Source organism: Balaenoptera ricei, chromosome 2 (genome assembly GCF_028023285.1).
Source record: "Balaenoptera ricei isolate mBalRic1 chromosome 2, mBalRic1.hap2, whole genome shotgun sequence".
Lineage (NCBI taxonomy): Eukaryota > Metazoa > Chordata > Mammalia > Artiodactyla > Balaenopteridae > Balaenoptera > Balaenoptera ricei.
This window is the reverse complement of record NC_082640.1, coordinates 14,462,462-15,039,177: the sequence shown is the minus strand read 5'-3', so window position 1 is coordinate 15,039,177 and position 576,716 is coordinate 14,462,462. Positions and strand designations below refer to the sequence as shown.

The following is a 576,716-nucleotide window of genomic DNA, read 5'->3' as shown; positions in this document are numbered from 1 at the left end:
CGTGCGGTGACTGCCCGCAGCTCTGCAGGCTGGCATGAAGCAGAAGAAGTACTTCTTCCTACTGGAGAGACGCTGGACTATAATGTGGAAGCCCTGCAGGGTCATGGCCAAGGTGACCTTGGCTCTTGACTGACTCTTGAGAGCTCTGGGGCTTTGGGTGAGTAACTGACTCTCCCTGAGTCTATACTCCCTTAGCTGCAAAATAGGAGATCTTGTACCTCCCTCATAGGCAAAAGAGTGGCTGACTTGGGAATAAAATATTAATGATGATTTTTTTCTTTTCATTTCTGGTCAACACTAGTGGTCTCGCTACATTGGCAAAATGAGTCCTATACAACATAAAGATACAGAATGCCACCAAAGTAGCACAGAATAAGTTTGACAAAGCTCATATTAATAAAACTATGAGAAAGATGCATTCCCATACACGGAATGTGGGAATGTATCCTTTGGGGAGCGTGATGGGGCATTATGCGTTAAAATTAAAAATCCACTTACCTTTTGACTCTGCTCTTCTATAATTTTATAGTATAAGTGTGATGTGGTATGCATGTATGTGGGTGTTTGTGTTCTAAATGTCCAAAATAGGGGACTAATGTTTTAAATGTACAACATTCAAATAATGGGCATTGTACAACTATTTTTAAAAGGATGTATTGATATGAAATGTTATCTAAAATGGATTAAATGAAAAAAAACAGTTATTCAGTGTAATATATAACGTCAACCCACTAATTAAGTATATATATTCACACATATTTATATACATTTTGCATGCACACAAGTATATATTTATTTATGTACAAAAGATCTGAAGGGATGCCCAATATAGCTGCTGCCTCCCAAGTCCTTGTATTTCAAGTGGATTGAAAATACTACTTAACGTCAAGCCTGCACAAGCCAACTATAGTCAAAAGATGTAGGAGTTGAGGGATACTTGATGAAGGAAATATATGGAAATTCACATATTTAAAGATTACGTAGAACTTGTATTAAGAAAGCCAGAATCATAATTCCCACTTCTTAGAGTTCCCCACAGTCCTGGATACCTGGACCAATTGATTGCATACCAGGTGTTAATAGCTATAGCCTAAGTTTCCCGAAATGAAAAAGTAATACACTTAGGAGGCAGCTTCAGGGAAATATGAGTAGTGGGAAACACTCAAACCAGTGAGAAAACAGCACAATTGCTTCTCTCCTTCATTTATTTATCAGGGATAAGCTTTGCGTATAGAAAGTAAGGACAAAGTTTATTAGTATTTTTGAACTTTTTATTTGACTTTTCAGTGAGAAAGAAGAAATATTGTACCTAAATCCTGGAGTTTATTATCCTGCAATTGTTTATGGCTTTTGTTACACCAAATTTCAGCAGTTGAAATGCATCTCAATATATTTTAAAGATGGCTTTACTTAGGTGACAGCTTATACAAGTTTTATTCCTGAATCAGCCTCCCTTATAGTGGAAAAATACCATTATTTAAATAGATCTCCTTATTTCGATTACAGTTTTGAAGGACTGAACATGAATGTGGGAGAAACTGGACCAGTTTAGTTGTGAAGGGCTATGGAGCATGTACTCTTCTCTTGATGTTAAAGATGTTTTTGAAATATTTTGGAGGCACTGTGTGGGTGTGTGTGTGTGTATGTATGATATCACTTCACACCACATGACAGTTGGCAAGGATGTGGAGAACTGGAACCTTCATACATTGCAGGTGGGGCTGTAAATGGTGTGGTCAATTTTGGAACACAGTTTAGCAGTTTCTTAAAATGCTATACATACACTTACCATATGACCTGGCAATTCCACTCCTATCTGTTTACCCAGGAGAAATAAAAACATATGTCCACATGAAAACTTGTACACAGATGTTCATAGCAACATTATTAATAATAGCCAAAATGGGGGAAACAACCTAAATTTCCATCGTCTGGTGAATGGATGGTTATAACATTGTATATCTATCTTCACAATGGAATCCTATTCATCAATAATGAGGAATGAAGTACTGATACAGGCTGCAACGTTGATGAACCTGGAAACTTGATGTTAAGTGAAAGAAACTAGTCAAAAAGACCACATGTTGCATAAGCCCATGTATGTGAAATGTCCAGAATAGGTAGGTAACTGTATAGAGACAGAAAATAGATTAGTGATTTCCCAGGGAGTGAGGCTGGGGGATAGGGGTCCAAATGGGGAGTGACTGCTAATTGGGACGTGGTTTCTTTTGGGGGTGATGAAAATGTTCTAACTCAGATTGTGGTGGTGGTGGTGAGGTCTGTAAATTTACTAAATGCCATTAAACTATACATGTCACAAGAATGAATTTTATGATATGGAAATAATACCTCAATAAAGCTGTTAAAGAAGATGGGAAGGTTACCAGTGTGCAGAGGACACTAGCAAGAGGTCAAGACCATGGTCACTGGAGAGGTCTGGACTAGGTATGTAACCAAAGAGGCTTGTGTAAAAAATTTTGATTACAAAGTCTTTATTTTAACAGGACATGAGTATAGAGGAACATGTAATCTTTAACCGGAAAACATTTCGCTGCTGAGTTTTCTTTGAAATAATGTATCGACGTAAGAGTGCTGTTGCAATGTTCACCTTGACAGGTTGCTCTTCAGATTATTTTTCCCTTAGAACAAGTCGAGTTGTTTCCTTCTTCTTTTTTAAAACAACCATAAATAAATGGAAATTTTTGACATACTGTGCAACACAATTTGTTTTTTTTTTCTTTAGAGACTGCGGGAAATGTTTTAGATTTTATTCCATGTGGAATTCACAAACTAACAAGAAACATAACAAGAAAAGCCTATCCAGTCTTACCCACTCTTTTTAACTTTCTCTGAAAGCTGGCTAAGATACCAAATCTGATTCTCTTTTCATCTACCCAAGGGCAAGGATCCTAATTAGCAAGGAGAAGGTTTGCAGAGCTAAGAGGACTAAGTGAAGAAGTTCAAGGTCATCTCACCAGGGCATGAAATGCTCACAAGGTGCCGAGTTGACAGTAAGAGCCAAATGTCCATGAAGTGAAACAGAATACATTTCAGCGCTCAACTTTCACCCGCATTGATCCCTTTCCTAAAAGTTTTGTTAATGAATGATTACAGAACACCAGAGTGTGGGCAGGGGAGGAGGGGAGAGTTGAACCTTTGTTTTAATCACAGTGATGGCAGAAATAGTGCTTTAGAAACCTTCACATCAGACTACTCGTTTCAAATCCAAAATAGCATTATTATCAATCTGATCATCAATTCCAATGTTCAGAGAACACCAGTGCACAAAAAACTCTTGGACATTGGTTACCTTCTCAAATTTATTGAGGTACAATTTACATATCATAAAATTCATCTATTTTAAGTATACGATCCAAAGACTTTTAGTAAATTTAGAGAGTTGTGCAACCATCACCACAATTCAATTTTCTCTACAGAGAACATGGTTAGAACCTGAAAAGCTGAAAGAAATTAAAGAAAGGACTTACAGAAGGTGAAACGACCTGTTAAGAGTAAGGTATACTGAGTTCAAGAACTGCTTAATTTTTTTTAAAAAATGGTACCATTTATACCATTGTACCAAATTATAACATTTAAAAATGTTATATCTTTGGGATTTCCCTGGTGGTCCAGTGGTTAAGACTTCACCTTCCAATGCAGGGGGTGCAGGTTCGATCCCTGGTCGGGGAGCTAAGATCCCACATGCATCACAGCCAAAAAACCAAAACATAAAACAGAAGCAATATTGTAACAAATTCAATAAAGACTTAAAAAAAATGTTATACCTTTTAGGTATATGTTCCTTACTTCTTATTTTAAAATTGAGGCATACCGTTACTGCTATTTCAGGAATATTACCAGAAATAATGGTAAGCTATTTTGGTGCCATCTATATCTGCTTCAAAAAAAAAAAATCCTTGATGCATGAATTCTCAAAACATTTTAAAACTTGAAGTGTTTGAATTCTGCCTTAAAAATAATTGAAAAAAAGAATAAACTCTTGAGAGGTATTCAGGGATTTGGCTGCTTCTAACAATAATGTCTTCCTTTAAGGAAAATGAAAAACAGATTCATAGAAGTAATCAAACAAAGTTGTTGGCCAAAATGGTAATTATTCCCATAAAATGATAGTAAAGGAAGCTGTAAGAAAGAAGAGAAAAACAGGTTCTGTTTTTCTTGATCTATATTGACTGGGTGTGTAATGGAATGTGTGTTTCTCCCAAATTCCTTGGTCACCTGCTTCATTAAACAAAGAAGCTTACTTTTCTACTCTCACCCGCACAGAGCAAAAACGCATTCAATGCAGATATGGCAAGACCAGGTCTAGACAATAACCACTGGGGTTGGCCGTAAATACAGTGCCTCCAGCTATAAACTCTGTGTAACTGACAATGACGCTCGATGCAGTCTTTGGGCCACCAAGGAAACCATCAAGACTTCTTCAGTTCAAGGTTGTCTATGGTGGCCAAGAGAATTATAGAGTTACGGTCATATTCCAAGTAACTCTGGATAATTATTAAGTAATCAAAGGGAGTTTAGCCCTAAATTATTCTGTACATCATCTGACAATGACCAAATCATCTGGAGAATAGTAGGGTTAACCCGCATATAGTCTGGGTAGATACAGTTTTATGCATTCATTCATTTACTCAGTCAGTCAACTGATATTTATTAAGTTGTTAATATGAGCCTCATAGAGTTTACATAGCATGAATCTTTTTATTCGGTCCAACATATGACGGCCACAGAAAGAATTTCTGCTGAACAACTTTACTTTTCCCTGTAATGACAACATTTAATAACTGTGAATGTGCCATTATCTTTACGTAAAGAAAATTCACTGAGTTACCCTACAGTTAATAGCCAAATAAGTCTATCAATTACATTTAATCCAAATCTGACACCTTTTCTCCACTATCATTTTCCCCCAAAAGACATATAATTATTTCAGTCGATTTCAAGCAGCCCTGACTTTTAGAATAGTTATTCTTTTCCAGGTGTTCACAGACATGAGATTTATAGCAGGAGGTTGGGAAGAAAGAACTATTGGTTCCCATCTAACTTTTCTGGACTTGGTAAGTGAAATGAAAAAAGCAATAGCTACTTGAATGATCCTAAGGAGGAAAACCGGAAATGAGGTGCTGAGATGCGTGGGGCAGAGTCTCTTGCTCCCTACACGGAACTTTATGGCAGAGCTGCTTTCCCCTGGCTTCAAAGGCACCTGGCCAGTCACCCACAGGCCCAGTTATGGCTATAAGGACACTGCATAAAACTCACATGACACCAAAATACCAGACATATGCCTCTAGGTGACTGATAGGAGACAGAATCTCTCACATAAGCTTTAGTGAAACACTTCAGACTGGAATTTACATGCAGTCAGAGAAATGAAAGCAAGAGCGTGCAAATGCCCCATCCAAGGTCGCTGAGTAAGCCAGTGTGTAGGCCAAGTCAATCCGTCCTCAACTCACTATGTAAACTAGTAAATTCCACTGTCTGCATGGAAAGCCTCAGACTGAATTTCTGGGGAAATGTCATCTTTTTCAGACAGCGCTCTCTGTAGTTTTATAGAGATTTAAAAATCGTGTTACTGTATTTTTTTATTGGGTTTTATGGTATTTTTGTAACTTATTCATAGTTCTGTATCTGAAAACACTTTGTGGATTTGGATTTCATGGATGCAAATATTTATATTCTTAATAATAAACACAATAACAGACACATTTTGTTATACATTGTTCTTAGCTTTTACTATAATGTGTATCGACAAAGGATAATAAGTGTACTCACATTTTTAGAAATCCATTATTTTTCTGTGTGAAGTTGCACGGAAATATAAACAAAATGCAGTTCCCAGTTAAACATGCTTCATTAATGATGGTAACATACTAACATTAAGGTCCAATCTTTGCTACTCAAAAGACACATCAAAGTGCTAAAACTGGCTCAAAATCAGAATAGTTGTTAAAAAATAAGCCCCTGATTTGATTCCTAGCAGCCTTTATTCTTTCCTAGGGCCATATGCTCCCCATGGAAAACATCAGCCCTATTGTGGCATTTGGGCATTATCTAGTGAAATGTGTCCCATTTGTATGTCACTTCCAGATTCAGGGCAAAAGGTCAGGTTGGAAGCATTTTTCCTGTTTCCTATCCACCCTCCCATCTTCTCACCTGCCCCTGGCAATGCTCTCTCAATCCTGGAAAAAAACTTTCAAGGCAAGCTCACATTTCTGGAAGCCACGCTAAATAGCAGCAATTCTGGGTTGAAAATTTCCACAGATGATCTACTTTCTGTCCTCTCCCTCTCCCCTTCAATATATGTGTTTCCAATATGCCTGGTGTGAAATCCTCAAAACCAAGAATTAGAGGTCATACAGCTCATTTGAAAGCCACCAATGAGAAGCAAGCCTCCATGAATCTCTCTGCATTCCTGTGATTTCACAAAATAATAGAAGAAGAAGCCCAGTACACAAAAGGACCAAAATGCCTATGGAAGCTCATTGTCAAGTTACTGTCTGGAGCATTCAAGTTGCTGTTGCTAATTAGTCACATTACTGAGACTAAGACTTACAGGGAAAAGAATTCTGAAAACAAGGTATCAGAGATATTTTGTTTAAAATGTACTGGACTCGGGGACTTCCCTGGTGGTCCCGTGGTAAAGAATCTGCCTTCCAGTGCAGGGGATGTGGGTTCGATCCCTGGTTGGGAAAATAAGATCCCACATGCCACAGACAACTAAGCCCGCGTGCCTCAACTAGAGAGAAGCCCGTCCTGCAACGAAGGAGCTTGCATGTCACAGTGAAGATCCCGCCTGTCGCAACTAACACCTGACACAGCCAAAATAAATAAATAAATAAATAAATATTAAAAGAAAATGTACTGGCCTCACACAGATAAGCTTTCTTCTTTCTTTCTTTCCTCCTTTCTTTCTTTTCTTTCTTTCTTTCTTTCTTTCTTTCTTTCTCGTCTTTCCTTCTTTATTTCTTTCTTTTCTTCTTTGTTGCAAAGATGCAGCTGTATTTATTGAGTACAATTGATTGCTCTAAAAGCTTGTTGAATTAAAGTACAATAATGGGATGCACCAAATATATTCTCTTTAGCAGTGGATTACTGTGGGTGCTCAAAATGACTCAAATTTAAACAAGAGCAAGTCAGGACTTAAAATAAAACCCCTCTGAGTTTCAGAAATCAGAAGCAGAAGCTACAAGTTCCTTTAATAGCAACCACTGTTAATTGTATCTGAATAATTAAGGATGAGAAGCTAAAAAAAAAACCATGGACATTCATCTAAGACTGACGTGCTTGTGATACTGGTTTACAAATCCTTGTATCTTCGTTTTGTGACTCATATCCTTTACGTCTTTTTTTTCCCCTGGAGAGGAAAATAGAGTTATTTTGCAATGCCAAGGAAATGTGATGATAAACTGCTAAGACATTTGTATCCTTCTTCAGTCTCACCCACTTGAGTAAGATGCAGAGTAATCTCAATGGATATAGTCATTATGTAAAGCTGAGAAGGAATTAAGCATCTAGGAATTTCAAAATATAGTGCAGATCAGTAAAGACGGTCCATAAATTGTGATCAACGTCAGGACACAATTGCTCATGGCCAATGACCAAGCATTAAATCTGATTAATTCATAGATTTTGATGACAAGATCCGATAGAGGGAAATTATTGTCATTCCACTCATATTTTCCATGTGACAGTTTATTCCAATACTACAAAATAGAAAATTATTACTAGAATAATGTAAAGATGTGAGATCAAAGGGGGAAAGGAATACTTTGGAATTTGTGGAGGTCACCACTGCTGTGGAAGACAGTTAAAATGTGTTTCATTAATATTCTTCATGCGCCAACACCAAATGAGAGAGGCACAGATGTAAAGTGGTACCATTTTGAAATACTCCAGATCAGAGTGGGGCAACTGAGCATTGTAACATAATTGTCCAAGGATGATCGGTTACTTTGATGCAGCATTATGCCCTAAGAGATCGTAATATTTAGGACTATTTGACATTTTCATTTAGAATATCTTATGACTAAGATCCAAAATAAGCCAATATAAGCTCTCTATTGAATACTTAACTCTGTCTTATTGTGGGTATCTTGTAATCTACATCTCAGTAATTATGATCTCAATGTCTTTATAGCCTCACACTTTTGTGCCGTGAATACATCTGTTAGAACTTAGATCATAACAAGGTATATTGTCCAGACTTATGCACAGAGTAAAAATAGTAACTAGAAAACTCACAGCAAAAGGAGAGAATAATAATTACTCTTTTAGCAAATTGCCTTATTCTTATACATTTCCTTCCCCTTCTGTGAAAAAGAATGGTCCCACAGTTTAAATGAAATCTGAATGAAGCACCCCAGTTCATTTCCAGCTTGATGGGAAGGGGACAAATTTATAGGATAAGAAAATCAACCAACCCAAAAAACATCTTCAAGGCAACTAATTTATTAACAGTCCTCAAATATACAAAACTGAAAAAGTAAGAATAAATCTCTACATTATTGTTTCAAAGAGGGACACAGTGATGTAAATTTATGAAGACTTCTTTCTAGAAATATTACTTAAGCAAGCATCTTGTAAAGGAAATATTAGGTGACTGAGTACATCATTTGAACAATATTTTAGTCCAATCACACCTGAATTGATTATACTGGACAGTAAATAAATATTAATAGCAAAATTACCACATAAGTATCATGAACTTAATTCTTATCGTACTTCAATGAACAACACCATATAAATATTAGACTAAAGGAAGAAAATGATAATTGAATGTAACCGTTCTCCCAAGACTGGGTCCTTACTAATATGTAACTGTGGTTCTGTGACTTCCTGAAATGTTTCTCCCCATCGTGCTGTGTGGTGAAAAGACTCATCACTGAGATTTCCACAGACGCCAGCAGGAAAGCAGCCCAAAACAAGGCTGCAGGGACTGGTGTGAGAAATGTCTCCTTCAAATGAGATTTCCCAAAGGACACGGCACCAGAAAAGTTCCACTGGACAGTCTGAACTAGGAAATGGGTTCTGTGGGCTATAACTATCAGAGTACAAACAAGATGTTTCAAGAAAATAGGTTTATTCATCTTAGGAGGAAAATAATCCTCTTTGCTTGACTCCAAATATGGGATATTTCTCAGAGAGTAAGTTCTAATAGTGATACTTGCTAACACAAAATACACCCTGACAGGTAGAATTTTATTGCTTTAGAAAAAGAGAAAGAATTCAAAGAACACCTACAACTTCATACCTGTTACTTTCCTTTAACCCATGACTTCTTTTCTTGTATCAAACATTTAAAACTTATGTATAACCTTTCCTATCCTGTGTCTTCTGAATAATCCATGATATCGCTTTCTGTGAATCTTCTCCTTTAAGTAATGTTGGCTTACTACATTGTGGGACTTAATCATATTTGCATAGTTTCATGAAAAGGTAATTAGCTACCCTATCAGTCTAGAACGCCAACATCCCAGAATACAGGAATTTGAAAGCGTCAACAGAACACAAAGAGTTAATCATTTTCATAAATTTGAAAAATGTCCCTCCAACCTTCTCCTTGAAGTTAGGTGACAGAGACTGAGGTCTCTTTCGGAAGTCATAGCCCACAGTAACTCTTTTCTGGATGACTCCATGTCTTACTTCTTTTGTGTCCTCCAACAGGCTAACGTGAAAAAGACGCCAAGACGTTTATTAGGTGTTGTTAATTTAGTTGTTAACCACATAAATCCTCCAAGTTCCTATTGGGGTAAAAATGTATTTTTTAAAAAGACAGAGTTCTCAAATCATATTATTTTACATAAAAACAGTATCTACAATTTATGTAGCAGTCACCAAGCTACGTATTTCATTTAATTTTCATAGGATTGCTGTGAAATAGGTATTCTGATAATCACCATTTTACAGACAAAGATATTGAAGTTGAGAAATGGTAAAGACCTTGCCCTGGAGCAAAGAGCCAGCAAATAACAAAGGTGGGATTTGAAATTAGATCGATCTAATTCATAACCTGTATTACAAACCCTGCCACCACAAGAATCTTAGTCCGCTATGTTATAATTTTTTTACTGTAGACTGTATAGGGTTGAACTGTATTACTACTACCAAAATTATATTTTCAGGGTGTTATTCTGAGTAAAATACTCTTTTCAGATGTCTCTAGGATTTCTGCTACCAGATTTACCCTTTCACCTGAAATAAAACAAACAAACAAAAAAGAAATCTAGACAAAACATGTGAAACAATAGCTTTAGACCCTGGATATCAGACGTGAAGAACAGTGTCCCTGAGATACAGGAAATGAATGGGCTGAGCTTACGGTTGCTGCATCTCGCTGCGTGGAGCGGATGTCCAGGCTGTAGTGTCGGGGAGAATGTTTTGCTCCTGACTTGAAGAGACTGAGCTTGGAGTCTGAAGAGGTAAAGAAGGCAGAGGACCAGGGAGAAAACTGTACAACAAGAAGACTTAAAATCGACAGAGGTTCCCCTTTGGATATTTAGCAAAAGCATACACATTAGGAGGTGACCCAAGTCTAGAGAAAGAACCACCAAAAAGACTACAGGCAAGATTTCTCCGGGCTTACATGGAGACGGAAATAGTACGCATACTCATGGGACATAAGGAAGAATATTCAGAAGCGTCTTGAATAACAATGGAACCAAATCAACCCCAGACTAAAAGCTGCTGTGGTCCCACCTAAAAACTTCATTTACATGGTTTCTCACTTCTTTTTTGTCAACTTAGCGTTCCTTGTGTGAACCATGAGAAAGAATAAAATACAATGATGAATTGCCAAATATATAAATAATCAGTAAGTTTTATGCAGGTATGCTAGGATTTGACACTGATATTTGCTACTAAGTTATGCCAGAGTTCTTGCAATATTCTCTGCCACACAGAAATCCAGTGATTTAAGTGATTAATCCTCTCCTTTCCTATCAAGAAGATACTCAGAGGAAACTCTGAGAGATCCCCATTTTTGTAGAGATTTTTAAAAGTGCCAAAGATCTATCATCTACACTAGAAGAAATAATCTCTGAGAGGTTTTGCCAATAGATGAGTGTAATAAAATGAGCTCACGTACCCTTTCTTTCAGATGTGGTCACGCTTTCAAATGCGTGCTGCCGTGTGCATTGGTGGGCTAGCTGCCTGCATTAGGCATGTGAGGTAGACCAAAAATGACTGCTTCATACGGAGACAGAGCCTTTAATTTTGGCTGTAACAGGACCTGAGAGATGGAAGACAATGGTATTGTTTAACTCAGAACTGAGACGATGTGGCAGGGCAGAAAGGTAGAAAGAAGCTCTTCCACGTAACTTTTTTCTGGAATAAGGCAGGGCATAAATAAATAGTAAAATTTTCCTCTGCCGTGTGCTAGGAAGATTATCCCATAACCCTCAGTTTCTCAGTGTGGTATTTCTTTTTCTTTCCTCTTAGATTTTTGTATTTGTATCCTAGAAGGTGTGTGCTTTGGTATATAGTTCTGAGATGAAATAAGGTCCTGGAAGCTCCTTAGCCCTTACTCTGCTCCCTGCACCACACACAGTATCTCTAGTGAGAGGCTCTATTAAGAGTAGAAAAAAAAGTTGAATACAAGCTTCGCACAGGAAATATTCACCAACCATAATCTGCTGGTCACACATCCAATGTACACTCAAATTATGGATGGTTGCATGGTCACTCGGTAGAAAAACTGGACCCAACTTTGATAAGATAGCCCAGAAGTCACTTCACAGAAACACAACACTTGAGAATCCAACCTGGGTTCCATGCTTTCCTCTTAAGGAAATACCAGAGGTACAAAGTGAAGGAGGAAACATTGTCCTGGCTTTGAACCTCTGCAACTGCTACAAGAGGGAGCCTGGTGTAATTGACACAAACGGGCAGCTCTATATCCTTTTGCCAATGAAAGTATTACTTTAAACAGTATTTCTTCAAAGGAAGGAAACGTGTCGTGTATTGCGGGGTCCCTTTGCCTTCGGTTTTACTTCGTGCTTTTAAAATGCCTATACTGTCTGGTATGTGAAATAAGAAGTGGTGGGTTAGGGGGTGTGTCAGGTGTCACAGCGCATCACCTGCATCTGCTCACCGATGTAACAAACACCACAGTTCCGCGTGGAGCTCCACCGTCACTGCCATCAGCGGGGCTAAAACCAGTAAGAGCTTATCATGATTGATGATAAAGGTGATTCCACCCTTCATTGATTAAGGAAGGAAATATTTTTTAAATGTGGTATAACCAATACAATCATTGTTTTCACACCATTCTTGCAGCAATGTATAGATCAGATCTTTCAGGGTTTTCAACTTCCATGGCTTTCTTCACACGTTCATCCAGTTCTAGAAGATCTTGCCCACACGGACACTGCAGCAGATCATCTTGTACTTGGAGGTCCCTGGAATAGTTTTCTATGCAGGATGCATGTAAATGATATTGCTTCTGTTGTCTTTAAAAATCCCAACTTCCTCGGGATTTTTATCGAACCAGTTCTCACCATATGACCAACTCAGCTCAACTGAATGGCTTTATGATAAGGCATCATGTAGCATTCCTTTCACAGTATAACACATATGAATGTCTGCATAGCAACAGCAAAATTAGGGGAGCAGAACTTCTTAAGCATTTGGTATTGATTATCCATGTAGTGACACTTGGGCAGACACACACAGCCTGCTCTCTTGGGTTCTCCACATAATTTAAAAATTCATCATATATCTAAGCTCCTGTAGCCTGAGATCCACAAGTCTGATTTCTAAATGAAACCTTTTCTGACAGTCTACTGCCATTCAAAGCTTTGGACATTTTTACCCTGAGGAACTTCATCTTGGGAGAAATGGGGCAGTGGAATATTGATGAAGCATACAAAGGTGCCTTCAAGGAAATGACTTTCCTTCTGAGATATTCCAGAGACACATCAAAAGGAAAGGCCAGGCACCTCTCATGGACTCAGTCAACTTTGAACCATTTCTCTTTCAGGGTGGCTGATACCAGATATTAACTTCACTGTTAGAAACACAAAGTTTTCATCATTCCATGTAGAATTTTATATTGTCACAAATAAAAGTGGCCACTGAGAAACATTTTACTTTTCTGGAATGAAAAATCATCTATCATACTTTTTTTTTTTTTTTGATGTGGACCATTTTTAAAGTCATTATTGAATTTGTTACAAAATTGCTTCAGTTTTACGTTTTGATTTTTGTCTGCGAGGTACGTGGGATCTTAATTCCCCAACCAGGGAGCAAACCCACACCCCCTGCATTGGAAGGAGAAGCCTTAACAACTGGACCGCCAGGGAAGCCCCTATCATACTTTTTTAAAAGTAACAAGAAATAGAAAAATAATTACCCATAATTTTATTATCCAAAGGAAATTATTAATGACATTTAAGTATATTTTTCTAGTCTTTTTCCTATGAAATTTTAAAAGATTGAGATCATACAGCATGTACAATTTTGCATCATGCTTTCTTGCACATAAAAAAAATTTTTTTTAGAAACAGATGAATTAATTTTAATAATATTTTTATCTAACCCAATATATCCATAATGTTATGTAAAATATTCCTGTTTCTTTGCAGCAACTGTTTTATTTAACATTTTTATTGGGGTATAATTCCTTTACAATGTTGTGTTAGTTTTTGCTATATAACAAAGTGAATCAGCTGTATGTATACATATATCCCCATATCCCCTCCCTCTTGTGTCTCCCTCCCACACTCCCTATCCCAACCCTCTAGGTGGTCACAAAACATGGAGCTTATCTCCCTGTGCTGTGCGGCTGCTTCCCACCAGCTATCTCTTTTAGATTTGGTAGTGTATATATGTCAGTGCTACTCTATCACTTCGTCCCAGCTTACCCTTACATGAATACCCCATGTACTCAAGTCCATTCTCGACGTCTGCGTCTTTAATCCTGTCCTTCCCCTAGGTTCTTCAGAACCTTTTTTTTTTTTTTTTAGATTTCATATATATGTGTTAGCATACAGTATTTGTTTTTCTCTTTCTGACTTACTTCACTCTGTATGACACACTCTATGTCCATCTACCTCACTACAAATAACTCAATTTTGTGTGATTTTTAATCACAGTCTCAATTTCAGTACTTGCGATTAGTCTGTTTATATTTTCTATTTCTTCCTGGTTCAGTCGTGGAAGGTTGTGCTTTTCTAGGAATTTGTCCATTTCTTCCAGGTTGTCCAGTTTATTGGCATAGAGTTGCTTGTAGTAATCTCTCATGATCCTTTGTATTTCTGCAGTGTCAGATGTTACTTCTCCTTTTTCATTTCTAAATCTATTGATTTGAATCTTCTCCCTTTTTTTCTTGATGAGTCTGGCTAATGGTTTATCAATTTTGTTTATCTCCTCAAAGAACCAGCTTTTAGTTTTATTGATCTTTGCTATCATTTCCTTCATTTCTTTTTCATTTATTTCTGATCTGATCTTTATGGTTTCTTTCCTTCTGCTAACTTTGGGGTTTTTTTGTTCTTCTTTCTCTAATTGCTTTAGGTGTAAGGTTAGGTTGTTTATTTGAGATTTTTTCTTGTTTCTTGAGGTAGGATTGTATTGCTATAAACTTCCCTCTTAGAACTGCTTTTGCTGCATCCCATAGGTTTTGGGTCATCGTGTTTTCATTGTCATTTGTTTTTTGATTTCCTCTTTGGTTTCTTTGGCGATCTCTTGGTTATTTGCGTATTGTTTAACCTCCATGTGTTTGTATTTTTTACAGTTTTTTTCCTGTAATTGATATCTAGTCTCATAGCGTTGTTGCACATAACATTTTATGTGTTTTCCCATATTATTAAAAAATCCTTCAAAAAGACTCCATGTTATTCCATAAATGAATGCATTATAATTCATTAATCACATTCCTATTGTTGGATATTTAGATTATTTATAATTTTCTCAATTATTAATAATCTTTAGTAAACACCTTTATATGTAAAACCATGACAGATTCTCAAATTACCTCCTTATGAAATATAGATTTGTGAAATTTTAATTATGGGATTAAAGTTATGATCTTTAAAGCTCCTCACACATTTTGTCAAATTGCTTTTCAGAAAAAATTTCACCAATTTAAACTCCCTCAAGCTGGGTATGAGAATAAACACTGCATTTTCTGTCATTTATGTTAAGTCATCTCGTTCTTAAAAATTTTTGCTAATTTGATGAGCGAAAATAACATCTATCCAAAAGATATCTGTCCTCTGAAAAGTACTCTATGGATTCAAAGCAATTCAGTAGAAGTTCCAACAGAATTTTTCATGGCACTTGAGGAACGTATTCATAAATGTATACAGAAGAGTAAAGAGCAAAGAAGAACCTAAATATTTTAGAAAAAGAAAGATAACAACAGAGAGTCCCTCTTTATTTGATATCTGCACTTGTTTTGAAGCTCGGGTAATTAAGACTATGTGGGAGCATGTGGAGATAGACAAATTGACCAGTATAACAAGCAGTATAGAAATAGACCTGTTAAAGTATAGAAATTTGACTCATGATGGTGATGCAGGGCAGATCAGGGGGAAAAGAAGAAAATTTTCAGTAAATGGAGCTAGATACATAATTACACATACTAAAAAAACAGAATAGGATTCCATTTCTTCCGAAACACAAAAATAAATTCCAGATAGATTAGGACTTAAGTGACAAATATAAAACTTTGAAGCTTTTAGTTTTACTGGCAAATGTCTTGTTGACCTTGAGAAGGGTATAGATTTTTCAAACAAGACTCAAAAAGCGTTAGCTAGACATAGGCAGTCATGAAAAAAGAATGATGAATCTAAATACATTAATATTAAAATCTTCTTTTCAATAAGATCTAATCATGTTACTTCGAACAAGTGATTTAACTTCTCTGTGCCTCTGTTTGCTCATCTGTAGAATGGGATAATAACAATACCTATTTCATTGGATCTTGCTGAGAATTAAGAGTTAACTCATGTGTATATGTATAACTGAATCACTTTGTTGTAAACCAGAAACTAACACATCATTGTTAATCAACTGTACTCCAATATAAAATAAAAAGTTAAAAAAATTTTTTTTAAAGTTAACTCATATAATACATTCAGAACAACTATCTGATATTTAGTAAGCACTCAATAATTATCAGCTCATTATTATTATCATATGAAAGGTTTTTATTTTTTGTATAATAAAATAATCTTTATTATTTTCTTTGTGATTTTATTGGTTGACCTTAAAATTTTCCTCATCTAGTTCCCATTGAGATATAAGACGCTCATGAAAAAATATGCTTAATTTTTCTGTATTGATTATTATTAATATATTTCACTTTTTCATGATGTAAAAGTTTATTTTTGTGCATGTCCTGAAAAAATGGGCCTAAACATTAAACTAATTGTCCAGGCATTATTTGTTTCATAATCCTTTTCTCTCACTGATTTATGAAGTCTACATGATAGAATATTAAATTTTGCCTCTTGATTTTGTATTAGTACCACATTAATTTACTCTTTTTAACTCTGTACTAACTAGTTGGAGGTGAGTTCTTTTGACAATATTATCAGGGAAACTTCTTATGTCTTTACATCATTTTCATATTTTTGTGTCATAATTTTGATTTTTGAGGTTCCCTAATTTTTCCAAGCGCTGTTTCCAAAGGCACAAAATAAAAGCTCCGGAAGTCATCTAGTCACGTAATTATAAAATCAATTTCAACCCACATTAGTCATTCAGTTATAAGCAAGCCGAAGTCAGGCCTCTTTAGCATGAAAGACAGTTGTAAAATATATACTTGACAAGTTCAGTCTGGACCTTTTCTGCAAAAAGGCATCTTATTATTTTGCACAAAAATGAAAACTTACATGATTGCTCGATATCGGTTTGCGAGATTTAAAATCATAACATAAGCCCCAAATCGTGAATGTACAAAAAACATTGAATCCCTGGTGCTCTTTTGGACCTAAGCTCACGACTGGAGACAAAAAGCCTGCGACTTCCTTCTAGGCAACATGTAATGCAGAACAATGATAGCAGACTTAAAATAAATATGCTTTGATGTGCCACATTCTTAGACATTTATTGTAAGTTACCGTTTACAGTCCAAAGAGTTTCAAGAAGGTTTCTGAGATAAATGAGAACAGACATGAAAGTCACTGCTGTAAAATCCTTACAGCTGAGATTTTTTTAAAAAAAAGGCAATACATACTTGGTCAAAATCTTTGGATGGTCTGATTAAAAAGCCGACCTGCCTAGAAACATAAGGAAGTGGAGTTAGCCTGGCAAAGCTGAGGAATGTGCAGGTGATGGGAGAAAAACACTTAAAATTATTAACGCTCTAGATGAATGAAAAACAAAAAAAAGAAAATCATTAACCTGAAGTGGTCAACCTGTGTTCTTTTTCCCCCTATTTTTATTAGGTTTGGGGACATCTTGCATCTGGGAAGTGTCATAATCCATTATAAGCACCTAAATAAAATAAGCACTTAAAAAATGTCACTTACCTGGACTTGTTACAAAATGTCTCTGTTACAAGGAACTCAAAATGTGATCCTTGCCTGGTGTAGTAAGAATACACTGGGTTAAAAATGAGGGAACCTGGTGTAACACAGCCTCTGCCCCTGAATACTTGACTCACTTAAGGCAAGTTATGTAACTTTTCTTGCCTTCGTTATCCTCATGCTTAAAATCAAGGGTCTGAACTAGCTGCAGTCAATGTCACCGGGTTGTTGAATGTGTAAAGTGCTTAGAATATTGAGTCCTTAATGAAAACACTAGGAATTGTTATGTCCATCACTGAAATCTACAATACTATTGTTCAGAGCTTGCTCAGCACCTCCAGGCACCCTCAGAAATCCAGCTTATTCTAATAGAACTAGCCATTATTTTAAGTCCTTTGTGATCCTTGTCAACTCTTTGAAATCAGAATGGTTTGGGTCTTCTCAACATGGGCATGAATAAATCTTTCCTGCCCATGCCAGACCTTGACATTCTAGGGCAAGGGGAGGAAAATGGAGTGTCATCTCAGGGGGACCCTAATATCTCTGAGACCTGTTAGTATGTTCTGTAGTTTCCCAGGAAAATCTCACCCATAACACTTCACTGTGCCTCCCATTGGCATTATCCCTCCATGCTGGGGCTAAAACCTAGCAGTTCGAAATCTTAGAATTTTCTTCCTTTTCCATGAATCCTTTGTTTTAAATCTGTGTATTAAATTATTTCACAAGAGACATTTTATTTGGTAAGAAAATGCAGATTGCTGATAGATAGTTAGATGATAGGTAGATAGATAGATAGATAGATGATAGAAATGAACATGAACTAAAAGGAAGCCCGCCAATTAGACTTCCTCCCAATGAGTCTCAAATTTGGGACTTGTTTTTATATAAACTCCTTAGAGGGACATGTTGATGTTTCCCTAATCTAGGAGAAATAAGTGTGTAGATGTGAGGGGAGAGGAGGGAAGATCTTAGGTGAGCAATCAGTACCCATCAGAATTTTTTAAATCCAATTTAATTTTGGTGGCTTAATTATTCCTGAGGTCTGGCGATTTTGACAACCTGCTAAAATACGTCAAATACAAGTGACAGAGCTGAAGACAAGACCAAGTTTGAGACTTATAACTAGAAAATGATAAGACAGTAAGGGCAGAGGACACTGCCTGGAAGAATTAAGAAATAGAAATGGTCCTTAATGAGGGCATCTTAGGGTAGAGGTGTAAACAGATGCATTTTCCCCTGAATTCACCTTTGTTTCAACTGCTCATTAAAATATGCCATTAACTAATCTTAGGTCTGTGAAGCAAAGAGGGGAAAAAACTTAAAGAAAGCTGTGGGGCAAACTTCCTGAGCCTCTTAAGGGTTTGCCAAGGAGTGGAGGTGGCCACGGTGGGGGCAATACCTTTTTGCTAAATAAGAAAATTTTCCTTCCCGGTGAGCCAGTGGGAAACCTAAGCTGACTCACCAGCCTGCTGTTCAGCACTGGGCAAAAAGACCAACCAAATCTGCAGCACTGGAGAATTTCATCAGTAAATGAAATGCTACGGAAGGGGTTAATGATTTATTTTTTTTCTGGCTTGGAGCACAAAAGCAGTTCCGATCCTATCATAAATAAAATTGTTATTAGTGGAGTTTTAACTCAGTGAGGCTCGCCAGGCTTTAGAGTATGTGGAATGTTAAAAATACACATTCTCTTTTACTTAATAACATTATTTTTGTGTGTTTTTCTTATAAAAGTATAGGTCCTTTGTGAAGAGTTTGGAAGATAGAGTGGCCTGTGCCACCATCAGTGACTAGCTGGGGAGCCCTGAACAGGGCTGGGCTCCAGGGCCCCTCGGAGGCTCGGGTTCTTGGAGGGGCCTCCGGTTTGGAGACGTGAGTGGTAAACTCAGCTCCCTGAGCACCAGGCCAGGTCAACGTGCCCTGTGGTTCTTGCTCAGAGGAGCTGGCTGGAGTCTATGCTGGAAGGTAAAGCACAAGGGTAGGGCCCTCGGTCTGTTTTTTCACTGAATTATTCCAAGGCACTCGGTACATACTCAAATAATGTTTGCTGAAGGAATGACTGTCCTTAACTAAACTCAAAACAGACCAATTCCTGAAACCAAAATTCTAATGTTAAAAATTAGTAATACTTTTTACTTTACCGTAAAACGCAGACACACATGCGCAATGAATATATTCACTGCAGAAAATTAGGAAATAGAGATAACTGAAAAGGTTTTTGAAAATCCATACCAATAATTGCACTATGCAGACCTAACCACTATGGAACTTTTTAATATATGTGTGTATTGCATTAACTCTTTTTCTGTGTGTATGGATATATATTTTTAAAAATTAAAAAAATGTGTTATACTGTGTTGCTACACTATAAAGTGATTGTTTTACTTGAAAGCACATTATTTCTAGCTTACCATGTGAAAATACTATTCATAGTTCTCATAATTATGTAAGGATAAATAAGATTTTGTTTGGGGGGCTATACTAAAATGGATATAATTGATTCCCTTTGGTTGTATATTTACAGTGACAGAAACACTGCAATAAATACCCTTATAAAAAAAATCTTGGCATAACTGAGTTATTCCTCTAAATGCATTCTTAAATTTGAAATTATTAAATCCATGGGAATGTACATTGTTGAAGCTTTTGATAAAATGGGCCAACTGCTTCTCAAAAAGACTGCATCAATTTATAGTTCTGCAAGCCATGTATGATGGTGAGTAAATCCTCAAGCACCAGATATAGTCTCTTTTTTGTCACATCAATTGGCTAAAAATGGTATTTTTTTTAAAAAAGTAAAATTAACATTAAAGTGACATCCATCATCGTTTTTGATTAATTCACCAGCTTTCCTATGGGGATAAACTACCATTTAAATTTTGGGGCACTCTCCCCTCTGGACAAGGGCTGGATGCTTGCTGGGGTTTTTAGACTTTTTTTCTTTGATATTTGATATTTTCTAATATCTTCTTAGTCCCTACATTATCTCCTCCAGATATGTTATTACACTGATAGCTACAGCTTTATATCATATTAAATTCAACATCAATTAGACTTAGATCTTGTGCTTCCAGTTTTTTTTTTTTTTTTTTTTTTTTTAGTCTGGGAGGTTTTCTACCTTCTGAGGGGACATTTACAAATGTAATGATCTTATCTGTCATGTTCAATTATAAAGTTCAATTAAATATTTAACTTTCAGTGGGTAACCTTATTTATCTGTGTTTCAAGTTTCTGAGAGAAATTCGTTACTGTTGCTGCTAAATGATCCATGGTCTATGAATTGTGTGTCCCTGCATGTGGTACTGAAGACCCAGCAATCAATAGGACAGCTGTGTAACAGAACTGGACCACAGAACATCAGAACTGGAAAGAACATTAGAAAATTCCTAGTCACATTAAACAGAGAACATAAGACTCAAGAAGACACACTTCCAAAGCCTATGACAATGTTTGTTTGCAGGCTGGATGTTTATTTAGGTTAAACTACAACAAGGGTGCACATAACAACATAATACTTAGGAACATACCCAGAGAATATTTTATGTTTAAAGCTGTGCTCCTTAAAGTGAGGGCCACATACTTCCTGAAATGAATCAAAAGAGGTACTTGCTAAAAAGGTAGACTCCTGTCCCCACACCAGGGTTGAATAAGAATCTCTGACTAAGCCAGAGACCAGCCTTATTAACAAATTCTGCAGATGATTTTTGGACAAAATCAAATTTGAGAGCCAATGCTTCAGCCAAAGGAAAATCGCCACCAGGAAAGTGTTACTTCACTTTCCTGAACTTTGGAGAGTGTCCAGTTGAAAGATGCTCTTTATTTCCTGAAGGAGAAGTAAAAATCCCTAAAAGCATGGAAAGAGAACCAGAGATCAGAGAAGGATAACCAGAGACACCTGACTAACTCCCTTCTTGCACCTGACTCTAGCCAAAGAGAGTTTTCATTTGTAATGGGAATGTCTTTGTTTTGGACATATACTAAGGATTTAACTATGAGAAGTGTAGAGAACCACCTGCATATTTTTTCCCTTATGGTCTATAGACCTCCTGAAGCAGATGTATATCAAAGAATGTACTAAACAATGACATACTTTTCCTCAAACATCAGATGGATAGAAATATTGTTATAGGATGGAAAAATCTCTTCTTGGCCAAGATATGAGGATAAAAGAACTCTTGTACTTGGCTGGTGGAAGCGTTCATTGATGTAACCACCACGGAGATCAGTTTGGCAGAATTTAGAAAAATTGAAAAGTTGGTCCCTGTGCCTTGGAAATTCCATGACCAGTTGCATTTCTAGATAAACTCTACTTAACATACATGAGTAGACCTCACAGTAGCTGATGTTGAGTGAGGCACAGTGTGGTGCTTTACATGTAGTTCTTCTAACAATCACCCAAGAGACAGATGGGTTTTATTGTAGGTGAGTTCCTGCAAGGTTGAGTAGCATGATAAAGTCACGTGGCTAGCACACGGACAGTCAGTATCCCACCTAGGCAGGCTGACTCCAATGCCCTCGCTCAGAACCCCTAGTCTAGACTGCTTCCAATTGGCACTAAATTGTGTCCTCCCCAAAATCCATATGTTGAAGCCCTAACCCCAGTACACTTCACAATGAGACTATATTTAGACATAGGGTCTTTAAAGAGATAATTAAAGTTACATGATGTCATATGGGTGGGCCCTAATCCAGTATGATTGGTGCCCTTATAAGAAAAAAGAGAGACACTGGGGATGGACGTGCACAGAGAAGAGGCCACCTGGGGACACAGAGAAGGCGGCCATCCCCAAGCCAAGGTGAGAGACTTCAAGAGAAACCAAACCTGCCAACACTTTTATTTTGGACTTTTAGCCTCTAGAACTGTGAGAAAATAAATTTGTTATTTAAGCCAACTAGCTATGGTATTTTGTTTGGTAGCCATACAAATTAATACAGATACTACAAAAATGTACATAGTCACTTTATTAGTAATAACGAGCTATAAGAAACAAACTCAATAACCATCTACAGGAGGAGTAAGTAAAATGTGGTGTGTTGATGTGACGGAGCCCTGTAAATGTGGTAAACGGAATGAGCTAGATCTTTATGAATTAATATGGATAGATCTCAAAAACCATGTTAAGTGAAGAAAGGTGAAGAATGATATGTCAAGTATGAAACCAGTTATGTGAATTTAAAACAGGCAAATACAACACACGTACATAAACTGATATAAACACATGATGCAGTTTTTCCATATTGTGTGGCATTGCCCTGGGAGATAAGAAGGAAAGGCATCTGGGGGGGTGGGTGGGAACAAACAGGAGTTGGAGCTTATCTGACTTTATAGTAAAGTTTGCTAGATATATTGTTACCGAAAGTGGGGGTCCGGCTGCTCACTATTCAAACGCCAATAAAGAGGCAAGTTTGGTGGAAAGGAAAGTTTGCTTTATTTCGGAGGGCGGCAACAGTGGCGGGGTTTGGTGGGAGGAGGATGCCTGTCCAAAGCCCAACTCCTCCCCACTTTCAACCAGGGGGCAAGAGCTTTTATAGACGGAGGGAGGGAGCTACATGCAGAAACAGCACACTCACCTCTGACTGCCATCTTGACATTGGTCATGCGGTGGTCTGACCAGGGTCATCTTGATTGCTTTAGGTACAGTTAATCTTCAGTTCCAGGGTCAGTTTGTTCCCATTTCCTTGAGGCCAGTTCTTGGAATTGTGGCAGCATATGTCATGGCTACAGTCTGGTCATCATGTAGTTAACTTCTCCCACCTGGTGGGGCTTTCTATAAGCATCTATAAGACAGCTCACAGGATATGGCTCAGAATGTTATCTATAGCCCTTGAGGAGAAACCAAAGGTCCTTGACTTTACTTAATGACTAAACAGTTATTACTTGGACTCATTTGTTTTCATTTGTTTCTGCATTTTCTCACTTCTCTGATTAAACTTATTCTTCAGCTAGCATTTTTCCACAGACAAAAGGCAGCCTGAGGACATGGGGGGCAAGCACCATAGGGTCCTGCTCTGTTTAAATATTAAGAATTTTAGAAGTCTTTAAACATATGTGAAATGTTAATACTTGTCATTCTGGGCAGTGGTTTTGTGAGCATTCATTAATTATTCTTTGAGATTCTCTAGATTTTTTATTTCTCAAAATCCAAATAGTCTTAGAAAGAGAAAAAGAATATTCTAATTGGTGTTAGATAAGAGTAGTCCAGACATTCCTGAGGAGACAGAAAACATACAGGTTTGGTTGTTGGCGTGGTCAGTGGCTTAAAACATGCAAGTGCTCAGAATAACGCCTGGTACATTCTTAGCCTTCACTATGTGTTTGCTCCTAGGATTATTATAACACATTTATCGTAGGATTAGAAATAATACATGAAAAATATGTGGTACTTAATTGGGATTTTATAAGCAACAGCTCTGCAGCCCTAATTAAGAGTATTGGACCATTTGAGAAAGAGAGGAAAGTTGGCTGTAAAATTAATACAAACCATCATGAATCAGAAAAGCCTGGAAGAATGCTCTTTCCCAGGCCTTAAACTGTGTCCTCATCTTTTAATAAGGCTTCTCCAGATGTGTGGCATTAACTCTTCCTGTCCCCAAAGTTGCCTTTCAGACTTGAAAATGACATCAGTCTCCATAAAAAAAAAGAGGTTCAAAGCCTACAAATGAGCATGTAATAATACAAGCAGTCCATGTTCGATCCTTCTGGGAATTAGGCTGAGGTGTTGCAAGTTGCTGAAAGCTGATAAGTCTCTCTGAGAAGTAGTCATTTACAATGCCCCTGTGGCTTGGCAGAGTTAATGCAGCTTTCAGCAGCCCCTAATTATCTCCTGGAAGTAGTCTGAGCTCTGGGATAACTGGACTTACTGAGAACACACAAAGAGGTGAGGGTACTAATTACCCCCAAAGAGCATTTTGGCTTCTTGTTGTTGTGGCTGAAATGTATGCCAAACCTTACTCTGGCTTTCATCTGTGTGCCCTGCTGATCTAAAATTCAATCCCAAGATTTAAATGCATGGATCAATGGGAGATTAAAAGAAATCCAGACAGAAACACAGTTGGCGATTTCAAGTTCAAATAAAAATGAATTTATCCCCTTTCGCTCCAGCCCATTCTACACACATTCTGCTAGTAACTTAAAAATGACACAACTAACATTTTGAAGCCCAGCTATTATCACATAAGAAGAACAGCAAAGTGGTTGAAACAGAGGTCCTGTTGCCAGACTATCCGCTTTGGAGTCTGCATTTGAGTTCCTTGCCACGTGGTGGTGGACAATTTATGCAACTTCTCGATTCTTGAGTTTACTTATCAGAAACATAAGGATAGTAAAAGTAGCTTGTTCCTGGGATTGTCATGAGTCTTCATGAGTTAAGACGAATAAAGCACCTAGAACACTGCCTGGTGCCTAGTAAATGCTAGATGAGTGTTAGCTTTTGTTATTACTATATAAACACATCTAAACATAAACATGGCAACAAAATTTGCAAATAACTGGTCCTATTGTCTATTTCCACTTCTGTCCAGCAACTCTGGCCTTCTGAGGCTTTTCAATTTGAGTCCTGCTTGAGTGCTTTTGCTATTGTCTATCTCTCTAACAGAACGTTCTCCCCCAAGACACTTCTGTGGTCCTCTCTCACATCTTATTCTGGTCTTTGCTCAAAAGTCACCTTCTCAGAGACAATCCTCCTGGCAACGCCGTTTAAAATAGCTCCATTTTAGCGCCATATTTCCCTGCCTTGTCACTCTCTATCCCTTTTCTTTGCTTTATTTCTTTCATTGCTGTTTTCACTACATGAAATTTCTGTGTATGTTTATTGGTTTACTTCTTTTACTCTCTCATATGGGAGAGGGCGGGTACTTGTTCTGTCTTGTTTATTGAGAAAGGGGTTCGCCTAGCACATAAATAATAAAAACTATATTATGTGAAGGAATGAATAAATAAATGCTACCTAAATCCCTGGAATTTCCCTCGTTCCTATCCTTTTCGAAATCCAGTAGTTGTTCAGCTTTACATTTTATTTTTCCAATATATTTTTTTCTCTTTCTTTCTTTATGTTTTGATATGTTTAAGGTAAAGAACTTAAGTTTCTGATGCTTACAGCTAAAGAACTCCAACTGATGGAGTTCAAATGCAGAAGTACTTTTAACATTGTTCTTATTAAAGCATCTCACAGCATTTCTGGCACATAAGTAGCACAAAATTTGTATGAGTTTGTATCCCTTTCTTTTCCCACTCCCTTCTAGCTAACCTCAGGGATGGCCGAAGTAGACTAGAAGATATATCCGATAGTCCCAGGCATATGGTAGGTGCTCAATAAATACCAGTTGAACATTCTATTGGAACTGAAAATGACTACTGAAAACTGTCCCCGCCTCTAGAAAAACTATATTCCCCTGGCACAAGAGTTGGGACTTAGCAGGTGGCTGAGAAACGCCATGCCTAACCTGGCATATGGGAGGATGTGGGTATAAATACTGCTTTTATCAAGAAAATATACCAACCTCCTCTTACTCCTCTGCCATGAATTAAGGCATTTGAGCTCGGTCTTGAGGAAGGCATTTGCTTCATGGGAAAAAGAGCGGACATCACGAGCAGAGGGAGGGTGTCCTAGTTTCCTAGGTCTGCCTTACATAAGGCACTATCACTAACTCAGTGTCTTAAAACAATGGAAATGTATTCTTTTACAGTTCTGGAGACCAGAAATCTAAAATCAAGGTATTGGTAAGGTTGGTTCCTTCTGGAGGCTCTCAGGGAGAATCCACTCTTTGTCTCTCTCCTGGCTTCTGATGGCATTTGGCAATCCTTGGCGTTCGTGGCTTATAGGTGCATTACTCTAGTCTCTCTCTCCATCTTCACACGGCCTTCTCCTTCTGTTTGTCTCTGTGTTTTGTCTCTTACAGGACACCCGTCTGTGGATCTGGAGCCCACCCTCATCCAGAAAGATCTTAAGATCCTTATCTCCAAGGATACTTATTCCAAAGAAGGTCAAGGGAGTTCCCTGGCAGTCCAGTGGTTAAGACTTCACCTTCCAATGCAGGGGTTGCAGGTTCAATCCCTGGTCAGGGAGCTAAGATCCCACATGACTTGCGGCCAAAAAACCAAAACATAAAACAGAAGCAATATTGTAAAAAAAGTTCAATAAAGACTTTAAAAATGGTCCGCATCAAAAAAAAATCTTCAAAGGTCAAATTCTGAGGTTCCAGGTGGAACTACATTTGTGGGCCACAATTTAGAGGTCATATTGCAGCGCGTGAAGACATAAGGTGTCTGACACCATTGTGGAAGGTGAGACAATCCATCCAGCTGGGAGGGTCAGTGTTACATCGGCCGGTGGAGATGAGGCTGCCGTGGTGTTTGTTCCAGACTGGGAAGAATGTTGGCATTCTTCTGTAGGTAACAGGGACTCAGAGGAGAATTTCCAGCAAGAAAGTGATGCGCTCTGACTCCCTTGTGGGTTTGTGACTCTAGAAATAAAAATGAAGATGGACCAGAGTGAAGAGAAACTGACGGCATGAACAGCAGTGGTTGCTGGGAGAATCCTGGACGAGGTCCCCGGCTTCGCGGGTAGTTCTGCTGGAGAGAAATAGGCAAAGCCCTACGGGTGGTATCATCTGAGCTGAGAATTTACTCCCACATCTGCTTTCAATTTTGTCTACCTTAGACCAGGGGTCCCCAACCCCTGGGCCGTGGACCCGTAGCGGTCCGCGGCCTGTTAGGAACCGGGCCGCACAACAGGAGGTGAGCGGCAGGCGAGTGAGCAAAGCTTCCTCTGCTCCGCATCGCCTGAACCATCCCCGCGCCCCTATACGTGGAAAAATTGTCTGCCACAAAACAGGTCCCTGGTGCCAAAATGGTTGGGGACCGCTGCCTGAGACACATCAACATATTCTAACTAAATCTAGAAAATAATAAAACCCTTTTGACTTTGTTTTTTTTTTAAATTCTTTTTGGCTGTGTTGGGTCTTCGTTGCGATGCACGGGCTTCTCATTGCGGTGGCTTCTCTTGTTGCGAAGCACGGGCTCTAGGCGCGCAGGCTCAGTAGTTGTGGCACGCAGGCTCAGTAGTTGTGGTGCACGGAGTTAGTTGCTCCGTGGCATGTGGGATCTTCCCGGGCCATGGATCAAACCCGTATCCTCTGCATTGGCAGGCAGATTCTCAGCCACTGCGCCACCATGGAAGCCCCCTTTTGACTTTAAATTAATGGGCAAATGTTAAACCAGTGATTGGAATTATATCTATTTGACTCTGACAGATCAAATGTTGAATAAGAGTATTAATATCCAATAGGTTAAACAATTAATATCAATTGATGTAAACGGTGAAATAAGTCGATGATTCCTGAGTCACTACCTTGTATGAGCTATTCCCACTACAGGTCTGTGCTTTCTGATCAGCTGCTTATACAAACACACAATCAACAAGAGGTTCATGAAATGATTGCCTGGGCCCCTCCTTTATTACCAGCATAAATGCCTAGCATTTGCCAGCTGCATAATGAAACTTCCAAGTGCATTCAAATTATGACATTCGAATGCTTAAAATTTCATGTTGTCAAAAAACAGCAACATTATCAAAGGGAAATGAATATGATATAAATATATACTCACATTTAGAAAAATGTACAGCATTTCATTTCCATAATAATCACCAAGTTCTCTTGTCGAGAATCACATTTCATGTTAAGAAAAGCAGCTCTGTTTATTTAGAGATTTTTGAAGACCAGAGCCAGGGTGGTTTCAATTCTGGGAAAATACTTTAAATGATTTTCAGAGAACTGCTTTTTCAATTTCATTTCTAAGAAGTATGCTTTCTTATTAAAAGAAATGCTTTCTTGCTCCTCAGACCATACATCTTTTAGAACATTAATTGCCCATCTTTTAGTTCATTATTTGTGCTTCATTTAGCTGCCTTAGTAACTTAAGAACACTTATGCAAAAACCTTCATAATGACTTCATAGTTGGGCTCTTTTATTTTCAAGTTTCCACAGAGTTCCAGTACTGTGTAACAAGAAAAAAATGTTCAGCTTGTCGCATTTTCATTATAAATTCTACATTTGGCAAATATTTACATGTATATGTGTCTATAGAGTTTTTTCCTTGAAACTTCTTTACCTTTTCTCCTTTAATGTTAATATTCTTTTACTTTTAATTCTGAGTTTCATGTCAGCTTCTCTAGTCAGATTTCATTTTAGATGCAGATTAATAATAAATTTTTCATGAGGCTATAAGATGCTCACAAAATCCATCAGCTCTGCTTTTTGATAGTGAAGCTCAGAAATGATAGTTAATTAACAACAGGTGTTCCTATTTCTTTTGGAAAATCCAAAATGTCCATGGATTGACCGATGTACCAGAAAACTATTAAAGTTCAGGACAGTGTTACCTTTAGGGGTTGGGGGATGGAGTGGGAGGAACATGGAGGAGGAGCACATGGGGGCTTCTAGGTGCTTCCTCTTGTTCTACCTCTTACACTGGGTGAAAAATACAGGCACGCCTTGTTTTATTGCACTTCTCAGATATTGCATTTTTTACAGACTGAAGTTTTGTGGCAACCCTGCATCGACCAAGTCTATCAGCACCATTTTTTCAGCAGCATTTGCTCACTTCAAGTCTCTGCGTCACATTTTGGTAGTTTTCACAATATTTCAAACTTTTTTATTATTACTATATTTGTTATGTTGATCTGTGATCAGTGATCTTTTATGTTACCATTGTTAATTGTTCTGGAATTTTTTTTAGCAATAAAGTATTTTTAATTAAGGTGTGTATGTTGTTTTTTTAGACATAATGCTATTGCACACTTAATAGACTGCAGTATCATGTAAGCATAAATTTTACATGCACTGGGAAACCAAAAAGTTCCTGCGACCTGCTTTATTGCGATATTTGCTTTATTGTGGTGATCTGGAACCAAACCTGAAATATCTCTGAGTCAATTATAAATATGGCTGTATATGTGTGTGTTTTATGCTTAATATTTAGACACTTCACATGTTTTAGAAATACGTATTTGAATGTATTCAATATTTAGTAAAGACAAAAAGAAGAACCAACCTGTACCAGACGGGAAAATGTACAAGGTCCTTGACCTTAGTTCTATCCACATCCTCTTTTTCTTTGTCCAAGTTTGTTTGGTTACTTTTCTTCTGTTACATACATTTAGCTCTTTGTCCTCTTCTTATACAAAGACCATCAATATATTATCTTGTTGGCATCTGCCATATAGATCAGTTATATGTGATCTCAAAAATCAATACACCCATGGATGGATCTAGAGACTGTCATACAGAGTGAAGTAAGTCAGAAAGAGAAAAACAAATATCGTATATTAACACATGTATGTGGAACCTAGAAAAATGGTACAGACGATCTGGTTTGCAGGGCAGAAGTTGAGACACAGATGTAGAGAACAAACGTATGGACACCAAGGGGGGAAAACCGCAGTGGGGTGGGGGTGGTGGTGTGCTGAATTGGGCGATTGGGATTGACATGTATACACTGATGTGTATAAAACTGATGACTGATTAAAAAAATAAGTAAACAAAAAACAAACAAACAAAACAAAAAAGTCAATACACATATAAAATTGAAATATTTCTGAGGCATAAATTTGAAAAAGGCACCCACTTCGCTTGTGGGTGAACTTAGCCAACTGTTCAACAGCCACATTTCCAAGAGGTTTTGTTGTTCTTGATGCTTTGTTTCAAAGGCAGTGACACTCAGCATCCTTTAGCATTTAATGGAGTAAATTATGAGCTGCTGTTGCATTTATACATTTGGGAATGTACGTCCCGCTGCACTAATTGCTGAGAATTAAACCATTCCTGTATCTACACATCCTCCAGATTTTAAAAAATTCACCATAGAGCATTCCACACTAAGCTGATCCCCCAGGCATTTTAACATCCTCGCCATGGGCAGCAGCCTAGGATTTTACTTTCCCATCCAGAATCCTTGCTTTCTGGGTTCAGGGAGACACAATGGCTGGGCGAGCCGTGCGAGAATAGTGGTTAATTGCTGTTGTCCTCCTCTGTCTAGTTGGTCTCACTTCCTTTGGGGTGACCTTTGAAGGGACGTACAATATGTCATTTATAAAACAGTTTCAAAAGAGGAAGTAAAAACCAAAATAGACGTTAATAACATCCCTGTCCTGGCAGCTGATATGATACGGCAGTTGACAGCCATAATATGAGGTAATATTTTCATGGACAAACGTTGAGATGGGAAAACAGAAAGAGGGGATTGGGATGGAAGTTTCCTCCTGCTCTTGGCCCCATAACAAAATAATGGTAACAGTGTTGACTCCCTCTGGGTTTGGCCCTGACCTTGGAGCTTTATATGTGCTTAGAACAGGGCCTGACATAGGCACGGATTAATGAGGAGGCTCTATTGGTATTTTATTGAAAATGATACTGAGGAAACAGAGGGATTAAATAAATTGCTGAAGGTGGAGCTAGGATTGGAGATACAGGCAGCAAACCACTCTGTCTGCGGATCTCGTACTGCCTTCTTCGTTCTTCCATGGAAAGGGCAGAGAGCGGGAACAAGCCAGGGCAAACCAGAGGGCGACTCTCAGATGTTGACACTGTCTGGAAAAAAGGTCAGTCCTCACAGAACATGACCTGATGCCCTAAACAGGGAAAGATGAGACCAGAAGGAAAAGCTAGCGTTTAACTTTCCCTAGTCCTCATGTGCTGTATTTCCTAAAATATTAGACCTAGAACTTGGGTCAGACTCAATGTACATTTGATTCTTACCATGGTGAGGTCTCCTTACACTAAATTAATCAAGTGCCTTTCATTTTTACACAATGAAATTATTCCATTAGCATTAACATTGTCCACTGATGGAATAACCGGTATATGATTGTCTGAAGTTGTTTGATATTTTGTTATTTTTGATATTTTGTAGTTTGATATTTTTCTCACAAACACAGATATTTCAGAGGAAATCATCAATCTTGAGTATCGTGCTGCTTTAGGCCTTGAATCTCTTTCTCTTATCCAGCTTTCATCTCCCTGGTTTAATCTTAGGGAGCATGTTGTGAATAATGTCATTTTCCTGTTCAAATCCTTTCAAAGATTCCCTATCATCTACAGGATTAAACTCACTCTCATTATCCTGGTGGAGCTGATTTCCTCTCCAGACCAAAGGAAGAGTCAGTCTGCCCCACAGGTAGATTGAAGTCTCAACTCTCATGCATGGAGAAAACTTCTTGTAAGCTTTTCATGACTCTTCTTCCAGCTTCTATCAGCAAGGTCTCCAAAAATCTCAGAAATCAAGTTCGAGGTCATGCATCCTATTAATACCGTCACTCAACATTTTCTTCACTGATCCAGATGTATCTTCAAGACTTTATCTACATGAATTCAGTCAGTGAGTTCTATACACGATCCCCTGGGCAGTACATCATTTGAAATTTTATTCGTGCTACTTTCTCTGTTTGAAATTACCACCCACATTTTTCTTTATAGGACTCATACCCATCATAGAGAGGTCAATTATCATGCATGTAGTTCCTTAATATTTTGGGACACACTTTCTCTGCTTGAGAGTAGACTACATTATGCATTCTGTTCCTAAAGTAGAAACTAATGGATCCTTCCAAATTTCTTTGCTGCCAGGGTGAAGGCATGGGACCTAGGCTCTGCCAGCCAAGCCTGGTTCTGAAGGACATGGCAGGAGCAGTTAGGTGAGCATGGCGCCCTCTCTTGGCAGCTGGGTGGTGGAGCCTGCGGGGTCCCCTGTGGCTGGGGTCTGTTAGAGAGGCAGCCTCTCTGCGGAGTGTGGTTTAAGCTAAGCCCTGAAGGATGAGAATGAGCGAAGCATGGGAAGAATCTGAAGAAGAGAATCCCAGGCGTGGGGAAGCGCAAATACCCAATTATGAGCTCTCAGCCAGAGAAGAAAGAGGAGACTTTGGAATCAACCCAGGGGAAAATCACAGTGATGATTAAAGGCCCATAAATATGAGTCATAGACGAAGGAGAGTGACCAGCTAGCCTTCATCTCCCTCCCAGAAAAAGAGGAAATTAGAAAATAAAGGATTTCATCTAGCATATTTTTCTCTCTGAAGATAAATAACCCACGGGCACCCTCCATTAAGCTGACCTGATCCGGAGGAGTTCAGTCTGGTCTCAGGCTGATCAGACACATCAGCTCTAGATTTCTGAAAACGTTCCAGTCCCTTAAATGGGAACCTTGGTAGACCAAACCTTGGAGAGTGCAGCTTATGTTGGCAATATTTGAAGACTCGGGCAAACTACAAAATTCTAGGCCTTGGACATATAAAGTCCTGTGGGGTAAAACCAGCCTGTGTGTGCCTACCTTAGTATGGCCAGAATGGAAATGTCCGAATTCATTTATTTAAAATTGATAAACACACACCCCATGTGACCTGAGTATACTTGATACATAAAACTGTAAGATATTTAAAGTATAAATGTGATGATTTGATATATGTCTACTTTGTAAAAGAATTCTCCCGTTGAGTTAATTAACACAGGCAAGCATTTGTCAACATACCTTGGGTCAGAGGGCTCCTGAGAAAAGTACTGGACATTGCCGTTCTGAAATCAGGAGAGGAGGAATAACATATAACGAGAACAAAGAGAATAAAATAGAAAAGGGTCTGAAATTTTATTGTTTTCAAGCTAACACAGTTTCATGAGACTCCTAGGTCAGAGATAAAGGCCATTATCGTTCACAGCACACGGGCAGCATGAGGTTCACGTTCATTTTGGCCCCCTTGTCCCCCAAGTTTTGCAGGGGCAGTGAGACAGACGCAGGTGTGTGCCAGACATCCAGTGGGTCTGTGTCCCAGCTGAGGATCCCCAAGATTAGAAAATGCCCAATCTTATAAAGAGGGTCTACAAGCAAATCTGCTTAGCATTTGCCCCAGAGGGAGATATTATTTTATTATACTAGTCATGATACAAATCTGCCCTCTGACCCAGATGGAGATGCTCTTTCTAGTGTCCAAGGTGTCTGCTATACAAGCATCCTTCAAAACGTAGTCTGGAACAAATACTATCACAGATAAGTAATCGCTATCACAGATACGTAAATGTTATCACAGATACGTAAATATTATCACAGATACGTAATCGCTATGGAGAATTGTGCCACAACACAGGGTATAAAAGATATAAGAAGGTGAAAGGAAGAGATATATGGATTAGGGAGAAGAAATGGAAATAAGATTTAATACAGGATATCTCTTTAGACTGTCATATTACAATACTAACTTTATAAGCAACTGTTCTGTTTAGCTCAAGATAAGTCTTACTAGTAATGTGTCTCCCTTCATCTGAAATATGAGTGGGTTTTACACTTGTTAGCAAAGTTCTTTGAAGCGTTTTCCCCAGGGAGGGCTCAAGGAAAAGAGGGAAGTTATTGGAGATCATTTCCACCGTGCTGGCTCCATTACTACAATAGTAAATAAAAACATTAAAGTCTTTCACTTACCGCTACTCTCACTAATCAGCAGCTGAAAATTCAGTGCTTATCGTTGAAGAAGCATTCCCTTAGCAATAAAAACCTCTTTACTGCAGCTTCTCTTAATGAAGAGTACGTACAACACCTTCCCCCATGAGAGGCAACGGCTGAGCAGGGGCAGATAAACATCCTCGGTAAGCTCTGAACACAAGAACCAAAATGAAACTCTCAAGTAAAAACACATCTGCCCTCCCTCTGCCCTCCACCCTCCTGCTGGACTATTTTATCTCTCAGTGATGTCTAACGATTCTCTTCTTGGTAGTACAAGACTCCCCTAAATGTTTCTCACATATAAAGGAATCTAAAAATCCTCCAAGCTACAAATCAAGAGCTATTATTTTGGTCTTCTCCTCTTCAGGGCAGCTGGTTTCTGAAGTCATAAAGACCTCAGAATTAGGTGCACAAGGCTATGAGGAGGGCCTTCCGAACCAGTTTCACATTGTGGTCCTAGAGGCAAGAAGATGAGGCCTTGACTTACTCGAGTAGTGAATCCTTGGATGTTCTTAAAGCTGCCAATCATGAACTAAACTTGGTAAAAATTATCTGGAGAACTTTGAAGAATGAAAAGGAACTGATGCTATATTGCCTTGAACAGTACTATAACAAGAAAAAGGTTGGATTACATTTGATTGAAGACACAGTTGGAATAAGTACCCTTAGAGCTATGATTTTTCATTTCAACCTACAGGCTTTATATTACTTTTCAAGTCTCTGCAACAGCCAACAGCTAGTTAACCACTTGGTTTGATATGCGTGTTTGTGTGTATGTTGGGAGCTGTTGGGAGGGAAGGACGAAAAGCTCTTTTGATCCACTGAAGAAAAAATAATTGAATTTGTGCTATTTGAAGTCAGTTTAAAGTGGTATCTGGATTCCTTCAATATGTATTTCTTCAAAAATTGCACATTTTTACAAATATAAAAAGAGCTAATAAGGAGCTCCGTGAGTTGGACAGGAGAGTCACAGAAGTCACTGCTATCTCTCAACTAGAAAAGCTAGTTTTACTCAGACAAATCGGATTTGATTAAAATTCCCAGTGATTTGAAATTTTAAAACTACACAAATTAACGAAGTCTTTAATGTCAGTCTTAATTATTAGAAAATTATTAAGATTGAAAAAATCTTTCTGCACAGACTAATTCTTGCCTTGGCTAATTCCTCGTTGTATGGAAAAAGCAGATGGAACCCAGGAGTTCATATTATTTTTAATAAAAATATCAAATTGGTCACACCATTAATTTTAACTATTACTGGCCGCTAAAGGAGAGGCCAAAATAGCACAAACTCATTTTCTCCCTCTCCTTACAGAAGTATTTAAGGATCTTTCAGATTTTTCTCTCAACAGTTGAGGAATACAACGAAAATAATTTAGGAGTAAGGGGGAACTCTACCTGTATCTTTCAAGCAAATTATGGATTATCATTATTTTGTTCTTCTGAAAAAATCAAGAGAATAAGATTATGTCTGACTGATCAAACACAATTAATTAGGGGAGAAAAAAATATTTTTAACGTCAACAGACCAGGAGAACAATTTTAGTTCAAAGAGGTTAAAAAAAATCTTGCTGGGCTGATTCGTTCACACTGAATTTACTGTTTGTTAAGTTGGACTAGCTCTACCCACCAGTGCTCACACAGTTTGCCTGAGTTGGAATTCCTGTTCTACCGTTTGCTAGCTGGATCTTCTTGGTTATGCTCATTGTCTAAGTCTCAGGTTTTCTGTTCATAATAGTCGTTATAGTAATTGATTTTTACAATGTACTGGGTACTCTTCAAAGGGCTTTGTATGAGGTATTCATTTATTACTTATAACAACTCTATGAAGTAGGTACTACTATTATCACTCCTCTGATTTTTCAGATGAGGAAACAGAGACCCAGAAAGACTAAGCAGTTTGTCTGAGGTCCCAGCGCTAGTATGTGGCAGAGCAAAGCTTTGAACGCAAGTAGGCTGCTCCTGGCTTCTGGTGACTGTGTTGGGGTCTCTGTCAATATAGTTCTCCAGCTTGTCAGGATTTCATGCAAAAATGCTGGTCAAGCACATAGCCCAGTGTTTGGCACGTATTAAGTTCTTAAAACTGTTACCTCAAACTGTCATCCACGCAGAACTCCTAGGAATGACCATCAAGTCTCCACTATAAATGAGTTTAGTTAAGTACCGCGTATTTGATGAATAACATGTGCCTTAAGCTATTTAGATGTCTCCCAGTTTTCCCCCTGAAGTTCAATGTTTCTAGTACTGGTAACATCATTTTCTCAATCACTCAAACTTGATTTTTTAAATTGTCTATATAAACATATATTATATGTATATAAATCTTAGATATATATTTATAATAAAAACAGTAACACCAATACTCATGTACCTGCCACCCGGCTTAAGACAAAGAACAATGCCAGTAACTTTGCACCCTCCACATACCTCTCTCTGATGGCACGCCTACCCTGGAGCACAGATGTTGCCTTGTAGGTCATGCTCCTCAGCGCTGACACATTCATATTATCTTTGGCCATTTCCTCCCCACTCGAAGACAATCGTTTTCAAATCTCATTTTTCTTCATTGAGAGATTTCACGCCCCATGCGAGTTTCCTGTTGCTGCTATTAAAAATTACCACTAACTTAGTGGTCTAAAACAACACAAATTTATTTCCTGACAATTCTGACAGTTCAGAAATCTGGAATCGGTGTCACTGGCCATAAGTTAAGGTGTCAGCAGGGCTGGCTCCTTCTGGAGGCTCTGAGGGGAAGATCCAGTTCCCTGCCTTTTTTCAGCTTCTCGTGACCACCTGTGTTCCTTTGCTTATGGCCCCCCTCGCCCCCGTCTTCAGAAGACACCACCTCAATCCCTACTTTCAACCTCACATCACCTTCTGCTCTGACTCTTCACATCTCCCTCTTATAAGAACTGTCGTCCTGGATAATCCAGGATCCTCTCTCCTTCCCTTAATCACATCCATACGGTCCCTTTTGCCATGTAAGGTAATGTTCACAGGGTCCAGGGATTAGAACATGGACACATTTGGGGGCCGTTATTCAGCTCACCCCACTCCCATCCTTTTATTTCTTTGTTTAGTTGCTACTAGAGTCCTCAGGCAGACTGTTATTTTATTCTTCTAACACATTGTAATTACCTTCTGGTTAGTCTGTCCACTCAGAGGCGAGGCAAAGGTGGTATAAAGAAGTATGTGTATCCTCAAGGCACCAACTTATGAGGGGCCATTAGATGCCAGAGAATGTTTCTATTCCAATTTTGTACTGAGTTACTAACTTTCCATCTGTTGTGCATGGCGTGCATAAAAGTGTTCCCAAGTTTTGCTTATGTATGTATTCATTTCTCGGCAAATATCAACCCTGGATGGGGAGAGAGGGCTGGAACGGAGTGTGTTGCTTCTGGGTACCACTTATCCTCAGGGCCTCAGGAAACTTGCTGCACTTGCTCTTCTCCATCATCAGTCCTGTATGGCAATACCAAACCCACTCTCAAAATACAGGACACTGGCTTGTCAAAAAATAAAAATAAAGAACAGAATAGTCAACAGCTAACATCATTGCTTACAGTCATGATTCTCAAACTTATTAAGTTGAAGAGTAACTGGAAGTCCTGTTACTTCACGGACGTCATAAATGGAAAAAATAAGGACTTTGGCCCCAGCTAGACCTGGGGTTAAATTCCGAAGCCCCACTTTCTTAGCTCCACATCCTTGGGCAGAATGCATGTCCTCTCTGAGCCTTTGTTCCCTAATCTTCAGCTTTTTATTGAGAGGATAAAATGAGATATTACATGGGAAACAGTTATCCTAGCACCTGGCACTTGGTAGAGGCTCAAAAATCTTAACTCCCTTTCCTTTAGTGAAAAACTGTGCTCTTTGCAGAAAATCATGAAATATTAATCATTCAGGCTAGAGTAATATTTGCAGCAGACTCTGTGACTATGTAGTACAAAAATATAAACTGTGAGAACAAGTTCTTAAGAAAAAAGCTATTACAGTAAACCCGATTAGCTAATTCTACATTTTGGGGTAAATAATCCTTTGCTACTTTTTCATCTGTTGACACTGACAAACTTTTGCTAGCAGAGGAGCTGTAGCAGTGGGTGTCAAACGTTTAAAGAAAATATTTTTGGATAGAAAAATTGCCCCCAAAATTGGGGGAAGAATACTCATTCATTACATTTTCAGCAAACTGAAAAAATCTGACATTATTTGATTTTTAACCTCAGAACACCTCGGTACAAGTCACAAAATAAACACATTCCATGGAAGCATGGTGTGAGGAAACTATCAGATAAAATCCAAATTGCTTATGCTGACCTTGAAAATGCCCTCACTTTGGTTCCAACTTGTCTTTTCAAAGTTTTCTCCCTGGAAATCCTCTGTCTTATTCAGATTAGTCTGAAGGCCCCTGGCTAATTGCCTTTCTGCCCATCATTTCTGCCTGCTTCTCCCTTGTCTCCCCATCAAGATGACAAACTCAAACGCCACAGCTCCGGCAGGCCATGAAGAAATGCAGACCCAAAGTGACCAGGTCCTAAAATTTTTCAAGAGAAGCCAGAACTCTGGGATTTGCTGTAAACTTCCCCAATTTTAAAATATTTACAACTAATTAAAAATGTTTAAAAATTGGATGAGTCAGAGAAAACATACCCAGAGGCTAGATTGAACCCCAGTCTCTAATAAGCAGCTCTGATTTTTGCAAATCAGTAAGAAGCCGCTCAAGTGTCTCTCCTCAGAGGCAAGTCTGGAGAGAGTCCATCTCCGCATGAGCTCACCTACGTCTGATGCACCCTCTTGCACTTCCATCCCTTCCTCTCTTTAGCACATATTTACAGGCTGGTTTAACTGCTGCTTAATATTTTTCCTTTTAGGTTCTTGGAGGACAGTAATCATATACTGAAAGGATTTTTGTCTTGTACTATTTTTCTTAACTCAGAACACACTGCTTTTGGTAAATGAATAAATTAGTCACATCAGAGCTTCTTTCCCAAATTCCACTGACATCATGGTCATCGTCTATTTATCCAATGAATTCTTTTTTTGTTTATTTTCACTTCCCCACACTTCTGGCTACTCAGCAGGAAGTCATTTAAAATTTTTCCACCTTTACCCCAACTCAAGGAGGGCACGATTAACAAATATAGATGAAAATATAGGCATTTAGACTTAAAGTTACTCTCCCCAGTCACACTGGTGTGTGTTCTGCACACACTGGACTTAGGGAGAAGACTCTGGTGGGTTCAATTGTTTGGGAGGCTTTTTCTGAGTTATTTATTTATAATCTGTCTTCAACATCTTATTTGGGGTATTGACACTTCCTGTTATGCCAGAAGAAACCTATACTCAATTATAATATCCAAAAGTTCTAAACTAAATCCATATTATTTATGTACCATGATGACGTATCGCTTGGATTTCATGTACCATAGATGGTTTCCATTTCTATGGGAAGCTGAGAAACGTCTGTGTGTAGAAACAAAAAACTCTATTTCTATTTTGACTCATGGCTCTCCTTCCTTAACCATGTCCAATGCATCCTTTAAGTCTTTATAGTGTCCACCTAGTATTTGTCTATAGTTTAAATTGCTGTCCAAGTTGTAAAGCGAAGTGTTTCTGCTTTTTTAACAGCTCTGCGTTGTCTCAATTTATGGGAGCAGCAAGGCACAGTCAGAGGACATAAGCTTCATACAGGGTACTGCTTACCTGGGGGTGATTAGCTTCTGGAGCCTCTGTCTTCTCACCTGTAAAATGAGAGTAGTTATACTTAGCTAATGAAGGCATTAGGAGAATTCAGAGATTTGTTAAAAGAACAGGCACAAAAAAATGGTAGCTATTATTCATTTTCCCTTCCTCTTTCCCTCGTTTCTACTTTTCTGAAGTGAGAAATCTACAGAGGATGGCCACCCTTTTTTCCAAAAGTATGTGGAATCTGGAGAAAAGCCTTTTTATTGATATGTGGTGCCACACCCCACTTATAATTTCTCTCCATGGAGCTACTTCAAATATTGTTCAATATTTCTTTTATCCGTTCATTCATTCAAGAAATATTTGCTTCTCCTTAGAGCCATTTGTATGAGTAGAAGGAATAAGTGAAAGCTATAATGTAAATTGAGTCTACTAAACTTACAACATAAGTTTTATTACTTTTAGTACATTGAATCATAATTTACTAACTAGAGTGATGATGTCAGAGTAAGTTTATTTTCTTCCCGAAATTGGCAGGCTTTAAATTCCGGAAGGAAGAAGACTTACTGGTTACAGGGTGCAAAAGCAATGAGGAAAGCTTTGTGTGGCCTAACTTACCATGAGTTAAGCATGAGCCAGCACTGAAGTCATTGGAAAAGGAAGTCAAATTTTATTAAAATGTAAATCACAGTACATAATCATATAGTGTTTTACCTTAAGACAGATACTTATAAAGTCAACACTTATTCAGTTGAGAATGAATTGCAGGCATTAAGCACCTTCAATGAACTAAACATGAAGGAAACATCTTCAATTTAAAAAAATCTAATGTTGTGTCCAGCTTGCGCAGTGATTCCTCAAGAGAAAATGTGGTCTAAAGGATGTCTTGTCTGACCAAGAAAAATGATAGGAGAAAACAAAGGAAATTTATAGGCTAGCCTAGAAGAGAGAAGGCTAAGGAATAAATAGTAGTTGACTTCAAAATAAAAAGGATTTCAATGAGAAAAGCAATGAAAGATTTTTAATTACTACTACCAGGTATAAACGATAAAATTGACCTAAAGATGAGAGATTTCTGAGGAAATAAAGGAAGATCTTCTGGAGAGGCACTAAATAAGGAGTTCTGAAGAAGGCGCCATACTTTCTGTCCAGGAGGTCTCTGAGGAGAAGACCATTGGTCATTGTCAGAGACAGTTTTTCAACATTCATTCACATTGAAAGTATGTGACATATAATTATAAGGTTGAAAGGAAGCCCCAAAGAATCTTCCTATGTGATCCCTTCCAGACAAACGGTTCAAAGATCCCTGAAAATAGCTATTCACCCTCTACTTTAAAATCTTCAGAGAGATAGTTTACCCCCTGCCCACTGATAATATATCATACTGTCTTTTCTTCTTTAAGCTGCAATGTTTCTTGATGTATACCCTAAATTACGAGCCAGAAGAATACAACTGACCTCAACAGTTCTGGGTGCCCAGCTATTAAGGAAAGCCTGAAGTGTTAAAAACCAACTTAGGGATTGCGTTTGCAAGTCTGGTGGAATTTGGATTTCTTATTGGAGAATATAAGACCTCCAAACACCGATTTTCTAGTCTTTCCAGCTCATCTTTGATTAATCCCTCATGGTCCCCAGCCCAAACACCTCAGCCTTACAAAACATAATTTTTCTAGGTTTCAACAGGAGTTTGTTCATGCTTCTTTCCCAATTTGTGATTCCCTCTCTTTCCTTCACAATCGATTAATACTTATTACATACCTCAAAACTCAAAACATTTTCTTCTAAATATTTTACCTTAATTCCCTGTCTTGTGACTATTTATGCATTAGGTTGACTTTCTGGTTTTTTTTTTTTTTTTTTAATATAATGATACATTTATTCAATAAATATAGGTTTGGGGCAGGGAGCAATTAATATTTTCAAGACACTGAGGAAAAAGCTGTGAACGAAACAAAACAGTGAAGATTCTTGCCCTGGTGGAGCTTCCATCTGATGGAGAAGACAAACTATAAGCAATTAATGAATGCAATTAATGAATGCTCAATAATAATAACAGTGAAGCAGGAAAGAGGTGGCATTTGAGCAAACACCTGGAAGGAATCAGGGAGTGACTCATCTGAAAGTCCAGGCGAATCGTTTTCTGGGGAAGATCAAGGGTAAGGACCCAGGGGTGGTAACAAGGCTTGAGTAACAAGAAGACTGGTGTGGCTAGAGCCCAAATCCTACCTTGACCTACAAGGTCCCTGATTCCCTTGGCCTTCGTGTTTCCCACGGCTCCCCTTACTCTCTCTGACTTGGCTACTCTGGCCTCCTTACAATTTTTCAAACACGTTGAACATGGTCCAACCTCAAGGTCTCTGTACTTGCCGCTCCTTACACTTGGGACACTCTTTTACCAGACAGACATGAGTACGTAGGGATTTGTATATCATCTGTCTCCCCAGCTAGAATGCATTTCTAGCAGCCCCAGAACCCAGAACATTTCCAGCACACAGATGGAGCTCTATAAATATCTGCTGGCTGTATGATCAATGTATGATCGTAAAGCCGGCAGGTCCTACCGGTCTCAAAACTTGAACCCTTTTATTGTATGTCAAAGTTTTAAACTTCTGAAATGATTCAAGAAGCTGATTGTCCTAATGACTTTCATGACTACCAAATTATTCAAATTTAGAAACTGTAAACTTCCTGGAAAGGGGCTGGTACAGAAATCCCAATGATCATAAAATGGAAGCTGTAATTCTCCAGGAAAATAAAGAAAGGAAGAAAAAGCAGGCAATTTTCAAGCTATTATTGTAGGTGACTGAGTCAATAAGAAAATGGTAGTGATACTGCAGGATCAAACCTCCACAAACACAAATAAATGAAATACTGGAAACGTTTTTCAGCTTCTGCAGAGCACTTTTGAACTGCAGTTGAAGACTTTTATGAAAGCCTTGAAGTTCTTATTATGAATGCAGTTTCATTAGGACCTTAGCACTGATTTATTCAATACTTTTTTTAAAAAAACACTACTATTCCTCAAAAGAAAGAATGTAAACATAGATCTCCGGCAGAGTGAAAAGTATGAAAGGCCATAATCACCAACTCACCAGGCAATCCAAGCAAAACCGGAAATAATCACAACCCAACTGAAATATTGGCAAGCTTTGGGGAGGGTAGGATTGGAAAGAGAAGAGAGAAAAGAAAATGGAAGCGACATTTGCAATCTAAAGGAAAACTATGCTAACAGGCTACTTATAGCAAATAAATCCAGGTTCCTGGATTCTTCTAACATGATTTGGTATTTCCAGACGTAATTATTTTTCTCTTAGGGCCTGCTATGGACTGAATTGTGTCCCCCTAAAATTCATATGTTAAAGCCCTAGCCCTCAATGTGATGGTATTTATTTATTTTTTTAAATTAATTTTTATTGGAGTATAGTTGATTTACAATGTTGTGTTAGTTTCTGCTGTACAGCAAAGTGAATCAGTTACACGTATACATATACATATATCCACTCTTTTTCAGATTCTTTTCCCATATAAGTCATTGCAGATTATTGAATAGAGTTCCCTGTGCTCTACAGTAAGTCATTATTAGTTATCTATTTTATATATAGTAGTGTGTGTATGTTAATCCAATCTCCCAATTTATCTCCACCCTCCCTTTCCCCCTTGGTAACTGTAAGTTTTTCTACATCTGTGACTCTATTTCTGTTTTGTAAATAAGTTCATTTGTACCGTTTTTAAAGATTCTACATATAAGCAATCTAAGATGATATTTATTTTTCTCTGTCTGACTTATTACACTCAGTGGACCTAGAGATTGTCATACTGAGTGAATGTGATGGTATTTAGAGAAGGGAGTTTTTGGAGATAATTAGGTTTAGATGAGGCCATGAGGGTGGGACCCTCATGATGGGATTAGTGTCCTTATAAGAAAAGACACCAGAGAGCTTGTTGTGTACCCCACTCCACTCATCTCTCTTGCTCTCCCTCTCCCTCTAGCATGTGAGGACACAGCAAGAGGGGGGCCGTCTGCAAGCCTGGAAGAGTTCTCACCATAACCCAGCCATGACCACCCACCCCCTGACCTCAGACTTCCAGCCTTCAGAACTGTGAGAAAATTAATTTCTGGTGTTTAAGTTCCCCTGTCTACGGTATTATGTTATAACAGCCTGAGCTGACTAAGAAAATATGGGGAAAGTTCCAAACATACAGAAGGAATAACATCATATGTAACTGTATCTTTTTCTTTTAAGAAGCACCTAAGTAGAGTGATGCTTACCTTCCTCCACTCACGGATGGGAATTAGTTGGCAAACCTACGTAACATACAGTTTTGTGGGTTCCAGCTTCTAATTGAAATTAAGCACATACATACTTGCCAAAAGAAACTGAAGAGAATCTTTCAGTCACAAGCTGGATTAGTCTGTTCTAATTTTGATGAATCCCAGTTACTGGCAGTAGTCTTTGAAAACAGCAATTTACAAAGAATGCAATAGTTGCACCTTTCCTGGTGCTATGGTATAATAGAAACATCAGAAATAATGTGTTTTGCTTATTCTTTCTTGCTGGCTTAGTATCCATTGTTGACAGATTCTCCCATTAGGAGAGCAGCTATTTTTCTTATGAATTTAATGGTAACCTGAACTAATAAGGTAGGTGACATGTTAATGGATTTTCAGGACTGTGACTTGGGTCGAGTGGTTAAACCATCCAGAAAAGCGAAGTTTTCCCACAGGTTCCAGTCTTACCTTAATCTCCAGTTATCTCCAGCCAGGGCAATTCAAGAAGACTCACCCACCCAAAGGAGGATAATTAGGAAAAATCAAGTTGGGGGTAGTGGGGGGAGGGGTGGAGACAGCCTTGGGGATCATCATTTGCAAAGAATCGAAACTCATATTAACAAACTCAAGTTAAATAAGCATTTATTGTAAAGATGTGGGTAACCTCAAAGAATGGGAAAAAAAATACAGCTGAATCATCAGGGACCTCCTCTCTTCCTGCCCTGAAACATGGCTCTCCAGCTTTTCCTGCGCATCTTTTCCATTCTCCTTTGGGCAGATCTTTTTCCTCTTCTAACTCGTGGCTTTAATTCCCAATAATTTCAGATTTCATGTCTCCCAATTCTTTTCTTTTTTTTTTAAATGAGACCATTTATTTATTTATTTATTTATTTATTATTTATTTATTTATTGGTTGCATTGGGTCTTCGTTGCTGTGCATGGGCTAGTTGTGGTGAGCGGGGGCTATTCTTCTCTGTAGTACGAGGGCTTCTCATTGTGGTGGCTTCTCTTGTTGCAGAGCACAGGCTCTAGGCGTGCAGGCTTCAGTAGCTGTGTCTCGCGGGCTCTAGAGCACAGTCTCAGTAGTTGTGGCACACGGGCTTAGTTGCTCCACGGCATGTGGGATCTTCCCAGACCAGGGCTCAAACCCACGTCCCCTGCATTGGCAGGTGGATTCTTAACCACTGCACCACCAGGGAAGTGCTCCCCAATCCATTACAATCCCATAGTTCACTATTGGTTTCTCACTGTCTCTATGCCATATTCCCAAGAAAGTCTGTCCAACCTTATCCAATTAGCTTTGGTGAAGGAATGGCAGCCGGGAACATAGGTACATAGGGCAGTATATGCATCCATTACCGAGGCAGAGTCACAGGCTCACAGGTGTCCAAAAACTTCCTGTGTCTTTAGACCGAATATGCCTGGGGCAACAAAATAAGGCCATAAGTCCTTCAACATAATGACTCCAAACTCCAGAAGACCCTGGTTGCTTTGCCATCATGCCAATGGGTAGGAAAAGCAAAGCTCAAGAAAAGCTTGAAGTTACTGTTTGTCTGGCTGTTTTTTCATCAGCGTTTGGGAGCAAGGTTCTTCCCATCTCTCTCCATCTGAGTGGAAACCAGAAGTGTTTGGACATATTTTTAAAGTTCCTAGTCCCTACTGTTGCATCGGCCCAGCTCCTGACTGCTGTTCTGTGAACTGTGCCCACATGCACCCCCTTCCACTCACACACATAGTTATTATGGGAGAAACCTTTTCATAACCTGTAGTCATCTGTCCCTCCGCCAGGTTCATTTGTCTTGAGGTGAACAGTTGACTTAAAATAGCCAATCAGGTCATTCTCCTGAAATGTTAGAACTGGGACTAAGAGAAAGAAATTAAGAGTGTTTCTCTCTCTCTCTCTCTCTCTCTCTCTCTCTCTCTCTCTCTCTCTCTCCCCCTCCCTCCCTTCCTTTTTCTCTCTCTCCTTTACGCAGATGAAATTTTGGCTGGCTTTTCTGCATCTGTAGGATGAAGCAGGGCACCAGTAAGCAAGTTCAGCTGGGTGATGGATGAACTTGGTAGAGGCTGGCACTGGTAAGAGGGTGAGGCCCCCAGGGGAGGGGCTGCAGCGGGGAGTACCCTTCTGCAGGCTTTTTCTCCATGAACCCCATAGGTGCTCACAGAAAAGATTGGGAAAGTCCAAAGAAAGTCTGCAAATTGGGGATGAGGGTGTCATGGGATCTGAGATGTAGAGAAAGCATATGAAGACAGAGAGTAAATAGATGTGCAGAGAGGACCAGAGAAACGCAGAGATCTGACCATTCCAGGTGCTAAAGGCCCATCACGCCTTGGACACCATCAATCCCCAGAGTGTTCTTTATTGCTGGAGTTACTTTGGGACGGGTCTCTTAAAATGAGCCAAAAATATCTCAACCTAAACCACTCTTCTGGTGATTTTGATACATAGAGAGTTTGAAACCATTCTCCTAATTACCATCTCACTGTTTCTTGACCATATAGTGATATCTGCAACCACATAAAAAAACTAAAAATTTTCAGCCCACTGTTCAGCAAAGTGGATTATAAATTCATTCCCTTGTTTAAACCAGGAGAATTAAAAATAAGTTCATATCGTACTATTGTCATATGGAAACTGGCAACCTTTCCTTTCTTCTCTTCATTTCCTATTTTCCATTAAAATCCAAAGAGACATTTTAGAGAGAGAACAGAGGAACAGCCTGTGAGCCTTGGTATGAACAAAGTTCCAGAAAGAATAATTTCCTGTGCTATCTTTTCTTACACTAACCTTGGCCCAGATAATGACTGAAGTGTCCATTCATCAAAACAAAATTATACTATCAAAGAAAAATAGAATTATTTTGCTTTTTAATGAGAAGGACTTGCATTTTCTGTCCTGGGAAACAGCTTCTGGAGTTAAATATTTCCCAAGATAATAAAGAACTTAAGATCAAAGCAATTTTAAGCAATTGTGTGTATGATAAAACGGATGAAAATGTTCAGAGACTTGCTTAATTTGTACACAATTTTCTACAGATTGCACGCTGGAGTAAATTTTTACTAATTAAGTTGGTAACCTATTACTCAAAGAAATGAAACTTGATTATAATAATTATTATTCATTTATGATGCAAAAACCTTCACATTGCCAAAGTGAAGAACCTTTCTCAGGCAGTTAATAGTCACTCATTTCATACTCTTTGCTCGTTCTGTATTTCCCACTGGAAATATATGTATGTTGCTTGGTAGACGCTGAAAGATGATAATGACCAATTGGGTTCTTTGGGGCCCTTTTGTAATTTACAGAAATATAATTTATCCTCTAAATTGACTGAACTTGGGATGGCATTATTGTGATCCTAAACATAAAAATGGAGACTATTTTCCTTTTAGGTCCCTCAACAGCTGTTTAATTTAAAATGCATTGCATTTTGGTATTTAAATAAATTAACTGACCGCTGCAAGTAATCCCATATAATATTTTGGAAGGTGATTGGTATTTACAAACAAATAGATCCTAAAGGACATAGAGTAGAGAAAGAAGAAAACATTTCCACATAGTTTTTCGATTATTTCTTTTTTCTTCCTCCTTGAAACACAGGCCCAAGATAATGAGCTTCCCCTTTACCCTGACTAGTTCTATGGCCAAACAGACATTCTAACGAAAGGAAGCTGTCATCCCCAATGCGCTTTGCAGAACAAACAATATACTTCCTGTGACCACATTATGCACTGCCACAGTCTCCTCCAATTTGGTGCGTTTGAGCCTGTAAGCCACAGGATTCAAAGTCACTGAGCAGTGGGGGGGTAAATGAAATAATTGTACACCAGTTGTTTTATTAAAGATCAGGCAGCTGGAGTAGTCTCCAAGCAAATGTATCTACAGCCCCTGGGGATCGCCAAGATGAATGTTACAAACTCTAACTTAAAGAAACACTCTGAGAGGAATACATTTCTTTTGTATTGACCAAAGCATCAATAATATATTTTGCTTCTCTTAACATGCAGGCTGCCTGGGGAAAGTAAAAGCAAATAAAAAATTCCCTGCGAATAATAAAATCCAAAGTGAGGTCAACATTTCCATCCTCAGCAGGTTATTCCTGTGTGAACCCTCCTCTCTTTAATCAGGGATAATTTCACCAACAGCACAGCATTCCTGCTAGTTCACAGAAGATGAATTCTGTGTTTTCATAGTTTGATGATTGCAGACTCTGGTGATGGAGTGATTTGGATGCTGATGTTACTTTTCTGCTATTTATTGTTGAAGGAGGAAAAAGATTGCCTTGTGTTCTTTACAATGTGTAATGTTGAAGCAGAAAAATAATCAACACTTCACAATTTTTTCCCCATGAGTAGAGATTGATAATCAAGAATTAAGATGAATAAATAGCAATTACATCTTGCTGGTGTCAGGGGAGGGGGACAGGTGCTCCTTGTCGACGGCTAATATATGAGCAGCCCCCCTAAACCCATCAAAATCCCTTAAAACAATAAAATAACACAGTAATCATCAAATAAGTACTATATTGATAAGCCCCCAATGGTTTTAGATCCCTGTAGAGGATCCCAAAATTGCCCTCTGATAACAATTTCATTGCATTGACTGCAAGAAATAAGTAGCAGAAAGCACACATGCAGCTTGCCCAGGTCATGACTTTTAAAACCTCCAAGGCTTGAACTCAAAGATAAAGCCCGTTCTGAGGTCTCCCTTTTTTCCTCACCCCCTTAACCACAGGGTATTTATAGTCAGCAAGAAGCCAGCACTACGGTGCATTGGTAAAGAGTACGAACTCTGGCCAAACTGCCTTGGTTCATTAACTAACTGCAACTACTAACTAGCTGTGTGATTTCCAGCAACACTCTTGCCTACTCTAGGACACAGTTTCCCCATCTGGAAAGTAATAATAAGTGTACCTGCCTCATGGGTCTGTCAGGAGGATTAAACAAGTTAACATTTATAAGATACTCAGGGTGGTAACAGACATCTTTGAAAGTATTTATTAAAACAAATGGATAAAAGAGCAAAGCAAAGCTATACTAGGGGAAATGGTGATACCCCCAGTTTCAGAATTACCCTGTATTGTGTGGAGGTGGGTCAGATTCAGGAAATTTTCAAATCAATCTAGCCTACATAGTTAGACTTAGCCGTACTTTTTAAGGCTATTTCTTGAGAGTGTCAAAGTCATCTGGTGCTTTGAGATTGCCTAACCAAAAGTTCTGTCCTGATGGTATTCTCTTTACCCACAGCTGCTCTGCTATCTAGTGTACTAGGGTTTGCAGAACTTCCATACATTGATACTGAGTTTCAGGGATTTAATGGCAAATATATGAGTATGGTGGTGACTTATTCAATACCTTCTTGAAGATAGGAAAGTTACAATAATGGAAAGGACATGAATTCAGAATCAAAATAAAACTGTACGCTGACCCTCCTTTACTGGAAGCAAACTGGGTTTCAGTTTGTTTACATGTGAAACAAGAGGATTAGATTAAATTTGGAAATCTCAGCGTAAGGTTTCCTGATTCTGAAGTTTTGTGGGTTTTTGGTTTTTTTTCCCAAGAAGTAGTCTGTGAGCCATTTTCAACTTTTTAAATAGCCTAAAGGAAAACCTGCATTTACTCAAGATAACACTGTGAGGGTTTGTGGAAACTTTAGGTTTTATTACTTGGTTGGTTTCCTTTTTTTCCTATTGGCAGGAATTTTATCACCTTGGTGCAGTGACACTTGATGTCTTGTGCTGATGACAAGTTCTGAATAGCAATATAGATGTCTTTGGTAGTAAAAGATGGAAAAGCAATTTAAAGATTACTAAAGCAAATGGATTGCTTTTAGATCAAAATCTTTAAAAATAAGGAACCTAAAGGAGAAGAGAAATAATAAAAGGGATCTTTAGTAGTAGAGAGGTTAGGATTCGGAACTCTGTGAGGCCCCCCATGACAACAAATACTAATATAAACTGGGAGCTGCATACCAAGAAGAATCCATCCACCAGAAAACAAATAAGAACCCATTTCTCAAGGATAAGTTCTTGGGGTCCATGGGGCTTGACTCTTCTAGGCTGGATTCAAAGATTTCATCCATGGTGGGTAATGTAGAGATGAAAATATTGAGAAGAATAGAGAATAAGATGAAATACGCAAAACTTGGCTAAGAGAGTAACAAATCCAATTCTGATTTTTTTACTTTGTGAAGTCCCAATTATACTCCCCCCTAAATACAACAAAACAGAGAAGACTCCAATGAAAGAATATAATACACAAAACTGAAAGTACACATCTTAGGGGCCAGAAGAAAATGTGAGAGAGGTTATTCGAAGTGAGATATGGCCAGCAGCAATAATGGACTGACTTTTCCAAGTAAAAATATGTTTAATATAAACTGTTAGTGGATCAAATATTCGAAATGGATGTTCGTGATATAGTGGGAAGAATATCAATTTGGGAGTCAGGTTCCTGCAACATTTTTATTAACAGGTTACATGGTTTGGAGTGAAAAGAAGCTTTACTCATTCTTTCCAGCAAATATTTATTGATCCCTTGTTACACAGCAGGCACAATTGGCTACTGTCCGATTTCTTTATCTGTGAAGAGAGTGGAGTGGGCTAAATGATTCCTAAATGACTTCCAACTCTAAGAATCTTCATCTAAAATGTTAACTGATAGTAATTTCTTATCTTCTGTATCTCAGAACAGAATAGCAGTAGAGTATGATGAACTTACCAACAGTATCTCCAATTGTAGATTTTAATTGTGTACAAAGTTGACAAAGAAGAGAAAAAAATATAGAACACAAATATTTAGATGATTTAGTTAAGTGATAGAAAGTATTTCTTGGAACAGTACTGTTTGAGGAATTTATCATGAGAGTATAGAATGCAGATATTAAAAGTTCCTTAAATCATTTCTATGTAGTTTTAAAATGTTCAATAATTGTAATTTGTGATAACACCAAAGTCTACATATGCTTAAGATATCAATGTATAATTATTTTATCTCAATGTGGAAATATTTTATGACTTTAAATGAATGCTTTTAGGAAATATTGCATCAATGTGTAAGTTAGTTTCTTTAGTGCCAATAGCACATATATACACGGGACTCCTTTGGTGGTAAGGTTAGAATGAGTGGATACATAACATCGTGACAAGGGTACTGCACTAGACGTCCAGGAATCTGGGCTCTGTTTCTGACGCTAGCATGTGATTTTAGACTCATCACATTTGTCCTCTACGTGTCCTGATTTCCCCATTGATAAAATGAGGGCCTTAGACTCAATGGAGCCAGGATTTTGAAGGGAAACAATTCAAAATCCCATCCAGTTACTCAATCCAGCTTAAAGTCCAAAAGCTCCAAGTAGTAGTTAATCCTTTTAATCAGCTCTGGAAGTGACTCTATGTTGTCTGGTGACCTAGGACTTAAATGGTCTGTTAGCTGCCTCCACTGGCCCCTGCTCCCCACCATGTTCAAAATTCAGTACTGCATTCAGGCTAGGATGCCAGGGACAAACTCTCCCATTTGCAAAAGGAAAGAACGGGAGATACGCAGATAGCAAAGAAGGTCCACAGCAAAGAAGGACTCCTGCCAGCCAGGAGTTGTGTGCCGGCACTGCCATAGCAGTGCTGGAAATTTCTTGATTAAACTCTCATTCTTATGTTCTGAAAGGAACTCACTCATGCATTCGCTCTGAACCCTCCTGGTCCTTTATCTACCATGGCCAAGCTGAACTTGGGATTTGAGAGCGTGCCCAAACAGAGAACACAGAGCTTTCTGCTAGTGCAAGTTTAGAATTTCTGGGGTGTTTTTAAACTCAATTTTTATTCCAGACTTCTCCTTTCTTGGCAATATAGTTTTTAAAAATTTGCTAGACTCTTTAATCTACTGTTGTATAGAAACATGCCAAAATTTCTTTTTAGATGTAATATTCCTGATTGTTTTTTCTTTATGTCCCAGCCCATGTTTCTCTCTATCCACTTAATGACACCTACCTGGGGGCAATCTGAGATAATAGGTGGAAAGACCACTCCCTACATCCGATGTTTGCTGAAAGCTGAGTCAAGTTCACTTGCGATGTCTTATTGGCCTTCGTCACTCACTAAGGCTCTTAATAATTTGTGTCTCTCCCATTTGCAACATAAGACTTCCAGATTTGCCATAGAAGAGGGAAAAGAGTGGATAATTGTGACGGGGAGGTTTTAAGGCCAGGTAGACATTATTCTCACATTTCCTTGACAAGAGCTCCATAACTGGAAAGGAGACTGAGTAATGAACTTGAGCTCAGTTTTGCTCAGTAGTTTCTGTAACGGTGCAAATATTGTTTCCACACTGTACAAAACTGTGGACATCTACCACATGTGTCCATGGAGCCCTTGAAATCTAGCTAGTACAACTGAAGAGTTGAATTTTTAATGTTATTTAATTATAAGTAATTTAAAATTAAATAGACACACGTGGGTAGCGGCAACCATATTGGCTAGTGCAGGTTCTTATTTTCCAGAGAAGAGTTTGGTGGGCAGCAAGTTAGTCTCTTCCCCAGCTGTGGGCACTTCCATCTGTGCTACCAAATAAGAGTAGAATGTCTCTGTATCGAGTATACTCCCTGTGTTGACTTCCAAACACTTTCCTATACAAAAACTAGAAGTCATCCCCACCCTCTTTATCCAAGCATACCAGGGCAAGCTGAGAAAAAAAAATGCGCTCCTTCTGTTTACCGTGCATTGTTCTAAGAACCATACATGAGAAAATTATTCCTGTTCTGTATATAGCAGCAGGAATTGAAAGTAATAAAAGGGACCTTATGCTGATCACAGAAGTTTCTGGTTTTACCTTTCCCCTGTTTCATGAATAAGGAACACATTAATCTTCTCATTTTCGATTCCGAATGAGTTACACATAGGCTTCTTCAGTTGAAACTTTCTCATCTACAATATTTTGTGTGGGAGAATGTCATGAGAAGGTTACTGGCACAGTGAAGTGTGTTAGTTATTCTCTAAAGAAAACTAAATCCTCAATCAAAATGCAAAGCCTCTATAGCCAAGCGTGTAACAATAATTTTGGGTGAGGAATTAACTGGAGAAATAAATTTTTAAATTTTTCAAATGCTTCCTTAGAGAAAGATACATTTGTATTTTATTAGTCATTTTATTTGTAAAAAATAAAATAAGCATCTTAATAAAGCTAGAAATCATCTCCAATAATTGGATTTTAATTTTTTTTAATTTCCCATTTTTTCCAAATCTGTGCTGCTGCACTCTTATATTGAATTTGTGATCATATATTTCTTTTTTTCAAAAAGAATTGTGCACTTGAACAAAAGAGAGAATAAATATCTTTCTTGTGAGCTGGTTGTAGTATAAGATGAGTAGAATTTAGGCACCTTAGAGCAAATAAAGAAACATTGTATAAACGGCTCATGCAAGGCACACATACCCCTCAGCCCCATTAAAGTTCAAGATGCAATATTTTAGCCTCCCATTAATACTTTAGTCACACAGTCTCCTTGGTATCCACAGGGGATTGGTTCCAAAACCCGGCAGATCTGAAACTGCTCAAGTCCCTTATACAAGATGGCATTGTATTTGCATATAACGTATGTCCATCCTCCCTTATACTTTAAATCATCTCTAGATTACTTATTTAACTAAAACAATGTGAAAGTTATGTAACTAGTAGTAAATACAATGTAAGTTACACCTCAGCGATATTGCATGTTCTGTTCCAGACCACCACAATAAAGCAAATATTACAATAAAGCAAGCCGCACGAATGTTTTGGTTTCCCGGTGCATAGAAAAGTTATGTTTACACTATACTGTGGTCTATTAAGGATGCAATGGCATTATGTCTAAAAAACTATGTACATGCTTTGATTAAAAAATACTATATTTAAAAAATGCTAACCATTATCTGAGCCTTCACAAAATCCTCACAGTAACATCCAAGATCACTGAACACAGATCACCATGAAAAATATAGTAATAATGAAAAAGTTTGAAATATTGTGAAAATTACCAAAGTGTAACACAGAGACATGAAGTGAGCAAATGTTATTGGAAAAATGGCACCGATAGAGTTGCTCGATGCAGGGTTGCCACAAACCTTCAATTTGCAAAATGTGCAATATCTGGGAAGTGCAATAAAATGAGGTCTGCCTGTAGCTGTAAATACAATGTAAATGCTCTGTAAATAGTTGCCTGCATGCAGGAAATTCAAGTTTTGCTTTTTGGAACTTTCTGGATTTTTTTTTCGAATATTTTCGATCCAAGGTCAGTTGAATCTGCAAATGCAGAACCCCAGACGTGGAGGGCCGACTGTATTTTTGTTCAGTAAAACATAATTATATGAATGATCTTCATTTTCCACATTATTTTTCCTGAATAGCTGGAGGCAATACTTTGGAAAAGCAACAAACAGAGCTAGTTCTAAGCAAAATTATAAAATAAAAAACCTACACTTCCTTTCCTCAACCATCCCTTCCGTAGATTTTTCAGTACCTTGGTATTCTTCTGCTTTAAACTAATCAAAACCTATTCACTTTAAAGGTTGGATGTGATGATACTGCAATCATCCGAAATGGTTTGAATTAGAATGTTAGCTCTTCTGCTAGCTGTTTGTATTTTCAGTCCATCACCTGTTCCTGTACAGAGTGAAAATCTTCTCTGATGAAGGAATTCTGAGTACAAGAAAAGATGCTGAAGAACATTTTAAGGTGGTCTTCAGGGGCTGCTAAAAGCCACACAAAATTAATGGTCAGCAAGCACATTACACCTAAGGCTGGTCCTCTGAAAGAAAGTGAAAGTCTCATAGTAGCTGATTCTGTGCTTCAGGAAAAATGATGGCATCTGTGTTATCAATGTCTTTCATCTGTGAGGACTTCCTGAAGGCTTTCATAGGAAAAGTCTGCACCAACTAGCTTAAAACTAAACTGTGTGGATTTTTTAATTAGTTGTCAAGTCGTATAAAGCTAGAAACACAGTTGCTTCCTTCTCCCACTAAGGCCTGTCTTCCAGCTTCATCCACAATTTGCAAAAGTCTTGTACTTTCCTTCTCCAGTTCCCTCTGCATGGAAGCCAGAGTACCATGACTCTATATTTATAGCACATCTTTTTCCCAGAAACTTCTTGGAGATTTTCATCTAATGAATCCTCTTGTCATTACCCTGCGGTGGATGAAGACGGGAGTACACATTTTTCTAAGACCAATTATCTGTTCAGGTTATTTGTTAAATCACTTTATTTTCTCTTTAATTAGTTTACCTGAAACCTCCTGACAAACCAATTGCTATTTCAGAAAGTTTTAAAAATTACTTTAGTTATTTAATAATTTTTGTTATTTTAATAATTTAGTTAATAGCATTCATTCAATTTGAATGATGGCACTCATTCAATTTGCATATTCATTCAATTTTCTCTCTCCCTCTCTCTCCCTCTCTCTCTCTCTCTCTCTCTCACACACACACACACACACACACACATCAATGGTTGGCACTGAAGGTAAACAGTACATAAGTCACAGGCTCAGACCACAGGTAACAAACTCACAAATAACCACTCTTACACTAATGATGCAAGCTTCACCCCTAAGATGCTGTTGAGATTTTTTTCAAGTTTCAGGAAGAATAGATCGCTCTTTCTTAGACTGCGGTGACCATACAATTTATCATCCAAATACATACAGTTTTGAAAGTGAACGGAGGTACTGTTATCAATTATGCCTGGATCACAGACTCATTCTTTTTTCTGAGACACATCTTCACCCTACCTGAGCACCCCTTTGTACCCCACACACACCTACAGCACTTTACTGGGCATGCTGGTCTATATGCCCACCTCCCTCCTCCAAATTGTAAGTCTCTTGGATCTTAGCTTATAATGCCCCTCCCCTCGCCTCCTTCTGATGGTGGTTGCTTGAGGAGGAGGTGTCTGATGGGAGGTCTGATGGTGGATATGATGACGCTTACGCTGTGTTAACTGGGAAGCCAGGTATCCTGTACAAAAAGCACGGCAGTCTGAGCCCCAGGCACTGGGTGAGAACCGTTCTCAAGTCCCGGATCCAGACAATTCCTTCTACAAGACTCAGTCACAGGCAAGAGGCAAGGTCCTTGATGCTCTAATGCTACAATTTAAAGTAAATTATAAAAACAGGAAGAAAATCAAAGCTATATTCAAGTCTAAGCACAAAAACTCGTAATAACATTCCAAAATGGAATTCACAAGCAGAATTATGAGACCAAAACATCAGCATGACAATTTTTACTGCAATCCATCTTTCTTCTCTCCTCACTAACCCATGAATCAAATTGCGGTCACATTAATAATCTAAGTTGCACTGACTGTAGCTCTTAAATCGCACAACACGCAAACTCTCCTCCTAAAATTTCTCCAAGTATTTCTGGAGGTAACCGGAGTGTTTCATATGTGTGTAACAACAGTCCTTTTATATGTTTTCCCTCTCTTTGCCCACTGTTAATGTCCCTGCTGTTACAGCGACTGAGGTCAGTGCCTTGATGTCGCCACTGGTGCCGGCTCCATCGAATGGCACCCTCAGGTCAGTGCAGCTTCAGGAAAATTGGCAGAACTGGCTGGACCTGGTATAGTGAGGACTTTGGAGAACTCAGACTGGCTTTGATGTGTCACTGCATTTCATGGAGTTGTGAGACGCTCCCCACCTAGCATCTAGAAAGGTTGCAATAAACTGGCAATTCCTGTTTTCTGAGACACTCTAACGAACAGAAAAGCAGGGCTTCCAGGAGTCAATCCATATGAGAACTTTTGGCTAAAAGAGACTGAAAAGAGGGGTGTTGTACACATTTGGGGAGGACATTTGTGAAATGGGAAGGATAGATGCCCCTCCCCCATCATCCTGTGCTGTGTGCAACAAAGCTGGGATCTGGGGTCTCCCAGAGCCTCTAGTGTAGCGGGTCCCTTCTCCTAGGAGCTCAGATCCCATTGAGAGAGGGACCGGGAGCCAGATATGTGGAGATGAAAATGTCAGCTTGACATTTACAAAAGCTGGGCTGAATCAGACAGACTCACCCACTCAGTGACAGGCCCTGCGGCTCAGTCACAGGCTCATGCAACCTGGGGAGCAGATCCCCAAACAAAAGGAGAGAGGAAGGGTCTGACTCGACCATGGCCTAGTTCATCTCTCAAGGTCAAGGTCACTCACCTGAAGAGGAATAGGGTGTGGGGCAAGGAGCTTCTCACTAATGGAAGTTCCTCCACAGACTCAAGGCAAGAGGAAAGGAGGTCCCGGCCAACCACTTTCCTGAGGACTTGGACGTTGGCCCCTGGAATCAGACAGGGAGCATGTTTTCCCGTTTCAGTTTTCCTCCCAAGAAAATGCACAAATACCTTTCAAGGCCACAATCCACATCCACTTGAGATCAAAGCCCTTATTTTTAATCATTATGTTATACCGCTTCCCTGGAGTCCCTTATTAGTGGATTTCAATAAATGTTTACTAAAATCAAAATAATTATTCTCATTATCACCACTCTTTCAGTCATAAATAAGTCTGGATTCCTAAGTACCTTTTACTAAAATTGCTTTTAAGAGTACTCAAATCAGAATAACCCAAGAAACTTGATACATTCTTTTTGGAACATATTTCAAAACGAAAGTCCATATGGAAATCTCTTCAGCTCATTTTTCCTCCCAAAGTAAGTATGCCGGAGAGTTCCCTTTTCATCAGGCACGGTAGCAGGTAGAGTCTGGAAGTTGAAAGCTATAAAAGCTGGTTGGTGTTTTGGAGAGGTGATATTAACTGGGTCAAATACTCAAGTGTGCTTATTTTTAAAAATAAACCTTTACCGCACAAAGAAATCTGCACTTGATATGCAAAGTACGAGACTTCCAGTTCCTCCACAACCTTTGCTGATCTTTTACATTTCCATAGTTGGGCAGGAGAAATGTAAGTAAGCATTAAGAATTATTTTATGAGAACATTTGTAGAACCCAGATTTAGCCAGAGGTCATGGGCTGATTTTTTCTTTTTTTTTCACTCAGAATAGGATAGAATAGATTTACACTGGGATTTTACCTCTTAACTTGCAGCTTTGTTTAATTTTGTTTATGTGAATGTAGAAAGATAATATTCTGAAAAAGTGCAACAAATGGTCTTAAATTTTTTAAATGTAGTATATTACTTTCTGGACTCAAAACATAATTTTAATATAATAACAGGCTTTAATGAGGACAGAATCTATTAATTAAATAAATAAAAAATAGAGTGGTAGTAAAAGTGCCAGTAGAGGTAAACTTACTCTGAGGCAGGTGGTAGCTAATTCTTGGACACAAGATAGACAATGAAATTACCACCTCAGCCCTGGAGCTACAAAATTCTGGACAAATTTGGAGCAATTCAATAGCTTCATTAAGGCATAATACTTCATATTCCTAATTAGCACCCTTTCCATTTCTCACAGAAGAAAACCAAAGTTCTTTCTGCTATAAATGGTCTCAATTTAGTATTCATTAGTTTATAAGCTAAAACTGAGTGTTCTGAGTTGTGTTGGTAAACACTTATGTTCATCAATTTGTTTCTTATTTGTTTAAATGGGTTTCTAATGGATTATTTTTTTATTTTAAAAATGGGTGTTAGCTTTTAAAATGTTGTTTTTACTATTACTCAGAACAATATATTCAGATTTTGTTTTAAAATTCTACCCAACAGACTCTAATTGTTTGAAGTTCATTCTAGGAAATAAAAATGTGCTGAGATTTAAGTAAAATTAATCTTTGTTAATGGGCTATTATCCAAACACAATGGTGGTTTATTTTCAAAGCTCACACTTGCTTCAAATGGGGTTTTCTCATTTATATCAGATTCCTGAGTCCTTCCAGCCGTCCGTATGATTCATACAGTTATAAAGCAGATGGAAATGATTTTCCTGAAAGAAAGCTGGATAGGGTTCACTTATACATTTAGGCTCTCATTCTCAAAATAATTATATATCTTTCGGGCACTTCTACATAGTTTATAGTCAAATGGGGAAAAAAATCAGCTATCCATTCCAGGTTGAAATCTCTTTTAAAAAAAAAAAAAAAAATATATATATATATATATATATATATATATATATATATATGCTGTTTAGGGGCTTCCCCGGTGGCACAGTGGTTACGAATCCGCCTGCCACTGTCCCTGAATTCCCAGCTGGATTTTCACCAAAGAACTCACACTGGAGAGACGTACTTTCAGTGCACCACCTGCAAAAAAGCCTTTCTGCAGAGTTCAAACTTCGTGAAGCATCAGCGAATTCACACGGGAGAGAAACCCTGCAAGTGTGATAACTGTGGGAAGGGCTCTAGCGACTTCTCGGGCTGTGCTCCACAACAAGAGAAGCCACTGCAATGAGAAGCCCGCGCACCGCGACGAAGAGGAGCCCCTGCTCGCCACAAGTAGAGAAAGCCTGCGCACAGCAACGAAGACCCAGCGCAGCCAAAAATAAATAAGTAAATAAATAAATTTATATTAAAAATATGCTGTTTGGACAATGTGGTCAGCAGAATAAAGCCCACTCCCCCTCCCCCCCCAACCCCCAACAAAGATTCCTGTGTCCTAATCCCTGGAACCTGTAAGTATGTTAGATTACATGGCAAGGGGAATTAAGTTTGCCAATCTGCTGACCTTGAGATGGAGAAATTATCCTGGTGGGTTCAATGTAGTCACAAGGGTCTTTACAAACGGAAGAGGGGAGAAGTGTCAGAAAGAAATTTGAAGATGCTACACTGCTTGTTCTGAAGTTGAGGGAAGGGACCATAAGCCACGCACGGATGCAGGAGGCTTCTAGAAATTGGAAAAGGCAAGGAAGTAGACTCCAGAAGGAGTATGACCCTGCCAACACCTTGATTTTAGCCCATTGAGACCCAATTCAGACTTCTGACCTCCAGAACTGTAAGATAATGAATTTGACTTGTTTGAAGCCACTAAGTTTGTGATAACTTGTTACAGCAGTAGTAGGAAACTGATACATTAATATATGGTAGCATCTTGAGATGTCCTCCAGAGCCTACTACCAGCATTAATTCAAACCTCTATCCTCTATTCGGTAATCATATTTTGGGCACCTGCCACGAGCGAGGCAGGGTTATCAAGAGAACCAGGAACGTTGCTGCATCCTCTGAGAAGCTTTCAGTCCAGTGTGGGAAACAGACTCAAAAATGCATAGACATAACAAGTGAAATAAATATTTTACAGATCACATTCACATGCTTTTAAAGAGCAAGTGCCTGTGTAACAACCTGGGCTTCCTAAATTTAAAACAAGTCATTTAGCCTCTTGGTCCACAATTTATCTGAATAGTGAGAACAATATGTTTCACCAAATATAGCTTCAGGAATAAAGGCAATGCTCTAGACTGATTTGCTCAATCTGTGCCAATTACATCTCTAGATCTGACCAGCTTTGCTGACCAAGAGCTGGCACAGAGATTTCACCATTGGTGACCAGTGAGCTGAGCAAGAGTCACCAAGGCTCTAAGTCGGTGCTTTGTGGCACAGTTCCTTACTGGTTTGTAACTGTAGGTAAAACTGTAAAGTAAGCTAACATGCAGTGGTTCTGATTTGATATGTTACATCTTCAAAACATGTTAAAAGTGACCAATACAGGTTTCACGCCAAAAAAATTAATTGATTACTGCAGGTAAAATATCAAACACTGTGATCCAGGGAAAAGGGAAGCTCTAGAAACAAATTTTATGTGGTTTAATCAAACCACATGGGCAATCTTATCAGGCAGTTCTGATGCCAGACATTCCAGCTATATCTATAAAAAAGATTCCACCACGGAACTGAAGCAATTCAGAATTATGGTTCAATAAAACTAAACATGCATATTGAAAAGTGAAAATTTATAAGCTAATAATCATAGCATTTCAAAATATATAACTGGGGGCAAAAAGGAAATTAAAGGTGTCATGCATCCAGAAAATAACTGACTAATGATGTGTGTTAGGAGAATTAACTGGGTGATGATATGAGAATTTAAAGCAATAAGCAATCTTCTTAAAAGAACATCCAAGCCTTGGGGCTGAGTTTAGAAGAATTGTCTTCAACATCAATTAATACAATTTTCTGTTTCCTTTTTGCTATTGGCTCAGAAATTATGCTCATCAGATCACTCTCAACTACCATTATTAATATTACTGAAAATGTGATCTTTTATAATTATAAGAATGCACCTAAAATTTTTTTTAATTTTTTAATTTTTTCTTTATTTAACACCTTTATTGGAGTATAACTGCTTTACAGTGTTGTGTTAGTTTCTGCTATATAACAAAGTGAATCAGCTATATGTATACATATATCCTCATATCCCCTCCCTCTTGTGTCTTCCTCCCACCCTCCTTATCCCACCCCTCTAGGTGGTCACAAAGCCCTGAGCTGATCTCCCTGTGCTATGCAGCTGCTTCCCACTAGTTATCTATTTTACATGTGGTAGTGTATATATGTCAATGCTACTCTCTCACTTTGTCCCAGCTTACCCTTCCCCCTCCCCATGTCCTCAAGTCCATTCTGTACGTCTGTGTCTTTATTCCTGTCCTGCCCCTACGTTCATCAGTACCATTTTTTTTTTTTTTTAGATTCCATATATATGTGTTAGCATATGGTATTTGTTTTTCTCTTTCTGACTTACTTCACTCTGTATGACAGACCCTAGGTCCATCCACCTCACTACAAATAATGCAGTTTCATTTCTTTTTATGGCTGAGTAATATTCCATTGTATATACATGCCACATCTTCTTTATCCAAAAGTGCTTTTCTCTTTTCAGTTGTGCAGTGACCCTAGAAATAATTTTCTATATGAAAAACAGTTTGCTTTCCCTAGAACTGAATAAGTAACTTACTAAATAATGCATTTAATGTTTGTTAATTTCATGCTTTATTCTATCACTAATTCTTTGATAGAAACGTCAACTCCCAGATAATCTTCCTTTTTTGATAGAATTTTTCTTGGTAAAATAAATGGAAACAATAATTATATAATGATATTATATCAACAGAAAGCTAATGGTTTAAAGCAGAAAGCTTTGGCTTCAGATTATAGTGACCAGCATCAAGGGTTACTTTTTAATCTCAAAAGTCCAGTGAGAATAGCAGGAATATGACCAATAATTGGGTATTCTTCCTTTGACTTTGAGAGAAAAGAAGTAAATGAAACAGAGCTCACACCACTTTTCAGTTGTTCTAACTTAGCCTTCAGAAGTCCTGAATAGCAGCCATTGATGTGAAAAACTTTTCAAGGGAATAGTCATTCAGAGGAAAAAATAGTCATTTATCCTTCCACACCGGGGGAAGAGGGAAGGACGAAGGTTGGGGCACAGCAAATTTGGTTAGACAAATCAGGAATATGAGTGGAAAGGAACTGGCCTTTTAAATGTATTTTGTTCATCATTTTTTTGCCAAAAAGGTCACAAATCTTATTTGTGGTAAAAGAGTTAAATGACAAAATCTTTCAGAAAGAGGGAAAATATAAGATGATCTTTGTAAATTATGCACCTTCATTTCAATACCTGATATGATGGAAAGGACGAATGTCGTTAAATACTGGCGGCAAATACCTAGAAAAGCATAGAACAATGAAAAACAAGGCTCTTTCCGGAGGGGATATAACAACTCAATTTTCCTCTCTGCTAGACAGTGATAGCCCATGTGAAAAAATTGATGAATCAGCTGCCAAAAATTAGGAGAGTTTTGAGATCTTCCCCATTTGACGTTGTCAACAACAAAATCCAAAGATGTGATCAGATCATTATTACCCAGATTAAATTGCAGCGTGTTGCAAACCAAGGGATGAATCAGTGAACTAGCTGTTCCCCATGTCAGCAGCCAGCAAATTGCCTGGAGGGCTTGTTAAAATCCAGATTGCTGGGCCCTGCCCTAGAGTTTCCAATTCAGTAGGTCTGGAATTGGACCTGAGGATTTGCCTTTCTATCAAGTTCCCAGATGATTCTGTTGGTCAGGTGACTACACTTTGAGAAGCACTGATCTGGAGAATCAGTGTGGTTCCAGGCAACTATCCTTTTTATATAGGTACGTTTACCAACCACCTATGTAAAAGCCTTGAGATAACCCTATGATTGCAGCTAAGGAATAATGTACCATGCCACGATGGCTCTCCTTTTCAAAAGTCATTTCCTAATTTTTTTTCCTACAGTTTTCAATATGCATCTTCTCTTTTCACCTGTAGTGAATGGCATTAGTGCCTCCGAGTACTCCAACTCCTCACATCCCCCTGTATCCATACATTTTACAGTTCCCTCTGGAAGTTCCTCCTCGATTCTGGGTTGGGCTTGTGACTTGCTTTGGTAAATAGGATGAGGAAGAAGGGACAGTGTGCCAGTTCCCAGACTAGAACTCAGCAGTCCTGGCGTAGTTCTGCTTACAGCATTGTGAGGAAGACAAGCCTGAGCTAGTCAGCCGGCCCCAGGAGAAGGATGAGAGACGTGGGGCAGAGCTGCCTTAAATGAGCAGCTTGCCAACCTGGTCCAGAGCAGAGCTGTCAGCCCAACCACAGACCGGAAGGAGCCCAACCACAGACCGGAAGGAGCCCAGCCACGATTCGCCACGCCCAGCTGAGAAGAGTCAAGCATCACTAGAGCAGCTGATCCCCAGTCAACCCAAAAATGGGTGAGTTCTACTAAATAATGGTTATTTAAGCCATTGAGTTTTGGCTGATTTGTTTTGCAGTAATACTTAATACACGATCCCTAGACACTAAACACTCTTGTTTTTCACCACTGGGCTATAAGTGAACTGATCATGTGATAAAAACGAGATTTCATTTTATCCTATCTTTGCTACCAGAATCTGCGGGAGAAAACGTTTCAATAATTTAATGTCATGCCTATTTTATCTCAGGTAACAGTAAATTTGTGATTGTGTAAAATGTTAGGAAATAAATTATTTGTGCAATTATTATTCCAAGATCTGAAATCCAGTCACACTGGCTTCTAGAATATGGAAATCCTCCAAATCATAGGCTTTGATAAGAATGGAAATAAATCCGTTAATACTTAGACATATTTTATAGCTTTGCTATTCTCTTTTAAACATTAGAAAGTTTCTTATTTTCGATAAAATAGCTACATTGTTCAGGATCCTATAATTTGAATACCGAAAGCTTAAAAAAAAATAAAACAGGTGAATGGCATACATTTGATGGAAGAGAGGATTATACTATTAATTTTGATAATGAAAATTTTAAGTAATGATTTCTCATGAGGCTACACAGCTAGTATTATCAATATTTTTCCTTCAACTATCTAATACACAGAAGCTCATTGTAGAATGACTTTTCATCAATAACTCACTGTAAATTTTTTAAAAATCAATTTTCTTCCCTCAAGACAAAAGATTTATATGGTAAAAGAATTGAGGTAACCCATTTTCTCTCAATGTAATGAAGAGCTCAAAAGAAGCACATAAGAAATCAGAGAAAATCTCTTTGAAAAGTACCAGAGGGAAAATTTCTCTGTATGTTGGGGCTATTGATACAAATTGAAAACAACAGCTCTTTGTAAGAGACTAAAAATACCTACAATCTTAACATACAATAAGATGTAAACCAGTCAAGTGATTTCTTTAAAATTCATTTCTGAAGAGCTGAATCAAACTAGTCTGCTTCATTCATTCTTCATTTACATTTGACTTTATAAAGCTTTCAATTCTCGGTTCTCAGCATCTAGGTATTGCTACTTCATAAAGGCCAAAATAACTGGTTGTTTATGCTATTTCTTAAGTTCTCCTGATAGGTTTTCAATGGACCTCTATTTTTCAGCAGCGAAAACAGATCACCATAACCATTCCTCGTTTTTCCTGTTCCCTATCATATCCATTATCATGAAGGCAACAGCATTTTACTCGTATAATCTTGGCCAAGTAAGGGTCTGCCTTCACAAGGACATCGGGCAGATGGTGGTGTTTGCAATCAACATGCTTCATAGTTAATTTCATTTCTTTATCCACCCATTCATTTGGCAAATATTTACTGAGGGCAATTATGTGCCAGATTCTGTTTTAGGCTTTGGGATACAGCAGTGACTAAAACAAACTCCTTGCTCTCTCAGACAGACAAAAGTATGTGTATAATATATCAGGAAGTACTACAAAAAAAAGGCAAATAAGGGAAATGGACAGTTACTTATTCCCTCTGAAGAACTCAAAAGGATTTCAGATATGTTTGCTAATTCTCTCAGGCGTCATTTAAAATAGAATGCTGAAGACTTAGGATACACAAACAGAGCAGATTCTGTTAAATGAGTAAATGCCAAAAAGAAAAAAATGTTCCCAGGAAACAAAAAATATGCAAAACCCCTTCCACTGACATCTAGTTTTCTAGTGCCCCTGATTGTATCAACTGAAGTTAGAAATGGATGTTTCTAGGCATTTTGGAAATGCAGGAAGAGTCACAATGTATGGCCTCTCTTCAGGCACACATGTGAGACGATAGCATGAGAGTTTTTGAAAAAGAGAATTGTTTGGCTCTGTTTCATTATTCTTATCTTTTCCTTTGACATCTTTTTATATTAAAGAAAAGTCTTCTGAACAAAAAAAAAAAGGAAAGAAAAAGAAAATGATTTTTCCAGTGACTCTTGCACTAAAGCAAAGATTCACTTTGTTATAAAGCAGAAACTAACACACCACTGTAAAGCAATTATACTCCAATAAAGATGTTTAAAAAATAATAATAATAAAATAAAATAAAATAAAAATTTAAAAAAGGAGTTCAGATGAAATCAAGCCTTGTGGTGCCGGTCCTTGATTTAAAATAAAGCTTAAACACTTCAAAGTGAAGAACAAGATTAACACAGATTCCCCCCAGGAAGGAGTAGCGTTGCTGCCTCAATATTCTTCAAAAAGCAACTCCAAAGTGCACTGATCTCAAGGAGGCCTGGACACCGGCCTGCAGTGCATGACTGCATCCCACGAAGCGGGCACCAAAGAGCGGGAAGGTATAGCAAGCCTGCCCTCAGGCGGGCTGGCAACCTGTTCCAGGTTTCTACGTGACCCCACGTGCAGGAGCTGCAGCTGGTGTTCTGCCTCAACGTGAACGTTCAAGCCCCAAGTTACAAGATCTCAAATCAATGAACTTGAGAAACCACTTTAAATTGTCAATATATTATTAGGATAGTATTTACTTCATAGGGTTATTTAAAGCATAGAATGAGCCAATATTTTTGTAACATGCTTAAAGTGTAAATGCCTGGTACATAGTGCTAATATGCTTGCTAAATAATGTCAGTAAATACATGAAGTAAATCTGTAGTGATGTACAGAGAATGGGGTCTGGCTACTCACTGCTCAAAAGCCAATAAAGAGGCAAGGTTGGTGGAAAGGAAAGCTTGGATGCCAGCAGTGGCGGTGTGGGGAGACACTCCTGTCCAAAGGCTGACTCCCCCCAACACTGACAACCAGTGGACGGAGGGAGGGTGCTACACGCAGAAACAGCACAGTCAGCTCTGACAGTCATCTTTTTTTTTTTAACATCTTTATTGGAGTATAGTGGTTTTACAATGTTGTGTTAGTTTCTGCTGTATAACATAGTGAATCAGCTATACGCATACATATATCCCCATATCTCCTCCCTCTTGCGTCTCCCTCCCACCCTCCCTATCCCACCCCTCTAGGTGGTCACAAAGCACCGAGCTGATCTCCCTGTGCTATGCAGCTGCTTCCCACTAGCTAGCTATTTTACATGTGGTAGTGTATATATGTCAATGCTACTCTCTCACTTTGTCCCAGCTCACCCTTCCTCCACCCCGTGTCCTCAAGTCCATTCTCTACATCTGCATCTTTATTCCTGTCCTGCCCCTAGGTTCATCAGAACCATTTTTTTTTTAGATTCTATATATATGTGTTAGCATACGGTATTTTTTTTTCTCTTTCTGACTTACTTCACTCTGTATGACAGACTCTAGGTCCATCCACCTCACTACAAATAACTCAATTTCGTTTCTTTTTATGGCTGAGTAATATTCCATTGTATATATGTGCCACATCTTCTTTATCCATTCATCTGTCGATGGACACTTAGGTTGCTTCCATGTCCTGGCTATTGTAAATACTGCTGCTATGAACATTGTGGTACATGTGACAGTCATCTTGAAATTGGTCGTCGGTGGTCTGATCAGCATCTTCTTGATTGTTTTAAGTACAGTTAATCTTCAGTTCCAGGGTTGGTTTGTTCGCATTTCCTTGAGGCCAGTTCTTGGAATTGTGGCAGCTTATGTCATGGCTACAGTCTGGTCATCATGTAGGTAACTTCTTCCACCTGGTGGGGCTTTCAGTATCTATAAGACAGCTCACAGGATATGGCTCAGAATATTATCTGTAGCCCTTGAGAAGGAACTAAAGGTCCTTGACTTTGCTTAGTGACTAAACTATTATTGTTTTGTCCTGTTCGACTGCTTTTGTTTATTTCTTCACTTCTCTGATTAAACTTATTGTTTGGCTAAAGTTTTTCCACAGACAAAAGGCAGGCTGATGACACTGGGGCAGGGAGGACAGGACCATAGGGTCCTGCTCCGTTTCAGTAAGAGTCCGCTTTCTTTGGAAATTAAATGAAACATTAGCTATGATACTTTCACTCAGTTTCTCCTGGTGGACACTACAGGTACCTTGTTGGATGTCCTCACATCACTGCAGCTGTGTTTTATTAATGTACCTACATCTACTGGGCTCCCATTTTGACCTCACACTGTGGTCACCAAAATGGAATCCATGCACTTTAGGGGGAGCAGATGACAATCTACTAATCTCGGTGAAGAAAATGTTAGAACTTCTCTTGATATTTGTTTTTATCTTAAAGTAAGATAGAAATTATGCTTTCCTAATATTTATTACACAAACTGACAGGGGTAGGAAACGAATTTTAAATAAATATGTATATACTGGGGACTCCTGCACAAAAATGTTTTACTGACGAAACCTTCTGAGACTACAGATCATCTGTATGTTCATCCCCATTTCAGGTCCAATGACAGAATGTATATGTACATTTTTACTTAAAAAGCACAAAATATAGCGCAGCCTTTCTTAATGTGGAGTTCATGGATCCTCAGAGGATCCACAGATGGAATTCAGGAGACGTATGAGCCCCTTGGAATCGCATAAAACATGTTATATGGCTGCCTATTTATGCATTTTACTGGGCTTTAATACAATTTTCAAAGAGCCAATGACTTCCCCAAAATTAGAGAGATGAGGGAAACTTTTCAAAGTTCCGAAAGTCTATTTTAAGGCACATATGTAAATACCACCTTTCAATAAACACAATTTAATTACAGAATTGTTTCTAAAGAACTAAATCACTCCAGAGAAGTGATGTCACCATCATGGTGGCATAAGACGTCTTTTTTTTTTTGGCCATACTGCGTGGCATGCAGGACCTTAGTTCCCGGACCAGGGATCGAACCTGTGTCCCCTACAGTGGAAGCTCAGAGTCCTAACCACTGGATCACCAGATAATTCCCAAGACGTCCTCTTTTTTTGTCTCCTTTTTGTAGCAACTAATTAGGCATCCACAAACAAACATGCCTCTGTGGGAGTTGTGGGATCCAGCACCATAGGCTAAAAAACCCAGGACAAGTCTCACCCACCTGAGCATCCAGTAATAGGCAGACACAACTTGGTGTAGGATGCAGAACCAGTGGAGCCAGAGAACCAGCCCCAAACCCTCTCAGCCATGGTCAGGGGAAACCTGAAGAGAGCTGATTTGAGCAGATACTTATGGATGAGAGAGAATTTGTAGAAGTCCAGCCACCCTTACGGGAGATTCCAGCATGTCACTGGAGCAAATATAAATATATATATATATTTATTTATTTATTTATTTATATAGAACTCATATATATATAAGTTTTTATGTAGTGGAGAGGGGAAGAGGAACATGGTCCCTGCCACCCCTCCGCCAACATGACTCAGAGGAGGGCTGAACATCGGGAGGTGACCCCTCCCCTGGGGAAAAAGGAGAGTGATGTGTGAGCAGCTACCCCAATTCTCTCCAATAGCACCCAGAGTACTGAGGTGGGACCTCCATGATTAGGAGGAAGGAGGAGATCAGGAAAGAGCCAGATAAGAACATAAAAGGCATTAAAAGGGAGATGGTTCATGCTGACTGTGATCAGGAAGTCAGCAGGAAGTTTACCCATGAGGCTTTGGGGGAACCTCATCCAAGGATCTCCCCACCAGGTCCACAGTTACCCACAAAGCCCCAAGTGCTAGACACAGACCTCCCTCCACTCTGCAACCAGCTCCTTATGAACACTTGGGAGTACAGCAGTGAATGTCAGTCAGGTAAATGAAGTGCTATCAGAAATATTTGTGGACAAGGGAAAAACCACAAACTTGAGCTATAGAGCCACCTTCTGGAAAACAAAAGAGAGGTTTCCAGCAGCCAGCCTGATGAACTGTAAGAACCAAAGGAGACATAAAAGCTTAAGAATTCTTCCAAGAAATGTAGAGCAGGTGTATTATACATACAAGGTCGGAGAAAACCCCAGATATAACAGAACCAACAAACAGTATACCCCAGCTGTAGGTAACTAGTGAAGATTTGAGAAGGTGTCTGCTATTCCAGTGTGAAAGCAGCAATGTAAAACTACAAGGAAAAGGAAGACTCAAGGAAGCAAATCAACACCAAAAGATAACAATAATCCTCCAATAAATGAGTGCAAAGGCACAGAATTTTGTTATCTAGCTGATAAAAAAATTCAAGATAGATGTTTTGAAGAAATTCAATGAGCTACAAGAAAACTCAGAAAGATAATTTAATAAAATCGGGAAAAAATTCGTGGACCAAATGAGAAATTTAATAAAGAAGTAGAAGTCATAGAAAAGAACCAAACAGAAATGCTGGAGCTGAAAAATTCAATGAATGAAATAAAAATGCAGTAGAGAGCATCTACAGCAGAGTAAATCAAATGGAAGACAGAATAAGTAATCTAGAGGACAGGACTTTGAAATAACCCAATCAGGGGAACACAAAGAAAAAATAATGGAAGAAAGCTGAGAAAGACTACATGACCTATAGGATCTCACCAAACTTACAAATATTAAAATAATCTGGATTCCAGAAGAAGAAGAGAAAAATGGGGGGGGGGCAGAAAGTTTATTTGAAGAAATAATAGCTGAGAACTTCCTAAACCTGGGGAGAGACTTGGACATCCAAGTTCAGGAAGTTAACAGATCATCTTGTTATCTCAGTGTAAAAAGACCTTCTCCAAGACACATTATAATGAAACTGTCAAAAATCAAAGATAAAGAGAGAATCCTAAAAGCAGCCAGAGGAAAAAAGGTGGTAATTTACAATGGAATCCCTATTAAGCTATCAGTGGATTTCTCAGCAGAAACCCTACAGGTCAGGAGAGAAGGAAATGACATATTCAAAGTGTCGAAAGAAAAAAAATTGGCACCCAAGAATGTTCTATCTGGCAAAGTTATCCTTCTCATATTAAGGAGGAATAAAGACTTTCCTAGACAAAAATAAAAATAAAAAAATAAAGTTGTCAGAGTTCATCATCACTAGACCTTCCTGCAAGAAATGCTGAAAAAAGTTCTTCAAGCTAAAATGAAAAGATGCTAATCAGTGACATGAAAACACGCAAAAGTATGTAACACACTGGTAAAGGTAAATATAGGGAGATTTAGAAAACGCTAATCCCATAATGGGATTCTGTGTTAACCACTTAACTATAGTATAAAGGTTAAAGGAAAAGAGTACTTACAATAACTATAGCTACTATGATTTGTTAATGAAAACACAATATGAAAAGAGGTAAATTGTGACATCACAAATATAAAAAGGAGGGAGAAAAAGCATGGAGTTTTTGTGTGGGATAGAAGTTAAGTTGCTGTCAGCTTAGAATGGATTGTTTCACCTACGAGATGTTTCATGTAAGCCTCATGGTAACCACAAAGCAAAAACCTAGAGCAGATTCACAAAAGATACAGGAAGGGGAAACGGAGCATACCACATGGAGAATCACCAATTTGCAAGGTAGGTAAAAACAGAGGGAAAAAGAAACAACAGAAATACAAAACTATCAGGAGGCAAACAGTAAGATGACATTAGTAAGTCTTTACATATCAGTAGTCATTCTAACTGTAAGTGGATTGAATTCACCAATGAAAAGGCACAGAGTGGCCGGATGGATAAAGAAACAAGACCCAACTTAAGCTGCCTACAAGAGCCTCACTTCAGTTTTAAGGACACACAACATCTCAAAGTGAAGGGATAAAAAAGGATATCCTTGTCAACACTTAGGCTTCAGCAATTTGTCAAAATTAGCATTGAAACGTTCTTACCAGTTTATGGCTCTAGCAGCTTCTGTTCCAGTTAAACTAATCTCAGCTGTGATTCTCTATATTCTCACATTTCTTCAGATTTGGGGGTGGTAATTTGCCCTAAAGTCTCAGTTGTTTGATGGATTCAAGAAAAGTCATTTATTTTCAGATTTGTCCAGCTTACTTCTTGTTGTGAGGACGGGAGTGAAGACTTCTAAGCTCTTTACTTGTCAAGCTGGAAGTGGAACAGATGCTTTGCAAACCCCTGCTGGCCTGGAACCCTGAGAACCTGCTCGACTCAGCCCAGCCTGCTGTGTGCAGCTTACTCTCACTGCCGTCCCCTGAGCCTTCCCAGTCACAGCTCGGTCCTGGAATCACGCTACTGCAGAATGGCAAATGGAGGTGCTCGCAAAGGTTGTGCATTCTGTTCACTCACCCTCACCCCCAATTAGCCCGAAGAGAATTCCTCTCCGCGGGGTTAGAGTCTCCAGCCCCTAGTCAGTGGGCAGAGCTTGTCTTAGGTACAATCACGAGGACAAACGTGCATTTCTGCCCTTCAACTTTCTTTTCAGTGACAGCGCCCAAGATGCTCACTGCTGCCATACTGTTAGGGGTTCCCTCACTTTAAACGCCTACATGGGCCAGCAGGTCAAATAATATTTGGGGCTCAGACTTCTATTCACAGAGTTTTAAAAAACCTCTGAGATAGAACTCTCCCCGTAGAAAAAAAGGAAATAACATCAAAGATGTTTAAACTGCAAGGTCACAAGCAAGGGGCATTTTAGCAAGTGTAAGACTGAGATCTTGGGTGTCAAGCTAACAGCAATTTTATCAGTCCCATGAAGTATAAACATAAAGAATCTTAAGTAATAGAACCTAACTAAGAGTTAAAACAACTGAAAAAAAATATTGAAATGTACACATGATTGTGTTAACTAAATGAATCACCCAGTGAGTAATAGCTATAAGAATTTGGAGGAAAGGGTAATTCGTTCAATCTGGGGGTGGTCGGTACCACTAGATAATCTTCCAATATCTTGCCAAGTCTCACTGCTAGCTTCTAGAAGAATACCAAGAATGCAAGAGTATTCCAGTGGGTGAAGGTAAATTCTCAAAAAATTTCAGACAAACTGGATATGTCAGCTCCATAACTGAGTCCAGGTCTATATACACTAGAAGCGTCAGATGTGTGATGGAAACATCTATTCCATTCAGGTCTAGGTGTCAAGTGACAGGAGCAGTATATTTTGTTCCTGACAGCTGACCAGCCACATAACTCGTTACAGAATTCAGAAGTCTCATGGTTTTATCTATAAACCTGTGCCTGTGTTGGAGGTGTTCACAGTTCTTAGATACTCATTTTCATTTGTGAGCTAGGTAGATTGATTCAGGGAACCATTTGGCAGAATCTGTTATAGAAATCTTAGACTATTTTGCCACTGAAGAAATGTCACCACACTGAAGTCTTTGAAAAGACCTAGAGCTTTGTTTATTACTTATTTTTTTAAATTATATGACTGTAAATTTTTATTTCTATCATTACAAGGTTGTGTTTGGCCCTTTACAGATAATATGAATGATTCTGGTTCTGACTTTGGGGGAGGATCTCATTATCTTTATTCCTATGTTAAAATTGAGATTTGAACTTCTGATAGACCAGGGGAAATTTTATAGCTTTGATCTCTCAAGATCTGGCCCAAATGTCGCTTCATCTATGAAATGTTCTGTCTTTTGACTCTGGTAGCACTTTGCAGAAGCACTCTGTCAATGGTGAATGGATACTCTTGAATGTGTCACTTCTGATGATTTGATTAAATAGGACACAAGTATTTAGTCCTCCCGCACCTTAACCACACGTGACTGCAGTTAGCACAGAAATGGGAGAAGCAGAGCTGGGAACGGGCTGCTGAGGCCGGCCAGTCAGGGGAGAGGGGGTAGTGTGGATGGCATCGACACCCACTCCATGAAGTCACACTGGGTCAGGAAGAGCCAGTGTGATTCTTTCGAGGCAGTGCATCCACACTTGATTTTATAGTTCCCTTTCTAATCTTCAGATTTTCCAAATTTCCCTGAGGGACCATCTTTCACTTTTATAATTGAACAAGGACCAGAAACACACATATTTTCACATAAAACAAAATCAAATTGTTAAGGAACAAACCTTTTAGTATGGCGACCACTGTAAAGTCCTACCTGCCTCTATCATATCTTTTCCACTCTCTTAAACTTTTGTAGGTGCCATAACCGAAATAAGGATGAATTCTGAATGGGCAACACTCATGTGTTATATGTTTCTATTAGAAGAATTGTTATAATATTTTGTAGTCATAGTCTTGAAAACAATTTTGGGAAACCACCAGATTAGTACAATTAGTACAACTGAAGCAGTAGAAGAGCAGAGTGATGCAAAGCAATATTTAATAAAAGTGTTAAATTGATTGGTGATGGCAGTTACGATTTTAGGAAAAATCCTAGAAAGATTTATGATTTCCTCCCATGGGGTTTCTTGGCATTTCTGCAGGTGTCTGAATGGGAATCAGAGCCTCTAGAACAAGCTTCCTAGGATTTGGAGCTGAGCAGAGAGGCATGCCAAAGAGTGCTCACATGCATTGTTTTTATCATCATGTAGCTTTTAAACTTGTGATATTAAACAAGGGGGGTGGGGAGGAACTTACTTGTTACCCAAGAAGACCAACATTTTGGTTCCTTGCCAAAATCAGGGGTGACTCCCTTATCTCAGCTAGGTATGGTTTTAAGATGAACATTTCAGCTACAAGACACAGAAAGCCAAAGTGACCCTTCCCTTTATTCTTTGCCCAATTCATCCTATACAACACACAGGCCACAGCCAAAGGTGTCTTCATGCTAAAAGTCGTAGTGCTAGAACTTTTGAGCTGGCACGGCTCACTTGTCTTGGGGAGCAAACCCACTAGGGGTTATTTGCATCCCTTAGCCAAAAGGAGGGGGAACAACCAGGTAATTACCAAAATAGAAGCCTCTTTTATTACTTCCCTGGGACAGAGATATTGGGTAAGGGTAATATTCAATCATAATTACATTATTTCAATGGCAGAACCCCTGTATTCACCAATAGCAACATAAACAATCCTTCTGGCAGAAGGATTTTTCTGCCAGACTTTTCTGAGTATTACATGTGTCACTATTTGCAATACATATGTAACTGTATTCTAGGAACGTTGCATCTTGGTATAAGTGATAGGCAAGAGCCACAATTTGCTAATCCTATTTCCACTAAGAAGGGGAAAGAAATCATCTGAAGAGTGTTGGAGAGATTCAAACTTATTGAAGGCAATTTTACTAAGGGTTCTCTGAGCTCCTACTACATCCCCGTGGAGACAGATTTCAAATGCATATAAGTAGCAATTTACATCAGGTGGTCATTTTTTGTTCCTGCATTCTTAGCCTTTCTCAGAGTTCTGTGATTTTTGTGCTGTCCCCATCAACTTGGATGCATAAAGTTAGCTATTCTCACAAATACAGTATCATTTCCTTCAGGAAACAGAAGTTCACTAATCCACCGACTATTGTGTCATTCTTATCAACTTTAAGATCTTCACTTCCTGAAAATTGAGGAATAGTTCCCTTACATCTCTTTTTCAATGTTATGCCCTTAATAGGTGAAAATGCAAATCGATTCATAACAATCTAAACCTTATCATGAGGGCAAAGTATACTTTCAAAACTTTATCCCAAAGTGCCAATAGAATAAAGAAAGGGGTGGGGGGGAGGAGAGTATACTGTGGACTGAGAAGGTGGAGAAAGATTTCATGAAAGCAGTCAATCCTGAGATAAGCCATTTACGAAGAATAAGTGGTTAAGAACAAAATTATCGTTCAACTGTTTTTTTTATAACATGTTGAATTTCTATGCCAGAAACCAGCTACCCTATTATGAATTAGATCCAAATATATGTTTGCCAGTCTACACTGGCCTTTGAAAAATAGCAATGAACCTAAATAATACTGACTTTCTGGGAGAAGGAAAGAGATGCTACACTTGTTAAATCTGCAATCTAAAGTTTATACACACATGACTACCAAAGGATTTTCATATCACATACTAATCTGGTAAATATTAAATTACTATATACTTGCCATAGTATGACTTTATGATGTTATTAGCTGCTGATTCATTCAGTTGCTTAGAAACAACAGACTTGTTCTAGTTTACAATTTTAGCTTTAGCCATTTTGAGCATATTAATTTTAGAGTTGTGCATACTCACCTATGAAAGAGTTATTGTCTACCGCCCAGTATATTTGTAGAAAATTCTCTTACTGTAACTTCCCAGTTGCTGACCAGGGTCAGATTCTAAACATTATTTAGCTTTTGTACTCAACTTCTCAAGTCCCCAGGAACACAGTATTCCAGTAACTGGGCTCTCTCACAGTGCAATTTAATTCCATCTTCTATTTAGAATACTCTTTCTCTCTTGACGTTTGAGTCTTGTGGTGCTGGTGCATTTAAATAAAGTCTTCCGGGGCTTCCCTGGTGGTGCAGTGGTTGGGAATACGCCTGCCGGTGCAAGGGACACGGGTTCGAGCCCTGGTCCCGGAAGATCCCACATGCCGCGGAGCGGCTGGGCCCATGAGCCACAATTACTGAGCCTGCGCGTCTGGAGCCTGTGCTCCGCAACAAGAGAGGCCGCGATAGCGAGAGGCCGGCGCACCGCGATGAAGAGTGGCCCCCGCTTGCCACAACTGGAGAAAGCCCTCGCGCAGAAACGAAGACCCAACACAGCCATAAATAAATAAAAAATAAATTTAAAAAATAAATAAATAAATAAATAAATAAAGTCTTCCAAAGGTTAAAAAAAAATCTATCATTTTATAATGACTGTGTTCTAATTCTTTTACAAAGAATGCTAAAAGTATTTAGATAGTACCACCAATTTAAAAACAGACTTTTAAACTCATTGAATTATTCATGGAATATAAGTTGCAAGGACAGATTCACCAAAGCTCTGTCAGCACTAACAAACTAAAGAGAAAAAATGATCAATTATCCACTGAAATCAATCAGTGTGGCTTGACTAAGAAAAATCTTCTTGGTATGTAATTTGTTATGGACTATTACATGCTGTCTTCAATTGTCACATGTGAAAAAATCTTATCTCCCAACAAGTTCACATTTCATGAGTATCAGGGCTATGTCCCATACCTCTTATAAAGCCCTGTTTCTACTTAACACATTCCTAATGACAGGACAGGTACTTAATAAATACTTATTGAATTAAATGGAATTGATTAAACTCAATTTACTGATTGAGTTAATTTACTGTTATTTTATACTGATAAATAAGAGCAGATTTGGGAAACTGTAATATTAGCTTAGAAGAAAATCCCACAGATTTCTCCTATCACTCCCCACCCTACCCCACAACCCACTCTCAGTGCCGTGGTAGCAATTCTACTTCTAGAATTCATTGACTGAGAAAATTCTATGTGTATATTCAGAAATCTCTTGCTGAGACACCAATGCCACCACATACCCCTCTTCTTCCTGCCCACAGTCTGGTGAGAAGCACACGTACTGGGAACTGCTGGGTTAACCTTAGGAGCGTATTTTAAGGGCAGATCAATAGAAGATAATAAATGAAGATTTCCAAGGTATCTTCCAACTATGTTGGGGAAATGTTTGGAAACTTGTAGAAGCAGGTGAACAGATGAGGGGATAAATTATTACAGAAATAGAAAATAAGAAATAGAAAATATAAAAGCGATAGAAGAAATCAGCCTGAGCTTTGCCAACTGCTGATAATTCTTCACAACTACCAGGAGAACTTCCCTGACTTACCTGCTGTAAGGTCTGCCCACATACTTTGCTGTGATTTTCTGTGTCTCCCGTGCACCCTTTCATATTTTTATCTCCTCAAAATATTTTTCTTGCTCACAATAAAAATAGCTGTCTTTTTCTCTGACTATTTAAATATTACACATTCATGCAAAACTTGAACCTTATGGATAAGTATTTGGAGAAAAACAAACTTGCCTGAATTTCTGTCACCTTGATATAAATCGATACCATGGTAGCCATGTGTTCATTCATCATTTGGATTTTCTCTTCTGTGGATTATTTATTCACGACCTTTGACTATTTTTATTGTCTTTTTCTCATCAGGTTGTAAACACTATTTGTGCGGTACTAACACTAATCGTTTCTGTCAGCTGTTTTGCAAATATTTGTAGTCATTTTGCAATATTAAAGTTTTTATGGCTGGAGTATTTGTATTTATACATTTTGTGTTTGGTATTTTTGACCTATAAAAGCTTTTATACATAGAGAGTTTAATGCATCTGTTCTTTCTTTTGTAGCTTCTGGGTCTCCCGTCACAGAAAAGACAGGTTTTCTGCAACACTGTTGAGCTGAAGGCACCTGAGCGCCATTACGTTTGCACAGGAAACAGGAGAACTCAAAATCCGTCATGTCTCCCGCATGTGTTAATGTCTGATGTTCCCAAATGGTGATGTAAACCTGTGTCTACAGTGGCAGGAAAGCCACAAAACCGGAGCTATGTCTCTACTGGCAGGATCCCACCTCCACGGAACGTGTCACCAGCAACTGCACAATCCACAGACACTCCAGGGACCAGGGAAAAACAGCACAAGGACATGCCCGGCTGCATTTGTTCCGTAAACTCACCTCACTTCCGCTTCTTTTTGTGTTTCTAACTAGACCAGAACCCACCTGTCTCCTCATCCCCCACGACCTGGACATCTCCCAGGCAACTCCAACTTAAAAGGCCCCCGAAGCAGGGCTTCCCTGGTGGCGCAGTGGTTGAGAATCTGCCTGCTAATGCAGGGGACACGGGTTCGAGCCCTGGTCTGGGAGGATCCCACATGCCGCGGAGCGACTGGGCCCGTGCGCCACAACTACTGAGCCTGCGCGTCTGGAGCCTGTGCTCCGCAACAAGAGAGGCCGCGATAGTGAGAGGCCCGTGCACCGCGATGAAGAGTAGCCCCCGCTTGCCATAACTAGAGAAAGCCCTCGCACAGAAACGAAGACCCAACATAGCCAAAAATAAATAAATTAATTAATTTTTTTTAAAAAAACAAAAAACTGAAAGCTGTTGCATGTTGGAAAGATCTTTAAAAAAAAAAAAAAAAAAGCCCCCAAATCAAACTCTTGATTTCCCCCTCATCCCCCTAAACTTGCTGCACCCTCCGGTCTTCTTTATCTTAATAACTAGCAATTTTATTCATGCCTTTCCTCAGATCAAAAACCTTGAAGCCATCCTTTATCTCAGACCTCACAGCCAAACCATTGGCAAACCTTGCTGGCCCTTCCATCAAAACCAATTTTTAAATTTCACCTCTTCCCACCTCATGCTGCTATCAGTCTAGTGGTGGAATTGGTTATACTTCTTAGAGAACTATATCTCTTTGCTCTTAACCATCACAAAATACCACCTTCACACACACACACACACACACACGCTCGTGCACTATAATCACAGAGAGGGTCTTCTCAAAATTATACTCTTTTTCACAGCTATTAAATATTACTAAAAAAGTAGAGGATGAAATGCACACCCAAAAAGGAAATATCTTTTCACTTTCAACTGCTTTTAATTTGGGGGGGTGTCCATGTAGAAAATATGTAAATAATAGTTTTCTATTTCAAAAAGCCTTTTCCCTAGAAATAAGAATATGCCACTCGATGTAAATGTATAGATGATTAATTTAGGTTTGTTCCTCCTTTATTGATCCTTAGACTCATTTGGAGATGTTTAAGATGGCACACTTAGAGGGCATTTCTCTTCTTCTATATATGTGATATATAATACATGTGAAAATATATTATTCTTGCCTATCACTTTGGTTACATCTACTAGCTTTATCAATGACCGTAAACAATATAACCATCTGAAATAACTGGATCTTATGAAGTATCTTTTACTTGTACCGTTTAACATAGTTATTGTTTCTATATATTACATTTTTAATATATTTTTTGTCAGCTGCTTTGCTGCCAAAACTATTTTTCCTTTTTTATTTCTCTATGATGAAGTAGTATATCAAGAAAAGATATATTTGACTGATAACCAAGAAGTTACCTAACTGAAGAAAAACTATACCAGAGGCTCGCTACAATGCTGTCACCAAGGTCTAATAATGAGGGCCCTGGCCCAGAAAACCATCAATCAGATGAGGAGCCACTGAGAATGACTCTGAACTTCAGGGAGCATTCATTGTATGAAGGGGCCTCCAGTGATTTTGATTGACTAGGGAAATATCTTACAATAACGCACTCTGGATCCAAGCACACTGCTTTCATTATTTTATGAAGTAAAAAACACTTTTCTAAATACTCCGAATGGAATATAATTCTTCTCTTTCATTTATTTGAGTGGTAAATGACAGTACCTAAAAATCATAAGATTAAAATAGCAGCCCCTTCCTTTTATGTGCATTTCTATCTGAATGAAATCTGCCATACCTCAGGGCCTGTGTTCAGTGTGATATTTTCATTCGGGCTCGGGCTATAGCTAACACTCTGTGCTTCAAGAGTAAGATTCTGAAAGCATTTTTTTTTTTTTTCAATTTCAATTCTATTTTGTACTCTTAGAAATATTTTCTAGAAGGAAAGAGGAAGAATGTCAAAGATTTTTTTAATTTGTGCTTTTCACTTACTATTTGATTTTCATAAGTAAGCCTCAAAAGGGTTTATTTTCCTATTGAAAATCTCCCACTTCTGTGAGTCTTCCCTGTAAACAGTAAACAGGGGTAGAATGTACCAAGTAACCTAGCAACCATCCAAATTCCATTCACATCCCTGGCCTGTGCTCTGGTTCTACAGGAAAGAACCATTCAATCCAGGAATAGACAAGAAAGAGAGCTGAAATCTTCGTGACAAAGCTGGAGAATTAGTAGTAAGCAAAGCATTATGCAACAAAATGGTCTGGCTTTCTACAAGCACGCTGGATTTTTTTTTTTTTAAATAGGACAAATCTGATTTCAGGCACCGTGACTTTTTTTTTTTTTAATTAATTAATTTATTTATTTATTTATGGCTGTGTCGGGTCTTCGTTTCTGTGCGAGGACTTTCTCTAGTTGCGGCAAGTGGGGGCCACTCTTCATCGCAGTGCGCGGGCCTTTCACTGTCGCGGCCTCTCTTGTTGCAGAGCACAAGCTCCAGACGCGCAGGCTCAGCAATTGTGGCTCATGGGCCTAGTCGCTCCGCCGCATGTGGGATCTTCCCAGACCAGGGCTTGAACCCGTGTCCCCTGCATTGGCAGGCAGATTCTCAACCACTGCGCCACCAGGGAAGCCCTGGATTTTTAAATTCAGTATAGAGGACCAAGATTTTGGTTCAAGTAACTAGAAAAAGAGAGTTGCCATTTACTGAAGAGAGAGGAAGTTTAAGGAATAGAGGGAATTAAAAGTTCAGTTTCTGACATGTTGAGTTCAAAACACATTAATACGGGTTTCCTCCACAAGGAGTACTGCAGTGGGTAGATGGTCAGAAGAGGAGAGAGACAAGTTGGGAAGAGGTAAAGGGACTGAGCCTTAAGGAGCGAGCGCCAGCCCGGAGAGAGCTAACAGGGATGGACCGGCTAAGGAGAAGAGGTCATCAGTAGGCAGGGGCAAGATAAAAGCCAAGTGAACTGAGTGTAAAAAGGAGACAGTGATTAATTGGGACTTCCCTGGCGGTCCAGTGGCTAAGACTTCACCTTCCAATGCAGGAGGTGTGGGTTCAATCCCTGGTCAGGGAGCTAAGATCCCACATGCCTCGCGGCCAAAAAACCAAAACATAAAACAGAAGCAATATTGTAAACAAATTCAATAAAGACTTGAAAAAAACCGTCCACATCCAAAACAAAAGAATCTTTAAAATTAAAAAAATAAAATAAAAAAGGAGAAAGTGATTATCTATGCCAAGCTCTGATAATAGGCAGGCAAGATGACCACAAAACGATGATAGGCTCTGGCAGCAGGGGAATCCCTGGGGACACAGACAAGAGTTCCTTCAGAGCATGGGGACAAAAGCATGAAGGGAGTGCCTTCAAGAGAGACTGGAAGGGGGAAGAGAGCCCTTTCCTGGTTTCCTGGAAACCAGGTGATAACAGAATGGAGAGTCTCAATCTTGCACTGCCTTTAACTTTGTCATTTGGGCAAAATATTTAAAATTAAAATGCTAAACTGTATGATACTTGCCTTCAATTAGAACATTTTTCTACTCTATAATCCCTCAGCTTAAATATGCTTTTCCAAATTTGACTTTATCTTATATTTAAATTTTCCTGTTTCATTCTCTTGCGCTCTCTCTCTCTCTCTCTCTTTCCCTCCCTCCTTCTTTCTCTCTTTTTGGTGTCTCTTTTTCAGTAGCTAAGTAGAAGAAGAAAACTGTCAGCAGTATTAGTAAGTCTATCAGGAAACACGAGCTAATATTATGAACCAAAAAGACACATGCAAAATGGAAAATTTTTAACTTTGGAAATGGAAACAATCATGGAATTTCTATTCAGGCTATTTTCTATAATGTTGTGAAAATAAATAGCCCTCTTTGCATTCAACATTATTTAACATTGTTATCTTTATTGATTTACTTTTTATTTTGCAGGTATGGAGGCAGGTAATATTTTTTAAATCAAAGACATGCCTATTTTATAGGATGACTTGAATGTCATTTACTGAATAATTTTATATTCATGAAGTGCTTTGAGCTCTTCAGGAAATCTGTTAAAACATGAATAAACCAAGAACTAGCTATTTCTTTCATTTGTTCTAAAATTGAGTGATGAAACTTCTTATTATGACTGAGGAATAAGTATTAAACAGAGATAATCTCAGATTAAGACATGCCACGATGCTAGCTTTTATGTCCCCCTTTCACTGAAAAAAATCCATGGAAATACTTTGTAGGACCTTCAAATTCTTAAGAGCCATGCAAAATATAGATCCAGGCTGGAATCTAAGTTGGGTTCCCAATGCGTCGCTTGCGAACGAGCCAGGAGGTTGAGAAGGAGTCTGCCCCCCGGCCTCTGTGAGTCCTTCCTTATCATGGAGCAGCTGTCATCTGAGCCCGAAATGATGCGATCCCATCAGGCTCCAGCCAGAGGCGTCCTTCGGGAAGCCGAGCCAAGAGCAGGGATGATGGGCCAGAACTCATTTCCCATCAGCCTCAGGGCTTGGGAGCCACAGAGACCAATCACCTGATCACAGCATTCGGTGCCCCTTCGAACCAATGCTCTTTAGTATGTATTCATCTTTCCTTCAGACAAGATACAGAACATCCTCTCTTCTTCACTACCCTAAACAATTAGCTCTGACCACAGACAACACCTCACCCTGCAAAATAGAAACCCTGAAATTATGGTCCCACCCTCCTTGAGAAGGTACTTTAGGAATGCCTCCATAACTAAAGCATGCCCCTCCCATTTCCTTTTTTTTTTTTTTTTGTTAGTAGATTTTAGATTTTTTAGATTTTAGGTTTACCAGAAAATTGAGCAAAGGTACAGAGTTTCCATATATCCCCTCTCTGTCTCCCTCCTCCCACGGTTTCTCCTATTATTAACATCTTGCATTGATGTGGTACATCTGTTATGACTGATGGACCAATATTGATTGATACATGATTATTAACTAAGGTCCATAGGTTACATTAGGGTTTACTTTTTGTGGTGCACAGTTCAATGCATTTTCACAAATGTATAAGGTCATGTATCCATCATTACAGTATCATACAGGATGATTTAACTATGCTAGAAAATGGCCCTTCCTGTTCCTTTTGAAGTAGTTTATCCAAGTATCCCTTACAAAAGCCATTCATCTCATCATATCTTCAGTGATGTTTCATCACCCGGGAGGTGTTTTAACATCCCTTATAGTGAGCCAACTGTCTGGCTGGTCCACAGTAATCAGACACTGGCATGTGGATGGTAAAACTGTCAGTTTCCACTTCAGTCTTACCGAGATAGAATTTCAAAAATTACAGCTAGCAAATGAGAAGGTGACTATATATATATCCAGGCTTCATGCCTAAGTTCAAACAGGGGCAAGAATGATGAAGTACAATACCCATGAAGAGTTCCCAGCACACTAAATTCACAGGACACTGAACACAAGACAAGAAAAGAGGCAACGCCATCATTAAGGCAGGGTTACGTTACAAATCAAATTCTGATTCCTTTTTACTAAGTTCTCTAGAAGGAGAGTGGGTCTATTCCTGAAGCAAGTTCACGTTTCCTTTCTTTGTAGGGAGGCTTAAGTTCCAATCGTTTGCTACAATTGTATTCAGGACATGAGTTTTCTAGTTATAAGATGTGTGGCTCTAAATATAATGGAAAGGCGGATAGATCAGTAGTTCAAAGGGCACGAAGAGTTCTCCCAAATTATCTGAGCCTGGGGTACTCTGTCTCACATTTTGAGCATCATGCTTATAGGAAAACTTAGGAAGAAAGAGCGAGTTGAAACATTTGGGTAGGGAAAGATCAATAAAACTTTTCAGATCGATGCAAAATTATCCCCACGGAGGAGAGACAGTGCAGTGACGTGGAAAAAGATGCCGTTTAGAATCAGAGCTACATTCAAATCCAACCCCAGCTACTTAGTAGCTGTGTGACCTTGCCTAGCTTACTAAATCTTAGGACCTCCAAATTTCATCTGTAAAATGAAGAAAATAATTATTTTGGTAATTAAGTTAGATCGACTTTATAGAGTCCTGGTGGGTTAGAACAAAAATTTGAACTACTCTCTCTTTTTGTGGCATGTAACCTATTAAGTAAGTTTATACTTTTTAATTGAAGTCCTTTTCTTTCTATTGAAAAAACTTCATCACGGTATTTTATGTTTCATAGCACACTATGATTTGTGTTGGCTGATTGTTCATTGTGGCTTGACAAAAAATGTCTTCACATTTTTAATTTGATTGAATTATTCTATTACTATGTATAGACAGTCTGCAGAGAAATAACAATTTGTCTCCCATCAGCAGAAATGAGTTTCACATCACAAACTTAAATTATCTGTTGAACTTCAAGAATGGCCTTTAAAACAAATGAGGATCGCATGAGTACAGTAACTTTTTCTTAGCCAACAAGATGGAGGATTTAGAATAGATGATTATCCTTTTTGAGAAAAAGCAAGCAGCAAATTTCCATTTTAGCCAGCTTGACTTTCTTTAGGAAAGCAGGCTAGGAGCTTAACCTCACACTGAGGCAGCCCTGAAGAGAAATGTGCCACCTGGCAAAGAAGTCTCCCCAAGGTACAGATAAGAATGGACAGGGTCTTCTTGGAGCCAGCTTTTTTTTATTAGTTTTTTAGCCCCTTTGTCCTCATGGGAATTGTGGCTGAACCTGAATTTCCCGCCTCTACAATGAAGTTTGGGAAAAGATTAGGAGAACCAAGAGAACCTTCAGAGAAGACAAAACTTTTTCCTCAAGTAGTAATGAGTGTTTCACATAAAACAAGAAAACAAAGATAGTTAAGAGGAACATATTTATTATGAGTCGTTGAGCTCAAAACCTGTAAAATTCATTTTTAACAATTTATTTGACTTCCATCAAAACACGTTTTGATTATTATTTCAAACTCTCTGGTGTTCATTTAGCTATCGCAGTACCGTTTGCCGTTGATTTGCTGTGTATGACCCTCTGTGTAGGAAAACCCTAGTCCTCCTTTCTCCTTTATTCACACACCTGTTACCACACTCGCAGCACATCTGACAATTTGACTCAGTTCTGACGCTACCTTCCTGGAGAGTGCGTCACATCCCACCAGTTAAGGGCTCAGTCCCATGAGACACCCTCAACTTCAGATGCCAGTCACAAGTACTAGGACCCCAGGTTACCGCAACTTCTGTCTGACTTGACTACAGGTCAGAAGTTCCTATGACCTCCTCCACTTTGGATTTGATTATTTGCTACAAGAGTTCAGAGAACTCACAGAGAAGAAACATAAGAAAACGTACGTTTACCAGTTTATTAAAGGAGACGATAAAGGATAAACAGCCAGATGAAGAGATACACAGGGTGAGGTCTGAGAGGGTCCTGAGCACGAGCTGGTGTCCCCATGGAGTTGGGGTGCACCATCCTCCCTGTAAGTAGAACCTGAAAGCTCTCTGAACCCTCTACTATGGAGATTTTGATGGAAGCTTCAGCACATAGGCATGATCATGATCGATTATTAACTCCATTCCCAGCTTCTCTCCCCTCTCTGGGGAATGGAGAGTGAGGGGGAAAATTCCAAGCTTCGAATCATGGCTTGGTCTTTCCAGTGACCAGCCCCCGTCCAGGAGCCCACCCAAGGTCACCTCATTAGAACAAAGGACACTCCTATCACCCAGGAAGTTCCAAGGGATTTAGGCTCCCTGTGTCAGGAACCTGGGTCAAAGACCAAATACTAGAATGACAGGTGTTCTCATCACTCAGGAGTTTACAAGGGCTTCAGGAGCTCTGTGCAGGAACCGGGAGCAGAGACGAATATATGTATTTCCTATTACCTCACAACCCCAAATCAAACATTTTTCTGTACAGAGACAAATATTATCTGCAAATTAAGACATCACCAGAGTTCTGCCCACAGGTACAGCTAATCAATTATTTATGATTTTTAAATGGTACTCTTGTTTTTCTTAATCAAAAATTGTTTAATCAAAAACAATAGTTTTATTCTCATATTTCTCTCATTATTTCTCTCATTATTCTCTATTACTAATAAGTAACAGAAATATGAGAACTTGGACCAAATGATTTTCATACTCGGGATATACAGATTAGACACCTTGTTTGAATGAACCCAGGTGTGAATCCTGCTCTTCAGGACTCTCAGAAACCAGGGAATGGATGTGCAGATAACAATCCCCCATAATGCGTATTTTACATTAATTCATAAAATATAATATGTAGCAGGTGTCAATGTGATATATTCATATGCAAGTATAAATATTATTACATGGTTGTTAACTGAAGCAGAGATTAACCTCAACATGCATTATCTCTAATTTTACCTTTATTCTGAGAGACTGAGAATAATTTCTATACCTGCTTATTCTCAGGGGAAATCAAATCTATGCATTGAGATGTAAACAATCCAAACTCAGTAAGAGGAGGTTGGGGGGAGGGATTACGCAAAGTCTAGTTTACTGAAAACTGAAACAAATTTTTAGAAACCAACATTTATGATCCTCAATTTTTCCTTTCTTGTTTAATTTTGCAAGAGTTTGACACTAAATGAATGTAAATTTACTCTTTTTATGCATTTATTTTATTACAGTTTTAGAGTATCTGTCCTAGATGGTGTTCTTCATTTTACATTTCAGATCCCTGGAGGCCAGGAGTTATATCTGTTTAATTTGAATCTGTAGTACCTGAAATAATGTCACTTGATTGCAATTATAAAGATGTGACGATGATGAAAACTCTGATGATGCTTTTCAGAAAAGGCTCAAGAGAATCCATCCCTCAAGTTTAAAACACAGTTTTGCTGAGACAATATATTATTAGCTCATAGAAACTGCAGCCACTTTTCAGAAAGGCCCGAAATCATTGTAAAAGTACAGACAACAGGAAGAGATACTAATGTATTCACTCCAGGTGGCTTTTAGGCAACACATTAATTCTTGAACATGAATATAAATAAATAATAAATAAAATGGAATTCATCCCAATCTATCATAGAACTTTTCTGACAACGTAAAAGTCAACCAAATAAATCAGAATAATAGGATTTTGACAAAACAAGACATTTATCTATTACCAGAGAAACATATTGGTCGCACAACTTATAAATTGCCAATAGAGGTTTTCCATCCATCACCAAGATTCCCATCTAATGACAGGGAAGTAATTACCATACCTCTACCATGTCATGCAGTCTTTTGATGTGTTAGGAAGTGAAACAATGAGGAGAGGCAGCTCTTGGTGTGTGGACAACACCTGTGGGGTGGGTAGATTTTTTTTTCACTAATGGCATCTAAATTCTCTCATGAATAAGCATGGGATGTTTGTCTGTACTTATTCTATGGCTTCAAAAAAGACAGCAGAGAGGCTTTCCTGGAAGAGAAAGAATGTTTAATCTTGGACCTTCCTACAGTCTATCACAGCCCCTTCTCCACTAACACATCCAAAAAAATATGCTATTTTAAAATAACAATGAATTGGAAGCTCCAGATTCACTTCCAACTCACTGGGTCCCTTCAACTTAAAAACAGAATTTTCTCTAACCTGAAACCTGTAGGCATCTATTAGCATTGAATTTGAATATTTGAATACATGAATTGGCAGCCTGTTCCCAAATTTTACATATTATATATATATATATATATATATATATATATATATATATATATACATACACACACATATGTATACATATGTGTATATATAGATACATAGAATATGTATATACATACATATTATACATATGTATACAAGAGATAAACCCTGCCCAGAGCTGAAAGAGTAAAAATCAATTTAGAATGGAAAAGAAACAAGGGACCTTGCTGTTAATCAGGCAGGGAGGAAAGACACGTAAAGGCAGCTGTGTAATCAACAGGAAACATTTTTCCCAAGGTCATGCAGCAGCTGCAAAATGCCATAACAGCCCTCTTCTTGAGTTATTACTGCTTTGTCCCCAGTGACGCTCTCAGTCCCCCTTTGCTGTAACTCACCTACTACAGGGGATACCCAATCGCTAAACCTCTCTTGCCTCATGACAACATGTCATAATCCCTAGTTCACCTTCATTTAACCACAAAATCCAGAACTGATCCCCACTGGATTCCACTGGACCCTTCTCAGAACCCTTCAGTGAGAACCCAAACTTTGTAAAAGACTTGTCCTCTTGTCAAGCAGCATGCCTGGCTCTTCTGAAGGGCCCTCCCTTGCTGCAAGTCAATAAATCTGATTTTGTCAGTCTACTGGTTTGTGCCTAGAGACTCGTAACTCATCAGTCTCCTGCAAGTGGGAGGTTTTACTGAGAATTGGCTGTGTCTCTCAATGCCGTAGACCAAGATCCTAACTCCATAATAATGTGCATGTTCAAGATGCCTTGAATCTCATTTACTCCAGACTTCTCTGTCCCCAGGTGTATGAGCTTTGGCATTGAAACAGGGGTCTGATGACCTTTGGCTTTTTCATGTCAGGCTTATTGTTTATCTACCAAGATTTGGGGGTTACGAATCTGACTTTATCAGACTACAAGTTTGTTCCTGGTGGTCTAGGAAAAGAGATAGATAGATGGATACATATACACATACATAAATGATAGAATTGTTTCTTCAATTCAAGGACAAATTCTTTTTGAGATTAAGGCATATTTTTCAATCACAGATTTAGATATTTAACTTTCTACTTTAATTTAAAATATTCAATTGTTTTTATTAACTTTTAATATATTGGATATATTTACTATTATGATTTTTTACAGTGAATGCTCAATAATCACAAATGAGTTAGAAAGGAGAATATATGTATATGTCAGAAGGGCTATAAATAGAAAGAAGAAATAAAGAATTCATGTAGTGGGTGTGTGAATCCCTCTTGGAAAAAATTTTTTGGATACTGTATCTTCTTCTGAGAATTCTTGATCACCTCCATAAAAACAATTTCATTGCCCTTATATGATCATTTGAGTGAGTGGTACATCTTGGCCTCTCTATTCTCTAGATAACTGGTAACTTCCTTTTTTTATAATCAGACAAGATTTTTTTTTATAATCAAACAGAGAAGACTTGGGCTGATTAAGAGATTTTTTTTTCCTCTCAAACCACAATTACCTAAGATCAGAACCCTCTGATAATTTGTGCTGCTGTTTTAGGATTCAGTTTCATTCTACAACTGACTAAAACATGAAATGAATGAAAATAAACGGAATTGAATGGAACTGAACTGACCTGAAATGAGATGCTGTGATTTCCAGTACACTTTATGCCTTAAGGACAGAGTAGGTGCCTCACCCATCTTCCTCCCAGAGGTGTGACCAACCCACACAAAGCTCTCAGCTGTGTGATTGTTGGATTACACTAACCGCAATCCATTTCTCTCCACATAATCCACTCTGCTTTTACCAGGGCTGAAAATATGCCGAGTTACATGTAGAGAGATCTATAAGCTAATTGCCAAAGCGTACAACTTCATTCAAATATATTTGTTATTACAGTCAGGTGTGAGAAAACAATTTAGAAGACAAGCCAGAAAGGAAATGAACTTGAATTCTCAACACCAATTTTCTCCTGATTTACCTGGTTTTCCTCCTCTTCATCCCATTAAGCATTTTTTCTCTTCCCATCCCCATCATGTTTCTAGTATTTGTTGAATGTTTACTACATGCCAGTCAACGTGCTAAGCACTTTTCCTGCATTATCATGTTTGATCTCCACAACAGTGCATTATTACTAACATCATTTTACAGAGGAAGAAACAGACTTGCCCAAGCCCGTTCCTGATCAGTTTTGAACCACATCCTACTCAAGCCTAATCTTTGATTCTCTAAATCCACCTCCTCACATACTGCCGTGATGATATATGGAGTAGAGGTGATACTGCTAATCCACAAACTAACCACTGATTTACAGGCAACTAAGCAGGAACTCTCAAGGAATCCAACCCACCGGGTAGCATGATTTCTCCCCCCTCCACCGTTTTTCCTCCGTTCTCTAGTTCACTGCCTAAAAGCTCCCCCAGCACCTGATGCCAACCCCTGCCTCACCCTCCTCCAACCCACCCTCTCTTTTATCTTGCTCCACCTAGCACAGGACTGACTTCAAATTACATGAGAAAATTTACTTCATAATTCCAAAGACAAGAGTTAGTGCGTTTGATAGTCTATTACAAGATCTAAAATTTAGTAATATCCCAAATCAGAATTGGATAAGGGAGAGTTCCAGTGTGGCTTGCAAAAGCATTTCTTCAAATATTTGCAAAGACAGGACAGATTTTTATCAGTAACTTCCCTCCAGGTGTCTTGACAAACTTAAGCATGATATATACAAATAAGCTAATAAATGTATTTAGGGTTTTTTCTTAGCTGTATAAACAACCCACATATAAAGTTACATCAGAGTGTTATGACATTTAAGGTTTTTTGGGTTTTTTTTCCTATCTTTGTTGCTATTAACTGAGCACATTTCTACGTGTAAATCATCAGATAATGAATTTATATTTAGAAACAGAAAGTCATTTCCCTTGATAAGTATGCAGGTGTCAGTGTTCCAGAGCACCAAGTACCAGATGTAGACGCGGAATTGAACATTCAGCTTCATGGAAGGATTCACATTTGAAGATGCTCTGGGATCACAAGGCTTTCCAAAGACTCAATTTTCAAGATAACCGTTACCATTTTCACGTAGCAGAGCGGCAAATCATTCTTTCATTATAAATCTTTTTTGTTGCAAGACAATTTATTCACTTGAATTCTAGGTAGCATGTTCACTTTAATGTTCTTCCTTTCCACTGAAATCCATTAAAAATAAATCCACAATCTTGGCAGATTAGCTAAAAGATTAATGTCAGACTTCTTAAGAAAATGACTTGGGCAAAATTCTGACTGAACAGCATGTGCTTTTTTTTTTTTTTTTTTTGGTTCTTTTATTCTGTCTTTTTTTTCTTTCAGTCTGGTTTTTGTTTTCATCAAAGTTATAAATGCACGTATTTGAAAGAGTCATATAGTTCTTTTAAACACGTTCGGAAGAACGACAGAGTCCTGAAACCATTGTCCCACACGGATGTGTGCTTCCCACTCCCTAATGGCAACCACTTTCAGTTTATAACTTTTGTATTATTGCTGTTTATAGTTACCTCCATCACTTTAAATAGCATATATTGCTCCTTTTTGGCATTTCTGTTTTTAAAATAATTTATAGGTTTCCCTCCATGGAAGATGAAGATTCAGGTCTCTTTCACTTTCCCTCAACCCAAGTGACCTCCAGAATCATCTCATACTAAGTTTGGTTAGATTACTATCCAATACTTACCTATTATATTTATGTGAATGCTGGGCCATACATTAAGAAATTTTCCTTACCTGTTGCATGATATTTTTGCTTTGCCTGGAGTTATTATTGCCATATCTTTGTTTGCTTAGTTTTGTACATACTTTGGCTAATTTATCTGCAAATTTTAACTCCAGTGCCTAAACCTCCTCTCAGAAATCTCTTTTTTTTAAAAATGAATTTATTTATTTTATTTATTTTTGGCTGTGTTGGGTCTTCATTGCTGCACGAGGGCTTTCTCTAGTTGCGGCGAGCGGGGTCTACTCTTCATTGCGGTGCATGGGTTTCTCATTGTGGTGGCTTCTCTTGTTGCAGAGCACAGGCTCTAGGCGCGCGGGCTTCAGTAGTTGTGGCACACGGGTTCAGTAGTTGTCGCTCGCAGGCTCTAGAGTGCAGGCTCAGTAGTAGCGGCTCACAGGCTTAGTTGCTCTGCAGCATGTGGGATCTTCCCAGACCAGGGCTCGAACCCATGTCCCCTGCATTGGCAGGTGGATTCTTAACCACTGCACCACCAGGGAAGCCCTCCTCTCAAAAATTTCAAGCACCTGAGGTACTTTTATCAAGTTCATCCCCTGGAAGACATCTTCTGACCTCTTCTGGTCTGGACACGGCCATCTCCCCAGTTGGCTCTTTCTTAACCACTAACATAAGGTTGGAATCCTGTGCCTGGATCCTGTGTCACCCTCATTGTTAGTTTAGTTCATTTTTTGATGGAGCATATTCTCAATAGCATCTTATAAAATCATGTGCGTGGGAAGCAAATTTTACAAAGCCTTCATCTGAAAATATCTTTATTCTAGTCTGAAATTATTTTCCCTTAGGGTATTTAAGGTATTACCACTGACTCCTTGCTTCCAATATTGTTTTTGAGACGTCTAAAGCCATTCTGATTCCTGATCCTTTGTATGAAACCCCATCTGGAAGATTTTAGGTACTTCTCTTTGCCCCAGGATCTGAAATTCACAGTTAAGTTTTTGGTGTATTTCTATTTTCATAGATTATGTTGTACTCTCAATGGGCCCTTTTCATCTGCAAACTCGTATTCCACAATCCTGGCTAATTTCTTGAAATTCTTGCTTTGGTAATTTCTTCTCCCCTTTCTTTTTTCTCTCCATTATTTGGATGTTAGAATTTATAGACTAAGTGTGTTTTCTCTTTCTCTCTTTTTCTCCTGTATCTCCTGTTGAATATTTCATTCCTATCATAGTCTTATTTCCTGGAGCTTTCTCTTTTGTTGTTGTTGGCTGATTGTTCTGTTTATACAGAATCTGTTTTTATTGCATGATATCTGCTCTTATCTTTCAGTTGTGTTTTATTTTCTCCCTGTAAAATCTTGGTTTCTCTCAAATTGCTTTTCTCTGTGTGTTTGTTTTGTTCCTTTTCTTTCTTATTAGAAGCTTTTCTCAGATGACTAGTGATCTGGAAGAGTTTACATTTAAAAAACAAAAACTGATTGGAAAATCCATGCACGCTGATGAGGTTTATCAACTGTGAACTGTGACCTTCATTGCTTGGGGATCTGCTGGACTTTTTTGTTTGGAAACCCTGATAACAGTACTTTTTTTTTTTTCATTGGTCTAGTCAGATTGCCAAGAGAAGACTCTTCCAATATCCTGCCTTGAGGCTAAGAGCTTGACCCTCTGTTTGGGGAACCAAGGTGTCTCAAAACTCAGTATGTAAACTTTCACTTAATCCTTTTGTTTATAGAATGGTATCTCCATCCTCAGTTCTTCTTAAAGGCTTCCAACCCCAAACCATCTGTTTCATCCAGGGTCCTAGCATAAAACTGGTGGTAATTCAAATTAGGATAACTTTAAAACGGTTTAATAGAGGGACCCTTTACAAAGGTATGGGGAGCGTGGAAGTTGTAAAGAAACTGCCTGGAGAGTGCTGAACCTCTTGTAACCACATGTTACCCCCTTACCCAAGGGATGAGGGAAGGGGAAGTTTCTAGAACCCAGAAGGAGAAAGTCCTGTAAAGAAACCAACTTCTGAGGAACGTGACCTTCAGTGGAGAGAGGAAGTCATCCAAAGGTGACCTCACAGGGAGAGAAGTTGGAGGATAAATGCTGTTACTTGCTGACAACCTCTGATTTCCTGTCAGGGTTCCCCATTGACCAAACCCAATGGGAAGCCAAAGGACAAGGATGTCCATTATTTAACCCATATGGGTCAGACTCCTAGAGCAGAAGAAGGGTGGAAAGGGTGGAGAGTGCATCCAGAGGGGCACATGAGAGATATCCAGCACATCTCTAGAGAAGAACCTCAATATCATGCTGGGGTGAGGAATACCAGCCCTCAAGCTCATGGAGGAGGGGAGAAATTCTGAGGGTCTAACTGCTTCTTAAACTGACTTCCCACCAATCCTCGTATTTTGGGTCATATTTTTTCAGCTTTATTGAGGTACAATTGGTAAATAAAGATTGTATATATTTAAAGTATATGATCTAACGTTTTGATATATGCAGACACTGTGAAATGATTATCACAATCAAGTTAATTAATGCCTCCATTGCCTCACATAGTTATAGTTTTTTGTATGTAGTGAGAATTTCAAGTATACAATACAGTACTATTAACTATAATCACTATGCTTTACATTACATCCTGAGAACTTATTCCTCTTGTAACTGAAAATTGTACATTTTGACCAACATATACCCATTTCCCCCTACACCAAAGCCCCTAGCAAACACATTCTGCTCTCTGCTTCTGTGAATTCGATGCTTTTAGATTCCACACATAAATTAAATCATACAGTATTTGTCTTTCTCTGGCTTATTTCACTTAGCATATTGTCCTCCAGATTCATTCATGTTGCCACAAATGGCAGGATTCCCTTAATTTTATGGTTGAATAATATTCCATTGTACATATGCACCACATTTTCTTTATCATTCTTTATTATTAAACATTAGTTTGCTTTAATATCTTGGCTATTGTGAAAAATGCTATCTCATAAGATGAAGGAGGCAAGAGTATGAAATCTAAAGTCATGTGGCCGGGCTTAAGAAAGTGTGCTGTGTAAATGACAGGCCCTAAAATATTAGGCCCAGAGAGCCCTTTATTAGTTTACCTTTGTGGTAGGAATTTACAGCCTCAAGTTACCACCAAAATTTTCAAAAATTAAGTTCTTGCTTGTACAGATTTGTGTCTCAAATCTCACCAGATCCTTAAAAACCAAGGAGATTTTTAGCTGCTTAGCAAGGATTTAAGAAATATGGGGCAGCTTCTAAGCTGGAAGAGAAAGCAAACTGGCAGAGCCAAGGAGATTTTCTGGAAGGAATGTTCTGTGATGTTCTTCATCTGAAGCACTAAATAGAACGTATGCATTCGGAGGTTTCTTTCAAGAAACACCTACTTAGTCTGGTAACTAAGCTGCCAAATTCCCTGTAGATCATAATATTTACTCAATCTCCTCTATTTGTTTTTGTGGGAAGTATTATCCCATCGAATAGAAAGATGATCAGAGTCTGTACATTTTTTAAATGAAAATAAGTTAGATTTTAAAACAGCAAATGGCCAATTTTCATATTATAAGGCCTATAGGAAATAACAAGATCACCTAATATGATGGCATATATTTGGAGAAGTTCATCAATAGAGATTTTGGAAAGATCAAAATCTATTGAAAAATTATTTCAAAGAAATTTGCAATGAAATCAGTAAAGTGGGAATCAAAATACATGCCAGTTATCAATTGGAGACTCATGAGGGCCATTAAATGTCTTTATTTATAAAAGAAATGATTAAATAAAATCATTTGCACTAAACTATAGATTCTAATTAGGATAAAAGAGATACACAATGTACCATTTCCTGAAGGGTCACTTTGCTGGGATCAAAATGCTTCATGCAGGGTAGAAAGTGCAAGCAGGATGAAAGAGCCCCTAAAAATATTGACCTAGTTTCAGAAAGGACTAGCACCATGGAAGACTAAGCCACAAATTGGAAGACATTCTAGTTGTGTCCTGCCAGAAAGGCAGGTATCCTGTCCAGCTTTTAAGCAAGAGAGCATTAATTCAAGCATTCAACAGAAAAGACAGAAGGTCTGTCTCTTTCCTGTGAGGAATATCCCTGGCTTATAGTCTCTGCCTTCCAAAAACTTATAATCTAAAAATTTAAAAAAAAAAAAATCAAGGCTACAAGAGTTAAATATAAAACAACAGTTCAAGAGATGTCACAAAGCAATGTACGGCCATTTACAAAGTGTTTGCATAATCGTAATCTTTGCCTTTCTTTTGGGAAGGTAGACATAAAATCCAATTCTTTTTATAGTTAACTCAATGCCAAGCTTTGCATTATTGTGCTTGCACTACAACAAATATTAACTTATTAAGATATGAGATTCAGAATATAACCAGACTCGGTAACACACATAATTCAATAAAAAGAAAGAAATCCTTTGTCTCTGAGTCATAAAAACCCTACAAAGGATTCATATTTCTTTTGGCCAGATGAATTTTCAGAAGGTTTAACAGGGAAGTACGAAATTGATTTTGATTAAAAACAACAAATATTTTAATGAAGTGATTAAGTGCTAATCACTGAGGAAATCGATGATGTGGCATTCCTGCAGATTTGCCTAAGCGCTTGGCTGCCTGTGGCCAGCAAGGAAAATCAGTCTCAACAGAGCCAAGCATTTGGGTTGATCCCTTCACCCTCAGCCCCCATCTGCTTCACTCCCAGGATGCCTCACCTTAGTGAATAGCCTTTCCTCCTTACAACACCCTCATTCTCTTCCACACTTTCTCCCCACTCCTCCTCCAAAGCTTCTCTCAAAATGAAGACCTCCCTGTGGCTGCATCCAGTGATCAATTCTCAGTCATCACACTTGACCTCCCAGCAGCCTTTATCACAGTGGACCACTTCCTCCTCTTTAATATACTCCCTTCAATTGACAACACCTCCACTTGGTTCATCCCCTACTTCACTGGTTCCTTTGCTAGTTCTTCCTCTTTTCCCTACTTCTGAATGTTGGATTGGCTCAGCCGTTGACCTCCTTCCTATTTCCATTCACTCTCTACATGACCTCATCCAGTGCACGTGGTTCTAAACACCGTGCTTATACCTCTTTCTAAGAATGTATATCTCCAGCTCAAAATTTTTTCTGGAGCTCTAGACTTGAATATCCAACTGTCAACTTGAATATTCAAAGTGATTCCCTCACTTTGAAACTGAACTCCTGGTCTTCCCCATCTCACACTCAAATCAGGGCCTCATCATCTCAGTCGATGTAACTCCATCTTTCTAGCTTTTCAGGTCGAAAACCACTGTTCCCTAATCTATTGGGAAATCAAGAGGACTGTACTTTTAAATGAATCCAGAATCTGGCCACTCATTTCCACTTTCACTGCTATCTCTCTCAACCAAGCCACCATCAGCTCTCATCCAGATTATTGCAATAACCCCAGAACAGGCCTCCCTGCTTTACCTTTGCTGCCCTGTAATATATTCTCGGAAGAGCAGTCAGTCAGACTTTTAAACATGAGTCAGATCATGTCACTTCTCTGCCCAAATGACCCTGAAATGACTCCACATTTCATGCAGAATAACAGCCCTCCACAAGGTCTTCAAGACCCAACGCAATCAGGCCTCCTGGTTACCTGTCTCGTTTCATCACCCACCATTCTCTCTCCACCTCATTGGGCTGCAGCCTCATGGCTTCCTTGCCCTTGATCTGTTTTCACCATCAATGAGACCGATGCTAATATCTCATTTAATAAAGGAAACTTTTCTGCCACCCACCCCTTAATTTTCCCTGTGGTTTTCTTTTTTCCACATTTCTCATCTTCTAACATACTTTAAAATGTATTTACTTATGTTCATTATTACTTTCCTTTTCTTCCAGGGAATCTCTGTCTGTTTTGCTCAGTGATGTACCTCAGCACCTAAGATAGTGTTTGAAACAAGTCTGCATTTAATTAATACTTGAAAAAAAAAATGAATAATGGGCTCAACCACTTCCCAGTGGCTCAGACCAAGTACTTTGGAATCATCCTCAATTCTTCACTTTCCCTAACACCTATCCAATCCATCAGAAAAACTTCTCATTCGTGGCATTGACATATATCTAGGATTAAACCACTTCTCAACTTTCCCGCTATTGCTGTGATAACAGCCACCATCGCCTGTGGTCTGTACTGACCCAGTGACCTTCCATTTGGCTCCCTCACTTCCATCCTTGTTCCCCATTACAGTCCATCTTCCACATCACAGCCAGAGAGCCTGGTAAAAACCTTCATCATCTGACATCACTTGCCTCAAAATCTTTGGGTGATTCCCAGCACACTTAGAACCCAAATCCTAACCTGACTTTACAAGGCTCCTCTTGATTTGGACCCTGTCTATGTTCTAAATTTCTTTCTTTCCTCTCTCCACATCCTCACTCCACTCCGGCAACACTGACTTTCTAGAGGATCCTCAAATATGGCAAATTTAGTCCCGCCTTAGAGCCTTTGTACTTGTCCTTCCTTCTGACTCTTCTTCCAGATTCCAGATTTCTCATGTTTCACTCCCTCCTTTCACTGAAGTCTCCCCTTAAATGTTAGAGTCTCATCCAAAGAGGACATACAGATGGCCAGTAGGCATGTGAAAAGATGCTCAACATCACTAATTATTAGAGAAGTGCAAATCAAAACTACAGTGAGGTACCACCTCACACTTCACAGAATGGCCATCATTAAAAAGTCTACAAATAACAAATGCTGGAGAGGGTGTGGAGAAAAGGGATCCCTCCTACACGGTTGGTGGGAATGTAAGTTGGTGCAGCCATTGTGAAAAACAGTATGGAGGTTCCTCAGAAAACTAAAAATAGAATTACCATATGATCCAGCAATCCCACTCCTTGGCATATATTCAAACAAAACTATAATTCAAAAAGATACATGCACCCCTACATTCATAGCAGCACTTTTCACAATAGCCAAAACATGGAAACAACCTAAATGTCCATCGACAGATGAATAGATAAAGAAGATGTGGTACGGATATACAATGGAATACTACTCAGCTATCAAAAAGAATGAAATAATGCCATTTGCAGCAACATGGATGCAACTAGAGATTATCGTACTAAGTGAAGTAAGTCAGAAGGAGAAAGACAAATACCATATGATATCATTTATATGTGGAATCTAAAATATGGCACAAATGAACCTATCTACAAAACAGAAACAGATTCAGGGACATAGAGAACAGACTTGTGGTTGCCAAGGGGGAGGAGGGAGGGAGAAGGATGGACTGGGAGTTTGGGATTGGTAGATGCAAACTATTACATTTATATTGGATAAACAAGGTCCCAATGTATAGCACAGAGAACTATATTCAATATCCTGTGATAAACCATAATGGAAAAGAATATTAAAAAATAATATATGTATGTGTATAACTGAGTCACTTTGCTGTACAGCAGAGATTAGCACAACACTGTAAATCAACTATACTTCAATAAAAAAAATGTTAGAGCCTCAGAGTCTGCCCTGACCACCCTACATAAAAGAGTCCCTTCACCTACTTTCAATATTTCCCTTCTACCTGCTTTATTTTCCTTCGTAATGTGCATTATATCTGGTAACATCATAATTTATATATATAGTATACATTTATTTATTGACTTCTTCCTTCAAAATATAATCCCCATAAAACCAGGGACTTCGTTCTACCCACTGCTCCATCTCTGGTGTGTAGAACAGTCCTGAGACATGGTAGGCACTCAACAAATATTTACTGAGTGAATGAATGAATGAATTATCCAGAGACTCTAAACCTTGTGCTGGATAAAGTAACACATGGAAATATATTCCAACCCATTCGTTTTTAATGTTAATAAGTAACAAAACTAAATTCCATTCAATAGATTGAGCTTTGGTGACCAGAACAAAACATGAGGTCACTCGAAGCAACCCAAACCATTACATGGCTCCAAATTGTAGACAGGCATAATTTAAGTTTTAGACATAAAAATTGCTACATCTTTTTGTGAAGATCTGTGACTTCTTTCTAAATGGAATAACTCTTCTCTACAAAATTGAAATGGGTTTTATTCTCTCCTATTCAGCTATTATTTCATGTAGAAATTCAACTATGTAAGTGAATTGCTGAAACAAGAATGAATAATCCCAGAGCAAGGCTTTGCTTGAGATTAGAGTCACAAATCATAATCGCCTGGATACAGTCCCATCATCCAGATGCTCAAACCAAAAGAATTCTCTTTGAGGTTTCTCCCACTACAAATTTTTGCATCACAGGCAATGCTTTGCTGAATATTTATGGCTAAAGTAGACAGACCCACTCCTAAACACTTAGTAAAATTTTATCTATAAAACTTCAATGTGTTATTTCCTGTAACCTTATCATCCATTGACTTAGGTCATAACCAGAAAAAATAGCGAGAAGAAGAAAAAAGTACAAGAAAAAATGGGTAGTGACATATCAGATGATTGCTACTGTTGGTTTTATCCTATTTTGGATTTGAGTTTTGACTGTGCCGTCATAAATGTTGATTTCTGATAAAGATTCATCAAATGTTGACTTTCTTCCCTCAGGTTCTAAGTGCTAACCATGTGGAAATAATTACAAAGTGCCATTATCCATACATGAATTGTTTTATTAGCAGAACATAGAAACATCTTTGAGAATTGGCTAAAACTTCAACGATGGTGTATGCAGTAATCCCTGAGCTATTTGCTAAATATTTGAGCAAACAGAGCATTGTTTATTTAGTTCTTGTCAGCTCCCATGGGCATTCTTGGAATGAGGTTGTAGGTTTTCTGTTTGGTTTTAAGGGAGGCCACAACCAGAAAAGCGTAAGCCTGAACCGGAGAAGCTACACAATCATTCTGTGCATAAAACCTTTCTCTGATTCCTCACCTGTATCTAATGATTTCCCCAGCTCCACTGCTGTCTCATCATGATCTTTGCTTTTGCCAGTTCACCCTTTATATGTGGGCACTGAATGATTAATTCTAGCATCATTTTTTTAACTGCTGGAGGCATGGCCTGTGCTGGCCTGGGGATTTGAAAGACTCTAAGGTCATGTGTTCCAGAGTAAAACGATCTTCGCACAGCTGGGCCCAAGAGGTCTCAGGCTTGTTTCTGATTTCTCCCTCCTACGTTTTCATCTGTAAACACCCACCTCCCAGCTCAAAATGTCAGAGGGAAAATTTTTTCTCCTGTAGTTTCTCTTTCGGTCTTCCTTAACTCTACCCCAAAGACAATCAGAGCTTTCAGTGGCATGAACATTAAGGGTGGATGAACCGAAGAGGTTTTTTAATCCACCTCGCTTTCTAAAGCAGGATCACACCTTAATGATCTCTAGAGAATGACAGTTGGGTACCAAAAACAATAGCAATAGCAATTTAAGACAGTCTCAACCTGAGCTATCCAACCTAACTTTTTTACAGTCTGGACCCAGTCTCTCTCAAGTCATGCTCATCAGGAAAAAAAGTCACAACGTTTTTTGTGGAAAAAAATCCTTGAACAATATATTTAACAGCAATATTCCGTTGTATTGTCTTAACTCGTTATCATTTAAAATTAAAAGTATTCACTAAAAAAGAGTGGATATATGTATATATATAACTGATTCACGTTGCTGTACACCTGAAACTAACACAACATTGTAAATCAACTATACTCCAATAAAAATTTTTTTAAAAGACCTAAAACATTTTACTTTATTAAAAAAATTATAAAATAAAAAGTATTCACAAAAACACTAATTCAAAAAGATATATGCACCCCGTGTTCATTGCAGCATTATTTACAATAGCCAAGATATGGAAACAACATAAGTGCCCATCAATGGATGAATGGATAAAGATGATGTGATATATATATATAACTGAATACTCCTCAGCCATTTAAAAAAAAAAAAAAATGAAGTCTTGCCATTTACAACAACATGGATAGACCTTGATAGTATTACACTAAGTGAAATAAGTCAGAGAAAAACAAATACCATATGGTTTCACTCATTTGTGGAATATAAAAAACAAACACAACAAAGACAAACATATAAATACAGAGAACAGAGTAGTGGGGGAGGGTGAAATGGGTAAAGGGGATCAACTGTATGGTGATGGGTAGAAACTAAATTTTGGGTGGTGAGCAAGTGTAGTGCATATGGAAGTAGAAATATAATGTTATACACATGAGACTTACGTAATGTTATAAACCAATGTTACCTGAATAAAGCATATTTCAAAATTAAATTAAATGAGTATTCAGCATGAAAACTGTGTTTGCAAAACAGACTCATGTTTTCAGTGTTTGGAGCAAGGATCTTTTATTACGTAGTGACAACTCAAAACTTTTGTAATCCAGTGTCCTTGAGCAGTTTTTAGTGAAACTGTGCAAATAAAAGAGGTCTTTGGAGCAGAAGTATCAAGGAGGTTATGGGATGGTTTATGGAACAGGACCTCTGCTACTGAGATTCCTAATTTCTCAAAAAACAGAAAGAAAGAATGAAATTTATATCACTATTTCTAACACTAGTGGGTTATTTTCAGCTATTTTATTTTTAATAATTTAATGTTTTATAAGTAAATATAGACATACATTAATAAATGGAAAAAATTCTTTTAACTTAAATACCAAATAACTTTTTAATTTTAGAGCTGTCGTTTGAATGGGGACCAGTTAACATTTGGAAGATGAAATATGAGGACAAAAAGCTAATTAAGTTATCTGATTACAACCAAAGGATACTTCAAATGATAATATATGATAAATGCCTTCCAGGGTTTTAGAAATCACAATACATTTGATCTTAATTTATTTTTATTTCACTTTTCTTTCTTTCTCTGGCTCTAATATTCAGAACTATATTAACTTACCAAGATTTATTCTTTTCCTTCTTGTGTCACTTCCATATAAAAAAATTAGCTACTTCTGTTAGTAAAACTCTGGAAGGATTAAAATTAAGAACAAGAGCTTTGGGCTTCCCCGGTGGCGCAGTGGTTGAGAATCTGCCTGCCAATGCAGGGGACACGGGTTCGAGCCCTGGTCTGGGAAGATCCCACATGCCGCGGAGCAACTGGGCCCGTGAGCCACAACTACTGAGCCTGCGCGTCTGGGGCCTGTGCTCCGCAACAAGAGAGGCCACGATAGTGAGAGGCCCGCGCACCGCGATGAAGAGTGGCCCCCGCTCGCCGCAACTGGAGAAAGCCCTCGCACAGAAACGAAGACCCAACACAGCCATAAATAAATAAATAAATAAGTAAAAAAAAAAAAAAAAAATAGTGTTATTCAAAAAAAAAAAAAAAAAAGAACAAGAGCTTTGTAACCCTCTTGTTAATTGGGAACAACATACGACTTAAAGCCTAAATAAAATGTGCTTAAAGTGGATTTTCTTCCACTTCTGAAAGACTTGGTCCTTTTGCCTGGCTGTCCTATAAGCCCATTGGGTTTAATGTCTAATGATTTTATTAGATATATTATAGTGTTGTTTCCACTGGATCAGTTTTTTCTGAAAAAAAAAATGGTATGCCTTTTAAAATATGAAGATTCAAGTTTTCTTTAATTTACAGAAAGTTTTCTTAAATTACAGTTTAAAATATGTAATTAAAAAGCCCTCTTTTCATGCTATTCTGCTATACTGTATTTTACATTTACATTATAACTCATTGGCAGAATTTAATATTTGGGAATGTCTTTTGTATGAGGCTTTGTCTGAGCTGTTTTACGTGTTATTATATGAACATATATATTACCTATTTATAAGCTCAGTAGATAGGCATTAATATCCTCATTTTTATAGCTGATGACTAAGGTTCAGAGCTAGTAGCTGTCAGAACTGGGACTTGAACCACGTCTTTTCCCTCTGCAAACCATATATTTTCCAGTACGTCATCATCACGAACAAAACTTGGACGTACACAGACTATATAATCACGTAGAAGGGAATACATATATATCCATTTTTAGATGTTCAATTATCTGAATTCGAAGCAATGTGAAAAAATTTAAAATGGCCAGTCTAAACAGTTTTTTTTTCTTAATAGTAATGTACAAAGTCCTCCTAGGTGACCTATTTGTTGACCTTTAGTAATAACTTACTTTAAATAAGAAAGATGCAACAAGATGAAGTTCTAGATATATTTGAGTCAGAAAAAAGTATTTACACTTACCTAGATCTGTCTCCTGATTCCATAGATGAGAAAACCCAAGACCCAGAGAATTGAAGGCAAGTGTCCAAGATGATATAACAGTCTGTTAAATTCAGAGCTGGAGCTTCTTCGAGCATTTGAAACAGTCTTTAATAGGAGGAGAGTAAGGTACTAAGAGGAGTTCAGTATAATTTAGAACTAACCTTACAAGAGGATTTGCCTTCTTCAATTAATTTTGACCTTCAAGAACTGGATAGAATAGAGAAACAATGACTCAGTGTAGCACCTGCCAAACTTTACATGTTTATTGTTTTAATGACAATTTTTAGTGCTTGAAAGACCCTTACTTTGACCTTTTATAGAGAGGCAAGCAAAGGATATCTGGCGAAGCCACCCTGCGTAGTTCACTAATGGGTGTCTTGGTGGTTTGTTCCGACCATTACACTATCCCTTTATTAGTGGGAGGGGCAACTGTAACATAATACACATCCAGACAGAACAAACCATATTATGGCAGCAGGCACTGAGGCAATGGAAAATCTGAACACTCATTATAGAATGAGATGCAGTTTATAGATCTAATATTAGCAAACAAATGTTATACCGTGTGCTTCTCTTAGGACATCTCATGTCTTCTCATAGGGGATGGTTCTTCTTCAGTCTGATACGTATCTCATCCTTTCTGCTTCTGAAGCACTGGTTTGCTAACCCTCTTCCTTATAGTATATAGTCTTCTCAATCCAGTCTAATATGAAATGAAACTGCTGCTTCCATGTTTGGGGCATATAATATAGGCCACAGACATTTTTCAGTCTCTCTGTATATGACTCAGACTGTTAGTACTTACCTGTACTTACCTGTTTTGGACTAGGGTAATGGTAAACTAGAGAGATGAAAAATCACCAATTTTTTTTAATGAGGTTACTGTAGAACTCATTGATGCAATGGTGAAGCAGAGAAAATAAAGGATAACACCTAGCCTTCCAGCTTGAGCAGTTAGATAGTAGGTGGTAATGCATTTTACTATTGACTGATAGGACTAGAATAAAAGTAGGTTTGGTACAAGGGAAAAATCAAAGATTTCATTTTGGGCTCATTAAGTTTAAAAACCCTATTAGACACCTACATGAAGATATCAGGGAGGCAGTGGCAACAGAAGAGAAGCTTCAACTGGGAGTGAATTGGGGAGTTTTCAGCATATAAATGATATTTGAAGCCAAGGAGAATGGCTGTAATGAACAAGAGAAATATAATGAACTTGGTCTAAATTTTACATGCCACCTGGTGCCAAGGTCCTTGTCCTTTATAATGTTGATGTACTTTTCAAATGTCTTCCTTGGTGGTAAGTACTTTTCAAATGTCTTCCTTGGTGGTAACTAACTGGGGATTTACCATTTTTTCATTTCACTTCTGCTATATACATTAGGCAACAAATCTCCTAATAAATGGGTTATTCTTCTTTTTCTAAAGCCAGTGGCTTGTTGTTGTCTTTTTTCTTTAGTGAAGAATATGTGGTTTATTTTATATTGTATTAAATAACAATCCTAACATTAATTAAGTCCCTATTGCAGCATTGTCCAAAGAGCTTTACATATATTTATTCTTTACATTATTAAATTCTCACAGCAATACTAAAAGGTAGGAACAATTATCATTCCCATTTTATAGATGAAGAAACTGAGGTTTAAAAGGGTTGCATAACCTGCCCACGATCAAATTGTTTATAAGTGGCAAAGCCAGAACCCACTTGTAGAGCCAGTAGTTTTTACACATTTTTTTAAACAGGGGCATTATTTTTAATACTGTATCAGGTAGCACCCCACAGTGACAAAAGAAGAAAGAAGGGGCTGAGGCCGGAGACTCCAGGACTCAGCCCCTTCCTTCTCCTACCTACTTCCCTCTCTCTCCCTCCCTCCCTCCTTGGAGGCAGCCTCTGATGAGCTTCCATGGAAACCTAGAGTCCATTGACCTCACATCTGAATTTCACTCCCCTCGCTCTGTTCATGTAATCACATTTAATATTTTGATTTCTGTTTCACAATCATATCATATCCAATTTAGCACGAATTCTTTCTAATCCAAATGTCTTCTATTTGTATTTGTAATTGTCTTTGGCCATCGCTGTACAAAGTTAGATACTTCTCTAAATGTCTGCATTCTGATTTTTTTGGAGATGAAATGAATTTGAAAGTAAATTGCTCAGAATTAGTTATTTGCTTTTCTAGTAAGCAGTATTCACCAAAGCTTGTAGATTTCTCTTTCAAGCTAGGCATATTCACCTCTCTCTCTCTCTCATTTTATAATTATCATATTGTCATCATAATATATAATAGCAAAACCTATTTCAGAATTACAATATTCTTTGTAAAGATTTTGTTAATTATATTTTGCTGTTGTTAGTTAGAGGGGAGTGTTGAAAACTTCTACTGGGAAATTATTTTTCAATAAAATGAATTATTGTTACTATCACTGTAAGAAGAGAAAAGCATATTAATTCAAACATGTAGCAATCCAACAGAAGAGAATAATACTGTTTAAAAGTAGAGGATATGTTAAAATATCTATATCCTTAATTTCCTATCCTCGTAGATAACCAGTAAATGGATGGAGTCATTTACTTACCTCTTACTCTTATTGCTTCTCAGACCAGCAGCACAGACAGTGAACTTAGACATTAGAAATTTACTGGGCATAAGTTCACACAAACGGATTGAAGTGGGGAAGAGAATCAGTCAGCCAAATAATTGCAAAAATTGCACCACTGCCTTAAATATCTTGACCAATTCAACAAATGTTGAACTTTTGACAAAAGAATTCCAATAATAATTACAAGCCTCCCTTTTATTTGAATATTACATACAAGGTTGTATGTACTATAACTAGCTATAAAAAAAACCTCTCTGAATTTTTTTTTTTTCCCCTCCTGGGTAAGTAAGTCCAAAGATGCATTTTAGATATTTAAAGAAAGAATTTTCCATTCAACTTGTGTCTCAGTAAAAAGGTATGTCTCTAACACAATGCTATAAATCAACTATACTTAAATTTTAAAAAAAGAAAAAAAAGGTTGTGTCTCTATTGTCAAAGTGCTTTTTTTTTTTAAAGGAATTCCTTTATTTTTATTATTTATTTATTTATTTATTCATTTATTTTTGGCTGTGTTGGGTCTTCATTTCTGTGCGAGGGCTTTCTCTAGTTGCGGCAAGCGGGGGCCACTCTTCATCGCGGTGCGTGGGCCTCTCACTATCGTGGCCTCTCTTGTTGCGGAGCACAGGCTCCGGACATGCAGGCTCAGTAGTTGCGGCTCACGGGCCCAGTTGCTCCGCGGCATGTGGGATCTTCCCAGACCAGGGCTCAAACCCGTGTCCCCTGCATTGGCAGGCAGATTCTCAACCACTGCGCCACCAGGGAAGCCCTGTCAAAGTGCTTTTAAGTGTATTTATGAGCCTGTGAGCTGGGAGCTGTCCCATGGGACCATATGTACCGGTGCCTCTTTCTCTTCCACCACAAGAAAAATACCCAGAAGGACCCCTTCATGGCTTCTGGCCAGCACACGAGATCCACGGCTGCCCATTAGAGAACTCAAAGACATTAGAAACAGGTATCATCCTTCCAAAATGAGGGTATATGAACTGCCCCAAAGGGAGAGCCAAGTGCTAACTCTGTTGGTAGCACTGCAGGGTAGGTTGTGGGAGTGATATTGTCAACCCTGAAAAGGTAAGGAATGTCCCCCAAATAACACCATTGGGCATTTAACTAAATACCTTTAGCTAGGTAGGAACTCAGCTTAGACTGTGATTTTGGAACTGACTGAAAAATCCTCCCACTCTTCCTCATGTTATCGTATGTAATTGCAATATACAATTTTCCAATAATGAGATGATTTTACTGTGACTTTGATGTTCATGTATCATCTTGAATTTTACATTCCACTTCAAAAAGTTCCTTTAAGTCACCTATATAGGAGGTCGGCAAATTCAGAAAAGGTCTTAAAAAATGAGTCCCAGATGATGTGTCAAAGTTTCCCCCCGACCCCCTTAAGACTTCTCTGGATTCACGTCTGTCCCTTCGACTTCTCTCTTGTGACTGTGGAATCCTTATGCCACTTTCATGTTCCTGCTTAAGGGATTGCTGAAGAAACGTCTATAACTATGAAAATCAACCGCTGCTTCTTGAAAATGTTCTCCAGATGCATCACTCCAGGGCGGCTAGTGAGACTCCTTACTCCTCCTGTTCCAAGTCTCCTTGGGGCCAGAAGAAAGCTTGATTTGAGGACAAACACCAGAGTCGGCTAGATCTCACCCACAGATTTAAGGAAAGCAGCCTCGCTCAGCCACTTTCACCTTCCTTCTCCTTCTGCCCAAGGGAGTGTTTGCTTTCCCCAGAGAGCGAAATTTGCTCCAATCAGGAATTGTGAACGTAGACGTTAGCACTTGAATTTTCCTTTAGCCATCATAACAAATAACCAAGAATTAGTAAAATGCACCATTTAAATGGAAAAAGTAGATTCTGCAAGCAAAACCAAAAATATTATTCTCTTTGCTGATGTCTTATTTTGGTTATTGAAATTCTTCCCCTCACTTCCGCAAACCCCCTCCAGTGTAAGGAGCCTGCCGCGCAAGGATAAATGTTAGACTAATATACCTGACTATTCTTCCAGAAGATAACGGGTATGTGTGTCATCAGAACAAAGTAAGAAGGGAAAAGAAAGTCAGAGTCACCCTGAACACCAGCAAACAAGTCGTCGTAGCCTGGGGCTCCTGCTTTTCCCCCTTGTCTCCCCAAGGGTATTGGTGGGACCAGGCAGTGGAGTTATTAGGTGTCTGATATCGGGAATGAAAAAAACTCAAATTAAGAGGAAGGCACATGCTCACATTTTAAAAGCTCCTGGCAAAAATATAATTTTTCAAATTATTAGGAGATATAAAAGTATATAGGCAACGACATCATTAATCTTGAGCATTGAATTGTCACAGTATAATAGCACATAACATGTTTGTCATTCTAGCGACATCTGTTAAAAACAAACTTTCAAAATGCCATTTGAATTCGCACAGTTGACAAAAAGAGTGACTTCTGGAAGCAAACTCTGCTCCCCCATTTAATAAATATTTGACTTTGAACCAGTTAAATAACATTCTAAGTCTCAATGTCCTCATTTGTGAAAAGGAAAGAATAGTGCCCATATCAGAGCACTGATTTGTGTGTTATATGTACTAATCTGAAAAAAAAAAATCCTTAGCAGAATGCCTAACAAAATAAGTCCTCAAAAATATTAGCACTACCTGAGAAAAGCATTAGTGACCAAACAAAATAGCCTGGAGGAGGGAAGAATTAGAAAAGAGGTTCTGCTTTATAAAGATGAACATCAAATATTTAAAATCTGGATCAAAATAAGCTAAGAAGGGACATAATACAATTCTTAAAAGCACACCCCAAAGTATAGACTGAAAATATGTTGGCAAAATGTGTCAAAATGACAAATTTATGCACTAGAAATATATAAGAGGCTATTAAAGAAAAACTGGGATGCTTTGAGGCATTTTCATATTTATTTTGAGAGACTGTTAATGGAAAAAAAAATGACCCCCTCTCAAACTCTTTTCCAGCATTACCGTTTGGAGTTGAGAGCTCACTGAATGCACAAGAACAACATTTTTTTGTCCACTGATGAGAATATACACGAGGCAGAGTTTCAACAGAGAAAAGTTACTATTTCAAGACAGTGCTGAGCCCAGTCATTTATTCATTAGGCCAACAACTATTTACTGACTGCGGTCCGTGCTTGGACACAGTGAAACACAGAGGATTGAAAAACAAACAGACAAAAACCAGAAAGCAGTGAACATAAGCAAACGTGGCCCAGTTGTTTCCACATGTTGCCTCTTATCAATAATGATTCAATGAACATGGGTGTGCAGATATCACTTCTGTAACTTATGGTCACCAAAGGGGAAAAGTGGGGGGAGGGAGGGATAAATTAGGAGGTTGGGATTAACATAGACACACTACTATGTATAAAATAGATAACCAACAAGGACCTACTATAGAGTACAGGGAACTCTACTTAATACTCTGTAATAACCTATATAGGAAAAGAATCTGAAAAAGAACAGATACATGTATATGTATAACTAAATAACTTTGCTGTACACCTGAAACTAACACAACATTGTAAATCAACTATACTCCAATATAAAATAAAAATTTTAAACAAGAAAGAGAGACGTTAAGAAAGAAAAAGAGAAAACAAACAAAAACCAAAAAACAGTGAACATAAGCAAATGTGGCCCAGTTGTTTACATATGTTGGCTTTTATCAATAATGATTCAATGAACATGGGAGTGTAGATAGCACTTCAAGATCCTGATTTCAATTTTTTTGGATATATACCCAGGAGTGGGATCACTGGATCATACAGTAGTTCTATTTTTAATTTTATTCATTGTGGCTCGCAGGTTTCTCTCTAGTTGCAGCGTGCGGGTTTAGTTGCACTGCGGCATGAGGGATCTTAGTTCCCCGACCGGGGATCGAACCCATGTCCCCTGCATTGGAAGATGGATTCTTAACCACTGGACCACCAGGGAAGTCCCTATTTTTAATTTTTTGAGGAACCTCCGTACTGTTCTCCATTGGGCGGCACCAGTTTACATTCCCACCAACAGTGTGAAAGAGTTCCAATTTCTCCACATCTTGGCCAACACAAATTTTCTTTTCTTTTTTGATAACAGCCATCCCAACAGGTGTGAAGTGATATCTCATTGTGGTTTGATTTGCATTTCCCTGATGATCAGTGATGGAGAGTATCTTTGCGTATACCTGTTGGCCATTTGCCTGTCTTCACTGAAAAAATGTCTATTCAACATAGAGAAACAGAGAATAGAACGGTGGTTGCCAAGCAACTGGGGGAGGGGGAAATGGACAGTTGCTGTTCAACGGGAATAAAGTTCCAGTTACGCAAGATGAGTGAGTTCCAGAGATCTCCCTCACAACCTCGTGCCTGTAGTTAATGATACTGTATTGTGCACTTAAAAGTTTGTTAAGGGGATAAATCTCAAGTTAAATGAAAAAAATAAATAAAAATAATAAATAATAAAAATAAATAAAATTGATTACGGTGAAAGTTAAATTTTAAAAAAAGCAAACATGGCCCACACTTTCACGGTACCCACACTCCACTGTCTGGGGAGAGGCTGGACATTAACCAAATAGCAATCCCAATGGTTGTTTATTATAAACTGGGCAAAGAGCAAAGTAAAGGAAAGAAATGTGGCCCTAAGAGATCAACGAAAATAGGAATTACTGAGAGTGGGGTGTGTGTAGTATCTGGAGAAGAAAGATTTGTGCTGAAATCTGAAGAATGAATAGTAATTAACTAGGTATGGCGGTTGAGTAGAGGATTGGAAGTGGTGTTTCTGGTCTTAGGGAATAGCATGTGCCAAAGTCCTGTGGTGGGAAAGAGTAGGTTTAGCTGAAAGACACATGGGATTAAAACAAGCTGGAGAGCAGGAAGCGGGGTGGGGGGGCGGGCAGAAAAAATGCATAATCAGTGACAGCCACTATTGCCTTAAATCCATATGAAGTGAACAGCATTCCCAGCTGAAAACTCAATTATGACTCTTTGTCTCAGCGTCTGATAAAATTATGGAAACCTCCTTTTGTGGTGCAAGCCAGTACTTAGATTCCTTTGATAATCATGGAACAGAAATATTGGTAAAATAAAAGGCAGAAAATTGTCAGAGTTTCACTGCATTCTCCCTTTATTCCTCACCATTGTCAGTGCTGAGGAATGCCCCAGGAACATGCACGCCTCTCCGCACTCTGTCTAAAGATGGGATTCGTCAGTTTTCCAAATGGTCTCAAGGCCCCAGAGCAGGTGCAGTTCACTCAGAGGGCAACCTCTGCAAGCAGGTTTAGGGTGGAGCGAATGTCCTCATTTTCACTTTGGGCAGAAATCAAGGGTAAGTGATGGTGACATGCAATCACAGTCTTCTTTTATTTTACTTGAGACACTGTTAGACCAACTGCCTCCTATTCTTTTGTAAAAACATAAAAGTAAGCAGCATAATTTCTAGAAGAGGGACATTTAAAAGGGATCTTTTAGACCTTATGTTTCTCCTTATGCATTATGAATGGCAGAATCCAGCAAGTGTCTTAAGGACAATACAGACGAGACTCACACCATTAATCTTATCCACATCCAACAAGAAATCATTATATGGTGGCACTGGGATGACTCGAGGTCCTCTAAGGGGACTTTCCTGAGGGAACCTGTCAAACAGGCTGTTAGGACAATCCAGGTGAGAAACGATAAGGAAAGGCAATAATAAGAGGGATGAAGGAGATTCACTGGGGTGACTTAGGGATTAGTTGGAGAAATAAAATGAGATTATTTGGGGATATTTTGAATTTGAGTACCTGAAGAACGTACTGTCCAGTTGTCCAAAAACAACTGGATTTTAAAGCCTGAGACTCAGAAAGTTCTGGGCTGCAGATTTCAGATCTCTCAGATTAAAAATAATGGATTTTAGCTTCAGAGGTGACAGAGGCATCCATAAAAAGTGTGCAGAGTGAGAAGGAGAGAAGAGGGGCCAGACATGGTAAGACATGGTAAGAAAGTGAGCTCTCGGGGACCACGGAGTTGGGTGAAGATGGAAATAACCAATGATGTTAAAGGCTCTGAAGAATTTCAGTGAGATGAGACCTGAAAGGTTCCCCATTGTGTTTGACAATTAGTAAGTCTTGGTGGCCTTCGCAAGAGTGATTTCAGGGACTCCCCTGGTGGTCCAGTGGTAAAGAATCCGCCTTAGAAGGCAGGGGATGAGGGTTCCATCCCTGGTCAGGGAACTAAGATCCCACATGCTGCGGGGCAACTAAGCCCCTGTGCCACAGCTACTGAGCCCACGCACCCTGGAGCCTGTGCGCCAAAACTAGAGAGAGAAAATGCGCACGCCACCGCTAGAGAGAAAGCCACGCACCACAACGAAGATCTCGAATGTCGCAACTAAGACTCAACACAGCCAAAAAAAATAATTAAATAAATTAAAATAAATAAATAAATAAGAGTGATTTCAGTAGAGGCAGGGAGCAGACGTCAGATTTCAAAGGGCTGAGGGATGAATGGCAGGTAAGAAGGTGGAGGGGGGTGTGTGGCCTAAGGTTCTGAGACGCTTTGACGAAAAGAGAGAATAAGTACCAGAGGATGGGGTGTTGGGGAGAAGTGGTTACAGATCAAGGAGTTTGCGGTGGTTGTTACTTTCAGGTGTTTCAAGCAAAAGGCTAAGATGGAGAAAGTGAACAGGAGTCAGGATTCAAGTTCAATTCAGTTACTCTATAAGCTGGGTAAAATCATTCAATTCCTTAAGAAAGGATTCACTTTTTAAATTTCTGTAATTAAATATATATCTTTATAGTCTTCTCTTAGAAAGGGTCGGTGTTCAATTCAGGGGAACCTGGGCTAGCCATTTGGTGCCTTGACAAGGAAAAACCCTTTTTCGATGCTTTAAAAATAAATGTTTCCATCCAGGCCCAGCAAGGAGAGTGAACACAGCTCAGGGTTAACTCTGTGAGGCCGAGCTAAGTAAAGCCTTTGCCTAAGGCTCTAAAAAACCCATTTCTGGAAGATAATAATGTCCAAATAACTGTTTCTCGGGGGAAAAAAAAAAGCAATTTCTACTCTTGGGAGTAGGCATTTTTGCCTATTCGTTCTTTTTTCTAATTATGGGTTTCATTACATTTCATCAATTCGTAGGCTTATCTCTGGTTGAAATAGGTCTGTTTGTCAAGGCTCCAATTTACTGTGTCTGGGATTTATCCTGGGTTTGCTGACCTCTGGCAAAGCTCTGCCAGGACTGGATGCCCTCCTTTTCACTAAGACTGTTTTGACAGATTGCCTTAACTAGAGGATCTCATAGGCATGGAAGACGTCCTTGCTCTGGGAGGTTTCTATTTACTTTTGGTCTTAGCGGCATTTGTCTAAGGCTGGGCCGCATTCTCCCAGAATCCCTGCCCCTTCGTCTCTTTATGCACTCAGCGCTACACCTTGGTTACGAGCCGACCCTTTGTCCCGACTGCTGTTTACTTGGAGAGCTTAAGGATTTATCAAATGACCTAGATAAAGGGACTCGACGCATGTCATCTGTGTGTTGTCCAAAGAAAAGTACGACTTGTTTCAGACCTAACATGACTACAGATCACAGTTATGAATGTATCATCTTGGAAGTGTTTGAAGATGACTTTAAAAAGAAAGAAATTTAGAGGTCAGTAAAGAACAGACTATTGTTGACAGAGAAGCTAGGTAATTGGTATGTTATGGAAGGTTCAGATCACCAAAAATGAGCTGACTTTGACTTTAAAAAGACAAAATAAAATGAGTATGCTCTCAGCCCCGTGTTCTGTATGTAACCCTGCACCACTGCTAATGGAGATAAAGGACAACCGTGGTCAGATCATTTTCAAATAATTAGCAACTTTTGGTTAACAGGCCATAGACATTATATTTATTTGTTTTTTTGTTTTTGTCTTGTTTTGTCTTTATAATTTTTTTAAATTTATTTTATTTATTTATTTTTGACTGCATTGGGTCTTCGTTGCTGCACTCGGGCTTTCTCTAGTTGCGGCGAGAGGGGGCTTCTCCTCGTCGTGGTGCGCGGGCTTTGCATTGCGGTGGCTTCTCTTGTTGCAGAGCACAGGCTCTAGGCATGCGGGCTTCAGTAGTTGTGGCTCGCGGGCTCTTGAGCGCAGGCTCAGTAGCTGCTCCGCGGCATGTGGGATCCTCCCGGGCCAGGGCTCGAACCCTTATCCCCTGCAGTGGTAGGCGGATTCTTAACCACTGCGCCACCAGGGAAGCCCCATATTTATTTGTTATTCAACAAGTATTTATTGAATTACTTACCAGGCATTGTTCTAGGTTCTAGAGCTAAAGTAGTAAAGAAAAGAGACAAAGTTCCAGGCTCATGAAGCTTACATTCTAGTAGGGAAAGACTGGCAACCAAATAAGCAAGGGAATGCGTACTGTGCCAAGTGGTGATACAAATAAAAGTCGAGGAAGGGAGATCGGTAGAAAGGGAAGTGTGGTAGGGGAACGCCTCAGTGAGGGAGCCTTCTGGCAGAGGTGTGAGAGAGGTAAGGGAGCAGACATGCTCGTATCTGGGGTGAGGACATTCCGGGCGGAAAGATCAGCACGTGCAAAGGCCCGGCACAGGCAGTGAGTACCTGGTGTGTTTGAGGGACGGAATGCGTGGGAAAGAGGTAGGAAACGGGTTGAGAAGTGAGAGGTTGTCAGGTCATGCAGGGCCTTCCAGCACGTGGCAAGGATTTGGGCTTTTATTCTGAGTGAGATAGGAAGGCATTGGAGGGTCTCATAGTCTAAATTAGGTAGTTCTGGAGTCCATTCTGTATACTCTGTTGAAAATGTAACCATAGGGGCACAAGGGTGGAAGCTGAAAGAACAATTCAGGAGCTATTGAAATAATCCAGAGACGGCAGAAGATTGTACCAGGGCAGTGACAGCAGAGGTGATGGGACACAGTCGGATCTCTTTTAATGGTAGAGAAAATGTGCTAGTTAATTGGATGTACGATGTGAGAAAAAAAGCGATGAGTCCAGGATAAATCTAAATTTGTGACCAGAGCAACTAAAAGGATGGTAAGAAGATATTAGGAGCAATAATTTCTGGGGTAAAGGGAGTATCAAGAGTTTGATTTTGAACATGTTCATTTGAAGATATTTATTAGACTTCTACCTAGAGGCAGCTCCATATCCAAGTCTGGAGTCCAGGGGAGACATCCAGGCTGGAGCTAATGAATCTGAGACCTTACAAGATGAGACTGGGGTGAGACAGAGGAGATGAGATAGGAGGTGAGACAAAGAGACAAGGTCCGTGGACTACGTCCCGGGACTCTTAGACTGAGAAGGGCAAGGAGAAGCAACCAGTAAAGGAGCAGCCAGTGTGGGAGAAGGAACATCAGGAGTGTGTGGAGTCCACGCCAGGCAAGGGAAACACTCAGGGTGGTGGTGGTGGGTCTTTGGGTTAGTCTGTGTTATCAGCAGAGTAAGAATAATAAGGGCTAAGAACAGACCTTCAGGGTTAGCCCTATGGAGGGCATTGGAGACCTTGTCAAGAGCAGTTTTGCTGCAGTGATGAGGGTCAAAAGTGACTGGAGTAGTGACAGTGGGAGGGGAAAATACAGAAATAATGAATATGGACAGCATATTAGTTGTTCTTCAGTGAAACAGAACCAATAGGATGTATATATACAGAGAGAGAGAGAGAGATTTATTTTAAGAAATTGGTGCACGTGATATGGAGACTGGCAAGCCAGGAGGCTGGAGACCCAGGGAAGAGCTGCTGTTGGGGTGCAGGGCTGAAGGTGGTCTGCTGGAAGAATCCCCTCATCTTCCTGTCCTTTTCTATTAAGACCTTTGGCTGATAAATGAGGCCCACCCACATTACGGCAGGTCTCAAAGTCTACTGATTTAAATGTTAATCTCATCTTTTAAAAAATACCTTGCAGAAACATCTAGAATGATGTTTGATCAAGCCTCTAGGTACCATGGCCCAGCCAAGTTAATTCATAAAATGAACCACTGAGACAACTCCAGGAGTACTGTCGCGAAGAGGAGAAACATAGGCAGTAGGTGGAGGGGGATATAGAGTCCAGAGGGTTTTTTTGTTTAGGATAAGAGGAATAATAGCATGATTTTGAGGCTGATAGAAATGAAAGTGTGGAGAGGGGAAAATGGACAATGCAGGAGAGAGAGGGGAGAACCGCAGGAACACTGTCCTTGAGTGCGTGAGAGGAAAGGTTCCCGTGCACAAATGGAAGGATTGACCTTTGATGGGAACCAGGAAAGTCAGCCCTGTTCCAGGAAAAGTTCTGAGGATAAGACCCAGTGTGGGGAGGAGAGTCAATGCAGAGATAGGAGCTTATCCAAGTTGTCTTCTGAATTCTTCCATTTTCTTAGTGAAGTAAGAAGCAAGGCCACCAGTGAAAGGTGAGAACAGAGGAGGTATTAGAGGCTTGAAGATCCAAGGAAAGCTATAAAACACTGGTCAAGAAGAATATGAGATTGAACCGCTAAGGAAATTGAATAGGATTTTCAGATTGCATTCAAGATTCATTTAAAGTTAAGTGTCATGAATTGAAGGCGTGATCAGTCTGCACAGTTGTGTTTTTCTGCAACCATGCTCAGCAGAACCACTGCAGGCGCTGGGCAGGCTAAGAGTTTGAATCCATCAGACCACAGGCATTTGCCAGGTGAATGCAACGCAAGGAGAAAGGGGCAAGGGAGGGGAGAGTTCATGTGAGGGAGTGATTATGACGATAAACCATGAAGCTGAAGCTGCATAAGAAAGGAAGTACGAATGTGAGGGTGATGAAGGACAGAAAAAAGCTGGTAGGATCAATGGATGTCTTGTTGGGGTGAAGGAATTGCTGAAATTGGGATCCTAGAGGGAGTGAGCTGGAAAATAGGCGGAGGAGGTTGGGAGAATAAAATACTGAAATTATGGAGATTACAGAGGGGTGTCAGTCCTTGATAATGGCAACTGCTATGGTATGCATGGCTGAGGACAGTACCATCAGAGTAGAGAAGACAAAAAAATTCAAAGGCCAAGGTATTTCAGAGTTGCTCTCTATGGATATTGAAATCACCGCCATAAATACAACAAGAACACCATTGGAGAGAGTGACAGTGAGGCAGGAGCTGAAATCAAGGAATGAGGGAGGTGGCTTGGGGTTTGGTGTGACTGGTATGGAGGGATAGTGGGTTGAACAGTCTGATGACATGGAGGCCACGTTGGAGGAGGTGGTCCCTCCCCCCACCTCCCCATCACCGTAGGCAGGAACGGAGATGGGCTTAGAGCTCTGCTGAGGGGTTTTAGGAAGAAAGATAGAGTATAATCAGCGATTGACAAAGAAGCAAGGAGTAAAGTTCTCCCATTTCCAGACACCCTGGGATGAGGGTTATGGGAAAGGAAATGGCCATGACCTGAGGGGGCTGCAGGGGAGGACACGGTGGTCTCGGGGCTGGGCCCAGTTTCAAGTAGAGTGAGCAGGTACTGGCGGATGTCAGCAAAAAGGCTGAGGATGGAGGGGAGGCCGCACATCACCCGCTGGGAGATGCAGGTGATGTCAGGAGGGGGAGGGGCGGGCAGGTGAAGTGAGGAGGAAGAAAGACGGATGATGATTAGAGTCTGGGGGTGAGAATTCCTTGCTTCCTGTGGGGACTGATAGGAGTAAAGATAAACAGTGTAAAGAGAAGAGTCTTGATGTTCTCAAGGCAGATAGTTCATATTGCTAATTTATATTGTTAGGAAAGAGCGGTGACTACTGTTAGTTGGCATGACTTATATTGCGGGTGGGCGGGAAGAAGAATCTCAGACACTGTTTCCACTCCCATCTCGGGAGATACGATGGCAGGAGCGTGTCTCATCTAACCTGAGCATCGTGAATTCATGGTCCCTCCTGGCTCACTCTCGACTCCAGGAGCATCTAGAGCTCTCGGCGCCACGTTTGCCTTACAGATTAGGTTTTTTCTCCTCAGCCCAGGGGCTGGATCTCTTAACCCAATTTGACTTGGACTCGGTGCCAAAGACTTCCATGAACAGTCTAGCTAACAGTCAAGGTCCTTAACTTTGTCAGAACAAATCTGTCTCTCTCAGCAGAACTTTTTTCCAAGGCTCAGCTCCTGCTGTGCCTACATTTGCACTGAGTTAAAATGCCAGAGTCAGGACAGCCTGGAGCCATAGCGCTGGCCTGGGTGGGAGGAAACTTGGGCTCCAATCCTGCCTTTGCCTCTAGGGGGAACCCCACACCTCTCTCAGCTTGATTCTTCGGCTGTTGAAGGAAAGTGTGGAGCTGTGAGAATAGATTCAGCTCACAAATTCTCCAACCGTTCCTGTGCTCAAATGTGGTGGGCACACCAAATGATTATTCCTCAAAAGCACTATTCAAGAATGAAGGAAACTAGAGGAATGAAGGTAATTTTTTTCAGCGATGTGCTCTATCTACATCAAAAGAAGAATGTCAGGGCTTCCCTGGTGGCACAGTGGTTGAGAATCTGCCTGCCAATGCAGGGGACACGGGTTCGAGCCCTGGTCTGGGAAGATCCCACATGCCGCGGAGCAACTGGGCCCGTGAGCCACAACTGCTGAGCCTGCGCGTCTGGAGCCTGTGCTCCGCAACAAGAGAGGCCACGAGAGTGAAAGGCCCGCGCACCGCGATGAAGAGTGGCCCCCGCTTGCCACAACTAGAGAAAGCCCTCCCACAGAAACGAAGACCCAACACAGCCAAAAAAATAAATTAAAAAAAAAAAAAAAAAAGAAGAATGTCAGATACGTTTGAGATCACCCCCCATGGACAGGGCAAGTCAGAGCGACAGGATGCAAATCCCCTGCAGCCCAGGATCATTAGGAATGGTCTGGAGACTGAGAGAAACACTTGTGGACCCGATAACTGAGAAACAGGTCACAAATTTGAATGCCTACAGAGGCCTAGAAGGAAGTAGAAGGAAGTAACATGGGACAGCTGTAATACAATAGGGCATAGTGGGGACTGTGGCACACTAGAACGGGTCCTAGTTTTAAGAGCAGCCATTAATTTGCTCCAGCTGATTGTTTTCTTCCAGGAGCACAGGACTTGTGTTGCCAGATCTTCTGTTTTTAAAAGCAGCCAGAATCTTGATTTTATGTGAAATCCACTTATTTTCAAAATTTGCAACTAAATCAAAATATTAAAACCACTTCATGGGTGTTTAAAACAAACAAGCAAACAAACAAAAAACACTTACAGGAAGATTTGACCTTCAGGCTTCCAATATACAAAGAGTATTCTAAGGTTACACATGGGAGAAATGCAAGTTTAATCAAGGCATGCAGAAGACTGTGAAGTCCTCCGAAGTCTCCAGTCACAGGTTAGCGAATCATACAATCCTTGGCACAGAGGAGGTTCTCCTTCAATATTTCTTGAATGAGTGAACATACAGAGTCAAAGAACTACAGCAACTATTTAGACCAGTTGTTTTCACGTGTCTTTTGGCTTCTTTTCTCTAGTCAGGTTTCCTGGGAAACAGACTGTCAGCTGGAGACGTGGGTACAGCTGCTTTACTAGGAAGACGCTCTCGGAAGCAACACCTTCTTGGGTCTAAGAGAAGCAGGACTGGGCAGGGAAGGAGGTGAGCTGGGAAGCAGCTGCGACACAGACCCAGCCAGTCGCTCGGGGAGCTCTGAAGCTGGGTTGGTGCTTCAGGGAGCCCCGGATTGAGGCTGGGGGCTGGGCCTTTGTCATCAGACATGAGCTGCCCCTATGAATGGGCAGGAGAGGGGCTCAGCCCTGAGCTGTCGTCAGCCAACACCCTGGTGGCTGGGGCAGTGGCTGCCCGGCCCTAAAGCGGGCACGCGGGCACTGCACCATGGCATCCCCTCTACTTCTCAACCCTTCGGTATGTGAAACCGCACAGAGAAATTTAATGTAAAGCAGAGGCAACCAGAGTTGCTCTGGTTATAAATGGGGTGCAGAATCCTACCTCACCCTTGCCTTTCCTCTCCTTACTTGCTTCCTCCAGGGAGGCTCTAGGAAGGCATCTTCATCTTTGACCGTGAAAACAGCCCTCAGAAGTTACTCGCTTAATTCTCAAGAATCCCCTCATCTGAGACCCTAGAAAGCCCCTTCAGGGAGACCTCACCCCACCTCCCAACTAGAGAGCAGCCCTGCCCCCCTTTCATGTCGCACCTGGGCTCTCAGCACCCCAGTGCCACAGCTCACCTCCTTGGCAGGGGGCTTGGGGGAGCTACACCGCTTCAGGGGAACCACTTAAATAGCACACGTCGCCTTTTTAGGGAATATTCTCTGATAGGGGTGAGATGATCTGAAAATCATGATCAAGGGTTCTTTCACTGTAAGTGACTCATCTCTGTGGCGATTGCTTAGGTTTTCTTTCTCAGAGAAATCTCCCCGGCATACTTGGCTTCCCCTTTGAAGAACAATATAATTATAGAAAAGAACAGAGAGCGCCATGCAGATTAAAATGACAGGTTCTTCATCCTTACAGGCACCCCAGTGCTGAACGGAACGGCACTCAGATGTCCCTGAGCTCACCTTCCAGTGTGCACTTTCTCAGAACTGGAAACTTTTTCAAAGGAGGCATGCTCGCTGACTGAACTCTCTTTTCTTTCACGTAACCACTTACCTTCCTTGCCTCATGTTAAGGAGCTCATTAAATTGCCTCAGACCTGTTTATTTTCCCCAGAAATTGCCTCTCTCTTAGTCTCTCCACTGAGTTTCTTTGATATCTTTGTTCGAATAATACGTCTGAGTTGCTGCTGTGACATTGAAAAAAAGTGCTCCTGGCCGTGCAAAATGGCCTATCCACCGCATCCATCATTTACAAGCTCATTCCGCAAAGCGAGGTCTAGTTTGTATTCATGATGCTTCTCTTTTCTACTTCCCTGGTCGTCCTTTCACCTCTCGTCACCCTTCTCCCTCACCCGCTCCACCACACGCACTCAGCTCACTAAGGGCGATCGCAGAGCAGAATGTATGCCTCCTTGTCCCAGCAATGGACCATCTTTTTGCTCATTATCTGTAGCAGTGCATTTGGCTGGATGCCTATTTATTTCCTCTGCTTACTCAGCTAAAGCATGTCATCTGGGAAGATTTCAACCATCAAATTCAAGAAAGCGATCTGAGGGCAGCGTTTGAAAATGGAGACATGTTATTGACACATGCTACAAATCCGCGGTTTATGTCGTGTCCATGAATCCTGTGCCAGCTTCTCTTTCATTCAGGCACCAAAATAAGGGAAGATGACACACAACAGCACAAGAGCAGCCCATCAAACAACCAAGAAGCTGACATGCTCAGCAGGACTATAGGAAACTTGCCATCTCGCCTGTCAGAAATAACCTTTTCTTCTCAGTTCTGTTCTCTTCTGAAAAGGTAGGGAATGATTGCTTACGTTTCTCAGGTTGGCACATTAAAAATTCCAGGGAATAGCACACAAAGCATTTGATGGTTTAAGTGGGACATTTTTTATCTCAATAACACAGGCTCCCTTCCCCCTACAGAATACAGCTCCCTACCGGGACTATCTTCAGTCTCTGCAGAAGCCCCAACCTCCACCACCTCTTCCGATGGTCACTGGAGGGGGAGCTTCTACACCTGCCCTTTAAGATAAACTCAGCAGACTCTATAGCTGACAGCCTTTCCCTCCACCTGCTTGGGCTGAGACTTGTGAAGCTATTGCGCTAAGAATCATCCAATGAAAACCCCAAGTGGCAACACCACGCCACGCCAGAAGTAAACATTTTTCCAGATACACACAGTACATCCCTTTCCCACAAAGGCCAACACTTTTAATTTCATCAATAAATCATTTGTAATCAAGATATTCAAGCTCAGGTTCAAACAGACTGGAAGTTGAACTCCTGGAATTGACAGGGGTAAATATGTCAGATGTAGACTTACATGGATAAACAGTAGAAAAGAAGGATCTATTACCTCAGGAATTCTTTTAAAAACTGGAAATTTGACTCAGACGTGAAATTAAAGTTGAAAGCTTATTAAGGATTTGCTCTTTTCTCAGCTCCCATACTTTTGATTGTTATTTCTACCATAATCTGAAATACACATTCTTGAAAGTGATAGCTCTGTCTAGTTCAATTTGTGTAGCTTAACTGGAAGAAGAGAAACTTCTCTTTATATTCCATCAACCACGTAATCAAATTAACTTTAGAAATTTCATGTAGAAAAGAGGGGTTATTTACCTCTGAGTTCGTAGACACATGTCACCTAGAAGCACTTACAGAGATACATGTGCTCTGACAGTCACCAGGTCCAACTAAAGGAAACACAGAGAGGTGCTTTTTTGTGTTTTCAAAAACAACAGTTGATGTTTTTACCTACACTGAGAATCACAAAATAAGATGGTCTCTCTATAAAGTGCATTATGCGTAAGCTCAGATTGAGTGGTGTTTATAAACCAACCCATTTTGGAAAGACCAAAAGTGAAAGACTTTTAGAAGTAGAAGGGATTATATAACTGAAACCCTTTTATTTTATGAACGAAGCTACTGAAGGAACATCTACCCCTACTTCCTAGGATAAAAGTCACAGACCCCACAGTCAACAGTCCCGCCCTCTACCTACTTCATCTGAAATTTGTGAAGCAGTTATGACCAGAATCATCCAGTGAAAAACCAAAGGAGCAGTGCCACACCAGGATGAAAATTTTCCTCTGCTCTCTTCACTCAACATCCAGTGAGTTTCTGTAGTATGCTGCTCCCTTAAGAAGAAAAAGCATTTGTTTTTCACAAAATAATACGAAGTATTCTGCTTTGTAAATGAGCAATAATATGACAGATAGAGATTATTAAATTACCAACAAGAGGTCGCTTACTTGGAGACCTGAGCTAGTCAGAGAATTCTCATATCCTGTGGTCTGATGGTAATCACTTCTCTTAACAACAGGGATTGAATATCAGTTTGGAAGGAAGAATCAGAAAGCCAGATCCATGCTGTTTTTTTTAAAAAAACAGAGACAATGGTAAAGTGCTCTCTTATTTTTAAGGCGCATCAACTGAATCTATAGCTTATATTTATTATATAGTTAAATAGCCACTACAATTTTCATGTCTTCTGGCAATTTTCTTTTGCTTTATAGGTTAGGTTTAACAACAAGGCCACCTAAGTGAATATCTTGTGATTTTCCTATTTAAGGGTTTGCCAGATCTAAGTTATTTAGAAATATGCGGTTTCCTAACAAGGGAGAGAGACTGAAATCAGTTCTTCAATCCAGTAAGCTCACTTTAACGTGAATGGAATCTTGAAATCAGTACTCTAGGTGGGGAAATACTTTCTTGCTGGCATGACCCCCTAGTCACAATTATTGAAGGATGAATACTTCTGATTTTCATTTAAATGACTTTTCTAGGATATAGAAAAGTAAAAATGAACTTCAGCTTGTCTCATGCAAAAAGTGAATATAAAAATACAATATGCATTCAGGGATCCAGTGACCACTGGCATCTGAAATTATGTCAGTGAAATGAAGAAAATGTTGTGAGTCTCTCAAATTGTCAAGACCAAGCTGGAAATGTAATTGTTCAAAAACCAAGAGTAGGATGGAAGGTGCCAGGTCGATTAAATTTCTGACAGGCAGGGTTAGGAGTTGATGGCCACTTCTGGCCGCTATCTCTTTTGGTTTTTACCACATTATTTTGCAAAGTTTAAAAATAAGACAAGGCTATTGATACAAGGGCAAAGGGAAACTATAAGGAGAAACCATAAAAACTGAAATTTATAAAAACTGAATTTATAGCCTATAAAAGACAGTTCAGGAGAACTTCAATTTTTGTATATAAAGTCTTAACCAGACTCGTTAATGCCAAACTCAGTTACTATTTCTTCAAAAGACAGATAAGAAAGCTCCAAGCGTAACTGCAAACAAAGAAAAATAAATTTGAAACAGATGTCATAAAATCACCCCCAACTCTTACTTTTTTAAATTATTGAAAAATCATGAGCTTGTGTATACAAAAGCTTACTGGAAAAAAATAGCAAAACATAAACACTGGGAGATCTTTCAAGAAATAATTACTGTAACTAGAGTCCTGAGGGAATTGGAATACTAAGAGAAGATAAATCTTAGAATGAATAGGCTTCAATTATTCCCTGAGATTTTTTATTTTCTTAAACCTTAAATGAAGTACAGTAGAAAAGGATAAATTAGAAGGGCCCAGGCAAATTTTTTCCCCCCTATAAACTTGATTCCTACTGAAGAACCAATGTTCAAATCTATATATTTTTTAAATATTTGAAAGGATCAGACTTTCTTTTCTTCAGGAAAATCCAATGGCCCCAGCTCTTGCCTAAATTTCATTCAGCTGCTCCTAATAGCTTTTTAATATTGGTTCCATAGCTTAAGATATCTGGAAAGTTTCCAGGATAAAAACCAGTAAATGTGCAAATCCTCACTATGAACCAAGAAAGGAAAGTGTTTATGACAAAATGTACCATCTTTGCACTAAATTTCCAAATAGTGGGTTTTGACATCAATATTTTGCTTCTGAAGGTGTAAGTGATTTAGGCAAAAACTTACTTAGATTTTATTTCCCATGTGGAAACCCTTTAATTAATAAGATTTTCCTCTTCATTTTGGTAGAGTTGTTTGGTGAAGTTTAAATTAAAAATTACATTTAATGACTGAATAGAGGGTTGAATAGATGGATAGAAGAGCAACAAATCAAACAGGATAATGGTAGAATCCAGGCTATAGAAAAATGGGTGTTCACTATACACTTTATTTCAAGTTTACTATGTATTTGAAAAATGTTATCATTAAATGTTGGGAGAAAAAAAAATCAAAGTTAAGAAGGAATGACCTTTCCGAACTCCACCAACAGCAAAAAAAACAAAGGCTTATTTCACCAGCTGCAAGTCAAACCAAACAGCAATGAACTTTCAAGTGAGTCCGCGATGGGTGACTAGCTCATATCGTGTAGCGGTATTAGACCCAGAGGGTTGAGTCCAAATTGAAGAGGCATTTGGCAGATATTCCAGGCATTCTAGATATTTCTAGCCTATCTGCAAAGCCCATACCCTAGAGATTAGGCACTCAGAGGACCTCACGGTGCCTAAGGCAGACAGAGAACAGACAGGTCTAGACAAAATAGGACCACAGGAGTCCGGAACTTCCCTCATTTCCCCAAGTACCTCTGTCCCCAAACCTGGTTCTCTTCTCTCTTTACCCATGATTAGCAAAGTCTCTATCAGTTGAGAGTGCCCAGCAAGCACCACAGGCTTCAGCAGCCACAGGAAAAGGCCTAAGGCTCCTGGGAGCCCAGGTTGGGGGACACGTCTGCAGCTTGGGAGCAGCAGGGCCCTCAGTGGGTTCAGATACACAGACAACCTGCAGCCCGGGTGGCCCGGAGAAGTAGTCCAGGCAAACAGCCTTGTGCCTTCTGATTCTAGGGCTGGCTTGTGGCCTCAGATTTTGTCATTTAGTCATCTGGGGGAGACAAGAGCTTTTAGGTATGTTTTTTTCAGGTAGAGAAAGGCCAAGTCCCATAGTTGTCAATGATTCTAGGTTGCCATGGGGCAGCAGTTCTCAGCGGTTTTGACCTCAGGAACCCTTTAAACTTTTAAAAATTATGAGAGCCTCCAAAGTGCTTTTGTGTATGAGGGTCATCTATCAATATTTATAACACTCAAAATTAAAAGGGAGAATTTTTAAAAATATTCATTTATTCATTTATTTTAAAAATGGCAATAATGAATTGATTACATATTAATGTAAATAATCTTTTTAATGTGACATGTAGCCTCTGGATAACTTTACTGCTATTCACTCTTGAAAGAAAGAGAGTGAGAAAAAAGGGGGAATGTTTTAGTATAGTTATGAAAATAGTTTTGACCTCGTGGTTCCCCTGAGAGGGTCTTGGCACTCTCCCTCCAAGTAGTCCTGGAACACACTGTGAGAACCCCTGACACAGAGGCAATGGCTAAAACTTTGAGGGTTCTTGACCATATCTGCCATTGTAAAAGTAGCCTCCAGGTTGGTAATCGTAGTACACACACACACACACACACACACACACACACACACACACACATACCCCTTTGTAGTAGTAATGAGCTTCAAGGAGAGGTGAGTGACCTACTTACTTTTTACAGACTACCAAATTGGCTCAGATAACTTTGACAATGTAGGCAGATTATCCTCCAGATTTTAATTCTTCAAGGGGTTTTGCTTTCTTCCCCTTCTGAGCCTTTAAAACTGATTTTTAACAATTTAGCAGCTTGGAAACACAGTTAACAAATGATTTCCTCATGTTCGCATTCTTATGATGTAGATAAATAAATTGATTAAACCCAACACAGGTCATCAGCGGACAGAAGACTGGTCTTTACCCTCTGATGGGCACCTAGGTACGTCCTGCCTCTCCACACAGGTCTCACTGAGCCCACACGAGCTCCCCGGGCGCCATCAGGAACCAGGCTACTGTTCCTTTCCTCATGTCCTTTGTGCAGCAAACTCCACCTTGTTCTGAAGGCCAACCAAAATTGTATTTGGCAATCTATGAGCCATTCTCATCTAATGACTCAGAAATTCTAAGCCCTGTTTTTAAGAAAGAACAAACTGAGCCACAAGGAGGAAGTAAATGTCCCCCGATCCCGTACAATTAATCGGCCTGGACAAGAGTAATACACAGATCATCTTCGATCATCATCATCCACAATCCAATTAATTGTCTCCTCTGCCTCTTTGCAAAGTAGACTGCGTTCCTGACTCAATAAGTCAAATGTGTTTGTCTTTCATGTTAAAACTGGAAGGGCATTTATTTATGTTATACCTCTTTTTTGTACCGCACTAAAACCATGCCGAGTTCTGCAACAATGAACACGATTTGTGTTGAAATCTGAACTGCAGAGTTGTTCAAGAGCAAAGGCTGCCCTACATTCCTTCAGCGTCTCCTCTGTGGGTTCACACAGCACTCTCTCTCCTCAGTGGCTCCTCAAGAGGTAAAGACTTTGCTTCTTCTCCTCTCCAGAATTAACTAATTTCAGCACTAGTCGTCTCATCCATTCATTCATTCATCAGCCAACAAATATCTATTAGACATCAATCACATGTGTTAGATGCTGGAGATACATGGCCTCCATGTGTCTTTCTTACAAGGTTATTCACATCCGCGGAGAGTTCCCGAAACCCGTGTGATCTTGGTAACACTGCTGTACCTCCTAAACCCAAATCCTCAGAGCCTTGCCACCACATCTCCCAAAAGACCAACAGGAAGAGCCCCACTTGGTTTACTTCACTCACACAGATGCTGCCTTCCTTCTGTACAACTATCCTCCACGAACTGCCACCTCCTCCATCTCCCAAATCCAAATCCAAAATCCAAATCCAACACGCCAGTACAAAGTCTCGTTGTTTTTTCCTAATCTGAGTAAAGACTGTCCTTTCCCAGCAGGTTCTCTCCTCTGAGCAACCTTATCCAAACTCAGAAACTGGTTGCATATGTGAACGTGTCTTCTGTCTCTTGCTCCCCTAAGAAGGTCTCATCTTTTGGGAATTTAATTCTTTTAGACGTTTTTGAGTCCATAGCTACTCCATGGCTTTAAAGAAAAGTATGACTGGGGGTGGGGGGGTTCATTTAAAAATTTCTTGTTGTTTCAGCAGAAATAAAGGTACTCCTACATTTTAACCAGAAGTGAAAACTAATACTTCTTAATGATGATTTAAAATGCAGTGTAAGGAAGATGATGTACAATTTACTCCTGGTAGACTCATAAAATGACCAAGTGTGCTTCAGTAACATCAGCCATTTCCCCAAAGGGAGAAAAATGACAGATGGTACTCTTTGAAGAAAAATGAAAAGGAATAAATGCTGCCTTCCATTCTAGTAATTGAAAAATAGCTTCATTGCTGCTGCTAACACTGGAAATTTCATACCATCTGTCTAAAGTAGAGACCTCTATTGTTAGGTATTAAAATAGCATTTACTATAAATGGAGTTCGTTATAGGCAGTAACTGTTTGTAATCAAACTTCCATAAAGATTTTTGGTCAGTGAATGGAAAATAAGCACAGATATACAATGAATGGGACAGGATCTACAGCTTTATGATCCATCTTGGTCAAAGCTCTCCTTCCTCAACTGGCATTAGCATCATGGATTCTAATATAAATTCAATATTGTTATCAGTCTATCAATATGTTTTACAAAGAGTTCTGAATACTTTATGGTTTAGAAATAATCTTCCAAGAAAGTATCATCTGTAGTAATTTACCGCTGCTACAACAAAGTACTCCTTCCCCTAAGCTGAATAGAGCTACACAGAACTGGCTTTCTCCGTGAATCAGAACATAGATTAAAACGTATAAACATTTTAAAGCACTGTGAGTCTGAGAGTCTGCTTTCTTGCACTGGAGTGTCCAGAGCCAATCAACCATGTAGTCTTACTCATCAGGGAAAAACGGAATTTTTTAATCATTGTTATAGATGAAGACCTCTTTCTATGACACCTGGGTATATTTTATGAATTATTCTTATAATTATTTTCATGAATTTGTTCAAGGAAGGTTCTAATTTTACAAGGATATTGATCTAGGAATAAGTGGCAGGCAAAACTATCCCTCCCAAGAGGTCATCATTTTTTTTTTTTTAACATCTTTATTGGAGTATAATTGCTTTACAATGGTGTGTTAGTTTCTGCTTTATAACAAAGTGAATCAGTTATACACATACATATATCCCCATATCTCTTCCCTCTTGCATCTCCCTCCCTCCCACCCTCCCTATCCTTCCCCACTACATGGTCACAAAGCACTGAGCTGATCTCCCTGTGCTATGCGGCTGCTTCTCACTGGCTATCTATTTTACGTTTGGTAGTGTATATATGTCCATGCCACTCTCTCACTTTGTCCCAGCTTACCCTTCCCCCTCCCCGTATCCTCAAGTCCGTTCTCTAGTAGGTCTGAATCTTTATTCCCGTCTTGCCCCTAGGTTCTTCTGACCATTTTTTTTTTCTTTCTTTAGATTCCATATATATGTGTTAGCATATGGTATTTGTTTTTCTCTGACTTACTTCACTCTGAATGACAGTCTCTAGGTCCATCCACCTCACTACAAATAACTCAGTTTCGTTCCTTTCTATGGCTGAGCAATATTCCATTGTATATATGTGCCACATCTTCTTTATCCATTCATCTGTTGATGGACACTTAGGTTGCTTCCATGTCCTGGCTATTGTAAATAGAGCTGCAATGAACATTTTGGTACATAACTCTTTTTGAATTATGGTTTTCTCAGGGTATATGCCCAGTAGTGGAATTGCTAGGTCGTATGGTAGTTCTATTTTTAGTTTTTTAAGGAACCTCCATACTGTTCTGCATAGTGGTTGTATCAATTTACATTCCCACCAACAGTGCAAGAAGGTTCCCTTTTCTCCACACCCTCTCCAGCATTTATTGTTTGTAGATTTTTTGATGATGGCCATTCTGACTGGTGTGAGATGATACCTCATTGTAGTTTTGATTTGCCTTTCTCTAATGATTAATGATGTCGAGCATTCTTTCATGTGTTTGTTGGCAATCTGTATATCTTCTTTGGAGAAATGTCTATTTAGGTCTTCTGCCCATTTTTGGACTGGATTTTTTTTTTTTTTTATATTGAGCTGCATGAGCTGCTTGTAAATTTTGGAGATTAATCCTTTGTCAGTTGCTTCATTTGCAAATATTTTCTCCCATTCTGAGGGTTGTCTTTTCATCTTGTTTATGGTTTCCTTTGCTGTGCAAAAGCTTTTAAGTTTCATTAGGTCCCATTTGTTTATTTTTGTTTTTATTTCCATTTCTCTAGGAGGTGGGTCAAAGAGGATCTTGCTGTGATTTATGTCATAGAGTGTTCTGCCTATGTTTTCCTCTAAGAGTTTGATGGTGTCTTGCCTTACATTTAGGTCTTTAATCCATTTTGAGTTTATTTTGTGTATGGTGTTAGTGTTCTAATTTCATTCTTTTCCCAGCACCACTTATTGAAGAGGCTGTCTTTTCTCCACTGTATATTCTTGCCTCCTTTATCAAAGATAAGGTGAACATATGTGCATGGGTTTATCTCTGGGCTTTCTATCCTGTTCCATTGATCTATATTTCTGTTTCTGTGCCAGTACCATACTGTCTTGATTACTGTAGTTTTGTAGTATAGTCTGAAGTCAGGGAGCCTGATTCCTCCAGCTCCGTTTTTCTTTCTCAAGATTGCTTTGGCAATCTTGAGATTGCCAAAGATTTTTCATCATTAGTGTATAGGAATGCAAGAGACTTCTGTGCATTAATTTTGTATCCAGCTACTTTACCAAATTCATTGATTAGCTCTAGTAGTTTTCTGGTAGCATCTTTAGGATTCTCTACGTATAGTACCATGTTATCTGCAAACAGTGACACCTTTACTTCTTCTTTTCCAACTTGGATTCCTTTTATTTCTTTTTCTTCTCTGATTGCTGTGGCTAAAACTTCCAGAACTATGTTGAATAATAGTGGTGAGAGTGGGCAACCTTGTCTTGTTCCTGATCTTAGTGGAAATGGTTTCAGTTTTTCACCATTGAGGACGATGTTGGCTGTGGGGTTGTCATATATGGCCTTTATTATGTTGAGGAAAGTTCCCTCTATGCCTACTTTCTGGAGGGTTTTTTTTTTTTAGAAATCTCCATTTTAATTTTTATTTATTAATTTATTTATTTTTGGCTGTGTTGGGTCTTCGTTTCTGTGCGAGGGCTTTCTCTAGTTGCGGCAAGTGGGGGGGGGGTCACTCTTCATCGCAGTGTGCGGGCCTCTCACTATCGCGGCCCCTCTTGTTGTGGAGCACAGGCTCCGGATGTGCAGGCTCAGTAGTTGTGGCTTACAGGCCCAGCCGCTCCGTGGCATGTGGGATCTTCCCAGACCAGGGCTTGAACCCGTGTCCCCTGCATTGGCAGGCGGATTCTCAACCACTGCGCCACCAGGGAAGCCCTCTGGAGGGTTTTTATCATAAATGGGTGTTGAATTTTGTCGAAAGATTTCTCTGCATCTATTGAGATGATCATATGGTTTTTCTCCTTCAATTTGTTAATATGGTGTATCACGTTGATTGATTTGCATATATTGAAGAATCCTTGCATTCCTGGGATAAACCCCACTTGATCATAGTGTATGATCCTTTTAATGTGCTGTTGGATTCTGTTTGCTAGTATTTTGTTGAGGATTTTTGCATCTATGTTCAGCAGTGATATTGGCCTGTAGTTTTCTTTCTTTGTGACATCTTTGTCTAGTTTTGGTATCAGAGTGATGGTGGCTTCATAGAATGACTTTGGGAGTGTTCCTCCCTCTGCTATATTTTGGAAGAGTTTGAGAAGGATAGGTGTTAGCTCTTCTCTAAATGTTCGATAGAATTCGCCTGTGAAGCCATGTGATCCTGGGCTTTTGTTTGTTGGAAGATTTTTAATCACAGTTTCAATTTCAGTGCTTGTGATTGGTCTGTTCATATTTTCTATTTCTTCCTGGTTCAGTCTCGGAAGGTTGTGCATTTCTAAGAATCTGTCCATTTCTTCCAGGTTGTCCATTTTATTGGCATATAGTTGCTTGTAGTAATCTCTCATGATCCTTTGTATTTCTGCAGTGTCAGTTGTTGCGTCTCCTTTTTCATTTCTAATTCTATTGATTTGAGTCTTCTCCCTTTTCTTCTTGATAAGTCTGGCTAATAGTTTATCAATTTTGTTTATCTTCTCAAAGAACCAGCTTTTAGTTTTATTAAGAGGTCATCATTTTAAATGGAAATTCTTGCTCTATGATCCAAAAAGAAAAAACAATTTTTTTTTAAATTCTCTTATCTCTTAACTTCTGTTGCTTATCAAACTGGAGTCCTTTACCCTAATTACTCATCTCCCACTTTGCTGCCCCAATGTCAGCACACACACACTTGACCTCAGCATCCTGTCCTGGCAGGTCCCGGTAGGGCAATACTGACTCCAATACCCTAAATGTGGAACCCCTGAACTTGGAAAGTCAGATCGTTCCCCTGTTTCCTTGACCACATTCTTCACTCCCTCTTTACAGTATTTAGTAACAGAGGAGTAGCATGAGTATTGATGAATCAGCTTGGATTTTTTCCTAAACAAAGGTCGACATACATCTAAATAAAGGTTGTTGCCCAGAAAGGCATCATCACAGGAGGCTTTGCTCTTGCTGTGCAAAGATTTTTTGAAACTTCTCATTGGGAACAGCTTTTAAAGCCCGTGGTGCCACAGCAGCAATGGTGGAGCACAAATTGCCATAAATAGTAGATTTGATTTTTGAGAATCTATATAACAGGACAATGTCATTTGTTTAGGAAAATACCTTGCTAGAACACTTGTGGGTGGAAAGAAGTTTCATACTGCATGGTCTACAGCAGTGGCATAAAACACGCTTCACAACACGATGGAATCTACTGAAAAATTCCACTTTACCATGAGCAATGCACTTGGGTATTTTCTATCTGATTCTATTTTCTTAAAATGCTAGTTTCAAATTATGGAATAAATTTCTCAGCCCACTACTTGATCACAACCTGCAACTGTAAGAGCACTAGTCTAAAAGGAATCATTAAAACATAGAGAAAGCTAATCTACTTTGAATGAAAACTTAACAGGAATTTGGAGGTGAAAGGGAGGAGTGGGGAAAATGAGGAAAAGGGAGGTAAAGACTGAGGCACATGGCAAGAGGTTGGAAGCCAGAGAAACTGGCCAGGGAGAAACCCTCAGTGACAAAATGAATGAAGACTTCTAAGTTGAGGATTAATAATCTGTCTTAAAGTGTCTAGGGACAGCAAGGTAATTAACCACCCCTATTGCTACAAAACAACATTAAAATTGTGCTGCATTTTACAGTTTTGTCTTTGTTGCATTTTGGAGAGACAAGTAAGAATGATGTGTGCATAAGGCAGAATAAAAAGGGCTTGGAAAACACAGCAAGATCATTCAGAGACTGACATAGTTCAATGAAGTTAAGCTCAGAGCCAGTAGAGACCACATAAAATAACTCCCTCCCTCCCCTAACACTCCCTTGCAAAAATAAAATCTTTTCATTCTATACATTATAGTAAAAAAATAATAACTAAATAAATAAATAAAATAAAATCAACAACAACCAAAAACTCAGAGATATTTCAAGGACACTAGATGTCTTAGGGCTTGTAGAGTGGAGACAAGTCTATTTTATTTGAGTCTCAAAGGCTAGGATGATTGCAGATGGGATCAAGGTTGCACACCCACAATTTTATTCGTAGTCAAGTCAGGTGAGTAAGGAAAGTTGCCTAGCTGGGTATTTCTGTTTGAAGGAAAGAGTTTCACAGGAAGCAGGCTGTCTGTTGAGCCCTGTTCCAGTGAAAACATCAAATATGGGGACTTCGGTCACTCTCTTTGCTTTGCATAGATCTTCTTAAATACTTCAGAACCTGATGCCTGGTCTGCCCTTGTGAAGACAAATACTGCAGAGCAAATTCTTTGAGCTCGAAGAAACAAACCAAGTCTGTCTTCCTTTGTTTCAACATATGGACCTTCTGAGATGTCAGATGTTTGGCTTTGATATTTGCTTTCTTGATCAGATCGAAAAGAATCTGTTTTATTCAATATTTATTCTTGCCTTCCCTGGCCCCTGTGCTAGTTTAACCCATCCAGACGGCAAGTTCCTAAATCAATCTTGACCGAAGTGGGCCAGAGATCAGTAAGCTTTTATCGACCAGCGGTGCCACCTGAACCTGCTTTCATTGCTAATAAATCAATACCCAGGGAGGCTGGGGAGAGCCCAGGTCAGCTGCTTGCTCATTGCACGTGGGCCATCAGGTGACCTTCGCTCTTAGTCCAAGTCTATCCAACAAGGCTTCTGCCTAAATTCTTAGGGGACCTTATCCCAAACTCCAGTCAGCTTGACTTTGACCCTATGCCCCCCTGTAACCACTGAATCGTCTCACTTGTACTCCCTGCGCTGCAGGCAGGAACCCTAATAAATTGTGTGGATATACATACACCTAACTGACATTGACTGACTCTCTTCCCAAGACCCTGGAGCTCCAGCTGCCATGTCCCATGTCAGGAGCAGAGCTTCTTAAAGACCAGCATTGATCCAGATCGGATCTAGATGTAATTCTTCTGCCCACTGCCCCCATTCCTAACCATCCCTGGGCTGGCTCAGGACCCCTCAGTGTGTCTCACTTCACCCCACCTTCCTCCTCTCACTCTCCTGAGCAAGAGCATCATGACACCCATCCTGTGCCTGCACTCACCCAGCAGAGACGGTCAACGTTAGGCCATGTCAACCTACTTTTCGAAAAGAACAAATATTTTTAGACCCTTTCTGTTTCTCTCCCAAGATATGGCAGTATCTTCATAGAAATGTTTGTCATATTCATAATTTTCTGTCGGACCAAGTCTATCTGCTTACCTGAATCTTCAACAGTTTGAAGACCGTCTATTAGAGAAATCCAAATCTCTGAATTCTGGAAAACCACCTCATGCCTCACCATAGACGCCTGCTCTTCCCCTGTGAAACTCCCTCACTCTTCAGAAGCTCTCGCTCTTGGCTTAACGAATGTTCCCTCTACCTGGTCACGGTACTACTCAGAAATACTTTATGCACTTTAGTGTATACTCTTTGCTCTAAAGAATGGTGATTTATTTTTATTTTTATGCTGACATGAAATAACATATATAAACAAACACAGCATAAGATGGCCAGCACTGCAAATCAAAGCCTGCACTGCCCACCTGAGATATGATTTATATACTCCTCTGGGGATAGGAGCTACATCTTTCTCTAATCACACCCTGTATATCTTTTTAAATTCCAGTGTATTTAAATTAATTTTGATCTAAGAAATTTAATATCCTCTAATACCCTTGGAGATTATGGGTAATGCCTTAGAGCAATACTATACAGTAGGACACGACAATTGTCTCTCAACCATTTTAGCAACTCACAGAGACCCAAATCCGCATGTAAACAGATCAAATGCTTCAGAGTCACAGATCTTTCTGTATTTCAGATGCCACAGACAAGACGACATTCAAGGTACCCTTTTTCTTCACAGAAGTTCCTCACCAATTATTTAAAGAGGCAATAATTCTATTTTTGTTTGAAGGCAGGGTGGCGAATTCTAATTTTTTAAAATTCCTTAAGGAAAAGAATTATCACTGATATTTTAAAATTTCTTCTCTAAGTGGAGAAGAAAGTTGAATAGCACATGTGATGGTAAAACAGACTTTTCTCTCAAAAATTCCTTACAAAATTAAAGAGGCACCTTACTGTCTACCTCATTTTAGTTTTCTTCCATGACAGCACAGTAGTTCTCAAATATGTTTTTGTTGGAGCCCCTGCTGTTTGCTGAGTCTCCTCACTGCACCAGGTTCATCTGGGTGATGGCAACAGAATTAAGCGCAAAGAATCATTGGAAAAACAACAAGCAGCAGAATCTGTTTTGCTCATGTTGACTGCAATTCACCTATCAAACTCACTTTACTTTCCTGATCTGTGTGCTACTGACTTTGTCATAGGAAAATTAGTCTAAGTAATTTTAAAAATTATTTCTGGATTTCAAGAACAGATGACAGAATTTTATATGAATGTAAGATGACTTTGGGGAATTCTACAGAATTCCAAATGCATCACGAGTTGAGAGTTTGTTTCCCCTCATTTTCCTCTTGAAGGAAATTCTGCAGCTCAGGAAATCCTGACCTAAAAGCAGAAGAGCAGGAGACAGTAGCACAAGTAGGAAAACATGCCTCCCACCCCGCCCTCTCTCCCCGTGTAGAGGAGTCTGGTTGAGAATTTCTTCCTAACTGCTGCCAGGGAAGCGTAGGTGGTGCAAAGGAGTGAGTGTTCCTCCCTTCTGTTCCAACAAACTACAGCAAGATGCAGGTTGAAATTACTATCCAGAGAGATTTTAACAAGTTTCAAATGTTATCGCTGGCTGCTCAGAGACTTCCCACAAGGTTGCATTTACCTTGATGAATTCACTACAGCCCAAGGTCTGGTCTCAGGCTTGCAGGTTAAGAAACCTGATTTTACTGAGCCCTTTGGAAGTAGCTCTGCCACCCCTCAGAGGCAAACTTGCCTTCATCAATTCATGGAGCCCAAATGCCTGTTTATGGTCATCTAATGAGAAGCAAGCATATGGGAGACCAAGTTATTAGAGGGTTTCATGGCGAGCACAGAGGCAGAACTCAGGAGCGAGGTGATCTTAAAATGAATCTCCCAGCGAACGGTGCATCAGATGGTCACTAGCCGCAGGAATAGCTCTGCCAGTGAATCCATAATGTTGATGGACCGAACTCTCCTCCTCCCTGGATGGTGTTTGGACATAACAGCATTGATTTGGGGGGAAATTTCTTTTGTCTCAGCTATCAGACTGACCAACTCTTTTGGCTCAAACATGTATAGATAATACCTTGGCATCCACTCATTCACAACCACAGCAAGTACGCCCACCCACTGTGTTCAACTCTCAAGCCCTTGAGAGGGCGGGATAGATGCCCTCTGTGTGCATAAGGCTTACCTGCTGTGGTTCCCATGTGCCCACAGCAGCGATTAGGTCAATTAACAAATCCACTGATAATTAATGAGCACCGACTCTGCTCCTGGAATTCTACTAGGCAGGATGATATACACAAGACAGGTAAATGTCTCCAGTGCCCACATGCTTTTGTCTGTCTCTGGAGGGCAAACTACTGCATGTAAAAATAATTTAAACTACAAATGGCTGTAAAAGACCATAAATGCAACAAGAGTTTTAAATATGGAGGAATTATCATTGAGTTAAAATAGGAGTGGCTTCCTAGAGAAAGTAGGACAGAGCTAGAATCTGAAAGGTGAGTGGAAAAAATAATAAAAAGTGATTTTCCTGTCTGGAAAAGCAGCATTAACAAAGGAAATAATATGGAAATTAGTACAAAAGTCTGGAAAGTATTGGAACATAGTAGGCACTCAAAAATATATATTGAATAAGTGAATGTAGTTAAGGGTGCAGAGTTGAAACACCATAAGAAATAAGATTCATTTAGTAATATGAGAAAAAGTAGACTAAGTTTGGAAATCCAGGAAGAGTAATATATATAGACTTGATATCTTATTATATACCAAAAAAATACTGGAGATTCACCTACAATAATTACTTTCCGAGTTCTTTTTTTGCTTTCCCAGTTAAGAGGCCAGCATTTTTATCATGGCATAATTCCATCTGCAGAAGTGCTACTCAAAACACACTGTGCTTAGTGTGAAATTTCCAGACACATTACAGCTAATGATCCAAGTAGATAGTTTATATAATAACCATTCGCCTACAGCATTCTCTACAATTCTTTTTAAATTCAAAAGCTATTTCCAACTTTAAAATTATGAGGGTGGGGAAGACCCATTTATCCTCATTTATTTTTCCCTTTTCCCTTCCCCTCTCTTTCTACAGTTCTCATTCATTTATCCATTCAACAAATATATAGGGCTTATTATTTTTCAGGCCCGTGCTAAGAACACAGTATGTGCTGAAAAAGAAAACTGCCAAGATGTTCACCTAGTGGAGAAAATAGACAAGGAGAGGAAAGGAAATAAGGACTGCTCCACAGGAAAACTGTGCCGGATCAACTCCTACATATAAAATAGGCAACTAGTGAGAACGTACTGTGCAGCACAGGGACCTCTACTCAGTGCTCCGTGGTGACCCCAATGGGAAGGAAATCCAAAAAAGAGGGGATATGTGTATACACATAGCTGATTCACTTTGCTGTACAGCAGAAATTAACACAACATTGTAAAGCAACTAGACTCCAATAAAAATTAATCAAAAAAAAAAAAAAAAAAAAAACCTGTGACAGATGCAAAATCCAGGATTAAGATGAAGGGGCAGAGAATGAGAGGAGGGAAAACACTCAGACACAGGGCATCAGGAGGCTTCCTGGAAGGGGAGACTTGGAGTCAAGACCTGCCTGGGAGGAGCCTGCCGTGTGCATGTGTGTGTGTGTGTGTGTGTGTGAACGTCTGTGCACAGGGCGTGGTGCTGGAGTTCAGGAGGGAGGAAAAGGAGAAAGCAAGAATGTCTGCTTCTCTCTCCCCACCTCCTTCTGGCATAAATCTCACAGTCTGGTCACGAATGTTTTTATAGTGTGTATTTCATGGTGCTACTCTCCTTCTTAGGTCAAAGGAGGGTTCAACAGCAGTGAACCCCAAACAAATAAGCATTTTATTTTAGACAGTGCTAGAAATAAGTAGAAATACCTGCAATATAACTCTCAAATGACACTTTTAATTGTATAAGAAAGAAAAGCAGGAGATAATGGCATGCCATACATTTGTCATCAAACGAGAAACCAGTATCGTTCATTGGGAATCAGCTCGAGACACCACAGTTAAAGTTACAACCTCTTCTGCGGATTTAATTAACGTGAGAGGGATTTAATCATACAAACCAATGTAATGTCAAGGAAAGTCCCCACACACACCTCCTATGAAGTGGAAGTTTAGTCCCTATATCCCATGATGGCAAATGCTTAACAAATGAAGCCAAGGAAATAGGGGGAAAGAGGGCACGTGTCACTGAGTGCAGCCCCTGAATCACAGCACGCGAGGTCCTGGCCCAGCCTCTCTCCCGCACCAAATGAAGCCTCCTCCATCTCCAAGCTGCAGGGGATGGTACAAAGTGATTATAAGGAAATCCCACCTTTGAACACACAGACTGGTTTATGAGTAGAAATAGAACAGGATTTTTTAAGTGTTTTCTCAAAACCACCTTTAGAAGCGGGCTTTCCCCCATCCCCATCAATTGCAGCAAGTTGAAAAATTAAGTCTGCAAGTTCCTTCATCGCCTGAGTCCTTTTGCCTTAACACAGTCAGTCCCAGAAAGGCTCGTTCAATTTGAAGTCTGATCATTAAGGTAGCAGTGACTTAAAACAAATAATTGTGCATGGGAGAGTTGTTCCTTTCATGCAGTAGAACACAGAGCTCCCTAACATCCTGTTAGGATTCTAAATCATAACTGTGGCCAAAATAGGTGCTGATCCAAGCACAAAAATCCTTCTCATATTTGCAGTTCTGAATTAGAAGTGTCTGAATGCTATTTGGTTCACGAATGTTAGTAATGCAAGTAAAACTTCCTTTTTTTTTTTTTTTTTTTTAAACATCTTTATTGAAGTATAATTGCCTTACAATGGTGTGTTAGCTTCTGCTTTATAACAAAGTGAATCAGTTATACATATACAATATGTTCCCATATCTCTTCCCTCTTGCATCTCCCTCCCTCCCACCCTCCCCATCCCACCCCTCTAGGTGGTCACAAAGCACCGAGCTGATCTCCCTGTGCTATGCGGCTGCTTCCCACTAGCTACCTATTTTACATTTGGTAGTGTATATATGTCCATGACACTCTCTCACCCTGTCACATCTCACCCCACCCCCTCCCCATATCCTCAAGTCCATTCTCTAGTAGGTCTGTGTCTTTATTCCCGTCTTGCCACTAGGTTCTTCATGGCTTTTTTTCCCCTTAGATTCCGTATATATGTGTTAGCATACTGTATTTGTTTTTCTCTTTCTGACTTACTTCACTCTGTATGACAGACTCTAACTCCATCCACCTCATTACAAATACCTCCATTTCATTTCTTTTTATGGCTGAGTAATATTCCATTGTATATATGTGCCACATCTTCTTTATCCATTCATCTGTCGATGGACATTTAGGTTGCTTCCATGTCCTGGCTATTGTAAATAGAGCTGCAATGAACATTTTGGTACAAGACTCTTTTTGACCTATGGTTTTCTCAGGGTATATGCCCAGTAGTGGGATTGCTGGATCGTATGGTAGTTCTATTTGTAGTTTTTTAAGGAACGTCCATACTGTTCTCCATAGTGGCTGTATCAATTTACATTCCCACCAACAGTGCAAGAGAGTTCCCTTTCCTCCACACCCTCTCCAGCATTTATTGTTTCTAGATTTTTTGATGATGGCCATTCTGACTGGTGTGAGATGATATCTCATTGTAGTTTTGATTTGCATTTCTCTAATGATTAATGATGTTGAGCATTCTTTCATGTGTCTGTTGGCCACCTGTATATCTTCTTTGGAGAAATGTCTATTTAGGTCTTCTGCCCATTTTTGGATTGGGTTGTTCGTTTTTTTGTTATTGAGCTGCATGAGCTGCTTGTAAATCTTGGAGATTAATCCTTTGTCAGTTGCTTCATTTGCAAATATTTTCTCCCATTCTGATGGTTGTCTTTTGGTCTTGTTTATGGTTTCCTTTGCTGTGCAAAAGCTTTTAAGTTTCATTAGGTCCCATTTGTTTATTTGTGTTCTTATTTCCATTTCTCTGGGAGCTGGGTCAAAAAGAATCTTGCTGTGATGTATGTCATAGAATGTTCTGCCTATGTTTTCCTCTAAGAGTTTGATAGTGTCTGGTCTTACACTTAGGTCTTTAATCCATTTTGAGTTTATTTTTGTGCATGGTGTCAGGGAGTGTTCTAATTTCATACTTTTACATGTATCTGTCCAATTTTCCCAGCACCACTTATTGAAGAGGCTGTCTTTCCTCCACTGTATATGCTTGCCTCCTTTATCAAAGATAAGGTGACCATATGTGCGTGGGTTTATCTCTGGGCTTTCTATCCTGTTCCATTGATCTATATTTCTGTTTTTGTGCCAGTACCAAACTGTCTTGATTACTGTAGCTTTGTAATATAGTCTGAAGTCAGGGAGCCTGATTCCCCCAGCTCCATTTTTCATTCTCAAGATTGCTTTGGCTATCCGGGGTCTTTTGTGTTTCCATACAAATTGTGAAATTTTTTGTTCTAGTTCTGTGAAAAATGCCAGTGGTAGTTTGATAGGGATTGCATTGAATCTGTAGATTGCTTTGGGTAGTAGAGTCATTTTCACAATGTTGATTCTTCCAATCCAGGAACATGGTATATCTTTCCATCTATTTGTATCATCTTTAATTTCTTTCATCAGTGTCTTATAATTTTCTGCATACAGGTCTTTTGTCTCCTTAGGTAGGTTTATTCCTAGATATTTTATTCTTTTTGTTGCAATGGTAAACGGGAGTGTTTTCTTAATTTCACTTTCAGATTTTTCGTCATTAGTGTATAGAAATGCAAGAGATTTCTGTGCATTAATTTTGTATCCTGCTACTTTACCAAATTCATTGATTAGCTCTAGGAGTTTTCTGGTAGCATCTTTAGGATTCTCTATGTATAGTATCATGTCATCTGCAAACAGTGACAGCTTTACTTCTTCTTTTCCGATTTGGATTCCTTTTATTTCTTTGTCTTCTCTGATTGCTGTGGCTAACACTTCCAAAACTATGTTGAATAATAGTGGTGAGAGTGGGCAACCTTGTCTTGTTCCTGATCTTAGTGGAAATGGTTTCAGTTTTTCACCATTGAGGACAATGTTGGCTGTGGGTTTGTCATATATGGCCTTTATTATGTTGAGGAAAGTTCCCTCTATGCCTACTTTCTGCAGGGCTTTTATCATAAATGGGTGTTGAATTTTGTCGAAAGCTTTCTCTGCATCTATTGAGATGATCATATGGTTTTTCTCCTTCAATTTGTTAATATGGTGTATCACATTGATTGATTTACGTATATTGAAGAATCCTTGCATTCCTGGGATAAACCCCACTTGATCATAGTGTATGATCCTTTTAATGTGCTGTTGGATTCTGTTTGCGAGTATTTTGTTGAGGATTTTTGCATCTATGTTCATCAGTGATATTGGCCTGTAGTTTTCTTTCTTTGTGACATCTTTGTCTGGTTTTGGTATCAGGGTGATGGTGGCCTCGTAGAATGAGTTTGGGAGTGTTCCTCCCTCTGCAATATTTTGGAAGAGTTTGAGAAGGATAGGTGTTAGCTCTTCTCTAAATGTTTGATAGAATTCACCTGTGAAGCCATCTGGTCCTGGGCTTTTGTTTGTTGGAAGGTTTTTAATCACAGTTTCAATTTCAGTGCTTGTGATTGGTCTGTTCATATTTTCTATTTCTTCCTGGTTCAGTCTCGGCAGGTTGTGCATTTCTAAGAATCTGTCCATTTCTTCCAGGTTGTCCATTTTATTGGCGTAGAGTTGCTTGTAGTAATCTCTCATGATCTTTTGTATTTCTGCAGTGTCAGTGGTTACTTCTCCTTTTTCATTTCTAATTCTATTGATTTGAGTCTTCTCCCTTTTTCTCTTGATGAGTCTGGCTAATGGTTTATCAATTTTGTTTATCTTCTCAAAGAACCAGCTTTTAGTTTTATTGATTTTTGCTATTGTTTCCTTCATTTCTTTTTCATTTATTTCTGACCTGATCTTTATGATTTCTTTCCTTCTGCTAGCTTTGGGGTTTTTTTGTTCTTCTTTCTCTAATTGCTTTAGGTGCAAGGTTAGGTTGTTTATTCGAGATGTTTCCTGTTTCTTGAGGTAGGCTTGTATTGCTATAAACTTCCCTCTTAGCACTGCTTTTGCTGCGTCCCATAGGTTTTGGGTCGTCGTATCTCCATTGTCATTTGTTTTTAGGTATTTTTTGATTTCCCCTTTGATTTCTTCAGTGATCACTTCATTATTAAGTAGTGTATTGTGTAGCCTCCAGGTGTTTGTATTTTTTACAGATCTTTTCCTGTAATTGATATCTAGTCTCATAGCGTTGTGGTCGGAAAAGATACTTGATACGATTTCAATTTTCTTAAATTTACCAAGGCTTGATTTGTGACCCAAGATATGATCTATCCTGGAGAATGTTCCATGCGCACTTGAGAAAAATGTGTATTCTGTTGTTTTTGGGTGGAATGTCCTATAAATATCAATTAAGTCCATCTTGTTTAATGTATCATTTAAAGCTTGTGTTTCCTTATTTATTTTCATTTTGGATGATCTGTCCATTGATGAAAGTGGGGTGTTAAAGTCCCCTACTATGATTGTGTTGCTGTCAATTTCCCCTTTTATGGCTGTTAGTATTTGCCTTATGTATTGAGGTGCTCCTATGTTGGGTGCATAAATATTTACAATTGTTATACCTTCCTCTTGGATCAATCCCTTGATCATTATATAGTGTCCTTCTTTGTCTCTTATAATATTCTTTATTTTAAAGTCTATTTTGTCTGATATGAGAATTGCTACTCCAGCTTTCTTTTGATTTCCATTTGCATGGAATATAAAACTTCCTTTTTTAAAGAATTGTTTCTGTGTTATTTTTCTCTCATTTTTAGCTGCCACTGTGAGGTTACCTTCAGACAGCTCCTTAGTTGCACAACAAATATACCTTAAAGATCTATTTTTTGTTCAGGAACCAGATTTGTCTGGGGGAAAAATGTCAGAAAATCAGAATGTCTGAAGAGCACATCTAGGTCATGTCCACATAAAGCAGAGACGATGGTACTTTGGTCCCAGCAATGGTAGGAGCCATATCTCAGTCTGACTTCCAGTTTAAACTGGCTCCACATCCAGGCACAGAGAAGAAAGAAGACTTGAATTATGTCCCCACCAAATGCTTATGTTGAAGTCCTAACCTCCAGTACTTTAGATGTGACCTTATTTGGAAATAGAGTCATCGCAGATGTAATTGGTTAAGATGAGGTCATAATGGAGTAGGATGGGGCCCTAATCCAATGTAACTGGTGTCCTTATAAAAGTCATGTGCACAGGGTGAACACTGTGTGAAGGCGAGAGGTATGCTGATGTAAGCTGAGGAACTCCCAGAAGCTGGGGGGCGGGGGGTGCTGCCTAGAACAGAGCCTCCCTTAGCATCTTCAGAAGGACCATGTGGTACTTTGCTACAGTAGCCCTAGAAATCTAATACAAGGACCTCACAAGTATCCCACAGCACTTACCTTCCTTATGAAGGAAGGGCTTCTGTCTCCTAAGCACATGTTAGAAACTCCCAGGTGATTCCCAGGTTCAGCCTGGGTAGAAATCACTGTATATCTTCCCATAAGCCTGAAGAGCCAACTGTGTGACCAGGCAGGCAGGGTTCAGGTAGGAGATCACCTGGGCAAAGCCACTGATATGAGGTGGACCCCAGGAGACCACTATTGCACATGGCACAAAGAATCGTGTTCAGAACACATATGAAGCGTCTTCTAGGAACTAACTCCACTTCTCTGGAGGATCGTAAGGAGGGGCTATGGGCAGGGCAGGGCTATAGGGGAGGAACCAGAAAAATATATGCATTTGTGATTCTTCCTGTCATCCAATCACTCCCAGGAAAGGGATACAGATTTCTTCTTCACCATAGCTGACATGAATGGAGAGGCAGATCTGAGCACATGTCAGTCACAATAAACCCAAATCGAATTGGGAGGACTCGTGAGGGCTCTGATTATCTGGGACACTTTACCTAGTAAGTTCATACCATTATTATTTAAAAATCAATTTCATGAATGAGTGCCTATTTGTTAACACTCTCGCCTTATCAAGGGAAGAAAAGATATGAATATATGATTGATATGCTTCAAGGGTCCTTAAAACTTGGTTCAAATTACTGCAGAAAAGACTGACACCGAACAGGAGAGATGTAAATGGAAAGAAAGATACGGGCAGCTCTGAGAGGAAAGGTGGTGTGATGCCATCAAGACCAATAGACCCAACCAGTAAAACCAGTAAAAAAAAAAAAAAAAAAAAAGACCTTTAAAAATGTCTAAAAGCCACATGATATACTTCCGACTTCTCTAACAAAGAAAGCAATTTGCCTTTTTATTAAGAGATGCCCCAGTTACGATTCTGGGAAAACTGAATCGCACAGGAAGTTGCTCAAGATCAAATAAGTTATTTTAAAAACTATGAAAAGACACAAAAACTCTGGAATTCCATACAGTCCCTTGCTCTTGTCAGAACACTAAGCTTGTGACTCTGTTTGCAACACCCCCCAACCATAAAAAGAGCTCTAAGAGCATGACAAGGGCAGCAAACAGCTCTCCCTCCTATGTAAAGGAATCTCCTTTCCTTAGCCCCAAGGACTCTGAATTTTCCCTCATATTACCCATCGTAAATTCTGTCGCCATCTGTCACAGACGCCCTACTTACGAAGCTAAATGCTGAACTGTTGGCTTAAGGTCTTCTGACTAAAAAATGGGTGTTTCTCATTTCTGATCCACTGTATTTGGACACTGCTTCCCTCTGAGGAAACGCCGGCCTCCAGGTCTGACTGGGCTTTCTCAGCTGCCTAAGGGTGTGGGACCCAGGCTGGCCATGGGGAGAAGGGGTCAGGAGAGGGAATGCCCCTCAGAGCAAGTATTGGGATGCTCCCAGCTGCCTTTGTGGTGTGGGTGAAGGGGAAAATACTGATCAGGAACGCATAGGCACACTTGATGTACCGCAATACAGAGGGTGAGCGGAACACTGAGGGTTACGTTAGGGTCAAAACTATACCAACCAATCAGAATATTGGTCCACGAGATGGGATACAGAGAAGGAATGTGTGACAAACTAGCCATTCAGTCTTCCTTAAACTTAAACAAGAAAGAAAGAGAGAGAGAAAGGAAGGAAGGAAGGGAGGAAGGAAGGGAGGAAGGAAGGAGGGAAAGAGGGAGGGAAGGAGGAAGAAGAAAGGAAAGAAGAGAAAAGAAAAGATAAAGGAAAAAGCCCTTACTATATATCTTCTTTTCTCTACCAGCCTAGAAGCTTTGGGTCACATTTTACTTTCTGTAGTTGGTATTATTAAAACATAGGTATAAAAAAAAACATCATCTACCAATACCACCCCCTCCTCCATGCCGGCATATTCTTCTCTGTTGGGATCCTCACTCAGGTATTTAGAGAAGAAAACAGTAGCCATTTCTGGGGTGTGATGTTGCTCTCTTAGGGTAGGTATGAGATGAGGGAAAGGAGGATGTGTCCTCACCCAGCGAGGATGGTGTCATGTTACATCGGGGGAGGCTGGGGTAGGGGAGGGGGGGTGTGTGTGTCATAAAATGACTTCCCGCACCACAGGGACTGTTTTCAGCCTGGTCCCAAAGTTCAAGTTACTCTTCCCAACAAAAGAAAAAACCTTAAGAACACAGTTCCTATCTCTGCTAAGTGAGTTGGTCAAAGATGCCATTGAGCAAGAGACCCAGATACCAGCACATGAGGGACCACACGATTGCTGGGGTGATGAATAACAGCAGTGGGTATTTTTACATAATGCTGAATGGAGAATAAACCACTTGGAAAGCAATTGACAAAAACTCTCTATTTAGGGTAAACTTCGAGATTTTTAGCATAAGGTCAGCCTAAAACTTCCGAATTTTTTAAAGCTTAAATATAGTTATTTATATGTCTCTGCATATGTACATTAGTCAGTGTCAATACAGAATGACATAAGGTGAGTCTGGTGTAGGACTTTCCAAACAGAATCAGTAGAAAATGAATCATATAAGATGAAATAAGAGAATTCCCCAGCCCTACTTGGCTAAGGATGCCATCAATTTCTATTGAGGAAGAATCGAAAGTTTAGAAGTTTATATCGGAACTTCATTGTGTATTACGTCTGGTTCACAGCATAACTGTACTTCAGTTAACTGTATGGTGAACTATTATTCTCATTCCATAAGTTGATTCTGTTTCAAGTAAGCTTATTGGAAACCTTCTATGGACAATTAAGTGTGCTAGGTAGGCCCTGGAGACACGAAAAGTCTGAGTTCAGTCATTTTCAAAATCCTTTTGTCTTTTTGCAATTTCTAGTTAAATCCTCCTCGAAATATTGCCATAACAAGCCAGGTAGAGCCCAAAGGGCCAGTCATAACTCCAGTGGTCAGAGAGGGTGTACAAAATAGGTCATCATCCCAACTGAAGTATTCTGCCTTAAAGACTTATCCAACTGGGGGTGCTACATGTCAAAAATGCATTTGCTTTTTTCCTGATTGAATATTTCCATGAACTACTTTTCTGGCTGTTTTTGGCAACCATACAATCTACTAAAATGGAATTTTAAAAGTTCAAGGAACTTTTGAAATCAGATACCTAAAGTGCAGTTTGGACCTTCTGAAATTTTAAGGTGGATATTTTTGAATTGTACTCATTAATGCATGCTCCTCTACTAAAAGTGGAACAGCCATGGTTGAACTAATGTTTAAGTGATCTAACGACCCAGAAATCCGGGATTTCTAACACCTTGCTTTCATCTCTGGGCAAAACGATGAGCATTCATTAAAATAAAAATCAAACTTAAATAGCTTGGACTATTTCAAGCTGTGAACATCAACCGTATGTGCAAACCTGGGCAAGTTTTGCCTCTGTGGAATTTTGCGAGTGGGAGGAGGAAATGGATGATCAGATGACTGGACGGACGTTCAAAAAGATCCTGACACGGCAAGACAACCCGCATCCATTTCAGCTTCCTTAGAGGCACACAGAAAGAACAAACAAAAGCCTGGAGGTAAGGCAAAGAAAGCAGATTGCAGCTGGATGATAAAGCAACTTAAAGAGAAGATTCAATTAATAGTAAAACACATGTTTTTCTTAGGAACAAAGAGAAAAGAAGTAAAATTAGGGTGTTGGTACCTAGTAAATGTGTAACCACCACAAAGGGTTTGAAGCCAGGACAGTTTCTCAAATCAATACACTGCAGTTGACACAAAAACAAAAGGCTAAGACTCAATCTACATGAATCAGAAGTAACTTTTCCTCCGTCTTTGGTCTGCAGGGAAATGTTGTGGATATGTTTCCTTCTGCTTTCAACGACTCACAAGTGCCTACATAGGAATCGATCTATGAAAAGAAGCTGAGGAAGGCTGCGTGGAAACGTGAGAAGAAAGTGACAGAAGGTCTTAGAGTCTTTGTCACATGTTACTCTGTAGGGGATCTTGTTCACTGGGTTTTCTTACTCTGGGCATCGGAATCATGACTGTCCAAAACCAGTAGGGTTCACAGTGGGTTCAATACATTAGAAAAGTGGCTGCCATGACACTTTTTGTAACATCATTAAACAACTCACCCAGGTACCAACTGGATAGAACCATTTCCACTTGTCTTCTTAGGGTCCACACTTCTAGCTCTTCAAAACCAATCAGTGTCTAACTTTTCTGAGTTACATAGTGATAGATATCGACAGATGAGAAGCTGAAGCTGATTTGACTAATCCTCATCACTGCCTGGTGAGAACCAGTTTAAAAAAAAAAAAAAAAAAAAAGATGTATTTTACCAAACCTTGTGGTTGTCTCCTTTACACAAGATATCGTGTTCTAGGACCTCCTTTCACTTGACCAAATACCTCTCTTTGCTTTGACTTGATTCTACTTCCAAATATATGTTTTGCCAAAATAAATGCTTGTATTTAGTTGTCAACTAAGAAATACAGGCTGAATTCATGAGGTTTTCCTGGTTTCCTGCTTCCCCAGATGGGTGTTTATCTGTTTCTCAATTTCCTAAAGAAGCCATTATAGCTTCTTCAATAAGTTAGAGATTCTCTGCTGCTTTTAATTGACCTGAGTGCATTTCACATTAAAAATAAGTAAATAACATGAATACTTAAGTTCACACAAAAATCTGCACATGAATATTTATAGAAGTTTCATTCATAATTGCCAAAAAACTAGGACTATCCCAAAGGTCCTTCACTTGCTGAGTGGATAAATACATACACACAATGGGATACTACTCAGCAGGAACCTTTTTATCACTAATGAAACTTGTGAAAACATGAATAAACCTACAATGTATCATCCTTAGTGAAAGAAGTCAGACTCAAAAGGCTATATGCTACATGATTCAATTTCCATGACATTCGGCAAAATGATCATAGGGACAGAAAACAAATCAGTGATTGCCAGAGTCTGGGAAAGGGTTGAATACGAAAGAACACAGGTGAATTTGAAGGATAATAGAACTGTTCTTTGATTGTGTTGATTATACAATTGCACGCAATTGTCAAAGGGTGAGATTTTACTGTATGTAAATTATATGCCTCCCTCAATGTTTGCTCTCCATCAGTGCCTGCTCATAACTTGTCCTCTTAAGATAGAACTTGTATAAGGGCAGGTAGATCTAAACTTATGAATTGCTCCAGAGACCCCTTCCAAAAGCTGGGGTAAATGGAAGGTATGGTGCCATAAAAAATGTTACAACTGGCAGGGGGGTTTCTAGGCAGGCCTTCAAACTCTGCCTGCCTACAAAGCAGGTCAATAATGGAACTCTTGGTTCTAGCCAGAGTATGGAAATAAGTAGCCAAGAGGCATATGCAAAAGGAAGATGGTAGGTCTGGATCAACTCATTCCTTTCTTGTTGCAGGGCCAGTCCTAGACCAACTTTAGAAATAGATGACTTGAGCCTTTGGCCTTCCGCTTTTTCCATAATTCTTTTCCCAATCTCCTTGCCCCTTGTCTTAGGTGACTATTGTCTTCAATCAATAGAAGGACCATGCTCAGTTCTGCCCTCCCTACCAGCTCCACCCGCTGGGTTTTAGGAGAGAAATCAGTCAATAAAACTGCTTCACATTAAAGTATAAAGAACAAAAAGAATCTTTTGCTTCTCCCAAGGAATTTATAATTAAAAAGAAATGCAGCACTGAGTCAGAAGGCAAACTGGTAAGTTATCTAGTTTAACACAACTTATTTTACATAAATAAATTTTAGCCTAAGATAAAGTTTCTCGCCCAAGACAAGAAGCTTTTTAGCCCAAATAAATCACAAATCTATAACAAAGTAAAAAAAAGAGAAAGCTAGTAAAAGGAGCAAGATTTTTATGTTCTGCGTATGGGAACAAAGTTAATGATTTGAATTTACTTAATTCCTGATGTCGCAAGTTGAATCACTTGTAATTTTTCTATTCTTGTTCTCCATCCTACAATCCCTACATTAACAAGTGGAAAGGTTTACATATGTAAATTCTCAGCACTTACAAATGAATCCATGAGACAAAAATCCAGCTTCTTTTTCTATTTCAAATCAGTAGGAACTTGTAGTAATCTTGTTGCACAATTTTCCCAAACTTCAATCATTAAGGCACTACCTTCACAATTTTTGCCATACCTGAGATCACAGTACTCACATGTCCTTAATATTTTTCTTTAGCTGAAACTGCATTAAAAAGGAAGACTTATATTACTAGTTAAAATGGGGGCTTAGTAATTAATTAAAATAAATATATCATTCTTAAGAAAAATCTCAGAAAGTGAAAAATCAGCCCTGCTGGTAGTCAGACAGGAATGTCCCTAATAGCGCAGCAACAATGTTTCTAACAGAACCTATGCAAAGCCACATGGCTGCTGCAAAATGAACAGTTCTTTCTTTTAAATGATCAGGGCTTTCTTACAATTAATATTCCCAGTGCCCTCTCCTTCCTTCTACCCTCTGGGCAAGTATCACTGAGATAGCGTTTGCCAAACTGAGCTAAGCAACAATCCAGAGCGAAGTTGACTCCCTCAACCCCTGTATCAGTTTCCTAGAGCTGCTGTAACAAAGTACCACAAACTGGGTAGCTTCAAACAACAGAAATGTATCCTCTCACAGTTCTGGAGGCCACATGGTATCCCTGGGGCCATGCTCTTCCTTGCCTCTTCTAGGTCGGGGTGTCTGCCTGCAATCCTTGGCACTCCTTGCCTTATAGACGCTTCACTCCATTTATATGGCCATCTTCCCCTGTGTGTCTTCACATCATCTTCCCTCTGTGCACGTCTGTCTCCGCACCCAAATTTCTCCTTTTTACAAGGACACCAGTCATACTGGATTGGGATTCACCCTACTGACCTAATTTTCACTTGATTATTTCTGTAAAGACCCTATTTCTAAATAAGGTGACATTCTGAGATACTAGTGGTTAGGATTTCAACATATCGTTTTGGGGGGAAACACAATTCAACCCGTAACAACCCCTTCTTAGAACCTTCGGCACGAGCCCAAACTCTGTACTAGGTGGGCCCCAACTCTGTTACTGGGACATTCCATGGTTCCTCTGTACCCTCTCCCTTCTGCAGTGAGTTGAATAATTTTTCCCCCCAGAAACAAAGGACTTTATTATTCATGGTGCAGAAAGTAGCATGAGCATCATGTGGGTTCGTGTCATTTCCCCATGTCACCAAAGTGTCTTGGGGGTGATAGAAGAGGGGCTAGTGGATGCCACATACACAGTAGGTTGCAGTGTCTGAGCCTGGGGTACCACAGCTGTAGAGTAACCTGTAATTCAGCCTGCTTTTCTTACTGGGCGGGGGGGTGGGCAGCACTATATCATCTGTCAAGGCTGCTCGCTGCCAACACAACCTTGAGAAATAGCCCAGGGAAGGATGGGTCAGGACCCTCAGTTCTTGGCATACTCAGCAAGACGTCATAGGAGCTTAAAGAGACCCGAGAAAATCTGTCTCTGAATAATCTTAACATTGACTTCAGATGTCTTCCTGGTGGTCTTTGACAGCTGGACTTCAACAAAAGTTCTAATATCACTTTTGATTGTTTTACACACCACCGGGGTATACACACCATGCTTTACTAAACTCTGCTTTAACAAGCCTAGTCTAAGCTCAGTACTAACCAAATACCTATGCTAGTGGCATAACATAATGGTTAGAGCATATAACCAAACCAGAAAGCCACATAACCAGCATTCAGTTGGAAGCACCTCCATCTATTAGCTGTAAGTTACAGATTCTTTCTAAACCCCAGTCATCTTATCTATAAATAAGGGTATTATAATTGCACTTACCTCATTTGTAATAAAGATTATATGAAGTCATAATGCATACAAAGAGTTCACTCTGCACAGCCTGGGCACATTCTAATTATGCAATTAATGTTGGCAATAATTATGATGATTGATAGTGATGTCAGTTACTAGACTAAAACTGTCTGGAGAATAACAGAAATACTAATTTCTGGAACTCCCCAGGATCCATGCAATTTCAGAATGATGGTGCTAGATTGGTGCTGAGAGATCCTGGTCCAACTTCCTCATCTGTTGGAGGAAGAAGCTGAGCACGTGACGGACTGGGTATCATAGGAGGCCACCTTGAGGTGTCTGTGGTTCTCATTGTCAACAGCACACAAAATCGAAAAGCTCTGCTGAACTCTTAGACACAACCTTATATAAGTCCTCTTTCCTGAAAACAAAGCACAGGCTAATGAATTGTTTCCTATCTGATTCTAGTTTTCCATCAGTCCCTTCACATGTCAATGTTAAATCCTCAGTAGGAGGATTTAATCACACTGAGGGTGGAAACAAAATGTGGCAACGATCCTAATAAAGTCATTTTTAGAAGTGAATTACATTGAAATGCCACCTATTTTCAATCCCCCACCTGGCCAAGTAAATAAACAAAATTGAGTTCTATAACTAACTTTCTGAATCCTAGAACACAGAATTTTTCTGGTTGTCTAAATTTAAACACGTTCCAAAAATCCAAAGGAAATGGTAGGAATGAACAGCCTTAAAGAAAAGGAGAAAATTAAAAATTATAAAATGTATCTATCTCTTTAAATTGTATTAACTCTATTCTTAAAATAATCTTTTATAAAGTGTAAGGTAATTCTTAGTGTTTTCCTTTATTCCCCTGGCCTCAGGAAGTCAGAATTGAGCCCAGTACTAATCGCAACATGAAGATTTAGCAACATGATAACCCTGGGTTTCTGGTCTGATTGGTTGCACATACCTTTCTTCTCTTCTTTTTCCCCCTCCTTCTTTCTGATCGCCTTCTTCTCCATGACCTTTGATCTTTCACTCTTTCACTTATTCTCACACTAATTGACAGTCTGCTTAAGGACTAGGTGTTGGCAAAGCGAAATGGAAAGCTGTTGTCGCCCGAATTGTGTCTCCCCAGAAATCACACGTGGAAGTCCTAAGCCGCAGTGTCTCAGAATGTGACCCGATTTGGAGACAGAGACTCTAAAGTGGCCGTTAAGGTAAAGTAGGGTCATTCAGATGGGCCTGATCCAATATGACTGGTGTCCTTATAAGAAGAGATTAGGACACAGAGAAGATGGCTACCGGCAAGCCAAGGAGAGAGACCTCAGAAGAAACCAAACCTGCCAACACCTTGATCTCAAACTTCTAGCCACCAGAACTGTGAGGAAAATAAATTTCTGTGTTTAAGCCACCCAGTCTGTGGTATTTTGTTATGGCAGTTGTAACAGACTAATACAAAGGCACAATTCCTACATCAGATAGCTTGCAATTTAGAGGCAGGGGTAGGTAAGAAACAGAAAATTACAGTGTGGTAATTGCTGTGACACAAGGAAGCAAGAGAAGAAGAACTGATACCCATATTGAAGGTGGAAGACATCAGAGAAGGCTTCCCGGAGGAGGAGGAAAGGAGCTACCAGGCATTCTAGAACAAAAGAACAGCATGGGCTGAGACAAGGACAGAGTTATAACACACAGAGAGTTTGAGAAAGTGAACACTTTATTATAGCTAATATGTGGGTAGAAGGTGGGAGGGGAAAGTAATGGAAGAGATTGGAGAAGCAGGAAAGGGTCAGATCAGATGAGGCCTGATTTGCCTTGCTGAGGCCATTAGCCTGGTTCCAAAGGGCAAAGGACAATAACGGAGGAATTGAAGCAGGTGAGAGAGTGACAGTCAAAGATGACTACAGAAGGATTGTAGAGAACGGACTGAGATGATCTGGAAGACAAAACAACCTGCTAAGGGGTTATTAAACCAATCTAGGGTTTAACATTTACTTCTCATAGCTCCGGGAAGTCCAAGATCAAGGCGCCGACAGTTTCAGTGTGTGGCGAGAGCCCACTTCCTAGATGGCAGTCTTCTCGTTGTAAACTCTCGTGGCAGCAGGAATGTACTTGTTCTGTGGGATTTCTGAGGACCCCACTCTCATGACCTAATCACCTCCCAAAGGCTCCACCTCCAAATAACATGACTTTGAGGATTAGAATTTCAACATACGAATTCTGAGGGCACACAAACATTCAGACCATAGCAGCCACATTGCATGATTACAGTTTTATGAAATTTCCAAAACCGGCAAATCTATAGAGACAGAAAGTAGATTAGTGGTTGCCAAGGATTTGGAGAGAAGGGGTTGAGGAGTGATTGTTAATGGGTATAGGGTTTATTTTGGGGGTGATGAAAATGTTCTGAAATTAGACAGTGGTAATGGTTATACAGTCTTGTAAATCTACTAAAAACCACTGAATTATACACTTTTAAAGTGTACAGTTTGTGTTTGTGAATTTATATACAATTTATCATGTGTGAATTACACTTCAATTTAAAAAAAAACTCTGGACACAGAAAAAAAATTATCTATCATAACATATAAGTGATTGTTGAAGTTGTAGGCATGAATGAGTTTTCCCAGGAGGAGCAGGGGAAGAAAAAGTCATAAATCGTGCTTTTATTGTAAAGCCTGTAAGTCCTTTTTGAAAATGGCCCAACAAACAAACAAATAAGCATGAGGCTTTCCTTATCTTTTGGAGAAGCTGAACTCTTTCAAAATATCTGTGAATACTTCATAATTTATTATAACAACTTGGGATAAAATGTAAGTGACAGCAGCACACAAAACCAAGGCTTGTGGTGTCCAGCCCCTGCCTGGCCATAAGCTTTGCCCCAATACTCACTGATATGTGCCGTCCAAGTCACGGCAAATGTCCATCTCTCAGTGATCAATTTGAAATGAGGCTATATTCTAACTTTAATATAATAGTTTATTCATTTAGCTATTGGTCAGTATCCCCACTAGGGGCTGTTAGCCCTTCAAAACAGTGCTTGTTGAGTATTCTTTGTTGTTTCGAATTAGCTTCTAGATAAATGTTAGCTGTGTAAGGAAAGATGGTGGGTGAAGGTTAATTGCACGAATATGTAACCTGTGGAGGTAAATTTCTTAATGTCTTTAAGGCTGTAATTCTATTTAGTGAATGCTTGTTAAGTGCAATATGTTTTAAAGCCGTGGATTTTGCTCACCTTCTACCCATGATATTTGGCAGTGTCTGGAGACATTTTTGATTGTCAAGTCTTGGCAAGGGGTGAAGGTGGGAGTTCCTATTCCATTTAGTGCTAGAGGCTAGAGATGCTGCTGAATATCCCATAATGCACAGGACAGCCCTGACAACAAAAATTATCCAGCCCAATATGTCAGTAATGCCCAGGTTGAGACACTCTGCCTTAAAGTAACGCTGACATATAACGGCCATAATATTAACAGGAGACCACCCATGTTCCAGGGTCATATATATGAGTCAATCTGGCATAATGATTTGTTGAAACGAGATCAGATTGGGGCAGGACTTATGCAAACTCTTACCAATTTTTTCACAACTTCTGCATTAAAAAGCCATGGCGTTCATTTTAAATAGCCCACATGGCATTCCGTAACCCATGTAGTACATCGTTTGTGTTTTTTTCTCTTTGCTCTTGTCCTCACATTATCTCCATCCATATCACAGACTGCAAACCAGTGGGGAACTATAATAAACAAGACAGCATCACCTTCTCACAGATCTACAGAGATCCTCAAGTTGGGCAGACCAATTTGCACTGAGCAAACAGAAAGAAGGTTGATTTTTTTTTCTCTATGCATTTAAATTAGCGAATGAAGAAGCTGGTAAAACAAGCTTATGGCCTGGTTAAAGTCTGGCACCTCAAAATTTCACCTCATTATGTGGGCTTAATATAAACGTGAAATCAACTTAATTAATCTTGACCATGAGAGCTATAAAATTTCTTCCCAGCAGGATTTCCCATAAACCCTGGGGGATATGCAAGACTAACTTAACCACTTAACTACCTTCCTCCTGGACCAGAACCCTGTGACTTTCTAGCCATTTCCTCCTTCCTAATAACTAAGAAGAGAATGAGCACTGCAGATAATGAGTGAGTATAAATGGACAGACAACAGAAATGTGCCCTGTTTTATGTTTGACAAAGACAATTCATCGCTCAAAGTTTCAGCTCCTTGGGAATGGAGTGGTCTGTCTGCTTTCCAGCCTCAGGGCCCGGGAGGACTTGAAAATATCTCTCCTCCAATTTTCTGTCAACTGAGATAAGCCCAAGTGTGAATGTTGACAGTTTGGAGAATGAAGACAAAGCCTTTTTCCCTGAAGGAGCCCCTTTCCTGAGCCTCCCTTCCCCTCTGGAAGCCATTTGGCTGGAGTCTGTTAGCCTTCAGGACAGAGAGATAGGATTATCTGGGTTTCAGATTATTTCCAAAGAAGAAAGAAGGGTTTAATGGGTTTTAGGCCTGAATTTTTAATCACTCTGTTTTTTATTTCTGATTTATCATTGCCCAGGTGACCACCGACAATTGGATACATTGTTTTATGAATATGAACATGAATAATAGAACAAAGAATTGATGATTCAACTCACAAGTGACCATCACAACTGCCCAAAACTGGAAGCCAACTGTTCACACAAAGAGAAAAAAGTTACTTGGTAAGTGAGCTTAAAGGTAAATCCAAAATGCCCACATCAGTCTATTAAAATGAAACAAATGGATAAGCATTCTTTAGGTGAGAAAAAATTATAAAATTTCATTCATTAATCATTAATTAATTTCATTTAATTAATCAAAAACAATCCTAGAAAATCTGCTGTCTGCAAAATAGTCTGGTAAACTTTGTAGTGAACACAGAGATGAAACAAAGGTAGGCTCTGTCCATGAGGAAGATATAGTCTAGTTTAGAAACTATACTTATAAATATGTAATTATAATATAAGGTGGAGAAAGATAATAAGTGAAATAAAATCCTTCAACTGCTCTCATAACTTGCAGAATGAAGTACAAACTCCAGAGCTCATCAAACAAAACCCTTTATTATTTCGCTTCTGGCTACATTTCCTGCTTCGTTTCCTGACATTTCTCTATATGCTCTGGTTACTTCCACCGAAATGAACTGCTAGCACCAGGCCTTCGCACATGACTTTTCCCTTTAGCTGGAATACGCTTCCCACCTCCCTTTTCATCTAATCAACACTTTGCCTTCAAAATTCAACCCAAGCATCACTCGTGTAGAAAATCTTCCATGAAGACTCTTCTACACTACCCCTAAGGTCTAGGCTTCCCTCACTGTACCAGTCCCTGCTACTGCACCTGTCATGCCACACAGTAAACACTATTTTATTTGTCTTTCCAGCTAAGCCCTGAAGTGCCTAACATAGACCCTGAGCAGTAAAAGAACTTAGAAGATCAGGAGATTACGAGCGATTTCATACATCACATAAGTTGTACCTAAAAGAAAGTAGGGCTTGGATAGTCACAGGTCAGAAAAGGGTATTACATCCAGAATGATGGAATGTGGATAACAGCAAACTTGTGTACGAGACACGTGCAAGTGTAGAGGCCATCCTGCCTTTACAGAGCCTTTACTAGGTGCAAAGAGTGTACAAGTTGCTTTATTAATTTATCTTGCTTAATCTTTACAGTAGCAAATAGCATACACTATGTCTAGGGCATAACACTCACCCATTGGAATAATGGGAATATAGGTGGGACAGGTAAATCAGGGCCATACTCTGAAAGAGGGGTTCGGACTGGTAATATTACCAACTCCTGGGGAGCAGGTGGACCTGTCTGGTTGTCAGAGTAACAGGAAGACCATACATGCTGGACATCCTGCGATATATAGGGCAACCCCTCACAACGAAGGATCGTCTGGTTGAAATGTCATTATGGACCAACGGAACGTGCTCAGAGATCTTAAAAGCCAGGCTAAGGAGTTGGAACATTATTTAGTAGCAAATGGGGAGTGGTTGAAGCCCTTATAGTGTCACAGGAATTGTGAGAATAAGACTTTTACCACTTGTACTTCCCCATGAAGCTCTGGTCACATCCCAGGGGGAATCCAAGGAGGAATGGCCGTGAAAGCAGAACTACTCACTTCTCCTTCTCAAGTGTAGGTGGAGATCAAAGCATCCTGGCCAAGAATTCATTTGGAAATTTGCACCATGCTATTCATCCTGCCCCAGATGTGCTGTATGAACAAACTGAAGCCCCACAGGAATAGTTCTTGAGCCTCCTCAAGCTTTTCAGAAAGGTTAAGCTTGGTGTTGAAAAAACAAGTTTTTCTTTTACTCTGAGTTGAGATTGAACTGGAAAGATATTTTTACTGCTTTTGGAAAAGACTTCAAATGAGCAACTTTTCAAAAAGAATGCATCATTAAACAGATGTCAGAAGTCAAACCCTGATCCAGAGGTGTCACAACAATGATGGTTGAATTTTACCATTGGTCTCGAGTGGCCCTGCTGGGAGGTATAGTCATTAGCCTTCAAGTACAAAACAAAATAACATCCCAGGCCCCTCATATAAGAAGAGCAGGGCCTGAGTGGTGTTTCTGAAGTAATTATAGACTGCATTTTGGTAGGGGGTGCAGTCCTGAGTGCTTCAGGTCTGGACACTTAATAGTGGAAACTTCAAAAGTAATGGCTGCGCTCTTCTAACTTATGACTCAGAAAATGCGGCAGAACATGGGAATCAGGAGGATAATTTAGTAATTTGACCATTTTGGTGGACAAATTTATACCTCTGTGTGGCCCTGATGGCCCATTTACAAAGATGCTGTGAGCTAGTATAAACCTCACACATCTGCACTCTAAAGATACAAAATATCCCACCTGGGGGAAAGCAAATGGATGCACTACATTCCAGAATTTCACACCACAGACTAGATTTTGCATTTTACGTTTGCCTAAATGATGAGGTTCTGTCTGTTTTCATCTCTTTTCCTTCGTTCTCTGCATCACCAGCTGCTACATACTTATTTATCTGGGTTTACAGAAGCACTCTGATATAAAAATTGTAAATGTCCTTCTATCCCCACCTGAATCCAGGTAACAACAGCTGGCTCAACCAGCTGCAAAATATCGTGTGCTAATGACTGGAGTGAGGGTGCAGAGGGAAAGGATTATAGATGTGAATTGCTGTAGTTAAGAAGTCAGATCTCCTTTTTTATGCATTTTTCTAAAGGCCTCTGTCTCTATGCGCAGATGCTAATGATGCCGAATTTGTGGGATTCTCAGCATGATGCTCTAAGGAGTCCTTTCTTCATTCAGAAGTCCAGAATCAGAGAGTGGTGAGAAGAGGGAAGGGGGATTGAGTTTGATTGGATTACTTAGTTACTGATACATTAAGGTTGCCAGAAAAATACATTTACATTTGAATTTCAGATACACAAAGAATACTGTTTTAGTATAAAGTATATCCCATGCAATATTTGTCCAAGTATTGCATGGAACGTACTTACACTCAAAAACTACCCTCGTATATCTGAAATTCAAGTTTAACTGTGTCTTGGTGAAATCTGGCAACCCTAATTAAGATGGAAAATTGATGAGCAGAGACATCCATTCAATTCCCAAATTTCAGTGTGTTGAAAGGGAGGAGTGATGCCATTCTTAACGACCACAAAGGCCTAATGTTTTAAAATTTGCGTTTAGCTTTGAGGTAAGTTGGAGTGTTTACATGTAAATATGGGCGCGCTCTGATGTTCTAGGAACTCACATCACTAAAAACTAAATTCACAGCGCTAAACGTTATCAGTACTTCTCCAGCCTCTGTTCCCTCCCTCGGCCAAATCATCCCAGCAACACATACAGGCTTCTTCTCAAACTAACAGAAAGCAGAAATCAAAGCAGGAAGGTACATGTTTGCCAGTCTTTCCAGAATTTACAACTGAGTTAAGTTTTTATGTTTCAAATAGGAGTTTTTCCTTATTAAAGTCTGTACCCAAGGTCTTAGAAAAGTAGATAGTCGACAGTTTGCCTTCAACCAGGACACAGTGCAAAAATCATTGGTATAAATTTGGAAGAAAAAAATAAAAAATGATATGCTATGGGTACATTGAAATGTCAATATATTGTGAAAATGAAGTGTTAGCTTTGGTCTCCAGTGGTAAACCAAGTAGCTGTGTGCTGCTCAAAAGTGCGTAGGTAAAAATTCCATCACCTACCAGAAACCCGATGTGTCTCCTATCTCATTATGTACTAGTTGGGTCATGAAGAGAAGCACAAGGTGGTATGTGGGAAAATCAGCAAGCGTAGGGAAGCAAGATTTGCCACCCCAAAATGTCTCTCTGGCATGTGGGTTATTTCAAGCTGAAAACAATCAAGGCCCAAAAGACTCAGGAAGAAACTCTGACCTTCTGCATAACTGCCTAAAAGAATTTAGATAGAGAGCCTGTTCCAAGAATGGAGCTATCACCAGATATATCTTCAAAGAATATGGACTTGGTGAAGTAGGGGAAACTTGGCAGGGCCTAGAGGTCAGGGTCCTCTCTGTGTCCCCTTGTCACTACAGGACCCAGCAAACATTTGTTTACCAAACGTTTGCTTTTCCATCTCCATTTCCTTCCTCCCCCTTGAAGTCTCAAACCATACCCCCGACATTCTCTTTTGTCTTTAATTGAAGATGTTATTTAAGGTGAGGGCTTCAGCCATTTTGGCGAGTTACTCAGTCTTCCTGGATCTCTCCCATTTGTACATGTTATTCAACTTTTGTTTGATTTTCTCCTGTTCATCTGCCTCATGTCAATTTAATTCTTAGACCACTCAGAAGAACCTAGAAGGGTAGAGGAACATTTCTTCCTCCTCAACGCAAGCATTGCTGTTAAAGCTCCCCTGAAAATCCTAAAGACGGACCGGAAATATCGAGACAACACTATCTTTCCAAAACAAAGGTCAGTGACACAAAGGGAAACTGTACTGTAACAAATTCTGCCTCTCAAGGTGGAGAAAACTTAAGCATGTGAAATGCAAAATGACATAAATTGTTGAGATTTCTGTGGTGCTGCCTGATGTACAGCCCAGCCAAGTAAACACAAGGCAGTGTAAACAGTGTTTACCAACCATGTCTCCTCAAGATGCTGTGGAAACAAGTTACAGCTGTGGCTTTGGAGGGACCCAGACTGCAGCCTGGAGATTTCAAAGCCAACTTATTTGATGTACAAATCTGGATTCAAAGAGCTTTTGTGAAGTGGGAGAAGGTGCCAGGGAAGCACCTTCTGGAAACAGCTGAAGACCAGACATGAACCTATAGATTGAGAGATATGACCTGAGGAGACTAATAAACTAAAAAGATTCAGGAACAAGAACATGATCCCAGAACCTTGATTGTCACATTATTTGGTAGAGATGTGACTGGGAAAACACTATAATTTCAAAATGCACAAAAACAGAGTGGGTGTGAAAGTCATATTATAATTTCTCAAATACAGACCTTAGTTCAATCCAATTTAATCTAGCGAGCATTTAGTAAGGCCCAGATGAGTGAGTTAGTATAGCAATTACCACAGATTCTTAGCTGAGCTGTAGCACAAAATACGAGGGATTCCTCCCTTCCTTTTTACCTCTTTCCTTCTGAAAAAAGTATTGCCATCTTTGGGCTTTAAACATAAATTTGAAATGGATTGAAGAAGAATCCAGTCAGAAAGGGTCAACTTATGAATTAGATTTAGAAAAGTTTGCTAATCCTAGCTTTGATTTGGGAAAGTAAGGATAAATCCACCCTCAAGATTAAACCTCAGGATTTATCAGCAGGAGAATTTTGCTGACCTTCAATGCCCTCCTGGTATAGGAGGCTAAATGAAAAGTCTAAGTTAAAGTGATCTAAAACTGTGACTCTCGTAATTTAAGAAAAAAAAAAAAAACACTTTAAGTAGAATCCACAAATATATAAGAAATTATTGCAACTTATAAATATTGGTATATTGAGACTGTGATAAGGTTCTGCTACCAAGAATAGCTCCCAAGTAGCCTAACATAAGACAGCATATAGAATATATAGACTCCTTTGTATCCAAACAGTAAGATTTCCTGGTTAAAGGTAAGACTTTTATCTGGGAGAATCATTCATTAATTTATGTGCACTAACACCGCAGTGCCTGATTGACAAGTGATGAAATAAGGTTTTCGGAGAGAAATGAACACCAAGCAGGGTGGATGGACGAGATGAGGCATTGAGGCAGCAAGAAAAGCAAGAAGAGAGAGCTTGGAGGTAAGAGGAAAGATGTTCAACAGCAGAATGGAAAAGCCTCAAATAACTAACTTTCTGCCAAATGGATCCTAGGCACATCAGAGACCAGAAGCATGCTTCTCAAAGTTCAGCCAGCATACGATGATATATCCCCACCTGCGAGTCTAGGAAACAAAACTGAGCGACTCCATAGGCAATGAAAGTAAGAGGCGGCAACCAAACGAGAATAGAGTGAGTAGTAAAATATAATGGTGATTTGGGGGAGAAAAGCTACAATTCGGTATGGCTGTGCCATTTGTGAGTAATATGATTCTCTGACACATGTGGCAATAAGAACTTCACAATTTCCAGCATTTTCCTTCTCCCAGGATATTGCTGCATTGGATATAGAGACCTTTCAAGCCATCCTTATTTACCACTTTAATAAATATTCATGAAGCCCTTTACTGTAATCCTTTCAGGCTCCCACACTGCAGGGGTGCTACCATTAAGCTATCCCACAAGCCCCTTTCCAAATAAAATGCTGTAATGTACATCTGTTTACACCCTGTATGTTTTGCAGTTGAATTTTCGTACCTGGAATGTTTACAGCTTGGCTCTAAAAGGAAATGCCACCTGCATTTGAGATCAGGATTCAGTACTGAATGCTAAAACAGAGAACTCATCTGAGGCAGTAAGCCTCAGAGAATCTACTACTATTCATTTTTCCTTCTCTAGCCTGTTGTCTAGAACAGAGAACTGCCTTACCGATTTTTCTCCTGGTAGCTACAAAAATGAACTTTTAATCAAACACAGGTTTTCCTAGTCATTTAAATTAAATTTACCAAGCCACGGAATGATAGACTTATGTCTGTAAGGGGTAACATGTTTGCAGAACTTGATACCCTAAGGAATTTTGCCTCCGTCAACAAGATTTTCGACAGCAAGTTGTGTGCGACTGCCAAGTGCTCTAAAGCGACAGCTCAGCTGCTTGCCTTTCCCTTTTTTCTGCTTTCTGAATCATTGTTCCCAGCCCTGGGTACTTTTTCTGATGTCTAGTTTTTCATTCACATTAGAATGGTTTTGTTTTGTTGATTTGTTTGTGGTAGGGAGCCTCTCTCCCTCTCTTTCTTTTTAGAATTGCTTTCAGGCACTACATTGACTCTTCTCCGAGTTTATTGATTTGGGTGTGTATTCACGATTTCCCGTTGTTTCTGGCACCTACTTCTTCTTAGGACATTAATAGAATTTTCTCTCTCTTGCAGTTTACATTTTGCCTGCCCTTGCTTCAGCTAACACCAGGTCAGCTTCAGGACTGCAGAGAGTGAAGGACAAGTCAATGATTTCCACTCAAACTGCGTGACTCTAACATGGGACCGTTTACTTCATTTTTATTCCATTTTTCTGCTTCAGTCATCAAAGCTTTCTGGGTAGTTCAGCAAAGATGCACTAGTTGCCATTGTTACTTAACTTAATTCTTACCTTGTGAAGATTTCCCCCACCCCTCCAAAAAGCAAAATCAATCAATCAAAATAAAATTCTTACTTCTCAGCAAGGACATGAGTGAAATCAGACAAGGGTGGCTTCCCTTCCTGTTGCTTCCTTTTGATTTTTTTGCCAGCATCTTTTCACTTTCCATCATGTAGTGGCTTCTTGTTCTCCCTATTCTCTCTCCAATTCCATCCACCTCAAGCTCCAGCTGTCCACTTGGAAAGGTTCAGATACATGACTATCTTATTACTCTGAGGATTTAATAGAAAATACCTCATCATCCAAGAGAATGAGTCTCTAATGGGAGAATTTCATTCCTGACAAATAGAAAGAAAAGAGATCTGAGGACAGAGGGAAGTTTTCTGATGTTCTTCAAATTGTGCCAGATTTAATACTTCCTTGATCTGTACTCTCTTTTGAAAACTGGATTTGAGGTACCTTATAGGAATACACCAAAAATTAACATGATAAAATTAGGGGTGAGGGTACAAAAAATAAAAGAGGGTAAGATAAGTCAGGGATAATGTTACCACACAAAATACACACACAACAACAACTTGAATGATTGCTAGAACTGGCCTATTGCCAGAAAGCATATCAATGGTTACCTGAGAATAGGGGTTGGGGGTGTGGGAAGGACTTTGAAGGAACATGAGAAAACTTGGGGGGATTATGGGTATGTTCCTTATCTTGATTGTGGTGATGGTTTCACAGGTATATGCCACAATGTGCCGAATCATCCACTTTAAATATATGTATCTTACTGTATGTCAGTTATACTTCAATAAAGCTGTTTAAAAATAAACACAGAACAAAACCTCTCAAATGCCTCTCTTCTATGCACATTTCTCTCTCTGGCTCCACCACTGGCCCTAAGCTCTAGCAGGGAAGGAGCACGTGGGTTTAGCTCTGCCCCTCCCAGGGCGTGGTCTGGTTCACTGATGCCACTCAGTAAGTATCTGGTGAATCGTATTGTGATGTCTGATAGTAATGGCTACCATTTCTGGTGTCTATTATCTGCCAGCACTTTTCACTGATTAACTCTTTAACCCTCCCCAAAGTTCTCTAAGTTGAGTCCTGTTATTACTCCACTTTGCTCTTGAGGAAACCCAGGCACCCACTCCAGGGGCCTTGCTCTCTTTAATATGAACCAGATACTGCCTTTATGCATTACACTCAAAATAAATGAGAATCTTCAGAAATCTTAAGCCAAGACCTTAGAGCCTGTGGTGTGGGGATGCCAGAGAGTTTAGGAACTAAGATAATGAACCCAAAAGACCAAAGGAATAGGACTAAACTTGGCATTAGAAAATTTGGTGTTAAGTCCCAACAGGGCCACGTCAGAGTTACTGCAAGGATCAAATGAAAAAATGACTAGAGAATTATCATGTCAATTGAACAGCATCATGATCAAACTCCAGGATACATCCATTTGGATGATAAGAATTCTAATTAGGAGAGAAGGTTCATATAATACCTAGTTCTCCCTGCAGCACACTTCCCCTCCATTACAAAGATAAATTTAGATTTCACATGCCAAGCAGCTGGCAGCGTAAAACAAGAGCCACCTCTTGTCACTCTCATAGTCGTATTGTTGCCACATGTAGCATATGGTTCTTTCAGGATCCTCACTGTTTGCTCATTCTATAGTCCTGAGGATCTCATGGAATGAATATTTTGCTTTCATTGATCTCTTTGGTCTCTACTATTCTGTTTGGTTCTTTTATTAAATGTTTAATTATAAAGACATCGCGTATCATGTTTGTACATTTCGTGAGCTTTGTCCTAAGCATCCTAATTGCTACATACCATTTATTACATAAGTCACCTACACAAGAGCTAGTCCAGAAGACGCCATAGCACAGAATTATCACAGGAAGTTCATTGCCTGCTATGCCACAATTGCTAATGTTAACTGTTCATATTATCAGGTCCGTTTAATAGAATTCAGTGTTGTGTTAGCATAAATGGGTATTAAGTTGGAGGTCCAAGTATGCTTTAAAAGTTTTTCCATTGAAATTAATCATAATTATATACTTGACTTAGAAATTTACTTTTAGAGGGGTTTTCGGGGGAACAAATTAACCCTTGAGTAGTGAGGGAAAGGCTATAAATAATATAAGGAATTAATATAATGGCCTTTATATATTAAGCCCACAACATCCCATTTGTTGGGCACTGTTTCCCAAATTGAATTCAAAGAAACAATACGGGGCCATTGTTTGGATGGAAAACACTGGTTGAAATTAAGTCAAGTAAGGCTATATTGTAGGATTTCTCAAAAGATATAATACCCAAGAAGAGAATATAGAACAGAGTATTTCCCCAAAATATATATCTTACACTAACGTTTCCTGGTTAGAAATGAATGTTCAAGTAATTTGAAATTTAGTTGGTTGAAAGTGGGAGACATTTAAGGATATAATCAGTATGCAGTGAAAAAAATAGTCTTTTGAATCAGAAGACCTGAGTTCAAATGCTGACTCAAAAGCTTTTTAGGCAAGTGATCTAACATCTCTAATTCTTAGTCTCTTCATCTGTAAATCAAAACAATAAAAATAAGAATATCTATTCCACTGGTGTGTGTAAATGAAAGCAAAATGCTATGCAAGTGAGAGTTAGTTTGGGGAAGCATTCAGATTTTTCTAGTTCTCCTTCAACTACTCAATTCAGGGTCAGTAAACAGTTCACTAAATTCTGCAATGTATTTTAGATTTCTAAATCCTTGGACTAATTTAAAAGGTATTTGCCATAGGTAAAATAAATAGGAAGAAGGGGAAATGTCTTCACCTTGGGAGGTCTCTACTCAAAGGTAGGGTTGACTTAGGCAAAAGCTCCAGGAAGCTCAGGCATCACTCCATAAATTGCCTTTCCCTTTAACTTTCATTCTCTTAGAAATCTTCTCTTTCTTTAAGGAGTTTTATACTCCCGTATAATTCATACTACAGTGTTAGTGACAGATATAGGCATATTCGATTTTTAAATGGTTTAAGGGAAGACATATAGGGAACGCTGGAAGTATTTTTTATTCCAATATTTCTTCTTCTTTAAGGCTGAATAGTATTCTGTTGTATGTATATACCACGTATTAATATCTATTCATCTGGCAATGGACATTTAGATTGTTTCCACATCTCAGCTATTGTAAATATTGAGATTTCAATTCTTTGGGTACCCAGAAGGTGGGATCATATGGTGTTCTATTTGCTGGACATGGTATCCATTTCTTCTAGGTTATTTAGTTTGTTGGCATATAATTGTTCATAGTAGTCTGTTTTAATCCTTTCCTTTTCTGTGTCATTAGTTGTAATTTCTCCTCTTTCATTTCTGATTTTATTTATTTGAGTCTTCTTTTTCTCTTAGTCTAGCTAAGGGTTTGTCAATTTTTTTATTTCAAAAAAACAAGTCTTAGTTTTGTTAATTTTTTTCTATTTTCTATCTCCTTTATTGTTGCTTTAATCTTTGCAATTTCCTTTCTTCTGCTAACTTTGGCCTTGGTTTATTCCTCTTTTTCTAGCTCCTTAAGGTGTAAAGTTAGATTATTTATTTGAGATCCTTCTTCTTCTTTTATGTATGTGTTTATTGCTAGGAACTTCCCTCTTACAACCGCTTTTGCTGCACCCCATAGTTTTGTTTGGTATGTTGTATTTTTGGTTTTGTTTGTCTCGTGGTGTTTTTCTAATTTCCTTTTTTATTTCTTCTTTGACCCAATGGAGGCTCAAGAGTATGCTGTTTAATTTCCAAATTTTTGTGAAATTTCCAGTTTTTCTTTTGCTCTTGATCTTTAGTTTCATCTCACCATGGTCAGAAAAGATACTTGGAATAATTTCAGTCTTCTTAAATTTGTTGAGACTAGATTTATGACCTAACATGTGATTTATCCTTGAGAAACATCTATGTGGCTTGAGAAGAATTTGTATTTTCCTGTCCTTGGGTTCAATGTTTTGCATATGTCTGTTAGGTCCATTTGATGATAGTGTTTTTCAAGTCTTATGCTTCCTTATTGATCATCTGTGTGAATGTTCTCTGTTGTTGAAAGTGGAGTGCTGAAATCTCCTACAATCATCTACTTCTCCCTTCAGTTCTGTCAATGCTTTTTTATTCAGGTGCTCTGATGTTGTGTGCATATATATTTATCATTGTTACATCTTCCTGGTAGATTGACCTTATTTATCATTATGTAATATCCTTTTTTGTCTCTTCTGATAGTTTTGGAAAGTCTATTTTGTGTAAATATGGCCATCCTGCTCTCTTTGGTTACTGCTTGCGTGGGATATCTTTTTCTATCCCTTCACTTTTAATCTATGTATGTTCTTAAATCTGAAGTGAGTTTCTTATAGGCAGTATATAGATGGATCTTTTTTTTAAATCCATTCAGCCACTCTTATGTTTTTGATTGGGGAATTTAATCCACTTATATTTAAATTAATTATTTGTAGAGAAGGATTTACTGTTGCCATTTTCTTGTTTTCTGTTAGTTTCTGTTTGTCTGTCTTTCCTGCTCTTACTATCTACCTTTGTATTTTATTGATTTTTTTTGTATTGGTATGCTTTGATTCCTTTCTGCTTTTCTCTTGTGTACATTCTATAGGTGTTTTGATCTAATCTGCTATTGAATCCCTCTAGTGAATTTTTCAGTACAGTTATTGCGTTCTTCAGCTTCCTAATTTGTTTGATATATTTTAAAAATATTTTCTATCTCTTTGTTGAAATTCTCACTTTTTTCATGAGTTGTTCTCTTGACTTCAGTAAGCATCTTTATGACAGCTATTTTTCATTATTTTTCAAGTAAATCATGTAGCTATGTTTCATTTGGGTCAGCCTGGAAACACATCTTGTTCCTTTGGAACATCTTCCCCTAATGCTACATTGTTGTTGACTCTTTGTGTTTGTGTTTTCACACATTAGATAAAGCAGGCACCTCTCCTTGTCCTCACTGACTGGCCTCATACAGGAGATGCCCCCACCAACCTGGGGACCTCTACCAACTCTTTCCATCCCCAGGGAGAAGCAAGCAGCTGTGGTTTCTGTCAGATGGCTTTGTGGTAAAACTAAACGTGAAGCTGAAGAATGCAATAACTGTACTGAAAAATTCACTAGAGGGATTCAGTAGCAGATTAGATCAAAATACCTATATGGGATGGGGAGCTATACCATCTGCTATTCCAAGCTGCCATCTCTAGTCTCCCCCAGGCTGCTAGACTGCAGTGGACCCATCCTAGTTCCTACTCTGTGAGGACAAAATTCAGTCCTACAGGGAGCCCTCTCAGAAAAGTTGGGTGCTGGATGTGTGAACCAACCCATTCCCACCACTAAGAGAAGCTGAGAGCTAGAGAGGCTCTGTCTGATCATATGGTGCTGCAGTGAGGGAAGGGACTCTGGTATGCTAAGTACAATATCTAGGTCATCTCAGAATCTATTCAATTTAGCTACTTTTCTTTTGATTACAAGTCATATTTTCCTGCTTTCTGATTATTTCACGATTTGTGAATATGCTAGACCTTGTGGATGATACATTGTAGAGAGTGGATTATGTGGCCTTTCTTTAAGTGATGTTGCATTTTATTCTGGCAGGCAGTTAATTACTGGCTGATCTTTTCAATCCTGTCAAGTTTCATTTTCTTCCTTGTTAGGACAGGTCTATTTCAGTCTTGTCCTTCATCCTAAGGAATGGCCCCTAGTCCAGAGGGTGATCCTTACTGCAAAGGCATGAGCAAAACAGCCACTTGATTTAAATGAAAAGCTGTGCTTCTCAAAGAGACATATAAACAGATCTTCTGCAGTGCCTGTGATAACTTGTTAGTTTAAAACAACTAATTTTTAAAGAGATAATGATGTGTCCTTAGCAGACTTGTGTCTTCTGGTCTTCATATGGTCACTGATACCACCATCATCTGTTTCATAGATCAGAAATGTAAGTTACACATTCATCATCAACCTGTCTGAGAAAATTAAATATCAGTGTTCAATTTTTCAGTAAACATTTCTTTCTCTTTTTTAAGTCATTGCTCTGGATGGTTTGTTGTAAAAAATATTTTTAACTGCCAAACAATAAAAGAAATAAATAGTTGTAGATTAATACTATAAAATGAATGAGTTAATGGAGCAAGTGCATTCAGACCACTCTCTAAATTCTCTGTGGTAGGAATGTTTAGCCTTTAGCTCTCACACAAATTTCATATATATGTATAATTCCCCATTTTCCACTGACTTCACTGACCAGCAGCCTGATGATTTTGTGCATCTTGAAGGTTATGGCAAAGCTATAGGACAACTAGCTGATATACCAAGTGGCAACAGGTAACAGGCATCAAATACTTCCCCTATCATAATCTGAAACAGGAAGGAGTTGAGTTAGTTATCCTTTGCTATTTGTGTCCAGGAGCACTTGGTTGTATCACTGGATGCCCTGAAAAAATAATGCCCTTTAAAGGATATTATTAGTTATCTTGAGTCTGGAAAGATTCACATTAAAAGAGAGATAGGTCATTGTTAGTGGTCTTTCATATTTAACCATGCTTTAAGGTTATTAAAGGGAGAACCCTTTACCCATGCCTTTAATATAATGTGGGATGAGACCATAGCAGAAGATGAAAGGATAAAATGAAGGTCTATCAACCTCCACTGTTACTGTAAATGCAACTATTAACAGTAAGATTAAGCATAATTAAAAACCATATCAATGCAACTAAATAGTTTTTAAAACTGTATTTAAAAGAATTTGGACAAAACTTGGATGGATCCCAGGGCAACTGCTATAATTCAGGATTGATTGTGCCTGGCAAACTAGAATGTGTGATCACCCTGCTAGATAAGCTATTTAAAGAACAGTGAAATTCTTAAAAATGAAGAGGAAGGAGGAGGAAGAGGAGGGTACAGAGGAGGGGAGATTATGACTATATGAGAAAGAAATTATATATCCAAGGCAACTTGGAAAAATGAGACTGTTTTTTGACACTAAAAGATGCTGTTTCTGTTCTGGTTTAGCCTGAAACCATGTGCTGTTGTTTCTTCCTACCCCTTTCCAAAAATGATTTGTGTTTACTTAACTGCCAAAAGGGGTGAACTAAATATTGTATAAAATCCCTCTAGGGGCTTTCCTGGTGGCGCAGTGGTTGAGAATCTGCCTGCCAATGCAGGGGACACGGGTTCGAGCCCTGGTCTGGGAAGATCCCACATGCTGCGGAGCAACTGGGCCCGTGAGCCACAACTACTGAGCCTGCGCGTCTGGAGCCTGTGCTCCGCAACAAGAGGCCGCGACAGTGAGAGGCCCGCGCACCGCGATGAAGAGTGGCCCCCACTTGCCGCAACTGGAGAGAGCCCTCGCACAGAAACGAAGTCCCAACACAGCCAAAAATTAATTAATTAATTAATTAATTTTTTTTAAAGTTGCTATGTTAATAAATAAAGATCCTTGAAGAAACAGGAAGGCAAACAAATTTAAAAAAAAAAAATCCCTCTAGCTTTCACATATTGTGGTCTCTTTCCAGCCTTTTTAAGCCTAACACATTAAAAAATCAGAAACTTTTCTGTGTTTTACAACAGGTTCAAAGCTAACTTAATTTTTTCATCATCACTCTATTTTTATGTTAATAGTTCATCACACACACTATACAGAAATATTGCATAATTCCAGTGTCATGTAACAATCTTCATTAAGCGACTTAGGTTTTATTTTCACCTGTGAATTTTAATCATCATTACTCCACGTGTGAGGAGAAGTAATATTCCTTTTTTCTTTGCATAATACTTGTCATTCCCAAAGCTATTTCTAATGAAAGCAACTCTCCTGATCCTGAAAAGAAAACCACAGTAGTCACCGTCTTCACCTCTTCCTCCTTTACTTTCAGCTTACTCAGCATTTACAACTTAACACTAATTAATTTTTGTGTCCCTCATTACATGTGCACTGATTGGAGGCGGCAGTTATGGGCTGAAAAGCTCGTCAAGCAATTTCATCTTCTTTCAGTATAATGAATACACCAGGAGTATCAGCCATTTCCTGATCTGTGGACTTCCAAGCTGACAATTACCACCCTTGGTCCCACATTGAGGACTGGTCACTGAACTTGACCAGGTGGTAACTCTGACCCTCGGCCCGGCTCCTAACCCAAGGGCAGTGCTTACACCCTTGGAACCGGAAATGCGGGAATGATCCTCATGAGAAGAGGGGATGTGTCAGTTCTTAAACTGTGGGTTTCTATAACCACCACCCTTGAGGACAAGTTCAAAAGTATGAGCTCTCATTCTGTTTCTGGGCAGCATCTGCTTGATCCAACCCAGCCCTAGGTATTCATATGCTTTCATATGGACCCATGCTCACAAAGGTTTTTAAGATATCAGTAAAATATAAAATATACAAACAGCTCATACAACTTGACAACAAAAAAAACAAACAACCCAATCAAAAAAATGGGCAGAAGACCTAAAGAGACATTTCTCCGAAGAAAAAATACAGATGGCCAACAGGCATATGAAAAGATGCTCAACATCACTAATTATTAGAGAAATGCAAATCAAAACTACAATGAGGAACCACCTCATGCAGGTCAGAAAGGTCATCATTAAAAAGTCTATAAATAACAAATGCTGGAGAGGGTGTGGAGAAAAGGGAACCCTCCTACACTGTTGGTGGGAATGTAAGTTGGTGCAGCCACTATGGAAAACAGTATGGAGGTTCCTCAGGAAACTAAAAATAGAATTACCATATGATCCAGCAATCCCACTCCTGGGCATATATCCAGACAAAACTATAATTCAAAAAGATACATGCACCCCTATGTTCATAGCAGCACTATTCACAGTAGACAAGACATGTAAACAACCTAAATGTCCACCAACAGATGAATGGATAAAGAAGATGTGGTACATATATACAATGGAATACTACTCAGCCATAAAAAAGAATGAAACGATGCCATTTGCAGCAACATGGATGTAACTAGAGATGATCATACTAAGTGAAGTAAGTCAGAAGGAGAAAGACAAATACCATATGATATCACTTATATGTGGAATCTAAAATATGACACAAATGAACCTATCTATGAAACAGAAACAAAATCAGGGACATAGAGAATAGACTGATGGTTGCCAAGGGGGAGGGATGGAGTGGGAGTTTGGGATTAGCAGATGCAAACTGGTATATATGGAATGGATAAACAACAAGGTCCTACTGTATAGCACAGGGAACCATATTCAATATCCTGTGATAAAACATAATGGAAAAGAATATGAAAAAGAATGTGTATATATATATATATATGTATAACTGAGTCACTTTGCTGTACAGCAATAATTAACACAACATTGTAATTCAACTATACTTCAATAAAAAATAAATGAAAAAAAGATATCAGTAAGATATAAATAAATTGATCTCCCTTCTGCAAGGTTAAAAGCACACTGGGAATGGGTCACAGATTTCACCTTCAAGGTTAGAAAGTTTTAGGGTTTCATCTCCAGATTCTGGCTACAGCTGTGTCCCAGCCATGAGAATAAAACAGGATCCCCGAGAGCAGCGCGTCTCTAACTGAGCACTGTGACTTACTGCTGGGTCCTGAGTAATCCAGTGGATCTTGATCAGCAATTTTTTTTAATGAAACAGAAGAGAATTGAAAATGCCAGAAGAATGCGCCTGTACTAAGCATGAGAATTGTTTTCTGAAACATTCATTTAAGCTTCGTGTGTGTACAATGGGTTGTGATGCAAAATATAATTTTTTTTCCTCTGAGTATGAATCAAAACAAGTTGGAGGAACACCACTGCCTTAAGTAACTCAGTATATTTACTAAGAAAGTACTTATTTGAAGGCGCAGGTGGGAAAAAGAATGAGGGCTTACACTATAGGGAGGATTAGAACTAAGGGCAGAAAGTATGCATTGTAAAGGACAAATTTCAACTTAGCCAATGGAAGCACAATCCCTTTCCAGTAATGAAACATCCAACCTCTCCAACCTCATGGGGAAATGGGTTGCTATTTTTAAGAAGTAGCTAGTTGGTCAACTGCATGAGCTGTGGAAACAGTGATTCCTGCATTTAGTGAGTAGTAGCTCTGGATGATTTTTATCCCCTCCTTTGGATGTCTTTATTTTTCTACAATGATCACAAATTCCCAAGTTGCTGATTTCTGCTATTGAACTCTTAAGTTTTTAAGCTATTAAGGATGTTTTTTAAAACCTTTTTCTATAACTTGGCCCTTTTTCTGCCTTTTAATATATGCCCTAATTTTAAAATAGCACTTTTAGGGTTTGGGACTGAGAAATTTCAAAATGGTAAAAAGCAAATGCTGTAGTTGAAAAAATAGTCCAAGTTACGTTCCATTTTATTTCTTTTTCCTTTATGTTAAAAAAAGAAGAACCACGTATTACAAAATAGGCAAGAACAAATAAAATACTACCAGTTGCAGTGGGAACACTTTGAAATTAGTAGTTATAAAAATAGCCTTATTTTCCACTGAAGGCTACAGCATATTTTAAAATGAGAAACTCTATAAAATGGTATTAGTATGCTTGTGCTTCTCAATGAGGAAGGCATATAAATTCAGGACAGGATGTTATGTTGGACAAAGATGCCATAAAATAAAATAAAATGAGTACTTGTGTGGGTTTTGATTTCTAATTTCAAAATTCAGCATGCTGAATTTATGGCTTCTCAGATACAGGCCTGGACCCTAGTACATGGTCATAAAAGGTTTAAGCATTTTGAATAGGGATAGTCTCCAATAAATAGGATGAAATGCCAGCCTGGGTTTTACACAGATCATTTTGGTAAAGAAAATTTACAAGTAGAGTTCACTTAAACTACATGTGGTTCCACAGTGGAGGAGGGTCCCCGGAGAGTGGTGTGACTTGCTTGCCAGAGAGAATGTAGACTTGGAACACCGATCTTCTGCTCTATCTTCCATTCTCTTTCTTCCATTCTATTATATCTAAGCTAATGGTTCCTAATTGCCAAAAGGAATCAACTAATTCAAAACCCACAAAGCGCTATACCCTACATTGGCCTTCAGGGTCCCCCATGGGTGAATGTAAAGCCGGTGGAAACAAGAAGTGACTTCCTGAGACAAACTGGCAATTCACCCCAACATAACGAGCCTTGGAAGACGTGTAGGGTCACAAGCTTTAAAAGGTCAAAATTCATTTTACATTCAACCCACTCAGAAATTCAAGTGCAGTTAAGTAAGCTATGCTGATTAATTCAATTTCTTTAAGCATGCAAAACAGACATTCTATATGGTTAATCACAGGGGTTGCAGTATCTACTAAATTACTTCACAAACTTAGAAATCATATGTATTCCTAGTATGGAAGCCCAAATTTCTCACCCAGTCCAGCTTTCCATCAGCAATAAAATTTCCACTATAGCTTAAACAAATTAGTTGGCATAATGAATCACACCCATGAGACCTAGAACATTCTCAATTTCTTTTTACTTTTTCAGTAATGTAGCTGCCTGTGTTCCTATTATGTAGAAGAACGAGACAGAGTTGGTACAGTGGCCAGTGGTCTAGGATGACTAGATTTTAAAAGCCCTAGGAATTAATTTAGGCTATTTACACCCTGGGAATGTGGCGTCAACCACTTGTCATTGGCCAAGAAGTTCAAGAGCTCTCACCCTCACAGACGACTGCTCCTTTCTGTCATAATATAATTAGTAACCTCATTACACTAATGATTTTATAAAACATATCCCCATCTACGACCTTAGCCTTTGCCACTGGTAGGAAAGATATCATGTTAGTTAAACAGGATTTTCTTTTCATATGTTCCACACTTTTCTCACTCATTAAAATCCCTGCTAATATAGAAGCATATCTTCTTCTCTCATGTCTGGCTCTCTGCAGTCATTATTCCTTTGACAGCACTTCTCATCTGCAGCTTCTTTATCATATTCCTTACCCTTTCTAGTATCATTTCATAAAATTCCTTTTTATTTCCTTTCAATCCCACTGTCTGCTTTTCAGTTCACGGGCACTTTTTATTCCCGTTGCTCCCTAACTAATGAATATTTTCAGTCCTTCTACTATCTAATCTCTTAGGCCTCAACAAGATTTTCAGAAGTTCAGACTTCAACGTTGTAGGCCATTCCAACTTACTTTACTGTGTAGAGCAAGGAAGTCTGCTGTGTTTAATTATGCTGTCTCTTAGGATGCTCCCAAGGGCACTCGTGAGTTTTAACTCTTCTTTCTAGTGCACCAAAATGACTCAGTTTCTCAGTGCACTTCCAAAAGAACCTACTAAGTATAACATCCCTATTCTGCTGCCATCTATAAAAATATGTCTTTGGAGCAGCTTATGGACTCTTGGGTTTGTGGGGTTTTCTTTTCTATTTCTCAGCCTTAATTAAGCTTTTTTGATTTTTATATCTCAAAGCTACCCTTTTTTTAAATTGAATTGTAGTTGATATACAATATTATATTAGTTTCAGGTGTACAGCATAGTGATTCAGTATTTTTAATAGATTGTACTTCATTTAAAGTTGTCATAAAATATTGGCTATATTTCCTCTGCTGTACAATATATCCTTGTAGCTTATTTATTTTATACATAGTAGTTTGTGCTTCTTAATCCCCCACCCTTATCTTTGCCCTTCCCCCCTTTCCTCTCCCCACTGGTAACCACTAGTTTGTTCTCTATAACTGTAAGCCTGTTTCTGTTTTGTCATATTCACTAGTTTGTTTTATTTTTAAGGTTCCACATACAAGTGATAAGATACAGTATTTCTCTTTCTCTGTCTGACTTATTTCACTAAGCATGATACCCTCTTGGTCCATCCATGTTGTTGCAAATGGCAGAATTTCATTCTTTTGTATGGCTAAGTAATATTCCATTGTGGAGATATCTATCCTCACAATGGCATATATATATGTATATCTCACATCTTCTTTATTCATTCATCTCTTGATGGACCTTTAGGTTGCTTCCATATCTTGGCTATTATAAAAATTCTGCTACGAACACTGAGGTGCATGTACTTTTTCAAATTAGTGTTCTGTTTTCTTCGGATATATACCCAGGAGTAGAATTGCTGGATCATATGGTAGTTCTATTTTTAGTTTTTGAGGAACCTCCATAATGGTTTCCATAGTGCTACACCAATTTACAATCCCACCAACAATGTACTAAGGTTCCCTTTTCTCCACACCCTCGCCAGCATTTGTTATTTGTAGACTTTTTGATGATGACCATTCTGACAGGTGCCAGGTGATATCTCACTGTGGTTTTGATTTGCTTTTCTCTGATGATTAGTGATGTTGAGCATCTTTTCATGTGCTTGTTGGCCATCTGTTTATCTTCTTTGGAAAGATGTCTATTCAGGTCTTCTGACCATTTTTTAATTGTTTTTTTTAAATATTGAGTTGTATGAGCTATTTTTATATTTTGGATATTAACCCCTTTTGATGATATCATTCAAATCTATTCTTGACCTGAGATGACAAGTTGCCATTCTATAACTGACCCAATTAATCCTAACCAGTTCCTTTCCACTTAGAACAGGATTCATTCTATATGAGCAGGAGAGGAATGGGGCCAAATCTTAGTTCACCTGTGCCTCTGACCTCCTGCTGGAAAGAACCAGCCACACCCAGCAGTCCTCTGTCCGATGAGATTTCTGAGGACTGACTCCAATTCCAGGATTTTCCAGACAGTACATGTAGTAGGTAGACTGCAGATTCTGGCTTTGGGTGTTTGTAGATTTGCATTCCAGCTCTACCTCTTACTAACTGCGGGATCTTAGGCAAATTATTTAACCTCTCAGATCCTTGACTGCCTCTCAGGGCTGCAGTGAGGAAGAAAAGACATGCATATAACATGGTAAGGGTTAGCTATTATTATCTTTATCAGTAGGACTTCAGCAAAGTGTTAATTGCTTCTCTTTCATTTATTTAAAGATGTTGGCATTTCACAGTATGTTGGGGTTAGAATAACTTCCTTGAGTTTTCCTACTTTTTTTTTTTTTTTTTTTTTTTTTGGCTACACTGCGCGGCATGTGGGATCTCAGTTCCCTGACCAAGGGATCAAACCTGCACCCCTGCATTGGAAGCGCAGAGTCTTAACCACTGGACCACCAGGGAAGTCCATGAGTTTTCCTACAGCTCAATCTCTATAGAACCTTTATATTTTAGATACTATTATGAAAAGGACCATGTGGAAGAAAGGAAAACAATTCAAGACTAAAAGGTGAAAAAATAATCCCTGTTACTCAGACAGTATGTTTCTACAAGATGGAGATTTTCTTTCATTTTTCTTTTCCATCAATTCAATCACTAGTTACTGTGGGCGGTACCATGCTACACTCTGTGGAAAAATCAAGAGAAGAGATAACCCGTCTCTGACTTACAGATGTCACAAGGTGATTCAGGAAACCAGACTCATATACATGAGTGGTTGTCTATACAGGATGGAATATAATTAAATGCCAGCAGATATGAGCTGGAAATTAGGAGGGGCTAGTTTGGTGCTCTAAACACAGCTGACCTTCAGGCAAAGCTCCTTAACTAATACCAGTAATAGTTTATAACCAATCCCATCAGAAAGTATATGCCTGGCATTCCCAGATAATAATTTTCAGAACATAAAAATGTGTTGTCCTTGCCACTAATACCAGTAGGGTCTGTAAAAGTTGGCTTCCTGTTTTTATCTTAATTAACAAATAAAACAAAATAAAGGGAACAAAAACTTTTAAGACACACTACATCATAGGAGAGCTGCGTAGAGAGCTAGAGCAAGATGAGTGGAGTGAGGGTCATTTTACCCCCAGGCCCTCGCAATTGCTGTAATTCATACATATTTGAGATTATGTTCCCATGAAACAATCTTATCAGCAAGCTTCCCTCCAGTGTTCACCTCTACAAAGGCACTTTCTTCCCCTAGATTCTTGTCATTGTTCCCGTCAACTGCTGATGAGAGATCAACGGCCCAAACATACCCTGCAGCCTATCTACCTGGAGCACATGACCCACCGGAAGCTAAGAGAACACAATTTTTTCTTCTCGGATAAGCGTCTCTCCTTTGTTACTTTATCCTCAGGTCTATGAACCCTTCTGGCTTGAAAAAGAAACACTCTTAAGAATCTTAATATGAAAAGAGGCCAAGAAAATATTACCATTCACCCACCTGAAGCAATATCCAGTTATTATAGTAAAAAGACAGAGAAAATCTGTGTTGGGTAGAAATTTCATTATCTTGCAGGATATTAAAATCTTGATATCAAGGTTGTCAACAATGTGATAATAAATGCAGCCCTAAGAGTGATTGCTTCTTGAAATATACCTTTAAAGATCATTTATAATTCAGTAATATCTCTACTACCCTGACTGCTAATATTGATTAGCAGTCAACTGCATTTATCAACTGCATACAATGAGAAATTCAGGGAATAAGAAACACAAAAATGAAGAGAAGCCAGAAGGAACTTTTGCAGGACAGTTTTTATAAAGGGAAAAATCACCTTGCTTTTCTTTGACTTCTGGTTTCTCTGTAATAATAATAACCAAAAGGAAGCTACAATTTCAATAGAGAAGTAGAAAAGATACAAAGAATATACTAGAAACTTACTATAATACTAAACTTGACTTCTATATTCTAAGTTTAAAAATAAAATAAAACCAAAGGTTATAAAGAGATCTTCTGGCACCTTTAGTAAGATAGCCCTTATGGTAAGATTCAAAGTTGTTAGGCAGAGCTTTCTTAGAAGATTCCTGTAGGCATTTGCCATGCTCTAAGAGCTGAAAGCCAGTATTATTGAAGCCTGTAGGACAAGATTCACAATGGTATGTAAGGCTCCCAAAGTTCCCCAAGTTTGGGAGATGGACCAGTGTATGCAACATTCAAGCAAATAACTCAAGAGAAAGACCTAAAACTGCTCTGTATTATTTATTCAAAAGCATAAGGTATGTCCCCCCAGAATGTCTGTTTCTAGAATGGTTTCTACCCCATCTTACTTTGGACGCACTGGTTGCCAAATAGTACTTTAGCAAATCCCAGGATATGGATATGTGGAATATTTAGGAGGTTATATTGACAAGGTCACCCAATCAACAATAGCCCCAGCTCGGATCCCCCATGGTAGCCCCATACCAAGAATGGGTCCTTTCAAGTTACTATATCAATAACAATTGACTCACCTAAACTTAAGGATGGTTAGTGTTTGAGCATCACTTGCCTAAGTATTCCTATCACCAGGCCCCGTCTTTTATATTCCTGTCCAGAAACAATTCTTGGGATTTCCAGATGACCCTTTGTGTCCACCTGGGTCATGGGAACGTTACTTAGAAATGAACACTCAACAAAGAGGACAGCTGTATCACTATAGCCAATTATGGCTCCTTGTGCCTCTGAGTCCATAAGCAAAGAAGAGAGTTACTATACTCGTCGGGGTGACTGATCCTGACTACCCAGGGGAAACTGGACTGCTCCTCCACAACGGAGGCAAGGAAGACTATGTCTGGAATACAGGAGATTCCTTGGAGTGTCTCTTAATATTACTGTGACCTGTGTTTAAAGGCAATGGAAAACTACAAGACCCAATCCAGGCAGGACTAATAATGGCCCAGACCCTTCAGGAATGAAGATTTGGGTCACCCCACCAGGTGAATAACTACGACAAGCTGAGGTGCTTGCTGAAGGCAAAAATAATGTGGAATGAGTAGTAGAAGAAGGTTGTTATAAGTAACAGCTATGACTATGTGAAAAAAAAAAAGAGCAATCGAGTAAGAGGGCCTAATTGAGAAGACCTTATGGAACACTCTAAGAAAGCATATAATTAACCTTTAGTTTAAGGATAGCCACATGTGCCCATACAATCAATCCAGCCTGCCATGGTGTGGGAGCAAAAGAGTAGAATATTGGCCATTTCTCCTCTTGCTTGTTCGTAATCTTTACTCTCAGGGATTCCTCTCTTTTCTGACCTCCAGATCCCAGTGACTACTTGGAGATTTTCTAATCCTTTAGTCCAATTATCTCTTAAGACCCTACGCTCAGCAATTTGGACAGGCTGTTTCTCCTTTCTCTGTGTTTTGAAAGTGAAGTTAATAGCTTCTGTGAAAAAGGTTTAAAGGAAGATTCTTCCCTTGGCGATAACAGGTTACTTGTTTACATTCTTTTCCTTTTTAAAAATAACACTTCCATACCCCCCACACATACATGCCACAAGTGATGCAAGGGAACGATGAACATTTATAAAATAAAAAAATGAAGACTCGAGCAAGGTGTTAAGTAGGAAGCTTTGTCTTGTCATCACAGAATTTTGGCTGAAGCCTAAGAGCTGAGAACACAAAATATTTGGTGTTTACATATTCTAAAGAAAGGGGATGATCAATATAAAACATGCTAAGAGGTGACTTTTTAAAAAACCCAGACAGGTAACTTCAGCTCCCTTACCCCCACCTCAAGCCAAGTAAGGAAGGCTTCCGGAGAAACACTCACAGATGGTGGGAATGCTTTCTAGGACAGAAACATCCTCTGATTGGATGCTTACCAAGCTATATAAAGACATGGGTCCTTTTCTACTAAGGGTCCTAGAAGAGTGTGGAAACAGATATCTTGAAAAACCTGATATGTGTCCCCTTGAGTTTAAGCAACACAGACACTGCGGCCTGACCCTTACTTGGAGAAATTCCGAAGATAAGAGACTAGCTGGAGTTGTCCTTCTAGCAGAGTAAGTAGAGAGCCTGTAGTGAAAGCAAAATGCCTTTCCAGTGATGCATTTACCCGTGGAAAAGAGCAGACCCCACAGAAGTTAGCTGGGCTTGCTTGATCTTGAAAGATACATTATCCAAGATGTGTGCCAAGGAGTTGGGTGATCCCAGCAGAAACAGGGCGTGAGAGATGAGCCTCAGAAGGCTAAGTAATAAGACATTAGTCAGAGTATGACAGGAAATTTCAAGGGGGAGGATTTCTGAAGAAATCTGTATTAGTTATTTTTTCACACCTATCACTGTGAAAAAATAGAAATATAAACTTTGGAAACAACTCACAGTTTCCGTGGGTCACAAGTCCAGGCATGGCTGAACTGTGTGCTCTGCAAGGCTGCAATTGAGGAGCTGGTTGGGACTGTGGTCTCATCTGGGGCTCGACTGGGCAAGGATCCACTTCCAACCTCACATCGTGGTGGGCAGCTTCAAGTTCCTCGTGAGTGTCATGTTGAGGGCTTCAGTTTCTTGCTGACTGTTAGCTGGGGACTGCTTTCAGCCCTTTGCCACATGGCCCTTTCTACAGGCAGCTCACAACATAGCAACCAGTTTCAAAGCCAGTAGGGGAGATAGAGTCCTCTCACAAGAAAAAGAAATGCTTGTTATGAGAGAAAGAGCCAGCCTTGGATGTTTACCATGACCAAGGGCATTTGGGAACCAAGGGAGAGATGCAGACAACACCAGCCATCTGAGATTTAGCTCTCCCACCTTTCTTCCCTTTCATCCAATCCTGGAGGAGCCAGGACCAGCAGCACGAAGGACAGGAAATGAAAGAACCAGGAGTAGTAGCTGAAATGTCAAGCCATAGTCCCTTCCCCTCCGTAGACTTCTATTCCTATGTCACACTGGGAGCTGAGAGGGCAGGGAAAAGCTTCAAGATAATTGAGGTTACATTTTTTTCAATTATAGCTAAATAAACTTGAAAAATCTGGACCCAAGACTCTACATGAACACATGGAAGTGACTGAAAAATCTATAAGATCATCAAAGATACCATCTTAGGAATATCATTGAGGAAAAAGTCAATGTGTTCTATAGTTTCACTTCTGTTAAGTCCAGGTTGATCATTAAACTATTTTTCATGAGCTTATACAGGAGGTTTCAAGAATCAATGAGAAATACTGATGTGCACAGGACTCATTTAACAAAGAAAAGGGAAAAGGAAGAGAAGAGGTAGTAGTAGAAGAATGAGGAGGGAAAATAGGAAGAGGAAGAGGTTGAGGAGGAGAGAAGAAAGGAAAGAAGGGAGGAAGGAGAGAGAGAGGGAGGGAGGATGGGAAAGAAAGAAAAGGGAAGAGATCGACTCAGCAGAATCTTGTTTGTATGAGACATCTAGCTCAGACATCATAGAGGAAGGGCAAAGACCAGTGAAAGATAGGTCGTTTACTGATTTGTACCCAAACAAGTCTAGTTTGTTCATAAAACAGATTGCCTCTGCCTTCAAAGAGTTGATATTTCAGTAAAAAGTGAAACTAATTACTATTAAATCATTGAATTACTCCCTGCTCTCTCTTTTGGATTATATTTACACCTAATTTAAATTGCTATTCAAAAGCCAATCAGATAATGCCTCTAAGTAGCGTTGTTCATCTGAAAGATACACTATCATTCTTTTTCAGTTTACATAAATAAATTTATTTTAAATTTACATAATTTGGTTTCTTTAATCAAAGGGGGAAAAAAATCAAAAGTATCAGAAGTCTCAAAATGACTTCTGTGTATCTCTCATCACCTCTAGGCCTGGTTTCTGGTCATGATTTTTTTTTACTCCCTAGGCTCTGTCTTCTGTTAGTATCCTCTATTTTTCTAAATATCATGCTTTATTTTTGCATCTTAATTTTTAAAATGTTAGACATTATTAATTTGCCATTGTGATAAAGGTTTATCTTTCTTATACTACTAACACACCATCTCTCACTCACCTTTCCATCGCACCACTATTTTAAGTTAAATAAATCATTATTTGCTATTGACTTATGTGGGAAAAGTGTGTATGTAATATTTTTTCCTGCAACACGAAGTTTAAATCCATGATTACAATTTTTTTCTATTTTTCTTTTTCCTAGTTTATAGTTGCCTAAAAAAAAAAAAAAAAAACAGGCTTGGTCTAATTTCTCTTCATGTTTTTTCTAAACACAGTGGACCCTTGAACAACACAGGTCTGAACTGCACGAGTCCATTTACACGTGGATTTTTTTTTTTCACTAAATACGACAGTACCACCTGATCATGTTGGTTGAATGTGCAGATGCAGAACCACAGATACAGAGGGCCAGCTGTAAAGTTACATGGGGATTTTCAACTACATGGAGGGTTGGTGCCCTTAACCCCCTCGTTGTTCGAGGGTCAACTCTCATAAACAACACACCTTTCCTCAACATCTGCCTTCTCTTTGGAGAGCCACCCTCTGGAGTTGTTCATTCTCCTGCTCCAAATCAGACCGGTTCTTTTGTGGGCTTTCTCCTCCCTATCATTTTGGGACTTCTTGCTGATTCCCTGGGTTGGATCTACTGTTTTCATAAGCCCATGTCTTCTATTTTGGTTTACTCTCCTGTTTTCTTGAAGTACATCTTCAGCTTCCTTTAAAAGGTTCATGGCAAAAAGAAATTTCTAACTTTCTGCTCTATCATTTGCAGATGGAAATTAACTTTACGAAACAGGGTAACAAAGACTGTTAAATATGTTTAAAGTACTAAAGAGATAGATAAAGTTTCTTGATGATGACTGACTTATTGAACAAACCTTAGGAACCCTATGGATTTTTTTATGTGATAATAAATGTCCTCATTTATTAAGTCAGGTTTTTTTTTTTACTTATAACCAAAAAGCTTCCTAACTTCTACACATCTCACAAAGTGTCAAGATGATCCAGGTAAACAAGGCTAGAGAGGAACCAACTTGTAGCCCAGTAGTTATAAACTTTGCTCTAAGTAATAAATTATACCATAGAGACTATACTGTCATAAAATAAAATTAATTTAGAAATAAAAGCAAAAGATATCTGTAATCAAAACAAAAAGTAGGCATTCAAAAGTACATTTATAAAAGAGTTATTCTTAAAGATGTACTCATGGTAGAAACTACCAAGTACTTAGGAGTGAATGACAAATTCTACACAGCAAAACTGGGGGGGATTCAGCTAAAATGGTACATATTGATGTTTATAGTACCAAGTTCTAAGCTATTAAAAAAATAAGAGACTCTTGACTTCAAGAAGCTAGAAAACTAACAAACAATGAAGTAGAAGGAAACAAATATTAAAGACAGGAATATATGTTAATGAAATGAAAAACAAAGCTAAAGCATCAAAATAATTAAAATCTAATTCTTAAAAAAACTAATAAAAAATACCTCCTGCAAGACAGAGGAAAAAAGAGAAAGGGAAGAAATAAACATTATTAGCAACAAAAATGGGCATCACATTAAGAGCTAAAAATCAAAAGAGGACACAGAAAATATGCAAATTAACTCTAAAACTTTAATGAGAATAATAACTTTTTAGAATTCTATATACCTTCCAATTCTCAAGAAGAAATAAAAAACCTCAATACATCTACAATAACCACTAAAGAAATTTAAGTGTTAAAAAGCACAACTGAAAAAAAAAATCATAACCAGTAAAACAGTTAAACTCCTCTGTATGTGTCAGGAACAGATCATTCCTATCTTACACAAGCTATGTCAGAAAATAAATAGAAGCTCTTGCTTGGCATTAATCTTTACTAATAGTTTCAAAGATATAAGAAATTAAGAGGCACTGGAGAAGCAAAGAGAGGTCCTGTACCTCTCACATCTCACCCCAGAGCCATACTCCCCAGAACCACTTCTCTGGTCTTGGAAACAAGACCTCTATAAAGTACACATATTATTACCTCACATAGCAAGGAACACTGAGGTCCTAAAACATCTGCATTTATGCCCCAGATAGTTCAATAGTTTACGTACATTCCCTATGTCTCACAAATCTATAGATGCTAGGTTTGTTACCTTAAGTGATCTTAAACAGAGACATCTTGCTAAGAGGATTTTGAAAATTAGGATTCTCCTCCTGGCAAATATCATTAGTCTGTTGACTGGGACATCCACTTACTAGCATGTTTACAAAGATTTTTCAGGATACATTCACCTATCTTCTTTCCTGGGAGAAAGAATGATAGTGCAGCTGCTTTTACTCCTTTCTCCTCTCTTGCCTGCTGATTTTATGAGGCTGATGCACCCTCGATGTTCTAAACAGACAAAGGAAAAATTAAGATCAAACTCATTTACAAACATAAGTACAAAAATCCTGGATAAAATGCTAGCAACATTTCTTTTAAAAACTAGCGAAATGAATGTGGGTTTATCCCAGGAATTCAAGATAATTCTATGTTAACAAATCCCATTTAAAAATTAAAGGGGAAGTCTCTTCAATAAGTGGTGCTGGGAAAACTGGACAGCTACATGTAAAAGAATGAAATTAGAACACTCCCTAACACCATACACAAAAATAAACTCAAAATGGATTAAAGACCTAAATGTAAGACCAGACACTATAAAACTCTTAGAGGAAAACATAGGAAGAACACTCTGACATAAATCACAGCAAGATCTTTTTTGACCCACCTCCTAGAGGACGGAAATAAAAACAAAAATAAACAAATGGGACCTAATGAAACTTAAAAGCTTTTGCACAGCAAAGGAAACCATAAACAAGATGAAAAGACAACCCTCAGAATGGGAGAAAATATTTGCAAAGGAATCAACAGATAAAGGATTAATCTCCAAAATATATAAACAGCTCACGCAGTTCAATATTAAAAAAACAAACAACCCAATCAAAAAATGGGCAGAAGACCTAAATAGACATTTCTCCAAAGAAGATACACAGATTACCAACAAACACATGAAAGAATGCTCAACATCACTAATTATTAGAGAAATGCAAATCAAAACTACAATGAGGTATTATCTCATACCAGTCAGAATGGCCATCATCAAAAAATCTACAAACAATAAATGTTGGAAAGGGTGTGGAGAAAAGAGAACCCTTTTGCACTGTTGGTGGGAATGTAAATTGATACAGTCACTATGGAGAACAGCATGGAGGTTCCTTAAAAAACTAAATAGAATTACCATATGACCAAGCAATCCCACTATTGGGCATATACCCAGAGAAAACCATAATTCAAAAAGACACATGCACCCCAATGTTCATTGCAGCACTATTTACAATAGCCAGGTCATGGAAGCAACCTAAATGCCCATTGACAGATGAATGGATAAAGAAGATGTGGTACATATATACAATGGAATATTACTCAGTCATAAAAAGGAATGAAATTTGGTCATTTGTAGAGACATGGATGGACCTAGAGACTGTCTTACAGAATGAAGTAAGTCAGAAAGAGAAAAACAAATATCATATATAAACGCATATATGTGGAATCTAGAAAAATGTTACAGATGAACCAGTTTGCAAGGCAGAAATAGAGACACAGATGTAGAGAACAAACGTATGGACACCAAGGGGGGAAAGCAGGGGTGGGAGGTGGTTTGGGATGAACTGGGAGATTGGGATTGACATGTATACACTAATATGTATAAAATAGATAACTAATAAGAACCTGCTGTAGGACTTCCCCGGTGGCACAGTGGTTAAGAATCCGCATGCCAATGCAGGGGACACAGGTTTGAGCCCTGGTCCAGGAAGATCCCACATGCCATGGAGCAACTAAGCCCGTGTGCCACAACTACTGAGCCTGCGCTCTAGAGCCCGTGAGCCACAAGTACTGAAGCCCGCGGCGCCTAGGGCCCGTGCTCCACAACAAGAGAAGCCACCACAATGAGAAGCCCGTGCACTGCAATGAAGAGCAGCCCCCGCTCGCCGCAACTAGAGAAAGCCCTCACACAGCAGTGAAGATCCAACGCAGCCAAAAATAAATAAATAAAATAAATAAAATTTTTAAAAATTGTTAAAAAAAAAAAGAACGTCCTGTATAAAAAATAAAATAAAATAAAATTTTTTAAAAATCAAAAAAAAGGGCTTCCCTGGTGGCGCAGTGGCTGAGAATCTGCCTGCCAATGCAGGGGACACGGGTTCGAGCCCTGGTCTGGGAAGATCCCACATGCCACGGAGCAACTAGGCCCGTGAGCCACAGCTACTGAGCCTGCGCATCTGGAGCCTGTGCTCCGCAACAAGAGAGGCTGCGATAGTGAGAGGCCCGCGCACCGCAATGAAGAGTGGCCCCCACTCGCCGCAACTGGAGAAAGCCCTCGCACAGAAATGAAGACCCAACACAGCCATAAATAAATAAATAAATAAATAATTTAAAAAAAAAAAAAATCAAAAAAAAAACATGAAAATGAGCACTGAAAAATAAATAAATAAAAATTAAAGGGGAAACCATGTTCTCTCAGATTCAGAAATAGTATTTAATAAAAGTCAGTACATGTTAAGCATGTATCCAATAAACAATTAGTGACAAAATATATTTTTAGAATTCCTGTACATGTTCCTTACACGTTATAAATATTTTAAATTACTCAATATTTATTAAAATATTTAAAACTCCTAAAGCCTATAAGCAAGGAAAAACAAATTGATGTTTGCAAAAGACATGAAGTCAATTTACAGAAGAAATCTGAATAGAAAAGAAAATTGAAACGCTCAATCTCACTAATAATAAGGGAAAAGCAAATTAAAACAACAATGAAATACTTATGATTGCCAAATATAAAAAAGCAATCCAATCAGCTGGGCCATATTCAGTAGCATTGAAGAGGTGCATACCTTTGAAAAAGGAATTCTCCCTTCTAAATGCTACTTTAAGCAAATGCTTTTACATCTGCACAGAGACCTGTACAAGAATATTCACTGCAGCACTGGTGGTAATATTTAAAAACTGGGAAAAGTAGGAGAAAATAAATAGTTTTTGGCATATCCAAAATGAACCAATTACATCTACTTTGTCTCAATGGATTAAAAATATATACTGAATGAAAAAAGTAAGTAGCAGAAGGATAGTGGTCATATAATACTGTTCACACGAAATGTGAAATCGTGCAAAACAATATTTTTATTGTTTATGGATAGATGCATACTTATTAATGGCATAAAAAGATGTATAGTTATGATCAACACAAAATTCAGGAGAGCAGTTACTTCCAGGAGAGAGAAAGGAAGAAAAATGAGATCAGAGGTGGCTTCTATGCTCCTCTTGTATACTCCCTAAAAATCCTAAACAAATATGACAAAAGGTTTATAGCTGATAAAGCTCATTTGTGTCATGCTGGTGGTCATTTTCTTACTCATTATTCTTTCTATTGATTTTAAGGAAATATTAAAAGACTGATTGGCAGCTCTGTGTCTGAATACGGGGTCTGCTGATGGCTGGGATTCATCGAAGGGCAGGGGAACCAGGAGTGCCCGGTATTCTGGGATTCCCCAGATACCAAAATGTGGAGGGCTTTTCTCTGGCAACTTTCAGTCTCTCCTCCAGCCTAGGAGTGAATGCCTGCTTGCTGAGAAGCTACCGGTGAACAGGGAAGGGAACGGGGATTCTACCCTCCCAGCACCATGGCTGGTCTCTCTGACGCCCTGGGGTGCTGTGGGACACACTGGAATCTAGTCCTTCCCCTCATAGCACCCATGCCCTGGGGCAGCGGCTTTGAATTCTGCTCTCCCAGTCACCCTCTCCCCACCTGCTTTCCATCGAAATCACTCAGATTCAGACTCTCCACTTCACTTTGTCCCTGTAGGTTTATCCCCCTTTTGTCCCTTTACTATTATTTTAAGGGGGTCTTTGGAGACCGAAAAGATAATGTGTGTGATCATCTGACATCCTGAGCCCAAATGGATAATGAATCTGTATGAAGAGAAAAGTGAAAAACAGAGGGTTTTGCTGTGGACCGAATGTTTTTGCCCACACCACACCCCATTTATATGTCGATGTGATGGGAAATGGACACAGGGCTTTTGGGAGGTAGGGAACTAGGGCATAAGGGTGCCCTAATCAGAAGAGAATAGAAAGAGCTTGCTTCCCCTCTCTGCTCTCCGCCACGTGAGGATATGAGGAGAAGGTGGCCACGGACAAATCAGGAAGCTGTTCTTCACCAGACACCAGATCTGCCGGCACCTTGATCCTGGACTTCCCAGCCTCTGGTACTGTGAGAAGTCAATGTTTGTTGTTTAAGCCACCCGGGCTATGGTATTTTGTATCAGCAGCCCAAGTAGACTAAGACGGGGTAGTGGAATAATCCATTTACATGTCCTGGGTGACTTGGGTATATTTTCATGTTTCTGCATGCAAAAACTAGCAGATATGACCCAATAACACAAAACCAATATGGAAAAGAGGAATGAGAAATTTCCTTGGAACTGTGTGCAAGTGATTTCCTGGACAATTCCTGCCCCTAGTCCATTATGCAGCAGTGCTTTTGATCTCATGTTCCATAGACAAATACCCTGCTTAGGAGCAAAATAACCCATGGCACAACTGCCTTAGTTAGTTAACTTTCCAATCAATGAGGAGCTCTTCATGAACCATACCATGTACCACAGATGGAGACCTAATGATTGGTGTATATTTTACACCTAAAATGTTTTTAATGCCAAAGGAATATCTTGGCAGCAAAAGTAATACCAAACAGAGAGTTTCTAATTACAAAATTCACCCTAGAAATTATTCAAGTAAATTAATAATCCAATAAGACTTTTGAAAATAAATTCATTTACCCTTGAGTTTCTAATCTAATGTATAAAAGTGCCTGCTAGAAGTGAAACATTTAAGAAAAATATCAAAGGATAAAAGGATGACCATAAGCAGTAGCTTAGGCATGATAAATAACCTAAGAATATTTTCTGAATTTTGTGAAATATTGATAGCTTGGGGAAGAATTTTCCATGCACTGCTCTAAGGGTAGAAAGTCAAGTTCTCTTGGCCCCACGCGACCTTCAGAGAGCTTCCTCACACTGTTTGCACCCTTGGACTGGAGAACTGAGTTCATCCAGAATCAGCTGTTTCATTGCTCACTGAGAAAACATTGTGGTTTTCAGCAGATGTGGCATCCAAAATATGAAGTGGTTTGTTTTCAGTGATGTCGTTCTCCTTGCCTACCTCTCCCATACACACAAATAAACAGGTATTCATCATAGAAAGAGCTCGTGTGTGTGTGTGTTTTCAGCACACGAGGCAGAGTGAACCAAACCTTTCAAATGCTGCACTTGTTCAATCATCTGGAAAAAACAAAAGAAGTAATTTACATTTTCAGTTTAAATAATGCAAACCCTCTCATCAGAAGATGACAAATGGCTTATGAACACTGTCTCTGTCAAACACTACAAAATCACTCTGTTTTTGAGAATAAAAATGCATGCTGCACACAGGTCAATAGTCTTTCCAGCATTAGCAAGGAATGAGCTGAGCTAATTTCAACACCACAGTTTGTGTCTCTCCCGACAGTAACTGGGTAACAGCCACGTGCTGACTGCGTGTATTTTGCTGCTAGTTGTGCCCCACAAACGGCAAAGCATCCCACTGCCAGAGACAGATTTGATTTCACATAATTTATGCTCAGCCTGATTCCCCTTTCATTCTTTGTTTAGATGCCCTCATTTTAATCTTATGGATTCTTTATGATCTTTCAGCATACATCTGTCCATCACTACAGCCTCTCAAATATCACAGGACCTCTGCTGAAGGGGATGCTTTTGAAGAATTAACTCATTCAATCTTTCAACATTTTCCAAGCCAGTTATCTTGCATCCTAATGCCAATGAACATATGCCACATCCAGACTGATGTGAGGTGTGCTTTCATTATCAGGTACATTCACGTCCCCCAATACCTCCTATACCACTACTTCTCCTGTCACTCATCATCACAGCGACGGGGGTTGAGCTGACAATCTCTCGTTGCCTGTTATCCTCACCCTCAGCAGCCCACATTCTTCCACATCATTCTCCACACTCAGGATCAAGGCAGAAAACTGAGAGGCGAGGAGAATAACTCCTCATTACTTTGGAGGACCTGAAATCCATCCTGAATGGTACCTTAGTGTTGGAGCTGGCAAGAACCTAGACCCTAAATCCTTGTGTACGAGTCAGGGTTCTCCATAGAACCAACAGGATGCGTAGATAGATATATGCATACATAGATACATACAGAGATAATAAGGAATTTACTCATCCAATTATGGAGGCTGAGAAATTCCAAGATCGGGGGTTAGCAAGCTGAAGACCTAGGAGAACCAATGGTGTAAATTCCAGTTCGATAGCCATCAGGCTCAAGACCCAAGAAGAGCCGAAGTTTCCATTCAAATCTGAGGGCAGGAAAAATACTGATGTCCCAGCTAAAGCATTCAAGCAAGAGGAGTTCCCTTTTGTTTGAGGGAAGATGTCAGGCTTTTTGTTCTATTCAGGCCTTCAAATGAATGGATGAGGGCCGCCCACAGTAGGGAGGGCAATCTGCTTTACTCAGTCTACCCCATTCAAACATTAATCTCATCTGAAAACCACTCACAGACAAACCCAGCATAATGTTTGGCCAAATATCTGGATACCCCATGGCCCAGTCAAGCTGACACACAAAATTAACCATCACACCTTGGTTTACAATCTTAGCTGTAAACTAGAATCAATTGAGAGCTTTTAAAAACCTTGATGTCAAATCTGTACCCCAGATCAATCAAATCAGAATCTCTCGAATGTGAACTCATTTTTAATGAGTATCCAGGCAATTGCAATATAAGTCCAAAGCTGAGAACTACTGCCCAAGAGATCACCCTAAATAGAATTATCCTTTTTGCTATGTAATATATCATTTGCACCTGGGCAGGAAAGCAATTCAATGACTATGCACACCACGTATTGGGCAGGATGTAGAGGAAGTGAAACTCTTGTACAGTGCTGATGGCAATGTAAATTGGTACAACCAATTTAGAAAACAATCTGGCAGTTTCTTAAAAGTTAAATATACACCTACCATATGCTACAGTCATTCCACTTTTATTTATGCAAAAGAAATGGATACCTTTGTCCATACAAAGATGTGCACATCAATGTTCACAGCAGCTTTGTTTGTCATAGCCAAAAACTGGAAACCCCTCTAATACTCATCAACAGGCAAATGGACACATCAAAACACACTGCATGATTCCACTGACATAAATTTCTAGAAAATGCAAATTAATCCATAAATACAAACAGCGTATCAGTGGTTTCTTAGGGGACGGGGAGTGGAGGAAGGAAGGACGTGTAGAAATCTGGGGGGTGATGAATATGCCCATTATCTTGACTGAGGTGCTGGTTTCACTTGTTTATATATTTGCTAAAAGAACAAATTATACACTTTAAATATGGGCAATTCATTGTATTTCAATTACTTCAATAAAGCTGAAAAAATATTTAGGCCCTGACATGTGGCTGTTTACTAATCTTGAGTCTATAATCATTTTCCTCATGGATTAATTCTCAGAATCCCTCTGTCCCATTTGTCCCTCCTTCATAAAACCATTCCTATTTTCTTTCATCCCAGAAATGCATGTCTAATAGTTCCTTACTTTGTCTTCAAGGCAAAGTAGATATCCACACGGCATATAAAATTTCTCATGCAATCCTCAGAGAAGGGATTAGAGAAAAGGAAAATCAGAGGTGTGGGGTCCCTAGCTAATCCTACACTCTGTAAAATACAGGGAAGCAGCCAAACCACAGCACGAGGCCATGGGAAAAGCATGGAACACAGGGTCATGGCATGCATCCCTCCTTCCCATGGAGTAGAGACGTAGCAGGTTGTGTTTTCCAAAGATGCCCGCATTATCTCCCACACACATGGCCCTCTGTCAATGGATTTGACACCTTTTCCATTGAGAGGTGGGTCTATATTGTCTCCACTTGAATATGTGCAGGCTTGTGACAAGGGCTGAACTGACCCAATGTGACCTCTGAGGCCAATCATAAAAGATGATACAGCTTCTGCCTGGTTCCTGTGGGGCACTTGCTGTTAGAACCCAGGCTCTATGCTGTGAGGAATCTCAGACAGCCATGGGGAGAACTAATGTCTAGGTGTTCTGGCCACTGGCTCCATTTGAGATCCCAGCTGAAAGCAACGTCAGCTGCCAGTCATGCTAGCAAATGAGCTTTCAGATAATGCCAGTTCCCCAGCCATGGAATCTTCCTAACTGAAGTCCCAGATATTGTACAACAGAGACAAACTTTCCCCATAGGCTCTTTCCAAATACCAAACCAACAATATATTAGCTTAATAAAATGGTTGCCTTCTGTCTTTAAGTTTCAGGTAATTTGTTACAGTACAGTAGTAACTAGAACAGGAGGCCAGGCCATCATTTTTTTCATTAATTTCTATCCGTAGGAATCTGTCATTATTGCTGTTATTCTCAAAATTACTGTGAAGATACTTTAATTGGGAGGAAAACTCAAAACAACATTCTCTACAGCATGTTTCTGAAGAGGTCATGACCATGAAATACATTGACAAGAGTGTGACTTTAATATATTGATGCTATGGCAATGAATAACAAAAAACCAAACAGGATGCTTTCCATTACAAATTCAAAACCACATACTCTTTTAATGAGGAATCCTTAAAATGAGGTAATTAATTAATTAAAATGAAGCTAATGTCTATTGACCCATGGGAACATTTTTTATCAGAGCCCTTATTTTATTAATTACCATAGAATTGGAAGCGGAGAAAACAGGCAAAAAAAAAAAAAAAAAAAAGCAACATCCTTAGTTTTGGTGAAGTATAACATTTTATAGTAAATTTAACTTTATTTTGCTTGAAAATATTCTATATTTCATTCCACCTTCAAAATAATAAAACCTTCACCAGCAGAGGCACAGCTTGGTTGAAAGTACATGGGTGTGGCTTTGGTTCTCCAGCTCAGTGAGAAAAATCACATATTCAGAAAGTGAAGCCACAATTCTCCAGCTTAGTTCAATATAAATTTATTAAGCACCTACTAGAAGACATCAGTGGGATGGCTCCACTTCCTCTGGCCAAGTTCACTTGTCCACAGACATCTTAACACAGTCAATTTTCTGACGGGAATAGGATATGAAAGGGAGGTCCGCTGAAATGAATGGAATGACACAGTTACTGGCAAATCCCAAGGCACATTCTCTGAGCCGGATGCCATCCACTCAGGACAAGTGATGCAGTGTTTCAGAATAAACTGGCTCTCTCAGTTAAATAAACTTTGGGACTAACGGCTTCTCAGACTCCTAATTGTTTCCCTGCACTGATGGATCTGACTGGCTATTTTGGAATTACAGAGATCCATTACTCCCCATACATATCATGCCATAAGATGGATAGTTTCATTTTCATTTATACAGCTTTCCTTGAGCTAACAAAAAGAAGAGCATCACAATCACAGTTCTTAGAACTGTCTATGCCAAGAAGCATAAATGAATTTTTCAATATCATTTTTTCCTGCCAAAAAAATAACCATGTGCTAAAAAGAGCACTTATTTGAGACAGTTGACATCTGGTTGAGTCATGTCATTGTCACCAACTAGCTCTATGACCTAAGCAAGGTCCTCCTCTTCCTCATTTTTGTTGTGAATCCATGATTCTAATATAGTTAACAGTGCCACTTTGGCTCAATAAATGCGCTATTGCCTAAGCTTTAACAAATATTAGAAATATCAAGTTACAGTTGAGATTTTTGTTGTGAGAATCCAAGTCACAGGATTTTTAATTCCTGATCCAAGTAATAGAATGTCTGGGCTAAACAAGTGTACTTTTAGACTTTCCAGCTCCCAGAGAAGCTGTTTATCTTTGGTAAATCACAGGATGCTACATTAGAGAGAGAATTAAAAACCCAGAGCTAGTTTCGGCTTTACTGCTATGACTACTGATACCCTGGCTTTTTAGTTTCTGCGGTTCTTCATCGCTTGGTCACATTTCTTGGCCTTTATGATTTGGTTTGAAAGAATAGAAGAGGAAATAAGCTAACATTTACCAAATGAATAACCTTTGTTGAGTACATAATCTGTTTCTGGAGAGAAAAAAAAGTTATGGCAAGTTTTCAAAATAATTCTATGGGACAGAGATCATTTTCCCAAGGTCATCCCAGTCATAACTGCTAGAACTGGGACCTGAACATAGGTCTCTCTGGCCACAGAATTCATTTTCCACCTTCAGTGCGAAATGACATCGGCAAAATACTGGAACAAATATTGACTTCAATATCATTTCCTCTCTTCAAAACATCTCACCAACAGACTTATTTCTGGAGCCCTAAATTCCACCATTCATTGATCATATCAACTCACTGATATGATACACTGATGCCCATTAAAATAATAATTGCTATAGGATAATATAGTAAGCATCTAATTATTCCCATTTTGCTTCATTTTTGTGTGCATTTTATCAAGGCTTTACCAAGGTACCTTTCAATAAATATAAATATTGAAAAAAAAAATGTATACTGGGAAAGGTCTGAAAAAGGCTCTTTACCAAATGATAGGGCACATAGATGTTCCTACACTGGCAGAACTCATGGTCTAGGGAGTGTTAACAGAAATACAAACCTCTGCTCTGCAGCTGTTCACAATCAAAGATCAATAACAGAAGAACACAGAAAGTGATATAGGGAAACAGAAGAGTCAAAGAAGGTTTCGACTAAATGATGACAGGTCATTGGAAGATTGGAATGGATGCTGTCAGTTTCCTCCGAAAGAGAAGAAAATGTCAAAAAGAGAATGTATTAGTCAAGGTCCCAGTAGAAAAAGAAATGGCTCTCTCAAACTGTGTATTTTGAAGAGACTATAACCAAGAGATGACTTACAAAGTATTGAGACAGGCCGGGACCTGGGACCCTGAGCTGCCGTACTGCAGTGCTTGCACCTGGACACACCTCTCCTCAAACAACAAAATATAAAGAAACTATAAGGGACTAAAATTAACTGTGTGCATGGCCAGTTGGGGCAAATTCTGGACAAAAGATACAGAAAGACCAAAAAACCCCTACTGCCACTTTTGAAGAACCCGCAGCAAAAACAGGGTGCTGGGAACAAAAGCAGGGTACAGTACATGCCCCCTGCACTCAACACCACCAGAGGGGTGGGCAAACCAACTAAGCTACCCCTCCGGCCCGAGCCCTGGACCCACCCCTACTCTCACCCCACATAAGGAACAAGCTCGCCCCCCCCTCTGGAAGTGAGCGAGCAAGGGAACATTTTGCTTGTTCTCGCTCCTCCCCCATTGCTGCAGCAGGGGCCCCAGTAAAGCCCTGCCTGAATTTCTTGTCTGGCCTCTAGTCAATTTCTATTGACTGGGGAAGGCCAAGAACCCTGGTTGGTATCAGTATGGGCAGGTGTAGGGACTCATGGGGGCAACGTAGTGTCCCAGGACTAGTTACCATCCGAGGTGTGAAGGAGCGAAAGGAGAGAGTGACATTGAACACACAGACAGGGCCACCTGACAAGGGGTACAACCTTGGTCTAGAGACAGAGCCCACTGTTGGTGACTGCACTTAGAGGGAGACATGAAAATAAGTACCTCAGCCTCACTCTCCTCCTGCCCTCCAATCTCCTGTGGGTGCTCTCCATGGGCCAGACCCAACCAGGAGTCAGAGGTCAAAGGAACCAGTTTATGTAGTTTGAACAATCTCACCTCCTAGGATAGAAAGCAGAGTAGAAAATGAATCTGGGTGGACAAAAAGAAAGTATTCAGGCAGGGAAATAGGAACATAATTTGTCAACATCCTGCATAGGGAGGAAATAGGACAGAGCCTTAGGTAACAAAGCTTGACCCTAAACCCTGGTTGGACAACTGTTTAGAGCCACGTGTTGATTTAAAACACAGTGAGCAAAGATACGGCACTTTTGAATGCATGCTTGAAGCTGATAGTCTTATCTCATGGAAAAGACTTCATCTTTTTGAGGAAACAATGTAGTGGAAATAATGACCCACTTGCATTTGGAGACAGAACAATAATATATTTTAAAGCCCTTTATCGAATGGAAGAAAGAACAATTCATCAGAAAGCTATGTTCCCACAATCTACATACACATAGATAGAATGAGTGCCAACCAAATTACCAGGGCTGAAAAGAATTTGTGCAATCATTACGTTTTTTGAAAGCTAAAAATACACCTTTCCCAGAAACAAAAATAATAATTGAGTAAAAACTTGAAGCAAAGGATCACACTTCGGAGATTGTACCAGTTTCAGATGATGTCCAATTTAAAGGTTTTATGGTTTCAGGGAATTCACTAGAATCAATCAGTTTTATACACAGTCTGGAACTCTTACACATAATGTTTCACTTCTTGAAGGGTCTTCCTGTTTGTTATTTTTAAATCTTTTCCACATTATGTCCTTGTAGAAACTTTGATGATTTAAGAAACTACTAGAATTCTAAGTTTACAGAATTTGAGAAGTGTAATTCCAAGACAACAGATAGGCAGAGTCTCTTCGTATTTAGGGCCACACCTCCTAATCAATGACCAATACTATTCTGGGAGCTCAATTGCCTAGGAAGCTCGACTTAACATGTTTCAGAAGATAGAGTCAGAAATTCGTTTTCTTTCATGGAAGCCTGGTCGGTCAAGTTGCAACAAGTGTAGCCCCACGTCATCTCCAAGAAGATACATTATACTATCCCCCCAACCCCAAACTCACCTGAACCAAGAGGTCCCCCTCCCAGTCAAGTGTGAGTCAGATAAGACTGTATAGATGCTTCAAAAGCATGAAAATACCCAGAAAAGTTTAACCAGTGTCTTGGACTAGCTGGGATCACTTTACTGACAAACAGGAAACAGCTTGATTTCCTCCTTCACTCTCTTTAAGATGCTCTGGTAGCTCTCCCTTCCCCACCCTGAAATGGGAAGAACCTATCATTTTTTTCTAGGTACCCTGGGTACTAATAAATAAATAAATAGTCCATAACCAGGTATTAAAATTTTCCATTTGTCATCCCATCCATAGCTTCTCCCCTTCCCCATAGCTCAGAGCTTAACCACATTCAAAGACCTCGAGTAGGAATTTTTTTTCTCCTGTCTCAGCGTCCCCCCCACTCAGGAACTGCTAGTGGTTCCTCAAGGGTTGGGGCCGGAGGGGTCAAAAAACGTTAAAGGGACAAAAGGTCTCTGTGGGGTGGTGCTCAGGTGGCAGGTGTTGGTGCCCTCCATGCGGAAGATGCTCAAGTGGCAGCTCTTCACCCACGTGGCTGCAGGTGGCTGTGGGGCTGTGACTACCTCTTAGGCACCTATGAGCAAACCCCGCCCGTGGAGGAGGCAGCACTGGTCTTTAGAATGTGTTCTTCTCAGCTAAAAATCCAAGACCGGAAAACTCACGTTTAACGTTCTTTTATACCTTTAAAACTGCCTGTACGCTGAGGGGAAAAAATCGAAGCCGTAAGGTGACAGGATATAATGACAGCAGCCTTGCCCTCAGCATCAGAACAGCTGGATGCCTTCTATGGAATAATTACTGGCTGCATTAGACTGACCAATTCAACTAACTTATCTTGGCCTTAGTTGCTTCATCTATATTCTGTATTTGGTTGCATAAGGATATCTCAAAGTCTTTTTCCATATCTAGTATACTATTTTCCTATGAAACTGCTACTGCAAATATTATATAGTCCCAAAGTATTAGAAATGTTCCAACACATACAAGAGATTTACACAGAGTATCTCTCTGGCATGTCAGAAACCATGTCTAGGCGAATGTAGGACATGAACCTATCAAGCCGCAGAATCTGGAATTCTTGCTGTTTTCTAAAACCTGTCTGCCTACCCCATTCTGCCCTGCCTTCACAAACATCACAAACATCTTTGTATTTTCTTTGCATATGCTCTGCCATATTTACATGGATTTCTACCTGATAACGTTTTTTAAAGTATTTTCAAAAACTATCCAAACCAAATTCAGAAAATAAAAATCCCTGAATTTTCAGGCTGTCAGAAAACATAAAACTTTGCAATGCTCAGACACAGGGTTTTCTGACCTGAAACTGTCAGTCCTTTTCCATCTGCCTTCATCCACTTCTACCTTTAACCAACTGTAATTCATTAATTATCAAAACAGGAGAAACTGACAAATATTCTTTTTAATTGCTAATTTGAGGCGCTTCATATAAGAAGCAAAGAACTCAGAAAAAGAAAATGCAAACAGACACTCATTAATGGCATTAAGATAGTGCTGGGTAAAGAAAACTCTTGAGAGACAAGATTCCCAGTGTTAGGACTTTTGATTAAATCAGACTATAGGTCATGTGGCCAGTACCATTCTGTTAAATCTCAGTACTCTTTTGTAATAAAATAGATACCTGAAAACATACTGGAGACATTACCTAGCCACATAAATTCAGGCTACATTATATATAAACTAAAAACAAATGTACCAAACTATTAATATTTTCAAAGGATCTATTGTGGACAATGGAAACCACCCCAAGCCACCAAATTAGGAGTCATGACTCATCTGTGTCACTTTGAGTAATTTATTTGAGTTCTCTGGGCTACAATTCCCACCTTTTTTCAGTTTTCTCATCAATTTATCCAGTTTATCCAGTTGATCCAGCACCAGTCCTTGTTGAAATGCTTTGGCATGTTTGTCAAAATCAATTGACCACATAAGTGCAGGGCTCTTTCTAGACTATATTCTATTCCATCATCTGCATGATGCCATTATTATGTCTTTGTTGACATAATTTTAAAATCTTGAAATCGAGTAGTGTAGGTCCTTCAACTTTATTATTTTGCAAGATTGTTTTGACTATTCTAGATCCTTTGCATTTCCATATAAACTTAAAATCGGCTTGTATATTTTGCCTCCCAAATGCTGCATTTTTAATGTGTGTCATCTATAGATGAAACTGGGGAGAATTGATGCTCAACAAATGATGAGTTTTCCAATCCATGAACAGCAATATTTCATAGTTTTCAGTAAAGCAATCTTGTACACCTTTTGTTAAATTTATCCCTAAGAATTTTAAGATTTATGCTATTGCAAATGATTTTTTAACTTTTGTTTTCCATGATTTGTTACTATTTATAGAAATATATTTGATTTTTGTATATTGACCTTGTATCCTGAGAATTTGTTCACTCTAGTTGTTATTTTGCATCTTCCAGAGGGTTTTTGACATATGTAAATGTCATCTGAAAATAAAGGTAGTTTCATTTCTTCCTTTCTAATATTTATGCCTTTTCTTTCTTTTTCTTCCTTTATTGGACTATAACATTCAGTAAAACATAGAATAGAAGTGGTGACAGTGGGCATCCTTGTCCTGTTCCAGGTTTTGGAAGAAAGTATTCAAGTTTCCCTTTTAAGTTTTTGGTAGGTGCCCTTTTCCAGATTGAGAACATTTCCTTCTATTTCTACTTTGCTGAAAGTTTTTTCATTATAAATCTGTTTTGAATTTTTCAAATGCCTTTTCTAAATCTCTTTGAAATCATCATATGATTTTTTTCTTTATTCTGTTCATTTTTGGTTATTATGCATATTGGTTTTCTAGGGCTGCCATAACAAAGTGCCACAGACTGGGCGGCTTAAGCAACAGAAATTTATTTCCTCACAGTTCTGGAGACTCGAAGGCCCAGATCAAGGTGTCAGTAGGTGTGGTTTCCTCTGAGGGCCATGAGGGAAGGATCTGCTCCAGGCCTCTCTCCTTGGTTTGTAGATGGTCACCTTCTCCCTGTGTCATGACAAGGTCTTCCCCCTGTGTGTGTCTGTGTCTGAATTTTATCTTCTTACCAGGACCCCAGTCATACTGGACTAGGGCCTCCCCTAATGGCCTCAGTGTAACTTAATCACCTCTTCAAAGACCCGACCTCCAAATAGAGTCACATTCTGAGGTGTTAGGACTACAACATATGAATATGGAAGGGAGACACAACTCAGCCCCTAGACACGATGCATTATCCTTCTGTATGTTGCTGAGTTCCATTTGCTAACATTTTGTTAAGGATTTTTGTATTTGTATTCATAAGAAATATTGACCTAGAATTTTAATTTCTTGATGTCCTCATTAGATGATCAGTCTCCTTTCAGCTCTAACAGTCAATGATAGTACAGTGCTGAGAAGAACAGTGCTATGGAATGCTTGCTTTCTATAAGCTAAGTACCAAGAGATGTTTAACATGCAAAATGGCGTGACCAGGTCAGCTAAACTATTGCACATGGAACTGTCATGTTTTGCTCAGTAAACTGTCATTAATAACGACTGTGAGGCAGATCTGAGATTCAAAACAAATAAGCAGATCCTTCGTCCTCAACGTGTTCACAACCAAACACAGAGAAAACTGCAGACTCAAGACAGCATCCAATCAAAATCGTGAAGTAGAACACACAATGGAGAACCAGTTCAGACTCCAGAAATGTGAGGATAAAGATACTAATATGATTCTCACTAAGAAAACAGAAACGGAGGAGAAATCCCAAGACTCCAAAAGTAAAACCCAAATGAATGGGGCAGACACAATGACGGCACACACGTAGAAACTTTGCAGCTTGCATGTCCATGATTACACACCTCACGTCCAAGCATTTCCCCATCTCGATGTCTCCCCAGCTCCACATCCAAATTCATCCATTCTCCAGGCTATCCCTCCTTCTTTACGAAGGCTGCCCCTGCATTCCCCGAGAAGAAGTAATTCTCACACTTCTCACTCCCTACCTTTTATCATGTGCATGTGGTCTCACTGCGACTAGAAATACTAAATCCTCTGAAGGGAAAAATAAGTCCGTCCAGTTTATCTGTGTGTGTCTCTCAGAATCTAGGACACAGTGGAAGCATAACAAATTTTAGTAAAGGTAAATTTCTCACCTCCTTACCTGCAGTGTATATACATATCTGTCCTGCATTTGGGCACGATCCACCCACTCCTGTGTTCTGTCAAGTCACTACAAGTGAGAGTTTTCATGTCACTACAAGCCCCATAGTCTCAGTACGAGACAACCTAAACTTGACAGCAAAAATATATGAATCACTTCTCTTCAAATTTCAAAATCTCCTTTTGACTAGACTACAGAGCCTACTTCAAAGACATTTAACTGAATTGCCAGTTGTGGCAAAAACACATTTGCAAAACTACATTTTTCATAATTTTTAATATATCCTAATGTTTGCTTGTGATATCTATCTATCTATATGTATATGCCCATATTTTATTACGGTCATAAGCACCTACTTTTTGATTTATGACCTTCATGTACTAGAAAATCAGATTGGCTGGAGTTAACAGTGCTTCCATGTCCTGTACAGTCCTGAAACTTGGTAAGGGAGCAGGATGGCTGGTCATGCAAACCACCCTCCAGGAAATAGCTGCTTAATGCATGGCATCTGTCTGCCAAGTGTGAAATGGCAGGAATGGGTTACGGGGAATGGAAATAGATTCTCAAATCTCAACGTGCCATCCTATGAGTTGAGCGCCTGGCTTATTATGTCTTCTTTTAAATGTGATTACTTTGAGAACACAGCTGAAGAAAACTCAGAGTAATTCCGTTTTGAAATGCAGTCTTAGCCAGGGAACTTGATTTGGTATCAAGAGCCATTATGCAGAGACTGGGTTCCCAAATGATCTTTCTCTGTTCACTGGATTATGATGTTTTAAGTAACTGGCTTAGTATACCACAGTGTCTGTCTTGCCTGCCCTAGACTCCTGTGGTCTGGAAGGGTGACCGCATCTTCCAAATGTCTGTCATCTCTAGCCAGGAAGATTCGGGGTTATGGTGGCCTGATCTGTATAAACAGCTGTAGTAATAGTTACAGAACATCTGGTTCTCTTATCGGCCTCCCCACTAACTAGCTATCTCATCTTGGGACAAACACTTAAACTCCCTATTAAACTGCTTTCCAATCTAGAGGAATTCCTGTACTATAAACACCTTCTAGAGAGGCGTTGAGGTATGTACAGTGTACCATTCTTGCTGGATATGTTTGATCAGAGATATTTTTTCATGAAATTTTGCTTGAGATGATAACAATTCCTTAGGATACTGGTTTGGGAAACACAAACCTAGCCAGATGCCACAAACAATAGGCCTGACTCATCGGTTACATGTACAAGGCATACTATTAGTATTCGCTAAGCAAGATCGGGTCATGAAGGGCTCAGGCATCACAACTTCAAGGGCCAGGCTACTGATTCTTTGGTTTGTAGAGCAAATGGGGGAGTCCGTGAATGCCAACAGAAACAGGGGTTACCATGAGTAAGAGCAAACAGATGAAAGAATAGGATTGTTTTAAATCCCATTTTCATGGCCATTGATGTAGACGGCAATAAAAGAGAAGAAAGGCCCTGCCAGGATTGAGAGAAGCAAAATTTTTCCGTCCTCCTTGGGCAAGCTCCATAGAGGACGAAGGCCAAGGCTGGACTTCTTTGGAGAGGCAGAAAGACACGGTGGATGAAACAAGGGCTCCAGGTTCACACAGAGCTGGGTGGAGGTGGGCTTTGCCACATGGTCCAGCTGCGTGATAGCAGAGCGCTTGTGTGTAGGGCAAGCCTCGAGGGGAAAGTGTCACCTAGAAAGCAAGGCCTATACGATTTGTACACGCACAGGAGGAGGAGAGGTTGTCAGATCATGAGAGGGCCCAGGAAGATGCTTCATCCAAAAGGCAGTAGGTTTCCTCAGAGAGAAATGACATAAGTAGGACATGATTAGGGAAAGAAAGAACTAGCTTCTCCATGTGAACCATTAGATGCAGGGAAAAAGGAGCCACAAGTCCAGAACAGTGTCCAGTTTTCTGGATTAGGCAATTGCGTGAATGAAGCAAAGATCAGGAGCAAAAAAAAAAAAAAAAATTAGTCCAAGAGGCAAAGTTGTGATCAAAGTCCAACATGGCTCTCAGATTCCAAAGTGACAGCTGCTCATGGCAGTGGCAGCGGAAAGAATGACAAAGAAACAAACCCGGCTTTTGCATCCGCATGAACACGTCAGCAGCACATCGATGACTTTAAACAAGAAGAAAAATGCTCGCCACAGCGCTGTATTGAGCGTCATTCAAATTAAATAATTTGGATAATGGGGTGAAGTTGGAATCCTTCTAAAGGACTCCAGGCCAGGGCCAGCACCTAGAAAATATTTGAGGCGCTATGGGATATTTTAGAAGCCAACTGTCTGCTTTGCCTTCTTCACACAAGAAATTCAGTGAGCCTGGAAAAGTTCAGCTTCACCAGCTAGAGTGTTTCAAGGCCCACAAGGTGGAAGTCACTGAAGGTAAAAGGAAATTTCAGGCACTGATGGTTAGGTTTCGTAATAAATTGTCCAGCGAAGGACACTGAGACCTTCAAAATAGCACATGGTAGGGGAAATGGCAATGACTACAATTTCTGCAGGGTGTTGTTGGTTCTAATAATAGAGTTTATTTAATGAAAAATAGAGTTTGTTTAATTTTTTTTAAGTGGCTATTTAAACAGTGTTGAGCTTAAGAGCTTAGAAGGCCCTTGCCCCTCCAATGCAGAAATCCTGGGTTGTGTGTTTCAGGGAGGGAGCCCCACCCATGGAAAGTTAGAAAGAAGTAAAGCTGACTCACTTCCTACCACTTTGCCTGACTGTTTGGGGACAAAATGGAATCAGGCTAGATACACGTGTTGTAGCCTTATTCAAACTCCCTGAACAGTTTCTCAAATGTATGTTCTTTCTTTTCCTTTGCCCATAATTCTACTGTATGCTTTGGCTTGAAATGTCCTTGAGCTTCTGTTTTTTCTTATTTCTCTCACTCGGGGACCTAAGATGCCACCAGGATTTTTTAAACATGGGCTCCTTATATCACTATCCTTTTTATCATCATCAAGCCGCCTGGGGCACCAGCCCTGTGTGGGTTCTGTGCGCTTTCCTCCTCTCTACAGCCGCCAATCAAATGGCCTCCAGCTACAGTCACATCAAATCACCCAAGTTAACAGAACGAAGATGAGTCAGTCCGAGGTCAGAACATCTTCAGTGGAGACGGGTGGCTGTATTTACTAGGTATTTACTAGGCATCACGGCACATTGAAGGGAACATTCCTTCTGTATCATGTTTAGCAAGTTATGGGAAAATGTACTTATATATTACATTACTTTTTGGAAGACTAAGTGTGACAGTCTAATTGAAATGCAGTATTTAATAGCAATAATATTTAGAGCTTCGTACGGGAACTTTTATCCAATGATCTTAGAGATTTCTCTCCCTCATCACCCACCGCCATGGGAGTTACTGCTAAGGTATCTGATAATCAGACTCACACACACACACAATTCTAACTGTAGGACATGAGGACATAGAGTTATTTCTAATACCTCAGCAGTAAACCTCAATGAAACAATCAATCCTTTAATAATTCTTGTTCCCTGAAAAACATGAAGCTGGCAATAAATCTATAAGCAAAGGCCAGATCTACATTAGCAAAATGAAGCGGAGGATTAAAGCAATTATCTAAATAGTTTATCATGAGCCTGGGGTAGGTAGTTGGATTACTTAAATGAATATTTCAGGGGGAAAATGCATTTTGGGTTTAAAAAAAAAAGACTTTTGAAGACTCTCTCTTGGCTCATTGCACATAGAACAGGAAAATCATTATAATGATGAAGGCTATGTGTACAGGGAAGGTATCCCCTGCTGGAGCTTTGCTTTGAAAATGTTCAAAAATGGTACTGTGGTTTAGAATTTTTGGCATTTGGCTAAAAAAATAAATAAATAAAAACCTAGGAGGACCAAACAATGATTCACTCACTTGGGATTCGGTTCTCTCCTCCATTCTTTCCTGGGTCCCACAATGTAAAGGCTCCAAGAACCTTCCAGGTGTAATTTCCTTCCCTGCACTCATCTCTAGGTGAGTCCAAGGTCAACACCTACCTCAACTGCAGAAGACAGAGGCAAATTTGAAAGTTTCTCATGATGAGATATTTCTTCACTTCCTTCAGTGCTCAGTCCATCTCGGGAGGAAGGTTTCTGTTGCTCTGACTTGGTCTCACTCTGTTCCTATATGCCTGCCACACAAGAGCCTTGGGTCACACCCTCTGAACTGGCCAGGAGGATGCAGGGCAGGGTACCAGGCTCTCTTTCCAAGCAGGGGGATTTTAGATCCTTGCAACTAAAAGTGTAGCTCATACACCACCAGCAGCAGCAGCAACACCTGGGAGCTTGTTAGGAATGCAGAGTCTCAGGCCCCACCCAGACCTGCTTATTCAGAATCTGAGCCAGCTCCCCAGGAAATCACCATTGGTGAAGCACTGATCATGAGGGCACTGTGGGACTAAGAGAGGAAGGGGGAAATGTTGAGCAAACCGGCCAAGGCGGAAGAAAAAGGAGAGAAGGATCACAGAGGGCTGCAAGAGTCCAGAGCTCAGGCATCTGAGAAAAAGCAAAAGGACTGTGAACAAAGTGGGTTGTTGAATCGTGAGCCCAGGGCCCGCTGTCTGTTGCTTCCAGCTGAGCGTCAGTGCCTCAGGATCACAGGGGTTAATCACGGCCACAAAGCGCTCAGAGGCCTGGCTGTGAATCATCACCTTCATCCCTGTAAACGGTGTCCTTCCCTGGAGGCAGGTGATGTATATAGAAGCCGTCCAGCCCCTCAGTCTTCATTAGGAGCTGGGGGAGGTGGGCTGAGAGCAAACTGGGTACAGATGAGAATGCCCATTTTAAAATCTTTCCTCACCTGAGCTGAGCATGATGCAAACACGCTGTTTCCACAGTACACATTGTGTTAGCTTCTATTTGAACATATTATTGCTGCCATTAATTTGATTATTTTATTGACTGATTTTGCAGAGCTTGCATCCTGAGGCCTTTTTTTTTTTTTTTTCTAAGGAGAAAGCTCATTTCAGGATGAATGTACAGATTCCACATGTGGCTGAAACCCATTTCCTCTTGATTTGTTCTCAGAAAAGATGGAAAGCAGCTGGCTGGCTTCTTCCACGTGTCCTTAAAGAGCACAACTGAGTCCTAAGAATGCCCTAATTTCTGAAACCCAGCAGGACCCTGTGGGGCTCCTGGGCATGGAAGCCTTTCTGTGTCCCCCGTTTCTTGTTTGTAGGGAATAGGCTTCAGCCTCCATGACCTTCCCTGAGTTCCAAAGGGCAGGTTCAAACAGCTGCTAATCAGGGAAGGGAGGGGGTGCAGAGACAAGGGAGAAGAAACAATAGTGCAGCCTTGGGGCAGGATCCTGGTTCTACCTCGAGGGGGATACATGACAACATCTTTGAGCTCTTCTACAGAACTAAAACCCCAACAAACGGAAGATGTTAGCTACCTGATGAAGCGTTCTTCATTCCAGAGAGAAGGTCACAGCTTGATAACCTCCAGAACCACAGAAGCTCCTCAGGAGACCACCAGATTAAAGGCCAGATTAAAGGAGTGCAGGCCCTGCACACGCCCTGATCCTTCTCAGCAACCCCACCCTTGAACCATTGTTATAAAACTCCTCACCAAATCCCTCCGGGTTGGGACACACAGTTTTGAGGGCATTAGATCTCTGTGTCCCCCCTTTGCCTGGCAAAGCAATAAAGCTCTTCTTTTCCACTTCACTCAAAACTCGGTCTCCAGGACTCCATTTGGCACTGGTGCACAGGGGCCGAGTTTCAGCATCATTTCCAGGCTGAAGAACCCCAGGCCCAATCCCCTTTGTCAGCAGTATCAATAAGACCATTACTGTTGCCAGCTATGTGCGCAGTACGACGCTGTTGTCTCTTAGTTTCGTAATAGACCCAAGTTCCCACTGGGTTCTAGTCTCAGCTTCAAAAACTCTACCATTTAACTTCTCTTTTCCTGACCAGACTACCTGCCCTGGCTGCACACCAAGGTTGTTTTTAAACATCCCATTAGAACATCCAGAGGGAGGGAGCAGTTCACCATGTAAAGGCTCACTGCTCCCCTGGAGCTTCTGTTTTCACCTGGAACTTCTTCCACAGAAATTCCCAAGTGGGACACGGAGGAAGCCTGTTACCTGCGCTGACTACCACAGGCCACGCTGAGCTGCCACGATCAATAGCCACCTCTCTGTGCAAATAAGCCAGCCCTCCCGCATCAGACAATGGGGGCTCTGGCTTTCCCTCCCAAAATGAATCACACTCTCTTGCTCGCTATTAAACTTGTCCAACTTTATATTTAATTCCAACGCTGTCCTTCACACTATTAGCCACACTCGCCCCATTTGCAGCCATCAGTGGGTCCTCCCCAGAGCCCCACTGGGTCACAATCACCCAAACGCTATCAGTTACTTCCTTCACCCAGGAACGGCGAGGGAGTTTAACTTATTTCAACATCGAATGTCTTGGCAAAGTCTCACTGCACTTTAACATATGCAATCAATACTTCAAATGCTCTAGGATGAAATGCGGGATTCCAGATAACCAATCTAGTGATGTAAGACTCAGATTCAACATAATGTTTATTCAATAGCGTCTCCCTCTCCATTGAGCCCTGGCCAGGTATTTCACCTGTGTTAGATTCTCAGTCCTTACAATAGCCTTATGAGATAAACAGTATTATCCCAATTCTACAGTTAAGGAAACGGAGGCTCAGAGATCCTAAATGCCTTGTCCAGAGTCATGTTGCTACTTGGAAAAACTGAAGTTCAAGTCCAGGACTCCCAATTCCCAGTCCAGACGGCTGCTCACAATGCCACAGTTACCATCAAGAGCCATGTGGAAGAAACATTTACAGCGCTCTTCATGGAAAGCCTTCCCTTTATTACATCTGGGAGCTTTGTAGAAGTGTCTTGAGATCCTTAAAGAGGAATGTCACTTGCTTGATTTAGCTGAATATCTATTTTCCTGTCACTACTTACTTCATAAGGGTGCAAAACACATGAAGTACTGACTGCAATGCTTTATAGTGCTCATCTAAAATGACTCAGTGTTATTTCATATTTGGCAGGGATTAGTACATTTTGTCAGCCTGAAAGAATTTTTGGCCAACAGGTTTTATTTGGATCCACAGTTGTTAACTATTAGAGATGTCTGAAAAAACATTCGCGTTGGGCTGATTGAAATATTTAACTAACAGCCAGAGTCAACTGAAACTGAGAATCTCTAGTTCTATAACGAAATGCCACAGGCATCCAAAAGCAAAGGAGAATTTAATTGTCTTTCACCATTCAGGACATAGATTTCGGGATGCAAATGAAACCTTTCTGTTCTAAGACGAGCTATATGGACGATACGGTCCTGCAGGTTTAGACTCTCCATCCTGTTGAACTGAGTTGTCATTTATGAGAGAAAGCCCAATGAGCTGTATTACTTAGAAATTTCATTCAATTACTGGCAACAAAGACCAGAAAGACAGTGACTTCTTTTCTCATTTTCATAAAGAAATCTGGAGTTAGGCACTTTAGGACTTGGGTGACAGTTCTATCGTGTCATCAACAGCCCAGGATCCTTCTCTCTTTCTACCAACCATTGCATTGGCTTCCACTGTTAATACGGTTTCTTGGTCCTTGCTGGCTGCTGGGGCTCCAGCTAGTATTTCCACATTCCAAGGAAGCGGGAGGAAGGAAGATGGGCAAAAGAGGACCTAAGAGCTGTCTGTTGCCTCCTTAGGAAGCCTTCTCAGACCTTCTACACAAAGTTTCCTAGCTTCAAGAGAAGCCAAGTTTCTATCTTTTCATTCCCAGCCAATAAAAACTGGGCTTTCTTACTAAAGAAAAAAGAGTGAATGGATATTGAATAGTTGACTAAGAGTCTCTGTCAGTTACCAAGAGATAAAAGACTCCCTGTCCATTTGGAAAGTTCTTTGGGTGGATTCCAACCATGGATTCATAAGCTTTTAGAAAGACCTAGTCCAACACCTGCATTTTAAAGTTGAAAAATGGAGGGCCAGAAAAGCCACTGGACCTGGCAAAGACAGCAAAGGCAGTGAGCATTAGAGCTTGGACCAGAAACGGGAGCCTGAGATCAGGGTCTGAGAACAGGGTGCCAGCAGGTCAGGTACTTGGTGAGGGCTCTCTTCCCAGTTTCCTCCTTTATGGTCACTCCTTGGTGTGTGTGCACGCAGAGAGAGAAATCTTCCTCTTTTTATAAAGGCATGAGTCCCATCTTAGGGCCTCCACCCTCATGACCTAATTTAACCCTAATCACCTCCCAAAGGTCCCACCTCCAAATTCCATCACCTTGGGGATTAGGGTTTCAACATATGAATTGGGGCGAGGGGGAGTGGCCACAAATATTCAGTCCATAGCACCCACCCAACCGCTAACTGCCCCAGGCCCCTACCTCAGGGGGCCGGCAGAGGGTGTGGAGGGACACACCAGAAGCCACACCCCCTGCAGGAACCCTGGCTCAGAAGAGAAGGGGCGGGGCTGAGCGCGCTCTGCACCTTCTCCCAGGGAGAGGAATCTTTCCAACGCCCCCAGCAGGGCACAAGAGGAAGCAAGCAAAGACCAGACGTGGTTCTCTAACGGGTTCCTCCAAATGGAACTTCCTCCACATGAGACCACAGAAGAAGAGTGCCCCTCAACGCCTATGTTTATTTGTACCCTTCATGCTTCCTTCATAATATTCTACATAGCTAGACTGCTGTGCGCCCTCCCTGACTTACTATGAGACTTACTATGTGGTTGGCTGTGAAAGGGTCTGGAAAGTAAGGCACCAAAAGGTTAGGAGACTTGCTCCAAGTCACCCAGCAAGTTGGGGACCAGCTGAAAGTGCCCCACTTCCTGGGAGTTTTCTACACTTGGCTGCCTGTCTGACAAACCAACTGTACACTAACCAGCTAGGGACCACCTGGGGCACTGGAATAGCTCCCGAGACTTTTGCTGGATTTATATGGCTGTCCGTCGCAGTGAGCAAAAGTCTCTGAGGGTACAGGATACTCAGGCTTCATGACACTGGCTGGTGGGCTGGAGAATGAACTCAACTTGTCAAGAAACATTTTCACTCACCTTCTGGGTGCCAGGCTATTAGTGGGATAAAGTGGTTAAAAAAAACCCAAAAAAACTAGCTGAAAGCTGTCTGAGCCTAGTGGGGAAGACAGACTTTACAGTGACAAGTACGATGACAGACGTGTGCTATGTGGGGGAGGGGGGGGGTGGTGGACAGGATTTGAGAGCACAAAGCAAGCAGGGGTGGGAGACCATGTCTCCCTCTGATCATTGCAAGTCACTTCGAACGGCTGGATCACACGATGTAAGGGAAGAACGGAAGGGAAAGAAATTTCCTAGGGACGCACGCAGGTTGATGTTCCAGCTACTCAGGCAAACTGTGAAGGGCCCATCAAAGTGCGAGGTCATCACAGGGGCATCTGTCACTTGAATAAGAATAAACCTAGAAGACACCCATTTGAAAATTATTCATTTGAACCTCCTTTCAACTGTTCCAACCCCTGTGGTGGAGTATTACCGCTGACCCCAACACAGAGCCATCGCTATGCCTGATTCCCTACCAGTTTCCTTTTATGCGGACCCAGATGTGCACTTAGCAACGTAGCTTATGTGTTTCCTTAGATGGACTCTTCTCTTTATGCTCAGCATTTTCACTTAAGCTTTGTTTGTAGCTCTGGCTCCTTTCTGAAGGAGGCCGGCTGTACGTTGGAAGTGACTTCACATCGACTTGGCACGTTGGAGAACAGACGACGGAACAGGTTGAATGGGAATCACTCTTGCTTCATTCTTAGTCTCCACTTCAGGTTTCAAGTCCTCAGAATGACTTTCTACATGTAGATTTTCAAAACTTCTAAGCCCCTAATCCTGCCTCACCTCCGTGGCAGCCCCTGAGATACATTCACAGACCCGTGTCCCCCTGGGAGACACGGAGAAAACCGCTGGTCTGATCAGGGTAGAGACTTGCGGGCAGGGCCCCTCTACAAAACGATCCTCTCGGCGCCTCCCACCTCACCCGGGCTGCGGGCATGCAGACGACTGCAGGCCACCTCAACCCCCTCCCAAACCCACCCCGTGCCCTCGTAAGAGCTCCAGCTCTGACCCCCAGCCGCGCCGTGGGTAAGCCAATTCCAGTCCCGTGGGAACAGATGAAACTACAGGATCCCACTCACCTGAGATTCCCAAGCTCCAGTCAAAGGCACACTTCCTTTAAAAATAGCAAATGCAAAACAACTCCTGTAATTAACTGTTCCCTGTGTCATGTGCTTTCCAGGCCTGCTCACTACCTTGAGAAGTTTCTCCTGGATAGATTCCAGTTTGCCAGAGTCTAAGAAAAACAAAAAATTTAAGAATACAATTAAATTCTCCAGAACGGGAGGGCAGAATTATAAAGGATTTTTTTTTTTTGGGGGGGGGTGGGAGAAACACATGGGAGACAAAAATATTAGTGATGGCTTACAATGTCTGGGCATTTCACATATGTTACATCTTCTCATCTTTAGGTAACACGTATGACAAAGCTAGATCACCAGTAAGACAGAAAGTCTTTCTCTGGTAGCAAAACCAACAAACAGCAACAAAACAGGAAAACAAGATTCAGGCCTGTGGGTCTGCTTGGATTCTTCAGGGATCAAGCGCCTTCTTGCTCACAATTCCATGATCCCTAAGGGGTTGCCCTTGCCCTCATGGTCCAAGGAAGTATTTCCTTCCAGATGGAAAGGAAAAAAGAGAGACGGGCCAAGAGCAGGTGTCACGTCTCTCTTCAGGAAGGTCTGTGGACACCAGCACCCAGCTCTCCTCTTGGGTCCTGTTGGTCAGAACTTTGTCACATGACCATATCTAAGTGCAAAGAGCCCAGGATATTTATTCTTTTTTTGATGGCCATTGGCTCAGCCAAAATCTATTTTACTCTGAAGGAAGGGGAAATAGATATTTGGGGGCAATCAGCAGTGCCTACTACACCTTCCAACAGCTCCGTGAACAGGTATTAGTAAACTCATGGGACACATGGGGAAACTGGGGTTCACAGTGTTTAAATAACTTGCCTGCGGTCATACATCTAGCATGTGCTATAGCCACTACCTAAATTAGAAATTTTTATACCAAGACCGTTTTATTTCCCTTGTATGCTGCCATAATAAGTGTGGAATGACATTTATACAGAAAATTGTCCAATTTCCCTGCAGTGGTACCACAGCATTGGTTTCCGGGATGCCCTGGTGAACTAAAGCAAGTTGCCTGTCTCTTCTATTTCATTTGCCACTGCTGCCAGCCTAGTGCAACCACATTGCCTGCCTATTGCCACTGCCTACTAATCAGATTCTCTTCTCTTCTCTCCTCTTCTCCCCCTCTGATTGATTCTCCACACGGCAGAAAGGTGGGCTTTTAAAATCTCAACTTTAATCATTGTATTTCACTGCTTAAAAACCTTTAACTTCTCATTGCTTTTTGGATAAAGACCAACACTGTCCGTGAGGTTCCCAGGCCTTGTGTGCTCTGTCCCTGCCTACCTCCTCAGCTGCCTCACTCATGACTCTCCTCCTTCCCTCTCCGGGCTACTCTGGACTTCTGTGGACACTCCACGGGTCCTCCTATCTTGGGGCCTTACCCATGCCATTCCCTCTGTCCTCAGTCTCTTCCCCCTATATCTTTGTCAAGTCCAAAAAAAGAAATTCTTCATGATTTTGTTAGGATCTATTAAACTTGTAATTAATTATGGAAGAATTAACGTATTTATGATGTTTAATTTTCTCATTCAGGAATGGGCCTCTCCATTTATTCATACTTTTATATCACTTAGCAGAGTTCTATCATTTTCTTCTTATAGGTCCATTCATTTCTTATAGAATTATTCTTCGGTTTTGTTCTGCCTTGTGACTGGAGTCTTTCTTCCCATGCAGAAGGGGGAGATATCCAGTTTCCTAATTTTATAGAATCTATGTTTCTAAAGCAGAGGAGGAGAAAAGAGCAGGTCTTTCTACCTACATATAGGCAGTTATTTATAGATTACTGATTGTCATTTTCTTCAGCCTTGAATTTAGTAAAATTAGTGCTTGATCCTGGCACTAATGTGGTAGGCAGTCCTAATTTCAGTTTTCTTCTTTCCTGGGTGTTCACAGGTTCTCTAGTAAGAATTTGCAAGAGTCAACAGGGGAACTCACTGAATGTCATTGTGTAGAAAATTTTTTGTTCTTACATTCTGAGCACAATTTTCAAACAGGTCCCAGCCGTCTGAGAGTACTTTCATTACTATGTGTGTTTTGCCATATTATACACAGTGATATCTTGACTGATTTTGCCAAACGTTTTCCTAAAACTAAGAAACACTAGATCTCTGTTACTCCCCCAATCTCCCACGTCAGTAAAAAATGCTTTCATAAAAGATGAGGTTAGTTTGGCATGACTTGTTCCTGGTGATTCCATGTCTTCTAGCAGTCAACACATTCCTTTCAAAGTGTTCATAAGACATCTGCTTTAAATTCATTCTATAATTTGACCAAACGTTGACCAAAGTTAATAGTCTGTAGTTTCTGGGGTCCACCCCTTTTCATAACTTGTGACATTTACTTGTCATTAATTTTCTGATTCTTCGCTTGTTGTACATGATTTTTTAAAGATGACCAGTGGTGACTCCCTGATTACATATTTGAATTCTTCCAGCACTCTGGGAGGAAACTTGGCTACACCTGAAGACATGAACTTATGACATGAATTAAGGCTCGCTCTCCATTTCCAGTCATTTGGGGCTGCGATTCCTTTATTATATAGATTGTTCTACTCTGCTAGAATTCTCTGGGACTCTCCAGAGAACCAGCAAGCTGTGGGGATGTTCTTGTCCTTTCAAGGAAAAATGTCTTAAACCAACACAGAAAGCAAAGTGTTTCCTGACTTGCGATCAATGACATCCAGACTTGTGGTGGCATTGTTTACTCTCTGATCTGGTTGCTCTTCCTGGCTTCTCAATTTCTGAGCTTTGCCCTGTTTCCTCTCATTGAAAACCCGCATGCACCATGCCCATTTTGAATATCCAGCTCAAACCTCTGGATTTATATTTTGTCCCTAATTCTTGAATTGGGCCTGGCGTGAGGACCTTTGCACACACAGCCCTGCCCCTGTTGTTTCTGGATGAACAGCCCCATAGCCAGTTCTTGGGTCTCTATGCCACTCCCCCTCTGGCCTGCCCTGCCCTCGCGGCCAGTATTGGTTCCTCTGTATGTTCTCCCCGGGAAGTCACACACACTGTGCACCAGGGTCATGGGTGTGTTCCCTCAGACTCCAGTAATATCATTATGAATTTGTCAAACCAGCATGCACTGCACAAACTACTGTCCCCATGGCCCTACTGCGTCCCATCACCCCTCCCCCCCACCTCCTCCCTGATCAGTTCAAGTCAGAAGACCCTGTGTTGCTTCTCTGCACCCATATGAACTGGATCTGGCCACATGTAGAAAATTAATAAATGCTTATTGGAGTGATTTAAGTAACAATGATCCACCTACGTTCACTTTGGGAAAAAACTCTATTATAAGTTTTGCAGCTGCCCATTTTCACAAACCAGATTTGTCCTTCCAAAACGACATCTGAAGCACAGGAGGATCCATTACAGCTCTATCCCTGATCTATGCCGAGACACAGCCCTCTCTCCAGCTGTCCTCATGCAACTGCCCAAGCCCCTGAAACCGGATGCAATTCAGACCTGGAACCTTCTAGGCGTCCTCAGCATCCGTCAGCTCGGCTTCATTATCCTAGTGCCCAGGACCTCTCTGACCCCCAGGATGGGACACACTGACAGAGTCACACCACAGCTCTGGCAAGGAGGCTCTAGGTATCATGCAGGATATTTACCCGCTGTGGGTTCAAAGGATGACAACCAAAGGTATCAGAAGTAAGCCAACCTCCAAGATCTGTGTGAAAACACAGAGGCTGAGACATTCTTGTCCAGCCCCACAGGACTGCTAAACTCTGCGGCACCAGACACACATTTCATTCCAACATACAGGCTTCCCGTGGGGACCAGGCTGTGCCTTGATTTATCAGCCCCTCCACCCCTTCTCCCACCGTACCCTCAGATCAGTCAAATGATCTTTAAGCATCACCAGGAAGTTCTACGTCAACATAGTAACTATGGGTAATCAGTAGGATATTAATTGTATCATTACTTGTCAGCCTTTATTTGCCAATATGGATTTGAGTGGTATACAGAACTAAGTTATTTCTAAATAAAATAATTTTATTTCAGCTATGTAATAAGAAGTTTAAGAAAGTTAATTTCCTATCATACTGATTATTCACATATTCAGTTTTAACCTAATCTACTGTAGCAAAAGGTATTCAGAAACAGTACACAGCTGCCCTCTTGTGTCACTTTCATATAATTAAATCTATTAGTGTTTAAATACCAGGATTCAATTAGCTATGCATTTTTAAAGGTCACCACATAGCACTACTTTTCTACTTTTGAAATTAATATCCTAAATGGTAATTTACAAAGCACAATACGTAAAAATATGCCAGATATCTCTATCAATTAAACAGAACTTATTGGCATAAACATCTAAATATTTAAAAAGTAATGTAGTTACTCTGTCGAGGTCCTCTCTTAACCCAATACCCAGAAGTCTTTACATGCATTTGTATTATCTCATTATACTTAACTAGTGCTCAATTAATATATCATCTGCTCTTATTAAGTGCATGGATTTGCACTAATCTTTTGCTACTGGCCACTCAATGGCCCCGTAGATGGTGAAATGGAAGCGAGTTCTCTTTTGTAACAGTTGACAAGGGCATCCCCCAGAGACGGCCACTATGGCCTCTGTTGCCATTTACTAAGCACCTAGTATGAGCTAAATCCTGTGCTAGGTTCTTTACAAACAGAATATGCAGAACATATGTGAAAGGGAAACCTTATCTCCGTTGGACAGATAAAGAAACTCAGGCGCAGGAGTTAGGTAGCGCCTTCCAAGAAGCTAAAGGTGGTGTCATTCTCCAGACTATAACCCTGCCCACCCAGACGACTGCTCTGTTCTTTGGCATCCCTCCACCATAAGCCGTCTCCATGAGCGCACGGTCTGCCAGCCGTTCAGCATCCTGAAAACAATCTGATTAAAGTGAGAGGAAGCTTAGACAATGAAGATGTTTATCATCAGTGTTGACACAAATGGATGTTGTTTATTAAGTTGTTGTGTTTCCTTACTAAGTACTATATGCTTCTAGCTCTGTATAATGTTTTCCATATTAGGAAAGAGTGGATATAAAAACTGAACACCAGCCATATTGTTTCAGGGAGATTAGGAACTGTGCTTTTGCACAGGTCAACACTGATTTGGTGGTTACATACAATAACCAGGTAGAGAGAGGATCCAGCAGTGGTACAAGAGGACAAACCAGCTGTGCAGTCTCAGTCCCTCACCTCCTGGGAAATGGAACTTCTATAAGAACTTACAACAAAGAGACAGAAATAAGATGTAGTGAAGAAAGTATAAACTGAGGTCCAACATTCTGTGACTATAACCAGGTATGCAAGGAGGTGGAAAGGGGAGGTTCTGGGGAGGCCTGGGAGGTGGAGAAAGGGGGAGGGATGCGGGATACAGGGCAAGGAGGAGACTGGCCCCCCAGTTTCAATATAGAAACCAGCTCCTCCAGCAGAGCCCGAGGTGGGCTCCCTCCAGACAGGGCACCAAGTGAAACTGATCTTGCTACATTGACTCCAACCTGAGGGAGAGGAGAGGTGGGAAATCATCCTTCCACAGAGCGTAATTTAGCAACAGTGATTTGGGGCCTGTAGCAGTGAATTGCTGAGCTCAAGATCACTGCCAAGGGTTGGAGTCAGAGCAGGAGAGACACAAGGGCACAGCCTCACTGAAGAGTTGAGCTTTCTGAGGCGGTGCAGTGCGACAGGAAAACCAGGAGAGTTGAAACCCTGAGCCCTGGGCTCCTGTCCTAGCTCTACAACTAACTTGCTGTGACTTTGGGCCAACTGGCTCACCTTTCTGGTTCCTAGTTCCTTCATCTTTCAAGTGTCTTCCTTGGGCACTCAGACAGTCCCTCTAAAAGTTCTCTAAATTCAATCCCTTCCAAGCTACCCCTGTTTGTGCCTGGCTGCCCACAAGTACTGATTTTTTCAGTCCTCTCATGGGCAGAACTTTGTTCCCCCAAAATTCCTATGTTGAAGCCCTAACCCCCAGTACCTCAAAATGTGACTATATTTAGATATAAGGTCTTTAAAGAGGTAATTAAGTTAAAATGAGGTAATGAGGATGGGCTCTGATCCAATATTGACTGGTCTCCTTATAAGAGGAAATTTGGACACAGACAGGTATAGAGGGTAGAGCACGTGAGAAGACACAGGGGGAAGACGCCCATGTGCAGGCCAAGGAGAGAAGCCTCCGAAGAAACCAGTCCTGCTCAGGTCTGCACCTCGGACTTCCAGTCTCCAGAACAGTGAGAAAATATCAATAAATTTCTGTTTAAGCGACCCAGTCTGCAGTACTTTGTCATGGCAGTCCTAGCAGACTAATTCGACTCCATAGTCTTTTTCCTAGTCATCCGTTCTCCTTCATACCCGACTCCTTCTCTGCATTTTCTATTTATACTTCCTCTCCTGCAAAATTCTGTCCGTCTGTCTGTCTCTCTCTCTGTTCTGTACTGTCTCTGAGGTTTTAACGCACAGCAATTGCATATGTAAAAATGATGGCATTAACAGTTTCTGTAACTAAAAGGGGCACTCACAAAAATTAAAACAAACAGTAGCATTCAGTGTCAGAAAGGGCTTGATGGAACAAACAAACTGTTGATGGCAGTATAAATTAGAGGAAACTTTCTGGATGGTAATTTGGTCATACATACCAAATTGAAAACAAACAAACAAACATTCAGACACCAGTGCTGAATATCCCAAGCAACAGAATGGAAGACCAGGAAGTTGGGGGCAGGGAGAATGAACTGCAAACAGCCAATAGCATGTGAAGAAAATGTTCAACCTCACTAGCAATCACAGAAATAAAAGATGTAAAAGAGGAACAATCTATTGATAGTAGGTATCTAAATTGTAAATTTTGCTGAGTGACAAGTTAATAACAGTATTTATTAAAAGCCTTGAAATTATATGATCCTTTTAGCCCAGCAATTCCCTTTTGATGGAATTTACCCTAAGGAAATAATAATGGAAATAATAATATGAAAATATTCACTGCATTATTTTAAAAGGAAAACAATCTAAGTGTCCAGTAAGAAGGTTAAATAATTCATACATATGATGGAATGTTTTCCAAAAATTACTTAATGATAAAAGAAATTTTCATTATGCAACGTCAAATGGGAAAAAGGTCCATAAAATTGTCTATAGGACAATTATCATTAAAAATTTACACATACGTATCAATAAATACTCTGCAAGGATACACAGTAACACCCATAGTTTCTGATAGTGGGCTTAGAAGTCATTTTTTCCTTCTCTTTACTCTTTTGAATGTGGATAGATTACTTTTTTAAATAGAGAACCAATACATTCTTTTAAAAACAGGAAACAGAAGGGATGGAATAAAAGGAAAGAAAAGGAAGGGGAAAACAGGATGGCACATAATTGGGAGGGGGTGATTTGTCACGAGCCCCAAATCTATCTTATGCATCCAAATCCAAACCCTGCTGGCATCACAAGTGGGACAAATGTTTAAGTGTTTAAAAAGTGCTTGTGGAAATGACATTTAAAAACCAAGCTGGTTAGAAGTCCTGAGGCATTCTAACTACCCGAACGACAAGAGGTTTGAGTTTGGACCAGATGGTAGCTTCACTCATCCTATTAAAGTCCCCCCGGGAGAAGAAAGGGCTGGACATGGAACAGAACGCTTTCTGACTTCAAATCAGTGCTCTAAAGACCCTGTTCTCCTTTTATCTTAATTTGCAGTTGCAGAGTCTTAAAGGAAATGAGATACTGCCTTCCCGACCTGTGATATGAGAGTCTGGACACCATCACTTCTTCTGCTACTCCAAAGTGTCCTTGCCATGGTTTGGGTGATCAAAGCAGGGCACCGCCTGGGATCACTTTCCTCAGCGCTCACAGCTGTGCAGCAGAGCCAGTATTGGGACATTAAAGGAACAAGAAGGGCAGCTCCAGATAAGCGCTCACTCTCCTCCTCCCCATCTGAACCAGATCGAGCGGACATCGAGAGCAACAGTGTGTGAGGGGAGAGGCACAGTGACCGAAGACAGAGGAGCTAGGTTTTTATCCACCCTTCAAAGTACAGCCATTAGATTATGATAGAGTCACCAACTTTCTCAGGCCCTGGTCTTCCAATCAATACAACGAGACAATCATGCCATGTCTTCCTGACGGTAGGGGTTTGACTGAAGGTCTCTGCTCCCCTGAAAATCTGTGAGTCCAAAGGCAACAAGTGTGGAAGGGCACACATGTTGCTGGTTGAAACTTGTCCCTCTCAGAGATGTGAGACACCCAAATTCTACCTAACGCAGGACCTACTCAGCTCCGCTCCGATTAACATGGCTTTCTCAGACTTTAAAGAAAAAAAAGTCCATATAAAGGCTGGGGCATCACACAATCCTAAATTCAAAGACTATATCCCAACTTGCACTCACACAAAGTGAATTTTCAGCATTTTCCAGATGCTTTCTAAATCCATCGTTCCCCCAGAAAAGCTCAGCAACACAACTGAGTGCAGCATTATTTTGTGGACATGACAAAACTGCAAAGACATGGGAAGATTACCAAGGCCAACACAGAGAAATTCTACCTCCTGAGACTGGAATAATTTTGAAAGATTCAATTCCAGTTGAAGCAAAAACTGTGACCTTTCATCCAAGTGAGGCCTTGGGCTCTTCAGATCTGCCCTTGCCCCAGCTACGTCTTTCCTTCTCTTTCCTGCGATGCTACCATTCCACAGGTATTCACTCACTCACCTGACACGGTTATCTTTGGTACAAGACTTCTTTTGGCTGATAACTCCCCTCTACCCCAATCGATCATAATGTAGATCTTGGATCTGTGCCGAAATATAACTAAATTAGCTCTGTCAAATTCTTAAGGATTCTACATTACGAAACTACCATTTTAGGGTCTCCGTCATGATCAAGTAGCATATCAAGACCAGAAGCCCCATTCGAAGTTCTGAAAATGTTTCAATACGCTTCAGGCATGAAATCTTTCAATACTACTAAGAGCTGACATACTAGAATAATGTTCTCATACCATAAACATTTTTATTTGCCTGCTTTGAAAAATAAATCATCATAGGAGCCATCCTCTCCCCCACTCTCACACCTTTCTAGGACTTAAATCATGGAAGATGGAAAAATCTCCCCGTGTCCGTCCCTTGTTTTTCTGGGTGGAGGTTGGCTGCAGGCAGATGCTTTCCACATTCACCTGGACCACCGGGTGGGTCACACAAAACAAGTTTGTCCCCCGGGTTTTCAGGCACCTCTTCTCCCGACCCCACTAAAATGAATGTAAAGCAGTGGGTATATGGTTGTAAACAAAAGAAACTGTGTTACAGTACAAATATGATGGCTGTAGTTGGATCATCAGAGCTACCCTCTTGGGAAGAAAAGCAACATAACAAAAAGATGTAGAAGTTCAGAAATCGCTTTATGCGGCACCATCTTGAAAGTCAAAACACTTCTTTCTAAAAGAAAGATGTACATGCAGCCAGGAAGTATTTATAAATATCAAAAAGTGTTCCCACACAAGCATTATATTATATGAGAGAGCCAAATACATCCAAAATATTATTGATCATGAATTTAACTGGGGCAAGGGTACCCCAGATAAAATGTGCAAACATACTGTCAGATTTTTAAAGGAGACAGATGTTCAACAATCTTGCCAGAATTCTATAAACAAAGCTATGATTTACCTCCAAGCAAGGACTTATTACAAATAATTACCAACAACTATCTTGCTTTGTGAGTGATTTTTCCCTGTGTTGTCCAGCTAATGTTGAAAATCTAACTCATATCACATATTAGATGGAAGGACAATTCCCAAATCTGTGGAATCTAAAACAGGAGAGAACAGCATTTTTAATCAATGGTTCTGCTTCAGACTGTATGACCGTAAACTCCAGTAAGCACATGCCTTCCAAAAATACTCAAGGAGGAAGTAAGGACACAGGAAAGTCTACATAATAACCAATTATCCAAAAAAGGAAATGAAGTATTCCACATCTGTACAACTTTGTGTATATAATTAACTCTTTGCAACCTGCTGACTTTCTAAGTGGAATAAGTCATAATTAGAATAATCAAAGGGTAGGGCATGCACACATATTCATGCACGTGCATACCCCAACTTTTGTGCATGAAAATCTAATTGTATGAAAATTACGAAAACCTGCCATTGCTATTTAAATTAAAATCTGGCAGAAGACTAGAGTATTTCTATCATTAGCTGCCAGTGACTAAATTTTCCCACACCTCTAAGGCTCAGATGGACCGAGACAGCTCTCAGTGCAGCTTTCAGCTCAGTTCAAATAGCAGATCCTCAAAGAAGTCTTCCACACCCTCCCCCGCGCCGAGTCCACAGGTCACCCTGGCCCAGCTCTAAGAACTCAGGGGGCACTAGGCTTCCCTTTCACAACATCTCTCAAACTGCAATGAAGCAATTAACTGTATAAGTATACACAACTGTATACAAGTGGATAAATGTATATCATTGGTTGTTTAATGTAAGTCTCCCCTACCAATACAGTATGAAAGTTCCTGTGTTCTGTTCCTTGAATCACGTAAGCATTGAATAAATCCATGCTGAGTGAGTTACAGTTACTGCTTCATCCACCTTAATCAAGAACTATCACCGAGGAAACCTGGAAGAATTAGGTATTTCTGAAAGCTCTGCAAAAACAATTCAGCTTTTGTCCCTGGGACACCAGTGCCTGAGTCACTCTCTAAGGTGGCCCAGTCGTTCCCATGTTCTTTTCCAAACACTTAGAAATTGATGAGAACATTCCTCTCCCTATCCTTTCTTTGTACAAACCCACTGGTTGAAGTTAAACTCATCTGTTATTAATTATTGATACCCTTCATAGAGCCTAGGGAAACAACTTCTAACTAAAGTGGTTTTCAGTAGCATGTATACAGTGTAATATGTCGCATCATAAAAGAAAACAAAATTATTCAAGACAGCCTTGGAACATTTCAACTGCAAAAATGTAATTGGCATTTTAATCACATTGGCCACTTGGTGTTTCGTTTGGGGGACACCCTGCAAGGGTTTCCAACATTCATGAAATTTGTTCCTTATCGAGACATGGGGAGGAGGCCTCACATTGGCAGCAGGACCAGGATGGAACCTTGAGCATCTGACATGGAGTGTGGCCGCTTCGTCTGCAGCAGGGGCTGGGGCTCGCTACTCTCAGGGGCCGCCGTGAGCAAGAATCAGTGTCTTCCCATCTCCAGGGCTCGTGCCACCACCATCCATCCACTCTATTCTTTGCTCCATCTGTCCTAAATATCTTTTCCCCATCTCATGAGCTTTCCCCATCTCATGCCTTCTGCTTACTCACAGCTCTGCTTACTCTTGACTTCCTCCTCCTTTCTCTATGTCTTTTAGCTTTTAATAATCAGACCAGTTAACCAACCTGCTCTATATTGTGAACTTGGGCTCCTCAGGGAGATGTGGACAGGTTCAGTGACCATCACCCCTGTTGGGCAAAGTTCTTGTGGGGCTCCTGTCAAGGGCTCCTGGGCATGCTATAGATGGGTCACCTCCATCCAGCCGCCTGTCACGAGTGGCGAGATAACAAACGTTAATAAGGGCCACGTGGCCTTGGGTAGAAACCCTCTGGAAAAAGTGGGGCTATCCTGGCTCAAGAACCAGAAACGAGTTCATTTTAAAAGCAATCGAATAACTAAATTTGGGATGCAGAAAAGTTCCTTACTTTCTCAAGTGAAATAACAGGCATTCAGATTTTGCTAATTTCTCTATTTTAGTCTATTATTCTCTTTCATGTTTGCTACTTTTAAAAAAAAGTGAAAGCAAAGATCAAAATGCCACGGTATAAATACAAAATCAGTAACTGGGTCTTTTGTTCTAATATTGACTTTTCACCCTTTCAACCCACTTTCTCATTCTATTTTTCATCAGAACTCTGCTGCTCCCAAGTACAAATATAAATGGACAAAGGCCTGAGAATTTTGCTTAGAACTGCAGAAAGTAGTTGAAGTTCACACTTGGACCATATCCAGTTTTCTGCCATCACAAGACTCTATTCAATCCCCCTGCTTAGAAGAAGCAAATTACATAAAGAAAGGAACAAAACTTTCCTTTTATCTACTTTTCAATTTATTATGTATAAGTATTTTTGTAAAAAGTTACTTCGGTAGACTTCTAGTGGTCACGTATGTCTCAATTACTTGTACAACTCACTTCACAAATTTTTAAGTTAATAAAAATATAAGCATAGTTTATTCTAAACCTAAATTATTTTAATTCAGAAAAAAAAAAAAAATCTTACTAAGTGACTCATTTCTCTGTGGGTCGGGTTCCAAAGAGTAAAATTTGTGAGTATGGTGGGGAAAAAAAAAACTTCGAGAGAGAGAAAAAAAGTAAATTCTTCAAATAAATAAATAAATAAAGAAGCAAGCTGTTTTGTCATTTGAAATATTATCAGTATGTCTGCTGATTAATATCATACAAATATTCATTTCATACTTTTGGAATATGAGCAACACAAAATTCAAGACTCGGAAGAGTGTTTATTCTATGGGCAAGAGCACTAAACGTGTCAGCAGCAGAGTTTATCAGTTTACAGTTAGGAGGGTTTAGGCACCATCAAAGAGGAACTTTTACAAAATAACGCAATAAAGCTGAGATCCTAGTCTCAGTAGATTTATATGAGGGCAAAAAAAGGAAGTAACTCACTTTTTCCAACTATGGGAAACTTAGGACAAAAGCAATTCTCCTCTATGATAAATGAGCCCTTCTGAGCTGGAAAATCAGAGCATCTCCCTGTTTCATGCACTCAGTTTGTGCATTTTCTATTCTTTGCTGCAAGCTGTTTCTTTCATCTTACAAATACAAGAAAATTAAAACTGTACTATTGAGGACATATGAGGAATTTAACCTTGAAAGAAGTGAACTACGATGATGTATTATTATAGTACTTTGATATAAAATCAGAAGGAGATTGAGTTTGCAAAAGCATAATATTGTTATCATTTAAAGCTAAGTTTATTTGGGGGAAGAAGACACATTCTGAATGACTCACCAAGGTAAGTGCACTGAGGCCACCACAGACCTTCGAGGCCATTTGACGTGAGTTGTCTCGATAAACCCATACCCAGGGTGTTACCAATGACCCCTGCTCCAAGAAACCAAGGTGAGAACCAACAAGTGGAACCATTTTGTTATATCCTGCATTTATTTAAGCAAACCAAATGTGTAGAGATAGGAAATTAAAGCGTTATAATGTTTTACAAATACAGAAAGAAGACACAGAATAATAATACCCTGGAGAGAGCGCATCTGAGAACGCGGTTCTATCACAGGAGAACGCTTGCAGGGACCACTTGGAAGCCAAGGCCGACGCATCCATCTGTCATTCTTGTTCTGACATCGTTGACGTCGTTTTAACAGATAAATCAGCGATCTGCTCTTACACGAATGGTAATACTAATGATTATGGTAGCTGTGAAGGGTCTGTGAGTAACTATCTATACATACATGATGCTAGGCTTAATGTGTTATTTCAATGCCGCTGTCCATTATGCAGGGGGAAATAACGTCTTGCTACACAATTACTGTGACATCCACTGAAATGTGAACTAGTTTGCATAGGTTAGTCCTGTGGGCAGCACGATGTTGCTCTAGTTCACCAAGGCTTAAAGATTCACAGTGTAGAGGAAAAAACCATGAATTAAAGCATTTCTACTAAAATATATTTTAATAGCTGGTGTTAACAATTTGCATAACAAAAGCCAGATTACATTAATAACATTGTATTGTTCTGTAAGCCCCTTCATTTTAAAAACATGAAGTGTCTCCTGTAAAACTGTAGGCTCTCAAAGTTAGAACAATCTTGCAAATGAATCATCAACCACAATGCTACATATTTTGAAGCAAAGAGAAGCCAATCTGCACAATGATTCAATTTTGGGTTTTAATCACAGGTCAAAGACCAACGGTTCCACACCCCTCCTGTAACACACTCAGTGCTGCTTCTAAATGCTCAGCAGTTCACTGTATGAACACTGAAGAAGGGAACTATGATGCAGTTTTCTCTTTTCCTTTAAGATAAATCATTCTTAACAGCAACTGGATTACAAAGAAGTATATACTATGCAAATTGAATACCACATATCAAACACAAAAAGCATATGGAATTCCCATGAAGATACTGAAGTAACAAGGACAACTGGGGAGGAGATTTGCCTTAGGGGTCACTCCAGGCCTGTGGATCAGGGAATGATGGCCACAGAAGCATCGTACAATGTCTTGACTTTTTTTGGATCAGCACTGGTTGACAGTGCCTGGAAAGAACCCTAACGGGCATGGAATACTTCAGAAACAGACCTTCATTTTAGCATTCTTAACTTGGTTTACACAGCTTCTTATTAACTAAAGCTTTCTCACCTCCATGTCGAGTTACCCCAAACAACCGTACTCTAGCCACTTTCAGATTATCAGAAGCAAACAGCTACGGTATAATGAATTTATGAAGCGAATTTCATCTTGTTCATGAATTCAGCCTCATAACATAATTCTTCTATCTTACAATAGGTATTTTAAATCTCAAACCTAAAGTTAATGTTTATGCATCTCAACTATATATAAATCCACAAAGAACCTTTCAGAAATAGACGGAAGAAGTCAGTATTTTCTAAACCTCTAGAGGTAAAATACAATCATCTATCACCTTTCGTATCTGTCAGGAGCATCTCACTTCCCCGCCATAAAAAATACCAATCATATAATAAAATATTACTATAGAATAGGCAGAAGCTTGCTTGCTTGGTTTTCTTTCCAAGACCACAGTGAATAAACAAGGGTAATCAAAAAGGCACCTATATTTTTGTTATATCTCTATATTATAATTTTTGTATAAACTATTAATATATCCACTTTATATAGGGAGGTGTTATTAAAGGATGACACACATTTTCTTTATCTTTTCATCAAAAACATTCCACTGGAGATGGACAAACCTGAAAAAGAGGTGCACCTCTTGATCTTCCACTGTGTGTTTAGAAAAGTCTGCTTCCCAAATCCCCGAGTGTTGTCTAGCTCAACATGCAGGGTAAGGAAAGAAAGACTGTGGCGAGACTGGCGAAACTGTATCTTCGTCATCCTCATGCAATGAACCTGGTGGCAAGAGAGGGGCTGGTCTAATCGCATCCATATTCATACAAGGTGCTCCTGGGAATTGTGCTTGCAAACTCCTGTGTGGTCTCTGAGGTGGGGGAGGCCTGAGAAGATGCAGGGACAGCTCGGAGATCTGACAACCAGATAAATATTTCAAAGTGGGCTACACTGCGGATGTGTAAACAATCACAAGAAGACATGAAGACTCTGTCTTGCCACAGGTTAGGAATAGAAAGCTTTCCCAAAGAACGAGAATTAGTAAAAACGCCTACTACAAAAACTTACACCAAAAGCAATATATTCTGTTGCCACGCTCTTCTCAAGAGAGAGATGATCCACGTACAGCTCTGTTTTCGGAACTTTGAAAAGCGTATCAAACTGCCCTTGTGCTTTTATCAGGTTTGAGAACACATTTAGAAAATCAGGTGCATGCTCTCTGTGCTCGGGCATTTACTCAGTCTTCTTTAACTTGATTTTTAAAAGGATTGTTTTTGAAACCCTTCTTGAGTTGTCAGCGTTATATGTAGTATCTGCCTGCTGCCAAATCGAAGGCGAGAGGGGGAGTGTGGAAAGGGGAAAAGTTGTTCGAGAGTACAGTTTTGAAAATGATGCTGTAAAAATAGCACTTTGGTTTTATACATCCATTGTCTCCTATATTTCTGCTGAGATGCTTAATATCCTGACAGGCTTTAGTAATGGTGACAACACTATCAAATCACAGCATCAGGAACATGTGCAACTTGTTCTCCCTCAGTCTTTACTGTAAAATAACTGCCCTCTAGTTAAATTCTGATCCGATCTTAATTCCTAAAGGCTGGAAAGCAGAAACATTTTACTATGCAAACATTATGTGAAGCTTAAAACTTTAGGAGAATTATTCCCCAAATAAGTATTGACGTTTACATTCAGTGAATCTGATTTTGAAATCAGTGGATGAGAAAAACAAGGAAACATCAAGCTGTTACTTTGTGGTTACTTCCCCGATTATAATCATCATTTCAAATCGGTTTCCTTTGAGCTTTCCTGTAAATGTGCTATTTATCAAAAATTGTACCCGTCTTACATTTCATCTGCAAATTTAATCAACAACTACTCTTTTATAATCACAAAAAAGTAGTCTGTCTGGGTGAATCTTAAATATTTACTTAATGGTATAATCAAACTAAGCAAGCTTATTGCCCTCAGTTTTAATGCACAGAAATTTTTGCAAGAATATTGCAAGTTCCGCTTGTCTTTGCAGGTTTTTGTATAAGACACCAAGATCGATATGGGGCTTAATCAGTTGAATCACAACTGGTCATTTCAATGATAGAAAATCAGCCAAGCTGGCTATGTGGTAATATGTAAAACCCCCTCAAAAAATCTCTAGTTATTTGCCTTAATTTCTCTCTTTTCAATTTTACATCAGTGTCATGTAGATGCAGCTTGAATGTAATAAAGCTTATTTAATTACTCTTTTAGCCCGATAAAAATAAGACTACAGATTTTCAAAATGATGTGCTTACTTTTCAAAGGTGTAAATGAATTAACATTTGCCTTTGGACCAATAAACATTTCAGTAGAAGATGTTTTACAGCATATTTTGTTAATTTCTTTGAATATATCATTAAGGCAGAAAGCCCCAAGGCCCACACATTTGATTACATTTTTGTAACTTTACTTTTTCAGTTTCATTACAGCTATAGAGTCAGACCCTACATGACTGCTACCCTGTTGCAAGTCTCACTAACCGCATGGTCAGAAAAACAGAGTTGCTGATGGACCTTAGTCTCTCCAGTGATCTTGACTGTGGACTCCAGGTAAAACTTCACTACATGACGGTCACGGCTGTGAATCCAGCAAGAGCCTGCAAAGTCACTCATTTGGAAATGAAAATGTGACAACGATCTCTTTTTTAATGAACAACCTGTTGGGCCTGTACCTCAAATCTCTGGTGACGTCCCAATCTCACCCCTGGATGTGATTTACAAAATAAAAACCAGAAAGTGGAAAGGAAGTCTTTTCATTAAGCGGTTTCAGTGGCTAGATTTCCATTCCAGAATCTGAATACCATTTTCCCAAATAAGAAACCAGATCACCTGTCTCTGTGTGCAGAGCTGGTAATCTTTTGTTCGCTGGCTTCCCCCAGCACACTTCATATTCCAACTTTGTAACTGGCTTTTATGAAGTTTTCTTTGCTTTTAAATCAATAGCGGCATTAAGTTAATGAAAGCTGTTCAATAAACACCTAAATCACTTATTTGCTAGAGTATACATCTATTTCCTAAGGTGTAAATCCTTCAAATCTAGAGTGCAATGCGGCAAGAGAATCTCAAGCAACTTTTCAAGTTATGTTTTTCTGATGAGCTGGCAACTAGAGGAAAGGGCTTTTAGATATCGGCCACACTTTTAGTTTTAATAACAGGAACAGGCAGTGCAGCTGCCTATGTTACAGAAGCTTGAACCTACATGACATGCAACAGGGTAAAGGCTATTAGTATTAGGGAAATAATATAGATGACCTTAAAATTTGCCCTTTGTAGAGTAGCTGTGAAGTTATTTGGTCCTGACATTCTATTCAGCCAAGCATATACTTAGGTCCATAGAATGTAAATGGAGAGTAGGATACACCTTGGTACAAATGAGAAATAAATAGACCCAAGTTGGCCCAGGGAACAAGGAAATTTCTTTGTTCGGTAGAAGTTTCTAGATCCCTAAGGCCACCAGTCAATATAATTTTAACCAAACTGTCATTCTGCCACTGCTTACATTTAATATATTTAGGCAATTTTCACTTGAATTGGAAATTGCCTCGTGACTCAAAAGCTAAATGGTTTTTAAATTATCGGCTGTGTTACTGAATTAAGAGGACTGGCTTCTGGTGATTCCAAAGTGACAGCGAGGAAATTTCATATACTTGTGACATTTAAGGGACAATCAACGTCTCTATTAAAGTCTACAAAAATACATTTCCCCAGAAGGGTTCACGATAGCCAATCAAAGGAAACCATTAACACAATTAGCAGCACCAGGTCTCCAGACCTAATTATTTTGTTTATACGAATCACCGAAAATGCTGCTGTTTTCAGCCCAGAAGTCATTCCTTCTTCCTGGTACCTGCGTGTCTAATTGTCAAAGGAAGGATAGATTACTGTAAAATAACTGCCAAGTTGTCTTAAAAGTATCTTCTATCTTTTAAAAAGATTACGTTTAGTGTACATTAGAACAAAGCTCAAAGGGCAAGGAAAAATGATTAATTAACAAACTCAATGTAATTCGCCGGCAGCATCCCGGTTTTCCCAGTTCTCTGCACCGTGCCGTACATCCAGCCGTCGTCGATGGGCTGCACGTTGACGATGTAGTCGCCATCCCTGAAGGAGACTTCATCTTCATCCTGGGCACTGTAATCGTACATGGCTCGGTAGGTCCTCTGAGGAAGGAAAGACGGGGTCACACGATGGACACCAAGATAGTCACGGCCGCAAATGCTGATCGCAACAAACCAACCCACGCATAAAGTAACGATCAGCAATCTTCCCAAGCACATCTATTTCTGGAGTCCTGCAAACCAGAGCGTACTGTCTGTCCTGACTGTGTTCATCTCAAGGTTACTAGTCTGGCAAAAGACGTAATGCTGGGGGCCAGAATGGGGCCAGAGCAAGCCGCTGAATACAATAGCTAGCCCGTCAAAAAGTAAGCTCTGAAGCAGGAAAGCCACTCCCCCAGCTTCAGATAAGCCCAGAGACCTTAGATTATGTAGATTCTCCCCTAGTCCACATTCTTCAGAGAACAAAACCCACCATAGTGGCAGACAGCTCCAAGTCACTGCCAAATCACTACCGTCGGTCCCCTGGCAGAGGTAATGAACTTTACTAAAAATTTTTGTTTCCTCTTAAAAATATTTAAAACAAATAAAAGAAAAAATCCATAATATACTCAATAGGTTTTTGTATCACAGTGATAGAAATTTAGCATATAAATGTCCTGAATATTTAAGTACATATAATTAAATCCTTGTTATAATGAGGAAACTTTTAAAATGAGTTTTACTATATTTGTTTTCATCTGAGGCCAAGAGTTTAGCTAATAATATCAGACAATCTCAAAATCAAGTGTATTCATAGACTGAGGAAACTGGCTGAGATGCAAAGAACTTTAGAGTGAATAAAGATACCTTACTACCAGTTATAAAAAATAAGTAGGTCACAGACGTGTGATGTATAGCCCAGAAAAAGTCAATAATATTATAATAACTTTAATGGTGCATAATCTATAAAAACACCAAATCACTATGTTGTATACCTGAAACTAATATAATATTGTAAGTCAACTATACTTCAACAAAAATACATTTTAAAAGAGGTATTTTACAAGCTTAGAAGGGCCACCTGTTTCTAAGTGCACAGGCAAAGGCCAAGGGACTGTGTCGGGAGCCTGGAGAAGCAATTTCAGCAGAAGATGCCACATTTGACTAAATGACCCGGAACACTGCTTCCAAACCTTACATTCAGTGAATGAATCAGCACTCCAAGATTTCCAGAGGAGGACTCAAAGACATATGTTGGCTGTGTCATTTAGCTCTCAGTGGCCATTTTGATTAACTAGTTAACATGACCAGATATTTGTGCTTTTTTTTACTGAATGAAGACCATAGTTGACTACTTCCAATCATGAGGTAACAATTAGGATATATAGTACTGGTAGAGTCTTTGTATGTTTTACTGTTTACATGTTTTCTCATCGTGCCTTCCCTTCTCAACGGTTTACCCCTATATGTCTTCCACTTCCTTAGGGAAGCTTGTAAAAATGCAACACATCGTCATTTACCCTTTATATAAAAAAATGTACCATATTCAATTCAACTGTATTCTATGTGCATTTATATTCTGGGGAAAAATATGAAGACCAGGGAAGGAGGAACGCTTCAAATGGGCACTTACTAGATTTGGTGAATGCTGCATTGACCTCATGGATGACAAGCTGGTCTGATGCATGTACCCATACCCTTGAGAATGGCTTTGCTGGTAGGCTCCAGGAAGAACAGGTGCTGGACATTAAACAGACACACACACAAAGTATCCTTAAACCGAGTCTCGAAGTACCCCTCCCAAGCCCTCAGGTGACCCCATGCTCTGCTAGACATTTCTGAAACAAAATGTCATTTTCAGTGTCATGTGAAATTTGAAGAGTGATATTATAAGTGATCTCTAGAGCAGTATAAATTTCAGTAATTAAGGACATATATAGGTAATCAGTTTAACATGCAGTTAAATATGTTAGAAATATTTGTATTAGTCTATTGCAGATGCTATGTTAAAACAACACAAATACAAAACAAAAATTTCCCGCAATCCCTTAACAAAATCCTGTTTTCATTTGGCCATGTGATCCTTGTAGGTATTTTCCAAAATAAAAATTAGAAATTTGAAGGAATTTACAACAAGGACCTACTGTATAGCACAGGGAATTAAACTCAATATTTTATAATAACCTATAAGGGAAAAGAATCTGAAAAAGAACAGGTTTACATATATATGCATAACTGAATCACTGTGCTGTACACCTGAAACTAACACAGCATTATAAATCAACTATACTTCAATAAAAAAAAAAAAGAAATTTAAAGGAATTTAATTGGATTGTCAATGACAGGGTATAAGTGTTTTCACAGGATATTTAATAACGGGTGCTTTCAATATTTTGAGACATACTGTTGAATATTACCTTTACAAAGATGGTAAACATAGCATATGTTTAGCAACAAATGTTTGTTAAGCCTTAAAAGAAAATTTTACTTAGAATACTATGAATTATCCATTTTATTTTTGGCTATAAGTTAGCTGGATAATGTTATGAAAGCCTGACGAACGAAACCACTTAAAGAATTTCATAAACATTATCCTTCTATAATACATAAAAAAAGATAGTATTCACTTAGTTGGTGCTGTTCTCACCACTAATTAATGACACTCAAAAGACATAGTTACTGTTTTGAAGAAAACTGAATTCTACAGAAACCAATACAGAAGCTAGATAAAACCCTACAACATCAGTAGTGTGTGTTTAAGTATTTGTAACCAGAATCATGGGCTATAAATGAAGGTATTTTAGTAGGCATGCCCTTCGTTGTGGTTTGAATAATTATATGATGCACTAGCAAAACTTTTATGATATATGTGCTATAAAAACCCACAATAGGTTGCCATCTTTGTTCAATCAGGTTGAGTATATAAAGTAATTATCATGGGTTGATTTATTCAGGACAGTTATAATAAAAGAATAAAGCAGATGTAATTCTTGGGTATTATGAATATTTAATATTTTATAAGTGGCACACTCATTCTAATGATATATGAGAACATCAAACTTTAAAGAAGTTTAATCATCAGAAAATTACAAATCATTAAACTGTTCTCCAGATAATAATGATATTAGGTTAAATGGGGATTTTTAAAATAGTTCTTGAATTAATTCATATTACAACATTGTTACAACTGTGTTTATTTAACGTCTTTCTCGAGAAAGATCTTTACTTGGATTGTAGTATAGTATAAAGTGATTAAACATCAAATACTTCAGAGAACAGCACTTTTTAACATGATCAACTCAATTTGAATATTAACGTCAATAGATGTCAAGGATGTTGTCATAATTCACTCATGAAGAAAAAATACTGAAATTCCCATAAATATCTAGACCTACTTAACTAGCTGAGTAAAAGAGCTTTTTCTTGTGTTGGAAGCTGGAAGCAACGACCATTCATTTATTTACTCCCTTGACTCTCAGCAAGTATTGAAGAGACTTCATGCACGCACAGAGCTTACTACACTTCCTGTCACTTAGTAAGCTTGCATGCATGTTAACAATAATCCCTGTCCACTATGCTCAAAGCACGCAGGCGTAAGAGGAGTGACAAAACTAACTGCCCTCCTAGAGCAGTGATGGCCTTGGACATCTGTCCTTTGCCCAATTAAGGAAATGGCTCAGGATACTTAGGGCATTTCCTTAAATACATTATTAGTCAATGACTCCAACTGCATCCCCAGGCTAGCAGTCTTGAACTGGTTTTTATCCATTTAAAAAAGTCATTTCTTCATTATTATTTTGATCTATTTGTAAATACTTAAGATTAAATAAGTAACCCTTGACAATTAATTAAAATAAAGAATTAAACACTTAATCCTCTGTTACACTACTTAACTATGGTCTTTAAATTTTGATGTACAGAATCATGCACAACCATCTTAGAATATTTTGGGGAAAAAAACGATCAGGAAAGGACAATGATGAAAAAACTCTTAAATATGCTATCTCATCAGCTGTAACACGTTTATGTTTACACAGGTTGTGCATGATAATCCCAGTTTAGCACCCATCAGTACTGACAACTCAAGAATGTCATTTAACAGTGTTCTCTAGATACAGAACCATAATTCAAAAAGACACATGCACCCCAATGTTCATTGCAGCACTATTTACAATAGCCAAGACATGGAAGCAACCTAAATGCTCATCGACCAATGAATGGATAAAGAAGATGTGGTACATATATACAATGGAATATTACTCAGCCATAAAAAAGAATGAAATAATGCCATTTGCAGCAACATGGGTGGACCTAGAGATTACCATACTAAGTCAGACAGAGAAAGACAAATATCATATGATATCGCTTATATGTGGAATCTAAAAACATGGTACAAATGAACTTATTTACAAAACAGAAATAGGATCACAGATGTAGAAAACAAACTTATGGTACCAAAGGGGAAATGGGGGGGGGGGATAAATTGGGAGATTGGGATTGACATATACACACTACTATATATAAGTAGATAACTAATAAGGACCTACTGTATAGCACAGGGAACTCTACTCAATATTCTGTAATAACCTATATGGGAAAAGAATCTAAAAAAGAATGGATATATGTATATGTATAACTGATTCACTTTGTCGTGTACCTGAAACTAACACAACATTGTAAATCAACTATACTCCAATAAAAATTTTTTAAAAAAGAAGAAAAAGAAAAGTGTTCTCTAACTTTGGCTTTTAAAAATGAAAATTCATGCCTACTCAATTGTTCAAATCCGACCTTCAAAAGGAATCTGTAGCTACTGTCAAATACAGAAGGAGAAGAAGGTATTTATCCTAAACATGTGTGGGTTGGAGAGAGGAGAGTTTAGAATGAGAAACCTTGGAGTAAATACAAATTACCTTGTCCTTATGGTCTCTCCTCATGCCTTTATTGATTATTTCCATCTCCATCTCTGTTTACATTATTTAACGCAAGTCTCTTTAGGGTTATCAAACTTGTTATCAACCTTATACCTGGTACAATAGAAGATATTTTTGGAAGCTCCTATTAAGACTATGAAAAATATAACTGAGAGCTCAGAGGAATCAACTTACTAAAAGCAAATCCCTATTTAAAAAGAGACACAAACATTGCTTTTTTATTGTTGTGCTACATGAATGTTTTTTATGAAACATAGGTGAAACAAGCAAAAGGAAATTTCAGGTAATGGCTTTGGAAATTGGGTTTATTATGGATTTGGGTAAAAGATAGCTATTCCATGTGAGTATGAGACATTGTCCACAAAAATATGGAATTCAATGGGTTTTGCAAAAGCAAGATGTTAGGCTAATTTTGCAACAAACAAGTACTTCTTATGAAAGAGAAAAACACACAGTGCCCTCCTTATTAAACTAGTGGTCAGACAGTATGAGCTTTTTTTTCCTTTTGGCCGCACAGAGCGGCATACGGTATCTTAGCTCCCCCTGACCAGGGAATTGAACCCACATCCCCTGCTGTGGAAGCTCGGAGTCCTAACCCATGGGCATTAGTACAGATGGTGGTAAAGGTATGATGGTCTTCCAACCCAAGAGTCTTGAGGTTGAGCTGTTTCTATTTCAATAGCATAAAAGCCACAAAACAGTAGCTTTCATTATACTAAGGCAACAACAAAACACAAAAGTGTGACTCAACTTTCATTTCACATTGGTAAGATTTATTGACCAGAGGTCTGGAAGATGACTAAAGCTCTGAGGGTTTCAGGCTCTATTTGAAATGTCCTATAGTATTTATAAAACTGAAATCTCTCTTCTAGTGCACAATAAATTCTTACATAAACAGCCAACACTAATATTTTCTAATTAAGGCTTATTCTTATGATTGAAGGAGGTAAAATCAAGATAAAGAAAGAAGTAAGTAGATAAGAAGATCATAAAACAGAAGGTAAAAATGGAGGAAGAAAAATTTTTAGAAGCCTTCAGAAATCTGAAACTGGAAAAATAAGGAAATACATGTAAACATACAAAGATTAGAGTAAATGAACCACAGAAATTCACCCAAATTAAAAGTAGAAAAAGCACCCCCAAAAATGTCCACTCTGGCGGAGGTACCCAGAGTAGATGGGAGAAGAGAAAGAGAATTATGGAAGTGTCCTCCATGTGCCTGGTGCTTTATATATTGCCCCTTAATTAACAGAATAACTCTCTAATACAAGTGTCATTCCCACTTTATAGAATAAAAATACAGAGGCTGGGAGATTAAGCAGGAAGGCATCAGAACAATCATCTCTGCACAGTGACACCACAATAAAAGTCTCAGGTCATTACAGAAGGAGTGGAGGTTTTGACAGCCTCACAATGACCATAGAGTAATAGTATATGGCCAAACTCCAAATGCAGAACATAAAAATAAAAATGGTGCTTTACTGATGTCTTAGGTCATCTGGGGTGGGTATAAAAAAATACCATAAACTGCGGGGCTTAAACAACAAACATTTATTTCTCACAGTTCTGGAGACTGGGAAGTCCAAGAGTACAGCTTCAGCAGATTCGGTGTCTGGTGAGAATCTGCTTCTTGATTCACAGAAGGCCATCTTTTTGCTGAGTCCTTACATGGCAGGAGGTGAGGGAGCTCTGTGGGGTCTCTTTCATAATGGCACTAAATCCCATTCATGAGGACTTCACCCTCATGACCTAATCACCTGCCAAAGGCTATATCTCCTAGTACTATCATATTGGGGGTTAGGATTTCAACATATGAATTTGGACAGGGGGACAAAAGCGTTAAGTCTGTAGCAATTAGCTAACTACAGACATAGAATGTACAGAGAAAATAATTTTGGGGTTTTTCTCATAGGCTTACTTTTTTAAAAATCTAGAATAAGGAGAAAATCAGCCCTCGGGAATTTTCCAATGAAGAATACAAGGTGCAATGAAATCATCATATTTTCTAACACTTGACTATGGTTTTATCAGCTAATGCATGTCAAAGAACTTAATGAGGTGGTTTTTTTTTTTTCTAGGACAGAAAAGTCTCTATTTAGACAATCACAGGAAAATTGCTAAACTGAACGAAGACATAAACATAAAAGAGAAAGTATGAAGATGCTGCTAGTTTTGAAGTAAATATTAAATAATGAGCTAGATCCTAACTAGATCTCATGTAGGCCATGAACAAGGTGGCTGAGCTAACTGGTAATAAAATAGGCCCATGATGTGAACCTTTTTGCTCAAATGGCTTTTGCACGTGCCACCAAGAGTTCCATGCCAGAGCCTCAAGTCCTCGTGGCCTCTGATTCTCTCCACAAGCCACAGTGGGTACTAAATCCACAACAATTATGCCTAATCCAGCAACAAGATGCTATTTTTTAATCTGAGAGAATTCCTAGCACTATAGAAAATGCTCTTCCGTCCCTGCAGTAAACAGAAACAAGCCAGACTGCCTCTAGGTTTTAGTTGTTGGTTTTTAACGATAAGCTGTGAATAGACAACTGCCTAAGAAACAGCCTTGCTACATAATAAACTATGAATAAACAGACTTTAACGTAAAAGTGAAACCATCTACCACTGAGTTAAAACCACCAAGTTTTAGAGACAGGCACAGTCGTCACTGTGATATGAAATATTGCTCAAACTTTGGAAGCCATATGTAAAAATAAAAGCAATCATTACTATATCATATTTTACATTTTCAGCTCCAGTATGGGCCATGAACTGTGGGAAGGAAAGGAGGAGACAGGAGGATTCAGTTACTTGCAGTGAGTTTCAACCCTGGCTGCATATTAAATTCGCCTGGGATGTTTTAAAACCATGCTATGTCCAGGTCCCCCAGATTAAATCAGAGTCTCTGGGGTGGGAGTGGGAGGGAGTGGACACTGGTGTTTTATTTTTTAAATCTTCCAAGTGATTCAAATGGGCAGCCATGATGAAGAACAACTAAGCTACTGTTGGTGTCCTTCTTCTCCACCTGACACAAATTTAGAGGCACATGTGACCCTATTTACGCTACTTCCAAATTCCCTCTCTCCCCCTGCAATGGACTAAATGTCTGTATCCTCACAAATTCATATGTTGAAATCCTAACCGCCCCCCCTACAATGTGATGGTCTTTGGAGGTGGGGCCTTTGGGTGATTAGGTCATGAGGGTGGAGCCCTCATGAATGGGATAAGTGTCCTTATGAGAAGAGGCCAGAGAGTTAGCTAGCTCTCCTTCCATCATGTGAGGACACAAGGAGAAGACGGCAGTCTGCAACCAAGAAGAGGGCCCTCAGCAGACCTGACCATGCTGGCACTCTCATCTCTGCCTTCCAGCCTCCAGGACTGTGAGAAATAAATATGTGTTGTTTCTAATCCACCCAGTCTATGGTATTCTGTTATAGCAGCTGAACAGGCTAAAGCACACACACACCCCATGACTTTTTTCTACTTGTGGAGGCAAATGTTTAACCCAGGACTCAAGAAGCAACCGGGGATTGTGGGAAGAAAGCTGAGCCACGAGGAAGCTCACCACAGGATAACTGGGGGCGGGGGGGGGGGGGTGGGAGTGTGGACTAACATTTGACACTCCTGGTGAGGCAAGAGCCACGTGGCACCAGCAACGGGGGGGCGGACTAATAAAGTCCCCACTTCCGGGTCACCATCTGAGAGGAAAGGAAGACTGGGCAGCCAAGAACCATCTTTGCAATAATAAAGTCTCCCTTTCCTCCCCAGAGAAGACTTGCTTCCTAACCAGGCTGATACAGATAATGTCTCCCTGTGGGGCAAAGGTTGGGCAGGTTTGCTAGTGGTCCCCTTACACGATTGCGAGCTTCCTAAGCTTAGCACTTCTCAGCTGTGACAAAGATCCACTGTGTGCTCAGCATCTACCTGCGCTTGCTCCCATGACCCACCGGCCACGTTCTTCCTTGGGACTCAGGGGGTGGAGGGGCAAGGGGAACTGTGGCCACACGAAGCCCATGCTGCCTGCTGTGTCGTGGGTATAAAGGTTTCTTTGTTTTCTTACCAGCTGGGTTTATGCAGTGTGGCGAGACAGCCCTGCAGCTACACCGCGCTTAGGGATTGCTTGATCTCTTGATTTAACAGTAGCAATCTGTGATTATATTTTCTTTTGTGTAGGATGTTTTCCTGGAGGTAATCGTTAACCTCTTTTATTATTTGCAGTGTTCTAGGCATTTGGGATACATTTAAAAAAAATGTCTTTGCAAAATCAAAAATTATCTCTCAGGCCAATGCTACATTCCTAACAATTTCTCCTTCTAGACTCCCATGTCATCTTTGTTTTAATTTTCCAGTGTTTTATGAATTTTATTACTATAAAGTACTGCAAACCTCCTTTAAGAAAATGCAGTACTCATGAAGATGTTTAAGCACCTAGGTATGCGCCTCTGTGAACCTTAATGGGGGAAAGATGTAACATAGGATTCCCAAGGAATACAAAATATGAATACGATAAAATTTGAATAATATAAATGAAATGCTTACAACTAGGAGGACTAACTCAGTTTGCTTGGGACTTTCTCGGATTTCACACTGAAAGTTCAGCTTCCCAGGAACCTCCTTAGTCTCGGGCAAATTGGCACGGTCGGTCCCTCTCCTTATGCCACGCGGGGCCCTGTGCCTAGAGCGTCACGTGCGTGAGCTGGTGGAATCGTCACCATCTGACAGATGGTAAATGCCCATTTTACAGACAGAGAGTCTGAAGGTTAGCAAGATTCATAACTTGGTCAAAAATATCAGAGCTATGCAGGAGCTAGTATTTAAATGCCAACAGTCTGACTCCAGAAACCAAACTCTGGGCTGTACCACACCAAAATGATCATGGAAGAAATGACAAGATAGCATGAGGTTAATTTACAAATAAGCATTGTGAATTCAGAAATGTGGAAGAGCGCTATGGTCTGGAGAGGAGCTTCTAGGAGTGGGGAGGACCTGCCCTGAAGTCGGAAGAGTCAGCATCAGCCACGCACTCCTGCCAGTGGGGCAGACAGGAGTTAGAGGGAGGGAACGAAGAAAGGAAGAGGTTTAATGGGGAGATATGCAAAGCAGGCTTCTCACGCTCACAGGGGCAACTCTACTTGTCACTGACTTTTCTGTGGTAAACGCTGGGGTACAAACCCCACAAAAAGTTTCTGTGTCTGTGGTTGATGAGGTGTGCCAGGACGTCCCTGGAAGGAATTACAGTGAGAATAATTCATTCACTTTTGGAAAAGCAAGCTCAAATCACAGACAGTAGCATCACTTCTGGAGCGACGGCTTTTAGATTTCTTCTAAGGGTCATTTTGGCATCTGATAATTCTCTGGAGTGTGTGTGTGCGCGCACATGTTTAACCTTTGCTTCTTCTTCCCATTGCCAATGCTATCCTACGTTACCTAGGGCGCTTGTCATTCAGTCACCTCATCCTGTATGAATAATTTCAGGTCTATGTTCAAGTCACGTCTCCTAGTATGAATCAACCACTTTCCCACTGAGCGGCGAAGACCCCCATCATGACGCCACCTAACAATTTTCAAAGTCATTCTGTAGAAACTGCCTGAAAAATGTTACTGCCTTAAGTCATCATCAGAGTAGTGACAAGCTCTACTCCCGCAGACATTCAAAGAATCTAACTGAAAATACAATTAAGTCCAGGAAACTATTTAACTATTTTCTTCCCTAAACTTAAATGATAGACTTATAATGTTGCTTCAATCAAATATAAGTTGGCTATTTAAAGATTCCTAATTACCTGTTAACCGCAAAAGGAAACATATATATGTTACGTACTTTTTAGAACCATGCATACATACATTACATTTCACCATTTCATTTATATATTTGGCTTAGTTGTCTCAAACAAGAATTTCTAAAATATTGTTTTGGGACTCTGCAATTCCTAAATGTTGAAAAAGACACAAAATTAGTTATATTTTAAATTATCTGCCAGTTACACTTAATTACTCTCAAAAGCCCAGAAAAGCAATACGTTTTGATTTCAAAGCTGTTTTTTCTCTAGAAAACGTAAGTCTGTGGATCTTCTCTGACAGAACTGAGCTAAGATGTAACGTGGTTTGAATAGAAATTGAGCACTTTGGATTGAAGAATGTCTGCTATTTTGCTTCAGAATAATCTAGCCAATTTACTCCTACATTTAGATTTGAATTTCAACTTGCGTAGTTTTTTTCTCAGATTTATTTCTAATTTTTAGCTATCAAAGCCAGAATAAACTTCCCAACTTGTAACCATAACCCAAACTGCAAATACGAGCAGGTCTGTCACTGATGGAAAAGGAAATAATTTCTGCCCCAGATTAGAGAGTCTTTAATAATATTCTCATGGCACAAAATCCATATGGCATGTATCTGTGTCTACAGGCATACGTACATGATCCCTCAAAACAAGTCAAAAAAGAAAACCAAGGAATGTACAGTGTGGATATGTATGTGGTTTCCTGACATAACTATATAATTTGGGGCAGTTCTTTGATAAGATGAAAGCAATAAAGAACTTAAGGATAGCAGGTAGATGGGGGCGCTGTTTCCATTTAGGTAAGCCATACCACCGAGACTAGCTTTTACACACAAATTACGCCATGACTGAAAAGTCAGCTCATAGCAAATCCCAATTTTCCTCAGTGACCACTACTGCTGATATTGTGTAAATCAATCTTATATAGCAAGATTCATCATCATTCAAGTACAGTGAAAGAAAATCTCATTACACTATTGAAGAGGCAATTCTGTAAATACTTGTTGGATCGATATACGTAATATATTCTCAAAGACTTAAAACTGGACTATGCATTTAGTTTATTCTCACACTAATCAATTCAGATACTGACCCTTAAGGAATACCATCGATCCACGAGGAGTTCTTGAATAGTTTTACATTAGACTCCCCTAGCGATAACCCACACTAAATATCACATCTAGACATGTCTCAGTATTGATTACATTTGTGAATGAGCAGGTATGTTTTCTTCAACCAATGAACATTTATGAAACTGACTCAATGTGTTCCTGACATGATTTGAAGTTAGGGAAATGTGGGAAAATGAGTGTTAAAGGATTGTCTGGCTTTCCCAGAGCCCAAGCTCTAAGTTCAAGGTGAGTGGCAGGGGCTGGTGAAATAGGCAGGTATGAAGCGTCACAGTCAGGTACGGAGGTGAGCAACGGGTCGTCGTTGATCACACAAGTATAAGGACCTTGAGACAGGGTCTAGGAAAGAGCTTGACAGAGAGACTAGTAAACAATAAGTTCGGTACACATGGGCCAGGTATATGGCATAAGATAAAGATCAAGAACCAGAATGTCTGAGAAATGCAGCATGGACAGATCAGGAATATTTGCGGGGAGGGAGATCAGACAATAAGAAATAGGAAATCTGGTCACAAGAGAAACGGCACATGACAACGAGCCCAGGCAACAGGAGCTAATGAGCAAACGAAAGGCAGAAACTCGATACATCGCCCAGCTGTATCAGCCCGTGGACATCTTAAGTAGTTCCTGTAAAGTCAGGATCCAACCCTCATGACCTACTAGCCTGGGGCTTGGGGCGGGAGGATGTGGGCACCTAGATGAAATAGGAAGTTGGGGGAGAACAGGGAAATTCGTGACTACAAAGATAACATTACGACTTGACTGTTTTATGTGTAAGACAGAAATGTAAATACACGTACACTCAGTCTAGTATCCAACTTGGACATCAATTTTGATCCATAAAAAACAAAAGCTACCATTTCCATTTTCATTGCTAATGTTTAACAGTACCTAATAATAAATAATAAACAAAATAAGAAATAAAAAACCAAGAATACCTATTCTCTCCTTTACATGTACGCCACTTACGATTTATAAAGCTCTTCCAAAGTTTACTCATTTGACACATATGCTATAGCCACATTTATATCCTTCCTGATGATCAAACCTTCTCTTTTTCCCAATCAACTCAGCTTCACAGGAAATATATTTTTAAAGTTTTATTGTTTGCTACTTTAAGTGTCAGATGGTTCTCCTTCAGACACATATGGAACCCTTTGATTTAATTTTGGCAAATCAATGAAAGACACATGTGCATCTTGGAACAAGTGCTATTCATTAGTATTTGATCCTTTCCCCAACTTCACACTCAGAAAAGGAAACTTATGACGTTTCTTTCATTCCAAGTCTATTGATACTAGGAATATGAGCTTCTCTAAGGACTTCAAATTCAGTCAGTCCTGAACCTTTTTCTTGGGGGAGTAACAGAACTAACTAAAAGTTTCTAACAATTTACATTGTGTGCTTTTTTTTTCTAGGCTAGATGTACTGCCTAAATGGCTAAATATAATTGTCATATTCTACTAATTGGATTTTATATTATAAAGGAATATTTGTTTTCTTATAGATTAGTTTTCATCACAGAAATTTCATATTTCAATCATCAACTCCTTAAATCTTCCTAAACTTAAATGAAGATACTAATCCATCACTTTTTTGACAGATGCTAGCAAACGTCTCAAATTTCGATCGGAAATAACAGTCAAATATACAAGGGAAATAATACAACTGGGATTCTCGTACTGAATGTATTTTATTTACAGAAGTCAGGCTGGGAAGGAGTTGGATTTTTTTCAAGGGATTGTCAATCAGTAATCAGAAAACTGAATTAGTGGCGAACATAGAATTACTGGAGAGTTTATTTCAAATGATGGCAAAGAGTTTAAAATTTGGAGTGTATTTTCTTGTAGGTTGTTCTGGTTATCTAATTTTAAAATTGCTCATCACTGAAAGCCAATAACATGAAATTGGGACAAAATGGCATCTATAAATCATAAGAAATAGATTTTCAATGGCAAAAGAGAATCAACAGAAAAATTAATGTGAATACTGGGCAAAGGATTATGACTTTATGGACACTATTCATATTAAAAGAGATTTGGCAACAGTGCTGGTTGGATACAATCCATCCCTTTCAAAATATATTAGGAGTTTATTACTGCGCCTGCGTTCAACATTTCTGTTCCCAGTTTCATGGCAAATTCAGCTTTGAATGACAGCTATTGTCCTTAGGAGCTTAAGGCAGATCCTAGCGGTCTTCGCTGAGCCTAGGAAAGCGATGACTTGCTTTCGCTCTTCACTGATCACCCGCAGTCCTGTGCCAGGCTCTGGAAGGAAAGCCACATGGCACATTCTATTCTGTCTCCACGGAGTTCATGATTGAACAATAAACTAGAGTACACTGAGACAGAAGCCATGGAAGGTATGAATTTCAGAATTCTCATGGGCACTTCTACTCTATTGAGTCCCTACTGAGGACAGATGTCCCCAATAAACAAGCAAAACACTGAGAGAGAAGTATTTATATGAGAATGAAAGTGTTAACGTAGGAATAATTAACTGATTTCTTGGTTATGAAAGGTCATTAGCTGACTCAGGTTTTGTAATAAACACAGGTCACAAGGTTACATTCTGGTGATACATCCTTCATGACTGCTTTTTAAAAAGTTATAATAAGGATTATTATTGCACTGTTACTCTCAGGTCAAAGTAACTTTAATTAGACACTAATAAATTAAAGACTAATGCCAAGTTTTAGTGATTTAACACATGCAACAAAGCTGTTTCTTTATATTTCAGATCAGATTTAATTTGAATATATTTATATATTTAACAATATTTACTGAGTGTCTAATACAAGTACTGTTCTAGGTGCTAGATATAGAATAGAGAACCAAGCATGCAGAAAGATTCTGTTCTAATAGAGTTTATATTCTGGGGGAAACATAGACACTACACAAACAAACTAATTAATACATAATGAAATGTCAGGTAGTAAAAAAGAGTTATGAATCCTACTCAGAAGTAGGATTGCTGGAACATATCTAGAACATTTTGGAGAACCTCCATACTGTTTTCCATAGTGGCTGCACCATTCTACATCCCCACCAACAGTGCATAAGAGTTCCAATTTCTCCACTTCGTCACCAACTCTTATCTTTTTTTGGTTTTGGTTTTGTTTTGGTAATAGCCATCCTAACAGATGAGGTGATATCTCATTTGATCTTGAAGAGATCTGCATTTCACTGATCTCTAAGAGACATCTGTGGTCCCGTATTCACTGCGGCCAGACATGCATGCAACCCAAATGACTACTGGCAGGTGAATGGAAAAAGAAAATGTGGTATACACACACAATGGATTATTATCCAGCCTTAAAAAAGAAGGAAATCCTGCCATTTGCAACAACACGGATGAACCTACAAGACATTATACTAAGCAAATAGAAGGGCAAATACTGCATGATTCTACTTATATGAGGTACCTAAAATAGTCAAACTCATAGAGCAAAGAATAGAATGGCAGTTGCTAAGGGCTGGGGGTTTAAAATGCTCTTTCCTTATTTTTACTGTTAGGTATTTTCTATTTTCTTTCCACTCTTGAAGAGGCAACTTTCTTTCTCTTTCACCAAACCTGTACCTCACCTACTTTCCAACACCTCTTTCAATACTTACTTCCCATTTCCCTCATTCTCCCAGTGTAGTAAGTGTAGTTATGTTATTCCAACTATCTAAATGGTAATCACACCTGGGACATTGGTTATATATGTGTGATTGGAGCCATTAGATTATTTTGAGCAAAGATGTAATGGGATCAGGTGCAAGTTTTTAAGGTCACTGGCAGCCAGGTGGAGGCCAGACCGATGGGGTAAGAATGGAATTACAAAGACCAGGAGCTGATTTCCGTGATCTCAAGGAGACAGGATGGTGACTCACTCGGGGTGCAGTGGATGTGATGAGAAGTGGCTGGATGAGGGGCAGATACATTTTGAAGACAGAGTCGACAGGCTTACGGATGGCTTAGATGTGAAGTGTGAGAGGAAGAAAGGTAATGGGATGAAGCCACAGTTTTTGCCTGAGTAGTAGGGTGAAGGAGTGTGTCATCAGCTGAGATGGTGAACAAAGGCAAGAACAGATGTTTGTTTGTTTGTTTGTTTGTTTGTTTTGTGGGGAAGACAGGAAATAAAATTTTGGTTCCAGACATAAGATTTAAGATGTGTATTAAACATCCAGCTGTTGGCTATTTTGTCTGGAGTCTGGGAGTCGTTAGAGTTTTAGTGTTTCTGCTCTTCTACACAAATGACAAATGTCAACAGTAAGAGTGGTTGTGATGTTTGAAATAAAAATCCGCAATGCTGTCTCTACACTATTAACCCTTCCAGAAGACTGATAAGAAGGCCTTCTGGTTGTTTGATGCCCAAGGAGTCAAGTCTCTTGGTAGAGTCTAAATCATCCAATGCAGACTGGATGCTTAGACAAGCTCCCAAAGTGGATTAAAACTTCCAAGGCAGAGACTCAATTACCTTCCAGTCTAGGTAACTGGCCCTCTAAATAGCCTCTAAATCTCCTGCACGATAAAGCCCAAGGATAAATGCCCAGAAATCATATTCAGCAGAACCTTGTCTCTGAAGAGACACTGGCTCAGCCCTGCCCACACTGTGGTTCTGGCCTTCCTCAGCCCATCTCCTAGACACACAGCCCCTGGGCTCAAGATATGCCAAAACACACCAGGTTTCCAATGTGCTGTGTTCTCTCTCATATGCTACCTCTCTTCCTAAAACACTTCTTTCCCATTTCTCTGCTTGGCTAATTCTAACTCTTTATATTACTCTATCATAAGGCCTTCCTGAGCACAGTGGATTTATGTATCTGGTTCACCCACCAGAACGCAAGTTCTCTGAAGACAATAAGTATATTTTTTATTTTTTTTGTTTCCAGCATCTCACACATATGGGAAATACTAGATAAATGTTTGGTGAATAAACAGATGGAGTTATGGGTGTTTACCAGGGCTACTGGCTACCTAATTGGTGCACTGCCCTCTTGGCACGCGTATGGGCAATAACTGAGCATTCCAGGATGTACTGAAGCGTCTCTTGCAACCTAACCTCTTTTGAGGACATGTTACATGGGATGGGGTGCTATAAGCACAGCACAGCTGGAGCTGTCCTAGAACTCAGAAACTTGTTTTCCACCAGTTAAGGCAGGACTAGGTCATACCAATAAGATTCTTTCACAGCAAAATGGAAAAGTTCACAAGGCTGGAACACTGACAATGTCTGCTTTGAAAAGTGCCTCTGGGTTTCCTCCCTGTCACACCCCCATCCTCTTTATGCTCCAGAGGAAAACAGAAACACATAAAATACCTGAAGCAAAACTGAACACAAGTTCAAACTGAGAAGGGTAAATATTGGGTGAGACAGGCAAACACATAAAAATACCAGCAATACAAAACACTGTGAATTAAGGAAAACCAAAGGAATACAAAGCAGTACCAGAAGGCAAATACATGTTGCTGGTAAGTGACCTAAAGACAAACACAGAGATCAAAGAAAACTTCACAGTGAAATAAACAGAAACCATCAGGATTGTTTCCACTCAAGAAACTGTGTGTCAAATGAAAATAAGTTAACCTAATCGAATACCAGAAGGCAATAAAGATAATTTCAAATAATACTATTCAAGAATCAAAACAAAATTAGATGAAATTTAAATAAAAGCCTCCTTTATTGAATCGAAGGAACACAGTAGATACGGAAAATGCAAACCCTTTGGTAATGTAATACCTCAGAAAGTAGACCGAAAACTAAAGAAAGCCCAAAATAATCACATAAGACAATGAAAATATTCAGCAATCAAAGCAAGATGGGAAAACATTATGAGAAATGCATAACTAAAACAATGATAAAAATGTAAAGGAGAAGGCTTTTATGTTAATGCTCATGAAAACCAAATGTGAATGATGAAAACTTTGTACTTCTGCCTCAAGGAAATGAGCTGATTGTTTAACCCTTTGTCCTAACAAGCTAAATTTCCTGTAACTCAGAAAAAAGGACCCTGAAACTATGACTCTCATAACTGCCCAGCCATTTAATTCAAAAAGTAAAACAGGTCACCTTCAGGACATAAACACATTCTCATACATAGAAAGAAGAGAAAGAAAAAGGAGTTTATTTAATTTACGGCACTTAGCTTAGGAAATGTAAAGTATCTTAGAATAGAAAAGCTACTTGTTCTACATCCTTCTTGTTACAGATGTGGAATCCGAGCTTGATAAGGTTAGGTGACCTCCCGAGAACCCAGACCAAGCAGTGGGAGAGCGGGATGGTCTCTTGCCCCCACACAGTGTTCTGTCCACCATGGGACCGTGTTGCCACACACGTCACCTCAAAGGCGGGAAGACAGCCCAATACTAAAGGACACCTTTCTAGGACATAACACATTTTATCATACAAAATTCCAATCTAAATTTAAAGAAATCAATAAAATCTGGAAGAAAGGGCTTCCCTGGTGGCACAGTGGTTAAGAATCCACCTACCAATGCAGGGGACACGGGTTCAAGCCCTGGTCCAGGAAGATCCCACATGCCGCGGCGCAACGAAGCCCGTGCGCCACAACTGCTGAGCCTGCGCTCTAGAGTCTGCGAGCCACAACTACTGAGCCCACGTGCCGCAACTACTGAAGCCCACGTGCCACAACTACTGAAGCCCGCGTGCCTAGAGCCCGTGCTCTGAAACAAGAGAAGCCACCGCAATGAGAGGCCCACGCACTGCAATGAAAAGCAGCCCCCGCTCGCCACAACTAGAGAAAGCCCGCACGCAGCAACAGAGACCCAACACAGCCAAAAATAAATAAATAAAATAAGTAAATAAATTTTTTAAAAAATCATATTAAAAAGCTATTAATGAGATTTAAAAAAAATTTGTAAGAAAAAAGATGGCATCTCTCAATACGAACATTCCCTGTTTTTCTTCATCTTACCACTAACAAGTATTGTTCTAAAATTCTTTCCAATTTCTAGAATAGTATTTAAGCAAATGCATATGGTTAACTAAGGACACTAAAGGTTTTCAGCAAACAGCTCTCATCACCATGAAAGTTTCCTCCTCCTATGCAGTCACTCAGCACCTCCTTACCAGGGCCCAGTGTAATACACATTTCAAAGGGGACCCCAAATTTCAAAGCAACCAAGACATCATGGATACTACTTCTTTGCCTCCTGACCAGAAAAGAAAATACCCTGGGAATGTTTCCACTTTAGGGGTTTTTTTTTTCAGCTATGCTTTAATGTCATTGAAACATATCAAAACATCATCAAAACAAAAATGGAAGAATTTTCTTGAAAGGCTTCCACAACAGAATTTTAATTTTTAAAAAAACTCACATGTATTTATATATGCAGTTCTAATTTTTAAGATATTAATTTTTGTACACCTACAATTATTACAATGTATTACAATAATACAATGTTGTATGTCAATTATATTTCAATTTGTTTAAAAAGTGAAGTGGCATGAGTGGAAAAAAATATTAATTTGACCATTTCATTCATTCACCAAATATTTGCTGAGTGCTTATTCTAAGAGCTGGAGACAGAGTAGTATACAAAATAGCCAATATCCCAGCCATTGTGGGGCGTCTATCCCAGTGAGGAAGAGGCAGACAAGCACATAAACAAATAAATACATATTTCAGGTGTCAAGTGCTATGAAGAAAGAGTAAAGGGCCAGACAGAATGGGAAGGGGTGCCGTCTTATCTCTGGTAGTTAGAGACGGTCTCTCTGATAAAGTGACATCTGAGCAGAAACATGAAGCAAAACGGATGCAGGCAAGCACACCTTGGGTGTGGCGGGAGGGGGAGTTTCCCAAGCAGGGGGAACAGCAGATGTGAAGGCCCGGGGTGGGCGCTTTCTTGGAAGGTGTGAGTAAAGCGGGGAGACCAGGATGGCGGGAGTGGACGAGTCTACTGAAAACGGCAGCAAATGACTCAGGACGGCAGTCAGGGCCCATATCAGGTGCGGGCCCTGTAGGGCAACGGTAAGGATTTGGGTTATACTCCGAATGAAACGGTAGCAAAAGAATGACATGATCTAACTCGTGTTTCAAAGAGATGCTCTGGTTGCCACGTGGAGAACAGACCAGGGCAGAGGGTTGGTGCCTCAGGGTGGCAAGAGCAGAAGCAGAAAACTAGTCTGGAAGCTTCTGTGATGACCCGAGGGAGAGAGGGCAGTCGCTGAAACAAGCAGCGAGGGCAGAGGTGGGCACAAGGGGTCAGATTCTGGATATATTTCTCCCGGGAGAGCTGACAAGATTTGCTAACGGTTTGGATGTGGATGGGAGTAAAAGACAAGTGTGGAGGATGATTTCTAAGGGTTTGAAGTCCGTATCTGGAAAGTTGCAGTTCCTACTTAGCAAGGTGGGAAGCCTGGAAAAGCAGCAGATGTTGCGGGGAAGGTGGTTTTGGACTTATTAGGTTAGATGCGTCACTGATCATTTGAATACAGACAGATATAAAGTACCAATCAGTAGAATGTGATGTGCTTCACTTAAAATAAATAAAATTAGAAGCGTATTCCCAGGTATTCTAAAATCTTTTTGAATTAACTCAGATACCCTGTGGGTATGCCACCACTTGTGTTAATGTTATAAAACTTATTGGTACATCTTTACTTTTGCTTCATACCTCAATACCTAGTTTCCGAAATTGGAAATGTCACCGAACACAGGCCTTGTAACAGGTAACTGAGAATGACAGGCTATAAATGCCTTCGAGGAGTCAGCTTTTCTTACAAGGCATTATTTAAGCTACTGAGACACTCCTTCCTGTCAAAAAATCTCCCCCTACCACCTTCATGGAGTCTGAAATTCCTCCACTTTAAAAAATGTAATCATTCCCTCTTAACCATGTGTTACTCTTCCCCAAATTCTTGTATAAGTGCAAGAATATTTATGTGTACTTTCTTTTAACGGAGACGTTTTCTTAGGCAGTTTGGCATAGTGTAGGGTCCTCTTGCTAGAAATACTTAGGAAGAAAAGGAGTAGTGGCTTGAGAGGAGAAAGAGGAGATAAACCAACAGCAGTAGGTTTTTAGAATGCAGCCTTCGAGGAGCCAGTGGAATTTGGAGATGCGCGAACCTGGCGGGGAAGGAGCCGAGGAACCTGCCAGAGGGGTCTCAAATTCTCCTTCTCTGCATAGACTCATCCAAGGCCTGATCACGGACACAGGTGATGGCTTCTGCACTTATCTGCAGTGCGGCCTCCTCCTGTGGACTCTGCCTGCCTGCTCGATGCCTCCATTTGAATGTCTCTTTGATGCACCACTTCTGTGCTCTGTTCTCTCAAGGAGAAACATTATTTTCCCACAGCCCCCTTGGCCTAGCTAACTTCCATTTAGCATTCCCATCTCAGCTCAAATCTTCCTTCCCTGGGGAAGGCTTCCTTGACATTGAGGCCAGATGGAGTCCCCCCTTTGTGGCCCCCATGACCTCCCCTCAGAGCACTTACTGAGTCCATGATTATATATTACTTGGGTAAATATCTGCTCAATGTCAGGGCCCCCCCACCCCCACCCCGCCCCAGACTCCAAGCCCCTTAGAGCAGATGCATATCTCTGCTGCTCAGTGCCGTATGCATTGCCAGATCCGAGCTCTTGGCTGCTGTACAAAGAGCACTCAAACATTTGGTGAGTAAATGAATGAATGCCTTGTTTGTGTGTACAGACATGAAGTAAAAGGGTCCCTGACGAAGCAAACACTAAGGTGCGCCGCATTTGCGAGAGACATCAGCTCCAGTACACTGAACTGAGTGAAGTTAAATAAGGTTGATCGAAATTTGTTCTCGTATTTGCTTTGGGTTTTATTTATCTCATCAGGCATCAACATTATTCTGTACCTCTAGAGCCACAGAGGACACTGAAGGGAGAAATCAACAACCCTAAGTCCAAAGAAAAAAAAAGTTACTGAATCCTTTGTTAGATAAGCAGACACATGTCTGTAGTAGTTGCCAGAGGTTGGGGGGTGCGGGAGATAGGGAGAGATTGGTAAAAGGGTACAAATTTTCAGCTATACAGTGAATAAGATCCAAGGATCTAAAGAATAACACAGTGACTATAGTTGATAACACTGTATTGTATAAATGAAATTTGCTGACAGAGTAGAACTTAAGTGTTCCTGCCAAAAACAAAAGAAAAAAAAAGAAGAAAAAAGATAAATCTGCGAGGTGATGGATGTGCTAATTAACTAGGTGGGGGGACATCTCTTCACAACGTACACATACATCAAACCACCACGATGTATACTTTAAATATCTTACAATTTTATATGTCAATTATACCTCAACAAATCTGAAATTTAAGAAAAGAAAAACCTTTCTACCAAGGTAGGGCCAGTCTGAATGTATAATTTAAGACGTATTGACTATAACTGATTTTATTCTCATAGGTGTTTTCCTATGAATGCAAAAAACAATTACTCAATTACAAGAGATTTCATAGTTTCATCAGGTCCTCAGTCCCATTACATGTTCCCCCAAGATGTTAAACTGCTCAACTTCAAAATCTCCTGCCTCAGCAATTTCAGCCCTATGGACTTTGGTTGAAAAGGAAATTCAGTTTTCCTTTTGTTCTTCTGTGCTCACTACTCTCTCCCTCCCCATGTCACTAAACCGAAGCTATACCTCAGTCTCAACCTTTAACAACAGCTTTATCAGCAGGAGTAGTTAACATCCAAAACAATTTCAACTACCAATTTCTAGACCTAACCCACCAGCTTGGATGCAGAAAACAGGAGAAGGTAGAGGAAAAGTATGGTTATATAAAATACAGAGAAGATTATTAACAATCAACAGTATTTTCCATTAAAAAAAATCTCATATCCCAAGTACATACTCCATTTCTTTTTGGCAAGATCTAACTCTGTCTGCAGCTGTAAATCAATATTTAAACACACAAATTCATAGCAACCTCTTAGCCACTCAAATATAACCGAAAGATTGATTTTCCTTAATGGAAATCAGATACAAACTCTGTAGAACTCAAGTTTCCACTCTGGCTGTGTATATCCATCACATATAACTCCTGTGAAACAAACTCACGTAGCAGAACCCAAGACCCTGTTGTCATTAAAGATCCATTTGTAGCAAAAACAGTGAAGTAAGACAGGAAAAACAAGCATGCAAAAATGCAAATTAGTAGTTTAAAAAAAAAAAAAAAAGACTCAACTTTCTAAACATAATTTAAAATGTTCAGATACACCCAGGCCAAACGCTTGCGCAAAAGTGACAAATTTGTTAAAGACACGCTTGTGGCACATTAAAAAAAATTTCTGAGAGTGGTTAACGTCTGATACCTCCTTCATCAGACGGTCTTGTTACCTCACTGGAGCACGAAAAGCTAGGGTAAATCTCGGATATTTCTGATTTGTCATCTCCCAGACCTGTACCAAAAGTACTGCTCGAATGAGATCGAGACCGTTGTCTCCTATAATGATTCGCCTTTTCTATATTGGAGGGAAAATATTCATACTTGTGATTAAGTGACTTGAAGAACAAAGGAAACAAAAAAATTACTTAAAAATTTAACAAGAAAAATAATCCCTTATTAAATTACAATCCAAAAGCTCAGGTATTAGAAATTCTAGTCACCTATTCCCAAACTTCAGCACACATTGCATCAACTATATAATTGACTTAATGATTATTTATACTCATTTTTTGTCTAAATTTTAAAGGAGAGATGAGGGATGGGAAATTGACAAGAACTAAGAAAACACTGGCAAACTAGTAAACTTCTATCAAACAAAAGGTTTGGTTATAAATAATTCTTTTCAAATATCACCAAGGATACAGCATTTGTTGCCTTTATTTTTAGAAAATTAAATACAATTTGGCTGATTATGTAGATCAAATTAACTATACAAATATTAGAATCCCTACTTTGCCTTGGGCTTTCAATTTTGTTAATGTCAACAATTAAACGTGGAGTGTAAATCAGGGGGCAGAGTAAGACCTAAATGATATATCTATTTATATTTTTAAAATACTTGCATAACTGTCAAATCTTCAGTTTGCTAAATGTGGTCTGCAAGTCTGAAAAGTCAACCCATGCTATCACTATACCCAAACATCCAAACCATTTGGGTTTTGCTTTTAATTATAAACATGCAGTCTAAGTTAAAAGTCAAATAAACTTCCTAGGTAAACTACAAATTTTGCATTTTCTAAAAACTCAGAGATAAATTTTAAGGATACGTGAAAATCTATTTTAAGACATTTATGATACTATATAGAAAATCTCCCCACTGTTTTACATAGAATTCTTAATTAAAGAAGTCTTTAAATTAAAGAACTATACCTTTAAAATGTTGCGTTTTTCATGAAACAAATCTCCTTTATGTCTTAGCAGTTTAGTGCAGTCCAAATAGCTGCATTTGAAAGCCCAGAAAACCTCTAAAATCATATTCACTAATAGAAAGGGGATGTAAGTAAGCTCTAGACACCTTTAAAATAAATCTAGAACAAACTAATCTAGGATATATTAAAAAGCCCTTTTGCAAGTTTTGTTTTCATAAATGATTAATGGTATATTAAATAGCACAGCAACTTTTTCAGTTTTTCAAATCCCAAACTTAAAAATTCACACTACACAAACGGCACAATGAGACTCCACAGCTCACAGTAGCTTCTCTTTGAGGACAAAACCACGTAAATGGGGAGGAACTCAAAATGTAAGCAGTACCAGAGAGCATATGTAGACTTCTAGACTGAATATTGTCTTCCAGGGGATCAATGTCGAAGATGGAGCCAGGATCTGTGCGCCAAACTTTGAGGTCTTTTACCAAAGGAAGAAATCAACAAATCAAGAATGAATAAAAAAAAGTCAGCACCCAAGAGAGTCAAGCAAAAGTCTGAAAAGGGGCGTATGCAAAAAGCAAGCATGTAATAGGCAAACCCACTGTGCAGCCTACTTCAGAGAACAAAGGGATATTCACACTCACTGGATTTGCTAAGAAAACTTTGTGATCAAATTTAAGTTGCCTGGTTTATTCTTCATTGACCTTCCACGGGGAGCCTGTGAATCATCACCCAACACACGTGCACGCCAGACAACTCCCCGCATCCCTGAACCCTCACCACTCGTGCTCTCCACACACTGAAACAGGTAAAATGTTGGGTTAAAACGCCTGATTAAGGACATGTGAGTAATTCATAAGAAGCGACTAAAAGGTTTTTGTCTAAGAAAACAAAATAAAAATCAAAAACTTCTCCCCCTACGACAGAAACAAATGTTGAACAAATTGAAAAATTAGTAACTTTCCTTTCTAGCCCTGCCTTAGATTTTAGTATAAGCCTTGCTCTGTCACCACTCAACACTATGTTCCTAAGGTTTTCCCAGGCTGACAAGAAGGAACGGCAGGATGAGAGGTTCCTTCCTCTCTGATTTGTGAGACTTTCAGACAGCTCTCGATTCTCCCAGTTCAGAGATAATATTAAAAAATATATAAGCTATTCATATTGCGGAAACCATCGGAATCTCTCCGGCATGTCTATTTGCAGTAAAAGGACGTAAATGGGATTACTTCTGTTATGTCACCCACGCAGACAACGTCTGCAGTACAATTATACAGTACATAAGTTAAAGGGAAACAAAAAAATTGCTCAACCTTCATTATCACCCATGTCTGATATTTGGGCTGCTTCTTTGCATAACAAGTAGGAACACTCTTAAGACCAGAAGGTTATTAAAGACAAGAGAACGTCCAACAACAGAATGGATTTGCAATGATACCTGGCAAAGGCCATGAATCCCATCCAACACGGTGCAAACCATATTACCTGTGGTCCACTTTCACCTGGGCACCACCTCAAGCATTGGAGGAGGAGTCCGATGAATAAGGAAGCGAATTTTAAAGCCAGGGCAAGCACGACCTTTTTGACTGTGCAGACTTGCCAAGCAGGCCCGTCAGCTTACCAACGATGATTCCAGGTCTCCTGTCCATCTCCACGATGTGAGGATGGACCCCTTTATAGGCGGCATCGCTGACGACCTGGGTGTTTTTCCTCACTCGCTCTGTCACAGGGTCATCCACAACAGGAGTGAAGCCCCTTCCCTTTGTCTTTTCAAAATCTTCATGATATTTCACCTGAAAAAGGGAAAAACCATATTAACTCAAACTGAAATTTCCTGACTGTTACACAGCTCACAAAATTTTGATATAACGACAGTTGTCACTGTACCAGCTGCATCTAGATTATTTTCTACATAGATGTATCTTTTCCAATTATTCCAAAAATAATGTCTGAAACTTCAGTTTCCTAGCATCAGAAATCAAGCTGACATTTTCACAATGATTTTCATCATTACGGTTAACAGCTCTTTTAATATACAAACCTGTGTATCAGTAAGAAGTGTTAAAAGATATATTTTTAAAATCCTGGTTACTTCCTAAAATGAACTCACTTAGGTATAAAGTAATATCCTCTCTCTTAAACTTTAGTATGCAATAAAATGATAAGGTATTTCTACACAATTATTCAAGAAAGCCATATCATTTAAAATTAGATTGACAGTTACAAGTAATTATATATATATATATATTTTTGTATATAATTACAAAAACATATATATATTTCAAAACATATGTTTTTCATGTTCTGAAATTGGATTAGGGTGATGGTTGTTCAACTCTGTAAATTATACTAGAAACCACTGAATTGTATACTTTAAATGGGTGAACTTTATGGTATATAAAATACATCTCATGAAACTGTTTTTAAAAAATACATATTTTTATATTCTTTAAACATGTAAACACACCAAACTCAACCTTAAAATTAATTGAAAAGAAGTCCAAGCAAATATCTTTCATAAAGTACATTTATAGCAGTCACGTTAGAAATAAAAAACACACCCAAAAAATCACTGAGAAAAATTATTTTATTAGACTAAATATTTTCATTACATTTCAGTGTGATTAGAAAGCTCCCCCCAAAGGACGGGCCCATCGGTCTTTCCATGCTTTGTTAGTTATCCAGATTAATGGTGAACAACGCCATCAGTGCATTGGGTGGTGCCATTCCTTAGTATGTTTTAGTCACAGATGGAGGACCTGGTTGGACCCTACCATTGAAATATGATTTTGAGCTTCTTTGACATGTCTGAGACCAGGTGTATCTAAAATCAGACTTGGTCTACCTTTCATCTGTCTCTGGTCCTGGGTATATTTTACCTGCAAAGTAAACAGTAGAACATACTTAAAAATAAGACAATTATAATTGAAAAAAATTACATAACTTTTTCAAGCTTCCCAAGTGAGTGGAACATATACAACGTATCGTGAATTACTTCCCAGGTAACTTGTTTGGTGAATTACATTTCGTTCTAGAATAAGGATCTAAAATTGTACTCTCGATGGTCTCCTTTAAAGGCTGCAGCCAAGATGACCTAAATCTCTCTACCAACTGAAAACAAATGTGAGTGAGCAACATCCACTAACAATGAGTCAGTAAAAGTGGTTATCACACTTAAACAGGAAAAATCCAAAGCTAAATGGAACCTAAATTTATTTTTCCATTTCTCTATTTCCCCATTTCCCACCATAACACTGAAAGAATGCATACGGAACATCCCTCTAATTCCTTTTATTCGCCCACTGCCGACAACAAGAATCAATAAGTAACAAATTTAGGTTCCCTCTAAACAGCCACCACTTAAAGGTAGTTTATGTTGAATACAATCAGCATCTCTGGACAGAAATGCCACTAGAGAGCTGTGCACTGTAAAACCTAAATGCTGATTCCTAGGCATAAAGCTCTTTTTGACATCTGACCATCAGAACACTGCTATTTGTGAAGCTGATTATGTATAAGTTTAGGATACCAATTATTGCAGACCTGAGGGCATATGTGCATTCAGAACGGAAGCCCTGGTATTTCCTAAGAGAAAGTCACCGATGTGCACCAAGGTACTTTAATGAGTAACTGAATTCTGTGTTAAATATATTTAAAAAATTTTTTCCCCTCTAAGTCCTTACTCTGGAGTTATGAGTCATTTCTTATTTTGTTTTGCAGAGAGGATTTAACAATCCACATTCAATGGAATACATCTGTAAAATAACAATTGTTTAACTTACACATCAAAGACTTTACTACTTTCAAAGACACTGGCTAAAATAACATGAATCATTGTTTAAATGAACATAATACAGTTTAAAACAAAACTTTAAATGTAAGTGTTGGTCACATCTGGAAATATCAACAAAGAGTTGCCGGATAATATAAAGTTAGACAGTGGCAGCTTTTGGAAGTCATCTGAAATAATACATGTACTTATTGCATATATTACAAAGGTTTCTTGGAAATCGATTTTATTTTCACAAGGAGAAAACAGGTTTGCAAGTAAATAATATAAAGGACATGCCCTTTGTGATAGCCCCAAGTGAATAAAACAACTTGCCGAACTAATATTTTCTTGATTCTTCTTTACTCTTTCCATTTCAGGAGTTATACTTAAAGCCGTAGCTCTTCCCAGCTGACCTTTATAATAAACCTATCATTTCAGAAAACAAAAAGCAGAGCACTGTGAATCAATTCACCTAAGAGTCTCATAGTACTTATTTTAAAGAGCTAGCCAAGGAAAGGAAGCTATGAAAAAAAAAAAAAAAAGGATGCTATCAGAGGTTTAGTCATATTTAAAATGTTTGCATCTTAAATCATTCTATTTTAATTCATCCCATAGCAGTGAATCACTGTGAATAAAATCACTATTAATGCACTCATTATATGGGCATACCATCGGTAGAGCCGTAATAAGCATTTTATCACAAAGGACTATGATGTGAAATGTCTTCATGGATATTACTTTAAGGTACTCTTACCTATATAGGATGCTGCTATACTGTTATGGCTTTAGTAATTAACTGTGGCAGAACTTTTGCCAGCATGCCTAAGTAGTAACCACAGTCATCCATGAGGCCAGCATTCTTCCCACTGCTCCATCCCTCCTTCTCCAGAATCATGTTCCCTTTTGAGAGTAACAGAGTTACATCAACTGTGACTCTGAATACATTGGGAAAAAGTGAGCATCTACTTCTCCAAAATATAGTTGTCAGGGAAAGTGCCAAACAAGAAACTGCCTTTCCTTTATAATCCGGTCAAAAGGACTTTAAAGGTTTGAAGAATAAAAGATTTCTTTGAACCTAATAGATTTCCAAATTTCCTCTTCCAAAGAACCCAATTTATATGTTAATGACTTCAAAAAAGGATTCTCTCAGTGAACTGCATGCACGGATTACATAACAGAAAGGAGTCAGAGCAGGACAGGAGTTGGTGTCTGAGTAAAAGCTAACAGCCCCTCAGCAAGTGGCCCCCAAATGGACCTGTCCCATGTGACCTACTCAGCCAGGCACACTTTATAATTTTCCCCCAGCATCATCCAAAAATAAAGTGACAACAGCTGGGAGTGGGAGATAGGGCCGCAAAGGCTACAGAACAAGAATATGTATATATATGCAGGAAAGGGACTGGGAAAGCGTATTTGTAGGGCCAAGATGCCAGAAGCTGCCACTGTAAGCCTTTGGGGCACCACAGAAACCACAAGCGTGAAGGAAGACCGGGTAAGAGGGATGCACAATAACCTGCAAACAAAAATCACACTGTAGGGGCTTCCCTGGTGGCGCAGTGGTTGGGAGTCTGCCTGCCAATGCAGGGGACACGGGTTCGAGCCCTGGTCCGGGAAGATCCCACATGCCGCGGAGCAACTAGGCCCGTGAGCCACAACTACTGAGCCTGCGCGTCTGGAGCCTGTGCTCCGCAACAAGAGAGGCCGCGACAGTGAGAGGCCCGCGCACCGCGATGAAGAGTGGCCCCCGCTTGCCGCAACTAGAGAAAAGCCCTCGCACAGAAACAAAGACCCAACACAGCCAAAAATAAATTAAAAAAAAAAAAAAAAAAATCACACTGTAGTCACTGGGAACTCTATCAGGGAATGCCTGGCTAGACTCACAATACCTAAGACCCTGAAACCTTTCCAATAAATTGGCAGTCAATTGAGAGCAGGCTATCAACTCAAGGTCATGAAAACTTTGTAAACACGATTGCTTCACTGACATGTTGACAATATGTTTGCTCTTGTAAGAAAAAAGTTACTAAGATCACACATTGCTGAGGTTCTTCTGGTTTTCTTTAACCCTCTTCAGCTCTGGTGGATCAGAAATTGCCGTTGCCTGTTTAATCTCTCCTCTGTATTTTACCTGTGGAGGATAAATAAGACTTTTAACAAATAGTATAATGGTCTCCACCCAAATAGCAACAGAGGACGAGCCTCAAGATTAACCCTAATTTTTAAGCATCTTTTTCCACAGTAGATGCGTGTCAACCTTTCAGTTCAAATGCATCTGGATTCTGATTCTTCTAACTTAGCAGGCACGAAGCGCTGTTGTGCTTCTTAAAAATGATTTTTTTAATAAATATATTGCTGTTCAATACCAAAACTAACTGCAAATGCCACAACTAAAGGTAATGGAAATATAAGGGGAAAACATTGTAATGAAATCATTACAAGAGAACTACAGTGAAGTAGCCACAGCAGCCTGGGACGCTGGCTTTGCTCCCATCCTGACCCTGGAGCCTCCACCTTCAAAAGAAGCTGCAGATCCCTCACTCCTACCACCATCAGGGATCTTGTAAGGATAAAGCAGTCATCAGCCTGAACTCACTCTTAAATTTTAAAGTCTCTCAAAATTACCCATTTTAGAAGAAGGTTACTGTTTATAATGGTAAAAGTTCCGTAAAAGGGTGAAAGAATGGGAAAAATAACTACTGGGGGACACATCTGAAAGAGATTTCTGAATTCAGGGAGGCCTGGGTTCAAATCCCAGCCCTGCTGCCACAAACCATGGGTTCCCCAGCATGTTCTCTAACTCCTCAAGCCTTAGTTTCCCACACCTACAAACCAGGGGAGTAAATCGTGCCAACCTCACGGATTTATATAAAGCATTTAGCACAGGGTCCACATTAGAGGAACCTCATGATTGTTAACTACCATTGCTTTATTAGCAATAGATTGCTGACCGATTGGATAATGTTTTCTGTTTTATTTATAAGGTTCCCTGCCCTGACATTATGTCTTAGAACCCCAGTCAAGCCAGGTCTTCTTTTGCCTTATGCCAACAGACAATTTGTTTTCTCAGACTGACAACAGACCCACTATACTGCTCTTTAAATCTGCATGTAGTTTTAGAGATTTACCAACTATGAGGTCTTACCCATCTTTGTGTACCAGTGACCAGGATAATGCCTGGCACGTTGCCTAATGAAGATTTCTTGAATAAACAAGCAGGACTGAAGGTCAGCAAGACAGTCCCCAATTTCCTGGACTAACACGAGAGGTCTACTGTCCCTCAATATGTGACTGTGGAAAGGAAGCAGCCAAGATGTAGAGGGTCTAATGCTTTTCAGAAGGCGTTGTAAAGAATAAAAATATACACTGTTTGGTAAAATATAAGAGGAAACAGAAACAACTTGCCGTGCTCAGATGCTCCTGGTTTTTCCTCACTCTCTCTATCTCTGGCGTCATGCTCACTGGAGTTGCTGTGTAACATTGCTCTTTGTACCGGAGCTGAGAGACAAGCGCAAGACAGTGTGGGATTATGGGAAGGAAGTGTGAGCTAGCACACTGCAACTGACTAAAAGAAACGTTACACAGTCACAGAGCATTCATTAGCTAAAATCTTCATTAGGATTTTATAGTGAAATATGCTTTGCTAAAAGACTTTGTCAACACAGTGATCCCAGATCTAAACCTTTTCTTGCCCAAATGTTTTGAATTCTACCTTGGGTTGTTATTCTTCAAACTGCATAATTTAGTGGTGGCCTCTCTGCGTTCGATCTTATCAGCTATGATAAACGATCCCTTCTGTGAGCTCACAGCACGAAAGCACCATTACCAAATGACCGTTTTATATTTAAAAATTAAAATGCTGCATTCTTATCATTAGAAAGGAGGGCTATGCCAGTCCTATGCCCGCACCTCACTGAGTGCCTGTAACTATGTAAAGAAACCCTGAACCTCAAAGTTTCCTCCTCTGCCAAGTTCCAACATTAGAAGCCCATGCTCTGGCTAGCATTATGGAGATATTTCTGACTGACTGCGTAGAGGTGGCTCTTTCTTAGCTGGGGGATCAGACCCAACGTTTGTGGTCAGCTTTCCTGGCAATTCCACAACACCCCAGGAAATAAATGAGGATCCAACACAGAGAGATAGAATGGCATGTCCATCAAATGAACTTTTGACAGGTAAAAGGAAAACTAGAGGTTAAGAAATCCCATTATAAGGAACTCCACAGGGACAGTCTTAATGATTTTTTGGAGTTTAAATTTAGTGTTAGAGAATTTTTTTTTTGTAAGACATCACAAGGCCTACAGGGCCTGCAGATAAAATGGACTTGAGATGTACACCCTCAGCAGTGCATGTGCAAGTGAACAGATATTTGATAAGCCTGGAAAATAAATGAAAAAGGGTCAGGTCCCTGCCAGTGTGATTTCTTTCTCTGTGCCGTGGTATGCAGTTTGAGAGTTTAGGCAGATTCTGTGTCGGATAATTGCCTGAAGTGAGGAAAGGTCCAGTGTAATCTCTATTGATGGCAGGATACAAAGAAAGATTACTCTGGGCTGAGTTCAGAGGAGAAAAAATTGTTGAACAGCATTACTGATGTTGAGAAACTGTTGTAGCCAATTTCTAGTGGATATAAGTTTGGGGACAAATGTTTGATATGGAGACTCTTCACGTATTGCATTCATCCACTCACAAACATGCTGAGCGCTTTACAGGCAATATCTCACTTAATATTCTAGTCCCTGTTTTATAGATGAGGAAACTGAGGCTTGGAGAGGGGTTGGTAGCTTATGAAGGTTATACAGCAGGTAGGGTCTGAAGCTGGGATCAAACCAACAGTCCCGGGCCCACGTTCTTCTCCACTACTCCATTGTTACCCAAACTTCCACCATGTACACACCACTTCCCATATGACATGCCAGATGTCACCTGTGCTGTGATTTATAGTATTTTCTTATTAAATTAACCCATTCTTGTTTTCAAATAGTTATTTTAAGGGAGTGTTATATTTCTATGATAAATTGAAAACTAGTAACCCTTCTTTTAGAAAAAGGGACACATTATGACAATCTCTAGGCCATACTGAGCGAAGTAAGTCAGACAGAGAAAGACAAATATCATACGATATCGCTTATATGTGGAATCTAAAAAAATGGTACAAATGAACCTATTTACAAAACAGAAGTAGAGTCACAGATGTAGAAAACAAACTTATGGTTACCAAAGGGGAAATGGGGGGAGGGATAAATTGGGAGATTGGGATTGACATATACACACTACTATATATAGATAGATACCTAATAAGAACCTACCGTACAGCACAGGGAACTCTACTCAATACTCTGTAATGACCTATATGGGAATAGAATCTAAAAAAGAGTGGATACATGCATATGTATAACTGATTCACTCTGCTGTACAGCAGAAACTAACACAACACTGTAAATCAACTATACTGCAATATAAAATAACTTTTAAAAAAAGGACACATTAAAACAATTTAATCCCTAAGTCAAGGCCAGCGCATCAGCAGCGACCGTGTGCATCTGAATCACCCTGTCGGGGCACTGGCACTGCCAACAGCCTCCTCGTGGCCTGAGTTATGATTTCTCCCTCCACCGCCTTTCTCCTGCCATCTTCCACCCCAAGCACCCATCACACTAAACCTTCCCCTCTCTGAACAGATCTTGGATCCTGAACACATTCAGTTTGCACTGCCAGGAGGGCCCCTTCTCACGAAATCCACCCCAAACTTTTATCAATTCCTCAAGATCTAACTCAAATGTGACTCTTTCTCCAAGGGTCTTCCTCTCTCTCACTGACATAGCCCTCCTTCTCTGCATTTCCCCAGCGCTTTGCAAACGGAATTATTACTTAATATTAAATGAGATGTTGCATGTAAAGAACTCAAAAAGCGTAGTAAACACTCGGCAAATATTAATTATTGTTATAGCACTTAATGCACAATCTTTATTTATTGCCACAGCTGTTTCTCCTAGAGACCCTGAGAATACACACCGCCCCTAAGACCCTAACCTCATCTCTGAATGCCCCCAAGAACAAGAACAGAGTAGGCATTCAATACCATGTGCTTTAATAAGCAAATGCACATGCTTGGTGTAATGCTACCCCAACATAAATATGTGTGAAATCTTATCTCCACCTTTCAGGAACTGGCCCTCCTACAATGGTATTCATCGTAGTAGGACTTCACCCGTACAAGTGTCATGCCCACAGAAAACAATACTTAAAGGAATATGATCACACATTGCTGATGTTCTTCTGGTTTTCTTTAACTCTCTTGAGCTCTGGTGGATCAGAAATGGCTGTTCCATGGTTCATCTCTTCCTTGTATTTTACCTGCATGATTTATTTTTTAAAATGTAAGTTTTATTCAACACAAGGCTTAAAAAATAGCTAAGAATTCTTCATTTGTAACTACTGCAGAGTTGAATTTTTAATTCCAATATTAATTTTCCTTCAGTGGGAACACAAATTTTTATTTCGTCTGGTGCTTTCAGGATTCCTTTATCCTGAAGTACAAACAAACCCACATCTATTCGCCTATCCGTCACTGAAGAGGTTTTTTAATTAAAATAAGCATATATTGCTTGTGAAAATAAATTTTATCATCAGGCAGATGCACCAAAAACCTTGGAAATTATCTTAACATAATAACTTATTATTTTCTATTTGAAAAGCAGTTTCTATTTATTAACATGTTAATTGAAATTCACCATGTATTTAAAGGCAAAAGTCAAACTGAGTTAGCTACAAAGTCTTGGAAACACTGCGTATCCATCTGGATCCAAATGATCCAGAATAAGAAAAAAATAAAAGAAGAGAAAGGGGAAGGTGGAGGGAAATGTACTATGAGCAGAGGCCACTGACTGCTGATCGCTATAGATGGGCCAGTGGCAGAAAGTCAGGAAGCGTCTTCTACCCACACAATCATGTTATGTAAAGCCCGCCTATATCCCGGCATTTGCCTCAATCAAAAGCTCCTCGTTCAAGTCTATTTAGAGGAAGATCAACCAGACAAATGATAATGCCAACACACAGTTATGCCTGGGACAAGCTCTTTAAATTTATGAAATGATTAGTGATGCTATCGTATCAGGTGGTATTTTAATGTGTAAAATTCATGGAAGATTGGATTCGAGAAAAAGGACACATACATATATGTACGGAAACATAGGCTACACTTAAGAGGCATATGTTGAAATTTAGCCAAGACCTAGATCTACATAAAACATCTTTTAGCAATCACTTGGTAATGTTTAAAATGATTAAAGCTGAAATCCACACTGACAGTCATAAAGAAACGATACCTAAATATCTTTGCTATCATCTATATCTTAGCATCTGTACATTTAATATGAGATATGAGTAACAATGTCAGTATTAGGCCAGATCCAAAACAGTTAAATGGAGAGTACACTGAGACAGACTACCTCTAACTAAGATTCAAAAGTAGTTCTTAACAGAGAAAGCTAATAGCCAAAAGACTTTTGCTCTGGAGGTGGAAAATGTCGAGATCTTTAAATGTTAGAGAATCCTATCTTGGTTTGACAGATCTAGCTAATCTTGAAAGGGCAACTTTCCATTTGAATACTAAGCAGGAGTTTAGGGCCCAACCTCATAGAGATACAGAACTACTATTGTTTGCTAGAAGGGGCAGTGGGATGCTGGGAGATGAAATGATAGACTGTACTAATTTCCGTGATTTTCCTCGGGTGAGAAGCTAAACATGATGAAAGATGAACATTTTTGTTTCTCATATGACTGCAAACTAATCAAAATGGCACAGTCATTTCACTGTAGGCAATAGAATTGCACAGTACAGAACATTTATAACATTATATACCCCAGTACACTGATGGGTACATTTCAGATATTATCATTTGGAAGTGAAGGAAACAACCATTTCACATTTCTCAGCGGAACGCATTTCTCCACCAGACTCGAGTGCTGCCTGACACAGGCTCTCGCCGCGGTGCATGGGAATCGTCATGGTCAGGTCCTCCTCCTCATGCCTTCCTCAGGAGAGAGCTTCATTCATGCTACGGGGATTTCAGTGCACTAGGATTCTGCAGATTTTTTGTAAGTTCATTTTGAAGTCTGTTTACCACAGCGTTACCTTGCCTCTCCTACTCTGTCTCCACAAATGCCAGTGCACACGTATTCTAAGATGCCAGGTAACCGTCAGAGTTCCTGACAGAGGAGTTTAATCAAGGCAGTTCTACCTGGATGACTTCAAGAAAACTCTGCCTCTAAGGGTGAAGGTGAAGAGAAAGGTCAGGCAAGGGCACGTGAGGAAAGAACCCTACTGAGTTCCTCAGCAAGAAGCTAAATACAGTAGGCCCTCCACTTCCTCAGTGTGAAACCGTGGATATGGAGGGCCAACAGTAAGGCAGCTGAGCATCTGCAGATTTTGGTATGAATGTGTGTGAGTGTGTGTGAGTGTGTGTGAGTGTGGGTTGGCGGGGCTCCTGGAACCAAGGCCCGTGGATACCAAGGAATGACTGTATGACAACTATTACCAAATATGCCTATTGGTAAGGATAGCAATTATCCATTGTAAATGTCAAGCACTGAATGAAGAAGTTTTTAATCCATAACATTAAACATCTCCTCTACCCTTCCCCCAAGCTCAAAGGGAACTGGGGGTGGGGAGGCAGGTAATTTATTTTACAAAATTATAGTGAAGGTGTGTGCTTTCCTTTGCTGGAAATTGGAAGAAGCAGAAAGCGAATGGGGCCTTTGAAACCTTCTCTTAAGCCACCAAATGAATGTTCTAGGGCCTTTAATCATTCTGTCAGGGTAAAATTTCTTTCCTCCAAGTTGTGGAAAGGTATTGAAATTTATCCTTTCTCTGAAAAATTTAATACAGTTAAAATTCTGTTCAAAAGGGTGAAATCTAATCCTAGATTTCATTACTGTACTATTAAAGTGATCTATCTCTTATGCACTATGATATATCAAGATGAAATACTGCTTTAGGTTCAAGGGGAACAAGGCTACAGTTTCCTTCTGAAAGTTAGACCTTTGATATTTGATGAAATAGTGTTTCAACAAAGTGAAGAAAAAAAGGCAGCCAGTTTAGTAAAGAACCAAAAACATTTATCTAGCTTATGTTTGCTTTTGGAAAGGATGATTAATGCTATAGAGAACTGGGGGCTTCCCTGGTGGCGCAGTGGTTAACAACCTGCCTGCCAATGCAAGGGACACGGGTTCGAGCCCTGGTCCGGTAAGATCTCACATGCTGCGGAGCAACTAAGCCCGTGCACCACAACTACTGGAGCCTGCGCTCAAGAGCCCGTGAGCCACAACTACTGAGCCCACATGCCACAACTACTGAAGCCTGAGCACCTAGAGCCCGTGCTCCGCAACAAGAGAAGCCACCGCAATGAGAAGCCCGTGCACAGCATTGAAGAGTAGCCCCTGCTCACCACAATGTAGAGAAAGTCCGTGTGCAGCAACAATGACCCAATACAGCCAAAAATAAAAACAAATAAATAAATAAATAAATTTATATTAAAAATAATGCTATAGAGAACTTACTGAACTAATATTCTGCTGATTTTTCTTCACTCGTTCAATCTCTGGAGTATCTTTTACTGCTGTGCCAGCTCCTACTTCTTTCTTATAAAATACCTTTATTATAAGAGAAGGAAAAGAATAACTGTAAGCTTATTAGAATTCAAGTCCTAGAGATCTGATTCGTGAAAAAGAAAATCTCTCAGATTTTAAAGTAACGTGAATACAGCTTCTATTTATGAGAACCAATGTCACGTTAATCAATTAAATAATCCATTATGAGAATAAATGCAAAACTTTGGTTTTGTATTCCACAATATTACAAGTAAACCTCTACTACCTGTTCTAGGGTATGCTTGGTAACTTACATGGCTGCAGATTACTTGCTCTAAGAATATAAATCAGCAAACTAGAGTTTCCTTCTCAAATACAAATATATATCACATGTGTATTTGAGAAAAATCAAAGGACATATTAAAAAAGCTCACTAAGCAGTTATCATTTAATTCAAAAACAGCATGAAGTTTTAAGCAACTGCTATTCTCCAAATGAGAGCAAAGATGCTCTCGTTCTCTTCAAAGAAAACATTAGCTCTATCTTCAACATCAACACTAAGTCAGCCTATTTTCCTTATCTTTCCACTTATTCCTTAGACCTTCCCATGTCTCTCCATCCCGACCAATACCTACCCCTTTCAAACACAAAGCAAAAGAAAAAACAAAGTGTCCTACAGAAAAATAGAATAATTATAAGGAAGTCATACGAGGACAGAACTACTCCCTCTCTTGATATTTGTTAACCCGTAGGTCCCGTGAGTGTTTGTGAGTCGGGGTGGGAAGAGGGGGGTCCTGAAACCACCAGGACCAGTGCGGGTCAGGAGAGCAGGACATGAGAGATGTTCCCCTGCAAAAGCTAGAAATCTGGGAGACCGTGGAATCACAGGAGATAAGGGCCACACTGCCCTTCTCCCTCATCGTCTCCTCCAGCAAGATTTCTCCATTTCTTAGCACCGCCTGCCTGTGAAGACCCTAAAGGTACCTGAGCAGCAAATCTGGAGGGTTAAGAGTTTGCCAATTTACTAGAAGTAGAAAATATTCCAGAAATCTTCAGAAATAACAGAATTTATATTTTTAATAACACATTTGCTTAACTACTAAATGAGTTCATTCTACATTAAAACATTAGCTGTACCATCAATTTTTATTTTAGAATTCAAGTTTATATATCCCTTAAATATAAGCCCAATATCTTAATTAATGGTGCTGACAAAATTCCTATGCCTCAGAACAAAAATACGAAAGTTTAGGAACTGGTTACAAACTGGTAAATCCCTAAGTATATTATCAATGTAAATAATGAATGACCAGGAAGGAAATCACTTCATATGACTATTTTCATCTTCAAAGTAAAATCTGTGTGGAAGATTAAGATCTCTTTCTTGAGTAAAATTTTAAAATTCAGTTAAAAATAGCAGTCGCTTGTACCAAAGAAGGAGATTTGAATTTGTAATTCTACAACAATCACGATAAATTACAAGTTGTAAGAACATTTGGTATTCTTATTATTTTAAAGAAGGAAAGATATACATTTGACAGAAAATTCCAGCAATGCAGCCAAAAATCAGACAATGAGGGAAAAAGGCCCTCCTTACAAAACATAATTTCAAGGTGGCAACTGAAAAGAAATAATGACTACTCACCACACTAATGTTTTGTTGAGTTGTCTTAATTCTCTGGATTTCAGGAGTATCTGCCACAGTAGAATAGCTAGAAAGCATCTTCTCTGCCTCATCTTTATACTTTTTCTAAAATTATAAACAGTGAATGTGAATCTGAAACTCTGTGTGTGCATGTACAAGAGAGACAGAGACAAAGAAAATGGTACTACTTTTTCCAACTCTACTATATACCACCTGGCTCTAAATTGTATCTTAGGATTCAAAGCAGTTGTTGATGTGCTTATGCAATAGTAAAAATAAGAGCATATGCAAACAGAGTAAGCAAACAGTCTAGGAAAGCACATTCACCTCCACTCAGGCAATGGTTCCCACCCCAGACTATTCAAACGCCCTGGGAGGGCTTGACCTTAACAGCATTCCTAAGCCTAGAACCTACTCTCTCAGGAGCAGTCCCAGTTCCTGTTCAAAGTAGCCCTAATAACTCCTACCAGTAACCTGACTCTCTTTGCTTACTTGTTTTCATGCTTCTGGATTTATGCTTTGCTTCCTGCTTCAGATAAAGATACATTTGATTAAGGGAAAGGTACTAGTATTTTGTAGTGGAGACTGAAATCTCAATTTTCTTTCTACTAAATGTACTCTGAGCTCTGATCCATCCTGGGCAATACCTTCTACTAGTGCCAGCATTTACATAGTAATAGGTATTGTCCTAAATACTTAACACACGTTAACTCATTTAATTAACCCCACAAGCAGATACCATTATTATCCACTCTTACAGATGGGGAAATTTAGGGATTAGCTAAGAAGTGTCAGAACCAGGATTTAAACCCAGGCACTCCGGCTCCAAAGTCAGTGGAGAGAACTGCACGGCATACAGATGCTTGTCAGGAAAGGTAATTCCTGCTCATGTTGAAATGCACCACAGCATCATTACACCCTTTAAGTATTCCATTGTATCCCAAATAACTAAAATTCCTTAAAATCAGATGTACCCTCATCATACTCAAAAAATCAACACCGTTAAGTTAAAGCAGGAATTCTAACAGCTCAGGCATCACTTCCTATGGGAAGCTTTTACTCTTGATACCGTTACTTTCTGGTAGGATATATCATAGTTTGTCATACCATATTTGCACGATTATTTGATTATTAGATTAGCCTGTAGTTTCCCAAAGGCAAAACCATGTCTAATTTGGCATGTAAATGGGTGCTCAGGAAGTATCTGCTGAATGAATGAATGAGCTTGGCAACTTTTCTCCCCTGACTCAAATGGCCATATGCCCGTTTTAACTATTTATCTATGATTTTAGTCCAGCTGATATAGCTAGAGACAACTTCTCCAAGCTCACATGCTGTTACGAGACACTGAGGACAGATGAACACACACTTCAGGACCATCCCAACTGCTTTGTCATGGAGAAGGCTGAGAAGCAGGCAGCTCCTCTGATACTTGATTCTGGCCTCTTGATACCCTTGAAACGGAGCAGGACCCTATGGGGCCTTCCCAGGACAGATCCTCCTCCCCCATTACCGTCACCTGCCTCTTGTCTATAGAAAAACTTTAGTCAAAGAATAAATTTAATCAGAGAAATTAGAAATACAGAAACAAAGGTAATCAGTCAAACAAGACCAAATAATAATTTAGTCATTAAACAAAGTCAAGGACCCTTAGTTCCTCCTCAAGGGCTATAGATAATATTCTGAGCCATATCCTTTGAGCTGTTTTGTAGATACTGAAACCCCCCACCAGGTAGAAGAAGTGAACTACATGATGACCAGACTGTAGCCATGACATAAGCTGCCACAATTCTGAGAACTGGACTCAGGGAAATTGGAACAAACTGACCTTGGAGCTGAAGATTGATTGTACTTAAAACAATCAAGATGACGCTGATCAGACCACCGAAGACCAATGTCAAGATGACTGTCAGAGCTGACTGTGCTGCTCTGCACACAGCCTCCTCCCTCTGCCTATACACCCCTGAAATTCCCCTTTAAAAAGTCTTGCTCCTGGGCTTCCCTGGTGGCGCGGTGGTTAAGAATCCACCTGCCAATGCAGGAGACACAGGTTCGAGCCCCGGTCCGGGAAGATCCCACATACCACGGGGCAACTAAGCCTGTGCACCACAACTACTGAAGCCTGCGCTCTAGAGCCTGCAAGCCACAACTACGGAGCCCGTGTGACACAACTACTGAAGCCCGCACACCTAGAGCCCATGCTCTGCAACAAGAGAAGCCACCATAATGAGAAGCCTGCTCACCACAACAAAGAGTAGCCCCCACTCGCCACAACTAGAGAAAGCCCACACACAGCAACAAAGACCCAACACAGCCAAAAATAAAATATAAATAAATAAATAAACAAACAAATAAATAAATAAATAAAACAAAAAAAACCTCTTGCTCCTGATTGGCAGGAGGAACTTGGTTCTTTGGGACATGAGTCCACCTTCTCCCCAGGATTGCTGGCTTCCTCAATAATGCTATCTTTCCTTTTACCCAACACTTGTCTCTCAGTATTGGATTCTTGAGTGACAAGCAGCCGAACCTGAGTTCTGTAACACTCTCATTTTGAACCAGCGAATGTTTAGACTCTTTGCTCATGTCAACCAGAATTTTGACAAATTTGGTCAAATTTGGTTAAAAATTATTTCAACACAAACCCCATTAACCAAATTCAATTCCTTCATCATTTTTCTTTAACCATTTTATTTTTTTCATTCCCTTTACTATTTTTCCATTAGGATTCATTCTTTTTATAACAAATTTTATAACAAAGAAATTATTCACTAATGAATATTTTTTCCCAAATCAGATTTTATCAATAAACTTTCTTCTTCCAATAAACACTTTGTTTTGTGGTCATTATTTCTCTCACATCCAGTTTTCTAGAGGATATGTCATGGGTATACCTGGCAAATTAAATTTTATCAAGAAAACTTAGTTCTTCCATTAAATTTTAGTTAATATTCAATTTCACTTTGTGCAGTTTTATTAACTCTTAGTTTCAGTTGAAGTTGATTACTTTAATTAAAACATTCATGATGAAATGGATAAAAGACAAATTGTTTGTAATTTTTTTCTGTAGTATAAGCATTAGAGCCAAGTTCACAATAGAGTCAAAAAATGGAAATTAAAATGGTCAAAATGCCCTTGGACCCAAAACAGAGGGCCCCAACACGGGTGCTCTGACACTCAATAATGTCTGTTGAACTGAATCTAAAGCAGTTGTCCCTTTCATTAATGAGGTAATCAGGTTTGGTCAATGGTTCCTTTATAATAGAGTGCATTGACTTTGAATAGAAAGCCCTCAAAAAGACACCAATCACAGAGACACACACAGCACAAGGTGACTGGATATTAGAATACATTATCCTAAGCATCTTCATTCTCTACCAACCTGGCTATAGATTTCAGATGCCCTCTTGGCTCGAAGCATATCCGGAATATCCATGCTCACTTGCATTCCTTTCCCTTTAATTTCATTTTCTAAGTCTTTCTTATATTCTTTCTAAAAGAACAGAAAACAATCTTCAGAGCTTTGCATGGCCTTCCATAGCAATGTAGATATTTATGTGTTTGAATCTCAATGCCACACATATGGAAACGCCACTTATACTTTTTCTGTATACAATTCGATATGTTTGTTTTAAACTTTGTGTGCCATTAGTTTCTTACCTGGCTGGCCATTTCAGATGCTTTCTTAGCTCTCTGGATATCGAGGGTACCTGTGCTCACCTGCATGCCTTTCCCTCTAATTTCAGTCTCCAGATCTCTTTTATAATCTTTCTGCAGAAAATAAAACCTGCAATTAGGGCTTTACAATAATTTGAAAATCTGTGTTGAAAAACTCGATGTCATTTTTGACATCAAGATCATGGCTTTTAGAAATAAGTCGGACCTTTATGTCTTTTATTTCTAGGAAACAACAAAGATTTTTAATTTGTGGCAAGAACACAACTTGGAGTGATGTATTCGCAAGGAATCAGGAGGTTTTTCTCTACTAACCTGACTTAATAAAGAAAACAGAGTGAGCTGAGGGAAAATGTTTTACATTTTAATATGATAAAATTGATAAATTTTTGGTTAATATATAACTCAGTTGATGATATCAATAAAATGTGAGCATAAAATTGTCAGGTCTTGTTCTGTAGTGAATAATTGCTGGTTGCTTCCCTGGAATCCCACTCCTCTTTTTCATTAGCTCCTTGATTTGCCACTGGGCAACTCACTGCTTCCTGTTCTAAACCCCCAGCTTGGCTGAGACTGGCCGCCATCCAAGGGCCCTATTGGGCTTAAATAAATCGTTATAGCCCATCCCTGGCCCTTCATGATTGGTTCAAGGATAGGTACATTAATTTTTCCATACAAGGTATCAAGAGACTTTCTCTTTCCTTCTGGACATGAATGGAGAAGTCTGTAGCCCTACGATCTGCCAGATGTCTCTTTGCAAACAGGAGAAGAAAGCCTGCCTGAGAACAGAAAGATAGAAAATGAAACGGAATCACACTGTTTGAGTCCTAGATCAAGCCACACCCAAGAATTCCTCTACTGTTTGGTTACAAGAACAATAAGTTATCTGCTTTTTTGAGCCAGCTTGAGTTGGATTACCTGTTACTTATAATAAAATGTCATAATTACACAGACACGACTGTCTTAAGAGACTCTTGTCACATTTTAAAACTGATTATAAAATTCAGCAAGCTGTACTCTTATAATTGTACATTTTTCTGTATGTATGTTTTTCTTCAATGAAAATTATATTAAAAGGAAAAAAACTATTGATTATCTCTTATTAAATTCTTTCAAAAACAGTTATTTTCTATTATGTTGACATACTCTAGATTTGTGATTCCCTGCTCTAAAGTAAATTTTGCTTTGCTTATTTGTGGTGTTCTAAATTTAGAGAAGTCATAAACAAAAATCTCAATCTCAGAGAAATACTATATTTTTCCCCATCTACTACCCATAAATCTGCCTATTTTCACTGACTTACAGTCTCAGTTTCACTTTTCTGAATGAAAGTTCAAGTAATAATGTTTAACTTTCAAACTAATAATATTAAATTATTACTATGTCTGTAAAAAGCTCTGTTTTTAGCAAGCCTCTTTAGGCCCAAAAGCAAAACACCTCATTTGAAGGGCAATATACATAGAAACTAAGGTACTGATCATAGATCGCCACCAAAGTCTCAGGGTAGAAGTATGTCATCTAATTTTCCGATATGAACTTTCAAATCTAAAAGCATTCAAAAGCACATAAATAGACTCCATAGGACACTAATCACATCAGTTAATATTGATGCATAATAAAATACCCTAAAACTTAGAAAACTTAAAAGAAAAACATGATGACATCTAGGTTCCAAGCAAATCCCAATGCACACATGCTTTTAGAGCCTGAGTCAAATTTGTTAATGACCCAGTGGCTAAAGAAAGTCACATGGTCAAGCCCACAGGTACAGGAAGGTTTGAATATTAGACGTCATTTGTGTAATAATATAGCACATTGACTTTACCTGAAAAAATAAACATTGAGCTATAGCAAAGTCCCTAAGTCTGGTTGAAAAGGATCTGAGAGCCTGTCATTTGGGCAAACTGGGACATGGTTATAATTACACGCAAATGAGACCTCCAGATTACAAAGATAATAGCATCACCAAAATTGGTTTAAGCTACCTGTAACCACAGTACAGCTGACTCCCCTAGGCCTGTTTTTCCCATAGGCTCTCAATAACAAAAATGCACCATTTCCCTAGTAAGTTTGAGCCTTGAACAACATGGGTTTGAACTGCGCGGGTTCACTTATACATGGATATTTTTCAATAGTAAATACCACAGTACTACCTGGTCTGTGGTTGGATCAATCAGTGGGTGCAGTGGAACCACAGATACATAGGGGAGACCATAAATTATATGTGGGTTAACCCCCCTGTGTTGTTCAAGTGTCAACTGTATACAGTCCCAAGGTACTCAGAGAAATCTAAACCAGCACATGGCTGAATAAAGTAATGTATTACCATACTAAGGAAAGATGCAACACTCCAACTTTTCACAAAAGGAATATGTCACAGAAGGTTCTTAGGTAAAAGTGTGAAATGCAAAATTTCTATTCTTCCCACATTCTTTTCTCCAGAGGAAGTATGCTTTCTTTTGGCTTCAAGTCTCAGCCCCATGAGGGTGATTTGGAAAATTCTTCTACAGCTCCAAATTCCCCACCCCACTCCCACACTCCAATCCAGGACCTTGAACTAATACCGGATGTCACACTCTCCTCATAATAACAAAAATAGCAGAAAATTGTGAGTAGTGATTTGATAGTTACTGGGTAGTTAGCTACTCAGAAGCTCAAGGAGGCCACCATAAGAAAGTACTAATACATCTAAGAAATGAATGGCAAGAGAGAGCACAAGAAAGAACCAACCATGCAAAACCCAGGGGAAGGACTTTCAGGAAGACGACAGCGCTGTACAGAGACCATAAACCTTGTGCAGGTACAGCGTGGAAGCCTGTGAGGCTAGAACATAACGAGCAAGGCAAGAAGGGTACAGGATTGAGGACGAGAAGCAGGGGGCTCTGAAACCAGAGCAAGGAGTATGGCACCCATGCTGCACGTGACTGGAGACCACTGGGGAGTTTTCAGTGGGAGGAATCACATAACTTAATTCTTCAAGGATTGTTCTGGCTGCTGGGTAGAGAATGGGTACTAAGAGGTCAATGATGGAAGCAAAATTCTGGTTAGGAAGCTACTGCAATGATCCAGGTGATAGAGATGGCAGCTTGGAGGAGGGTGGGGGAGAGTAGATGGATCTAGGAAGTCATTATGGGGCTGGAGTAAATGAAACGTGCTGACAAGAGAAATCAAAGTGACTTCTGGGATTTCACTGATACCGTTTGCTAAGAAGAGGGTGGAAGAGGGAAGCAGATCCAGGGAAGAATTAAGGGTTTTCGGCATGTAATGTTGAGTCCCTGTTACAATACATTTAAATGTCATTTACATGTGGTAATGCCTATGGGACATTAGATGTAAATGGTTGCATATTCACATCCACGTTATAGAACACAATTTTTCTATAAGAATGAAGTAGAACTATGTGAAGTAACATGGAAAAGGGTCCGTAATATTTAGTGAGAAAAGCAAGCACAAAGTACATGGTATTTATTTAAGGTTTTTTTAAGTCTCTGTGTGCACAAGTGTATAGTTATCTATATACAAATCAAAATGGACCTGGAAGGCTCTACAGCAAATTCGTAACAACGGCTATCTCTCAGGGGGATGACAGAATTAAGGGCAGAGTCAAAGAAGGTTTTCAAGTGCCTGTTCAGCATGCATCCTCCCACCACACCCCCCACCATTTCTAAATGGAATCCCTATTGGTCAAGAATTCTCTGCCAGCCCTAGTTTCTTTGACTAAGTCAGTTATGGCTATTCCATTCCCCTGGCCAGTACCTAACCCTGGGGATGGAAGCAGATCCCAACACAGCAGTAACTCCCCCGGCAGTTAATCAGCTACCTCTCAACCTCCAGATTTCCTGGGTGGGACTCAGTCCTAAGCCAGCTCTTCCTAACAGCACTTGTCACATCGTAGCTCTCCCAGTAACCCCACTGAAGCCTCACCCTAGCCAGCCTTGAGGTAAGTGAGCTGCACCCCTTAACCTGTACCCCAACTTTCTCTTTATGTATTCTTCTTCTAAGTCATCTCTTCCCAAATACTCTCTGCTCCAGTGGCCCTGTTACATTTTCAAAATTTCTGGGGGAATTCAAGAGATGTGGAACTGATTCTGGGGTATTTCCTTCGAAAAATACACATTTCCTTCTGACTACTACAACTTTGTTATCTTGTATCTATCATGTCATAGCATCTAAGACAAAACTTCTAAATTAATATCCTGTTGTTCATGCGTTACATGAAGAAGAAAATGGCATTAGATGAATGAACCTCAACCCAAAATGCTGACCCTACAGAAATTTCAGACGTGTTGATGAGGTCAACAGAGGATATTTTGAGAACATGCAACCAAATCACACAGAAATGGCATGATTGGCATGTTATAGTCTCGATGTGTGATTTTCAAGTTCTGCTCACAAAGTTGGAAACGCAGATATGCCAAGTAGCACACGATCCATCCTTAAAGAAAAAATGGTATGAAAATATTTATCATAGTTTAAAATTAACATGAAATTTGTATTACGGAATAAAGTGAGCAGGTGTGTGTGGGTGTGTGTGTGTGTGTGTGTGTGGGTGTGTGTGTGTGTTCTATTAAAATGCCTTTCCCCAAGTTTTCTTTGATATACTTGAAGTTAATGAGCAAAGCAGAAACTGTAAATTTTCCCAGTAAGCATGATGACTGCAGATGGTTTCCATTCCAAACTGTTAAACTAGTCACAGAAAGCTTTGGAAAATTTCATGTACTAATCAGTTTGTTATTATGATTTGTTAAGTTCCAAAATACGAGTCTCAAGGTCTGCATCACTCACTCTACTAACCTCACTAGCTATCTCGGAAGCTCTTTTGGCATGCTGAATTCCAAGGGTGTCAGTGCCAACTTGCATTCCCTTCCCTTTAATTTTTGACTCCAGATCTTTCTTGTATTCTTTCTGTAAAAAAGCAACATTTTACAACATTCAGACACTCAGGAGACAAACATACATCTGTATTCAATGATACCAAAAATGGCTAAACATATTTTTTTAAAAAAGAAAACATAGCTTACTTTGTACTATGAATGACCACCTAGAACTAAATTTTCTGAACTGCTTAGAACTATATTCACTATTCTCACTGAAGAAGAGTATATACACTCTGAAGATTTTTATTATAAAAAGGCAATTGCCAGGTGAGAATCTTCACTGGCAATTGTCTTGAGGCCTGAAGGATAGAGAGGCAAGTTTAAATGAGTTGATATTTTAGAAAGAAGACTGATTTTGAGGTCAGAGCACTCTTGGCTGTGTGTGTGACGTTGGGAATGTTTCTTCACATTTCTGGTTTACTCATCTGCAAATGGGGATAATAATTCCTCCGTGCAGGATCACCGTGAGGGTCAGTGAGACAGCAGGTAGCCTAGTGCCCAGCACAGAGCAGGTTCTCCGTAACTGATAGCTTTTTCTGGTCTTTCACTCCTATACCCACACGCTAAGACCTGGGTTTTTTGCTGCTCCTGCTACCGTGTTGCCATTCAACTTTCACTGGCTGAACTCTGCCATTGAGAGTTTAAAACAACTTTTCCAAGTATTATTGACAAGTGATTTACAAGATCTGACTCTGAATGTCACTGGATATGTCACCACAACAGAAGAATTTGTAGAAAATTACTAACGCAGGTAAGTGTAATGACAATATTAGCCAAAGACATCGTGGCAGAGAGCTGCTGTTTCTGCCCGAACAGCATCTATCCCTCCCTCTCCTGGCAAAAAGTTCTATAATTTTCTCTTGAGGAATTACCTCTAACCCCTCTCAATCCATAAACTTTGGGCGGGTTGATTTCCTACTACCCATATATACTTTTAATTCCACTAAAATGCTTTTAATGTTTCCTTTAATTTATGTAAAGAACACTAGCCAAAGATGAATGTAAATCTTTAAAAACACATATCAATTTAGAATATTTTATATTTAAAACATCATTAAACTACCTAGAAAGTTAACTGACTCCTGACCCCAGACTTGATTGGGTCAAGTGTGGGCACAGGACAGAAGGTGACCCAATGAGATTCAATCCTTAGACCTTAATCCTATTTTAAAGAAACAGATGCTCACTTCCTGCTGGGATTAGTGGCCACAGATATGAGTTATCCTGTCGTAAAGAGGGGCCATCACATAGAAGCAGCCTCTCACAAATGAAGCAACAGCGAAGATAACAGAACTGAGGGATGAAGGAAGAGAGACATCATTCGAATTCCAACCTGGTCTTCGGATTTCTCTGTTCTTAAACCAAAACAAAGTTTCTTTGTTGCTTAACCCAGTTTGAGTTGGGTTTCTATCATTTGCAACCTAATAGGGTCACCACCATCATCACCACCACCATCATCACCGCCATTTATTAACATATGGGGATCAAACTTTAAATTTTTTCACTGCTAAAGTCAGCTAGATTCTCCTCAAAGCACAGTGCCATTATTTACTATTAAAGTAATGACATAACACAAGGATTAAAAGGACTTAAAGCACTTCAGAGGCACTTCATTCTTATAAACTTCATGTAAAGTAAGTAACGGCCACTATCATTTTATACAGAGGTTTAAGTGGACTCAGTAGCTAGGCAAGGACTAGGACAGTCATTTTGTCTATGGGCAGGAGAGCATGGGAACTTTTAAACTACAGTTATTGACAGACCATGATAACACACCTTCCTAATATGCCTTTCACTTGTTTAAAAGATGAAGTTAAACCTTATTAAATTATTTTGGTTAATTATATAGAATTTTCCCTAAAATGAGGAAATGGTCATTTGTCTCACACCACATAGACAGGAGATGGTGGGCATCATTTTTTTTTAATTCATTGATTGGGAAAAGACTATTAGGTCATAGCTGCTTATAATCATCTCACACATAAAAGCTGTGGAACATTTATACTGTATACAGTTGACCCTTAAACAACAAGAGGATTAATCCACCTGTTACTCATCATCGGCTCTCCACACCCAAGGTTCTTCGGCATCCACAGATGCAGCGAACCACGGGCTGTGGAGTACTGTAGAATTTACAGCTGAAAAATATATGTAAGGGGACCTGCACCGTTCAAACCCATGCTGTTCAAGGGTCAACTGTAAAAGCTCTGAGAAAGATTTACAGACAAGGAAATCAGCTGAAAATTCATACATTCTCAATTGTTAAATAAACGTACTCACCTCACTAGCCATTTCAGATGCACGTTTTGCTCTCTGAATATCGAGTACTTCTGAATTAAGTTCCATTCCTTTCCCTTTTATTTCATTTTCCAAATCTTTTTTATATTCCTTCTATGAGACAAGAATATTACTGCTTGAAATTTATTAGGAAACTCTAATTTATGTATTGTTTTACATGTTTTCCAGAGACCACAGAAAGAAAATATTTCTAGAAAGGAATGAACCAGATTTCTGAGCATTCATGCTCTTTATTACCTACAGATACTTCATTTTCTTTTTTAATCATGTTTGAGTGGCTTCCAATATTATCAGTCTTTTTTCTTTCATCCTTTCCTCTCATATATTTTTGGTACCATATTGGTGCCATATTTTAAAAAGACATCTTCCCTTTAAATGGTGAGGAAGATCTTAGGAATGCATGTTTCTTACTAATTATTTGAAGTATTTCTTTGAAAGCTGTCTATAAAATATGAATCATCAAAAGAACATAATTGGAAAAGAATGAAAAGTTACAAAATCAAAAGGACTGATATGGCCAAAATTTTTTTTAAGTTTCCGTTTTATTCAAAGATTTGTAAAACCAAATAATTTCCTACAGATTGATAATATATAGTCTGAATTTCACCCATTTTAATATATTTTAAGTAGATCCAAATGTCTTTACTAATCCTTATATATAACATGGGTTTTTTTTGTGTGTGCTAATGAATTTGTTGTCTTCTTACTAATTGAATTATGAAAACAATATATATCTTAATCCAATTCAACTAAGCTGCCTTTATGACTAACTTGTCAGATGAAAGATGAGACTTCCTTTAATGATAAGAAATCATGTTCTAGTTAATTCTAGGATTCATTTGATGTTATTTTCTCTTTGTCCAGTTTAATTAAATTAGCCGGTACTCTGCTTAACTAATAGCCTACAAGACATTGTAATGACCTGCATGTAATTTTGGAAAGAGCTCTGGAGTCAAATGACCTGGATGAAAGTCAGAGTTCTTTCACTTATTTGGTCATGTGACCTTCAAGAGAACTTTAAGTAACTGAGCCTTGATTTCCACATGAACAAAATGAAAATAAAAGTACTTGTTCTACCAGTGTCAAGGACAATTGACGAAATCAAATGAAATGAAGTATAAAATGATACTTTGAATACTTTAAATGGCAACAGAAATGCAAAGACCATAAAGTAAAGAATGAGAAGACAATTTAAAGCTAAATGCTCATACTTTCAAAGGGAAGTCAAAATTTCATTAAGTCACTGAGTCTCTTTCTAAAATTAGACATCACTATAACTTAATTAAAAGATTTTTAATCATCGTCTCTAGGCTTTTTTCCTACACTGATGCATACATTCTGAATCAGTAAGTCTAAAATAAGATTCATTCAAAAAGAAAAATAAAAGAGAATGGCGATGGCATGTATATTTATAAAGTCTTTTTTTTTTTTTGGCCACGCCATGCGGGATCTTAGCTCCCTGACTAGGGATCGAACCCAGGCCGCCTGCAATGGAAGCACGGAGTCCTAACCATTGGACCACCAGGGAATTCTTAAGTCATTTATGATTCTCAAAATAGATCTCACATTGGCATTTGTATGTAAATAAGAAAAAGATTCCCCTTTAAAAAATTCATATAAATAATGCATATTTTTAAAATGGAAGACAGTAATATCAGGAAGCTGCCACATGATCACCCTTCAACTTCAAAAGCTTTTATAGGATCTAGAAGTGAGAAGAGTAGGGTAGCAAGGACTCTCTTCCATAAATTATATGCCTATTTCAGCCCAGCATATATTACAACAGTGAATCACATTAAATTTCTAAAAGCAGTTAAATGGTAAAGGCCAGCTGGCATTTGCTTATTTAAAAAGTTCATGATGATTCATGTCTGTGTAGGTAATTATACTCCAATTTATTTCACTGGTTTAAGACATTTCTTTCAGGAATAGTTTCTTCAGTTCAAAATTCCGGATGAAATGGAGTTCTCTAACGCTTTCTCTTAATGTAAAGAGAATCTATTTAAACAGGGAATTGAAAGAGCTCCAAGTTACTTAGCAACCATTTAAAAAAAAAAGAAACAAAAACAAAACTTTTAAGCTGTGAACATGATATTTTTAATTGTTAGATTTGAGGGCCTTAATGTTCAACAAATTTAATACGCCGTGAGCCAAAATGTACCACTAAGTTTGGGGGTTGGGAGGAAGTCCTGCTGAGTACAAAATGAAAAATGGACATGAATTCCTATGTTCTATATGCTAAACATATTATTTTTCCCTACTTAGAACAAAAACCACTTATAAATGTACCATTTATCCAGACTGTCACACATAAGCACCTCATTTCTGATATCAAATGTCATGAGAATGCTGCAGGGAAGTTACAGGAAAAAATGGTTCTAATATGTGTTTTTACAATAACTAAATTTGAGAGAATCAAGCTAGCCTCATCCATATTGAAAATATTTTTTTGAAAAACTAACTGCTATAAAGCTGTAAAACTACTTATAGAGCTTCTAAGCTACAACCCAAACACAAAATCAAACTATTTTTCAAGTTTTTCCAGGAAATCTGGGTAATTTCTTCCCTTATCTTTAAATGGAAATGTTAACACTTACCTGTTTTTAATGAAAATGGAAAACTCTATTAGTAAAGCTCAAAGTGAGGGAAAGAGTAATGGATGAATAACTCAAACACTGAATTAGAGAATTAGTAGAGAATTGTTTAGTACCTATTTCCTGGGTTATCTCTTTAAATGTCTTTTGTAGAATTGTATAGCAATAGTAGGATCATACCTCCTTCAGAAGGCTGGTGATGTACTTTACATGTAAAAACTCTGGAGTCTTGTCTAAATCCATCGATGACCTTCCTTTAATCTCCTTCTCAAAATCCTCTCTGTAAACTTTCTGTTAGATAAGACCATATGATTTTAAATTTAGAAAATATTAGTGACTGTTGAAAAGATAATAGAACAAGGGTTCCCGGAACAAAACTGATGTTTTTCATATATAATTCTACCACCTCTGAGTATTTTATTTACAGGAAAATAACTCCAACTTTATCATAAATTTTAGAATTCTGCCAAACAAAAGCGGGCTCTTCAAGTACACCAGCTCCCTCTAGGAAAGCATTCTGAGAGGGGCTACTTAACATCTCAGACTCTGTTATTGTTTGACATCAGCCCGTTTCAGGAGGAGAACCAATACAGCTGGCTGTTTGACTGCATCACCTGATTGGTTCGCCCAAAAGATAGTGGATCCACCCACTGGAAGAAGATCTAGAGGCACGGAAATCCACTCAAACCAAAGTAGAATGAACGTTCATGTCCCCATCATCCCCCTCAACGGTTAGTCTTACGTGAATTCAAGGAAGACCATTTCTGGGAATTGCCTGGTGGTTCAATGGTTAAGACTTGGCACTTTCACTGCCGAGGGCTGGGGGGTGGGGGCGGTTGGTGGGGGTCAATCCTTGATCCGGGAACTAAGACCCCGCAAGCAAGCCGCGTGGCACGGCCAAGAAAAAAGAAAGGACCATTTCTAAGATGTAATGGAGGCTGGAGGAGATTTTCCTTTAATGATTTTGGCATTGAGAATATTTCTCTACCATCTACGGAGTTGATATGAATCAAGTTACACTGTGAGGAGAATCTTACCTGGAACCTGATAAACTGTTCTTTGGGTAAGAGTTCACGACAAAAAATGAAAGAAGATTGCGGAGGGCCTAAATCCATATCCCCACCTGCCCTTTTGACATTGCCACCCTTTGGTTATTAGGCTCTAAATTCTACATTTGAGCTAGGCGTTTGGAAATCAATGGAAACCCAGGATCCATGACTATAAAAACAGTCTCCCTAAATAACAAAAATATCCATCCATGTGAAATATGTATCAGACAAACAAGGGTCCAGATTTTACCAACTAAATATTTTATTCAAATAGCAACACAAAGATCATACAAATAAATTCTGCATGAATTTATTCCTATTAATGCAAAATGAAAAGCTATTTCCAGGATCATTATGTACTTATTACAGGGATAGGTAATTGTACACAGAAATTCTCCAAACTGTGAGGCAGGATAAGAGAATATGCTGTCCCCTCCCCTACATTTGAGTTACACATGGCCATTTACCATTTAACAATCCAGGAATAGCCATGAGAAATAGATGTTCTTCAAAAACTAACAGAGCTAATTAAGAAGAAAACATCCTGAATTAAAGGAACTACAGACACACCAAAGAACAATGATGAGAAGTGGTCCTCTTTATGTGGAACTAACTGAGATCATAATTATAAAGCTGAATCTAGGGCATTTTGAGGCCAAAAATGACTCTTAAAAATGAAATACAAATATATGCATATTTATTTATTTCATATTTTTCACTTCAAAAGGCCCTTCTCTGAAAAAAAAATTATTTGACAGAAGTAACTCACTAGGAAGATTGATGATGACTTCAACTCGCCAGTATATGACTAGAAAATAGAAAAAAACACTGAAGTATGCTTTTTGTAGGAGAGCTCTATTTGTGGAACAGAAGACAAAGAACTTCTCAAAGCCAGATTTAGAGACTTCTAGAAAACACACTGGCTAAACCTACATCTGGCATTAGAAGAAAGTGAGAGAAGCTTAATTATAGGCTATAACAAAAAATTAGTGGCTTTTCCTGAGTTCATACTTAGCTTTACCTGTGGGATGCTCTTAAAGAAGCACATGGTCAAGCTTTTCCCTTAGGAATAAGAACCATCTCTTGTATCTACTTCACTGGTCCTGCATTTAAAGACATCTTTCACATCAAACTTTGTCTAAGATTTTTAGATACATTATTTTTCTAGTATAAAAATTATCTGCCAATTTATATAGAATAAATTATAGAGTATAAGTCTTTATAGTATAAATGTGGTTCAAAGATATTTTCCATTGGAAGATTTCTTCCTCCTCAAGCCCTGATGAGCAGAAACATAATTGCTGAGCCTAAAAATCTAATAGCCAATGGCTATAATTTAAGGGAAAACATGTCTCAGCCTCTGCAAAGGATAATTCTCCCCTAGTGACAATACCAGAAATCAGAATAGCAAAAATTGAAAGCCAATATTAATGAAAGACCCACACAGTCCCCAACGTAAGTTAATTCCACAGCATATGATAAATGTATAACTACAGTTAAACGTTAAAGCTGATTTACACCTAATGTCAGAAACAGCCAACCAGTGTAGTGTACTTTCTTCCGGACCCACTAAACTTTCTGAACCACTCTACTGGCTCCTTTCAATGATAAAACATCCAATTTGCATTAAACAGTTGATAACAAAACAAAGGGACCCACCTCACTCTGCATCTTCTGAGCCTCCTTTGAAGCTTGATATGATGGTGTTTCAACAAATTCAAGCATCGATTTCCCCTTATTTTTCTCATACTCTTCTTTGTACTTAACCTTCATTGAAAAAGAGTATAAAAGGCACATAAAGCTCACAAGCCCTTACACAAATAGAGCAAAGTCAAATAAATACATGTGCAAAACCAATCACCCTATTTTCTAAAATCACATTCTTCTGGCCATTTAGGTTGATGACTGGATTCTCTGTGGTTAATGATATACAGTGAAAGTAAACAGGTAATATATTAAAAAGTTTAAGGGATAAAAATGATTTAGAACTAAATAATGTAGTTCTAGGACTCGTATAAGTATTTAGACAGCTAGGATATATAGATAGGTATCATATGTGGGGTTACATATGTATACACACATGTTACACACACAGGTATAGGTACATATAGAGAGAGAGAGAGACAAAGAGACAGAGAGGCTGAGACAGAGAAAAAAGGAGAGAGAAAAAAGAGAGAGAGAGAGAGATCTCCGTGATAACTTTGAATGCCTAGCAGTAAATCATGAACAAGAAGAAAAACATAGCTGTGATTCTCTCTTTCTGACAAAGGAAAGACAGTGTTCTTTGGGACTGCTGAATTTTTCCGTAGACACTGAGTAAAACACACACACAGAGCTTTTATGTGACTTCTTTCAGTTTCACTAAGCATTATTTAATAATATCATAACATGAATTATTTATTTCAGTTACAACCAATCCCCATCTTATTTCGGTTTATAAAACGATCGATATTTTCTATCTCCGAAAAACAAAAACTAGAATTATATTCTGTAAACTGTCAGAGTGGTTGGCTTTTTTAGCAATATACCTTTTTAAATTAAATTCACAGAAAAGTTTTGGTCATGATTCATTTCATTCAGAAATGTATTTTCATTAAAATCCTTAGGTATAATAATTACTTATGAAATTGGTTCTTAAGTTATATTATAATAATAATAATTTTAATGGTAATTAAATCCAAAAGAACCTTTTCAAAACTTAGAACTTTGTGGTGGCAGGAAATATAACAAATTTTTAAATTCCTATTTTTAGGAATACTTTTGTTTTAGAGAAGTATAATAGAATGATCGATGAGAGTGTGTGAAGTATAATAATACACTAAGTTAGGATAAAATTTTGTGGGGAAAGCGAAATAAAAGTAAGAACACAAGAGAAAAACACATACATTTCCAAACCTTAAAGGAGAGTGGGTTTGTATATTTTTTAAATAAATGAAGGTGGATATCAAATCATTATGGAATTTATGTACCATGGGATCCATTTAAAAGAGTGATGTAAAATTTTATCTTAATAGATGCTGGAAATAACATTTTTTGCAACCATTGAAATTCAGAACCAAAAAAAAGTTATCAACTTTAAGTGTTCAAGAAAAAATATATTTTTAAAGATTTCTTTCAGAGAGTACATAGAATTTCATAGTCGAAAGAAACATTAACGTAGAATACACTGGTAAGATAGTTTTTCCTTTTTAATACACTTATAATTGAACTGAGAAATTATAATGAACTTTGTGCCTGGAAAATTACTTTTGCAGCTCAAAATGACAAATCAGTACACTATAAAATTGAAATTATGAGATATGATCATCATTTAATTAATTAACTCATATATTGTAAGTTTTAACTTGTGTATAGTAACTATAATATTATGAAATGCCTGCATATGAAACATGGTTCAAGCTTCCCCAGCCCAATAAATATAGAGAGCGTAGTGTTTGAGATTTTTTTCACGACGCACATTCCTTCCAGCAGCTGCACATTCTCGGTCCAGGTGCCCGGCAGTGAGTGTTACAGGGTCTGGGTTGGGGAGGTCTCATACCTGACTCTGGAGCATGGCATTGCCTTTATGGTGCAGGTGTTCCACAGCGTCCGTGTCAAAATGATACATGCCTTTGTTTTCCTCAAAAAGCTTTCTATACTCTCGCTAAAATAGAGAACATGAAAATAAAGTCAGAATAAAATAGGCCGATGAGAGCAACTAATGCTTAGGAATGCAAGCTGAAAAATGCAAGCCAGCAAGAGCTGCAAAGCTACCACCAGGTTCCCATGGCTGGTTGTACAGATTTCTGACCCTGAGCTAAACCAACAATGCAAGATAGACCAGCTCTAGGTGGTCAATGTGAACAGCATCTAAAACACTCAAGAGAAGCAGAGGACAACTGGCTGTAAACACAATGTAAAAGATATTTGCGACACTGAGGAGTGACAACAGAAAACCCCTGACTTGTGTGAACAGGCAAAGTGGGCAAAATAAAGGCAACTTGTCCTGCCCTTATTCTAGAACAGAAATGTATTTAATTGCATCTACAAGAAGAGAGGGAAAGAAAAGAAAAAAGAACATAGGAACGGAAAGCTGGAGTCAGAAAAGAAAAAAAAGTTGTATACAACGGTTCAGCCCTGAGAAAGATTGGGGTTCATAAGGAAAATGAGAGGGTGAGAAATAATTTAACTAATTTTCCTAAAAGGAGAGGGTAGGAGGTGCCTGGAAGAGAAACTGAGGAATCTGGGTATGGTTGGTTGCATTTTTAAGGTGAAGAAACTGGATTAAGACATTATTTAGACATACAGACAAAAAGGTGAATTTGGGGTTTCCCTGGTGGCGCAGTGGTTAAGAATCCACCTGCCAATGCAGGGGACACGGGTTCGAGCCCTGGTCTGGGAAGATCCCACATGCGGCAGAGCAACTAAGCCCATGCGCCACAACTACTGAGCCTGCACTCTAGAGCCCATGAGCCACAACTACTGAAACCGGCGCACCTAGAGCCCGTGCTCTCAACGGGAGATGCCACTGCAATGAGAAGCCTGCGCACCGCAAAGAAGAGTGACCCCCGCTCGCCGCAACTAGAGAAAGCCCGTGCACAACAATGAAGACCCAATGCAACCAAAAATAAATAAATAAAATAAATATATTTATTAAAAAAAAAAAAAAAGGTGAATTTGGAAGACACCAGAATGGATAAGGATGTCAAATTTGGCAAGTGTAGGACTCTAAATACAACAGGCAGCAATAAGACAAAAATTGCTTCCTGATTTTTATCATTGAAGATTGGACACTTAGTTGTTTTGCCTTATTTGGAAGAGACTTTTAGAGGTAAATGGTAACTCTCAAAGACTCACATCTACAGAGACTTAAGCTAAAGTTTGTTGCTCCTAAGACAATGAGGATTTCAGTGAAAATGGCAGTTTTGTGTAGAGTGGAGGGAGAGGTAAGCAGCATTTGAAAGGGAGCAGGAAAGAGCTAGGACATTTGGGTCTTAGGAGATGTTCCAGTGATCTGAGAGTGAAGCAGGAAGAAGGCCCAGTGCCAGGGATGGGAAGGATGGAAGGTCCAAGTGGCCTACACATGAAAACTGCTTTCCCTGGGGACGCAGCAATGGTCCCCAGAGTCATTTTCAGCCAATTAGGGAACTAAGACATGTGTCTCCCAAAACTCTAACCAGAATACATTAGGGAGAATAGCACCCCCAGGAAGCTCATGAAAATGTTCACATAGTACATCTTGACGCAAGAGAACAAGTTCTAAATAAATTTTGGCTTCTCTACTAATTTTTTTAAAAAAAGATAATTTCAAAGAATAACAATATACTTAGAGATGTTATAATTTGATTACAAGTTATTTTATAATATATATTTATAAAATAGTTATGAACTGAATGTAACAAGCTAGGATATATTCCATTACTAAGTTAAAATCCAGAACTAATAGTCTGGGATAACGGGTATATACTGAGAAAAGGTCAAAAAATACTGTCCCTAACTCAATGATCTACTGTAGTTACAGAGAATTTCAGAAACTCCTATTTTAAAACCAAAACAAAACCACCCTATTTGAACTAAGATCTGCAAAAGAATTACCAATACTTGCTTTTTCTTATATAATAGTCTCTGTTGCCTCCTAGTGGGAATTATATAGAGTAACACACAATATATATTTTTAATTTATGCCAAGTTATAAAAGAAACTGAAAGCTAATAGAGCTCTATTTTCCAAAGGAAAATATTCTCTCAAAAATTTAATCAGTATGGCTGTACAAACTTATAAGGCACTAATTTTACTCTACACACTACAATTTTTTAAATTATGATTTATATCAAAGACATTCAGAGGTCTTTAAAAAAACAGCCATTTATAACAAACTGACAACTAATTCTGGCAGAATGTCTGTTTAAGCATTCCCTTACTCAATCTTTTAATAAAATTAAGTTGCCTTTATAAATCAACAAAATCCCAATTCTCTTTACATTAAAATTTAAAAGAAGGCAATTCTGATGTACAATAAATTCGAGCCCGTGTAACATCGTGCAACTTTAATAAGTAGACACTTCAGAGTAACACCTTTTTTGGCTCAAACTTTCTCTTCCATGAAGTAACCATTCAGTCACAATTCTATGACTGAATGGGAAAAAAATCTATAATCCAGGCAAAAGCAACCTGAATGAAGGTTTAAACTTTATAAGTGGTATATAAAACAAGTGGAATATACAAATTTGGTGGGTTTTCTCTGTTGAAGAGAAAATAGAAACAATTACTATTATTGCTTTTCACCACTATTATAAAATAAAGGTCAATATTTTTTAAAAGAATTATTGCCTGTGAGTGGCATGCCTTTTTCCTAGCTACCAAATTTTTGAATTACCACTATGATATTTTTGTTGGCTTATTTACACATGAAACCTTGTGTCCTAAGGAAATTTAACCCAAATAGGGATGAGAAAGAGTCCCAGGTCAAATGCTACTGCAATGATCAAACTGCATGAGCAAAGACTGAACATGAAGAAAGCAGAGGCTCAGAGCACAGAAACATATTGATTTTTAGAAGCATACCTATGAGTCGTGGCAGAAAATGTATAACTGAAACAGAGCCACTCAAGGAATAGAGGCATGTGGGCAGAGGAGGAGGGGATAAGCATTGAAATGGCAGGACAGCATGAATTAAGCATCCAGGGACTGAGTCTAATTCTGTGCCTGACAGTCTCCCAACCTTCATCCCTGCTCAACAGACAGGAAAGAATAATGGACTGCTTTTCCTCCAGAGACCAGTGATAATTAATTAATTAATTAATCTCCGTGAATACAAATTATTTACACGCAGATTACATTTCAAGAAGAAAAGAGGATTACAAAGTAATGAGCAGAAGTTTCAATATATCAAAACCAAGTGTAGACATTTTTAACCTGAACTGAAGCTGTTATCTCATTATTTAATGGTTTGGGAACCAGGTTTTGACTACAGATTTTTCTCATGCATGACCGTGGGTACATCTCTTGAAGATGACTGTTTTTGCTTTTTCACATTCTTTGTCAACATATCAATACTTTGCCATCAAATCTGTGCCTGATTCAAAGCAGATATACGATAAATGTGGATAATTTTTGAGTAATTATTAAATAGGCATAGAAATAACTTGAGGTCAAATTAGAGTTCATCATCACCGTGGGCCATTCTGAGATGTAGGAAGTACAGGCACAGGTGAGCCGGGGTCATCAGGAATGAGGGCCAGTGAAGTCAGGGTTCAGATGCACTGCGTGCTGGAAACAGCATCTAAGAGCTGAGCTCTGATGGAATGGCCTACTTGGCAGTGGACACAGGTATTTTCATCAGGACATGAGGAAATCACCCTCTCCTCCTAGTTGCGTTGAAGAAAACATCGAAACCTTCGTAAGAGTAAAAGTATAGCATCAACACAAACACCCTTGAAATTTATTTTTAGAGAAGATATAATTTAGACTAAGATAACTTTTATGCTACCTACTGAATACCAGACACTCTGCTCTGGCCTGTACAGAATAAAAGATCCCTGACTTAACAGCCTGACCTCCAAGTGGCTTCAATCTACTACAGACAAAGAAAGGGGAAGGAGAAAGACAGAAAGGACGCTGGTACAAACACCTGGAAGGGTAGCTGTTCAACAAGAAAGTTTGTATTCCAGAGATATTAAAGAGCTAGCTTTGTAAAGCGACAGCCTGGGTGGGATTTACGCAAGGCACTACTTTGCATTATGTTAGTTACTGAGGGAGGAGTGAAGGCCTAAGGAAGCAGGTGTGCTCATGAGCACTGCAGACACATGGGCTCCAGAGAGCCAAACACCTACAGTTGTCAACAAACGACCACTTACTCCGCTGAGCATTTTGCTGGCTTTCAGAGCATGGTTTAAAAACAAGTTTGGGAGATCTGAAACTGGATCATGCATATTTTGAATGTCTTTCTTGTAGTTCACCTATGAAAATAACATGGAACAATATACCATCTAGGAGAAGAAAATATTATGCTTTTGCATTACGGCCATTATTATTTTAAACACAACAAAGTATTATTTAATGGGGAATTGACAAATGAATTTACAAGGAGCCACTAGATGGTGCTCATTTACTACGGAATGAATAAAAGAAAACTACAGGGACTTGAAAAAATTTTGGTAACTCCTTTTGTTTTATGTGATCAGAAAGGGTGATGTTAACAGAATCAAGTAACTTTAAGAGAAATTCTGCTTTCAAAAAATAAAGAAAATAGAAACTTTACTCTTTAGAAATTACCACCATCTTTCAATTATATTTTCTGTCTATTTTAGAGCTTCTGGTGGTTTTCATCCTATTACTATATAGAATGTTTCTTTTCTCTTTAATCAGTTGCTTTGGAAACATAATAATATTAGTAACAATAATAATAAAATGTTAATAATAGAAAACATCAAGCACTTACTGTGTAAGTAAGTAAACAAGTAAAAACTTTTCTGTTTAAACACTTTATATGTATTAAGTAATCTCCACAATCCTAGTAGGTAAATACTTTAAATATCCCCATTTTACAGATGAGGAAACTGAGGCACAAAGATGAAAGCATAATATTAAGTGGTGGAGCAAGATTCAAATCCAGGCAATTGATTCTAAACCTTGAGCTTTCAGTACTGTGCTCTAGGTTCCTTTAAGTATATCCCAACTCTATTTGCTTTACGTTTGTACACACACAAAAATAATCAAATAAGAAAAATAAATCATTATGATATTCCCAAAGGTCCTAAAAGACAGAAACACCTATTTCAATTGCTGGTAACAAAAGCTGGCTAATGAACACAAATTACAATACCTTCTAAACATTAATGAAAATAAAATATACCAAGTCCCAAGGATATGACAGGAGTTGAAAGGTTTAAATGCTTTAACAAAGCAACAGTTCAACAATAGTCAAACTTAATATTTAAAAAGGTACTCTATACATCATTCAATTATAGCAAAGTAATTGATTTTTTCCCATGTTTCTTTTTTTATACTCTTCCTAATTCTAATAAAAAATTAAGACCTCTTTTCTTATAAATTGAAACTTTATTTTTTTTATTTTTTATTTTTTTGAAACTTTATTTTTAAAGATATGAAATGAAAACAAAACTTACGAAGAGGTATTTCACAGAATTTACATAAGGGATAAGAAAGAAATTGTAAGCCATCTCAAGTACAATTTCTGGAAATTTCCTTATGATAAACTACTATGCACCAGGTATACTTTACAATATGCACAATTTCATGCATAATTACATGAGTTAACTATTGTCATAATCACTAATTTATGATACTACACACTACTTTTCTGAAAAACTAATCTATTTCTATTCTTGATCAGCTATAATAGTTTTATTAGCAATACTGTTCCTACTTATTAATTAGTAATCAGTAACCATTAATAGTAAATTACAATATGAAATTTTTCTCAGAAAAGCTTCAGGAAAATATGCTTCAGCTTTTTCTAAAATTATTTGGAAATTACATGATCTTGATTAAGTATCACAAGAACCACACAGCCAAGTCCGACAAAACAAGAATCAAAATATACTGAAAATAATCTTCTGTGAATTACAAGTCATGAGGCAGAAAGTAACTTACATTACTCGCCAGGGCAGTGGCCAGCTGACTTTGCCTAAAAGAAGCACTTTCAAGAGGATTGTAATGATGTTTCTTATCCTTCATTTCATTATCAAATTTTTCTTTGTATTTAACCTTCCATAAAAGAAACAAAAAGGATAAATTAAATAGCACATTTACCTTTAAGCTTTCAAAGTAACACGTTTGATTTTTAATTAGATCAGATCAAAGCTACCTTAAAAATGTATGATAGCAAAAGTTTAAATTCCTGGTATTTCCCCCCCCATAAAGCTTAATTAGGCATAAAGGGTTTTTTTTAATTAAAAAACACCTCTACTTGAACATGGATCATAAATGCAATTAGGCATGAACTCAAATCCTATTAACAAGAATAATATACTAAAATCTGGGGATTTTTAAATGTCAGTTTCCACTTCTGCATTCCTAACATTTATGATCAGTTAGAAATCAAGACCACAAATGTCTTAACATCTACCACATTTAGAAAATGGGTCTTAAATCTCAGAATTTGAATATTAATTTTCCTAAAAGAATTATTCCAAATGCAGGACATAGCTCGTACCATGGTTTTTCTCATCATTTCCCATTTGTTCAAAAACTCATTGTTAGGGATTATATTTTCTGAAATATCCTGGGTCTATTTAATGTCATTTTTCATTTCTCTGCTTTAACTCCACAATTGTATTCAGCGGCAGAACCATCTCCAATCTTCACTGTGGATTTTTTTTTTAAGTAGTCTTAAGGCAACCAAAAGAAGGATTATCAACTTATTGTGTAGAACTATATTTTTCTCCACGAATAGAGAAATATGTGAATGTATGTTATGATAACTAATTAGAATATATATACAAATTCTTTACAAAAATAAAACAAAAATAGCTAGTCTCATTTCACATCTGCTTTGATTCCTGTAGGCAGGAAAGGATGCACAGATCTTAAAAGCAAAAGTAAGCTCTTTTGTCTTCTTGTAATATTTTTATTACATAATGATTCTTACACTATGTTGTTTTCTTAACAACATTCAGAATGCACCTTTATTCTACATCCTAAGCTCTGCCTTGCAGAAACCTTTACAAAAAAGCAGTTTGGGAATGGCTCATGTTACCTCTTTTAATCTAGTGTGTATTGGGTGATGGTCTCCCCCTCAGGGACACATGCCGGGTACCTACGAGTGGGAGCTTGTGAAAACCCTGGTGGGAACACATTTGGAAAATATGTCAAGATGGTTCACAGGGAACATTTTCTGTTGCAGTTCCATTTGCTAATAATAACTTTTGATACTCAGTTTACCTTATAAATTCAAGCAAAATCTTGTTTATTCTAATTAACAGGCAAGGTCTCCCTAAAACATGAAAATCTTTGATTTTTAGAAAATTATTTTATCTTGAAATCAGGGCCAACATCACCAATGGAATAAATTTAGACCTCCTTTACTACCTTCCACAGTAGCTGGCACCAAAGCCAAGATTCTCCCTACCTGGTCCTCCCCTAAACGCACAATGCCGCTCCCCAGCACTCCTCTGCTGTGGCCTTTTTCACAGTTTTCTTATCTGTGTTTTTGTCTCTTCTAGGTTTTAGTGCCTGAAAGGTATTCACTTAATGATGACAGTAGATTCTCTGAACTGACTTCCCCTAGAATGGCACTCCCGATTCAGCCAGATTCACCAACACTTGCCACCTACTGAGGAAAACACGCTGCCTGATGCCACAGTGCCGTAAACCCTCTCAGCTGGTAGCTGTTTCCATCTAATCAACTGATTCTATGTAACATGGGCTTGCATCATTTCCTGTCAGTTATTCACAGTTCCCAACCTCAGGCACCATGAGTATCTTCGTTATGTATTAGCTAAAAGGCAAAACTTGAGCACAGAGAGCCCATCATACTGTCTTTGTACCCACCCCTGGGGTTCCCAGCACAATCACACTAAGCCTAGAGGCAACATGGAAGGAAGTGTTACTTGGAAATTAACCTGACACGTTCTCATTTGTTATATAACCTGGCAGCATTTACTCTTTCCGAGTAAATGAATACTTTCTGAAAAACAATAATCAATCTACATTGTAATGATTCCTTCCTTCCTCTATTCATTAAACATTGAGCCTGCACTGGGTTCCCACTATGAGTCAGGATGAGTTCCTACCTGAGGTTGGGAATGCTGATATGACCCAGACACACTCCATCAGGCTTGGAGTCAGTAATCTCTTCCAAAAGCAAATCTGATCAAGTCACATACATGCTTAAACTCACTTCTTATTGGGCTTAGCATGAAGACCAGGATCCCAGACATGGCTACAAGGTTCAGTGGGACCTGGCATTCCCAGCTCTCCATTCTCCCCTTTAATTTCTGTCCTCTGGCCATCCTCGTGTTCTGAAGTTCCTTGAACATGCTGCATGTGCCCCTCTCTGGCCTTCCATATGCTGTCCCCTCTGTGTCAGATTAATTTCCAAGTAACACCCCGCTCCGTGTTGTGTCTGCTCCTAGTGTAAATGTGCTGAGAACTACAGGGGGTACAAAGGCAGTCTGATGGGCTCTCTGTGCTCAAGGATGATATGACCTATTTTTGCCATTTAGCTAATGCATAACTAAGACACTCACGATGTCTGAGGTTGAAGAATATGAATAATTGAAAGAAAACTTGATGCAAGCCAGCACTACTCAGCTGGATTAATTGATTAGATTTAAATACTTCAATACAAACAGAACCCTGCATTTTTTCACCTGATGTTTTACAAGACACACTTTTAGTAATACTAACCTATTATTAAAGGTGAGTTTTCCCTGGAAATATAAGATTAGACTATTTTCTAAGTTTTGGACATATTTGAATTATCTGTGCATGTCTGCTCTCCCACTAGACAGTGAACAAGAATTAGATTTTTATTCATTTTTGTATCCCTAGTGCCTGACACAGTGCTTTGAATGGATTTGGCACTTAATATATGTTTATTAAAGAAACATATAAATTAAAGAGAAAATGATAAGCAATCAACTCTCTATTAGGACTCAGAATGAGTCATACCCTGAGGTAGGTGTTGGAACTATATATAATACTTCTCTAATTTCCCAAGTCTGTTCCCCCAACACACACCCCCCACAGTCATTGATAAATTGGTTTGAACAACATCCTATTAGGAAGAAAAAAATGCAAAAGGAAATGAAAAACAATAGATATAAAAATAACATTTTGCATCTGTATCATACTTTATAGTTCCTGCCAGACTTTTATTCATTCATTCATTCATTCAAGAATTATTTATCTAACGCATACTCTACATCACTTACTATGCTGAAGAGTTTTATACTGAAGAGATTTGGGAATCGGGCGGTAACTGTCTTCAAACATTTGCAAAAACAGAAAAATAGCATTTGTTCTACTACAAAAGGTAAAGCTAGTATTGATAGGTAGAAGTTGTAGCCAATGAGATTTCTGCTGATTATAAGGAAAATGTTCTATCAGCTGAGCTGCCCACCAGTGGAACAGCTTTCCTGTTCTGTTTTCCCCTTCTGCCCTCCCGCTCAAATCACTGCTCCCTACCTCCTCCCAATGTTCACCTGAATAATTTCTACACATCTTGCATCTGCCCAAATGTAACTTCTTTCTGAAAGCCCTCTCTGACCTTCTAAACTATAATATTTACTGCTGATATATTTTTGAAGCACCCCAAATTTACCTGGTCACTCATCACACATTGCTGCAATTATCTGCAAAACTGTCTCTGGTGTTGGTCTTCCCCATTAGACTCTAAGTTTGGTGAAGGCATGGGCTATATCTGTTCTGTTCACCCTTGAAAATCTAACCCCAAGCATAGTGTCTGGCATGTAATATCTGGTTCAGAAACTGTATTGTTTGAATGAATAAGTGGATGGATTACATTGAGAAGGGATTCTTTCATTGAAAAGCAGGACCAGGTAACTTTCATGGTGTCTCCAAATTTTGCAATAGTCTTGTAATAGATTTTTATGAGAACTTTATTCTTAAAGATTTCTACCACTGCTATGCATTGGGCTACACACCCTAAAATTTGAATTTTAAAATGCTGTCTAACCTTTCCAGGTTATTTCTGTAGCATGAGATTAATTATTTAAAGTATATCTGTCATTCATGTACTTCTAATGAGTTTAATAATAAGCAAAGTGCTGTAAAATTTATCTTATTTTAACCTTCAGAACTCTGTGTGATCTGATTTAAAAGATACCTAAAGAACAAAAATGCAAGAGTTTCCCTCATTAATTAACCAGAAAGTAAAATAACTGAATTACGTAAAAAATATATTTACCAGACACTGATACCAACTGTTTCTTATCTTGCTGTAAGGTTTGCACATAAATGAACTAAGAAAATAGCCAAATAGTTTGGTTCACTCACTGGTTCACTCACTAACTTCACATACACACTGAACATTCTATCCTACTTTCAACCCACGGTTCACACATCTGAGTGCCCACCTGCTCACGCACACTCACTTCTGCTAAGGGATCAGGGTAATGCTTTCCTTTCATTATAATGGGTGACTCAACCATGGAACAAAGTATCTTCCTTCCAGTTTTAAGACCATTTGAGACAAGAGGAAATAGGTGTTGGGTGACTTTGCTATGGTTTTAAGGCACAATGTTACCCCTTCTACATAAATCAATCACTGGAAACAAATGAAAAGTTATACCTATGACTGACTTTATTCACATTATGAATATCATATCTAAAAGTTCATGACTACCAACTTTTTTAAAAATATAGGTTAGGTATGTGGGATGAAACTCCTAAAAGTTTTATAAAGAATTTTAACAGACTTAGCAGAACTTTCAGAGGTACACACTACAAAAAAACACTAGAACTGCTCAACCGCAATGATAGAACTTAACCTAGTTCCTCATAACTGCATCTGAACAGGGCTGTGTTTCAATAGTCAAAGCCTGACTTCCAATCTCAGTAGTTCAAAGCTTTCAGCACGAGGAGTGCTGGGCTTCGTGACATCACGTATGGCTCAGTTTCACAAAGTGCCAGAAAAGCAGAAAAAAAGCAGACCCTGAACGAAAGCTTTTCATCATAGTCATAGAAACATATGCTAGGAAAGAAGTGGAAAATTGGATAAGGGCACTTAATTATCAGTGAAAATGAAAAGTAAACAACAACACAAAGCCACATATCCATGGGCATCAATTCCCTCCAATTTCGGATGAAACTGAACTAAAAGCTGTTGAGGAAGAGAGTAAAAACAGATTTTTATGTAGAATTCATCATAAAATCCATGCATTTAAGTCTGAATTTTACCCAAAATATACTCTGCCCTTATTTTCATAATAAAATAATACCTTACTGACTTTGAACCAAATGTGAATGATCTAGAGAAATTTGTTTAATCAGTCTCTATGTATTTCTTGAAAGCCTAATCTGTGCCATTAATGCCATTAAACCCTGTCCCCACAGAGCCTGCTGAGTGGTAGTGAATAGATGTTTAAAACACACACATATACATTTATATGACTAATATACATTGTGTTAAGAACTATAAAGAAAAACAGAATAAAGGGGAACAGAGCAATATAATTTAAATCAGCAAGTCAAAGACGTGACATTTAAGCCAAAAGTTGGGTGGAAGGAGGTTGGAAGGGAGAGTGCTTGCCCAGAAGGGAGAATGGGAGATTCTCCAAACCAATTAATACCCCTTTACAATTTAAGGACAATACCTATTATTAAATTTTAACATCAATCTAATTAGTAATGTTTAGGTTTAAAACCCTCTCTTACCAATACATTAAATGCAATTTTAGAAGAAACACTAATCACTATAAATACAAAATTTTCTTTGACATTATAAAACTAAAGGAATTCCATTCATCACATAGACAAATTCCAATTCATAAATTAAGATGATCTATGAATATGAAAACAAAATAACCACTCTTAGAAGAATTTTTTTAAGATGATGACTTCAATAATTACTGCCCTAATATTTGAGATACTTATAAATACACCCATCTCTTTATCTTAGCACATGAGATTTCACTTTCATTTTTCACTGATTTTCTTTTAATTACTTGATCATAATTTTATGTGCCTCCTAGACTTTACAACTATGGGAGCAAAGCTATTGTACAAGTTAACGTAGGAAGAGTTTTGTTTCCATTACTTTTTCCGGGTTCAATCCCACAGAGCTCAATTTCCAGGTAAAATGGGAGAAGTGTGCCCTCTTGCTTTCTCTTTCTGTCTTTTCATCAGGGGTGTCTTATCTCTCCACACCATGGGCACTGCCCCGTCATCGCCTTCCCTCTCACAGTCCGGGTGCTCTCTTACTCTTTCTGTTCTGCATCTTGCATCCTGCCCCTAGCTTCCCAGCTTACTGCATTCCTAACTTATTCCCCTTCTACGTATCTACTTGCCTTCGTGGGCTCCTATATTCACAATCTCATTAGCTTAGGAGCAAGAGAATACATGATCTCCAAAGTTGTCAATAAAAATAAGAAACTACACTTTCTGCCTTTATTTCTAGTCAACGCACCTGAAAATACAAATGAATATACCAAGTTCATTCCGGAAGTCCTATATATTCATCTGCCCAGTTTTTCCCTTTTCTAATGAGTTTGTACACTGTGAGATCAGCAAAAATGTCATGAAAAAACAAAGATGACAGATATAATGTAACTTGCAAATTACAATCTGCTTAGGCATCTGATAATTCAGTTATTAAATGATTTGAGATTTTTTTTTTTTTTAAAGTCTGCCTAAGAACCCAGGTAGGATCAAATGGTAGGATTTTTGGTGACTGCATTTGAAATGTGAAAATAAAAACTCAAATACTAAAACTTTCTTCTAAGGACTCTCAAATAAGATTGTGAAGGAATGAATTTAAGACCAGAATCTAAGGGCCAGTCAACTATTTCTGCTTCATTTTGTGCATGAGTTCATGTAAAAAATGCAGAGTAGAAAACTATTCTAAATAGCTACAGTAAAATTATTCCTGGGAAATGATGCAGTGTTTCTATGGGCCAGGCAGTATTTTAAGCTGCTCGCGGTAATTCATTTAATCCTCACAACAACCCTAAGAAGCAGTATTGCTGCCATGCCATTTTACGGGCCAGGAAACTGCAGATGGAGAAATTAAGCCATCTGTCCAAAGTCACTCAGTAAGCCAGCGGCAGGACCAGGAACTCAGGGTCCAGGTCCACAGCCCATTTTCTGATTACTCAACCAAATTGTACTGCTTTTCTAGAATCTGCCGCTTCTCCTACACAACCGAGAGGAACTCTTTGCCCCCAAAAAAGGCTGAAAATGTAAGAAGTCAGAAAATCTAAAGCGATACCGGAAGAGTTGCCAGGTCTGTGCCAATATCCCCTGCTCCTCAATGAGTGTTATTTGGGCTGAGAAGAGCTTGGAGTCACAGCCCTTCTCAGGCCCTCCAAAGCTAAGAACATAGTAGGTCTTCTCATTTTTTCAGATAGTATTTTATGTTCTTCAGTTAGATTTTACAGTTTTCCTCTTTTACATCTCTCCATTTTGAAGTATAATCAAATTAAGACTTTTGCAACTTGAGGAATGGACATTTTCAAAGTTGAAAACACTATACATGAATAAAAATTACTGTTTGTTATCATTGACTTTGCAAATGTTACCTTTTCCCATTACAAGAGTTGTTAATTTTTATATAGTCAAGCATGTCTAACTATTATTTTATAGCTTCTGGTTCTCCAGTTTTTAGAAGAACTCTGTTATCCCTATGTGGTATATATAGTCTCTTGGATTTTCTTTTAAGGTTTAAAAAAATTTTTTGGTTTACATTCATATCTTTAATCCATCTGGAATTCATTTTGTAGATGGTTTAAGATTCAGGTCCAATTTTATTTTTACCCAGATGGATGGCCAGTTATGTCAGCACCGTTTATTAACTAATACAACTTTTTCCCACTGACTTGAACCAACACTTTTATCATATATTAAATTCTTATACACATTGGAACCTATTCCAGGATTCCCTAGTCTATCCTACTGATTATTTTATCTCTTACTATATCAATCCCATATTGATTTAATTTCAGTGGTTTTATACTATGTTATGGTAACTCACAACTTAAGTTCTCCTTCACTGGTCTTCGCTTTCATACTTTTAAAGGCTATTCTCAGGCATTTCCTTTCCATTCAAACTCTAAGATCATTTACCCATACTTCAAAAAAACTGCTGGATTCTAATTGAAATTGCATGACATTTATATATTAATTTGGGGAAAATTGAAATTTTTATCTATTGAGACGTTCAGCCAAAAATATGGCATGTCTTTACACTTTTTCAGATCCTTTTTATGATTTCAATGTTCTCTTCATTTACATTACCTCTTTTTTACTTTGTGGTTAAAGCATTTGAAAATTGAGAAAATTGCTATTTTTCTTACTAAGTTAAAAGTTCTGTGTATGCGTGTATAGATAGAAATTTAATTATTCTTCTAATCTAATTGATATGACTATTGCTAAATTCTAGAAATCCTAGGAAATGTGACAACATGGCTGAACTCATTGAAAAAGGTTAGAATTTGAGCCAAGAGAAAAGAAAACTTAGTTTTATGCTTAAAATTGGACTTATTTTATCCCTTACTGAAATTTACAATTATTGTAATCCTATCTGACACGGTTACAGAAACATTATCTTTACGTATTCTTGCAATTAAAGACATTACCTAAAGTAAAATATCTTCCAGTGCTGCTAGAAACAAAATCTCTGAATAAAATCATTGTGGAATCATCACTAGATTCTTACTTGACTAGAAAGTTTAGAAGCTTCCACAGCATGTTCAAAATCTGGTCTTCCAATTACAGCGGGCTCTTTATTCATTACTCCTTGCCCTTTCTTGTATTCAGCCTAAAATGAATAAATAAGAGAATGTTGAATATTTCTACTTTCCAATGAAAAATTACATTGATAATAGCCAAAATAAAATTGACCCTCAGTCCATAAAAAATATTCCTTACAACTCACCAAATACTAAAATGCTGACTGCTAAGAAGAAACTGATTTTATAAAAACAACTTTTTTGTAGTAAAATAATTACTAAGTTTGAGTCCATGAATCCAGTCACCACCATCATCGTGTTTATGTTATCCAGGAGAAATTTCTAGATAATTGAGACCCTGCATTCTGCATACAGATGTCTTCCGGCTTTGTTTAGTCTTAGGAACTGATCTAACCCTGTCTGGTTATCATGCAGTTGAATTTAGTAAATAATTATTGATTTTTAAAGGTGAGTATAGCCTATGTTACTCAAATATTTGGTTCAAGTTAAGTAATCATTTTTAATTAGGATGTAAGGTATGTTTACGTAAAATGGTATTAACCAAGAAGGATGTCTTAGGGAAGATAAAAACAGCCATGATGTATAGGAAGTGTGCATGGGTAAATGCTGACCAAAGAGAACCTACACAATTAACAGCAACAAGATGGAAAGGAGGCCAAGTGAAGTTCTTTGGGACAAGGTGAGAGATAATATGGGACCAGACAAATGACAAACTTGATTCTCAGGCTCAGACATTTGAATGTTATCTTATGCCTGAATAGTATTTATTTTTTTAAAAGCATGACAACAGAGCCATGGTCAAGTCAAGTCTGCTCAGTTTCTGCACATATCCAAATAATTTACATAGTGAAATGGATAATTCAGATGAAAAAATTGAGATGTCATTAATTCAGATGGATTAATTTCACTAACTAAATTAACCATCCAACAACCAAAGCCACTTTGTCTCCTGCAAAAATGAGAAATCAATTCTGCTCAAGATAAGAAAGAGAGATTACATTGCTTATGATCTTGGAGATCTGTGTCGCCATCTTGATGTCTGGTCTGTCAAGCTCCGCATTATACATGTGGGTGTCCTGCACATCTTTTCTATAAAAAATCTGATCAAAGAGACAGTTTTGATTGAAAAAAGAAAACAGAAATGAGTAGTTTCATATAGCTGCTAGCCTTAATGTCCATAACATAATTTTTCCTTGCCATAATCTTCTAAGAAAGCCACTGACCCTAAGTTTTTTTTTTTTAATTTTTATGTGCAACATTTATTTGGATAACTATATTCTCTTTTTACTATGCCAATGCCTCACTAACATTATTGCATATGAACTGAATTTATACAACATAAAAAATATAATCCCAAGACCTTGGCACAGAACCAATCTTATAAGATTTTACATATACCATCCTTATAAGCATGTCATTCTGTGTAAGTGTATATGTGCATATTCACATACAGAATATCCTCACCAAGGGCGTTAACTTGTCTACCACACAGTCTTGACCCCCAGGGGATACAGGATAAGCTCCAGCACACGAATATGGAAAATCATTTCCTGGGGTGAGGGTATGTGAAACTCTGGAACTCTCCAGCTTTCACCCTCCCAACCACACCTTTCTCTTCCTTTTCTGATTGGACTCTTCAAATGCCCCTTATCTGGGAGGCCTAGTGATGGGTACTGATAGTTTTATTCTAGTAAATATCATTGCAATGACTTGATCCTCCAACAATAAAAGGATTCACATTAAGGAATATTCATCCTCTGAATACACATTAGATACAATCAAATCAAAGTGTGGAAAATAGAGATTTAAAGAGAAAAATATATATAAATTTTGCCAAACGTACTTTAGATGACAGTGGTCATTTACATTAACTTGACTGACAAATGAGAGGAGAGACCAGAAGCCAACTCATATAATCCCCGATGGGCAAACATCTCAGTCTGTCTGCTTCTCTATTTCCTGAGATTGGTCATGAGCTGAAGAAATATTTATCTATTTGCCAGATGGAGTTCTATATGGCAAATTCACCAGTGGGTGGCTAGTCAACTTGTCCATTACATTAGATACTATTAAATTTATAATGCAAAGGGTGTAGTAACAGTCACTTTTAAAACCCATCTTCACTTTTTCAAGATGGAAAAGGTAGAACACAGAAATGTACAACTGAACATCTATACAAAATGCACAATTAATTGCATTTGTACAAAACAAGTATTTCTAATGTTGCCTGCAAGCTTTCTGCAATAGCATCATCTGGGGTACTTATTAAAATTTTTAGATTCCTGAGATCCATCCTCAATCCTCTGTAACAGAATTTTGGTAAATGGGGCCCAAGAATCCGCATTTTAATGAATTCCCCAGTTGACCACTATGAATCAGTGCTCTGGATAATATCAATGTATCTTGTTATTTTCCTTTCAACCTTGCAGCGTTAAAAAAAATTTGTACATTTTTATTTCTTTCAAAAATAATATCAAGTGTACGAAATGACAATGCATTAAAACTTTCATAGGATCCTTAATGCATTATATGATTTTATTTCCATGAAGCATGTATATGCACTTCTATTTAAGAACTTGCACTGGGACTTCCCTGGTGGTCCAGTGGCTAAGGCTCCACGCTCCCAATGCAGAGGGCCCAGGTTCAATCCCTGGTTAGGGAACCTAGATCCCGCGTGCCACAACTAAGACCTGATGCAGCCAAATAAATTAATTAATTAAAAAAAAAAAAAAGAGCTTGCATTGGCTTCACCACCAACTACTTTTTAAACTATGTTTATAATTATGAACCCGTCTGACAAGTGAACACAGCTTAAATATAATTAGCATAATTTTGGCAAGAACATCTTTTCCTTCACTACTTGTATTTTCATAGGCTTTACGTTAAGCAATTTTAAGTAGGTTTTGTGCACACCGGTAGCAAAAGAAACAAAAATTATCTGAAAACTGAGTTATTTTGTTGGGTGAGTTTAAAATCTTCAGGGATTTAAAATAAGCCAATTTTGATTGGTTTCAAAAAGCAACACACTCGTCTACAAATGATGGCCAATCAACCTCAGCCTGCACCGAGTTAAACACAAACTGTGTCAACAAAAGCGGACTCTCAGGTGAAAACAATCCAAAATTACTACCCACCTACAAGACTAACTGTTTCTAAGTTACTACATTCAGATGAAAGCCGTAGGGGGGAATGTCTTTTTGTTTAGAAAAGAATGAGGGTAAAAATGTAAACCCTTACTTTCTGAAAAGAGCTGCAACCTTTCAGAAATCTATGCTTTACATGGGTTACCTAATTATATGCTGTTCAGCCTAATGGCTGTGTGAAGAGAGGCGAACAGCACAAAGGCGGCGGGAGCGGGGCAATGAATAGGGCCCCACCGTCCATGTAAATTGCAAATTAGAGGCCAGCCTACGTGACTCAAAACAAATATTAAGATTGACATGAGCTGCACATTCAAACAAGCGGACACCACAGAGCCACACAGGAGAAAAACCCAGGAGCCTGGTCTCTACCGAGCTCCCAGAATATCAAGGTTTGAGGTTATCCCACAGGAACGGGGGCTTATGCTGAGGGACACTGAGAGCGGCAAGCTCCTGATTTTCGCTACCTGCAAGGACGTCTGAACATTGGAAACAAGGTTACCCGAGCAGATTACTCATCTTCCTCCACCTAACCTGTTACTTAGGGCCAAGGGAAGCTCATCTGACATTTCTCAAATGTCTGCAACATGTGTTTGCTCCCTTCCTCAGGCCGTCACAACTGAGGGAGAATAAAAACGTTACAGTGGAAGAGAGGTTTGTGAGAGGAAGGGCAAAGAAAAAAAAAAAAAAAATATATATATATATACACACACGCACACATACACTCTTTTTTTTCTTTATAATCCAAACCCTAAATGCTCACTGTGTTGGGACGACGACAGATGGGACCCCATTCTCCAGGCACTCTTCTCAAGATGAGATGGCGTTCTATAAAAAACTGTTTTGAATAAGAAGAAAGACAGAGATTCCTGAAAATCTCTGAAAATTCCTGAAAATCAACCCAGGACAGGTGCAGGCCTGAGAGTCAATGACTGATTTTGCCTCGTTTTATTTAATGTTTTGTTCCCTATCCTGTCCTCAGAGTAAGAGAATGAAAAAGAAGGCGGAGGGAGGAGAAGTGAAAGGGGGAGGGAAGAAAGAGGAGGAGGAAGAAGAGGAGAAATAATAATAATAACAGTAATAATAATTGTCATTTTAGGCCATTTATTATGTACCAGCTACCATATTAAGGACTTAACATTCACTGTCTCACTCACACATTTCTTAAATGTATGACTATAACGATTTATATCCATTAAACCAAGTTCCCTTTATGACTCTTCTATTTCAAATTTTTTCTTAATTTTAAACTAGTTATTCTCACTAATGAACATTAGAATAATCCTAGTAAGTTCCACATAGGAAACAAATGGAATTTTAATGGGCATTGCACTAAACCTACCAAACAATGTAGGGAAAAATGATATCTCAACAAGATTTCAGTCTGTTCACAGGAGAAGGTATATTTCTCCATTTCTTTAAATCTTTTATTTTAGCTTTCAGTGAAGTTTCATCCTTATCTTCCATAGGTCCTATACAGGAAAATACAATCATTATCATATTATTATCACTTTTATACATTTATTTTGCACTCAAGATAAACTGCTTTATCTTTTTAGCAGTATATAATATTTTCGCAAAGACTAGTTATGGTTTCTTCCACCGAAGCACCTAGAATTATTACTGTACATGCTTGATCTCTTCCTCCCGCCTTTTTTTTCCCCACTGAATTTACTTCCTTGCCCTTTTCCACATATCTGGATCATTTTCCTAAATTATTCCTTTGTAGTGGACATGTGTTAATTTTTTAAAAATCTGCCTAGCAGCATTATTTATTTGGAAACTGCCCTTCCCTCACTCCACGTGATCTCGCGGGGCCATCAAAAGCAGCCTTCCTGCCTAGTGATAGGAGTGGCCATGTGACAGGTTGTCCAATCAGATAGCCCAACCCTTGGGAAACCATGATTAAATCGAGGGCAGACACATAACCAAGCAAGGCCAGAGTCATTGATGGATCTGAGGCTGGGGGAAAAAGAACTGCTGTCCTTTCCTCTGGGATCAGTTGCTGTGAGGATGATTTAATTTTGGAAACACCAGCCTTGAGACCACCTAGACAGAGTTTGTCTGCAAGTGAAGTCATACAGAAGCAAGCCGAGCCAAGAGATGGGAAGAGAAGGAGAGTCCTCGTGACACTGTGCAGCCTCTGGAGCCCGTTATGCCTGAAGGTAGCTTGAATTTCCCAGTTACACAAACCAATAAATTCTCGTTTTTCACTTGAGCTAACATAAGATGGATTTCTGTTACTGAACCTAGAAACTCCAAATGCAGCCTCCATTTCATACGTTTTTCTGCAGTGTCAAATCTGTTCTTTATGGCCTCCAATAAAGATTTTAATTTTATCACCTGAAACTAACACAATATTGCAAATCAACTATAGTTAAACTTTTTTTTAAAGATTTTAATTCTGTCAAAATCTGTCATTGAATTTCTTCCTTATCTCACCATGTTCACTTTCTCCCTCAGCTTGTATTTTCATCTCATTTCATTGTCTTTTAATCTCAGCTTATTCTCCCCTTATAATCTTTCTACTTCTGTTTCATAAGGCCACATCTTTTGCATGTATCCTACAGTCATGCTGAGCGTCCCACGTGCCAGGCGCTGTTCTAAACACTTTAAACACATTCATTTCTTAAATCCTCACCCCTCCCTTGCTGTGCTCGATTGTCTGTACTCAACTGGGCTCCATCAACACTCCCTCCCAAGGCTAGAACTAGTTATCCAGAATCCCCTTCCTTGTATCGTTAGAACTAGTTATCCAGAATCCCCTCCTTGTATCGTTCTCGGTTGGACTTGGCCAATAAGAGGAACTTTCAATTAGATATTGAAAATGGAAGTGAAATGGCTGCCTTTATTCTTCACGTACAGCCAGACACATTGAGCAAAGGATTCCCAGTGACTCTGCAGCAAGCTCTTCATGTTTAGACAACAGTGATTTGAGATTCTTCAATAGGTGAGTTAATAAACTAGAGAAAAGCAAAACCTCCACCATGATGGTCCATACAGTGAAATTCAAGCACTTGGAGATGCGAAGAGCGAGAGCTGAGGGATGGCAGGCAGGATGGAAGCCACAGACAGACACCTGCGAGGCTAAGGGCAAGGTGAGCAGACAGACCAAAAGAAATCAAATCCAACTGGCCCCGAACTCATTCATTCCCTTTGCTTCTCTGGTGAAGGTTAAAATGATTCTTGGTGAGAAGAAACTAGACAGGGTAAGTATGTAGGACAGAAGTAAGTAGTGTAAACTGTATTCAGTCATAATCTCAAAAACACCAGTTCAGTCAGCCTCAAGAAATTCTTTTGTCATAAACTCTTACATTTGAGAAGCCCTCCAAGTGTCATCAAGTAGTCGCATGGACTGGAAATTCTATCTTAATAAGACTTACTTCTGTTTGGGTATGCTGCATGTAAAAAACAACTGAATCATTAAATTGTAAATATTATTTTTAAAGGAAAATGTAAACCTTTGAAATATAAGTAAATGCAGGATCTGATATTCATCAGAAAACAAAATTGTTTTTCAATTTTCTGAACAGTGGAGTAAAATATAGAGCTGTATCTAACAGTTTATCATTATTAGCAGTATTATCATTGTTTATAAAAGCATTTTAGAGTTGAAAAAAAAAAGTTGAAAAGTTGAAAGTTGAAAAGTTTTCTCATACATGATTTAATTTAATCACCACCACAATCTTGTGAAGAAAGCAGGATAGGTATTGCTAACTATTCTGCCTTAGAGATGAACAAAATACTAATATACCTATTTTAATACTAAATTCTAAAAGCGCTGTTATTTTAAGTCACATCACGGAATCACAGAGTCACAAATGTTTTTCCAGTATCATTTAACTGATTTATCCTTAAAGATTTCTCTCTGTCTGACGGAATAGAAATTCTGTCTGCTTATTAGGTTTGTTTTTTTATATTTACTGGAGTATAACTGCTTTATAATGTTGTGTTAGTTTCTGTTGCACAACAAAGTGAATCAGCTATAAGTATACATATATCCCCATATCCCCTCCCTCTTGCATCTCCCTCCCATCCTATCCCACCCCTCTAAGTGGTCACAAAGCACCAAGCTGATCTCCCTGTGCCATGCAGCAGCTTCCCACCAGCCATCCATTTTACATTTGGTAGTGTATATATGTCAGTGCTACTCTCTTACTTCGTCCCAGCTTACCCTTCACCCCGAGTCCTCAAGTCCATTCCCTACATCTGCATCTTTATTCCTGCCCTGCCACTAGGCTCATCAGTACCATTTTTCTAGATTCCATATAAATGTGTGTTAGTATACGGTATTTGTTTTTCTCTTTCTGACTTACTTCACTCTGTATGACAGACTCTAGGTCCATCCACCTCATTACAAATAACTCAATTTCGTTCCTTTTTATGGCTGGGTAATATTCCATTGTATATATGTGCCACATCTTCTTTATCCACTCGTCTGTCGATGGACATTTAGGCTGCTTTCATGACCTGGCTTTGGAAATAGAGCTGCAATGAACATTGTGGTACATGACTCTTTTTGAATTATGGTTTTCTCAGGGTATATGCCCAGTAGTGGGATTGCTGGGTCATATGGTAGTTCTATTTTTAGTTCTTTAAGGAACCTCCATACTGTTCTCCACAGTGGCTGTCTCAATTTACATTCGCACCAACAGTGCAGGAAGGTTCCCTTTTCTCTACACCCTCTCCAGCATTTATTGTTCGTAGATTTTTTGATGATGGCCATTCTGACCAGTGTGAGGTGATACCTCTTTGTGGTTTTGATTTGAATTTCTCTAATGATTAGTGATGTTGAGTATCTTTTCATGTGTTTGTTGGTAATCTGTATGTCTTCTTTGGAGAAATGTCTATTTAGGTCTTCTGCCCATTTTTGGATTGGGCTGTTTGTTTTTTCTGATATTGAGCTGCATGAGCTGCTTGTATATTTTGGAGATTAATCCTTCGTCAGTTGCTTCGTTTGCAAATATTTTCTCCCATTTGAGGGTTGTCTTTTCGTCTTGTTTATGGTTTCCTTTGCTGTGCAAAAGCTTTTAAGTTTCATTAGGTCCCATTTGTTTATTTTTTATTTTATTTCCATTATTCTAGGAGGTGGGTCAAAAAAGATCTTGCTGTGATTTATGTCAAAGAGTGTTCTGCCTATGTTTTCCTCTAAGAGAAAAGTTTTTATTAATGTTAAGAAAGTACATATATCATTCTTGAAAAGAACATTAAGTCTCTAGTTTCCCCTGCTGGATACTTCTTTCTAATACACATTGAACTGATTACCAATATGGCATTTTGGGAAAGTTTACCACTCTAATTTCATCACAAGTCTATACAGACCACATTATTTATAAAACTTAAAATGGCAGTTTAAAATTTGTTTGACTTACTTTAGAAGTACTGGACTTCATGTCTCTGATAAGATTCATGAAAACTATTAATGTTACTGGGGTTTTCATTTCAAGCCCATCTTTAGGGGAAAGTAACAGGATAGAATATCTCCAGTTCCTCTAATTACATTAGAAAAAATTTGGCAGGGGTACATCCCTGAAGATACAAAAAAATTTAGATTGGCTCTTTTTAATCATTTTTTGACTGCAGTATCAACAAGATAGGTAGTTAACTGGGTTCAGGAACCTTCTGAATATGCCCTTCTGACCTAAATGCTTCTTAATATAAATTTCATATTGATTTGGCCTTTTTAGAAATCTAATCTAGTTTCATTGTTTTGAATTAACTATGATATCACCCTAAACTCTTTTTTTTTTTTAGTATCTTTATTGGAGTATAATTGCGTTACAATGTCGTGTTAGTTTCTGCTGTACCACAAAGTGAATCAGCTATATGTATCACCCTAAACTCTTAAATCACCCTTCAAAACTGAAGGAGGACCAAACAGAACTAATATTTTATGGACTGGCTCTTCTACAGAGCCCTTTACATATCATATCTCATTTATCACTTGCAAGAGCCCTGTGAGATGGGTATCACTGCCCCAACTTTAGATGAAAAAAAAAAAAACAGATTTGGAGACATTTGTAACTTGTCCAAGGTCATCCAGGCAACACGTGGCAAAGGAAGCATTTTAACCCTGGCCTGACTCCCAACTCCTTTTCTATCATATGTGACAGTGGAGGATATTATGAGAAATAATTTTTTCCTGTTCCATGATCATCGAATTTGGGGGTGAAAGAAGAGACTACTGCCCCCAGAATACTCTTCCCCTTGGAACTCTCAGTTATTCAGAGGTGGAAATTCAGTTGGCCAGTCAGAAAGAATCCTCTCTGCTGCTTATTCACATCTCCAAAGGCATAAGGGACAGTAAGGTTCTGAAATAAAAATGATTCCATTTGGCCCATTGATGATTGTTCTAATAAAAAGTTTGACCAAAAAGGAGGTAGAAATTAAAAGCTTTTAAATGTAATCACCCCAGTTTCTTGGTTCTCTAACAGATATCAGAAAGCTGACTCGATTTTGGTGGAAACATAAAAAGATAAGCAAAGATGCTGACATGCATTGTTTCTAGGTAAATCAGATGCACATGTGACAACACATTTTATTTTAAATTAAATTAAGTCATTAATAGGCATAGTGCAAAGTGACATTCCGCATCATGAAAAGGTAACCCTATTAGTTAAATTCTCTGCAGATGAGTTTCATTTTACTGAAGTCTTCTGGGAGACACGGTTTTGTCTTTCATGGAGAAGCTGCAGCCTCACCTACTGAACCAAGAGACGTACTTGCTTTCCTGTGGTTTTCAAGACCCACGTTTAAATTTCATATCTTTGGGACAACAAATGTATTATTCTAAGTGACTTGACTCTAGGGGAATATCAACTACTTCACAGGTAGAATACAAATATCATTCTCCCCTTAAATCTGAGTAAATAGTCTTAAACACTTTCTAAATCCTATTATATGTACAAACTTTGCATGTAAAGGTTGAGCCAAGCAGGCAGAGGACTGTAAGTAAATACATCCTTCTCCCATAAGTACACAGTACTGAATGGAGGAGAAAAGGGCTTTATACTCTATTCCCTCAATCCCTCAAAGACTTTTTAAAAGAAAAGGCAGAATTAAAATAATAACCTCAGCTCTATGATAAGGAACTTCCGTATTTGAATTTCATTGAATTTTAGAGTGAGAAAGGTCTCCCCAGGAGCTGTGTAATGCCAGCCGTCTCCCCAGACCACCAGACCATCCTCGAAGCCACGTCATCTATGGGAGTTCAAAGTTTCTTCCGCTCCAAACAGTGGAAGCTCAGGGTCCGGTTTTTCTTTCTTGCAAATGCACTGGATCCATTGATCTGAATTCTAATGATAACCTATTTTGCCCTACATTTTAAAATTTTCATTTAAAATCTTGACCAATAACCAGTGACCTTCAAGAGGGAGGCAGCAGGGTGTAACGGAAAGAGTGGACTAGGGAGTTTGATTCTTTAGTCTCATTTTCTTCATCTGCAAAATGGGAATCAGTACACGGATTCTGCAAGAACTGGCAATGATCAAAGTCTCGGCACAGTCTCTTGTGCGCGGCAGTGCTTGCTAAGCGGTAGTTATTAGGATTATGATAGTCATTCTGTAAGCAGAAGTTCTCATAAAGCCTCCTGGTAAAATGGCCTAGCTGGTAATTACAGACATGTAGCTTCTTCATCTCTTATCAATCTTAACCCATTTTAGAAAAGCACTTTTGGTATGGGCACGTGTTTATACATTTGGATTAAAATGTAAAAGCTCACTCAGCTTTTACTTAAGCATTGACCTATTGCAATTTAATATCAGATAACTGTTGCCATCCTACAAAGAGACACTGCACAGCTGGGGCTCTGGAGGCCCTGAGGCAGCAAAGCACCATTCAGTAAGAGAACTAAGTGGTGGGGCAGAGCCTGTATGAGATGACAGAGATGTTTCAGGTACTTTTCAAAGAAAGGGAGTTTTTTAACTCAACGAAGGCAAACACTTTATCTTAACTGATTCTAACCCATAAAGGACCTGACAAACAGTTCCTACGTTCCTTCTAGAAAGCAAAGAATTCATGATAATGAGACAAATAAGCTTCCACTGAAATTTCAGGAAGAAATATTCTTCTAGGCCCCCAAGATAGTAGTGGTAATCGAGCAAACACATGAAGGTTTTGATGTACTTGTTACCTTATAGCCAAAGAATAAATGTGTTTTCTATGGGCTTGTTTCCTCTCTCTTGGCTTCTGCTTCTAAGCCAGCCGTTACACATCTATTGCTTTCCTACTCCTCTTGGGTCTTAAGTGTGACAATCTGCCCCCCACATGAATTCCAGAAGAAACCACAGTGGGGTACAATCTCACTAGCATCCCAGTTCTGCAATTCTGCACTGTAAACCGTGGGAGTAACGCCATCAAGTCAAGGAAGTTCTAGGAATTGCTGTTAAAAACCCAATTTCCCAGTTCTGCAAGTGCCTGACATTTTGAAGGCATTCTACAAGGTTCTAATAACAACTGACAGAATAATTCAGATGTGCTTCTGACTGAACACTGGGACATAAAAATAAAAGAAACTCTGAAGTCCTTTTTGAACAGGAATGTTGTAACGTTTAAACTTCAACAACACTCCCATTAGGCCTGATGTCAGTTAACTACAATTTTCCAGAAAATCATGAGGAATGGCTTGCTTACGTGACTCTGGTGCTTATTGACCTCCATGGCATGTTTGATCTCAGGCAGTTCCTTCATGTGGGCATAATCTGAGAATCCTTTGGCAGCATCGTGCTTCTGCTTGTAAGCAATCTTAAGAAAAACACAAATAATTGTTAGTTTCATTTACAGGTGTATGAAATTCCTTACTTTTTAAATTTCAGTGTTCTGTTAGGATTTCATATAGTTGAATACCACCATTAATGGTCAAATTTGCCTAAGCTTCTATAACAAAATGATATACATAATACTTTAATCTTTGTGCTTCTGTTTAGACTCCTAATTCTAAGTCTTTGTCATTTATTTCAAAAGTCTTTGTCCACACGCTGAACTCCCCACTCGTATTCATCTAGCTTAAATCTCAGCTACGGTTTTGGGAAATCTTCCACATCCAAGAGGTTTTAGGGTCATAAATGTTCAAGGTTTGAAGCTTGGGAAAGAAAATGACAAAACTGGGGATGTGGCTGGATATTTAAAAGTGAAATGTTCATTTTTTAATTGATTGTTATGATTTTATGGAGGTACAGCTATAATAGAATACAAACCTTATTAAAAGCCCTAAACTTTGGGAGAAAATATAACAAAATTCTCACATATGTCAAGCCTTGTTCTCTGTTAGGGAAATAAGCATCATAGCAATGCCACCCATCACCACCATATTAAATCTGTCCCACACAGGGATGGAGAGAAGGCATGAGAATAATCAGAAGTACTTCAGAAGTAGAACTAACCAAACTCAACAGAGTTAGAAAGTAAAGAAGATCCATAAGACAGCAAATTATCCCCTTACTCTCAGTCTAATGCTATATTATCCTATTTATTTCCTTCACAAATTTAAATTACTCAGTTTAATTTTTGTAAAATTACTTATTTTCTGTCTTCTCTTACTAGAATATAACTGTCTAGTTCACTAAATGCTCAGAACCCAGAATAGTGCCTGACATAAACTGCAATAAATATTTGCTCAGTGAGTGAAGAAATAGGACCCCAGAAAATATTTGAAGAGATTATAGTCGAAAACTTCCCTAACATGGGACAGGAAATAGCCACCCAAGTCGAAGAAGCGCAGCAAGTCCCATACAGGATAAACCCAAGGAGAAACACACTGAGACACATAGTAATCAAATTGGCAAAAATTAAAGACAAAGAAAAATTACTGAAAGCAGCAAGGGAAAAACGACAAATAACATACAAGGGAACTCCCATAAGGTTAACAGCTGATTTCTCAGCAGAAGCTCTGCAGGCCAGAAGGGAGTGGCATGATATACTTAAAGTGATGAAAAGGAAGAACCTACAACCAAGATTACTCTACCTGGCAAGGATCTCATTCAGATCTGATGGAGAAATCAAAAGCTTTACAGACAAGCAAAAGCAAAGAGAATTCACCACCACCAAACCAGCTCTACAACAAATGCTAAAGGAACTTTTCTAAGTGGGAAACACAAGAGAAGAAAAAGGATCTACAAAAACAAACCCAAAACAATTAAGAAAATGATCATAGGAACATACATATTGATAATTACCTTAAACGTGAATGGATTAAATGCTCCAACCAAAAGACACAGGCTTGCTGAATGGATACAAAAACAAGACTCATATATATGCTGTCTACAAGAGACCCACTTCAGACCTAGGGACACATACAGACTGAAAGTGAGGGGATGGAAAAAGATATTCCATGCAAATGGAAATCAAAAGAAAGCTGGAGTAGCTATACTCATATCAGATAAAATAGACTTTAAAATAAAAAATGTTACAAGAGACAAGGAAGGACACTACATAGTGATCAAGGGATCAATCCAAGAAGAAGATATAACAATTATAAATATATATGCACCCAACATAGGAGCACCTCAATACATAAGGCAAATGCTAACAGCTATAAAAGAGGAAGTCGAGAGTAACACAATAATAGTGGGGGACTTTAACACCTCACTTACACCAATGGACAGATCATCCAAAATGAAAATAAATAAGGAACAGAAGCTTTAAATGACACAATAGACCAGATAGATTTATTTGATATTTATAGGACATTCCATCCAAAAACTGCAGATTACACTTTCTTCTCAAGTGCGCATGGAACATTCTCCAGGATAGATCACATCTTGGGTCACAAACCAAGCCTCAGTAAATTTAAGAAAACTGAAATCATATCAAGCATCTTTTCTGACCAGAATGCTATGAGATTAGAAATGAATTACAGGGGAAAAAACGTAAAAAACACAAACACATGGAGGCTAAACAATACGTTACTAAATAACCAATAGATCACTGAAGAAATCAAAGAGGAAATCAAAAAATACCTAGAGACAAATGACAATGAAAACACGATGATCCAAAACCTATGGGATGCAGCAAAAGCAGTTCTAAGAGGGAAGTTTATAGCTATACAAGCCTACCTCAAGAAACAAGAAAAATCTCAAATAAACAATCTAACCTTACACCTAAAGGAACCAGAGAAAGAAGAACAAACAAAACCCAAAGTTAGCAGAAGGAAAGAAATCATAAAGATCAGAGCAGAAATAAATGAAATAGAAACAAAGAAAACAATAGCAAAGATCAATAAAACTAAAAGCTGGTTCTCTGAGAAGATAAACAAAATTGATAAACCATTAGACAGACTCATCAAGAAAAACAGGGAGAGGACTCAAATCAATAAAATTAGAAATGAAAAAGGAGAAGTTACAACAGACACCGCAGAAATACAAAGCATCCTAAGAGACTACTGCAAACAATTCTATGCCAATAAAATGGACAACCTGGAAGAAATGGACAAATTCTTAGAAAGGTATAACCTTCCAAGACTGAACCAGGAAGAAATAGAAAATATGAACAGACCAATCATAAGTAATGAAATTGAAACTGTGATTAAAAATCTTCCAAGAAACAAAAGTCCAGGACCAGATGGCTTCACAGGTGAATTCTATCAAACATTTAGAGAAGAGCTAACACCCATCCTTCTCAAACTCTTCCAAAAAATTGCAGAGGAAGGAACACTCCCAAACTCATTCTATGAGGCCACCATCACCCTGATACCAAAATCAGACAAAGATACTACAAAAAAAGAAAATTACAGACCAATATCACTGATGAATATAGATGCAAAAATCCTCAACAAAATACTGGCAAACAGAATCCAACAACACATTAAAAGGATCATACACCATGATCAAGTGGGACTTATCCCAGGGATGCAAGGATTCTTCAATACACGCAAATCAATCAATGTGATACACCATATTAACAAACTGAAGAATAAAAACCATATGATCATCTCAATAGATGCAGAAAAAGCTTTTGACAAAATTCAACACTCATTTATGATAAAAACTCTCCAGAAAGTGGGCATAGAGGGAACCTATCGCAACATAATAAAGGCCATATACAACAAACCCACAGCAAACATCATTCTCAATGGTGAAAAACTGAAACCACTTCCTCTAAGATCAGGAACAAGACAAGGATGTCCACTCTCACCACAATTATACAACATAGTTTTGGAAGTCCTAGCCACGGCAATCAGAGAAGAAAAAGAAATAAAAGGAATACAAATTGGAAAAGAAGAAGTGAAACTGTCACTGTTTGCAGATGACATGATACTATACATAGAGAATCCGAAAGATGCCACCAGAAAACTACTAGAGCTAATCAATGAATGTGGTAAAGTTGCAGGATAGAAAATTAATGCACAAAAATCTCTTGCATTCCTATACACTAATGATGAAAAATCTGAAAGAGAAATTAAGGAAACACTCCCATTTACCATTGCAACAAAAAGAATAAAACACCTCGGAATAAACCTACCTAGGGAGACAAAAGACCTGTATGCAGAAAACTATAAGACACTGATGAAAGAAATTAAAGATGATACCAACAGATAGAGAGATATACCATGTTCTTGGATTGGAAGAATCAATACTGTGAAAATGACTATACTACCCAAAGCAATCTACAGATGCAATGCAATCCTTATCAAATTACCAATGGCATTTTTTACGAAACTAGAACAAAAAATCTTAAAATTTGTATGGAGACATAAAAGACCCTGAATAGCCAAAGCAGTCTTGAGGGAAATAAAAGGAGCTGGAGGAATCAGACTCCCTGACTTCAGACTATGCTACAAAGCTACAGTAATCAAGACAGTATGGTACTGGCACAAAAACAGAAACATAGATCAATGGAACAAGATAGAAGCCCAGAGATAAACCCACGCACCTATGGTCAACTAATCTATGACAAAGGAGGCAAGGATATACAATGGAGAAAAGACAGTCTCTTCAATAAGTGGTGCTGGGAAAACTGGACAGCTACATGTAAAAGAATGAAATTAGAACACTCCCTAACACCAAACACAAAAATAAACTCAAAATGGATTTGAGACCTAAATGTAAGACTGGACACTATAAAACTCTTAGAGGAAAACATAGGAAGAACACTCTTTGACATAAATCACAGCAAGATCTTTTTTGATCCACCTCCTAGAGTCATGGAAATAAAAACAAAAATAAACAGATAGGACTTAATGAAACTTCAAAGCTTTTGCACAGCAAAGGAAACCATAAACAAGATGAAAAGACAACCCTCAGAATGGGAGAAAACATTTGCAAACGGATCAACGGACAAAGGATTAATCTCCAAATATACAAGCAGCTCATGCAGTTCAATATTAAAGAAACAAACAACCCAATCCAAAAATGGGCAGAAGACCTAAATAGACATTTTTCCAAAGAAGACACACAGATGGCCAAGAAGCACATGAAAAGCTGCTCAACATCACTAATCATTAGAGAAATGCAAATCAAAACTACAATGAGGTACCACCTCATACCAATTAGAATGGGCATCATCAGAAAATCTACAAACAACAAATGCTGGAGAGGGTGTGGAGAAAAGGGAACTCTCTTGCACTGTTGGTGGGAATGTAAATTGATACAGCCACTATGGAGAACAGTATGGAGGTTCCTTAAAAAACTAAAAATAGAATTACCATATGATCCAGCAATCCCACTACTGGGCATATACCCAGAGAAAACCATAATTCAAAAAGACACATGCACCCCAATGTTCATTGCAGCACTATTTACAATAGCCAGGTCATGGAAGCAACCTAAATGCCCACCGACAGATGAATGGATGAAGAAGATATGGTACATATATACAATGGAATATTACTCAGCCATAAAAATGAACGAAATTGGGTCATTTGTTGAGACGTGGATGGATCTAGAGACTGTCATACAGTGAAGTAAGTCAGAAAGAGAAAAACAAATATCGTATATTAACGCATGTATGTGGAACCTAGAAAAATGGTACAGATGAACTGGTTTGTAGGGCAGAAGTTGAGACATAGATGTAGAGAACAAACGTATGTACACCAAGGGGGGGAAAGCCGTGGGTCAGTGGGGATGGTGGTGTGATGAATTGGGCGATTGGGATTGACGTGTATACACTGACGTGTATAAAATTGATGACCAATAAGAACCTACTGTATAAAAAAGTAAATAAAAAAAAGTATAACTAAACGGATGAGAATAAAACAAGAATAAATTAATGAATTATTTTTAAATTAATTTAAATTATATATATTAAAAGTTTAATAATAAGATATTAAATGGAACTGGAATTACTTGGCACAGAATAAAGGTAACTTAAAAAAGAAAAACTAGAACAGTGGTCACCAAGACAAAACAAGATCTAATTTTTAATGAAAGTATACAGTTACACTTAAGGAAAAACTTTTTACCAACATGAGCTCCTTGAGAGCTGTGTCCGTATCTTACACATCTTTTAATATCCTGTGCCAGTCATACTGAATGACACAGAATAGAAACACAATAAATGTTTAGTGAATGAATGAGTAACTGAGTTTATTAAACATTCTCACGAGCTTAAACTCTTTGTAGGCTTTAATAAGTAGAATTAACCACCCACTTAACTTAGATAATATACTTGTCTAAAGGATTAAAGTGATAATTACAAAAATAATTTTTTTAAGTAAAAGCATCCGATCCTACCAAAAAAAAGGGAAAGTCATCTAGTACAAATATCAATGTTCAAATCCCTTCTCTGGCTTCCCCCACCGAGTTTTTCTTGAAAACTTCCAGTGAAAGAGAACTCAACCTGGGTATCACAGTCTTTAAATTTTGAAGATTCTGATACAAAGTTCCTCCTTTAATGAAACTTAAGTCTATCTCCCCAGAGCTGCATCCATTTGGCCATAAGGGAAGAATCTGGTTCACAGGACAGAACTCCAAACATGGGAACACAGCTGTCAGTGGCTTCCATTCCCCGGACCTGTCTGCATAGATTAAGGTACTGAACCCCTGTACACTCTAAACGCTCTCCGAAGTACAATTCCAACTTTTCCTCCTCTTTCTTAAGGTGTCCACAATATCCCAGATATGACCTGACCTATCCTAATTAGAACTGTTCAGTTTAATCTAGGTTATCATCTCAAATGTGGTATATGCTATTAACACATCCATGGATCACACCATTTTCCTTTTTATTACTGTGTTGAGACTTCTGTCAGCTAATGCCCCTAAGTCTTGTTCACTCCTGCTCAGCCCTGTTCCCACATCTGGTTGATTATTAGGCCTCGCACACAGCACCTCACATTATTCCAGGGATAATTCATCTTGCTAGAGTCTGTCCGTTGATTTAATCCATCAGGATATCTAATTCTGATGGACATATCTTTTACATTTTCACCAATTAATTATGTTAAACAGGAAACCCATTAAGAAACTCCATTCAGACTGAGAAAGTCCATTATCTCAGTTTCATTACATTATCTATTATAACTTGTGGGGAGGAAGGAGGAGTTTAGTGAGTGGCCAAGTCTCTTAAGCCAAGAAACAACTTCTATGAGATCTGTTATAAGGAAAAAAACACTAGCACATGCCTGTCTCCTTTTTGCTGGATGCCTGGTTGATTTTGCGTTTTTGACTATGGTACTTGTGAACTTACAAACATAACCAATGCAGCTGATCATTTTGTGGGTTATCATAGAAGTGGTGAGTCATCAAGCACAATTTTAAAAAGCACTCTTTCTTAAAAAGGCTATGTAATTTTCTACTTGCAGCATTAAAATAGTCATTTCATTTACAGCTGCTGCTAAGCGCCACTTTAGAATTAAGATTACATCAAATTGGAGGCAGCTGAACTTTATCATATTAATTTTCGTCCTTAAAATAGCTAATGGAAAATTATGTCACACTAATAAATTTTCTGATAAATTTGATTTCTTAGGATTTGTCATTATTGTGTGGCATTTCCCTAGATTAATACTGTTTTCTTCCAACCTTGTGAATTAAGGTTGCTATGGCACTAGATGCCTAACTAGTGGAAGATAGTTGCAATAGTCTTATATAAATTATATGTAAATATGTTTATGCAAATAATATACACATTTATGTTATATATTTCATCTTATATGTTTATATCTCATATATACATATATTTCTGATTTACAGTATATTTCATAACTACTATATAGGTAAATGTACTTTTAATCCCATAACACAGGCAGCCCTGAAGCTCCTGAAACAGGACCTTGTGGCCACTGTAGATAAAAACATAAGCTCTCATAAATCTCCTCAGTTCAGATGCCTGAGTAGCCTGTATCACTTCTGTGATAAGGGATTATTTAGTCTCTGCTTGAGACAGCCCTGGTGAGAAGGGTCACAGCACTTCATGGCACAGCCCATCCATTTCCAGAAGATTTCTTTGTGATCTTTGCTTGTAAAATTTTTAATGAGAGTTATCTAACAAAATGGCTTCCTAAAATCTCCACATCTGTCTCTCTCTCTTTTTTTTAAGGTGTTTCTTCCTATCAGCCATTTTCTACAAGGAGTATTAACCTAGCTAACTTCACCTCATCACTCTAGTTTGAATGTAAGCATCTGAGAATGTTTGCAAATTGATTTTAAGATAATATTTTGTTCCAATGTCAAAAGTTTAGGATACTTTTTAACAGAAGTTGGAAGACAGTTAAATTTTAGTATTTGCCTAATACTAATACTCTAATTCAGGTTGCCACAAATCTGATACTATTTGGACACAGTAAAAGGTTAGTTCTATAATTATCACAGACACTATCAAATAGTTCTACTTTCTTGCCTGTCTTATTAGGCAATTGAGAATTGCAATTTTAACAATAATAAAATAGATTTATGTAAATCTAAAGAAATGTTATTACAATTACATAAATCTTTGAAATAGATCCCTTCTTCGGAATCCAGGTTTTTCCTTTCAGACAAGTTCAGGGACTAATTATAACACTGGGCAGTGCTGCTCCTTGAGAGCACACGTATGTCTTTCCTAGGGTGCATATTCTAACGTAAGTGATAACCTATTCTGCAAAAAAAGAGATAGATTCCAAAATATACAATATGGATTATTTTGCATGTTAAGTTCTATGTGCACATATTTATGTACTTTAGATGTGTTTATGCCATAAAAATTTGAGAAAAGTTGTGCCCTTCCAAAGCAATTAGGATGCAAATATCTGAAAATCTTACCTTCCCAAGTATAAAAATAAGAAAAGATTGTTTCTTTTCTTTATCGCATAATTGTTGCTTATTATTATTATTATTGTATAAATGTTGTCAAACATCAAGTGTTGTAATTGCTTGCTTTATAAAGTAGTCCATGTGATCAGCAAGTGGCTGGGTTACCAGGTGTTGGCAGGAAAAAAAGGGGGCATATTAGTCATGGTCAGCCATGCAGAACCCTGACATATATTTTTAGCCTCATGTGCACAGCTGAGATTAGCTTACTGCCAAGCTGGGTACATAGTGGACATTTAAGTTTGTGATAATGAAGTACTTAAAGATATTCTGCAAAGGATGACTATACTTGGTATTGTTCAAGAGTCATCTATTTTCAGACTATTTTAAAATTATCTAGGTATCCTCTACTTAAAAGTAAAAAGATTCTGAAAAAAGAAGTAACTTGTTTAATAAGAAAAAGAGGGATAGAAATAGTAAAAAGAGGTGGTAAGGGGTATAGTTAAGAACCCAGACTCTGGAGCCAATCTATCCATGTTCATGTGCTGGGTCTGCCATGTATTAGCTGTGTGACCTTGGGCAAGTTACCTAACCTCTCTGTGCTTCAGTTTCTACATCTCCAAAATGAGGATATCTCATGCAGCTGTGAGGATTAAATGATATAAATATATGTGAAATGCATAGAACAGTACCTGACACATAGTAAGCATTTCTTTGTATTTATTATTATTAACCAAAAATGTAGCATGAAAAATATAAACTATGTAAAAGGAAACATCTCCTTAGAAAGGAAATCAATAAATTGAACAAAAATCCATTTTACAAGTATTTACTAAATCCTCCCTGTGTTCCAGGGCCTGTTCTAAGTACAGAGGTGGAGCAGGGAACAAGACAGATAAGGTCCCTGCTCTCTTAGGGACTAATAAAGTAACCAAAAAAAAAAAAAAAAATCAGATCGTGCTATGAAGAAAACAAAGCAATAATAGGAGTGAGAAAGAGGCAAAATATTCTGCTTTGAAATTCTGTTTTAAGAAACACAATAGATTAAATGCATTAAGGATTCCTTCTGTGTTGATGTACTATAAAGGGAAAATTACTCCTAAATTCTTGTGGATTCAAAATGAGTTTACATGATGACAGTTCTTAAGTTCATCTGCAACTTGCAATCACTAAAACGGCCATTTCCGCCTGGTGGAGGCTCTTTTTTGGTAGCCTGAGATAGTCTACCAAGTGAAAAACACCATCCACAGAAAAGAAATTCAGGAACCACTTGTCTAATTGATGGAGCACAGATCTGTGGATCCTGAATTTAACCATTAATTCTTTATGCAACTTTTAATAAGCTACTGGAATGTTCTCCACTTAAAGATCATAGTTAAAGACTAGTTTAATATTTGCTATAAGATTGTAATCTAAGTAAACTGTCTAAATAAGATTCAAATTTGCTCTATTAGCAGTGGTGAATGGGACTAGGAAAAACAGCGTCATGTAACTGACATACTGGCAGGTCCTTGTCATTATCTGTGATTCCACCAGCGACAGCTGACAGCACACGCATCAGTCGCTTCCAACTTCTCACTCCGTATTTAATATCTAAGACAAACAACTCTTTTTAAAATGCTAAACAATTGGTACTAGGTATATGTTTGGTCTACATAATTGTATAATAATTCAGGAAAACCACACCTCACTCTGTAGCTGTGTAACTTCTCTTGCAAAGACACTGTCAATTGTGGCTGGCATCTGCTTATAAAGAGAATTGGAAAGGTCCGCCTTAATGGTGCCTTTGTATTTTGCCTGGGCGGGGAGAAAGAAAAGGGAAAAAATATTTCTTAGCTTTTTTTATTGTGAATATTGAAAGAGAATAAAAAAGTACTTTCTTCAGAAACAGAATCAGTTAAAAAATATAAAGTCCATTTTAATCTTAGATGCTGAACCTGATGAACATATTTGAAGAAAGATAAAGAAATCCAATTTATCATGGTAAAACCTTTAAATGAAACATGCAAGAAAATAACGACTGGGAGAGGGGGGTTGAGTGATGGGGGAAATGGGTGAAAGGAGTTAAGAGGTACAAAGTTCCAGTCATAAAATAAATACATGGGGACATAAGGTCCAGCATGGTGACTATAGTTAATAACACTGTACTGCACATTTGAAAGTTGCTAGGAGAGTAGATATTAAAAGTTCTCATCACAAGGGAAAAAAAAGAAATAAGATGTGTGACTCTGTGTGGTGACAGATGGTAACCAGACATTGCTGTGATCCTTTCAGAATGCATACAAGTATCGAATCATGTACACTGTGCACCTGAAACTAATAAAATGTTAAATGTCAATTATACCTCAAATTAAAAATCTTAAATCAATTTGGTAAAAAATAATAATGACTATTTTTCTGTTTAAACCCATGCACATTTCTCAAAGTAAATCTATTTGTATTGACAATTTCATGTTTGATCAGCAAAGAAACATATGAGAACAATGAGACCTTTAAATCGTTCCAGAAAACACAAGTCATTAGAATTTACAGTCTAGAACCTGAATGCAAAGGACAACATTCCTTTATTCAAGTCCTCTTAACTCCTTCCACCACAATGGCGGAGTGCAGGGGGTACTTTTTTGCTGTTTGTGCACCTTCCCATGTGCAATCTGCACTGTCTCTCAGTGATCTCAATCATTACTCATAAAGAGAGACACTCATTCACTATTTATTCTTGGGAACATTAAGTTCAAAGGAACATAACAGATTGCCCTCTTCCTTTTCTCTGTGCAGGAGAACTAATACCTAACACAAATAAACAAAACCGTGGTTTTCCCCACTCTGTCCACAGGTCCCTGCTGTTACTCCCACTTGGAGCTAGATTTGAGTGCTGATTTATTGAGCATATAGCCTGTGTAAGCCTTGCGTTCCCATAACTCTTTGGATTTGGGTACTTAAAATTTACCAATTTTCTTCAAAATGTTTTCATGTTGACAGAAATAATCCCGAGAATATCATGTTGATCTTTTTCCAACATAACTTATGAAACACTAGAGGTCAGTCATTTACAACACTATCTAATCATCTTCCTTTCAAGTTTATCTCTTTGAAATGATATATTCACAGAAACCAGCAGTGTCTCATCACAGAAATCACTGTTAACATTGTGCTTTATAAGACAACGTAAGTTGCAGTTCTAAATGCTCTCAGAAAAAGACTCTATGATATTTCAGCTGGAAAATGAATGTAGTGTATTTCTCACTCTATGGTTTCATAACAGGTATCTCTGTTGAACTGATCCTACTCAAAAATAGTTCAAATTGATTTAAAGTTACTTACCAAAGGTACCACACTTTATGGAATCTGCTGGTTTCACTTATTTTCAAAATTATATTGAATCATTTATATCTAATAAGTCTGTTAAGAAATAAAATAATGGAACTTCTAAAACTCTTTTGCCAATACTTTCTATTGAATAAAAATATCCCTTTTTAAGAGTAATTTTATGTATATAAGAAAGGGTTAGAGTCAAAATAGACATATAATAAAATACATCAACCATAAATAATAAAACTTATCAGTTTACATGAGTTAATTGACATGGTTCACAGAATTATGTAATTATACAGATATTACCAACATTCAGTGGTGTTATCAAAAATATTATTGTCTAACTTTCATGCACAGACTTTTACTTACACAAATAGAAAAAGAAAGTGCAAGCCATTTTGCAAGTTTTGATACCTTACCTCAGAAATAAAAGCGCCAATATGTTTTACATGTTTTAGCATAGGCGTGTCAGTCACAAATGTACACTTGTCTTTAGACTTTTTATACTCTTCTTTATAATGGATCTAAAAGAATATTTTACATAAGAAGAGAAAGAAAAACAATTTTAATGCTCCTTTTTTGAACAGAAGAATTAACTTGAGAAAATCTGTTTTCTTAAGTAAATACTCCAATGTGGAAGGATGCTCAAAACAAGCCAAATCAAATGAACTGATATCCAGCCCGGAACAGCAAAGGTGATGCGGCAAAGGAGGGAAAAGGCTGCTCTTTACATAAGCCAGGGTCTAGTTATCACCCAGGATCATGTGTGTCGGCTAATGAGAACCTACTGTATGGTACAGGGAACTCTACTCAATGCTGTGGTGACCTAAATGGGAAGGAAATCCAAAAGAGAGGGGATAGATGTATACGTACAACTGAGTCACTTTGCTGTACAGCAGAAACTAACACAACATTGTAAAGCAACTATACTCCAATAAAAATTAATAAAAAAATAAAGTAGAAAACAAACAAACAAACCAAAAAAAGGATCATGTGTGTTGGACCCACAGTAACTGTGGGTCCTGTTTGCCCAGCTTGTTCAGCATGATTATTAAACGTTCTCCATTTCACTCGTACAACTGTCCTAGTTTATTGTTACTTTTAAGCCACAGACCCTAATAGGTAAGCGTGCAGTCAAACAGAAACATAGCTGCCTACCTCTAGGTTTAAAACAAGGCATCATCAGGACAGATGTAACCAATTAAGAAGAGGCAGAAATTAAACAAATGGAGAATACTTCTAGCATCATTAGCTAGACATGCTGGCTTAGAGGAAGGGGCCTAAATTGTGGCCACAATGGGCTTCCTGTTACTAATTAATTATGCTCAAATCAAACTTATCCAATTTATGAGCACCCACAGGCCTCCCCAACCTCCTCCCCACCCCCAAGCATAGAACCCACCCAGAAAGCCTGCCACCTGGTGGAGATCATTGCAGAATGCCCCCTGTGGTGGGCCGGCAGAGGAGCAAGGCAAAGTCCAGAGAGGCTTAGCTGGGCAATGCTCATTTCTTCTCTCCAACTCACTAGTGAAAGGAGTCACTCCTTTCCCCCTGGGGAGAGGCCAGAATTAATGTGGGGGAAGATCCCACACAGACACATGAACCAAAAAGAGGTCAGGAACTATGGAGAGGGACCTAAAATAATCCCACTGTCACACTAACTGCCATCCAATCTAAAAACTGAGCAGGCAAAACTTAACGACTAGTTGAGAGGATGAAGGTAATTTGCTAAAAGTTGTATCACCCTGTAAAAAAGTCATGTTTATCTACCCAAAACTATAAATACTTAGGCCAAAAAAAATGTCCTAGTTCAGATGATAAATTACATGGTCTCCCTAATTACAGCCTAAAAGTGAAGTTTAATTGTATACCCTACCTGGTTCTTAAAGATCATGACTAATACTGATGTTACACTTTAACATGACATAGAGATTTTACCATATTCAAACCTCATTTGAGGGGCATTATCTGACCTGAGGTATAACCAGACATGAACATACTAAGTAACGTTCTTTTAAAATGTGGTATTTCACAGCTATGACTCAGATATTAGATGCTGACCACATTAAACATTTGCTTTATTCATGAAATCAACATTAGAACATATTTATCTTATCTGAGCACTAAATTGCTTTTTTTTCTTCTCAGAGATTAGCCATAATTTCAGGTCTCTGCAAATCACCCTCCTCAGTCACTAGTAATTAAACCCTTAATGGCAGTATGATAAATAGTAGGCTATTTTGATCATAAGGAGAAAAAAAAAAAGGTATCTCCGTTATATAATTAAGTGTGAGAGAACATAACCTATCATTAGGCTTAAGTTTGGCTCATTATTTTTATCTTTCGCCACCATCTCTTCCCTCTCGCATGCACATTCTTCACGCAGCGCAGAGGTATGTGCCATGGCCACAGGCCTCCTGATAAGCTCTGACCTAAGCAGAATGCTCAGGACAGGCACTCGGGATAAGGGCGAAGTATTTACCTCCTTTCCTGTGCAGGCAAATAGTTCAGTCTTAAACGTGCTCTCCATGCCTTTCTCTGGTCTTATTTAAAAGATACACACACACACGTTATTATATGCTTATTGTCATTCGTATTTCTAATGAATTTTACAATATGAGTGACAATAAGCAAATGATCTTAAATTTTTATATAAAGAATACTACATATTAGTAGCCTTCCTATACCAGGAGAATAGGAAAAAATGGATGAAAGGGTACTGCATCGATGACTGATACTCAATCTTAGGTAAAATAAAAATCACTGAGTAGACAGTCAATTCCTAATACAACCATGGTCCCACCTATTGGATAGATTGCCTACCCAATCCCTTTCTTTGCTAACAGTAGAACTCAAATGTATTTATGAGAGTAGACATGCCCCTACCCCAGCCCCAGAGGACAAATTGCTCTGAACTAGGCATGGTTTTCTCATTCCCCTTGGCCAGTGATTGGCCGGGGAGGACAAGTGCCTAGCTCTGGCCATGAGACATTCTTGGAAGTCTTCCCAGCATTATTACTGGTGTAGCTGATATAAAGGGAGAGACTTGCTGACATGGCCCTTTGACCCCTGGCCCTTCCGCCTTTTGTCTTCCCCAACCACAGGGAAACAGCCGCAATGATGCCATCATATGACAATAAGCCATCACACCAACGATGGCAGAGCAGAAGGAAAGGCGCCTGAGAGACTGATAACATCCACTGCACCAAGACTGAACCCCCTACCTCCAGGATTCATATGTGAAAAAAACAGACATCTGTTAAGCCTCTGTGCTAGGACTTTCCTGTAACCCGCAGCCACCTGCACTCACAACCAACACACAATCCAAAGTTGATGACTTAATGATCAATAAGATGCCCTAAATATTTACTTTCTGCTTTAACCTCACCCATTAATCCCACCATGTCTCAACTACAGTTAGAGTTAAATTAGTTGAGTGAGCTTCCTCTTCCTAGCCTACTTTCTTTTACTTACTATGAGATCAGCTAATGGCTGACAGTAGATGACAGATGTAGAAATGTTAGAGGACATTTCCTTTTAGAAGCATTCTTAACCGAAAGGAGCTAGGAAGCCTTTTCACAAATGGAGCCACGATGGCTAAATGCAGTGAACCCCAGAAGACAGAACTGTGGCTCCTGCCCTGTGTGTTAACTGGGGCACTCGGAGCCAAGGCTGCTCTCTCAGGTTTCCTAACACCGTCGGAGCTTTCTCTGGAGGGGTAACCACGGAATGCCATGTTTTCAGCACTGGAAGGGTTTACCCACAACAAACAATGTTCACTTGCCTGGAAAATGTTCGTTCTGCTGCCACGCAAATGAACACCCTAGAAAAGGTTTGACTCAAAACACTGAATCAGAGGCTTCATGCAGATGTGGACTAATTTGCTCTGCAGAGACTCTTTATCCTAATTTACAAGAAACACATAAAGGGTCCCTTTTAACCTACTATTTTTTATGACCACCCTACAAAAGGCTCCCAGATCCATGATTCTGACTGTTTAATGTAGTCAGTAGGTTTGATTTATTCAAAGAATTGATTAGATAGCTGAGTAACAGGACAAAACAACAGAGAAAGGTTATCTGGGGAAATAAAAAGCATTACATGGTTAACAGAAAAATAAAAAAGGCTGCCTCAGAGGACCAGGTGTCTTTCAAGACTGGGAAGTGAGTTATGCAGAGGGAAACCCCACAACATGGGCAGAGCACGTGCAAAGCTGAAACTAGGCGAGGCAAAACAAATTTTTTTTGAAAAATTCCTCATACTGATCCCCAAAATGAAGCCACCTGATCTGAAAAACAGACATTTCTTTCTATGGAGAATTCTAAACAGTGCAGCCCTCCCAGGACTGACTGCCAGGCCATTCTTATTTCACATTTTAATAAATTATCTGGCAGGGGCATGCTACAGCGAAGTCTGCGGGTCTGCTGATGACCCCACGCTCTCATGGAGAGGGAAATGGTAAACCGAAAGAGATGAACCGCGGAAGCTCTCAAAGGGCCGTGCGAGAGGGCGGAAAACTACAGATTACATCACTAGCAAGGGAAAAATCATTCAAACTATTAAAAGGGGATGGGCCCTACGTGATCAGCTACAAGTCAAAAACTAGGACTGAAAATGGCTGAGCATGATGCCCTTACTGGGGTTGATCTGACAGCTTTCTGCAGCCCTAAGTCCAAGAAACACTAAATATCATCACAAAGGGGGCAGAAACATCATCCTTCCCCACTCATAATCACAGCCACCCACATCTGGACTTCTGTGCACAGTTCTGGTTATTACATCCCGATAAAGACACATGAAAGCTAAAAGAGCTCCAAAGAGGGATGACTAGAATGATAATGAAGGGGATGTAGAGAGACTGCTCCATGAAGAGAAACCCATAAAACTACCCTTCTCATTTGAAAAATGGAGCAGAATAGCGAGTGGCTACCGGCCAGGCCAGACCTAAACCTGAATCTTGTCCCCACCCCTGAGTAGCCAGGTGGCCGTAGACAAGCTACTCAATGTTGGGTTTCACCACCTCTGAACTGAGGCTCACAGGACCTACGGCACTAGCTTGCTGTGGCATGAAATACAATATTGCACGTGGAGTGCCTGGCACACAGCAGCAGAGAAAGGACATCGTGGTGGCCAAGGCTTGGGAATCAGACAGACCTTGTTCCAAATTCCAGGTCAGTGGCTCACTAGCTGTGTGATTTGATCAAGAAAATGTGAGTCTGCTTCCTAAAGCTTCAAGATGTAGGACTCTACAAAGCAGGCAAACAAAACACCAAATTCACATGGTGACAGGCTGCAAACAGATTGCCTTCAAACAAACAAAAAGGCTCAGGTAAACACATGGATTCCCCCTTGGGATATAAAGGATTATAAAACAAAACTAAAGTCCTTGAAGCTTTGTCTTTAAGATTGACACCTGGGCAGAGACTGGTGGACTAAATTAAATGTGAGCACGAACAGATGGGCACTATCAGAGACGTAATAAAGTCTTGACTGGAACTCCAATGTAACTCAATTCGTCCTTTTTTATATTTGTTTTTAGCTCCGTATTGATGCAATTTCAAATATACATTTTAGACAACCATCTAGACATGCAGACAACACAACAGAGAAAAGCACTTCAAATTTAAGTTCATCGGCTCCATATAAAAACATTCATGACACCAAGAGTGAATGAGCAAGTTATTACTTGATAATATTATTTAACCACACTTCTAAAAAACCAGAAATTTGATTTAGTCCAATACGTGAAGCCCTTCCAGAAAGGGTAAATTAAAATCTGATTTTCAAATGACTGTACAAACTCTTCTTTTCATTTTTTTAGAAACAAAGTCATTGTTCAGATTGTTCACTGGTAGATATAAAAATTCCAAAAATTAAACCAGTATCTTAATGAGTATGGAATTCTCTTTGGAAATAAAATGTAAACATGTACACAGATATAAACGAGATATCACAGCAATATGACCTAAATATTTAAGTAGTACAGGCATTCTGCATTGCAATATAAACCTATACTAAACAGAAATTACTCCCACGCACTTGATTTCACTTGCATGAGAGTGGAATAACGGCTTTCGCTTTGGCAAAACGGTAAAGGCCATCGCCCCTCACCACAAGACTGAAGTCACTGAGAAACGCTCTTATCCAAAACAACTCCAACAAAATCACCTACTAACTAAAGTTGCCACTTTAGTTTAATGGTTTATATAATATAATTTAGCTCAGCCACAAATACACTTCAAACAAAACATAACAACACCGGAAGAGGTACTATCTCCAGAGTTATGGAACTTAAGGTTTTAAATGGTCGCATTACTATCACTAATATTTGTGTAATACATAATGATAAAGCTAAGGTAAACTGCATGAAAGCTACAGTGAGAGATAACACGGCAAACTGGCTAAGAGAGAGGGCTCTGTGTTCAAGTCCTACTCCCCACTGCTTAACTGTGTGACCCAAGGAGGTTACTTAACCTCTCTGAGCCTTCTTTTCTTCACCTCTAAAATGGGAAAACAAGAGAACCTATCTCACAAGTTGCAATGCCTGGCACATAGTACTCAATAAATCCTAACTGTTGCTGATATTATTATCATTGTTGTTGTCATTATCATTTCATTATTATTACAGTTTACAAAGAACTTTTACATACATTAGCTTGTGACTATTATTAAGCAATGGCACAAAGAAATACTCAATTTAAAATTTGGTTAGGGCTTCCCTGGTGGCGCAGTGGTTCAGAATCTGCCTGCCAATGCAGGGGACACGGGTTCGAGCCCTGGTCTGGGAAGATCCCACATGCCGCGGAGCAACTAGGCCCGTGAGCCACAATTACTGAGCCTGCGCGTCTGGAGCCTGTGCTCCACAACAAGAGAGGCCACGATAGTGAGAGGCCCGCGCACCGCGATGAAGAGTGGTCCCCACTTGCCGCAACAAGAGATAGCCCTCGCACAGAAACGAAGACCCAATGCAGCCATAAATAAATAAATAATTAAATAATTAAAAAAAAAAAAAAAAATTTGGTTACATTGCATGTCAAGTATACAGGAAGGGGTCTGATTCCCACCATCCTTTGGCTCTTTCTGACAAACCAGAAGGGAATACAGAATCATATATAAAATGTGATTGGACAGATACAAAATTAATTTGCAGAGGCAGTAGTTAATAACAGCTAGCATCTCTTGAGTACTCACAATGTTCCAGACAATTTACTAAACACTTCAGATGTGTTACGATTTCTTAATCTTACTATTAGAAATGCTGCCCTTGAGGAACTGAGCCCAGCCAGCCTGCCCAGGGTTACTGTTAAACTGACTCAGGCAGGTTGACTTCAGAGAACAGACCGGCACATGACCGTAAGGCCCAGGATTGACTTCCTCCGCAAACAAACGTTTGCAAAATATTCTGATCACTTTGCTTAACAACAACAGAAACAACCAGTTCTCTGCTCCCCTCTCTAAATAAGACAGGCACCCACTCACGCTTCACGAGCCATCTTTCCTGTGTACCGGCGACTTTCTTTCCTACAACTGTTCTGATGAGGATCATCTAAATTCTCATCCCGAGTGAAGAACACATTTCCCTGTGCTGCTGTAATTCTAGTTTACATATTTACTATAGATAGGAAGGTAGACAGATAAATATACAGATATATACATATGAATTAATTCCATAATTCTAGGATTCCCTTGAAATATAACATAAACCGATCCCAGTTAACGAAAAAAGTCGCAACAAAAATGCTCCTTTCACTAATATCCATCATCATCATATAGTTCAGGATTCTCAACACACAGTTCAGTAATCCGTGAATCCTAAATTGTTAATAAGTGTTATATGCAGGTATATATGCATGATTCTGGTTTAGAAAAATACTGAATTCATCAGATTCCAAAAAAGTTCCCCAAAATGCTAAAAATCATTCATTTAGATAGAGATCCTCTCAAAACAAATTACATCATTATACAAATTGTAAAAAAGCTTTGGGTTCTCAATGGAGTGTGTTCTGAAATTCGATGCTTTGTGATTTCACGCCAGAGTGACAGTGAAATTCAAGAAGGGACAAGGTTCTGGCTAAACAACACGGAGACCTGTCCCCACAGAAATTCTCCGTCTGGGAGACCTTGGGAAAATCACCTAAAATATCTGGACTTATTTCCATGATCTGGAAAATCACAGTGTTTTAAATAAATGATTTCAGGGTTTTCCCCTCAGCTCTCTGATTCCATGACATAATAGTGCCACACGTGCAATGCAAAATCAGACAAAAATTACTTAAGCCACTTACATCACTAATGAGTTCGGTGCGTTTTCTGGCCAATTCCATGCTCAGGTCTTCAATAACAGGCTTAAAGAACACCTGCCCGGAAAAAAAAAAAGAAAAGGAAACATTTTTCTAATCATCGACCTGGAGGAACAAATACTGTTCTTCAGCAATGCCTTCTCACCCACCTTGTCTTCTTCATTTTCTTCTTCCCCTGTTTTTTCTTCTTCAGTTTCATCTTTTACATCCTCAAATACAGGGACCCTCATTTCTACTCTTTCTATATATGTGTGTGTGTGTGTATATATATATATATATATATATATATATATATATTTTTTTTTTTTTTTTTTTTTAAATTCACTAGTGCAGCACCTTTTTCTATACTACAGCACCTTGAGGTCTTGGCGTCTCTGTGTTCTGGCAAAAATGACCGTGCCCAGGCCTCTTCCCTATTTAGCTCACACTTCATCCTCCTTATCACAGCGGGGTGTGAGTGGATGGAACAGCATCACTGAGGTCGGCCAGAGCTAGCCTCATAAGCGGAAATAATATTTTAACAGGCAAAATTCAATTTTGAGAACGTTTAAAGTCAACATTCTCTAAACTGGTTAAGAAATCCAAAAGAGACAACTTACTAATATTTCATGAATTCAATTCATTCATAAAATCATTTGAAAAAGACTTAAAGATTCTGGGTGAACCACTCAGCTGTAACACTCAAGATAGCACAGTGCAAAGCCTATTATCTCAAAGATTCCTCAACTCCATCTAAATAAAGCTTTCACTGGAATGTCAGACATATCCCGGATTTGGTATGGTGAATCTGGATCATTCAAACTCATTTCATTAACCTAAATTAAATTTTTTATGAGACATATATGTACTTCTCCAGTCTAAAAAAAAATACTTTATATTAACTGATTAAAGGCTAGTAATTTATTATGAAAAACCCTTTGAACCACTTCAAAGAATCTATTCTGAGTTAATTATGACTGTTAATCTTATATTGCTATTGTATTATTTTAATTGTAAACATCATTAAACATGAGAAGCTGCAGCTAACATAAGCTGATATATCATTTAAGAATTCTAGAAATATCGTTTCAAAAAATAATAATTACCCTTTTTCAATTCTGCCCATTGTGTCAATTTTTACAAATCCACTAGTTATTTGTATATTTCTCAATGTGTAATACATGCTTGGAAATGTTTGGAAAAATAAACTATAACAATATTTATAATGGGGTATATGTTACATAATTTAAAATATATTTCTCAAAACTAATCCTTTAATGTCAATTGAGGTAATTCTAAGACTATACAGCTCAATTTATCAAATTTGGTTATTTAAATCCTAGGATAAATTAATATTTATAAAGCCATAGCATATCAGTGTGGGACATAATAAAAAAATACCCTAGGGTTGGGCTTCCCTGGTGGCGCAGTGGTTGAGAATCTGCCTGCCAATGCAGGGGGCACGGGTTCGAGCCCTGGTCTAGGAAGATCCCACATGCCGCGGAGCAACTGGGCCCGTGAGCCACAATTACTGAGCCTGCGCGTCTGGAGCCTGTGCTCCGCAACGAGAGAGGCCGCGATAGTGAGAGGCCCGCGCACCGCGATGAAGAGTGGCCCCCCACTTGCCGCAACTGGAGAAAGTCCTCGCACAGAAACAAAAGACCCAACACAGCCATAAATAAATAAATAAATAAATAAATAAAAATTTTTTTAAAAAAGTGTTAGTTTCAGGTGTACAGCAAAATGATTGTTTTTTAAAAAAAAAAAATACCCTAGGGTGAATAATGAAACTAATGATATAAAATATAACTTTAATCAAAAAATACATCATTCTAGGTAGACAAGTATAATACTGTTTTCTCTTGATATCATATTTAGTTTTAAATTTTTAAAATTACCTTGGCCTTGCCTAAAAATTCCAAAAAGAAAAAAATTCTATACAGTCATCATGTATAGATTATTTCTCAAATTGTGTTCTATGAAGCTAAAGTTCCACAGAATACTCGGAACAGAAAAGGGGGTTTCTTCAACAAACATGTTTGGGGAAACCTATATACTAATCTCTCCCCCTGCCACTTAGAGATCCACATGGCACAATGACACATTAGAAGCTCTAAGAAGACCCACAACCAAGAAAACTATTAAGTTTGCTTAACCCAGCATTTCCCAAATATGAAACCTATTCATCTCATCTAATCTAACCTATCTACCTACCTACTTACATACCTACCTACTTACCTATTTTTTTATTGACATCTGACACTCTAGAAAACTAACATTCTTCTGTGAAATATTACTTGGGGAAACATCGTTTTATTCTGAAACAACGTTGTGTTCTATAATAGTAGTTGATTGTTTCATGAAATGACTTTTAATACAGGCTAACTTAATGGCATCACACATCCTGCTTACCGGCAAAATGCCAAGAAGAAATGCCCCGAGGGTGCCGAAATTGGAAACCTTAACTTTAAAATCATAGTCATGTCATGCCTATGTAGAGAATTCTACAAGGAAATTCTCTGTACATTATATTCGTTCCATAAAGGAGCAGAATGTGTAGACTCTGCTTGTTTCCCTCAAGTCCTTTGCCAAAAGACTCTTCTAATATTCCATAGAAGCTCTATTACATTATCTTTATTGGGAAATAGGGAAAAGAGCATTTTCTATAAGCTTTTCTTGCAAACTTCTAAAAGCGTAGGGAGAAAATCTTGCCAAAGCTGCCTAAGATGCACTGCCTGGCTAGTGTCTGAGGTGACAGTACCTGCGATGCTCGTGGTGACATCTATTCCCCGTGGTGAATTACCTGCGTCAGACTTCAGTGGCTGCTATTTTTCTCATTTCCCATCATACAATAAATTCTTATTGTCTCTCCACTGTGCTGGAAGAAAATGATCTGTTGAGACTATGCACAAAAGTTTTGAAAGCAAAAACAAACACCATATACAATGTGAACACGAATTTTCCATTTGAGATTTTAGAATCAGAATTTTAAAGCTACAGGGGTCCTTAAGAAATCAATCCTACTAAAGCCTCCTCTTTCACAGAGGACAAAATTGAGGTCAAGAGAAATTAATTATTTGTCTTATTCACAAAGTTACTCAGTGGAGCACTAGGACCAGAATTTAACTAGAGCCCTAGGTTCATTCATTCAAAGAAACGTGGGTGGTTATGCCAGGCACTGTGCTGGATGTTAGAGATGCAATGGTGAGTAAAATATACTTTGTGCTAAAATGAGATAGGAATTGTTCTGAAAAACCATCATTCGAGATTTGCTGGAGGAACTCCTTAATGGAGTGTTTGGCAAGCTAGATACATTATTACTTTTGATTGAATACATCTTTTTTCTTTTCACCTGTAGGTATAATATAAAATTCACATAAAGTTTTCTCTACAATATTTTAAGCCCTGAACTTAATCACAGCAATGCTCTCTTGTCAATAGCTCCAAAATGGAACTTGGGGAATATGAAGAAAGTGTTCTTCGTGGATAGCTATCATGTTTCAAAATTCCCCCATTATCCTCTTTTTTTTTTTAAACCATGTTAAATGTTGTACTTTAATACATATTTGCATCTTGGGGTGCCCCAAAAGGGAATATCTATGTAGTTGCTAATCCCTTTCACTTACTGAGCATTTCATTTATGTTGTCTATTTTTTACTTTCGTACTCTACCCATGCCCTGGTTGAGAATGAGACCAAGGTGGGAATCACATTACCTACAGCTAGACCCCCTACTTCCAGGTCTGGCTCGCCCACACCCTCTAGGGCAAATTATTTAATCCCTCTCTGCCTCTAATTCTCCATCGTTGAGCAGAAAAACTGAATTGCCATAAGTTAATACAAGGAAAGCACCTAAAAAATAGGAAAGCCCCTTACAAACAAAAGAGTTTTCAACAAACAAAAGAGTTTTCAACTATCCAATAAAGGTACACAGTTCCAGGGAAAGTACTTGGTATGAAAGGATCTTCTCATTTGAAAGGGTATATTCTATAGCATCAATATGTTTTTAAAGGCCAGGAGGGGGACTTCCCTGGCAGTCCAGTGGTTAAGACTTCGCCTTCCAATGCAGGGGGTGTGGGTTTGAGCCCTGGTCGGGGAGCTAAGATCCCACATGCCTCAGGGCCAAAAAACCAAAACATAAAATGAAGCAATATTGTAACAAATTCAATAGAGGCTTTAAAAATGGTCAACATCAAATTTTTTAAAAATCTTTTAAAAAATATAAATAAAAAAATAAAGGCCAGGAGGGCCTCCTGCAGCATAAAAGCCCGAAGATAAGAGCTAACTTGTGTATTTGTAATACAGAAGTCTTCCATCTTTTTATAGTCTGATGTTTATATGTAACCAAATGTATTTCTGTAACAACTGCCAGGTCCTAGGGGTAATTCAGGTCTCTGGGGACACAGCCCCTGGCCAAAGTTTGACTGTCTTCATGTTCTTAAGGTCACATACAACAAGAATCTCTTGGATTTTGAGAAATGTTTCATACTTATTTCACTTCTTTCTCCTTTCTTTTCTCTACAGTGATAGAAAATGTGTTCTTCCCCAACATGGTGATGAAGTGACTTGCAAATGAAAATCCATATTCAACAACTGAAATAGATTGAGATTCAGCTCTGCGTGAAGGAACATTTACAGAGATAAACTGAATATTTCCACTTTGAAAATTAATTCAACATTTCCTATTAAAAAATATTCCCCCTAAATGGTAGATGAGAGAGAAATTAGTTCATCTGACTTGTTTGCCTGCCTTGGCAGTCTTTTCATGTACTCATTTTTAGTTGCCTGGGTTTTTTTTATGACTATCCCCAAAAGGTTCTTGCTTCTCAGTTAAATCCCTGGTTATTTTACTTTTGCCTCATGTATTTCTTCATCGTTTGGCATCTATCCAAAAGAGAACTTTACTAATAGATGAGGGAGAGAAATTGTTTTTTAAAACAAGAAATGTAAGCTCTCTAGGGCATTTTGTCTTCTTTATAAAAGAGAAGAGTTCTGCTTATTATTAGCCCAATCTATTTTTACAATTAACATTCATTAAGCCTATCTTCTCCTTCTTAATGGCTACTTCATTACTGTTTGTTAATTAGAAATCAAAAGAATACAAAACAACCTGAATAACTGTCACCATTACCAATTTTGCTATTAAAATAAGATTTATTAGTGTTTTTCTATATTCATGCTCCTATTTTCACAAATACAGATCCTACTCACATACGAAAGCCACACATCTAGACTGGTGTTGGAGAAGAACAAGAAACCAAAAATAATTTTTGGCTCAACAATTTTCAGGTTGGAGGTGGCTGGGATGCCAAAATGTAAAATACCTATTCTTCTAAGCTATTGACAGGGGAAAACAAAGTCCTCTTATTCAGAGTCTACATTAACATAACCACCAAGTGAACTGAAAGACTTTGGTTTAATTTGCTGCTTACTTGAGATATTTGTTCCAATTTAACAAAGCTAAAACCATAAACACTTCCGCAATCCTTCCCACTGAGAGAAGTCCAAGGTTTGAACGGCCTCTGTGTGGCTTGTAATCAGAACCAAAGGCTCAAGCACGAAAAAACAGCTTGGCTATCCCAAAAAGTATCCCTTTCCTGAAGTTCTGTGTGAGATGTGGCAGGAAAAATTGTGAAAGACTTTGAAACTGACACACACAAAAAATTACACCATGTCTTATCTAGTGTTACCTTCTGGCTAATTTGGCCTTTCTCTGTCTTTGAACTACTTTACCACACCCTAAATTGTTGAAAACTGATAACAATGTTAATGATGCTTTAGCCATACAAATGCAAATTAATTGTGTCCTGGGGAAAAGCAATTGATTATTGGCTTGTTGATAGACCCTTTTGTATCTATCTGTAAATTCAATTCCGAATTCCTTATTACTCATTTACATTTTGGTTCTTCAAATTCAACTTTGAACCAACTGTAACATCTTACTGGTGGCCTCTTTAATTAATGAGTTAAAATCTTTGAAATGTGTTCCTTTTATGCTTTACGAGTATCATGATTTCACCTTTTCTTAAGAAAATCCTTTAACAGATGCAAATGATTTCATTTCTTCTCTTTAACATTCAGCAAAAGCAGAAATTGAGAAGGTATTACTGGATAAAGCCCTAGTCTCTCAATTGTGAGATATAGCTGTAAAAATTTTTGGTGTTTATGAAAATGAGCTTTTTGTTTTGTTTTGTTTTGTTTTGTTTTTAAAAGGTCTGATCTCATTTGACTACTGGCAATGCCACATGTGTGCTTGTATATATGTACATTCACACGCAAAACACACACACAACACACACATGCACTCAGGCAGAGTTAATTCATCACAGCTGCCAGTTCCCTCTTGAAAAGCGTACAAGGCTTCAATAAATGCAAAGACTTAATTACTTCTCACATCTGGAAAAACTTGAATATGAGAGTGGATTTATTGAAGAAGCTCTTTGCTTGGCTGTCAACACCATATCAAGAGCCAGAGAGAGCAGGCTTGATCAGTGTTGGCAATTCTTTAACCCTTCAGAGATAGATGTTCTACCAATTAATTCATAACATGTCCTGCTTACATGATTTATGAATTTTATGAAAACGCAGTAAATAATTTCCTAGTCATTTATGGAAAAAAGCTGTTTCTGTCATGTTTCCAGACGGGAAGAATCATATATTAAAATGTGGAAATAATGAGGAAGTTCTTATAGTCAAGGAAAAAGGGAAAGGCTTTGGAGTTGAAGAGCATATTGAAAACAGCCATTAGAACAATAACTTATGTAAACATATGTGAAACTCAACAATTCAGCCCTTTTTGGAGAAAGTTTAACAGCGTCTCTAAAATGCAAGTAGGGAGTTACATGAGCTCATAACAAGAAGATTTAGCAGGAACCAAGGAATGGGCAGATCTCCCTCTAGAGAGAATATTTAAGCCGGAATTAGGCAAAGAAATGGGGTGTAGGGACGACATCCAAAAAACATTTGCAAAGATCCAGAGACAAGATTTGGAGGAACCAAGAGTTCAGTGTCACTGGAGCATACAATGGGGAGAGACGAGGGCAGCAGGGAGAGCTCCCTGAAGTAAATGTATGGAAATCACTTTTCCTAACACAATAAGCCTAAGCGGGTTTGAGCCATGAACCTTTACGAATAACACGGCTCCTGGTCAATTAACTGCAAAAACATCTGCTTTACACCTACTCTATTCCCTTCATTTGCCTTGAATTTAATTTTTACCCCTTCATTGTATCATTAGCCAATTGAAATACTCCTCTTACCTGGACTTTATGAAAACTCATAGTGAAGAAATTATTCCCAATTTTATCAGTCTAATGAAGAAAAATATTCAAGGGAAATATATTTGTATTATATATCCCCGCAAATAAATGGAAATTATGTTATATGTGTTTATGATATAAATTTCACACTTCTACGATGCTACAATTACAGTTTAATTATTAAAACGCACCTATTTTCTTCTACTTTTTACTAAATAAGCATTATTGATATTTCTACTTGAACCTTAAGCATCCAATTACTACACCTAAATTCGCTAAGTATTTCTATCTTGAAGTCATGATTTCAATATCAGTAAAGCCAAGGAAAACAACACAACTGACCTTCACAAGTTTGGAACTTTTGAAGCACTAATTCCTGAGTTTTGTTCCAATTGTTTCCATGGAGTTTCTTCATGTGTAACTCAAAATATAAGATACTATCAAAATAAGACCATTATTAAAGTAAATGTATCGTTAAAACAGCTATAAATTTAGTGATGTTTTAAAATAATTGGTACTCTTTGAATAGTGAGAACTAGTTTAATGTATATTGGTGGTAATTTCTCTCTGAGGACTTTAACTTCTTTATGATTTAATGTGTGTGTGTGTCTAACTTCATTCATTCATTTCACAAATATTTCTTGGGTGCATTCTATGGGCTAGGCACTATTTTAATTTTAATCTCTTCAGATAATCAATGAATAACACCAACAAAAATCTCTACCCTCTCCTATTTCAAACACATATTCATTCATTAAATATTTATTGAGCATCTACTTTATATCATGTGTTGTACTAGGCTTTGCATCTCCGGTATATTTCAGATACTAAATATACATGTGATAGTCAACATTCACTAGTATAGTCAGTTAAAAATACATATTTTTTATAGTATGATAAATTTATTGGACTTATAAAACCTGCATTTTCTAACAACATTGTAAATCAGCTATACTTCAATTTTAAAAATTAAAAATAAATAAAAAACAAAAGCTGCATTTTCAAAAATGTAGCAGCATGTTTTTAAAAGTTTTTATCAATGTTCAAATAATTTTGTAGATATCAATTTTCTGTTCTTTTGTACACTAGTTATATCTACAGGTGGTTTTCCCCATCCATCTTTTTTGTCTTAAGTTGTGTGTGCAAAATTTTTCTTCAAAACCCGAATACGGGGGCTTCCCTGGTGGCGCAGTGGTTGAGAGTCTGCCTGCCAATGCAGGGGACGCGGGTTCGAGCCCTGGTCTGGGAAGATCCCACATGCCGCGGAGCAACCGGGCCCGTGAGCCACAACTACTGAGCCTGCGCGTCTGGAGCCTGTGCTCCGCAACGGGAGAGGCCGCGATGGTGAGAGGCCCGCGCACCGCGATGAAGAGTGGCCCCCACTTGCCACAACTAGAGAAAGCCCTCGCACAGAAACGAAGACCCAACACAGCAACCAATCAATCAATTAAATAAATAAATCTTTAAAAAAACAAAACAAAACAAAACAAAACAAAACCCCAATATGCTTGGCCTATTTTTGATTTGCTCATAAAGTGACATCTCCCGGGCAAAGTCTATCTATGTTGTTTTAACTACTTCCAAAATCATTCTCTGGAGCAGCTCTGTCCAGTAGAATTGTAATGTGAGCCACATATGTAATTTTAAATATTTTAGTTGCCACGTTAAAAAAAGAAACAGATTAAATTGATTTTAATGATATGCTTTATGTAACTCAATATATCCAGAATATTATCTTTCAACATATGTGATATTTTATCTTTTTTTATACTAGGCCTTCGAAATCCCATGTGTTTTAATCTTACACTTACAGCACATCTCAGTTCAGAAGAGCCATATTGGAGAGCGGCTCCGTAGTGGCCAGTGCAGCTCTATGGTAATGCTGTGAGACTGGAAATCATTCGCTATTTTTTCATTTTTGATCACATGTAATTTAAATATGAAATAATACATTTAAAATTAAATTTCTTAAGATGAGAATTTCAGAATCCTAATAATCAAGCAATAAAAACTGTAATCTACTTTAGTTTCCAAAACTATCTAAATCAGAGTCCTTTGTATGGGAATGTATTTTATTAAAGGGTTTAAATTGTTATTATAAATAATGAATTAACTCTTTAAATTATGTTTTAATTAACTTCACCAAAGGTGTATTTTCAAAATGCTATCTTGTTTCATTAATGAGAATGACATATTTAAAGTCCCAGCAGTTTTCAGGATAAATATTCACTCATTAATTATTTTTCTAACAAATAGATAATTATATGAGTGAATAATAAATATTCTCTCTTTTTCTCTCTAAACAACAAAAGCCCAAATAGTGAAATATCCTCCATCAATGCTCCCTTTTTTTTTAAACTCACATTTTTAACTCACATTGTGCAATTTAAAACACACCAGCAATTTCTTCATCAATATGGCCAGGTAAGTCCTTTTTAAACCATGTTGTAAAGCAGTGTCACAATGAAGTATGAGATTTTAATAAAGAAACTGATGGACCACTTAAAGAACCTAAGTGTTTTACTGAAATGAGACTTTTCTATTAAAAACTTGAAATCTTCAAATACTCAACAGAAAAGATCTTGAGGAATTAAGGGAAATACAGCATCTCCTATTTCTGTTCCACAGAGGACCCAGCTTCTTTCCTTGATGGAGCCAGCAAAATGGCTATTTTTAAACTGCTGGGATCTTTAATAATATCCAATTGCCATGAAGTGTTTGAATCAAAAATACTGTTACATAAAATGATATCCAAAGCCTTCAATTTCATTTGTGTTATCCCTCATACAAACTCTGCTGAAAATTTTGGAGAAAGGTAACTCCATATAAAAGTGGAGGGAGGCAGTCAAGAACTCTTAGAAGCCCCCTCTTCTGGCCCCTACCAGGTACTCTGAGAGGGCATGAAAGGGTAATTGCCATATGCCAAGCACTTGCCTTGGGCTTTACATATAAAATCCTACTTAATCCTCCCAACATCCATTTCACAGATGAGACACTGAGACGCAGAGTGAACCCGCCCAAGTTCTCTCAGTAAGAGATTCAAACCCAGGTCTGTATTACTTCAGTGCATGTAAAACCCACTAGACCATAGAGCAATAATAGAATGCTGACTCACTGACTGACTTCTGGTAGCAATATTATTATTTTCTATTATCTTTTTCGATTTCCAACTTCAAAGGAATTGTCGTTACTGATGGTTCTTGAAAGGAAGAGTACTTGTGGTATAGAGACAATTTGGTTCCTGGGATGGGCAAAAGCAAGACTCCCCCAGAGTTAGAATCAAAGGTAAAAGCAGGTAACAGTGAAAGCACGATGAGCATCCTTGACCTGACACAACCTAATCTGAGACGCTTTCCTGCTTTTCATTCATTAATGGTACATTTATAAGCAGTAGTGAGCCAGCAAATATTTAACAACCATCTTTCCCAGGGAAAGAAAGGAAGAAAAGAAGGAAGGGTGGGAGGGAGAGAGGGAGGGCGGAGCACAATTGGCTGGAATGAGCTCTTAGGAGCCGGCACCTCGCACGAAGCGCTGTGAGTAACAACAACAAAAGCCTGTATCTCCCAGTAAATGGACCAAGTGTCACCAGGCCACCTGAGAAACTAATCTTCCAAAATTTAAAATACGCATTTCAAGATATACCATTATGCCATAGTGCTATTCTGTTCCTTACCTACATGTTGAAATCATTCTAAATAATAAGATTTCAAATTTATTTAAGCAGTGCTTTTTCTCTTCCGATCATCATATACTGAGGTCATAAAGTCTGTGTTTGTGGTCCTCTTAATGATAATTCAGATGCATATAAGACATTGCACACACACATGAAGGAAGTGGAAAGGAAAATAATTTAAGAGGCAGATTTCATTGTATCCAAATAGAGTCTGCTCTTTCTACATAGCTGCCTTGACACCCAAAAAGATCTGGTGTGTTTTCTTTTAATGGGATTCAATACATAACAGTTCAGAATATAGTTAAGTATTCATTGAAAATAGTGTGACAGCAATGATTTTTATGGTAAGGTTTCTCTGATTGACACAAAACTGATGAAGATAACTTACCAAAAAAACTGAAGAATTCTCTAGATTTAGACTAGAATATTAGGAAAAATTCACCCCCAAATTTAAGAGCAATTATAATTGTATAAAAGAAATACTGACCTTATATGTGCTCCTGAGCTGAAAATGAGAATTTCATTTAACAAAATGGATAATTTTTTAAATGAATGTTCTCTAGCCATTTCTTGTAAGTCTACCATTTTTAAAGCATGAAGTAGCTACTTTTAAGGTTTTCTATTATAAACTGTCCAAAAAAGTGAACTTTATAAAGAGCATTCCCACTCTGAGGGTCTTTTTTATGTCAAAATTTTACTTAGGTATAAAGTTTGCTGAAAAGGAGGTAATTTTGTTGACACATATTAATGAAGTAACAAGGACATCTTTTTTTCAAGATTTTTAATTAAGCTTTGATACTACGCCACTATCATCATAGTCCTATGAAATATTTTTTTCTTACAGAAATATCACTACGTGTGCATTTGATCAAGGCTGTACTTGGTTTCTTATTTTAGGATTTAAAATCATTAGATATGTTATTTCCTTTGACAATTCTTCATGGTATTTACATTACTCTCTCGTACAAACAGCCATGAGTAAGGAAATCTCAGATGTTCATTTAATCAGATTAAATAGCTAAATTGTATAATCCTATTTTAAAGTATTCATCTGTATGGATTTTAAAAAACTTATCATAATAGCTTTAGATTTTCTAAATAAACCTTACAAGATTCTTTTTAGAGACCACCTGTAGCCAACTCAAAATACAAAAATTTCTATAAGGGGTGAATTATCTTTATTATAAAATCTAATCATCTGGGATAGAGTTGCAGAAGACTTTCTTGTAAAGAAGATTATGCTTTAACTAGTTCTTTATTTGTCTTTTTATTAAATCTTAAGTTCAACATTTTATTCTTTTTTTTTCACTTTTCCAAACACAGCACTATCTTTGTTTAAATATTCAAAGGTTCGAATGTTTATGCTATAAGGACTAAATAGTTTTCAAAATGTCATCAAAAATGTATCTTTTAAAGTATATTACAGGCTTTTATAATGTTTGTATCTCAGAAACAGGACTAGTGATTTTATTTGGGCCATGATTTGACGAAGATCATAACTGACTCATGAAATACGTTATAATGGAGATTCTGCTCAAGTTCTTTATGTTATACTAAAAAAACAGAACCCATGCATGAGATCATATTCCACACCGAATTGATAGCAGAACTTTACTTTTTAGCCTGGCAAAAACACTACGACTGACCAGGCAAGAATGACTACGGACAGAAGAGATACGAAGCCCACTAGCTCCTCAATGAATGAACTGTAGTCACAGAACCATCACTTGGAAAGGGTGAGCTCTGGAAGCACCACTCTGGTGTGCAGAGAGGAGAAAGTGCCTCAGGAGGAGGAGTCCCAAGATCTGGGTTCAAAACCCCACTCTGCTACTGACCTGTTGTGTGGTAGCTGGTGGGTCACTTGAGGTCTTTGGTCCTTTATTTTCTCAAGTGTAAAAAATTAGGCCAGCCTTTCCAGTTCTTAGATTGTATGATTACCTGATTACCAAATTTATCTTATCTACTAATCACCATGGTACAAAGCATTCAAAGATGAAAACATTATCATCAACAAATTCTTTGATCAAATCACTTTTTTTTTTTTTTTGGTCAAAGAGTAATAGAAGTCAACTATGTTGAATAGTAGACACTGGGGTAAGTCCTTTACATATCTTATCTCCTGGCAGCCTCATCAACTCTCTAGAAAGTAAATACTATCTGGACCCCCAAACTGAAGATCAAAAGGGTACAGCACTTGCTTAAAAGTAACAGCAACAGGACTAGAACCAAGATCTTCTATATATTTTATGTATTGCCTCACCATTTATAACCACGGTGTGCATTCAACACTGTGATGTCATACAGCGGGAATCTACTTTTAAAAACACCCTTTGTATTTTGACTACAGGTCAGAACCTAACCAGGTATGATTGAGTGGCTGATAAAGTACAGGACGTTTATAAAGCCCATTTCCATACCCATCAAAATGTTTTTAACTATTAAAAAGACTTAGCCTTTAAACAAGAACATTTTCATAGTCTAGTCTAAAAACAGAGTATTTAATTCAAGGTACTTACATATAAGAATATATAAGTGGGTTCCATATGCATATAAAACAGTGATATAGTCCCAAGGCATGGGAAATCATCGGTGATGTAGCTATGCTGAGTATATACATGGCCATGTGTTCCAAAATCGATATAAACATAATCAGTGGGAAATTAAATTCTGATAGAGCCAAGAGTATGGCTTTGAAAAGCTTTTAAGCATTTATCTCTCCAATGATCTCGTGAGGAGTTCAAGCTTGCTTTTCAAGCCACGACACTGTCCAAAGCTCTAAAAAGCAGATATTTATCATAGCACTCAGTCTGTTGCAAGAATTTCTTGGCAGTTTGACTCAACATAAGAAAATAAAGTTTTCATGTCGTCACAAATGGGGAAAGAAGTTATCTTAAGCACTATCTTTCCTTAACCCTCAATTTAATTAACATACTCTCTCAAGGTTATAATAATAACTTTTATTATTCTTCACACTAATAATATTTTAGTGGTCCTGCAAATATGAATGTAAATGTGAAAAAAATAAAAATAACTTTTTAAAAATGACACTAGATGACCAACACAAAATAGATGACCAACTTTATTTACATTAGTTCTGTTTTATATTTTCAGTTGTATTACCATCTCCCGAAGGAATACTTTGGAGACAATGGCACTGATATGTTTGAAATACAAATGTATATTGTTCATATATACATTACTTTCAAATAATTCAGTATTTGATTCAAAATATCAATATTTGAACTATTATGTATAAATCACCATGTTAGGCATTATAAGAAATATAAAACAATAAAATCTAGCCTTTTATACTCAAGAAGCTTTTAATCCATGAGTAGAGATGAAACAATCAGAAAATACACTGAAGTCATCAGGGAATTACAGAGTGCTATGACAGCTCAGAAAACGAAGGAAATCACAAATATCAGGGAGACTCTAAAGTTTCATGAACATTGCCTTGGATCTGCACATTATGAAGATAAGTCAGTTTTTCATAAGTGAGAAAAGGAAGGCTGGAAGACAAAGCATGAGAAAAGATAACAGAATGACCACACTATGGCCCCCATGAGAAATGAGTTCAGCATGCATGGGGAAGGTCTAGGAGTAAGGAATACATGAAAGACAAAATGAAGACAGCTTCAAATGCCAAGCCAACAATTTTAAATATAATTCAATCAGAAATGCTGCCTCACAAAGTTTTAAGCAGGGGAGTGACATATAAATCAAATATAGAAAGATTAGTTGCAGTGCAGGTGAAATATGCTGAAATGGAAGGAAGAAGGATATCAGAAGACTTCTGCAAAATAGTCCAGGTAAGAAATAAAAACCTACACCCAGGATTATGAAAGCTGATAAAGGTAAAGAGTTGGGAGACACTAAAAATGTAGGCTGGGCAACAGACAAGAAGCAAAATGAGAGGAGAGAGGTCATTCTAAGGTATTTTGAGTTGTCGGGATAGTAAGGGAAATAGGCTCAGGCACAAGCATGTTGAATCTAAGATGGAATTGTTCAGGTGGAGTAACAGCTATCAGTTAGATATGCATAGCTGTCAGATTAGGGCACTGATTCAGCTCAGGAAAAGAGGTAAGAGTTCAGAGAAGCAAATGGCGGAGAAAAAGAGAACAATTTTCAAAGGTATCTTCTAAAAGAAAAGCAATTCACCCTCAAAGGACACTGATGATTGTTCATGCTATACATAGGAAAAGGTACACTCCAGAAACAAGGTGTTCCAAGAGAAAAAGAAAAATTCTCTCTATTCTGTTTTCTTAACAATTCTCAAAACCTACTTTGTTTTAATGGAATGCTTCATTTAAAATATTTATTGAGACACCATTTCATGAGTAAGGAACTTGGAATACAAAAAAAAAAAAAAAAAATTATCTGCCCTAAGGGGCTTTTAAAACCTTTTACATATTTTTGTCTGGTTATAAAAATGATAAATGTTCATAGTCTACTGGAAGTAGCAAAAAAGCATGAAAGCCAAGTGTTTGAAATATTGTATCAGAAGTTGTTGAACTGTATCAAATACTTGTCCAGCAGCAGATCATTTTTCTTATTTGATATTTTGATCGGTATGGACAGCATATTGATTTTATTATATTATATTAATAGGTGCCCTAATATTGAACCATCCTTGCATTCTCAGATTAAATACTACTTTTTATAGATTATTCTTTGAATAAATACAATTTTATAGCATTTGTTTATATAATAGTACGTAGATGAAAATGCACAAATATGTTCATGACTAGAGCCATTTATGTTGATGAACTGGAGTTTTCTTTTGAGGCTGTCACCTTTTTGTGTGCTCTCTGTCAATTTATGTACTTTTTAAATGGTTGTTCCCTAAACAATAGGACAGATTCATCAATAAGCTGTAGCAGACACATCAATAAATTTGCCTGTGTGAACCATTCTCAGGTCCCAGGCTCTTATGAGACTATGACTCACATGACCTGACTATTCAGCGATAGCTCATTAGACCCAGAGCAAACACCTCACTCGAGGAGAAGTACATTGGCCATTCAGTGAGCAATAAGAAAGTGTTTATGTGTTTGAACCAAGAGACATTTAGCTGTAGATAATCAGACGGTGGTGAGTGCTAGAGCTATAAGGCCAGGTGGGTAGCTATTTTTCAACCATATGCCGACAAGCAGCCTAAGAAATCCTGTATTCAGAGAAAAACAGAGACAAAGAACCATATGGACGCTAAAACACATGATGAAAGAGGTTTGTTTTCTAAGAACTTCACAGTTCCCATGAAGTTCAGCCTTACTTGTTAGAACTGCTTTCTATGAGATTACACGAGATCCTTCCATAAATCCTTTTTTTCTTTAGCCATTTCTTAGAATTAAACATCCCTAAGACAAGATCAGGGACAGGAGCCTTTCATAATTATTTCACAATATTTTTCAATGTTTTCTTTAGTTATTGCTTTGCTCAGCTTTTCTAATTCCCCTAACATCAATTTCGATAATCTACATAATTCTTTTAAAAATCTATTTTATTTGTATTTTCCAGACTTATTAACATAATGCCCTATTATGAGTAGTTAATTTATTGACAAGCTAATCAGAGTCTGAACTAGAGGCAACAACACATCTAAACAGATGTTCAAAACTTAAAAGAAATGTATGAGAGTAAAAATAATGGAAATGATCTTAAATTACCAGGACAACTTTAATAACCAATTAGATATACATTGACTATACTAGCTCTCAAGATTTATTTTTTATATACTAGTAAAAGTTCTTTATAATACAGAGCTGGGATCTATGAATGAAATATGAATGAAAATAAACAAACCTATCATTACAATAATATTTCACCAACAAATACCTTTTAGACATTTAGCTATATAAGACACTAGGCTTTGAAATTTTTAAGGTTGATGTTTTAAATTAGACCTGCAAGCTAACAGGACATATTTAGAACTAGAGAGTAAATGAACATTCTATTAAAAACATAATTGTTAAAACTCATTTCCAAATGTTATCATAACCTTATCACTTAGTTATACAGCATAATAAAACATAGAAGATTATCTTTAAATTATAATCCTTATTAACTAAGTCATCCCTAATTTCAGAAATAACTAGCTTTTTATTTCCTAGGAAAGAAGTGAAACACAATGAATCATAAGATGATTAACCAGTCATCTAGTTTGACTAGATGTTTGATGAGTACAGATTGCTAAATGTCAGAATTTGATAACTACAGGCCAGAATTGTTCTTTATGGAGTTCCCAACTCTTTTTGGAACAAATACAAAAGAAGGGAGGGTGGAAATAGTAGCAAATTATCAAATTTAAAATACAAAAAATATTTAATGTAGGAATATCTATGGTCTTATTATGAAATCTTTCTTAGGCAACTGTGAAGAAAACAATTTAATTTTCAAATACTCCCCTGATTAAAAGCCTCTAACTTTATTTAGGGATAAAATGTGTGCCCAGCTGAAGCTCTTCAAGGCAATAGACTGTTTTATACTCTACCACTAGAGTGACAGACCAGTGATATTTGAAACACGATATACACATCCTGCACTGCGTTGACATGCAGGGAAAATCATTGGAATGTCTATCCACAAATTTTTTTACTCTGAAAATTTAAGATAGAAAACTTTACTAACTGATGGACCTACAGTAGCACATGTATGTAATTTATAAGTAAATATAAAATATACTAGGAAATGAGCTCAGACTTTTATTTACTGATAGGGACTACACAGTAAAAAAGAAGAGTTCAGTGCACTAAATCATAAACCTCTTGATGACAGAAACTACCCTGGGTTAGCCTAATAGTCCATGTGTACCTAGAACAGAGTTTATAAGAGTATTAACTTTTTACAAAGTTAAAAAGCAGGTTGTGAATCCAGAATCTACCATTTTGTTCTCTCCTAGCACACAGACATACAAAATTGCATTTAAAATGCTGCCAGCAAATCACTGTCTTCTGTAATAGTCACTAATACTGTATTTTCACACTGGCCTGATACACTGAATTCATTTCTCTCTTCAAAATGTCTTTGCCATTTTTCTTCTTTCTTACTGATGTGTCTATTGATGTCACCACTGAATGTACACTGCTGAGCTAGGATGCGATTTGAGGCAGGTTTAGGAAATGTCTATTTTATTTACTTCCGACTGCACATTATTCACTATTCAGCCACGCATCACTCTGTACCTCATCTTTAACTCGAAATTTGGGACAATTTGGATCTGGAAAAGACTGGAAAAAAATAAAGGTAGTTATGCAAATTTTAATATAAACAAACTTGCAGGGAGGCTGTTCAGTCAACAGAGGAAAGTAAGCTCCCTCTGAGCATCATGTAAAACGTTGGGCAGGGGCTTCCCTGGTGGCGCAGTGGTTGAGAGTCTGCCTGCCAATGCAGGGGACACGGGTTCGAGCCCTGGTCTGGGAAGATCCCACATGCCGCGGAGCAACTAGGCCCGTGAGCCACAACTACTGAGCCTGCGCGTTTGGAGCTTGTGCTCCGCAACAAGAGAGGCCGCGATAGTGAGAGGCCCGCGCACTGCGATGAAGAGTGGCCTCCGCTTGCCACAACTACACAAAGCCCTCGCACAGAAACGAAGATCCAACACAGCCATAAATTAATTAATTAATTAATTAATTAAAAAAAAAACTTAAAAAAAAAAAAAAAAAACGTTGGGCAGCAACCATGTCTATAAAATCAATGTGCTTTTCTGTCTCACACTGGCCTTCACCAAAATCATTCTACTTAATTTTCAAGATACATCTTTGTGTACCTGCCAAGATCTTATGAATAACATCCGAAGGAAAAAAAATGAGAAAAAATATTTTTAACTCCCTCTTCTTACAATCTGATATAAGCAATTTAATTGTGTTAAAAGAAAGGTGATATTATAAACAAAATTTAATATGACCATTGAGGAAACAAGAATGAACATTTCCATTAAAATATTACTTAAATAACAGGGTTCAAAATGGTATACATGGGATACAGTGGGCATAGCGGTTAAAACATAGGGGCTGGAGGAAACACATGAGTAAGGATACAAGCTCCATTATTTACCAGCTCCATTAGATTGGGCAAGTTATTTAACTTCTCAGAGCCAAGCATTCCTCATAAGAAATATTGAAATAATAAAGACTGCATCCCTAGATAGGTTTTGTGATAATTAAATAAGAGAATGGACTTAGAACACTTTAATCAGTGCACTTAGGTAAGTGCTTAATAAATGCTTAATGTTATTGTCATCCTCTCAAAATTGTTTCCACTTAACATGATCATAATAAACAAAAGATTTTGGCATTTAAAAAATTCCAGAAAGAAATTGACCAAAATATTAATATATTTCTGGGAATCAGTAGCAGGGTTCTTTTCCAAATATTCTAAAATGAATATATTATAATTAAAATAAACTAAATCATGTATTATTTTAAATATTCCAAACTAAGAAAATATTTTGTGATAAGAGAAGGCATCCGACCTGGTTCTAGGTCCCTGCTAGGAGACTAGTCACCCATATTTACTGAGAAAATCATATCTTTATGAGAAAATCATGCAATGTAGTAGTTGAAAACATGGGTTCCAGTCCCACTGTTGACTATCTGGTAATCATCTTGGTGATTCAGGATAAGTTTGTACAACCTCTGGAAACCGTCTTTGCAAAATGGAATAATAAAAGTAGCTCATTTGTGTGGTATCTCTAAAAATGCTTCCATTTCAAACTTCACGTTTTTATAAACACAGGAATCATGTCACCATCACTTTTGTTTAAAAACTATTTTTCACACATATTGTAAAGCTCCTGTTATTAAAACTCTATGCTCCTGGAGCATTAATACATAGAATGAGATAAATCAGCCAGAGACAGACCCAAGTACATATGATAAAGGGCATTCCAACCAACGGGAAAAAGGAAGATGCCTTAGTAAATAATGTTAGAACAACATGGGAAAATATTTAATTGGATCCACTCCTCATACCTCACACCAAGATAAATTCCAAATGAAATCTAATTGTACAAAATGAAACCATGGAAGAAAATAGCTGGGGCTTACTTTAGAACCTGGAAGTGGGAAACCATTCCCATCTCAAAATCCAGATCCAGTGGGGAAATGAATGACCACATAAAGATAAATATAACTACAAAAAAATAAGTAATAATTAAAATTTACATGTAAAAATGAAACACTGTAAGCAAAATAAAGATAGTAGGGAAAAAAACTGCAATATATCATGAAGGAATAATAGCCCTAGTTTATATGGAACTTCTAAAAACTGAGAAGGGAAAGATCAACAGCCCAATGTAGGCAAAAGATGTACATATAGTTCATAGAAAAAGAAATGCAAATGGTCCTCAGCATAAGAAAAGATGCTTAACTTCACTAATGATATGAGAAATACAAATTAAAACAACATGAGATCCCATTTTTCACCTTTCAGATTAGCCAAAACTCCAAAAGCTTACAACATACTCTGTTGGTGAGACTGGGAAAATTGGCTCTCTTGTATATTACTGTTGGGAACACAAAACCTTTCAAACCCAATGGAGATGGATTTGGCAATTTCTACAAAAATACATATGATTTACTCTTTGACCCATCAATTCCTCTTATAAAAATCAACCCCCAAAAGTACTAGTAAAAAATATGAGATAATGTATGTACAAGACTATTCACTACAAGACCAATAATAGCAAAGGACTGGAAATAACCCAAATGTCCATCAACAAGGGACTGGTTAAACTACAGTACAGCACACAAGGGAGCTGTCAGATACATAAGGCAGATCCCCATATACTGCTATGGACATCTCTCCAGGACACACGAATAAAGAAAAAAGCACAGAAGACTGTGTACTGAATGTTACAGTTTGGGTGAGAAAGGGAAGAACATATGCTGTATAAACACAGCTACTTACATATTTGAGAAGAAATAAGGGAAAGATGAACCAAAATTAATCAGAAGAAAAACCAAAACAATTTTTATCAAGAAAGGGACAGACCAAAAAGGAAGAAATGGAGATAAAAGTGAGATCTCTCCCCACATACTTCATTCCATAGTTTTGATTTTGGAAAATCATGTAAACATGTTATATAACTGAAAAATATAAACAAAAAAAGACAAAAATAAAGCAACCTCCAAAAATTTAAAATCAAACTGAAATAAGTGGACCTAAGTATATATCAAATTAACTAGCATAACCACACAGAAAACAATTCTTCCTAGTATTCTGACACGCTGCATTCAGTGTATTTGGCACCACTAAGGTTGTTATTTTGTCAATACCGTATTTTCCTTTCTTAAAAATATGTGTTTGTTAGCCCTGTCCACTGAAACTGTTCAGAAGTAATGACAACCCAGTAAAAATGGGTAATCGAAATATTAGAAAGACTATTTTCAATCTGTGTCACGAACAGTCTGAGATAATCACCAAGAGAGTGAATTTATGCCTTTTTCTAATTAGGAAACAAACGTTGAGATTTTACCTAAACTGTTAAGAGAATCCAGAGTAGTGCTGGTCCATGGCAAATTTTTCAGGTTTTCTTATTTCACATTAGAGAAATAGGAACAAATTCTCTCACACACTCACACACACACACACACACACACACACACACAGCTATACCTATATATCCACATCTAAACATACATACACATACTCTCCTATATTCCTATATACACACACAACCACATATATACATACATATAAATACATATATATGAACATATGTGTCTGTGTGTGAAGTTGGCAATAACCCTTACCACAATTTTATGTGAAAATGTACTTTTTTGGAAGGAAAAATAGAGTAAGTATTGGTCCTAAGTAGGTTCCCCCAATTTTTTTTTTTTAATTCTTGTCTCCAAATCAAATGTCTGGACACTGTATGACAGAGCAAACCCCACAAGCACAAAGAAGCAGGAGGGTCAAGAGAAAAGAGCGTGAACCTGGAGAGCTGACAGCCAGGAATGGCATCTCCGCTCTGCATCAGCCAGGCTGTGACTCTGGACCAACAACACAACATCTGCATGCCTTGCTGACTCCTCTGTGACCCAGGGACCCAAAGAAAGGCCCACCCACCTCACAGGGTTGTTTTGAGGCTCCAAATGCACCGAGTGCTGCAGAAACATTAAAAGCATGAGAGGGATATAATTTATTCTATTTAACCAGGATGTGTACAGTGATACACATCAATAATTCAGAGTGTCACTTTACATCCCTCCCTGCCCCCACCAAAAAGCAAAGTGATTCATTTAAGAGCACTTAAGACAGAAACGAACCTTGATGGGAAAATCCAGCCTATTCCTTCTAATCAGCAGGACTGTGTCAAAACCATTCTGGACAGATGGATATTTAGTTCCATTTTTAAAGACCTCCAGGGAAGGAGATTCTACAAACTGCCTTGACAGCTGATGTGCCAACGCATTGTAGGATAACTTATAAATATAAGGACAGTTGAGAAGGGTCTCCAGAATGCAGCCCAGCGTGTGTGTGCACTCACTGAGCACACACACAGCTAAGGAGGTTCCTGAAAATTGTAGCCATCCCTTTGATTGCTCTTCCTCTTCCTTTTAATTATAATTGGTCCTTCAGAAAGTAAGTAAATTAAGTGCAGGGGAAAAAAAGAGAAGACTTTGTGTTAATAAGATAGGTTCTGAATAACATAAAATAAAATGATCATACCAATCACGCAGAAATAGAATACTTCGTACAGAAATAAGGGTGGAGTGGAGGAGAGCGTTTTCTCTCCTGGCACATGGTAGATGCTCAATAAACATGTGTTAGGTGAGTACATCTGAGAAGTATAATCTGCCTCTTATCCATATTAATAAGGAAGTGCCTTCTTGATATGCTGTTTGGAAGTGACCACAACACAGCTGATTGAACGCCGAAGAGTCAGTTAAATCTGTTGTTCCATCTTTCTACAGGGTTACTGGCTCTCAGAATCTGTTGTTTACCAACTCAGGTAGACTTCCAGACTTAGCTCCAGGCCACAGGAAGTCCTCGTAGCCAAAAACCCAGCAGGAATAACAGGAGGGACAAACGGAGGATCAAATCCAGCCTGCACTTCCTTCCCTGGTCCTCTTCTCATTCCTCTGCCCAGAGGGGCACCTCTCCTACTTCTGCACAGAAGCACTTTGTACACTTTCAGAAAGTCTTGCTTTGCCCCACCTCTAGGTCTCCAAGATTTGAAGACTGCTCTTTCAATAAAGAACAATCCTTGGAGACTGAAGAGCAAATCCAAAATCACTCCAAATCAGTGACTGTCAGCTAGGGCAATTTTGCCCGCAGAGAACATTTGGCAATGTCTATATTTTTTATTGTTCTGATTGGAGGATTCGTATTGGCATCTAATGGGTAGGGGCCAGAGGTGCTGCTAAACCTCCTATGATGCACAGGATGGTGGAAAAAGGAATTACGTGGCTCAAGATGTCCACAGTGCCAATGTCAAGAAGCCCTGTGCTAGATCAGAGTCCTCTCTACAGTGTCTCCGAGGCCATGAAAGTTTCATCTATGACGGTTTACAGTGAGCAGTCTGCTTAGGCATCCACCGCTTAACTTACTGACCCAACAAATATTTGCTGAATGCCTATCGTTCTCTACCAGGCATGCAAACAAATAAAAGGCATTACCCTTCCTCAAGCTAGCTGGAAAAGAAAGTGCAAAACATACGGTATTTTGTTGGAAACAAACTAACAAACAAGAAACCCAGCAGGTATTCAAGTACATAACTGCATACAGTGTTTTTGTCATTTCTGATGAGATAAGCGAGAATGTGGTCAGATAGGGCTTCCTGGAATAAGTCTAAAGTCCTCTTTTTTTTTTTTTTTAAGGAAGGTAATAGACATGAAATTGAGACAAAGTGGGAGAGACAATTTAGTTTAGCATGTTCTCTGGAACACTGTAGAGTTTTCCCCATAGAAAGTGATTATAAATAGTAGTTCAGTTCCAGGTCAGCCCAGAAAAGCTTATTTAACCATAATCCAGCTGAGGTAATAAAACCAGAGGAGTCCTGGGGTATAAGAGCCCTGAGCTTTGGGACTCAGAAGAAAGAAGGTCAAAGAAATTATCTGTCCCCTCCCCACTTCCCTCTTTCTCCTTCCTCCCTTCCCCCACTCCCACCCCCACCAAATCTCCTATGGGTAAGAGAGTAATCCTAGAAATTTAACTAGTTCTCTTTTCTTAATTTAAAAGTAGAGAGCATAAAAATTCAAACTGTACCCAAAAACCTGCAAAAAAACAAAAAATCCTCTCTCAGACCCAGGTCCCCAGGCTCCTTTCCCAGAGGCAGCCAAGTTACTGTTTCCTATATTTCCTCCGGAAATACTCTCTGCATATACTCATACAAACAAATACAAGCATATATAACTTTGCAAATCTATATACAGAAATGGGAGCATACCATACAGTCTGTTTTGTACTTTCTTTTTAACCGCAAATCTACCTTGTTTCTTTAATGGCTGCAGAATATTCCATCATGTAGATGTGTCGTTTGTATCAACATTAGGTTGGCTCCTGGGAACATTCTGAAAAAGCAAAAGTTTATCCTTCCCCTCTTACAACTCAGGACCCCAAACCCCAAGGTTCCCCTGTTCTTAGTGAAGAGCTGCCCAACCCTTCACTTTCTCTCTGCTGACTGGTTCCCCTCTATCCCCTTTCCCAAAGCCTCCACACTCCCAAAGCATGTGCTTCTCTCCACCCAACACACTTACCTCCTTTCAGAGTGGCTGACCTCACTCACCAACCTCATTCTGAAGAAAGCAATCTGATTCATACTAATTATTACATGAGTACTGACAAGTCCTTAACCCTCACATTTATAAAAGGCCAACCCAATTACTGTAGTTCCACGGAGAACAACAAAATTAAACAAAATTTAAAAGAAAATAAAGCTAGAATAGAAGCTGTCAATAATACACAATTGTGAGTTGGGGGTTACCATATTGACTGCTGACTCATGTCAGAGAATCTAGGCAGAGAGAGTTTCCTGTAACCGATGATATTTTGGACAGTTTCTTCTTTTCTCTCTGGCTAAATATCCAATCATTCTTCCAAAGTTCTAAGATTTTTTACAATACTCTTATTCAGTAGGCTGTCTGCAGGTATGATCATTCATAAACAAGTATTTGTAACATAGGGACCCACCATTCTGAGACTTGCCACCAGTAAACTAAGAGCAGAAAAGAACGTTTTGTTTAACTAAACTCTCCAGTATACTTCTTATGAAATCCTATAGGCCATATAAAAGTACCAATATCTCTTCATCAGATGCACGGAAAACTGCTTGAGTAGCTACTGGCATCTTGTTGCTACATTATAGACAGAAATAACTGTTCCCTTTTCACCAGGGGCAGGAGGGATGCAGACTCATTTCTGAAATTATATCCCTTTTGGAGAGAGACCCAAAGTAGATGCTGAAGTAATATGGTAACATGGAACTCCAGACATTATCTATATTAATGGCATTCTTTTGCTATCCTTATGAAATTTGACTAATTTTTCAGAGAATTTAAAACGAACTTGTGATTTGATTATATGGAATTCTGCTTCTTTTACAGTCCCTTACTTTTTCTTTCTTTTTTTCCCCTTAGTTTTCTATTGCAAGCTTTGGCTCATAAACAGTGAACCAAATGCTCTGCCTATACACCTGTATGGAAATCATCCTCAGTTTGTCCCAAGGTTATTGAGTATTAGATATCACATTCTAGGGATTTCTATCCAGTTCTATTCCCCAGAGACATATTAGTTAGGCTCCAAGAAAGAAATCTGTCCCTCATTAGCTGGAGTAGCCAGGGAGAGATTTCCGCTGGATCCACGTGAACCAAGCGGGAACACGGGTACAGCATGCGATCTCGCATTCACCGAGGGCTTGCAGCACTGCTGCAGACTGTGCCTCCAGCTGGGGAGTTACGCTGAGTAAGCTCTGCTACCAGTATTCAGGAGGGAGGGAGAGAAGAATGCGCGTGAAGAGAGCAACGTAACCTGTGAACATTCCTGTCAACAGCACAAGCTCTCAGCTAAGACCCAAAAACCCAAAGATGATGGAGACAAAGGCCCCTCTCGGGAAACTGATGAGTGGGAAAAATAAATAAGTAAACAATCACAAGTGAATGGGAGCAGGAAGAAAAGTTAGAGATGTTGAAGGTCTGAACTAGGCAGTGGCAGTGGGTACAAAGAAGGGATGAGAGAGACCGGAAGGACGTGGAGAGTCACTTCACCGCGACTGATGGCGGCATCCTGGGGGCGATGGAAGAGAACTGGAGTTGAAGATGACACTAAATAAGGCAGGGAATGAAAAAGAGGAGGAATGGATAATGAGTTCAGTCTGAGACGCACTGACCTTCAGATGCCCGTAGAAAATCGTGGTAGGTCATAACCCTTTAAAATTTATATTAACTTGAAATTAGTCCTATGAAAAATAAATAAATCTTTTCTTCACGAGGATCCCTAATGAAAGCTTAACAATCGCAAGACAAAAGGAGTGTATCATCAAGCATGGGATAATGGACTAAGTGCATGCCAGCACCTGGTGATAGCAGATCCAGTGCACAGAAGCAAACGGTGGTCATCATTAGTAGTAAATAAGAAATATGAAAGAGCCGACTGTTAGTCCTTGAGTTCAAGGCCAGGGAGAGGCCTCACTATAAAGTGTGTATCCTCAGTGAAATCAAAGCAAAGTCAGTAACAGTACATTAAAACCATAACCCGAGAGTCATAATTTCAACTGCTTGAGTTAAAAACCAAATTCTGTCCTTTAAGTGTCCACGTAAATATCCTTTGCTAGTGTAAACACAGAATAACTCAAGAGAAAGAATGCACAAAATGACTTCCACGTGGTGTATGGCCCAGGGCACAGCCTGCAGGCAGCCAGAGAGCCAGGGTTCAAATCCCAGTTCTGCAGCCCTGAGACCTTAAGCAAGTAGCATCAACCCTCTGAGGTCACTGCTCCTTGTAGTGAGATATGGACCGCTCTTAGACAGGCATGACCAAGCACACACCCAAGATATAAGCCTTTCTTACAGGCACAGCCCTAAAGCAGTGCCGCCCAACAGAAATACGATGTGAGCCATATTTTAATTTTAACTTTTCTAGTAGCTACTTTAAAAAATTTTTTTAAATCAACTGAAGTTAATTTAACAATATAGTTTAACTCTACGTATCCAGATCATCATCGTTGCAACATGTAATCGATATAAAATTATCGACAAGATAATTTACTTATTTTTTTAGCTAAGTCTTTGAAATCAGGGTACAATTTGCACTCACAGCACATCTCAATCCAGACACAAAATTTTATTGGAGGTCCCTGGTATAGTTGAAAAAGTAGATTCACATATCAACTTTGTCCCAGACATAGAAAAAGTTTTTCCAATAACTGAGTCGGGCATCAGCTTTTAAGTTGAAATGAAATAAAATTAAATGTTCAATTCATTCGTTGCACTAACCACATTTCAAGTACTCAACAGCCAGTCATGGCCACTGGCTACAATACGGGACAGCTCAGTGCTCAGGTAAAAGCAATACTCTGAGAACCACCCTAAGGTTCTGGCTATGCCCTCACTTGTAGACACCCACAAGAGAACTTGGACACACACAGGTATGTGATTAAGGTGAGACTGGAGTTGTGCAGAACCAATTCATAAGCACTGAGAAAAAGGGGATTTAGAGAAAGGCAGAGCATGCAGAGTCCAGAAACACAGATCCACAGAAAACAGAAGCAATCCTCTGTGACTCCCTAGCCTTCCCACCACCAACCATAAACCCACCTGTAACTAAATACATACTTTCTGCTTTCCCTTCTCATATAATGGAAGGAATATTCCTGGATCCTAGCAAAGCCAACCCTACACTTGTGCTTTGAATTCCATCCCCACCATCCTCCTCCTGCTGTTATCCTTCTCTCCCCTGCATCACCAGTTTCTCCTACTCCACTGGATCAATTCCATCAACGTTCATTCAAATATGCTGTAGTAGTTCCCACAGGAAAAAAAAGAAACAACAACAAAAATCTTTTCACCTTAAGTTTAGCTCCACCTTCAGCCCTTCCCAGCAACACTTCTTGAACAATTTACCTCTATTCGCTATCTCCAGTTCATCACCTCCATTCCCCTGAACCTTGCCAACGTCAGCAACTCCCTTGAGGGTGCCAAATTTAATGAGCATTTCAACATCCTCCCTTTATTTGACCTCCTCAGCAGCATTTGACTTGTCCTTTTTAAAAACTGTGTCGGGCTTCCCTGGTGGCACAGTGGTTAAGAATCCGCCTGCCAATGCAGGGGACACGGGTTTGAGCCCTGGTCCGGGAAGATCCCACATGCCGCACAGCAACTAAGCCCGTGTGCCTCAACTACTGAGCCTGCACTCTAGAGCCCATGAGCCACAACTACTGAGCCACGAGCCACAACTACTGAAGCCCGTGCGCCTAGAGCCCGTGCTCCACAACAAGAGAAGCCACCGCAATGAAAAGCCCGCGCACTGCAACAAAGAGTAGCCCCCGCTCGCCGCAACTAGAGAAAGCCCACGCAAAACAACGGAAACCCAACGCAGCCATAAATAAATAAATTAAATAAATAAATTTATAAATAAATAAAAACTGTGTCTTCTCCTGGCTTCTGTTTCGAATTTACCTAATTCTCTGTCATCTCACAAGACCCATCTTGTCTTGTTTGTCCTTTTCTACCAGACTCTAAAGGCTGGAGAGCTTGGGGCTCGGTTCTGGCCCCTCTTCTCATCTCTACCCTTTTTGTCTAGGTGACCTCAGCAGTTTTCCAGGGTTTGAAATACCACAGGTACCATATAAGGTCTGATGACTCTCTCAAATTTATACTTCCTTCCTGGCCTCTCCCCTGAGCTTCATGACATAGAGAGAAAAGCTTAATGGCTGCCTCCACATGGAAGCTCATATCCAACCAAACAGAATTTCTGTCTTCCACTTGTTCCTCCCCTAGTCTTCCTCATTTAAGTTAAATGGCCACGCCATTGAATCATTTGTTAGAACCAAAATTCTGGGAGACATCTTTGTATTCTCTGCTCCTTCATTCTCAAAATCTGTTCTTCAGCATGAGGCTGAAGGAGCCCTACCTCCAAAGTAAAACTTGAAATGGTCCTCTTTTCTTCGTTTCCATTGCCACCAGCTTAGTCCAAACCACCATTATCTTACCCATCCCCCATAATTATTCCCTGTGTTCATTCTTGGCCACATACAATCCATTTTTTCCACCCATCAGCCAAGGTTATCTTCTTGAAAACGTAAATCAAATTGGGTCACACCCCTACTTTAAAACTTTCAACGGCTTCCATTATAGTTACAGTAAAGTCCCCACTCTTTATCGTGGCCCTGCCTAGTCTCCCTTCTTACATCCTATACCACTTCCCCCTTTGCTCTCTCCAGCCTTCTCTTCATGCCTACAACATACCAAACTCCTTCTTACTGCAAAATTTCTACACTAGCTACTCCTTCTGCCTTCAGCCTAAATAGATGGCCTCTCCTTAGAGGTGGACCAAGCAAATACGCACAAGGAAGACAAAACCTTCCTTGCAATGGTTCCGAGCCTCCTCCAACACAGAGAAGCATATGTGACCCAGGCCCCAAATGCTATACCGTAAGGCTTGCCTAGAATGATTCAACTGGAAAACGTTCAAAGAGGCAATACTATACGCCCATTAGAGATCTGGAACATTTTAACCCGCCATCTCTGCTATGTGAATAGTGATAGCTTTGCCTTCCACATATGAAACACAGAAACAAAAATCTGCACCTTCATCCCAGTTAATCATGGAAAATAAGTACTATTTAGGCTTTGAGAAAGGACAGTATAACTCTGAGCAAGTAATTCCTTTCAAAGTCACACCTAAGTCGTTCATAATTCTCTCAACCCTTTCTTTCCCATAAGAAAAAAATTAATTCCCTGGCATTTCAGCTTAAAATCAGCTAAGCAAAATTTCACTGGGAAGATGTTGCTTAAGCATGACAAAGACACACCATAATTCTCAATCTCTTCCAAACAGCTGGTAGATTTTAAATTCCTGGCCAATGGGACGCAAAAAAAGAAATCTTTCACACATCTTTAGACTACAAAACTGATATTTCAGAATCAACTCTGTTTATTCTTGTCCTTCCATGAATTGTTAACATCGGGAGCTGGACATTTACCAACAAATAAGTTTATAAATCAAGAAAAAAACTTTTTCAGTTGAACCTAATAACTAGACAAAGCAGAATCAGAACTATAAAGAGATCAAAGAGAGATTTTCCTCCAGACTCACAAAGGTACAGGGTGGGGGTCAGTAGATCACCAAGCAGTGAGGACTGTCAACCCCTGTGCTTCACAGCAGTGTCCCGGAAACGCCCAGGCCTCCGCAGGGAGGCTCCTTAGATTTCGCAGGGAGGCTGGACCCCAGATACCAGGTTTTCCAGCCTGAGAAAGATCCCAGAAGTCAGAATCGCCTGAGCTAACACGGACAAGCATATCAACAGTGACCATGAAGGGCTGGAAATTGGAACCCTTCCCCTCTACCCAATCCCCCACCATTCTGTCATCCTTTACATTCTCGCGTGCACCCTTAAAAAAGGCAAAGGAAGCCCTGTCCTAACTGAGCCAAGTATTTCTAGGGGTCAACTTCAAGCTAAAATAAAGAAATAAATAATAAAGAAATAGAATATTTCTTACAAAAATTATTTCATTACTAATAGCATGTTTTTTATACTGGCAATATATTAGAATAAATGCTCTTTGTGAAAACTGCTACATATTCTAAAATACATACTCCGTTTTCTAAAATATCACATTGCTAATTAAAGACTTGTAACTCACCCCTATTAAATACTGTTAAATAAAACCATTTTATCTGTCAATATTAGTGCTCGTGCTATTTCTGTGCATGCCTTTTCTAGTCAAGGAAATTTTGTTAAAAGGACAAAAGTTGAAAACTGTAACCTCAGCAATCACTAACTTTGGGGACTTATCCCCTGGTACAAATGTTCATGCATATGCATATTTTTATCACATACTCAGACAGATGCCCTTGCATTGATTTGAATACTTGCATAAATATTAATGTGTACAAATGCTTGCATGCAGAAAGCCCATTTAAGAAACATCCAATTGCACAGATTAGGAACATTAGATACTAACCGTATTAACACTTCACAAAATACATGCACAAGTTTGCATGACAAAAAAAAAAGGGCACAATCCATTGGAAGAGGCCAGATTCTCTCAACATGTTTGCCATTTTGTAGGTGTCAACTGGGAATTTACACAAACTATTTGAAGCCTTTAGGTTACTTATAATTCACTATTTACATGCATCTCTCCTGGTTTGAAAACTAAACTTCCCTTTTACAGAAAATTTATAAACTGTTAGCCATGATCCCAAAAGGACGTGTCAATTTTTTAAGTCACTAAATGGCCTCAGAAGCTTTTTCAAAAAGAATATGACTCGAAAGTAATTTTCACAAAACATCATTCTCAAAACTTAGCTGTATACCATTACATTATACATCTGATTCATTCTTAGAGGTGGCAGGTAAATGTGAACTTTAAAAAGTACACACATACACACACACACACACAAAAATACACTAAAGCCCCTGGTTTAGTCAATTTGGATACAGCACAACTGGCAGTTGGCTCTTGTCCTCCACCCAGCTTCCGTTTTCAAATGCAGACAGGCTAAACTTCTTATCTGAGGGACATGGGTGACGAGGAAGTAACTTCCTTGTGACCATTTGGGACTTCTCAATTCAATAAATGGCCAGCGGGGTACGCTACAAGTTTCACTTTATTTTTGTACTTTTTGGACAGCACAGATTAACTTTAAAATATTTCTTCATTAACTTTGACCAAAAATCAAGTCTGCATTTTACACTTGGACTTCTTGTATCCTCTTTATCATATTATTGCAAGATCTCACTGCCCACTTTAGATTGGACATTAGTCTCACCTGTGACTGAGCCAGCCCTAAGAGACAGGTCCACAGTCAAAACAAAGGACAGAGAAAGAGTTCTCAACCCAAAGTATTACTTCTTCTCCCTGAAACCCAGATTCAGCTCTTACGAGAACATGGCAAGCATCTTAAAAGCTAAAAGGATACACAAAGCATTTGGCACTTTTTCTGCCTCTCCTAGAAGGACAGACTTTTGATAAAAGGTTGTATGGCAGGAACTGACCATGGCCACTAATACCCATTTTTTGCCTTCCTCCTTGGCATACCACTACTCCGTATTTCCAGCCCCCAGCAGTCAAATGAGTTCACAGGACTGAATTCTGGCCTGTGAAACATGGATGGATGTGATGTACCCGACTTCCAGACCAAGCCCCTAACACCTCTTATGATCCACCATGGTTCCTCTCTATGACTGACTGCATGCCAGATGTACTCACCTAGTGGAGAATTCCAAGGTCCAGGCAATAGCAGAGACACTAGACAGAAGGGGCCTGGATCACTGAATGACTCCATGGAGCAGAGCCCTTAAGCACCCCACCCCCACTACCACTGCATTGGCCTCGTATGTGAGAGAGGGATCAACTTTATTGTGCTCAGATCTGAGGATTGTTTATTTCAACAGCTAATCTACTCTGATTCATATAAGGTGTAACCACAGCACATACAACATCACTAACATTTCCTTAGTAGACGAGTCTTTAAGACATTGCAACACATCTCTTCTAGGAGCCAAATGGGAGGAGAGGAGATCAAGGAGTGTGGCAGGACAGGTCAGGGCCTTGTAAAAGTCTGAGTGGAAATGAATCCAGAAAAAAACTTACATGCTGTGCATCAGTGAAGTAAAGGGCCACACAATTTCACTTGTTCATTAAAACGTTTATTGGATGCTAACACATGCCAGGCACAATGTCTGGTGCTGAGGTTAAAAATATGACTGGCCACGTGCCCTGAGCTCAAGGAACCACAGCCTAGCTGACTGGGGAGAAAGAAAATAAAATCAGTTCTTCGCCAAAGTGTGGCAAATGCTATAAAAGTCGCCCTGAGGAAGCAGCTACAATCCCCTCTCAGATGTGGATTTTGTGTAATACACAGCTTGGGTATCCATAACAAAGGTCACAAAACAAATTCATTTCTGGATGAAAAATAACAGAAATTTTGAATCTGCCAAGACTGTGCTAAATATGACAGACATCAACTGTGAGCATACTAGTAATTCTAATATTAACTAATGCTGCAGATGATTCTTGGCATCTCTTTATCAAAGTCGCTAAGCACCACACAGCAAGAACACACATAACAGAACTGCAGATGCCGCCCTCCCCCACCCCGCCCCCGCCAGGTGAGCAAGTCCACTGCAGCAACCTGCCTTAAAATATCCATACCACCTGGACATTGCACCATGGACACCGACGGACCTCCTCCTGCAGATCAAATACTGAATCTGGAATCTGTGCCTTCTGATGAAGCAGAAGCAGAATTTAAGCGTTAGTTTCAACCCCTTTAAGTTAAAATACAGAATTCCAGCAGAAACATGGGTTTTCCTCCATCGTCCATCCACCTCCTCCACCCTATTTAAAAGCTAGCACTTAAATAACCCTGATGTTTATCATAATGCTTGTGAGGAAGCAAAACACCATTAGGGATTCATCTAAAAATCTTAAGAGTTCTGAGCCTAAATTGGGAAACAATTCATTTGCGAACTTATGTGTTGTGCTGAGCTGCATTAATGAGATTTTTTTTTCTCCTTGAACACATGAGAATCATTAAATCAGTATGCATACTGTCATTGAAACGACCACCTTCTACACTTATCAATGAAAATTCTATAATAGACATTAGCTCACAGGAAAATTTTGCAACATTGTCTAATCAAGATGTTTTATACAAAACTATGAGTGACCGTAACCAAAATAGTCAAAATAATACTTCAAGGATATCCAAATAAAATAAACTGTTAAAAATGGTGATAAATTTGAAGATTGGAAATACTGTTCCTATTTCCACAAAAACAAAATGAAGTGACTCTTTACATTTTCGTGCCAAGATCTTTTCTCAATTTTCAGTTTATTTCACAATAATAACAAAACTATCTGTCACTGAGCACTATGCCAAGTGCTAATATTTAATTCTCATAATTATCCTACAAGTGAAAGTATTTTTTTAAATTAATTAGTTTATTTATTTTATTTTTGGCTGCATTGAGTCTTCGTTGCTGCGCGCGGGCTTTCTCTAGTTGCGGCGAGCGGGGGCTACTCCTCATTGCGGTGCGCGGGCTTCTCATCGCGGTGGTTTCTCTTGTGGCGGGGCACGGGCTCTAGGCGCGCGGGCTTCAACAGTTGTGGTCCGCAGGCTCCAGAGTGCAGGCTCAGTAGTTGTGGCACAAGGGTTTAGTTGCTCCACAGCATGTGGGATCTTCCCAGAAAAGGGATCCAACCCGTGTCCCCTGCATTGGCAGGCGGATTCTTAACCACTGCACCACAGGGAAGTCCCAAGTTAAAGTATTTTTTAATTTCCATTTTACAGATGTGGAAACTTAAGATACAGTGAAATAAATGAAGCAGAAACCCTTTATGACTCTATTTTCTAGAGAAACAGAGGTAATAAAAGATGCTGTCATTTGAACGCCAGTCTTTTCTGCCTCTAAAAATCAGCTCTTAAGGCCCAAAGTTCTGCCGAGTACAGAACCTAGGCAACAGCAGGTAGTGATGATGAAATAGGTACAGGCAGAATCCAACCTCAGGTTGGCTTGTCTCTATGGTTCATGTTTTTCCTGTCCCGAGTCACATCGTTCACTGTGTCCATTCCCCACTTCACTTTACAGTTAGATCTGACCTAAGAGCAAGAATCAAGTGAGAGCTTAAATCTGATTGACAGCTTCTTCTCTAGTCTACAAACATTCCAAAAGCAGAAAGCCAGCTGCCTCTCCCTTGGCATGCTCCCACTGAATCCAAATAAATAATGCAGTGTTTTCTGTGTTTTAATTTTCTTCAGGATTACTGTTCATTATGGTTTAATTTCTGCCTGTTGTAATTATTGCCTATTCTGTCCTTCAAACTGACCTTGTCATCCAACATTGTTCAACAGACTTGAACATGCTCCCACCTTCTGAATAAGGTTAGGTCGCTTCTTTTTCGGGGCCATAAACATCAGCTCAATCTCGAATATTCTTTTTAAAAGAACAAAACCATACAGAAGAAGAAAACTGGATCTTTCATAAATAACAGAGGACTTTTTGCCCGGTATTAATCCCCATTTCAAAATATAACACTTTGGGATCCTCAGGAATAATTGCCTCCACTTGGCTTTCAGTGTGTGATCTGGAGGGATTTCAGAGAGCATCTGGCAAGCACAGAGCAGCCCAGTGATGTACACCGGCATCCCCTCCTCTACACACGCATTTCCCTGACTCTCCCAAGCCAGACTACACTGCTTTCCCCGGGTTTCTCAATTACATTTTAATAAAATTATAAAAAGCCAAAAAGGAAAGCCAATCATCCCTCCATGTACCCATCTCCATAGACAGAGCCTGATTTCACATTGTTATTTAACAGTGCCTTTCTTCTGCATCACACAAAGGGCTTTTCCATCAGGCTTTCACTGATCCTCTCAGCTTAAGCATAAGTATTATCATTCCCGTTTGAGATGTAAGAGAAAGAAGCATAATGATTGAGATATAAGGCTCTGCTGAAATAGGTCATTTTAAAAGTTGAAAGACCCTTAAGACTTTATTATATAATCCACATATCGTAGGAAGTTATTTCTTTTTTGCTCTTTTTTATTATTATTATTTTTATTTATATATGTTTGGCTGCATTGGGTCTTCATTGCTGTGCCGGGCTTTCTCCAGTTGCGGCGAGCAGGGGCTACTCTTCACTGCGGTGCGCGGGCTTCTCATTGCAGTGGCCTCTCTTGTTGAGGAGCACAGGCCCTAGGCGCGCGGGCTTCAGTAGTTGCAGCACACGGCCTCAGTAGCTGTGGCTCAGTATTTGTGGTTCGCAGGCCCTAGAGCGCAGGCTCAGTAGTTGTGGTGCACGGGCTTAGTTGCTCCACGGCATGTGGGATCTTCCCGGACCAGGGCTCGAACCCATGTCCCCTGCGTTGGCAGGTGGATTCTTAACCACTGCATCACCAGGGAAGTCGTGGAAGTTATTTCTTGCTTCTTACCTACATATCTTGCTACAATTCAAAACTAACTTCCTTTGCTTTTAACTAGGATCAAGTCCTCAATTTCTTACACACATAAAAACTGTCATTCAAAACTATTCAACTACAAGGATTTCGTTCCTTTGCATTCTGACTTGAGGAGCCAATGGTAAATCATCTCGGACAGCTATCCTTATAAGCTCCCAGAAAAGATTATTTCCGGACAGTACCCTGAGGACAACAAGGACCCCAGGTCATCTCTTGGACCATCTATATGCACAACATAGTCATCTGTGCTGATTGATGTCTACGATCTCTGGCCTGTTGAATGAGCAAGAGGCAGTTACGTTTTCTGAGTTAAAGTTAGCTGCACTCTGGTTTGTCATCTAACTTTTGAAAACAAAGCAACAAAAGTTTAGTTTAATCTTTATTAAAACATAGTTAAGTTTACCCCAATTGCCAATGGTTTAGAAATGGAGATTTTCCTCTCCATATTTGTATGGAACTAATGTAGCACCTGCACACAATGCGAAAGGCATACATATCTATATGGGTTTACACTCTCAGACATGCCAACCTGACATTGTGTCTGAGACTGGCCATCCCCGGCTTGTGTCACGGTTGGTGCGCGAACACACCTTTGCCCTATTTACATACCATACCGACACCTGTGCTCGACATTTGTCATTCAAGTCTAAATCCATGCAACAAAAGTGCTTAAGTTATTTTATTTTTAATTGGCATAGCTTAAAAATACGGAGATACAAGAAGTCGTGATTTTGTCGTTGTTGTTCTGCAAAAGCAGAGCCCTACAAACACTAGTGTTACAATCGTCACAGGCCCAACAAGAGCCGGACGTAGGGGCTTCAAGATCCATGGTAAAAACTGCAGTGAAATACCACCCATACAAGGGCCAAGGTGACAACAGGACTAGATAAACCACTCCCAACATTTAGACAAACGATGACCCTAAAGTCTAGTGCCATTCCCTTACTAAAAAATACCTTTTAGTTACTCCCCCAATCTTCAGGATAAAATTAGTATTTGCAGTTCCTCAGAGGCAGTTTCATTCTTGACTCCTTGTATACTCAGTTCCCTATGTGGGAAGTTTTCACCACCCACCACTCACCATCACCTCTTCCTCCCCTGTCTCCGTCCTTATTCATTCTTACAAACTCATTTCATGCCACCTCCTTCTGTAAGCCACCTGTGGCCGTCACCACATCCCACCTAGGGCTGGGTTCCTGACTCTATGATACCCAAACCCCGAAACCTCATCTGTCTCCTAACAGGCTGTGCTGTGTGTTCTGGGCTGAGCGAGATCCATGCTTAGATCCTGCGTCCCCAGCTCCCAGCACAAAACCAAGCACAGAGCAGGCACCTTCAGAGGAAGGTAGAACAAGAAAGGTAAGTACATCCTGAAGTAGAATATGCATTAATCCTTAACCTCAAGTATCACATGAGTAAGTCCCACACTCACACTGTCTGGGGCAATGCAGTACCTTCCTGCACCCCAGCACATAAAGGAACGTTTGAATGGGAGATTCCACTCATCGGTGATAAAGCTCTGTTTCCGGTGGTAACAAATTTGAAACTTCTAAATTTGGTCCTAATATCACCATGTGGCCTCCAAAATGCCATTTAAGGATAAATGAACTGCTGCATTAACAAAAAGAAGTTCCTGGTAATTCCCTGGCGGTCCAGTGGTTAGGACTCAGCGCTTTCACTGTTGTGGCCCCAGTTCAATCCCCGGTAGGGGAACTAAGATCCTGAAAGCCGCGAGGCGCGACAAAAACAAAAAAAAACACAGAAGCTTACATCTTGGACATTTGCACTATGGCACAAGGGCTCCAGATACAACATATAAGCAACAATCCCGAAATTCTGGTGTAGAGGGAAAATTCTGCATTTTAAAGTCAGGAAAAAACCCTGGACTCAAACCTCCACTCTGTTCTTCACTGGTTGTATGCATTTAGGAAATTTATTTATTTTCTCTGGGCTTGTTTTATCCATGACATGAGGATAATGACAGCTATTTCTAGGGACTGTTGAGAAAAACAAATGAAATAACAAATGTGAAAGACTGTGCCCAGCACAGAGTGAGCCCTTCATGAACGTTTGTCCCCAGCCTCGTCCTCCATTCAGGGAGGAGGCGTCATCTAAGCATAAACAGTGGTGCACAGTGTCACAATGACTGACATTCTCATGCTTGACTCCCGAACAGCTGATTGAGGATAAACCTGCCGACCGTTGCGTGCTTTATGGTGCAAGAAGCCAATCAGGTTTTCTCCAAAACCTGTACATTGTTTCCATATATGGAAATTGTGTTTTCATATCATCTTTTCATCATTTGGATGTGAAAATCTGTGTTTTCAAGATGCAGTGGCCCTTGTGTTGCTGGTAGCTAGTCAGGGGGATGAGGTATAAACCTAAGAACATCGGGGCCTTCAAATGTTTTCCAAAACGCTCTATTCTGTAAGCTGGGTATTGGGTACATGTGTGCCCACTTTATTACTATTCTTTAAACTGTACATAAGTTTCCATAGACAGTTTTGTTTGTGTAATATATTTTACAGTTTAAAAGGGGGGTGTAGTCTTAATACTGGGAGACTGAAATCAAGGTCACAGGCATGGAAATCCCAATGGCATTTACTATGGATAACTCATAAATATTTTGTGTACTTGAAGTGATGAATTCTTTTGAGCCTCTGATGATATTTTAGAGGATTTACAGTTTAATAATTAGGAGTCCTTTTTTAAATACACCTCAAAAGTCTATTTCTGAATGACTGCAAATTTCAACAATGACCATCAATGTAATTCAAAGAGTCATGCATCCAAAGAGAAGGGCAAAACAGGCTAGAGGTCAAGAGACCTTGGTTCTAGCCCCAATTATATTCCTGACAGTGTGGCAGAGTTGCAAGTTAACCTGCAAAGTATTCAGTAAACACAGACTCCATGTCAGGTGGTACTTTGTCTAACACCCTCATCTGGGGTAACTGCAAAATATAGGCTATTTTATGAAGACAGGCTAAAAGCTGCCAAACTGATACTGCCCCCCTCTTCTTGTGCCTTCTCTCAGGACATTTTTTTTTTCTTTTGGTTGTGCCATGCGAGGCATGAGGGATCTTAGCTCCCCGACCAGGGATCGAACCCCTGCCCCTGCAGTGGAGGTGCAGAGTCTTAACCACTGGACCGCCAGGGAAGTCCCACTCAGGACGTTTTCTTACCTCCAGTTTCTGGTGTGCTTATGGTGGCAAATTAAAAAATAATTTAACTAATTATCTAATTTTAAAGATATTATTGTAATAATCGCAGTGATGATCTAAGGAGTAATCTGCAAAAGTAAACACAGCACTCACCAGTTTAACAGCCTTCCAGTTGTGTCGTGCTTTGGCATTTACAAATCACAGTCACAGACATTTGTACTGAGAAATCACACACACACACACACACACACACACACACACAGAGGAGGTGTCAGGAGACAAATGGGTAAGAACGTAGGAAGCAGATGGAAGGACTGTCTCATAAACAGACTGAGCACAGGCTTCATAAACATAAGTGACGTGAGGCACCCCCAAAATAGCAAAGAGTTCGATGAAGTTATCCAGAAGCATGCAATCAGAAAATCTAACAAACTACTCATCATCTTCAGGGTATCTGTGTGTCCTGTGCTTTAGAGGTCAGCATTGTTATTGTGGACTTTTTAATATATTTCATTTAAGGGGAAGCACCATAATCTTTGTAGAATTTAGAACCCTCAAAGGTTATTATAAGCTAACCCTGGAAGCAGAAATAGTCATGGAATAGAGGTTGGAAGCAATGCAAATAATTTTAGCCATCTGTCCTGCCTCGTGCTAAATATTTCACCATTTTTTGACCGATAACATGAAGTCTATGATCAGAAAGCAACGGGCTAGTCAGTTTACTCTAAATAACCCTGTGGTGTGGTTTATTTAATTATATAAGTGACACTAAATTATTTTTATAAGTACAAAAAATGGTTTTCCTCCTTAAATAAATAAATAATGACCTACCCTTCACAGTACTTAGTAATTTAACATGTCGAATGCCTTATCTAGCGAAACATAAATGTGAAATAAAGTTATGAAAACATTTACAATAAATGCCCAGGGGTGCACTGGAGCAACTTTTGGAGAAAATGAGGGAAATAAATGGTTAACTGCCAGCATACACATTCATGCTGGAGGACACAAAGAGGTTCACAGCAGTTGTTAAATTCATTTAGAGAAACTCACTTTATTTTTCCAACAGAGCTCTCACCAGCTAATCTGTATTACAACCTCCAGGAGTCAATATTCTCAGCAGGATCGAGATTCGGGCCACACTGATTCAGCTATTTAATCTTGCAAGAGAACGATATTTGGCAGGAAAAGACCCCACAGCACTGAGGGGACGTCCCAGAGGTTCGCTGTCAGCACAGACTGGGCCAAGAACACCGAAAGTGGAAACCAAATAGCACCAACTGATGTTTAGCAATTCATTTCAGTACCTCTCTACTCAAACACATACGTACACTCTACATACGTGTGCTAACGGACACATCACACGTTCATATATGGCTCTTCCAGATCCATGTATTTTGGACCAAGTCATGAAAATTTTTCAACTCAAAACTATCGCTACAAAGGTTGGGAGTAGGAAAGAGATGAAGAAAAATGGCCATAGTTTTACTTTCAAAACCCTTCAACTTCTTAAGCACTGAAAACCAAAATAGAGAGAACATGTATCTGAACTTTTAAATGCATGCAAATATTTATATGTTAATCTTTTTAGCCATCCTGAAATTAATAAGCCAATCGATACTCTTCTATAGATGAGCATTTTTTACATTTTATATATAATACTATGGTGTGATAAATTTTTAATGATAGTTTCCGGAAGCCCATACTGACAGGCAAACAGGGAATAAGGAAAACAAACACAGGACACAGGAAAACTGAAAAACAAAACTGATAGCACCTACTATACAAATGAACTGTATGAATCACTGTTCAAGAAAATGATTCAGTAAAATTCTCCAAAAACTATTTTAAAACAATGATGGCAAGGGTTCGATTTCTTTACCTCCCAAACCTGGTTAGTTATCCTTCTGATATTAACACAGTGTTTCCCTCTATCAAGCACTTATCACTGCGCTGCAATTATCTGCTCGCCTTTTATAGGGTAACCTACAGGCTCCATGAGGTTAAGGGTCATATCTATTTTATTTCTCATTAAATCCCCACCTCCTAGCAAAGTGCCTGGCACAGAGCAAACACTCAAAATGTTTGTTAAATCAGCAATTGTTGTCAAAAGTGGTTTCTTTTGAAAAAGAAATGGGGGGGGGCAGGCACAGATTTACAGGTACACATTTGAAATCTGCACATTTGAAAATATGATACTAATCTTCCAACAATCTTGCCTCAATCTACATTTCAGTGATGGTGTCTCTCTCTGCACTCTCACAGGTAGATGCTGGGTGTTCCTAACCTTACATTCATTCCTTTCTTCCTTTGCTCATTTCAATGCCATCTCCCTCATCTGTGACTTTACGTTGCATTAAGGCTCTCCTTCTCCATGAAAGCCTTTCCCAAACACTTCACGCATTCTAGTTTGGGCATAAATGCATGCAAAAAGTGGTTTCTCATTTTTTTCTGCAAGCTACAGGGGCTGGTGGAATGCGATGTCCACAGCAAATGTTTAATGTTTAACAAACATGCATATACACGTAAGGGAACAGTGAAGGCAACTTCTACTTCTATCTTATTACTTACAGTCAAAGCACTCTGTTCTGGAGGATTCAAACATGTACAAGAAATGCTGCTTGCCCTCAAAGACCTATAATAATTATACAACAAAAGTAAATATTTAAATCACTTTGTTTGGGGGAAATCAATTCTGTCTATCAAAAATAATAAGTGTTAAGAAGAACAGAATGATTATTTTTAGGTTTCTTTCTTTTATTCTTTCTTCTAAATCTATACCCTTTTTCACAGTTTGCTAATAAACACAGGCAAATTCTGACACTTTCATAATTCTAAGGAGGCAATGATACAAAAGCTTAATTCAATTAAAAGTTGGCTTTGTTACAGTTAATACAGCCACAAGAGGAAAAAATAAATCATAAATATGAGCAAACAAAAAAATGATAACTTCTTGCTTCTTGTTCTTGGAAAAGTCTGGGGGTACTTTACAAAAGCAATAGGTCCTTCAAACAGAAATTTGGAGCTATCCTTTTACAAGCATCATTGCACATGATTCTGTACAGAAAAGGAAAAGCCTACAAAGCAGTCTTGACAATGGGGAAAGAAAAGAAAGCTAGAATAGAAAGTATAAGCAAAAAATAAAGAAAAGCAATTTTCGTGACAATTCTTCTAGGAAAATGAAATGCAAATTAGAGAACATATCTGCATATGCTTGAAAAAGAAAAACATTCTTCTAACTTCCAGTCATGCAATTTTCTTTAATTGTCTAAACTTGGCTTGGGTCACCAATGGGTTTTAATTAAATCTCTGTATAATATCTCCCTTGACTCATGACCTCCTAATAAGTTAAAATGACGTTTGACTATTACACCTATTAACTGAAAAAACAACAGGTTTTAAACCTACCTCCAGAAATCCATTGAAATGATAATTATGTGGCATAATTATTAATGATAGTCACATGTGGGGACTCCACAAATATATCTGTAAGATTCCTGTGTTTTCTTCAACATTTAGTATGTGCTCACTGTAGATACGTCCCAAGAGGTATAATAAAATCTGGAAGAAAATTCAGATACCTTTTAAGTTTTAAATCTGTATAATGTACTGGAAATTGAGACTTTTTTTTAAAAAAGCTAGTCTTTATTAGACTTGCCCTGTGGCATGGGAACATTTCTTTTCTATTGTCACACCTCTGCCCTCTTTTTTCTTCATATCCACCCAGGTCAAACTGCCAGCACAGGACACATGAAATCTATATTCTGAGCTACGTAATTCAACTGAGGCCTGGAGAACTTAAAAATATAATTACTCCTGTGAGTTACCTTTATTTCCATAAGTGACCATCGCTCAAAACCACAAATAAAAAGAGGCCTGGAAGGGCCAATTGGCCCTAATCCTTAATTAAGGATTGGAAAGAGGAACTAGACATTTTTTTAAAGATTGTTCGGTTTGAAAATAGGAAAAAATTTAAAAACTGAATGTACAAGTTTTCCTGGAATAGCAACAGGTGATATCATCTACCTCCACTAAAGACAATGGCTTATGATAGTAGCTTATGTATCTAAGCATATCTAAAACATATGTTACTTATCTCGAAATTATCCTGTGACTTATGTAGATCATTTCTCATAATGCCCAGTTATGGACGGAATTGTGCCCCACCCCCAAATTCATATCTTAAAGCCCTAATCCCCAATGTGACTGTATTTGAGATGGGGACCTTTAAGAAAGTAATTAAGGTTAAATGAGGCCATATGGGTGGGGTCCTGATCCAATTCAACTGATGTCCTTACAAGAAGAGGAAGAGACACCAGAAGTCTCCTTCTCTCGTGCACATGCACTGAGGAAAGGAAAGCAGCCATCAGCAAATGAGAAAGAGAGCTCTCACCAGAACCCAACCCAGATGGACCTTGACCTGGAACTTCCAGCCTCTAGAATTGTGAGTAAATAAATGTCTGCTGTTTAAGCCACACAGCCCATGATATTTTTTGTTATGGCTGCCCAAACAGACTACTGCAAGCCCTATTTTTTTCAGGTACTTACTCATCAAAAAGAATTCCCTGGCTATGACATTTTAAAACAGGGGCAGTCCTTGCATTTCTAATATGATGAAATTCTTCAATGCCACATTAGAAACCAAATGGTCTTGCTTTACTTAGAGAATACTACTATAATCTTTGGATGAAACTACAGAAATCACTGAATATTTAAGTAAAAATAGGAGAAAGTGAAAAATAGATGTTTATCAAGCAGCACAAAAGGAAAAACATAACCAAATCAAAGCAATCTTAAAAGCTAAGAACGTTCTTTCAAAAAGAAGCTTAAAGAGACTGTGCAAAATTAGTCAATATTTTAAATATTATTATATTCATTTATTCAACACACATTTATGGAGCACCTGCTATGTGTCAAGCACTATTCTAGGCATTAGCAATTTTGTGTTGAAAGGATAGATTAGTTCCCTACCCAACTGTGGCACATATCCTAGGAAAAGTTTAATTTGCCTAGACTGAGAAGTAGATGTGAAACAGGAGGGAAGGGGGCAGGGCACAACCTTTAAAAGAATGATATAGCCATTGGAAAGGACAAAAACTGGTTAGAACCAACTAGGTCCAAGATGGCAGAAGATTCGACTTGCAGTGGACCTTGAGCCTCATTATACACTCATTGTAATACATTAGCGTATGCTAAATGACACACCCACCAGCACCATGACGGTTCTGAGGCTGACCATAAAAGGCCAAAAAGTAGGCAGTGAACCAATTCCTGGAAATCTCTGCCCATTCCCCCAAACAGTTGGAATAATCCTCCCACCTGTTAGCCTATGAAATTACCCAGCCCATAAAAACTAACCACCCCATATTTCGGGGCCTCTTGGCTTCTGAGATGGCCCACCCTCTGTCTGTGGAGTGTGTGCTTCTCCCAAGGTCACTCTAGCCTTTTGAGATGGACCACATTCTGTCTATGGAATGCATATCTCTCTAAATAAATCCACTTCTTACCTATCACTTTGCCTCTCACTAAATCTTTTCTGCAATAGGACATAAAGAACCTGAGCTTCATTATGTCCTGAGACCAGGTGTGTGATCTCAATTAGAAGGCAGTGGGTTCAAGTCCCAATCTGGGTTTTGGCTGAGTTCAAGTCCTGGCCTGTCAGTGTTAAGTCCCAATCTGAGTTGTGTGGTTTCAGATGGAAAGGCAGACTCTTTCGTAAAAGAAAAAAAAAAAGAAGAAATGGAGAAAATAGAGAAAATGACACCCTTAAAGGAATTCAGTCCTTTACTGAACAAGTATATTTAGGTAACTACTTTGTGCTAGAAAATGATGGAATGGAGGAAAGATCTGGGAGTTTTAAGGAAGAAAATCCATGTGATATCTACACAGATCTTAAAAGAGATGTTTGATTAAAATCAATATAGAAAGGTTAGAACTCCTGTAATAATCTCTATTACAAGACAAAATTCACACAATGCTAGAAGGAGTCACTCCTCAAAGTCTCAAAATGGGTATGTTAATCACTGGTAGTCCTGGGTAAGCCGTCCCAGAGCCCGCAGCCTTGGGCAGAGTGAGAAACCAAGGGAAGATCTGTTGGCACAAGAAGTCAATTCATTTGTTTATCAAACTTGGCTCCACGCTAGGCCCTGGGGCTAAAGAGAAAAAGACACAGCCCAATCTTCATAGAGTTCAGTCCAGGAGGAAGATAGTTCATAATGCAACTCTAGAACCACAATGCCAGGGAGGCGAGAGTAAGAGCAAGGTCATGGGAGAAAAGACAACCCCTGAGCTGAGTGTGGCTAGGCGGCGGGTACAATCAGCCTTCTAGACAGACATTTGAAGTGGATCGGGTTCAGGGTCCAAGAGGGACCCCAGGCTGGAGATCTCAGCTGGCACTAAACCAGGGACAGCCTCATTCCATGCTAAAGGTTTTACACTTTAACCCAAAGGCCATGGGGAGACACTGACAGATTTTAAGGAAGAGAGTGACAAGATCAGATGTGCACTTTAGGAACCTTGAAAGAAACCACAAGGAGAACAGCTTACGAGGGAGCAGAGGCAGTAGAATGACAGCTGAGAACAGTCAAAAGACCATTCCCACAACCCAAGCAAGGGATAGGGAGGGCTAAGTTAAGGATGTGACAAGAAAGGTAAAGTGCAAAGCATCATTCTTGGTGATACAAAACATAAACTGAAGAAGACATGGATAATCTTCATCTTCACAAAGTTAGAGAGGTAAAACACATACCACATGAAATGTTAATTAAAACCAAACTGTGGAATGCAATGTGTGAAGTCGGTGCTACAGGTAACAGTGCTGTCGTCAAAGTACTGTCATGATTCAGAGATTAGAAAGATCGCTTTTCCTGGGGTCTGAGTGCGTGCCTGGGATCAGGGGGTGGGAATGTAATTAACAGATAGTGTGAAATTGTTCCAGACCAGAGGAGAGACGCATGAAAAGCCCAGAACAGAGTAAATAGCCAGGCCTAAAAGAAATGGAAGAATAGTGTTGAAGGACAGTGAAAGATAAGGTGAAAAATAATTTAGGAGCAGATTGTAGAGGGTCCTTAGAGTCAGAAATTAAGGAGTTTAGGAGATTAGACTTTATCCTACTCAAAGGGGAGGTCCAAGGGAAGTTTTTTAGTGGGTTATAATTAGGGTCATGATGAAAAAGGTATTTTGAGTCCTCTGGTGACAGTGTTTAAGATACAATGGGAGGAGCAGAAGCAGCCTGAAAGGAGACAGGGCCAATTAGGAGACCCCTGTAAGAACTCAGGCGGGATAAGGGCCTGAACACAGCAGGACAGAAAAGAAAGGAGTGGGCGGGGAAAAGGGATTTCACAAAAGAAGGACCTTCAGAAATTGTTTGCTGAATCCTTAATCTCTGTTTCCAAAAAGAAGTCATATGTGTTAATTCTTTTATTATGGGGGCCTTTCCCAAACCTCCTCTTTAGACAATGCCATTTTTCAATGAAAACTCTTGTACTTGCCATGCACAAGTAATTCCTGGTGTGGGATGTATTTGTTTCTTTAAGTGACTGTGGCTAAAATATTGAGGATAAAAAGAAGAGATCAACCTTTGATGTTCTGCCCTAGGTGGAAAAATAAAGCAAAACCAGGTGTAAGGGAAACCACGGATTTAGACAAGAAAGGACGAAGAGGTAATTTTCCGTACATTTTTCTCATGAATACTTTTATAAGTATTCCTCATAGAAATACTTTCCCTAAGGAGAGGTCGTTCAGAGGATCTAATCAGACTGGGTATGTCAAAGTGTTTTGAAACGAATAAACCATTCATACATGTGGTAGGTATTATAAGGAAAATACATGTTATTGCCCTATCACTTTCTTTGACATATTCGATCTCTGCTTTAAAGATAATGCTACTGACCCACTATTACTCAGCAATGCATCGGAGTTACTGGTTGAGATAAGGTGGGGATAAAGCATAGGTCATTAAGGTAACACATAAATTCACTCTGTGAAAATACTAGATTTCAAGGGCTTAAACCGAAACCACTGACCTCATCACTAATCACCTATGTTAACCAGCCCAGTTATGAGTTATAACAAACTGTCTGTTATAACAGAAATCACCATTCTCCTTTCAAACTACTTGGTGTACTAGATTTCACTACTCAAAATCAGAAGATTCCATACCAGTTTTTCATTAGTTATAAAACAGTTATGCTTCTTGTATGAGGAACAAAATTAACAATCTATTTCAACATGGAATGGTGTTTACGTTTCCCACCTTTAAAAAAAAAATCTTATTTTATGTTTGCTCAATATAAAAAAAAAAGAAAGAAAAACTCTATGTCAGTTGTTCAGGTTCATATAAGACCCAATTGCCTCATACACTATAATTTTGCTACCAGTTTACAATTAGCATGCATTTTTCATGCATGAGTTGACCCAATTACATAACAAATTTTGCCTTTGGGGATTTCTCCTGACTGCTTGTCTTCTGTCCACCATACAACTCAATTTCACACCATCAGCAGCTTGAACATGGCCACAGTCAGTCTCTGTCAAAATGATTTATTTAAATTACAAACAGAGACCAGATCCCCAGATAATCAACCCTACCCTCATGCTCACCCTTACACTCAACATAACTTTGAATCAAATCTTTTAATAGTCCATAGACACTGCTATTCAATTATTAGGCCATGTTTACCTCCAATAATCTAATATTTTTGAAGCTAACTCACAAAATCTCAGGGAACTAAATCAGCAGTATCCATGTGAGCTTATTAATGGGCACATAATTTATTTTGCATTCTAAGAAGTCAATGAAAAATTATGTAGCTGTCTCAAAAAAACTAAAAATAATTACATTTCAATATCAAATTACAGAGAGACTCTTTTCTATAATGTTAAAAAAAAAAAAAAAAAGGCTTCAACCTGAACTTTTCGTGTAAAGCAAGCAAGCATTTCTGGGTATGCTAAATGTGAAAATGGCAGTGAAAAGAGGTATTTGGGAAACAGGAGAGATAACCATAAGGATAGATACTTACAGGGTAAGGGACAGAATACAGAGCAGATGAAAATACTATTGTCTGTATTGTCTGTGGGCCAGTGATCTAAGGAAAGGGAGTTCTAAAGACTCCCATTGCAGCCAACACACACAGGCACATATGCATGTATACATATACATACGCACAAGTATTTCCTGTGAGTCAAGGCACAAATCTTCACGAATCACGTAATGGTAAACTTACCATTTCAGTCACTCTGTAAAATACAAGATTTTGTCATCTGGGTTTTTTTTTTTTTCCTTCCCCTTCATACAATATTTCTCCACCACCTGAAATAAATTAGAAAATAAACATCTAGATTTTATCTACAGTACAAAGATTGTCAAAGTCTCTCGGGGTTGAACTTCATCATTTTATTTCACAATTTATCCACAGACTGTCTCAGCTAATTGAAAATACAGCTTATATTAGTGTGTAAACAGACAGAATGAAACACATCAATAATCTTCTTCAGGCTGGACTGAGTCCCTTAGATGTCTGGTGGTGGTTCTGCCTTGCTATCCTGCTGCAGATTCCCTGAATGTACTGATTATAAACTTGAAGGTGGTAACCACATGAATTAGAAACAGCCTTTACAATTACCCACACAAGCTAGAGCTATAAGGACAACGGAGAAAAGGCTTTTTTTAATGTTCAAATGCACAGGAATTCCTCAATTCACATTTGTATGTTGTCCTTTAAGAACATTTTCCTAAAATATCAGTAAGTAATGAGGGTGTACTAGGACATTTCTGCCATTTCTGAATTTATGACCTAGAATGTATGACCTAGGGAGGTGGGGTAAGCAATCAGACATCTTCTGGAATTTCATGGAAAATTTTTTTCTTTATTTTGGGAACCAGTTCTTTTTCTTTCCAACCATTCTGTAAACTGTGAAATCCTGCCTCTTTTCTTATCCTTTCTGCAGCTATACTAAGAGAGTAATATAGCAGAAGAATTTTAAATTGCAGCATTTAATAAATCTCCAGGTTCAATATGTTGGCATTATAGACTCCAAAAGAAAGAAGTTAAGGCTAAACCTGCTCTCACCCTTTTCATTACACACAATTTCAAATTTACAGCTGTATTTCATCCCACACCTCAGTAACATATGCAGACTGAGTAGGCATTTCCAAATGATTTCAAATCTTTGACAAATGAATATGAGAGCGTCTGGAAAATTTTCATAACACTGACACAGACACAAGCAATCAAAAATGCCCATTCATCCGTAACATATTACCCAAAACACCTAGGAGTTGTCATTAAATCCACTGTTTTATGTCTTTATATTTTCCTTAGTCCGAAAGGTATTAAAGGCAGCTTAGAAGGATCCAGACAATATTCAAAGATAAACTAAAAACAAGTAAAAAAAATGAAGCAAATGGAAAAATAAAGATCGCAAAGACCCTGACTTAGTTAACCCACCTACATCAACCCATATTAAACCTGGAGCTCAAATCTCATATCCCTGTGATTCTCAGGATAAGCCCACTCCATCCCAGCATCTCCAGCAGGAAGACGCTGGTGTCTCTTCAGTCTGACCTTCTTCCTCCCAAAACAGACACAATCTAGGCCACTGTTGAAAATATCTGTCTGGATCTGGCCAATATATTTCAGTGTTTGGGTTTATCTGAAAGCAATGCGGAAAACTAGACTAGCCAGAGTACCACTTTTCAGATTAACCCAAGTTTCTCATAGAAAAAAGATCCTTGAGTAATATGGAAAACCTGTGAGGTCACAGGAAAATTCATGAAGTTGTAGCCTTACAAATGAATAATAAACTCACTAGACCTCAGAATATTTAACAGCTTCTTTTCTTCAAGAGTAAATCCCTAACTCCTTGTGCACTGTTGGTAGGATCGTAAACTGGTGCAGCCACTATGAAAAACAGTATAGAGGTTCCTCAAAAAATTAAAAATAGAACTACCATATTATCCAACAATTCCACTTCTGGGAATACATCCAAAGGAAACAAAAATACTATCTCAAAAAGATACCCGCACTCCCATGCTCATTGCAGCATTATTCACAATAGTGAAGACATGGAAACAACCTAAGTATCCATCAATGGATAAGTGGATAAAGAAGTTTTGAGATATATGTATGTATGTGTATACACACACACACACACACACACACACACACACAATGGAATATTATTCAACCATAAAAAACAAGAAAATCCTACCACTTCAACAATATTGATGGACCTTGAAGGCATTATGCTAAGTGAAATAAGTCAGAGAGACTTATTGACAAATACTGTATGATCTCACTTATTTGCGTAATCTAAAAAACAAAGAAACAAAAAAAACACACACCAAACTCATAGGAAAAAAGATCAGTTTTGTGGTTACCAGAGGGGTGGAGAGAGGGAGAACTGGAGGAAGGTGGTCAAAAGGTACAAACTTCCAGTTATAAGATAAATAAGTATTAGGAATGTAACATACAACATGATGATTATACGTACAACTGCTCTATGATATATAGGAAACTTGTTAAGAGAGTAGATCCTAAGAATTCTCATCACAAAAAGAATTTTTTTTCTTTTTATTGTATCTATATGAGAAGATGGATGTTAGCTTAACCTACTGTGGTAACCATTTCACAAAATATGTAAATCAAACCATCACGCTGCACACCTTAAACTTATACAGTGATGTATGTCAATTATTTCTCAGTAAAACTGTTAAGAATGAATCCCTAACAGTAATATTATGAAATCTATATTTTCTTACTGCTATCCAAATAGTAATATGCCTCATCACAGCTAAAAGAACTACTTATAAGAATGCTATGGTTGCTAACATCAAGAAAGTTGCACAAATTTTTTTTTTAAAAGATGTTATCTAATTTAAATACTTCTAAAAATCAGCACTGTCTATATTACAGGCTTAATCTAAATAGTATTTTGCACATACTGCTATGTATATGATAAATATAGATTTATACGTACCTGGGTTATAATGGTTTTTTGCATAATTAAGAATGGATCTGCAAACAGCCTCTGGTATTGAATAAAATGTATATTCCTGCTAATGATAAAGGTTGGTGAAATGATCAGTTCTTCTCTTATTAAATATGAATAATGACTTAATTTGAATATAAATTAAAAGGCTTACCTTTGAATCAACTGCAATCCTTACGTTAGCTGTCATGTAGATGTCTTAAGTAGAAATGTTTAGTTCTTTTTGAAATAAATTTGTGATAGTTGAAGATTTATGATGTAACTTTGTTTTATGCAGCATTATTTTTACTTTTTTAAAAAGGTTCTCCAAAAGTAATCCAAAAAAAGAAACATTACTGAATGTAACTGCCAGTGGGACATATCTCTAATTTGTATTTTAAAAAACAAAAATAGGGTTTTGATTTAAGGAAAGAATGAAGGGGAAGAAAGACGATGGACACAATCTTCAGTATTAATGATTGGTGGGGTTGTTAGGATGGGGTAGAAAAACTAAGGGACAAAAGCCATGAATCCTTAAAATTCAACCCTTTCTCTTCAAACAAAAAAGTCCTTACTGAAATAAAATGTCCATTTAAAGAGCAAACAATGGATAAACCTTAGGGAATATGGCAAAACAAAGTGTCTGCTCTGCCTCCTCTCACTCCCTAAATAAATTTTTAAAATACTGAATAATTCTGTTTTTGAACTTTTGACACATAAAATTCTTTCTCAGGTTATAGCCTATGATTCTATCTGCAAATTGTTACTATATATATGTATATTATGATGATGGCCAAATACCAGTGAGTTTAAAACAATCTGCTAATTAAAAATTTCCTAGAAATTAATGCCACATAACTTAAAACATCTCGACACACAAATTTTGGTGATTGTACAAGTGACACACAAAATAGACTTCTCGTGAAAAATGGTAGGCCTCTTGCATATTTGCTCATACTTTTATATCACGTCCACAGTTGTTGACTTTCATTCATATTTCCTCTTGAATACCTAACACTGAGTTAATTTTTTTCTGGAAAAAAATTCATTTTGACGCACTTCATATAATACTTTAGAAGAAACATAATTACCACTTTTAATAAGTACTCGGTTAACAATTTTGGTCCCTAATGTTTTGAACTTCTGCTAGTCTCAATTTTCTTTTTCAAGAAAACGCTATTACTGAACAAGACGCAGCTTTCAAATCCAAAGCAACTTCATAGGTAAATGTTTATTTCAAAAATTAGATGTAATATGCTATTTCAACAAATATCTAATTTAAAATATGAAATCTTAAATATACACAATTAGCAAATATGAGATTTCTCCAGATAGCTAACCTTATATGTATACTATTCCAGTGCAAAAAATTAACTGATGGCTTTAATATTTACTTATACAAGTCCTATTTTGGAAAAATTCAAAAGCTGAGAATCATTCAAAAAGAAATAAGATGGTAAATTACAATAATGTCTTTTAATAGCAATATTATTATTTCTAAATACACAATTTATTTAATTAAATTGATTTACTAAATAAATCAATTTACTAGATAAATCAGTTTAATAAATAAATTAAAAGTGTATTCAGAAATATACAGGCATACCTCAGAGATATTGCATGTTCAGTTCCAGAACAGCTCAATAAAGCAAATATCACAATAAAGCAAGTCCCATGAATTTTTTGGTTTCCCAGTGCATATAAAAGTTATGTTTATACTATACTGTCGTCTATTAAGTGTGCGATAACATTATGTCTAAAAAAATGTACTAACCTTAATTTAAAAATACGTTATTGCTAAAAAATGCTAACCATAATCTGACAACACAGGGTTGCCACAAACCTTCTATTTGTAAAAAACACATTATCTGTGAAGTGTAATAAAGCAAAGCATGATAAAATGAGGTATGCCTGTAGTCACTGCTATTAAAGTGTTAGGCTCTTGATAACCGTGATGAAATCAAAGGGAAGGAGTTTAAAAGGTGAACTTGGCATATTTTCTGAGGACACCGAGTACTGCTTGCATCCCATAGCAATAAGAACACTTCCAAGTTGCCCAATTTCACTTTCTCACCATAAATACAAGTTAGGGTATTACATCACTGAACAAAAGGTCACCTACATTACTGATTTGTTCCTGAGTCCTCTTCAGCCTCTGTAGTTCAGGAGTGTCTGTAACAATGCTGAAGCCCCTTCCTTTGCTTTCTTCAAAATCTCTTTTGTACTTGACCTAACAGAAATAGAAGTGAAAGAAAGAAAGGAAGAAAAAGAAAAGTAAGCAAAAGAATCACAAATCCCACTCAGGATAGACGGGGGCCATATAAGCTGCTAAAACTGGAAGCAGAGTCTCCAGGAACAGCTCTATTAGCAGGTGGCACACAGGTGGCATAGCTAGACTGCTTGGTGTGTGTTCCAGCAACCACTGTGTGACCTTAGGCAAGTTACTCAACCACTCTGTGCCTCGGTGGTCTCATCTGTAAAATGGTGGTAATAACAACAGTAATAGTATTTAAATAATGCTACTTAGTAGGTTGAAAGATAAGATCAAATGTCTTAATTCACATACCTAGCCCACAAGAAGCAAGCAAGTACTCCATAATAGTTATTATTATCATCATTAATAGTTATACTAAAACTGACAAAAATGTGGAAAAAGAAAGTTAAATCTGCTCCCATGGCTTGTCTTGTCAGTGACAAGGCATCATTTTGAGCCTGGACAGCACTATGGAGGAGGCAGACATACAACACTATCAACAGCAGCCCTGTCCTAACAAAGTTTTCATTCTATTTCATAAGGCAAAGCATATGGATATGATTATACAATGTTGTACTGCCAAATGTTGACTAGGTAAATGCTTACAAAAATATTTATAAAACAGGCCACACCTAGAGATTAAAAGGCTTCAAGCGCATGCCCTTGGCATACTGTGTGAGGTACCTAAGTTTTTTTCGGTATTTAAACATATTTCTTTTCTAATTACAACCCAGTGAGGCTGAATTTTACAGTTTCCTCAGGGGATTGGAATAGCTAGTGCTTAATCTTACTAGGGCCCCAACTCCTATTATTAGCATAATGACAATAACTGTCACACCAGTTAAATATCCTGCTTGTTAATGACTGAGATGGTTACATCACTTGGACTGTTCTTATTTCTTTAAAAGCCTAGATATCAAGACATATGGAAACATATTTTTGATAACTCATATAATCCCCATTTTCACATTCATAATTATCAGCTTCAAATTAAAACTTAAATTAATAACTAACATTTAGGGTAGCTAATAAAAATGATTCTGTAAATGCTACTTTCTATATAAATTTGAAAAGTCTCCTTAACTGAGCATGGAATGACTGTTTTTGTTGAGTTGTGTTTGTATTTAAATACTTGATTCTCTCAGGCATTACTGTCCGTGAGGCTACTGGAAGATTTCCTTTTACCTGAAGAGCTTAAAAAAAAAAAAACTCAGATGACAATAAATAAAAAGAAACAGATACTCTCATCACTTTTAGCCTAAGAATATCTAATTTTCCCTCCACGTTTCGTTTAAATGTATAAAAGTACTAAAACCCTTACTTTATTTCCATAAGTAAAAGGTCAAATAAACCACATTATTTTTCTTCTACGGAAAATGCTGAATGAGATTAGCCTTCTAACTCTCAATCTCCCAGCATGTGTGAAGATACACACCAGTACATTCTCAGTGTTTTATGCCTAACTAAGCAGGGAAGACATTTAGCTTTCCTTGAAGTAAGCACTAAGGTGCAGAGCAGTAAAATAATAAAAGTAAGAAAGATGGCAAGGTTATAATAGCAACAGGAATGAAGAAATAAGAAGAAAAATCTATAAGCCAAGTTCTAATATCCTTAACACCAATTTCAGAGAAGACACAATCACATATTCTTTTTGTGATTAGCCTGGGTTTTTTTTTTAAGGGCAATTTCCAAAGAAAGAACTGAAAAGAAAAACCAGTAAATTTCGGAATCGTAACTTTTGAGTTAATTACCATTTAAGTGTCCTTTCCGCATTCACAAGACACATAAGAAGCATCTGATTTGGGCTTGCCACATGAAGTGACTAGTTTTGAAGAGTATACAATTACTTCCATAACTGGTTTGCAGAGTTCTAGAAGATGTTTAATCCTTTTTTAATGGGGTGATCCACAACCAAGCCTCATATACACTTAGCATCAATTCAAGCACCAATCCACCCAGTAAATCTTTACTGCACACAGGGAGCCTTGGAGCCCTTAGTCAGTCCCTCTCTTTTCCGTACTCCCAGCCACTTACATCCTATCTCTCTACTTAGGTCTAATTTTAAATGTTATATCTGATGGTTTGCCAGGTATGCATAGTCTGATTCTGAGAGATAAGTGGATATAAAAATAAAAAGAGCTCAAAGGTCAGAGGGAGGTAAGAGGATTCCTCTCTTCAGTCTCATGTGTCTCCTCTGCCCTCACAACGTGACCCCATCCAGCCAGTGAGAGCGCTGCACCCTGGGCCCAGGAATCGGCCCACACACAGAATCTGGTGTGTGTCTGTGCTCTTTCTCCACGGTCTGGCTAGTTTAGCAAGCTGTAAAACTGAAGCTGCTGGCCATAATTTGGCCACTACCCAATGATGATGAAGCCAACACAGAGGCAAGCAAAGCAAGAGATCATGAGAGACTCCTGACAATATCATTCGAGCACCTGGATCTAACTCTTCCTAAAGCCAGAACCACCAGGCTTACCAGTTAAGTGAGCTAATATCTCTCCTTTCAATAACCAAAAGAATTCTGATTAATACACCACCCCTAACATGCCTACAACGTATACACATGTACAGTGAGGTTCCCAGAATTATTAACATGTGAATTTCTCCTCGTTTACTTCTACACTCTGGTTCTATTTGTGACACAAGATTTATGAGTTTATAAAAATAGGGGATTGTATCAGGGAAAAAGCATTGCTTTAGCGGACAAGAGCCTAGATTTCACATCCTATCCCTGTCACTTACCAGTCACCTCACAGGTCTCCTAGCTTCTCTGAGCCAAAGTTTCCTCATTTCTAACTAGGGATTCTGATAAATCCTTAACTAATAAGGCTGTAGGGACTAAATGAAATAAATCACAGGGAAGAACTTTAGAAGGTATAAGGTATTGTGCAAATGCCCAGCATTATCATCATAGTACTGGTTTTGCTTGCCTTGAAAGGGTTACCCAGTGTCTGTCACAGGACATCAAAAAGAACAGTCCTATAACAATCAGACAAATCATGGTTAACAAAGCAAAATATATCATATTAAGAATCAGCTATTAGTTTACATTTACTAATTCTACTAAAGTTATTCTAGAATAGATACTTATTTTTTGTTGGATTTGTGTGAATGATCAGACCCCTACAAAACATCTTGGATGTGTCATCCGGTGACCACACAGGTGGAGATGAATCCTGACCCCCATCTGTGCAGGTGCTGGGCAACAATCTGTCTCCACCAAAAGGCGCACCGCAGGCAGTGCAAATCTGTAAGAACTGTGTGAAGAGTACTCTCGACCGGCTACTCGGGGTTCCTTGTACCTGACACAGTGTTTCCTAACCTCAGCTCACGGGAAGCATAATGCATTTATTCATTAAAGCTCAGCGCCAGTGGTCCTGCTCTGTGAGCTGGACTGGCCTCCCCCCAACCCGTCCCAAGCCTCACAGCTTACACCTACCTATTAGAGCAGTTATCACCTTGAACTGCAATTACAATGGAGTCAGTCTCCTACTCTAGAACACGTGGAACTCAGGGACAAGGGCAAAGTCTTGTGCTTTGCAATCCAAGAACGTAGCATAGCACTTGGCCCATGTGAGTTGATTGAAAAATGATTAAGAAAGGGAAGATGGGAGGGAGCAGGGGAGAGAGAAAGAAGGGGAGTAGAAGCAAGACAACAGAAGTGTGGCCCAGACCCAGAGGTAAGAGAGGAACCTCATATTCAGGGACTGAAAATGGCTCCATTTGGCTGAAGAAGGGGGAAGAGCTGGGAGATTAAGCTAAGAAACAGAGATCTAGATCAGATTTGGAAAGAAATTGCTAGCCATAGAGCTTATCTTAGTCCATTTGGGTGGATATAACAAAAAAGCCATTGAGGGCTTCCCTGGTGGCGCAGTGGTTGAGAATCTGCCTGCCAATGCAGGGGACACGGGTTCGAGCCTTGGTCTGGGAAGATCCCACATGCCGCGGAGCAACTGGGCCCGTGAGCCACAACTACTGAGCCTGCGCATCTGGAACCTGTGCTCCGCAACAAGAGAGGCCGCGATAGTGAGAGGCCCGAGGCCCGCGCACCGCGATGAAGAGTGGCCCCCGCTCGCCACAAGTAGAGAAAGCCCTCGCACAGAAACGAAGACCCAACACAGCCATAAATAAATAAATAAATAAAATTTTAAAAGCCATTGACCGGGTGGCTTATAAACAACAAAAATTTATTTCTCACAGTTCTAGAGTCTGAAAAATCCAAGATCAAGGTGCAAGCAGATTCGGTGTCTGGTGAGAGCCTGCTTCCTGGTTCACAGATGGCCATCTTCTCACTGTAACCTCGCATGGAGTAAGGGATGACGGAGCTCTCTGGGGTCTCTTCTATTAGGGCACGAATCCCATTTATGAGGGCTCCACCCTCATGACCAAATTACCTCCCAAAGGCCCCACCTCCTAATATCATCACATTGGGGATTAGGTTTAAACATATGAACTTTGGGAGGATACAAACATTCAGTCCATCGCAGTGCTCTTATATATTAACATTAACTCAACAAGTATTCACTGAGCCTCATATAAGCTGCTCTTAGAAACTCCTGCTCTGTCCCCACTAAAAATGCCTTTTCTTCCCTATGCTTCAGCATTGGCTATAAAATTATCACCTCTGGTCTCCTGTCCTCTATCCTGTTAAAAAGTATTTTATGATGATTCTACAAATAACAATGGCAAATTATTCTAGGAATGTCATTCTTTGGAATCTCCTCAAATATTCACCTATTTAATTCTTTGCTCATTCAACAAATACTTATTGAGCACCTACTATGAGCAAAGTACTGTTCCAGAGGTGGGAACAATGCAGCAAAGAAAACAGTCAATGATCCCTGCCTCATGGAGTTTACATTACAGCGGGAGAGAAAGAAAAGATGTGAAACTTATATAAGTTGAATAAATGGTATGTCAGTGGGGGCTAAGAGAAAAATAAAGCAAGAAGTGAGATGAGAAGGGTCAGGAATGCTGCCCTTTTAGATAGGGTGATCAGGGAAGGCCTCAGTGACAAAGTGACCTTGAAGTAAGACCAGAAGGAGGTGAGGGCTATAAGCAGAGCAGCAACACACTGGACTTCTGGTTTAACAGGCTCTTTCTGGCCACTGTATTAACCCACTGGAGTGAGTGAAACAGAAGCAGGAGACCAGTAAGAGGGCAGGCAATTTTGGTCCTCCCCCCTGCAGTTGTCCACTATTAGAGAACATCCCAGGACCACAGAAGACAGAGAGTTCTTGGGCCCAGCCTGAGACCCTGGCCTCCTCAGGAGACCCAGCCAGGTGATCTGCATCTCCTGTCAGAAAAAGGCAGAAAGGACACAGAAGGAGGGAGCAGAGAATCAAGACACAACTGTGAGTTCAGAAAGAGGACATGCTGTACCTGGAAGGTAATGCAGTCTCAGTTTCCTGTAGGCTTATCCCTTCAAAACTAAATCAAGGCATTTTGAAAATGCATTCTTAAACTCAAATGCAAGAAATATACACAATGGGCAATTTGTATTTTTCTTCAGAAGTAACTTAATATATTTCCAATACTGAATGCTACCTAATATTGATATACTACATACACATGTAAATGCATGTGTACACACACATACATACACATATTTATCTTCCTGTATTATAGATTAGAACCCTAAATCAAGAATCAAAAGACCTGAATTTAAACCCTAATTCTGTCCTGTGATCTTAATTTGTTCAATTTCTCTAACACTCCTGATCCTCTGTTATAAAATGGAAAAAGAAAAAAAAAGCAATATGCTACACAATGTTTGGAGGGTTAACATAAATAACATGGGAACATCAAGCAGCAACATGCCCTTACTAGGTCATTAGCAAATATTAGTTTCCTGCTTCTTATTAAATTTCAAAAATGACCTTTATTGCTTAAGTATGATTTCTGTCAATGTGTGCATGCTCAGTGATATTTTGTGTTTGGAGTCATCAGCAAGTAACACTCACAAGTTCAGACAGAGAAAGAGCCTGAAAACCAAGGGTGGTTCTGGCCAAGCTTAAGAAAAAGGCTCACAATGACTGAAAGGGAAAACTTAAAAATCAAAATAGTGAACGGAACTGCCAATTGAATTACTTGCTAATTCTGAAATATAAGTTCTCTCCCCCAATGCTACAAGTACCATAATTATTAATACTATAACAAGGTACATAAATGAAGAAAATGAAAACGACTAATGAGAAAGGCCATTCTTAGGCAGAAAGCCATTTATGATTTAAAAAAGCCAAGTGAACCAGAGACTGGTAAATTGTTGAATGATAAATGAAAAGGAGATTAAAAGAGATCAAAGATGGGCACGTCCTACAGCTCAGCAGCTCCACACCCAAGTATGCTTCTCTCTAAAGGAACCCTTGCCCATGAGCGTCTGGGGACATAAGCCAACATGTTCATAATAACATTTGTACTATCCAAAAAATTGCAAACAACTTAAGCAACCACAGGAGATGAAGAAATTATTGTATATTCATAAAATATAATATTATCCAGGAGTAAAAAATAAATGAACTACGGTTACATGGATCCATACGGCTGAATCTCAGAAACATTTTGCTGAAGGAGAAAAAAAGCAAGGAGTACATACATATGGTGGTAAATAAGTGGGGGGAAAGGGACTTGATCAGCATAACATCCAGGAGAGTTGTGAGGAGATCTGCTCAGAGAAGGATGCGGGGGAAGCTTCACTGTTCATGGTGATGTTCAAGTTCTTCAGTTGGAAGGTAGATCCACATGCGATCCTTTTATCATCAAGCTGTAAAACTTACATGTATGCGCCATATATTCTCTTGCCTTGATCAAACATTTTACAATAAAACGTTTTCAAAGAAAGCAAGGACAAATCGAAATGAGAGCCCTGCTTACTACACATGCATCTCACATACAGCTAGGAAAGAGCACGGGAGAAGTGAAAGTAACAGTGAGAAGACAGCAGTCTATGAACCAGGAAGTTGGTCCTCATCAGACACTGAATCTGCAAGCGCCTTGATCTTGGACTTCCCATCCTCCAAAATTGTGAGAAATAAATGTTCATAGTTCAAGCTAAAAAAAAAAAAAAAAGAAAGAAAGAAAGCAGGGACAGCGACTTCCCTGGTGGTCCAGGGGCTAAGGCTCTGCACTCCCAATGTAGGGGGCCCGGGTTTGATCCCTGGTCAGGGAACTAGATCCTACATGCTACAACTAAAAGAACTAAAAGATCCCACATGCCACAACTAAGACCTGGTGCAACCAAATAAATAAATAAATATTTTTTTTAAAAAAAAAAGGAAAGCAGGGACAGAGTTTTAAAACCCCAGATGGGGAAGCTGAGGTACCAGAGGTTAAAGAAAAATCATGAGCAAGTGAATAGGAAAAGAATCTCAAGGCCAGGAATTCAGTGGATATTTTCAGTCAGCTGAAAGACAAAACTTGGGTTTTCCATTAAGTGGCAAGTGACTTAGTCAGTGGCCATCATAGGCAGAAAGTTAAATTAGTCCCTCTAAGTGGCTTTATCCTAATGAAGCTGTTTCACTATGTTGGCAAATAATGAAATGAGGCAAAAAGGCAAGAAAGGAGAAATCAAGAAGAGGATGAAAGGGATTCCAAACATGGATTAACGAGCAATAGTAGCCATACGAGAGAATTCTTGGCGAATCACAATAGACCAGAGGGCTAAGAATAATCCAGCGGCAGAAGAGGAAGCAAAAAGAGAACATTATTTAGCCTTAAAGCAGCTTACCTTGTCCGATTATGCTTAACGGAAGCCTAAAATCTACAGGCATGTTTATTACTGATTCATGTTATTCTGCTCTTTATGTCACACATTTTAAAGTCTCCATCTGATACAATAAAATCAGTGACCAATTTTATGATCTTTCATGACATGATGGATATTTTACTTTTCTTCCACGGGAGTTGTGAGGGTCGTGTCATTTTTAAACTACATGCAGAATTCTTAGTTTGATCTGCAAAATTCAGCACTCAATTATGTACCATCTTGTATAGTTCAGTAGATTTCAAAGTACTGGAGAATGTGTACCATATGCTTCCTTCTATCTCTCAGTGCATTTTGCTTGGTGCTAAGCATGTATTAAAAGCTTAATAACTATTTCATGATTGATTACTATCAAGTTTTGTATCTTTAATGTCTAAAATGCAGAAAATTGGCTAATCTTACAATGCTAGATGGGAATTAAACAACTACAAAGGAAAAACTGATTAAGGGATTTTTTTTAAGGTGAAGTTAATTTTAACAAATGTTAAGTCAAATGAGCTCAAAAGCGAATTTGTTTCTTATAAATTAATCTCATAATTTGTAAATTTATGGTTAATTAAGTAAAATTAAAATTTTAATTACCTTTTTAAACATAATTAAAAGGCATTAAAAATAATCTTCATAGATTTCTAAGCCTTCAATCAGCCTTCCACTGTATTTGCAGAGGTACTTACTGAATATTTACAGATTTGTCAGTATTCTAGGTATATTCACAATCCAACTTCATCAGTTTCGGAGTTCCTTTACTTTAAAAACATTGAAATCTACATTTTATTCTAAGCAAGTACTCTGAATACATAATAAAAAGCATATCTTAATTAATTTCTCAATAAGCTAAGAAAATTAAAAATCACTTCTAAGACACTAAAGTGTAGCTTAGACGTTAACGGCTCAGGTTTAGGATTTTGACAAACTCATCTTGGGCCCCGGCTCCACCTCTTAATAGCTGTGTGACCTTAAGCAGGTTACTTAATCTCTCTGAGCCTCAGTTTCCCTGTGTACAAAATAAGCATAACTGTAGTACAGCACTGACAGTACGTTTGTGAGAATTAAATAAGATGATGATGATAATGCCTGCCATCTATTAACTCTCTATTACATCCCAGGCACTGCACCGAGTGGTTTATATATCATGCGAGCAGAGCCAGGGTGGGAAGGCTGGCAGCTAATGTGTAAGGAGGGCTGAGCACTCAACTCCTGTAAGCATGTGTTAACTTAACAGTACCTAAACACCTAGAGAACGCTTCCTACCGCATGGGCCAGGCACTGTGCCACCTGTACCTGGAAGCTCCTTCAGTCTTTTTAAGACCAAAAGAGAATATGAATAAATAAAAGAAGAAGAAATTAAAATATGCTTCACCTGTATTATCTTCAGATAAATCCTAGCAGGTACACAATTTAGTGCTCATTTTTATCGATGAAGGGCGGGAGTTTGAGGTGACAGAGCTAATAGGAGGCAGAAGTCTCTCTCTGGCATCTCCCCAGATATTATCTTTCAATTCATCGGACAATGAAAAAAAATGCCAAAATGAAAAAATCAAACTGAACACATATAAGATATAAACAACGTCCTGTAAATAATTAAAGAGGAAAGTGGAAGCAATTGAATATTTTTAAAAACTAATTTTAAAATTTTAAAAACTAAAATTTTACCTAGTTCATTATCTGTAATGGAATCTGTGGTGCCATAAAAGGGACAAAAATTATCACCCAAAGTAAAGTTTATCACAGCCCATACTTTTCATCCAAAGTGTGTTTTCAGGTCTTTCTTTTGAAGGAAACACTTGTTTAAATTTTCTATTAGTAAGAATCAGGCCAGGGGGAAGAAGGTCATTGCCAAAACTCTGGTACAGGCATACCTTGGAGATATTGTGGTTTCTGTTCCAGATCACTGCTATAAAGCAAGTATCGCAGTAAAGCAAGTCCCATGAATTTTTTGGTTTCCCGGTGCGTATAAAATTTATGTTTACACTTCACTGTAGTCTATTAAATATGCAATAGCATTACGTCTAAAAAAACAATGTACATATTTTAATTAAAAAATAATTTATTGCTAAAAAATGCTAACCATCATCTGAGCCTTCAGTGAGTCTTAATAGTAACATCAAAGATCACTAATCACAGATCATCATAACAAATACAATAATGAAAATGTTTGAAATATTGTGAGAGTTACCAAAACGTGACACAGAGACATGAAGTGAGCAAATGCTGTCAGAAAAATGGTGCCAACACACTTGCTTGACATGGGGTCGCCACAAACCTTCAATCTGTAAAAAACCCAGTATCTGCAAAGTGCGATAAAGCAAAGCACAATAAAACGACGTATGCCTGTACTGATGGAACTATTGATTCAAACCAAAAAATCATATCTACGTTGATGAAGAAAATTGGTGCCTAAAATGTACACATATAATGCATATTTCACCGAGAATCTCACGGTAGAAAAATGTAACTAATCCACCAAATTCTGCCTATGAGTTACACATTACTCTGGGGAGAACATTAAGTATTTGGTGATGATGATTAACTTTTCCAGGAAACTAAAGTACCATCCAATTAACTATTCAGGTACTAAAGAAGCAAAAAACAGTTAATATTCTAATACCTGATTTAGTCCTGAAGAGTAATTGACTCATAGAGCCTGACTCGATGATTTATGTTGCCATGTTACTTTTTAAATAACATATAATAATTCAGACAGTTTATGAATTTTGATTTCTGGACACGTGTTCTCTTAACTATTAATCCTTTAGAGAGAGCCAGTCTCATCCCATTACATGATTATGTTTTTTAAATATAAACGGCCTAATTCACACACAGAGTAGAATATTATTCAAATTATTTTGAACCAGAAGATATCATGCAACTTTAAATTAAGGAGAGGATGGATAAGAAGTTACAACGGGGAACATTCCTGTGTGCGTATTCTGAATTATAAAGTATTAGAAAATGGGTAATTTCCAGTGAGGATAAAGCTAATTAGCAAATCAGTCATTCAGAAAAGAAAGCTACATTCAAACTACAGTAAAGAGATAAGGATAAAATCAAGAATCAAGCAAATGTAAACAGAGCTGAACTAACACAAAACAGTCATGAAAGTGAAAGTAACCTGTTCTTAATCTCAGAGTCACAGCTGATGAAAGTGACAGATGATCCCCCCACCCCCAAGCTTTTCTTACATACGCCTGCTTCCTAACAGATTGATAATGTCGTTAAAATTGGCCCTAACAACCCTCCCACACCTGCAATGGCATTATCCATCAGGCAACATCGACTGTTTTTCTGTAAGAAAACATGCTTCTTCCACTTCTACAAAACTCGGGGGGGAAGGAAAATAAAAACTATAACAGCAAAAACAAAGGAAAAAAGAATGCAGAAGAAGAAAAAATCTAAATACATTATACACTTAATACGCACACAAATGACACTGAGAATAGCTTCCACGATAGATAGTTTTCGCCACCCAGAAAAAACCATGGATCTCAGTAAGGCTTTTTAATCAAAAGAAAATTTTTAAGATTCAATCCTTAATATGGAATTTTATTTAAAACATACATTTCCCAGAAATGTTTACAGGTTATTAACATACCTATACTACAACTAGAAACGTAGTCCTAATTCAGGTCTTCCACAGGGAAGAGACTATGAGAAATAAATACATGAGCAGTGCTGAAGAATGAAGTGAAGAATTATGGCTACTTATGCTTCTTAGTTAAGAGTGAGAGCTGCACACTGATTACAGGTGTCAGTTTTGAGAAATGCTGGCTAGTTGCCTCCCTGCTATGTTATAGCAGCTATGATTTATTAAAGGGCTACAAGGTATCAGACTTTATACTAGGCATTTGACAGACTATCCTGCTTAATCTTCAAAATCACTGTAAAAGAGATGTCTATTTACCATTTTCTACACATGAGAAATGTAATGGAGACGACTATTGTTTGGTCCGCCCCCAACCTCCTCCTGGTAACGGTCCCGGGCCCCATTCACCCATGTAGGTCTTCTCAAGAGCTGTCGTTTCCCTACAGGACACACTTCCTTAACCGCCAAGGATGGTCCCAAAGGCAGTCAGTCATCTGGCCCAAGCTAGTCCAAGTCCAGATGTTGAGGGGGTTTGGGAATTGAGATCCAAAGTGCAGAATTAGTCTCTCCCTCTGGCAAGTAAAACTCTAAGAGATAAAACTTTGGAACTGTCGACAGCCAGGCTTGCCGCCACCAGAACCCAAAGAGGCAGATGCACCCCATCTGCCAAAAAGAGTCCTGGCCTGCTGACTTCTGAGTCCTGATTCACACTGTTCCTGAAGCTGAAACAGGCACATTCCTGCCCATGGATTTGTGTACCTTAATATTCTCAAGAGAAATTATCATTTTGTCCAAGTGAATGAGGGTTGGGTTTTCCATCTCTTACAGCCCAGAGTCCCCAGCTAATACAGGAAACTGTGACTTGGTGACTAAGACACAAGCCTAACATCACCACCTGGTTAGCAGTAGTCAGGATTCAAAGCCAGATCTGCCATCTTGAAAGCCTTGGCTCTTTCCAGCCTATCATGCCACGAGATGGTAATTCAAATGCTTTGCAAACTTCAAAGACCTTCACTTAGACTGACATGTAATTTTGATGAAAATAATCATCATTTCTTTAAAAAGACTAGATTGTAAACAAGAGCGTAAACATCTTAATGTTTAAATTGTCTCACATGTTACATACATTATCCAGTACTGGATCTCTAATGGTTACAAACACTGCCAGTTAGGTGCTCAGTTAGGTGTTCATCAAATGAGTAAGAAGCTAAGGTAACCACTTCAAAATGAAACTTTAACATGATTGTCTTCTTAAGCATCAACTTAGAAAGGTCTGTAGATGATTCAATATTTTCACTTTTAAATTCACTCTGATTTCCAACATGAAAAATTAGATACTAAGTAATTCAAGAAAATCCCGAAGTTTAACATTATAATTAGAAAAAGTTACTGCATGTCTGCACATCGATTAATATATTACCTTGGTTATATTCCTATGAAGTTTCATGATTCGGTGTAATTTCATGGTGCTATATAGGTACAATTCTATTCTTCCCTTGCTGACCTAAAAGTCTCCTCTTTGGTCTGAAAACATGAATGGAGTTTTGGTGAGTCCATTTCCCAAAAGGACAAAGGATCTTTCTTTTTCCTCCAGAATAAACATCTCAAGAAGAAATAGTTTTGGTTTTTTTTTCCTCTCTGCCATGTGGAAATAAAAAAGAACTGGGTTTTATAGTTATAAAGAGAAAGAAGAAAAAAATGTAAACGGAAGAGAGTGGCCAGTTTGAGTTGACACGGATAAGTGTTTTAGTGTCTCTTAACAATTCTAATTTTGGAATGTTATTCTGCCTGAGCCCATGAACGTCTCGCTTATACATTTCACGGTCCGTGAGAGTGCAGCTATTTGAGAAACAGGAATAAGTTGGCATTGCCAGGGAACCAGGTGGTTCCACTGTTTGGAAACCATCTGGTCTGAGTTTTCTCTTTGTCAGCACCATCAATACTTCTGTAGCAAGGGCTATTATAGGGATTGTGTGTTTCATTTCTTTAAATAAACTCAAACAAGACTACCCTGAATATAAATTCATTATTTCTTTGAATTGTGCTTGCAGAGTATAATGAAACCCTTGTCAAGATGAGTTACACTTGAATGCCTACATTCATTCCATAACTTCACAAACCCAAGTGGCAAAATACTGGAAGTATCCCTATAACTCCAGCAGCATCTCTTGGACACATTAACCTTTAAGGGGGTAACTACTGTCCAACATACCACTGGTAAAATGGGGGATTTTCTGCTGAGGTAGATGCCAAGGCAAAGCTACATATTCAATGTGGGCAGTAAAGAGATTTAGGTATTGGGATAGCTCAGAGGTACAAGTTACTTAATCATTCAAGAAAAAGACAGAAAGGCTCTAAGAAACTTAAACCTATTAATCCTAGGCTCGACTGACTCCTCATCCAACAGAGGATGTGACAAATCAGTGAGCAATACTCTTCAAATCATTGCCGGGGCTGCAGACCACAGGACGACAAATGTACTGGAAGCCCTGGGCCTTTACCTCCACCTAAAAGAAAGGGGCACTGCTTACTAAAAATACCAGGCTCTCTGTAACACACATATGTGAACAGACACTGGCATTAATAAACCTTGTCTTCTAAGACCTTAATCTCAGCTTCAGTCAAAGATAAAGTTTCCAGACCCAGATGTTTTTATCAGAATACCCAAAGTCAAATCTCCCTAAATGCCAGCATCTACCTTCCAACAGCAGGCCTCCGTTTCACTGCCCTTTAGATAGAAGCTGGAAGTCACCATGTCACATTCACTTAAGAAGGGACAAATTAAAGAGGTTAAAGTACTGACCTAGAGTTAAAAGAGAAAGAAAGTGAGGCCATAAGAGATTTTACTTTCTTCTGTCAGCAGGTCACCCTCATCCCCCTTCTTTGCACCGATGTTTGACTTGTCAAAATTGCTTTGTTGCATCTACACCTGACATCTAAATCATTTGACAGGCACATAACCTTATCAAATTGCTAGTTATAGTACAAATAGAGGTAACAAAGCGTATCCACTGAAATTGATAACAGCTCACACAAAGAACCACAAAGCTGTGATTGCAGAAGAGGAGAGAGCCCCTACAGGCACCCTGGCCTGGGAGCCCACAGGGAGAGGAGGAGGAGCTGGAGCCAGATAAAGGCGAATTCCACCAAACCCAATCGCTGCTCCCATTCTTCTGCTGAGACTGAAGCAACCAAAAGGCCCCTCACGGTGTGTGGGGGGCGGGGGGGGAAGAAATTGTGAAAATGAGTAGTATTTGTCCGCTCCAACTAGCATTTTAACTTAAAAGGCAAATGGAACAAAAGCATCAGAACGGTACCTTTGAAAGGCGCCTGTCAACCACCATTGGCCCTAATACACTGTCAGGTTGTTAGGTACCATTTCTTAATTCAGGAGTGCAATGCAAGGAATAACCAACACATCCCTGGTTTTACCTGTAACTCAAGCCGAATGCTCATCTCTAGTCTTTGCTCAGGAACAAATAGGGAAAACAGTGTTAGCAAAAAAGAAAATATTTTGAGGTAATGGATCGCATTGAAAAAATTAATCTTAAAATCATGATATGAAACCAAAAAACCTTTGAAAATCTGTTTTCTTCGCTTAAATGTTCTGGGCTCCCAATAATTATGGAAAACACTACAGAAAAAATTAAGGAAACAAATATGAAAAGTATATGTAATCAGCGAGACAATTCCCAGTTAAACAGGACAGACACTGAAATTAGATTTAAATTCACCCACCCATAAATATCCCAGCTTCCTAAACACCCCCCTGGTCTGAAACCTTTTAACCCCAGGCCCAGGAAAGATTCATCCAGGATTAAATACTCTAATCCAAACACCAAATCCTTTTACTTTTCTAAATGAGGAATATACAGCTTATCAGTATCAGATTACTTGATCTGTGAGTCTATCCTATTCACCACATTTCTGGGTGAAATTAACAAGTTGCTTTCCAAGTCTCCAGTTTCCTCTCATTTATTTTTCTTCTCCTCATCCCACCCAATTCCCAGCCTCAAGTGCTAATGATCCTCTCTCCTCAGTATCTCAAATGCAACCTACTTTTCTCCATCCCCTTCACCACTACCATTCCCAAGCCACCACCATCACTCACTTGAATGACTGCGATCCCTTCCTACTAATCCTTCCGCGTGTTGGCCTGTCTCTGCAATCTGCATCCAAAATGAGATTTCAAAACTGCAAACCTGGGAGCCCCCATGTCTCCCCTCATTGGTTCCACTTCTTGCCGCAAAAGTTGTTGGTTCCCCAACCACCTAATATACCTAAATTATGGTTAGAGAATTATTCAATATAATTATATATATTTGTATGTGTGTGTGTATATATATATATATATATATATATATATATATATATATATAAACGTTAAATGGTATTTTTGGGTAGGAACATACATCCATCTTTTAAAAAAGAAATGGGGAAGATGAGCATGAAAACAATAAAATGCATAAAATAATTAGATAATTTCTGAACAATTGAAATTTCTACAGATCTGGCATTGTCCACTGAGTGTCACAGATGAACTTGACAAAAATAGGATGTACATGTGAATATTCAGTGGGCAGTAACAATAAATCCAAAATATACAAGTTATACTTGGATGTTTATTTAATATATGATTTTTTCCCTTTTTAATGGAGATGCAAATGACGAAATCTTGGTATTTCTTACATGAGAAAACCCGGAGTCAAGGTATGAAACCATCATTCTTTTAGTGACATTTGAAAACCAAATACTGAAGGAAAATCAACAGAGTTATTTTTTACCGGAAGAGAGAAAGATTTTGCCTGGGAGCAACAAGATAAAAACAACAAATTCAAGTAAGTAAATACAAAACTGCTAGAACATTCATTCTAGTGCATTTCAAACCATCAATAAAAGGCAAAGAAAATTTTTTAAAAATCTGTGCTTTAGATATTATATCAATTTCTTTCTTGATATAGAAAATAATAGAAAAATACCTTCAAAACTCTTAATGAAAATGATTTCACCAAAAAAAAATATAAACTCACCAGAATTATCTTTCACCTAAAGAGAGAAAAGTTTTGAAGTAGTCTCAGCCAAAACTATTGACCAAGTGTGAAGGGTAGTAAGGACTCAAAATTTACCAACCACATACCTTTTCTCAGAAAGCTACTGGAGGATGTGTTCCACCAAAAAGAGGGAGTAAACCAAGAAAGAAGACATGGTATCCAAGAGTAAAAAAGCAAAGGGAAAGCCCAGCGTAATGGTGAAGGGAATCCCAGGACAAAGCTATTCTACAAACTCAGAGAGAAAGCAGTCCAGATTAGAGTAGGAGACAAAAAGCTCTGGGAGGAACATCTCAAGAAAAAAATTATAGAATTGATAGATTACCTAATGCATGTAGATCTAGTGAAAGGACTTTTAAGACTATCAGAGCATGGAGATAAAGTAGGTACAAAAGAAATTAGCAACTCTAGGAAAAAAGAAAAAAGGTCTTCAAGAAAGAAAGTATAATCATAGTAAATTCATTGGCTCAGCCAGGAACAATATTTAATAGTCCAAATACAGGCATACCTCATTTTATTGCCCTTTGCTTTACTGCACTTCATGGATATCACATTTTTTTACAAGTTGGAGGTTTGTGGCAACCCTGCTTCAAGCAAGTCTATCGGCGCCATTTTTCCAACAGTATCTGTTCACTTTATATCTCTGTGTCACATTTTGGTAATTCTTGTAATGTTTCAAACTTTTCCATCATTTTCATATTTATTATGGTGATCTGTGATCAGTGATCTCTGATGTTACTATTATGACTCACTGAAGGCTCAGTGATGGTTAGCACTTTTTATCAAAAAAGTATTTAATTAAGGTATCTATATTTTTTTAGCCATAATGCTATTGCACACTTCAGCATAGTGTAAACATAAATTTTACATGCACTAGAAAACCAAAAATTCGTGTGACTCACTTTATTGCAATATTCATTTTATTGTGGCACCCAACCCACCATATCCCTGGGGTCTGCCTGTAAACAAAGGATACTGAATAACCAAAAAAATGTGACATAACTATATTGAGTGGATCGGGCGGGGTGGTTTAACAAAGAATAAATCTTCTTCTTCCATATCAAAAAGTCAGTAGATAACATCTAAAAAAATTTTAAGCTTACAAATAGCAATATATAGAATAGACAGGTGCCAGAAAGAAAATCAAAGGCTTACAAGTGGCTGTCTCTGGAGAGAAGGAATTAGAGATAGGAAGAAGTACAGAGGGGACTGCTGTATCTTATTAAAATCATAAGTTATGTACTTTGAAACTCTGACAAAAATTTAAAATGAATAAAATACACATGCCATTCAAAAAAATTTTAAAGGAGAATGAAGCAACTTTCTTTACCACACTGCTTGTGCTAACTAGCTTTTCAAACCCAGTCTTGTAGTAATTTCCCTTTTATTGAGAAATAAAGTCATCGTGGCAAAGATAAAGGTAGATATGATGTCACTATTTCCATTATTGATAAGAATGGCCCATACTTTGCATATTTATCCCATATTCTGTCACCAATAAATACTCTTGATCAATTACTGTAACAAAAACTCAGGCTTGATTTCACATAGCAAATCCCTGCGATAAAAGGGGTGTTGGAGATGTGTACGTAGTGTTATGATTATGAACCGAGATAGACCTGTTTTGGCTACATGTGATGAAACCTACCGCATTAACAGCAAATACAGTCATATACAGTGCTGGGGTTGGTCACGGCCAAAAGATCCAAAGGTCATCTGTGAACAGGCTAAGTGATACCTCTGTCCATCTTTAGTGATCACTAAGCTCAGAAAAGAGAGAACCAGGAAAAAGAAGGAAAAAATTGAGTGCTTGAAATAGTGGAAAAGAAAATGAAAGAAAAGCAGCTGGAGAAGAAAGAAGAAATGGAAACGGGCAGATGCACCAGCATCTACAGCGCGTCTACAGTATATTCATTGAGGTTATGTACATACAGTGTAGAGAGCAGGGCTATCGTGGGCAGCAGTGGAGATGACCACCATTCACCAGTACCCTTACTGGTAAACTCAGCAAACTGTCAGCGGGGGCCACTAACACAGAGACGGCCTCTCCCACCTCAACGCCAGGGTCATGACAAGGATCTACGCACTGCCGGCACCACCCTGAAAGCTAGAAGTGGCTTTGGTTAGAGGCTTAGCAGGTCCTGCCCCAGGACCCAGCTCTCCTTGCTGCTTTTGTTAGCAAGAGTTAGAGTTATTTTCTATTTAGGTATCAATACTTTTTGAATCGTCTTATAGATGGAGCATATTTTAAATTTATTATTTCTCCCTTCTAAGAGGCAAGACTTTCACATTTTCCCAAGTCTGATCAGAACGGTTCAGACATTCCATTGAAGCCTCTTACCACACTGACATCCTGTGGATCGCCCTAACTTTAACACACAGGTGATTTCATTTACTGTCTTACTACATGGGAACAAGCTCAAACCTCATGTGCCGGAAGGAGCAAGGGCTACAGGACACATAACATTCAAAAATAGTCTTATTGGTTCAGGGACAAGTCCTACTGGAGAGACAGTCTGCCGAAAGTGCCTTCAAATACTAATACCAGCCGTCCACCAAAAGGCATTTTAATGTTAGTTTTACAGAAAGAGAAAAATAGTTTATCTCACTCCCTTCCTCGTATTATGAAGTGAAAGATTCTATGACATTTCACAGTAAATGCAAAATCACATAATGATTACTTTATGAGGTGGAAAGCACAAATTATCACCTATATTGTGGTCACTATTTTGTTATTCTCTGACCACCCAGCATCCACCACCCCTTCTTTTGGTATAACACCCTTACTTTCTTTTGAGAACTCAGCTCTCCCCAGCTCTCTACAAGAGTGGATTATGTGACTTGGAAGTGGCCAGACAGTACAGTGCAGTCCCCTTGATTTGTTCAACCATTGACACAATATCCAATCAGGACCAGAGAGAAACAGTGAGATCACTGACCATTGGTGGGGGCCTCTTTTTCACTGAACTGGCACCTACAGAGATGTAGGCTGAACATATGGCAGCTGTCTTTCGGCCACATAGGTAAGCCAGCCTGAAAACTGAGTTGTCACAGAAGACACAGGATTAAGAGATGGAGAGAAACTGGGCCTCAGCAAAACCCTCTGAGCCCCTATAGGCAGCCCTGCCCTAAAACCAGTTTCACCCTTGGGCTCTTCAGGCACCTGAGCCAACAATTCTAAAGCCAGGTGTGGTTGAGTTTTCTGGCACTTGCAACAAAAAAAAGTCTTAATTAATATACATTTTGTTAGTGGATAAAATTTCAAAATGGGTTTTAGAGCCTTCCAGATTACTTTCCTCTCAGTATCATACCTGTCATCTGTTGGGCTAAGACTTAACACAGCTGTTTGTGATCAAAGCTCAATTATACACACCAACAGAAAAGTGGTTCCGATAATCTCAAAAAGCAGATACCTGCCAATCATCTGCATGTGGTTTGGCAATCCATTGTGTAGTTAAAGAAACAAACAAAAAAAATCGTAAAACACTGTTTAAATTTTTTTTTAATTTATTTATTTATTTTTGGCTGCATTGGGTCTTCGTTGCTGCCCGCGGGTTTTCCTCTAGTTGCTGCGAGCTGGGGGCTACTCTTTGTTGCAGTGCACAGGCTTCTCATTGCGGTGGCTTCTCTTGTTGCGGTGCACGGGCTCTAGGCGCACCGGCTGCAGTAGTTGTGGCACGCGGGCTCAGGGGTTGTGGTTCACGGGCTCTACAGCGCAGGCTCAGTAGTTGTGGTGCACGGGCTTAGTTGCTCCGCAGCATGTGGGATCTTCCCAGGCCAGGACTCCAACCCGTGTCCCCTGCACTGGCAGGCAGATTCTTAACCACTGTGCCACCAGGGAAGTCCCTAAATATATTTTTTAACAACTCCTCAAATGGGAGTCCTCTTCCCCAACTGACTGCAGATAAGTAAAGAACAGTTAAACTTGAGCAAGAATTCTGTATTCCAGAATTTGCTGGGATGTCACTATTTGAGATACTAGTGAAAACCACACTTAAGCAAAGCAAACAATAATATAACAAAAATATTATTTAAAACTATTTTCTGAAGAGGAGATAATTCCACAAAATGATTGAAAACAAGATAACTGGGATTTAGCTGTGTATGCCCGGTATTTCTGTTGAAAGGTGTTTTCTCCATTATGCAGAATTCCTAGAAACCTAAGAACAGGAACTGCCAAGCATCCCATTTATACCCTTTTGAATTACTTAGCACATAGTAAGTAGTCAAAAGTTCTTACTATCTCCTCCCCCCTCCAAAATCTTTCCTATCTTTTGTTTGTTCTAGTCATTTTGATATTTTCTTTTTCAATAACAGTTTTGTTTAGAAATGCCCACATAAAGAAACAATAAATTCTCATATGAGGACAATTATGTCTTAAGTAAGAAAGAATGCCAAGTTTTACGTAGATCTGAGCAGATCGACAATAAACTTAAAATGCTTCACAGTAAGATCTCACAATACTCACTAATGTTTTAACTATACAGTCATACCTGGGTATCTGAGGGCGATTGGTTCTAGGACCCCCCGTGGATAGCCAAATCCAAAGGTCCTCAAGTCCCTTACAGTCGGCCCTCCATATCCATGGATGCAAACCCACAGATACGGAGGGCCAACCATAATCTGATTTAAGTAAAGAATAAGGAAAATGCTAAGGCTGGAAGCTGATATTCCAGGTGGGTAGAAACCCCACTCCCTGGAAACAGCGTTGCAGGGAGTGGGTCAAGCTGGTGAAGGAACTTGCATTGTAAACTTGGAGCTGGGCCTAACAAGCTATGTGACCTTAGCAGGTTCCCTGAGGATCATATCTCTTCACTTGGTAAGGTGAGAAAATTAAACTAGATGATCTCAGTAGGTCTTGTAGAATGCTAAATATTTGAGCTTCCTTTTATAAAATCATCTAGAGAATTAACCATGAAAGACAGTGAGAACAATTATCCTGAGACAGCTTATAATAAGCACCAAATAAAAATATAATGACTGTCCCTCTATTCTAATGCAAAAATGTGCACTAAACTTCAACCATGGCTTAGTTTCAATATATTTTAGAATTCTTTTCAAAACTCATCAGAGAAATAAAGGGAGTTTTCTGATTAACCTTTGGCTAACCATAACACCGAACTTGGGAAAAAACCTCTTTCCTTAATCACTCCAGTTCTCCATAGCAATAAACATAACAGTTGTTCTCAAATTGCAAAGACTTGTGCCCAAAATATCTGTTCCTAAGGATTCACAGGCATCCAGTGATAACTAGTGCAGTCTAATGTGTACAGGGTAGAGAGAAATTACAGTAACTGGATTGTCCAGGGACAGAGCCCAAACCTTGGCCTCATTAATAAGCTGAATGGGCCAACTGGGCAGCCCCATCACAAACTAATGAGACATATGCACTTACCTCTGCTAAGAGAGGCTCCAGAAAGATGCTACACATGATACACACAGCCAAGGAAAAAAATGCCTAAACATATCAGATGCCACGAAATACTGGTTTCTCACGGTTAACTGTAAGTTATACTTTAGTTAACCAAGTCCTACTTTAAATGCCTCAGAGAGTTGGTTTCTAAAAATCTTTTAGAGCAATTACTTTCTTAAAGAGAAAGTAATTTACCTTAATTTATCTATTCTGTAAATCCATGTCATTTATCAAAAGGTAAAAATATTAAACAGCTCACCCAATTAATTTTTAGTCAAAACTTATAAAGAGGGAAAAGAGCACTTTCTATCAACGCTTTCCAGGCAAACATTTAAAAATCCAACAGAAAGTTTAATTAAAAAAAAAAAAAACTCTACAAACGTCTTTTTAAAAAAAGTAAAGATTATATTAAAAACAGGTACACAGAGAACACACAGTAAAAATCTAATATCAAACTTGTGAAAGCTACATTGACTTCCACCATCATTTTAAATCAAATTATCATGATGTTATCATGATGTTATTTCAACTTAATAACAAAATTATTTGTTTCCAAGCTACCCGAACAATGTAGTTGTCAGTCTATTTGACAGGGTTCAGAGGACAAAACTAAATAATCTAGTGGAATGGAAAGTTATTTGTGTTTTTCATATAGAACAAAATAAAATTTTGAACTAAAACTATTACTTCTAGAGAGGTGACAAACTGCTAAAAGTTTTCAACTTGACCAAGAAGGACATCTTTGTTTCATCAGGTTTTGACAATGAGAAATTTTTACCCTACCAAACTTTAAATGCAACTTTTTTTTTAAGAAGAAAAGAGAAGAATTGAGGGCATTCTATTAGCCAGGGTCATTCCTTTCATCAAAGGTTTACAAGGAGCCCTGGGAAATCTCCTCCCACGCAAGATGAGCTCTTGTCCAATGCGGCCCTTGCCTACCTTGGTTTTATGCGCTAAAGAAAATGCCCCCCATTTCTATAATGCCCTCAGTCTCCCCTGGATCCTGGCAACTCCATCCCCACGGGCAAGGTGATCACGGAAGGAAGGTGACTTCACCCGCTGAAAATTGTGTTCAAAAAATATTTTTTTTAAATCAGACTCTGTGACATTCAAATAAGATTATCCCCACAAAAAAAACCAGAACATGGATCAACTTTATTACCATGAAATCTCAAACTAAAGTGCTAATTAAATATCAGACGAGCTTCAGCAAAATTTCTCGAGTCCTGCTACTCATTTTGGTTAGTCAGAAACACCCAAAGTATTGAAAAAACTCTTCTGTTCTATTTGACAAAAAAACCAAACCAAACCAAAACAAAAAACCATGTTCCATAATTACAAGTACTCATCTCCACTAAACATACAATATTCAGGGCAAAGAGCTGAGCTGAATAAAGAGATATATGTAAGCTATGACTAAATCATGTTTTTTAAAAAGCATGCATCCATATATAAGAAGACTGGAAGGAAAATAAAAATGTTGATGCATCAGATCACCTCTACATGATTTCAGAATTTTATTTCCATTATTGCTGTTATAAAATTATTTGTGCAATAAATTAAAAGTGTAAATGCACATCCCTTCAGGTTAAGGGTAACGGTATATTCTTGACCCAGTAGCATTACAAGCATGGGGAATGGATCTTGCTCTACAAAGCAGGTGAAGTGCTAAATGAGGGATCAGAGACAATCATACATCGAAATTCATTGTCCTCCTGCAAAGTTCTAATATATAAGTAGCTGTGTATATGCGCTTTCTCCAAATAAGTAAAATATAACCATATAATATATACCATATATATTATTCATACAAAACAATCCACATATATAATTATCTATATAATCCATATAACAAAAATATATGTGTAATATATCTACTAATTCACAAATAATATACATAACTAATGCAAAGCAACCAAACAGTTCAAAAGTTGATCCAGTTGCTATAAAAACCAGATCAGCCTACTCAAAAACAAATACACACTTTAAAATAGGGCTAACTGTAATGGAAATGTCACATATTTCATTGACCTAAGCAAAATAATTAAGCTGAACATAATTCAATAACTATTCTCTTCTTTTCAAAATTTCCTAAGTACTTTCGGGTTAGATCCTAACAGAGGTAACTTAATATGAGGATTACAAGCAGTCCAGCACCAGTCATCTTTCAAGTGTGCTGGCATTGCAATGGTTTAATTAGCTTAAACGATGGCTTAAGGAAGATTAAATTAAATGATATCTAAAATCACTTTCAGAAATAAATTCTGTGGTTCTCTACTTATCTTAATATACCAAAATACACACAAGTACATGATTTATAGGTTCTTGAAGTAAACTAGCATCGAATTACAATGAACAAGTCCAAGTTTCATAATTTCGTTACATATGTTTAGATAAATGACCTAGAACCTTGTTTTCTCTTGAGTATTAATTTCTATCATATATCTTAGCCAAAACATACTTGAAAATTTTAAATGAAACAAATGAGAATGAAAAAGTGAAATCATACTTTTTCCAAACACTAAAATGAAGAAGCAGGATAATAAATGCAAGCATCTGCTTTATATTTAAAAGAACTTTTTATCTCATTCAATTATGGGGAGTTATTAACACCCCCCCTAAAAAAAGATGCTATTGACTTACTATCTTGGAGTCCTGTATTAGCCAGCCCAAAGCAACATTATTAATTTTTAATTTAAAAATTCATTCCTGATACTACATTTTTAAGGTACTGGTTGGACTAAATGCTGATTAAATGGATAAAAATCAGTCTACTTTTCCTAAGGTACTATACCATGCTGCTGCAAATGTATATACACTATCTACAGGATCGTTACTGGCGTAGCTATAAAGAAGGTCACTGCTTCCTCATGCTAGCTTCCGCTTTTTTACTAAAACACATACATAGGATTCATTCTAACCAAACCCTGGCTATGTCCTACGGACACTGTTTTCCACGAAGCTCCTCAAGCGATGGCAATATTTTCTCCCAGGCCCCACAAAGCTGGGGTGAGTGGCCCCATTACTGCCCACTGCTGCTTCCAGGCCTTTATTCTTCTCCCCCTCCCAGCTCTTTTGGGGTGCATGCTGCTGGATGACACCCCCACTGCAGCCTTTCTACAGCTACCACACCAACATGCCGCCTCGTTTAACCACTGGCTCACTACGCCTCCCTCTACTCCCACTCTGCCAACATTCTCAGGGACCTCAACGTCACTCATACAGTGCACTCAACATGCTGGCTCCGCACTCCCTGACCAGCTCGTCTCTGTCCTCCGCTCATCTCATCCTCCCACTACCAGGGCCAGAGCCTGGAGCACGATGACGACAGCTGTGCCACCTCCAAAGGCTGTTTCAACCCTCTCCATCAATCCCCAGCGCCATTTACTTTTCATCTCCTCTTCTCAATACTTTTAACTCCACCAATTCTCTGACCTCACCAGGACTTCCAATCCACTGACCTACTGCTTACTGTCCATCACTCTCCATGTCCTCAGGCCCTCTACATATATCTTAGATTCTATGGCCCATTGTTACAATCTCTTCCCAGCAATTACCCTCAAATACTTTTCCCCTCTCTTCCTCTGATGTACTCTCCTAGCAAAACCCAGCCCTCATAAAAACCCAACTCTTTGCCTACTCTGCATTGCACCCAAAAGGCCCAACGTGGTAGAGACAAACACACAACTGTGCTATCTGATCTCAGTTTAATAATATATGATCATTGCAACTGGGCCCTCGCTGTGTCTGGCAACCTTACAACTTGTCCCAAGTCCATCTCTTTCTCACTAGTCAGGAAAACTATTTCCACACTCCTCTGTCTCCCCAACATCCTACAGCCATTCCCCCAACTGGGAGGCTTCTGTTTAGTTCTATTGACAATTTCTCTGTCCCTGGGCCAGTTATTCTCAATGATAACTTTTTCATTTCACTGTGGAAATGGAACTACTCAGAAGAAAACTTCATTTTCTCCATTTCCCCACCAAAAAACTTACCAACCTTTCTGTATCTGTGCCCACAGTTCTCAACGAGGAATTGAGTCTCTGACTTAATGAACAGTTTATATAGTAGATTTTTAAAGGTAGATTTATGACTGCCAAGCCCTAAAGGAAATCAAACAATGCTACCAGCTTGATGAAAAAGAAAAATGTTAAATTAAGTATATAGAATGGTACATAAATAGATGATTCTAAAGTCTGAGAATTTTTTAACTTAGTGTTATAAACACTGCCATATTGTGAAACTAATAAACCAATTTAGTCAAATTGATTATCACAAATTTTGAGTAAGTGGAATCTAAATCAATGAGATTTTGATGTAAAAAATTTTTCTACTTGATATATTTGTTTTTCTGGCATATTTTAAAGAAAGTACCCAGTTGAGAAATACATACCTATAAGGCCAGAGGTACTTTTGCAATTTTGTTTTATACTAGTGCTCATTTTTTTTTTTAAATTGGATATGGGACTTCCCTGGTGGTCCAGTGGTTAAGACTCCACACTTCCACTGCATGGGGTGCAGGTTCAATCCCTGGCCGAGGAAGTAAAATCCTGCATGCCCCGTGGCACGGCCAAAAAATTAAAAAAAATTTTTAATTGGATAAACTACCTTTATTTTCACTTTTTTAAAGTTACAATACTAATTAACAGTAACTAAAGATTGGTTTTAAAATAGATATTATGGATTTATATGGACATTTTTCAAGCTTTATGACTACCCGGTATCTTTTGAACAACCTACCTAAGTTTCAGTAATTTTCCACATTTTAAGTCTTGCTTTCCTAAGGTAGAAGCTATAAACTCACTTCCTCAGGCTCCCTTGCAGCTAGGATACAGGCATGTGACCTAGGCACCGCCAATGAGCTGTACTCATAAAAGCCTTTCATTCAGAAGAGAACTTGAGGAAGCAGAATCTTTTCTAATAAGGGTGATGACACAGGTTCCCAGACTCAGGGCAGCAGGGACATGAGTGGCAGAGGTTCTAGGGTCCAGTAGCCCATTAAGGCAGCAGAAGCTGTGAGGTCCCATCAGCAGACATAAAAATAAAAGGGTCCTTGCTGACACAGTCATGGTTTACTCTGAGAGCACTGCCCCTATCAGCTTAGCCTCCAGACCTGTCTCTCCTGTCCTCACCTTCTTTGAGCTACCTAATATGGTCTATTAAACTTATTTTCTCCCAAACTATAGCGAAATGAATTACATGCAACTAAAAACTCTTTTACAGAATTTTTCAGTCATTCAAATTTCCTTTTTAAAGCAATCAAAAAGCCTACATATAAGTTGTAAAATATGTAAATTCCCCCAATACATAATTAAGTAGGAGTGTCTAATTATATTAATATATAAGAGGATATATTCATGCAACCTCTGGTCATGAAATCTCACCAGCAAAAGACATCATTGCATTGTAGCCAAAGGACACCACTAAGTTATGAATGATATAACCCACACCCTACGAAGGATGTGGAAATGAGGATCTGAATGTAAAAGGAGCTTGTTAACCCGAATGAAATTCTTACAAAGGCAGGGTTTTTTTTTTTTTCAGTACGTACATCTACTAGCTATTTCCACTATTATGCTTCATAACAAACTCGCCCAAAAGTCAGTGGCTTACAATCCTAAGCATTTATTTTTCTTGCTCACAGGTCTGCAAGTCACAGTCTGCTTGGCTCCAGGTTTCAGGTGGGGTTCACTTCTGTTCCACATGCCTCCACGTCCTCCTAAGGCCAGCAGCCAACCAGAATGCATTCTTCCCACAGTGGATGCAGGAGCACCAGAGACCATGCCAACCACAGAAGCACATCTAAGATCTCTGCGGGCACCATGTCTGCTTAAGTCCACCGACTGACACGAGTCACATGGTCATGCCCAACATCGATGGGGCAGTAGTACCTCCTATAATGGAAGCTCCTACAAAATCACATGGAAAGATGTGGGCATACAATTCTAAAAGGGAGAGGTGAAGAATGGAGGAAAACACTGCCATTAACCACAGAAGTCGCCCACTCCCTACTCTAGGGCACTGCCACCCTAATGAACTCTCGAGCAAAATATATTCGCTTATCATGGTTTAACAGGCTTCAGCCTCATATCACTCACCCACCCGCCCTCACCTTGGCCAAAAGCAACACCCATTCTGCATAAAGATTGGACCAGCACATTGTCATATTAAACAATACCCACAGAAACAACTGCACCCATCTCACAACAGAATCATCTCACAGCAAACACCATAAATATTACATATCTCCAATTACCTAACCTCAGAAGGTAAAGTGATTCTTCTCGTCCAGTAATTTAAACTGTCTTTCAGTCCAGCCAGCTAAATCATGTTTTCTCACATTTTGAACTGTGCTGACCTAAATGGAATATACATTGTCACTGAGTCATTTATTTGATGTCATACCTAATTGCTCTCTTTAGTTCCTCCACATGCAGTCAATTTATCAGACAAAATGTATTTGAACTTCAAACTGACTCCATGTAAGAGGAGCTAGAGGCAAAGTATGGCTAACACATCTCCAGAGGGATCTTTCGCTGAATCTAATCTATCGGATCCAAAAAGAGTAACTGCATCTACAATATAGATTAATCTAAGCCCCGAAAATCACTGCAGTAATCAATAGATAGGAAGATGATTCAAATGTCACGAATTCAGTGTCTTTTTGCCTTCAAAATTCACAATACAAGATAATTGGTTTCACTGGCCATAATCTAAGAAGCCAAACTTCATAAAAGCAATTAGCAAGGGGTGCTTCACTTACAAACACCTCTCCTGATAGCCAACCACACACACTCATCTCGGGGTTGGAGAAACTTGAGGGCACTGGGAACCCCCCCACCTTTGAAACAAAGGCCAAAAGTCAGGACAGGGAAACGCAAAAGGAAAATGTTCTTGAAAGGGAATGGTTATTCCCCCTCTGAAAAATGCCCAGCACCTCCTGGTAACCGGAGGGGAGCACAGGACTGACAGAACCTGCAGCACAGATATCAGGAAAAAAAGGATGTTTATAGTCCCCAGGGCTGGGGACAAGGAGCACGGCCTTCCTGGGAAGGAAACAGATTAGTAATCGCATCAGATGTGAAGGTGGTTGCTTGACCATCCTGCCAGCGAGACAAAAGGAGCAGGACAGGAGCTGTCATTTGGGTGCAAGATTAAAGCTGCCACACAGAAGAAAAACGGACCCTGCGCTTGAGCCAAGGCCTAAAAAGTAAAGATTCTCTAGCTCAGTGCAATTACGAAGGGATTCGCAGCAGCGCTGCACGCCGAGGAATACCAATGAGCAGCGCCATGGTAACCGAGGAGACAAATCTATCAGGAAGATAAACAGGAAGACGCCGCGGAAACGAAATGAATGTCCAACTTTCCGTCTATATTTTTGTAAACTGTTGCTAATAACCCCTACATATCAAAACATCCTTGAGTTTTTTTTTTTTTTTTTTTAATTTCCACAACGTACTTTTATGGTTTATTCTTGAGCAGTTTTCACACATTCTAAAGCTGACATAGCTGTTTGGGAGCTGTCTCTGCAAATGCTGCTCGGTTTGAAAATAATTATCTCTGAGGGGATAAGGCTAGCTACGAGCTAGATGCTGTGAGCAGCAATTCTTACTGCTGTCTCAACCCACTTACTCTTTGTGGTACTAATTCTTTTTCCTTTACAGTATATGTAAAAAACAAAACAAAAACGCGCTTCCACTTTTAATCTTAAGAAGGGAGCACTCCCCCCTCCATGGCCAGCTTCCTTTCCACAACTAATCCCTGCTTGGACAACAGCGCCCCCTGGCTCATAACTCAGCCAAACCTAACGGCGTTCGTGGCCCATTCACACTCATCATGAACCTTGGGAGTTTAAGTCTTCTAGGTGACCCTTCCCTGGAACAATGCAAAATCAGTTCATGTACCACTGTCTTGCACCATCATGGCCCAGAGCTCTAGAATTATTAGGGGACACCCAGGCCATTAAAGGTACTTCCTTCCCATAGTAGTCTACTTTACATCAAATACACCGAAACTGCTATATCTTCTCACAAAACTGAGATCTGCTGTTCAGAATGCCTTTCAGCATGAATATACTTTTGTTTGATTTGCTCAAAAAAATAGTCTGATTTTAAACCTTGTTCTTGGTTTAAGCCATTCAATACACAAGAAGAAACTGATGTGCCTTAATCGTATTTAAAATAACTTACGATTTGTCAAAGGTTTCTATGGATTAAAAAATAATAACTTTACTTATTTTTATTTTATTTCTTTTACTACCGCCTTAAAATTCCACTAATTCAACAACTCACCAAAAAGTAGGTAGACACTCCTTTACTAAAAGGAATAATCCAGGCCATGAGAAGTAACTGATTAATTTACCTTTTCTCTAATAATCTCTCCTGAGACTATTATCATTCTCTAAACTCTCAAATTACCGCTCCTCCTCAGATATTTTCCATAAGCTAATAGATTATTTAAGCATCCATGATAAATTATTTAATAAGTAATTTCACTATTTTTTTATAAATCAGGATTTCATTAAGCTTTAAAACGATGAGCAAGTAATACCTTTTTGCTTTTTTAGCTTTGCAAGTAATAGCGCCAGGAACACCTAAATATGCCCTAGGCTGTCCCCATAATCTGGTTCTCTTGCTTCATTTTAACACCCTTTCCCCTCAAGCCTACTGCCCAGCCCCACTGGACTTCCTGTGCTTCAGACTCACGTCATCCTGTGTGATTCTCTCAACATCCATGCGTGTGGTTATCGTAACCACACTTTGCAGAAACAAACTGAAAAATTACCTCCCAAAGCCACATAACTAGCAAGTGACAGCCAGTATTTTCACCTAGATCTGAATCCATGCTTTTTACTCTACCTTACAGGTTCCCCATACCAAGTTTCAGGAGTGAGCTTTCTCCAGGAGGTGAGGCCATCTAAAAAGGTTTAGGGATATTATTTCCAGAATGCTTTCTTGCTCACAAGCCCCATCCCACTTCCACAATTAAGGAAAACAGCTGTCATTTTCAAAAGTGATTGGTATCACCCCACGGACAGTGAAATGAAAATATATAGTATCCTAGACAAAGTGACTATAGTTAACATTTGCTGGGTGCCTGCTTTGTGCCAAGATCCGTACTGGGCCTGCTGGTTCAATATATTATCACTAACCTCATGGTAACCTTTGAAGAGAGAGAGGAAAATCACCATTTTAAAATGAAGAAAATGAGAGTGTAAGAAACTTGTCCAAGACCACACAGTGTTATGTGGTAGAGACAAATTGAAACCCAAGTTTAACTCACTCCAAAACCCCTACTCTTTCCTTCGCATTCCACTGGCTCTCTGGGGGATAGATTGTCTAAGGGTCAGCTTTCTAGCCAAGCCATTAAACTGCATAAGGTGCCTTCTAAAAAGTGTCACAGTGATCACCTAAAACCACCTAAAGTCCCCCAAAGTTTCACAGGGGTATTTTTTTATATCACTCAATATCAAGACTAATGGCAAAGCTAAAGAAATTTAGAGAGCAGTCATCCCCAATCCTAATTCAATACTCAGATTCTTCTCGGCTCTCTTTCTCTCTCTGTAAACCCCAGAACAAATTTTGAAATGTGTGTGCAATCAATCATCGCTTGGCCACTTTGCAAAACAAATGTTCAAACTGGAAAACAATTCATTATGTATAACTCTAATAACACTTATGTAACTTATCCATGCGTCATAAGTGTTTTCTTTTCAAAACTCAGTCCTTTTATATTGCAACTGAACGTGGTTTTAGAAAGCTTTAGTCACTAATAATTGGCTTTCTCCCGAATGTCACTGTTCATCCATCTGTATGGAAGTCAGTTCCCCCTAAATAATTGCCAAACTCTTCAAGTCAGTGCTAATCCTGAACTCACTCATTCTCAATCCTTTATTCATTCAAACGTTACAGTTGTGGGGTTACAGAGGCAATGGGCCCCTGAATTATCCACCCCTGACCACGGGCATGACAACAGTCCCAGCTACTCAGGCCTAAGAGTCACAAAGACCTCAGTCATGCTGGACTCCATCTCTCCCAGTGGCACCAACAAGGGGGTACGGGGTAGGGAGGGAAGTGGCCACAATCTCCATTAGACAACCCCCTACCCCTGCAAACCACACCAAATCAACACTCAATCTCAGTAAAAACAGCAACTTGCTATGTGAACACAGCATCCAGCCACACTGTCTAAGGGCCTCTTCCCACTTCCAACTGGTTTGCCAACTGGAAGCTCCTCCCACAGGAACTCTAGGGCCCGACACCACTTCCCTCACATACAATCATTCTTCAGAGTTCTCTCTCCTCTCCTTTCCTTTCCCTTGATGATCCACTTGATTATCATGTACTTTCATTAACAGCAGACATTTCCTAACTTGGCTCCCTATTTCAAATCTCTCCCCATCCAATCCATTTTGCAGCCTGATTAATCTTGCTGTAACATCATGTTCAGCAAATCACTCCCCTGCCCAAGAACTGATAGCTCCCCATGCCTAATGATAAAGCCCAACCTCCTTAGCGTGCTATTCAGGTGCTTTACACCCAGACTTAACCTCTTCTGGATTTTCTGTAGGGTCACTGGTCCACTGATGATCAATCAACACATCAATCACACTCCCAGCCCCACCCACGATTTCCTGGGCCCGGCCGTCTCTCCCACCACCTGTCAAAGTCCTGGTCCTCCGTTAAGACACTTCCTCCTCTAAAAGGCCTTGCTTCCTTTCTTATTATACTCGTAAATATCCTCTAAGTGTTTTCCATTGAGAGTGATGTTAAATCCTCTCTGGCACCAGCAGAGCCAGGATAAAGCTCACAGGCACGCAGGCATGCACACAATGGATGTGCCCAGTGAACCCTGCCCAGCCCACGGCGGTGATCTCGCCCCTCTCGGGGCACCTCTAGTGCTCCCCTGCAGACTCCACTCCGCGGGCACTAACGAGGGGTGCTTCCCTCCTTAGTGCTGAGCAAAGTCAGAAACCACAACTCGAGCTGCTCTGATGCTTCGGAGCCCCTGGAAGCAGCACCATAGCCGCCACCGAGTAAATGAGTGCGCTGGGTTCCTGAGTTGTCTCAGAAGAGAAAGACAAAGGACGTGATGAAATGGAAAACATCTTTGCCAATAAAAATTAGCTCCTGAAGAATTCATGAGTAGCGACCAAGTCTCCAACACACTACGCAGTAACGTGTTTAACCAGTTCCTCGCCATTATTTGGCGAAATATAGCTACACCAAAAATCAGATTTCTAATATAACTCGGTATTTTCTACGATCAGACCTACTTTAAAAACTGTTTTTGAAATGTGAATAATTTACCCTTTTTTCATTGGTTTTATAATACATTAAATGGCAAGACTCTGATCAGTAGAAGTATAGAAATAAAAGTTTAAAAATTAGATGCATGAGGTAGGAGCCTATATAGAATTAGAATTTAAAAATCAGTAAGCTTAAAAAACATGAGAACATTTATTCAACACAAATTAAAATGGATAAAGCAAACAAAACAGCAGAGCTGTTAATAACTAAACTGGCTAAAATCGCTAACATGTAAACAAAAAGTTATTGCATAATTTAAACAAAAGTATTTAATGGCTCCAGGAACGATATAAACTAGACTGAGTGTCAAAATAACCACAGAAGTAAATAAAATAAAATAATAAGACATTTACCAGAAATTACAATTTTAAAAGTCCAAATATAAAAATTCTAACCTCATGAAGAGAACTTGCAGAATTTTAAACCTGAAATGTCATCGCACTGCTATGATATGGTATTAAAATCACAAAAATGTCATTTATAAGAACGGCTACGCTGAGATAGCCTGGCCTGGTAAGGAAGAGCTCAGGCTCTGGAGTCAGAAAGACCTGAGGCCAACGGCTGGAAAGGGCCCAAACTAGCTATGTGACCCCAGGTAGTTTACTGAACCTCTCTGAGCCACAGCTCCCTCATCTACAAAATGAGAATGAGCGTGCCTACCTAAGGAAGTTATCATGAAGATTTACGGAGACACTCTACAAAAAGCCCTGAGCACAATGACTGGCTCATTATAAACCCTCACTAAATAATGTCTCATGTGGTCTCCAATCATTCGCTCATTCATTCATCTGTAATCTACGGGGAAAACAAACACAAGATCTCTATCCTTGCTGGAGCTCTTGCAACACGGGCATTTGGCAACCACAGGCTCTGACTGCTACAAGAATTGTGCAGCTGGAAGAGGGCAGGAGGAATGGTAGAATAATAAAAATGCTATATCTAGGTCTCCTACTTGACATCAGAATAAACAAATATATAACATAGCAGATGGCTGTGAGGAAAAATAGAAACTATAACAAAGCATACAGCAATGATACTATCTCTCTGCACATTATATTCCAAATCCAACTGGCTTTGCTTCTAGCACTCTGCAACATGTCGACTCAGATACCCTGTAAAAGTCACAATCTGATTCCATAACTAGCCCCAATTAAGTTACTTAATGCACCACTTTATTTTCCACTAAGTGACTCCTATCTGTCCAGTATGTATAGGTAAGGAGAACAGCGGCAAAGGTGAGATGGCAGGATGGCAAGGATGGACCCAGGAGTCGAGCACACTCATGACAGGGTCCGGAAGCCCCCAGCAAGGCAAGGTTGGCTATCTGGAATCCAGGGATCGTGCTGGATATGCAGGTCAGGCGAGGCCCGGGGTCAGAGCCAAATAAATAAGCCCAAGCAAGCAATTATTCTCTTTCCCAGGCTGTTGTTTTAACTGCTTATTCCCACCTGCAGTGCCAAAATGTTCCCAATCCTAGGACTGCGTCAACCATACAAAAGCCATGGAGAAGCCCAGGTGTGTGTGGGCAAGAAATGGGGGAGGGGGACCGTCTCTGAGTAAAGACTTTTCCACTTTATTTCAATAATCATTGATTGATTGCCTAATGCGTGTTAGAGCCCGGAGATCAAAATAAGAACTATCAGTGATGCTGTGTTCTCCTACCCACACAAGAAATACACACCAAATGATTATATGTCCAGGATTCATACACCCGGGATTGGAAAGTGAAAGTGCTTTGCCTGCACTCGTTCAGAGATACATCTAAAGCAATGAGGTACCACGGTTCCGTGTTCTCTTACAACCTCTGCTTTAACTGCCTCTGAGGCCATTAAGCTTTCACATTTATTCAAACATAAACATGAACGTTTCCCCTTCAATGTCTTTTTTCTGCCATAATAATCGGTACTCTAATTCAAAGAAATGCAATTTCATCGTTGGTTCACCAGGCTGATGTTTGAGAAAAGATCATCTGATGCAAACCATAATGACTAAGGAATATAATGAAGGCTCCACGGGCAGATGATTTCAAGCAATACAGTCATTTACTATAAAGTGCTTCCTTCCCTGATGAAAGGTTCAAGGAAATTAAGCTCTAACTGCAACCATGAATTGTTATATTTTGGATGCCAGCCGTCACCATCCTCGTCATTGGTGAATCTCTTAACTCAGAAAGGACTTTGGCCACTAGGCAGAGGGGGCCGAAGAGGACTGTGGCCACCACGACAGATTTATTATCGTTCTGCTGTGAAGCGTTGGTTTCGCCCTAGCGTGACGCCATGTGAAGGGCCACACGGTGGGCTCTACGCTACAGCTGAAGCAGGTGGTTTAACTTAGTGCCTGGAGGGTGCACTACAGAAGATTTTCGTTTTACTTATATCCACAGTCAGAAGTGACTTTTCCTGGCCAAACAAAGCCTATCACTCTCCCTGTCTGCAGAGGGTTGCAGGATGCTGACCCCTTGCAAACAACAGAGGTCTCTGAAGAGGAAGAAGCCATTCCGAGGTAACCTGCAGATCAGCATTTGCAATGGAGGGACTGAAACAGCTGTAGAAAAAAATCAAGTGGATTTAGAATCTGTTCAAATCTAAACTCCAGACATTTGGAGATGGAAGGGTCAAATACTTACTGCTAACAGAAAAACGGCCCTTGAAACAAGAAAGGCATATCCCAAAATGTACCTAAGTAAGCAAAAGCTTCACATGGACACCAGAAAACGTTATCTCCAGTCTTTCTGGGTGCTCTGCCGTTTGGAAGACGGACAAAGATTTGGAAGGAAGCTGATGCACTGAAGGGAAAGCCAAGTGCAAGGAAGAAGAGGAGAGCAGTGGTCAGACGGTCATGGGTGTCTGTGTTGAGAGCGAAGGGCAGAGGACAAGCTCGGGAAAGCCCAGGGGAGAGGTGGAGAGCCCGCAAAGGATCCCCCTATTAGCTTCTGTGGATCCCACTTTCTCTCCAGAAAGTCACGGGCAAGATGTCATAGAGATGAAGGCTGTCAGGAAAAAGCGAGTGTGGAGTCAGACCTGGACACCAGGTTCTACCCCACCAGGGCCAGCCAGCTGACCAAAAGCTGACACCGCCTGGCCGCCACATTCCGTGGGGAGAAGGGCGACTTGGTACAAGAGGACGACTGGCGCGTATGAAGTGGAGCAGGCACCCGTGTCACACACACATTCCACGGAACAGGCTCACAGCCCGTGCAGCAAGTGAGAGCCGAAGAAGCTGCAAAGTGAAACACAGCCAGAAGATTCTTCCTACCCAAAGTTTTCCAAGTTGTAAGGTGGACATAATTTCAAGGTCTACCAAAATAAATGATTTGCAGCATAACATACAGCATTATCATAGGTACTCCAGGGAAATAAAAACCCAGGAAAATAATGCCACTATAGGTAAAGCCCTCTGGTCAGCAACAACTAGGAGATGATGACTAACAGCACTCCACACGTGAACAGACTGTAGAAGCTTAGTGGTCCCTGGCAACTCAACACACTCTTTCAACACTGTCTTTTTTTTTTTCTTTTTAATAGTCATATGCTTTGTTTCCCAATAGACAATATGAACTCGTTTCCTTGCTCTGTTAGGTAGCAATTTGATGTACCCATTCTCTACACCCACTACACCAAATATCCAAACAGTTTCTAACATAACTATTTCTCATATATGGATTGATCTAAAAATATGCACAAGAGAAAAAATAAAGCCAGCTCTTTTTCTCTGTAGGTAGTAATCAAGGTGATTTGTTTGGTTAGTTGGGTTTTTCTAAGTGTTTTTTTTTTTTCCTTTCCAGAGAAAAAAAGTACCACTCAGTGTAAATGTCGACTTCTAAAAAGAAGTATGTACTTTTTAGACAAGAGGAAAATACCCCTGATGTAGGAAGGAGGGAGGTATTTTTATGTTGATGAAACATTGTTCTTTTAAATGGCAATTTACAATAGTCTTAGAACATGAGTCATAAAAAGTTATTCACTAATAGTTGTAGCAGAGCTTTGTGTCCCAGGCAGGAAAAAATGTCTAATAGAACTGCAGATTACTTTGCAAGATAAATACCAGAATTTGTCATCCAGCACTTATTTACCACCTACTGAATGAAAGCCTACAAAGTTATTCTAAACTGCAGAATATTTACCATGTCAAAGCTCTGTTCAATGATAGTTTATGACACAAATGATTTTCTGAAGATCAAAAATCCAGACAATTTAAAATTTAAAAGTCAATTAATCAGGTTTATTCCCCACCACTAATCACTGTTTCCCCTCTAATTTAAAATGTCTCAGATTGATGAGTTTAATACCTTCACAAATATTTTCATTATATGGCTTTATTTTTTTTTCCCCAACTTATCCCTAATATCCAATTTTCTCCAAAAGTAACACTAAGTTTCGCTTCCCTATTTTCATAGCCACGATCCTGATTCAGCCTCCTCACTTCCTCACACTGGAGTTCTTTCATTTCTCCAAGCTTTGCATTTCATAAAATCCCTAGACCGTGATTCTTCAACACCTTTTTCGCTACCCTGATTGAGGACCTCATCATTTCGTTCCAAAGCCTCTCCACCCTCCAGAGCACAGACTCCCCTGACTGACTGCCCACACCCTCCAGCTGACGACTTTCAGATGGAGACAGCTTTCTGGATTATGCTCATGCCTTCCTCGCGTCTTGCTCCTGTTCAGCTGTCTCCCTACAATGTCATGTGCCTGCTCTCCAACACCTTCCCAGTTCCACCATCACTTCTTTGTGTTGTCTTCCCTAGTATTTGTTGAAAGAACCTTTTGTTACGGAACCATGTCAGAGCGTGCACATTTGAACTACCTTCTGAATTAGATTGTTCTTCAAAGGCAGAAACTATGACTCTTCTTCTGTATGCCTCATGGTATCTAATACATAGCCCCGAAACCAACTCTACTCAGTCGATGATTATTGATTGAGGGATGAAGTCGTGGGTTTCTAGCATCGACTCGGATTGTATATATCCTGCTGTGGAGATAAAAGGTTCTCAGACAAGGCCTTTCTAATCAGAACAGTACTAAGGTTGTGGTCTATACAGGTACAATCACATGAGGAATGTAGGAAAACAGTCACTCAGTTCTGCTTTTCATATGAACTAGCCTTTGCTTCAGTTATTTTGACATTTTAGATAAAAGGACTGGGGAAGAAACCTGTGTAAAGGGATAAATCTTAGATATCTGAAAAATACTTTCAGTTCTTGATTCTATTACGAACATTTATAAATAAACCAGAAGTAGTCCAAAGAATCAAGAATTCCAAAACATTTACATCATGTGTGCAAATCCTGGTTTTACTCCTGTCGTTACAAACAACAAAATGCATTGTAACCTGAAATTCTCTCTTGTGTGTATGTATATACTGACTCTGTTACATTAAAGACATTTGAATTTGACCATCAGATGGTTGATTTTTCAAACCATTCTAGTCTTCTTCTGATCTACATTGATTTCTTTACGTTCAGAATGAAACTGTGTGTGTTCGGTAGTGACACTATGGTCTGAAAGTTTCTCTTCATAAAATCTCCTCTAAAATGCAGACATCACTAATGAACAAAAAGAGGAAAATACAAAGCCATTTGGATATTAGAAAAATGTCTGTAAGAGTATCTGCTGAGTCAAATGCCTAAATGTCCTAAAACTGAATTAAAGCGTCCCTTCTCCTGTCTATGTTCCCTAGATTTGGATCCTGAGCAGCGGCATAAGCTTTCAGAAGCCTGGCAACAGCACACGACTCCAAGTTTCCTGCCTGGCAGACGGAGGTCAGTCCATCTGAATGAGAAACCAGTGAATGGGGACCAATTGCCGCATGGCACAATATCTAAGCTCTCCACAGCCACGTGGGAAAGAAGTCCAAGGATATGGAAAAGTCTTGGTAAAATTCTGGGGAAAGACGCCAGGAGGGCTCGTTATTTGAAGCAAAATTTGATGGAACTGGCTCTCAAACATTAACGTGTGTAAGACTTTACATTGGGGACTTAATAACACTGTGGATTTCTAGGCCTCCCTCTTAGTGAGTCTGGGGCCAGCTCCACAAATAAGCATTTTCAACATGCTCCCCAGGTAACTATGATGTGGGAAACCACAATTTTGAGAGGCAATGATCTACAGGAAGCACCTCGTGCTTCTTTTTCCTTTAAAGTCCTTTCAGTACTATCCTCCCTAGAGGTCTTCAGGCATCTCTGAGGAAAATTTGGAGAATTAGGCAGTAGGTCATTTAATGGAACAAAAGAAGGAACGTCAAGATCCTACTCCACATTCTTAGGTTCTTACTGACACGAGAGCAGCAACTATGCTCTCCACCCTACACACCCACAACCAAACAAGCAGATAAATGACAGATTGGGGGGAGGAAGTTCAAATGCAGCTGCAAACAGTCCCTGAGTTGTGTATACACACACACACACACACACACACACACACACACACCTTAGTTCTTTGAGTCTTCCCAGCACAAAGCCTAGTACATGACATAAAATAGACATCCAACAAACATTTGCTAAAGACTAAATAACTTTAGAGCAGTAAGTCACAGGAAATCCACCTAATAAGTCAGCAGGGAGATCACAGGCTGGCCAAATTGGCCTAGTTAGCCCCACAAGACTGAACTGAAAAGCTCCAGTGTTACTGGCTGTGAAAGAAGTAAAAGAATGGAATGCTAAATACATACAAGCAATTATATGTTTCTAAGTCATTGTTTTCTTTCTTCTCACATATACCCACCAGCATATAGATAATAAATAGAGATAGACAGATATAGACGGATAAATAGATAATTGCATAAAAACGCATTCATGCCATCATATACATCTTTTAAATTATTTTAACCATTTTTCCCCTTTGTTTGGCTCACCATGGATAAGCCCCCAGAACAAATAAATGCTAACACCCCAGTGTATATTACTTCATATTTTTCTCCCCACACATATAATCTTAATCAGACATATGCAAATACAGACATAGATAGGCACACACATGCACAGAGGGAGAGTTGTGTAATTTATACACTTTTCTGTATCTAAATTTCTCACTGAGTAATACCACATGGACATCCCAACCAAAGGCATCTGGTTTACCTCTAGTTCATTCTTTTTAATGGCTGTATAATATTCTGTGGTCTGGGTTATCATAATTTATTCTACTATTTGTTGATGGGCTTTCATTCAGTTTCCAGTTTTTTGCTGCTACAAACAATGCTGACCTAGAGATCCTTGCCCATGTGCCTTATATGCTGATATTTCTGTTTCTACAGGAGAAACTCCCAGGGGTGGAACTGCTGGATCAAAGAGTATGTGTATTTTTAAGGTTTAACAGTTGTCGCTAGATGGCTTTCTTTAAGGCAGTAACATTTCACGTTTCCCAGACAGTTAATATTTTCATCAAGACAAATTTGTGCTTAGAAGGCAGGGAATCCGTAATCTCTGCGCCACTCCTCCAGTCTCTGCTAAACCTCTAAGTTCAGCCTAGTTTTCTCTGCTCCTCCCCCTGGCTGAGCTGACCACACCTCCTAAAACTTGGGACTCTGATGACCTTTGCTGACCCATGAACTCCCTGCAATTATATCCTAAAGTTGGCATATTTTTGCTTTTGTACCTTTTCCAAAGGAGAAGTTCAATGGCTTTCATCAAACTTCCAAAGGGGTCCATGACCCAAAAAGGGTGAGGAGTCACTCCTCTGGAGTCTGCAGGATAACAAGAGGATTGGGATATTGCTGATGACATGATTTAATTCTCCTGATGATAACCCCCCCCAAAAAAGTGGATTTTATTGGAGAAGCTTTCCTGTGTCCATGAAACAATCAAAAACATTTTATCCACATTATCTTAAGAAGGAGCAAACTCTACAAAAGGTTTACAGAAGGGCACGGGTGCTGGGGAGTTATTTCCAAAACCAGTTAAAAGATCATTTCTTCCCCAATACATAGTTTCTCAGAGCAGCTGGTATTTGATCTATGTAAAGGGAAAGAGAGTCATTCTGGGCTTCCATTCAAAGAACAGGTAAACATTTCAGCGGAGAAAGAGAGGGGAAAGCTACATAGAGCACAGAAAAAAATAACTGTTTGCAGAATTTGGGAGAATATCTTCTGAGGAAACTCAATAAACACCTCTAAGTCAGGGATCGTGTTCCTCCCCAACGCTGCTGGCTTCTGTCCACACACACCTTCACCCCAAGAGCAGGCAGTGTCTGGCCAAAGGAGGTATTCAGTAAATGTAGATTAAACCAATAAATAATTGAAGCAGCTTCATACAGAATTAAATTACAAGAAGTACATGTGGGTCCTTAAATGAGATTTCTTTGCTAGTAAAGGTTTGAAATCAAAAACACCTTGATTTTTCTTGATTTGTAATTAATGCCAAGAAAAAATTAGAAAAGCATCTGTCTGCTTTGCAAGAAAGTATCTAATTCTTCATTCCCATAAGACTCCTGATTTTCATGACATTATTTTCTTTGTTTTCTACTTCATTTCATACATTATCACCCTTACCCTCAAATGGTATAAATATAGTCCTGACAATTGCTTAGCCTGGTTATTAAGTAATAACTGTTACATTAATAAGATCTCTAGCTTCTAGTTTAAAATTTAAAACAAAGGATAAAGAAAACAGCTATTAAAAAAACATTAAATTAATTAACAAACTGCAGAGAGAGTAAGGCCCATCAAAACAGGTAAAGCTTTAACGATGTCTCTGCTTGTTATACTGTGAAATGAGTAATCTGCCCACTGGAATAGGTGATATTTTGAAAAAGATCTCATTACCTCACTTCCAGAAATAATACCCTCTCTGTTACACTTTTTCACCTTAGCTATTTCCTAAAACATATGGAATGACTAAAAGACACAGGAACTGCAGAGCTAATTTACATGATGGGAACTAAGATTGCAAATGGTGCAGCTGTTTCAGTGTCCGGCAGTGAATTAAATCATACTTAGCCATCGATAACAAAAGAGAAAAGATACTTCACGTTTTCTCAGTCTTTCAGATTTTCAAGGAGACTATTTTCTGAACATTGTCTCTCCAAGTTAGCTTTATTATATTATTATATGTACGTATATATATAAATGTATGTATATGTATGTATGTATCTGCATATTATACACAGATGTATATACATGTGTAAACATATATGCACAATGTATATATGTGCATTACATGCATACACACACATACAAACATTTTATATGTATTATATGTAACAATATATATAGTATATATACATAGCTAAGACTTTAAGCGATATTCCTGTAGAGAATAAAATATTCTAGAATGAAAAGTTCTCTCAGAGCCTTGGAGATTATCCAATTCTAAGGAAATCTTGCAAAGTACATAGAAGAAACACAGTTAAGATTTACTTTCATTTTAATTTTAATAATTTATAAGCATTATAGCCATTCTAGAGATAAAGAAAAAAATCTGTATAAGGGCTCTAAGATCGTTTAATTAAAAATAGGATAGGAACCTTGGTTTCGCTATTCTTCACATCTTTAGTTTAAGTAAGAATGTGAAATTTGGTATATTTAGTTGCTTGGGGTCTAAAAGTACCGCATGCTTAGGAAGCTAAATCTGTAGCTGAAGAGGCTTGTTAAATTTCCCTTAGAAGATATTTGCAGATTATAGATTCCCTTGAAATAAAGACAATTTCATATAAATAGGGACTCAGAGTGTCAGTCAAATGGAGCTTTGACTTCCCTACTAGTTAGGACCAAATTTGTGTCACCTTAATTTCTGATTTACTATCATCCTCATCCTTGACTTCAACAGAAATCAAGAGAGGTGAGGAGGGATGAAGGAAGGGAGGGAAATTCCAACTGCTCTCCTCACCCTTTAAAAAGTACAACCAATATTTTCCGAAGCTTAAGTAGAGATCTCATTTCAGAACACAACACAATGATTGTTGCAAATGGAAGCTTTTTTAAAGAATGAAGCCATCATAGTCATCTTTCTGCACAGAATTTCTCGAGCCAGTTTCCATCTGTACAAGGCCCATGTAGAACTCCGGCGGGAGATCCTCCTGAAGACAGTGGACGCTATAAGCAAAGTTCTGAGATAACGTGAAATGATAATTGGACCAAATAATTTCTGGCAAAAGAAAACACAGGTACTTGACAAGAGTTGAAAGATTCAGGGCACTAATCAGACCTACTGTGTGCTGCTGGCTACTACCAAGAGGACTTTTCTGAATCCGATATTGTACTATAAACTTGGTTTTGTTGCCTGATTCCATGCTGAGGCAGTGACCTCGGAGGGAAGCAAGGGTGAAGTGCTGGACCCAGCCCCACGTTCCCTCGTTCTCTCCTCCAACTCGTCTGACCTCGCTGGCATCTCCCTGTCCTCCCGCTCATTGGGCCCCTGCTGGAGTCCCTGACGAAGCCTCTGGCTGGTGCCCTCGCGGTGTCTTCTCCCCCGGCTCAGAAGGGCACTTCTCGCCGAGGTCCCACCGCTCCTCCCTGCCCGCGCACCTGCCCTGGCTCCCGGGGCCCATTATTCCTCGGTGGCACTGCCCCTGCCAGCTCCTCAGCAAGCACCCTCAGCGTCTCTCTACTGCCTCTGCGCCGGAATGTCTGACCCCTTCTGCGCCACATGAGGGACTAAACTCCGCTTCTCTCCCTGCCCGCAGGCACACGGTGGAGCTGGCAGGGGCCGGCAGGATGCCTCGTGGGGTGGTCGTCTCTGCTTCTCGCTGCTCTCCACCGACCTACCAGGCCTCCCCCATCTTCCCTCTGAGAGACTTCCACCGGAAGAGACGGGGGAGGGTCACGTTTCAGTCTCTGATTTTTTCCTGCCTGTTTTCTACAAGTTACCATGGCCAGAAGAAAGGATAGGCGTCCCCTTCACCTGGGACCATATTCCCTCCTCCTCAAAGTGGGGTTCACTCTTCTCCTTTCTCTGGAGCCGTTAAGTGTGAGGTGGTAAAGCAGAACATGATTTATAGACGAGAAAGATGAAAAACACATTAATTTCATATTTTTAAAATAGTCTCCTCATCACAGCTGTTATATCCATGACCCCAGAGCCACAAAATTGATAGGCTATATATTCAAATGCCTGATTAAAAGGACGAGTAATCGGGCTCTGGCCCACAGAATAATAAGAAGTAGCCCATGGCCTGCCCACCCCCCAGAGTACAGCACCTCCACCCTCTACCACCGGCTGTGGGCACAATGGGCAGGGAGCCAGGATGAGCCGGGAGGGCACCAAAGAACCACTCTGCTGGGACTCTGAGAACAGATGGAAAGAATATGGGTCATTTCAGAAGGGTGAGGAGTAGAAAACCAGGCCCCTGTGATGAAAGGCTCTAAAACTCCATCATGACACAGCAAATCAAAACATCTTGGTTATTTTGCTGTCTGTCACTCCCGACATTTTTGCCTCTTACATCATTTTATCCAGAAGTAAAACAGAAAAACAACCTGACTTGTGGGAGATGGTGGGGGTTAGAGTTAACATCTGCACAGCATGTTCTGTTCCCTGAAAGAAATGTGCCACATCAAGTGAATTAATATTTCTCCTTTGAAGTACTTATTCACATTCAGCCCTTCCTATATGTGAAACATAATCTCTCATCATTTTCACTGCCTCAAGACCTTGAAAAGAAACATGCTGAAGCTTCTCCCTGTGAACTTTTACCTTTACATACATGAGAAAGCGCTTATTGTGAGAAATAAGAAGCATCACCCTAGGATCAAAATACGGCATCAAATGGTGAAAAATCAAAAGATGGGAACTATAAAGCTGCCAAAATTAGGTTCAAAGAAGATGGAAAATTAAAAAGCAAATATGAAAGGCTTCTTGTCCGAGATCAGCGGAATATAAGAATTACCAACGAAAGCTATCTGGAGAGACAGTCTTCCTGTTTAGAAGTATGAGGTTGTCGCATGAGATAAGGGACGGTAAGAGGACCCAGCAAGGAGCAAAGAATCGTCAGCTAAGATCAGGAAATCAGAAAAAAAAAGATATGCATTTAGAAATGGGATCCACAGCTGGGCAGGATGCAGCAGGCCACTCTGAGATCCCATTATGTACCTGTCTGCAGAAAAGCACTCAGGCCTCCAACTCCCTGAAAATGTTTTTAAACATAATTAAGATACACACAGCTCTCTCTCTGCAGCTCTTGTCACAGTTGCAATTTTGCCTATGTTCGTTAATTTTTTATTATCGCCCTCTCCCCGACTAGACCATAAATCCCCTGAGAGTGAAGGTTTATATGATTCTGCTCACTACAGCATCCTCAATATCTAGCACAGAATTTAGCATATCATTGGCACTGGGTGGCAAATGAAATTCAGGTCAAATTTATGATCGGGTTGGGGCCTCTGGGATGAGATTTGACACATACACAGAGGACGCTCTCCAAAGCAGTTCTCCAGTCATCTTTAGACAATTACTGATGTTCCCTAGTCGTGGATCTGTTGCTTTGAAGGAAGTCGGTCCTCAGTGATACCCTATTAAAAAGCAACTGCAACCTGAGAGGAGTCCTGCTTTAGGTGATAACTGAACACCATACTGGCTGGTTAGATGACAGAGAACAGAGAGAAAAAAACCCTGAAAATGGAAGACAGAATGAGGAGGAACAGAAAGGTACCTAGGGCAAGCCAGAGAAAGGGAATGCTGGTCACAGCCCTACCTCCTTGACCTTCCAGAGGTTTATATTAGACATGTGTCTTCATTCCTCCCGCAGAGATGTGTAACTATTATGTTTCCCTAGAAAAAAACCATGTCACCTTCTCACCTTACTACTGTCATATATCCTGTTCCCTGTGCGCCATGTTTTTTATGCCCCCAAAGAAACATGGAAGATTAAAAAAGAATTAACATAGCTTACAAAATGAAGACTCAAGATTCCGGAATAATCTGTATTCGATCCATCATAATTTTCAATTTCATCTTATCAGCACTCATAAATCACACACACTCCATTTAAGAACCCAGGGAGCCCCAATTCTCCATTATTTTCAGCAGGATTGCAAACAGCTAAGCCAATCACATAAACAACCAAGTGGGAAAGTTCGCTAACATTTGGTCTTTCAGCAGTGCTTTTCAGATCTGCCCTACAGAGGCCCAAGGCTTCCTAAGACATTCATCCCAAAGCCCTAGAGGGGGAGGATGGGGAGAGGCAGGGGGAACATGAGAGGGGGGTTTGCACCCCCTCCCCTTGCTAAAGCTACAACAGCCCTGTTTTGCTCTCTTTTCTATGAAGGCTTCCCCTCAAAATTCCATTTGAAGAACCATTTCCCCGGCTTTATGATGTCCACAGACTCCTGATGGAAAGTACTCAAAGCATCTGCGCCTTTTCTGCCACAGCCTGAAAAAAGAAACACTTGCTATGACATCATGTGAAAATAATAAGTTTAAAAAATGTCTCTCCTAAGGGGGTTCTCACCTCACTTAAGTTTTCAAAGTTTAGGGACTGCCCAACTTACAAAGCGTTTGTGTTCCAGAAGTTTAGTTTACCAGGCAAGGCTTTGGAACTCAAGGCTCACCTCCCCACAAAAACAAGGACATCATGCTGGTCCCAAGGCATGCAGTGAAAGCCTGATGCCCCACGTATGAAGTACAATGTTACTAATACCACTAGAAGGAAAAGTCTCCACTTTTGCCCCTTACGGTATGAGTCACTGTGGGCCAGTGGGGGCACCTAACCTCCAGTTATGCTATTCCTTTGAAGCAGTTCATCCTGTGAGATGTGATGGAAAGGGAGCTAGTGACGAAGGAAGGCTTCCTCTCCCCCCGTTGTCTGCAGAGTTCCAGAGCCATCCATAGCCAGCGCGGTCAGTGGTTGCCCAAGGGGACAGGCACCAGTTATCTGCGAGCTGGATAATGCCTGTTAGCCACCGCCTATCACCAGCTCTGAAAAGCTAACTCATGGTTTCCTTGTTTATTCTCCGGTATTCCGTATCATTTTATTATGACAATCGGCACCTAATATAGATCCCAAAAAAGCTTGAGAGGACCTAACACTCAGGCAAAAAAAAAAAAGAAAAAAAAATGCTGGCAATGTTCATAACCCTCTGAAAAAGAAAGAGACCGAGACAGAGAAGAGAAAAAAGGAAAAGATAACAACATGTAACTATAAATAACTTCCTAGGTTGGACTGAAATTTTATTTTTGTTTTCCCTTCATTTTGGCTCATTTGGTAAGCTAATGAACTAGAAGAAAAAATAGGAGTTTTAACCAAACAATTCTAAAGGATCTCAGAATTTCAAAACTAGGAGTAATGAAGAGATTTGGCTCATTTAGCATCACAGGTTATCAAAACAAGTAAATAAAATGTTAATAGTCAATTTTCCACCAAAACTGTTGAGCTGTTCAGAATTCTTTTTTTTTTCCTAAAATGATTAAATTGTGCACTTTATTTTATTTTATTTTTTAAATGAAAGCTTCTTTCTTTCTTTCTTTCTTTCTTTCTTTATTTTTGGCTGTGTTGGGTCTTCGTTTCTGTGCGAGGGCTTTCTCTAGTTGCGGCGAGCGGGGGCCACTCTTCATCGCGGTGCGCGGGCCTCTCACTATCGCGGCCTCTCTTGTAGCTGAGCACAGGCTCCAGACGCGCAGGCTCAGTAGTTGTGGCTCACGGGCCCAGTTGCTCTGCGGCATGTGGGATCTTCCCAGATCAGGGCTCGAACCCATGTCCCCTGCATTCGCAGGCGGATTCTCAACCACTGCGCCACCAGGGAAGCCCCAGAATTCTTGATATCAAAACTCAAAGGGAATGCTCTACCACAGAACCAAATCATTTAATAGGCTAACATTAAATGATTTGCCAGTAATGAGTACTACCATTAGGGTAGATATCTTTCCATGTCTTTGTAAAAGGTAGAAACACTCTAGAAGTATTTTAATTGCTCATGAAGAAGGAGAAGGAGGAGGAGGAGGAGGGAAAAAAGAAGAAGGGGGAGGGGAGGAAGGGGAGAGAGAGGACTTCTTCCTATGTGTGACTTTTGCACTTTATGAGAAATTCTACCTTTACATACACTGCCCTATTGGCTTGTACTGAAAGCATCTGCTTACACATCTCCTTTTCTAGGTGCTCTCTGAGTAATGTGACCAGAGTACTGGTTGAGATTGTGGACACTTGGGGCTCACAGATCTAGGTTCTATTCCAAGTTCAATTCCTTGCTAAGTTTGAAAGGGTGAGTTCATTAAACTCTCTAAAGGTTGAATGCTTCATCTAAATAGGGATAATAATAAATACCTGTCTCATAGGGCTGTTTGAGAGGAAATGAAATAGTACACGTAAAATTATGTGCCCTGAATACAGCAAGATTGACGATAATGATGATGATGATGGTGGTGATGTCTTTCCCTCCCCCGACGCCTAGCGCAATTCCTTGCACATAGTAAGTAGTCAGCACGTGTTTCTTGAATTGAGTTGAATTTCCCCATGCCATCTGTCTGATGAAGTCCTACATTTTCTTTCTGAAGATGATTTTTGAGCAAAATTTTACAGAAAATCTGATGCCTTCACCTGACCACTGCTTGGAGACCCCATAGCGCTTTGTGCCCCTCTATGAACTCCTGTCCCATGAGCCCAGAACTATGTGTGTGCTCTGCCTTCTGAAGTTTGCAGCTTGCTGCTACCTACCTGAGGGAGAATAAAATCAGCCTTTCATGAAACAGTAAGCTCCTTTTTTCTTTGCCTTTCCAGAGGTCAGGCGTGTGGCAGGAAAACAATAAATGCTTGTTCCTGCACCAAGTAGACGACACCTATAACCACTAACTGAACCCAAAGGGAGTGGCGTGCTCTCTAAAGGAAGGAGATAAGGGTTCATATCAGATCCTCTGTCAACCTTCAAGGCTCCGCTCAGACCCCCCCGCCAGCACGAAGCATAACCAGACCAACCCATACTCGCCCCGCCATTTCTGAGTCCCTATTTTAAATTAAACATAGTTGCTCGAGGTGGGGGTGGTGGTATGTTAGTCCTGTTTCCTCAGACACCCCATGAACTCTGTGAAGAGAGGATTAACTAATTATAAATTCTATTGCACAGAACAAGGACATGTAACAGGCAGGCAACAAATATTTGGTTGCTTGATTTAGTTCTGTTTTCCAATGTGCTCGAAGTACTTCTCCAGAATTACCTAATTAATCCTAACTTGATGAGAAGAAAGGCATATTGGAGCTGCGCAGACGGGAGCCAAGTCCTGGCACCCTCCGCAGTGTGAATGAGCAAGGGGCGTTCTTGCTGGCTCTGCAATAGTGCCTCTCTTTGGCCGGCACTCAATTTTTTGAACTAATAGCTTAGCACACGGAAAATTAGCATTTTACATAAACCGAAAACTAACTGCCAACCAAGTCTTCATGGCGTTGTTAACCAACAGTAAACCCTACTCGGAGTTTTTTTCCCCTCTAATTAAGTGGACTGAGAAGTGGTCCCAAGTCCTCCAGAAAGAGGATGGAGGGAACTACCATCTCCCCTGTGATCAGATAAACCCGCATGGAAATAATTAGATCCGTTGCAACTGAGAGCTGACTACTCTCATTACGAACAGCTACAACTGACATTTTCAAAGAGTGTCAGCTAGACACCTCCCTCCTTCACGAAGTCTGCTCTTCTCCCTTTTTCACATCAAGGATTCTCAGGGACCACGGTAATCATAATCAGCCTCCACAGTCATACAACCTTTTTTAAACTTTTCAACATGCTTTCACACCTAACTACCTATTTGACACCTGCAGCCACCCCCAAGACAGGTAGACAAGATCAGATAGACTGTCTCACTTTACACCAGCATAAAGAATCCCAGTGGCTGGCCCAAGGCCACAACCAACGAACAGTGGAAGGCGGACCTCAACCCAGCCTTCCCTCCCCGCTCCTCAGTGTCGTTTTACCTCGCCGCTGACCACTGGGCTGCCACGTAGCTGCTCAGCACCGTCCTACACCGTGGCCGGCACAACAACTCCTCTGAAAGAGAGCACCCGAGGTTTCTCAAGAAGAGACGGGGTGTCCCTGAAGAAAACACTGCCATTCAAATCCCTAGTCTTAACCGATGTGTTTCGCCATATTGAAGGCACGTTTCCATCCAAAATGGTTGACTGGGAGCCAATCATGGTGTTCTAATCTTTGTTCATGCTGTCAGCGTGACATATGAAAGAAATATGAATAAAGTGACAGGATGAAAACAAAGCTAGTGGCTGGTGTGAGATACACAGACAGGGTGTTAGCCCCACACTCACTGCAGTTGGGTCAAGTTAACACCTCTTTTTTCCCCTACATATGCAGTGTGGAAAAGCTATTTATAAAATGTTTTTAAATATTTAGGACCAAATAAATCAATATTGTTGGGAAACACTTACTCTGACCAGAACTCATTTACTTGCCCTAGTCCCATGTGGATAACAGAACCGAGAATATCAGGATTATCCAAGACTGGGAATAAAACAGACATTGAGCACTTCTGCCCGGACTGCCCACCCAGGCCCGCTTTCAGTCTGCACACCGGCTGGTGACCTGGCATGAACAGTACGATGACCGAGGAGTGGCCTTGTGAATAATATTTAGAACGAATGTAACAAAAATAGGCCTTTCAGAAATTACCTGACTCTGCAATTCACTTTGCTGCTTCAGGCGAAGATTTTCAGGTGTATCTGCCACCGTGGTGAAGGACTGCTTTGGGTAGTGTCTGTGGAGAAATTTTTTTAAAGAACATAATTAAAATATTGTGACACAAAACAATACTTTAACACCAGTTGTTTTATTCTTCCCTTCTATCCCAATGGAACAGGTGTCTCTCCTCTTAGCCAAGGTCACCTCTCTGTTATTATTCTGGGTCCCAAGCCCTCCTCCATTCTCATGACCCTCTATGACCCACTTGTCTCCCAAAATTTCACCCTAGGCTTCCCTGTTCTATGAGCTACATCCCGTCAGCATCCAAGCACTCTCAAGGCTCCCCCGACTTCTATCCCTCCCTCCACCCACACTATTCTAGCATGAGGTCCAAGAGTCTGTTCTCTCCTTCAGCCAAACTTCCTTACAAAGAGGACTAAGCTCACTGTCTCCGCTCATCTCTTCCAGCTCTCTCCTCAATGCTATGCATTCTAGCTCCTGTTTCCAGACGTTTCTCCGGTTAAAGCTATAATGGCTTCCTGCAGCACAGAGGATCCAACAGACATCTTTTGGGCTTCCTCTTGCTTAGCCTCTCCTCCATCCTCTTCCTCGGTGTCTTTGTCCCCACACACTCCTGGCCAGCTTCTCCCCTTCTAGCTGTTCCTCCTCTGTCTCCTGGGGGCTCCTCTCTGCCCATCCTCCTTCAGGGTTCTAACAGGCTTTCTTCTCTTCTCAGTGTACGCCTGGGTGATCGCCGGGGTGATCTCATTCATTCTCACAGCTCTGGGTATCCCCTATAACCATGCTGATCACTTCCAAATCTACAACTCTAGCCCAGCTTTCCCTCCTGAATTTCAGAGCCACTGGCATTTCCACTCGTGCATACCCCATATTCACCACACATTCAGTCTGAAATCCAACAGTCCATCATCCCACCACAATCCCAAAACGATTTCTTCCCCGTGTATTCCCTCTTTCATTAATCAGTGCCCAGCTGCCCACACCAGAAACCTGGGAGTAATCTTGACTCCTCACACATCTAATCAATCCATCGCCAAGTCTATTGATTTTATCTCCTAAATATGTCTTGATTATATTTACTTCTCTCCGTCTCCACTGCATTTTTTCATTTTAGGCCACGTTTATCTTTTAGGTAACTACAACACTTGCCAGTCTTGCCCTTCCAATCCAACTCGCCAAAGCAAACTTTCCACAATGCCAACCTGATCACCTGACTCCTCTGAGTAAAACCTTTCCATGGCTTCCCATTGATCCAAGAAAAAAGTCCAGCCTCCGGTCCCCCAAGGCCCCCACGATGAGCCTTCTGCAGACTTCTCGCTCACATCCACGCTCTGGCTGAGAAGTTCACCCTTCTCTTTCCCACCTCTTCCCCTGCATGCTTTACCCTGGCCTGGAACACCCCACTTCTCTGGCTAACTCCTCTTTATCTCTTAGGTCTCGCCTTAGATTTCACTTTCTCCAGAAAGCCTTCCTGGTCTCGCAAATGTGTCCTGGAATGTACTTTCTGTTCCATTATAATATTTTTTCGTATTCATTTCTATCTTCCTATTGACATGTCTCTGTCTCACAGTACAAGGAAAGTTCCGCGGCCACAAGAACAGGCTATCTTGTCCCTTGTCAGAGCACATTCAGCACCTACTAGCATCTGGCTCATATGACTTCAGTAAATATTTGTGGAAAGAAGAATAGAAGGGAGGGAAGAAGGGAGGGAGGGAGGAGGGTAGGAGAAAGAAGGGAGAGAAGAAGCCACATGACTACAGTGCGTGTCAGGCTACAGAAAGCTTCACTGCATTACATCATACATAATGACATATATGCAAACACACAAGCCCTCCTGGTGGTGAGGTGATGGCGTCTACTCCCACGTGTGGTTACGAACACCAGCGACTGCCTCTGCTCCCCATGCCCAGCCGGCACGGAGGGTACATCTCCGGCTGCTGTGACTCTATCACCACAAAAGCTGTGGAGCTCAGAGCCGCCCCTCAAAGAGCCCCCACTCCCTGTTTCCTTCTCCCTGGCCCCTCTCCTTGGTGATGTCCACCCTCCAAATCTTCCTGTGGTTTCTCAAAAGTCCTCTAAGCCTCACTATTTCACCATAATTTTCTTGCCTTCTTAGAGCAGACACAAACCTAATTTAAATTTTTTCATGATAACTCAGGGTCATCTAAACAGACATTATCAGATCATGATACAAAGCAGTAGTGCTTTCAAAGTTTACAAAGGTTGGGATGGCCTAAATCCCATGAGATCGTTGCACTTCTATGTCTGTTGGACTGGCAAAGAGATCATTTCTCACACACAGCAGTTGGCCTTGCACAGCCTTCTTCCCTTCTGGTTTCCTTCTTCTATCCCAGGGTAAGTAACTAGAGAGTAGTCAAGTTTAGTGAAATGTTGGTAAAACTAGAGTTACTGGTTCAAGTGAGGAAGCTGTAATAGGCAAGGTGTCTCCCTCCCTTTATCCTGAACTCAGAGACTTCGTGTCAGCTACACACTATGGGGGCTACTTCTTTTTCTTTTTAATTTATTGAAGTATAGTGGACTTACAACATTATATCACTTTCAAGTGTATGACACAAGGATTCGATATTTTTATAGATTACTTGGGGGCTACTTCTGAACTGTGCTCCAGACAGGTGAAGCTGGACAGACAACTTCAGTGTGTTTCAGAATGTTTGCAACTCAATCTTGGAAAGCTGAACTTCATTGGACTTTAAAATGTAGCCATTATGTATGTATTGCTACACTTTAAAGCTAAAATAACAAATTAGCACTTTTTTTTTTTCAAAATACATTCTGTGAAATAAAGTTTCACAGAGATTTTCAGGATTTCCACAATGTTTAATTCAAAAATGTTATGTATGTATTTTAACTACGTTTGAAACTGTAATTAAAGTCTACTCTCAAATATGTTACAGAAAGTTTAACCCGTTGAGACTGTACTGTACTAACTTGCAGGTTAACTCAGTTTAGGGGCAGACTTTGAGGGGACAACCTTCTCCTGCCATTTATGTTTAATTAAAAATTATGTTTAAAAGCTAAAAATTACATTTTAAATTAAACACAAATTAAATATTAAACAGAATTTTTAAGTAAACATAATTTAAAAATTAAACAGAACTTTTAAGTAAACAGCATTCTAAGATGGAAAATTGAACTGTTGGGGGGGGCGCAGGACATTCAATTTGCAATTGCTTCTCTGTATGTACATGAACTTGGCCCACACCAGGCCAAAACAATGTCTACTTGGATACTAACAAAACTTCACTTGCCACTCATATCTCCCATTTTAAAGTTATCATTTCATGATAATAATCTATTCCCACCATTTGATTTTATAATGAGAAGAGGTGATAGATTTGAACTTACAAAATACATGCATATAAATAAAACACCACTTTAACACGTTTGATATTGGGAACCCATACTAAGTTCTATTTGGAACAAGGTTTTACACTGAAAAGAAAAACAAATTGAAAAGCTTCTGCTTTTTTCTTTCTTTCTTTCTTTTTAGAGGACATACTCTGCTCACCTGACGGCCAAAGCAACAAACATACTGACATGCTGAGCATACTGAGGACTATAAACAGATTGTAATACTTGGCACTTTTTCCAATATCCTTCCCAATCCTAAAATTCAATGATTTTGTAATAATGGGTAACATAACTTTCTCTAAAGATGAATAACAAGAAGAAACTATCCAAATTTTTGATCCAGAAGAAAAATTCAACTTAGTATTAATAACCACAATAAAAAATGCCAAGGAAAGGAGGAATTCATATCTGAAACTACTAGGAGTCATGAGTACTATAATGGATTAAAACCTAAGGCTTTGGGGACCAAAGTTATCTTCAGAGCTAGCAAAATTCAAGTGACTAGGGTCTTGGGAAAAAATGCCTAACAATCAAAAGAGAGTGGAATGGTCTCATGAGTTGGAACCATGAGACACAGAAGTAGTAAATGTAATTACAGATGTGGCAGCACACACTATTTACATAAAAAATGATAATTACAACATCTGGAGAAACCTAATGAATTTTGCCAAAGTGGACACATCTGAAAATCCTGGATTTCTCAACATCATGTCCATGTAGCAATGTCCATCTAAACTAATCTGACGATATTCTGCTCTGAAGTCATAGTCTCAACTCCCACCCACTCACCGCCCCACCCACAAAAGAAAAACAGACCCAGAAATAAACTGAGGGCTCAGTGGTCCCTCATGGGATCATAGGAACAGAGAAGCAAAGCATTTTAAAACTAATTGACGGTACCATACAGTTAATTCTAGCTCTACACAAATACTGCATTTAAATGATTGTAGAAGGTCTTCCTAAAATAAATGTCTTGAAAAGAAAGCTCCAGGAAAGATGATTTCTTCACTAGGCTTCGAGGAAGAATGACATTTTCTCCTTGTCCATATTAGGGGACAGAACTTGGGGCATAAGGCATGGGGGCATGAAAAACGCATGTTCAAAAGGAATCAGGAAAAAAGTAAAAAGAAAAAAAAACAAAAGATGGGGTGGATAAATTGGTACATTAATATATTTCCTGGATAATAAAATATAATCATGGAACTATGACAAATAACACATTGGGAGCTGGTGGAAAGATCTGAAGAATATCGTGAAATGTTTAAGCATCATAAACAGAAGCCTCTTAGCTGAAATATGCAGGAATTGGACGAAGCGTATGCGTCAAGATTAGGCTGACAGCTGCAACAAATCCAGATTTCGATGAAATGCTACATTAAAAATAAATAAAAAGAGAAAGAATCAAGATAATCACAGAAGACTACAACTGAAACAGCAAAGTTAGGTCACAAAAAGAGGGCTTCCCAATTTTTTCATCTCTGTGAGATTCAGTCTACAAGAATATAGGAAAAGTTGTATGTAAACCAGGAGACCAGAGCTGGGCGGAGTGAGGAAAGCAGTGTAATAAGCAAATGGCAACCTCCACAGAGACAGTAATGAGACAGAACACAGAGAAGAGCAAGAATCCAGAACCTCTCACTTTTTATCCAGAGCCCAGGGGTCACGAGAGCACTGGAGCCAAATGGCCTGGGTCTGGACCTGGCTTTTCCACCTACTGTGCGCCTTTGGGCAGGTTTCTTAATCTCTCTGGCCTCAATTTCCTCATCTGTAAAAGCAACACAATGATAGCACTTGTTATGCTTGTTGCAAAATGAACACCTGTAAAGCATTTCAAACAGCGTCTGGCTCGTCATAGGCACTCAATCAAGTATCTATTATTAATAACAAAAAATATTATTATTACTATTATTTCTACTATTACTTTTCTCTTTGCTTTACTGCAAAGTGCCTTAACCTCTGTGTCTCATTGCCTTCATTGCCTTCATCTATATAGCTTCTTGCTAGAGACACATGAAAGAGCTTTATCAATGGAAAACTACTATAAATGTGAGATATGAGTAAACCACTTAGACAGATAAAGCTAAGATCGTTATGAATTTATTTACTGTAAACCCTGTAGTAATACAGTGGTTCTTAATCTCTGGGTAGCCAGCGACAGGCAATGTCAGGAGACATGTCTGGTGGTCACAACCGGGGGAGGCGGTGAGGAGACAGGCGCTATTGGCGTCTCGTGAGCAGGGGCCAGGGATGCTGTTCCACCTCCTGCAGTGCACAGGACGCCCCCACCCAAAATACCCGCAGTGCTGAGGCTGGGGTCCCTACATAATAGATCTCTAACATTACAGGAGGCCGCTAATTTTAAGACGGCTAGCTGTTTCCAACTGCTAGCTGTTTCAAGATTTTCCAAGAGACCTTCCAGAAAAAGATCTCTGATCTCTTTTTTCATTCTCACCTGCCTGGCAGAGTCAAATGGCCTGCCATCTCCCTCTAATCCTGTGCCACAGTGCGGGTCAATGATGCCTGTCTGAGTCTCCTCCTCACCAGCACCTAAGTCTACCCACCCTCTCCAGTTTTTTGTTTCTCCGACCACTGTTACAGTTCTACTCAAACTAGAAAATCTGAGAACAGAACTCAGGTGTCAAAAGCATTTGTTATTATATCATTATTTACTGATGGGCCCTGTGCAGAAAAGAGTAAATAGAGCAGGCCCAAACGCTATATATGAAAAGCCAGCTTTCAAGGTTGGCCCTTGGCTAGTGTCTAAGAACTTGGATTCTGGGAGGGTCCCCACCACCATTAGTTGATAAGGGTGGAACACTGTGCCTAAGCTGTTTGTACAAACAGTAAGGTTGATGCAGAACACTTGCTCTCCTTCTGGGAGTCTGGAGTTTGGGTACATGCCAGGCAGAGGTGCCTCTGTAAAGAGCCCCCGGTTAAAAACCCTGGGAGCTGAGTCTCTAACGAGCTTGAGTGGTTGGCAACATTTGACACGTGTTGTCACAGCTCATTGCTGGGGGAGCTAAGTGTGTCCCGTGTGACTTTCTGGGACAGAACTCTGGAACCCCATGCCTGGTTTCCTCTGGATTCTGCCCCACGTGCCTTTTCCCTTGGCTGGTTTTGCTTTGTATCTTTTCGCCGTAATAAATCATAGCCACAAGTATGACTCTAGGCTGAGTCCTGGGAGGCCTCCTAGAGAATCATCAAACCTGGGGGCAGTCTTGGGGACCTTAGGCCCTCTTCTGCCTAACAACTTATCATTCATGAAAGAGGTACTGTATTAACATTTTTAGTATATTATCTGCTTTAAGAAAATGCAACTTTATCTCTTAAGAACACTTAAAAGGCAAAAGTTCTGACCTCACGTTATTAACTTGACTCTTCAGTTCTGCTTTTCTGAGTCAGGTGAGGGCCTGATGACTTTTCTTTGGACCATCTTTTTATGCTCTGATTTTACCCAAGGAAGTCATTTTATCCAAGGGTCAAGATCATAACTATATTGGATAGTGGGGAGATGATAGAAGGTTTGAACATAATTTTAAGTATCTCCCAAATTAGAACAACTCCATTTTGTAGCAATAATGATTGTTTCACATCATTTAAAATTATCTTTAAAAAGTGAAAAATAAAACATTTTAAAATAACCAGGCCCTGAGAGAGATTACCACCACCAGGGTCGTCTATGAAGCTACTTATAAAGGATGCAATTCGGCAAAAAAAGAAAATAATTCCAGAAGGACAAGCTAAAATGCAAAAAGGAATGGTAAAGCAAATAAAACGCTAAATGCAATGCACCACACACATGCATACGCATACACACGCCCACATACACACAACATTGTATGGAAAAAGACAAAGCTAAAACATCTGATGGTAAAATGAGAAGGTAGCATGAAAATAAAGCATTCTAAGGTCCTTCTGTTCTTCATGAGAAAGGTTAAGACATTACTGAATTTTAAACTGTGCTTAAATAAATGTGATAAAATTCTAAGGGTAACCACAAAGAATGGAAATATAACACATAAATTCAAATCCTATAAAAGGGAAAAAGTCAAATTTTTTAAAAGTGCCAAAACTCTAACTCAATAAAATTTTTAAAAAAGAAAGAATAGAAACAAAAAGCAGCGTAGAATAAACGAGACAAATGGAAATTTAACAGTTGGGAGAAACAATTCAATAATCACAAAAATGTAAATGGGTTACATCTGCTAGCTAAAAGATCAATATATAGTCATATTTTTTAACTCCACTATAAAATAGCTATATTAAAATGAGACAAAATATACTTTTAAAATAAAGGCATTATTAAGAATAGAGACACTATATAGTGATGAAGGCTCAAGTCGCCAAAAAAGCATCACCTTAAATGTAGATTTTTTAAAATATGTGTGTGTGTATATATGTATATACATATATATAAGGAGAGAGAGAGAGAGAGAGAGAGATTGTGTGCACGTGCATGCAACACTGATGACAGGGAAAACTAGCATATTCACCAATATGGTGAGAGATTTCAACACCCCTCTCCCATTTATCGCTAGGTCAAGCAAACAGACAGAAAATGAATAAATATATCAAATATGTGAAATACGGAATTTGTGACAATAACACTAGTAATGTCTTCTCCACGGGGCGGTATTCACCCTAACAACCAGCACATCATGGACACCCATCAATCAAAAGGGGTCTCAGAGCCGACCCGGCCATGAACCACGGGCAGGACGCACCAGTGTGGACTGAGGACCACCAGTCTGCCTCCAAGGCAGGAAGAAGCAGGATGCCAACGTGTGCCATACGGAATGACAGCGGAATCATGAAAAGAAATGAAAACTGTCTCAGTTGTAATATCAACTCTTCATACGTGTATCCTGCCCCATCGGATAGAGCTTTCCTGAGGTTGGCTGCTTTGGAGCCCAGATGTAGTGAGAAAAGGAAACAGCATGAAACTGGGGTGGGGACAGAGGCAGGATGAGAAGGGAGGGGAAGAGAGAAGGAGAGAAAGACTTTAACCCAGGCTGGGATCTGCCATCACACACTAAACATGAGAAACAACCGCCAGACCTCCACGAAGAAAATGCGTCCAGCAGGAGGGGCCGAAGGAGCCCCGCGCTGTGCACAGAGAAGTTTCTAATGGCAAAGGAGCAACAGGGACAAACGCAGTATGAGGACACACAGGTCAGGCACAGCTTTGAAGACTAGATCAAATCAGACCTACTCATGAAGGGATGGGGTCTCAGGGGCGGTGAGATGGAGCTGCTTCAGACAGAAATATGAACTGGTGCGTTTACATCTACCATGTGCTGTGCTCCCCCCAAAACTAAAATGTTAACAGATTTGTTTAAGGAAGACCTCCTCCATGGCCGAAAAAATCTGAACTGAAGCCAGCTCCAAACTGCCACGGGCCTTCCTTTGTAAATGCTTCTGCTGCCTAAGCACACTTTGCCGGACACATCAGGGAGTTTCTCCTACCATTTTCTTTCCCACCTGGAAATCTCACAGGGCCTGAACACCCAAAGCCATGCACTGGGCTTCTTTACCTGGTTCTTCAAGGGCAAAGCATGTAGGCTCTCACATTCCTAGTCTCCATTTATACTTCTTTCTCCAAAAGAATATTCTAAAACTCACGTTCATTGTATTGGAAGGTTTTTCTTTGTTAAAGAGCAATAATGGAAAATGGCATATTATGTAAGAGAAGGAGAAAACCTGGAAGTTTTTTTCCTCTGAATAAAAGTCCCTGGGAAATTCCATAACTATTAATAATTTGCAAAAACCATCCTACTTTGGTTATCCTTTCAGATGCGTAAAATTGTATAAAATAGGAAATTCTCATAGCAAATGTTTTAAGACCTAGATGATAACACTGAGTAAAAACAATTCCACATTATTTCTTCTAATATTCCAGTGTGAGCGCTGACAGGGAAATTAACATCTAATGGGTAGAAGCATTTTAAGATAATATCTTTTTTACATATTGGGGTCAATCTGGGCATTTTCTACCTAATATGACTCCTTAAGTAAAAATTTGTTAGTGTATGATTAACACTATTCAACGTCAGCAAAAGACATATTATAATTTTACTCATGATATTCTTCCAGTATCTTCGAGTTTAACATGCTTCTTTCACTCTCTTGCTATGTCATTGATGTGATGTCTCTTCATAGATTTCTCTTCCCAGCCGTCATCTCGTGCTTAATTCTACCACTATTCTTCCCTGCAGCACCTCCATAAACAACTCCCATATAATGCCACTGGTTGCAAAACATCAATTTTTATGATTTAAAAAAAGACGGTGAATTAGAGCAAGTAAATGGGGAGTGCTCTTCAGAAAGGAGGGTTACGAGAGCCGCTGGCAGATCACATAAAATCGAAAAATGGATTATGATAATATAGGCCTCCCGTACATGAAATACAAGCCCAGCTGAAAGGAGGTACAGAAAGCAAACCCCTGGCTCTCTAAAGGGCAGTCACTAACCTAACGATTTACCAAATTCTCTTTCTGTCTGTAAGGGTCAAAAACTTGCCACCCTCTGAATTACTTCCTCGGCGGGACTCCATTGTAACCTCTATCGTGTGTTTACAAAAGAGGCCATGATCAAAGGGATTACACAGAAAACCGACCACACTATGAAATGCTTATCAGCTATTGGAACATGTCACCTAGATTTTGAATTACTCTGTAAAAGGTGAGTAATTAATACACACACGCACACACACACACACACACACACACACACCCCAGATGCTGTTTAAGAAAAATATGAGCTGGTAGAGGAGAGTCTGTGCCCTATGCTGTTGCCGACATTGACCGTGGGAATGTACAAACAGGGGCGCACGTGCAGCTGGGCAGCTCTGTGATTTGTGCCCAGGAACCACCAAAAGGTGCTGGTGACTAGAGCCAAGAGAACACACGCAGATCTGGGACTCAAGTGTCTGAGGCATTACCACGGTCTGAAAAATATTAAAAACAAAGTTCCTAGGAAAACAGAACATTAGAAACACAAGAGACATCACATTATCTTCCTTTGCTAAAAATAATAATAAATATAGTACCTATAGCAAATACTCAGTATCCGTAAAAATAATTATTTAAAGCCTAAAGGAAGAGGGGGAAGCATAATTCTATTTTTTAGAAAGACCTACGCAAACCTAAAAATGTGACATTATACCCAGCTGTGCATTTTTGGTAAAAATGTTATAGTCTCACAGAAAAATGTATGGCCAAAAATCAAATCAAATAAATTGTGGGAAACTAAAAAGAAGAGCCACTGCCACCGGCATATTGGTCTCTACTTCGCCCGTGTGTCACCGCCCATGCTCAGGGCAGACATCGCTAATGCACACCGCTCCTCCTGAAGGGTCCAGAGAAGACCCAACGTTCTTCTCAACATAGCACTCCAGACAACCACCGCCAAACATCCTGGACCACAGGCTAAATCTCCTTGCCCTCCACAGACTCTACTTATTTGACAATTTGCAGATCAGTTGTTTCCTAACTTTACAGGCTATGAAAGTAATATCAAGAATCTAAAAGCTATTTAACCATCGGCCTCCGCTATGCAATTAGCGATATATTCTGGTGGAGTAGAGGAAGACTTCAACATACTTCAATTTGTTCAGTGCCGAACTGTGTACAATAGTTCATTTGATGTGGTTTCAGAATAGGCAGACTGGGGGGAAACAAAGGAAACTGTACCAAAATTAGCATCTTTTATACCAGTGTGGGTTAGAGAAAAGGAACTCATAGTAGACAACATCACCAACTACTTACGCTGTCCCTGCCTGTCTCCCTCTAAGCAAGTCACATTCCTTTCCTAGGGACCTCAGGCAGAGTCTAACCACAAAACAGACCAACTCTTCTCTAAATGTACTTTTTTCTGGCTATTGATTATACAATGAAACGAAAACCCAATAGGCCTATACTGCCGCTGTGTTCGGTGCCTTGGATGAAGAGAAGGATGTGCAGCTTTAACCCTTTTCCATCACAGGTTAATGGCACAGGGAGAAAAGAGGGCCTCTGTGAAAGGTCTGAATGAAATGTTCTATTTTAAAAGGAATATAGTTATTACCTTCAAAATTGTACATATTCGCTTCAATATGTTTGACTCAAGTGGCAAACCAAGCACCTCCCACCCAAGGTCCAATGGAAATACTTTTTAAATGTACATAAGCACATATATAATAAATACATATATATACATGCAGAGAGAGAGAGATAATGTTAGTTGTTTAAAAGCACTGACTGTAGCGAGGAAAGATTAAAGACACCTTAGTTGATAGTTAATGGACAGAGTCAAAACTGTTGACCAGATATAAGGGGGCTCTGGAAATGTCAGCAGGGTCACCAGGCTATCTGAAAACCAGCCGGCTCCTCGGGCCCTTTCCCTTCTCCATTTACTCCCCATTCACAGCATATTCCACTGGCAGGAGAGGTGGTCGGTCACCCAGGTATCATCAGTCTTATGGGCAAAAGTATGGCTTTGAAATTTTGAAGGAAAATAGTTTTATACCCTATCAAACTATGAGGACAAAAATATGACATTTTCAGTCAAGCCAACTCAAGTTTGCAACCTATGCACTCTATATTTTTTAAATATTAAAATAGGACATTTTCCATAGTAACAAGAAATTTTAAGATACACCAAATTCAGTGGCAACTGAGAATGTGTTTTTAAAGCTCTGACTAGAGCCCACAGTAAGAAATGCATCTTACCCCACAGCCCAATACACAAAGTGTATATAAAATGGAGGTTTCCAAACAATATAGACATCTGTTCTGTCTGATGATCTCTAACATTTTTCTACTTTGTTCTAGTAGATTCCTTTTTTTTTCTTTAATGCTGGTCTCAGCCCACCAAATCAATGTCCTAATCCAGGAATGGGTCCAATTCGCAGTTTGAAAAACACTGAACTCACAGAAGCAAAGCAAGAAAAAAATAAATTAAAAACCATAAAAAAATCTGAGGATCCACTGGACCTCCAAGTGTGGTATACTCTGTGACTGGCAGGGTTTAAAGGCATAGGATGATGTGGCCAGGGAAGATTTTTGAAATGCCAACTGATTTTTTTCCTCCCAGTATTTCCCCTTCCATCTCCCCAACCTCTCACTCACTCTGACTCCTTCCAGAGTTCACAGTCTCGTTGGGGGATGACAAGGAAGAAAGCAGAAAGGCCCGGCTAGTCCTTGCTTTTGTATCTCCTGATGCCTGAGACCATTAAGGAGACTATGCTGATTGGCCCTTGAGAGGAAAAAAAATCACAGAGAAAGTGCCCTTAAGAGAGTATCACTCAGATGAAGAGGGGAGGGGAATAAAGAGAATAGAGAGAGGGGACTGCAGGCCTAGGCCTGGCTCAGAGCCCCAAGTCCAGGCAGAAAAAGGGCCACTGGCAGTCCCGAGAGTCAGTGGCCTACGGAGTCCGGGGACCACAGTGCCCTAGTATGTACTTCCATGTAGGACACAGAACCACTAGAACCAAGAAGGCTGTGGACAAAGGAACAAGAGACATCTCAGGGGTGACCTGTGTGAGCCTGGCCTTGAGAACCAGGTGATAAGGTCAAGATAAGGCCTCCTCCAAGGTCCTGGCAGCAAATCCCCAGTAATTTAGCCACAATCTTGGGGAAAGGGGGATAAAATCCTACATTTACTTACATTGGGTTTTCATCACCCCACCAGAATGAGGACTTGAGGAGAAATTAAGTCGTTATAGGAAATTAAAGTTACATTTCTGGTACACTTTAGTTCAGGACTGGGACTTACAACAATTATATTTCCTTCTTACTGAACCAAGCCACATATGTATCTATTCTCCCAGGTAGACTGTTTATACAACCTAACTTTCAATGCTGTTTTTATAAGATTTAATTTTGTAGGATCAATCTATAAACAAAGCACAGAAAACTTTAATGCATAAATGTAAATATTATAAAGCTTTTAATTGTTAAAATGGTAAATATCAATCAATAAACACAAAAACTTTTCCTTAATAATCTTAAAGAGTTTAAAGGGATCCTGAGGCCAAAAACACTGATAACCGCTGGTTCAAACTACTGTTAGTGAAATTTTGTCACTTTAAATCATAAACATGCCAATCAACAAAATTATCTACTGGACTGAAGTAAAAGTTACACATTAAAGAATTCTGGTTTTAGACTAGATTTTGCCTACCCATGAGATCCAGAAATTTCAGACAGGGAAAATAATTTGAATGTTTTGCTCAATAAAAAAAAAACTTTAATGACTTTTCATCTGAATTTTCAGATTCTAAATTAGTGATGTTCAACTTAATATGATGGTGCTTATTAATTATTTGAAAATATTTCAATGGTTAATATTAAATGATTTAGACTTAATTATCTTATTCATCATTTATTTTTAAAATAACTGATTTTTCCTCTTACTCCGAACCCCAAAACCCCCACTGCAGCCTCAATGTTCACTTGTCTTTTCTGGACTCTGAATAATTTGCCAGCTTCATTCTAAAGCTACAGATGCTTCCTGTATCAAAAGCTTACAAAGATACTCTGGCATCAATACCACAATAGCATTGTGCAGACAGAATAAAGACAATGTTATCCTTTCCAATAAAACTGAGGGAAGATCCAGACTACATGGAAAAAACCATGGAGAAAAAGGAGAATTTTTTATGCGAAAGAGAAACTTCTTTTACTAAAAACAAAAAATACAATTTTAAAAGGTTATACTAATTGAGGTTATGGCCCCTTATTACCAACCTTCAGCTTATGGCCCCTTATTACCAACCTTCAGCTTACACATAAAATCATTTTTATGTATAAAAATGAGTGCTTTAATCTCTTGAACAACACAAGTTTGAACTGCATAGGTTCACTCATACACATATTTTTTTCAATAAATATATTGGAAAATTTTTGGAGATTTGCAACAACTTGAAAAAACTCAGACTAACCACATTGCCTAGGAATATCAAAAAAATTAAAAGTTAGGTATGTAATGAAGGCATAAAATATATGTAGATACTAGTCTATCCTTATATATGCATATGGTAAGTGATATTTAATATAAAATTAATAATGTGTGCCTTTTCTTACTGTTTTATCACTTTGCTTTCAAAGAATTACAGTACCATAAAGTATGCCTCTCTCTCTAAGTGGAGAGACTGCTTATCAGCCTATCATCTCAGGTAAGTGAGTTTTTTTTTTAATGTAACGATGTTTCCAATACTGTGTTATGGATATGACTGTAACACTGTATGCCATAAAGATTTTATAATGGTTCATTCATTAGTGTATAGGCTAGGCTACTGTGAGCAATCCTATCGATGACACTGGGAGACCATAAAGCAATCATATTGCTGCTTCTTCATGAGCCATGCATGGATCAATGCTGTAAATAAATATGAATTTCTTTTTCACTTAATCTTTTCACTTTTGATGTCTAGTGTTGTATACATACAACATCTACAGTGTTTTACATCATATAAGACCATATTGATGTAGGTACTGATAGACGATTCACCTTGTAAACAGATGACATATACTTACTGCATCAATGATACAGTACAGTACTGTGAATGTATTTTCTCTTCCTTATGATTTTCTTAATAACATTTTCTTTTCTCTAGCTTACTTTATTGTAAGAATACAGTATATAATACATATAACATAGAAAATACATATACAAAATAACTGTTTATGTTATCGCAGTTAACAGTAGGCTGTTGGTAAAGTTTCTGGGGAGTCAAAGTCAAACGCAGATTTTTCAACTGCACAGAGTACAGCACCCCTAACCCTCGCATTGTTCAAGGGTCATCTGTAGTTTAAAATAACTAGAAGGATACCTATAGAGAGAGCCATCCTGCATTCCCTTTACTATAAAAGATCAAACACTAATAACTGCTTACATTTATTGAGCACTTACTATAGTGTCAGGCATTACTCTAAGGACTTCTATTCAATATCTCATTTAATCATCCCAACAACCCTATCAGGTAAGTACTCTTATCAAACAGCTAGTCAGTGTTGGCACAGAAATCTAACATAGGTCTGCCCCCACCAGTGGTCTGTGAACTGCAGCCATCTCATGCTAGCTTATCAGAGCCAATCATTAAATTTTCAGGAATGTTGTGGGCAAGCTGCTAAATACAGCCATTTTTAAAAATTAAATTATATAAACTTAGAGTTAAATAAATTATTATAATACAAGCAAAAGTAATACTCAAATCTTATCACTTCTTAATTATTTTACCACACTGTGTATTATTATCAATGTTCTTGGCATTATTTACATCTACTGTATTGTAAAGGAAAGCACTGTACAATGCATGCTATTGTGTATCTCTTCCGGACTCCATCTTCTGTGATGTCTGGTCCGTGGCTTGAAATTAACCATGGTGGGAGTCTTTTCACCACGGAAAATGGCAAATACTGCAAATCAGACTTTTTGTTCCCAGAGAGCCAGTTGTTAAACATTTATCAGCACACCCTGGATCCCTCCTCCAGACCACAAGCTCTTAACTCTATAATTTTCTTTTCCACCTGATAAGCACTATACATTAATTTTTGTTTAACGAAAACAAATGGCTTTCAGACACGCTTTGCTTTTACTTAGAAAATTAAACCACATGAAAAGTAAAAGTAGTTCACTCCATTGAAGCATTTAATTAAGTTCTCAGAGGAAGACTTTGCCTTTCTGGTTCAAAAATAACATTTCCCAGGAAATAAAGGGGCGGGGGAGGGGGCGAGACTGCTCTGTAAACAAACGAGAAAGAAATACGTTTTCACCAATGTCTTCCTACAACCTACTTATACCACTTCCGCTAAAGATTTAAATCTGACATAAGTAGTTATCTTTCCCGAATGTAGTAAAATTTGTATCTTAGAAAGGGTCTGAGATTATAGCTCAGCAGTACCCTTTCCTCACCACATACTACATCACCCTTCCGTCTGATGCTTCACATCCAACAGATGGTGGAGCCATTTTTTATGCTTTTCTTCTTTCAATAAAATGAAGCAACACCAACCAGTTGTCAATCTACAAAAAGACAGCACTTGACATTGACTAATTTAGAAGCAGCCTTGTCAGAATTTTGAAAGCCTGCAATCATAAAAATCCAAGATCTCCAAGTGTGCTTTCTATGCACAATGAACAAGATAATTATCTCCTTTCCTTGAATACTTAACTTTCCCATTTAGGAGGGACAACTGCTAGATATCATTCTCCAAAATTTAATTTTCTCTTTAACAAAATAACATGCATGTGACTCATATCTGTGCATACAGACACACATACATGATTAAAGGAATTATGAATTTATTTATAAACTAGATTTTCTTTTTACTCAAAAAGAATTGTAGATGGGAATCCTGTAGATGGAAATAATTTAATATCATCGTTTTTCCTACGGAGAGGGTTGCAAGTATCTGCCAAGCCAGAACACTGAGGTCTCTCTAACCTTCATTCTTTCAACAAGTAATGATTAGGTATCTAATAACAATGCTGTTATATTTATTCAACACAGATGCATCAGGCTACGTAATCATATATATATATATATATATGATGTATTTGCTTTCTATTATCACCTATCAAATACCATAAAATAAAAATAGTTGTCAAAGTTCAAGGTGGGAGGAAAGAATTGTAAAGTGAGTTATACGCACTCGACCCACTAGTCTATATCCACAACGTAAGTATCACTACCTGAAGCTCCTTTCTACAGAACTGCTTTAAAACAAAGTAAGAAATGTCTTTAAACAGAAAGCTAAGGTTGGATAATATGATTGCTGACCAATGTTCCCTAAATAATGCTGCATGGAATATAGATTCCATGGGGTGTTAAAAAATTGTTGTTCAATATAAAGGGGGGGAAGGTACTCTGTAATCAAATACATTTGGATCAACAAAGTTAAACAGGATCTTTACTGCAGGACTGCTCAGATTTGGCCCTTGCTGGCCAGGAACATCTCACATAGTTGGTGTTCCTCAGATCAAATCCTGAGAAATGCTCATTTACGCAGCACTGTAGCCTAAGTATGTAGATTGGAAAGGATAGTTTAAAAGAATAGAAAATAAATTCACATAACTGTCCACAGATTCTTTCCTCAGCACTGAGATTTCCAGCTGGATACATTTGCTTTTGATTTTCTTTGAACGTGCTCTGCCTGATGGCTGGTAGGCCAACACCAATCCACTCTTTCAGGCCCTGTTCAAACGCCTCTGGTCCATAAACCCTTCTCTGATCTCCCAGCCGCACACTCAAAGCAGCTCTTGCGCAACTCACTTATGACACCCATTATATTGGCATTTGTATACATCCCGTCATCCCTAACTGCCTGTATGCTTCCTGGGGGGAGGAGAGGAACTTGCAAAAACTATTGAGTGAAAAAATGAGTGACTAAAAGACTGATTAACTGAAAGAATGATACAGTAAACAGCTCACTGGAAATGGTAGAAATAAAAAGGTATAACTGACCCAAAATAGACATCCTCAGAAGAATGTTAATTATAGAATACTTTGCTAAAATGGAAATTAAGCTTTTCTCTTCCAATATATCTGGATTCCTAAAGGCTTCCATAAATTGTTAAAATTAAAACTGTATCTTTAAAATTCTTTAAAATTATTACTTTTACTCTGCACCACTTGTTTAAAGTCAGTAACCTTCTTTATGGTTTCTGAATTGTAGGCAATACTACAGTAAATTAACAGAATCCAAAAATTTACACTCAGAGATTAAGTCTGACCGCTCAAGTATTAAACAAATAATAATTCGTAGGAAAATTCAATTTACACATTTAAAGAAACGTGCTTGTCTTCTTTCAGGTGTCAAATCCCAGCCTTGCAGCACTGACTGCTGAAAACTGAAAACCCACCCCAAAATGCTATTAACATCGGTCCTCACAAACCCAGAAGACACCAAAAAACACTGTGAATGTCCAACTTCTTAAAAAAATAAATCCTCTTTGGCCAAGAAATAAAGGCAGACATGTGACTTCTCATTTGCTTCCTGTTTTTAAAATTTTTGGATTCTTTAGTGCCAGGTTATAACCTAATTTTAAGATTTTTATCATTTGCTACTTTATTTTAATAATTAAAGGGGAAATGTCCAATTTGGATGGGAAAAAAGTATACATACAGTTTTAATACATCTTTTATAGTTTTATATTTTCAAGGAAGCATGATTTACAGAATAAAAATTTTATGCATATGTCTGTCAAGTGGCCTTTTCAGCTACACTAGAAGTTGATCACTAATGACATCCCAATAGTGAAAAGGCCGCAAATCTAAACTGTGGGGGAAAGGAGATCATAAATCTAGTCACTTTTACTCAGTACTGTCAGTTAAGTATATATATACACACACACATACATACACACACACACACACACACACACTTACGCCTTGCTGATTTACTCAGGAACAAAAATAAAAGATTGTTGCAAGTTACGCACATTGACTATGGTCATGAACGAAGTGATGACTGAGACATCCCTTGTCAAAATGCCTGCCAATACTTGAACGAATCATGTCGTTATCTGGGAGCTCTATGCCCAAAGACGGTATCCAGTCAGGCACTTGATAAGAAGAATGGGACAGAAAGCAAGAAAAATATCTATCGGACTTTGCAATGTTCTAGTTATTTCAAAAGAAGGCTCTATCAATAATAAACTCACGTTTCTCCTAAGCTCATTCAATAACAGATCCCTTTGTATTTAATACCTTCCCAAATGAAGTTATAAAAAGAACTGTTTTTTTAATATAATCTTCTTTGTCCCAAAAATAAATTAAGGTTCAGATAAAGTAAATACTGGCTAAATACATAGTAGGGACCAAACAATCTACTGGACTTCTATGGAAATCTGGTCCCTAAAATAATCTAAGCAACTATTGCATGAATCAGAAGAGATGAGTCTTAATTCTCTGTGACCTTGACCAAGTCACTTCATCTCAAGAGGCTCCTTTCCTCATATTGTAAAGAGAGATTGTAATACCTTTCCCACATGCCTGAGTGATGTTGTCAAAGGTCATCAACTGAAATAAATCATGAAACAACATATAAACTTCAAGGATTATTTACTTTGCCAAGAGGGCCGCTTTTATCCCACAATGATGCTGTCATATAGCTTATAAGCTTCCTTTCTTTGTGGGGCATGCAAGCACCATAGAATATTTATACAACTGATACATCCAGAATCTACTCAACAAAAGACTTCTGTATGTCACAATATCAACACATTTCAATGCAAAGTGAGCAGCTTTCCAAGATAAAAATTTCCGCCGCAGCAACTCCACCGAGAGGAACAACCTACACTGAATTCTTACAGCATTCCTTGTCATTTGCACGGGCTCTTTCAATCTTGTTATCTTTCCCCCACATACTGTTCTGAAAGAGTTGGTATCCCATCAGTCACTGTGACAGTCCCACATTACAGATCAATGTAATTTGTTTATTGACTTCTGAATACCAAATTCCTCCGAGGAAAGTCACAGATCCACAACATGCTGGGAAAATATGGCTGGAAAACATGTAAATACAGACGTGCCCTGACAGCTCCTGATGGCTGCCATTCAGAATATCTCCCAGAGTGCACTTCTTCCTTTAGGGGCCACTCTACTCTTAAACATGATAAATGTCTTCCTGTGGGGATGGGGAGCGGGGGAGGGAACGGACAACCAAAGGTGAACAACAGATTTAGTGGCACATGAGTTCTAAAAACACCACAGTGGTAAAGATGTAAATGGCTGCTGTATTAGTCAGGTCTCCAGAAAAAAAGACCCAATACGACGTATATACACATAAACAGAAAGAGAGAAGGATTTTAAGGAACTGGCTAACGTGATTGTAGGGGCAGGCAAATCCGAAATCTGAAGGCCAATCCAGCAGGAAGTGCTGAATATTGCAGCTGGAGTCTGAAGGCAGTGTGGAGGCAGAATTCCTCCTTCTCTGGGAGATTCCTTACGTGGGGAACTCAGCCACCAACTGATTGTCACCAATTAGGCACCTGCACACAGAAGCTCTTGGTACCTAGGGCTAAGTCTGTAGAGATGCTTGAACCAAGATTAAACGGCATTGTCTCGACAGAGTATGGATAATCCAGTGAAACCACCAACAGTCAGGAATAGCAGTTTCATTCCAGGCCTGGGACTGGGAGTTTACAGAATGGGTCCTCTTTAGCCCACTGTCTGTGGAAATGCCACCTCCTTGCATCCGATGAGGGCTGGAGCCACAACTAAATGTGGCGGCACGGGCATTAAGCGTAGAGAGGAAAGGCCCAAGACCCATCTGCTCTGGCCTAGCCCTCTGATGACCAAAGTCAAGGACCTGGGGTCACCACAAAGAATTCACTGACAACGTTCTTCACCCCCCACCATCCTGACCATGTACAATACAAGATTTGTAGTTTGGAGACTCCTGAGAAGGGAAAAAAGAGGATGAGGTGTTATGCTAACTTCTGGGTTATAATCCCATCTCCCACTTTTTTTAAACAGTGGCCATCCTTCTAGGTGTTTTCTACATGTCCATGAGCACTCACATACACTCACGAAAGTCTTAAAGGAAATACGCAAAAATATTAGCAATGATTGTTTCTGGATGATGGGAATTTCAGGTCGTTTTTTCTTCTTTATTTGTTTAAATGCTTAAAACATTTATAATGAGCATTAGTAGTTGGGGGAAAGATAGTAGATATGTTTTCGCTTTTCAGTTATAAAAATAAGCGAATCCCTTGGAATCTCTGTAAACCTCATCCAATGGTCTCTTACTATAACAATTCCCGAGGAAGTATGCGCATTTATTTAGCAGTTCATTTTTAAAGGTGTCCCTGAGACTTGAGTGAAACCAATATGAGGAGTTGTGTTGTAAGTAAGACAAAGTAAAAATCAACAAATACGCCTAAACACTCAGGATATCAGGGCAAAATGAGCAAAACAGGAAAAAAAATTTTTTTTTCTAAAATACTTTTTTCAAAAGAGTTTCTAACCAACTTGTGATAAGATAACGCTGTGGCTAATGAGCTAGAAACAGTACAAAGGTGGTTTTGGACCCACTGATATTGTCTCTTTTTTATGCTGGTTTTGGTTTTCTGTTTGTTTTTATTGTTATTACTATTAACAAGAAAAACAGAAAGTTCCTGTTAAGGTTGTGTCAGGTCGGATATGTTTAGTTACTATATTTCCTGAAAAAATATTTACAGTTTTGAGGACTGGTAAGAACTCTCTGAGACCTCAAGAGACATTATAAAAAGGGCGATGTTCAGCTAGCAACAATTTTTTAAATCTGCTAATTCACATACCGAAAGGAAGCAGGGCTGGGATGGGGGGGGGGGTCTGGTGTTAAAGTGACAACTCTTTTAACTTTGGTGTCAATGCTGTATTTACACACAAAGGTTAGGGCACACAATGGTCCTGTGACATATATAAAAAGTCACTCCCCTGCTTCACTAGCTTAAGGTAACCGTCATCCATCTAACTGCATCCTGGCTTTCCCACCCTCCAGCTCTGTCACTTGGGCGTGTTATTTAACCTCTCTGTGTCTCATTTTCCTTCAGTAAGCACCTCACAGAGTTGTTATAAGGATGACGTGAATTAATATTTATAAAGTGCTTCAAACGGGTCTGGCACACACTAAGTGGTTTGTGTTCAATGAACTGCCATTTACACAACTGCTTGCACCACCCAACTCTATGACAAGCCCATAGTCCACATGATACACCCAAATTAGCCCCAAAAGTAGCCACAATTCCTACAAGAGAATTCAGGGGGCTCCCGTATGAAAATGAAAAGAAACTACCCAAAAGGCCTCGAAGTAGATGCATCATGGTGACACACACATTAGAATCAGCCAGAGTAGCTTGGCTACAGGCTGCCCTGCGGCTACACAGACAAAGGCTTTGTTTGTCCTGAGGCTTAGTTGTCTCTGGGTGATTCATCACAATGCAGACCAATGAACCATGTTCAAAATGTCCTGCATTAGCACTGGAGCTGAGTTAGATGGGAAGCATAGAGAAACTTGTATTCACTGAGCTTTGACATGGGCTAGACAGTGTGTAAGACATCTCCACATCATGATGTAAGGATGACTATCTGTTCCTCGTGGTAGAGAACATTCTGCCATCATGAAGCTAGTGAGCGGTGGGGCCAGAGCTCGCTCCAGGATGCCTGACTGCAGTTTGGACTTTCTCCTACACAGTGCTCCCTCTTGTTCATGAAAACTAGCATAGAATACTTCAGAGAGGAGGGGGAAATTTACTCAATTCTTGAATCCAGTATTTCCCAAATTTGTGAAAGTTTCAATGTTAAAAACTAGATATGCAAACAGGCCTATGGTGACTGTCCTCTGGCACTTTAAAAGCAGTAGGGAAAAAATCTGGAGCAACAGGAACACGTATATGCTGCTGGTGGAAGAATAACTTAGTACAACCACTTTGGAAAACAAAGTGGCATCACACTCAGAAATGTTGGAAATGCACATAGACCCAGCAATTCCATTCCTAGGTATATCCTCTAGACTCAGAACTCTTTCACATTTACACCCACACTGTCTATCAAAAAACTGGATACACTGTACACTGAAATACTACACAACAGTGAAAATCACAGCAGCAGGATTCAATCCCAAAAGCATAATATTGAGTGAAATAAAGCAAGTCAGGAGAGTACACGGTTTTATTCTAGTAGTATATAGTTCAAGAAGATATAGGGCTTCCCTGGTGGCGCAGTGGTTGAGAGTCTGCCTGCCAATGCAGGGGACACGGGTTCGAGCCCTGGTCTGGGAAGATCCCACATGCTGTGGAGCAACTGGGCCCGTGAGCCACAATTGCTGAGCCTGCGCGTCTGGAGCCTGTGTTCCGCAACAAGAGAGGCCGCGATAGTGAGAGGCCCGCGCACCGCGATGAAGAGTGGCCCCCACTCGCCGCAACTGGAGAAAGCCCTCGCACAGAAACGAAGACCCAACACAGCCATAAATGGATAAATAAATAAATAAATAAAATTTTAAAAATAATAATAAATAAATAAAGCAAATAATTTTAAAAAAAAAACTCTATTTAAAAAAAAAAAAAGACATAAAATCAAGAAATACATTGTTTATGGAATCATCCACCTGCAGATTAACTACAAAAGGAAGCAAGGAAATTACAAACACAAAAATTTAGGACTGCAGTTACTTGAGTGGGAGAGGAATGTGGTCAAGGAGGGCGTTATGGCCTGAATGTTTAGGTCACCCCAAAATTCACATCCTGAAATCCTCATCTCCAATGTGACAGCAATAGGAGGTGGGGGACGCTGGAAGGTGCTTAGGTCAGGATCCCTGACAAATGGGATTAGTGCCCTTATGAAAGAGGCCCCAGAGAGTCGCTCATCCCTTCCGCCATGTGAGGACACAGGGAGAAGGCAGCTATGAACCAGGAAGTGGGTCTCACCAGACACTGAGCCTGCCAGTTCCTTGCTCTTGGACTTCCCAGCCTCCAAACTGTGAGAAATAAATGTTTGTTGTTTAAGCCCCCCAGGATACGACATTTTTGTGATAGTAGCCAAATGGACTAAGACAGAGGGCTCCATGCGGTACTGGCCACCTCTTTCTTAAGCTCAGCAATTTGTATGCAGATGCTATTTTTATCATTCTTTAAAATGTGCATTTAATTTATAGTCTTTTGCATGTATAATGTATTTTCTAAAACAAAGCATTGTTAAAATAAGCAGAAAAGATCAACTTTATTAACTGCTAAAAGCAAAACAGTCATACACACAACTAGCCACAAAATAAGGCAAAATAAAACGGAGAGATGGAGAGCTGACATTCCCTCAGTGTCTCTGTGCCAGGACCATGGTGGGGATTTTCACATAAAGGAATTCCATTTTAAAAAGCACAGAGGTAATATGAGGTCTCAAAGAAAAGAGAGATGACACCTAGGTGGGAGTACAATTTCCTGAAGAGCGTTGCTTTTTGACTCTCGCTGTAAGACTGGGTAATGCTTTTGAGCAAGTAGCAACAGGGTGACTGGATACCTAGGGTAGAGAAAACAACACTTTGAAAGAGGGCAGCAGAGGGACACTGGGCATGTCCAAGAAATGTCAAATAGTCCACTTTGGATCCTTGCCTTAGCTTATACATATAGCCAGAGATACAGTTTACTATGAACTGGTTCCCAAATCTGAGCTCTGTTAAGAGTCTGGATGACCCCAATAGCCGATTAACTCCCCAAGTCTGAGTTCCCAGTAAGACTCTATTAGAAATGCCTGTACTGTTAATTTATTCACAATGTAATATGACACGAAAAGAATGTTTAAAACTAGACTTGTTTCTCCAAATTTCTTCAGTAAATCAGATAGTCCTGAACATCAGTTTACTCCACTACCAAAGGGGAAATTTCTAACTTTAAATCTATGTCTATGGGAAGATACATCAATTAACTAAAAACAGGACAAACATTTTTATAGTCACATATATAAATATATATATATATATGACTATAAAAGTAAAAGTTAGTTATAGTCATATATATAACTAAAAACATTTTTATAGTCAACTGCAATCAGTTTTGTGTGTTTTCTCAGAAATATGACTAAGAACAGCTATTATCAAAATGAGTAACATTCATTCTAGAGGCTGTGGGACCAGGCTACCAGTGCCACAGACCATCAGCTCCTCCCATTCCGGTCAAGAGCCAGGGTTGGGTCAAATATGTTGGGCTCATCTCCTTTCATTCTGCCTGTGATCCTGACAGCAGCACACTCTCTCTGCTCCAGAAGAAACACATATGATCCATTCCTGCTCTTCTAGATTTTTGGAAGATGCTTTAGCTTAACATGGCATTCAACTAGTCTATCAGATAAAGTTTCACTGCAAGTTTTAAAGTAATCAAAAATAATTTCAAACACACACAAAATGGCTTCAATCACTTAAAAAGATGTGGCTTTAAAATATGGGTAAAGAGAAGGGGGAAAAGCTATCTACCATAACACTTCATATTTGAGAAACTACAAGCCGAAAACTTCTCCTTTGGAAACAACAAAGCATGCATTAAGTTTTATAATGCATTTTTTTTTCAATATTTCAGGATTTTCAGGTCTTTCAGTCTCTTTATTTTTTTTGGCTGCATTGGGTCTTCGTTGCTGCGCACAGGCTTTCTCTAGTTGCGGTGAGCGGGGGCTACTCTTTCGTTGCGGTGCGCGGGCTTCTCATTGCAGTGGCTTCTCCTGTTGCGGAGCACCGGCTCTAGAGCGCAGGCTCAGTAGTTGTGGCGCACGGGCTTAGTTGCTCCGCGGCATGTGGGATCTTCCTGGACCAAGGCTCAAACCCATGTCCCCTGAATTGGCAGGCAGATTCTTAACCACTGGGCGACCAGGGAACCCCTATAATGCATCTTTAAAGTAACTTCTTCTAAAAGAACCAACATTATTTTACGGCATGCTTATCAAATGCTACATTAAACACGAAATTATCTCAGTCCAAAACTTCAAACTAAACTTTCTTCAAACTTCGCAAAGCTATCATAGTATCAGAGTTGCAGCTAAAGATTTACAATTTCAAGGATACTTAAAAACAGTTCAAACATCCTTTAAGTGATTGCCGAACTGTCAGTTGTTCTAGGTCTGATTTGGTTCACTTCAGAACCAAGGATTTCCTTACCTATGGGTGTAAAACATTTGGACCAGGACTCAGATGCCCTGGGTTTTAGGCTTAGCTCCTATACTTGTACTTACAATTGGTAAGTATAGGAGACGAGCCTTAAACCCAGGACATCTGAACTTGGGCAGGTCAAAGGTACTAAGCCTTGATTTTCTCTCCCAGTCTGCCTATATGTAGAGTATTTATGAGGATAAAATAAAAGGATACAAAAGTAATTAAATATAAAATTGTGAAATATTATTATTGATATAAGTTATTATAAAGTATTTAAAAGATCACATATTGGGAAAGCTCCGCTATCACGTCCCCCCATTCACCATGCTTACCAGTGACCACCACGCCCAGCAGTCACAGGTAAGCCGCCTCATCAGGCAGCCAGAGCGCCTATGCCTGCATCTATTGCTGCTCTTACCGCACTGGATGTGTTAACAAATGCTGTTTGCTGGACTGTCAGCCCCACGAGACCCTGCACTCCTCAAATTCTGCATCTCCCGTGGTGGGCACAGACAGACACTCATCTGTGGGATGTTGACAAATGCCCCAAAGGGAAAAAGTTAACATTTGACACGAGCATAAGCAGGATACAAAATCCCAGGGTACTAAAAGGTAAGTCTCACTCCAAATTCCCTTAGACACATTCAGAGAAACTAGGGGAATACTTTCTAGGACTGAAAGGTAACTCAAATCCTTTCTGACTACTTCAAAGGGGAAAGGGGGATAAATGTCCTCTTGATAAATGTAAACCTCAGAGAGTATGGGATATATATAACCTTGCTAATCTCATGTTTTCTACCAAATAATGTGCAGTCAATATTCTCAAATTAATAGGTAGTAAAGCATAATTCTCTGTGCTGGCCAAACATCTGTTCACACCAAGTTATTTTACTAAAACTGAAGTCAATTGCTGCCTGCTTTGATTAAAACTCTCCGTTGTCTCAACTTTTTTCAGTCCTCTAACATTACGAAAATGAAAGTGAACTTTCATTGACTCAAGAAAGAAGGTATGGCTCTCTTATTGGAAACTGTGTATTTTGGAATAAAAGTGAGTCAAAGAGCAATCACATTAAGGTGATAATACCAACCTTTAGCTACAATTTTGAGTGAACAAAATAAAATTGTACACTCCTCAGACAAGCCAAACTGGGGTTTTCTTTGGAAAGTTTTAACGGAAGTCCTAGGTCATATTTTATGTTAACTCAATACACACAAATTTGATATAATAGCATTTGGGTATTAGGACATTAATTTGTCATACAGCATTTGAGTCCCGCCAGATACAAATATTTCAAGCCCCCATGACATGCTCTTCACTCCACTGGGGTCTGATGCAGGGTCATCTAAAAATAGCAGTTGGAGACAGAGCCAGATCTTCCAGGCAATGCTGAAGAGGCACCTCTAAATGGCAGAAATTGTAGTTTAAAGAGACAGTACAGCTTACTAAGGCCCTGAGAGTAAAGCACAGTCGGAGAGCTACCATCCCCTATGGCACAACTCCTTGTACATACTCTGTGGTCATATCCATCTGAACTCATTCTTCGTGCACATTAGGCAGTAATCATTATTCTAAACAAAAGGGGGATTTCATTCTCAACTAATGGGGTAAAATACATCACAAGACATAGAATTTTAAAAGGTCCTAGAGATCATCTGAACAGCGGCTCTCCAACTTGGGCGTGCGTAAGAATCACCTGGCAGGCTTGTCGACACAGCCTTCCTCTGCATGGCTATTACATTCCACACCCTCTTGCCACCTCAAAGGCATCGTTCTAGAAATTGTCCCCTTTTCTCTGTAATATTCCTCCTCTCTATTGTGTTGTTCCACACTGGTATATAAGCATGCTGCTATCTCTCCCACTGTTTTAAAATTTTTCCTTTGAACTCTGGTTTCTCCACTGCCACCACCCCATTCTTCTCATGCCTTATATGCAAAATGCCTCAAAAAGCTGTCTACACTTGCTTTCTCTAACTCCTCTGTTTCCATTCTCTCTTGAACTTCAATCCGATTCTCAGCCTAACCACTTCACTGAAACCACTCATGGCAAGGACACCAATGACCCCCACATGGTCAAGCCAACGGTCAGTCCTCAGTCCCCATCTTGTTTGTTCCATCACCAGCATCTGACTCAGTTTATCCATCCTTCCTGTCGGAAGCACATTCTTCACTTGGCTTCCAGAATACCACACTCTCCTGGTTCTCTTACCACCTCGCTGGCTGTTATGAATTGAATTGTGTCCCCCCAAAAGATACGTTGAAGTCTTAACCCCCAGTACCTGAGAATGTAACCGTGCTTGGAAATAGGGTCTTTGCAGATTCCCATATATAACCAGGTTAAGGTGAGGTCATTAGGGTGGGCCTTAATCCAACACGACTGGTGTCCTTATGAAATGGGGAAATCTGGACGCACAGAGGCACAGAGGGAAGATGAAGTGAAGATACACAGGGAGAAGATAACCATGTGACTGGAGTGATGCATCTACAAGCCACTGAATACCACGTGCTGCCAGTAAACGCCAGAAGCTAGAAGAGGCAAGGAGGAACTCCCCCGCTAGAGCCATCAGAGGTAGCATGGTCCTGCTAACACCTTGAATCAGACTTCTAACCTCCAGAACTGTGAGACAATAAACTTCTGTTGTTTGAAGCCACTCAGGTTTTGGTGCTCTGTTTTGGCAGCTGTATGAAACTAAGACACTGGCTAATCCTCCTTAGCATGTATGGCTGGTTCTCATCTGCCTAACTTTGGGGTGGCTTAGGGCTCAGTCACTGTACTTCTTTACTTTCCTGTGTATACCCACACTGACTAGATCTCAACCAGTCACATGGCTTTAAATACCTTCTCTATGCTGACTCCAGCCCAGACTTGTCTCCTGATCTCCAGGCTCATGGATCCACCTACCTTCTTCACATATCTTGGATGTCTGATAGACATCTCAAACCTAACCAGTCCCACACCAAACTCCTGATTCTCCCCAGAACACCCGTGCCTCCTTGGGCCTCTCCCGTTTCCATAAATTACTACTCACTGACCAATTTCTCAGACAAAAAAAAAAAAAAAAGGGATATTTATCTCCTTGTATTTTCTTTTTTCTTAATTAATTTATTTTTATCTTTGGCTGCGTCGGGTCTTTGTTGCTTCGCACGGGCTTTTCTCTAGTTGTGGCGAGCGGGGGCTACTCTTCATTGCGGTGCGCAGGCTTCTCATTGCAGTGGCTTCTCTTGTTGCGGAGCACGGGCTCTAGGCATGCAGGCTTCAGTGGCTGTGGCACAAGGCTCAGCAGTTGTGACACGTGGGCTCAGTAGTTGTGGCACACAGGCTTTGTTGCTCCGCGGCACGTGGGATCTTCCCGGACCAGGGCTCGAACCCATGTCCCCTGCATTGGTTGGCAGATTCTTAACCACTGCGCCACCAGGGAAGCCCTATCTCCTTGTATTTTCTATAACCCACATCCCAAAGGTAAATCCTGGTGGCTCCACCTCCAAAATATATTCTGAACGTGACCTCTTCCGATCTCTTCCACTATCACTACCACGGCGCAAACCCCATCGTCTCCCACCTGGATAACTGCCCCTGACACCTGATGGGGCTCCCTGCATCCACCCCTGCCTCCTACAGCCTATTCTCAACACAGCGACCAGACAGGACTTGTAAAACATAAACCAGACACCATCACACTTTTCGTCTCGGTTAGTGAAAGTCAAAATTCTTAAAATCTTCTAAAAGACCTTTTATGATTCCTGCTTCTTCCAAGCCCCACCTCCTCTGCCCTGTACTCTCTCCATTCACTGTTCTTACTTTTTCCAACACACCACCGTGCTTCCACCTCCTACCTTTATACCTGCTCTTCCCCCAAACATCACAGCTCACCCTCTCACTTCCATCAGGTCTGCTCAAACATCCCCTCCTTGGAGACCATCTCTGATTACCCAGCATAAAATAGGAACTCACCCCTCAACCCAGCATTCTCTTTCCCTGCGTTACTGTTTCCATAGCATGGAGCACCAAGTGATTTGTGAACTATTAACCATTTTTTTTAATCTGTGTCCTTTCACTAGAATGAACTTCCATGTGAGCAAGGGAACTGCTATATCCCCAGCTCCTAAACTGGGCCTTGTACTTGGTAAGCACTTAATACACGTGTGAATGAAGAAATTAAAAAAGGAGGTAGAAATCCCTAACATGAGGTGACATTTGTTTTTACATAAATAGCTTTTTCACAAGTTCATCTACCTAAATTTCTCCAAAGTTGGCACAAGCACAGCTCAGTCTCAGCCTTGCAAACATTGTGGCCATAAAAGAAAAGAAAATAAAAAAATCAGAGATCCTAGGAAGAAGTAAAACTCTTCAGAGTTACCCCCCAGAAAGTATGCTAATATCATTCTTCCTTTAAATGATGTTTTTGCCCCTAAAGATGGGTGCGTCCCCCTCGGCCTCACAGTCCCTCGGGATTGAGCCACCTACACAAAGTGACTCTTTGGCATCAGTTCCTCCTCTGCAGAAGCTGTACCTGCGTCAGCTCTACACATAATCATCTGTAAATTACCACACTTTACATGAACGTAAGTTACAGCTGCAATCACATAGCCATATGAATCAAGTGTCTGCTTCTGCAGGATGAAATGACCATCCCAAAATGTACTTTCCCAACATGCAAAATGCAAGCCCAGTGAAAACAGCCAAGATGTAAAATGAGAATATTGAAGCAGTCAGTGATGAAGATTCGGATAGCGTTCTCTATGTACACAGCAGCTGCATAATTTGTGAGGTTTAATTTTATCAGACTGACTTCTATTTCATGTGCCAAGTTTTTTTCCATTAGGATTTCAGCAGGTGCAATGTGACAAATCAATACAGCTAAATTCTTAGTCTCTGAACTAAGAAAACTCTCTATCACAACGTGTTAGGGTGAAGGACAGCAAAAGATGGGGGAGGGGAAGAAGGAAAAGGCAATAAAGAGAAAGAAATGAGATTTTAAAAGGAATCTGGCTTTTTCGCAACGGGTTTGCCGCCAGGACACAGGCGTCATGAAAACCACTGCTAAACCTAAGCAAAAATGGGAAAGGAGGAGACCCACATCAACATCGTTGTCATTGGACACGTAGATTCAGGGAAGTCTACCACTCCTGGCCATCTGATCTACAAATGTGGTGGGATTGACAAGAGAACCATTGAAAAGTTAGAGAAGGAGGCTACTGAGATGGGAAAGGGCTCCTTCAAGTATTCCTGGGTCTTGGACAAACTGAAAGCTGAACACGAGCGTGGTATCACCACTGATATCTCCCTATGGAAATTCAAGACCAGCAAGTACTATGTGACCACCATTGATGCCCCAGGACACAGAGACTTCATCAAAAACATGATTACAGGCACATCCCAGGCTGACTGTGCTGTCCTGGTTGTTGCTGCTGGCATTGGTGAATTTGAAGCAGGTATTTCCAAGAATGGGCAGACCCCTGAGCATGCCCTTCTGGCCTACACTCGGGGTGTGAAACAACCAATTGTTGGAGTTAATAAAATGGATTCCACTGAGCCACCCTACAGCCGGAAGAGATACGAGGAAACTGTTAAGGAAGTCAGCACCTCCATTCAGAAAATTGGCTACAACCCCGACACAGTGGCATTTGTGCCGATTTCTGGCTGGAATGGTGACAACATGCTGGAGCCAAGTGCTAACATGCTGTGGTTCAAGGGATGGAAAGTCACCTGTAAAGATGGCAGTGCCAGTGGAACCAACCACACTGCATGAAGCTCTGGATTGCATCCTGCCACCAACTCGCTCAACTGACAAGCCCTTGCGTTTGCCCCTCCAGGACGTCTACAAAATTGGTGGTATTGGCATTGTTCCTGTGGGTCGAGTGGAGACTGGTGTTCTCAAACCTGGCATGGTGGTCACCTTTGCTCCAGTCAACGTGACAACTGAAGTGAAGTCTGTTGAAATGCACCATGAAGCTTTGAGTGAAGCCCTTCCTGGGGACAATGTGGGCTTCAATGTCAAGAACGTGTCAAAGATGTTCGTCATGGCAATGTGGCTGGTGAGAGCAAAAATGACCCACCAATGGAAACAGCTGGTTTCACAGCTCAGGTGATTATCTTGAACCATCCAGGCCAAATCAGTGCTGGATATGCACCTGTCTGGATTGTCACACAGCTCACGTTGCTCGCAAGTTAGCTGAACTGAAGAAGACTGATCATTGTTCTGGGGAAAAGCTGGAAGATGGACCCAAATTCTTGAAATTTAGTGATGCTGCCATCATTGATATGGTTTCTGGCAAACCCATGTGTGTTGAGAGCTTCTCTGACTATCCTCCTCTGAGCCATTTTGCTGTTCATGACATGAGACATACGGTTGCTGTGGGCGTCATCAAAGCAGTGGCAAGAAGGCAGCTGGAGCTGGCAAGGGCACCAAGTCTGCCCAGAAAGCTCAGAAGGCTAAATGAATATTATCCCCAATACCTGCCACCCCAGTCTTAATCAGTGGTGGAAGAACAGCCTCAGAACTATTTGTCTCAATTGGCCATTTAAGTTTAATAGCAAAAGACCGGTTAATGATAACAATGCATCGTAAAACCTTCAGAAGGAAAGGAGAATGTTTTGTGGACCATTTGTTTTGTGTGTGGCAGTTTTAAGTTATTAGTTTTTAAACTCAGTACTTTCTAATGGAAACAACTTGACCAAAAATCTGTCACAGAATTTGAGACTCGTTAAAAATTTTAATGAGGAAAAAAAAAAAAAGGAATCTGTTAGGTATGCCCAGGAGTGCTGTTAGAAATTGTGTTCCTTTGTTTCCATATCTGAAGGATTTAGATATGTGTCTTATCCGGCCAACCCCTAAATCCCCCACTGGTCTATTTATTACTGCTACACACAACAGAACTAGGACTTGAAATGGGATCTCTGGAAGGTAACAGTGCTGTGGCATCAATTTCTTTTAATGTATTGAGCATTTGAGAAGAGTGTACACCTAAAGAGCACAAAGAAGGGAGGGGTGGCCAAGCTGTGGTCAAGAAGATGAATCTACAAGAGTGATTCTGCTGCAAAGGAGAACCAAAAGCGGAAGTTGAGTATATAAAAGATAAAGCATTAGAAATAAAGGTTGCACGAAAGGCCACAGGTATATGAAAGCCAGAGTGATTTCAGCTTGGGGACACCTGGGACATTACTATATATGCCCAATTGCTCCAGGGACTGAAGAAGGACACAGCAAAAGCCCTGGTGTTTAAAAAAGACTCTCAACCACACACGCAGTTATGATCTTGCTCTCTTATACCTTCCACCTTATTTCTAACCTCCTCGGGTGTCCACCCTTGCACATGTCACATGCATGGCCCTGCTCCTACATCGCTCCCCATGTGCCAGCAAGGACACAGGCTGTGGCTTCTGTCCTGCATGGTACCTAATGCTCTAAGTTCGCAATTAATATCAAACCACTAATAGTCATTAGAGACCTAATATTTTAGACTAACATTAGAATTACATTTAATTAAATTTAATAAATAAATCGTAATGAGTAACATGGAGCTGGAATGTCTCTTTAATGAAATCCATGGAAACATGACTGAGATTATCAAGGTTTTCTATTCAAACTTTTAGAATCAATGTTGGTTATATTTTCCTTCTGATTCCCACTGTAGAACAGAACTGTTTTTATTTGTTTTTAATTTTTATTGGCGTATAGTTGCTTTACAATATTGTGTTAGTTTATACTGTACAGCAAAGTGAATCAGCTATGTGTATACATATATCCCCTCTTTTCTGGATTTCCTTCTCATTTAGGTCACCACAGAGCACTGAGTAGAGTTCCCTGTGCTATACAGTAGGTTCTCATTAGTTATCTATTTTATACATAGTATCAATAGTGTATAGATGTTAATCCCAATCTCCCAATTCATCCCACCACCTCCCTTTCCCCCTTGGTATCCATACGTTTGTTCTCTGTTTGTTCTCTACATCTGTGTCTCTACAGAAATGCTTTTAAATATCTCTGGAGTTACAGTTAGGTTTTTTTTTTTTTCCACTTGGGATTTTTGTTTTATTTTGTTTTGCTTTGTTGTTTAAAAACCACAGCAATGATGGAGGCTTAAAATAGAAAACTAGTACCTATTTAAATATATAGTAGAGGTCAAAAAACAATCTGAATTCAAATGAGATTTCTAAAAATACATACATATTTCCTTTCTGATTTCTACAGATTTGTTCACTCCTTAAAAACTTTTATGCTATTTTGGGATTTTTACTGCAAAGCCAAGATAAGCGTTGATTTTTATCTGTTGAGGGTGTTTCCTACTCAGAAAAACAATCCAGGTCAACCACCACAATAATCATAAACACAATGGCCAAGGATACAGAAAAAGAAAATTCATGAGTTCACATCCAGCACATAGGGATCTGACTCAACTTTAAGAAAAAATTAATAATACACACAATCCCCTTTAGTTTTATTGTCCACTTAAGGCAACTGAAAGTTTTTATTAACTTTTACTAATTAAATTATTCTGCTTCTTTATTTAAGTGTTAATGAAGTTTTTAAAGTAATGATTTTAGGAGATGCATTTCTAATTACTATTTCTAAAAATATTGCAAACCATGTTCTTACCATATCAAAATTAAGCAATTACCTATAAATGCCCATAATTAGAAATGCAGTATAAATTCTGTTCTAACAAACCAAGCCACTGTGTCTTAAAGATAGGATAATTAGCACAGATACTATTAAATGGGTGCTATGGTGATAGGTGCTGTAGAGGTGTACAGACAGACTGGGTGAGGGGAAAAAGCAGCCCAAAAAAGGAAATTGATTTGTGCAAGCAGAAGAAAAAAAATCTTGAGAATGAGATAGGCAACTGGAGGGAAGAAACAAATCAGCAGAGGGGCTTTTTAACTGATATTAGGAAGGTGTGTTGTAACAAATATTTAGTACAGGTAGTTCTCCCTATATATCTGAGTCTGCCAATAATGAGTCATTGAAAGGGTTTATTCCTGGATGGCACTGAACTATATATGGAAGCGCCTGTAAGGAACAGGGAGAAACCTCACTTTGAGTGAAGAGAAAAATCTGACCCACAGCATACACTTTAGTTTCAGAGGAACACAGAATCCTTTCCAGTCTGTTTTATATTTACATCGTGAAATTGATCACCATTTTCTGCTTAACACACTAACATACAAATGAATAAAAGTGCTGTTTTGTTTTCTTCAAACTTGGCAATAATTTGGGAGGATTTGAGATGATTTTTTTAAAGCTTGTGTTAGAGGACAAAAAATTAGGTACACAGCCTCAACCTCATAAAAAGCTGGGATTATATGATTGTTTTTCCACGCACAGTACCTAAAATGAGTTAAGTACTTAGCAGGTGTTCAGAAAGTATTTGTTTAAGAAGAAAGAAAGATGGGAAGGACTGAAGTGTTTCCTCTTGAAATGTAGGCAGAAACTGTTCTAAAACATGTTCATGTCTTAACTCATGTTTCTTACTGCAAAAGCAGCCCCATCAATCACTAATGTCTTCACTCAAATCCAATGGCATTTACTGAGCACCTACTATGTATGAGGATTGCCCCTTTTGCGTCTGTCACTCAGGATTAGTCTTTAATCCTGCAGCTGCGAAGCCCCAGGGGCCGTGAGCAGATGGGACTAGTAATAGGATTTCACTCGACCCAGTAACACTTTCACTCCATCTGGCACGTTACTCCTGGAACAGTCACTGGAAAAGAAATTGCACTAGGTAAAAACATTAACAAAGCCGGGGTGATGGGTTTCAGTCGAAATTGCATGTGACAAGTTGCTCTTCTGGTCTTACCATCGGCAGCTGCACACCTTTCTTCCACCCGGTGCCGTGTTAGCCCTCCTCTCTATCCTTCCACACCTGCATCCTCAATTCATCCTCCTCTTAGACTAATAGCTCTGCCAACTCGGGATCCATCAGTCTCTCCACATCAGCATTAAGCTGTACGGAAAATGAGAGAGTGAAGAACAATCTTCCTAAGATTTGGGTCACCTCCCTCCATTCTCATAGGCTTGGATAACTCATTTAAAGTCCACTCAGCTTCTCCTCCCTGCCTTGCAAGAAGTGTACACTTCTTAAAGACGCCAGATTTCCTTTTCCCCAGACTTTTACCCACCAGACATATTATACGTTGCAGTTGCTGGAAAAATATTATTAAATGAGAACTTTTTCATGAGAACAGTAATCATCACCTAGATAAATGAATAAATTTGCTACTACTGCATTTCTTATAAAGATGATAGCAACTCAATGTTGATCAATCTTATTCTTGCTAATGCTTATAAACAAAAATAAAGGTTAAGAACTAACAAAATTTAGTGATTAAAAGAGATCGATTTAAAGTAGAAAAAACAGGAAACAGAACAATATACACTTTTTCTAAGACAAATCTGTTTAAGATATTTAGCTAAAGGAAAATGACACTGATCCAGAAATGTAAATGGCTAGTAGAGAATCACTAATAAAGAAGTTTTATTTTAAGCCTCTGAATTTCCTCTAAAAGCCAAGATTTTAATATTCTTGGCTTGGACTTACCGTACTAAAAACACAGTAACGCAAGGGAGAACAATGAGACATTCCTTAAGAGTTCATTTACTAGGTCAAGTGTGCATTAGAATCTTAATTCTGATCTACAAAATCATGATTCTCTTACAATTTAACTGAATATTTATATCCATGGACTATTTTAGGACACTTCAGAATTACTGTCATCATGCCCCATTTGCTCCATCTTCAGAATGTTTAGAACACACACCAAAAATGTTTAAAGGCCTATGTTTCTGAAATAATTTAACTTTACTTTTAAAATTGAATACATAAATGTCTGAGAGTTTTTAAATTGAATACATAAATGTCTGAGAGTGCTATTTTTAAAATTCACTTTCATGACAAACTCTTTATATTGAGCCTCAAACTGTAATTCATGAGAAACTTGAGAAACTTCTAAAGATGAATTACATGTCCAACAACTGTTATGAAATCGGGGACACAGAGTTTCCTCCAAAAATGAGCACCTATAAGGTTTCTTTATATTATAAAAAAGAAGGAACAGGAGGAAGCGGGGAGAGAAGTGTACAATGAAGAGAAATAGGTGTGTGTAGCCAAGAGACAAGATGGAATTTGAAAGAGCCACGAGACTGTGGCTTAGAAAGATTAAATTTACTCCACGTGACTCCAAAAGGCAGAAAAGGGACCACTGGCACAAAGTCGGACCATTGGCACAAAGTCAAGAGAGGAGAGGGGAAACTCTCAACTTAATGTGGTAAAGAAGAACTTCCTATTAAAATGGTATATACGCACTTATGGAGTAACAAACTTAACATCTTCAAAGGAATTCAAGTAGAAGCTGAAAGACTACTAGGCATGGACACTGAAATTGTGAATTTCTCTACTGGGTGGGAAACAAGACTAGGAGGCCAGCCCCGTGACTCTCCACTTTACGTGTGTATAGTCAAATGTGTTGAACCCTTCTATGAAGTCAAAAAAGTGTAGGTGAGCACTTTTAAATAAATGCATCAGAATTTACATGTCTGCGATGGACACCTGCATTTTGGTGTTCCGCATCCATTTTCCTCCTGGTAGCATCAACTTGCTCTTCCCTTTGGAATGACCCAGCCCCTCTGGTCTGAGTGTGGCTGGTCGAAGCCCCACCTCTTCAGTTTGTCTCGTCCTCCTGGCCACAGAGATGGGCATGTGACTAAAATCAGACCCAGGCAAATAATCTTGGAGTTTTCATTCAAACTATTAGGGAAGGAAAATTCTTTCTGCGGAGCTGGCTAGGATATAAGGCTGAAGCTTGCTTAAAAGCTATCTTGCCATCATCATAAGGAAAGAGGCTACCGGGAAAAGAGTTACAAGAGAGAAGAGCTGAAACCTGATGATAACCCCAGGACCCACTGACACCTGGGCTTTTCAGCCATCAGCTAGCAAAGCAGTACATCCTCTTGCCTTTCTGCTTTAGGCTAGTTTGCTTTGCCTTTCTGCTTTAGGCTAGTTTGCTTTAGGCTAGTTTGCATTGCCTTTCTGTCACTTGCAACCAAAAAGTCCTAACCGATGTCAAAGGAGGAAATAATGAGAAAGGGAGCTTGAATGTCTAAATACTGGCTAATATATACTGGCTAATAATATAAATACTGGCTAGTAATCTAATTCTAAGTTTCGACCTTTAAAACCTAAAATATTTAGGGTACCTCCTGGTACCGTTTGAACTTTCTCATCTTCTTCATCATGACTATTTTCCAATTCATATGGAACCAGCTTTTCTCCCAGCTTTCTGCCTTGGTTTCCCTTAACCTCTCAAGAGGTTCTGTATTGGTTTCTCAATCTCCCAAGAAAGAAATGACATGGGGCACTTCCAAGAGTCATCAGCCATCCTGTTCACACAAAAGAGCCAACTCTCCCCTGTGGCATCAGGCTCACACAAACCAAATGGAAATTTTCCCTCTAAGTGAACAGACTGTTTCAAAAAAAACAGGATTCCAGAAATAGTTTGTCAAGCTGTCCAGGTTTGCTGTTATGAAACCATTGCCCAGGCCAAAAGAATTAATCTCTTTTCTCCCTGAATCAGAATTTTCTCAATGAGCCTTAGGCCCATTAACCAGAGAGGGCATCCAGAATCTCCTCATCACTCCACACTTACGTCTTCTGCTTTTTTGAGCATTTCTAATCTTTCTTTACATTTTCTAAACAAACTAAGAAATGCTTGATTTTACACATTTTAATACAACCTGGCATGGGTCACTGGTCATCATAACTGTTTCTACCCCTCTATAGAACAAAATAAGGTACGAAGAGATTAAAATGCACATACATGTATTCATATCTGATAATATTAATCACACCATCATTTTTTACAAAAGACATAAACAAGTTTTCTGAAAGAATAAGTCTTAACGCCATTTTCCCCTGTTAGTGCAAGTCATGTAAATATCCCCTACCACGTACTTGTGGCAGCTTAGCCAAAACGCAGGCACTCATAATAGAAATGCAGCATCGGATCTGCTGCACACGGTGCCACGTCCACACAAAGCCTCACGCTTTGGACAGGAAGGGAAGAATAATACTGTATCCACTGGTAGCTGCAGGGGGACGTTTTCGGGAGACAAAATGGCATTACTTGAGTTGGAATTTGGCCAGGACACTGGGGCTAAATACCCGGACTCTTGTGAAAAGTGCCCTGGGATTGTTAATGCCCTCCAGTCATCAGGACCTCAGTTTTGTGTCTTCTATGAAAAGAAAAGCTGATTAGATCATTTAAGTAAATCTCTCGGTGGGCTTTCTTTAGCGTCTGATTATCTAGGTACGCTTTAATCACCGTCAAGACTGCCCTGGTGAAAATTAATGACAGATTAATGTGAGACACTCCAAGATATCAAACCACCAAAATATATACCTCGATAATATATCACATATATATTTTTCATTTGTTCCCCAGGGGATTAATTTAGAGACCCAGAGATTCCTACTTGGACTAAATCATGTTGTTTTAAAGAGTACATAATATCCCAATTATCCTGTTACCCTTATCTTTATGAGTCTCCAAAGGAGGGATAGCCTAAGTGGGGTGATTAGATTTAATACCACAGCCCTGATCCAAGGTCCTGTTTCAACAGACACTCTTTTTTTCCCTAACAATTACTCTGAACATTAAATCTTCTATGTTATTTACTAAAACACCATAATAAGACTTGAAACACAATTATTCATTTCCTTTGCCATAGAGACATCTAGACTCTATTCAAATTTCTTAAGGGAATAAAAATAAACTGAAAATCTCATTTTAGGAGGTAAAAATATTCATAAATATTTTATACTGGCATGCATGTATAAGAAGGGAAACATTTCTTCTATTACATGAACAAATTCTCTTTTAAATACAGGACTGGGGGGAGGACCCTTGAAAATATTAGCAAATGAGTTCTTCCTCCCCCTCTTCATCACTAGTGTCTACAAAACCCCAAAATGAAATGAATTCATTAATTTCTTCCCCTTTTTTCCCTAAATCTTTATTTTCCCAACACACTCATTCGTCTGCCTGAATGAGTTGTTTTTGTCCTTCCCAGCCTTCACAGAAGGATGTTTTAAGGTTTTCTTTGGCCCACAGGGCAGCTTTGCTGACTCTTGGTTTCCTCATCTGTAAAAATGGGACAGCTAGAAGAGATCAGTGGTTCTGAACCCAGGCTGTGCATTCAAATCACCTAGGATGCTTTCAAAATTTAAAAAAAAAAAAATTTTTTTTAATCCCTTAACCCAGCCCCCTGAGATTCTGATTTGGTTGTTTTAGGTTTAGGGATCCAGCATCTATCCTTTTTAAAAGTTCTCCAGATGATTCTAATGTGCAGCCAGAGCTAAAAAAAAAAAAATGACTGAATTAGTGTCTCCAGGATTCTTTCAGTCTTAAAGCTCTCCGTGTCCATCTATTCATATAAGGACCACTTAGCTAACATGTCCAACACACGGAATGGGTTGGTTTCCTAGGGCTGCCACAACAAATTACCACAAACCTGGAGGCTTAAAACAACAGACATATATTCTCCCACAGTTCTGGAGGCCTGAAGTCTGAAATCAAGATTTTGGCAGGGTTGGTTCTTCCAGGGGGTTCTGAGGGAGAATCCGTTCCGTGACTCTCCCCGCATCTGGTGACTGCCGGGCCATCCTTGGCGTTCCTTGTCTTCTGGCGGCATCACTCCACTCTCAGCGTCCATCTTCACATGGCCCTCCCCTCTTAGGCCCTGTGTGTCTTCTCCTTTTCTGTCTCTTATAAGGACACCTGTCATTGGATTTAGGGCCGACCCTAATCCAGGATGATCTCATCTAGAGAGCTGTACCTTCATTACATCTGCAAAGACCACTATTCCAAAGAGGATCACATTCTGAGATTCTGGGTGGACATATCTTTGGGGGCCACCATTCAACCCACTACCCTGGAGGTGCCACTCTTATCAGAAGCCAATAACAGAATCCTCTGAAACAGGTGCTAGGACAACTGAAAGGTACACTGCACAGAGGAGACAGGCCACAGGGCTTTTGGCTGCCATCACAGGGAGAACAAGGGACAGAAGGGGGAGCACACGAAGGGTACACCAAGGTGGCTCTGGGCCAACTCCCACAAGCAGCTCAGGACTCAGCTGTCAGGTCAATTCTACTCTAGTTAGAGACAACATGAGCCGGTACCTCCGCTATGCCGGGACAAAGAAGTGCATGCTGTGTGGCCTCCATAAAGAGGGACCGCAGAGTTGGAAAGGCTTTCCGTGACCGCTCAAGAGGCTATGCATTCCTCAAGTCTGGAAAAAGGCCCTCGTTTATTATGTTCAATAATCTCACTACTTTCTTTCTCCTACTATCCCCCAAACAAATCCTCAGACCTAATGGATTTCCATGAATCCTGTTATACATAGCAAGGAGGAAAAGAGACGATAATGCTATAAAACGCCTACTACAACTCTAATCTTGTTTTTATGCCAATTCATGTTATTGCTGTCTTTCAAAGCTATGCTCAAAAGTCCTTGCCCTTTCATGGTTTCTCCCCACCCCCAGGCCTATGGGACCATCCCAGTTCACATCCTTTAGCATAAACATGCATCATTTTAAGTGTGTCTGCTTGTACTTATAAACATGTTTACACCACACATCCTATGCCTTTTTAGACCCAGGCCCAGTGAGGCTGATGGCTCACCACAGACAGAGATCCTGCCACCGGCTTCTATGGGATTCCTCCGAGACACTGATACCGTCCTCCTCACAGAGGATGTTGTTCACTGAGAGACTATTATATTAGTGCATCTCTAGTCAAGTGTTGCTTCTCATTTACTCATTTAACTTCTTTTAGGACTATCACCCAAAAAAGAAGAATAAAAAAGAAAATAAGATAAAAGAAATGTTTCTCTGTTCTGAAATAAGAGTGGGGGCTTCCCTGGTGGCGCAGTGGTTGAGAATCTGCCTGCCAATGCAGGGGACACGGGCTCGAGCCCTGGTCTGGGAAGATCCCACATGCCGCGGAGCAACTAGGCCCGTGAGCCACAACTACTGAGCCTGCGCGTCTGGAGCCTGTGCTCCGCAACAAGAGAGGCCGCGATAGTGAGAGGCCCGCGCACCGTGATGAAGAGTGGCCCCCGCTTGCCGCAACTAGAGAAAGCCCTAGCACAGAAACGAAGACCCAACACAGCCAAGGATAAATAAATAAATAAATAAATAAATAATTAAAGATAGCTACAAAAAAAAAAAGAAAAAAAAATATGAAATAAGAGTGGCATACCCACTCTCGAAATACAATGATAACATTTTGAATTACAAACCCATGAAGGGATCTAGCAACGAATACTTACATAAATAAATGCTAAGGGGAAAACACCTCTCGAACACCCACCCGTTTCTTCATTTCTTTAAAATGGCTGGAGACTAACTGGGCTGTGTCACTGGCTGATAACAGGAGAGCTGTAAACGGAGAGCTTGTTTCTCTTCTTCAATCCCCTGAAGTAACAAGACCTAAGAACAGCTCCGTCGTTACCTTGATTACCTGGGTCTCACACGGTTACATCTGTGATCCGTGATGTTACACCAAATGGCAAGGATTTCACATAACCAACCTATCACACTGAGGAGAAGAGGTAGCAGGAGCTGTTTTACACTTGCAAACGCAGCCCTTGCAGGAGATGATGTGGTTGCCCGAAGGTGAAAGATTCTGCCCCTGCTCTCTAGCATGGACTGCCTGTCCCGAGGGTAACTTCATTTTCTTCAAACCTTAGCTTTCAGCAGTTGTCTACTACGTTACATCACTTGAATGGTAGATTTTCTCAGCCCAGGGTATCATCCACTTAAATCATCAATCCACTTAAATATAGCCACCCTAAGAAAATATCTGCAAATCCTTTATCTGACAAGGGGTGGGTATCCAGAATACACAAAGAACTCCTACAACTCAACAACAAAATAACAAACAACCCAATTTTAAAATAAGCAAAGGACTTGAACGGACGTTTCTCCAAAGGAAATCTACAAATGGCCACTAGTCACATGAAAGGATGCTCAACATCACTAATCATTAGAGAAATGCAAACCAAAACCACAATGAGATACCACTTCACACACATTAAGGTGGCTGTTATAAAAAAAGAATACTAACAAGTGTTGGCAAGGATGTGGAGAAATTGGAACCCTTGTTCATTGCGGGCATGTAAAATGGTGTAGCTGCTGTGGAAAATGGTATGGTAGTTTCTAAAAAAATTAAACGTAGAATTACCATATGACCTAGCAACTCCACTTCTGGATACATACCTAAAAGAACTGAAAGCAGGAACTCCAACAGGTATTTGTGCATCCATGTTCAGAGCAGCATTATTCACCACAGCCAAAAAGAGGAAGTAACCCAAGTGCCCATTGATGGGTGAATAAATAAACAAAATGTGATACATACATTCAACGGAATACTATTCAGCCTTAAAGAGGAAGGAAATTCTGACACATGCTAAAACACATGAACCTTGAAGACATTATGCTAAGCGATTTAAGCCAGTCACAAAAGGACAAATACTGTATGATTCCATGTATATGAGGTACCTACAGTGATCAGTTCGTAAAGATAGAAAGTGGAATGGTGGTTGCCAGTGGCCAGGAGGAGAGGAGAATGAGGAATTATTGTTTAATGGGTACAGAGTTTCAGTCTGGGAAGATTACAAAGTTCTAGAGATGGATGGTGGTGATGACTGCACAACAATGTGAACGTACTTAATGCCACAGAACTGGACACTTAAAGACGGTTTAAATAGTAAATTTAAATCATATTTTAATCATAATAAAAATAATATATTAAAATAATAGCCATCCAAATCCAAAACTCATCTACAGTATAATACTTATTTTTAAATTAAGGTTGTTAGAGTCTATCTTGCTTTTTGTTCTGAGCAGTACTGAAAAATCATGCTTCATCTACCTTTCTTTTTAAAAAAAAAATAAGGAGGAAAAAGAAATAAAAGCTTCTTACCTCACTTATCCCCTTCATATGTGCTGCACAGTGAGGTAAGTTTTAAATTACTTTTGATAGTAAAAATAAAACCACTGTCATTTTCATAGTTAGAATTCATCTGACGTTCTGTTGGTTCCACTCACCCTTTTGGTGTTCTGTGCCTCGCTTCCATCTGGTTCAGAAATCCCCCAGCACCCGTCCCTCCCACCCAATACACCCAGAAGGTAGGAGGAAAGCTCTCTCCTCTGGGGTTAATGCCTCTCAGGCAAAACAGGATTGATAAAGCTTTTAGCAGCCCAACCTATGGGCTCCCCAACACCATTCATGACCACAGGAAAGTGCTTTAGCTCTTAGGAAAGCAATACCACAAATAGCCAAACTATCGAGTAAAATGAATACTGCAGAGTCAGAGTCATAGCAGGGACAATGAGAGACTGACTCTAGAATTCTGGCTCTCAACACAGTTACTATTCTGAAAATCAGGAATGGAGGGGAAGGTGGATATAGAAAATGTGTTCTATAGGTGAGAAAAAAGACAAGTAATGGGGAAAGCAACAATTGAGGCTGGAAGTTCATCTCAACTTTTGCATCTAAAAGTAGACCTAAAAATGAAAACAGCAGCACAAGTACAAATATATTCTTGTCTTAATGACAGAAGAATGGACACGGATGAAGTAGACATCTGCACATCTTGAAAATCTTAACATTTCTGTGTTACTTACAAAACGTTTGAACAAGTAAAATGTATTTTTTTTAAATAATAAATTTTCCAAATTACTATGGTGAGCACTTTTACAATCAGAAGAACAAATCCTCAGTATAAAAACTGAAAATATCACAGAGTATAATAAATGTTTTCCTTTCCTAAATATAGTCCTTTTTACTGTCTATACTATTTAGAATTGTCTAGAGCATATATCATCCTGGCCCTTCATTCCTGGTCGATGCACCTCGAAATACTTCTCAAGTCCCAGCACACAGCCCCATGCTGCTGTTTTTACAAATGACCTGTATACACATATGCAGAGGTATCTACCTCCATGACATGCTCAGTTGGGCAGGCCTTCAACAGTTTCGATTGCTTAATAAAGAAGAATCATCTATCTATACTTTGCCACATGCCAGAGGAAGGTTCATTTCCCAGATCATTCTCTCTCTATCCAGCCAAGGAAAATATCCTTGATCTTATTTTTAGAAAAAGAAAGAGACAGAGACAGACACTTGGGCAATGCCCTGGAAGAAGTTGCTGTCTTCGTGTTTCCACTTGCTGATTAGCCCGGTGCCACTTGGTGGCACTGTTGATTCCAGTTTGCTCCCTGATCCAGAGGACGGGTGTATCAACTGATCCAACCCTAATAAGCACGTGTGCCTCTGGCTGACAGCCTTAATAGAAACATCAGAATGCCTGTATTCCTATCTCCCAAATATAAATGGTAAATCTTATAGTAAATGCCCTTCTCTTAGAACCTTCCCTTGCTTTTCTATCTAGAAATCCAACCTTCCCATGAAGGTGCCTATCGGCCTGCCTCCGTGAAACCTTCCCTATAAACTCTGGCCGGAGTCTCCCATAGGGCATGGCAATCTGGGAAAGTTATCTTGGGCACCGCCCTGGTAGAGAGACAAGCGGGCAGGGACTGGGAAAGAAAATGAGTTGGTGAAAAGGAAGCAGCGCCACCATCTTGAGATTTTTTTTTTTTTAATACAATATAAAACACAGGGAAAACAACACTTTGATAGACTTTCATTTATGTGATTTATTTGGTGGGTGCTTTCATTAAGCCTCCCAATACACCTGTGTGACCATCCTATTCTAGAGACAGGAAAGGGAGATTCATAGGGGTTAAGAAACTTGCTCAAGGGCAGGCACACAGAATTTGTGAGTTGAAGACTGGAACCTCAACCTTTTCTCCAAGTCTCAACCCCACATTGCCCTGACATAACAGGGGCTCTGAAAGAGCTCCCGAGGTAAATATACACAGAGGCCCAGCAACCTCTAACCCAAACCTAAAGACTGAAGAGGAGCAACTACCCCTCAAGGTCTGTGGCTCCTGTCTTCACTTACCCACTCCCCACGCACACATAATCACACATATTGAGCTGCATATTCCTCTATTTGTTCAACTTTGTTTTCCTCCTTCAAGATTGCCAAAGTTGTTAATTTTTAAAATATTTCAGTCGTACAAACATTTGGAGGAACCAACATATACTGACATACATGATCATTGTTTTGTTCTCTGAACCCCTCGGGGAAGCTCTGCCTCTGTTCTACGTTGATCTTTCCTTTTTTTTATGATAAGGGGATGTGACAGAAGCCGTGAGCAATGACAAGGTAGAACCCTCAGGGGAGGAGCAGAATATGGATACTTTATATCAATAATTATTATATTATTGTTTTGAACAACATGTATTACGTTCTTTAGTGGTGAGAATAGCATTATATGATGTTGCAGCTAGTAGCTCTGATCATAAATCACCATCAGTGAAGGATAAAACATAGGGAGATATTTCTGGTGGCTGTGATCTTACTATCAGCATTTAGTTTATGATGCATATAAAATACGACTGACTATAAAAGAATGATGCTAATCTTTTAACAAACACCACAACTTATATGTACAATAAAAGAATGTCATCACCTTCTAACTGGGTGCTTTGGAACATTATATACATATTCTTGAGGCTGCTCAAAACTCTGTGAAAATTCCTCTTTTGATATTGTATTCAATGCCTGAGACATATACTTTTGATTCTTCTCAACTGTGGTAAATATTCATACTTTGAGGGTGGATTTCATTTTTGGAAACAGCTGAGTCATTTGGAACTAAATCTGGCACATAAGCTGGAGAAAACTGAACCAAAAATAAGATTCATTCATTGAATTATTCAACAATTATTGCATTGGACACTATGCCACATGAAGACAGCCTCAGCTCTTAAGGGGCTCACAGGGGAAATAATACCATTTTCCCAAAGATGTTTAAGTAGCTCCGGTTGCTTTTAAGTAGGACTCTGACAGGAGAGTAACAAGGCTGGGTTTCTGACCTGGCTCACAAAGCAGTTATCAACGCAGTCCCAGAAGGAGGTGTTCCAAACCTGTTCGAGCAACAGCAACTTCAGTGGCATCAATGGCACGAGCATGTGACCTCCCAACAGTGCTATTCCAACAAAGGATGCTCGCCCAGAGAGTAACATTCCGGTATGTGTTACTTTACAATTTGATCCAGTATTACTTTACCATCACATCTACTAAGCCCAGCAAAACTGCAGTTATGGGTTATGATACTGAATGATAAGAAATCTTTCCATTTGTTTCCTAAGCTGGCCTAAAAATCAATGTGGCCACCATTAAAGGGAGGGGAGAGCTATAGTGCCTTACAGGATGGCAGAGCCTCCCACGGGTGTGGGGTGTGGAAAGACGGCCAGCACAGTGACATGCAACTTAGTACATACTTGGGGGGGGGGGGTCAAATAAGTAAATATATAGAAGATGACAGGAGCCAGGCTTCTCACTGTCAAAGAAGCGAGTTACAAATATGGAAAAGGAGAAAATTGGAAATGAAGATATTGGTATGAACTCATAGATACAGAAATTAATGATATTTAACACACACATAAAAATAAATATAAATATATATTTCCTAGTCCTGACAACTAAGAGGACTCAGAAGCAGCAACACCCCAATAGCAATAAGCATACCTAATGCCCTAATGCTTGGTTTCTAAAACCATTCTTCACTAAAAGAAACCAGGGATCCTTGGAGAAATAGATGATTCCAAAGAGGGACAGGGAGAGTATCAGATGAGCCTAGAATATCTTAATGTGTCAGAAACTAAGGAGGTGCCTAAAGAATGACAGAATTGTGTCAAAAAGACACAGAAACTTGCTTAGATGGGGTCACACTAGCCAGGTGTGGGACCATGTTAGGATCAAAATAAATAATGATAGTGATGCATTATAACCCACTGAATGAAATAGGAAATCATAACTCTGTACTGATAAAAATACATGAATGAACAGATTAAAAGTCTGATGAGGACTAGGATGCAATATCTAGTCTCAAAGGACCCTCGACAAAGTTCGTATTAATTACAAAGGGAAAAAAAGTAATTTTACAGAGGAGAAGGCTGGCAGACATGACCTTAATCAAGTGATTAAGTGAACATCACCAGTAATGGAACAAATCAAAAATGTGTGTCACCTGGTAGGAGGCAATGAAAAGAATACAGCACCATGTCCACGGAATCCCTGCCTGCGATGCCTAACCTCAGTACAGTCATGAAGACACATCAGCCAAACTCAAGTTGAGGAACATCAACTGGCCTTCAAAAGCATCATGAAAGTCACTGAATGACTAAGGAATCGTTGCCGGTTGAAGGAAGCTAAAGACACAGGACAAGGAAATGCAGCACATGACTCTAGACTGGATGCTTCTGCTCTAAAGGGTATTATTAGGACAACTGGCAAAACGGGCATGGGGTCTGAGGATTAGATGACAGCAACAAATCAATAGTAGTCTCCTGATTTTGATGGTTGTACTGTGACTATGTAGGAGAATGCCCTGGCTTATAAGAAAGCCACACTAAAATATCCGGTGGTGATGCGGCATCGTGCTGGCATCTTACTCTCAAATGGTTCAGGGGCAAAAGAAATGTTTTTTATAGTGTACTTTAAAACCTTTGTAAGTTTGAGATTTTTTTCCCCAAAAAAAGGTTAAAAAAAAGAATGTGTAAAGAGAGTAGAATAAATAGTCTGATGCTGCAACTGGCCATCCCCTCATCCCACTCCATTGCCCAGCTTGGTCCTATACCAGCGACCTAGCACGGGAGGGAAGAATACTGTCCCTAACCCTAAGGACTTGAAAATACGCTTATCTAAAAAGGGAAAATCACAGGAAATGCAGGAGGGATGTGCCCTTTTCCTGCTGACTGCTTCATGGACCAAGGACCACAGCGATGAGTAGAAACATTAACACTTACCAGAGGCCAGCAGAGCCCCGTTGGGTATAAAAGCTTTAAAGATTCTTTAGGGTATAAGAATATAAAGTAAGTTAGGAGGGCCTATCCAGGCAGACCCGGGGCAGCATAGAGTGACCCCAGGGCAAGCAAGAGTCTATTTAAATTGGTTGAATTGTGTAGCTGTTGTGTTTGTCCAGGAAGTTTCCCTCTCCCTCTTCTGGGGACAGAGCCCACCCCTCCCCACCACCACAACAGTCATCTGTTTAAGGGGTACATATGACCCACAATCCGAGTTCTTCCTGAAGTATGTATACAACGCTAGAAGAAAGACGCTCTCTCTTTGTGCTGTGGTCACTCAGCTCTCCCTACAACTCTAACAGATCTGGTACCCTTCCAGAGCCAGTGTTCCCTTTCTTACTGAAGCCACTGCAGACTGGGTTTCTCTCACTTGTCCCCACAGAGTCATGACTAATACAGCTGCCATCTCAGAAAAAGACAGTCTCTGGTGTAAAGTTGTAACCTGAATTTCCAGCACCAGGTCCCACATACCTGGGTACCATATGCTGGTTTCTGGGCCCTAACCAACTGCTGGATGCATAAACCAGCCACTGAGGTCTCAGACTGATGGAACTGAGATGAAATCCTAGAGTCCAGAGAATGGGAGTGGCCTTGAGTCATCTTCAAATTTCTCTGCCCCTTTAATTCAACCACAAATGTCCGGTTCTGCTCAGTACATCTGTTTATGGTCTGAGTGTTGGATGCAGTTGTATACGTTGTTGCCTTCTTCCCCAACTGCCTTATATATACTGTTCCTCTCCTCGGTTACACTTTAACTGCTTTATGGGCAAGAATCTAGACTCCCTTTCTCTCTGCCTGCTGAATGGACACTCAATAAACATAACTGAAGGGCTGCCCAAGTATAAAAAGGGCAGATTAAAGCTCAAGGCTCTGAGTGAAAAAATGAGACTAACAATAGCTGAAGAGTCTCACTACAAACTCACAGCGCCTTATTCGGGATAGACTTCCAAGAAACACTGAATGAATGAAGTAACCTTGCCGTCTTCCTCCTGTTAAATCCCCAGCAACATTCGCCAAAGCACCGGGGTCACACACTCCTGCCCGGGGCGCGCCTGCTTGCTGCCAAACCTTGACGTGACTTTAACCACCTGGTCTGGTCATGGTTCTTGGTCAACTCATTAGGAAGCCTGGCGGGGAGCTCATGCCTGGCTAGCCCTGTCGCACATGAATGCTTTTCAGAGAAGAGACCAGTGGGTTAGTGCAGAAAAATGTGAAAGGGTTATGCCCATCCGATCTCCCCTGTGCTTAGGCAGCGGCACCAGGCTTGTCACTCTCGCTGTGCCTAAACAGCTTCCGCCCAGCTGTGAACCAATACCGTGAACTCTTAGAAGATGAACGACCGCAGATTTGGAAAGAATCACCCTCTAAAGCTGCTCAACTTCCACGTGAGGACCCCTTTTCTTTCTTGTGCTCCATCACATTCTATTCTTGAAATCTCTGTATTTTTTCCCGAAGTATGATATACTTCAGAGACTTGATTAAGTTACATCAGCTTTCTTCTCATTGTTTTAAAAACACTGAATTTTTTACAACAGAGTATTTTAAATGGCGTTTTTAAAACACCAAACACGTAAATGCTCATTTAATTAAGACATTAAAACCATTTTTTCTCCATAAAGATTAAAAAGTTTACTTTTGTTAAAGTAAAATTTTATTCTGATATAAATACACAAATATGAAAATATATATACAAATGAACCCCATGACAGCCAGACAACAGGGTATTTCTTCCTCATTGGCACTATACTCTGCAGGGTAGATAAGTCACTCAGACATCATGAATAAACATAAAAATATTTTAGATACATTGGGGAGAGGTGGAAATGGAAATATGCACTTTTTCATTTAGGATTTTCTTAAAATAGGCTATATCTGTACTTTGCCTTATCTTCAAAATACTCCTTTGATAAAATGTATTTTGGAAAAAAAATCCATAAATATGTCTTCACTGGTCAGGATTTAGTATTCTACTGGTGCAGTGATATAGAAAAGAAACTAAAGAGACGGGAGCAGTACCGTTGATTGTGCTTCACCATAATTTTCACAGGAATTTAAAGGTTCAATTCTATGCTGTTTATTATTAGGGCCAATATAAAATAGAGCTCATTTGTATTTAGTGTTTTGTGTTTAGAAATACCCCATAGTCAATATTAGCTTATGCAAAGCTGCACAATTTGTGTAAGGAGAAATCAATGACTGGTAGATTTCTAATTTTGTAGCAATTCCATTAAGACCCCATAACTCAAACAGCATGATGCTATTTCTACAAGGTTATCAATGCTCTTTATCTGTTTCCCTGAAAAAATTTTTCTTTAAAACATTGAAACCAAAGAATGGCCTGGAGATTGTGTTTCTGAAGGTGCAAATTAGAAATCAGACTTCTGGTGAAACTAAAAATCAAGAATAGTTACCAGTAATAAGGAATCTAGTCACAGCTCGTATAACTGCCAATCCTAGGGAAAAGAGAAAGCCAACCTCATCTCCCTCTAGAACCACATGCCCTGCCCTCACCACAAATACACCACACACTTTCATGCCTGGGCAACTTGGTGCTCACTATCTGTTCCCCCACCCCCAGGGTCAATCCTAAGCAACTTGTTTGTCTGCTAAACTATCCATCTAGACTCCCAACTATTTCTTTTGCAAGGGATCTTTCTTAATCCACCATCTACTCTCCCTCACCAAGAATCTGCCTGCCTCTCTCCTCTGAGCTTCTATCACATCTGGGTACACCTACAGGAAAACACAAGACACAGTGTTCGCATTCATTTATTTTTCTACCTCTGGGTACTCCTGGAGGACAGAGACAGTTAACATCTCCTTGTGCCGCCAATGACTAGCAATGTCTAATGCTGTCAACAATAAGTTTGTTGAATGATCGAACAACTGGGGTTTCTGAAAACTAACACTGTTTTTTACCTCACTTTTACTTTTTTTTTTTAAATATATATATATATATATTTTTGGCTGCGTTGGGTCTTCGTTGCTGCGCACGGGCTTTCCCTGGTTGCGGCGAGCAGGGGCTCCTCTTCGTTGCCGTGCGTGGGCTTCTCATTGCAGTGGCTTCTCTTGTTGTGGAGCACGGGCTCTAGGCATGCGGGCTTCAGTAGTTGTGGCACGTGGGCTCAGTAGTTGTGGCTCGTGGGCTCTAGAGTGCAGGCTCTGTAGTTGTGGTGCACGGGCTTAGTTGCTCCGCGGCATGTGGGATCTTCCCGGACCAGGGCTCGAACCCTTGTCCCCTGCATTGGCAGGCGGGTTCTTAAGTACTGCGCCACCAGGGAAGTCCCTCACTTTTACTTTTTATGGTTAAGTTTCATAAGACAACCCTGCCCTGTCAGGGTATAATACATCATTAAACTTTTTTTCTTGATGACTCAAGTTCATCCTCATTTTATAAATTATCACTGAGGCCCTCTGGCTACTGATTCATACAGGACTGCGTGCTGCAATCCTAAAAGCCTCCCTATGGCAGGGATTTATGAACTCTTGGGTCACTTCTTAAGTTTTCTCTGTCTCCTTTTTTTTCAGACTTTCTCTTCGCCCTGTTTTCAGTAAAACTGCCTCTGGTAGTGCTCACAATCCACCTTTTTTTTTTTTTAATTTATTATTTTTAATTTATTTATTTTTGGCTGTGTTGGGTCCTCGTTTCTGTGCGAGGGCTTTCTCTAGTTGCGGCGAGCAGGGGCCACTCTTCATCGCGGTGCGCGGGCCTCTCACTATCGCAGCCTCTCTTGTTGCGGAACACAGGCTCCAGACCCGCAGGCTCAGTAGCTATGGCTCACGGGCCCAGGTGCTCCGCGGCATGTGGGATCTTCCCACACCAGGGCTTGAACCCGTGTCCCCTGCACTGGCAGGCAGATTCTCAACCACTGCGCCACCAGGGAAGCCCCCACCTCTCTTAATTAGTAGCCTGTAATCTGCTAAGGCAGAGGAATTTGATAACTAAGCTTGTTAAACCTGTGCAACTAAAACTAAAGCCTTTGAATTGGTGCCTATAAAGCAATAATGTCTTGGGGCTCTGGTATTTGGAATGCGTGACAGCTACTTCAGATGTTTGAGATCTTGGAAATTACATGACATTTTCTCCACCCTGGTTTGCAGTCCTGACCTCCACATAATTGAGATTTTATAACAATTAAGCACCTGAGATATGATTTTCCATAATCCATCATTAGAAGAAAAAAATTCACATGGAAATCACTCAGAAACTGAAAGTTTAAAATGAATTAAATGGCTCTTGATACATTCTGAAGTAAGCTAATCAATTTCTGTTCTGAATCCGACCATTTGTAAAACAGAAAACACCACAGTAGATATTGTCTATCAATCAGGATAAGCTTGATTATGCTGTGGGAACAAACAACCCAAAATTATCAGTGTCTCCCACTGACAGTACTTTTTGTTCTCACTCATGCTACATGTCTACCATGAATCACCTAAGGGTCCACATTCTCACCCTGGGACCCAAATATCTATCTCCATGTTGTCACTCCTAGTGTACAGGAAGAGATGCAGAGCATCACATACTGGTTCATAAAACTTCTGCCCAGAAGTGACACCATCACCTCTGCCTTCATTTCACTGGCCAAGGTAAGTCAATGGCCATTCCTGAGTCCAGCCAGGCCAGAAGGAACAATCCTCCTGCAGAGAACGGAAGCATGGGAAAGGAAACTGGAATATTCGGTCAACAGAAACACAGTTGACTACAGTGACTATAAAAGAAGGGAGGCCGATATCAGTCACAGGTGCTGCCAGCAAAGAATAATGACAGCACCCCTTCCCACAGAGAATGGACTTGACCTCAGAATCTCGCTGACCCCAACATTCCAGAAAACTGACTGAGGCTGGCAAGCGAAATAAAAAGTATTTGCCAACCCTTCTGCAGAGTCGAATAATCCAATGTCCGGGGTTAAAGGAAGGCTTCCCAGAAGTAACATCTGAAATGAGCACAGGCAACGTCCTAAGCGGGTAACGAAGACGAAAAGGCTGTTTGAGGCAGAAGCAGCAGCACGTGCAAAGCCCTGGGGGTGGGATGGTGGGGTTCAAAAGAGGGTTCCACAGCACTCCCCATGAAGAAGGACAGAACTGGAACCCATGTGGTGACAGAGAGTGAAAAAGTGAGACATAACAAGGAAATCTAGTTGATCTGACAGGATCTTAGAGGGGTTGAAGGAGAAGAAATCAAAGCTGACATTTGTTTTTCTGTCCTGAGCAGAGTCTGGAGAACACGGACATTCAGGAACGAGGCACAAGGAAGGAGGAACAGGCCTGTGGGGGAAATACGAGGCCATTCCTAGGCACAAGAAGTCTGAGTTGCTCAAGGGACCCGCATTTACACATGTAAGTGGGGCGTGTCCAGGGCACAGCTGGAGAACTCAAGGTGAGAGCTGAACGCCAAAAACGGACCATCGGCTTAGAGATGGTAACTGAAGTCCGGGATCCAATGAGCCTGTTCAGGGAGCAATCAGAGGGGGAAGCACAGAAGCCAGGTCAGAGCTCAGCGGAAACAGCGCTGGAGAAAGGAGAGAGGTGAGCGCGGGAGAGGAAGCCGGAGGCAGAGAGACGCAGAAAGATGGACTGAGCCTCCGAGTTTACCCCAAAAGTGGGGTACTAGCGACCTGCGAAGAGCAGGGGCAGTCGGGGGTTAAGGACCGGCGTGGGGCTGCCAGAAGCGGCTAGAAGAGCGAACGGGAGGTGGGAGGGCAGGGACCGCCCTTCACTCACCACCACGCCCCAAGCACAGCTCCGCCTTCCTCCCGTACCCCGCCTCCTCCCAGACACAATCAATCGCTCCTCTGAATGAAAGTCCCCGCGAGAGTTAAAGGAAGAAAATGAAAACAGACGTGTCTTTCTAAGAAAAATAATTTCACGGTTCTAATATTTAAGTTAACCTTTTGTAGCACTGTGCCTTCTTTTAAACTTAAAAATGATCGCACATCATGTTTTACTGCGTGGTGAAGATACAAAGCACACACTCTGCCTCTAGATCGATGACTCCCAAGCTCGTACTCCCAGCCCGGATCTCTGCCCCCCACGTTCTGGCTGTCCATGGGTGTCCCGCTCGCCACTCAAACCTGCCCTGGCCAAGGCTGACCGCTGCATCTCCCCCCAGGGGCACTGTGAGCCCCGGGAAAAAGGAATGCCTGCCCAGTCAGACAAATATGGCACTTAAGCTGTTCAAACAACATTTTAAATCAACTATACTTCAATAAAATAAGTTTAGGTTGTTCAAGAGCCTCTATCTCCGCAGTGAACTGCTTACAAAACAGTATCGCCCCAAGAATCTCCGCCTGGTAAAACTGCAAACATAGATTCTTGCTATAAACAAAGATAATGTCTATCTTCTCAAGCACAAGTACTTGGGCATTCCCTCCTCTGTTTTTTCCCCTTAATTATAAGAATATATTTTTAGAATGAACAAATTAGTCACACTTAACATTTTTATTTTAGTCCTTATCCACCTCACTGATCTGTGTTACACCAAGACACCTGAGGCCAAGGGCCAGCTGTTAGGAATCAGAAAGTTGAGCAGCCTCGCTGCCCCCATCCAGTTTTGTTATTAGCCATTTCCCACTTGGCTCAGAACTCACCTTTCGTGGTTACTGGTCCCTGCTGTTCACTTCCTGCTCTTCAGCCTAAATATATATCTCTACTGAACTTTAGATATACATATCCAACTGGCTAGCAGACATTTCAGACTCAACATGACCGAAGTCAAGTTCATCTCACACACACGCAGTGCCCCACCGCCATCTAATCAATCATCCCAACTAGAACCTTGGCATAACTTTGACTCCTCCCTCTCCTCTACAACCCAAGGTCAATTCCACCCCCTGAATCGCTCAGATCTGTCTGTATATTTCCCTTCCTACCACCGCTGTCTGGGTCCAAGCCTCCATCCTCTCTGTCCCGGCTTACTAAAATAGCCCCTGACCACAAGGAAGCAAGGAAACAAGGCAGTACTTCACAATTAGCTAAGAAGACTTTATGAGTCTACAAGTGGAATTCTGGTGTTGTGGGGCTGGCTGGCAGGGGGTAGGTTGCCCCTTGTAGTGTCTCAGTCATAACATTTATCCTGTTGGAACATTTGAACTTAGATCCTTATTTTCCTCAAAAAAAGAAAACAATCTTGAGAGTGTTTAATGTAGCTGTGACATTTCAATAAATGGAAGAACAAATAAAGGATCAAGAATCATAGCTAGATTTTGTTTTTTCTACTACACAGAAATGGAGTATGAGACTAATAAGTAGCCTACAAAATACAGTGTCAATACAAAACAAAAACACATCTTTATCCAATCAGTTTTCAGGTACCTTCAAGTTTCTTCTAAAATTTTCCCCAAATTCAATCACTTAGTCTCCATCTCTCCAACTGAGATTCTTCGTATCTTATGCTTGGATTGCTACTACAGGATAGTTAGTTTTTCTTCATCTTGTATTTGCTACTGATATTTTACCCATAATTAATATAATCTTACACCATATAATTTTTTTAATTTGTTAAGGTCGACTTGAATTTTTTCATATTTTACAAAGTATCAGCAACTCCATGAAATCTGCGAATTTGACGTCATATTCTCTAATTCTTAATCAAATTACCCACAGAAATAGTAAGCAGAACTGGGCCATATGTTCTATCACTCCTCATATCATTTCATTGGTTGTACAAACAAATATAAATGTTCTATGGATGTGACATTCATTCATTCATTTATAAACCATTACTAGAGTCAAGAGAAAGTATCAGCTTACTAAAGTTAAGATGAACACAGCTATTATTGTCCCATGGTTTATCTGTCCTATACACAGAAGGCAGTTAGATTAGTCTACCGCTATTTAGTTTATACAAAACTCAGTTGGTAACTAGGTTCCTCCAGAAATGATAGTAAATTATTTGACAATTTGATCTGATATGTCTTTTATTTATCATCTATGTATTCAATGTTAGTCTGAGTTATGTATAATTTCCATGGTCAATCGATTTTGGCTGTGTCTTTTTAAGCTAGTCACAACACTTAACATATTTTAATTCTCACGGACTTTTCTTTATCTACACAATTTAAAAAATAATAATGGCACCTGCCAGTTCCTTCAGTACCCAGCGTGCCTGACTAATACAAATAGTTCCAGTTCTTCAAAGCACTTTTTAACTCTTTTTCTATTTTGACTCTCTTTGCTTTCATCAAAACTGGGAACTGCTCCAGGCCCCTTCACATCTGATATCTCTTATGAAGAGTGAATTGAATAAGACATTAAAAGCCTCTGCCTTTTCACCAGCTTCTGTTATCAGTTTTCTCGTCCTGTCCATCAGGGACCCATGCCAAGCAACTGGTGAAATAATATTACAACAAAGTCTTTCTGAAACTTGCAGTAACTAGCCCATATGGACAGGGTCCAAAGTGGACTCACAGGAGATTCTCCCTGAGCTGGGAAAAGTTTATAACAGGAGAATAGGAGGGAATATAGATTGCTTTTTTTCAATTCATTGTATTTTATTTTTTCTTGACTTCTTGTGCACCTTCCAAGAGGAAGAAAAAGGAGGGAAAAAAATTTAAGCCCATCTCTAGTAATTTAAAATCAGGTCAGTCCTTTTTTTTTTTCATTTTAACACAAACAAATGAAGATTCTTCAAGATTTGGTCTCCTTTCACCTGGCTGTGTCTATCTTGGTGACTCAGAGGAGAAGCATTCAGCAAAGAAATGCATGGTGGTGCCGGATTCTACCGGCCCAGAGTGTTTGAGGCATTTTATTAGAGGACCATGAGTTTTAAGGGTAGAAAGGAGAGAAGTCAGCAGGAGAAGGTGGTTTCTGGTCTCCCTTAGTTTGCTTCGGTCTCCTCCTCCCATCACGCAGCACTTTGAAAGAACTAGGTACCCAGAGCCAAGCTCATCAGCCCTCCACCAGCAGTGAAAAAACTCCATCAGTGTTTATTCAGTCTGCTAAGCCCGTGAAAACTGAATAACATTTCCAAAATGTCACTCTTGCCAACAAGCTGAAATAGGAGAAAGAATGTGCAACTATATGTGGTCAAAACGTTTTAAGTGCTTTCTTCAAGATTAAAGAGTTGATAGAATCAAGAAAAGGGAAAAGATACGTAGGCCCTCTTTGGCTCCTGTATGCACAAATCTCTATCTTGATCAAATACATGTAAGTTCACCCACTAGAAGAGGAAAAAAGTATTTTTTCCTGAAAAATCTACTGCTTCATACACAAATCAATACACGTCTTGTGAAAATCTTTTTTTAAAATGTCCTAGACCAGTTTACTAAGCCTCTACTGCAGGTGTTTTTCATACTCCATGAATCACACCAAAGTTCTCGATGACCTTCTTTTGTACAGAGATAAATTTTTCTCCTCAGAATCAGGAAACATTGTGTCATTTTTATGAAAGACTATTTTCCATTCCAAGCTTTCCACAGAAAATTCTATTTATCTGTGGTTTGACACCTTAAGAATCATTATTCAACTTAATTTGCTCTTATGAGTTCTTAACAGTCTAAAGAAGGCCAGGAGTCAGCTATTGCTTAAAACCTGTTTCTTCTAAAATGTCATTCCTTGGTGGTAGCATGTGTTTTCAAGTCCCTTTTAACATCAGATAACACAGTATAGTCACCTCTTGGCTTCCAAGCCTCACAGTATTGAAAGTGAAATTCACTGAACCAGATTCATCAACTGGAAGAATGACAATACTGTATCAGAGACTAGAATTCTTCCCCATCAACTATTCTTAAGTGTTAGTGAGGAAAAGATTAGGGCCAACAGACAGAACCAGTGGCTGGAATAGCACAGAAAAAGCTCCTTATAATTAGGTAAAGGGATCCAAAGTGTAACTGTCCCTGTGATTTATATTAGTGCTTCCAAAATTTGACATCGTTAAGCATTGTGGGTCATGGACCACCTGCATCAAAGTCAATGCTAGTGTTTGTTTAAAATACAGGTTCCAAGGCCTCATCTCAGACCAACTGTATCGGGATCTAAGAGGTGGGGGTCCAAGACTCAGCTCCTGGGGCTCTTCCTAGGTCCGCTAAAGTTTCAGAACTCTTGCCCTGAAAGACAAGTCTCACAAATGTCCTAACCAGTAGAGAGTTATCCAGTGGGTGGTAAAATGTGAAGACATCTGGCCAAGGTATGGACTGAGTTGGGGAAAATCTAGCCTAAGAAAAGCAGGCGGAGGGAGTGATAAGGGGATCAAGGTCAGAGTGAAGGAAACTGATGAGAAAAGATGGCCAAAACCAAGTATACGTTCCCGTAGATGTAGAATTTCTTTTAAATTCTAAATCAATAAACTTTCGGAAAACACTGAGTTAAGGATGTTAAACTGGGATATTCACAATTCTACCTTTTAAAACCAAACCTCTAAACTGCTAGGCCAATTGTTGAGCTTAAGGAATTTGAAGCAAATCAGATTTAGAGCATAACTCGAGAATGTAACGTTAAGTATGATAAAGTAAAGGAAGTATGGCTCAAATCATACTGGGATCTCGAACATTTTCTATATTAATTTACCTTGAATTGAATTTAGAGCACCCTGTGCTCAAAGACAGAAGGATACCCCAGTGGTGTTCATCTCCTGGCCCCCGGTTAGCTTTGTTCGGTGTCAGTCAGGAGTAGTCTATGGACATCAGCTTTTGGAGAAAGTGACCTGGAAGACTTGGGTTTGGCTTTCTCACGCCTCCTTCCCCCGCCAGTCCTCAGAGTACTTTGCAAACGAGGCCAGAACCGGAATGTAAGAAAACCTGGGTACCTGGGTTCTGATCTCTACTAATCCGCTAACTAGACTGAAAAAGTCATTTAACCTTGTAGGTTGCAGCTGCCTCATCAGTGCAATGAAGAGGTCAGACTAGATTACCTTCCAGCTCTAAAGCTCTAAATGTAACATTATCTACAACAGTGATGCAGTGCTTTTTGCTTTAAAGAGGATAGAACTCATAGGCATCTCAATTTATTTTCCCGCATTGAAAAATGTAACATGTCAAAATGATCTTGTTGTATTGTGACTTTGGGAAAACAAAATAGATTCTGACTAAAAGAAAAATAAAATCTATTTGGGCTTCGGATACTAGTGAAATTCTAAGCCCCTCTTCCTTATCTTCCCGCCACCTTCCTTGCTTTAGCTCTCTCTCCTCTCTGTCCTCACCCTCAATCAGCTAATTGCTTTAACTGCATAACATGATTTGCATAGAACACTCAGTCCTCAAAAAGTTTTGCTGGGCTTCCCCGGTGGTGCAGTGGTTGAGAATCTGCCTGCCAATGCAGGGGACACGGATTCAAGCCCTGGTCTGGGAAGATCCCACATGCCACGGAGCAACTGGGCCCGTGAGCCACAACTACTGAGCCTGCGCGTCTGGAGCCTGTGCTCCGCAACGGGAGAGGCCGCGACAGTGAGAGGCCCGCGCACCGCGATGAAGAGTGGCCCCCACTTGCCGCAGCTAGAGAAAGCCCTCGCACAGAAACGAAGACCCAGCACAGCCAAAAATAAATAAATTAATTAATTAATTAAAAAAAAAAAAGTTTTGCTGAGGGTAGTATCTTAGATTAGCCTCAAGAAGTCGTTTAGACATTCCTAAAGGGTCTGTAAAGGACAGAATATTTACACAATTTTTTAGAGCTACTCGGTTTTGACTGTATATTTTTAACAGAGCTTTAAACTGGATTCATCACATCAATCTGTCTTTCCTTAACTTGTCTCTACTCTTCACCTCACTCTGGGCCCATCTCTTTCATCCTAACACCCGCATCGTTTCCTCTGCCCTTCTTAATCACAGTATCAATAACCGGCAAACTGTTATACCTCTCAGCTTATATTTCATTTAACTACACTTGTAGGAGTTTTCACTTCTCAGCTACCACTACTTCGGGGATTTTTGCCCACACACTGTCAATTCGTTACTGTTTCCAAATAAAATTCACCATAACTATTTGTTTACTCTTAGCAAATAAAATGAACTCAATAATAGAGTGCATCTTTTCTGTTCCCTATAGCAATAGGCTTGCCTCCATTTCCGCTAAACTAGTCATTTTTTGTATTGTCAGGCGCTGGGGGCTCTGCCTGTACTATTCTGGTTACAGCATTACCAACAAAAGATTTACAAACAGGTTTCCATGGCAAGCAACAAGAACAAATGAAGAAGTCCAAGAGAAATGTAAACTGAAAAGATAAGGCTGAATCCATTTCTGATGACACTGGAATGCAACCCTCCCAAAAGCAACCACTTTCAGCAAGACAACTGAAATTATTGGCATTTCCCTGAAACATGACAGGAACCATGCAATAAATGAAGACATTAGACTTTTCTGTTGATATAATAGTCACAGCTCCACGCAAAAGACTCTAATGACACAAGGGCAGTCACCTTCTGCATACCAACTCTTTTCCTTGTTTAATGGACTAGACAAGGGTTGCCATTTTAATTCATGGCCCTCCATAAAATGAACACTTAAAATAATCTCCTTTTGAATCTTTATGTTTTCTGTAACCCTGATAGCAAAGTGCTGCTACCAACAATTATCTAAGCGTAAACAGTTGTTAGAAAAGGCAGAATCAGTAACGATGGGTCAGCTGAAAAGAGGCAAAAGAGTGCAGTGGGTGTAGATTTATGACAGTGTTAGGACTCAAGCTGTAGGCCCCTCTCAGGTGATAATATAGCAGCACACACAGAGTACAGATATTGAAAGGAGACATCTTCATTCATTCACACAAAAGACAAAGGCAGAACTATGACTTTTTCCTCTTTGTAGCCCTAGAACTCTTTCTCACACACAGTAGGCAGTCGATGCTCATTGAATGAAATCATAATGCTCAGAGTCAGGAAACCCAGTGATGTTGAAAAAAATTATTACGCAAATAAAACCACAGCATTTCACATGAAGAGAAGGTGGATGGATTTCTCTATCTCTCTTAGTAATGAGAAGCCAGTCTGAATATCTTATGCTAGAATTGGAATAATTTTTTGTTTCTCAAGTTCCTCTCTCCCAATAATTCTTCCCCCACTCCAATCAACCCATAAAGATCAGGTCATTTAGGACTCTACAAGACTGTTACAAGAAAGCATAAATATTCTTCAATATGTATCACTATAATCTGAATGTATACAGAAAAACAAATTTGATAGCATCTTCCTCTGGCCCACTTCCTCCATGGCCTCTCATTGGTGTTGATTTAAATATTGTTTTGCCTATAGCCACAGACTTAGCAAAGGAGTCAAAGTGAAGTCTGCCTTTTTCATAAACATAATAAAGGTCTATTACAAGACGTGAACTTACTGAGTAAATGATTACACTGAAAGTGTTGGGTATGGATTCAATAATTCTAATTTCTTTCTACATAACCTCAAAAGCTCTCAGTGCCCTGCCCACCAGCTCGGCAGCCTCCCTCAGCCTCCTCGGCAACCTTTTTCTCCCTCTCCCCTCGCTTCCTCCCCCGTCTGGTGCCAGCCTGCCTTCTGTCCCTTCACACCAGCTTGCCATTGCTATTCCCACCATCTGGAGTCAGTCTTCAGTATCTCTGTCTCATCAACTCTCCATCTATTTTAAAATATCATCTGAAAACATATGTTTCCCCCACACACACCCCTTTCAATTTCCTCTCTGCTTTTATTTATTTCATCCTCCGACTTCCTTCAGCTCGGAAAAACCCATCTGATTCCCTTCAGAAAACTGCTCTACAAAGGGCTGTAACTGCATTTGATATGAAAGATTGTAATCTCTCAGGTCTGAAATATCTCATGTGAGTGGTCAGCACATGCTCTTCCATTTTATCTCCATGAAATGATGGAAAGAGTGAGAAAGACTATGAACCAGGAAATGAGGGCATTTCTAACATTAAAATCACCTTGAAGGCTGTGGAGCATTTCCAAGTGTCCAGGGCTGCTCGGCTTCTAGGGCACGAGCCACAAAGAGGCCAACCCGAGATCACCACTGAAAGGCGCTGTCCTGAACATTTTTTAAACACTTAGGACTCAAGAAGAAGCTGCTTAACCCACTTCTAGGGTTGCCAATAAGTGAACTGGAGAAAAACTTAAAAAGCTTCCCTCCATCCTTTCTATAACCCTTCAAAAACTTCCCAATAACCTGGACCAAAAGAAAAAAAAAAGGAACAAAAACCCCCAAAACAGGGGATGAAAGTGCTCTAGACACCCAGTTGGTCAGAAACTTCCAGACTGCCCGGCCACCTCATTCTACTGCCTCTTTATTTTCTCTAATTAACCTCTGCCGCTGTGATTATTCCCTTTTAATTCTCCTGGCCAGCATTTATTAATCATGTGTAGGACGCATGGCGCTCAACCATTCTCCACCATCAGCCAAAGCCTTTCTGCACCGTGCTGTTGATTGTGATTCTTTCATCTTATTTGCCTTTTCTTTCTTTATTCCCCCTCACCACAATGAAGAAGCTGAAAAATGAGAATCTCGCTCTCAAACTCCACTCTATTGTCAGTTCCTCGGGCTGCAGCAGTTGTGAGAGCTGGAAGAATCACTGTTGCTAAGCAACACTTTTGCACCCTGTGTAAAAGATAAAGAGCACCATGCGTGGCTCTGACGGCCAGGCAGTCCAGTTCCCCATGAACTCTAGGGGGCCGACCTCAGGACAATCAACAGAGAAATGTCGACTCCATTAATACAGGGCTTGGGGAGGAAAGTTCTTAAATTTTCTTTCTTTTTCTTTAGATCATTTCTCATTTTCTCCAAAAGAAAGATGACCTAATGAGCAAAGAAATGGATGGCAAACCCATAATTTGAGTTTCCAGGATTGATCTGTGCCACAAATTCACTCGTTGAACAGAGCTGCTTCATTATACACCCTTCCATGACTCGGTTTCTTCCCCTTGAAAAAGTGAAAATTAAAATCAGCTGCTTCACAAAATTATAGGCAATTGATTTTTTTAAACAGTATTACAAAGTCCTCAGCAATGACTAAACTACCATCTGTTATTAAATGGTAATAACACATTTCCTGCCAGTCTTCCTCAGATGTCCCTTGTAGCAGTGTTTCTTATCGGAGATTCCATTCCCGCCTATTGACCTTCCGTGAGAACATTTTGTGGCTTTTTAGCAGAAATATTAACCATCAGAACGTAACTTTAGAGAAGGGAGAGTCATCTCAGTCATTCACAGCCTGAAACAGAGATGGATGTGTCAGCGATGGGGCAAAGACTGAGCCACATCCCTCAGGCTCCTCCCTCTTTGTCACTTCTGAGCCGAAGCAAAAAAGGAAGAAGTGGGTGATGTTACAATATCGTGACCGTCTTGAACTCCAGTTATCTGTAAGTCTAAAACTCCTGTGATACTCAGACCCCTCCCTGTAGCTCAGACTGGTGGTCAGCCCCACAGCATCTATCCTCTGTTCTTCCAAGATCAGACTTCATGCCCAGCTCACTTGCAGCTAGGTGTGGCCTAGTAGCAGCTCTGTCCAAAACAATCTGCACAGAGGTGCTGGGTGAAACTTTCTGGTTGTAGCTTCCATTCCCCATGGCCCCCACAGCTTCTTGTTGGAGGGAAAGTGGACATGGTGAGAGTCATCATGAAACATCTGGACAAGGGCAAGATGAAGGGAGAGTGGAAAAACAAGAATGAGCCTGGGTCTCTGATGGCTTCACAGACTTAGGTGATGGAGACATACACTTTCATCTTGTTTAAGCTGCTGTTATCTGGTTTCTCTGTCACCTGCAGAGCCTACGTAACATGTTGGATCTGTTCCAACTCAGAGGCTTTCCTAGACCCAAGCAGTGCCAAGCATGCCAATAAAACAACTTTGTGCCCAAAGGAAACTCCCAAAAGTTTAATAAGCGGAAATTGTAATAAGATATACCACTTACTAAGTGCATCTTTCCACTATACCAAGAAAGTGAAGCAGTTCTCATCTATAATTCAGCTTAGGAAACATCATGCTTTCAACTAACCAGCATATATTTACTAAGCACCACTGTGTATAAAATACTGTCTAAAATAGATAAAAGCCACAAAGATGGACAGGACATGCCAGTCTTCCTGGAACTAACATCCTTGGGGGAGTGTCATGAGATGTAGCATTTAAATAAGGCTTAAATGAATGATGTGTGACTATCCTGGACAAATCATTTACTTCTCAGTGATGATAAAGATCACCTCTAAGGTCTCATCTGCTGTAAATGTCTAGGCTTCTACCACAACTGTTAACATGCTACCTCAGCATCTCACCAGTGGTATAAGTTAGGATTCTTTTTACGGCTTTAATGAGGTATAATTGGTGCACAATGCAACGCACATATTTAAAATGTACAATGTAATGGGTTTTGTATGCCCTGAAACCACCACAATCAAGGTAATGAACATGTCCATCATAACAATTTCCTCGTATCCCTTTGTAATCCATCTCCTCTTGCTTCCAACTAACCCACACTCAGGGAACCATCAATATGCTTTCTGTTGCTATAGATCAGTTTTCATTTTCTAAAATTTTATTTCAAATGAATCAGTATGTTCATGTTACTGCCTGATTCCTTTCATTCAGTAAAATTATTTTGAGATTCACCCATGTTGTTGAGTGCATTGATATTTTGTTCTTTTTAATAGCTAAATAGTATCAAATTGTAGGAATACACCAAAATTTATCCATTCACCTGTTGGTGGACATTTGGGTTGCTTCCAGTTTGGGGCTATTAGAAATAAAGATATAGGTTATGAACATTTGTGTACAAGTCTTTATACGCATAGGTTGTACACATGTTTTACTTCTCTTGGATAACTATCTTAGAGTGGAATGGCTTTGGGGTATGGTATCCAACTTTTTAGGAAACTACCAAATTGTTTTATAAAATACTTCACCATTTTATAATATATACCCACCAGCAACATTTGAAAGTTCCAGTTTCTCCACATCCTTTTTAACTTTTGATATGGTCAATCTTTTTAATGTAAGCCATTCCAACAGGAGTAGTACAGTGGTATCTCATTGTGGTTTTATTTTATATCTACCTAATGACTAATCATATTGAAAAAAGATACTTCTCCAACTCTTCTATCCATGTTTAATTTAGGTTTTTGTCTGCTTTCTGTTAAATTCTAAGAGTTCTTTACATATTGTGGATACAAGTCCCTTGTGTGATACATACTTTGCAAATATTTTCTCCCAGTCTCTATCTTCCTGTTTCATTTTCTTATTTAGTATCTTTTGGAGAAAAAAAGTTTTAATTTTCATGAAGTACAACTTATCTATTTTTTTTTCTTCTATAGTTTGTGCTTTGGGTGTCATATTTTTTAAATATTTGCCTAATTCATGGTCACTAAAATTTTTTTCTACATTTTCTTCTAGAAATTTAATTGTTAATTAAATTTTTGCAAGTTAATTTTTGTATGTGGTGTGAGGTAAGGGTTGAGGTCCACTTCCAGTTAATTTTTGTATGTGGTGTAAGATAAGGGTTATAGTCCTTTTTATTTTTTATGTATATGGCTATAACAATTGTTCCAGCACCATTTGTTGTAAGAATTTTCCTTACCCAATTGAACTAACTTACTGTCTTTATGGAAAATCATTGCTCTATATATCTCCTACCTTTATGCTACTACCACACTGTCTTGACTACTGTAGCTTTATAATAAGCCTTGAAATCAGGTAGTTATATGTTCCAATTTAGTTCTTCTTTTTCAAAATTATGTTCTTAAATCAGCAAGTCGAATTCTACAAAATAAAAAGCCTGCTGGAATTTCAATTGGGATAATACTGAATAAATAGATCAATTTGGGGAGAACTGACAAAATAATATTGAGTCTTCCAATCCATGAGCATGGTATATCTACCCATTTATTTAAACCTTAATGAATTTTTCTCAGCAACATTTTTTAGGTTTCAGTGTAGAGGTCTTATTTTTACACATCTTTGTTAAATTTATCCCAAAGTACTTCATATTTTTCCTCATTTTTTCATATTTTTTGATGCTACTGTAAATGGTATTTTTTTTGATTTCAAGTTCCAATTGCTCATTTCTGGTATAGAGAAATATAAATAATTTTTGTATATTGATCTTATATTCTTCAATCTTATTAAACTCCCTATTAGCTCCAGTAGCTTTTTTTTTTTTTAGATTCCTTTGTATATCTACATAGTCATACTGTCTGTAAATAAAGGCAGTTGATCCTTCTTTTCCAATCTATGTGCTTTTAATTTCTTTCTCTTGCCTTATTGCACTGACAAGAACCTCCAGTACTATTTTGAATAGAAGCTGTGAAAAGAGATATCTCTGCCTTGCTCCTCATCTCAGGGGAAAGCTTTCAGTCTTTCACCATTAAGTAAGGTGTTAGCTTTACATCTGTCATAAATGCCCTATATCAGGATGAAGTTCCCTTCTATTCCTAGTTTGCTGAGTTTTTATCAGGAAGGGATGTTGGAATGGTTAAATGCTTTTTCTACATCTATTAAGATACACGTATGGTTTTCCTTTTTTATTCTGCTGGTATGAGTAACATTTATTGATTTTTTTAAATTTAAAAACAACCCAGCGTTCCTGGGATAAACCCTATGTAGCCATAATATATTATCCTTCTCATATGTTGTTCAATTTGATTGGTTTGTTAAGAACTTTTATATCTGTGTTCATGAAAGACATTAGTCTGTAATTCTCATTTCTTATAATTTCTCTGTCTAGTTTTAGAACTAGGATAATACTGGCCTCATGGCCTCTACTATTCTCTGAAAGAGTTTGTGTAGAATTGATTTTTTTTTTTCCTCAATTGTTTGGTAGAATTCACCAGTGAAAGCAACCAGGCCTGTAGCTTTCTTTGTGGGAATGTTTTTAAATAAAAATGTCTTTTTTTAATAGTAATGTGGTTATTCAATTTGCTTTTCTTCTCGAGCTTTTGTAGTATGTAAGGCTTTCAAGAAATTTTTCCATTTCATCTAAAAGTTGTCAAATTTATTGACATAGAGCTGTTCTTAATATTCCCTTACTATCCTTTTAATATCTGTAGAATCTGTGGTAATGTCACATCTATCATTCCTGGTATTATTTATGCCTACTCTTTTTTTCTTAATCATTCTAGCTAGAGATTCATCAATTTTCTTTTCAAAAAGTTAGCTTTTGCTTTCATTGTTTTTCTCTATTATTTTTCTATTTTATATTTCATTTATTTCTACTCCTACATTTTATTTCTTTTCTTCTGCTTACTTCAGCTTTAATTTGCTCTTTTTTTCTAGTTTCTTATGGTCTAAGCTTAGGTCATTGATTTTAGAACTTTCTACTTTCCTAATATATATATGCATTTAATGCTATAAATTTCCCTTTAAGCACTGCTTTATTTTTTACTCACAAATTGTAACACATTGTTTTAATTTTCATTCAATTAAAAATATTTTCTAATTTCACTTGTGATCTCTTCTTGACCAGTAGTTATTTGTAAGTATGTTACGTAGTTTCCAAGTATTTGGAGATTTTCCAGATGTCTTTCTGTTATTGATTTCTAATTTAATCCCACTATGGTCTGAAAACATACTTTATATGACTTAAATCCTTTCAAATTGATTGAGATTTGTTTTATGGCCCAAAATATGGTCTATCTTGGTATGTGCACTTGAAATGAATGTATCTTTTGCTGTTGTTGAGTGTAATTTCTGGGCCTTTTTCTATAGATTGTTTTTCTCCTCATTATGGGTCATATTTTCCTGTTTCTTTGAATGCTGGTAATTTCGGATTGGTTGCCAGACAATGTGAATTTTACATTGTTGAAGCTGGAGTTTTTTATATTCCTTTAAATATTTTGGGGCTTTGTGCTAGATGCAATAAAGTTACTTGGAAACAACTTAATCCTTCCATGGCTTGCTTTTAAGCTTTGTTAAGCAAGACCAGAAGAGTCTAGTCTAAGGGCTAATTCTGCCACACAATTGAAGCAATGGTCTTCTGAGAACTCCAACTGATACCATGCATGTTAGGAGGTCCTTCCACTCTGCGTGGTGGAAAATATAAACTGCTGAGCTCCAAGAATGATTCCACCTGATTCTTTCCATGTCTTTCCCTGGCCTTAAGCAGTTTTTTATTCACTGCAACTCTGCAGATCCCTGGAGCTGGCTCTCTGTGTAGTTCTCTCCAATCCAGGACCTTACCCTGTGAATTCTAGTGGCTATAGCCTCTTCAAACCCTGAAGTGCGTCTTCTCAACTGAGGGTGGCAGCTGGGCTCTGTTACATACCGGAAAATATAATATACTCTCCAGGCAGGAAGCTACAGCAATCTTCTTTGTTTCCCTTCTCTGAAGGATTACTGTTTTGTGCTACTTGTCTAATATCTGAAAACTGTTGTGTCATATATTTTCCCTAGTTACTTTTAGTTTTTTAAGTTTTGAGAGTTATTCCAGTCCCTTTTACTCCATCGTCACTAGAAACATGTCTTATCTCTAAAAAGTCTCTACATCTTCTTAATCTGTTCTCTCCAATATCACCTTTAGAGAGTCAGTTAAGTATAGTATTGTGGTTATAAAATGGGCTGGAGTCAGACAACCTGGGTTCAAGTAGCAACTTTGCCACTACTCTCTGTGCAACCTTACACAAGTTATTTAACCTCTCTGAGTTCACCATGCTTATCTGTAAAATAAGAATATTAGAAGTATATACCTATCTTATTGAGATGTTGTGAGATTTAAGTGAGGAAACACAAATAAAGCATTTAACATTGCTGCAAGTACACATTAATTACTCAATGACTGCTGTCATTTAAAATATTTATCGGGCTTCCCTAGTGGCGCAGTGGTTGAGAAGCTGCCTGCCAATGCCGGGCACATGGGTTCGAGCCCTGGTCTGGGAAGATCCCACATGCCGCAGAGCGGCTGGGCCCGTGAGCCACGGCTGGGCCCGTGAGCCACAACTACTGAGCCTGCGCGTCTGGAGCCTGTGCTCCGCAATGGGAGAGGCCGCGGCAGTGAGAGGCCCGCGCGCCGCGATGAAGAGTGGCCCCCGCTTGCCAGAACTGGAGAAAGCCCTCACACAGAAACGAAGACCCAACACAGCCAAAAACAAATAAATAAATAAATTTAAAATATTTATCATCATAATCACCTCATATGCCAAATGACAAAGAAAGCAACCTAGTGTCACTCTGGCTAATTACCAGCAAAACCCATACCCACCACAGGCTACACCTGAACTGTCTATACTAGCTGAAGAATCTTGTCAACAAGTTCAATAACAGACAGGAACGTCTCCTCTAACTAATGGATTATATTTGTTCCCCCTAATTCTTTCCTTGTCATCATTCTTTCTATATAGTTTTCTTTCAGTCAGCGTCAAAATACCATTTTATAGATACCCTGGCCTGTCTCCCTCTGAAGGGGCAAAATATTCACTTTCCATATTCATTCCAAGTACTCCGTATACAATGACTCAGTTTTATATTTAGTGTAGCAATAAAATAAAAACCTAAATTGAAATTATCACAAGATAATAGCACAGCAAGCAAATCTGAGCTTTTCTCTACTTAATGTTCTATTAACTTATGTTAAAACTCTTGTTTGCTCTTTTTCCAACCTCTGGGGAAAGATTTTTCCATAAGTACAACTGGTTAAATGAGCATAAAAAGCAAGTGAAGTTTTGTTTCATTATTGAAAAAGCTAATATTTGTTATATGTAGACACTGTTCTAGACATTCCATAAGGCAGAACTATGCTAATTTCATCTACATGGAGGCAGCTTTATTCTTCTAAATTACGTATGTTTTGGAATGAGTCTTAATAAAGTCACTGACCCAGTTTGTCTTCCTATGAATGCATACTTTCTATAATGATAAAATACAGCACTGGGTGTTATAATTCAGCACAAGTTATAATACCCCAAACACAAAGATACTTGGAGACATTATTTTCGCATCTTACAAAGCACTTTCACATACATTATCTCATTAATTCTTACAATAATCCTGTGAGCTAAGGACCCTCAACAAGAGAAAGCCAATATTGTGAAAACAAAAAAGACTAAGATGTCCAACCACAATGCTTTCTCTACACTAAAAATAGTTAATTCCAGACTATCTGAGTCAAGTTCACTCAACAGTTTATGTTTGTGAATACTTATTTTCCGTGGACTGTATCATCTAACCTTGCTTTATTCAACAGTAATAAAATGCCAGTTTCTCATAACATGAGTTTAATAGCTCAACATTTTTCTCCATTACCTCATCCCTAAAACAAAAGTTCTTTTCTTCCCCAACTTTTTAGTTTGAAAAATTTCAAACCTCAGGAAGATTTCAAAAATAGTGCAATGAATATGCTTTCTATCTAGATTCACCAATTATCAACATTTTGCCATATGTGCTTTACACATGCATGTAAATGTGTATATGTGTTTAAAGCAAATATGTATAATATATTTAATATAATGTATTATATTTGAATGATTGTATATATATTTATATTTGTTATTATATATAATAAAAATCATATATAATATATTTTTATCATGACAGTTAAGTAGTAAACACTTCAATATGAATCTCCTAAGAACAAAGACGTTCTCTTACAAGAAATTACTGCACTCAGGAAATTTAACATTGATATGTTATTATCAAATATATAGTCCATTTTTAAATTTCCCCAAATGACCCAATAACTGTCCTTTATAGCTCTTTCACTGATCTAGGATGCAATCTGAGATCATACACTGCATTTAGATGTCATATCTCTTTAGCCTCCTTTAATCAAAAAATAGCTTCCCCTGCTTTTTTGGTCTGTAATGACTGGCATTTCTTAAGAAAACAAGCCCTTGCTTTTGGATTTGTCTGATTGTTTCTTCATGATTAGATTCAGGTTAAACATTTGAGGCAAGAATGCTGCCTAAATGACAGGCAGGGCTATCAAATCAGTGGATACATGACATCAATTTGTTCCTCTTTTGGTTATGTTAGAGTCCTTAAATTTGATCACGTGTTGCGTATTTTCCCTCCTAAAGGTGCCTTCTTCCCTTTGTAATCAAGTAGTCCAAAGGGTGACACTTTGAGAATATTCTGCTCCCCAACAATCTTTCACTTGCTGACTTTATCATCCACTGATCATTCTTGCCTGAATCACTTATTAATTACCAAGATTGTAAAATAGGGATTTTCTCTTCCATCATTCCTTCTACATTTATTAACTGGCACTCTTCGAAAATACTTTGTGATCGCCAAAACATCGAGGACCACCTATATGAGAGGATTAGAACAAGAATGAATGTGCTCGCTGGAGAGACCAAAGCACTCCAGAGGAAGGGCACACACCTGAGTGAAGTCTGGGGCTAGTGCTAGATACACACCACTCTGCATCTGCTGCTACGGAGATACTTTCTCTATGGTCAATCTGGTTCAAAGGAATTCTTCCATTGTGTAAGCTGTGGATGTTTACCATGTTCTTTGTTTCAAGATGATGATGGAATACTGGCAAAGGATCTAAAGGAACCACATTTTTTTTCAAGCTTCATACAATAACCTCTAGCTTCCTCCCTGAAGCAGGGGGAGAAACTCTGAAAGTATCAGACTAAGAAAATTGGACACGGCTGAGAAACCCAGGAGATCATTCCTAAAGTGTGCTTGGCTCTGAAACTTTTTTTTACAGTAGAGATCAAGCACCCCAAAGTCACACGCTTTCATCCCTTGTCTTGCATGACTTCTGTTCAAAGAAGGAAAAGGTATTTCTTTCTATCCCCTTCTACCCTTTCTTATGGAGAGATACCCTGAGGCTTTATAACTGTATATCTTTATAAACTTGGTCAGGCTAATTGTCTGCAGACCACCTTAATGCCACAAAAATGCTAAACTCGGTGCTTCCAAGGTTCAGCACCTACCACCAAGTTCCTTGTCAACAAAGTCAAAAGAGTATTTTAGTTTAATTCAACATTTACAGTGTAATCCATGAACACTCTGCCAATGGTGCCACTCTTGGACGTCATTGGTAGGTGTTTAACCTTATACTTTCCCAGGTGCTATAGAGAAAGCCAAAACCAATGCATGTTTATTGCCAATATATTATATAACAGAAATAAATTACTAAGTAATTCTCTTATGAATCACTGTAAAAGGATAAAATCTTAATCTTAGAAGGGGTCACAGAGAGCTAGTCCAATCTCCTACCCAATGCCAGGCTCATGTCTTCAGTATCTGAAACAGCAATGCCGTCTCTGTTTAAATACCACCAGCAAGAGACAGCTTAGGACACATGACAGTTCATGCCAGTAATCATCAGCTACACATAACACAGCCCAGAAACCATGGAGCGAAGAATCAATGTGTTTTGCATGTAAGGCTACCAGTATGCCAGAAAAACACAGTAGTAGAAAAATGCAAATTTAATAATAGACTTCCTTTCAATCCTTTCAAGATTTTCTAAAATATTTAAAGCAAAATTCTACTTATCAAAATTTGATATACCAATATTAAGCAAGTTAACAGGTAACATGTTTCAGGCCAAAGAATGTGAGGATTTCTCCCACTGTTTCTCTTGCCCTGAAACAGACCTTTCTCAGTACCATTAAGTCAAAGCTCCACCATCTCTGTCTTCCATTAGAGTCCCAAGAACATTACTGTATTTCCTTCTGTCCACCACATTTGCCCTGCATATATGGGCTCACTTGATTAAAAATCTCTTCTTTTCTCTTGATCTACTCACGATCAAGAATAGAGTAGCAATGGCAACTGCTAAGCGTAAGGAAATATGTATATACAGAAATAATCAATGACTTTGCGCCTGGGTGATTAGAACAGTGCTATTACAGAAAAAGGAAAAGGAACTTAATCTGGTTAGGTTTAGAGATATGAGGTCAGAGATGATGGAAAAATGCTCAGTGTCCAGGTATGAAATCCAGAACATATCAAACTGAGTCGTCGATAGAGATAGCAGTTGAAAATATGACATAGATCAGTTTCCTAAGGAAAAGAGGAAAGAAGAAAAGAGCAGCAGTGAAGATATCCACCTATACTCCCCTCCAGTATTTCTGCCGTGTATACTGTCTTCTGATTTTCTAATTTTTCCCCAATGAATATTCTTATCCATAACTTCTGTAATGCCAAGAATCAAGTCTCACATACCTTCTGTTACTGGAGTCATAGAAGATACTCAATAAAATCATTTTGGCTGGTTTTAATAACCACCCCAAGATATTTATGAAAAACTTAGTAGCAGTGGGACTTTCCTGACACATAACATATTTCCTGGACAATGAAGTCTACCTTCTAAGGGTGCTCTGGAGTGTCACTTATAATGCCTTTTTGAGGCCAACACCAAAGAATGTCTTTATATTAATGCATTCATTCAATGAAAACTACTAAAAATTCACCCTGTGCAAGGTACTGTGCTAAGATGCACCTCTTGGGAGACACAAAGCTCAATGAGACAAGGTCCTCACTCTTGTAGATCTTACAGTATTGTAACCATCTTGTGCAAGGTCAAAGATAAACCTGTGTCTTGAGTCATTTTAGGGTATTCCACTGTAGTTGCTAATACAAGTGCTTATAATTTGATAGTTTTCTTTTGACTTTGGGAAACAGTCTAAACTACTTAAACGAGTAGTAAAATGCTTGAGTATAATTGCTACTTACTTCATATCTATAGATAAAACTTCATATTTGTAAAGTTCACTATCATCAACTTCATTCATACACTGAAACTATTGGTAAAAAGTTCACTAAATCTCTTATGTACATGAGCTCTCAGTCCAAGTTATCCTGGCCTTCCCAGTGGCCCATAAATCCTCACCACTTGCCTAAATTTCTCCCTCACTCCCACTATACAAATTATCCAAATTCTTCTCTTCCACGTGGCATCTCGAACTTATATACACGACAGTCTCCCTTCTCTGAATTCTGATAATTTTATATATAGCCAGCCTCCATCAACTGAACATTTAGGTTTAAGTTTCCTTGTGTTATTCAATAAATGTTTCATGTAAGTTTTTTTTCCTCTTTACTGGAATATACCAATAAACTCTTTGAGGGAAATCTCCACGTTTATGTATCTGTGTGTGTGTGTTCACTGGTACCATTTTATGCGATTTTTTACACATAGAAGGTAGATAATATATGCAAATGACAAATGCTTCTCGGTATTTATAGAATTTCATAAAATACCTTCTATATTTGGTCCTTTGATAAATGCTTTTAGATCATAATATTGCTTATTAGACCAACATATATTCATTCTACTCATAACCTAACTCTTCAGAGAAGGTTCTATTTCAATGGAGGATGAAGAGGGATGAGGGTAAATCTTTTAGCATACTGATATAACTATTATCATTACTGTACTACTGGTCTTTATAATTTAAGGCAACATCACTAACAATGATTAGAAAAAAGAACAATGAGTTATTAATATAGGGATTTTTAAAAAGTATAATACCAAAGCTATCAGACCTAATAATATCTTGCCCTTCATTTGCTGACCTGTAATAATCAGACCAGGGCCACAGAGAGGCAGTTTCTTCCTGAGAAGTCACAAGACCCTCATGGCACCTAAAAACAACCACTTTAGGCTCACTAGGATCACTCTTTAAGTCAAGCAGAACCACCGCCCAACTATATCAGGATCCAAAGTTTCAAACAGAATAGTAAAAGAGTAATAAAAACTGATCAGAAATAAAGAGGCCAAAAGAAATTAAAAACAGCAGAGCCTGAATCAGTCTGCACTGAAGCCTCGGTGGGGAGGAGTAGCTGGGGGGAAGGAAGGGCAAAGAGGCCACAAAGAAAACTCGCCCCAAAAACATGCCTGAAAGAACCATCTTGTGTTGGTAAGGGAGAGACACAGTCGTTGGAAAAAACCTTGATGCCTCTAATTTCTGGAATTAATGGAATCTCCGGGACTCAAGAAGCTTACACACACACACACATCACACACATGCATTAGGTTGAAGCTATATTCGCTCATCAATAAGGTGTCCCATCAGACTGAAATGAAACCAGGACTTCTTTTCACAGCCTAAGACTGCTATTAAAAGGGTGTTTCATTAGTTTTAAATAGTCTTATAAACCACTGTTTTAAATTCTGAAGACACTTATTATGGCGGGAAGAAAGAACTCCAGGAGGGGGGTGACTGACGACCCAGGCTGTCCCAGGCTTCACTTGAAATCATCTAGTGTCGCCGTTGTCTTTTTCCTATAAAATAAAGCCTCAAAGTAGGGAGAATGAACAGGTTAAAGAAGTAGAAACTGTCACTGTAGGAAAACTAAGGTGGGCCTTCTAAATGCAAGTGAATCTAGAGGGAATATAAGTTTTGTTTCCTAGCCATCAAAAATAGTTTGGGGGATTTGTGCCAAAATTAGAAATAAAAGCATGCTCTTTTCTCCCTGCACCCTGCAGAGCTGCTTTGAAGTCACATGTGCTCCACAGGGCACAGACAGAAACAAAAATCAGGTACTTCTTAAGTTTTATTATAGGCGGTTCAGTATGAGACAGTGTCCTTCCAGCATTTATTAAAAAAGCCATTTTCAGCTCCTTCTCCTCAGATACGATGAGCTTTTGTCTTATGCCCTGGAATTTAAATCCATGCTTCCCTCTAGTTATACCTTCTGGTCCCAGGGACAGCCTCGGGGACTTGGCCCAGCTGCCTGGATCCGGTTCAGGCTCTGCCTGGACGGACGGGCTCCAGCTCCCGGCTTGTAGGGACTGGGACTGACTCTCTGCAGCCACCTGGCAAGATCTGGCTGGCTTTGCAGCCTTCTGGACTTCCCTGAACAGCTCATTCGGGTGCTTCAAGCCCCCCTTATCTCCCCATTCTGCCTTACCAGGACTACGGGATAAAATGCAGCTATCCATTCTTCCTGCCTGGTGCCCCAGCTAGAAGGTGAGAAAGACACCACGTGTGGAATAACAACAACTATAACACTGGTATATTTCGAAAACAATCCATCTTCAAAATCAGGCACTTCCTTGGTAAGCCTCACTACAGCCTTAGGTATAGAAATGTTTATATCGTTTGTTCTGTTTTGTTTTCTGCTTAGATACTGAACTTAGAGTGTGGAAGTGTCCTGAGCCAGTGTCACATAAGTGACACTGGGGGCTAAAAGATCTGAGGGGAGAAACAAAAATATTTCATATTTTCCAATGCATTAATTCACCCACTGGGTGAAAAGGGGGAAAAAATCAGAATAGTGTATTTCCAGCATAAAAGAGTTTATTGTAGGCTATTAAAATTGGCTTTTTTGGAAGGGAAGCTAGAACTAAAGGAAATCTTAAAGACCAACTAATCCAATTACTTAACGAGGTGGAAAGCGCTGCCCAGAAGTCAGTGGCTCAGACTGACAGGGTAGCATCAAGAAGACATACAAGCTTTAGAAGGAGCCTCCACTGGCCAAAGTTAGAACAATTTGAATATCAAAAAGAATGACTGCAACTGATTCAAACACATCAAATCTATAAAGTCCATGAGTTTATAATAAGTTGATAAGATGTCCTCCCACCTCCTCCCCCAAAACAGTAGAGAATAGTTCACTGGTGACCACCAGTAAAAGATGCTAGGACCCCAATTCACCATTCTGACAATTGATAAATAAAAGGCAAGGCTGAATAACGTATCCTGTTTTTTCTTTTCAAACCATTCAGGATAACCAAATAATTGATGATGAAAAATTCAAAAATGCAGAAATAATGATGGAACTAGAAAATTTCCATTTTGACTTTATCAGCTGAAATTTAGTCTTTAAACCGGGTCCTAAGAGATGGAACACAGGACAGCTAAGAATCAAGGAAAGTAGAGGGGGGTAAAATTCTACCGTCAGGGTAATTAATTAGTAAAAATGTAAAAGGAATGATTATCTGGAAAAGAAATTTCAGGATGGAAATGGGGCAGCAAAAGCAGAGTCCAGGGAGACAAAAGAACACTATCAACACCTTTTCCAAGTTTCAATTTAGCCCAGGATTGTTTAAAAAGAAGAAAAAAGCATGACAAAAGTGAAAATGTAAATGAAGGACGGAAACATAATACTGGGGGGGAAAAGCAGGAAAAAGAGAAGCTGGTCCTGTTCATTGCATCATTTTTCACAACAGCCAAAACATGGAAGCAACCTCAGTTCTACTGACGGATGAATGGATAAAGAAAATGTGATGTATATATACAGTGGAATATTATTCGGCCATGAAAAAGAAAATCCTGACATTTGCAACATGGATGGACCTTGTGGGCATTATGCTAAGTGAAATAAGTCAGACAGGCAAAAACAAATACCGTATGATCTCACTTATATGTGGAATCTAAAAAAAACTGAACCCATAGATACAGAGAACAGATTGGTGGTTGCTAGAAGTGGGGGTAAGGAGTGGGTGAAATGGGTGAAGAGGGTCCAAAGGTGCAAACTTCCAGTTTAAGACAAATAGGTTCTGGGGATGTAATGAACAACATGTTGGCTATAGTTAATAACACTGCAGTGTATATTTGAAAGTTGCTAACAGAATTAATCTTAAAAGTTCTCATCACAAGAAAAAAAATGTGTAACTATATGTGGTGACAGATGTTAACTAAACTTATTGTGGTGATCATTTCACAATATATACATATATCAAATCATTGTGTTGCTCACTGAAACTAAATACAATGTTACGTGTCAATTATATCTCAATTTTTTTAAAAAACCTGGTGCTCAAAGTCCCACTTGATCCCCATCTCTAAGGAACAGCATGAAAGAAGGACATGCTGGGATTAAGGCTGACAGTGGGCTAAGAGCCCAATATCAGATGAGCCCCATGCATATTAACCAGAAACAACAAAGTTTCTGAAACAATGACCCCATGTATCCTCCACAGTTAGGTCTCAGTGGGCTGTACTTGGCTCACTGTGAGGATTCTCTCTGTCAAAATAAATAAGCAGAAGTAACAAAATCAAACAAACAACAAAACCCAACACAGCCAGAGAAAAGCACAGCACAGCACAAGACTAATAAAGGCAGTGAGGAGAGCGTCAACATTGTAAATTGTTGTTGTTTTGTAACACATTTTGGAACCTCTGGAGTGTCTGACAGGTCATGACCTGGAACACTGACCTTGAGATTGAAACAGAAGCATCATCTGTTTTTCTCCCCACTGAACTAGTCATTTCTTCCAACTGCTAAGTTTGAGAGAGGGAGTGAGGAGAAGAAAAAGAGAAGAGAAGGAAACTCATTTGGTGAGGAGCTGGATCCCAGTTTCCCTTGGTTCCTATTTTCCAAATGAAGCTGGTAAAATTTCCTAATGTGGGGGCTTCCCTGGTGGCGCAGTGGTTGAGAATCTGCCTGCCAATGCAGGGGACACGGGTTCGAGCCCTGGTCTGGGAAGATCCCACATGCTGTGGAGCAACTAGGCCCGTGAGCCACAACTACTGAGCCTGCGCGTCTGGAGCCTGTGCTCCGCAACAAGAGAGGCCGCGACAGTGAGAGGCCCGCGCACCGCGATGAAGAGTGGCCCCCGCTCGCCGCAACTAGAGAAAGCCCTCGCACAGAAACGAAGACCCAACACAGCAAAAATAAATAAATAAATAAATTTATTAAAAAAAAAAAAAAAAAAAATTTCCTAATGTGCTTTTTGAACGGTCAATAGAGACTTTGTTTCCAGCTTTTTCCAGAAGGGCAGATATAGCTTTCTCTTTTGTTTGTTTTTTCAGTATATATATATCAATATATGTATATATATTGAGATATCATTCTAATGCCATAAAATTCACCTTTTCAGAGGGCACAATCCAGTGGTTTTTAGTACCTTCTCAAAAAACCATCTGTATATAATTCCAGAACTTTCTCATCACCCCTAAAAGAAACGCTGTACCCATCAGCAGTCATTCCCCATTCTCCCCTTCTCCCAAGAGTCAACACCAAGGACGAAGCTGTCGCGATGGATTTGCCTGTCCTGGACATTTCCATTGCATGGCATCATACAAGACATGGCCTTTGGTGTCTGGCTTCTTTCATTTAGCTTAATGTTTTCAAGGTTCACCCTGTGACACCATGTATCAGTACTTAATTCCTTTTTAGTGCTGAATAATGTTCCACTGTACAGATATACTGTATTTTGTTTATCCATTCATCATTTGATGGATATTTCCACTTTTTGATGAATTCACCTTTTTTTTCATAGACTGTTTCCACTTTTTGGCTATTATGAATAATGCTGCTATGAACATTCATGGACAAGTTTTTGTGTGAATGTATGTTTTTGCTTCTCTTGGGTATATGACAAGGGGTAGAACTATTGGATCATATGGTAACTCTATGTTTAACTTTTTGAGGAACTGCCAGACCGTTTTCCAAAGTAGCTGCACTGTTTTTACATTCCTACTAGTATTCTGTGAGAGTTCTAATTTCTTCATATCTTCACCAACACTTATTACTGTCCCTCTTTTTGACCATGCATATTCCAGCAGGTGTGAAGTGGTATCTCCTTGTGGTTTTGATGTGCATTTCCCTAAACACTAAGCCTCTTTTCTTATGCTTATCAGCCCTTTGTATATCTTCTGTGGAGAAATGTCTATTCAAATCTTTTGCCCAATTTTAACTGGGTTACTTGTCTTTTAATTACTGAGCTGTGACAGTTCTTCATATATTCTGGATACAAATCATTTGTCAGATATATAATTTGCAAATATTTTCTCACATTTTGTGAGCTGTCTTTTCACTTTCTTGGGAATGCCCTTTGAAGCACAAGAGTTTTTAAATTTTGATGGAGTCCAATTTATTTTCTCCTCTGTGGCTTGTGCTCCTGGTGTCATACATAAAGCCACCACCTAATCCAAGGTCACAAAGATTTATGCCTGTTTTCTTCTAAGAGTTTTATAACTTTAGCTCTTACATTTAAGTTTTGAGTTAATATTTTTAAATGATTTGAGGTCCGAGTCCCACTTCATTCTTTTGGTAGCTTTCTTTTTGTGACACCTTCAGTCTGTTTGTAAGGCTGCAGCCCTCACATCATTTCTCAGTGCAAGTCGCTGCTTCAAGGTAAGAGAAGGAGGTACTATTTTTAACAAAATGAAATGACTGGGGAGGCATACACAGGGCGGTGGTTCAAGTTCTGAAGCCAGACTCTATCTCTGTTCTACTACTAACACACTGTGTGACTCTGAGTTGAGTTACTCACTTTTCTGTACCCAGATCCTCCCTATCTTAAAATTAAGAGAAGAAAAATTAAAATTAAAAAATTAGGAGAGAAAAAATAGAGCATTTTCAGAGAGTTGTAAGGATTATATGAGTTAATACAGGAAAAGCACTCAGAACAGTGCACAGCCCATTGTGAGCATCAAGTCCCTGTTAGCTACTGTTACCAGTAAAGATCCAATTACATTAATCCTAGGACTACATTTTCCAAAGAAATATATGTCTTAAAATAAGAGCAGAGTAGAGGCTGGATGGGTGATGTGGCTTCCATGACAACATCTCTTATTCACCCAGGTGGCGTCCTTGCATCCCAGAGCCTCCCTGCTGGGGACCACTTGATGTTGACGGTCATCTTTGTCCTGCGTACAAGTCACTCTCTGTTTTCTTTTCCACAGACGTGCAAGTTTACCTAACAGGTGCCAAATTTTCGATGTTACACACCAAAAAAGTTATGTTTGAATTTACTGGAGTAATACTCTACTCTCTTAGACTCAAAGCCGCTTTATAAGGGCAAAGTATTCTTTCTCTATAGCCTTTTTGTTTCCAGGTCATTTTAGCAACAGTGTTAGAAATACTTGGTAACAGTAGAGTCAGAAGGCAGGATTGATTCGCTCAGTCTCAAATTTTTTCAGGAATTTCCTACATGTTTCATAAATTTTAGGAGACACCGTTCAATCCATGTAAACCCACATCATAAACAACTGTAAGTCTCTCTTCCCCAAGGGCTATCTTTTTTACTTTAATCCCTAATTATCTGGGTTTGAACAAGTTTCCATTCAAAGGTGGTTTCCCATCCATCAGAAAGCCTCTGGAACATCTTCCTTACTACCCTCACAAATATCCCATCAATCAGTGTCTATTTAGCAATTGCAAATTACTTTTAAATTAGCAAATGCAAAATATAATTAGATGGAAAACCTTCTGGGATCAAGTTATGTCCTGGGTGATTACTGAGTTCTGCCACTGCTGTAACAAGTATCAGGATTTGTTCATCCAGGAGAATGCTGTTCCTTTTCACCTGGGAGGTGTGCTACCCTGATTCTACAATGATGCTTTGGCTTAAAACAGAATTTCTCTTAAGAATCCCGTTCAGACTCTGTTATCTATGTACACACACTTCAGTATTTTATACCTCTTTTAAAAACCAAAAATGGGTTTATTCAGCTTGCTCATTTGCCCAGTCTACCCTCAACTGAGGACATTGCTTGTCCAGGTTCCAGCACGCTCATTCACTTCCTCCCTGGACACCCACAGTGCATCATTTTAGTTCAAACAGAGCTGTGTGTATAGACTCTGTTTCATCCAGGATCCCAAGCTGAGAACAAAGCAGCCTGAACTCCACCTGCGGGACATTCCTCACTCAAGAAAACACATTTCCCTCTTCCAAACTGAATTCAGGAAAAATATACTAGAGTCTCTCTAAGCTTATAAAAGAGTAAATCCACTGGGTGAGGTGAAGCCACAGGGCCTCTGCGACCAGGATAGTTCATCCTCCCTAAATCCCTTTCTCTGGTATTCCCCCATCCTTAGCCTCCCAGGGGGCTGTTTTAAGATCTAATTTCTCCAGTCTCAGGAAACCCGCATGCTAGTTACAGCCTAAGTGGAGAATGAAAAAAAAAAAAAAAAATTAAGCTGGCAATGATTCTTGGCATAATAATATTTGACAAAAATGAGGCGTTGATAAGTTACTTCTTGGACCAGGTAAGGTTACCTGCATTCAGCCTCCTGTAGCTGCAGGAAATAAGCCTGAAGAGCCAATGAAAATAACCACAAAGGGCGTCTGCACTAAAGAAAAGGAAGAGCTCCAACTGACACAAGGAATGTGCCTGTCGAGCTACTCATCTGGCCGAGATGCCATCCACCGCCCTTCTGTGTGCTGAGCAGAGGTATGATGGGACTACACAATGAGGGCTTCTGTGCAAGCAGGGTGGCCAACCATCCCAGATGTCTGCGACTGTCCCAGTTTCAACACTGAAAGATCTGTGATCTCAGTGGCTACCCTACCACCATCGGCTCTCTGCAGTTGGCCACTCTTGGCCTAAACTGGGCCAGGACAAGAGAGGAGACTAGAAACTAGTAAGAGGTGAGGAAGAGTAGGACACCCTGTCCCTGAGGCAGAACTTTCTGGATCTTAAAGAGTTTTGACTGGTTAGATCCAATGCAGTTCTCAAAGAGACAGAGAGCTCCTTCTTTTATTCAAGAACCTTCAGTTGTCCAGCTAGGGGGCCTACACCCTCATAGAAGCCACCAGATCAAAATCTGAGTTGGGTTGCAGACTTTCTATTAGCTCAGTGGAAGAGACTCCAACCCAAAATTTCCAGAAGTTTGGTCTTCAGATCATCTGCATTAGAATCACCTAGTGAAGTTGATAAAACCTAGGTCCCTGGGTCCATCCCACACCTGCTGGATCAGATTCTCTAGCAGTAGAGTTCAGAAATCTCCATTTCTTAAGAAAGCCCCAAATGTGTGGTACATATTGAAGTCTAAGAACTACTCTCCTGACTGTTTCCTCTTTCATATCCTCTCCCTCGCCCGCATCCTCAGTTACACTCCAGGGCTCAACCAGGACTCCAGTATCAGGAATCCTCAGGTTAAGCAAAATCAGAAGAGAAGTGAACTTGATTTTGGGCCTCCCCCACTTCTCCTCTGTATCCCGGCCCTTTTCCAGCTTCTAACTCCTTTCTCTCCTCCCTCTGCAGCCCATTACCTTTGGCTGCCCTTTTGCTAGACAAGGCTCACGAAGACCTGCTCTATTCTGAGCAGTCTCTGTGTCCCAAAATTACTTCCAATCTCTCCTCCCTAACCATCTAAACTTTTGTTCAATAGTACATTGCAGTTTGTTGTAGGAAGGCAATCTGCATACATTAATTCATAGTTTGGGCAAAAGGACTGATATAAAGTCTTACTCTTCTTGGGAAGGAAGAGCTGCTTATTACCCCAATAAGTCATCGATTGGTGGAATTAATAGACATCTAGGGAAAGTACTGGGGGGTTTATAGGGTTCTTCCTTAAATCAGTGCTTTCTGCTGACTTCCCTGACTGGCACAAAATCTTGATTTAGCAAGGAAAAATCCTTCTAAGATAGGCATTACATAACGCCTTATAACATACACCTACAGGGAAGTGGTTAAAGCATGGTCTTTAGTCCCAGGCAGACACAGGTCTAAGTCCTGACTCTACCACTTATTGGTCATGTCTGAGCAACATATTTAACCTCTTACTCATAAAACCAGAGATTATTACAACACTTACCTCAGAAGGTTGTTGAAATTCAACAAAAACTTTTTCAAAGCATCTGGCATCTGGTGCTTAACAAATAGGTATTATTATTAGCATTATAAGAGTATGTATATAATGAGTATTTATCCAAACTCAACATATTTTCAATGAATACTCAATGAGTATTCATCCAAACATCCAAACTCTGCTGTATTCAACTACACAAAACTATTCTTGTGTGCTTAGTCTTCATGGTTAATTGTTCAGATAGCATTGGTGTTCATTTACAACTGTAAAAAGTAGGGGAAATGTTGGTCATCACCAACCTGGTTTTGCCTTGGACAACAGAGATTTGTAGAATTAGTCCAGTTTACCAAATGATCCTGCTCAGTGTCTAAGGATACCATGGCTACTGCTGCTAATTTCCTCCTGGGCTTTCAGCCTTTAAAAATCCATCGAAGGTCAAGGTCACTGAGGCTATTGCCTCGGCCACTTCCTATTAGGGGCACCACATAAGCAAAAGCATAACAGAGCACGTGGAGAGGAGCTGAACACAGGGGGCACCATGGGCACCGGGATTTCTAACGGTCAGTGGTCAGCTCCTCTTTACCAGGTCCCTCTTCTACAGGGTAATGATGACTAAAACCATGAAGGACAAGGAAGAAAGGAGCATAAAACTGGCTTCTTCAAACAACAGAAACCAAGATAGTCTTGCATTATTGGCACAACTGATGGCACTGTCCCAACCCACACTAAATACTTAGAAAATGTGTCCGTTTTCTGCTGGGAATTTCCAAGACTAAGAAGAGATGGACACATTCAAGAAACAGCCCTCTGAGGGAGAAAGAGTTGATAGCCTTTGGGCTCCTCCTCCTTTGGGCTCAACGTGCAGTGACTCAGAAGGTAAAACTGAGGGGCTTCCCCAGAAGACACAGAGAAGAAATCTTTCAAATAAATGGGCCTTCAACTACACCTCTACCATAACTACAAGGTAAAAAATACAGAGCAAATACAAGCAGCACTTGGCTTCTAGAAAAACCAAAAGAGGGGTCAGAGTTCAACAAGATGAGATGTCAGAGGAGGAAGTGAGGCAGACCAGAGGCAATGGATGATAAAAACACAACAGAGATGGCAACTTAGAATTAGAAAAGAGGATAATGGGACAGGCTACCTGCCAAGAAAACAGACAATGACTACTATTACCGCAGACACTGTAAGTAAGCAAAGTGAAATTAAATTTTAAAAAGTAAATGGCACATCATAATAAACAGTAGCCACTATCCATAACTTCGATATTCTTATACAGTACCTACTTGATCCTATCTGTTCAACTGTGATTAAGCCTTCAAATCTGCTCAAAAGCAATTCAATAACAAAAATTCAAAGACAACACACTTTGTCATCTCTAGTTACAATATATACACAGAGCTCTCAGATGTTAAGAGCAGTGGCTGGCCTAGGAATTTTCATAATCAAATTACATAGCACTAGTGGAACTCTTTCTGGGAATCTAGGCCAATCTCTAAAGGCTATAATTCAAAGTAACACGGAGAAATTAGAGAAACACATCTTCATTAGCGTGAAGCTTTAGACATGTGGGCAAAAATTTGAAAGGAAATGCAAAATCCAATCAGATAGAATAAAATGACTATATAATGCTGCCAAAAACTAAAGAAATGCAGAATGTAATCAAGCAGTAGAGGGAATTAGTCTGCATAAGGATGCAGACGTATGTCTACTCAAATCAGATGAAAGGACATAAGGCTATCAACCCAGGAAACCAAGGTTGAAAAATCCATCTTATCAGAAGTGTGTGGACTGCCATCTGTTGTCATAGCAACTATATAGGGTTTAGCCCCCTGCTGTCATAGTGATTATAAAATGAACTTATTGGCAGTTCTAAAAGAACTGGACATATGCCTCCTCAACTCCAACTCTCTGTCACATAAACAAATGCACAGTGGCCCACTCACCCCAACTATTACAGTGGCAACCTCAGCCAACCTCACATAATATATCTTCTTCCCTTAGTGAGCATGTGTCTTGATAACCCTGGGAGGATTTGGAACTAAATATAGAGATACTGAAGTAAATAAAGGCAACAGTATTAATAATTTGTATTAAGTTCAGGATAATCTTGGCACATTAGGTATCAAATCGCATGGAATGCTTGAGAACCTGCCATCTTTGGGAATGTGCCGGATTGTAACAGACTTGTGACTAAGTATAAGTGAAATTGTAAGTGTTTTCCAACAGTATTAGAACGTTTAGAAGAACGTGAAGGCCTTTCAGTTTGCTTTAGTAGGCATTTAAAGCAATTAAAAAGAAGATTGGATATATTCATTACAAATGAAACTTTAAATGCTTAAGAAATGTGATTAACTTTTAAACTAAATGGATTAACGGAAATTTAGTCTGTCCAACTTGAATTTATTGGCCATTATTTAAACCAAACATCTGAAAACTGTTTGTTCTTATTTTATACATACTTACTAGATTTATATAAAGAATAACAAGTATTTTAGATAAAATAAAAATAAATCTAGTTTTCAACTTTAATAAACCAACATTCCTTATAAGTAAATATTCATTAAAAAAGAATAGTAATTTTAGACCTGCCAAAAATGAATACCCTGAATCTAATAATGAGGAAACATCAAACAAATGTAAAATAACGGTCATTCTAAGGAAGGAAGGGAGGGAGGGAGGAAGGGAGGGAGGAAGGACTGGTCTGTACTGCTCAAAAACGTCACTGTCATAAAAGAAAGAACTGTTCCAAATTAAAGAAGAACAAAGGGACATGACAATTCAATGAAATGCATGGTCTGGGATTTTCTTTTGCTAAGAATGACTTTATTTTTCCAATTAGTAAAATCTGAATGAGGTCTGTAGATTAGATAGTACTACGGTATCAATGTTAATTTCCCAATTTTGAAAGTTGTGTGCTATTTAAATAAGAGAGTTCCATTTTTTCTAGGAAATACACAGTGAAGTATTTAGGGACAGAGACACCATGTCTGCACTTATACCAGTGGTTCAGAAAAAAGAAAAAAACAGAGAAAAAGAGAAAAGGATAAAATGTCATCATTTGGAAAATCTGATGAAAGGCTTACAGGAATTCTTTTTAATATTCTTGCAACTTTTCTCTATGTCTAGTATTATATTCTATTTAAACTTCAAAGAAAGAAACACAAATATTAAAGTAACAGTTTTTTTAAAAAAGCCACCCTTTGACATCAAAAATCACCCACTGATACAGAAACACAAAAAGATGATTAAAAGCTGGAAAAGTAAATCTGAGAGAGTAGAATTGGATTGAATAAAATGGAGAAAAGGGAAATTAGAGAAAGGATTATTTAAAGTATGTTAAGCTTTCCTCTACTTTGAACCAAAAGTCAATTATATCCCCTGAGATGAGGGCTCTAATACCAAGAACGTGGGATGCCCACAGCAAATGCTTGCCCCAGAGTTTAACCTCAACAGGGTAGCTGAGGTTCAGGGTTATTTCCCTCATCCCAGTCCCTTCAGCAGAACTCTCCTTCTGGAAAATCTCCCTCCTGACCTAATACCAAATGCTTCTAGGTAGAAGGCAGGTCCTACGCCTGGTATCCAGATATCTACCCAAGCCAGGCCAGGACTAAAGGGTTGTGAATCACTCTTTGTAACAGGACAAAAGATCTTATTCAGTGGGGAAACTTGTAGGAACAGTAATTCTCCTACCGTTCTCCTTGGTAATATAAACCCCCCATTCCTAAGCATTCCCTATTGGTGGTGTTCCCAGTACACAGATATCTGACTTCAAATGTGCCTGGACCTTCTATGAGCTCATGACCAGACAAACAAACGAAATACAACTTCACCCTGGATTGTACCAACCCCATCTATTACCACGACCTGAGCCACCCTGTGACCTGTAACCATGCAGACTCCAGCTTGCTTTACCCTGAGGGTGCTCTGTGTGACAACACACTGGAGACAACAGCAGCCTAGAACCAGAGACTAAAGCACACAAAGAAATTTCCTAACAAGATCAATTTTGAAAAATCAAAATGAAGGCTGAAGGGGACTTTTGGTGTCCCCTTCTGTAAATGCTTTAAAATCAGGGGAGACTTTTATTTACTCTGAGTATGTCAAATATTTCTATGTCTGAAACCGAAAGACAGACTATATAACCTTGAAAGGGTAAAACAGTGGTGAATTTGGAATTAAGAGCGTGTGTGTGTGTGTGTGTGTGTGAGACTGAAGCATAGAAATACAAAACAACTACCTCAATCTTTCATTAATTCGACAAGTGCTGACTAAGCTCATGTTATATGCATAACAGAAGCTGCAAAAATGGGCTTTCAAAAATATGCAGAGAACCACCACAGGACAGACAGCAGAAGCAAGAAGAACTACAATAGTGCAGCCTGTGGAATGAAAACCACATTCACAGAAAGATAGACAAATTGAAAAGGCAGAGGACCATGTACCAGATGAAGGAAAAAGATAAAATCCCAGAAAAACAATTAAATGAAGTGGAGAGAGGCAACCTTCCAGAAATAGAATTCAGAATAATGAGAGTGAAGATGATCCAGGAATACAAAAAAGAATGGAGGCAAAGATCAAGAAGATGCAAGAAATGTTTAACAAAGACCTAGAAGAATTAAAGAACAAACATCTAGAAGAATTAAAGAACAAACAAACAGAGATGAACAATACAATACTGAAATGAAAAATACACTAGAAGGAATCAATGGAAGAATAACTGAGGCAGAAGAACGGATAAGTGACCTGGAAGACAGAATGGTGGAATTCATTGCCATGGAACAGAATAAAGAAAAAAGGATGAAAAGAAATGAAGACAGCCCAAGAGACCTCTGGAACAACATTTAAAGACACCAACATTCACGTTATAGGGGTCCCAGAAGGAGAAGAGAGAGAGAGAGGACCCGAGAAAATATCTGAAGAGATTATAGTTGAAAACTTCCTTAACATGGGAAAGGAAATAGCCACCCAAGTCCAGGAAGCGCAGAGTCCCAGGCAGGATAAACCCAAGGAGAAACACACCAAGACACACAGTAATCAAACTGACAAAAACTAAAGACGAAGAAAAATTATTAAAAGCAACAAGCAAAAAAAGGACAAATAACATACAAGGGAACTTACATAAGGTTAACAGCTGATTTCTCAGCAGAAACTCTACAAGCCAGAAGGGAGTGGCACAATATATTTAAAGTGATGAAAGGGAAGAACCTACAACCAAGATTACTCTACCCGGCAAGGATCTCATTCAAATTCGATGGAGAAATCAAAAGCTTTACAGACAAGCAAAAGTGAAGAGAATTCAGCACCACCAAACCAGCTCTACAACAAATGCTACAGGAACTTCTCTAAGTGGAAACACAAGAGAAGAAAAGGACCTACAAACACAAACTCAAAACAATTAAGAAAATGGTAACAGGAACATACATATCAATAATTACCTTAAATGTGAATGGGTTAAATGCTCCAACCAAAAGACATAGGCTCGCTGAATGGATACAAAAACAAGACCCATATATATGCTGTCTACAAGAGACCCACTTCAGACCTAGGGACACATACAGACTGAAGGTGAGAGGATGGAAAAAGATATTCCATGCAAATGGAAATCAAAAGAAAGCTGGAGTAGCAACACTCATATCAGATAAAGTAGACTTTTAACATAAACAATGTTACAAGAGAGAAGGGAGGACACTACATAGTGATCAAGGGATCAATCCAAGAAGAAAATATAACAATTATAAATATATATGCACCCAACATAGGAGCACCTCAATACATAAGGCAAATGCTAACAGCTATAAAAGAGGAAATTGACAGTAACACAAAAATAGTGGGGGGCTTTAACACCTCACTTACACCAATGGACAGATCATCCAAAATGAAAATAAATAAGGAAACAGAAGCTTTAAATGACACAATAGATCAGATAGATTTAATTGATATTTATAGGACATTCCATCCAAAAGCAGCAGATTACACTTTCTTCTCAAGTGCACATGGAACATTCTCTAGGATAGATCACATCTTGGGTCACAAATCAAGCCTCAGTAAATTTAAGAAAACTGAAATCATATCAAGCATCTTTTCTGACCACAACACTACAAGATTAGAAATCAATTACAGGGAAAAAAACATAAAAAACACAAACACATGGAGGCTAAACAATACATTATTAAATAACCAAGAGATCACTGAAGAAATCAAAGAAACAAAAAATACCTAGAGACAAATGACAATGAAAACACAAGGATTCAAAACCTATAGGATGAAACAAAAGCAGTTCTAAGAGGGAAGTTTATAGCAATACAATTCTACCTCAAGAAACAAGAAAAATCTCAAATAAACAATCTAAGCTTACACCTAAAGCAACTAGAGAAAGAAGAACAAACAAAACCCAAAGTTAGTAGAAGGAAAGAAATCATAAAGATCATAGCAGAAATAAATAAAATAGAAACAAAGAAAACAATAGCAAAGATCAATAAAACTAAAAGCTGGTTCTTTGAGAAGACATACAAAATTGATAAACCATTAGCCAGACTCATCAAGAAAAAGAGGGAGAGGACTCAATAAAATTAGAAATGAAAAAGGAGAAGTTACAACAGACACTGCAAAAATACAAAGCATTATAAGAGACTACTACAAGCAACTCTATGCCAATAAAATGGACAACCTGGAAGAAATGGACAAATTCTTAGAAAGTTATAACCTTCCAAGACTGAACAGGAAGAAATAGAAAATATGAACAGACCAATCACAAGTAATGAAATTGAAACTGTGACTAAAAATCTTCCAACAAACAAAAGTCCAGGACCGGATGGCTTCACAGGTGAATTCTATCAAACATTTAGAGAAGAACTAACACCCATCCTTCTCAAACTCTTCCAAAAAATTGCAGAGGAAGGGACACTCCCAAACTCATTCTACAAGACCACCTGATACCAAAACCAGACAAACATACCACAAAGAAGGAAAATTACAGACCAATATCACTGATGAATATAGATGCAAAAATCCTCAAAAAATACTAGCAAACAGAATGAAACAACACATTAAAAGGATCATACATCATGATCAAGTGGGATTTATCCCAGGGATGCAAGGATTCTTCAATATACACAAATCAATCAATGTGATACACCATATTAACAAATTGAAGAATAAAAACCATATGATCATCTCAATAGATGCAGAAAAAGCTTTTGACAAAATTCAACACCCATTTATGATAAAAACTCTCCAGAGGGAACCAGGCAAAGATGGAACCTACCTCAACATAATAAAGGCAATATACGACAAACCCACAGCGAACATCATTCTCAATGGTGAAAAACTGAAGGCATTTCCTCTAAGATATGGAACAAGACAGGAACAAGACAAGGATGTCCACTCTCACCACTATTATTCAACATAGTTTTGGAAGTCCTAGCCACGGCAATCAGAGAAGAAAAGGAAATAAAAGGAATACAAGTTGGAAAAGAAGAAGTAAAACTGTCACGGTTTGCAGATGACATGATACTCTACATAAATAACCTGAAAGATGCCACCAGAAAACTACTAGAGCTAATCAATGAATTTGGAAAAGTTGCAGGATACAAAATGAATGCACAGAAATCTCTTGCATTCCCATACACTAACAACGAAAAATCATAAAGAGAAATTCAGGAAACAATCCCATTCACCACTGCAAGAAAAAGAATAAAATACCTAGGAATAAACCTACCTAAGGAGGTCAAAGACCTGTACTCAGAAAACTATAACACACTGATGAAAGAAATCAAAGATGACACAAACAGATTGAGAGATATAACATGTTCTTGGATTGGAAGAATAAATATTGTGAAAATGACTACACTACCCAAAGCAATCTACAGATTCAATGCAATCCCTATCAAATTACCAATGGCATTTTTTACAGAACTAGAATAAAAAAATCTTAAAATTTGTATGGAGACACAAAAGACCCCAAATAGCCAAAGCAATCTTGAGGGAAAAAAACAGAGTTTGAGGAATCAGACTCCCTGACTTCAGACTATATTACAAAGTTACAGCAATCAAGACAATATGGTACTGGCACAAAAACAGACATATAGATCAATGGAACAGGATAGAAAGCCCAGAGATAAACACACACACCTACAGTCAACTAATCTATGACAAAGGAGGCAAAGATATACAATGGAGAAAAGACAGTCTCTTCAATAAGTGGTGCTGGGAAAATTGGACAGCTACATGTAAAAGAATGAAATTAGAACACTCCCTAACACCATACACAAAAATAAACTCAAAATGGATTAAAGACCTAAATGTAAGACCGGACACTATAAAACTCTTAGAGGAAAACATAGGAAGAACACTCTTTGACATAATTCACAGCAACATCTTTTTTGACCCACCTCCTAGAGAAATGGAAATAAAAACAAAAATAAACAAATAGGACCTAATGAAACTTAAAAGCTTTTGCATAGCAAAGGAAACTATAAATAAGATGAAAAGACAACCCTCAGAATGGGAGAAAATATTTGCAAATGAATCAACGGACAAAGGGTTAATCTCCAAAATATATAAACAACTCATGCAGCTCAATATTAAAAAAATAAACAACCCAATTCAAAAATGGGCAGAAGACCTAAATAGACATTTCTCCAAAGAAGACATACAGATGGCCAAGAAGCACATGAAAAGCTGCTCAACGTCACTAGTTACTAGTGAAATGCAAATCAAAACTACAATGAGGTATCACCTCACACCAGTTAGAATGGGCATCATCAGAAAATCTACAGACAACAAATGCTGGAGAGGGTGTTGAGAAAAGGGAACCCTCTTGCACTGTTGGTGGGAATGTAAATTGATACAGCCACTATGGAGAACGGTATGGAGGGTCCTTCAAAAACTAAAAATAGAATTACCATATGACCCAGCAATCCCACTACTGGGCATATACCCGGAGAAAACTATAATTCAAAAAGACACATGCACCCCAATGTTCACTGAAGCACTATTTACAATAGCCAGGTCATGGAAGCAACCTAAATGCCCATCGACAGACAAATGAATAAAGAAGATGTGGCGCATATATACAATGGAATAATATTACTTAGCTATAAAAAGGAACGAAATTGGGTCATTTGTAGAGACATGGATGGACCTAGAGACTATCATACAGAGTGAAATTAAGTCAGAAGGAGAAAAACAAATATTGTATATTAACGCATATATGTGGAATCTAGAAAATGGTACAGATGAACCGGTTTGCAAGGCAGAAATAGAGACACAAATGTAGAGAACAAACATATTGACACCAAGGAGGGAAAGTGGGGGGGGGGGATGAATTGGGAGATTAGGATTGACATATATACACTAATATGTATAAAACAGATAAGTAATAAGAACCTGTTGCATAAAATAAATAAATAAAATTCAAAAAAAAAACCTGAATGTGGATTTAACCCCCCACGTTTCCTATTTATCACCTAGCAAAGATGCAAAGCAGAGAATCAGGGTACTTGATGATTTAAGGATGTTAAAAAAATGATCTGCCATAATGGGAAGTTAATAGATAATGCCTAAAATTGATACATAAAAAATTGGAAGTAAAATCATATGTAGAGATATGGACTTCAATGCCCAAAGAAGCTGCTAAAACACCAAAAGTGGTCCTCTGGGAAATAAGACTACAAAGTGAGGAGAGGTCAGGTAGGGGAACTGCATTTTTGTTGTTTGTTTTCGTTATAAGCCTTTTTGTACTTATTTTGGTCAGGCTGTATTATGCTACGCTGCAGTAACAAATAAATCCTGAAATGCTCAGTGGCTTAACAAAATAACAGGTTTTTAAAAAAAAAAATGAAGAAATGGGGTTAAAATTCAAATGTGAAAATGCTTTTTAAATAACTACTTAGCACAACAGTTGAATGAAATAAGTACCACCAGCCTCACTTTCAAGATAAGAAATCTGGAAGAAAAAGTAGGAAAAAAATAGACAAATTTCAGAAAGATGTCAAATGGTACAACCAGAAGTCCTAATAGAGTTGAAGAGTCCCCAGTCCTAGTCTTTGATTTGGAATAATTGGGAAATCTTGGCAAACCACCATGCTTCCCAAGATCTTAGATTCGATAAGTGAATTGAACCAGATGGCCCCTAAGGTTGCTTCCAGCCTTAAAAAAAAAAATCTAGAATCTGTACCCTAGGATGTGCCCCACTGAACATACATCACAAGCCAGATCAGGATAAGAAGAGAAAAAGTCTAAAATGAAGCCGTTTCAGGAAAACTTTATTTCTAGTTTACACAGAAAAGGAAATGGTAATGATTCAATCAGAAAAAGAAGTTCTGATTATTCAAAAGAGGTGCTGCAGAAAACTCAAATAAGGAGAGGATCTTTGTTCTGTTTCTCTCGTGATTATCAAGAATAGTAACATTCTCCAGTGTCTGCAATGCAGAGGCAGCTGAAGCGTAGGGTACTTGTGCCCTTGGAAGGCGGAAAGGCAGCACCCTACAGGGGCTGTCACTCTTGTTCTCCTTTGCCTTTGTATCCACCTCCTAAGGAACAAAGACACGATCATCAGCCCCCAGTCTTCACTTTTTCCCAGGATTAGGTAACTCATGAAGGGCCACTGACACTTGGAAAAGCCTGTGTTCAGCCCCATTCCCCTTCTGTGACCCAAAGGCCTCCCTCATGCTGCTTCCAGCCATCCACCACGGAGGTAACCCACCCTCCCTGGCCTGCCGAGCTTCGCAACTAACCTCTCTGCTCAAATAAAAGCAGACTGGACTAGGAGGAGCCTGGCTCTAAACCAAGTCCCATCATTAACTGGCTGTGTGACCTGTAACTAGCTACTTAACTTCATGTGCCTCTTATCTCCCCTGTAAAATAGCGATTAACATTGGACCTATCATCTCAAAAGTATGTATAGTCAAACATGTTTTAAATGTATAAAACGCCCCTTCAAGTTAATAAGACAAATATATATCTCCCAGTAGATAAAGAGATAGCTAAAAAGGCTAATCATAGAAGAAGTAATAATGGTCAATAAACAGTAAAAGATGCTCATTAATAAATCAGGAATTGAAAATAACACAACCATTAGATACTACTTTTCATCCAACACATCGGTAAAATTTTAAATATCATATTAGCAAGGGTATGGGAAGATGAGTATTCTCATACGTGTTGGGTGGAAAGATAGTTTGTCATTGTCTTTTGGGAAGAATTTGATAGTACCCATCAAGATATTAAATATGCATGCCTTCTGATCTTTTGCAATACTCTTCTAGAGAAATGTTCTCATATATGCCGAAAATATATGCATAAAGATGTTCAATGAAGCACTGTTTACTTAAATGTCCATTAATTGGGAGATGGTTAAATAAATTATGGAACATCTATACCATGGAATATTAAACTGCCGTGTGAAAGAATTAAATAAATCTAGTTATTTCTGCTGGCATGAAATATATTATGAAACTAGAACAGCGCCTGGCACATAGGAGTCACTCAGTAAGTATTTGTTGAATAAATGAATACATATATATCTTTCCACAGCACTTTCACATATCCTATCTCACCTAATTCTTATGGCAATCCAACTACATGAGCCAAGCAGGGAATACTGTCCCCAGTGGAAGGGCAAGGAAATTAAAGTTCAAGGTGATTATGACATGCCCAAGATCACAAACCTAAGGTATTGGTCACTGCTCTTCGGTGACTGACACCCACTCTGCCTGCCGTGAGGCCAACCTAGGAGAAACCCCGTGGGGAAGCGACAAGTTTATAAGCAGCTGCAGGGTCACCCAGTAATTGCTTGGTGACTGGGACAGACTGACTCCTTTTATCAGCAAAGCCGTCCATGAGGTGAGGATCTCTACTCCAGCCCATTGGGTATCTAACAACAGGTCTGAAAGGAGGTCATTCAACACCAGGTCGTCATGGAAACCCTACCCCACACCCACACCCTTGCCGCTGGATCGGGAAGGGAAAGAGAAACATTTGTAAAGCATCTGCCATGAGCCAGGCACAATGAATAGGAAAAAATTCATCTGAGCCTTCCGTTACAAATCACCAAAAGAAAAAGACACTGTGTGCTGTTAAGCAAAGTACGTAACATGCCTGCATCGCAGCCTAATCTAGGTCAGTCAATGGCTGCAAAGGAGGTTGAGTTCATGTGAAGCCCACTCGGGTCACCCCGCTTGCCAGAGCACACGTCAGACAGTGCAGGCCTGGGTAACACATGGCCAGTCGTGCCACAGCTGCACAGGGACCCTGCCTGCAGCAGATGCTCACTGGTTCACGTGAGGAATATGTACGGCAGACACAACAGAAAAAAATCACTGGCTGATTTGTCAAACACAAACACTCTGTCCTGAGTGAGCTAGAGGACAGCCAATATGGTCAGAAATTTCAGACACTGGGCTCTCACTAAAATATAGTCTTCTTTCACTTGTATTCACCCTACTCTCAACATTATCAGAAAATGGTGAAAATGGTACTGTGCTTGGGCATTGTTACCTTGCAAGTTTCATCTTAATTACAGAGGCTCTTGGTAACCGTTGCTTAGTAACAAACACATTTGAAATAGATTTGTTGACTTATCGCGAGATACTCTGAAAAGACCTTAGCCTGAAATTCACTGATGGGAAAACAGTAACAGCCTGGTAAAGCAAAAATATTTTTTAAATGAAAAAGTACTCGTAAACTTAACGTTTTACCAGATTCCAAAGACATTACTGAATGTCTACAGTAGTTTCATAATATTTTACTATACTTTATTACTGATCTATTAGTTTCTGAAGCACTTCAGATGCAGTTATCTGACTGAAAGGCTAACTGAAGCTCTGTGAGACAGGCCTTAGACTTGAACTTTGACTCAAAGCAGGATCCTTCACAGAAAAGCAATGGCTTCTGGGTTTCCACAGGTCCAAAATATCCTTCATAGCATAGTTTTGAACTCACTTCTTTCAAGATTTCAGGAAGTGTTTAAGGCTTCTGGTGAGTTTTCAAGTCAGAAGGAAAAAGCAAAAGAAGCTTTCCCTCAATCTTTCCAAGAATATTTCTTTAGCACCTCTCAATAAAATCTGTGATAAAAGTGGAAATGGAAATGCATTTCAGGACTCCGTCCTATACATATCTTCCCCAAAGCAAAACCCCAACCCGACACACCCTCCTCACTGAGTGCATGACCTCCTCCTGCCTCCTGACAAGACCTTGCTGTCCGCTTGCGATGCCCACCTCAGGAACTGGGCATCAACACCCACTCTGCTCTGCTCTTACTACCTCAGAAAAAGGGGTCCTCATTGGTGCTGTAAATCCCTCCTACCCCTTGTATCTTTCTGGTATTTTCCACTGCCCCTGCTTCTGCTCCGGTCTCTTTTCTTCCTTTTTTGAAAAACTTCTCGAAAGAGGAGTCTCCATTCACTGGCTTTCCTTTCTCACATCCCACTCAATCCTCAACCCACAGCAATCCGACTTTCCCTCACGATTTCCTCTTCCAGTCACCATTTCTGCTGATTCCAGAAAGACTTCGATGAAGAGTAGTACACTTTTCAGAAATCTGTTTTTCTAATACGTTTGTCTTTGCAAAAATAGTGCTAGATATTAAACTACTGGTTCTTCTCCCAGTGCCTGCTTCATTTGGCTCTGGCATGGACTATTACATCAACCTCAAAACCTAGTAGTCCTCTGTTCTACTTGAAGACATCCCAGACTGCTAAAACGTTCTTCTTAAACACTCCCTCATCTGATGATTTCTCGCCTCTGCTCAAAAACCATCTTGACACTCCAGGTCCTCCAGCAGACCTCCTTCCAGTTTTCTTTACTACTTAAGTCCACCACAACCTAACCCATATGCCTGGGGCAGTCCTTCAAATTTACCACAGTCCAAGCCTACACCCCTATGATGGGAAGAACTAGCCTCCACTGAAGGAGGGACATGAACATCCACTACGTGGGCACCTGTCCACGACATTCTATCTGGTTGCCCAGCACATGACAGGTCATTTCACTAGTCTCCTTCAATCATTTACTTGGGCTGCTGGCCCCATAGGCATTTGAACTGGAGGACATGAGCCTAAATCTTTCTACTGGCCTTTCTATAGCCACCCACATTCAATCATTCATGGATTTCTTCATCAAACAAATACCTATCAACTGCCAAAATTTATCCTGTGCCAAGCATTGTTTGTAGGCAGTGATGATGCAATAATAACAAAAAATAATGAAACTCTCCCTAATCTCATGGAGTTCCTAGAATAAGTATATTATTCAAATAAGCATAAAATAAAATTTTATACTTTATGAAGAATTATGTAAGGCTATAAAAGTGCACCGTAGAGAGACTAGCCAAATCAGAGAAGACATCCCCATCAAGCGTTGAGAGCTAAAGCAGAAAAAGGCACCAACTAAGCAAGGTTATGTGGTGGCGGGTAGGGGTGAGGAAGGTGATACTCCAGGAAAAGGAACAACATGTGGTAAAGGTCCTGCTCCTTCTCAAATTCTTTACCCAGTAAACAGTCGTCCCACGGTATCCAAGGAGGTTCCAGCACCTGCTGTGAATACCAAAATCCATGGGTGCTCAAGCCCGCGGGTTCCGCTTCCACGGGTTCCGCGGGTGGGGGGCGGTTCAACATCGACGAGAGGTGGTTGATGGAATCCACCGAGTCGCAACCCGCAGACATGGAAGGCTGTACTCGCCGTTAGGAAGCCTCCCTACTAAGTTACACTTCTTTTTCAGTGTGTCACATTGACCTCTAAACAAAGACTCCTTTTGCAAAATCAGAGCCATCGTTGTTTTTGGAAGACAGGCTAAAACAACAGGGCCTAGGTTTTAAAACACATATTTACAAAAATATTTTTCTACATTTCAATACCCTGGTTTATTCACAGCTTGCATCTTTCTTAAGCTAAGGATTTAAATTACAGTGTTGTAAGCATTCCCTTTTCTTCAACTTCCTACAAATTCCACTCAGAACAGCTGTGGCCATAAAGTTTAATTTGCCACTTCCCAAAAAAAGTCACTTTGATGTAAAATAACTTTGCCTTCCTGCTAATATTTTATAAGGAATTAAAACTGAAATGATGGACTAAGAATCCCCCCAGTTTGGCTCCATCCACAGACTTGCACAACTACCGTATGTGGGGAAAAAGTCAGTCATGACTGCTGGAGAACATACAACGTGTCTCCAAACATTTGCACTGCCAAGAAACGAAACTGGTGGGGATGTGTTTGGCAAATATAAAAATGAGATGTGAAAACTTCAGAACAATTATCTGTGTAAATCCACTTCTGTGTTTCAAAGGTTCAACAGATAGTCATGGTGTGCTCCCAATTAACCTCTTTGGTAACCATTGTTTGCATACCTTCTGTACAAAAATCACCACTGAAGCCAACAGACTGGCAAATCACTTTATGGTATTTATTATGAGCCCACAAAATGAAAACTTTCTTCAAATGTTTTCCTAGGTGCCTTAATTGTACAAGAAAATTAAAAGGAAGTAGAACCCTGCCAACCTCTAGCTGCAGAACAAGGTTCCGTTGTCAAAACGCATGCATGCCAAGGTGGAACTCTACATTCCAGAGAGGTGACAGGAATGATTTTTCAGCCAATCCAAGGGAAAGTAATGACCACCACTCAGAAAAATACAGTCTGTGAGGGCAATGCCCTCAGCCCTCATCAACAAGGAAGGGCAGGAAAGGGGACGATGGAATGAGGGGTGTCAAGGAAAGGAATGAGGTCGTCTGAAGGGAAATCAACAAGAATCAATCATTCTACAGGATTTTTCCAAGTTCCATCTAGATCAATCTAGGCCTACAGTACATTTGGGAAATAAAAGATCTATTTTTGCACATAAAACAATGCCCACAAGTATCCACCCTGATTCAGTCAAAAGTAGTAATTAGTCACCGATGATGATGGAAACCCCTGCTCTGTCCCTTTCCTGGGACCCTTGTGTCCTGGCAACTTCCAGGGATAAAACTCCCTTAAGGACAGGAGCCTCCTGAGAACTCTGGGTTCATTTTTATGATAAAATACACTCTTGTTTACACTAAAGGTGACACCCAATGTGTGACTGTCCCTTTGGCATATACACACCAAAAAAAAAGCATTTGGGGGCCTATTAGTACATTATTTTCACAACAGCCAGAGCGATCCTGTTAAAAACCTCAGTTACACATCATATTACTCTTCTGCTCACTCCCTGGCCTCCTCCAGGTTTTGCTCAAGTATAAGGACTAGATTTCCCTGACCAACTGATTCTAGATTGCAAGCCGCCCTCCAACCACCGTCGACAAACATCCAACATTAATCCAGAACAGAAAACTCCAAAAATAAAAAGAGAAGCGTGTCATTTCATCCAAACACTTAACTGGCCTAGCCAAGTGTAGATCAGGTAACGTATTTGGTTCCAGACGCAAACTCAACTCAGAACAGTAATTTAACTTCCTGTTTGGAGAGAATAAGGAGATAGATGCATCAAGTTCTGGTCCAGGAATCCAGTGACTACAAATCTTTTCCTATTTATTCTGCTAAAGTGAAAAGTGACTTCAAAAAATAATAATAATAAACTCTGTATCCATTTCCTTGTTTGTAACAATGTGAATTATAGAATAATCCAACAGAAAAATAACACTGCCTTTTGTTCTTAGAACCAAGGTCTTACTCTCCTTAGTCTCAACACCCCTTTCCATCCTTTGTGGATTTTCTCTGGCCTAGAACCCCACATCTCCAATCTGCTAGTCCCATATTGTTACCACACACCATGCACCTTCTATCTCATAAATGCACACTGCTAATGGTAATAGCTAACATATATGGGTCAGGCATTTTACATGCATTGTCTCATGTACATCTCGTAACAACTCCAGGTGGTAGCTGCTATTATTATCCTCATTTTACAGATAAGGACACTAAGGTTGGAGAGAGGAAGTGATATCCAATTGAGTCCAGAGCTCAAACTGAAATGTCCTACTTCAGAACTTGGGCTCTTAATGACTACACCATACAGCAAGGTCACAAAGTCTAATAAATTACAAATTAACTTCTCAAAATAAAAGTACTGTAGTCTTCCCTTATCCGTGGTTTCACTTTCCACAGTTTCAGTGACCCACGGTCAACCACAGTCCAAAAATATTAAACGGAAAATTCCGGAAGTAAACAGTTCATAAGTTTTAAATTTCGCGCCATTCTGAGTACGGTAATGAAATCTTGAGCCACCTGGTCTCACCCGCCCAGGATGTGAATCATCCCTTTGTCTGGCGTATCCCACCCATTGGTCACTTAGTAGCCCTCTGGGGTATCAGATCGCCTGTCGTGGTGTCACAGTGCTTGTGTTCAAGTGACCCTTATTTCACTTAATAATGTCCCCAAAGTGCAAGCGTAGTGATTCTGGTGATCTGAATATGCCAAAGAGAAGCCATAAAGTACTTTCTGTAAGTAAAAAGGTGAAAGTTCTTGACTTAATAAAGAAAGGAAAAAATTGTAGGTCGAGGCTGCTACGATCTACGATAAGAACAAATCATCTGTCTCTGAAATCATGAAGAAGGAAAAAGAAATCTGCATGCTTTGCTTTCGCACCTCAAACTGCAAACGTTACAGCCACAGTGCGTGGTAAGTGCTTAGTTAAGATGAAAAAGGCATTAAATTTGTACAATGAGATACTCTGAGAGAGACCACATTCACATAACATTCATCACAGTGTATTGTTATAATTGTTCTATTTTATTATTAGTTATTATTGTTAATCTCTTACTGTGCCTAATTTATAAATTAAACTTTATCACAGATATGTATACATAGGGGGAAAAAAACATAGTGTACACAGGATTCGGTACTCTTGGCGGTTTCAGGCATCCACTAGGGGTCTGGAACGTAAGCCCAGGATAAGGGCAGACTACTGTTATGTACAGAAATAAAATGCAAGTCTTTACAGTGTAGAAGTAAGACGCAGGACTGCATTTATAATATTTGTTAAATGGTGCACAGTGTAATAGGCCACATAGAATAGAACAGGCAGAACAAGAAAAAACGATTCATGACATGTTTTTCAGAAATGTTTCACTGTTTTTAAGAAATGTTTGCTAAAAACTACCTTAATGGAGAGAACAATTCCCCAGTTCAGAAGAGAATACCTGATATTATTAATACCATACAGAAAAATACTCTTTGAAGCAAACACTAAAGTCAAACTTAGAAAGGGAGTCACAGTGTAAATGATCTGAATGTTAACTTTTCCTCTCTGTCTGCTGCACTCCTGGGCCTGCACAGCACCTGTATGTTTAGAAACTCACAATATGAAGCAGAGTATGAAAAAAACCACCACAACTCTCAACACTATTCAGAATGTTAAAGAGACAATGTATGTGCATTTTCCTCAACAATATCATAAAATAAATCTTTAAGATTTTGACCATGAAGATTTTTTTTAATTTTATTTTTTATTTTATTTATTTATTTATTTTTGGCTGTGCTGGGTCTTCGTTGATGTACACGGGCTCTTCTCTCTAGTTCCGGCGAGTGGGGGCTCCTCTTCGTTGTGGCGCGCGGGCTTCTCGTTGCAGTGGCTTCTCTTTTTGTGGAGCACGGGCTCTAGACACAAGGGCTTCAGTAGTTGTGGCGCATGGGCTCTAGGCACACGGGCTTCAGTAGTTGTGGCATGCAGGCTCAGTAGTTGTGGCTCAAGGGCTCTAGAGCACAGGCTTAGTAGTTGTGGCACACAGGCTCCTCGGCACATGGGATCTTCCTGGACCAGGGATCAAACCTGTATCCCCTGCATTGGCAGGCGGATTCTTAACCACTGCGCCACCAGGAAAGTCCCACCATGAGAATTTTTTTAATTGAAGCTTAAAACTAACAGAAAAAAAACAAAAAGTAATTTCCCTCTCAACCTCTCGTTCAAAATCTCAGTCCTACAGAAAATCTAAAATAATGTGAAAAGGTATTCCAATTTGAAAAATGTACGTCTGGAAAAGAGTGCTTTTGAAATCATAGGTAATGTGCCCATAAAAATTGAACACTTCAGCTTTAAAATTCACACTCAAAACCCAGGTAATCTCTGCACTGCTAAGACTCAAACAACTGCTACACTTGAAAAGAAGACTAGAGCTGTGGAATGGATAGAGCATTTCCCAGTTCTAGAAAGAAGAGAGAGATTGGGCAAGGCAAGAGACACTTGGAAAAGCAAGTCAGGTGGCCATTCATGCTCCCGGTGATGGAGAGCTATGCCTTGATCTTTATATACACTTTTTTTCTTCCTCTCACAATCAATCCCTCTGATTAACCCCACTACATGCAGACAGGGGTGGATGGGCCCCAGGCCACCTGCCTCTGCTGACTCTCAAAAACCAGACGGGTTACTGCACTACGGTCTCAGGCCAGGCCCAGAAATCCTCTTTGGGGTCAAAGGTTTTTAGAAAAATTTAAAAGGTCCATCATACATCAAGGCTAAATTTCTGGCCACTCAAGTGGTAAAAACAGAAAGGACCAGTAGAAACTATAAAGAAAAAAAAAAAATTAGAGGCCTTCCTTTATCTAGGGGAGGAGAAATGACACTAGGACAACTGGAGAAAGGTGGCTTGGTCCTTTTTTTAAGGCCCTAAGAGCTTTCCATTCGGTATCTTGTGGAGCAAAAAGCAGCCACGTATAAATAGACAAAGAGTTACCAAAAAATTAACTCAAGACAGAAACATCAACAGGACTTGGGAGGCATTGATAGCTAAGATCTGATTACGAGGAGGAAAAAGGAGTGTGTTTGGGGTTTGTTTTCAAAGTCAGGGGGCGAGGGTGGAGAAGCAGTGCTGTTTTTCAAAACACGCATGAACTCACTGGGTGGATAAGATTTCTATCTGGTAATAAAGTTCACCTGGGAGAAGAGGTTAAGCAGAGAGCACGGCTACTGAAAACAAAGCAGGACCCACACAAGCCTTATCACAGGATCCACCTGCCCTGCGGGCCTGGACCTGTACTTTTCAGGAGCCCAGCACTTACACTTAAATGCCTACATGACAAAACTCAGTCTACTCCACTACCTCTTGAAACACAGATGCAATTCTTCAGCACTTAATAAAATAATAAAGGAAGTTTTAAGAAAGAGAAGCCTTCTGAGAAACTTTCATGATCAAATTAATAATTAAATTCTGAAATGGAAAGATAAATCCTAAAGTGTAGGAATATTACGATGATAAATCCCCAGACGGGACTCTTTCACACGAACTAAAACATGAAGTCACAGTCAGGAGATTTCCCCCCCGCCCCTTTCTCAAAATAAAATGATAAGGACAGTCATTTTCTATGAAATTTTAAACCATATTTCTTCTGGCCTTTTCCACTGGAAACTGAAATTCATTTCCCTATAAATATTTTAATGCCATTCTCCTGCGAGCAAGAAAAATCCATCAGAGCACAATTTCATAATTGTTTCACAAGCTTACAAAGCACACAATGTCACAAAGTAAAGGTCCTGGGTGGACGAGAAGAAGGTTATTACACCTTGAAAATAAGAGTGAGGTCTTGAAAATATAGCATCAAATGAAGAAACAGATACTGTGGCCAATGTGTAATAATTCAAATGCAGATTAAACCCTGTGCCTGCAGGGAAGGAGGGGGGAATACACTCACCATAAATTTCATTTATGAAAACCAATAGTATTGAATACATTTTTTAAAAAAACTCAAAGTTCACTGTGTATATATTTCCCTTCTTCTATACCATCAAAAAAATAAAATAAAATAAGGCTAATTTTGCTTTGAATCTGTTAAGGGCTGAATCCCCTTAAAAAAGACACGTTGAAGTCCTAATCCCCAGGATCTCAGAATATGGCCTATGTATAGACAGGGTCTTGACAGAGGGAATCAAGTTAAAGTGCGGTCATTTGGGTGGGCCCTAATCCAATACGACCGCTGTCCTTGTAAAAAGGAGAAATTTCAACACAGACACATAGGGAAGGTGATGTGAGGAGACACTGGGAGAAGATAGCCATCTACAAGCCATGGAGAGCGCCCCAGCACAGGTCCTTCCCTCACGCCCCTCCACCCCAAAAAAACCAATCCTGTGGACACACTGATTTCAGATTTCTAGTCTCCACAACTGTGACACAATAAATTCCTGTTATTTAAGCCACCCATTTGCGGTACTCTGTCCAGCAGGCCTAGCAAACTAATACAGAATCCATAAGGATTCTCCCAAACCATCTCTGTACTTATCTGTATGAGGATTTTGCCAGGAATTAATGCCAAATTTATTAGGCTGTAATTTCTACAGTCTGTCTCTTCTTCCCCATTCTAAACTTGGGATATTTTTCCATCTCCAAAACTCCCAAAGCTCTCTTTTGCAGATAATTTCTCAAAGAGAACAGGCAATAATGAGTATAACTGATGCTTAGATGGTATCAACTCTGTCAACTGTTTACACAGATTATCTGATTTATTCCTCACAGTAAACAGAAGAGGTAGTAAGTGTTATTATTATCATCAACTGAGGCACAGCCTCATTTGGCAGATGGGCTGACAGGACATCATTTTACAGATGAGGGACCAGAGGCAGAGCCAGGGGAAGTAACTAACGCAGCTGAGCGCCCGAGTCCATCTCGTAATTGTCCCACCACATCTTCTCTTGTCATCAAGGGCCAGGGGACCACGATTTCAATTCCAGGACCTCGTCCACAGGGCCTTCTCAGGACTGTACGATGCCATTCATCTGGGTCTAGAGAGTCCAACTTCTTTTATTACCATGAAGAATGCCTTGATGTTTTCTTCCTAACCTTACCCTCCTGGCTTTTACTTTAATTTCTTGATGATGTTTATGGGTCTTTTCTACTTTTAAATATCTTCTTCTTCATTGAAAGGAGGAAAGCTAACTAGGAAGCGAATATTTCTACTTTTTTCTGTGTCATTTTTTATTATCCCAGCATCTTCCCCAAGCTTAAGTTCACCTTTTTTTCTCAGAACATGAGTGCTCTCAAAACTCTTTCGTCGTGAGAATTTTTCACAAGCCATGGCTCATGTCGGCCTTTAGCTTTCCTGACCCTAATCTCACTGTGTGTGCATTTTTGATTTCTCAGTTTCCCATCCTTTAAACTGTGTGTCGTACTAGTCGGAGCTCGGAAGGCTCCAGGGGGTGGTGCCCTATGCTGTTTTTTTGTCTTTTGGTTTTTGTCTTAAGAGGTATTCCTCATTTTCTCCCTCACTGGAATAATTAACATGTTTTCTATCAGAACTGTACATTTCAAAGTTTTCTACCTAGTGGAGGCCCCTTTCTTTTTATTCCTTCTTTTGTTTATTCAGTAAATCTTTATGAAAGGTCGATTGTGCGCCAAGGACTGCTCCAGCCCCTGGAAACACACGCAAAACTGAACTCATACATGGCTCCTGTCTCACAGAGTTTCTCATAACCCGGGGCTCCCTGAACACACACACCCCCTTTGCTGCTCGCACACTGAACAGGTGTCCTGAAGTCTGGGATGTGGTGGGACCAGCCATCCCCCCTGTCACTCTGATGAACTTCAAGGTAGTGAGACCACTTGCTCTAAAATCCTCACAACCACTGCATCTCCAACCCACGCTTCCTCATTTTCCATGTTCAGTCCGAAGCAGCTTGAAAACAACAGAACTGTATACAAAAGCAAAGTGAAAAATCAACTGACATTCTTTTTTTTTTTTTTTTTTAAATTTATTTATTTATTTATTTATTTTTGGCTGTGTTGGGTCTTCGTTTCTGTGCGAGGGCTTTCTCTAGTTGCGGCGAGCAGGGGCAACTCTTCATCGAGGTGCGCGGGCCTCTCACTATCGCGGCCTCTCTTGTTGTGGAGCACAGGCTCCAGACGCGCAGGCTCAGCAGTTGTGGCTCACGGGCCTAGTTGCTCCGCGGCATGTGGGATCTTCCCAGACCAGGGCTTGAACCCGTGTTCTCTGCATTGGCAGGCAGATTCTCAACCACTGCGCCACCAGGGAAGCCCTGACATTGTCTTTTAAACTTTCAGCCGCTGTCTCGGTAAAGCCTCCCTTTACACGGCATCCAGCCTCTGTGCCACAGTGTAAGTATGTGGAGAAACCACTAGTTATCTTTTCCATCCACGTACATGGCCCCGGTCTGCCCTGAGTTGGTTTCTCCTTCATTTTCAGCCTCTTCCAAATGTTCTCCATCACTTGTTCCCCTTCCGGTTTCTTTCCTTCTATACATGGACCCGCTTATGAGATCTGTTTCTTCTTTAGCACCGCAAAGCCTCTCCGCCACCAGGGTTTACTGATCAGCCTGTCCTGTCCCCACCACACACCGGTCACATCTCTGGACCCTATGAACCATCGTTAGTGTCTATGCTTCGGTACGGATGGCCGAGACCATCAGTATTCCCCTGCTGGTATCTTCTGAGGATTACTTGATCTTTCCTCCATCCTCCACTCAGGTACTTCTTTTTTTTTTTCTCTTTATCTTGTTCAACAGACTTTATTGTCAAGAGTGAAAACTGTTTCATAGTTGTCTTTACATCCCTCAGAATTTTGTGTATGATTGCCTTGCATTTGATCTGAGTTCCACAAATATTTGTTTAGTTGAATTACCCAAGTTCACTGTGAGGCCCCATGTTTACATTCTTTAGATGAAACCCCCCCCAGAAAACCTAAAGCAATAGTGATAAACACTGAACTGAATACAGATTCTTTATCCTCAAATAGAATACAAGGGGGTGTCACCAAACTGTAAATTTAACTTCTACAGAGTCTGCCCTTAGAGTGAACACCATACATAGCATCCCAGCACCATTTTCTCACTGGAGCTTTCCCCATCCCTCCCCTCTTGGTCAAAGTAGAAAGACATTTGGACATGGTGAGTGGGTAACGCACCACAGATCTGGATGTGTTTGATTCTAGAAATAAGTCACAAATGTAGGCAAAGTTTTACCTGAAGAGACATGGAGAGAAAAAAAACAATAGTTTCTACATACTGAGAACTCGTAGGTACAAGGTGCTGTGCTGAATTCTCTATAAATAACGAGCTCTACTATCACTGCGCCTCCTATTTACAGATAAGGACAGATGAGGAAACTGTGACAAAGAACTCTTGAGTAACTCTCCCCAGCTAGTGAATGGCAGGGTTGGGATCTGAGGTCAGGCCATCTGGCTCCAGAGTCATTACTCTCTGTGCTGTGCCACCTCTTCAAAATGATTGCTAACCTTTCCTCTTCTTTTCAATTTTTTATTTTTATACAGTTTCTAAAGGTTATTTTCCATTTACAGTTACCACAAAATATTAGCTATATTCCCCATGTTGTACAGTACATCCTTGAGCCTATCTTACCCTCAAGAGTTTGTACACTCAGGTCCTTCTTTTATGTTACCACCTTTTTTCTCTTAGGGAATTAATTTTTAAATCCTGAGTAGCACCCTCTCCTGACCCACCAGTCTGCACCAGAGAAAGACGCCAGCATTAGGAGGCTTTCTATCAAATAAAGGACTGTTGTATCCTGTTCAGCATAAATGTGCTTTTAAAGCCAATCCACACATGTTTATTCAGTGGCTCTTACATACCCATCACTGCAGAAAGAGAAAACAAACTGCTTTTCTTTCAACATCTGTCAAACTGCCATTATACAGGACACTTCCTGGCCAGCAGCCCCCATGTCCAAATTATAGGTACTTTCACTGACCGCTCAGCCCCTCGGGTACATATGACACAAGAGGAACACAAATAAACCAGCTTCCTCACTCCTGGCCAATTAAACCTGACGTTACGTAACTACCATAGAAAAAATAAAAATAAAGACCACAGAGGCAAACCTTCTAAATAGGATTTTCCTTGTTTAGCAGCCTCTGAGGAAGAACTGTTCTAATATGGTGTTTCTATTCCTGACAGGAATAATCCTTAATTATTATGTGCCTTAAGCATCTAGACATTTTAAAATAGAATTTGACTTAACATTAAGAAAATCAGGGACTTCCCTGGTGGCGCAGTGGTTAAGAGTCCACCTGCCGGTGCAGGGGACACAGGTTCGAGCCCTGGTCCAGGAAGATCCCACATGCCGCGGAGCAACTAAGCCCGTGCGCCACAACTACTGAGCCTGAGCTCTAGAGCCCGCGAGCCACAACTATTGAGCCCGTGTGCCACAACTACTGGGGCCCGCGCGCCTAGAGCCTGTGCTCTGCAACGGGGGAAGCGACCGCGATGAGAAGCCCGCGCACTGCAACGAAGAGTAGCCCCCGCTCGCCGCAACTGGAGAAGGCCCGCGTGCAGCAACGAAGACCCAACGCAGCCAACAATAAATACATTAATTAATTAAAAAAAAAGAAAATCAGATAACTACGTCAGTGACAACAGCGAAGACTTTAGCACAGTGAGAGAGAGCGAGCGCTCGCTCTGGCGTGGGGGATGGGGATGGGGAGGAGGAGGAAGCACAGAGCCTGCTGAGTTGTTTCGGAAGTTCTGGAAATCTGGGAGAAAAGACAGGATTGAAGAAAGTCACTAAAGAAAATTAAATTCTTCCGTAAGAGAATGTAAAGACTTTTCATTTCTCAGGGATTAATGCATTAATCCCTGATTACATTTGTTTCAGGAAATAAATAAATCATACTTATTTCTGGGAAAAAATATATGGATAGGCAAGTGAATGGCTACATGGCCTGATGTCTAAAGCACAGGAGTTCGTCCTGAGACTTTTGAAAAACATAGTTGTAACAAAGTGATTTTACCTACTCCCTCTGTAGACAACATTACTCTTGTCATCTTTTGTTTGGCTGCATGTCAGTGACCAATAATCTAGCTATAAACGTCAATATTTCCACCTATCAGAGGAAGTGGTAGCTATTGTTCATGTGTATTGTCAGCCCAAGCATGGCTAGCTCCGCTGGGACCACCACACGGATCCTCATGGAAAGAAAGTCTGTTCCTTCCTGTTGCGTCTGCTCTCTCAGTGAGGGACGCCTGAGGCTGAGCTGCACCCCCAAGAGAGCTGCTGGGCAGTGGGCTCTATGGGGGGACACTCACCAAGCACATGGTAGGCGCCATGGTGTACAAAGGTGATTGGGACCGTTCCTGCCCTCAAGAATGTAATCTGCTGATAGGGAAGACTTGCTTATTTAAAAAAGAAGAACAATCTAGAGAGTTATATCAAGGATCCTTCCATAAATAGGTCCTCCCACCCACCTCCTGCGTGCAGGCTGTCAACCATTTATATGCCTCACCCAACTTCTACTGATTGACAACATAGACATGGTGGGTTTAGATCGTCATTCTTGTCATAATGGGATATGAAGGTTCATGATATGAAAGGGAGGCACTGTCTCGACGAAGCAAACAAGACATCTGATGAGGACAGTGAGAAGCAGGCCTGTTGTATGATCATGAATTTGACTAGCTTTAGTCCCTGGTTCCTGCAATCTACTCTAAATAGTTGGAATTTCCCTAGAGGAAATATCTTTGATATTCATGAGCCCCAGGGTCCATATCTGAGTTGTGCTAACAAGATGCTCAGGGTGGGGCTGGCCACTCCAGGAATCATGGGATTAGAGGGTTGGAGCTTTGAGTCGGGTGAGGTAAGTGGACCTCCTCTAGGGAGGGGAGAGGGGATGAAGTCTGAATAATCTGAGTCATCACACCTGCACAATGAAACCCCATTAAAAACTCTGGACACCAAAGCTCCAGATTTGGCGGAGATTCCTGGTTTGTGACCGCATGGACGTGTTGGGAGGGAGGGAGGGAGACCCCTCCTGATTCCACAGGGTGAGGGCAGGGAAGCTCCATGTCCAGGACCCTCCCAGACCTGGTCCTACGTGTCTCCTCACATGACTGGTCCTGCCTTATGTCCTGTATGATAAAACAATAATCTTAAGTATAGGACTTTCCTGAGTTCTGTGAGTCGTTCTAGGAAACTGTCAAATCTGAAGGGGTTGTGGGACCCCCTCCCCAAATTTGTAGCTAGTTGGTCAGAAGTGTGGTTGTCCTGTGGACACCTGAACTTGCAGTGGCATCTGAAGCAAGGGCTGTCTTGTTGGGGACTGCACCCTTCACTCATGGAGTGGTTAGTGTCAGAATTGCACTGCAGCACTGCAACCCCCATTCTCGATTCCTGAAACACAAGCCAGAAATAATCCCTTTAGAAGCAAAGCTCAGCTGACTTGACTTCCCCACCCTCAACCCAGCTCCAACCTCAGGCTAAGAACTTCCATGGTCCAATCTCAGCAGGAAACCACCTTGAATGGGAAGACAAACACAGTTCTAGTACAAGGCAGGCTTTTTGATTAAGTGATATAACTGAAATATAAAAACTACAATGGGCACACAGAGAAAGAGTCCAGTAATTGACTGAGAGATTCAGAACGGCTTCACAAAGGTTGCCATGGCTGTGTGCCTTAAAGATGAAAGCAATTTTAAAACAAGGGAGGATAGGATGGCTTAAGAACAGTGTAAGGAAAGAGTTAAATCACTGTGTCAAGTTTAACAACAATGAATATCCTATCTAACTTTTATTACCTCCTTATTGTGGCTAAACTTATTATTTTGATATTCCAATGAATCCTTAAACCTATGAGGTAGAGTCTATTATGATACCCATTTTACAGGTGAGGCTACTGAGACTTCGGTTAGGAAACCTGATGAAGGCATCAGAGCTGGCAGTCCAGTGTGGCTGGAGAGGAGGGTGAAAGGAAGTGGATAAAGTATGAAAAGCCCTGAGTATCTATCAGAAACCCAATTTTTTTCTTCTGTAGGCAGTGGGGAGCCATCAGAGGTGTGTGCATAAGGGCAATAATATGACCAGAACTGTGGTTTCAAAAGAGAAACTGCAGTGGCAGGAAAAGCATTCAAAAAGAGAAAGACTAGAACAGGGAGACCAGGTAGGGGATGATGGTCAGATCACTGGCCAAACAGGATGAGAGCCGGAAGCAGGGTGAGGACTGAGGGAATGAACATGTGGGGATGGGGAAGGAGGACAAGGACGTCTAGAAGATGACAGAGATACACAGGGCTCTGGGTGGATGATCGGAAGAGCAGCCAGGAGGAGATAGTGCAGGTATCCAAACAGACCATCAAAAATGCATCTGGGGACCTCCCTGGTGGTCCAGTGATAAAGAATCCGCCTTCCAATGCAGGGGACACGGGTTCGATCCCTGGTCGGGGAACTAAGATCCCACATGCCGCTGGGCAACTAAGCCCGAGCGCCACAACTACCGAGCTCGCCCACCTCAACTAGAGCCCACATGCTGCAAACTACAGAGCCCACGCGCCCTGGAGCCCACGTGCCACAACTAGAGAGAGAAAACCCGCACGCCACAACTAGAGAGAATTCCGCACACCGCAATGACGAGCCCACGATGCAATGAAAGATCCCACATGCTGCAACTAAGACCCAATGCAGCCAAGAAAATAAAGAAAATAAATGAATAAACATACATCTGTTTATGTCTTTCTGTACTGATGTGTGCATTTACTGCACCATTCTTTTTTTTTTTTAACACCTTTATTAGAGTATAATTGCTTTACAATGGTGTGTTAGTTTCTGCTGTATAACAAAGTGAATCAGCTATACATATGCATATATCCTCAAATCTCCTCCCTCTTGCGTCTCCCTCCCATCCTCCCTATCCCACCCCTCTAGGTGGTCACAAAGCACCAAGCTGATCTCCCTGTGCTATGCAGCTGCTTCCCACTAGCTATCTATTTTACATTTTGTAGTATATATAAGTCCATGCCACTCTCACTTTATCCCAGCTTACCCTTCCCCCTCCCCGTGTCCTCAAGTCCATTCTCTACATCTGTGTCTTTATTCCTGTCCTGCCCCTAGGTTCTTCAGAACCTTTTTTTTTTTTTAGATTCCATATATATGTGTTAGCATATGGTATTTATTTTTCTCTTTCTGACTTACTTCACTCTGTATGACAGACTCTAGGTCCATCCACCTCACTACAAATAACTCAGTTTCATTTCTTTTTATGGCTGAGTAATATTCCATTGTATATATGTGCCACACTGTTCTTGATGCTCCCGCGCGCTGCCTGAATTTGGTGGAGTTCACACTCTTGATGCAACAACAGATAGCGAAGTCAGATTTCAAGATGGAATTCAATGTTGGCGGGCAACCAATTAACTCCACACCCCACATCTCTGGCCCTAGGCTGCACACGGCCATCCCACGCCTCCACGCTCTCTGTGTGGTTGACCGGCGCCTGCTCTGGATGGGTAATGAGCATCAGAGGAGCCCATCAAGGATTTTTGTCTAAATGACTTTTCAGACTGCCGAGCTGAAGCAGAAGTATACCAGGCCACTGGTCTACAAATAGGTCTGAGGCTATTCAAAAGTACACACATCGAACTAAGTTTTCTTCTAGCTCCTCCCAGGATTTGCCGGGAATGAGTCAACAGAGTGTGGAAAAGTAAACAGAAGCTGAACACAACGTGACTCCCTCAAGGACCCCACTAAGAAAAACACACAGCTGACCACAGATTAAAATTAATGCAGGGTTTCCAGTGCTGGAATAAATGATCCTTGCCATTCAAACCTGGTCCTTCCCACAATTTCCTGTTTTCTGGTTATGTCTGTGCCCTACGTCTAGGTTCGACGAGAGAGGCTGTGGAACCGTTTGATTCATTAGCAGAACTTTAGAATCAATAATCATCCTTCTACCAAGTCCTCAAAATGTTCTGGGCACTCAGCTCATAAATATTATTCTAGCTCCCACTTCCCACACTGCAAAAAGCCTAGCTCTTCCTAATAACGCTGACTAGAGGAGAACGAAACAGAAAGGAAAAGAAAAGAAATTCGACTTCCCGTTCCTCTGGAGACGGAGCTTTGAGGGGGCCCTGAATCTCTGGAGGACAAGGTTGTCATGTGTGGGTATGTCTGCTTCCCTCTCACTCCTGACATTCCCAGGAACCACTCATCCTTTAAAGCACTCATCTGAAAACGTTTAAAGAAGACATACCAAAATGCACTCTTACACAGGTCCCTGACACATAATCAATACCCTTTTAAGCACACACATCTGTATCCTGCATTAACCTTGCATCTCACCATAATTTAGGAGATATTGCTGTGCTCCATCTCCAAATGTTTTCTAATCTGACATCACTCTGTAACAGACAGATCATCATAAAGACACGGAAACATTTTCAAATGTGGCGGAACTCAGGACATGATTTGTAAATACAGTCTTCTACAATTTCAAAGGATACTAAAATTCATTCGATGTCATCAATGGTTCAATAGGTAGCTGAGAATCAGATCATTTTGCATATACACTGGAACTTTTTTATTTGGTTCAAATAAAGTGTCTCCTTCCCTCACTTTCAATCATCCAGTTTTAACAAAACAAAAAACAACTGTCATCCTCCCACATCAGATCTGTGTGCAAAAGGTCTAATTTTTTCTAGGCAGTACGTAACCAAAAAGTCAGAAAGGCAGATTATAACTGATGCAAACTAGAATCCCTACATATCACAATATCCTCCCATAGAAATGGTTGCCTGTAACATTTTCTCCTCTCTTTAAGGGGGAGATATGAGACAACAGCTTTCAATTTATTATAAATAAGGGAGGGGACTAACATTTGGGTACTAACAGGTGTCATTTGATGTGCTGAGTCTTACACATATTTCCCCCTTTTCATTTCTATAAAGTTCCTCTTAGGTAGAAATTATCCCGTTTTACAGATTATAATTAAACTCAGAAGAAACTAAATGAGCATCCATAAAGAATCTTTTAGAAAGGTATCATATTTTGAAACCAAGCCTGTAAGCAGTGAAAGGAAATTCCACCACGTTCACTTTGTTTTTATTTATTTACTTATTTATTTATTGGCTGCGTTGGGTCTTCGTTGCTGCACACGGGCTTTCTCTAGTTGCGGCGAGCGGGGGCTACTCTTCGTTGCGGTGCACAGGCTTCTCATCGTGGTGGCTTCTCTTGTTGTGGAGCACAGGTTCTAGGCGTGCAGGCTTCAGTAGCTGTGGCACACGGGCTCAGTAGTTGTGGTTCACGGGCTCTAGAGCACAGGCTCAGTAGTTGTGGCGCACGGGCTTAGTTGCTCTGTGTCATGTGGGATCTTCCCGGACCAGGGTTCGAACCCATGTCTCCTGCATTGGCAAGCGGATTCTTAACCACTGCACCACCAGGGAAGCCCAGCACGTTCACTTCGGATTGGCAAAGGCAAGCCTACTCCTTCAGTGGGAAGACTTTACTCCTTGGTATTCAGACCTGGTGAAGCTTGGCCCCCAGACCACCATTCAGGCTCCACAACGCCTCTTCTCAAGCCAGCTCCTCTAGATGCCCAGCCTCAGAAGGAACTCAGCTGGCCCACATCCTGAACTTGGGGGGGAGGCAGGTACCACACTCTGAGCTGCAGCATAACCATCACACTCCCTGACGCAGCTAATCTCTATTGAGCGCTGACTGCCAGGCTCTGCGGAGATGGGGTGAGCAAGACAGATGCCCTCAGAGCCACCCTACGCTGGAAGAGGGTGCAGACAGGTAGGCTCGTGGTTCCTCCATAGGATGGTGAGGGCTCTGAGGGCTGAGCTGAGTCCTGAGGGACGGCTGGTGTGGGATAGGGTGTGGCTGGCACAGACAGAGAGAGCGAAAGCAGCGGCTGTCTGAATTCATGGACTTTCGGCATAGCGTCGTACAGGCCGGCAGCTCCCAATGCTCTGTGATGTGTGGGGCGTTAAGAATACGGAACTAAGCTAGTGCTTCTCAAACTTTTTTTGACCATATCTTCCAGCAAAAATATGTTTTACATCATGATGCAGTACACACATTACACATATAACTAGGAAAAGAACATTTGCCAAAACAATACTCTTTCCACTACTCAAACCCATTCTGATATTGTCTCTCTTCTTTCTCTCTCTTTAAGTTCTAGATACAACCCTCGAATGGGTGGCAACCCATAGTGTGAAAAATACTGGTATAAACCTTTTAATAGGCATGACTGTCATTTCTTTGATACATAGTTGACCCTTAAACAACATGGGTTTGAACCGTGCAGGTCCACTTATACACGGATTTTTTTTAATAAATACTACAGTACAACCCGATGCCTGGTTGCTTGAATCCGAGGATGTGGAACCACAGAGGCAGAGAGGGCCGACCGTGGACTTGAGCAGCCTCGGATTTTGGTATCCGAGGGACGGTCCTGAAACCAATCCTTCATGGATACTGAGGAACTTCTTCTTCTGCCTTTTACCCTCCTTTTCTTCCTTCACCCCTCAAAAAAGTACCGCCGAGGAAATAAGAACACTACAGTTTCCTGAAGGTCTGTTATGTGCCAGGAACTGGGCTGGAACCTTGACATGCCCTGTCTCATTCATCCTCACATGGCCCTGCAGGTTAAGCATTACTATTCCCATTTTACAGATGAAAAAGCTGAAGCTCAGTGATCAAGAGACCCGTTCAGTAGACCATGACGGAGCCAGGATTTGAATCCAGTTCTGTCTTGCTTCAAATCTCCAATCACCCTACTGTGCCTTTCATGAAAAGTTCTTAAGTAATTAAAGCTAACGTAATAGCAAGAATTTCCTAAGTCCCCTTGAGATAACTCAAGTCCTTGGAGTGTTATGGAACCAGGTTTGGGAGGCCTCAGCAGAGATAAGGGAAATATGAGGTGGAAAATATCTCAGGTTTCAATTTAATTTCCTTCCATGTCCTCTGAGTACCCCTTAGTAAAGGCACTTGTGGGGAGTCACCAACAGAGAAATGGTAAGTGAGAGCTACGGGGGGGCTGGCCTAGACAGTCCCCCTCAAGGCAGGCAGGCTGAACAGAGCTGCCTGTTCTGAGTGGCTCATGACCAGGAGCACCTTGCCCGGAATCTTCCAGGCTGTAGACAGTCCATACATATTCACAAAACGGAACGCTAACACAGGCAGAGCGAAAGTAAACACGGAGCATGGCTCCTGCTGGCTTATTTTTAAATTGGTCCAAAATTATGTTAAGCGAAACTATCTGTTGAGAAGGAAGCGTCTTTGGAAGGATAACTAAACGTATTTATAGCACAGACACTTGTGTTCTTTCAGCCCCCTAACTGAAGATACATTTGACACAGATACAAGGGATATTTAACGTGAGCAGGTCAGGACAAATGTTCAGCCCCCCCAAAAAATCTCTGCAAAAGTGACGATTTGGGGAAATTATTGGCAATGCTCCGCAAAGCGACTGCATCATAAACTGATCCTTCCCCTGACCTAAAAAAACTTGATGTTTGGCGACAGTACATTAACTGGCCAGTCATTGGCACTGCTATTTCTAAGGGATGATACTGCTGAGAGTACTTTAAGAACTGATGTATTTTCTACAAACACATAATAAATGCAATTCTGACACCTACAGTAAGTTAAATTATTTATTTGACAAATGGCCTTTAGGGTTTATATTCTTTGTGGGGCTTGCTGGGTAGCAATACATTTATAGTTTAACTTGGCATACCAACTCACATACAAATATGAGCTGTTTTTTGTCTAATCAGCTAGTGTTATTTTCCTAGCACCTCTTAGCAATACAAATATTGCCTAGTCCTCTTTTCTTTGCAAGTTCCATGATGGGAAAAAAATCCTGAACGTGCAAAAGAATCCATTGCCTGCTGATGAAACAGAAAGGCTTATGAAAACATGGCATGTCCTCAAGTAGGTCAGTTTGTTTTTAAATGTTTTAGTAGGGTACACTGCTGCATTAGGAACTAAATGTGTATCATGCCTAATCTTACATCTAGTGTGTACTATACTTTGATCATTCTATCAAAAGATCAAAATTTAAATATTAGGTAAATTATATTTTATACATGTTCTTTGCATGAAGTCAAACAGGAAACTTGTTTCTTCTCTAAACACACAAGAATATAAACAAGCAACATATTTAGACCGAAGAAAATACTCACTACTTCATTCCATTTAAAAAAATGCCCCCGGGTATCAATTAAAATAAAAAGCCTTTATGTTTTCTTAAAACAATCCTAAATGTCTGCTTGTGCTTTCAAATATTTTCAGCATATTTTAATATTTATTTTAAAGTTTCTTAAGTTAATTACATGTTATTTTTACAAGAAATGCTACGTAAATACTCTTCCTGAAAGCTCTAAGAGGTTATGTAAAACAACAGAAATGACAGCAGAAATTAAAGAACTGATATTGAATCGCCAATAATCAAAAGTTGCCATTTTCATAACAACTGAATGTAAAGTATCAACCTTAATTGGATCCTGTATTTTTTTTTTAAAAGCTATAAAAGACATCCTTAGGACAATGAGGGAAACGTGAATATGGACCAGATTTTAGAAGTTATTATGAAATTTTTGTTAATTTTCTGAAGTGTGATATTGGCTCTGTGATTCTTTAAGAAAAATATCCTTTTTCTTAGTACATGCACGAGGTCCTTTTTAAGAATGAAATATCTTGATGCGTGAAACCAGCTTGATGCCTGAAACTAACAAATGGTCCCAAAATAATAAATATATCTGTACATATACTAGATAAAAACATGAAGCAAATACTGCAACATGTTAATAAGAGTTACATCTCAGTGGAGAATATTCAGACGTTCATTGCATTATTCTTGTTAACTGTTTTGTATATGAAAATTTTCACAATAAAAAAGTTGCAGTGGGGGAAGAATAGTCGTTTTCATTTAAGCATGTATGTGTATTCACTCCTGAGCCAAACTAGGGGCAGATAAAATATTACTTTATATGGACACAGAATGTTTCATTTCCCAGTAGCAGTATACTTCAGAGAATCAATTTTCCACCACTGACCCAGAGAAATTATGGCAGCCCTTCCGGCCAAGATCACAGGGAACAGCTGACTGACACACACCACCTGATTTAGAGCAGAGGCATCAGGATCCCCAAACGGTAATCCATGCTGACCAGTGAATTGACATGCCAGCCTGCGCCCTTGGAAAAATAAGGGTGGAGAATAGGGGCCTTCCAGCATGGAACCTTTACAGCAGACAGAACCTGCAACTTTGCTAGGCTCGTTGTCTGGGAGACAGCATATCAAGCTGTGACATGAACGTAAAGCTAAATTAGACATTTAAACCATCGATTCTACTCATTCACCCACTAAAGATGGATTTCTGTCTTACCCTGTCTCTCTGCTCCATAAAGTGGACTACCATGTTCAACATTCAGCAAAAAAAAATCTGAGATGCTACTCCCAAAACTCAACTTAAATCTAATAACAAAGCACTAGAATTATATAAGAAATTTTAGAGAGAAAACCTGTAAGCATTCAATGTAGATATAACGAAAGTATTAAAAAAATAAGACTCAGACCTATGAAACAACATAGCAGGATGTTTCTTATCTACAAACAGAGGTTTTTTTGTTTTGGGGTCCAAATCTCAACAGTTCTGGGCACTAGTTCACTACGAAGTCAGAGGGCCAACCAGCCGTCCATGACTTGCTGCAGAATCTGATATTCTTTTTTAACTGGAGTGAACTGAAACTCAGCAGTAAGCATTGAACTTTCAAGTGGCCCGATGCAATCAAAGACTCCACTTCAGTTACACTTCTTTTTTCTGTACTTTTATTTTTATCATCTCTTTTTCTCCTTCAGTCAATGCTTTATCTGTATGTGTGTGTATATGTGTGTGCCCTGTGTGTGTGTGTATATATACATATGTTTATGTGTGTGTATATATATACACACACATAAACACATTATGCATACATATACACATATACATATATATTTGTTGCTGTCTTCTCCTTTTCTTTTTCCTGTCTTTCCTCTTCCTGTCTTTCCTCTTCCCCTCCCAATTCCTCCAGAGCCACCCAAAGGCATTGGTAAAACCTAGTTAAACTTCAGGCTGTGAGAATTGTAAGGTGGCCCCTTCATGTTCACACCCTGTGTAATCTCCTCCCCTTGAATCTGATCAGGACTTATGAGTATGATGGGATGGCCACTCCAATGATTAGGTTACCTATATGTTTGGCAAAGGTGAAGGGACTTTGATTATGTAAAGTCCCATAATCATTTGACTTTAAGTTAATCAGAAGGAAGATTGACCCAGGTGGGCCTGACTTAAGCAGGCAAGCCCTTTAAAAGATGATCTAGAGGTTAAGAGGTTTTCTCTCCTGTTGGCTTTGAAGAAGTAAACTACCATGGATTCTATAGCAGCAAGGAAATTAATTTGGCCAAAAACCACATGAGCTTGGAAGAGGACCCTGAGCCTCAGATAAGAACACAGCCCTGAGCAACAGCTTGACTGCAGCGCTGTGAAACCCTGAACAGAAAATCCAGCTTAAGCTATGTCTGTGCTCTCAACCCATGGAGACTGTGACATAATAGCTGGGTATTGCTTTATGCTGATACGTTTGTGATCATTTATTATGAAGCAATAGAAAATTAATACAGTATCCTATTTGGATTTTGTATTTAAAAGGGTAAACGCATACTGCACTTGCAATGCATGGGTTCATACAAACTTAATCACATTATTATAATTACCCCATCCTACTATGCATAATAGCAATTCTGAGTTTTATTCAGCTCAGGAAATAAAACTCCAGAACCTAAAAAAAAAAAAACAAAAAAAAAAACTTCAGGCTGTGAAGCTAGAAAGAATCCTGATGTGGCCCATGAAGCCTGATGGAATCAGGCCACAGGCTAGAAGAGTTATGGGAAGAATGGCTCACTTTCCTTTAACCAAAGAACAATCATCCTGTCTATGGGCTGTCGAGGGCCCTTTCCCTTCTAGGGACAGCTACCTGCCTTTGATCTTTAACCAGCCCTCTACACCTCTCTTTAAGAGAAGCAGGCAACCACGACACTGGGATCTCATTTATCGCTTGATGTTATTCTAGTAAGAGGCACGATACAGGAGAGCTGAAAACATCAATGGTTTGGGACTATCTGTGGACTTCACTCATCCAAATCATGAATTCTGTTCAATGCCACCATTTTCTGATTTCTTGAAAAGTTTCTGGTGTATTTGTAAGCACTAAGCTAGGACCGAAGGAAATACAAAGAGGTTTTTTTTTTTTTTTAGGTTATTCATCAGAGAGGTATGAGCACATTACATTCGTTTACCAAAAATTTACCGTCTATGAAAACTCACTCCCATGAGTGAAGCATGAATTAACCATGGACCCTCCATCTCCAGGAGACCTGAATAAACCTCTTTCCAAAACTCCAGGGAGAATGCATCTCTGGCAATGCTCCAGCCAGAAGGCGAGGGATCCTCTGCCGCCTCCAGGCTGGAGAAGCCCCCACAAGGGAACCAGGAAGAAGGCGGCTCAGCAATCAGGGCCAAGAGCCCACCGCTGAAAATAATCTGGGTGGGGGGATGCTCAAAAAGTGGGGAAACACACGGCGAGGGCGCCAAGGTAGCCATTTGGAAGCACTGAACAATGTTTACAATTTGCAGTCTCTAGGAGTGATCTGAGCCCCTTACCGAGGCTTATCCTCTCAATGCCTCAATTTCTTCATCTGACAAATGGGGAAAATAATAGTACTCCTCAAAGTCATAGGGTCTGTAATGATTAAATGAGTCAGTAATGCATAAAGTGCTTAGAATAGGGCCTGGCACATGATAAGCACTGCATAAATGCTACCTAATCGCTAGTATTATAGGCTGGAAGCATGCCAATGGAAAAGCCTACTAAAGAAAACTTACCTTCTTTAATCCCCACCGAGAGACCTACTACTAACCAGCTGGAAATACCCAGGTCTCAATTCTTTGGTTCCCTTTTTAAGATCCAGCATCTCTGGAGTGGTCTCAGCTAAAGCCAAAGGAGCAAGACTCCTTTCTCTAAGCAACGAGGTCCGGGCAGAAAATGCAGTACGGCAACATCATATGATAAAATGGAAACTGACATATGAATAAAATGCAAATCTATCTGACATGCATTTCAGAGCACAGGTGTTCTCAGTGTCTAAGTTCTGCAGCTTCTAACAAATGTCCCTAACTCTGCAACACTGTGAACCTCAAGAACTAACCTTCTGGTTGAAGACACACAAATTACCCTGCACATCAGAGAGACATAAATGCAATGAACTTCAACAAACTACATGGCCCCAAAGTATGTGGCATAAACAGGTAATTGGCCACTGCCACACCTGGGTGACACAGCAAGTCAATTCTCCAGAACAGGCGAATCCACTCACTTCCATGCTCTGCTGCTGGGCCGCACCTGGCACACTATGTTGACAATACTTACGCATTACAATAGGGCTTCTTTTCATAGCCTTTGTAGTTGTTCATGTTGAGAGCCATCTTGCAGACTTCACAATGGAAACATCCTTTATGCCAATACTGAAAAAAATAAATATTTAAAATTATAGTACAACGCCAGTTCTTTCCAGGATGGGTACAGAAAGGAGACCTTTTTTTTTTAGTGCATCACAAGTCCCCATGTCTGAAAATACTACAACAAAATGACTGTAGGTACCAGTGGCTGTTTGCCGACTTTCAGTTAAGTAAACAAAGCAGGCAGTTATTAAAATGGAGTTTTAAATGACTCTCCGCCACAACGTACAGACTCAGATGGAAGAAATGTCACGGGCTCTACCCGTGTTACACTTCTATGAGCAGCCAAAAAGGAATGCTGCGCTTGGTTAACGGAGAAATGGAGCCTGTGAAGTGGCCTCGAAAGGAAACCGAATCCAGTTCAAAGTGCCTAAACAACACTGTTTGTAACATCCCGATACACATGCGCTCACCGGAAGTCAGGCAACCCGAGGTGGCCGGAGACGCACTATGTTAAGTACCCCCGGCCCCCCCCCCCCATCCCTGTCCAGCTTCCACTAAATTGCGGGAAAGGCGGACTCTGTCTGGGATGACTGTAGGGATGACGGCGTGCTCTTATGAGGCATCTGTATGACCACACGCAAATTTCACAGGGACCGCCTCCGGCTGGGTTCAACTGTCAGTCGCTCAGGCTAGCGCCAGGGTCTGTCTCCCAGGCTGCTCAACTCCATCCACGCCCGGGAAGGGCAGGGAAGCAGGGCTGCGGGGGCCAGGATAGAGCCACTTCCTCTGGAATTCCCCAGGCGGGTGGATTAGCCCCCAGTGGGTCTGGCTCGCCGCGCTCAGCCCGGGCTCTCCGGCGGGGCTTATTCTTAGCAATGCGGCAGCGACCGCCCCACGACATGTTAATTACTATCTGCCTCTCCACCTCGCCGCCCTCACGCGAGGCGCTGAGGGCGGCGGGGCGGGGGGGGGGGGTGGTGAGGTGGCGATCCGGGCGGATCCTTGAGGTGGGCGTGCGGGGCAGTGAGGGGTCGCAGCGGAGGTGGGAAGCGCGCGGTTGGCCGAACTGCCCCTGGGGGCCCAGCCCGGGCCGCTCTCCTCCAGGCGCCCTCCGCAGCCGCTCTGCCGCCGCCCGCACCCCGACAAAAGCCTCTCCCGGTTCCAACATCACGATCGCCAAGCGTGCTCTCTGGCACTCCTGCGGGCATCTTGCTTCGCGTGCCCTCACCCGGGGCCAAGACACACAGACGCGCACACACACGCACAGACCCACTCTTCTCTTTCCATCCCAGATGCCAAAACTTCTCCGAGCAGGTGCAGCCCGGCGCCCCCTCGCTCACCTTATCCAGGCAGTTGACTTTCTCTGTGGGATACACGACTTTCCCGCAGCGGGCGCACTGGGGGTTCATTGTCGCGGTTCCCGGGGGCGGCGGCTGGGCGGAAGCGACGACGGCTGGGGGCTCCGAGGAGCCGCTGTGACATCCCCCGGCGAGCCCCGCACCGCCTCCTGGCAGGCGGGAGGGCGGCGCGGGCCGGGCGCCGGGGTCGGGCGTCGGCGCGGGGCCCGGGGCGAGCGGGCCGCGCGGCGCGCGGGGAGGCGGCGGGGGCGCGGGTGGGTTCGCGGCGGGGCCTGGCGCCGGGGGACGGCCGCGCTCTCGGGCTCGGCTCCGGCTCGGGCTCCGCGCCGCTCTCTCTGCGTCGCTCGCGCTCCAGGTACCGGTGACTCACACAGGCACTCGCTCCCGCCCCTCGCGCTCACTCGCTCCCCCGCCTCGCCGCCGCGGCGCAGGCCAAACCCACCAGCGCGCCCCGACCGAAGTGACAGGGAACGAGCACGTTGGGCCCCGGGGAGGGCGGGCGAAGCGGGGGAAGGGGGAGGGCAGACACACGGCAAGCTCCGCAGACCGCGCGGGCTGCGACCCGGAGGCCTGGAAGCGAGCCTCGCGCCGCTGCCGCAGCGGGGGCGGCCAGGTGGGCGGCGGCGGCGGCGGCGGCGGCGGGAGGGAGCGGTGGGGGTGAGAGGACGCGGGGCTGGGAGGGCTCAAACCCACGCACTCACTGCCCCCCTTCCTCCTGTCTCCTGCCCCGGCCGGTGCAGCCCCACTCCCAGGCAGACTGACGTTCCCGGTACCCAAAGGTCGCGCGGGGAGCGCGGGGCGGGGGTGCGCCCGCCCTCCTCCTCCCGGGCCCCGGGTCGCAGGCAGCGGCGCAGCAACGCCCGCGCAGCGCCCCGTCCCCGGGCGGAGGCTGGTCCGGACGCGCGCAGCGACGCGCTGGGGCCTGGGAACCCGGAGACTCACGTCGCCGCGGCGCCCCCGGCTGTGCCGCGCCGCTCCCACGGGCCTCCTCCCAGAGAAAGCGTCCCCCGTGTGCCTGCGCGAAGTCCTCGGACCCTGGATGGGAAGAGACGTCTCAAACTGGCTCCTCACCGCTGCACTTTTTATATCTGTTCTTGAAGAACGACTGGTCATTTTAGGCCCGAATCAAGCCTTTCCTGATTAACTAAACGGTCATCATTCGTTTTGCTGTGTGTGTGTGTGTGTGTGTGTGTGTGTGTGTGTGTGTGTGTGTGTGTGTGTATACACTGTAAATTTTTGCAATTAAACACCACAGGGTCTAGGAAAAGTTCTTCACCTCCATGAAGGGAATTACAAACTCATGGTCCTAACCGGAAGGGCCAGAAAATCAAGCTGAAGGCTGAGGGTAGGATACCAAACGGAGTAGGAATCGGTTTTTGGTTTTAATAAGGTTACTGGACTTGCTTTGTAAAAGCAGCAAAATGGAGCTACGCGGCCTCAGTTCAAAGCCCAACCCTGCCCTTACTGTCATGTGACTTTGTGCACATGACATACTTCGTGCATAGCCTCTCTATGCCTCAATTTTCACATCTGCAAAATGGGGATAACATAGCGCTACAAAACAGCTCCTGCTCTCCTAGTGTGAGGATTATATGAGTCAGCAGTTCTGAAGTGTTTCAACCTGCCTTGGCTCTTGTTAAACGCTGCGGAAGTGTCAGCGAGGATTATCATTGGCCGGTTGTAACAAATAAGCAAACACATTCCGTTGCTAGCACACAGATTAAGACTCAGTAATGCCACATAGCAACTACTGTAACAAATATTAGTCGTTTTTTTAAAAAATCATAGCTGCAGCCTTTCATGAAAAAAGAAAACTACTGATTTCTGAGCTCCTCAGGCAGGCTGCACTGATGAAATAACATTCATAATGAGGCTGTGCTGTTTGACTTTTCCAAAGAGATGATTTCTTAAAAAAGATCCATCCACCAATGCAGCAGCCTTTGAACCACTCTTTGCCTGTCTCACAAGCCCACCACAAAAGCAAATAAAACAATAATTTGCTGTCAGAGATGATCAGTTGTTTAAAAACACCCCAGAGCTAATTAGAAATGCTTAAGACCATGGGTGAAAGTGGAGGATTTTATGCTAAGTGAAACAAGCCAGGCAAATACTGCATGATGTCACTTACACGTGGAATCGTAAAGGGAAAAAAAAGGGGAAAAGTGGAACATAGAGTAAAAAGTGGTTGCCAGGGGCTGCGCAGTGAAATAGGGAGAGGTTGGTAAATGGGTACATTCAGTTATAAGATGAATAAGGTCTGAGGATCTTATATATAACATGGTGACTATAGTTAAGATGGTATTGTATAATTGAAATTTGCTAAGAGAGAACTTACATGTTCTCATTCAAAAAAAGGGAAAATATGAGCAGTGATGGATGTGTTAACTCCATAGGGGGATTCCTTTCACAATATATATGTACATCAAATCATTACATTGTACACTTTAAATATCTTACAATTTTATTTGTCAATTATACCTCATAAAATTGGGGAAGGGGAAGGACCTACATTGAATATTTATTAAAAAAAAAAAAAAGAAATGGCTGAGGAAAAAAGTATGTGATCACCTAGAAGACGGTAACTTTTTTTAGCACTTAGATCTTCATAAATGTAGATCATAAAAGATAGTCTAAAACTCCTATTGTCCTTTTTAAATGGTAAGCAAAAAGTTCTAAGGAGGCATGATGGTGATATGTGACATTTATAGCTGATTTATCAGATATTTTAACTAGGAATTATGTAACTTCCTAGCCAACCAGCACCTATCACAATGCCCAACACATAGTACATACTTATCAAATGTTTTTTGAAAGAAAGTATGAATAAGACGAATGAATTAAAATTGGAATTAACTATGGTGTTTTATTCTCTCAAAAGTAAACAGTGAATACTCAAGTTATATTTTCCTCTCAACTATGTTTTTCTTGCTAATTTTATTTTCTGCATTAAGCCAGCTTCTAAGTTTCTTAGTGCCATTTTACTGATGTAAGAAGAGTTTTAATACCATCTGTCTTTAAAGGGCTTCTTTATTTCAAAATTTAAAGAACTATAAACAGAGAATTGGCAGAAACCTGTCATCTGGTCCAGCCTTCCTCTTTCAAGCAGATGAATGATTTAATTATCCACTGGGGAGACCTTTTGCCCCTTTCATGTCTTTTTCACGTGACTAGTCTAGAAATCGGTCCTTATGGTTACTATACCCCAATATCTCTAATTAAATCCTTTTCTGCTGGCTTGGACATCCACAGATATAAAGAAAAACTTACCATCATGACCCTTATGAAAACATTTATAATACTTAAAAAATTAAAATTTTTCTTTAGTTAAAATTCCAAAATCTATTTACTTTTATTACCTCTGGGACCTATTTACATAGAACCTATTGAAGTCCCTATAATTACCCTTATTATTTAAGCTACATAAAAGGAACTCCAAATTAAAATCCTTAAAGAGTAATTAATATTACAAAAGGCCAAATAGTGGCTTTGACAAACAGAGGATGCAGAGTATGGTGGATTGTATTATTGGTTCACAATTTTTTGTTCCTTTCCAGCCTGGCAACACTTCCTGTAAGCAGAGTATATTTCCCCACTGCAGTAACTCTGAGCTTGGTCATGTTACTTCCCTTAGCCAATGGAATTTCAGAGGGCATGACTTATGTCATATCAGAGCAGAAGCTTTACAACATTTGCATGGTTTGCCTCTGTTCTCCCACCTCCTTGAGCCTTGGCACCTGGCTGTAAGAAGAGCATATCCCAGGGAGTGGCTGCTTCTTTGATTTTTGTCCAGGAATTTAAAGACCTGTCTAGCCAGTAAAGCCAAAATGAATTCAGTAAGTCCAATCATGCCCAGCAGAGCCACAGCAAGTCCACAACCCTCACATAATGGGAGTGAGAAATAATTGTTTCTGTGAGCCACTGAAATTTGGGGGGTTGTTCATTACTGCAGCAAAAGCCGACTGATACACCAATGATAGGAACTGAAGAGAAATGCTTTCCACTCATCACACCAAAAAGAAACTAATGGATTTCCATACAAGATTCAGTATGGGCTATTTTTTTTTCTATAATACATGTTAGAAGTGTAGTAAAGCATCTGTCTCATTACTAATTAATAAATGATTCATTCTCTCGTTACACAAAGTTTTATTATGTGCCTTGTATTTGTCAGACATTGTGTAAAATTGTGTACATTTTTCCAGCTGGCTCAAATTCACCACAGAGGCAACTTTTCCCAGCCAACAATTTGGTAGGTGAAACTAAAAGAAAATGGTAAATTTTAGCTCACAATTTCATTTGATAGCTGTATATGAGCCTTAGCCTAATGACACATCTCTCCAAAGGTCTCATGCACTTTAGAGAAATTACCTCATTTACCGTTACAGTACCACCACAAGTCAATGAGAAATGTAAAATTAAAACTTTAATGGAAATTTAAGATTCAGAAGCTGTTATAGAAACAATTACTACTTTTCATTCATCCATTCAATATAAAAGTATTGGTAGGCAAGATGTTAGGTACAAGGGGATGCAATGGAGAATAAGGCATGATCTCTGCTTATAATAAAATCTAGTGGGACAGATAAGTAAGCAATGAATTACAGTACAATGTGATAAATGCTCTAAAGTAAAACCCTGCCCCCAGATACTGTGGCAGAACAGAGGAGGAACTTGTAATTCAGCTGGGAAGTCAGAAAATGCTACCTAAAGGAAGTGCACACTACGCTTCTTACCAGGAGTAGGAACCAGCTACTGCCACTCCCCTAAGAATATAAGCACCCCTAAAATGAGGGGTTTAGGATAATTAGCCTATTTGTTCCTGTTTCAGGGATGGGATTATTATGCTTTTACCCTCATGCTGAAATTTTTATATCACTTTAATATCCCCTCCTAACATAGCATAGCAACAAACTTCAAATAATGATGATTTTTTTCTCTTTTTTTCCAGTATTATTGAGAGATAATAATTGACAAACAGTTTAGGGTGTACCACATAATGACTTCACTTACATATATTGTGGAATTATTTCTTGATAGATGACACATCTCTTCAAAATAAGGCCCACCAAATCTCCAATTTAACAAAAACATTTGTAGATATCAACTCATAATTGTAAGTTTCATGCAAAACATTTTAAGATCTGGAAAGAGGAAAAAGAAAAGCTGGAGGAGCAGCAACATCTTGTTCTGGTCCTCACAGAACCGAGCCTCCCCCAGATGAAGGACAAGACAGACCCTCTGTGGTAGGCAAAACAATGGCCCTCCGAAGACAACCTCCACATCCTAATACGCAGAACCTGTGAATATATCACCTTACATGGCAACAGGAACTTTGCAGATGTGATTGAGGTAAGGATCTTAAGATGGAGAGATAATCCTAGATTATCCCAGTGGGCCAATGTGATCACAAGCATCTTTATAAGAGGGAGGCAGGTAGGTCTGAGTCAGAAAAGGAGATGTGACAATGGAGGCAGATGTCAGACAGAGAGAGATTTGAAGATGCTGCTGGCCTGGAAGATAGAGGAAGGGACCACAAGGCAAAGAATGTAGGTAGCCTATAGAAGCTGGAAAAGGCAAGGAAGCAGATTCTCTCCCCCAGAAGGAACACAGCCCTGTCGACATATTGATTTTAGGACTTCTGACCTTCATAACCCTAAGACAATATTTATGTTGTTTTTAGCCAATAAATTTATGTTGCTTTTAGCCAATAAATTTATGCTGTTACTGCAGCAATAAGAAACTAATATACCCTCTATGCGTGAATTCTGTTCTGTCTTTAGGACCACACTGAGTTCCAGGACTGCTAAAAGAAGCAGTTGGAAGTCAAGATGGCTGTGATTCTTCATCATTGTTGTCTCCAATGGAAAGATCCTAAAGCAAAGTAGTTAAAAGCACAACATGCCTTCATTCTCTCTCCCCCATCCTAATTAAAAGACATTTTACTGAAAGTCTTCAGATAATTGCCTCACTTCTCCAGTTAATTTCTCACGTAGATACAAATATTCTGGGTTGCTCAAAAAGTCAACATATTTCTCTCCATCTTCCTCTCCTCCTCTTTAGAGTAACTCGATGAGTAACATCTTCATCTTCCCAGCCAGAACCCTAAAAATCAACCCAAATTCCTTCCTCTCTTCCTAAGCAACCCTGTCCAGGTACCCAATTCTGTCAACTTTATCTCCAAAAGAGTTTATGGATCTGCTACCATCCTCACTGCCACTGCCTTAGCTTAGCAATTTATCATATCCACCTTGGACGGTTCTATAACAACCTTCTAAGAAGTCTTATCATCATACAAGTCATGGAAGGACTCCATGAACTGTGAGAAAATTAATTTCTATTGTTTAAGCCACCCACTGTATGGTATTTTGTTATGGCAGCCTGAGATAACTAATATATTACCTCAGCATGACTTATAGTCAATTAAGAACTAGGTCAAGTTCTCAGGAGATGGGCAAAATGGGTGAAGGTAGTCAGAAGGTATAAACTTCCAGTTATAAAATAAATAAGTCATGAGGATGTAATGTACAGCATTTTGACTGTAGTTAATAATGCTGTATTGCACATTTAAAAGTTTCTAAGAGAGTAGATCTTAATAGATCTCATCACAATAAAAAAAATTTTGTAAATATGTACGGTGCCAAATGTTAACTAGTCTTATTGTGTTGATCATTTCACAATATATACAAATGTCAAATCATTATGCTATACACCTGAAACTAATAGGTCAATTATAGCTCAATAAAATAAAATTAAAAGGTTGCTTTCTGTCAGTGAAATAATTAATTAATTAATTGCAAATTAGATCAACACAAATGTTCTTCTGGCCCAATAAAAATAGTGATAGAAAAAAAAGTGTTTTTTTAAATTCCTTTGTCGACTGAAAAAAGTGCACAATGTGAGAGTTGTGAGTTAAGTTTTATTTGGGGCAAAAATGAGGACTATAGCCCGGGAGACAGCCTCTAAGATAGCTCTGAAGAACTGCTCCAAAGAGGTCAGTATTGTATATGATTTTAGTGATGGGGGCACATGCATCAAGCATGCATTTTGGCAGATGTCTCTGTTAATGATTTTAGTGTTTTTATAGATACGAGAAGATGCAAGAATTGGGGCTCATAAAATCTTCTGAAAATACCTAACTATCTGAAGGCCTGTTCTGCCAGTTTTTCCCAGAGCACAGAGTGCCTCATTCCTGATCTCCGCCCTGAACTCCTTTCAGGGTGTGTTGAAGGTCAGCAACTGCAGTGGCTAGTGACCTAATCCTTAGAGGCAGATGGCAAGTGACAATTTTTATTTGGCAAGGCACCCTCATGGTCTTAAATTCGACCATGGCTTGGAAGGCATTTCATGACCATTTCATCCCATGGTGCTGGAATGCTCATTCCTAGGTCAGGCGAGGATTTCACTGATGGGCTACTCAATGTGTTATCACTGGACTAGGCCCTGTTAACAGCAGCCAAAAGTCTCTGGACCACCTGTCTTACTAGTCTGTTATGGCCCAGGAAAAAAAATTCCCTCTTGTTGCTTCTTCCGGTATCTAAAGTTACACTATTACAGTCATTGATCTCATATAGAACTAAATATCTGGTCAACTGGCTCAAGTCACCTGGTCATCATTTTATCAAAGGCTCAGTCACACATTTGGTAATGCAAAAAGCAACAATTTTGTAAAACAGACAAAACACAAACAGTTTATCCAGCAGCATTAGTAAGGTCATGAGTAAGAATTTAAGCCAAGAACTTCCATTAGGTGCAGCTCAGTGTATTCCTAGGTTATCTGACTTAGTCTGTTCTGTACCAGTCCTTATCTTTAAGGGAATTATATATTGGCCTTCTTCATAAGGCACCCAGCCCAATTTCCTAGTGTTACTAGGCTGGTTATCCTTAGTATGGTTTAATCGTTCCCAACGTAATGAGCTTGAGTGACCACAAAAGAAAGTTCATATTTATGGCCAGGGTCAGAGCAGGTATTATTAATTTACCAGGTGAGGGGATCCCACCTAGTAATACCAATAGTGGCCTGAACAGAACTATAATTTCTTTCTTCTAGAATAAATTTCCAAAGGGCCATCCAATAAGAGCCTCGGGGTGAAGAAATCCACCAAGGTAACCCAAAAGTACTGGATATAGGTAACTGAACACAAACCCAACAACTGGATTAATTTTAAACTCTGCATAAGATTGTGCCCAAGAAAGAAATATATTTGGTTCATAAGCAAAGGTGTGAGCAATTATCAAAGTAATTGGTATAAAGTCTTGGTCCAGCATCTTGGGTCAGCTGTCTACTTCAGACGTCGTCTTCTCATCCTGGTCTGGTAGTTTCTCCTCTATTTGAGCGTTGTTTAATGGTGATTTTGAGGTCATCAGTCCTCTTTATAGCCCAGTCCAGTGCAGGGGCCCTTTGTAAATGGAAATTAATTCAAGAGTCAATTCCCTTAAGTTTCACTGTGTATGAGCTAGTTAAGAGTAACTGATAAGGGTCCCTCCATCTAGGTTGGAGATAGTCCTTTAAATGATGTCTTTTCTAGTATGCATAATTACCTGGTTGCAGGTCATGGGGCATCTGATCTTCATCCAAAGAGATTACTGAGATACGCTTCAGAAACAAACTTAGAGTGTCCTTTTTTTGTTTATTAAAGTATAGTTGATTTAAATGTTGTGTTAATTTCTGCTGTACAACAAAGTGATTCAGTTATATTCAATACATATATATATACATTCTTTTTTTAATATTCCTTCCCATTATGATTTATCACAGAATATAGTTCCATGTGCTATACAGTAGAACTTTGTTGTTTATCCATTCTATATATAATAGTTTGCACCTGCTATCCCTAAACTCCCACTCCATCCCTCTCCCACTTCCTCTCCCCCTTGGTAACCAGAAGTCTGTTTTCTGTGTCTGTGAGTCTGTTTCCGTTTTGTAAAAGTTCATTTGTGTCATATTTTAGATTCCACATATAAGTAGTATCATATAGTATTTTTCTCTTTCTGACTTACTTCACTTAGTATGATAATCTCTAGTTGCATCCATATTGCTGCAGATTGCATTATTTTGTTCTTTTTTTATGGCTGAGTAGTATTCCATTGTATATAAGTACCATATCTTCCATATATATCCATCTGCTGATGTACATTTAGGTTGTTTCATGTCTTGGCTACTGTGAATTATGCTGCTATGAACATAGGGGTGCATGTATCTTTTTGAATTATAGTTTTGTCAGGATATATGCCCATGAGTGGGATTGCTGGATCATATGGCAAATCTATTTTTAGTTTTTTGAGGAACCGCCATACTGTTTTCCACAGTGGCTGCATCAACTTACATTCCCACCAACAAAGTAGCAGGGTTCCCTTTTCCCCACACCCTCTCCAGCATTTGTTATTTGTAGACTTCTTAATGATGGACATTCTGACTGGTGTGAGGTCATTGTAGTTTTGATTTACATTTCTCTCATGATTAGCTATGTTGAGCATCTTTTCATGTACCTGTTGGCCATGTGTATGTTAGAGTGTCCTTTTAATAATTCAACTAAACTTTCCAATAATATAACACAACAGCAAGGAACTACATGTGAAGTGAGAATTAGTAAATACAGACCTCAATTAACAGAACTGGAATTTAATATTCACTAAAACATAACCTTTTTCTCTCTAAAATTACCCTCATTTCTACCAAATACAGCCAAATTAAAACTAATTTGTTTGCAAAATAAGTCTGGTTTCAATAAACCTGGCCTGATGATTTATATAAGTATAATTGATCATATAGGCTTTTTTTGTAATTTTATTTTATTTATTTACTTTTTATACAGCAGGTTCTTATTAGTTATCTATTTTATACATATTAGTGTATACATGTCAACCCCAATCTCCCAATTCATCCCACCACCAACACCAAGAACCCCCCCTAGCTTTTCCCCCTTTGGTGTCCATACATTTGTTCTCTACATCTCCATCTCTATTTCTGCCTTGCAAAACAGTTAATCTGTACCATTTTTCTAGATTCCACATATATGTGTTACTATATGATATTTGTTTTTCTCTTTCTGACTTACTTCACTCTGTATGACAGTCTTTAGGTCCATCCACATCTCTACAAATGACCCAATTTCGTTCTTTTTTATGGCTGAGTAATATTCCATTGTATATATGTGCCACATCTTCTTTATCCATTCATCTGTCAATGGGCATTTAGGTTGCTTCCATGACCTGGCTATTGCAAATAGTGCTGCAATGAACATTGGGGTGCATGTGTCTTTTTGAATTATGGTTTTCTCTGGGTATATGCCCAGTAGTGGGATTGCTGGGTCATATGGTAATTCTACTTTTAGTTTTGAAGGACACTCCATACGGTTCTCCATAGTGGCTGTATCAATTTACATTCCCACCAACAGTGCAAGAGGGTTCCCTTTTCTCCACACCCTCTCCAGCATTTGTTGTTTGTAGATTTTCTGATGATGCCCATTCTAACGGGTGTGAGGTGATACCTCATTGTAGTTTTGATTTGCATTTCTCTAATAACTAGTGATGTTGAGCAGCTTTTCATGTGCCTCTTGGCCATCTGTATGTCTTCTTTGGAGAAATGTCTATTTAGGTCTTCTGCCCACTTTTTAATTGGGTTGTTTATTTTTTTAATATTAAGCTGCATGAGCAGCTGTTTATATATTTTAGAGATTAACCCTTTGTCCGTTGATTCATTTGCAAATATTTTCTCCCTTTCTGGGGGTTGTCCTTTCGTGTTATTTATAGTTTCCTTCGCTGTGCAAAAGCTTTTAAGTTTCATTAGGTCCCATTTGTTTGTTTTTGTTTTTATTTCCATTACTTTAGGAGGTGGGTCAAAAAAGATCTTGCTGTGATTTATGTCAAAGAGTGTTCTTCCTATGTTTTCCTCTAAGAGTTTCATGTGTCCGGTCTTACATTTAGGTCTTTAATCCATTTTGAGTTTATTTTTGTGTATGGTGTTAGGAAGTGTTCTAATTTCATACTTTTACATGTAGCTGTCCAGTTTTCTCAGCACCACTAATTGAAGAGACTGTCTTTTCTCCATTGTATATCCTTGCCTCCTTTGTCATAGATTAGTTGACCACTAGGTGTGTGGGTTTATCTCTGGGCTTTGTATCCTGTTCCATTGATCTATATTTCTGTTTTTGTGCCAGTACCATATTGCCTTGATTACTGCAGCTTTGTAGTATAGTCTGAAGTCAGGGAGTCTGATACCTCCAGCTCCGTTTTTTTCCCTCAATATTGCTTTGGCTATTTGGGGTCTTTTGTGTCTCCATACAAATTTTAAGATTTTTTTATTCTAGTTCTGTAAAAAATGCCATTGGTAATTTGATAGGGGTTGCATTGAATCTGTAGATTGCTTTGGGTAGTATAGTCATTTTCACAATATTGATTCTTCCAATCCAAGAACATGGTATATCTCTCCATCTGTTTGTGTCATCCTTGATTTCTTTCATCAGTGTCTTATAGGTTTCTGAGTACATGTCTTTGACCTCCTTAGGTAGGTTTATTCCTAGGTATTTTATTCTTTTTGTTGCAATGGTGAATGGGATTGTTTCCTTAAATTCTCTTTCTGATCTTTCGTTGTTAGTGTATAGGAGTGAAAGAGATTTCTGTGCATTCATTTTGTATCCTGCAACTTTACCAAATTCATTGATTAGCTCTAGTAGTTTTCTGGTGGCATCTTTCAGATTATTTATGTATAGTATCATGTCATCTGCAAACCGTGACAGTTTTACTTCTTCTTTTCCAGTTTGGATTCTTTTTATTTCTTTTTCTTCTCTGATTGTCGTGGCTAGGACTTCCAAAACTATGTTGAATAATAGTGGTGAGAGTTGACATCCTTGTCTTGTTCCTGATCTTAGAGGAAATGCTTTCAGTTTTTCACCACTGAGAATGATGTTTGCTGTGGGTTTGTTGCATATGGCCTATATTATGTTGAGGTGGGTTCCTTCTATGCCCACTTTCTGGAGAGTTTTTATCATAAATGGCTGTTGAATTTTGTCAAAAGCTTTTTCTGCATCTATTGAGAGGATCATATGGTTCTTATTCTTCAATTTGTTAATATGGTGTATCACATTGATTGATTTGCGTATATTGAAGAATCCTTGTATCCCTGGGATAAATCCCACTTGATCATGGTGTATGATCCTTTTAATGTGCTGTTGCATTCTGTTTGCTAGTGTTTTGCTGAGGATTTTTGCATCTATATTCATCAGTGATACTGGTCTGTAATTTTCTTTCTTTGTAGTATCTTTGTCTGGTTTTGGTATCAAGGTGATGGTGGTCTCGTAGAATGAGTTTGAGAGTGTCCCTTCCTCTGCAATTTTTGGAAGAGTTTGAGAAGGATGGATGTTAGCTGTTCTCAAAATGTTTGATAGAATTCACCTGTGAAGCCATCTGGTCCTGGACTTCTGTTTGTTGGAATATTTTTAGTCACAGTTTCAATTTCATTACCTATGATTGGTCTGTTCATATTTTCTATTTCTTCCTGTTCAGTCTTGGAAGGTTATACCTTTCTAAGAATTTGTCCATTTCTTCCAGGTTGTCCATTTTATTGGCACAGAGTTGCTTGTAGTAGTCTCCTGTGATGCTTTGTATTTCTGCGGTGTTTGTTGTAACCTCCTTTTTCATTTCTAATTTTATTGACTTGAGTCCCCTCTTTTTCTTGATGAGTCTGGCTAACAGTTTATCAATTTTGTTTATCTTCTCAAAGAACCAGCTTTTAGTTTTATTGATCTTTGCTATTGTTTTCTTTGTTTCTATTTCATTTACTTCTGCTCTAATCTTCATGATTTCTTTCCTTCTACTAACTTCTGATTTTGTTTGCTCTTCTTTCTCTAGTTGCTTTAGATGTAAGATTAGATTGTTTGAGATTTTTCTTGTTTCTTGAGGTAGGATTGTATTGCTATAAACTTCCCTCTTAGAACTGCTTTTGCTGCATCCCATAGGTTTTGGATCATTGTGTTTTCATTGTCATTTATCTCTAGGTATTTTTTGATTTCCTCTTTGATTTCTTCAGTGATCTCTTGGATATTTAGTAATGTATTGTTTAGCTTCCATGTGTTGGTGATTTTTACGTTTTTTTCCCTGTAATTGATTTCTAATCTCATAGTGTTGTGGTCAGAAAAGATACTTGATATGATTTCAATTTTCTTAAATTTAGTGAGGCTTGATTTGTGACCCAAGGTGTGATCTATCCTGGAGAATGTTCTGTGAGCACTTGAGAAGAAAGTGTAATCTGCTATTATTGGATGGAATGTCCTATAAATCTCAATCAAATCTATCTGGTCTATTGTGTCATGTAACGCTTGTGTTTCCTTATTAATTTTCTATCTGGATGATCTGTCCATCAGTGTAAGTGAGGTGTTAAAGTCTCCCACTATTATTGTGTTACTGTCAATTTCCTCTTTTATAGCTGTTAACATTTGCCTTATGTATTGATGTGCTCCTATGTTGGGTGCATATATATTTATAATTGTTATATCTTCTTCTTGGATTGATCCCTTGATCATTATGTAGTGTCCTTCCTTGTCTCTTGTAACATTCTTTGTGTTAAAGTCTATTTTATCTGATATGAGTATTGCTACTCCAGCTTTCTTTTGATTTCCATTTGCATGGAATATCTTTTTCCATACCCTCACCTTCAGTCTGTATGTGTCCATAGGTCTGAAATGGGTCTCTTGTAGACAGCATATATATGGGTCTTGTTTTTTTTTTTTTTAATTATTTATTTATTTATTTATTTTTGGCTGTGTTGGGTCTTCGTTTCTGCATGAGGGCTTTCTCTAGTTGCGGCAAGCGGGAGCCACTTTTCATCACGGTGCGCGGGCCTCTCACTATCATGGCCTCTTTTGTTGCGGAGCACAGGCTCCAGACGCGCAGGCTCAGTAGTTGTGGCTCACGGGCCCAGTTGCTCCGCGGCATGTGGGATCCTCCCAGACCAGGGCTCGAATCCATGTCCCCTGCATTAGCAGGCAGATTCTCCACCACTGCACCACCAGGGAAGCCCTGGGTCTTGTTTTTGTATCCATTCAGCGAGCCTGTGTCTTTTGGTTGGAGCATTTAATCCATTCACATTTAAGGTAATTATCAATATGTATGTTCCTGTTACCATTTTTTTAATTGTTTTGAGTTTGTTCTTGTAGGTCCTTTTCTTCTCTTGTGTTTCCCACTTAGAGAAGTTCCTTTAGCATTTGTTGTAGAGCTGGTTTGGTGGTGCTGAATTCTGTTAGCTTTTGCACATCTGTAAAGCTTTTGATTTCTCCGTCGAATCTTAATGCGATCCCTGCCGGGTAGAGTAATCTTGGTTGTAGGTTCTTCCCTTTCATCACTTTAAATACACTGTGCCACTCGCTTCTGGCTTGTAGAGTTTCTGCTGAGAAATCAGCTGTTAACCTTATGGAAATTCCCTTGTATGTTATTTGTCATTTTCTCCTTGTTGCTTTTAATAATTTTTCTTTGTCTTTAATTTTTGTCAGTTTGATTACTGTGTGTCTTGGCGTGTTTCTCCTTGGTGGGTTTATCCTGCCTGGGACTCTCTGCACTTCCTGGACTTGAGTGGCTATTTCCTTTCCCATGTTATGGAAGTTTTTGACTATAATTTCTTCAAATATTTTCTTGGGTCCTTTCTCTCTCTCTTCTCCTTCTGGGACCCCTATAATGCGAATGTTGGTGAATTTAAATGTTGTCCCAGAGGTCTCTTAGGCTGTCTTCATTTCTTTTCATTCTTTTTTCTTTATTCTTTTCGACGGCAATGAATTCCACCATTCTGTCTTCCAGGTCACTTATCCATTCTTTTGCCACAGTTATTCTGCTATTGATT

The 576,716-nt window shown here is 39.3% G+C and overlaps 1 protein-coding gene and 1 pseudogene across 4 annotated transcripts; one reads left to right on the top strand and one right to left on the bottom strand.

The window, feature by feature from the left end:
* Window positions 1-224,887: 224,887 nt before the first annotated feature.
* NEBL (nebulette) lies at window positions 224,888-562,081 on the bottom strand. Of its 4 annotated transcripts, XM_059911292.1 has the most exons (30): window positions 376,653-376,796; window positions 375,816-375,879; window positions 336,783-336,899; window positions 334,028-334,099; window positions 326,162-326,266; window positions 324,117-324,227; window positions 313,900-314,010; window positions 303,127-303,228; window positions 302,095-302,196; window positions 293,349-293,462; window positions 291,590-291,691; window positions 287,293-287,397; window positions 285,414-285,521; window positions 282,886-282,996; window positions 280,094-280,204; window positions 277,731-277,841; window positions 272,922-273,032; window positions 272,644-272,754; window positions 269,262-269,366; window positions 267,587-267,679; window positions 264,290-264,382; window positions 261,434-261,526; window positions 260,067-260,159; window positions 258,365-258,457; window positions 257,034-257,138; window positions 255,881-256,052; window positions 254,648-254,740; window positions 253,260-253,409; window positions 231,766-231,872; window positions 224,888-230,255 (listed from the first exon to the last, which is right to left on the bottom strand). In XM_059911292.1, exons 3-30 carry the CDS (start codon window positions 336,801-336,803, stop codon window positions 230,079-230,081), a joined length of 2,982 nt encoding a protein of 993 aa, XP_059767275.1. In that variant the 5' UTR covers window positions 336,804-336,899; window positions 375,816-375,879; window positions 376,653-376,796; the 3' UTR covers window positions 224,888-230,078. The 4 variants fall into 4 exon arrangements, with proteins under 4 accessions (XP_059767275.1, XP_059767266.1, XP_059767260.1 ...); XM_059911270.1 differs by lacking the exons at window positions 224,888-230,255; window positions 231,766-231,872; window positions 253,260-253,409; ... (1 more) ...; window positions 255,881-256,052; window positions 257,034-257,138 and having other exon boundaries at window positions 258,131-258,457; window positions 336,783-336,894; XM_059911283.1 differs by lacking the exons at window positions 253,260-253,409; window positions 254,648-254,740; window positions 257,034-257,138; ... (22 more) ...; window positions 375,816-375,879; window positions 376,653-376,796 and adding exons at window positions 387,337-387,444; window positions 438,116-438,200; window positions 560,500-560,594; window positions 561,872-562,081.
* On the top strand, window positions 469,168-470,595 carry LOC132357630 (elongation factor 1-alpha 1-like; annotated as a pseudogene).
* Window positions 562,082-576,716: the final 14,635 nt, after the last annotated feature.

Bases quoted from the DNA above. Each gene is read 5' to 3' on its own strand.
- NEBL (XM_059911292.1), bottom strand. From the start codon at position 336,803: ATGTCACCACGAGCATCGCAG. The intron at 303,229-313,899 runs GTAAGCAAGCCA...CTCTTTGATCAG, and splicing joins TCAATAAGCACCAGAGTCAC to ATTTTTTATAGAAAAGATGT. The intron at 231,873-253,259 runs GTATCAGACGTT...TTTAATGTCCAG, and splicing joins AAGACCGTCTGATGAAGGAG to CACCTGTTCTTCCTGGAGCC.